The sequence below is a fragment of the Chelonia mydas genome, chromosome 2 (genome assembly GCF_015237465.2).
Source record: "Chelonia mydas isolate rCheMyd1 chromosome 2, rCheMyd1.pri.v2, whole genome shotgun sequence".
Taxonomy (NCBI): Eukaryota; Metazoa; Chordata; order Testudines; family Cheloniidae; genus Chelonia; species Chelonia mydas.
Genome location: NC_057850.1, coordinates 171,948,911 through 172,366,696, shown reverse-complemented (window position 1 = coordinate 172,366,696; position 417,786 = coordinate 171,948,911). Strand labels below are relative to the sequence as shown.

At 40.7% G+C, this 417,786-nt stretch overlaps 1 protein-coding gene across 1 annotated transcript; it reads left to right on the top strand.

The window, feature by feature from the left end:
• Nucleotides 1–29,880: 29,880 nt before the first annotated feature.
• POU6F2 (POU class 6 homeobox 2) lies at nucleotides 29,881–416,867 on the top strand. Its single transcript, XM_007058726.4, has 10 exons — nucleotides 29,881–30,050; nucleotides 105,628–105,799; nucleotides 196,452–196,543; nucleotides 197,575–197,803; nucleotides 299,653–299,972; nucleotides 347,684–347,830; nucleotides 384,391–384,597; nucleotides 400,104–400,272; nucleotides 408,155–408,323; nucleotides 411,708–416,867. Exons 1-10 carry the CDS (start codon nucleotides 29,946–29,948, stop codon nucleotides 412,210–412,212), a joined length of 2,115 nt encoding a protein of 704 aa, XP_007058788.4. The 5' UTR covers nucleotides 29,881–29,945; the 3' UTR covers nucleotides 412,213–416,867.
• Nucleotides 416,868–417,786: the final 919 nt, after the last annotated feature.

The window sequence follows — 417,786 nt, the reverse complement described above, 5'->3', positions numbered from 1 at the left end:
AAAAAGCTATAAAGTGGGATTTCTAGATGAACTAACCATTTATCTAACTCTGCTCCCACTGAAGTCCATAGGTATTTTATAATTGACTTCAATAGGAGCAGAGTTAGTTCAATGCTGAGCAATTTTGAAAATTCCATCCATTGTTCTTCAAACAGTTAGCATAAGAGATACCAGTATTAAAATGTTTGCCTAAAAATAAAAAATCATTTTGCTTCTGGTTGTTTTATCTCTTGTCTTTGACCTCAGGGGTCAGATCAGTCGTTGGTGGAATTTTTTCTGTTCTTTTTCCTTCGTAAGTATTATTTCTAATTTTTTTCTCTGGTCTTTCATGGCTTATTCTGCTATTGCAGATTTTTAATGATATTAATGTTAATGTTAAATAGATCATAGGAAAACAAAATTGCTGTAATTTCCAATGAAAAACCTCTGATTTCTTCTTTTGACAAACACTTAACGTCAAGGAAAAGTACTTAGCTTTCCACTTACCTAAATATTGTATGTACGGGTTCTTATTTTTCCACACAGAAAATGATTGATGAGGTTATCAAAGTCCCTACCTTGAGAAGTACTGCACTTTTTCAGCTCATAATATTATGGTTATAGGTTTGGCCATATTATCCTAGTATTTTAAGATACAGTAAATTTTCAACTTTACCATATTTTTATACCACTTAACCGCTAACTTTTGTGTAGTCCTGCTTAACTGAGATTCAGAGAGTGAAAGAAAACAGAATACTATGAAACAAAAATGAAAAGGATGGGAGAAGAAGCAGGATATATTGATTACTTAAGGCCCAGCAATACCTCCTCTCAAGTAAGTTGGTATTATTACACACATTAAGATACAGGGTGAAATCCTGCCTTCATTTTAGCTAATGGGGGTGTTGGCATTGACTTCAATGGGACTAAAGTTTCACCTGGGGAATCCAGGATGCCCCATTTCCTGTTTATTTGAGCATTAACAACATTGAATGGGACAGGAAATGACACTACCCCTTGCCTGTAGAAGATGTTCCTCCAAGTCAAAGTTGAGGCACATGGCTGGCTAGTGTGGAGAAGTCTGTTCCATATCTGTTCTGTGGATATAAGGGTGACTTCATTCTCAGAGATGGCAATATAACTGCCTTCACAAGCACCACATTCATTCTGAGCCACTATGCTAAGCTGCACTCCAGGACTATCACTGAACTGTAGCAATGTCTGTACCGGACGTTAATGTGCAGCAAGCTGGTCTGCTCTTGATGCAAATCCTGGTTTGTGATGTACTATCTTGCAGTGTAGACAAGCTCTAAGTAGTCTAATTCCATTTAACCCACAACATGATATTAATTAAAGTGGTGTAAGCTGTGGCATCCTGGCACTGGTGTGAATACTTGACAGGATACCATCAACTTGTAACGTCCCATTAGTTTTAGTGGCACTACTTGCATGGTAATAAGCTTGAGTGAGAGAATCTAGTCCTTTATTATTAAAAGGAAGGAAACCTATATAACAAAATTCACACAATTGTTCACTAATGCTAGTGCTAATGCTTAGGGTCAGATTCTGATACCTTTACTTTTGTTGACTAGCTCTTTATTCCATGAGTAGTCCCACTAACTTCAATTAGGACTGAGGTCCTAACTCGGTTGAACTGACTGGGATTACTCATGGAGTAAGATGCTACTCAACATGAATAAGTGTGGCAGAATCTAGCCTGGCCATTAGTAGCAGTCCTAGACTGCCTCAGTGAATTCACTTTTTCTTTCTGCTCTCCAGTTATGGTACCGCAGAGTTACCTCAGACACCATCTCTTTTGGGACCACTGTCTGAGTGTGACAGACGTGTACAAAATTATTTACTTTTCTAGAAAGTGTACAATATTTGTAATTGCTACCTGTCAGCACTGAGAGCTTAATTTTTATTTACAGTAGTGCTCCTTTACCCTGCTCTGGCAGGGAAAAGGGGACTTCATGTGGGAAAAAATTATATTTATGCTGCCAGAGTAGCAGAAACAGGCCCTTAGTGTAAATGAGAGTTAGGCCTTGAGTTTCTAATTTTTCTCCCTTAGTCATACATTCCCATACCTATGAGACACATTTTCCATTTACTGAAAGTACAATCCTTGCTGAGCTTTTGTATTTTCTGAGGCTCTAATCATAGCCTTGTTTAAAAAAAAATTCTCATAAAAACGATTGCTTCCTTCATTACATCTTTACCCGCTTGTATCAATTCTTTCCTGTGCCTCATACAAATAGATTTTCCTTCTTATCTTTCCCCCTCCTCTTACATCCCCTCAGGATTTGACCCTAGACCACATAACTGAAGTCTGACAGTTCACCCCAGGACAATCCTTGATTATGAAGCAATGTCAGAGTCAAAATCCAGGTCCCTGGTGTGCAGGGTAGTGCCTTTAAGTGGTGCCTGAGGTAATAGGCAGACTATTTAAGTACTTCCTCTTGCCTCCGTCCACACTCGGGGTAAAATACCTTTTCAGTTAAATACATTTTCAAGGAATTGCATTTTGATCTGGGAGACTATCAAATGCAGGTAATATACTTGTAGATTTAAGCAAATTAAAACATAAGGCTATCCATGTTATGATATGCAAATGCTCCTGACTTAAAAAATACCATACCCCCATCTCAGAAGTACAACTAATGAAAGGTAAACAGTCATGGTCCCTATTAAGGAAGTGATTCAGCTTCAAAGACTTCAAAAGATATGAGTATTTTCGAGACAGAAGACAATACAGCTTTTACATGAATACACATCATTCCTGCAGCATATGGTTAGAGTATAAAAATGTTAATGAAATGATTGCTATCTACAATATATGTGGATAAATACAGCTGCCACAAGGCAATAATAGGGCAATATGCCCCAAAAAGCAATTTTTGAGTTTGCATTACACTGTTTCCATTCTTCTCATTCTTTAGACTAAAAGCAGGTATTTTTGCGGATGATCAGGCTTTCCTGAACTCATGGGTCAGATACTGAGGGACTGTGTAAAGTGGCAAGCTGCCATTATTCACCCCACAACAAAATGAAACCTTACATTTACTTTACTAAGACAGGCCATCTGTGCATCATTAAGTAGATTTTAATACAATGCTGAGGAGCAGTCTCAATTTTGCATGTGGCTGCAAGGGTATCAGTGCTGCCTGTGGGAGGTGACAGGGCTAGCAGAAACTCTCCTCTCCCAGATGCTACCATTCAGAGAGGCACCCAAAGCACTCGACAAACATGAATGTATTTTAGCCTCACAATGCCCCTGTGAAGTAGGTATCACAATCTCCATTTTACATATGAGGAAACTGAGGCACAGCACCATTGTGGGACTAGCACAAATTCACACCAGAAATCTGTGGTGAAGCAAGGGCAAAACCCAGGTCTCCTGACTCCCAACCCTATACTTCAGCCACAATACCTTCCTTCCTCCAGCATTGTCTTTTTCCATTAAGAAAATATTGATTTCCCTCCCGTGCTTGAAAATGGAATAGAAATTAACATGGCTCTTTTTTGGTTACTTCATTATTTGTGGACCCCGTGGGAACAGTATTTATTAGTTATCTGCCTTTGTTTATCCAGTAGGGGCACTGAGAACATTTTTATTTGTTTATTTTTGATATGTGTTAAAGAGTGGCTATTAAAAATGTTTCTCTGTGACAAAGTGACAGCTTTTTTCTTTAAGTATGTAACCTCAAGCAGATTTTCTAGCCTCCAACATTTGAAAAAGACACTACATTTCAGAAGGAACAGGACTGGTACACTCAGAGATTTTATTTCTTGTTTTTTTGAGTATCCTGCTCCTTATTATAATTATCTCTTTAGTTTGTGATAGTCACCACAGTGTGTTAGGTGCTTTCCAAATACATATGAGAGGACACAGTTCCTGTCTGAAAAAAAAAAACACTTTCAAAATCAACATTTTATTTAATTTGAAGTCATCATAATGCCTTGAAGTAAGGAATGGGGAGTATCCAGGGGAAGATAGGAAAAATATACGGGAGTCTCCGTAATGAGAGCTGGAGGTGGCACAGAGCGTCCTGGAGAATTACTAATATACCTAGTATTAGCCCTGAAAAATCAGCATTCTACTTATAGAATATGTATAGTCAAGGGATATGGGACATTCCTCAATATATTCTGCTAATTTTGAAGATTGGGACAAAATGACATGAGTGTATCCAGTAACAGACCCAAATGTTATAATCTAAAGTGATCTTTGTGAGACCACATGTTCAAGTAGATACATAATGGAAGTCAAGAGAGCTGGAGTCTCTTCTCTTGACTTACTATGTGATGTGGAAGAAGTCACTTAACCACTCTCCCTCAGTTTCCACATCTGTATAATGGGAGTATTAATACATACTCTCCTTTGTGTGAAGCATTTTGATATCTACAGAGGAAAAGTGTTAAGAACACTGATCCAGAGCCTTCTGAAATCAATGGAAGGCCCCTGATTCTTCTTTCTTTACCTGCTGACTTACTTTTCGAGTTGCCCCATTGATCTCAACGGGATTACAGAAGGAGTAATAAAGTACTTGACATATGTTAATGCAACAGAATCTATTTCTAAATTATTATTATCATTGCCATTATCTCAGACTGTTGATAAGATTGCAAATTCAGTCTGAATTTACAAAATAGCAATACAATATATACATATCTGTTTTGTCTGATTATTTGTAATGTTTTACAAGATCAAGGTGAAAACTTAGATGATAGAGAAGAAAAAACCCAGCATGTTTCCTTAACACCAAAGAACGAACTCTGACAGAAACAAGCTTTTTAAAAAAAATCTTACTTCTCTGAAGATAGATGAAAAAGATCAGGAGTAACTATGTCTCATTAGCAGTAAATATAGTCTGTGGCAATCCATACTAAATTTGAGGTTGTATCTTCTAGGAAAATATTAGGCACCAAAGGTAGTTAGTTACACTGTTTTCCAAAATTTTTAAAAAGTGTTTAATTTTTGTTCAGGCTAATAAATGAAGTTACACTGACTTTTCTGTGAAATTCTAAAACCTTTCATGGTGAAATATAAGGCGAGAGAGGGTTGTAAGACAAATGACAGTTCTGTACATTATTCAACAAACATCACAACAAATGAAAGGTGTATTTTCAGAGCACTCTTCATTTTCTTTTGCTTGAGATTATACAGCCTCTTTTTGCTAAAAGACGTATTTTTTATTAAGATAATATTTTTTCCTAATCAATATTTTTTTAACCTCTGGGTTATTACTTCCTCAAAGGCGCTTTTTATTTTATTTTATTCCCTAAATTGGTCTATGTAGTTTATGAGAAATCTGCAGAACAGACGTACACTAATGTTTACATTAAATTTTTCACACGTTATTTACTGTGGTTGGGCAATGTTTGTCTTCAGCACGCTTTGCAGTTAGGCATCAAGCACTTGAAATGTGTGTTTAAATATAATTGGGAGCGGAGGGAATAAGCCATTGGCAAAATGAATCACATGCACTATGGACTAATGGTTAAAGCAAAAGAATAGGAGCCAGGAAATTTGCATTCTGTTCCTGCCTGTGCCACAGATTTCCTCTATGATCTTGTGCAAGTCACTTAATCTCCTTGTGCCTCAGCTCCCTCATCTGTGAAAAGGGGCTAATAACACAATTCCACTTAACTATCTTTCTAAAGTACTTTGAGATCCTCAAATGAATGGCCTATGTAACCGGTAAATATTTTTATATGAAATTTTTCTGGTTATAGAAAATAAATTGGCTGCTCATATTTTTCACTTTTCTCCTTCTTTTAGCACAGTAGATCTGCAGAAATTGTAAATAATTATTTACGTATTAGTATTACCTATCCTAGTGACTCTTTCAAACCCATCCTTCATCCCTTGCAAGCTGTACTTTTGGAGCACACTACAGAGGAAATTCTTAATGGAACAAAATCCTACTGACTTGAATAGGAGCTTTGTCGGCTAAAGAACTATAGGACTTGGCCCGACAATGTCTCTTTTGCAATAGCCCTCCTCCATCTCCCATACTGGTTATCCAGTCCTGAATGTATATCCTTTAATCAGCTGGAAACTGTATATCAAAATAGAGCCTCTGATGTTTTAGTATTTCTTGTGCTCTGGCCAATACAGAATGATGAACACTGTGTTTGAAATCGCTGATGCTGCTGAAAAAACACTACAAAATATCTTTTACTATCTTTTGTACTTGATTACCAAGCCAAAGGCAAGACTTTTTAATAAATGGCAAATCATGATCACTCCTTTTTGTATGTCTGTCATCTATCTTGTTAAGAAAAACTTAAACAACTTTGACACTGTTGAGAAACATAATTCAATTCAACTTGTAAAATTTGTAGTTCGCTCTCTCATTTGGATACCCTGCTATCAAAGTTCTCCACAAATCCCCCAGCTTTTCAATGTGTGCATTCCTTTTTTCTCTGATATGCATTACTCTGTTATTTCTTTGTATCGCTACCATAAACCTGAGAACTCATGTAAAAGAAAACAGAAGCCTTGTTCTGATCTCATGCTGTTTTCTATCCACTTGTGTTGTTATGCTGCACCCATCCCCTAAGCTGGGCTCACTCCCTTAACTTCAGTAGTCATTTCTGATCTACGCTAGTGTTAGTGAGATCAGAATCGGGCCCATTTTCTTCCTTTCTTTCTTTTAAAAATGATTTATTTATAAATATTTGAAATTTTCCAAAAGTAAAAGGTAGTAACTGCATTTAGAATTTATATAACTTAAAGATTTTTGTGTGTTTGTATAAATAATATAAGACATGCTTTTAAAAAAGTGATAGGCAGGTTTTTAATTGTGAGATCTAGGTTAAATAGAGTAGAAAGAGAAGTCTCCAGCACAGTTCAAGGCACAAAGTTTGGATCCGGATCCAAACTTTTCCAAAGTTTAGAAGCATTCATATTTGGGATTTTGGTTCAGCCCTCTGTAAACAGAGGGACCTGTCTGAAATTTGGCTCAGGTTTCAGAGTTAAACTTTTCCAATGTCTGTTGTTTGTTTGTATCCAAGATTTTTATATGGGCTCATCTTTTTAGAGCATGACATCATTGGAGCCATCAACTTCAATGGATGTTGGGTCAGGCCATAAGATGGTATAATAATCAACCACATTCATAATGCAAATGATTGTATGCCCCTCCTGCCACCCCTTTAAGGATGCTTAATTGTGTAGAACTTGAACAAATGACTAGGGAGTGAGAAAGTCTTTTTAAAATGATCTCCTGGGCAGAATGAATTCATCAGCAAAGCATGTGGTATCATTGGTATTCATGGCAAGACAAAGAAGTCACTGAATCACTAGTAGGCAAAGGTGTATTGGTTGCTTCAAATTCAGGAAATTACAGTCTTCCCCAAACTCCCTGTGTTTCCAAATATGTCTAAGCTCTGATCTGATGGAGAAAAGGCCACAGATTCAGGCTCCCACAATGGTCCTTCAGTTCTACATTACTTGTTGCATTACACGGCATAGTGACTTCTCTGAAGTGCTGCAGAGTTACATAAGCATTTGAAGGATAATGGCTTATAAGGTAAGGCTCTAATCCCGTAATGAACACTACACGTGAAGACCCTTTTATCTATAAGGAGCCTCCTTGAAATTAATGGTACTCTGCATGGGCTCAGAAGTCTATATTAGAGCTCCTTCCAGAACAGAGGCCTCAAAGACCAAACTTACTCATCTCTATCCAGGCAACTCCTGTGTCAACACTGCCTGGGAGAGGTAGCCTATCTACTTCAGCCATTCCAGTTTCTGGCAGTAAAAGAAAGCCTGAGGTTCTGAGCCCATATTTAGTAATGGTCAGTCCACCAGGGTCACCACTAGTAGACTGTAATGTACGTTGGATACCTGTGGTTCCACCTGTCTCAGCAGCTAGAGTTCACTAGGGTATAACGGAGCCTCAGAAGTGCCTCCTTTCCCCTGGCTAGGTGGAGTGGTGCAGGAGCTGCTATGGTAACTCTGTGCCTTCCAAGGATCCCTCCTATGCAGGAGGAATCCTCGGGTGACTGACTGATCAGGCTTTAGTGCTTGTTTACACTGCAGGGGCATTGCAAAGCAGCTCCTATGCACCAGACAATAAAGGCCACAACATTGAAAAACATGAGTAAAGTTAAAATTATACCTGTCGTAAAAACAAACAGTCTCATAAGTTAAACAAGATTTTCTCCTGTCTGAGCTTGGAAAGAATTTTTATAATGGTAATACTTCCTTTCTCCCACCATGTACCTGCCCTGTTTAAACTGTAAGCTCTTTGGAGCAGCAACTATCTCTCGCTACTTGTATGTACAGTGCTTAGCAAAACAGAGGTCTGATCTCAGTCAGGGCCTCTCTCTACGGTATGTATTCTGATGAATGGGTTCACCAGTCAAGGAACGGAAATAATGCTCCAAGCATTCGTCCTTTTAAGGCCCTTTCCAGAGGGCTTTCTTTATTATACACAAAACTGTCCCAAAACAAAATCAACTGAAAAACACTGGGCAATAATCCCCAGTGGCTTTCTCAATGCCAGTCAGCCAGTATGGGAGAAGGGACACTTTCTCCCAAACTAAACTAAACTAAACTAGGTTCACCGGGGGACGGAGACCAAAGCCCTGAGGTAAGTGGGAAAGCGGGATTCCGGGAGGAAGCACAGGCAGGAATGTCTGTGAGGGGAGGGCTCCTGCCTCATACTGGGAATGAGGGGCGATCAACAGGTTATCTCAAGTGCTTATATACAAATGCACAAAGCCTTGGAAACAAGCAGGGAGAACTGGAGGTCCTGGTGATGTCAAGGAACTATGACGTGATTGGAGTAACAGAGACTTGGTGGGATAACTCACATGACTGGAGTACAGTCATGGATGGTTATAAACTGTTTAGGAAGGACAGGCAGGGCAGAAAAGGTGGGGGAGTAGCACTGTATGTAAGGGAGCAGTATGACTGCTCAGAGCTCCGGTACGAAACTGTGGAAAAACCTGAGTGTCTCTGGATTAAGTTTAGAAGTGTGTGCAACAAGAGTGATGTAGTGGTGGGAGTCTGCTATAGACCACCGGACCAGGGGGATGAGGTGGATGAGGCTTTCTTCCGGCAACTCACGGAAGCTACTAGATCGCATGCCCTGATTCTCATGGGTGACTTTAATTTTCCTGATATCTGCTGGGAGAGCAATACAGCGGTGCATAGACAATCCAGGAAGTTTTTGGAAAGCGTAGGGGACAATTTCCTGGTGCAAGTGCTAGGGGAGCCAACTAGGGGGGGCGCTTTTCTTGACCTGCTGCTCACAAACCAGGTAGAATTAGTGGGGGAAGCAAAAGTGGATGGGAATCTGGGAGGCAGTGACCATGAGTTGGTTGAGTTCAGGATCCTGACGCAGGGAAGGAAGGTAAGCAGCAGGATACGGACCCTGGACTTCAGGAAAGCAGACTTCGACTCCCTCAGGGAACAGATGGCCAGGATCCCCTGGGGGACTAACATGAAGGGGAAGGGAGTCCAGGAGAGCTGGCTGTATTTCAAGGAATCCCTGTTGAGGTTACAGGGACAAACCATCCCGATGAGTCGAAAGAATAGTAAATATGGCAGGCGACCAGCTTGGCTTAATGGTGAAATCCTAGCGGATCTTAAACATAAAAAAGAAGCTTACAAGAAGTGGAAGGTTGGACATATGACCAGGGAAGAGTATAAAAATATTGCTCGGGCATGTAGGAAAGATATCAGGAGGGCCAAATCGCACCTGGAGCTGCAGCTAGCAAGAGATGTCAAGAGTAACAAGAAGGGTTTCTTCAGGTATGTTGGCAACAAGAAGAAAGCCAAGGAAAGTGTGGGCCCCTTACTGAATGAGGGAGGCAACCTAGTGACAGAGGATGTGGAAAAAGCTAATGTACTCAATGCTTTTTTTGCCTCTGTTTTCACTAACAAGGTCAGCTCCCAGACTGCTGCGCTGGGCATCACAAAATGGGGAAGAGATCGCCAGCCCTCTGTAGAGATAGAGGTGGTTAGGGACTATTTAGAAAAGCTGGACGTGCACAAGTCCATGGGGCCGGACGAATTGCATCCGAGAGTGCTGAAGGAATTGGCGGCTGTGATTGCAGAGCCCTTGGCCATTATCTTTGAAAACTCGTGGCGAACGGGGGAAGTCCCGGATGACTGGAAAAAGGCTAATGTAGTGCCCATCTTTAAAAAAGGGAAGAAGGAGGATCCTGGGAACTACAGGCCAGTCAGCCTCACCTCAGTCCCTGGAAAAATCATGGAGCAGGTCCTCAAAGAATCAATCCTGAAGCACTTAGAGGAGAGGAAAGTGATCAGGAACAGTCAGCATGGATTCACCAAGGGAAGGTCATGCCTGACTAATCTAATCGCCTTTTATGATGAGATTACTGGTTCTGTGGATGAAGGGAAAGCAGTGGATGTATTGTTTCTTGACTTTAGCAAAGCTTTTGACACGGTCTCCCACAGCATTCTTGTCAGCAAGTTAAGGAAGTATGGGCTGGATGAATGCACTATAAGGTGGGTAGAAAGCTGGCTAGATTGTCGGGCTCAACGGGTAGTGATCAATGGCTCCATGTCTAGTTGGCAGCCGGTGTCAAGTGGAGTGCCCCAGGGGTCGGTCCTGGGGCCGGTTTTGTTCAATATCTTCATAAATGATCTGGAGGATGGTGTGGATTGCACTCTCAGCAAATTTGCGGATGATACTAAACTGGGAGGAGTGGTAGATACGCTGGAGGGGAGGGATACGATACAGAAGGACCTAGACAAATTGGAGGATTGGGCCAAAAGAAATCTGATGAGGTTCAATAAGGATAAGTGCAGGGTCCTGCACTTAGGACGGAAGAACCCAATGCACCGCTACAGACTAGGGACCGAATGGCTAGGCAGCAGTTCTGCGGAAAAGGACCTAGGGGTGACAGTGGACGAGAAGCTGGATATGAGTCAGCAGTGTGCCCTTGTTGCCAAGAAGGCCAATGGCATTTTGGGATGTATAAGTAGGGGCATAGCGAGCAGATCGAGGGACGTGATCGTTCCCCTCTATTCGACACTGGTGAGGCCTCATCTGGAGTACTGTGTCCAGTTTTGGGCCCCACACTACAAGACGGATGTGGATAAATTGGAAAGAGTCCAGCGAAGGGCAACAAAAATGATTAGGGGTCTAGAGCACATGACTTATGAGGAGAGGCTGAGGGAGCTGGGATTGTTTAGTCTGCAGAAGAGAAGAATGAGGGGGGATTTGATAGCTGCTTTCAACTACCTGAAAGGGGGTTCCAAAGAGGATGGCTCTAGACTGTTCTCAATGGTAGCAGATGACAGAACGAGGAGTAATGGTCTCAAGTTGCAATGGGGGAGGTTTAGATTGGATATTAGGAAAAACTTTTTCACTAAGAGGGTGGTGAAACACTGGAATGCGTTACCTAGGGAGGTGGTAGAATCTCCTTCCTTACAGGTTTTTAAGGTCAGGCTTGACAAAGCCCTGGCTGGGATGATTTAACTGGGACTTGGTCCTGCTTTGAGCAGGGGGTTGGACTAGATGACCTTCTGGGGTCCCTTCCAACCCTGATATTCTATGATTCTATGATTCTCCTATAGACCCCCATTTGCCCTTCCTTTTATAGTCTGCCAGTGCCTGTATCTTGTCACAAGGTAGTACTATAGTAATAATAATTAATAGTTAATAAGAAATCCTAGTCATTTTCTTTTCCCACTTTTTTCCCCAAGGCATCCTGTTTACTCTGTGTCTATGTTATTTAGATTTATTCTTTGGAGCAGTAGTACATTCTCCAACTTGGGGACACAAGCGTCAAGTTTAGCATCTATGTGTTCTTCTAAAACCTTTCTTCCAAGCAAAACAGTGTGTGACGTACCTTCCAAGGTCAAGTTCAACTGCAGGAAATCTCCAGCTGACAAAGGTATATGAGATAACTGATGAAGGCACACGCTAGAGAATGAGAGGCTGCAATCAGCGAACACTAACCTACAACTTTCCCATTGAAGCACTAACACAGGAAGCTTCTGCAGTCGTCTAGGCTTCTCAGGAATTGTATGATGTCTGTGTGTCCTTGTGGTACATTAACCGAGACTGAGCAATGAAGATCCATAGCAAGGGCCTGCTCTCACGATATGCTGAGCTGTTAAGGGCCACCAGCACCACACAGGAGTGGGTGCCAAAAGAAGAAATGTTTAGGGATTATCTACACTTGGAAATGTACTGAAATATCTATTCTGGAATACTCATTTCAGTATAAGCCCACGTAGACACTCATTCTGAAATAAGAGTATCTTTTTCTGATTTAACGTAATCCATTTAAATACTCTTTCTCTTGGGGGGAAGAGGGTTAAAGAATCAGGGATGAAAATCTGAGAAGCCCTTGAGGAACAATCTTGTGCCTCTGCTGACAGAGGAGCAAAAACACCACCCTGCTTCCCCAGCACATGTCTGTCTTCCCTTTGCTCAAGTAAATAGAGTTCTGCTAGCTTGAGTAAGACAAGCACAATTTGGATTTTTCCCTAGACCTGATTTAAAGCACACGGAATGTAAAGAATGCCATCCGCTTCTATGGGCTTTAGACCAAGCCCTTTGTTACTAAGGCATGACATTGAATTGGTCATGTAAGTAGAACTGGTTGATTGGGTTTGTTTTTTACTAAATTCAAGCAAATGTTGAAAACAGTTAAATAAGTTTGTAGTCCGTGTATCCGTCTTTACCATTCTGTTACCACAAAAAGACTTGGTTTGCTTAAATGAGGTGAACTTTGATAATGTAACAAATACTAACTTCCCCATTCTGTTTTTATGATATACAATTTAAACCCTGATGCACAGAAGCACTACTGTTTACCAGCAACAGATTTTTAAGTTGCACATTCTGTTAATTAATGTTTTTTTTCTGGGCTTGTACTTACCATTTTGGTCTTTTGATAATTTAGAAAAGGGAGACAGAACAGCTCTTAGTATGTCTCCAGTTAGACGCCTAGATAATGAGGCACTCAAACTCAGTGGACAGAAGCAGCAAAACTTCTGCTTCTAAAAAGGTAAAGTGACAATACGAAAGTCACAGTTATTATGAAAACAGCAAATACAGTCACTAGAAACTAGGACTCTCTCAGATCTAAAGATGGCTATTGTCCACAGGACAGGAAGGGCCATAATTCTTCTTTTGAAGTGGCAATACAAAAACTTTCTAGCAGTTTACAATTTGACTTCAGACATCCTCTTTATAATCCTCTTTTTCCTCTGTACACAGTACAAACCGTATTAAATGCAGAACTGGTGCACTGGAGATAATGGTGTTTTCTACAACCTTTAACCAAACACTACAGTTCAAAAAGTCTAAAATAATTGTGAATCTTGCACTTAAACTATTACAGATATGGGAAGTAGAAATGTGAGAATGCCAGTCTGTGTTTGCAGTGGAAAAAAATATTTAAATTCCAATCTACTATGCTTTGGTTAACAAAAATAATTACTTTATCTTACAAGAATAGCAGCCTGTTACCTTCAGAAATCCTGAAAAATGTCAACTCAGAGCAGGTCATAAATGAATAAATAAATAAAACAAATCCCCCGCACAATACATACCAGGTCCTGTGATCTTGACTGAAGTGAATAATCTTTACTCATACTGGTAAATGTTGAAGGACCAGGTCCTGTTTCATTTAAATCTTATTTTTAATTTCAATCATACTTTTGACTTTTGAACTTTTTTTCAGATGGCTTTCTGGCCATCACAGCACACTTGGTGATAGGCATAAAAATAGCAAAATGTTCTTTCAGAGTTCCTTGACTCTGCAGTTGACTTTTCATGCTACATGAAGCCCAGTAGGGACTTCACTATGGCTGTTGACTTTACATGGAAGATGTTCAGATACTACTATGGTGGGACTCAGGATAAAAAAATAAGATCATTTTAATGTTTTGGTTTGGTCTGAAGTCAGCTTTGTCTTTTTGGTGTTAATAAAATCCCTTTCTGGCCACTGGCATTACTACTGAGAAGTTTTAGGGCCTGCGGGTCAAACCAATATAGGATTATCAATGCCATCTCTCACTTTGGATGTCTCAAACAAATAACAAAACCAAACAGCTGCTGTTTCATTCAAAACACTTCAGGGAAATCCACTGAATTGCTGGTCCAGTAACTTTAGAAATGGTCATGTAATTAGTTCATCTTTTTCCTCAGGTGGTGGGTCATCATTTTTTAAATGTCCACCAAAATATTCAGTAGATGGCTCATCTCTTCATGTTGTTCAAATGATACAAATCTTTCCTGCTTCAAAGCAGGCAATGTAGGTGCCTTTGAAAACACTTCACTACTTAAATGAAAAAACAGTGTAGCCCACTGAAACTTTTCTGAACCCTAGCAGAGTTCACTTCTTAATCTAAAACAGAATTCCCAGGCTGTTGTGTTGGAAAGCCAATCATTAGTTGCCTGTCACTCAGCTGACTGGTGGTAACAGTGATGTCAACACTGATTACGAATTCTGTTGCAGAAAAAACTGAGTCCCCCACAACAAATCGCCAACTATTACGATTTATGAATGAACAGTTGCATGTTTCTGTTCAAATTTTGAATACATATATGTTTTAGTTTCTCAGTTATAGGGTTAGAGATAATCAAGACAAGCCGGCAAAATAAGGAGGTTTCAGAGTAGCAGCTGTGTTAGTCTGTATCCGCAAAAAGAAAAGGAGTACTTGTGGCACCTTAGAGACTAACAAATTTGGAGCATAAGCTTTCGTGAGCTACAGCTCACTTCATCGGATGCATGCAGTGGAAAATACAATGGGGAGATTTTATATACACAGAGAACATGAAACAGTGGGTGTTACCATACACACTGTAAGGAGAGTGATCAGGTAAGGTGAGCTATTACCAGCAGGAGAGAAAAAAAACCTTTTGTAGTGATAATCAAGGTGGGCCATTTCCAGCAGTTGACAAGAACGTGTGAGGAACAGTGGGGGGGGAGGAAATAAACATGGGGAAATGGTTTTACTTTGTGTAATGACACATCCACTCCCAGTCTTTATTCAAGCCTAAGTTAATGGTGTCCAGTTTGCAAATTAATTCCAATTCAGCAGTCTCTCGTTGGAGTCTGTTTTTGAAGTTATTTTGTTGAAGAATTGCCACTTTTAGGTCTGTAATCGAGTGACCAAAGAGATTGAAGTGTTCTCCGACTGGTTTTTGAATGTTATAATTCTTGATCTCTGATTTGTGTCCATTTATTCTTTTACGTAGAGACTGTCCAATTTGGCCAATGTACACGGCAGAGGGGCATTGCTGGCACATGATGGCATAGATCACATTGGTAGCTGTGCAGATGAACTAGCCTCTGATAGTGTGGCTGATGTGATTAGACCCTATGATGGTGTCCCCTGAATAGATATGTGGACATAGTTGGCAACGGGCTTTGTTGCAAGGATAGGTTCCTGGGTTAGTGTTTTTGTTGTGTGGTATGTGGTTGCTGGTGAGTATTTGCTTCAGGTTGGGGGGCTGTCTGTAAGCAAGGACTGGCCTGTCTCCCAAGATCTGTGGGAGTGATGGGTTGTCCTTCAGGATAGGTTGTAGATCCTTGATGATGCGTTGGAGAGGTTTTAGTTGGGGGCTGAAGGTGATGGCTAGTGGTGTTCTGTTATTTTCTTTGTTGGGCCTGTCCTGTAGTAGGTAACTTCTGGGTACTCTTCTGGCTCTGTCCATCTGTTTCTTCACTTCAGCAGGTGGGTATTGTAGTTGTAAGAACGCGTGATAGAGATCTTGTAGGTGTTTGTCTGTCTGAGGGTTTGGAGCTTGGCTGTATACAGTGGATAGTGTGGTGTGGTCTGGATGAAAGCTGGAGGCATGTAGGTAGGTATAGCAGTCAGTAGGTTTCCGGTATAGGATGGTGTTTATGTGACTATCGTTTATTAGCACTGTAGTGTCCAGGAAGTGGATCTCTTGTGTGGACTGGTCCAGGCTGAAGTTGATGGTGGGATGGAAATTGTTGAAATCATGGTGGAATTAATCAAGGGCTTCTTTTCCATGGGTCCAGATGATGAAGATGTCATCAGTGTAGCACAAGTAGAGTAGGGGCATTAGGGGACGAGAGCTGAGGAAGCGTTGTTCTAAGTCAGCCATAAAAATGTTGGCATACTGTGGGGCCATGTGGGTACCCATAGCAGTGCCACTGATTTGAAGGTATACATTGTCCCCAAATGTGAAATAGTTATGGGTGAGGATGGCAGTGAGGGCTCCTACCCTGTGAAAATGAGTTGAGTAAGCGAGGGTGGGGGAGAGCGAGCGACGGAGGGAGGGGGATGGAGTGAGCAGGGGGGTGTGGCTTCAGAAAAGGGCCAGCACAAGAGGGTTTGGTTTTCTGCAAATAGAAAGTTGGCAACCCTAATGCACACCTATATAATAGTACTAGATTAAACCCAGTAAGAAATTTGGAAACTGATCCTGCATTGCTAACATTCCCAAAACTTTCACTGATGCACAAGAAATAAAGAATAGGGCCCTGCTTTCTAGTTTTGATAGTCTGTCGTGGGAAATCCATTCTGACGCATTTGAACAGTGGAACAACCTGTAAGCCATTAGCAGAACATTCATCTTGGAGTTATTTTTGTTTTTATTTCTAATATGGACATTTTTTCATTCAATTAAAAATTAAAACTGCACAGTAATCACATAGACATGTGTGAGTATATGTATTTGTGTGTGTACATATACATATTACCAAAATCCACTTGTTCTAATTGTATTCTTATTTGTTATGCATTTGTACTGCTATCTCCTGCCTAGAGTGAAATTGATATAATGTGGTATAGGGCTCTCTATTTGATTACCAAATCTCATTCAAGCAGAGTCAGGTCACAAACCTCCAATGGACAGCTATGTGTGAGTTTTCAATCAAATCTGACAGAAATTAATCTGAAGCTAACATTTCCCTCTGAGATATTTTTCTTGACTGCTTGTGCACAAAACACTAGCCTTTTCCTTCTGGCACCTCTTAAAGAGGCCCCTGATTTTAAGGGAATAGTTTCTCCCTTGCTGTATAATAATAGGGTTTGATTTTATATAGGACAGCATCTTTGAAACGTTCAGTATCCCACCAGTGAAAACACTTTCATGTAAATTGGTTAGAGCTGTAACATTAGTTTTTTGAAAAAATCTGAAGGCATTTATCTTGTGGCTGCAGTCTGCTTCAGACATTTTATTTTATGTCTATAACATCACGTGGTTACCAATGCACAATTGCTACCGTTTTGTCTGATGTATCTATTGTAGGTGCTTATTGAACGGGGGCAGAACAAGTATAAAGTCATACAGAGGTTTGGGACTGACATGTGTGAAGCTTTGGTAAGCGGTGGGGATATGTGGAGAAACTGCAGTTGTATAGATCCACTAGCCTGCGTAAGGATAGCACAGAGGTGGCCAGGAGTGATTATGGAGAGTTTGCATTGCTATTGTATTTCCAGATACAGATTCAGTTTCTCCCAACCACTACAGAGGATCTTCTGTTTACTCAGGTTGAGTACAGGGAACAAAGACGTGGCCCTTAATTAACAGTAATGATGCAGCAGACTACTAGTATTTCTGGTGAAAAGATAGAAATCTGTTTGGCTTGATTTTATAGTCTTAACTCAGTGGGGTTGGTGGTGGGGGGTCTTATTCATCACTGTGCTAAGGATGGCACAGGGTCTGCAGGAAAGGTGCTAAGTTACCTTTGTGCCTCCCTTATTCAAGGGTTGCTGGAGGCTGGATAGTGTGATGTCACTACCTCACTGTGGCTCTCCAAATAATCCTCCAACAGAGACAGACGTTAAGATCAATATTCTTGATATTTATAATTTTTTTAAAAAGCACAGAAACACATACAATAATAATAATCTCTATGGCCATCTTCATACATTAAAAGGAGCAGTGAAGACCACAAGTGCCTTTTTTTCCTCCTTTGCAGTTTGTCAGAATCTGCCCTCAGACTTGTGCAGAAGAATTAAATAAACACCAGTTTCAGCATTTAACTTCTAATCAGTCAGTATCTGAAATCCTTCAAACTGTGTGGCTCTCCAGTATCGCATCCCATTTGTTTGAGTGACAGCAAAAGGGGTGGTACTTTGGCCAAAAGGAAACATGTCTAGCAACTGTAAAGTTCTTCCTTCAGTGAACATAAGTTACTGCAGACCTTAGCTGAGATAACACACTCTGCAGGTAATCAACTACCTTTGAACTATGATGGAACTCCCACTGATATTAATGGAGTTGCATGCATGGGCTGTTGGAAATAAATGATGCATAAAGGGACACTGTCAAGTATTTTGGGTCCTAAATTTGCGGGGGAAAAGGTTTTTGAGGTGTTTTTTAAATCAAGTGTTTACAAAGCCTAATATAAACAGAGATGGAGAAATATTTTATGGAGAAATAATTGAATTAAAATAGTTCTTGTATGAATTTTATCATTCCCTTTCTATGTTTCCAGTCCAAGTACTGCAGCATCGTATATGGGAACCTGAAAGAGAAACTGATTAAAGATATAGGGGACACTGACCAACCTACTTTTGTTGCCCAAGCTAACTGAAATGCAGAACCAACAGCAGAAACAGTTTTGATTGTTAAAAGTCTTTCAATTTTATTCTCTATGGTGGTTAGTAACACAAGATAAATATGTTTTTAATACACAGTTTTTTTAACCTGACAATATCCTTTTAAAAACACAGACCTGCAACCCTTATTCATGTAAGCGCCATTCATGTGGGTGAAATTACTTTCAGTAACAGGGCTTTGCAGGACAAGGATTCTGGGTCCCATAACCAAGTGACTGGATTACACAGTACCATACAGTCTAAGTATAATTTAGTCGAGGTCACTTTATAAGCTGTCTGATATAGATGTCTCAGTGGATTTGGTTTTCTCTTCATTCAGTGATGGCCTCACAAAAATACAAAACAAAGTTCATCCAAAATGCTACCCCCGTTACAGAAATTTAAACATTCTCAGTTAACGCAAATCAACATAACTTCATTGATTTCAATAGCATTATGCTGATTTATACCAGCTGAGGAGTTGGCCCTTATTCTTTCCACTTAAACACTATTCATTTTATGTGATTTTCATAATTGTCGAGAAGTATATTCCATTGATACAAAACACTTGTAATTTTGCTTTGTTTTCTCCAAATATGGCTGTTTTTCTTCATAACACTCTCTGTTGAACAGTTCGTTTCCCATTCACCAACCAATTCCGTTCTGTTCCTGAGTGTTGGTAAACAGACAAGTGTTCCACTATAATCAGGCAATCCATGTCAAACTCTTCTTCGCGCTTTTCCATTATGCCATTATTTGGGTTTGTTCTTTTCATGGCACCTCCTCATCGGATACAGCGTACTTCTCACCGGAAGCTTTTTAGCATCCACGTCAAGAAAATGTGTAAAATCTTCCTCATTCAAGACTGATGGATGCAAACAGGCAGAGAACAGAAGCCACAAGCAATCTGTAGCATTTCACCTCCACAGTAATACCTCTAATTGTAATTGACAGGGTAATTAAAACCTAAAGATATTCCAACAAAACAACTTGGATAACTATGATCACCCCATGAGAGTGGCATGTCACACATTGTGCACAATAAGATTAAATTGATTCTCTTCATTTTGTCTCACTTAAGCAACTGTCCCAATTATCTGCATCTTATTAAGCTTGCTTTGACTATCAAGATAAATTTAAAATAGTCTTTGTTTTATTGAACTGTTTTAGAGTACTGTAGCTTCCTCACTCCAGACCAGAGTCATGAGGAGCAAGCTGCCTGGGGACACTGGGTCCTAGCGGCTCTTCTACACATACATGCCATACTATTACTCGTGGGGTAATTTTGTGCCAAAAAGTTAAAAATTATACACACCATATTTCAAAATTCTGCATATTTTATTTGTCAAAATAACAATATAATCACACAAGTTTCAATTATTTTGGTAATTTGTTTCAAAATACCTGTAAGCAAGTATATCTGTAACAATACAGACGACAAAAAAGATTCAGGAAATGTTTTTAGACAAACAGATTCCTTACTAAGCATATTAATACAGAACTTTGAGTAATAATTCATTTAAACTACAATACAGAAACATATTTCCTACCTCCCCTCAGAAGCAGCGCAAAGGCTCGGGGCAGTTAGGGGTAATGGAGGAGCTGAGGGAAGTAATTGATGGGAAGCAGCCTGGGAGTGAAACTGGAGGGTTGTTGGGTGGGAGAAGTATGGAACAGGATTTTTTTTTTTTTGGTGAGAGGGCAGGAAGGGATTGTTAGGGAGCTGGGGAGCTTCCCTCATGCAGACCCTGGCTGACCCCTACCCTCTCCCATTCAGTCAGGCACATCTGCCCTATCCCCATGTGTCCCTGCATTCCCTTCCCCCATACCCTTGTGTCCCTGTGCCCCCACTCAGCCACCCTCTCCCTCCTGTCCTCGTGTGTCCCTGCTCCCGCCTCATTCAACCGCTGGCTCAATGCTGTCACCCCACAAGATCCTGTGCCTCTGCCCCAGTCTGTCCCCCCCATGAGCTCTTCTGAAACCCAGTCTGTGACCTCTCGGCAGCCCCATGTGTCCCACTCTGTCTGTCCCACCGTCATAACCCATGCCTCCTCACCTGGCCCCGTGGGCAGGGCACTGTGAGGAAGCCAGGCTCTGACCACTCCCTCTCCGCAGCTGGCTGCTCCAGCCCTGAGCCGGCTGCCCTCTCTTCTGGTGCCACCGCAGCCCCGGATGGGTGAAAGGTGTAATTGCAGCACATCCCCAGCAGAATCTGCTTTCTGCGAGGAAAAGAAATCTGCAAGGGACATGAATTCTGCATGCGTGCCGTGGTGCAGAATTCCCCCAGGAGTAACACCATTCACAGTTTCTTCATTACTCAGATCTTTTGACAGTTGAGCACTAGCTTCCCCAGAAGGCATCCACATCAGCAGCACAGTTTCACACTCCTCTTCCTTCTCCTGGATCCTGGCCTGCTCCCACTTTCTGTTCCTGTCTCCCCCACCCCAGCTCTTGCTCTTGTCCCTTCCTCCCCTGCTATGCTCAGTGCCACCCTGCTCCTGTCCTACACCCCCTCCCTACTTCCTGTTCCTGTCCTGATCCTCTCTGCTTTTGTCCCTCTTCACCCTCCCATGCTACTTGGGCATCAGCACAGGAGAAAGGCTCTCTGCTCTGCTCTGACCACAGAGTATGTCATCACAGCATTTTGGAGCAAGCCTTCTTGCCCAGGTTCACAGACTTGGGCTAGCGGAGCCCACAGTAAACCATGCTCTAAAGATGTCAGTGCAGATAGTGCTTTGGAGTTGCAGCGCAGGCCGTGAAGCCACCCAGCCCACAAGCCTTTAGAGCCCAAGCTGCAACTTCAAAGCACTGTCCATACAGCTATTTTAAGAGTGCTAGTGCAAGCCCTGCTAGCCCAAGTATGTCAACCAAGCCTGGGAGGCTTGCTCCTACTTGCTCCAAAATGCTGTGTAGACATATGTACTGTGGCCCTTGGCAGCCAAGAAGGAGCAACTGCAGGAAAGTCTTGCTCAGCCCTGGACCCCTAAATTGGAGCATGCTCAGTCACTCTGTCAGGGTGGTGTACATGCAGTTCAGTTGGAAAAGGAGTTGTGAAGACATGGAGCATATTCAGGGCAGATGGAATCTTCAGAGAATGTAGCTGTCAAATTCTAACAAGTCTCTACTGAATATATGCAAACTGCATATGATGTGGTCTGCGCTATTCATAACTCAGTAGCGCCTCCTTGTGGCTCATCTGCAGAATTAGTTTTGCTACCTGGTCTGATGCCACTTTCTGCAGTTACTCAATTCTGTCCTTCCACTCACTTACTGCATGAGCTGGGAGCTGCAGCACTTTCCTCTTCATGGCCTAGCCCTTTGACTGAGTCAAATTCTCCCCCCTTCCAGGGTGTCATCAAAGTCTGCTTCCAGACTGCTTTCAACCATCCCAGATGGGCTATCCCTAATGTGACTCTAGCAGTGACTTGTAGGGGAACCCAGGCACACCCTCTACATTGGGTTCCAGTCCAGAAACTCTCACCCCACCAGCTCTGGGTTTTTACTCTCCCAGCCCTTACTGCTCCTTCGCTGAACTGCTTCCTACTCTGTTCTTACAGCTTCCTGCCCTCCCCCCTTGTATCCAGGAGTAAGGCTATGGGGAGGAAACCTGCAGTTAACCAACTTCTTCTCTTTATAGAGCCCACTCTGCTCCTCCCGCAGCTGGCCTTCATGAGCAATTAGGCCCTAGAACTCTCTGGGTTTCCTCCAGGTACAGCCTAAGGTTAAGTGGCCTACTTCATCCCCTTCAAGCCTGCCTGGGGTGATCACCACATCACACTGCAGTTTTTCAGAGGCATATAATTTAACCAAATTTGGGCAGATTTTCATGGGGGTGGTAAAAGGTACATTTGTAGTATAAGGAATTCTCCACCCCCTCACCAAATTTAAAATTTCTTGTTGCAAGGCATGGGATGTGGAACAACTCAAGAAAATGGCTGCAATAATTTTTTAACATTGGCAAAACAATGTTTTCCCTTTTGAGATGCTTTTCCCTAAATTCATTCATAGTAATGACTGAACTGTTTAAGCTGAAGCTTTAAATAAAAAGTCATCTTGAAGCAGACATCTTGCATAGAAAATTTCAACCCGAAGGTTCAAGTTTAGCTAAATTATAAGCAATCGAAAGCAGGGTCTTACAATGGAAAATGTTGGATAACCTTCACTATAGGCATTGCTATCAGTTCTGCCTACAATAATAATAATTAATTAATAATAACTATATTCCTAATGAAACACTTTGCCATGTGCAAAGGTAGATAACATTCAGGTCCACCCCATTGACAAATGATACCAAAACAAACAATGAGTAATATTACATAATTGATATTTTAGTATGTTAACATGTTTCCATAGCTTTCGTCTAACCTGTCATCTGCTCAGACCTGATGTTGCATAATGGATATTTAGAAAGATTTAAAGTGCATGAGCACACTATATGAGTTGACTACCAAGGAAGCACTTGTCTCTGTGAGATAACCCACTCTAATGTCGTGAGTTGCCTATTTGTACCTATTTGTGGTGCCTTTTTGTATGACTGGTGAAATATGCAGACCTGCTGCTTGAGGGACTTGGTGAATATTAATATGTATTGTTGCCTTCACCACACACGCATTTTTTTGCCTATGAGGATACCTTCAGTATTGCTCCAATAAGCTGTGTATTGTGTATACACAATCCACCTCTGTATTGTTCAACATACCTTACTGAGAGGAACGTGTATGAGAAGGGAAACAAATGAATATGGAATGATCATGGAGTTATTCATCAGTCAAGCACACTGGGAAACCATACCTACTTCCCCGTATGCACACTGACATAATCACAACATTACCTCAGTTAGGATAAAGTTGGAGAGAGATATCTATACTTGACAGGTATTACTGTTTTCATTTTCAGCAGAGGAATTCCAAACCCCTCCCATGTTTTTGGAAGAATACAGAATGGGAACTGTTTATACAAAAAGTAGTACAGTAAATATTGATCAGGTGATTATACCATTACAAATAAATATGTAAAAATAGTATCATGGAATCATTATATGCAATATAGCAGAGGTTCTCAAACTGTGGTCTGGGGACCACCAGTGGTACACAAGCTCCATTCAGGTGGTCTGCAGATAGGTCCCTCTAAGGTGTGCGCCGGGGCGTCCGCACATGAAAGAATGAAGGGCCACCCACCTAATTAGTGGAACCGTGCAGGTGCGCAGCTCCACTAATTAGGTGCTGGACCCTAAAGAAGACACACATGAAAGGTGAGGTGGTGGCTTTGGAAGGAATAGGGGGTAGGTGGGAGGGGGCAGTGGGGTGAAAAGAGGGGGTGGGGGGAATTTGGGACATGCAGGGTTGCGGTGGCCAGAGAAAGAGGCGACTTTCCCCAGGTCCAGGGCTGTGGCGGCCAGGGAGAGATGGCCCTCCTTCCCAGCCTCAGCTCTGTGGCTGCTGTGGCGGGGGAGAGACCCCCCTCCTTCCCAGCCTCAGCTTGGAGGCTGCTGCAGTGGGGGAGAGAGGTAGAGAACCCCCCCCCCCCGCCTCCTTCCCAGCCCTAGGTCGAGGCTGCCATGATGGGGGAGAGAGGGCACATCCATCGTATTAAAAAGGTAAGACTACTGATATTAAAATATGAGTTGTCTGCTTTTATTTGTAGAACAAAAAAACATTCATTATTATTAAGGGTTTTTTTTTTAATATAGCGCTTTTATCCAATGTGCTTTACAATAGTTAGCTAATGGTACAAACAACATTTGGAAAGGTCATTAAGTCGTCCACCGAGATCCTCAGCAATTTTCAAGTGGTACGTGGAAAAAAAAAGTTTGAGAACCAGTGCAATATAGGAATCACTTCTTGCTTGTTCACATGTTAGCTGAGTTGCTTGAATCCTGTTGTTTCAGCCAAGTATTGTTAATTCCTCATACAATGCAAATCATAATTTCTTTTGTGATCTATATTATTTCCAGTAAAGAAATGGCTAAAAGGAGCATTGTCCTAAACACCACAGGAAGAAAAGCAAGATGCCTGGAATATGGTTTAACTATTAAGTAACACATCTGGGAATAGCTCATCCAATGCAGGTCATCCTTCCTTTGTAATCTGTTCCACCTGGTGGAAGACTGCTGTCAGCCTCCCTCACACAGATAACCTGGGCCCAGAACTTTTGTTTGGAACCCATTGTCCTCCCCTTAGGTTAAAGGGGTGGGGAAGAAGGTTTGTGTCCTTGCTGCACCAAACTTCAGGAGTCCCACCACCAGTCCTCACCTTCTTTAGGGGATGTCTTCTCCTAATCTGCTTCCAATTCCAGTTTATCAGGGAACTTTGAGCCCATCATTCAGTGAATACCTGCACTGGGCACCTGCCAAGTTGTAAAAAAAATGAGTTTGACAACCTAACCTATCCACCAGTCTAGTCTGCTGATAGGAAGGCAAAAAACCCACGCTGCCCAGGTCAGTCGGGCAATGAGGGGAAAATTCCTTCTTAGCCCGCAAAAGGCTACTAGCATGATGCCAATAGCAAAGCCCAAAAAATTCCATGGGACATGGGGATTTTCTTCCCAGTGCTTTCTCTTGGAGGTCTGCAGGGGCCAATAGGCTTATGCTGCACTCTTCTGTCCAACCAATCCACAGAGCCCCCTCCTGCCTTCCTTGCACCCACGAATAGGCTGAGTTCTCACAAGAGGCGGGGGTTACAATACTTAAAGGGGCCAAGTGTTTTCTTTCCCGTGCTAGCCGAGACAGTCCCCACCCCACCTCTATGGCTGGTTGGGGAGGGACACTGTGTGGCTTAATCAGAAAAGAACTACATAGGACTGTGAAAGCCAAAATGAGGCACACAGAAGTGGCACAAAGAAATAAAGTCCCAAATCCAGGAAAAATACTAACTCTGTTTACCAAATTGACATATACAGATAGATTCTACTCTCAGTCCCTGTAAATATGAAGATTAAGTTTAAATAAGAGGAGAATTTGGCCCCTGGGGAAAACCCACCTCCTATAAAAAGGCAAACTACAGTATAAGTTGTGCTGCCCAGGCTGCACAGAGATCCAATGAAAGTTTAGAGTTAAGCATGTTTACCTTCAAAAGTGCAGAACTGGGCCTTATGTATTTAACCTATTAGCTCTCGAGAGTAAAGGGCCAGTGTTCTAATGGTAGCACGGGTTGTTCTGACAATGTTGTGCTCTGCAGTGGCAGACAGAGGAAAAATAGTCCCCCTAGTGTACTCTTGCTGTAAGAAGCATGAGGTATCTATTTTGATTCTCTAAGGAGAACTGCTGTAAGAAGTTCTGAGTTAGCATTTCAGTAGAGGCTTAAAAAGACCTCAGTGAAACTAGACAACCTTTCAGTCTGCTTATCTATCAAAGGACTATCCGTTCCCATTTCAAGGCAGGGCAAGAAAAACAATAAATTTTGAACAGAAGTGAATTTGTCTCTAAAGCATTTTAATCATTACAATAGAAAAATTAAGTGACACTCTGCTGTAGTTTTTAAATTTGTATTGGCCTCTTCCAAAACAGCTGTTCCCCTGGAAGAAGGTACAGAGTGTATTGGACCATTGCTGTGTCAGTATCATCATGAGCAGGTGTCGAAGAGTCCAGGGACTGTGCTCAGAGACATTTTTCCAGCCGGTGCTCAACAGCAGAATTACTGCTCATTTTAAATCATTTTTAAAATTTCTTATTGTTTCACCTGAAGAAAGGAAAAATGTTGCCGAGAATTTATCAGAAGATGAAAGGAAATAAACTTTGAAAGAGGGAGAAAATAAAGTTAATTAGAACTGGTATTGTTTTATTGTGTTTGGGGGCTGAGAGGTACTGCTTGTCCCAGATTTCATGGATATAATGGGTCTACCGTGTACATAGAGTGCGTGGTGCAAAATCCCATGGGCTAGATTCTGCTTTCAGTTACACTGATGTAAATCCAATAAAGTGAACGGTCACCTTGGATTTATACCTGTGTAATTGAGAACAGAATTTTGTCTGTTGAATTGTATTAATATAAAGGGAAATGTCCCTGAGTGAGTCATTACTATTATTAATGTGTTAATTATTTATATCACAAAGGTGCCAATCAGGATTGGGTTCCCCTTGTGCCAGGCACGGTACAAATATATAAGAATGCTGTGCATGGTCCTGCACAGAAATGTATTGTCATCACAACACAACAAATACATTATTCTCTCAGTTACACCCAGGGAATTCCATTGACATCAGCAACATTAAAAAGTTATAAAGGAAAACAGAATTTACCCATTATGTAAACAACACAACAGGTTGTGATGCCACATCACAGCATTGCAGGGTTTGTCATTTTTATCCTTCAGTTATTATTATTATTTGCAAAGAAGGGAATCTTAGCTCATTTCTGGTCTTCTAAATACCACCTTGAGCTCTGCTCCCCACCTAGGATCTGTACTATGGCATGAGCTACCTTGGTCCCTCACTTGTTGTTTTCTTCAGTTTGGTTAGTGAGCATAGAGCTAAGTTACTATGTTGAGGAGAAAAAAGAATAGCAGTCAGGGGAGAAAACTATTTCCCCCCTCCCCCATAAACAACAAGGGGGGGGGGGCGAACACCATCGACAAGTGTCCGAGCATGGCCAAGGTTGGGCCTGGAAGTTGCACAGTGAAGTTGTGGGGGTGATAGCAATGGAGGTGCTGGAGTGGACCCTTCAGACCACAGGACAAAGTAGTCACGCGTGAGTGGCAGATGCTTGCAAATGCAGGCAAACTTTGCTGAGGGAACAAATCAAATGCATTACAGAAGTGAGAGGAAATGATGGGTGGCAGAGGAGAAATTCCAGGCTGTTAGAGTTAATACTAATGTCAATAATTTTAGTTCTACGCAGAGACACTGAACAAAGGAAGTTTTTTAAATAGATTTGCATTTACTAGAAGAGTGAATTCTAATTTTCATCAGTCTTTGTAAACTGAGTGGCAGCACGTTTCTGAATGTAAGCAAAGAGTTCCTCCTTGCAGGTGTGTATATACTGGTGAGTGTGGTAGGGACTTTGTGGTTTGCCAGCTTCTGAGTGTTTGTGTGCAAGAGGGTGTGTCTGTGTAAAGGAGGGGGTATCAGTTCTGTGTGTGTGTGTACACAGTGAAGTGTTTGTTATTGAGAAGGGTGTGTCTAGGTTATGGTGTATGCTAATAAAATCCCCACAAGAGTAAGTGTAAGAGGTTTGTTTGCGTAGAGAAGTTACAGAAATCTGAAATGAGTGTGTACATTTCCGCTGCAGAAAGGCTCTTCCTGAAAAGAAACCATAAAACAAACATCTTCAACTTGCCTTTCAGATTCCTATGTTTGCCTTAGCAAGGCTATTTTTGTGGAGACTGCTCAGGCAGCCCCCTCTGCTCTCTTCCCCAGTCACCAGCTGTAGGTTTATTTTACTCACGCTGATCATATTGATGATGATTATGCCCTTTACAACAATAACTATTTTTTTAAAGAATCGTCTTGAAGAATGAAACCGCAGCAAATTCTAGATTGACTGAAAGGCAACCCAGGGTATTAGTTTGATGATACTGGATAAGGAGGAACAGATAAGATTTCAGCATGAGTGGTGTATTTTAAGTATGTTTAGAAATGAAATGCAGAGCAGATGTTGGAAGTACCATTTCAAGTACTCCTTTCCAGTTCCAAGGAGGAAAGTTCCCGTGAATATTGCACATATTTTACAGTCCTTGATCGGAAGAAGTTTTTGTCCCATAATTTGTTTTTTTGACTCCTTGTATGTATTGATGTGGAAATTCTTTTTTTGTATCTTTCACATTTTCTTTTAAATATGCAGCAAAACTTTCTTTCTGAAGTTTCTACTTAGTAATTTTAAAATAACTGTAGTAGAGGAACTGGAAAATGCAAAATCAAACTGGCACCTCTCTCTCACGTCCCCCACCTTCTACTTTCTCACAAACACTCACTGACATGCTGTTATGTTTTAAGCATCCCTGGTTGTTGGAGTCTTAATTTTAAATCGTTAGACTAATTAGACGAGCAAATTCAGCAAAAAGCAGGACCAGAAAATGTGCTATTTATACAATTTTCATCTTTCATGATCATATGTGTGTTTTATGACTAAGAAATTTACTTTATAGATTTCCAAGTGGTTTTTCTTAAAGCCATAAGTGGAATTAGGAATGCTTAGGTCAATATTTACAATACCTTTTGAAAAAGAAAATTATTTACAAAAAACTACTGATAACCTTGTTTAAACTGGAAAGGGTATGATGCAAATATTAGGTGCAGGTACTGCTTTTTACTCTGACAGTTATTCAAAGCCAGCTTGTTTACAGTAGTAAAGTAACTGGAATTTTAGAATGAGGACAAGAAGATGAAGCTAATATTTATGTTGAACAGTAATACTGCAAAAACATATCAGGGCTGTTATTTTAATATATTGCCAGATAGCTGTATTGATCCCCAAAGGGTTAAAGTGCTACTGGGTTACATTAATGTCACCCTTCAGCAATCACTGGCCAATAATACATCAGCAATCAATGCTGTAACGTGTTGTTCATAACACTCAGCTTTTGGAGACAAGTGCATGATATATTTTGACAAGAAAGAAAAAAAATAGTCCTGGAAATTCTTGCAAATCTTAACTCAGAAGGGAAGATATATGAAACAAACTGTTTCCATTTGAAAAAAATGGTAATGTTTGCCATCATAAGTAACAACATTTTATGTCAGTTCAGCGGAGCAGTGAATGAACCAAAACTCTGCTAACCTTCAAAATGGAAAGGGTTCTGTGAGTAGGATTTACATAGTTTGAATATTTTATATTTTTAGTGCTCATCACAGTTCACACAAACTCATACTTAAATATGTATTTCCAATCAGCAAATGTTCAATGGGTGATGGTGGGCTATAATGAGGACTATTTTAAGCTTTTAGTTAAGGGCACCAGTTTCACAGCCCCCCCCCCCTTTTTCCCCCTTCTTCTAGTTTTTACTGATTTCATACTACTTGTATATGGACATAAGAGGCACAGCAAGACTGTTCACTTTGACAAAAAAGAAACTTAAAGAAATCAGGAAATCAGTCAGCCCAGAGAAGACTAACAAGGGAGAAATAAATAAATAAAAAGAGAGAACACAAAGGGTTAAAGTTCTGACCACTGTATCCATACATAAAATGATATCACATTATCTGGAAAGTTTAGGCTTAAAAAGAAAGCATCAGTTCAAAATACCTCTTAGGTTTATTAAATCTTTAGGCTGAAGATTACAGCAAGTGTTTTGTCTTTGGTGAGTAGCTGTTTGTCTCACTTTATTTACTTGGTATTGGGTATTTGTCAATGTCATTTCATATCTGCAGAAAATTCATACGTTATATGGAAGTATGTATGTGTGTGAGTGTGCTGAAGGTCACATGACTATTTCATCCTATTTGGTGGAGCAGCTTGACTTTTTTCCCTTGCTTTTGGTGATGGTTGTGAGTGCAGAAGTTGATTGACAGATGCATGCCAGAAACCCCCATTCTCCTTTTCAAAGACTACATATGATGGATTGCGATCTTTCAGCTCAGCAGGACACAGGGACCATGCAAGCTGTAATTGGTCAGGTATGGAGTCAGCCATTTCTCAACTCCCCTTTTATTTTTTTCACAAGGGTCTAACCATATGATTCATGTAATTCATATTTACAGTACCATCTTTCTATCTGTATCTTCAGCTACCAGCAAGTGTAGTGCTGAAAGTGAGAAAGGCAAAAGACCATATTAATCTGGCCAGGGACTCACTAGTTAAATCTAAAAATGTCATGCTTTGCTTTAATAATCCCAGTTTATAATTTAGTCTGAGCTTTGTCAATATTTATTTTTTAATTTACCTTTGTATTTTGTCTAAATATACTGAAGTAGAAGAAGTGAAGAGCAAAAGTATTATGTTTACTAAGGAGTTGCTTCATATTCCTAATGCAGTTCATTATTTGTATATTGGCTGTATTTTTATACTAGAGGCTGTGGATTTCTTTGCTTTTACTCCTAACCCAGATAATGTGTGATTGAGCTTGGTAAATGTAGTAGTCTTTGCTGCTGCAGAGGGGCAGCCTGCAAATTAAACACTGCCACAATCTGAAAGGTCCAGGTGGTCTGCTCGTGCTTCCTAATGCAATCCAGCACAACAGCTTTAATAAACAGCTCTATTTAGTTCTCCCTCCCTGTATCCAGGGAAGTGAACTGGTCTGGGGCTGCTGGGATGAAATGCCAGAAGAATATCTCTCTGAGGCCTCACAAGCTGATTTTTAGAGCTTTTCCGTTTTGTCGTCTTTTGTCTTCCAAATGGGTCAGTGAGTCCTTCTCTTTCTGTTTTGTGATTTCTGATAAGTCTGTAGTTCTATGTGTGTGTGTTTTAAATGTTCTGTTTTGAGCTTAACCAGAAGAGAGAAGAATCATTGTCTTTTCATTTGCCTTCAAATAATAACCTGGACTGGTGGTGAAAGAAATTATAGTGTCCTGCTGCATAGGAAGGGCTGTTTCCCTATGAGTGCGATAGGAGTGGGAAGAGGGTGTCTGATTTTTTGCTAACAAAATTTTAAGTACTCAACACTTTCTCATTAACCATTGACTCATAAATCAGTCTCTGGTAAAGGATATTTATTAACTCTCAAAAGTTTGTTATTTTTTTGCATATGTTTCCAGCATAGTGAACACATGACTAAAGTGATGACATAGTATTTGTATTCCTTGTATGTTAATACAGTGGTGGAAAAACACACATTTTACTATTTTCAACTAAATTACAGCAAAGCACTGAAGTCTCTCAAAGCATATGGTTTATTAATATCATCATATGCAGTAATGCACTTTTAGATGGAAAATGTCAGATACGTAATACCATGTTTACCACAGACTAGTATTGCTTTAAATATTTTAAAAAGAGAGAATACATTTTTTATTAAAAATCCCCCAAACATTAAATAGCTTTCTGTTAGCACTTAAAAAGTGGCACTTTTTTGACAGTATAAAATTGCCTGAAAAAATATGTTTTGGAGAGTGCTAATTACCTTTTTGTGCCAACCTGTTCAGTGTTAAATAAATATATTTTATGGTATTAAAGCAAATGTAACAATAAGAATTTACATATGTACTGTTGACAGGAAATGTAACTTGAAGGCTTGAAGAATCACAAACCTTGTGATAGCTGCGGTATCCTCATTAATGTAACTTTTTCCATGTATAAGTTAGCTATGTTTTATTTAATGCTTGTTATATTTTTGAAAGTGATTTTTGACAGTGGAATGAGTATGAGCATGTTTCTTTTGTGTATAATGTTTAATATTCCTCAATTAAAAACAAAGTTAGATGAATGTCTGAAAAAATATTTATAGTGTGGTGTTGTATGTCATTTTCCAAAAATCAATAATGAAAGCATGCACTTAAAAGAAAAATACATTTCACAATTTTAGGAACTAACTTTCTTTTTTTGTGTTAATTCAAGAGTATTGTTAATTAAGTCACTTATACAGCTTATGTGTGAGTTATAAATGTGTTCCAAGCATTTTTGCATATGTATGTGTGGACATATGTGCATATAGGATGTGTACGTGTATACCTATATATGTCTGTGTACATACATACAGTATTTTCAAGTCAATTTATTTTAGTTTTCATAAATTCTTCTCTTCAATTTTTTATGAATAGCTACATAAATAGCTAATGCAGAATAAATAGCTAAAAATTTAAAAAAGATTTACCCTTTGATTAGAACTGCTGATATATGTTTTCAGTTTGTTAAATAAAATGCATTTTAAAATTAGGATACATAAAACAATCATTTTAATTAGCTCGTATTAATGAAAATAGAAATATTGATTTTCCTGTGGGTCTAAAACATTCAGCTGATAAAAAGAGAAAATAACTATCAAATGACATGCCCTAAGTTCCATAAAATCTCTTCAAAATTACATGTACTATATATTCTTTATTACTGATAAATCATAAAGCTATGAATATTCTATACATACCAGTATTTTTAAAAATGACCATTTCATTTGCTCCCATAATAGTGCTGGAAAAAGTTGTTCTTATGAGTTCTTGTTAACTTTCAAGGACCAAAAATTAAAACTTTAAAGAAATTTTTACCATTAAATCTTTTCATTTTGTAACAATATTTCTCTCTGGCTTTAAGAACCAAATTCTGTTGGTGATGGCAATGGTAGGCATATTATTGCAGTCCTAATCATTATCTAGTAGCTGGGTGTACTGGCTCCCAGAATTGCTTATATACCGTCCCTCTGGATTTTTCCTCCCCCAAGCAAGCAATTAAGCAGCCAAGTACTCTGAAGAACAACCTCCTTGCCTAGTGTGTCAAGATCTAGAAGCTCATTGCTCATTGTGATTTTGATTCATAACTGGTGTGTTTGGAATCAAACCCTGATCTTTGACAGCTGCCTTCCTTACATGCTGAACCATAATAGCTGTTTAAAATTATTTTCTTTTTATCCTTTTACATGAACATTTAAGTAGATTCCAAACCAGTTTTCCCCCTTTACCCTGAGACCGCCGAAACTGGTTACTAACTGTATCATCATCTAATTAATTAAGCTGTATCTTTCTACCTTGTGTGTTCACTAAATCTTTACTGCACCTTCTTTTATTTTTTTATTTTTTGTTGCAGACCTGAGCTTGTGAGTGACAGGTTAGTTCATCAGCATTACAGCCCTCTTGTTTTTGTCTCATCTCATGCAGACAGGTCACTGTGTCCAATCACCCTTCTGGCTTTGCTGTCCCCAGGGGAACCAAGGCCAGCCTGCCATCTTGATCCAGAGGCCCGAGGGCCCATGCTGGCTGCACATTTGTGTTCACTGGTTTTTGGAAATATAGTAGAACAGAGGGATACGAAATTAGATGGTAATAAAAACAAATGAAGTAAATTAGTAAAAAGTAAAAATCTTCAAAAAGGCAAGAACTTGTCAATATTATTAGTATGTTTGGGTTGCCTTTCTTAACATCAGCCATGTTTATATATTTCAGTTATATCCTCCCGTATGGTCTCATAATCTAACAAATGCTGTATATGCAAGAGTAAACACATGCTCTTTTTCCATAGAGAGTTTGGCTCCAAAGACCAATTTATGAGATTGATATCTCATACATTGTACAGCATAGCTGGGTCCTCTTCGGTTTTTACTTTGTTGTTTGTTTGTTATAATTATTTTAAGCAGTGGGATACCTTGGAAAAGAAGTCACTCATTTCAGTGACTTACTGGTCACTTTTCAAAAGATTGATCTAAATGTCCAAATTAGTGGGTTTTTTAAACTGATTAATGCATTTGCAGCAGGCTAATTTTTAACCAGTGAAGAGAATATCTATATTTTAGTTTGGCTTGAACATTCATTAAACAATTCCTTGAGCACACCTACAGAGAATCTTTTGCTGTTCAAATGCACATTCCTATTTCTAATCTGAAGGACACATAAAAGTTTATTCTTTTAACTAAAAGAATCTTATACATTTAAGCATTCTAAACTTTATATTAAATACATTTTAGGAATAAACCCCTTCTCTACATTTTGGGCCATTCTTGTTCTCTCTGGCAAAATTAGTCTCATTGCGATGAGTAGGACTACTTGCATGAGTAAGGTATTTGACCCACTGTCTACTTACAGAACTACTGTGGAGAGAGACATCATTGTCCTATATGGCTACCAACAGTTGAATTCTGTCATTGGAGAGAGCAAGTGAGATGCTTATGGACAGGTAAAAAGAAAAGGAGTACTTGTGGCACCTTAGAGACTAACCAATTTATTTGAGCATAAGCTTTCGTGAGCTACAGCTCACTTCATCGGATGCATTCAGTGGAAAATACAGTGGGGAGATTTATATACACAGAGAACATGAAACAATGGGTGTTACCATAATGAGAGTGATCAGGTAAGGCGAGCCATTACCACCAGGAGAGCGGTGCGGGAGTGGACGGGGACCTTTTGTAGTGATAATCAAGGTGGGCCATTTCCAGCAGTTGACAAGAAGTCTGAGCAAGGGCGCAGGGGGGAAGAGGAGGAATAAACATGGGGAAATGGACAGGTAGACATTAAATGTTGTTTTCAGTAGTGCTGAAAACAATGTAAACAGAAAGAATCATGTCTAAAAACATATTTTTAATATTTATGTACACCCTGGTACTCTGATAATGAAACATTCCATCTCCACAGAAACACACTCTTTTATATGCTCTCCAGTACAGTGTTTCCATAAGAATTATTATTGTAAGGAGATGGAGGAATGTGGCTGTAATATTTTACAATATAAATATTTGTTGTAGAGGAGTTTGGATTTAGTTAATTTAATATATGTAAATTCTTTGGTCCTAGTCCTGGATTCCAGCAAAAGAATGCATTTCACTGTTGACTTTTCCTTTTACAGTGCAAAAGATGGATTTTTATCATTTTCTTTCATGTTTAAAATTATTTTCCTGCTTTCACACCAAAATCAGCTTTTAATTGATATCAGCCCTCTAAAAACGTTCTTATCAGTATTATTTGTTTTCATAGTGCATTTCTTTTTCATCTTGTGTTGTGTAGTCTAGCCTATTACTTGGTGGTTGAACCCATTTATGAAGTCAAATGTTTAAAGAGCAGTGATTGAAAGTGCACACATATTCACCATTATTTTAACCATAAAGAAAAACAATGCACAGGATATGACCCTTAAATTGTTGGGCATGCTACAATCCTTCAGTTGTGTAGATGTTTATCTTCTGGCAACGCATTTACATTCAAGTACCTTTGCTGTGGTTCCTTGATTCTAGCCTGATAAACTGAATACCAGTCTGGACCACTTTTCCTATGTATAGTACATGGAAGTGACTGCATTGAGCCTCTTATCTTACACTGACATGTAGCTGTAATAAGGCTTTTATTTTTTGCCTCTGATCTGGACTGAAACTCAAATGGAAGAAATAAAAGACAGTTGAAGACAAATGTATATAGCTTTTTCTCGTGCTGGTGAAGTACTTCTCTTAGTGGTGCCTGTTTGTGATACCTCTTATTCCGCTATAATTACAACAACAGCTGTTTTGCTGTGTCAGTTCTGGGGGGGTCTCACTCCGAGCAGCCTTGATTTGGCTTAAGCATATGCATAAGTCTCCTTGAAGTCAATGGGAATTCAGCACACGCTTTAAGTTTAAAATGTGCTTAAGTGCCCTGCTGAGTTGGGACCCAAATCCTTACTCATGTGAGTATTCCTTAGTCGTTCAAGTAGTTCTATACAACGCTGAACTCAGTGGGACTACTCACAAGAATAACAGTATGCAGGATCGGGCCCTGGCTGCCTATTTACAGACTGTCGTTGCTCGTAAATTCAGGGAAGTCTGATTTAAATGCCGGCTAAATAATTACAATACACACTGTTGTATAATTAGAGGCGACTATTAGGATAAAAGAGAGTAATTTAAGGCTCTTGAACATTTTCATTTTTCATGAATGTCAGGACTACAGGTAAATGGACTATAGCTTCAGGCTTTTTGTTTTATCGCTGGCTTTGAAACCTTTCTGATATGTAGGACTATGTCTTCAAAAGAGAGAGATTAGCTGTTGATATTTACTACTGATTCTCTGTTGACTGGTAGTGCTGTTGCATAGGAGAGTTTTATCTAACTGTGAGATCAAAAGAAAATTTTGAAGATCAAGAGACTGTTCTAAATTCCTAGCTATTTTGAAAGTGACAGTGGGGGGGGGGGGAGCTTTATACCAAAGCACTCTCTTCTGTCCAATGGCATAAATTAATTTTCTTAAACAATGTAAAATAAAGATCATAGTTATTGCAAATGGATATTTCCACTATTAAAGATACATGTACTGTTCATGTCTTTTATACAGTTTCTTGGCAAAATTAAGTCCTGAACCTGCAAGCCCTTAGGCACAGTCTTAATTTTACTCTCATGAGTAAACCCATTGACTCCATCGGGACTACTCATGGGCTTGGAGTTAAGCATGTGCGTGTTTGGAAGGTTGGGGCCTTACAGCCAGATATTGTAAACCCTTACTGACAGTAGTCCATAGTCACAGCAATAGAATCATAGAATCATAGAATATCAGGGTTGGAAGGGACCCCAGAAGGTCATCTAGTCATCTAGTCCAACCCCCTGCTCGAAGCAGGACCAATTCTCAGTTAAATCATCCCAGCCAGGGCTTTGTCAAGCCTGACCTTAAAAACCTCCAAGGAAGGAGATTCTACCACCTCCCTAGGTAACGCATTCCAGTGTTTCACCACCCTCTTAGTGAAAAAGTTTTTCCTAATATCCAATCTAAACCTCTCCCATTGCAACTTGAGACCATTACTCCTCGTTCTGTCATCTGCTACCATTGAGAACAGTCTAGAGCCATCCTCTTTGGAACCCCCTTTCAGGTAGTTGAAAGCAGCTATCAAATCCCCCCTCATTCTTCTCTTCTGCAGACTAAACAATCCCAGCTCCCTCAGCCTCTCCTCATAAGTCATGTGCTCTAGACCCCTAATCATTTTTGTTGCCCTTCGCTGGACTCTCTCCAATTTATCCACATCCTTCTTGTAGTGTGGGGCCCAAAACTGGACACAGTACTCCAGATGAGGCCTCACCAGTGTCGAATAGAGGGGAACGATCACGTCCCTCGATCTGCTCGCTATGCCCCTACTTATACATCCCAAAATGCCATTGGCCTTCTTGGCAACAAGGGCACACTGCTGACTCATATCCAGCTTCTCGTCCACTGTCACCCCTAGGTCCTTTTCCGCAGAACTGCTGCCTAGCCATTCGGTCCCTAGTCTGTAGCGGTGCATTGGATTCTTCCATCCTAAGTGTAGGACCCTGCACTTATCCTTATTGAACCTCATCAGATTTCTTTTGGCCCAACCCTCCAATTTGTCTAGGTCCTTCTGTATCCTATCCCTCCCCTCCAGTGTATCTACCACTCCTCCCAGTTTAGTATCATCCGCAAATTTGCTGAGAGTGCAATCCACACCATCCTCCAGATCATTTATGAAGATATTGAACAAAACCGGCCCCAGGACCGACCCCTGGGGCACTCCACTTGACACCGGCTGCCAACTAGACATGGAGCCATTGATCACTACCCGTTGAGCCCGACAATCTAGCCAGCTTTCTACCCACCTTATAGTGCATTCATCCAGCCCATACTTCCTTAACTTGCTGACAAGAATACTGTGGGAGACCGTGTCAAAAGCTTTGCTAAAGTCAAGAAACAATACATCCACTGCTTTCCCTTCATCCACAGAACCAGTACCATTGCTGCGCTGCAATCTGTTGCTCATGTGAGAAAGTATTTACTCTGAAGTCTTGCTCCTGTTAATATCAATGATAGTTTTTCTTTCACTTCACTAAAGCGATCTACAGCCAGTTGGGAAGTAAAAAGTCTTGATCCTGCAAATTTGTATTACTTGAGTCATGTGAGATTAGTTCTGTTGACCGCACTTGGACTACTTGCCTGATATTGTCTACTTGTAACTGCGGTACTGGGCCCTAAGTTAGGCATAGCTCACAGACAGCAAGGGGTATTCCAAAGAAAAACAGGTCTTTAAGCAAAAGGAAAAAAAAGTTAAAAACAAACCACATAATATTTCACTCACTGCTTCCATCAAGTGAATTTTGTTTTACAAATTTCAAACATTTTCAGGTATCTCATGCTCGTGTGTTTAGGAGACACAGTCGAGCTCTGTAATGGCACTTCCAAAACGGAAGTATAATAAGGGCACAAATAATAGGACAAAAATGCTTTTTAGTAATCCCGTGCTATGGAAACAAGAGTTTCATTCAAGAGACAATAACAGAGCATGAGCTTTTTACAAGCAGATTAAGTAAACTGGTGATAATATGATGCAAAACAGCTGCGGTTAAACATATTACAGTAGATAATTATTGACATATCGGAATATTGTCCATTTTACTGAATTGTTTACTTCTCCAACTGCATTTCTGTTTATTGGGCCAGCTTTTGAGTTAAAAGCTAAGTCAGCTTTAATTAGGCTTTAGTCAGGCCATACTCACACTGAAGTAAATAAGAGTTTTACTGGAACTAAAATCTAAATATGAACTCGAGGATTTAGCCCATGTTTGGAAGATATAGTATTAAAGAAATACCAGATGGGCTAAGACTACAATATTTATGATTCGTTCTTTGTTTCAGAGTGTGGTCTCAGTCTTGTTCTCATTGTCCAAAAATCCCACGGTCCTCATTTGGAGCCAAATCAAGCCTATTATTGTTTACCCACAATATGATGCAGATGCTATCGGGCTCAATTTTCTTATACCGCTCACAGTAGAGAATTTTGCCTGAGGCATACCAAACCCTAACTGTAAAAGGTGGGTAAAGATGTAAACAACATTGATATTTGTTTAAAAGAAATGTTTCCTTTAAACAAGTAAGTAGTAAATAAAATAACAGTAATGATTCTTATGTAGTTCTTGGTATTGGACCAAACCCTGAGAAGTGCCGAATACTTGCATAACACCTGCAGTTCCCATTCATTTCAGTAGGAGTTGCTGTTGTTCAGCAGAGACCAAATCCTGAAAGTACTGAAAGTTCCTTAGTCCCTTTCTCAGCACGATCAGGCCTTAAAATCTCAGTAGGGGAAGCTTTCATTTATTTTTTTATTTTGATACTAAGTGATAAAGAGGAGTGGCTAGTACTGGTATATTAAGCTAGTCTAGGGAAACACAACCACTGTAGGATTCCTTGCCAAATGTTTTACCTTCTCCACACCATGTCCATCCCACTCTGTGTACAAAACGTGCTTCACATTCATCAGATGGATTATACAAAGCAGAAATAATATCTGCAAACAAGATTCCTTCAGTCCTTTGGAGTAAAGGTTAAAAGTTGTGGCAAATGTAAAAATGGCTTCTAACATGGATGAATAAAGCAGAGAACATCAAACTCATTTCACTTAGTGTCGTTCATGATGATTTATCATTATAGTCAGGGCAAACTGTGGTCTCAGAGCTGAAACAATTTTATCCATTTTTTTAAAAAAATAAAAACAGAATGTTCCAGCTTGGTTCTTATATCCTTAGGGTTGCAATATTGAATTCAGAATCAGGAAACTTAATCTTGCAGCCAGATTTGACAAGATGCTGGTTGAATGGTAGGCAGAAATGATGGTTTGTGGGGTGTAATGCCCAAGGTCAGACATGAAAAAAGGTAACAGGGTTTTTCCACCAGGTTTGAATGCTGTATTTACCTACCCTTTACCCCCGTCAAAAAAGGCAGGAATTTCTTTGTGCACAAAACAATGAGCAATGTTCAAAGGTTTCAGATCCAAGCTGAAGATATAAAGTGAGCACTCTTTAAAACAAGTATATGAGGAGAACATTAAGTTGGCTATTTCTTTGTGATGTTACTTATTTAGGTGCTGATCCTGCATATGCTTAAGCATATACATAATTCACACAAATAGTCCCAATGACATCAGGAGGCTGCTCGCATGAGTAAAGCTACACATGTGCTTAAGTGTAGGCAGGATTGAGGCCTTGGAGCCAAATTGGCTTCAATGGAATTTGAACACAAACTGGGGGCACAAATTGGCACACAAACACAATGTAATTCAGCATTTTAGGGTTTGGGGTAGTTTGTGAAAATGGATACATTATATCTGAATCTAAGAGAAGTAATTTATTTTTTGGTGTTCCAAAAAATATAATATCTAGATTTTGAGTGGCCAAATTAAAAAAAAATTACAAGAGTCGAATTTCTTCCCCGCAAACATTGTTTTCAATTTACTATTAAACTCACAGTGGATTCTGAGAAAAGGGGAAATTGAAGGTAGTTCCAGAATTAGGGAATTAGTGTTGCTTTATAAGACACTTCAGCTAACAGCTAGTACAAACACGATGTTCTCTTCAGTTCAGGTTCTGATACTGTGTGCATCACCGTGGTTATTAGATCTCAGCGTTTACATTCTGTAATCTAGTGTTTTCTAAACCCTTAAATCATCATTTATTTATTTAAAAGGTGATATCCAGCCATGGATTGTCTTGTGAAGCACACTTTGTCTCTTTCGGGAAGGACACCGTAGAAATGCATGCTGTTGTTGTAGTATTTCTGTCTTTCTTTTTACAAAGCCACACCATAGTTTATTAAATTAACAAGTGCATAGATTGTGTCGAGAAGAGAATTTGTAGACTTACTATGCATCATGATGTCATTCACTACAAGAAATTATTGTAAGTTTATTAGGCTATTTACATAGATTTCTACTCTGGCATTTAATAATCACCAAAAGACATCTGCAAGGGTATTTTTTTTCCTTTCCCAAGAGAAAATAAAAAATAAATAAAAAAGACAATTTTCTTTAAAAAGTGTGTGATGGAAGTATATTCTAAGGGTCTGTCTCTGATCTCAATTTCCATTGAAGTCACTTGAGTTACACTGGTGCAAACATGACCAGCATCAGTCTCTAAACTAATAGGCTAAAATTCTGGAGTCCTTACTCATGACTTGTCTGCAGCGTTCATCAGTGCTCAGTTCAGGGGTGTGTCTTCCCAAGTTCATTTTAACATTAGAGGGTACTTTTAGTGAGCACCAGCTCAGTACATGGACCAGTTAATGCACTTTCAAAATCACACCCCTGTCGTGTGCATTGCCCCTCTGCGTAGACAAACCCTCAGGCAAGTCTCCCACTGAAGCCACTGATTGATTATAGACTGTATGATATGACCCACAAACAGCCCAGCAAGAACCAACACCAAACAGGAGGATGGGAGATCAGAAGGGAAGACCTTGTGCTATACCACTTAATTGATGTTAATTTTAGCAGATTGATAATTCTCAATCAAATGCATTATGGTTTTAAAACTAGTATGTTTTTGAGCTACCTTCTCAACAGATTGCAATGGCTTAATTGATTACATTTTTTAACCCACAGGCTTCAGTGTTGTTTCCCAAGACAACGGACAAAGGTCTAGTTTCTCAGTTCATTATTTTGTTAGTACTCCCGGATGTTAATGTCAATAAGAAACATTTTAAAATTCAGTCAAAAACTGGAAAAATATTGAAGTAGCTATTTTTTTAGGTTTGCTGTTGTCTTTAAACTTTTAAAAGCTCCCTATATATCCTTCTTTCTCCCTCATGATAAACCTCTTTCCAGCAGACATGGCTCCCTCTGGAACTGTTCAGTGCTGCTCCTTGTATGAGGCTTAAGGGTTTCTACAGTGTGCTATGAAAATCTCTCTTTGGCTTTTTGAGTACACTGCCTCCACAGTGCTCATGTTCTCTGACAGCCTGAGAGAAAATTATAGGCATGTAGCACCACCTAGTATTAAGGTTGCCCGACACTTCCCATTATAAGACCCTGCTTTCAGTTGCTTCTAACTTTGCCAAATTTTAACTGCTTGTGTTGAAGAATTACATGCTAAGTATCTGCCTCAAGCTGAATTATTTTGGAAAATGTCAACAACAAGACTTGGAAAAAATACATTGTTTTGCCCATATTAAAAAATTCTGGTGACCTTTTCTTTGAACAGCTCTAACGCCCCCATACTTTGGAGCAGGGACTTGATAATTGGCAGAGCGGTGTCCTTTTGTCAGGGGTGTATCTTTTGCCTGTCATAATCCACCAAAATTTGGCCAAGTTATAAACCTTTGAAAAATGGACTTTGTATGTGCTCAGCAGAGACTTCTTAGATTTACCAGCTAAATTCCCTGAATGTTCCATCCACACTGAACATGCTCCACCCCAAGATTAAGACTCCAGCCCACTACTTGTACTACTTGCCTGTGAAACATTAATTCAGCCCCTTTCTGTGTGTGCCTTCTGATACATGTTTTAATTACATGTTCACATAATATATTCCCACTGGACCCTGCCTTATGCTTTAATTACATGTTCACATAATATTTTCCCACTGGACCCTGCCTTATTTCTTCTTTGGGGATGAATCAGGGTTGTATAGTTAAGAAGGCTGTTGTCTGTAGAACCCCTGCTTCATTGGTCGCAGAAGTTGAAAGGTGTATCGTAAATGAGGCCATGCATTGCAGAAAGAGAAAGAAGAGTCTTATGGTTAAGACAGTTGAATACTGCGCTGGAGTACTGGATTCTATCTGTGTCTGTGCCCCAGGGTTCTTACAGGATACTGGGAAAGTCACTTAAATCACACTTTTCACAGGTGGTCACTAATTGGATATTCCTCATTTTTGGGTGCCTGATATGAGTCTATGAGGCCTGATTTGCCAAAGTGCAGAATGCTCACAACTGCAACTAAAGTCAGTAGCAGCTTTGCTTTGAATGTATAAAATCAGGTCCTAGGTGTCTCAAGTTGGGCATCCAGCCTTAAGCTCTCTGTGCATCAGCTCTCAATCTGCAAATCTGAATAAGAATACCCCCTCGTCTCACTGGGATGTTGTCAAGGTTCCTTCCCCACTCTGAACTCTAGGGTACAGATGTGGGGACCTGCATGAAAAACCCCCGAAGCTTATTTTTACCAGCTTAGGTTAAAACTTCCCCAAGGTACAAACTATTTTACCTTTTGCCCCTGGACTTTATTGCTGCAACCACCAAGCGTCTAACAAATATATAACAGGGAAAGAGCTCACTTGGAAACGTCTTTCCCTACAAAATCCTCCCAAACCCTACACCCCCTTTCCTGGGAAAGGCTTGATAAAAATCCTCACCAATTTGCATAGGTGAACACAGACCCAAACCCTTGGATCTTAAGAACAATGAAAAAGCAACCAGGTTCTTAAAAGAAGAATTTTAATTGAAAAAAAAGTAAAAGAATCACCTCTGTAAAATCAGGATGGTAAATACCTTACAGGGTAATCAGATTCAAAACATAGAGAATCCCTCTAGGCAAAACCTTAAGTTACAAAAAGACACAAAAACAGGAATATACATTCCATTTAGCACAGTTTATTTTATCAGCCATTTAAACAGAACAGAATCTAATGCATATCTAACTAGATTGCTTATTAACCCTTTACAGGAATTCTGACCTGCATTCCTGCTCTGGTCCCGGCAAAGGCAACACACAGACAGAGAGAAACTTTGTTTCTCCCCCACTCTAGCTTTGAAAGTATCTTATCTCCTCATTGGTCATTTTGGTCAGGTGCCAGCGAGGTTATCCTAGCTTCTTAATCCTTTACAAGTGAAAGGATTTTTCCTCTGGCCAGGAGGGATTTAAAGGTGTTCTCCCTTCCCTTTATATTTATGACAGATGTTATGAAAATTAATTTATTAATATTTGTGAAGCGCTCAGATACTAGTGTTGAGAGCCACAGAAAAACCCATGGCTTCAGAGCAGGGTTTGAATAGTGTGCAACAAACAAGATATGTGGCCACATCTTGAACAGTGGGGAGAAAACAAAATATTGAATTGCTGTTGATTATAGGAGCACTGTCCTTTGTGTGAACTGAATGAAACAGGGCTCCTGTGGAAGGCTGCATTGGCAACTGTAAAGGTAGCATTTCAGTAGTTTTTTATGTGTAATAGTAGAGAAAGAGAGAGTATTGCATTGTATCAGTTGTTTTTAAATCACTCTCAAATGCATTTGTTAGATATTCTGGTTTTCCTACAGTGGTTGACCTTAAAACTTTTCCACTTTTGCCTAAGATAAATAGATAAGGTTCCTCCAGTATTTCCCAACACTCGGGTAACTCACTGTATTTTATCTCTCTTCTAATATGATCCCTTACCATGGTATCAAAGGCAACTGGGGAGTTTTTAAGGGTGACCATTGTATAAGTAACAGTCATTGAAAGTAATAGTCATTACTCAGTCCTTCCTCAGCAAAACTTTCATCTATTTCAATAGGAGTTTGCATGAGTAATGATTGATGGCCTGATTCTTCACTGCCTTGGACCTTTGCATAATTATTTACATCCTAGCAAAATGTTAGGGTTTCAGGACCAGGTCCTTTATTTTTCCAAGTCTAGTATCTAGAGCTGTGTGTTCACTGAACACTGCTCCTTACCTTCAAAGTAAAAAGTTTCAAGCTCTATAGAGAATTATCATTTTCAGTGATTTTTACAGATATAATTGCTGCTGCTTTCAGCAGCACAAAGCCACTTTTATTCTGACACTCTACCAATTTCCACTTTCTTGGGGGTAATTTTCTGAGAAACATACTTAGCTCTCTCCACCCAACATTATTCACAATTGCAATTGTAATCTAAGCATAAGTTTGTAGGAATTTGTCATGATACTGAGGGGGAAGTGGGAACAGACTATTAGCATGAACTGCTTAGTTGTGTGTGTGTTGGTGGGGGGAAGATGCGTGGAGAGGGAAGGGGGTAATTATCTGAAAGGGAACGTGAAAAGGACAGCATAAAGACAGGCTGGGAGTTGTCCCATAAAGTCAGGGAGGGAGGATGAGGAGTGATTGGAAGGAGGGGAGAGTGTGAGAATTGTACCTTGACTAGAACTGGGAATTTTGAAGATTTTTTTTTTAAAGAAATACAGTCTTCTGTCAGTCTATTACAGCATATTAGTAATGGGTTAAAAATAAATGGTGGCCTGGCAAAGGCTTGGGAAAATTGGGACTAATAATCAAGATTAGGCTGGTTGAAGGGCTGGATGAGACTACAGTAGGGGAAAATGGGCTAGGGATTATAAAAACACGTACGTGTTATATCCTTTCCCTGCATCTTTGTCTGTTCAGTGTCAGTGTTAGTCTCTAAGCTGGGGGACCTGTCTTAACGAGTGTCTCCAAAGCACCTAAAGTACTTGTTGGTGCTACGTAAAAAATAATAGCTAACAGAAATGCAGGTGTAAAATCAGAACCTGCTCCTGATATCTTACCATTCTTAACCAAAATTTTGCAAAAAACTTCTAATGGCTGTGAGTGTCAAATGTTAATCTCTTAAATTCCTTTATTCTGCATTAATTGAGGATAGAGGGGAATGGGAGTTCAGGTGGCAGCGAATCCGGGATGCTACCATTTAAAATATTATTGATTTTATATAACTTACGACTATAAAGCAATCCTTAAAGGTGACTTATTTCCAGAGTTGTTCTGTTAGCAAAGGTGAAGCTGGCTGTGCTGCTGATCCCCTCCTCCCGTGACTTAATGAGTCTGTTGGAATTGCTTTAGTAAAACACACTTTTGTGTTAGTATTGTTCAACCAGCCTTCGCTTGGTCAGAGCCATTTTAGGTGTTCACTACACTGGCATGGCCCTCAGTGAGATTGGAAAGATGAAATATTTTTCCTGGCCACCCACTTGTGCATCCCTCAAAAAATGATCTGGGGAAGGTGAAAAAAGAACTTTCGTGATTTGTTTAACCATATTGTGTATTACTTAAAATAATTAATATCTCTTTGTTTTCTCACCATGAATACAAGGTGGATTGTTAAAAAGTGATTCACATGATTCACGTAGACTTCAGATAGATTCACATAGACTAGATGTCCTCTTAAGGTTCATATCATTGTATTATTTATGCAGGCTCAGGTCTCTACTCGCATGCACAGATGCAGCCACCATAGATGTCAAAGGCATTGAAAACCATGTATATGGAGACAAAATTGAGCCCTTTATGCTTTGTACTCACCATATTGCATGGGACTTCACTATTCTAACCCTTTTGAAACTGGGAACTTGTGCCACATACTGCACATCTATCTCCGGCTACCATCATATTCAGAGCTAACAGTAGATTATGGGCCAAGTCCCAGTCCCATTGAAATCAGTGGCAAAGCTCCTGTTGATTTTAATGGGACCAGGATTTGGACCTATATGTTTATTCATTGACATGTTCATTCAGTAATCTGCAGACTCAAACATGATGATGGGATCATTTAAATCCTGAAGAGTTCAGCAGAAAGGAGGCTATCAGTTCTGTCTTCCCCTGTAAATATTTGTAAAGCCCAGATTGTGCAGTGATCTTCATGTGGCTGTAGGCAGGGGTCCACTCATGCAGAGTTTATTGCAAAATTGGGGCCTACCATGATTCCCATATTTGGGGATTAACTGTAACAATCTAATGCCACAACTAACACTAAGAAATTTAAAAGATTAACTCTTGAAGTATATACATTGTCATGCCCGCTGGGCTTTTAAGAGCTATTTTGTAACATACTATCTTAAATTCAGTGTATCTGTTAGCTAATTATGATATACAGTGGAAACATGAGGTAATGATTAAAACTATCTCTAATATTTTGAAAGAAATGATAGGGAGGGAGAGAAGATGAGATGGGTTTTAATTTTGCAGCTAAGGTCCTTGGTGATAGAGATATTCCTACCATGACTTAAAATAATAAATGCTGGACAAGATGTGTGCCCCATGAAAATAAAGTTAAAGCTGTGACGTTTGAAGAAAAGAAATGATAATTGATTCTGGAGTGCCAGCGGTGTGCTTGGCACAGTAACAAATAAGGACGACAGACTGTGGCCAAACTCTGCCACCATTACCAGAGTGTACTCTTCTCTGTCACTAGTTCCCTAAATCTGATACACAAAATGCAGGTCAGAAACATGATAAATATATAGATGGTTCAACAAGGTGTAGTTCAAGTATTTTGGGGGAGAGGGCAAAGAGAGAGTGTGGTATCTATCTTTCCACTGAAATATTTAGGGGCTTCACTGAAGACCTGATTTTCAAGGATGGATTTGAATAGGGGATGGAGGTCCTTTAGAGTAAAAGGGGAGATTGTACCATAGATGAAACAGTAGTTTATATAATTATATTTAAAAGGATGAGCAAAAAATGAAATTACTGTACCACATTGTACTAGAATGTAGTCTTTGTCTTTTTATTTTCTCAACAGCATCATGAAGACTTTGAAATAAAAAGGAATGATGATGAAAGGCAGGGTTTTCAAAAGCACTTAGCACTGGCCTAACTGTTCCCACTGATGTCAATTGTAAAATTCCCATTGACTTCAATAGGAGCAGAATTAGGCAAATATTGATTGCCGTTGAAAATCCCATCCATAATTTACTGAGTTGTATCAAGTAGTTTGCATCACAGTACAGTCAACATGACTGGATTCTGAAGAGATGGTCTATACAATCTGTTAATTTAACCATTTACCATTATTTGTGGAGCAGAGTCTCATTTTTAGATCCTCTGAATAATTATATAAACCATTTATGTAATGTTTTCCATCTTTTAAATGTATTTATGTATTCCAGAGTGATTTTACAAACATAACCTACAAGGATCATTTCATCTACCACTGAGGTGAAACAATGCAAACATTTAACAGCACACAGCAAATTTACATAACAGTTTGGGACAAGAAGTGAGGAATATCTTATCCAACTGCAACTACTCATGGAATTTAAGCAGATTGTGACCATTTCAGCTTTGAATTTGGCCAGGCTAGCAACGCTATTTTTGCAATCCAGATATGGGTTCCTTTGCACTTTGAAAGGCAAAAAAAGAAAATGTTTCTGCAAGTCCCACTTCCATGAATTATTTTTTACCATATTTCTTATGAAAACAGTGGCTCACAAATACATTATTGTTTATATGTATTAAGTAATTTTGCTAGCATTTTTTATTTGTCTGAAAAATATGGTGAAATAGCTCAGCCTGCTGCATTCACAAATCATGGGAGAAGAAAGAGGGAGCCAATATTGCAGTATAAAGTGGCATGTAAATCTTCTAATGTACTATATTTTTTTAAAAATAGAATCTTCACTTATTCAAATCATGCACATTACATGTAAAAAGAAATGCATGATAAACCAAACATTACAAATTTAACAGACATAGTCTGACATTCAGTGTTGCTAATCACGCAAAAACTTTGGCCCCAAATACAGATCCTTGCCCTGAACACAGTCAGGGCCACTATAAATACTAAAGGTCTAATCCAAAACTGTTTAAGTCAATGGGAAGTTTCAATGGATTTTAGATCAGGTCCAAGGTAATTAATTAATTAGTATTTTAGCAATAGCTGCCTGTTGTATTCACAAATTACCTGTGCCATTTCTGAGAGACTCGACTGTTTCCTGAGAGTCCCTGAATGTTCTAAAAAAGTAGGGATTTCACCTAGCTAGAAGTAATGTATTGTTCTTTTTAAACAAATGTGAACTGACTGCATTACATGTCTGACAGAGTAAAATACCACCTTGCTGCCTAAAAGGACACCATACTGGAAATTTACTTCTATAAATACAATACAGGGCATTTATCCAAATCTAATGGGCTGTCAAGCTGAAAACTAAGGTAAGCCTTTCCCTAAGGCTCTGAACTAAGGGTAAAATCCTGGCCTCATTGAAGTCAATGGGAATTTTGTCATTGACTTAGTGGTGCCTGAATTTCACGCAAAGAATCTACAGTGGGAACTAGTGTAGAAACTCTGTGATATCGGGGGACTCTTCAGGGATCTGCTCTAGTGGATCCCAATGTAGGATTGAAGCCATAGAGAACTTTACATCTTCAAAGAGCTGTATATTAACTCATCCCAATGGCATACCATGAAGGACAGGACTTTTTAAGATATACTCATAACTTGTGGTGTAAGGAACCTCAATTCCCAAAGAATCCATCTTTTCTCTTGTCCCCTTTCACTTTTTTATGTTGTAGCAGCTATGTTTTACAGCCATATTCTACATCAGCTGTGTCACTAATACTCCCATACTGTCTTACTGTTTAATAGAGCTGGAACCAGTATATAAATTAAGTATTTTTTTAATATTTATGTTTTCTTGAAATATTTGTATGTTAGGATCTAGTGACATTGAAAAGTTACTACTACCGCAAAGGAATAGACAAAAATGCTGACTCTTCCAGTGGAGAAACATGGGCTGACTTTAAAGAGATTTGAGTTACCATATTGAAAGGCTTTAGAGGTTGCTATATAATATCCTGCTCAAGATTGGATCCCAATAGCATCTTCTATTAACATTTTTCAGATGTCTTCATCTGATGCCATGGTTTACGCTAGGAATCTTGGGAAGAGGGGAATTCTATGATTCATTCCAACTTTCTACAGGGCCTGTGACACTGCTTAGATAAGTACCATTACTCCTCTACTCCCAACCCCAGTTCAAGTCCTGTTTCAGATACCAATGAAAATGTTCCCTGGCCAAGTTACTGCAATTTATGGTAGGGGATTCCTGGAAAAGATCCTGTAAAACTCAAGGCTGCAGTTCTGGTTTCTGTCTCCATCCTTATTGCTGTTTAACAGGTCAGGATCCCATAACATTGCACAAACCTAGCATTTTGAATTACTGTATATTGTGTTCCTCAGACGTTCTTGTCAACTGCTGGAAATGGCCCAACTTGATTATCACTACAAAAGGCCTGCCCCCCCCCACTCTCCTGCTGGTAATAGCTCACCTTAAGTGATCACTCTCGTTACAGTGTGTATGGTAACACCCATTGTTTCATGTTCTCTATGTATATAAATCTCCCCACTGTATTTTCCACTGAATGCGTCCAATGAAGTGAGCTGTAGCTCACGAAAGCTTATGCTCAAATAAATGTGTTAGTCTCTAAGGTGCCACAAGTACTCCTTTTCTTTTTCATCTACCTTGGTGGGTCTTGCGCTTATTGCAGGATTTGCTCACCTTGGAGCTTCACAGCAGCCCTCAGTTTGGCCATTTTCGTGAACCCACAGTCCAGGTCAAATCCTCCTGTGTCTGACCAGGAGTTGGGAGGTTTGGGGGGAACCCGGGCCCGCCCTCTACTCCGGGTTCCAGCCCAGGGCCCTGTGGAATGCAGCTGTCTAGAGTGCCTCCTGGAACAGCTGTGCGACAGCTACAACTCCCTGGGCTACTTCCCCATGGCCTCCTCCCAACACCTTCTTTATCCTCACCACAGGACCTTCCTCCTGGTGTCTGATAATGCTTGTACTCCTCAGTCCTCCAACAGTACGCGTTCTCACTCTGAGCTCCTAGTACCTCTTGCTCCCAGCTCCTCACACACGCACCACAAACTGAAGTGAGCTCCTTTTTAAACCCAGGTGCCCTGATTAGCCTGCCTTAATTGATTCTAGCAGCTTCTTGATTGGCTGCAGGTGTTCTAATCAGTCTGTCTGTCTTAATTGTCTCCAGAAGGTTCCCGATTGTTCTGGAACCTTCCCTGTTACGGGAGACGGAATCGTTTCTCGCTCGCTCCTGAGCTATCTGCTTTCCTCTCTTTCCTAACGCCCCCCGGCCCGGATTTTTCACACTTTTCCTTTCGCTTAGTTTCCCCCCCCGCGTTTGGGCCGGACGCTTTGTTTTTTTGGTTTTGTTTTTTCCCGTTTTTCTGAGCTGCGTCAGTGGGCTGGCCGGCCGCCAGCACCCCCCCACTGCCTGCTTCTGGACTTTGCTTTTTGCTTAATTGAAACCCCCAGAGGAGGGGGGGAGGACTGCCGACCCGCTGTCCGGAGAGGGGAGTGGACGCCCCCAGACCCAGCTGTCTTGTTTTTTGCCTGGACTTTTTCCTTATCATTACAACATTCCTAGCTGCCGAGAGCCTTGGGACAGAGCCAACAGCTGCAGCAGACGCCAGAGGCCGGAGAACTCGCCCGGGCAGCTATGAATCATCGTGGAGAGAAGCCGTAAGACTGAGGGATTTCTTTTGAATTATACCCTCGGAGGGGGGGGAGTTGACTGCGTTTCAGCTGCGTCGGTGGCGGCACAGGGGTGTAGCAGGGAGCTACCCCCAGATCCATCGGTGCCCCCAACCCCCCCCACCACTACTACAACTATCACGGCCCCCGCCGCTTCGTCCCTGCTGGCAATCTGCCATCTGCCTTCGGATCCAGCTGTTTGCTTTGGACTTTGCCTTTCGGACCGGGCATAACAACCAACCAAACGAGACTCTTTGGACAATTGTGGTGGGTCGTCCTCCCTCCACCCCTCCCCCCCGGATTGTTTATCCCATAGCCTACCCCTACTACCGGACCCCGATTTTTGCCCCCCCCCCTCCTTCCAGTGTCTCCCTGTCTCTCCCTGCTTACAATGGCAGAGAAGGAGGGACGCAAGGCCCCTCCAACGAAATTGGTTGTCCCTCCCCCATCTACCCCCCTGCCCACCCCTCAAGATCTCCCCACCGCCTCCATTGTTAGAACCCCTGCCACCGCCCCTGCTGGGGCATCGGCAGTGGGAGGCACCGGGGCAATTACTACTGCTACTCTGGTTCTTGCCCCATTAGATTCTAGGAACCCCCCCCCAGTTAGACGGAAAAATCGAAGCGGGCCAAAAGGGAAGGGCCCCGCTAATGCCGCTGGGCCCTCCATGGCAGAGGCCGCCCCCACCACTGTGGCCTCGTCATCGGTCGTGGCACCCCTCCCAGCTGTTCCCTCCACCAGCTCTGCGACCGTCCCTCCCCCGGCCCCCAGGACGTATGCCCGGGTGGCGACAGGCCCCCCCTCACCTGCCGCCTCCTCATCTCGCCCACCCACTGCCTCCGCTGCCACCACTAGCAACCGGGGCCCTCTTCCCGCCCTGACCAGGAAGCACGGTGTCCGTTGCCTCCTAGTGCCCGCCTCGCCCCACGTGGAGGCATACGTGCAGGCGTTGGCGAAAGTGGTAGGACCCATGGCCATTGTGGCGGCCTCCAAGATGTATGGGAAGGTCGTTTTCTTTCTGGCTTCGGAGACTGCCGCCCAGGAGGCGGTGGAGAAGGGTCTAGTGGTGGGGGGGGTGTTTCTCCCCCTAGAACCGCTAGAAGATCTGGGCGTTCGCTTCGTCCTCACCTCCGTTCCTCCCTTTTTACCTAACGTTGCCCTGTTACCTGCTCTTTCTGCCCTGGGGAAGCTTGTCTCTGCTATTAGCCCTCTCCCGTTAGGCTGCAAGGACCCCGCCCTCCGTCACGTCCTTTCGTTCCGCCGGCAAGTGCAGATTTCACTGCCGGCGGGGGTGCGTGACGGAGAGGCGCTCGAGGGGTCCTTCCTAGTTCCCTACCAGGGAGCCCGCTATAGGGTCTTTTATTCCACCGGAGAGGCCCGGTGCTACCTCTGCCGCTCGGCGGGGCATGTCCGCAGGGACTGCCCTCTAGCCCGGGGGGGAGGGGCACCGGAGACCCCCGAGACCCGGCGGGATATCGGCCCCGTTGTTGCCGACACCCCTGGCCACCCGGCACCTGAAACCACCCCTCCTCCCACCCGATCCACCGCTGCCCCCGTCCGGGCCCAAGAGGCACCTCTCCAACAACGCCCGGGCGACCACGGGAGTCCCACTCTTGCTGTAACCACCTCGGCAGAGCCTATGGAGGGGGGTGTGGCAAAGCTTTTGCCGGGTGCAGGAGAGGGCTCGCCCCAAGGAGAACCCCCCGCCCCTAATGCTGCCTCACCGCTACCCCCCCGAACCCCTGAATCTCTGCCTCCGCGCCCCGCTCCGTCCCCTGCTACTCAACCCTCGGACGACGCCATGGAGGGCTGGACTGTAGTCCAGGGGAAGCGAGGCAAGCGGAGGGCTCGAGCTCCGCTGCATTCATCTGACGCGGAAGCCCCCCGGAAGACCAGGAAGGGAGGTACCGACCTTGAGCCTCCCGCCTCGGCCACGAGTGAGATCCATTCGCTGGTGTCGGGAGGTGAAGATAGACCAGCATTGGAGGGTGGAATCCCCCCTCCGCGGGGGACCCTCCCCTCCGAAGCCCCGGAGGAAGCCCCTTCTAACCGGATACCACCTGAACTCCCTACGAACCCCGACGTGACCGTTGAGGCGGGCCCTAGCGGAGAGGCCCCCGGGGTAGTGGGAGTCGGCCTCTCCTCTGTGTACGCAGAGATTGAGGCCCTAGATTTGACCCCGGTCACCCAGGGAGGGGATGATTTACTGCCGGCCGGCCTCGATTTGGGCAATCTTACCCCAGGCCCCCTTTCCCCATGTTCCTTCCCCCTGACTGCCTTTCCGGGTGAGCACCCCACAGAAAGTGGTTTACCACCTGATGCCATGGCTGCCACGACCACCCCGGAGCCAGTACTTAGCATTCCTCGGAGCCCCCTCCCTTGCCCCTTAACCCCCGACCCTGCTCGGGAGGCACCTTCTTTCCGCTGCTCGCCTCCTGAAGCCCAGGGCCTCACCTCTGCCCCTGGCCCCACCCCTATTCCGGTTCAGTTTCCCTCCTCCTGCAAGGCTACCGCCGCCCCTGGGGTTATTTCTTTTCCGCCCTTTGCAGATTCCCCCCAGGGAGCAGTCTTTACGTTTTCTAGTTGCGACTCCTCAGGAGTTGCACCTTTCCCCCTGCCATCCCCGTCCACCCCAAGGCATGAGATGGAGTTAATAACCCCAGCCTGTCAGACACCCCGTCGGCGGTCCGCACCCTGCCTACCCGCCTTAGCGGACCACGAGGCTGTATCAAGAGCCCCACCAGGGACTGCTCTGGGAATTGTAACCCCACCCCCCCATGAGCTGCAGCATGCACTACGGGAGTTCTTAGAACGATGCCGTGGTGCCCGCGGTAGGGCACAGCTGGCTCTCCAGCAATGGGGGGACTTTGATCGACTCCTTCGGGCCGCGAGAGCCCTTATGAGGGAGGGCAGAGGGCAAGGGAAGGGCGGTGCCGCGGCCTACGAGCGGGCCCGCAGCTTCCGGAGAGATTTACTTACTCATGGGATGGGACACGGGTTGCTACGCGACCCGCCGGGGGCCTTGAGCACCCCCACCAATGAGAACTCCCCACCCCCCCAGCCCTCCGCATGACACCTCTCCTTATTGTAACCCTGAACACCAGGGGCTGTAGGATGGCTCTCCGCAGGTCCCAGGTGCTCTCCTACCTTCGGGAGGGGGGGTACTCTGTGGTTTTCCTGCAGGAGACCCACACGGACCCAACCGCCGAGGATAGGTGGCGGCTGGAGTGGGGGGACGGGGTATACTTCAGCCACTGCACGACTTGGCAAGCTGGAGTGGCGACCCTGTTCTCCCCCACCCTGCGGCCCGAGGTGCTAGGGGTCACTGAGGCCGTGCCGGGCCACTTGTTGCACCTCCGAGTTCGTCTGGAGGGGCTCGTGGTCAATCTTGTTAATATCTATGCCCCGCAAGTGAGTTCACAGCGGCCACAATTCTACCAGCAGGTGTCCGATTTTCTCGGCACCCTAGACTCGCACGAGTGCCTGATCCTGGGAGGGGACTTTAACACCACCCTCGAGGAACGGGACCGCTCGGGGGCCGAGCCGAGCCCGGCCGCCGCGACCATTCTCCGAGACATAGTCGATTATCACTCCCTAGTGGACGTCTGGCGTGACCATCACCCAGATGATACTTCCACGTTTACCTTTGTTCGGGTGGAGGCCCATCGGTCACACCGCTCTCGGTTAGACCGTATTTACCTATCCCGTCTCCACCTTTCACAGGCCCACTCCTCCTCCATTCGGCCGGCCCCTTTTTCCGACCATCATTTGGTTACCGTCACGGTCTCCCTCCGTGCAGAGGGACCGGGGCCGGCTTACTGGCATTTTAACAACAGCCTGTTGGAGGACGAGAGCTTTGCGATGTCCTTCCGGGAGTTTTGGCTGGCCTGGCGGGAGCAGTGGCGTGCCTTTCCCTCGGTGCGGCGCTGGTGGGATTTAGGGAAGGTCCGCGCCAAGCTCTTCTGCCGCAACTACACTCGGGGCACCAGCCGACGGAGAAATGCGGCGATAGAGCAGTTGGAACGGGAGGTCTTAGAGCTGGAGAGGCGCCTGGCCGCCAGCCCCGGGGACCCGTCCCTCTGCGGAGCGTGCCGGGAGAAGCGGGAGGAACTTCGAGCCCTCGAGGACCACCGGGCCCGGGGTGCCTTTGTCCGGTCCCGCATCCGCCTCCTTCGGGAGATGGATCGCGGCTCCCGCTTCTTCTACGCCCTGGAGAAAACGAGGGGGGCCAAAAAACACGTCACCTGCCTTCTAGCGGAAGACGGCACCCCCCTCACGGATCCGGAGGAGATGTGTGGGAGGGCCCGTGACTTCTACGCAAACCTTTTCTCCCCGGATCCGACCGATCCTGGCGCTTGCGGGGTGCTCTGGGAGGAACTCCCCACGGTCAGCGTGGGCGACCGAGACCGGCTAGAGCTGCCTCTCACCCTGGCCGAGTTCTCGGAAGCCCTCCGTCGCATGCCCACCAATAAATCTCCGGGCATGGACGGGCTGACCGTGGAGTTTTACCGTGCGTTCTGGGACATCCTTGGCCCAGACCTAGTCACTGTCTGGGCTGAGTCCCTGCAGAGCGGGGTCCTCCCTCTCTCGTGCAGACGAGCGGTGCTCGCCTTGCTGCCGAAGAAGGGGGACCTCCGCGACTTACGAAACTGGCGTCCCCTCTCACTCCTTAGCACGGATTACAAAATCGTAGCGAAAGCAATCTCGCTGCGGCTAGGGTCCGTGATGGCGGACGTGATTCACCCAGACCAGACCTATACTGTCCCGGGTCGCAGCATTTTTGACAACCTCTTTCTAGTCCGAGACCTTTTGGAACTCGGGCGGAGAGACGGTCTGTCGTTCGCCCTCCTGTCTCTCGATCAGGAGAAGGCTTTCGATAGAGTAGATCATGGGTACCTCCTGAGCACCCTGCGGGCGTTTGGATTTGGACCTCAGTTTGTGAGTTTTCTCCGGGTGCTGTACGCCTCCGCGGAGTGTTTGGTTAGGCTCAACTGGACCCTGACCGAACCGGTCAGCTTCGGGCGAGGGGTGCGGCAGGGGTGCCCCCTCTCAGGCCAGCTGTACGCTCTGGCGATCGAGCCTTTCCTCTGTCTCCTCCGCAGGAGGTTGACGGGGTTGGTGCTGCGGGAGCCGGAGCTGCGGCTGGTCCTGTCGGCGTACGCCGATGACGTCCTCCTCGTGGTCCAGGACCCGGGCGACTTGGCGCGAGTGGAGGCCTGCCAAGCCATCTATTCAGCAGCCTCCTCCGCCCGAGTCAACTGGGTCAAGAGCTCTGGCTTGGCGGTGGGGGGCTGGCGGCAGGTAAGCTCCCTCCCACCCGCGCTTCAGACCATCCGGTGGAGTGCCGGCCCTCTGCTCTATCTCGGCGTTTACCTTTCTGCCACGCATCCTTCTCCGCCGGAGAACTGGCAAAATTTGGAAGGCGGCGTGATTGAGCGGATCAGGAAATGGACGAGGCTACTCCGATGTCTCTCCCTTCGAGGGAGAGCACTGGTGCTTAACCAACTAGTCCTGTCCACGCTCTGGTACCGGCTCAACACCCTAGCCCCGGCCCCGGGTTTCCTGTCCCACCTCCGGAGATTGATTCTGGAGTTCTTTTGGTCAGGATTGCACTGGGCCCCTGTTGGAGTTCTTCATTTGCCCCTGAAGGAAGGAGGGCAGGGCCTGAAGTGTCTGTACACTCAGGTCCGTGTTTTCCGCCTCCAGGCCCTGCAGAGGCTCCTTTATAGTGCAGGTAGTTCGACGTGGAGCATATTGGCGCATGCCTTCCTACGCCGCTTCCATGGGCTCCGATATGACCGGCAGCTCTTTTATCTTTGTCCGAGAGGTTTTCCGCGAGACCTCTCCGGGCTGCCGGATTTCTACCAGGACCTCCTCCGGACCTGGAAACTGTTTTCAACGACCAGGTCCGTGGCGGCCATCGTGGGGGCAGATCTCCTCACGGAGCCCCTGCTACACAACCCCCAACTTCGTGTGCAGGCGGCGGAGTCCCGCACGGTGCGCCAGAGGTTGGTCCTGGCGGGAGTTACGAGGGTCGGGGACCTCCTGGACTACGACCGGGGAGACTGGCTGGATCCCCCGACGCTCGCTCGACGCATGGGGCTCTCCAGCCTTCGCACCCCCCGGCGCGTGCTTCAGGAGGTGGAGGCCGCCTTGACCCCCGCCGCTCGGGCTTATGTTAGCCGAGCCTTGCGCGAGGGCGCACCCCGCCCATCCTCTACCCCAGGCCCGCCGGACCTTTCCATCGGGCCCCTACCCTACCGATCCCAACACACCCCTCATCCTTTCACTGCAAGCCGGCTGCATGAACTGCAACCGGTCGGTTTTCAAGTTGCACCACGGCAATATTTATATACACTCACGCTTCATACCCTTCACGCCCGCACCCTGGTGTCCCGCCCCGATACAAAGTGGCGAGATCTCCTACCACCTTTGGAGGGTGAGCAACCTCGGTGGGCCAGCCTGTACTCCACCTTGGTCCCGAGGCCCGTCGGGGACATCAGTTGGCGGCTCCTCCACGGGGCTGTGAGCACGGGCGTGTTTTTGACACGGTTTACTTCCATCCCGGATACTTGTCCTTTTTGTAATGTGAGGGAAACCCTGGCGCATGTCTATTTAGAGTGTGCCAGATTGCAGCCCCTTTTTCGGCTCCTCACAAATCTTCTATTGCGCTTCTGGCTTCATTTTTCTCCCCACCTCTTCATCTACACACTCCCCATCCGTGGCCCCACCAAGTCGCGGGATCTCCTGGTTAACCTCCTCCTAGCTTTGGCTAAAACAGCCATTTATAAGACCAGAGAGCGGAGGTTGGCTCATGAGGCGTCCTGCGATTGTAGGGCCGTTTTCCGATCCTCAGTACATTCACGCATCCGGGCGGAGTTCCTCTGGGCGGCGTCCACCGACTCCCTTGACACCTTCGAGGAGCGGTGGGCGCTGTCCGGGGTTCTCTGCTCGGTGACCCCGTCCGGTTCCCTCCGCCTGACCCTCTGATTGAGGGATGGAGCGAGGGACGCCAGCCACAGCCGTTAGCTGCTGTGAATACCATCATTATTGTCATCTAGGAGGGGTCTTATAATACATGGGTGTACCCCCCTCCCTCCCAACCACCCACCCCACAGCCGTGCCCATCTTGTCGGGCACTCTCAGGAGAGGGAGGGTCGGTGACCCTGGGCGCGGCACTAGGTAACTCGAGGGGGTGGAAGACCACGAGTGTCGAGGAAGCCCCCCCGCTCTAGGCCACCAGGTAACTCAGGAGGGTGGAAGACCACGAGTGTCGAGGAAGCCCCCCCGCTCTGGGCCTGGGCTAACCTGAACACCTCTCCCTCCTGAAAGCTGTTGTGTTATATCTTTTGATTGCGTTGTTTTGTTGCTAAGTTTTTCTTTATCTTTTTGTAATTTCTGTAACTGTTACAAATAAACTTCTTTTCTGTTTCAAAAAAAAAAAAAAAAAAAAAAAAAAAAAAAACCTTCCCTGTTACCTTACCCAGGGAAAAGGGACCTACTTAACTGGGGGCTAATATATCTGCCTTCTATTACTCTCCTGTAATCTGCCTTCTATTACTCTCTCTCTCTTAGGCGGGGGTGGGGGAATCCTTTAGCAATCCCAATAGGATTACTCTCCTGTAGCCATCTGGCCCGACCCTGTCACAATATGCAGTTAATTTTTGTGCTGGTGTGTTTGTGTTTGTGTCTGTGTGTGTGTATGCAGCCTGCATGAGTTATTGTTGTTGTAGGAACCATCACTTCTGAATGTCTTAACTTATGTGGATTTCAGCTGTCAGATATATTTTTCCTCCAATATTGTTTTCTGCACTGAAATTCTTTTTAGTTTTAAAAAAACTCGTCAAATAAAATCACATGACGGGTAACACATTGATTAGTTACACTGTGTCTGACTGAAATTGGGAGGGAAATTGAGGAAAAAAAGGGGCAATAAAAAAAATCTAATTGATCACTATCAAAATAGTCCAAAGTATAGAGTGTTTATATATATTGCATGCATTTAACATACATATTTTCTGTGAAAAATGTTTGCATTCCCTTGTTTGATGGGAACTTATGATTGAGAAAAAGTTGTAACATTTGAAGATAACGTATTGTGAGTGTGAAGAACAACTACCTAATGTTTTACTACAGCTACCTAATGTTTTACTACAGCTACCATAGTATTTAAGGCCCAGTGCAGAAAAGCATTTAAGCACATGCTTATTTTTAGATATGTGAGTAGTTCCACTGAAGTCAATGGGACTGCTAATGTGCTTAAAGGTAAACCTGTACTTTGCTGGATCACGGCCTAAACTCTGAGCAGGGAAATGAAGTTGGCATAGCATTCTAGTGGTCTTCGTAGAGGAATCTTGTCTTTGTCTTTCTCAGGCTCTAGGTACATAATTTCCCTTATTAGCTTGAACACAAACTTTGCTGGGATCAGTGTTTAGTCATCCTAATCCTGAGATTTGATTGAACATACATGTAAAAGTTCATTGGAATAAAGACATGTAGCACATTAATTTCAGTGGGAGATGTAACAGTTTTACATGAGTTTACTCTAGCTGGTCCTGTACCAGCCACACAAGCAAAAAGATATTCCATGTACTCATCTGAGATGCTCTCTGTATATAAGCCTCAAGACAGGAAGACAGACAAACTTTATAGTGCTTACAACCTCTGATCAAATATAACAGAAAAGGACAGTCATCCATCTAAATCAAGACAAAAAGAACTCATAAGCCCCGGCTTCTTTTTCAGACGAGGTTAAGACACCTTTGGATATATATTTTTGTAACTATTATCATTATCATATGATAAAAAGATTGTTGCTGCCAAGATGGAGAATGACATTCATCCTGACTCATAAGGATTTGTGTATTGAGTTAGCTGAAGTGGTTTAATCTGACCAAATACTGTTTAACTCAATTTACATTTTTTTAAAACTGAGTTTTAAATTAATTTTTAAAATCCCATGTAGAGAATGATCTAAAATTGTGCTGTGGCTATGGTGGTTGGAAGGATATGGGACTTGATTAAGTGCACCTCACTAGGTCCCTCTCATACTACTGAAGTCATCAAGGGGGATTTGCTTGACTCCGTTGTTCAACAAGCATCTCATGTCCTAGTGAGGTACTTTTCTAACTGTGAATAAATAAATAAAAAGAAAATCTGAAGAATGTGCAGTGTTCTAGATGCACTGACATATTTTATAAATCATTTTATATGTTTTAATAGGTAATTTCCCCCAAACAGACTTGCAATTATAGCAGGATCATTTTTATTTGTATATATTTATTGTCTATTGCTACATTTTTAGTTGCGCTAGTAGCTGTTAATAGAGAGATTTGTTTAAAAAGATGTTTCTGAAATTCTAGAAGATAAAAGTCAATTATCATAAAACTCCACATGAGGTCCCATCACTTGCCATATTTTGGCTTAACTGGCACCAATAAAGAGACAGTCCCAACCAACATACTATATTCCTTAAATTTGTTTACCTTGAGAAATGACTAAAATTGAAGCTCAAGTCTTAGATTTAGATGCTTCCTCAAGGAAAGATAATTATTCACTAGTGTTTTAGGAGCATAATATCTCAGCTTCGAAGTTTGCCCCCAAAATAAGGTGCCTGAAAACTCCCAGATAGGATGTATTATATGAACTGAATGTTATATGTATTCAGTGTTCATGTCCTTTAAGAAAAAATTCAACATTGTCTCTCTGAAAACCTGCATTCTGCAAGTATTGCATCCAGACAAGTGATGCTAATAGTCATCTGTGTTCGATAACTCTGTACGCTACGTACTGTAGCTTTCCCTTAGAACAATGGAAATTGCAAGAAAGCAGGATCTTCTAGTGAGGCAGGGCCAGGAGACAGAACTGTGCCTTTTCTAGGAAAATAATCACTAATATTTCTTATATCCCTGACTTTCTTGATCATGAATATTTTGCTTTAAACATTCATAATACCCTGGTAAAAAGTATGCTGAAGTCTTTTTTGTAACAGTTCACTCACATTAAATTAACAAAATATAAATGGCTTAGCACAATTTTATGTTGATTAACATGAATAGATGGTAAGATATTAACATAAGAATGGCCATACTGGGTCAGACCGAAGGTCCATCTAGCTCAGTATCCTGTCCTCCAGCAGTGGTCTATGCCAGGTGCCCCAGAGGGAATGAACAGAACAGGTAATCATCAAATGATCCACCCTGTCACCCATTCCCAGCTTATGGCAAACAGAGGCTAGGGACACCCATCCCTGTCCATCTTGTCTAATAGCCATTGATGGACCTATCCTCCATGAATTTATCCAGTTCTTTTTTGAACCCTGTTACAGACTTAGCCTTCACAACATCCTCTGGCAAAGAGTTCCACAGACTGATTGTGTTGTGTGAAGAGAGAGATTAAAAGTAGTGTTAACTTTTTCTTTTCTGACTGGAAGTTGTTTGACTTGATTTTATTGAGCTATCCACTCTGTGAGGATGCAGCCTTCCCCTTTGCCCTAACCCAACCCACCCCAACCACTTAAATAAGAGGTCATTCAACTTGTTTTTTTCATGGCCTATGGGCCATGATGACTTGATTCTCTTGAGAATTGACTACTACTGGGGTGTGTTGCAAATGTTCCCACCATCATCCTTGAGAATGGAGTTCTCCCTGTTTTTCATAAGTGCCCAACTGAGACCTGACTTTCAGAATGTGATGAGTGCCCCACCTCCAAAACTCAGTCTTTAAAGGGTCTGGAGTTGGCACTCAAATTTAAGCTCCCCAAATTACCAGCCACTTTTCAAAGTCTTGGCCCTAGAGTAGGAACTGATGGGCTAGTTTCCAAAATTTTACCCAAAGAAATGGAAAATACCAGCAAATTCAGTAGGACAGGACTGAACATCTGGGTTGTACTCAGACACCCTCCACCCCACCCCCATTTTTGAGAGCTCTGCAGTAAATAGAGTACTGAAGGCATACACAGCACATTTTCCAGAAAGTTTGTTTGCTTTTATCAGTTGCCAGCAGCGGATGCAATTATATATTTTACTGTTCATTCTTTTAGGCAAAGCTGCAGTGTGAAATTGAAGGTGTTGATTTTCTGATGCGGGGTTCGCTGGGATGTGTAATGATGTCATAACAAGTACATTATTGGACAAAATAAGGACAAAAATAACGTATTTAAAGGTAGAGATGGTGAACATTTTTTTTTAGCCATAGTTTATTAATTTAATAAATTTCTTCACAGCAGGAAAAGGAAGGGCAAAATACTAATTAAAGTGATCCATAATTCTCTTCAAGTTTTCAGGTATTGTCTCTCCCTGGTGAAGTTATTATGCGAGTTTCTCAGTTTTACCATAGCCTATTTAAAATGTATTGATTTTGTGTAATTGCAAACAATTCTTAGACCCTAGTCATAATCAGGTTAGAAACACCTGAACAATACGTCAAAATCTGTATTCTTAATTATTGAAGGTGAAACTTATCCCTGTGCAGTGGGACCTATGTACCACTTAAGTCCCTCTTAAGTCTTATTTTGAGGGCTTAAGTGGGACTCAAGTGGTTCATAGGCTTTGTGCTTGTTCTTTGCACAGGATTGGGTTTCACTCCATGTCCTTTAATGGACAGTATGTTTTGTGTCTGGTATCTAAATGTGCTGCATAGCAAAGGAGTACTGTACTGACTATATACATGTTTATTTCTTAGATGACAATGTGATTACATGTGCTCAGTATGTTGTTTTTATATATCAATCGCATGTAAAGTGGTAATCAGATGTCTTTAAATGTTAGCATAAATTTCAGCAGCTGAAATGTCTAGCTTGAGTCTGTCACCTACATGCTGCATTGTGGATTTTAAAAAATGGTGTTTTTTATAAAAAGATCTCAAAACATCTATGTATAATTTAAGAAAGAAAAGGTTTTGGCATGTGCGAAACTTGCTTCTTACTTTGAGAAGGAATTAATTGAACTCTCAAGTGTCAGTTTGACACAATTACCAAACATATTGCCAGATCATGAACAATACTGTCAAGTGACAGACTAGTCTGTAGGGTACTCCCTCCCCAAAAGAAAAGCCCTCAAAACCATGGGTTGAATAAATATTTTGTGTTTTCTGTCTCACATCAGGAGTGTTTTGAAGTGTGGGTGGCAATTTGACAACAAGCATCTCACAGCCAGATGATGTTCTGTAAATATGAGACAAAAAGCACAGAGAACGTTGGGTGATTTTCAGAGTGTTTTGTAAATGAGAATAATTATTGTACAGAGAATAGTGCTTCAAACCCACATTGTGGTTCATTTAAATACAGTAGTCCAGGAGTGTGGCAGATGCTAAGACCCTGTAAAGGAGTGCATGGCTTTTTTGTTCTAGTTCTGGGTTGTGGTGCTAAAACCATGCATTAAAAATTTAGGGTAACCACTGTTGAGTCAAAGTGGTAGACGGGTATATTTAGCTCTAGCTAGGATGTAAAGTGGGTAAGAGGTGGCCTACAGAGGAAATGTTAGGAGCTGCCAGGCTCAGGGAAGTAGTACTTTAGGCTGAGATTTGTGTTGTCTTATTGCTTTGGAGAAGTCAAAACCTAGGAGGCTTTTGAAGTTGGTTTAGCAGCTGTAGAGATTAGTTCAAGCAGATATGGCTCAACTGGGAAGGAGATAAAATGGAGCCTGGCTGGCGCCACCCATCTTCCCCGGCACTCTTGGATCCAAAATTGTGGGGGGGCAGACCTATCTCTCAGGGGACGCTAGGACCCATGTAGTTCTATCCTTCCCCATTGCAGGGGAGAAACTGCAGGGAGGAGAGAGCAAAGACTGAAGCTAGCACAGCAGATGAAGTAGGGCCAAAGGAACACAGTGATGATGTCATCAGACTGGTTTCTTGCAGTTTTCACTCCGAATATTCTCTCCTATGATGACTGGCTGTTTTCTCCAACTGCTCATGCCTCTTCCCTCATGGTCTCCAATGCCCTTCACCCGGCTTTCCATCTAGAAAATCCCCTCATACCATAGCAACATACCAAACCAAAAATAAAACATGCCATTTGCTGCTATCACATTGTTCACTCTGCTTGAGGTAGGGATGGGACTTGGTCTGCTAACATATGGTAATGTCTCGTTGAGTAGTTGCTTCACTGTTAGGAATAACAAGGAATTTATTATAAATAATAAATGCGCAGTCATATCATGTTGAGTTATTAGATCTCTCAAGCAAGGCAGGGTTGTGCCTCATTAGTACTATCCATGGACTGGAAACTTCTAAGGAAAGCCCAAGAGCTGCAGGAAGTGATGAAAGTTAATTTGCACTCTTCACATCAAGTCAACATTGAGCTGAGATACCAGAATGGTACTATGTTATACTGTGCTGATGGTGGTGCTGTTTTCAGGGGACATAGAAAACTAAAATTCTGATCATTTGTGGTCATTTTAAGAACTCGTGGGCTCTTTCTTAATAGACAGGATGGTGAATTTTTAATTTGAGTAATTATGCTCTTCTTAACTAAATTCTCCCTGTAGTTTTAATTATTTTCACTTCCTTTCTTAAATTCTTTTGACGTTTAGCATAAAACAGTGCTACTTTTCCACCCTGGAAATGGTTGGTTTGATACAACATGGGTGAATCTCAGAAACAGGTTGGCAAGAGACTGACTTGCTGGTCAGGGTTATCAAAGATTATGGCTGGAGTCAGTGTTCTCTGACTTCAATAGCTACTACTAAAGTCTGGAATCCATTGGAATGGAAACCACTGTACGATATTGCTATACAGATTGTAGTCCAGATTGTAGAACACCTGAGCAAAATGGATGTAAAAATGCTCCTGTTCTGAACTGGTAGCACATTACCCCTGTTTGCCTAGATGTAAATGACTATAGGAGGTGCAATGCAGTGAAGAATCGGGCCTCTGTCCTTAATTATACCTCTTATTTTTTTAAAATCAAGTTTTGTATATAGTACATGAAAGTTTTTAAGCATTTAGTAAAGAAATGTCCTGGGGTTAATTCTGTAACTACTATGGGGTGTCTTGTGAACAGGCCACATAGCGAAGATAAGGCATTCTGTCCTGACTGAGGTTACTTATGGTTTCTACAGGAAACTAGATACTTGTGTTGTAGAGCACTGAGATAACAGTGTAGTGTTATTAAAAAAGCAAAACTTTCTGCTCTCATCCTCATCTTCTATTTTATCCCATGCTAAAATGGAAATGTGAACTGACTGTGCCCAAGGGACCCATCTAGGTAAGTCAGTGCTGGCGTAAAGCCAGAAAAATAGCATCACATTTCCATGCAGGGTCATAGAATCTGACCTCCTGTCATAGGTGGTCCAACAAATATTGTAGCACATTTAAATTGGTAGGGTTACAGTTAAAATGTTTAATTATTGAAGTGATACCTAATCAGCTGTATATTGCGAAGAGCTTTATAACACTATAACCTAATTTACAGCATTCAATGCAGTGATATATTAATCAGAATAACTGATGACTTTCTGATATTATGCACTAGTACTAAGGGAGGGTGAGATATTGCCCTGATTTTGAAGCTCCCTGTTAATCCACAGGATGGGTGCTAACATAGATGCCTACAGATCACCATGCCCAGCCAGTTATGTTTTAATCCAGTTAAAGGATTAAAAATGAAATCTCAAGTTTTATTTCACTGTGAACTTTTCCCCTACAAATGCTAATTGTTCTAAATGAAGAAAGAAAAGCAGTTTTTATGTTATCAGTTGAAACATATATATATCTAAGATGCCCTCCAGAAGATTTGCTTCCTTGCCTGAAAATGCCTGATTAATGTTACATGCTTAAAATACATTGTTGGGTGCGGTCTGTGCAGACGCCACATAGACCCTCCCCCACCTCTCTTGATTTTTGTGCTCTGATGGTTTTCCATCTTTGTCTGAGACAGATGAGATTCAAGGTGAGAGAGAGAACAAATCCTGTAAGGTAATTCTGTCACTCACCTCATCTTCATAATCTTTCCTTAGCTTCCTCTGCCTTCTAACCCTGGTATTGATCGTGTCACAGGCTACAGCAGACCAAAGCAGGGGGCTGAAAACCTTTCCGAACAGCAGTTGCCAGTCTGCCTGTTGCAGCTTGAAGAAGAAAAGCATGCTGTGAAAACAATCAGTGCATTTGCTTTAGATCTAAGTGATTCCAACTAGGTCGATGCTTCATGCTGATGTGTTGAAAACATTTAAAAAATTTCTCAGAGTTTGATTTCAACTGAAACATTTCAGCGTGTGTCTGACTGTCTGAAGTTGTTATTTCTCACTAATGTAGCAGACAACTGTTTTCCACCATAGCACAAATCAGTAGGGAAACTAGGCCTTTTGTCTAGATGGATTTTATTTTGAATGTTATTGTGAGAGTGGAAATTACTTGCCCAGTTTCTCTTTTATACACTAAAGCTACTGTACATTGACCCTAGGGTAGTAGTCTTTTATTCCGTGAAGAGAAAAAGAGGTAATCACAGTTTTACTATGTGTAAATGGGAGAATAGCTTCACTGCATTGCTTTTTATCCCTGCATATGAATTTTCATTCAGAGATAGACTTGACCATTCATAAAAACATCAGAAGTGTATTATTTTCTTTAAAGCACATCATGCCTGCATTCAGAAATAATTGGCCTGATTCTCTCACAGTTTGGGATCAAGCAGCAAATGAGGCATTGCTAAAAAGAGCTATCCTCACCCAAATTAACATTTATTTATTCTCCAAGAGTGGGAAGAACACAGGACAACATTTAATTAAAACAGGTTGTTGCACAATTAGTGTCTAAACGGCAGGGAAAAAAATCATGAAGAAACAATCAGCTGCAGCAAGCCCCAATCTTGCATCTTTTGCACTCCCAGAACACCCTTTGGAGTCTGTAGGAAGTTTGAATATGCAAAACAATACAGAACTGGGCTCTTAAGTTTTGTTTCTTTAATGGGCTCCATGGGAGCAGATCAGTAGAACTCCAGCACAGGTTCTGTTTCATCACTCCTCAGTGCACTCTCCTGTCATTTCATGTGCCTCCCTTCAAAAAACTTATTCTTCTCTGAGCCTATTGTTCTTTTTGGGACATCCTGTTTAGTTTGTTTGCTTTTTAAATTATTATAATTTCCCCACCAGTAGTGAAAGCTCCCAAGTGTTGTTGCCATCTTTGCTACTCACTGTCACACCACACAAAGAACATTACTGTGTTTCTACAGGAAATAGCAAGCAAATACCTACCTTGATGTATTTTATTGAGTGTCAGGATGCCATCGGAAAGGGATGTTCTGAAAACTAGATTTTTGTGTTCAAAGAAAATGAAGAAACAAACCAAAAATGCTGTACTTGTATCTGGAGTGAGTGGTATTTCCCTCCTCTCTGAACCTACTTTCCAGATGCAAAATTAATTTGGTCCTCGATGTATCTGGTGCTAATGGATTTCATACTTCAGCACATATATTACTGAGCATTGTGCAATTGCCAAAAGTTGTCATTTAAGTCGCTTTAGTTTGCCAACTGTATTAGTTCAAAACAGTAAAACAAGTGAAGCCAATGTAAGTGAAGGTGAATTGAAGTGTCATCTTCTTGGCATAATTTCATTCATTTTACAAATAAACTCTGTGGGTGTGCTGTAGAAATTCTAGTTGCACTTACATATTCAACCAAGAGCCTATTTGTAAAGAATTTTTGTACTTAATTTGTATATTCAGGTTGTCAGGTTGCTTGTTCGTGCATTTTCCCCCAGAGCAGTGGACAGAGTCTAAAGAAAAGATAACTGTAGGATTATCATAAGAAGCTTATGCTGGCTCATGAGCAAAGAGTAGCTAACTAAGAATTTTCTGCAGTGATCCAATATGGATATTGGGAAAATATCCTTCTTTGCCCATAGATGTACTCGATCCTGGAGACTTTCTGCATGCGAGTTGTTTAGTTGAATTCAATGGGAGTACCTGAGTGAGGTTTTTTTAGGCTCAAGCTCTTAATGGTTTAGATAAAACTCTTTGTGGTCTAAATGAGCAGCTCTCCACTCCTATTGACTGGGGTCCTGATTCTAAGCGGTGTTGAGCATTGCAAACATCATATTAAAGTAAATAGAAGTTGAGGGTGTTCGGCACATGTCATGAATTGGATTAATTGAGTCATTTTAGTATGACTTAGTACTTCAAAGGATCAGGCACTGTTTCTGGTCCTAGTCCACTGGTCCCAATACCCTAACCCGGGAAAAAATAAATTTTGGTCTTGACAGATGCTGAGCACTTATTGCAATATCAGCGGGAGTTGAGGGTGCCCGGCACCTTACAGGATTGAGCTCTTCCACAATAGCTTGGAAAAATGAAACCCCATCAATATAAAAGTCCTTTCTAAAGCACTCCTTACCTCAACAGTGACAAAAGGAACAGATGGCCAAACTGCTAAGGAAAGGCATGGAGCATGAGCAGCAGGCAGTAATTGCAGCTGAGATCCAGCTTTACAAATCCCTTCTTACCTTACAGAGATGATATTTGCATGGAAACTGGTGCCTGCGCCATTGCAGCAGGCAGTGATCTCTACAGAAAGGGCCCCAGGACAAAATGTGCTTTGTCACCTAATTCTAAAAGGTATCGTTGTTCGCAAGTCAGAAGGGAAGCTTGCTGGGAACTGGCAATAGAACATATTTGCTGTTACTTGGCCTGATCCAAAGCCCACTGAAGTCAACAGGAGATGGTTCAGGGAGACTCTAGACTGGAGGGGTTATTGGTGTCATCTTGCAGAGTAACCAGGCAGGTGGAAGCCAGGATGAGGTCACTGTGCTAGGGTCAGGGCTCTGAACCGAAAGTGCACAGCACAGAAGCACCCAGGATTACAGGGCTGGTGGTGACACAACCCCTTACTGATCTGAGTGAACCCCCCATAGTGTTGCACCAGGTCATTGGGAGGGATCTGGGAATAGTTGGTGCCTCTCCCAATATCTCAGCTGGACCCTCCAAAGTGACAGTCGAGGAGACAGCGTGGGACTTGGCTGGCAAGCACAGGAATCAGCTGAGCCCTCTGGACTGAAGTTGTCACACAGTAGTGAGGCCTGTTGGCCCAAAGACAGTGCTGTTCGGACAACTGGAGGTAGGCGTGGGGGAAGAAAGGGGCAGCAGTGCCCTCTTGCAATCTTCCCCATGAAAAGAAGTGGTTTTGGGGAAGCTCTGACTGAGCACCTGATCTCCCACAACTCTTCCCCGCTTTCCCTCAGACAGGCGGTAGCAGCTCCCACGGTGGGAGGCATGAGCTCCCTAACCCATTTTGAGCTTTCATGGGGCCCAGCTATGGGGTGCCCCAACAGCTGTTTCACGCTCCCATTATATTGGCCTGACTGTCCTGAAGACTGTCCTCCACAGGATTAGGAAGCTTCATTTTCTTTCCCCTGTGCTTCCGTCCTTCCTTTTTACACAACCTTTCAAGTTGCAGGGTTTCAGTTAAAAACATACATTCCTTACTGTGGAAAAAGTTGATATAAATGGGGGAAATAATGTTCTTTATCCTTTAATCCTTTATTCTTTTGTGTTTTTAAAAGTTTATTTACTTCATGCAGTGGGCTGTCTTGAGCTTCTGCTTCTATGCTGTGTCAAGACTTGCTTAAGCTTGAAGGTTTTTAGGCTCGACCAAGCACTGACAGCACTATAACGGAAGCTAATGCCTGAGTCTGCCAGTTTGATGGATTCAGTAAACTTATTGAAATTTTTTTTAACTACTAAAAGATGTTGAGGGCTGTATTCTATTCTTGCTCTTTGTGTGAAACTCCCATTGACATTAATGGGAGTCCCATGTATGGAATTAGAGTAGAACATGGCCCTTAATATTAAAAAGACTTGTCAATCTTATGCATGAAATAATTTGGAGGTGTGTCATGATGCTGCATTCATTCCCAAAGCCATTCTCCACGTACCTCTGATGTATTGAAAATAAATTCCTTGCAGTAGCTACAATGCTGCTAGCACCCTGATTTTTAAAAATGAAAATATTTTAAAAATCTAACTGGTCCCGGTTTATGCCATCCGCCTACTTTTGCATTTTATTTTGGTTGGGCAACAAAATGAGACAGGTCAATTTCACTTAGGTTTATAGTCAGTCTTGCTTTCTAGTGTTCATGCTGCTATTGTTATTGGATTCATAGCACTTCAGAGGGAAACACTTAATTCCCCTTAAATGCCTTTCAGTTTATTTTTAACTAAAACATGATTGTTTATATTAGCTCTGTCTTGCATTTTTAAAATTGTGATGCCAAGTCTAGTCTCTTGATCTAACTCTGCCATCACTAATATATGCACAGATTGAACAGTAGGTAACCGGTTAAAATTTATCTTCATTTGTGATCCTATAAAATTATATACATAAATAATAAGATTAATCAATCACTTTTCTCTGTATTGAAAACCTATATTCAGTTTACATTTTTGGAACATGGGCTCCAAGCCTGCAACTACATCTGTGTGGAAGCCCCTAAGTCTTTAATGAATTTATGTGCTTCATCTCTAACTCTGTGTCTCACACTGCACCTCCGCATCCATGTCTCGCTCAGCCCCTTGCATTTCACTTACATGCCCTCTTGCCCCTTTTCATTTTCCCTCTTTGCTACCCAGTACCCTTTACACCTTCTGTGTCCTCTGAAACCCACCCTCCCTCTATCTCTCCGTGGCACATGCCTTCCTCTCCATTCCCCTCTTTGGTCCCCTGCATTCCTCATCTATACCTGCCCCCAATGTCCTGCACAAACACACATCCTCTATGCCTCCCCAGTACCCCTTTCTGCCTTCTCTCCCCTCTCGCTCTATGCCCTCTCCCTTATGCCCTCCTAATTCCCTGCAGCACCTCTATAGGCAGCACTTCATGTACTATTGTGCACTACCCTCTTCTTGCCTAGTCCAGAGCCTCCCATTCTCAGACTGAAGCGTACAGCTCCATTTCACCTTCTGGGTACCCCCTTGTCTATGTACCTTCTGGTTCTGGCCTCCTCTCCTGAACTCCCGTCCTACCCTATTTTCTCCCCACGCGCTCTACCTCCGTCTCTATTTCCCAGATAACGCTCTCCTGATCTCCAGCTCAGCTTACTAGCAGCAAAAGCTGAAGTCCAGCAGAAGCTCAGCTTATGTCATACCAATAGTTCTCTATGCATGTAAAGAAGTCTTTGTATTTTATCCACCTCCCTCCCCTGACTTCACCTAAAGAAACAAAAACTAAACGGAAATCCTACAAGGCACTTTTCCTCTGCTAAGGCCAACAAAACAAAACTGGAGTTGCTAGGCCAAGACCATTTGGAGACATAAAGAGCCAAAAAAAGTTAGGACATTTTTCAAAAGTAAAGCATGGGGATGTTTTCAAAATGCCGTAACATTAAAACTCAGTTTCTGATTTTTATCAAACTTCTCAGAAAAGCACTACTTTGGGATGATATGTGGCATGAAAAATTAAAGGTAGATTGAAAAGGAGTACTTGTGGCACCTTAGAGACTAACCAGTTTATTTGAGCATGAGCTTTCGTGAGCTACAGCTCACTTCATCGGATGCATATGCTATGCATCCGATGAAGTGAGCTGTAGCTCACGAAAGCTCATGCTCAAATAAACTGGTTAGTCTCTAAGGTGCCACAAGTACTCCTTTTCTTTTTACGAATACAGACTAACACGGCTGTTACTCTGAAACCTAAAGGTAGATTGGCTCCTTTTTTAAAGAAGTTGGGAGTGAAGGTGCACAATCACAACCTTATAATGGAAAGCAAGTTTTGGCCTTAACTACAGAGTTAATGTGACATCCTTAATAAGTTTTGATGAGCTTAATAAGTTTCACTGTGACGTGCCTTTGATACAATTGATGTTTAATATAAAAAGTATGATTTTTAATATAAAAATATTTGTCTGAAATTTTCTAAGCATGTATCCTTTAAATTGTGTCTCTATATACAAAATATAGCATTATTGTAATGTTCAGATAGCTTAATCCTATTAATATGCCTACTAAACATAACTTAAAGATGTTTGGGGCAATGTTTAATTATAGACAAACAATGATACTAATGTACAGTTTAAAAGAAAATCACAGAAGGCTGGGAAATACCTATGTTAAGATTCCCACAGCAATGTTAACTGGTATATTTTATGATGTACGTCTTATGACATAATTGGTAAGGGATTGAACTTCAGAGATGCTGAGACCCTGCACTTCCCTTTGATTTCACTGGATTTGGAGGTCATCAGCATCCCTTTGGATGAGTGTCCAAAGCCTTCTAGCATTGAAGAAAATGGAAATTTTGCGCTTGACTTCAGTGGGAACAGGATTGGGCCCCAGGCTTTATATTTAAGCTGTGTAGCCAGATCTACCGCCCTGTAAGTTCCTTGCATTACTGCTGAATATAATAAAAGCAGCTAAATATAATGAAGGCAAGGCAGTCCATATAGTAAAGGCAAGCTAGCCCTATGGGCTATCATGGAAGGTGCTGAGTATCCTCTCTTTCACAAGACAATCAGTACCTCACAGAATCAGGCCCACAATGAGCTGTACATTTCCTCAGTATAATTTCCCAGAGCATAAATGATGCTCAGGCAGAGTCAGAAGGAGGTGACATGATATACTTTCATTGGGATTGTGCAAACATTTCCAAAGGTTCACTACCCCCTCTGGAATCAGGATTTACCCTCATTGCTTTCTATTCTTAGAAGACCATAGAAGTTCCATGTGCTAGACAGAGGCCGGCTTCCCATTGAGAGTGCCATTATGTGGTTTTGACAGGACAAATTTTCAGATCCAACAATTGGCAAGTAAAATATTGCATTAAACTGAGTTCCATATACACAGGCTATATTTTAAACTACTGTTTAATATGTAAAACTAAATTTTTTTTGCCCAGTTCTTTATTTCTTTTCTTCCCCACACATCTCTAGTTCAACAGCAATGCACTTATTTTGGGTAAGCAAAAATACAGCTTAAAGTGCTGTTCACAAAAAGAATATCTTAATCAAATTTCAGACACAGAAGTAATATTTATTGTGACATCTCTACTCCTGCTTCTGTTGCAGTGGAAAATAAAAATCCAGTTTTGCTGAAGAAAACTATGCTACTTAAAGTCAAACAGAGACTCTGTCAGTGCAAACCAAAAGGGGCCTGAATGCCTGTCAGCTCCTCCCTACCCTGAACTCTGGGATTAGGATCCAAACTTTGTAGGTTGTGGCCTGTTACAAGTTTGAACAAATCCCTTCAGACTAAAACCAATGAGTTTCATGCTGCTCTGGGTCAGAGTCCATCACACCCCTAACACCTGGCATACAGCTGGCATGGATCAGTGATACCACTTTGGGAGGAAACAGCCATCATTGTATGCCACAGGAATGTACTGATGTATATCTTACAGAGTAAGAATTGTAGTTCAAAAACACAGTGCTTATTACCACACGTACAGGGACCTAACATAGTAGATCATGGGTCACTACCCTAAGGAGGGGAGGCTTATTGTAACACATGTAGGTATATGCTCGGATACCTATTATAATCCGTGATAGAAATAAGAGGTAGGCTCCTTTTCCTGCTAGTTTGTATAGAGTTACTTTGGGGATGTTATAGAAGGATCATGATTGTTCAACCTGTTCTTGGCCATTCAGAATTTATATAGTGCTATATTTTAATTAAAATATCCCTGTTCAAAACATTTCAAATAAACAATAGAGAATGAGGAGAAGAAAACAGGAGAGATACTCATATGATTTTTTGGTGGGAGAGTCTAATAACTGTTTGAGGTACTTTTGGACAGGCAATATTTTACATAACATTTCATTTATCACTCCATTCTCAGATATATAATATGGGCCAAAATCATCCCTTCATTGATTTAAGTGAAGTTACAGCAGGGCTAAAGTTGGCCTATGTTGTCCATTTCAAAGTGAATCCGGCTGAAGTTGAACCCAGTCTTACTAGTTCTCAGGTGGGTGGGAAAATGGGTAGGTAGGACTTCTAGGTTCTGACATTGACTTGCTGTGTGACTTTAGGAAAACCACCTAGGTCAACATTTTCTGACTCAGGTGCCTAAAATGAGGCATCCAGGTTTGAAAATGGTGGATAAAACCTCTGTGTACCTCAGTTCCCCATGTGTAAAATATGAACTATTTTTATCCCCTGCTATATCTCACAGAGGTGTTGTGAAGCTTCATTAACTGAAATGTGTAAAGTGCTCTGAGGTACTCCAATGAAAGTTTCTAAAAGGCACAAATCTAAGGAGAGACTACAGGAATCAGTTGTGGACCATCTACCCTGGTCCTCTTTAGTGGAAATGAGATTCTTCCCTTCTTCTCTCCACAAGTCAAAAAATGGTATTTTTATCCTCTTGCCTCTCACCACGGAGAACTGGGGGAGTGGTAGGGTTGAGTCCAGCTTTGTCAGGTTTTAGCATGCTGCAGCTGTTCCAGTGGCCTCTTTTTGTGTCTCTCCCCTAACCATCCCTGCTCAGCCCCACCCGTTCCAGCCTCATCTATGTTGGTGGTAGGGTTGAGGGCAGTGTGATAGGGAGATGACAGAAAAACAAGAAAAATCATAATCACCTTCTGCTGCTCACTTGAGAGCGTGTGGCAATATTGAACCTGTTCAGCTGGCAGGGCAGCTGAAGTCCTCTGCTAAATCTGATCCTGGGATAACACCCATACTTATTTCCCCACAGTATTAGTGCCCCTGTTTGTACAAAAAAGTACTGAAAAGGTTCAATGTTGCAAGTAGGATTCTTGTATTGTGGAACTGGTATAAAAGGCCTCATCTTCCATAGTTCTGTAATAAATGATTAATTATTTTGGTGAGGAATGTTCATTCTGGTTTTAGGACTCTTAGTGGTTCTAGCAGCATTCCCCATTTTGTGTACAGGAATAGCTTTGTGTGAGTGGTGACACTTCTCATGGAGCCCCTATTGTGGTGAGCATTTCATGGAGCATAATTTCCCCCAATCGTGGCTGCTAGCTCTCCTACTAATCTTAGGCTGCCTAGAGTGGTGCAGGCCCAGCTAGCCAGGACACCTGAATCGCCCGCTGCCGGGAGGGGACTGGTGCAGGCTTTCACTGCTATGAACTGCACATGAAACATTACTCAAACTGGAACGGGACAGACCCCTCATTGAATGATGGACTCATGATTTTTGGACCTTTGTACCTAATGTAATGACATGAAACAGCAACAACGTATTGAAGGCATATGGTGGTTTCACCATGTTACAGACACAAGATGTCAGGTGTTGGACCAATGAACCTCCAGTGTCTTCCCAAGTGGCAGTGCCAGCTCAGGTGGCTTGGTCATCTGCTCTGTATGCCTGAGTCCATTCCAGCTGGCCAGCTTTGTGCAGTTGATCCAATAAAAGCTGGTAAAGAAGACCCCATGGATAGCCTCACGCATGCTGGAGGGATGCTGTGGCTTCCAACCTCGCCCACCTCAGCTTTAATATAGAGCAGATTGCAACACTGAAAACTGGGCCCTCTGGAAACAGGTGATCCAAAGTGTGCACCTTAGGCTCCATGAGCTGGAGAATGAATGAATAGCTCTGTGTAGGTCTGAAATGTACCCCTCACGGGGACTGGTTTAATCTACTCTACCACAGAATAGTCGTTGGATAAATATACAAGAAACTTCTCCTGTCCATGCCTTCACCTTAGGCTTGGTTTCCTAGTTTGTTTCAGGTTTTCTCAGCCTTCCTCCCAGGTTTGATTCAGTAGTCTGTTCCAAGCTCCCCATAAAGATCCTGTATAAGTCTGGCCCCTTTTCCATCTCTTCTTTTCTCGCTGGAGGGACCCACTAGTAAGCTGCCTCTCCGTAGGTCTCTTCAACAGAGAGGCCAACAAGTAGCCCCACTTCCTCTAGGGGGTCTCACTACACCAGAAAAAGAGCAGTGCCTTATATAATTGCCTCTTTTCCCATCATGTATTGCTGCAAGGCCTACAGCTGCTAATCCTAGTATGTCTCTGTTCTGGGTGGAAACTGGGAACAGAAGTGAGTAGGGCAGAGCTGGACCTGTTACAGGAACTGGTAAGGTGCCTAAAATTGGAATGAACTTTTTAAGTGCATCCACTGTACATATTACCACCACTGTGGAATTCACAGTACAACATTTCTGACAAGATTCTCTTTTCCCCTGCAACATGAAGAAGCAGTTATCCAGAAAACATTAGAGAATTCCATTGGCCATGAGTATGGCCCACTTTTGGCTTAGTTGTATGGGTAGGTTGCTCTTTTTGGGCCAAATCATCAAACCAGCATCACGAATGCTATTTCCATGTATAAATCAGACACCTGAGTACAGCACTACTACCCAATCTGCAAGTGCAAATGCCAATTTGTGTGTGCAGCTTTGGCAAAGGTCTTATCAAATGGCTGTAAAGTATCTAGTACAGTTACAGGTGCTATATAAATTATAATTAACTTGCTCTATTTAAAAATTAAGCTATATATGCACAGATGCATAAATGTATATGATTACACATAGCATGGTAAAAGTGTGTATATGGAGGCAGACTGCAGGATATATACAATGTAAGAGTGATATAATAACAATCATATATGTGTTCATGGGTGTAATGACATTTCCTTGTATCACATCCATCAGGTTACAAGCAGCTAATAATTTTCTTTTTGTACTCATAGCCAAGCATTATAATGGCACATACCCATAAATCAACATCAACATGGAACATTGCTTAGCAAATATAAATGTATGTGCCTTGCAGAATGATCTGAGATTACAAAAATATATCAGAAGTCAAAAGTAGCTGGTGGAGAAATGCTATGTCTTTAGTTTATTGAGATTGTTTGGAGGATCCTAATGTACTGTCCCTGAAAGAATAATTTTTCCTTTACAATCTACTTAGCAAAGATTTATCGATCCTTTTCCCCTTCATAGAGAATTACTGATCCATTTTAGAAAATCAGATTTTCACACCTTTCATGAAAATGTGCACAGCGGAGGTCTCTTGGGATTGCCAAGGAAGTTGACTTTGACATGAAATCCCTAGGTACTGGTGCACAACAGCCTATAGTCTCATCACTGATTTGTTACACAGGGTGGTAAAATACTTTTATACATTTATAGAGAAATGGTTGCACTGTAAGGACTTATTTTTCCATGTGAGTGGATGTATTCTGGGTACTATTATTTGTGTAAACAGCATGTTTCAGGGTGTTTTTTTCATCTCAGCTGTGATGTTATGAACAGTAAGGTAAGATAAAAGTTGTTGAAATTCATGTTGCAAAGCAGTAGGGTACTGTAGAATTTTTCAGTGCATGTGTAAATAACTTTCTTCAAGATGTGTCTACTCTCTGTCCTCATTATAGTAGTATCCTAGGTAGCTAAGCATTAGACATGTTATATTGAAGTATGCATCATAATGAAGGTGATTTATTATAATTAAAACAGCATAGAGAGCAGCTTTTATTAGACATATTGTTTCACAGGAGAGCTTAATAAAGAGCATTATTATTAGTTATAGATCTGTGTGAAGGATGTTGTTTACTGAGAGTTATGTGAGTATTAGTCAAAGTCTGAAGTTGCTCATTTGAGCTGTCCACTGTAGGGGGAAAAAAAGCATTCAACACAGCAAAGGGAAGAATTTTAAGAGTGGTAGGGAGAGAGAGACAGAGACAGAGAAAAGGAAATGCCGAGTGCATGAAGTGTTCTCTGCAGGAGCAGTTCTAGAATACTTTATTACATATCTACGGAGACAATGGCATGGACTGTAAGTAGCTCCTGTCTCTCAATATAATAATGCACATAAAGTCGGGGTCAGATTGGGTTCGCTCTGGGCTTTGATGCTGCAGAAGGTCACTAGGGGAATCGATGGACAAAAATGAGACCTGAGTTTCATGCAATCAATGAGATTTTTCTATTTAAAGTGGACACTGCTGGGTGTGAGTCTCAGAGCTTCAAATGTGGTTTTGCTCAGCTTTAATAGATTGAGAGTAAGATGCATTGTAAATGTATTGTTTGTTTTAATAACAGTGCTGGCACACTGGGTGCATATCCAAACACATTAGTCTTGCAAACTCTATTATGAAGTTTTATGAGCAGAAAAATAAACAGACAAATTAGCAGCTACTTTGAATGTTAATAACTATTAGTTTTTTCTCTGGCTGTGCAAAACTGTACCTGTCTGGACATTTAGATAACATTTAAATAAATCCAAGAGCTACTAATTTATTTGATTTGAAAAATAATACTAGGGCTTCAGATGCTATATAAAATATACTCTTGGCTGTTAATTTCTTAATATCACATACTCCATAAAAACATTTGTTTAGTTTCCTTCAGAAGATTCAGTTTTCCACAGATCACTAAAATCATATTAAGATGCTACATTCTCTTAAAGGGAAAGTAGATACTTGTTTAAATTCTTGGGACAGAACTGTGCGTTTCATTTGTGTCCTTTAAAGTTTTCAAGCAGCTGAAACATGTTTATCGTTTCCTCTTTATTGTATGAAATGATCTCTCCAGAATGAAGGAAGCAATCAGGAAGGGTGTGATCCGTGATTCTGACAGTTGGAATAAGCAGGCAATAACAAATAATTGACTGATAGCAGGGATTTATGTCTGTTACTGAATGAATGAGAAATTAAGGAACATTATGGGCCAGTTTCTGATCACTGGTGCAAGTCTGAAGTAACTCCACTGAAATCAGTGGTGTTATTTTGGATTTTCACCAGCGTAACAGAGATCAGAATCTGCACCTGTCTGTTTCAAAGCAAATCTGCTCTTGACTTGTGTTTTGTGAATGAAAGAACTACTTATAGCTGGGTTTAAGTGAACTGTTTATTTATCATTTTTATATTTTTCTTTAAGAATAACCCCCCACAACTGCTTTCTGGATTCCCATCCTATGCCCCTTGGAATCATCCCATAAATTCAACTATAAAGGACAGTTCATGCCACCTTAGCACACAAATAAATATCCACCAGACAAATGAGAAAAATAAACCCAAACCCCTGTATCTCTCAGTCCCATCCTCCCCATTCCTCAGTAGAATGGGATTTTTATATGAGATTAGAAAAAAATTGTAATCACTGACTGCAGGTACAAACCAACCCCAAAATAAACAAACGAGCAAAGGCTTTGACAGTCTTTTTCATTCAAACATTTTTAAATGAATTAATTGAATATTTGCAGGAAAAACATTGACAAGCGTAGGTTCTGTACAGCACAAGTCTAAATTTGTCTGCTAAAATTGGAAAAATGCCCCAAAGATGACTAAGTGTACATAAGTATATGTATGCAAGAGAACAACTGAAGTTTCTGCTTCAATGTAATTTCTGTTAGCAGGGTCATTTACAATTCAAGCAGAATGTATGCTCACCTGAAATGATTTGTTTATGTTTTCATCTGTGCCCTTTGTAGGAACACTTCAGTTTATATTATTCTTATTTAAAACAAACACAAAACCTTTTAAATAGTCTTTAGTGTTGTATTTTTAAAACGTGTTACTGATTTAGACCCCTTTCAGATAAACCATTGCAAATCTCTGGAAACAAATTCACTGATTGATTTAACTTATTTATTAAATACTCCAGCCACAAAAATCCCTTGCTGTAACCACATCCCACTATCAAATAAGTCCTGGGAAGTTAACAGGAGCAAGCAATCATAGGTGGATTGCATACACTCACATACATAATACAAAAATGAGCTGCTGGATACTGTATATAAAACCTAAAAATACATAAGGAAACATTTAAAAACAACAACAAAATCCCCAGTTTTCACTTAATGGACCTCACTTACTGATACTTTTAGTGAATTATTTTTCTTACTTTCCCCTACCCCAAAAACCAAGATGGGGATAGGACCCAATTCAGCCTGGATATAAGAGGACACAACTCCTATTGAAGTCAGTGGAAATTGTGCCAGTTCACACCAGGTTTGATTTTGGTAATTAAGAGTCTGTCCTTTTAGGTTCTTTAGGCCTGATCCAGCTTCCATGGTTTGCCCTTACTTGCATATCAGGAGTGAAATCCCACAGGTTCCCTCCTTTGAGGTGACGAGTGTCCTAAACTCTCTCAGGAGGGGCTCTATTTCTCGCAAGATCAGGCCACAGATGGCCAAATCTTGTAGTCCTGACTCAGGCAAAACTTCATTAGATTTTATGCTTTTGGAAGGTCTAAAGCCTAAATCGGTAGCTGCAGAATCCTCATGGAAACAATTAGGCATTCCATGCATGGAATAGCCACAGGACTGGGCTCTGAGTAAGTATGTTAGAATGTATCATGAGCAGACCTCACACTTGTGCCTAATAAAGAGTGTGGGGCTTTGTGACTCTGCTGTTTAAAATACAGTAAGTCTGTTGGATGTTTTGTTGTAGATTTTGGGTCGCATAACAGGAAAGGCTGCCAGATGAAATGCCAAAAAGGAAACAGAAAAATGTAAAAGTAAAGATGTTCTGTTCAAATGAGCAATTTCAAATTGGTCTAAATTCAAGTGTAGTGCATGGGGATTTAGCTTTACAACTCCCATTAACATCCAACATAACATGCTAATGTATCACCCTGAAGAGTTACCTTGTTCTCTTGCTTTTATATATTCTTATTTAACATTTTGGGGAGAGGGAGGGAATGGACACGTAAATTAAAGCTTCCCACAGGCATTTTTAACTTGTGCAACCAGCACTTACTCAACAGATCACCCTAGGTCTTGCTGATCTTAGCACCATTACAAGGGTCATATTTTCACACAGATGAACCATTCGTGAGCAATTTCTCCAATGTGTTTGACACAAGCATTCTTTTCTTTGATATGGGAGATATAAGCCTTCTATTTTTGTCCTAATTTTTTTCCCCCAACAGACATATTTATTGAGGCTATTGCAAGGAAAATCCCACTTTCCATTAATATTTGATTCTTTTGTTTTCTCCCTTTTGGAAGTTCTCATGCTAATAAGGAGATTCAGGATCTTACTATACGTGAGCTTGTGTGTGTGTGTGTGTGTGTATATATAGAGAGAGAGAGAGAGAAAGAGAGATGAGGGTGTGTGTGTACACAAAGAAATAGAGAGAAAAAGATGTAGATATATAAAACATATACATATTTTTGAGTAGACTCCTTCATGATTCCAATGCTGTAGATGAACAAGTAGAGTTTATTGATCTATTCTTACAACAATTCTAGTTCCAGAGAAGATTTTGATTGATTATCCTCATCCAAAGTGAGCTCTTTCCCCATCTCTCCAGAGTGTTCAGTGGCACCAGCAGCAGACAATATGGAGACAAACACTTTCTTTTTGACTGAAAAGACCATACAGAGTATAAACATAGGTAGATAGTGGAGAATTATTTCAAATGTCCATTTCCTATTTCCATCCAAGAAATTTATGAGGGATCCCTGCTTGTAGGGACTTATTAGTCCACCTCTTGAGCTAAAGATAATGTCCATCAGCTGTCAGTAGTAGCACAAAGCCCATTGCCAACTGTGTCCACATATCTATTCAGGGGACACCATCACAGGGCCTAATCACATCAGCCACACTATCAGAGGCTCGTTCACCTGCACATCTACCAACGTGATATATGCCATCATGTGCCAGCAATGCCCCTCTGCCATGTACATTGGTCAAACCGGACAGTCTCTACATAAAAGAATAAATGGACACAAATCAGAGGTCAAGAATTATAACATTCAAAAACCAGTTGGAGAACACTTCAATCTCTTTGGTCACTCGATTACAGACCTAAAAGTGGCAATTCTTCAACAAAAAAAACTTCAAAAACAGACTCCAACGAGAGACTGCTGAATTGGAATTAATTTGCAAACTGGGCACAATTAACTTAGGCTTGAATAGAGACTGGGAGTGGATGGGTCATTACACAAAGTAAAACTATTTCCCCATGTTTATTTCCCCCTTCCACCTCTCACTGTTCCTCAGATGTTCTTCTCAACTGCTGGAAATGGCCCACCTTGATTATCACTACAAAAGGTTTTTTCCCCCCTGCTCTCCTGCTGGTAATAGCTCACCTTAAGTGATCACTCTCCTTACAGTGTGTATGGTAACACCCATTGTTTCATGTTCTCTTTGTATATAAATCTCCCCACTGTATTTTCCACTGCATGCATCCGATGAAGTGAGCTGTAGCTCACAAAAGCTTATGCTCAAATAAATTTGTTAGTCTCTAAGGTGCCACAAGTCCTCCTTTTCTTTTTGCGAATACAGACTAACACGGCTGCTACTCTGAAACCAGTAGTAGCACTGATCTCCTCCTTTCCTCCTAGTCTTAACCGAGCTGCTAGAAATCCTGTTACATCCACTCACCTTACATTTGAACGACGGGCTACAATCTTTCACAAACCACCACCATTTATGGTGCCTGATCCATTTTCTAGTTCAATAGTGGGTGAGAGGCACCGACCTCTTGCTTCCTTAATATGTAAGTAAGAGAGGCCTAACTCTCCCCAATTCCAACTTCCTCCTGTGGTCAAGAGACCCCACAAATCACATCTTAATCTACTGTTTGATTACAAACCCTCACTGAAACTGGTCTGTTGTCAAGACTTTTCACTCTAGCCCGCTCACCTCAGACATTCACTCAGTCTTTTTCTTTTTATTGGATCTAATGCTACCCACTTGGTCTAAGATTCATAGATACTAAGGTCAGAAGGGACCATTATGATCATCTAGTCTGACCTCCTGCACAACGCAGGCCACAGAATTTCACCCACCCACTCCTGCGAAAAACCTCTCACCTATGTCTGAGCTATTGAAGTCCTCAAATCGTAGTTTAAAGAATTCAAGGAGCAGAGAATCCTCCAACAAGTGACTCGTGCCCCATGCTACAGAGGAAGGCGAAAAACCTCCAAAGCCTCTTCCAAACTGCCCTGGAGGAAAATTCCTTTCCAACCCCAAATATGGCGATCAGCTAAACCCTGAGCATATGGGCAAGATTCATCAGCCAGATACTACAGCAAATTCTTTCCTGGGTAACTCAGATCCCACTCCATCTAATATCCCATCACAGGCCATTAGGCCTATTTACCATGAATATTTAATTACCAAAACCATGTTATCCCATCATACCATCTCCTCCATAAACTTATCGAGTTTAATCTAAGACTATAAGCCTACAGGCTTGTACCTCCACACAGAGTCCTAGTGCGTATGAAAAGCTCTCTCTCACATGCAAGCTATAACTATTCTAATTAGATAACACTTTGATCATAATCTCATTTCTTCAAATAGAGCCTGTGCTTTACTATTTCAAGCATTTTAACTCTATGTCAAGTTGGAGAGCTGGTAACAAGCTGTCCTGAACTACAGGAAACCAGAGAGACATTAGTCACTAGTCAAAAATTTAGGATCACAGTAATTTTTTCATTACTTGCAACTGAAAACAGTTTGACCAGTTTCCTTCAGACTTCGTGTAAATTTTCTCCTGGGTCTTCAGAGTGTATTTGGCATTTTTCAGGACAGATCAATTTTCACTAGCCAAAGTAATGGGATTTGAGAGATTGGAGGAGCACTAAAAATAGGACTTAGAACCTTGACTGTAGAACCACAATATGTTCTCTAATATGGTTGGAAAGATGGAATCTCCATGTTTGTACTTAAAGTGAGGTTCTGCTTTGAGAAGTGTCTATATAAAAGTGGCAGCTCCTAACTCAGCAAATCTACTTTGTGTATGTATTCAGATTAATGATTTTTTAATAAATTCAAGTTTTACTACTGTCAGATCTGCATAACTAACATAGCTCTGAGTGACTGTAATGCATTCTGTGGTGCAACATCAACAATAATCCACCTTTGTAATCTTATTGACTTTGATAGGCTACCTTTGCAATCTCATTGACTTCAATTGATGTGCTAAAATTATACTTGTAGAACCCCACTGAAAGGAGGAGTATTAGAATAGGTGTAACGTGGGGAATAATTTATTACTGGTACTGATATGGTTCTTGAAGCAGAAAGGAACCCAACTTGATTTTCAGATCCCAGGCTGAGTTTGCAGACTTTACAGGTGAAGAAAAAACACTTACTTTTTCATTTGTAAACTGAGCAGAATTGATATGGAGCTCCTGAGGAAAATAGATGCAGAAACTCACATTATCTTTTTTACAATCACTTTCAAAGTAGCACCGTGCTTTCATTCAGTTCACAGTGCAGAACTCTTCCATAGAATCGTAGAAGTAGATATGGGAAAAACTTACAGTATTGGGTCATCTTGCTTGGAGGACTACAAGAAATATCATTACCACTGTTGTACCCTGCCAATGCATGATTGCTCCCTCCTTTACACTCCCCATTGCTTTGTCCAGTCTGGTTTCAATTGACTAAAGAAATAGGGCTTCTTGTGAGAATGCTCCAATCTATTCATGTTTTCTTCCTCTGATATTCATCCTGCACTCTCCGTTTCTTAGCTCCATCCTTTTCCTTCTAGCTACCCCCATCGTCTACTCTGAACAATTAGGCCATGATCCTGTAAATTCTTATGCACATGCTTATTTTCTAAGCATGTAATTAGTCCCATTGATTCCAGTGGGTTTACTCGTGTGAGTTTAGTTATTCACATGTGTGAATGCTTAAAGGATTGGGACCTTATGTAGTTGAAGGATATAAGCACTATAAATGGCTATGATATATCCTTAAGCCATAATTTAGCCCAAATATAAATATTTACATTTTCTTTAAAGAACAAGTCAATCCCTTTAACTGTGTAATCAGTTTTGTTACTCTTTTCTGAATTCCTTCCAGTTTGTTGTCATCTTTCTGGTGGGAGGTTCCTAAAAGTGCACTCAACATCTGAGGATCTCTGGCAGAGCTGTGTAGTACTGTGCAGAAAGGAACAGTCACATCCCAGGTCTGTGATAGGACACCTGAACTCAGACTAAAATATCACTGACTTTTTTGCTATTTCTTTGTTATTTTCAGTATCCAGCTTGTATCCCAATATAATTTCTAGGTCTTATTTATTTGTATTTTTGCTTTGCAGTTTTATGTATCTTCTGCCTATTTGTGTGTGTGTGTGTGTGTGTGTGTGCATGCGCATGTGCACTTTGGTTATTATTCCCCTATGTCCCTAGACTCCTTAAGTGATTTAGGAACTTTTGAAAATATGGCTTAGGTTCTTAAAGGATTCAGGTGGTTTTGAAAAATTTGCTCCAGACATATTAGCTGTTATTTTTTTACATTGGTTTTCATTTTGTACTTTCTTGTCCTAATTTTTGGCATATTTCCCTTTGTATTTTTTCTCACTGAAGTGAGTAACAAATGCAGTGGGGGGCCAGTGGAAAGGGACTTGGGTTAGGAGTGAGGAGATGGCTGTATTGCATGACCATGGATGTCAGTTGAAAAGTTATTTTCCTCAGTTTCCCCATATGTACAATGGAGATAACTAATAATTTTCCTGTTCCAAATCTGGATCAAATGTCAAAAACTGAAAAAAATTTCACAAACCAAAAATTGGTAAAACAATTTTTGGTCCAGGTCAATTGAATATTTCATTTCAGTAATTTCAAAACATTTCATTTTGATTTTGACAATTGTAAATTTACTTTCCTATAATTAGCTTAAATTTAAAAACAAAGAAATTGATTTTGAACAGGAATACTATTTTTTTTTTCATTTAGAAAATGTCAAAATGAAACACTGACAATTTTAAAACTTTGATTTTTCAAACATTTTTTGAGTCAACAATTATCAAAGCCAACTCTGTCCTGTGAAAAGTTTCTCTTTGAAAAATTGGCATTTTCTGATTTAATAACATTTAATTGGAACTTTCCTGATAAGTTCTAATCGTGATACTTAGTTTAGTTGTAAAGTGCTTTTACGTATATGGACTAAAAATGCTATATAAGATTTAATATTATCTTCAGATTTAATACATGTATATAAATGGATTGTTGTGGTTTCCTTATAGAAGAAAGGGAAGCAAACTTTGCTTCCCCAGATTCTGTAGTGCCTTCCTTCTAACACAGCAAAACCTCCTAGCTAACCTCTGTGTGCTCCAGGTAGCCAATTCTGGAGCACTGTGAAGAGCAAATTGTGTGGAAAATATTGAAAACTGAGGGCAGGTCTAAGTCACTATAACTTATGTCACTTAGGGGTATGTAAAAGCTGAGCCATGCAAGTTTCACGCTGTCCACACCAGCGTCCGCTTCTCCGAGAAGAGGACGCTGGTGTGGACAGCATGAAACAGGAGAGCACTCTCCCATCGGCATAGCATGTCTTCACCAGACTCACTAAAGCAGCCCAGCTGCATTGCTGCAGCTGCGCTGATGTAGCATTGTAGTGTAGACTTGCCCTGACAAGAAGAATTTTTTTAAGGTTAAGGCACTAGATTGAGCTTCTGGATGATTCAGTTCTTGGCTCTGCTATCTTGGGTAAATTACTTATTCTCTCTGGCCTGGAGAGATTCAAATGGAAGTTAGGACCCTAAATACTTCGTGGATTTGGCCTTTGTGCCTTAATTCCTCATGTGTAAAATGAGGCTAATAATATTTCCTTTCTTCCACCCCTTACTTGTATTTATTTAGATTGCAAGGGCTGTCTCTTCCTACATGTATCTAGGTATGTGCATGTGTCACACACTCACCGTCTCATGACCTATAACCTCTGGCTGAGTTACTGAAATCCTCAAATCATAATTTAATGACTTCAAGTTATGAGAATCCGCCATTTACTCTAGTTTAAACTTGCAAGCGATTTGTGCCCCACACTGGAGAGGAAGGTGGAAACCCCCCAGGGTTTCTGCCAATCTGACCCGAGGGGAAATTCCTTCCCAACCCCAAATATGGGAATCATTTGGACCCTGAACATGTCAGCAAGACCAACCAGACAGACATCTGGGAAAGAATTCTCTATAGTAACTTAGAGCCCTCCCCATCTTGTGTCACAAGTCCCCCCCTCCTGCCATTGTGCAGTAACATGCCACTAAAAAAGGTCAGGTTTGCTCTGCAGTTCCTCAGCCTTGGAATTTACTGAAGAATGCACCCTTCGCTGCAGAATCTAAGCTTTTATTAAATATATATATAAATCTTCCAAACACAAACCAGTGTAATGTTTTCTTTCTAAGTCTGGAATAATAGCTGATGGGAACTCCCCATTCATCTAGATATGGGATTAACTCTAAAACCTAACAAGGGTGATTTCACTTCTGCTCACTGTATTGGGAGCATCCAGCTCATATGTTTACCTCATGATCCCAAGTTACATCCTACACTTTCTCAAGTACCAAAGGTCCATCTCTTCCTGCCAAAGAACAAAGCACCAAACAAAGCAAAAAACCAAAACCTAAGGATTGTATGGAATTGAATTGCTCATATTGTTAAATCATGTACCTACATAATCTTATTACTCAAAAAGAAAAGGAGGACTTGTGGCACCTTAGAGACTAACAAATTTATCTGAGTATAAGCTTTCGTGAGCTACAGCTCACTTAATTTATCTGAGCATAAGCTTTCGTGAGCTACAGCTTACTTCTGAAGTGAGCTGTAGCTCACGAAAGCTAATGCTCAGATAAATTTGTTAGTCTCTAAGGTGCCACAAGTCCTCCTTTTCTTTTTGCGGATACAGACTAACATGGCTGCTACTCTGAAACCAACCTTATTACTGTTACTTTTATCCTCCTCCCTTCCCTGTTTATTATCTCTCAAGGTATGTCTACACTACGAAATTAGGTCAAATTTATAGAAGTCGTTTTTTTAGAAATCAGTTTTATATATACGAGTGTGTGTGTCCCCACAGAAAATGCTCTAAGTGCATTAAGTGCATTAACTCGGTGGAGTGCTTCCACAGTATCGAGGCTAGAGTCGACTTCCGGAGCGTTGCACTGTGGGTAGCTATCCCACAGTTCCCGCAGTCTCCGCTGCTCATTGGAATTCTGGGTTGAGATCCCAATGCCTGATGAGGCTAAAACATTGTCGTGGGTGGTTCTGGGTACATATCGTCAGGCCCCCGTTCCCTCCCTCCCTCCGTGAAAGCAAGGGCAGACAATCGTTTCACGCCTTTTTTCCTGAGTTACCTGTGCAGACACCATACCACGGCAAGCATGGAGCCCGCTCAGCTCACTGTCACCGTATGTCTCCTGGATGCTGGCAGACGTAGTACTGCATTGCTACACAGCAGCAGCAACCCATTGCCTTGTGGCAGCAGACGGTGCAATAGGACTGATAGCCGTCATCGTCATGTCCGAGGTGCTCCTGGTCGCCTGTGTGAGGTCGATCAGGAGCGCCTGGGCAGACATGGGTGCAGGGACTAAATTTGGAGTGACCTGATCAAGTCATTCTCTTTAGTCCTGCAGTCAGTCCTATTGAACCATCTTATGGTGAGCAGGCAGGTGATACGTATTGCTAGCAGTCCTATTGCATCATCTTCCGCCGGGCAGGCAAGAGATGAGGATGGCTAGCAGTCCTATTGTACCATCTTCTGCCGAGCAGCCATGAGATGTGGATGGCATGCAGTCCTTCTGCACCGTCTGCTGCCAGCCAAAGATGTAAAAGATAGATGGAGTGGATCAAAACAAGAAATAGACCAGATTTGTTTTGTACTCATTTGCAACCCCCCCACCCCCCCGCCCCCCGTCTAGGGGACTCATTCCTCTAGGTCACACTGCAGTCACTCACAGAGAAGGTGCAGCGAGGTAAATCTAGCCATGTATCAATCAGAGGCCAGACTAACCTCCTTGTTCCAATAAGGACAATAACTTAGGTGCACCATTTCTTATTGGAACCCTCCCTGAAGTCCTGCCTGAAATACTCCTTGATGTAAAGCCACCCCCTTTGTTGATTTTAGCTCCCTGTAAGCCAACCCTGTAAGCCGTGTCGTCAGTCGCCCCTCCCTGCCTCAGAGCAACGGCAAACAATCGTGCATCTGAGTTGAGAGTGCTGTCCAGAGCAGTCACAATGGAGCACTCTGGGATAGCTCCCAGAGGCCAATACCGTCGAATTGTGTCCACAGTACCCCAAATTCGACCCGGCAGGGCCGATTTAAGCGCTAATCCACTTGTCAGGGGTGGAGTAAGGAAATCGATTTTAAGAGCCCTTTAAGTCGAAATAAAGGGCTTCATCGTGTGCACAGGTGCAGGTTTACATGGATTTAACGCTGCTAAATTCGACCTAAAGTCCTAGTGTAGACCAGGGCTCACTCTCAGTTGTTTTATCACAGTTTACTGGTGCTAAGGTCAGACTGGACCACTGATGAAGAATCAGTAAGAGTGGTCTGAGCGAGTGGTAGATTGTGTGGGCATGTCTAGAGAGCTACACAGATCACCTAAATCTTAGACCACTACTGCAAGGTAGCTTGCTAGCTGGTGTGACAGGAAGTGAATTGGATATCAAAATGGAGAGTTCTGTTTAAGCACACATACCACTTTAATGGTATGGTCCAGATTCCTAGCAAATTGCTGATTTGTCTAAATGGGTAATAGTATAATCCCCTTACTTACTTTTTGTTAGCTGTTATATTGACTGGAATTCACTACTTCCTTCATTTTTAATATCTGATTTTATCAGCAGAGCCATTTTAGGATCATTGCTGGTTTAGATTCACTCTTCATTTTATTAATCGCTCTCCTATCTAGTATTTATTCTACCTGATATATTTTTAAAGCCTCTTTTAGTCCTCATATATCTTTAACCCTAGCATTACTTGGCTTTGATCTTCTGACCCTATATTCCTTCCTTCAAACTTTAAGGCATTCTATGCTTTAGGAATTCTCCATCATAATATTGATATGCACTCATAATCCACCTGCCCTGCTGTGAAGAAGGTAAACAAGGAAAGATAGTACACATGCATAGGTCCCAATCTCTCTTTCCTTGGCATAGAGCTAAAAGTATTTCATGTGAAAGACGTGTGCATAATCTAGTGTACTGCAATTTCTTGCACATCTAAGCTCAGTGTGTAGTCTACCAGCATTCTGCCCTTTTGATTCTTTGGATGCACAGGTGGAATGATGCCATGTAGGAGAAATTTGGTGCCATGTAGGAGATGTGGGCCCTGCTTTACTAGTAAACCTGTATGAAGGCGTGTGGATGGAATACTTACTGTGCACATTATATTGGAAAGTAACAAACACTGTGACAGCAATTTAAGTAGCATTATTCTGCTCCCTATAAATATGCCCAAATTGTGAGAGAAAAAACTATAATACTATCCTAGGGAAAGAGAAGAGTTTTTCCCATAACTACTGTGGCTGCTAATGGGGTATCAAACAGGCAAAATTGTATGTGTTGTCAATGGCTACAATATAATTTTATTGACTTACACTGTTTAGAGTGAAGACATAATGTCAAGCTTACGTAAGCGGGGGAATAGTCCCGTTATTGTGGGGAACTTTCCTGGCTTATGCACTACCCCGGTGAAGTGGGCTCGCGAAAGGATCTGAGTCCTCGCTCCCACTTCCTTTACCCAGTGGCCTCCCTGCCCTTAAGGACTCCCCTTCCACTCTCCTGTCTGGCAGAGTCCTCGTAACCCCAGCAAGGCTGGGCCCAGGATTCCTGGGGGGCTCGACCCCCAACCCTGCTGTGGTCACCTAGGACAGGGGCTAGGGTGTCCCCACTCCAGGGTACTCTCTCTGCACTGGGCACTTCTCTGACCCACTGACCATTACATACAAGTTAAAGGAAATGCAAATTATTTAATCAACAATTAATTTTAAAAAGAATAAGGAAACATGGGAAAGGTTAAAGGAAACACATCAACCCGCTCTGTGGCAGGGAACATCACAAACAGTGTCTCTGGAAGGTCAGGGCAATTCACAGTCTGTTCCTTGTAAGTCCCAGGCCGCCTTCTCAGGCCCTGGCTGTACTGCAGGGATGCTGTGGGTTGGACACTTGCTCTGGTGGTGGCCACACGCTCTCAGGCTCTAAGTGGTAGGACCCTTCTTACCAGTGTTGCCCCTGCCCTGTCGGGGTTACGATCCAAGCCCGGCCTGCAGAGCCTCTTGGCTCAGGGGTCTCCCCAGCTGCTCACCGCACCCAGCTCCGGACTGCTCCAGCCCGAGCTGCACCATTCTGTCTCTGCACTGCTGCTGCTCTGCTTCCAGCTCCCTGGGCTGCTTCTCTGGCCCCTCTGGCTCTGGTTGCTACAGCTCTGCTCCCAGGACAGGTCTGCCCCGCCGCTGCTTCTGTGACTGCTCCCAGCACTGACCTGCTTCCTGGGCTGCTTTTCTGGCCCCTCTGGCTCTGGTTGCTGCAGCTCTCCTCCCAGGGCAAGTCTGCTCTCTCTGGGCTGTGTCTCTGGCTTTGGGGCTGCAGCTCTGCTCCCAGGACAGGGTCTGCTCTCTCTAGATCTGGCACAGCTCTGCTCCCCAGCTCAGCTCGGGCCCCTGCTTTCTCCTTAGCTCGACCCAGGCAATTCCAGCTCACCCGGAGGATGGGACCTCCCTGGCCTCCTGACTCTCTGATTAGCCTGCCCGCCCTGTTATTCAGGCTGTCCTGGAGCATTGGCCTCTCCCCATTGTTCCTGGGGACTGTCAGTCTAACTATCTCTGAGTTAGAGGGCCTGGGTGATGTAAGCCTGCAGAAAGCAGGAGCCAGCTAAGAGAGAGTGAGTGTGGGGAGGAAAGCCTCTGTGGGGTATAGGACTAAGAATCCTGCACTAAAGGTTAAGAGCCAGCTAAGAAAGCAGGGGTAAAGATGTGCTATTGTGAGCTTTGTATTGAAAGAGGAGGGAAACAACTGCAGTGTGAAGACTGATTTCCTAGGGAACAAGGAGAAACTGAGGCAGTGGCTGCAGCAAGACTGGGTAAACCTTGCTACTTTTCCTTTTTGCATTGCTATATCCTTCATCTGAAGCAGTCAATGGCCTTTCAAAATATTAACCCTCAGAGCCACGCTCTGACTAGGTATTGTAATCAGAATTATACAGAATACTTGCAACAAAATCACAATAGTTAAAGCAGCTGATGCTCACCTGCTCCTGGATTTCATTAGGAGCCTAAACATGGGCCTTAGCTTTCTGAACGAACCTGCATTGTATATTGTGGTTTCAGCCAGCCACATGTCTCCCCTTGCTCTGCCTAGTGGCTAAGCAATTCTCCTTGCCCCTTCCCCAGGGACTTTGCAGAGAGGATAGCCAGGCCAATGCTTCAGGGATTTCTGTAGGATTTTAGATGGCCGTTCCACTCATTCTTTTTCAAAACTTTTTATTAAGGTAAAGTTACAGTGAAATGTGAACATACTACATTGAGCATGTAACTCAATTAGAATCTGGTTAATAGTCAGATAACCTGGCTAAAGATTCTGGTTTGCTGGGCTTCTCTGAGTACTCTAAAAAGGGTGACCAAATTTCTAAATACCTGTCCTCTTTTTGGTACTTCTCATGTGTATGTACTTGGTATATCCATTACAAGGCCAGTCTGTATTTAACTGTACCACAACTCCATAGAAGGAAGAACACCATTTTTCCAATAATGTGCAATACAAAGTATTGCTGCTAACAATAAAAAATAAATTCATGTGTCATTCTGTTTAAAATGTAGATCCTTTACTGGAGTATTAAGCAAGCAGGTCAACAGATCTCTAGGAAGTCAGCATTTTGTCACAAGATTAATCTCTTTAATAATTTCCTCACAAAATCATCTAATTCCTAGATGCAGCCACCACATATGCAATATGTTCCTCTTTCTCTGCAACACCTCCAATAGAGTGCCTCCTTAGTAACAAAATATGAGTCTCAAATGCCATCTATACAGTAATTTAGAGAAAAAAATTCTTTGAGTGACTCAGATTGAAGAGATACATCCCCTTTCCCATACAGACTCCCACTCATCCAGATCAATTTCTTTATCCAGATCTCGTCCCATCTTTTCATCTGGATGGTTTTCTTCTCAACATCTTTTTCAATCAAAATTGTAGATGTCTTAGAAATTAAACCTTTTGTTCCAGCTTGCTCCTGGGTCAACTCCTCAAATGTGGTTAAAGGTTTAGATAGAGCCATATCCAGGTTTTACAATAAGGTGTTTGATTTGTAAATATTGAAAATATAGGTTATTTATATTTGTAACTGGGCACAGAGTCACCGGTGGCGCCTCCTTCTGATTGTCTCAGGGAATTAGCGTTCCAGCCTCCCGCGTGCCCTCTTCAGGCCAGTGTCTTGCCTTGCTGCTGGCTCCCATGAACCCTGGTGCCCCTTTCACTGGGTGCTGCCCGCTGGCAGTACCCCACAGTTCTGGGTCTCCCCCTCCCAGGGGAACTCCCCCATCCACTATCCCTACCTCGCCTCAGTTGTAAGCTCCTGGCAGTCACCAGCTAGCCCCCCGCACCCTGGGGCAGACTGTAGTATGAGCCACTCATCACAGGCAAGGTTGGGTTTGGACCTGCTGCTTCTGCCTACCCATGGCTGCCCCTGCAACCCCTGTACCTAATAGGCCTTACCAGGCCCGAAGCCTGGGGCTTTCCTAGGCTCCCTTGGCCTATCCCCAGCCCTACTCCCCTCCAGATACTTGGTTAAACCCCTGCAACCAGGCCCTTCTCTCTCTCTCTCTGGGCTTCTGGCTCACAGTCTTTATAGAGCCAGCTGGGCCCTGATTTGGATATGACCCCCAGCTGAAGCTGCTTTCCCAGTCAGCCCTGCTGCCTTTCTTCTGTAACAGCCCTCTGTCGGGGCTGTTTTAAACCCCTCTGGGCCCGAGCGGGTGTCCACCCCGCTACAATATTATTTACATTATTACATATCTCTTGGCATGATTTCAAATCAGGACCCAGGAAGAGTTGTTTGAATTGAGTAATCTCTGCTGTTACCCACAGCAACTAGTCACTGATATTTTCTAGGGATAAATTCCTGATTATTAATGAAAGTAGCTAAGGCAGGGGTGGCCAACCTGAGCCTGAGAAGAGCCAGAATTTACCAATGTACATTGCCAAAAAGCCACAGTAATACTTCCCACCATACAGCCCCCCATCAGCTCCAGCACTTCCCACCCACTGGCAGTCCTGCCAATCCGCACCTGCCGCAATCAGCTGTTTCGCATGCGTAGGAGGCTCTGTGGGAGAGGGGGAGGAGTGAGGGCATGGCAGGCTCAGGGGAAGGGGCAGGGGCCTTGGGGGAAGGGATGGAGTGGGGTCAGGGCCTGGGGAAGAGCAGGGGGTTGAGCAGTGAGCACCACCTGGCACATTGGAAAGTTGGCATCTATAGCTCCAGCCCCAGAATCAGTGCCTATGCAAGGAGCCACATATTAACTTCTGAAGAGCCGCATGCTCTGATGTATCCGATGAAGTGAGCTGTAGCTCACGAAAGCTTATGCTCAAATAAATTGGTTAGTCTCTAAGGTGCCACAAGTACTCCTTTTCTTTTTGTAAGGGGACTGTTGCCCCCTTACTAACATTCAGTGGGGGTGTATTGGTTGGCTAGCTCCCAGTACTAAAAGGGGAAGGGTCAATGGGAAATCAGGACCCTGAGACTGATAGTCCCCAGGAACAATGGGGAGAGGCCAATGCTCCAGGACAGCCTGAATGACAAGACAGGCAGGCTAATCAGGGAGTCAGGAGGCCAGGGAGGTCCCATCCTCCATGTGAGCTGGATTTGCCTGGGTCAGACAGAGTGGGGCCGAGCTAAGGAGAAAGTAGGGGCCCAAGCTAAGGTGGGGAGCAGAGCCGTGCCAGATCCAGAGGGACCAGAAAAGCAGCCCAGAGAGAGCAGACCCTGTCCTGGGAGCAGAGCTGCAGCCCCAAAGCCAGAGGCACAGCCCAGAGAGAGCAGACTTGCCCTGGGAGCAGAGCTGCAGCAACCAGAGCCAGAGGGGCCAAAGAAGCAGCCCAGGGAGCTGGAGGCAGAGCAGCAGAGACAGAGTGGTGGAGCTGGGGCTGGAGCAGTCCGGAGCTGCGTGCGGTGAGCAGCTGGGGAGAGCGAGTGGGACCCTGGGCAGCGGGCCCAGCACAGGGAGACGCCTCAGCCAAGAGGCTCTGCAGGCCAGGCTTGGATCGTAACCCCGACAGGGCAGGGGCTACACTGGTAAGAAGGGTCCTACCACTTAGAGCCTGAGAGCGTGTGGCCACCACCAGAGCGAGTGTCCAACCCACAACATCCCTGCAGCACAGCTAGGGCCTGAGAAGAAGGCTTGGGACTTACAAGGAACAGACTGTGACTGTTTGTGATGTTCCCTGCCACAGAGCGGGTTGATGTGTTTCCTTTAACCTTTCCCATTTTTCCTTATTCTTTTTAATATTAATTGTTGATTAAATAACTTGCATTTGCTTTAACTTGTATGTAATGGTCAGTGGGTCAGAGAAGTGATATTCAGAAATTGTGGTTGGCAATACTGGTGACCTAACTTTCCCTGAGGAAAGACTAGCGCTAATCATCCCTGGATGCTTTGTAGTTCTTGATTCCAAAGGGGCAGTTCCTCAAAAACAAAGGGCAGGTGACCTGATTTCTTGATGCGGAGACAATATTCTTAATGTTGCTGGAACATAAGGAGGAGCTTTTAGTGTATGGTCTAGGATGGACTAAAGGGAGGATGAATCCAAACCTGGAAGACCTTGTGCACAGGCCACAAAAGATAAATCAATCAACCAAAAAACAAGCAAACAAAACCCTCAAACCAAATTGTTCCACAAAGCCACCAGACTACAATGTAAGATCACTCATGTGAGAGTAATGCTCTGGTTTGGTGCAGAGGATCATGTCTTCTAGCAGTGGCTGACCCCGAGACTATAACAGCTTGATGCTTACTCACTTTAACTCCAGTGAGAGGCCTCTGTTTTGGTAACAAAGCCCCTCCTTCCTGACAACTGCGGCATCTGTTTATTATATCAGGATAGAATGGGTAATTTTTTCTAGGAATAATGAATAAGTGCATAAACATCCTTGATAATGTTTACTGAAGGCAGAATCCATAGTTACCAACCTGGTAAGGAAAATTTTTTGAATAAATCTTCAAAAAAGCTGAGATTGAAGGGGCATTGGAAGGTAGTGCATGCACATTCTTGTGAATTTTAGGTTAATTTTAATGTTTGTTTATAATCAGGGCCACAAAACAGATCCAGTTTTCTAGATGGTCTATTATGTTTGGCATTACTTCTCTCTTCCCCCCTCAGATTACTAACTGAATTCTCCCCATTGCTCTTTGTAATTCTCCCAAATTCTCCCCCTTTCTCTCAGCTGAGGTTGGGTGATCGTGATGTGAGTTGAAGAGCAGTGGTGCTGGAACTAGGGGTGCTGGGCGTGCTGTCACAACCCCTGGGTTGAAATAGCAATAACAAATGCCAACTACATGGTTTCCATGTATTCCACCAGCAGCACCCCCACTGTAAAAATTGTTCTGTGAAAGAGTCAGGCTTCTAGTCCCAGTGCCTGCATGATGGCTCAGTTCAGTATCTTCCTGCTTGTTTTCTTTCCATTGTATTGCCTCTGGCGTGTGGTCTGAGGTCTCTTTTCCCGCTCCCTGCTCTCCCAGCAGTCACTTCTAGCTTCCTTGGCTAGCTACCCAAATTTCTTCCAACTGTAACTTCCTACCTGGTAGAGGCCTCTCTCCCGCACCAATGCCAGGCATGTAGGAGGATAGTGTAGATGTGCACATCCCCTCACTTCCCCTACTGGTTACTCACTCCAGTCTCTACTCCCATTTCCTCCTATTCCTGACAGTGGAGGAGCTGGAGGCAGGACTGGTGAGAGCTGACATAGGAAGGAAAGGGGAGAGTTTCTGTTGACAGGAGGACAAAGGGGACCTGGGTGAGGGGCACAGTAGGACAAGAGAGTCTGGGAATCACATGAGCGACAAGGGAAGTCATGGACAGAGAAAGACGAAGGAAAAACAGGACCAGCATTTCTAAGGGAGACTCTCAGATTTGGAAAGGGGCAAGAGTGACAGCAGGGTGGGGCAGAGAAGAGCCTGGAGAGTAGTAGCTTGTGAGGTAAAGTTGTAGATGTGGGGCTCAAAGACCTGAAGGAAATGGAATGAGAGAGACGGGGATACAAGGGAAGAATTCAGGGGTGATAAGAAAGGAAGATAGCTTCGAGAAAATGGAGCGAGCAGAAGCGGGGTAGCAGGCCTGCCCCAAAAGATGTGATGGCTATGTAAATGAGATCTGACTTTTGGTAGCCCAGTGAGAGGCACATTCAGAGCACCAAGGAACCCATAAGGGGACTGTGAGAATATAGAAGAAGCCTGCACCCTATCCACAAGAGAAGTCCTGTTGAAAGGAGGCAAGACTAAAAGAGAAACTCCTCTCGGCACAGAGTTCCCAGAGTAGAGAGGTAGCTGCTTGGTATGTGGGACTCAAGAAAATTGGGATAACGTGGCACTTTAGCAGTATTGATGAGTGTGACAGTTCAAAAGAATAATAATCTCTGTGACTGTAGGCCTATGGAAGCTATGCAGGCCTCCGAGATCTGAAGATTTTGACCTTGGTCCTACTAAAATGATTAGGATCTTGCTACCTTAGGGCAGGAAGGTAACGTTATGTACCTCACAAGAATAATTCACCCTACAACTGGAGGGATGGAGTGAGATTAATAATTGGGATAGGAGGAACATTAATAATTGGGATAGGGCACGACAATGCTCTTTATTCCCAGATATTGTAATTTAAAAAAGTGTAGCCCAGGTAACTGGAGGACAGGTCTAGAGCTGTTTCCTCTTCCTACCCAGCAGTCACTGAGAGGAGTAGTTACTTCAACTCCATAGGGATAGCATTGGAAGTAAAACATCTGGGCCATTAGGTGTATGTCAGGGCAAGTGATTCCTACAGGTTGTGTGGTCGAGGATGAGGATTAGATAGGGTGTATTGTGGAGAGTGAGAAAATAGGGAATTCATTTGCATGAGTTCTTTCCTCGCTGGGCATCTCCGCATCTTGCTGCTCTGGAGCTGGGACCAGAGCTGTCTTCTCTAGCAAGTTAACTTTTCTCCTCAACAGTGTTGCATTTTGTGGAATCACTATTCACATCTTACTCAGCATAGGATGCCACAGGTATTGTCAACTGGTTTAGGAGATTTAATATGTCTGAGTGGATTTATATTATATTTTGAGCTAGAACTTAACTACTACACTTGTATTGTATTCAGGTTCTTATTTTGTGCCCATGGTATCTGAGTGCATTCCAGAGCTTAGTAACATCTGTTGTGTGGGATTCTCTTTCACACTTATGCTCATGGGTGGGGCGAATTGTTTTTAGTTTGTTTTTTAAATGTGTGTCTGCTGTGCATTTTATTATTGAAGGCAAGGTCAAAGTCCATCTTGTACTGGGAACAGAACTTAAAGGGACAATGCCAAGTCAAATGTAACTCTAAATTTTTTAAAGGATTTTACAAAGTATAAGGCCAAAAGTAATGTTTCCAAGATAATTTCCAATAGAAACTGCATTTTTAGACAAATAAGATTCCCTAGCAATCTTTTCATCCAGAATGTGCAGTATTTTACTAGTTAATGAGGACTATGAGGATTTTACATGTTTATGAAAAGGATTTTGTCTGGAAATGGACTCATGTATTTTCACTAAGCTAAGAGAAACGAAATAAAGGAAACGAACAGACTGAATGGTGAAAAGTAAATTAGACTTCTAAAATTTGTTCAGTTTAAATAATCTGAGGTATTTTAAGCAACATGGGTACTGTTGGGAAATATGTCTTTTAAAAATTACTTTTAACCAGACACACTACCTCCTTTAACTATAGCCAGGATGTTAGATGCACAGTTGAGCATCATCTGCAGAAAAATGATACCAAGATTGAAGCTAATAATGAGACACTTCAGAGAAAGGGGAGATGGAAAAAGGAAGAAGAAAGAAACTTGAAAATTTCTGTAGTGGAGGAGACAAGAAGATAATTAATTTAAAGCCTTCAGTAGAACTAAAGAGGAGATCATTTGAAAGGTACAATTCATATCAGAAGATGAACATGCTGGAGACATCAACATCTTACTCAAGGCACTATAGAAGGAGAGAATGGTTGAAAGTAGTGAGAGTTTTAATAAAATCAAATGTGAGTTTAAAGAGAGAGATTTGTGCCCGAGAGGGGACTCATAAACCCAATATCAGTAGTCATGCTCATTTTACTTACAGAAACACCAGACTAAAAGTGGTTAAGGTGGTTGTGCAGGGAGATGTAAGAGAAGATGATGATCTCCATAGCTTTGCTGAATAAAGGAAGGATAGATAGCAAGTTGTGATTTGTGGGTAGGTATTGAAGTTAAATAAAATTGTCTTAGAATGGGTTTCATAGTCATAGTTTTGGATGTGTCGGAGAAAGAATACCAGTGATAAAGTGGCAGTAGCAGACAAAACAATGTTTAGGGCAGCAGGAGGTAACAATTGCAGAAGTGTCCAGTAACCAGTGCTCTTATTTATAAAAGAATTTATCATTATGGTACCTCTAGAAGTGATAAGGTGATGGCCATGACACTAGGTTGCAGGTGAATCAAGGGAAAATGAGATACTAAAAGCTTTAGTAAATTATGTCAAATACCAATTAAATTAATCTTCTCCTGAGGCAACATTTATAAAATTTATAAAATACACCCTGATGAAAACCTTGTCAACCCAATTATCCCAATCTTGGAATAGCCTTTACCCAGGGCTATTTACTTCAGCTGTCCTGATTAAAATATCATAAAAATACATTCTGAAAACACTTAATAAGATAAAATAATGCACTGATTAAAATACAGGCATAAAGATTCACTGGTTTTCATATTTATTATATATTTTATTTAGAATTTGATCTTTATTTCTTAATTTTATTTAACAATTACTGTATTAAAATATTGGTGGTCCCTTCTGGCTTTAAATTCAATGACTTGCAGTCAGAATGGTACACCTATTTAACACCTGATAACAAACCATTTAATGACTGGACCCCTTCCAAATTCTCAGAAAGTGGAATTTTAGCCATTCATGTTCCAGTGAGAAGACATTAGTCATTGTCACTAACATTATTGAGGCCTATTTTATACATAGATTTTCTGCTGGTAAAACTGTTTTGATTAGGAGTGAGATTTTTTTTCCCCATCAAAATAGTTACAATGGGACAACCCCTAGTGTGGACACAATTATACAAGTGTAAAGATGCCTTACATTATGATAGCTTATTCCCTTCCTATCCAGAAATAAGCTATGCTGGTATGATTGGTATACTAATGTCCATACGAGGAGGGCAGTAGTGCTTTGTATAGTTTAAATGATACACCTTTTATGTATAGACATTCCGAGGTTTCCTGGGAGCTGTTGTGTCAAAATAAATAATTCTTCTGAGTGTGTCCCAGACAGAACTCATTGCAGGCACAGGGCCTTAGTAGAGTACATTATATTTCCTGTTATGATTACCAAGTAGTGAGATATCTCTCTTTTTAAAGTATTATTTTTACATTCTACCAGTTTTTAACCTAATGACAAACATGTTTTAATCATCATGGTTCTGGCTACTGGTTTACTAAATATAAAGTCTGCTGCTGTTTTTAAAACTTCTGAGGCAAACAGGGACTTCAGCTTTATTGTTGTGACAAGTATGACTCTAAAATAGAATAGTTTTTTTCAGTAAAAGTTAATACCGATATTGTAAATTGATAGACTTGTCTAAGTTATAAGGAAATGATGAATATTATACTTTTAAAGGATTTTTAAACTTATAAATATAACTATAAAGCAAACAGTTTAAAAATAAGGACAGCATAAAGTCAAAGGAAATTTTAATATTCACCTTATTTAAAAAAAGGGAATGAGTAACAACACTAATAGTGCAGCTGTCTGTTATTACACCAGTGTAACTGATAGCAATATCTGAACAAAAGGGTGAAATTCATCCCAGTGAAGAGAACCTATCAAAGCCCTATATTAAGGATTTAAGTAGATCACAGTCCCATCTTTAGTCTTCTGCCCGGGGCAGGATTCACATAAGGAACATATAGTTTCCTTTATAAGTTGTCTTTGTTTACTGACCACTTTGCTTAGTATCTGCATCTTTACCTGGAAGTGAAGGACATGGCTTTTAAAATAACAATAAAAGTTCTCCTCATTTAGAAGCAGTATTTCATGTAACTTTGCAGAGGGACGTAATTAAAATCTTGGCATTTAATGAATGACTATGATATGTGATAAGTATTGTGATTTTGTATTTACAAGTCTACCGTATTTCATTTGATAATTAATAAATTAAGCACACCATCCTTTGTATGAAGAAAATCTCTTAGGAGTGGTTAAGAACAGCAGAGGTAAGGCATCTAGTGCTGGCAAAGCTATTGGAGGAATAAGCCGCCATTGAGGAAGAAAAGCAGAAGTGGGAACTGATGAGTGCACAAAATTGGCAGCAGAAAGTCATAGCACAGGGTAAGAAAATCGCCCCACTGTATTTTCCACTGCATGCATCCGATGAAGTGAGCTGTAGCTCGCGAAAGCTTATGCTCAAATAAATTTGTTAGTCTCTAAGGTGCCTCAAGTCCTCCTTTTCTTTTTTTAGAGAGCAATTGGGAAGTGTCATTTTAAACAGGCAGTAATCATTAGCTGTTTGGGTGTCCATGACATGAATCTGGGATTTACATCCATACTCAAAATAAACAATGGGTATACTTTGAATGATGGGTAATTTGTTTGGGATTATTTTTATTTTTTTTTTTTGGTGATTTGAGCTTTACTCTTTTGGTTATGATGATAGCAGATCTAAGTGGAACTATAACCGCTTTATTCTTTACTGCCTTCTTATTCCATGTACAAAGCACTTCATGCTGCTTCATCTTGCATTCCTGGGTTTTCCAGTTTTGTTTATGGAAAGCTAAAACTTACTAGATAGCATATGGTATATATTGTGATCTATACAATTTCCTGTCTTAGGCTGTACAGTGTAACATTATCCTGTAACCTTTGAAAGATAAGGAATGGAAGTAATGTCCAAAAACATTTGGGAGCAAATCCTGCCTCCTTATCCAGCACGCGCTCCATGACTGTAAGGAATCCTGATCCACTTTGATTGCACTGTGTGGTGGAGCAGAATGCTGGGCCCCAGTGCATTGGACCCAGGTCCCCTTCACACCATAGATATTTGTTGTGCATGGACTGCCAATGTTCCAGAGCACAGCCCAGGGAGCTGGGGGCTTTGTGCAAGCAAAGGAGGAGTGGGCACACGGATGTGTGGCTATTGCCGCTCTCCTCATGGAAAGGACAGGAGCTATAGAGGCTCCTGCAACTCTGAGGCTGTAACAGCAGCTGTAGAGTATTTTAGGGGATGAGTTATCCTCCTCCCCCTCAGGCCCCCGTAGACTTTTGCAGCACACAGTCCAGTTACTATGTATGGGAATTAGGATTTTCCTTTGTTGCATGTATTACTTTTACTTTGATCTTGTAACAGATAACCTCATAATGGTATTTAACGACCTTTAAAATCACTATGAAACAGGCACATTTCCATTTTATTAAATGCAGTGTGATTTGATTAAATGCCTGAGAACAACTTGGAACAGAAATTATATCTGTTAATTTAAAGCAAATTTTCACATAACGCCCTTCCTGCCCTCATCACCTCTACCCCTTTTTTCATTTAAGCCTTGTCTAGACTTATCTAAGGGCTGTGTGAGGGGTCTGCCATTGGAACAGTCCCTTGCACACCCTCTATGCTTATGGAAAAGGTCATGAATTGTGCATCAGCTGGCAAGGCCACTTCAGAGGCAAAATGGGGGCTGCACTATGGACCAAGGTAGGGGTTGTCAATTCACATGTAGACAGTCCATGGGCTTTTGTTTCTAAATCTTCTGTTTTAATGATAACTATCAGAATTCTGAATATTCCAGTTATCCATATAAATGTTTAATCTTTTTTTAAACTTGCTAAATCCTTGGTCTCCAATATCATGTGGCAGTGAATTCCACAGGCTAACTATACCTTGTGAGGAAAATTATTTCCTTTCATCATTTCTGAATTTGCTACACTTCAGTTTTATTCAGTCTCTCTTTGTTCTTGTGAGATCAGACAGGATGAGTAATTCCTGATCTACCTTCTGTCCATTATTATTTTGTATACTTTGATCATGTCCTGTCTTATATCATCTTTCTCAGGTAAAATTTCCAATCTCTTCAATCTCTCATCACACATCTCAGAGCCCCCTCTCTTTCTGCTGTAACTTTTTGAAAGGTGGTAACCAGAATGAACACATTATTCCAGGTTGAGGGTGTGCCTTTGATGTACAGACGGGTGAAATCTTGATCCCAGTGCAGTCAATGAGAGCTTTGCCAATAACCTCAGTGGGGTCCAATTTTGCCCAATGACATTATGATATTTTCCTTATTATTCTTCATCCCACTCTTTATAAACTCAATTTGAAAATTTGGTACCTCAGAACTTTAATTTGGAAAACAACTGGCTCAGTTCTCTCTCTAAATTTTGGAAACCCTCAGATTAGCAGTGTGGACCTGTGGGCAGCATTAGCTTGTCCCAAAAGCATTTTGATGATACATTCAAATTTTGTCCTGGATTAAACCTGTGCAACCCCACTGAACCCAGATGTAACTGAGGGCAGAATTATCGCCCAACACTTTGAAACAATGTATCTGACTTCCTCAGGTAACCTTTCACTTGTGAATCAACTAAGAAATACTTTATATGGCATATAAAAATAAAAATGCAGCTGTTGTATATAATGTAGTATCAGTGTATGGTATAATTTGTATATTTTTATAAAATTAGCAACAACAAAAAATCTATGAACTTCTGGGTTTCCTCCCCAAAAATATCTAATCCATGTTCAGATTCTTGCCAGCTAATAAATACAGTAAATAAAATGTTAATAAATCACTTGCAATTTAGCCTGACAATGTGGATTGACCGCATTGATTAAATTGATTATATTTCATATATTTACAATATGTAGACACAAGCCCAATTTATTTTCTGAAGAGTTCAAGGTAGGTATCATTGGTTTAAAAAAAAAAACAATGGAGTAATGTTTGTGGTTGCTATCTGCAATAATCTAATGCTGACAGAGAGCAGTATTTTATTTAGTAATTAACAGTGTAAAGGGGAGAGAAGCTGTCATGTTGGTTCTTAAGCTGGGGAATGTGATGAAAGATGATATCTGCGATCTCATCCTTTCCACTTGTTTAGGATTGTCAGGATGAGAAATGTCAGCATTATGAAAGCTCAGCTCTGCTCTTGATATGATAAAACCCTTCAAAAGCCAGTCTTTCTCTCCCTCTCCCCCTCCTTTCTCCCTCTCCCTGCACTTGCTTTTTTATTTATCCTGTTTTGTTAGATGGCAGAAATATAATTCTTTTCTTTCTTCCTATTATAAGCCACCATTTTTGTTTTATTATATGTTTCACAACCCCTAATGCCCCACTGAAAATTACTTTGTTAAATGACAGTGTTTCAAAGCCATGAATCCTTTCCACCATTCCCTCAGAGGTTTGAAACAGTCAACAGACTGTAAAGAATAAATAATAAAAAAGTATTGATTATTTTGATGACTGTGAGATTCAATTAAGTATTAATTTTGCCCTCCAGTGGACCTATCAAGGTATTCAAAAGGGAGGATTCAGCTCAGCTAAATGCGTGCTGAGTGCTTCAGCCTTAAATAGGGAGAAAATGTGTTTACCTACAGTATTTGAAGAGGAGTGCATTGATGCACAGAGTCCAATATTTAAGTGCTGTGCAAATTAAGCCCTGGTGACAGTGACATTGTTTTCAGCGATATGAGTATTGACTAAAGAAGTGCATTTGATGACAGCTTAAACTATTTGTATTGATTAACATTTTCATAGATTATCATGTGTCATATCAAATTCACTTTTCAGACATGAATACATTAAAAAAACCCATAGGCAAACATCGACCAATGTGATGATGGGACATAGGGAACATGCTAACCAACCTACTTGCACGCTGGTCACCTGTTCTCTGCATAAGAACCATTTAGGCATGAACTTTGCAATAAATAGCTGCCAGATAGCCCAACAAGGTCACTTGTTTCTTTTCTTTTTTTGCTTTTGAGTCTGGTTTCTGAGCTGTAACGATATTATACATCTTAGTTTGCAAATGGAATAATAGAGTGCACTTGGAAATAATATCTGACCCCAAAATGCCCTCTGAATGAGCTGAAGATAAAACAGATCCAAATCATCAAGAACCAATTTAACTAATATATATAATATTTTATGGGAGTATAATGTCCCAAATACAAGAATAATTGCAAACACTGTGTGTAAGTATCTTCACTGATTTTCTCTTTTAAAAATTTATATCTGTATATATTGCTTTTTAAAAATGTGTTTATGGGCTTTTGGAGCACAGTATCCCAAAAGCAAGAATAGTTAGAACAAATATATCTGTATTGAGTGTATATGATAAAATGGTTATTTGTTGCTTTGTATTTTCACTAAAACATTTGAATGATGAACATTGTTGTGTATGATTTGGTTAATGCTATTCAAGTGAGGATGCTTTTTTAAATCCCTCTGGAGCATACACAAGGTGCTACTCTTCTGTGTTGTTGGAGCACACTTGCAGCAATTTTATTTTCTTTCCACGTTAAGGAAAGAGGGAGGTGTAAAAACATACACACAGAAAACCCACATCCCACAATTAAAGCTGTGTTGCTTATGTTGCTTTCATAGAAGTTTTTCTCCAAAGCATCCTGAATCTCTCACATGCTAGTTGAGCTTTAATAGGGTGGGGAGTAATGGAAAACTCATTGGATCTGTAATAGCTCTTCACTTGACTGCAGCCAGCAATAACAGCAGGAGCAGCAAGAGATAAGAGAGTGTGTGTGTGTGTGTGTGAGAGAGAGAGAGAGAGCGAGAGAGGGGGGAGTGGGAGAGACTATACGCACACCAAAGCTGCCACTTTTCCCCCCCTCATTCTTTTTTCCCCCCCATCCTAGGATCCAATGATAGCTGGACAAGTCAGTAAGCCCTTGCTGTCACTGCGGAGTGAAATGAATGCAGAGTTGAGAGGTGAGGACAAGGCAGCTACTTCAGACAACGAGCTGAATGAGCCCTTGCTTGTGCCTGTGGAATCAAATGACAGTGAGGACACTCCCAGCAAGCTCTTCGGTAAGTCTGTCTAGGTATTTCATTTCAGTGTTACCATGTTGTCCGGAAGAGCAATCTCCCCCCCCCCCCCCCGCTTTATTTTGTTCGCTTAATTTTCTTGTAATACCAGGGAGTAGCTTGGAGTTTGCAGGTGTACAGCCATATGCTCTGACTTTCAACTGGGTAACAGAATGACAGCGTCATGTCCTGAAAACTTTTGTCAACAATGAACTTATTCCATGCAAGTTGTAGGCACTGCATATTTTCTCTTGTTTAATGGTCTCAAATATAAACACAAATAAGTGATCCTGCTTTGTTGTGATCTTTTATTTACATTTATTGCCTAAGTATTGACTCCAGCATTTCAGTTTCTCACAGCCCCTTCTGAGGATGAAGTAAACTAAAGAGTGTCATTATATCTAGTAAAGTGAAAGCTAGGAGAGAAGAGAACTGAAAAATGTCCATAGAAAACATTGTGTATTAAGTAAACAAAGGATGCAATGAGGATTGCTTTCAGGTATAATATTTTTACAATTGAAATTAGAACTAAAATATTGCTTCCAAAGGATATAGAGGGAGAAAATACATTTTTACACAGTATCTTATGGCAAATGAAAACACAGCCTTTCAGGTGTATTTGTTTCATATCCAAAACAAGAGCAGTGAGAGTGGCATTCCAGAATAGACATCTGTCATTCACACAGATGACACCCTGTAAGCCAACTGAAGCAAGTGTGATCTCTAATCAGAAAAGGGAGTGGAGTAGTTGAGGCTCATGCTTGAGTGATAGATGTTGATAGATGTCTGTGCTGGAGCAGCACTACATGGTACATAGTGACATTTTGGTTTTAGAGCAATTGCTCCTGAAAGAGTTTCTTTTAATTATATCCATTTGTGACTTTATAAAAATCTTAGACGGAATGGGGTGCATTCTTACATTTTACAAATTCTCAGAGCTGGAACTTCAAGGGGAAAACATCTTGTTTACAAGGGAATGCAGTTTTGAGAGAGAGCGATCCCATTTTCTGAGATTCAAGTTTTGATTTCATGATCTGTACGGAATCTGTAGCAATGTGGTGTCTATATCCTAGACCTACTAAGAAAAACTGCAAAATGATCTTTACAAAAAATACATGCAATTTTCTTTTAAAAAGGTGTCCTTTCATATTATTAGAAGCAACACATATTGTACAGAATGTTTTATTAAGTAACTTAATTAGAGGGTGAAATAAAATGTGAAGATTTAATTTCTAGAATACAGTAGTGACCACTATGGAATGTAACCGTTTTAAGCAAACCCCCCCTAATAATTTTTTTGTTTCCATGGAAAACAGAATTTCCATTAGCAGTTTGAATGTTCAAATTCGATATAAGAATCATTTTAGTCCATTTCATTAAGAGAAGAATTGTGATGTCTAAAATTCAGAGGGCTAATACTTGTGTGTGGTGATCTAAATATCTTAAATAGTGTTCATGTATTTTATCTGATCAGGTGTTTAGGTGGGAAGAGATTAATATATATCTCAAAATATCAGTGTAAAATATGACAACATCCTGAAAATTTGTACTTAACCTGAGACTACCAATATGTCTTTACAGTCTGGTTTTATTTGGTTATGTTATATGTTTTAGATTAGGCAAGTTTTATAATAAAGGGTGGGATGTCCCTGGGTTGTCATCATTTTTGCATGTTTAAATACCATTGTAGAACACCTAAGTAGTTTCCTTATATTTGCTGTGTAGGGTAAAAATAAGGGTACCGTAATCTTTTTTCCTTTTGGATTGTAAATTGTTGTTTTTCTTAGCTGCAAACCATAATGAAAAAGATATAAGTGAACATACTGTGCATGAGTACTTATTTGTGAGTTTAAGGTGTCTGCTACTCTGCTTTCATACTTCTAACAAGGTATCACCAAAGTAAATCATAGTAGAAGTAAATAGTTTTTAACTACCTCAGAGTGAACTGTGTAGCATTTATCTAGGTTTTCCCTTTAAGCAGTAACCTTTACCAATGAATTGTTGTAGCTTGGGACAGGACATTGTAAAAGACAGGACAATGGGACTATTCGGCAGGATGAAACTGGGTGAACTTATTTAAGACAAAGACACTTGGGAGTTATTCAGCTGATGTAACACAGTTTATTAAGTAATTCAGTGTTTAATTGCTTTCTTTGAAAAATATGACACACAAAATATAGCGGTATTCTAGAGCAGCTTCTCTGTTTAGAAATTTGAATGGCATGTTTAGGAAATTTGAATGGCATGTTTTACTGTGTAAAAATGCACACTTTGGGCCTTACTCTGCAGTCTCTTGTATTCTACATGTCTATGATTTGCATAAATTGATGCAAAAACTGGCATTATTTCTCTGATAATTTTCTTTCGTATGAAACAAGATTAACATTCCCTGAGTTTCTTATCTGGCATTTGGTACATGTTGTGGGGACATTTGCCAAATACTTGGTAACAAGTGAGGGGAGGAGACTGGCCCATAGATGAAAGTTACACAGATTGTCTTCTTCAAATTTTCGAATAATTGTGTATGCTCTCTTACTTTGAATGACCAGCATTTGATCTTCCCATGTCTTGTTAAACTTAGCAGCATTTCCTGGGTCATATTTTCGTATAGATTAACTGATTTTATAACAGTTTGAATAGATCAGGCACAAATAGTGTTTTCCTCAGCATCAGGTATGAATGTCTCTACTTGGTACCTAATTTTCTTTTGACAGACATGTTTGTTGTTGTTATTATTATTATTATAAGTACCTTTATCCTTCAAGAATGTTTCAGAAAATGCGCACCCCATTTTCGACGGTATCTAGGGATGGAATAATGGGGATGAGATACCTCTGGCCTGCACACACATGCTCTCTCTCTTTCTCGCTCGTTCACTCTCTCTGTCTCTTTATTGCACTCTCTCTCTCTCTTTTATTATAGTATCTCACAGTAATGGAGCAACGGATATTCATGTCTTGTTTTGCTAGAGAATAGAGCAACTAGTGTTAGAAACGACTCTTCTCTAGCAGCAACTTCAGTTTCAAGTGGTGGAGATACAGGGTTAAGATTGACTATACTCATTTTTGGCATGTGAAGGATGCACAGTGAATTTTTGGCCTAATCCTTTCTCCTAAATGTTTATTTCGCCACCAGTGGCAGAGGAAGTGAAGGCATCAGCTTTTCAGATACCAGGAACACAAGTCCGACTAGAGGCAGCTTTTCCACAAATCTTAAGCAATTCCAGTCTGAAACTCTGAACCAGGTCTTTAACTGGTGTACCAGCTAATTTATAGAGGCTGAGGATATGGCCCTTTGTCTTTGAGTATCCCCTTAAAGTCGTGATCAAACCCATTATTTCTAATGCCGTTGCTTTTTTGTTTGTTTTTAGAAATAAAAGTCTGTTCTGTGATCTTTCGATATTGTGTGTCTTACCTAAACTAGGCCTCATAGACTTATGTGTCTATGGACTTTTGACATCTTTAGAGAATACTTATATGCAAAACTTTAAATGTTTGAATCATGCTAAGCAACAGTAGGAAAACAAGATAAGAGATGCTGCTGCAAGTGCAAAATGTCAGAAAAGGATTTTAGTGTTCTGTAACATATTACATCAGAGGTAACATTTTGCTTAACTTGCAGAGTTATAAAAGCTACAGTATACTTATGAGATATAAATCCAGATTGCGTTGAGTAACATGAGATCAGGTAATTGTGTATGATATTAAGTGGCATATTATTTATTCTTGTAAATATTGGAGAAGAGTTATCTACTATTTCAATCATGACTCCTTTATGTTAAGAGCCAAATAGAAGCACAGAATGTTTAGTAAGTCATTGACTTGGTAGAGTGCTGTTCTTAAATCAAGTAGGTTATGTTGCACTGTGCTGCAAATTAATGGTACAGGGCCAAATCCTAGAGTCATACCTAGAGGAAGCTCCCATTGATGTTGATAGGAATTTTACCTTAGTAAGGACTGAATAAGTACTAGAGGATTAGATTCGAAATTATTTAAATCCTGCAAGGTGTTCATTCAATATCTTGATGACTTATTGTAAAATGTTTAAATCCATCTGATAAAAGCCTGATAATGGGGAATAAAAACTTAATTATTAGCATTATACAGTTTCAATAATTTGGTATAGAGAGGAGACATGGAAGCAATATGTACTGAACATAAAAATAATATGTACAGGCTTGATTCAACTCTCTGAAAGCCATTGGTAGTCACTTCGTGGACTTCCTGTAACATAGAGCCTAATCCAAATTCCACTGAAGTCCTTGGAGAGATTACTATTGGCTTTCATGGAGTTGGATCAAGCCCTTAATGGGCCAGATTCATTCCTGGGGTAACTCAGTTGCTGATAATGAAGATACATTTACACCATATTAAGATCACTTACTCAAGTATAAAAATGTAATCATTTTGGGCTTGCTCATGTGTTTTTACACACCTTAAACTTTCTGTGAAATTAGAGATTTTGCATGGAATGCAAGATCAAGCCTTATGCTCATTTAGCATAAATATTGCATATTTAATTTTGCAGCATTGCAGGATGGATTGCCAACATTTCTCCTACTGGCAACACTTCATTCTGTTCAAGTTAAATCTCAGGCTTGCTTATATATATAAATAATGTATGTATGTGTGTGTGTGTATGTGTGTATTAATTTCCCATTTTTAAATACTGAAAATCAGTTTTGACATTTTGGTTTCCTTTACAGTATAGTTATGCAGAATTTAGAATTTTCTACATTTTTACTTCTAAGTGTGCTTGTGTGTGACAGTGGTGTTGTGAAGCAGGATAGAAGTTAGAACAGTAATTTTGCTTTGCTAGAAAATCCACAGTATATCTCTCTTCTCAGAGCCTCTTTTGCAGAAAAACATTCATTATGTGATTTATTTTTTAAATTGTCATCCAGGTTGGCCTGATTAGAATTTATGGCACAAGAGTCGTTTCAGATACAAAGGATGAAAGTCTAAATTGTCTTTCACTCCTTGAGACAGTGGCCTCTGCAGGTCAGAGCAGAGGTCATTGTGAGGAAGCTCACATTAGAGTCATTAATATGGTACCTCGCCGGTAGATAAATTGCAACCTTCACTCTAACATCACCCTTTGAATCATTATATGTAAGAGTCCATCTCGATATTTCTATTGGAACCCCTATTTATAAAGGGGATTTAAAACTTGATCAGAAGATACACCTGCACACAGAACCTTGGCCTACCAAGGTTTCCGTCCAGAAGGACTTTTTTTTTTTTTTTTTTTGCCAGTTTCAGGAAGATCCATCTGACAAATCTGATGTGTTAAGAGTGCCAAAAAAAGTATAATGTATGTTTTCTTAAGTGAAAATTTCTGTTCTCATAGGTCAGAAAATTGTTTACTCTGCATATGTAGATTTCTCCTCAATTAATATAATTTTACTCCGCATATTTACAGTGTGGATTGATGCTTTTTGTCATAAGGCATTGTGTCAAATATTCATGCAATTATTAAAGTATATGGGCCCAATCCTGCAAACACGTGTGTGTGTGTGTGGCCATCTTTATTAACACAAGGAGTCCCAGTGACGTTAGTGGAACCATATACATGAGAAAAGTTAATGGTTTGCAGGATTGGACAATAACATCGGGTCAAAAATCTGCTCTCTAAAACATGCCTTAATATGATTTTTTGATCAAATAATGAACATTTCTAAAAATAATGGCTTGAAACTGAATTGAAGGGACAGACTAGATTGCTTTTAAAACGTGTTTAAAGAACGGTCTATAAATGTACTTGTCCAATATATTCTTTAAAACTAGTCATGGACTTTTAATTTTTAAAAATAATAGATTTATGGTGGATTAATTTTATCTTTAAATAATGTTAATGTTCTGACTCAGGTTACTATACTCCCTTGATTTGTGGTGGTGTGCCCACTGATGTCAATGGGGGGTTGCACATATGAACACAGTGTATGCCCATTAAACCCTAAAGAAGATATTACGGCTATTAAAACCCTGAGGAGGAGGAAATGATGAAAATCCATCCTTAACTCATCCTTGGTATTTCAAGAAGCTCAAGCAGGGAGTGTACACACAACTGTACTTAATGCTAAAAAAAAAAAAGGAGATTTTGATGTGATACGGCCTCATCCTCTTCTCCTTAGGTCCAATAGAAGCAGGATTGGGCTCATTAAGAACAAATGTTTCAGCCTTAATCATTAATTCCCTTGATTTATGGGTACAGATCATCCCCTTATTGCTCGTTGGATATGTCTGTCCATAACATCATTTTTGAGAGAAAAAGAGTAATTAAATTTTTAAAAGGACATGCTTATAATCCTAGTGGAGTAATAATACTGTGCTGTTTAAACTTTTGTAAGCTGAGGTTTGTACGTGTCATCTGTGTTTGTGAATCGAGGGTCACATAATTATAATGTGTTTATGTACACCGTGTAATTAATTACTGGGGGAAAGGAGTAAAGGGTGTATAAACTTTTAACCATAGATTGTAGCTTGAATGACTTTATTTCTTGAAATGCTTCATATTTAATTAGTTGATTTTTTTTATCCCTCTTTGGCTTTTTGAAAAAAATTAATACCAAACAAATTTGTTCCTTTAAAAAGTGACTTAAGAGGCTGGCTGTTTCAAAGGGAATTTGGTTGTTACTAGACAGTAAACAGATAATTTGTGAGAGAACTGGTATTTCCTTTGATTGAGAACCTTGCCGGTTTATGTTTTGAGATTAATAATACATCAGACATTCAGACATTAAAAAGGAAGCAGGCATGATGAAGGAAAGGAAAGAGAATTTGATTTTTCTGTTGGACTTCTTATGATTATTCAAGTCCTCCATGGGAATGAGCAATCCAGCCAGAGGAGAAGTCATGTTTGCCCAAATGTACATATGGCACCACTTAACACCCCTCTTGATTTTCCTATGCTAAAGAAAAAGATAGCAAAATGTTTATACCAAACTGGCAACCTGATAGGGGGCAAGCTGCATAAAGTTTCCTGGTGTCAGGTTAATAAAAAAAATTTAAAATATCCAAAGGCAGAGAAAGCTGTAGGAAGCTCATAGTAACAGTTGCCACTCTCCTGTGGATCCTTTTTCTCTTTAATATCCTGTGTAGCCTGGATTTTTCTTGTTGTGTTCTCTGCCTAGGTTTTGTTCTTTCCGGACACACTTGTGGGCTCTTCTTTGTTTTAATTTTTTTTTTTTAGCTAAGCTTTTTTCCCTGTGACTTCCTCCCCTCTTTTGTGGGGGTCAGAGGGTAGGGAAAATTGTCTCTTTTTTTGCCTTTATATATATTTTCAGGCTCAGTTGTTATACTGTACTTTGGCTCCAGAAATAATTTCTAAAGAGATCAATAGCATAAATGACAAAAGTACATGAAAAATAAAAGCTAAATCATAAAATTAGCAGTGAGTAAAGAGCAAATGAGAATTAAAAAATTATTTCATTCACTATTAATTTGTGGTTTTCAACAGAGATATCCCTTCTAAAAAAAAGGAAAGCTGAGTGAAAATGGATTTATAATTGTTAATGTAAATTCCTATTTTCTCTCTTTGGCTGTATAAAAGTCAGACTCAATAACAATATGAAACAAGGGCAGATTTGTACTGTGACATCTCCTGCTCTACGTTGTGAAACTGTTTTGACGCTATCAGAAGCAGGACTAAGCCCTTTTAGTTTGAAAGCGGAGGTCATCTAGAGAAGAATAGTACTGTATCCAGTCTGGCTAAAGAAAGCTTGCCCTTCTCAGAGAGATTGAAATTGGGTTTGCTTTGTAAGTATTCCAAGGATATAGGAATCCGCCTAATCAAGATACAACCCTCTGAACATGTTTATTTAACATTAAGCTACCACTTGTCTATTCTTAAATGTGGGATGAATTTCCGTTTTTGTTTTTGAATTTGTAGAGGGAAGAATTTTTTTATCAGATGTCCTTTACTCTCTGAAAGGCAAACTATCATTTTAGATCCTGAACAGTTTATAACTGTAACAAGAAAAATGCTACAGTGGAAAGAATAACCCCCTGAAAGCCACACCAAGAAAATAAATTTCTATTTAATATAATAGAAACAAAGTGATTAGTTACTGTGGACCAGAATATCATTTAAACACGATTTTTAAAACACAATGTAGTATAAAACACAATGATGGTTGAAATGTTGTGCATGGCAAACAAGAAATTAAAAATCAATATTAATTAATAAACCAATATTAATTATCACAGGTATCTAATGTTATAGCTGAAGGTGGAAAAAGTTTTTATTTTTAAAGAATATAGGAGGAAATAATTCAACAAAATTGTATTAAGTAGTGGAATTTATAGTTATTTCAATAGTAACTTTAAAAATACCCGAAGCAAATACTCACCAGCAACCATACACCACACAACAAAAACACTAACCCAGAAACGTATCCTTGCAACAAAGCCTGTTGCCAATTCTGTCCACATACCTATTCAAGGGACACCATCATAGGACCTAATCACATCAGCCACACTATCAGAGGCTCGTTCACCTGCACATCTACCAACGTGATATATGCCATCATGTGCCAGCAATGCCCCTCTGCCATGTACATTGGCCAAACCGGACAGTCTTTACGCAAAAGAATAAATGGACACAAATCAGACGTCAAGAATTATAACATTCAAAAACCAGTCGGAGAACACTTCAGTCTCTTTGGTCACTCAATTACAGACCTAAAAGTCGCAATTCTTCAACAAAAAACCTTCAGAAACAGACTCCAACGAGAAACTGCAGAACTCGAATTAATTTGCAAACTGGACACCATTAAATTAGGCTTAAATAAAGACTGGGAGTGGATGAGTCATTACACAAACTAAAAACTATTTCCCCATGCTAATTTTCCCCCTACTGTTCCTCACACCTTCTTGTCAACTGTTTGAAATGGGCCATCCTGATTATCACTACAAAAAAATTTTTTTCTCCTGCTGATAATTGCCCACCTTAATCGATTACTCTCATCAGTGTTGGTATGGCAACCCCCCTTTTTTCATGTTCTCTGTATATATCTATCTTCCAACTGTATTTTCCACTGCATGCATCTGATGAAGTGGGCTTTATCCCACGAAAGCTTATGCTCAAATAAATTTGTTAGTCTCTAAGGTGCCACAAGTACTCCTCATTCTTTTTAAAAATACTCTAATGCTTCAGTTCAGATGGCTATTATTAATAGTGCTATTTAAGTAATTTACCTTTCTCACTACATTCAGTATATCTCAGATGGACCCACACCTTTTGAATCTCTTACATGCTTTTTAAGATACTAACTAAAATTTTACTAACAGTGAGTCAGTCCCGCTCCAATTGAAGACAATGGGAAAGTTCCGCTTGCCTATACTGGAAGAAGGATCTGGCACATTAAGATTGTGGCAAAGGTGACAACAGCCAATAAATGCAAAGTTGAGGCTGACTCAATCCTGTAAAAACAAAGCAAAAACCCCTCTCTTTCCCTTTCCACTTCATCCCCCTCTTTCTTGTCTCTCCTATCTCTCTCTCCTTCCTCATTTGTGTGTGGGTGTATATGCATGTGTATATGCATACATATATAATATAGAATGTGGCATGCATATGACCATGCATAGGCCAAATTCTTCCCCCTCTCTCATCCTGTCTAACCCCAGTGATTTCAATGGATTTTGCCTGTTGCTGAAAAGTACTATAATTTTTCATATATTCCGAGGAGCATATGAAACTCACATTACTCAGTTGAGAAACTGGAACTGCTTCATCGTAAATATGTCTTGAGGCATTTTTGTAATATATTAGCATTAAGTTTTTATAATTATCTCTAGATATTGCGTAGTGTTTACCACAGAGGAAGAGAGGTCATTCAAATTCATTCTAACCTCTTGAGTAAATACCTCTCTGGACAGTTTTTATTTTTTATTTTGCAAGTAATAGGTATTTATACATATATTTTATATAGAGAGACAATGTTTGCTCAAGAATTTGCTCAAGAATTTGAGTAAACATAGGAAGCCAGATCCTGCAAGCTAACACAAGAACAGTCATTACATACACAGGTAGTTACATTAACTTCAGTGGGACTTGCTCATGTGAGTAAATATATGCCAGCTTAGGCTCATATTTAGCCAGTGTTAATGTGCTGTACACAGACGTCTATATTTTTTGAATAATTTTGGCAGACGATATCGATGTTTGGTGTTAAGCATTTTTTATTTTTAATCGATTTAAATTTTCACAGTTGTGGGAAATTAGGAGGTGGGTCAGACAATTATAAAATGTCATTGAGAGTCAAAAGATTAAAGCTTTATAACAGTTAAAAACACAAATTGTCAACATCAGAGGTCAAAAGATACACAGTAAATAGCCTTAAATCAAACTCTAAGAAGTTCTCCGGCAGCATTTTTCTTACTTTGCTTATCTGTATATTTCAATGATAAATGAAAATAACTTTGGTTTGTGTGTGCATCATGACACTGATGTTTACCAGTAAAAATCTAATCTTTCCAAGCCTAGGGATATATGTTTATACATTTTTGAACCTTTTGTTTTTTTTAACCAAATAGGCTAGAATTTATGCATGTTAAAATCTATAATAAAATGTGTTTTATATAGTCAGTACATTGTAACAGTGATATTCTGGTCTCTTGTGTAGGTATTATTAATGAGGTAATCTGGTCCTGCCCGCGATAATGCACAATTGCAAAACATCCACTGACTTGAATGGGAACAGGATCTGGCCCATTGTGTTATATATAACAAATTATACATATATATATATATACACATACAAATTATATATAATGTCAGAAATGATATTATCATTGGCAAAAGAGAAAACTTGTTTATAACATAATAGAGTTTGTGGTATGGGGAGAACAGATATATCTGATTTTAATAACTAAGCTTTTAAAAATAATTAAAGACTTCAGGATAAGTATTGTGGAAGCAAAACTTCATTGCCAAATGAACAGTGATCGAGGTGAAAATGAGAAAATGTCCCATCTCAGGTTTGATATTTCTCCTCCTTTCTTATACTTGCTTGCATCTCATAATATTTGGGACTGCAAGCCACACATTTCTCCAAAGGAAGAATAAAATTTACAACTGGAAAAATCTTGAAAATGGAAATATTTCATCTTTTGTTATTTTTTCTAGTCCCATTTATTTGATCTGTTTAGTACACATATACGCACAGTATATACATTTAATCATGGAACACATCCACATGAGTCATTTCAATCTTTTTTGTATGACAAGTAAGAAGGAAATTCTTGAGTTGCTTTGTTTTATAGGATTTGATGCATCACTTTCAGACTTTTCCTATTTTAGCTCCTTGGATACAGAACACTGAACAACCTTCTCAAAACAATCACTGACCAAAAAAAATCAAACATTTGCAATCAGTTGGTACTACTAGCTCTTTGCTGTATCTTTGTTTTTAATGAGATAAAGAATAAAAGAGAAGGGCCAGATGCAGCAAACCCTTTCCTTGTCTGAGCAGTCCTGTTTATCACACGAGTAAGGATTGCAGCATTCCTCCATCAGGCCCTGTACATCTGAGGGGTTGGATTTTGGAGCTGAGTGCTCTCAGGCTCTAGTCGTTTCATGTGAGTTGAGGACGGTTCATGTCTCTTGGGCAGTGCTTTTCACCTTTCAGGATCATAGCCTGTGGGACAGATTCTCAGCTGGTGTAAATTGTCATCATTCTACTGAAGTCACAGTTTACACCAGTTGAGGATTTTCCCCCTATTTTTATACTTAATCCAGCTGCTAGTGAAGTCAGTGACAAAATTCCACTGGCTTCAACAGGAGCAGAATTTAACAGTTGGAAAAAAAAGTTTTTGTAACCTACCGCAACCTTTTCTCCTTCACTTCTTTTTATGAAAATCTTTGGTTCATACTGCAGGACTTTTCAAAGCTGCTGATTCAGTTCAAAACAGGCTAAGACTGATAAAAACTGTTTAGTTTGCCTAAGTTTACCGCTGACTGTTTTGTTTAGTGTATATCTGATGTTTCGGATGGTATTCTGGTGGATGTAATGGGCTAGCACAAGAGTTGCATGTCTTGTCATCTGTAGTGTATCAATATGGTTTTATAATGATACAATAACCTGAACCCTGTAACAGTTTATGATCCATTTAGAATTCTTATGGATTCACAGAGGGACAGAGACCTGAAAGAAAGAACTTGACTGCTTTCGCAAAACTGGTTCTGTGACAGGAAAAATTAGCATGCCTGTGATTAGTTGCTAAGGAATCATATTGATCTGATTTGTCGTTAAACTTTTAAGTTTAAGAACATCAAGCTGGGTGGAAGAACAAAAAGTAGTGATGTAAGGATCTGGAATGTACAGGTAAACTGTACCATACTACTACTGATATTGATTTGTTATGATTAATAAATATATTTGTATGCATTACCCAGGTACTGTATCCATAATCGTGCTTTTTTTAGGGCAGAAGAAAATTGCTTGTTGTTCTTTATATTTTATTGACTATTTTAGTCAATGATAAATAAAGAACTTTAGCAGCAATCTGAAGCTAGTGAAGGCAAGACCTGAAAACAGAAACTGTAGGAAATAAAAGTAATGAATAGCAATGTGGCAATATATACACAAAAAATCTCCGGCATCTTAACATTTGTAATGGTGCTAATTTCCAAGTGCTTTTTAAAATATGCTTCCACATGAGGTCTCAAAACCCATAAAAGCCTGGCATGTAAAGTAAATTGTTTGTCACTTGCTGACGACCTGCCATATTTATTGTCAGGAGAAATGGACATTAGTTGGAAAAGCAGTTGTTAAAGGCCAAACAATTTTTAAAGATGGCAAAGATGTGCAAGGGTTTTCCTTTTTCTAACAATGAGCCACCCCTTCAGACATCAAAAGACAAGATAATAAGACACTTCAAGCACAATTCAAGATTATATTCAACATCTAAAGGCTCATCTCTTGTCAGTTTGCATTTACTCTCCCAGGGATGCGATGCTTCTATCATCATTCTGTCAAGAGGAGTCTGGCAAAAGCGATGAGGGCCCCTCATTTCACACACTTAGTGTTTTTTATCAAATAGCCTTCGCTCATTCTGATTCAGCCAAAATGGAGGGATAATTTGAAGAAGGTCATGCACAAGTACAAAAATCTTCTATTGATTTTGTTTGATTAGGAGGCATTAAAATTGCACGTTTATGTTAGTTTCCAAGATGTTTTGTCAGTTTATTTAGCAGTACACTTTTGCAGCTTTAAAAAAGTGATTTTTTTTAAAAAGTGCAAAATGAGTTTGCACAAAATAAACACACATCTGAATACTCAGCGAAAAACATTTTAAACTGTTAGCTTTCTTTTTTTAAAAAGTCATGGTTAGAAATAGATTTAAAATACAACCAAACCTGGTTTTTGTCATTGCTGTAAAAGAAGCATTTATACAGGAAAAAATTACCAGTTGTTTAGATATTGCACAAGTGTAAGGCTTGTATTCTGGCCCCATTGGGTCCTAGAGCCCAAGCTCCAGCCCAAGCCCAAATGTCTACATCACAGTTAAACAGCTCCGTAGCCTGAGCCCCGTGAGCCCAAGTCAACTGATATATTATCGCTGCTATGGATCGGATCCTCAGCTGGTGTAAGTTTTCATAGCTCCATTGAAATCAAAGGAGCTATGATAACTTACACTAGTTGAAGATCTGCCCCCGAAAGGTCTGTCTATACGGCAATTAAACGCCTATGTCAGCTGACTCAGGCTCATGGGGCTCATGGTAGGGGGCTGTTTAAGTGTGAGTTAGATGTTCGGGCTCAGGCTGGAGCCCTGGCTCTGTAACCCTTCTCCTTATGGGTCACCCACGAGTTTTTAATAGTAGTATGGACATACCTTAAGTGTTTGACTGTTTGCTCTGTAAACATACAATATTACACTATATTTGGTTAGTCACACCTGTTACAGTTCATTAATTTTTTGGTTTTTGTTTCTATTTTTCTTGAAGGTTTGAGGGAAGAGATACACCACACAAACATAGCAGCCGTTAGTAGTAATCACTACTAACCTGTTGGCAAGTTACATTACCTACTTCCACCTGAAATGGTACGGTACTTATGCTGTAATACAGAGTGACTTTTCAAAGGAATATAATATCCTATTTATATGTGTATATAATAAATATATTATTTCCTTATGCCTATATTGTCTAGTAGTTGTAAAACATCAGTTTATATACAGGTATGTTCGTTATATCAACCACCCAATCTATTATGTCTTGTGTATACAAAAGTGCAGATAGCCATTGGAGAGGCCTTCCCACTTTCCTTATGTATGGGTTTACCCATCTACATAACTGACTTTCTCTCTAGTAAATTATTCTTGGTGTGATTTCTCTGTAGCTGGTTTAATGTTAATGGTACTCTCTGTCCAGCTGTTTCATTTTGCTGATCTGAGATTTAGCTCTATTCCACAGACAGACTAGCACAGCAGTTTTTAAACTTTTTTTCGCAGAGCCCCCAACCCTCCCCTTTTGTGTTACAATTTTTGGTTGCACCCCTTGAATGCAGACAAAAATAGACACATGCAAAAGTATGCTTGTTAGTCTACTCATAAATCTAACAGAGACCTTGACACAACTTTAATTAAATTACCTACACCTGTAAGTTTCATATACACAGATACTTACCAATGGCACAGCCATGTCTTCCTCAGCAGCAGGCTGCTTCTACCTTACAGCCAGACTGCATTGCTATGGCAGAGCCAGTACCTGTCCCTCTTCCCTTGGGTTTTCCGGGTGCGGGAAGGTGTGTGTGATGGTCTCTGAAGGCGGATCCAGTGCTGGGTGCGAAGGCGGCTGGGAGCAGAAATCGACATGTCCACAGTGGGTGTTGATGCTGACCCACTGGCTGAGTGGCCCACTGAGGTGAGTTGGGGGAGGAAGGGGTGCTCCCTCCTCACCCCCATGGGGGCTTGCACGAGCCACCAGACATCGCCGCTCCCCATCCCAAATGTTCTCTATGTCTCCATAGGGGGAGAATGCCCCACAGGTTGAAAACCTCTGGGTTAGCCTCTCCTGGAAGAATGCTTGATATTCTCTGCACAGGACTCTTATTGTCACAGTGTAAAGGAATTTTGTATAAAGTCTGAAGGGAAAATATGACCCAAGGGCAGCATGGATGTAGTAGTGCTGGGTCAACACTATAGCAAACCAATGCAAAGCTGAGCTATATAAAAAGTTTGTATTTCTCAAGTAGAAATTTAGTTTCCAACTGGACAGGATTTATTTGTTGATCCTTTCATCCAGTTCTGGACAGTTCAGTCCCATTTCTTTGTGACCTTTGTCAACTAGGGATCTTTTCTGAGGCTCATGTACCATTTTTTGAAACAGCCTTTCCATTTATATTATTTCTGGTTAAGTTGTCCCCTATATGTGTTCATTAAGGGTCGGATCCTGCAGCATTGAATTTAGAAGAGTTTTGTTACTGAGTCAGTGCAAAAAGAATTGGGACCTAAAAAATTGCATATTGAATCTTTCCTGTGATGGACTTCCATGCTTTTATTAGATTCCTCTTTGTTATGTCCAGTGATTAGTCAAGGACCTTCTACTATGAGGACTTTTGAAACCTTGTCGTTTGTGAATTATCCGGAATTGTTGTTCTGCTTGATTAGCTAAACTGGTCTGTGAGTCTTTTCTCAGGAGCATATTGAGATGAGTTCCCAGGGAAAGTTCCCTTGAATGATATTGGAAATACTCACTCGTAGGAAGCAATTATACACATACTTACTGTGGGTGTCTTGGGTTTGTAGCCAGCCTTATCTGTTTCTGTTGTGTTCATATAGTGCCTGTCACCTTGGTACCTCCATGCAGTTCTCTCTCTTAAATGACCTGTTGCTCTAGGATGGCCCTTCTGTTGTGGCTGGTGCTGTTGCATCAGGAGTTGTATCTCTTCATCTCAAACACAAGTGTGCTGCTTCTGGCAAGCAACATACTGTAATGCCATATATAGTAATCCGTGGACTGTGCTCAAACTCCAGTTGGCATCCATGGGAGTTTGGTGGGAAGATGGAGGGAAGTACATGTGATGAGGTAAATGGATGATACCAGAGAATAGGGCAAATATTTACATGTTCAGTAATTTATATCTAAACATTGTACTTAAAGTGAAATACTGTGGAGTCTGTTACAAGATTTGATAGTGGGGTCAACTAATGAAAAGGATTTCCCAACTCTAAGATAGAGTGGTTGGTATTTTCAAATGCTTATCATACAGGTGGTCCTATAGGTAAGATTGTGTGAGCTTCTGCCTCTACTTCAATAGAGAAATAAAAATCGATGGTAGCTGAGTGTAAAGTCATTATAATGGCTTGTACTGTATTAAGTACAGTATGTTTTTTCTGGGCTACTCTGTTGTAGAGGCTTTTATAAGCATTGCTAGTAGTTCTGAGGAAGAATAACATGATGAGAGGGAATTTAGCATACAGAGGAATGAGATGGAGTGACCTACAATTAGTTTACACCCAAAAAGTATTTCAGGCAACACAATTATTTAAAAATGTCCTTTAATTAAAGGACTAAGAGGAAAAAGCCAGATTCCATCTTCATTTATGCTGACTTCAATGCACACAAAAGCCTTGATCCTTCAAAGACTGCAGGATGGAGAATTACCTTTATACACATTAGTAAATGAAGTTAATGGGAAGATGTGTGTATGTCAAATTAAGCACCTGCTCAGGTCCCTGCAGGATCTGAGCCATTTGGGGTAAATGGATATGCAAAATAAGTAAGTGCTTGCACAAGTTGACTTTTTTACATATTCAGTTTTTATGCATAAGTGCAGGTGCATGATTTTTCATAAATCTGTTTTTGAAGGCATAAATCAGCCTCTGCCTCTCCATCTAAGTTTTTATACCATGCTCATCATCCTGGTGTCTCCACTCAGACAATTCTTATCCAACAAGCAGATAATTAAATCATTAATAAGGTTCCAGAAAATAAAATTCAGTAGATAACACAAGATATCAATCCCAGTTAGACAAAAGCACACAGAGATGCTGTACTTACCCTATTGTGTAAGTGCTTTCATGGGCTTTCTTTAAAAGTGGAGCTGCTGTCCTGGTCTTGTAGGATTATAGAACTGACTCTTAAATAAATAATGAACCCATGTCTATGAAATAAAACTTCTGCATTTTGGTATCATTACCATTTTTCTTTTGTATCTTTTACTCTCTTCCCTTAAAATGCCTCAGGTACCTTGAAGAGTCTTTTCCCTAATGGTTCTGCCAGGGGCAGGAGGGGTCAGTGATGCCCCATCCCCCACTGGAACAGGCCACACTGGGCATTCTGAGGGGTTAATGACTGGCTCTGCATCTCCTCATGTCATTCCTCCCAGAGTTCCCTAAGATTCAGTGTCAGGCCTTCTTAAGCTGTTTGCTGGAGCTCGCCCTCCCTGTTTTAAAGAGGATCCCTTCAATGAAAAGGGGGCATGGAAATGTAAGACTGCTCTGTTTGCAGTGGGGATATGACCCACACAATTTCTGGGGGAAGGGGAGGATGCTGCTGTGGAGATGGTTGAGCCCATTTTTAGCATGTGGTGGGGCTATTCATATTTGGAGGGACCCGAGGGCATCATCCAACCCAATAGTTACTTTATAAAGCCATTGCCACCAAAGCACTCAGGAATATGTCACAATAAAACAAAATCTAAAACCTAATAAAAGGAATTGGCACTTGTTAAAGTCTGAGAAATCAACCTATAGAAGGGGGAGGCTTAAAGAGGAAACAAATGTAACAATTAGAGATGTCCATCCAAAAAACCTGACCTTTAAATAATAAGATTGTACTTGTTTTGGTGGTGGCTTTTTTTTTTAAACGGGAGTAGGGAAAGACTGAGATGAATGTCAAGAGAACTGATTTCCTCACAATAAGACCTCTACAATGAAAGCCTATTCACTTAAAGTAAGCGTGATGGTTGAACCTGTGGTGTTTTGAGTGTAGATACTGTCAGGCCAGTGGTCAGGAGGAGGTTTTCAGTGTGGCTTGGTCTTATGCTATTAAGATCGGTTATTACTGAGTCCTCTGTTCCCCTAATCATGAAGGATCTTAGAGCCCTTACTTATAGATTCATAGATACTAAGGTCAGAAGGGACCATTATGATCATCTAGTCCAACCTCCTGCACAACGCAGACCACAGAATCTCACCCACTTACTTACTGAACATCTAGGGATATCTTCGCCACTACTCAGATGTAACCGCCTCTGTGGTGAATGTACCAGCAGCAATATGCCTCCATTTTAGGCGAAGTGAATAATGATGTACCCAGCTGAAACTGTAGGTGGAAGTTTTTATGTTGGTGATATGTACAATATCCAAATAGGAAATTCCCTGGGAAACAGGCTACAATAACTCTAGACTTACTAAAAAGGTAGCAGGATTAAGACATGAAAAGCATTTAGGGATATAATGGCATATATAAGGCCCAGTCTTGCTCCAGTTGAAGTGAATGACACAGCTCCCATCAGTTTAATTGAATATGGAGTTCTAGAGTCATCTGTATACTCTGGCTACTTTCAAGTGTTCCGGCAATGGAATACAGCCCTATATTTGACTTAACTAACTGGTTAAGCCAGGCTTATGTCTCATTTTGCATCATGGGTGGTACAGTTCAACTAGAGTATATGATCAATGAATTTGATTAAAAAATTGGTAATTTGACCATCATAGGAGCTAATCTTAGAACCATATTGTGGTATTACTTCAGAACTGACTCACCATTACTTCCTCCATTATTTAACTTTTCTTTGGAGGCTTCCTCTGCAAGTAGAAACTGGATCCAAACGTGCTTGATTTAGGAGAGGTGACAAATGGGGACTGACATGTTTGGAGGGTTCGTTTATATAGCATAAATTAAAATAATCTCAGATCTCTTTAACTATGTGTTGTCTTTTTGCCAGATAATAAAGTTAAAATACATGCTGTTTGGTTTTTAATGTAATCAACCATCATTCAGAAATAACTTCATGCATTTTACTTTGTTGGATTGTTATTACTCCACAGAAGCAATTGCTAGGATATACTCTAGGTGCCTACGCTGTATATTTAGTCCCAAAAAAGCATGGTGATGCACTAACCCCGTGCTTCTTACTTATGTTTGCGACAGTGGTTGATGATTTTTTTTCATAATTCAGGTTTTTAAAGTCCTAGCCATATATCTTAGGCGGATCACTAATAACCATTTACCAAATATATTCAGTTTGTACTTTATCTTGAGTTTCAGCTTTTTCTCTTGTCATAATACTCCAGCTCTGTATTTATCAAACTATGTTTAAATAAAAATTCAGAATATCAAATAATAAAGCCCAAACATGCCTCATAGCAGAATACCCAATATTGGTGTTTAAGCTTGCAAAACAGTTATGTAACTAAAGACTATGTAGGGGTGACCAACCTTCATCAGATGGGTGCCCCGATGGTGGATTAGGGGTATGTCCTACAGATATGTAGTACAGCTGTGACTATTCAATAAGCAGTCATGGAGCAACTGTCCATCTCTCTCAGCAGGGTGTACCTCTATAAAATGCCACTTAAGCCCTATGATGAGGATGTCAAGGTGAATAAAAACTGCCTTAAAATAAGTCCCACTGGGGCATGTAGAGCTCATCAGCCCTGGTAGGCTGCTCATCTAGGAAAAGGAAAACTCTGATTTCAAAACAAAGGTGTCAGGCTTGGACAGCTGACCTGTAAAGCTCATCCAGTAAATATGATCATCTGAACTGATATCCATGTCAAGTGTACCCCAGAGGCAATGGCATACTCCACAAGCAATGTACAACAGCTTTGCCTGCTGTTGTAACTGGGCCACTGGTCACTAAAGTTAAAGAAGCGAGTGTGTAAGCTGAAATGGGCACATTGGACTATAGGAATGCTATTTGGAAGAAGTTTGAAGCTATGTGAGGATTTAAGGAGGAGAAGAGTAAATGTGGCAGGTGTATGTACATAAGACCAAATGGAATGGTTGCAAAGCCAAGATGCTGGTGAAGGGATACAAAATCTACTACCAGGGAGTTCAACCTCCTGAAACAGTGTTGGCATTCTTCTGGATGAAACCAGATAAAAACATGCGATAGAGGTTACCAGACGTTCGGACTGACTGACTGAGTATTTAAACTGTGTTGCGAAGAGGTAACTATCTATATAGTAAGTGGGTATGCACCACAGTTAGGAGAGGATCAAAAGATAAAATAGGAGTTTCTTGCTGAGATGTTCTGCCTTATTGGAAACGTACCATCCAATAAGAAGATAATTATCAGAGCAGATCTTAATGCACACATTAGAATTGCAAAGCCTGGATAGAAACGGTCCATGGAGGGCATGGCATTGGACCTAGAAACTCTGTGAGGAAACAGTCCTACAGACTTGTCTGGTGCTGGACTTTGGTGATCTCACACATTTTAAGAAGGGGGAAAGCCATCTCACAACTTATGCCAGTGGGAGGACACAAGTCCCAAATTGATTTATTTCTAATAATGAGAGAGAGCATGAATAATAAATTGTAAGGTAATACTTGGTAAATGCTTTGAGAGACAGCACAGACTTCTTCTTATGGACTTCAGAATGCACAGACCTCAGAAGCCCTGAACCCCGGGATACTGGAGAGGCCTAACTGCTAGAAACTTAAAGATATCTTTAAAGCAGGAGTAATGTGTAGATTTCCTAACCACCCACAGGGATGTGTGGAGGACAGATGATTTAAACTAAAGTAAACTTTACTGGACTTGGTGCATTAAGACTTAGGAGTGATGACACCAATGCCAAAAAAGGAGGGTGGGGGGATAAGAAGGGAGACTTGGTGATGGAATCAAAGAAACCGTTGAAGAAAAAAAAACATTAAAAAAATGGAAGTCCAGTGGCTTGAGCAGTGATAAGATGCTGCACAAGGAGGCAAAAAAGAGGCCAAAACAAGTGTTGCAACATCTAAACGTGTGTCCTGTGATGAGCTATATAACCAACTAGAAGGACATAAGGGAAAGAAGACAATCTATAGACTTACCAAGGTGAGGAAGAAAATGGCTCGGGATGTGAGCAAGTTTTCTTATATTAGAAAGTAATATGTACATTGCAACCGAATGGTGAATCTATCAACAAAGTTTGGAGTGATTATTTTGAAAGAGTGATGAATGAGGAGAACCCAAGGGAGGAAGTAAGAACATGTAAACCAAACTGGTGATAGACTACATATAGAATGAAGAGGGTACAGAGGCACTTAGGAAAATGAAAAAGGAGAGAGCACCTGGACCAGAGGACATACCAGTGGATGAAGTGACGTCATTGGGAAATGAAAGCATCAAGTATCTTACAAGTTTGTTCAATGATATTCTCAAGAAAGGGAAGCCACCAGATGAATGGCAAACAAGCTTTGTGGTGCCTGTTTTTAACCATACAAGCAATGTTACACTGTGTGCTAATTATCACCCAATGAAGCTGATGTCACATTTCTTTGACAGTATGGGGGAGAAGATCATTGAAAAGTGTCTGTGTGGAATGGTTAAAATTTGGAAGGGTTAGTATGGATTCATGCCGGGAAGGAGCACAATTGATGCCATGATTGCTCTATAAATCCTCCATGGAGAAGTTCAGAGAAAAGAGATGGCAACTGGGTATGGTCTTTGCCTTCTCTGGGTCCACAATGGATTGTGTACCAGGAAAACTAGTTTTGTGGAATTTGCAACAGAGAGGTGCGCCAGAAGGATATGTCCATCTTAGCCAGGATACGTATGATGGAGTGACTACCATAGTCAAAACTAGATGGAATACACTAGGGCATTTCCAGTAAACATTGGCTTGCATCAGGGGTCAACGTTCATCCCGTTTCTGTTTGCGGTTGTCATGGATGTGACAAGTGAGAATATACGAAGGGAGTTGCCTTGGAACATGCTTTTTGCTGGTGACTCAGGACTTGTCTACACTGGCAAGTTTCTGTGCAGTAAAGCAGCTTTTTGCGCTCAAACTGCAGATGTGTACACACTGCCAAGCCACTTTGTGCGCAGAAACTCCTCAGCTGCAGCGCTCAAAAAAACCCACCTTGACGAGAGTTGTAAGGCTATTTGCACAGAGACTCCAGCGCTCTATTGCCAGTGTAGCCACTTGATTGCTTTCTGTGCTTGTAATTGGCCTATGGAGCTGTCCCACAATGCCTCAAGTGACTGCTCTGCTCATTGTTTTGAACTCGGCTGCCCTGGAGACATGTGCCCCTCCCCTTTCAGAGCACCATTTCTGACAGCCATTGAATGCTGTGTTGATCTGCTCTGGGACACAAAGCAAACCATTAATGGGGAATGGTCATGCTGTTGAACATACAGGCGGGGTGTGTGGGGGGTGGGGGAGAGATTGCTGTGCAGAGAGCCCAGGGAGGGAGGTGGGGGGCTGATGTCGGGGTTTCTCCTTTCCCCTGCCTCAGGACTGGTTGCTTCCTGCTGCTGTCTGAACTTACAAGACAGCATGCTGACACACTCTGTCCCCTCAAACACACTGTCTTTCTCCCTCCGTCCCTGTCACACACACTCCCCCCACACACTTCAGCTGAAAAGCAGCTGGCAATGTAGTAGGATGCCCATAGAACAATGGGATTGGGAAATCTGCATCATGTGATGCTGTGCCTGCCCCATGAGGCATTGCAAACCCTTCCCAAAGCACCCTTCATCCAGTTGCACAGTGGGATAGCTACCACAATGTACTGCTGTCTTTGCCCTTGCAAGAGCTGCTAATGTGGATGCGCTCCACCTTCACAAGGAGCACAGCGTGGACACACAACAGCAGTTTAATTCCAGAGTTTTAATAAAAGTGGTATAACTTGTGGTGCAGAAACTTGCCAGTGTAGAAATACCCTTAGCGATATATGCTGAAGGGTGTGAATCTCTGCAAGTCAACTTTGAAAAGTGGCAACATAGCTTGAAGTGGGCTATGTTTAGGGTGAACGCTGGTGAGAATTGAGGCTATGATAATGGAGGGAGGAGGACTCACCATAAAGGAAGTAACAGGTAGAGAGCTTAGAAGAATGAAAGAATTTAAATATCTCGGGTGCATAGTTACTGACTGGTACCTTCCTGAGTGATGCTGAGTGATGACAGCATTCTACTTGAGCTGTGTGGAGCAAATAGTGGAAGCTGACCCCACTTCTCTGTGGCAAAAAGATGCCAATAAAGTTAAAAGATAGAGTGTACAAAACTGGAATTCGACCCATCTTAATATATAGAATGGACAGCCACAAGAAAAGAAACCAGTATGGTCTCCACCATCAAAATGGAGCTGTTGAGATGGTCAAATGGTTAGACACTTCATGATAGGGAACTAAATGAGACTGTAAGGAGCGTAATGCGTGTTGCTCCGATTGAAGACAAATTGAGGGAACCTAGGCTACAATGGTAGGGCACATCCAGTGGAGCGCTTGCGACGATTTTATATGGTGTATGATACATGATATCCGTTCATGGACTAGGTATCAGTGGACCGCAGAGAGACCAATTTGCATGACAGCCTGGCACATGACCAAGAGTTTTGGAAGAAGGCCATAAAACGGAGATGATATGTTTATACATGTTTGTGATCAAATACTGGATTTTTTTAAATAAATGAAATTTAACACATGACAAGGGGAAGAGGGAAGTGGCATGGAAGAAGATGAAAAGTTATGTAACTGAAGAAGAGATATATTAGACTCGATTCTTCTGTCATTCTTACCAATGTAAGTCAAGAATAACTCCACTGAGATACACGTAATCTATACTTTGCACAGATGTAAATGACTGCACATGGAACGAGGCAGGCCAATGAGCTTTTCTATTTGGGGATTATATTTTTATCTCAAACACAGCTCAGGAATATAAAAACTGTAAAACCATTTATTTTCATAAGCATGTATTGCTGTAAGTCACCATTCTAGCTGACATTCTCCACTTTTTATTGACCTGTTTTGTGAGATATGGCACATTTTGTAAACTAGCTAATAACCTTTGCTCTTGCTGCTGGGAAGTTAATAAAGTACATTGTGTTCAAAATTGAAATAAAAAATGTGGTTACACAATTAAAAATGATACATTTGTAAATGTAGATCATTTTATAATGTTGTAAATATTTCATTTATTTAAAAACACTTCAATATTTGATCACAAATATGTTTTAATTTATTATTTCATTTTTGCACAATAAGGGGCATATTTTCCCCATCTTCACTGAGGAAGTCCCTCTTTAAAACGTATGCTTTACAAGTCTAGACTCAACCGTGCATGCTCCAAGAGGTACAAACTACACTTTCCTGAAATACAGGAGTAAAGGGAATTTACCGCACCTCCTTCCCCTTAGGGTTTTACCCAGGTGAAGAAAACGTCCAAATTTCTCCGATGGTTGCTTCGGAGTGGCAAAATTGGTAGAGCCGCCCTTGACCAGAATCACTGAATCAGCACATCTCCTAGCGACTCTTTTGATGCCTTTCCTTCAGAGAGTGCACTCATGCTTAGTGGTGCTCCTCTGGAGGAGAGGAGATTGCAAATACCTTGTTCCACTGTGATTCCCCTGGGGACTTTCCAGTCTTCACTGGGTCCTGTCAGCATGAACCATACTGTGAATCTGGCTCCATGGATGATATTTAGCCCAGAAAGGTGAGGTCTGCAGACAGGTGCCCCCACCACTTAATCTCCAGACTCAGCAAGGGTTTATTTGGTGTGGAGGGATTTGTGGAGGCCCTTTCCACTGGGTGAATTTAATCCTCTGATGCATGATCAGAGTGTTAATTGAGTAAATGGGTATGGTGGTGAGGAGTGGGATTGTGGCTGAAAGAATGGTACAAATGCTGGGCTGTGAAACCTCAAATAAAGGTCGGTTGAACATCAAGCATCCTGTGCTAGAATTTTGTTACAAACGGGGCCCTAATGAAAGGGAAGATTCTTCCTTGTCTGATTGACAGCTAGGGTAGACCTTCAAAGTAGCTCTGTAACCCAAAGGTGGCTTCTCTGGCTGAGAGCCTCACCCTGGAGCTCATTCGGGGGAAGATAAAACACAGTGAGCCAGACATTGTCATTCCATTCAGACCAATTAGTATTTAGATTGGGCTAGTCCTCCCTACCCAGTGGTATTGCACATGGAGGTTATTCTAGCCCGATGGCTGTAGTCATTTGCATAGGATGTGTGGCCCATTTTTAGGGAATTGGGAGGGCAAAGTGTCCAACCAAGCATAGGGTTTTCCTTCCCTGCCAGTCCATTCTGTAATTCCCAAGTGTGCAGAGTGTTTCGTTTTCTCAGTCTTACTCAGCAGGAAAATCTTTCTTCTGGGTCAATTAGCCTGCTGTGTATTCAATATCCAAAGCCTGCCTTCTGCAGCCTGTGCATCTCAGAAGATGTTACACTATGATGTTACACTATGCTGGACAGAGCCCTGTGACAATAGCTGTTAGAGATTTGAATAAAGATGTATTTGTTTCTGAAATTAACATTCTGAATGACACTCTTCTTCATAACAATTATTTTGCAAATTAAAAAAAGTACATAGAGTTGCAATGGTACGTGCTAGTGAGTAAGAAAATGATGCTGGAAAAAATTATGTTAATATTTACACCTTTCATCACGAGAGAATTTTGAGTTAAATAGACACTTCTTTGAGTTTCTTAGTGAAAGAGCTTTTCAGTCGGTCTTGGAAGAAAATCATCAATATATAGTTAAATGCAAGAATAGCTCCCCAGGAGTCTGTGTGTATAGCAATTGTTGTGGGACATCACAGTGCTGCTTTTGATTATTTTTGTCATATGAGTTAAAGCCAAGTCTTCCTTTAGGATTATTGCCCTTTTAACTAAAGTAGGTAGGAAACATGTTCCATTTGTAATACTCACAGTTGATATAGCCCCAATGATATCTAGCTATGGTGAGCGGGTAGTGATTGTCAAAGGAATGAATTTTATGCCCAAGGAATATTAATATGATGTACTCATGCATAAAAAAGAAGTTGAAATTTACATAACACTTCCTGCACCTGCTTGAATGAACTGTTAGATTATTGTATAAGGCTGACTCAGTTCAAATGTTTCAGCTTCTGCCATTCTCAGTGGATTAGTAAAAATAATTGTGTGATTTGACAGAGGAATTTATATTGTATTTGATATTCTTTGAGCAAACACTAGAGAGTGAAAAATACATTATAGACCTGGTGAGCCAGTGCACGTGGGTAATGTAAACTAAAGCAATGATATAGTTTATGGAGTTGTTTTCCTTTTACTAGTTGTGAAACATCTCCCATTTTAATCTGTTAAGAATATATAGAATCTGTGGTCTAAATTGATCAATGAATTTTATTAAGTTGTAACTATCATGCTATATTAAAAAGCAAAATCCATTAAGTTTTTCAGGAACAAAATTAAACTTAATCTCTGAACACACGTCCAGTTCCACCTTCAAACTTCACCACATTTATATATTTAAGAAGGGAATGCTGTCTTCCTGGTATTTGTTTCCTTGGCTCTTTAGGGTCTTTGTGATGAGAGGAAAAAGTTGCATTTTTATTAGGATGGGTGACAGTACAACTAATCTACCCAACTACTTATCTACTTAGATGTGTTCCTGATTGAGAATGCAATAGCCATTGCTGTCACAAACGTTAGCTTCTAGATTCCCACAGCTGTAATAAGAGTTGCAACAGAGTTGTTATAACCCACACAACTAAGGGTCATATGGAAGAAAAAACAAAATAAGATTGAAAAAGCAAAGCACATACAGGACTCTACTATGTGTTTCCCATGTTAAAAACTAGTGTTATACAACATAAAGGTTGAAATCAAGCACTCTGAAAAGCAGAATTGAGGTTGAAAGCTCAACCTTAATTTTACCCCTTTGTGATTATGCCATAAAGAATGGTCTTCTGTTACATTATGATACATTATTTGTCATTTTTAAATGGTTGCAAATATTTTCTTTGAGCTTGACTTGGACTTACTTGGTGCAACTTTAACTCTGAATCACCCTAAACTTTGACAGGTTTCAGAGTAACAGCCGTGTTAGTCTGTATTCGCAAAAAGAAAAGGAGTACTTGTGGCACCTTAGAGACTAACCAATTTATTTGAGCATAAGCTTTCGTGAGCTACAGCTCACTTCATCTCATTGCATCCGATGAAGTGAGCTGTAGCTCACGAAAGCTTTTGCTCAAATAAATTGGTTAGTCTCTAAGGTGCCACAAGCACTCCTTTTCTTTTTCCTAAACTTTGAGGCATCTTTATGACAAAAATAATACATTGGATTTTAAAAATGCAATTCCTTGCCCTTCATACAACCTCTGATCTCGGTGCACTTTACACACATAAATCAATTAAATCTCAGAACACCATTGTGTATTATCTCACTTCATAGATGGAGACGCTAAGACACACTGTGTCTACTCTAAGGAAATTAGGCTAAAAGTTCCTACCATTGCCAACCTTTGTTCAGCTCCACAGATGTTAAACAGGCCAAATTCTGTTCCATTTGAAATCAATGGGGTTACTTGAAAAGGCTGAGATTTAACAAGGTACTAACCACATACCTAATTTTAAGCATCTGAATTAGTCCGATTGGTCAATTACTAAAGTTAGGGGTGTTTTTAAGTACCCTGGTGAATCTGTGCTGGAGTAAGGTTATGCTGAGCATGAGTCAGGGTAACAGAATCTGGCCCAGAGTTGGGAACCTCCATGTAGACAGGTCACCAGGTCTCTCAGTGCAATCTAATTAATATGTTGTTTAAAACATTAGCCACCTCTCAACAACAAGGCGCCCAACTTTGCTAACCGCGATGGAAGCTGAACCAATCTTAGCAACTGTGAGAAAGAAATACAGCAAAGTAACACACCTGACAACCACTGTGGTTCAGTGGGATATTATTTATTTGGATGGCCCCATTGATGTGGGAGGTGCTCAGGGATGTTCCTAGCAGTCAGACATTAGTTTTAATCCTGGTTCTGACACACACTGTGAGTCCATGAGTGAATCATTTAATGTCCAATTCTTTTGCATTGAAGTAAATGGGAGTTTTTCTATTTACTTTAGTAGGAGCAGGCTTGAGCCCTACATTTCTAAAATGAAGATGACTTACTTTTGTGAGGTCTAACTAAATGATATTTGTGATGTGCTGTAAGGGTCTGGTCCAAAGCCCAATGAAGTCAGTGGGGATCTGTCCATTGAGTTCAATGGGCTTTGCACTTATAGGGTCTGACTCATAATACTAATGGTAAGTCCATGGCAGATGTGGAATTAGAGCTCAGAAATTTTGGTTTATTATCCCTGTTATCACTCCTCTAGATGGCATTTGGGGCATCAAGAGAAAGAGGACTTATATGTTTAGATCAGCTCAGCTATTTCATTGTACAGTTAAGTGCCTAATTCTGTAAGGTTCAGACTCTGAGCACCAACAAGTTCAACTGAACTGACATGGCATTTTGAGAGCTCTTAATACCCCTTAGAGTCAGACCTTAGAGTGGATCCTGGGACCAGAACAGCCACTAGTTTCACTGATTATTGCAGCTACTCAGCATCTGTCATAATCAAGCCCTTAAAAAATTACACATGGATCCATGATTAAGTTCTTATCTTAAAAGTGAATACCGTTTTCGGGTATCTAAGCCGCTCAGCATATTTTCAAATGGTCTACTTTTACCTAGTGTATAAGCTTTTATTGTTTAAATAAATTCCTTCCAGATTTCACAAATAAAGGTTTGGCCATATTGAAACTAATTATTAATGTATTTTGGTTTATAAAATTATGGCAGATGGTTACTAAGCACCCGGGCTCTGACTACCATTATAACATCCAAAATTTGCATTCACATATAAATAGGTTTGGAAGGAGGCGATTTTTATTGGTAAATGTTGATTTCACCCTGCACACACAAACTAATGAACAAATATTTTCATCAAGAATTATCAAAATTTACGGATAGGCAAAGTAAGAAAATTGCTGCTTGAAAAATTATTAGTGTGATTGAAGAATATCGACTTTTTATTTTTTGACATGGGATGCTGAGAATTTGTGTTTTAACAGTTATAAAGCTGTACATTTTTGAATCTCAGCAGTTACAGTTATTAAATAATTATCTGATTCCCCCTATTTTCTGACCCCCCCCCAATTTCCTGTAACTGTGAAAATTAAAATTAATAATTTAAAAACAATCTTAAAAATAAATGTCAATATTATCTGTTGAAATTATCAAAAATTAAATATCAAATTCTGCCAAGCCTACATATAAATGATGATATAAATATATATATACAGAGGGAGAGAGACAGTGAGATACTGTCATAGGTTTATGTCTACGTAAACAAAGCTCCCTTGTCAGAATTCAGTCATCTTTAGCGGCTGGGAGGTGATCGTGCTACTGATGACAATCACCTTCCGGATGATAGTACCTAGTTATCCATCTCAGTAATTTAAAGAGGAGCTAGAGCTCATCCATCTTTTTCAAAGGGTTAGAATGAATATTCGACTGTAAGAATTTAGCATTTACCCTTCGTGGGTCAATAGATGGGTTAGTCTTAAAACCTCTTTAGGGAGAGATTTTTCCCTTTTACACCCAACATACTGCATTTGTATTTCATGTTTCTTTAAAAAAAAAAAAAAGTGATGTGCTATATATCCTAATAAACAACGTGTTTCAGACAGAAATTAGGCCCACAGGTTTAGGAGAATGGTGACATTTTTACGGGTTAAACTGAAAGGAATTATTTCTTTTACCTCTGTTGGGGAGTCCAGCAGGTGTCCACAGTAATGGATCGTAATAGTGGAGTTTGTCTCTGAGCCAGTGTCCTAGCTGCATTATGGTTAAAGGGAAAACGTCATTTATTGAGTCATTTCCTTTTGTTGATAGTTCCTCATTTAATTTTAATTTTAATTAATTTATGACTTGTATAAAGAATGTTTTACCTCTGAATTTGCCAAGTGTACATCAGGTAAATGAGATCTTTACGTAGCACTTCATCTTGTGAAATGGAAACTGTTTCTCTTCAATCATATATTGCATGTATATATCTTTTAGCCCATAGGATAATAATAGCTTTATAAGTGTAATAAATAAATATACAAACCATAACTGGGGATCGCTTCACTCACTTCTGAAACATAGATTATGTTTAACAGCACGCAATAGTGCTACAAGGTAGTTTAGGACAGGAAGTGAAGAATACCACATGCAGTTAAAGTTGCGGGAGCATTTTGATGGATAGAGTGTATTTATACACTGAAGTTGGAATTGGTCCTTAACACTGACCTCTATGTCCTGCTGTAGAATTATGCTCCAAACGCTAAAGTATGTCCACATGATGGAAAAAAGGTGGTAACTAAAGTGTGGTTCAAAACTATGCAGTTTGCAGTTTTTACACTTATTAGCAGGCTGAGGTAAGCCCTATAGAAGAGTGTTGGCTTTTCCTCAGCTACCAACTGCCTTGCCTTCACTAGAATTTTACCTCATTAGTTTCCTAGCGAAAGCCAGCCCTAAGCTTTCATTAAATAAAAACTTCCCTGCCTTAATAGTTGTAAAGAGAACATCTGATATGAATGTAGTGTAAACTGATGCACTGACATGTGCCTGAAGTCTGCAAACTAAGTGTACCAACAGCTTTAAAAGAGTAAACTTCGCAACCTAATGCTGACCATGTAAGTGACATTTTAATATTGCTAATCATTTTAGCAGTAGCATCCAGCGACTGTGTTATCTCCACAATCCCAATTTGCCCTCCGGGCTTCCCTGGAGGCCAAAAGTGCCCCATTTGTTCCCTATCTGACTGTCAAAACCTCCAGCTTTGCCTTGAAAACTCCTCTGATCTGCATTTTCAGTACAAAATTCTGCAGCTCTCTGAATATTAGGAGCAGCCTGAAATTAATTAAATGTATTATCAAATTAAACAAGCAATATTCAGCTTGACTGTATTGTTTTCATATTTAATTAAATGAGACCCTCAGTGTTTAAAATTGATCTGAACTGTCACAAAATTTCTAGTCGGCTCTTCTGGAGTGGCACAGAATCCAGGCCTTTTGCCAGAGAATTTAGCTTGAGTTGCAATGGAGCACACTGAATAAAGGGAATATGCTGAGTACAGTTCCTAAGGTAAAACTGAAAAGGTTTTGAAGGAAGAAAGTGTGTGAATGGCACCCAGGCTCAAGGGGATTGCTAGAGGCAGGAGTGGGAAAATGAGAAAGGGTATAAAGTACTTATGGGATCAGACCAGAAAAGAAAAGCAAAAAAGAGCAAAGACAATCTAGTGGCTAGGACATTAGCCTAGGATTTGCGAATCCTGGGTTCAAGCCCCTGCTCTGCCACAGACTTCCTGTATGCCCTTGGGCAAATCACTTAGCTTCACTGTGCCTTAGTTCCCCACCTGTGACATGGAGGTAATAGCACTTCCCTACTTCACAGGTGTATTGTGAGGATAAATACATTATAGATTGTGAGGCACTTGGATACTCCAGTAATGGGACCATATAAGTACTGTAGATAGGTAAGTTGAGTTGGTCATGAGCATCTCAAAATGAGATGTAGCCAGGGGCAGAGCTGTGCAAGGCACTGAAGGTGAGGTAATAACTTTATATACTGTATTATATTTCTAGCAGGGACAATTTGAGCTTTCCTTGAACTGACCTTTATTGTGAGCTTTTTTCTTCATTTTATTTACAGCTACATGTACTGACATTTGTACAATCTCACGTTTGTCAGAGTGAAATCCTGTAACTTTTCTTTCCAGATTTCACAATGTGTGTGTGTGTATATAGATACATGCACACCCTTATTGTGTGTGTGTGTGTGTGTGTGTATATATATATATATATATATATGCTTCTGAAGTTAATATAAGGAGGTGTGTGTGTATATGTATACACACACCCTTATATTAACTTCAGAAGCATACAGTTAAACTTCACAGATATGATGCAAAAGAATACAGTATGTGCTTGTGTGATCTTAGTAGCGAATTTTATCTAGGGTATGGAAGTAATTTGGGGTGAGGCTTTATATATGTTCTAGGAAGAGCTGACATTGACACCTGTAGTGAAGGCTGCCTAACACTTTCCATTAGAAGACCATCTTTTCAGTTGCTTGTAGCTTTACCAAACTTTTAACCATTTGAGCTAAAATCTTCCATGTCTTGTTACTGGCTTGGGCTGAATGTTTTTAAATTTTCAGTAGAAATGATTCAACAATTTCCTAGAATTATGTTGGTGGGGAGAAACACATTGTGCAAATGTTTTTGGGAAAAAAAAAACAACCTTGTAAGAAAGTGTCACCCCAGTATCAAAAAGGTGCCTTTTGCAGTCTTGGTGAATATCCACCCAAATTTGGCAGAGTCTCTGAAAAAATCATCATTTGCAAATGCTCAGTAGGGGGTTGATAGACGCTGACAGCCAAATTTTCTGAAGAGTCTGTCTGCACCGAGCGTACTCCAGCCCAAGGCTGCAGGGACTGAGCAGAACTTTTCCTGCAATTGCTCCTCCTGGTTCCTAGGGCCGCTGTGGCATTCGCATTATAAGATGGGAGACTCTTTCCTGTGTGGAGGAGCAGGGGGTGGGGAAGGGAGAGACTGTCTGGGGTACAACAGGAGCAAAGGGTGACAGGGACAGGCCAGGGGGTTAGAAGCAGGAACGGGGCAGAGGGGCTATAAACCATTAGAATATATTCTTTTCTGTAATAGAGCCAGGGAGTACAGAGGGCTGGTCTACACTAGAAAATTAGGTCGACTCAGCGACTTCACTCAGTGTGCAAAATCCACACCCATGAGCAATGTATTTAAGCCAAACTACATTCCTCCTTCGAAAATGGTAGGTTGATGGAAGAATTCTTCCGTCGACCTAGCTACTATCTCTCAGGGAGGTGGATTACCTACACCGACTGGGGAACTAAGCCAACAGTCTAGAAGACACTATTATCCATAGGCCTTTTTGTAACTTTAAAATGTTCTTTGAGTGATTCTGATCTTGTTTACACCAAGTTAACATTGATTTAAGTCCTTTGACTACTCGTGGTACATCTGGTTGAAAGCTGATCTTACAAAAGGCCCTTAGAGTCCAATCCTGCAAGGTGCTGTATGCTCCCAGGGAGGTGCTGCGCAACCTCACCACCCATGGGAGTGGATGGGAATTGAGGGCACTCCTTATCTCCCTGAAGTTGCTCTGGATTTAGACCGTCATTTGTGCAGTTTACAATACTGTTCTCTGATGTAATTGTTTACAAAAATATACTTTTCCTGTCTATTTTACACTGGAAAACATGACATTCTGGTTTTGTGGGCTGTTTTTGTGGAACTTTTTAAAATATGCATGTATAGCCTGTGTGTTTGTACATCAGTTCCTATATTTCTGAAGAAACTGCTACAGAGAGAGATGGAATCCAAAGCTAGTTGGTATTTTTAAACTGAAATTAGATTAGTTGCTTTGATTATTTCATTGTGAGCCCCAAGTTATATTTTAGTGTCCTTCACCCTTTCCTCCTTTATTATTTATAACCCACACTCTTTGAGCAATGACCAGGACTAATCTGTAACCTTCTGTCCTTCTGCTTGATTCGCTCTCTTTTGAAACTCCAAGATTGAAGCAAACCTTCTCAGACTTTCTGTTAAATATAATACATACATATATACACACACATATATATATATGTGGAATTTCAGATATATGGAATTTTATATATATATCTGATTCTGCAGTAAGAGTTACTGGAGGATTTGCTTTTCTAATTCATTCTCAGTAGAGTCGTTTCAAAGGAAAATGTGAAAGGATGAAGTATAAATTTGATATTCATTGTATTATAATATCTCTCTCACACACATGCGCGTGCACACCAAATAGTTGTATTTGGCCATCTTGATTGTTAGTCTAATGCATGTGGGGTTTTTCATGGTTTTTGTTTCCCATGCAATGTTAGCTGGACCTAAATAAATAAATATAACAATTCATTTGTGCTCACTCTGCATCATAAAGAAGTGGGGCATGAAACAGCATTAGTGGTGAATTCCCTGAGGACCCAAGAACCTCATGGGGTCTGGTCCTCTGAATGGTCACTGTCACTCCCTAGCAGCTAATGACTGAAACAGGATCCATTGCCACTGGGAGCTTTTAATTTCCTTACCTTGTACGGTTTGCTCTGATCCAATGTAAAGTGACAGCTACCATTTCAGTACAGCTCATTAACAGCTTTTGCACAAGACAGCAAGTACCACAGCTTCATATGTGCTATATGCCCACGCTCTGTGTTCATGCAGGCTACAATTCTGTCTTTGGACAAGATGGAAAAATAATGTAGCTGCAGGCGTAACAAATGCAGCATCTTAAATACCTGGGGAAAACGGAAGGTATATTTAAGCTTATCTTGGTTCTCAGGGCTCTTCTTGGGGCAAAACAATTACCGTCCGTACTCCAGAATAACTTGAGGAAACTTCAGGCTTCATTTGCTTGGTGAAGATCCAGTGTCAGCACACAAAGCACAGGGCGCATGTAACGAAAAAAGCTTTCCAGAAAATTTAGAATATGTCAGGGAGAGGCAAGAATTCACAAAAATAATTGGAAAATGAAAGTTAGAATTCACAGATTCTCAGTGGCACATGCAAACGGGTAGAATATCAAACTTATGCCTGTCAAGAGCTGACAACTAAGACGAGAAAACTTTTGTGCATTATATGTATTTTGTGTTTATATTAAAAACAGCAAGAGGCAATTACATTCTGCATTACTTCAGGTAAACTGGCCCTCAAAAATGAATGAGAGTCTTATTTTACATTATGTATGTGTCTGTACAGCATGTGCAAATAAGGATAATGTTGTCAGATTGTTAACAGCTCTGAAAATGTCTTTTTCTTTTTTATCGTTTTAGAGAGTCATGGGTATAGAGAGAAGAAAGAAAAAATGCTAAGCCTCCAGATATCCTCTTTGCACTGCTCTGGTGTAATGGGACCATAGAGCTGCCTGGGATTCCCCCAACAGGAGGGAAACCCATCCCTTTCAAATCCCTCTGGTGTAGGGGGAGTAGCAGGAGAGAGATAGGAGGCATGATTAAAGCATGCTGTGGTCTGGTGATCCTCAGCTGGCGTAACAGTCCCATAAAGGGCCCATATAAGCATAGGGTATAGCAGCCGTGAGACTGCTCTAACTTCTGCTGTTAGCCCCAGGCAACCTGAGAGATGGTGGTGGGGAGTATATAGGTGATGTGTATATAAAACCTATGCCTCCCTGTACTTGAGTCCTGGCTTTCAGCACATTTTGGCCAGACCAGAGGTTTGGGACAAAAGTGCACAGTTTCTATGGAGTCAATGCTGCACCTTGCAAAGTAAACAAGGAGGAGTTGAACACCCTCAACTCTGATTTACCACAGTGAAAACTGAAGGTTTTCTGCATCTCTAGTAGTTGTTCATCAGCAATGTAGAAAACTGAATCTACAGTGGAGGTTGTGGTTTATAACTGCATAACAATAGAAAGACTTGGTACCACAGTTAGGAGAAACATTAAACGTAAGTGTAATGCCACGAGTCCGTAAGGTGCAAACTCCAGTAAGTTATGTGGTTCAGCCTCCTGGGTATCTGAGTCAGCGTAGTTAAGTGTAATTGAGAAAACATTGCCACATTTCTGAATATTGGTCATTTAGGCCTTTCTCCCCACCCTTACTTCTAGTTGTTAGTGAGATTTATTTTAGCCTAACTACTATGAACAGCTTTGATTAATGCCATGGAATAAATATCACCAGACACTGGTAACATCAACAGAAATTATATGGTGTCATTACAATGAGATGCCGGGGCCAAAACTTGTGATGGGTTTATAAATAGGATGTAAAATATGCCAAGGGATGTAACAGATTCATTTTAAAGGTAGCAACAGGAAGTTAGTGTACTGCGATTTTAAGAAAAAAGTCCAAGATCAGGCAGGTGTAATTCCCAGTCACAGTGGGCAGGAGGTTGGAACAATATGATGGACAAACTAGGAGTGTTGCACAACTTGGCTTGTAGAGGCCAGTCGCAACGCTGCTCATTGACAGCACACAGTGCCTATGAGAGGCAGGGAGTAATACCCTGAAAAACCACTAATCTCACAGCTTCCCAGGACGCTGCACATAGGGACCCTTATAGTGTGTCACCCAGATAGTTGAGGACTACGATGAGCCACCAGTCTGAAAAATACTGAAAAAGTTTGTTTCATTTACCTCAGAAAAGATACGAATCATTTTCAGTTAACAGTGCATTTTAAATATTAAATAGGTAAATGTATTCATCTTGTAAAGTATGCTACTGTGTCTCATAACTTATACTTCCCTAATGTCTGTGTTCCTTTTCTTCTTGCATTGGTCACCCTCTTATTAATACTTAATGCAAATTATTCTTTTAAATATCAACAATGTTGTGTAATAAGTAAGTATAATTTACAACATGTGACAATATATGAATCTTAAACCAGGAGTCATATTTTTGTTTAAACAAATCAGGTTATATTTTCTGCATATGTACACTCGATATAAAAAATATTGAAACAGGTGAATATATTTAAATTATTTAATAAAAGCAAGTAAAGGGAACTTTTAAATTAATGCTACATCCAGTGTATGTGGGTATTATCAATATATTTTGCTAAATATATTGCTATGAAATACGTAATGTATTTTCAATACAACAGTGTCATATATTTAAGTATTAGACTCAAGTTCTAAATTCATAATATTTATAACATTTTCAATATTGAAATGTTTGGACAACAGTGTATTTGACTAGAATTTTAAGATTCTTTCTTCAGGCAAGCAGACAGAGATAAGCTTGGAAGGGGTCTACTTTATTTTAGAATCCCTTTTAGCCACTTTTCAGCAGTTTATACCAATATAGGGCTGCCTTAACGGGAATTTCCTTTGACATACTCTATTACCAGTCACACCCTTTTTCCACCTACCCTCCCCTTTTCCAACCACAGGAACCTTAAAGGCTTGTCTACCTGCAGAGTTGCACTGATTTAATATAAGGTGGGACTTTTAAAACTGATTTAATTAAGTTAGTTCAAAAGGCTGAGTGAACATTCTCATTTCTGTTTAAGCCAGTTCTTATTTTGTCAGCCTATATTAATTAGAACAGCTTATGCTCAACTGAAATAAACTACTCTTAAACTGAATAAATGTTGCGACTAAAGAGTCTGTGCAGGCAAGTTTAAGTGAAGTTTGTATTATTGCACAATCCCAAATCAATGCAAAATAGATTAACCTGATACTTAACAGTAGTAATTCTACCATAGGATTTTGCACAATCATCTGTGCAAATATCAGGTCAAATTCTCCTTTCTGTGTGTATGCAAAACTCCAATTTAGGTCAATGCATTCCATATTCAGAACAAGGGCAAGTGGCTCATTGTGAGCTGACAGAGAAGGCAGGAAAGAAACAGTATCACATCTAACATATCTGGTTGCTGGATTAGCTTTTAAACAACTTTTGAGAGTGAGATATATTTGGTTATATTACCTATCACATAAATGAGAAGAAATCTGTAAAGTCTGTTTCTCATGATCAGTTGCAAATTACTTATTTACACACACTGCTCAAAATTGTTTTTCACTTCCAGCTCTAATTTCTCTGTAGGATCACTAGAAAAAAAACAAACAAAGAACTACTCTGGGCCTTATCCCGGGACCTTATTCACACACCAGTCCCACTGAAGTCAATGACAATGATAGTTGTGATGTAGAAGGGTTGCAGGAATGCATTAAATTCTAGGGTCAGATGCTGCCCAGGGCGGTGCATGGAGAATCCAATTGATTATAATGAGAGATAGATTGGACCCTGGGTTGTGTGCAAAGCTGAGATCAGTATTTGGTCCAAAGCTGGAAGAAAATGTGCATGACTGCATTTTCCAAAATAGGCTATAAATATGGACACGTAAGAATGTGCTCCTCAAATGAGCAAGCTGTGTTTGCTCATACAACCTGAGCTTGTTAAGAGCCTAACTACCTAATTCAATACAGCCAACCCAAAGTATTCAAAAATTATGAGTAATTTAAAAATCATGAGATTTTAAAATGGATAATTTTGGGGTTCTTTTTATTTGCTCTTTGGGTTTGAGGCTTTAGGGTTCATGGTTTGAAGCATTTCTCTGCAGCCAGGAGGGTTTATATCTTCCTTTTTCTTTAAACCAGATGCTGCAATTCTCATGTACTCACATGACTCCAGCAGCTGGGCCTTTAAGAAAAGTACTAAATATTACAAGCTGGTGATGAAGCATTTTGCACATTCAAATATAGTTTATGTACCCACATGTGAATGTGTACATGTGCAAAAAAGGTAGGCATGCAAATTTGGAGACTAGGCCCCTTTAAAATACTGTGTTCTTTCTTTTTTGTTGAGAATATCATGTTTAGAATTAGACAAAAAAAGTGACATTTGAATCAGCAGAAAATGTAAGTCTCATGAAGGAAAAATATAGCTTGAGATGGGAGTTTAGTGGTTCTTTTGCTGTGTAAAAACCTATTCTCAACAGGCAAAATCAAACAACCTCCATTAGGGCCTGACTGTGAGCCTCTGATTCTGACTGGTGGGCAGTTGCTCACATGAGTAGTACCATTGACTCCAGTGGGACCACTCATATGATTAACTGTTTGTCAGTGTTAGTAAAGGGTTCATGAATTGGCCCTTAATGTCTGTCTGAGTTCTTTTAAAAAACTAATGTAGAAGGAACAACATCATTGTAGAAAAGGAAGGAGCTGCTGTTGCATGAGGTCATCCAATTTGCTGTCACCTTTCAAAAAACAAACAAACAAAAAACAGTAACCTTTTGAAAAACGCGCTAATGTGTGCAGCTTGACTCTCTAAGGGTATTTTTCCCTTCTAAGATTTAAAATTAGGTTATTTTAAAATAAATGTCAACATATCTGGTCTTAATGGTATGGTTTTTTAAACCATAGCATTGCCAGAGATTAGAGAAAAAAAACCCAATTATTTCATTTTAGACTTTTTAAGATTTAACCAGATAACTGTGTAAATGTTTCCTGGGTTCTTTTTGGGTACTAAGCAGTGTGTCTGGGTTCGGTTGTTGTTGCTTCAAGAAAAAGGAAATAGTATTTTAAAAAAACATTTAATTAAATGACAACACTTGGGATTTCATTTAGTTCACATTACAGAAGGAATTTAGACTTTCACTGCTACCACCTGCTGCCAGGCTGAGCGGGGAAGCATTGTTACTGTGTCTTACAGATGCAGGTGAATTTAGTGCTGAACCACTTTCACAGTCCAGAAAGCATGACATTCCTTGTTACCAGTGGGAGGAAAGGCTAATTGAGAAGTGTGTATAAAAGCTGTAATGAGTAGCATTTACATGTATTGATTAGAAGTAGGGCCACCGTCTCTCATTTATCACCACCAGCAGCTGTGAAATTTTCCCCACGTCGATTGGCACGGCTCATATTCCCGCTCCTCTAGTTCTTTATTGCTTTTTCTCCCTCCTCCCCTTCTGAATCAGAATGCTGATCCACCAGCTGGAATGGGCTGGTAATTACTCCAGCTACTCCACCAGCTGCCACAATTGCCAAACCGCTGGAGTGAAAAATTCCATCCCGCATTTCCGATTTTTTACATTACCACTGCATAATCATATTTGACGAATAATTAACCTGGGTTAATACTTCAGGGAGCCATTTGCAAGTAAATTGATAATCTGAGTGCTGTAAAGGCTCATGAGGGCTAAAGGCTTTAGGCAACTCCACACCACAGCCCACTGACTAGGCTCTTTTAATATGTGTGCACCTGCTGACCATCTTAATTAAGAGTGACCTGTGGGTGCTGTCTTCCATACTGTTTAAAGTTAGTGCGACTCAGGCAGTGTGGGGAAGTGGGAGGAGAGAAAAAACTCAGATTGAACTCTGTAGTATCTGCTTCATGGAAACTGTGCACAGCACATGAATATTTGCACTCTTCCCCCTTGTCTTTAATAGCTAATTTTCTTGTTTAGAGTAAAGAGTCATATCCTGAACTATTAAAGTCAACGGAAATTTTGCCATTGACTTCAGTGGGAGCAGAATCAGATCAGGCTTGGTAGCTGGTTCAATATGGTGGATAATAGTGGCTCAGGTCAATTAAAGAGCAGGAACATGCCCCTTTGAACATGCATAATGATATATTTTAAGATACTGCTGATATTCTTTTTCAAGATTAGTGTATTTCCTTTAGGCTTGATCCTGCAATATCAAAATGAATGGCAAGCTCCCATAGATTACAGTGGTTCAGGATAAGGTCCAGTGTGTCTTCATTAAACTACCACTTTCAAATAATGGTTGGGGTTTGGTGTAATTCAGCCAGGGACTAGGAAACTATTTCTCTGTAGCTTTCAGTTGGTTTCTGTGGGAACATTACTTGGAGCAGAACATTTTGGTTTCATTCTTTGCTTTTAACTGAGATGCTGCTACTTGTTTCTGATTTTTTTTAAAAATACTTATTTATTTGCATAAATATTATATAAAATGTCACTTGCAGAACACACTTAGCTACAAATATAAAATAATATTGATAAGTGGGTGAATCAAGCAAAACTCCTGTTGTAATGAACAATATAACATTGGCAAAGTTTTAAAAACCTTATTTTAAGTTCAAGTTGAGAGCCCTTATCTTCCTAACTGTCTGTGGCAGACCTCTGAGCTGATAAGTAGTTTATGCTCATTCCCTTGGTTATGCTGTGGTTTTTGTTCCATTTGTGAAAGCCATTGCACTGAACATCTGAGCTGATTTCTGTGGCTTTTTCAGAGTCGACAATTGGGGCCTTTAGTTCAGAGCATGTTACTGTCCAGAGAGTTTTCCCTTTGTTTGTTCAGTTGTTTTTTGCCCTACCACTGTAGGCAGTCTAGACATTTACAGGCACATACCGTTTCCATTGTTGACCTCTAAAAGTAGCTGAACCCAGTGGTCCTGGAGCACGTCTTTGGACAGACCATGCAGGGAGTGTTGCCAATTCTCAAGGTTTTTTTTGTGATTTTTGATATTTTGTGATTTTCTTAAAGTCCATTTCCTATCTTCATGTGATTATGAGAGAATCTCAGCTTTTATTTTAAAACAAAACGTAAATTGCTTCCCTTCGTGGTTGCAGAGAAAAGCTTGAAAATGTGACCTAAGTGCACAGGAAAGGCTCAGAAATCAGAATGTAAATAAAAAGAACCCCACACTTGTTATTTAAATACTGTTGATTTTTGGGAGCCCTGACTCATGAATTTTTGAATGCTTGGGGGTTGGCAATCATAGAGTCAGACCCCCTGTATACCATGGGGCAGGGTGGAGTGTTTGGGAGTAGTTGTTCACATGCAGGGAGGGGAGGGAGAGAGCCTGTGAATTTTATGCAGATTCACTTGCCAAAATCCTTGCATAGGTGGCACACAGAAGACCATGACTAATATGCTTGGAGACCAGTGGGGCTGTGCAGATGCTCACATGCTCACTGAATGGCAAGAGTCTCTATCCTCCCTACTCTATAGGTAATCTCCCTGTGCGAAGTCCTGATACATAGGCATTTCACAGGAGATGAGAACTTGGCTCTTTTTGGATCCTATCGGTATTCCTTTGAAGATATTAAAAGATCAAGAAAACTAACTAGTGCGGCATGAGCTATTTCACCTCTAAATGAACACAAAATCTACTAGAAGTACTTTCATTAAATAAAAATGTATCTTTTAAGGCTTTAACAAATGAATGTGCTTTTCATATTATCATTCATTAACTCAATCTACAAGGAGGATGGAAATTGGATTATTTTGAATAAGACCTTAAAATTGAGGCCCTGTCCAGGGCCAAACTTTTGGAAACCTGGCCTCCCTCTTGTAGGCCAACTAATTGTGGGAGCAAATCAGGTAGTTAGATGTGAAACTACAGTGTTAAGATACGAACCTACAGGTCATTTGTGGGCACTCACATTTCTTGCAAGCTTAATTGCATCCTCCAACAGGGCGACGAGGCATTAGCTTCGTCGAATCCTTTCCATAAATATCTTACATAATTTTTTTTAAAGAATGGGGCTTTGTCCCAGTGTCATATGCCAAAATTTCCCCCATCGTCCTGCTGGTGTGCTTTATGTTGTGTTCCAGTCGTCCACTCAGTTGCTACCAATGACCCAAGAACATGACTCACTTCTATGGCAGTGGGTTTATTTTGAAATCTCCTTAGCGTTTGGATTGTTTGGACGGAAAAGCACTATTTGAAAGTACGATATTTTTGCTATTTTGATGGTTTTGTCTATTCTTATAAATAAACTGAGATTTGAATAGATGTATTTTTATAGATGTTTTCCTCAGATGATTATTGGACCAGATCCTGAGCTCCATACTTAGACCCTGATCGTATAGCTGGATTCACTACTGCAGACATATGTGACATATGTGTGGAGCCCTTATCGAGGGCATGGTGAAGGGGTTTGCAGTGGGGGGTCAGATTGTTGGATAAAGGACTTAATTTTTATTCAGTTCTTAACCAGTCAAAACTCTCATTAAATCAAAGGGAGTTTGGCCTAAGTGCTCAGTAGAAACTGAGCAGAAGCCTCAGGATCTGGCCCATTCACGGTCATGATGAAGGAATTAGCTTTTCCGGTTGTATCTCTCACCTGCCAACCTCCTCAACAATGTAGCCTCGTCTGTCTTTTCACTTGCATATGGCCAAAATGCTATCTTTCTTACTGGCTACTCAGCTAACTGGTTCTGTGCATTTTCTCTTTAAAACCTAAATAGAATTGCATGTGATGACCTGGTGAATTCAAAAAAATATTTCTATCATGCTGTATTCCTCTGATATGTGAGCAGACTGTTCCTAAAGTGGGGCTTGTGTGCATGTGAGACAGAAAGTCAGCACTAGGCATTTGTCACTGTGTGAGGTAATGCAAGGGAAAGCAGTTCCTTTCAGAGCTCAACTGTAGCACTAAGTGAAATCAATGGCCAAACAATCTAACACAATTGGTCACATATTGATAGAATTAAACACCGCTGTTAACGTGACTTGTCATTGATCTGACAAAAACAGAGTCGAGGGTAAAAGTCGCCTGAAGCCTTTAGACTCTGTGTTTATGTAGCAAAGGTTGGGAAATTATTCGCTCCATCTGCTTCTAACATAATTTTTTATTTTCACTGACAATATTCTTCACTCTAGAAATACTTTCAGAACTTTAACCTCTTCATTGTCAGAAACAGGGGAGGGAAACTGGCCTGCGCATTTAAAGTTCTGATTTGGCATAGTACTCTCAGGCTGAATACGTGCTGAAATTCAATTAAAAGAAGTAGCTGTAAGCAGGTGGAGCTTCGCTACAGTCAGTGGATATATTCCAACTCACACAAGGGCTAGATCAGGCCGTCGGTGTGTTAGTTTGGTTAGCGTGTAAACCAAGACAGTGAAAAATAATACACTGACTTTGGTTGGACTAGTTGCATGAGGCAAGTGAGCAGGAGTTGTCCCTACATGTGTGTGTGCGCACCACTGTCCTCTGACCGGCTCAGTGTGCAATCACAGTGACATACAAGGACTGGTTTACAGACAATAGAAGGCCAAATGCCATTGACAGCTTTTGAGGAATTCTCCTCTAGCACCACTTGAAGAGTGTGTTCTGGGAGTCAAATTTCTTGGATTATATCCCCGATGCCACAAATGCGTAGTTCACCTGAAGACCATAATGTTTGTATGTAGGAAGCCAAAGCGTGTTACAGTATGGAACCTTCTAACGAGTTGTAATAATTGCCTTGCTTGCTATAAATAAATGCCTAATGTATGTGTTGCAGTAGCCAGGCAAGGTACTAACAAACTTCAACAGGACTTTATTTTTTAAAGTGGAAACCTCTTTTCCAAGCTGCTGCTGCACTCTCAGCAGCTCTCCCTCGAATCACCGCAGTATGTTTCAACTATCTTAGTATATTTTCCAAAATATCTTGGGCCAGAAATTGTTCGTTGAAGAAAACTATCTTATGTAGATACCATAAAGTTCTAAGTCTTTGTGTCGTACACATGTGCTTTGGGCTTGATCACGGAGCTGTTAATACTTTCTAGACAGTGGTGCAAGTAGAATTCATTTCTTACTGGTACACTGCACCAGCTAAAGGGGGGGAGGCGGGGGGGACACGTGACTTCTCACGTGACCCTGACCTGCCCCCAGCAGCCCTGCTGGAGGACGGGGCTGGGGGGTGAGGCTAGGGGCGGTACAGCTGTGCTGGAGGAGCTGCCGGTGTGGAGTTCTGCTCCCCTCGCCACTGTGGTTCCCAGGAGCTCTCCCGGGAACCACAGCGGCGAAAGGAGCAGAACACAGGGCCAACAACCAGCCCCATGCCAGCAGCTCCTCCAGCATGGCTGTACCGGTACCGTTCCCCAGCCCTGTCCTCTGGCGGCTCTGGCTACAGATCTCAGACAGGAGACGCTAGACGCAGCTGCATGGAAGGGCTGGGGGGTGGGGTACAGCTGCACCAGAGGAACTGCCAGCATGGGGCCGCCCATCGGTCCCACGTTCTGCTCCTCCTATGTTTTTCCAGTATGGCATACCAGCTATAATTATCTTACTGGTATGGTATACCAGGTCATACCGCCCTACTTGCACCACTGTTTCTAGAGCACTATACTGTGGTCAGCCACTCTAAGTCACAGGACGCTGGATATATAAATACATATCCTACCAGTAACTCATAGTCACTGCATGTCAGCACCACACTTTGTCACCACTCACAATACCAGGGAAGGAATTTTTACCTGTTCTGTGTAAGAAATCACATCTCACCTCTCTTTTCATGCCGGCTCGCTCCTTTGCTGTTTGTTTCGTTTGCCAGAATTTCTCCATTGTGCTAGCAATAACAAATATTTGATTTTTCTTGGTAGTTTAGAAATATAGTTGTCATGTAATTTATTTTTATTCATCTCTAGACTGCTGCTAAACACCAGAAACGCGTGATGGTTACGGTATTAATAACTCAGCGAGGTAGAACATGGCGGCCATGACCAGGAATGCGTTGGCTGCGCTGCTGAGTGTGCCAGCGAGCATGTTGTAACATTCAGTAGATCTGTAACATTAAGGGATGACCTCAGCACCGCAAGTAGTGTTTGAGTATGAGCAGCAAAAGTTTCTACAACCCTGTTATCTTTTTCCTTTCACCTTTTGGTTTGCTAGCTAACTGAAATGTTGGATGATAAACATCTCCCAACGTTGTTAGCAGTAGACGTCGATGACGGATTGTTGTAGCTCATGACAGCTTTGATGGTAAGATTTGCTGTACAGTAAGTGTCCTCGGCACTCTGAGGCAAATGATCATGTCTCCACTGTTGACATGCCCTGAGCCTCCCTTTAATTTTATGAGTCTTTCATAAACCTTGAGAAAATGTTGGAGGAGGGAAAGAAAGCCCTTCTGTTTAAACAGCGGCTGACTCCTGGGAATCAGAAGAGACTTCTGTGGCTCATTTGTTCTTCTGGGAACATTACAGACGCAGACAAGTGCTTTCTGCATGGAAGGTGAGTTTTCCCCAAGTTCATTAGCAGAAAGGTGCATGTTATCTCCTCAGCGGGACAGCTGCAAGGATACCAGGGCACTTGTCAAAGGGACAAAGTGACTGTGCTAATCCTTCTGATCCATGGCCAAGCAGCGAGAGAATCCAGGCTCACTTCATTGGTGAGTCTGTGAAATAATAATGTAGACTGGCAATATGAAACACAGAGCATATCACCCCACATAACAATCTAATGCCACACCTATGAGAATTCCCAAGAGAATGTGGTATTTGAGGCTGCAAGTAAACATTAAGGGCTGGTTCAGGGGTGAAAGAGTCCCATTGGTGGAAAGTCTGCCTGGAGGGTAGATTGATAGTGGTATAAAGCACCTGCAACTTCAACTCCTTCAGTGGCTCTCAGACAGCCAGGTCACTGGCAAGGCATGAGGCAAAACTAGGTTACACGGGAGATGTGCTAATTCAATGCATCCCCAAACAAACACTGCTAGCAGGACTTCCTTGGAACCCTAGCAGTATCTTAAAGATCTCTTCCTTGGCAGAGCTCCTTGGAGATGTCAGTAGTGCAAACACTGCCTTCCTTCACATGGAGTGAATCCTCCCTTCCAGTGCAGCAGCTCCTCTTTCAATAGCTTTCACCCATCTGTGCTGGTAGTGTGAACTGAGCCCTGTGTTTGGAAAGTTCCACAAGCTTGAGAGGCACCAGCACAAAATACCTGTTGATGGAGGCAAGCACCCAAAATTGCCAACCATGAGGCCATAGAATTCAATATATAGAGCAAGAACAGGAGTTTTCCTGCGTCTTTCCCCAGGATAGACGGGATGGCTTTAGAAAAGTATGTTGGGAGTATGGAGAGGGTGCTTAGGACACACCAACCAACGCTATTCAGTCTGGAATAAATGATGTAAGATGGGTTCTATGAAGTTCTCATAGTGTGGCCCACATCATAATAGCAAATAGAGTTCCATCTCCCAGTCCATTTGTAATAGGCCGTTTGAGAACTCTTTGTGAGATATGTCTGGCTGCATATACTGCCTTTTCAGCAAGAGGCAAGGGACTTTCAAGAGTCTTCTGTGTGGTAGTGAAAATTTCTCTTGGAGAGAATGGAAGGGGCACATCAATTTAAGAGACAAGTAGAGCCACAGAGAAGTTCCCCAAAGTGGTTTCTCAGCTGTTTGCTTCTTTGCATTTCCATTCCTCCAATGGGGAATGAGCTTTTTAATGAGGTAGCCTTTGGAAACAGAAGTGGCTTAAGGAAATCAAAGACTTCACAGTCACTTATTGGGCCTATCAACAGCACATACCTTAAGTTCTAAAGTATTGTCACTCTCACTATAAGTTTTAATGAAATCCTCAAACTGAGCCTGGGACTTATAGTATTTGTTTGGGTGTCAGTGATGAATACCTTTGCATTATAATGATCATTGAAGAACATTGGTGCTCAGAAATCTGTTCAAAAGACATATCAATTAATTTTTTTTGAACTCCCTCTGAATAGCTCACGTTTAGAGAAGAGGATCAGAAACAGACTCTTTAGCTAGAAACCATTTCCCTTCACAATATACCAAACTTTAAAACTAAATTAGGAGCTAGGTAAATAACTGGATATTACCCTCACGTTGACATTACTTGTAATGGTCTTGATTTTGTTTAATCACTTTCACTATTGTTTACATATATTACAAGAGAGTTAAAATCAGATATTTTAGATACACTTATCATAATGATATATTGTGGCCACAAGAGAAATTTTAAACTATGCTTCCAGTTGAGTGAGGTTTCTTTCTGCTGTTTTTAGCGTTTCATGTCCATGAAATGTTTAGCTTTTATTACAGCTTATTTACACAGGCTAGGACTGAATGTTTTCCCTTAACTTAGACAGTTGGCTGATCAAGGACATCTCTTCAAAAGTGGCTGAGAGATCCATAATAAATTATAATAGACCTGTGAAACAAGCTTCATAATAAATGTATCCCAAGTCATATCTAGTCCCTAGTCCTGCAATTGGAATTCATAGGAGCCCTGCTTGGCATGTCTTGGGAGAGAGCCTGAAAAAAACTTGGCATAACAGAATATATAAGATAAAACCATGAGTATCTGCCAATACTTTTTTTTAGAAATTTTGTGCTTAATGGCCTCGGCTATATTTGTCATGCATAGTATTCAATGGGTCTTTCAGTGGATTGACATGATGGAATATAGATTGGCCAAAGGAATGGATGAACCGTTAATTGTCTGTGATCCAAATTTTTCTGACAGTGAATACCTAATTATCGTCAGCCCAGATAGGTGCTGATCGTACAAACATTTACACATGTCCATAACTTTACTCACATGAGTGGGCCCACTGATTTTAGCAGGAGTACTTACATGCAGAAAGTTACACATGCACATAAATGTTTGCAGAATTAAGGTCTATATAGCTGCTAATAATTTGGTCTTCACTTTACTGAGGCTACTGTTTGAATTCTTCCTTCTGTCAAACCAGGCGCCTTAGTAATCATGAGTCCGAATGCACAGGGCTCATAGGGAACCATAAAAACCTCTAATAAAGATCCTAAAATAGCTTTTCTATATATAACATTGTCATAACATTAAAGTACTCTATCTTGGGACCTACTAAGTCTAGAAGCGAGAGCTGAGACTCTTCTCTTTCAGCATAAAGTGCTCAATTTGATGTCTGCAGTGTTGTGAAGGATTTCGACCTTAACCCTGTCACTGAAGCAAGAATGGATATAACTTGCTTTGGGTCTTGGGCCAGTTGAATTTTGGGTGGGAATTCCATGTTTTTGGAGGGTGACAAAGAAGGAGTGGCAGTTTGATTTCTTTCTGAAAAAGTCAGCTGCTTGAAGCTGAGGAGGGCGGTTGGAAAGTTACAGAAATTCCAGGAGAGTTAGTTCGATTAGTGAGCAGAGGGCAACTGATGCAGTAGGAAGTAAGTGATAAATCAATGTTTCACATGCTTTTACCATTTCTCATAGGTACAACATCCATATGTATCTTTTTATTATTGTTGTTAGTATTATTTAATATTTGTAGTACAGTATCATATAGAAGCCCCGTAAGGATTGTGGACTACTGTGGTGGGTGTTGTAGAAAGCAAGAGTATAGGGACAATTCCTTCCCTGAATAGTTCAGTCTAATATAAGACAGGATGCAACAGTGATGAATATAACAAACAGTAGAAAGGAGCAGCCAAGGGAAAACAAGAAAAACATCAATTAAAGGATTAGGGCTGACAATGGGAGATGGCAGAGGTGGGGGACAATTATACCCTGGGCCCAAGCTCAGCCCTTCCCCCCCATCTGTAATGTCTGTATAAAAAAAGGTGAAATGGGAGGGGATGGGGCCTCAGCGAACATAATATACCAGGGCCCAACATTTCAATCAACAGGTGGATGAGTGTATATAATATATAAAATGTATATGTGTGTACGTAAATTTGGGGGTGGAATACTGTGCACCTACACACATACAGCAGACAAAATTCATACCTTGCATAAGGAAGTGCAACTCTCCATTGACTGGAGTTGCACCTGCTTAACCCAGGCGTGACTGTGGCTCAAATCCTATCATCATAGTGGGGACCACAGTACCTGCAATCAGTGCTAAATTCAGGATGTTTTTTGTGTGCCCAAAAGTCAACCATGATACTAGTGCTTAGTGCTGCTATCACAGTGCCATTTCTGCCCTGTGGAGGAAGCTCCTCTGGAGGGGCAGGATTACCAATGGGTCTAGCAGCAGGGATTATTTATGCTGCTGAAATATAGAGTTGCAAACTTTAACAAGAAAACCTATTACTTACATAAATCTGTCCGCAGTGGGCTGCCTGAAGGAAACACTGCTGCTGCTCCTCCAGAAATGTTAGCAACCATGGACTGGATCCTGCAAGTAGAGTGACCAGATGTCCCGATTTTTTACAGGGACAGTCCCGATTTTTGGGTCTTTTTTTTTTTTTTATATAGGCTCCTATTACCCGCTACTCCCTGTCCCGATTTTTCACACTTACTGTCTGGTCACCCTACCTTCAAGATACTGAGTACTCTGGCCCTGATCAAGGAAGCAGTTAAGTACATGCCTGATTTTAAGTGTGTGAACAGTGTGGCTGATTTTGCTGAATAAGACCCAAAGTGCCCCAAAAGACCTCAGAATGTGCAATACCTCTAGTGAACCCGCATAATAACTTTTGCAGGGTTCCAGGAAGCGGGTAGTGATTGTTCCCCACTCCCCGCAGGAGGGGCTCTGCTTGATTTGACTTACGTGCTTAAGTGGCATGGGTGATCTAGGCTTAAAGAATTTCTCTTATGTTAATATTTGAGTTAAATTAACTCTTAGTAAAAAGAAGTAACAAGCAATTATTTTACTCTGTATCAGTAATTAAAATTACTGATTTCCAACAACAATAAGTAACTCAAGGTAATTGCTAACAAATGACAATTATTTTGCTTGTTTTCAGTTATTACTAATTTTTCTTTCAATGCAGTTCTGATGATGTGAAGGTGGGAACATACCTCTTTTTCAGTCACTTGCTAACATACAAGGTGGAAAATACATATATAGACCAGAAGGGACACAGCTTGGTCTAGGTGGGGCGCTTAGATACTGGCAAAATGCATCAGTAGCATTGTGGTTTACTTTTCAACTTTATTGGTAGGCTTCAGTTTTGTTTTTTCTTTGTGTGTGTGTGTATGTGTTGCTCGGTTTTAAAAAGCTATGTGGCCAACTAAATAGCAATGGCCATAATTACTAGAGGTGTTGTGATATCTGTTACTCCTGGGGAAAGTCTGTGCCAAAAAATAAATTCTACACACAATATTTTAAAATTCTGCATATTTTATTTGTCAAAATAACACAATATAATCATCCCAGTTTCAATTATTTTGGTAATTTATTTCAAAAGACCTCTCAACAAGTATGTCTGTAACAATACAGACAACAAAAAAGATTCAGGATGTTTTTGGACAAATATTAATATTAGGCATATTAATTAGGGCTGTCAAACAATTTAAAAAATTGCAATTAATCACAAAATTTAAAAAATAATTGCAATTAATTGCAGTTTTAATTGCACTGTTAAACAAATAACCTAAACAGATAGCCTCTCCTGATCAGTCAGGCATATCTGACCCTGTTCCCATATGTTCGTGCACACACACCCCGTCCCCATATGTCCCTACACCCCCCCACACACCCATCCTCATGAGGCCCTGCACACCCACTCAGCCACTTCCTCCCCCTGTACCATGCAGCCCTGCATCCCCCTGCTTCCCGTCTCTATGTGGCCCTGCACCCCAGCATCTCCTTGTGGCCCTGAACCCCCACTCAGCCCCCACGTTAGTCTGTCTCCCCCACTAGCCCTTCTGAACCGCAGTCTATTTGACCTTCATAGCAGCCCCATGTGCCCTGCTCTGTCTGTCTCTCCCCGCCCTCTGATATCCCATGCCTCCTCACCTGACAGGGCGCTGTGAGGAACACAAACTCTGACCCCTCCCTATTGGCTGCTGACTGCTACAGCTGGCTGAGCCAGCTGCCCTCTGTTCTGGCACCATAGCAGCCGCTGGTGGGCAAAAGGCATAACTGCAGACCCTCCTCCTGTGGAGGAAAAAAAAATCCATGGGGAACATGAATTGTGCATGTGCGCAGTAGCACAGAATTCCCACAGGAGTAATCCGTAATGAAGTCTGTACTGGCTCTGGATTCAAAATACCAAATTAACAAAAAATAAAGATTCTTTATTCCAGTTCCCATCCGGCTCCAATCTGTAAGCACATCAGACTAATATTGATCAAGGTTACACTGAAAGAGAAGCATAGAATGTCAGCTTCATATCAAGGAGGACTTGTAGCACCTTAGAGACTAACAAATTTATTTGAGCATAAGTTTTCATGAGCTACAGCAGCTGTAGCTCACGAAAGCTTATGCTCAAATAAATTTGTTAGTCTCTAAGGTGCCACAAGTCCTCCTTTTCTTTTTGCGGATACAGACTGACACGGCTGCTACTCTGAAAGCTTCATATCAGTTCTTATTGTCAAGTAGAGCTGGTTGAAATGATCAACTCTTTGATGAAATTTTTCGTAAACAGCTTTTTTGCTTTTTGCTGCTAAGTTAACTTAGAGAGTGATGGAAATTTTTGATGATTTTTCATGAAAAAGTTTTTGTAAACTTCACAGGAAAAATATTTCTTCATTTTTGGACTGGTTCTATCGGCCAGCTTTTGGAAGGTTTATTATCATCATCATCGCCTAGGAACTTCAGTCATGGATCAAGACCCCATTGGGCTAGGCGCTGTACAAACACAGGTCCCTGCCCCAAAGAGTGTGCAATAGTTTTAGCAAATTAAAAAAAAAACTTTTATGGGTATGATGGTGAAATTAAATTACTCAATGAGAATAACAGTGCAAAGAGACTAAGGGACCAATTCTGCTAGGTGCAGAGGAACTCCTGGAGGTGCTAAGTGCCCCCAACTTTCATTGACCTCAGTAGGTCTGGAGGGTGCTCAGCACCTTGGAGGATTGGTTCCCTTAGTTCTGGAGCAGCTATGATGGTGGAGAGAAGATGGCGCGGGTTTGTTTAGGTCAGTACCTCTAGTTCATATTGGGAATGGATGACTAGTTTTTCCTTCGCTCTCCTCCCATATATTCTTATGTAAGTGAGTACTGTAGAAGGGAGGAGAGCAGAGTATACACATCCGCCAGAAGTATAATATACATTTTGCATACATAGAAATACAAACAAAATAGGAATAGCAAGATCTTGATGGACAAGAGAAAAATTACATCAATACTTTAGTTATACATCAGCTTATGAATAGTTTATTGATCTGTTTTTCTTCGAGCATCAAGATGAGATTAGTGGTACCTGCATGGAGCTTCCATAGCTATTGGAGGCAAGATTTAGCAACTGGAGTACAGGAGTACATCTATAAAAAGCATGATTAAAGTCTTTCTGCTAGCCTGCCTTGTAGGTCTGTTGTGAGGTTTGAGTAGCTATTCAATGTTCTGAAGAACTTTAAAGAGCTATAGAACTGCTGCATATTGATGATATTCATTATTGTGGCCCATCAGTGTTCCATAATGTATAGGAATAATCACTTCTCACACTGTCATCTGTCTTTATTATATATTGTTTCTTTTATGGTAACACCTAGAGGCCCCAGCTGGGATTGAGGCCCTATTATGCTATGCACTGTATCAGCACATTGTAAGCAATAGTCCCTGCCCAGACAACACACAGCCTAAGTCATAGATTCATAGATATTTAGGTCAGAAGGGACCATTATGATCATCTAGTCTGACCTCCTGCACAACACAGGCCACAGAATTTCACCCACCACTCCTGCAAAAAACCTCTCACCTATGTCTGAGCTATTGAAGTCCTCAAATTGTGGTTTAAAGACTTCAAAGAGCAGAGAATCCTCCAGCAAGTGACCCGTGCCCCATGATACAAAGGAAGGCGAAAAACCTCCAGGGCCGCTTCCAATCTGCCCTGGGGGAAAATTCCTTCCCGACCCCAAATATGGCGATCAGCTAAACCCTAAGCATATGGTCAAGATTCACCAGCCAATTCTTGCAGAAATACAGAAAATTCTTTCCTGGGTAACTCAGATCCCCCCCTTCTAATATCCATCACAGGCCATTGGGCCTATTTACCATGAATATTTAATTACCAAAACCATGTTATCCCATCATACCATCTCCTCCATAAACTTATCGAGTTTAATCTTAAAGCCAGATAGATCTTTTGCCCCCACTGCTTCCCTTGGAAAGCTATTCCAAAACTTCACTCCTCTGATGGTTAGAAACCTTCGTCTAATTTCAAGTCTAAACTTCCTGGTGGCCAGTTTATATCCATTTATTCTTGTGTCCACATTGGTACTGAGCTTAAATAATTCCTCTCCCTCTCCGGTATGTATCCCTCTGATATATTTATAGAGAGCAATCATATCTCCCCTCAACCTTCTTTTAGTTAGGCTAAACAAGCCAAGCTCCTTGAGTCTCCTTTCATAAGACAAGTTTTCCATTCCTCGGATCATCCTAGTAGCCCTTCTCTGTACCTGTTCCAGTTTGAATTCATCCTTCTTAAACATGGGAGACCAGAACTGCACACAATATTCCAGGTGAGGTCTCAAACATATGCCTAACTTTAAGCCTGTGAGCATGAAGGGTGGGAGACAGAAAGTAGTATTATACCAATTGTATAGATGGGGAATTGAAGCACATAAAGATAAAGGCCCTTATTCAGCAAGAACCTTAAGCATGTGCCTAACTTTAATTTCATCCATAGCCCCAGTGACTTCAGTGGGACTGCTCACAGACTCAAAGCTCACATGCTTAAGGACCTTGCAGAATCAGGGCCCAAATGTCCAAAGTCACACAAGAAGTACATGGCAGAAATGGGAATTGAACCTAGATCTCCCAAGTCGTAATCCAATGTCGTAACTATAAGGGCCATTTTTTCTCTCCATGTGAAAACATGAAAATGAAACACAAAGCAAAGTTTACCCTCATTTTAACACATTTGTCCCCAAGTTTATAAATGGCTGCCTGAAGTCACAGGAAGCTGCATGTGCTCAGCCAACATACATTTGTATCCCTGTGTCTAGACATGGATTTAGGAGTCTAACCTTAAGGGCATCTATTTAAAGATTCCAGCATGGTCTAAATCAGAGGTTCTCAAACCGGAGGGCGGGCTCCCCTTGTGGGGGGGTGCAAAATGTATTCTGAGGAGGGGCATGAGAAGCTTTAGGGGAAATAAACCTTTACTGCTCACGCTTTACCCACAGCAATGAATAACTAGCAACACTCATTCCTCCAGACATATCAGATGGTGCTGTGCCTCAGATGGTGCTGTGCATTTGACTCTAGATGGCGTTGTGCATTTTGATGGTGTGACAGAGTCAGGACAGATGGCTATAGGAGAGTAATAGAAGGCAGATATATTAGCCCCAGGCTAAGTAGGTCCTTTTTCCCTGGGTAAAGTAACAGGGAAGGTTCCTGAACAATCAGGAACCTTCTGGAGACAATTAAGACAGGCTGATTAGAGCACCTGCAGCCAATCAAGAAGCTGCTAGAATCAATTAAGGAAGTCTAATCAGGGCACCTGGGTTTTAAAAAGGAGCTCACTTCAGTTTGTGGTGTGTGTGAGAGGAGCTGGGAGCAAGAGGCACTAGGAGCTGAGAGTGAGAACACGGACTGTTGGAGGACTGAGGAGTACAAGCATTATCAGACACCAGGAGGAAGGTCCTGTGGTGAGGATAAAGAAGGTGTTGGGAGGAGACCATGGGGAAGTAGCCCAGGGAGTTGTAGCTGTCGCACAGCTGTTCCAGAAGGCACTCTAGACAGCTGCATTCCACAGGGCCCTGGGCTGGAACCCGGAGTAGAGGGCGGGCCCAGGAGTCCTCCCAACTCCTGGTCAGACACATGAGGAGTCGACCTGGACTGTGAATTCAGAAAAACAGCCAAGCTGAGGGCTGCCATGAAGCTCCAAGGCGAGGAAATCTGCCAATAAGTGCAAAACCCACCAAGGTAGAGCAGGAAATTTGTCACAATGGATTTCTGTTAAGCTTGCATAGCATTATACAAAGTTGTTCACATCTGTATGTCAATCCGTTGCTACGACGCAGTCAGCACATTTAATTGAAGGTAGAATTTGATCTCTGGTTAACTGTCTCAAGTGTCCAGTCGAGGATGGAATTGCTGTGCTCCAAAAAACAGATGCACCCATCACAGTATTAACAGCAGTGTGATGCAAGTAACCACCATCTCACTTTGCATTACTACGTACTTGAATGGCTCTGTCTGAATTAGTGCATTACTGTTTTTCATGAGTGTTCCGTGTTGATTTTTTGTATTGGTATATGTACTTGCGTGGTGAAAGTGGGCATAAACTACTACAGACACAAAGAAGGGGAGCGCAATCAAATACGTTTGAGAACCACTAGTCTAAATGGCCATAATTCACTGGGTTTGGATAGTGATATACTCATTTAATCAATCTTACACTTCGTCCCTGTGGGAGGCTCAGAGGGACATAATCTGGATGGCTATGTCCCTGAAGTGTAAGGGGGATCAGGCCAACCAGCAGCACACCAGTGGGAAGGATGTCCAATTCAATGCCAGTAAAGTCAATGGTTTAATGGACATCAGATAGAGTCGAGGGAATGGAGGTATCAGTTTGAAGCTTGGCAACAGTACTGGTGGAAGCTAATCTACTCCAGTAGAACAGGGGTAGTATTGCTTCCCAGTTGGGCTCTCCACAGCATCCCTTGAGGCCTTATGGCTGTCCTGGTTTCTGCAGTTTTACAGCCTCCAGTTATCTGCAAAGCGATGCACCTTCTCCCTGCCTCCTGTCTGGCTCTGGTTCTTAAAAACATAATAGATTCCTCTCCTTCTTTACCAGGTTTCTTAAAAAAATTAATCAACCCATTACTATGAGCAAATGGAACCTTCCTAGTTTCCAAATCCTCGGCAGAGCTGTTGGGGTTATTTTTCTCGCGCTCTTTAGAGTGTTTGTTTCCCTAGAAGAGGAAGAACGTGGAAAGAACAAGTTGAGTAACCGTGCACATCATGACAATAGATAATAGTGAGCAGCTTTACTGGCCTTTGCTGCTGAAGTGCTGCCACTCTTACTGACAGAATAGGCATAGTTACTAAGAAGAATAGAAGAGAGGGTTGAGCTCGTACAAAGGAGAGATTCAAAGCATACTGTACTTATAGAAATTTAGATCAGCGTCTTCCCAAGACAAACATATTTATTAACCAGTTCTATTATATATCTTTAGAAAACATAGTTTCCCTCGCTGCCTTTTGTACGCTACATTTGTGTCAAGAAGGTACTTCTAAAATAAAATATGCCTCTTCATTTATGAGACATTGTTATTTAGTCTGGTTCACACTGAACCTTCTTGAGTTTCTGTTGCTGGCTTCTTTGGGAACAGGATCAGACCTTGGAGTAATGAAGACGATCTGGTTGCTGGCAAATTCTCACTTAAGATTTCCTTGGGAGCTTGAGCATCTCTATATCACAATGATTACTTTAGTTCTCCCCCCTCCCCTCCATTTTTTGGTTACAAATCCCTCATATCAAGGACCTGACTCTGAGAGATGCTGAGCATCTACAGTTTAGTGTCTCTCATACGTAGGTGTTACCTGCTTTGCTATTGGTCCTCCACCTCAGCTCTGTGATGTTGAGTTCAGCTGATGTTCTGTTAGAATTGGTGGGATATGGAGATGTACCCATTTTGTGTAGAATCAGTTAGCAGACACTTTCTGCAAAGTTTAATTTCATCCAACCAACCCCACCCCCACCCCAAAAAAAGTTTCAACTGAAAATTTTCAACCAGCCCTAGTTGGGCCCTTAAAAAGATTGAGCTAATTTCTGTTTTCTAAAAGACTAAGGACCTCATATTATCCACCACTGCCATAATTGACTTTTATGGAGTTTGCTTATACCAGTAACAAATGTGGCCCTAACTGCATATGTCCTAAATATCCTTTTTCTATGGCACCAAATACACACAAATACATTGAGAGTGCATTGACTTGCATTGTAGCCTCAAACATGATATTTTCTTTCCAAATTTCAGGTATGACAGGTACAGTGATGTTTTAGTATTAGATTTTAGGAGACTGGGGAAAAATATGGGATAACTGAAATGACACAGGAGAGATCTGAGATTCTGGGAGTCCCCTCACTTTCAGACTTGATACAGATGTTAGACATGCTGTAGTGAACATCAGGAAAGTGAGTAAAATGCCAAAGAGTATTTAAAAGTGAAAACTGTATCCTTCCTTCTAATTAATTCACTAACTTTGAATTTGCTATTGCCCCGAATGTCTCAAGGAACTAACTTCATGGTGTGGTCTAATTTCTAGAAAGTGAAATAGACATTAATAAATAAAATAAATACAGTGCATGCAGTTTAGTGAGTGTTTTTATAACCATGCTGGCAGGACTACTGCAAATTGCAGATACAGCATCCAGCTTCTAAATGCAACAATTTATTTAAAAAATTGACAGTTAAGATGAATATTTATTTTATTATTGACCATTAAGAGTGTTAAATACTTAAGAGTACACTAGAAACATTTTTTTAAAGGATAAGTACACCAGTGCAACCAGTTGTTGGCATATAGTCAAAATACTTCTCCTTTCCATTTGCATTGCTCCATCTCGGGAAGTCCTTCAGGAATCTTTTTAATCTTTTTTTTTTTATAAGGAGGAAAGGACTATTTATGAAGATTAGTTTTGAATGGTAAAATTTTCATTTAAAAAATAAAATCAAACTTTCTAAAAGCATCCAGGCTAATTCTGAGGGCTCATTCAGTATTCTGGAAAACTCGGTAAATACACAAGCAAAATGAATGACCTCTCTTATGCATGATCTTTTCCATTACATTTTTGAGTGTGTATGATTGCCAAGTTGGTCTTATATCATTGCTTATGCAAAGATTGTTTTCAATACACTTTTAATTGATGAAAATAATTCACACTACTTCCCACTATTTGGTATTTAATCAAAGGATTGACTAATTAAAGAGGAAGTGTGATTACTTTTCAATACACTACATTTGTTTCCTCACTTTCCCTGTTATTTACTCTACCTTTTTATGCACTGATGTTTTAAAGTTGACATGCAAATCTTTCCCTTATAATTGTACTTTACGTGTAAATTTAAGCAATATGGGCCTCATCCCACAATCACAGTCAGTGGAGTCTGTCTTTTGACTTCATTGAGTGGTGCATCAGGCTCTGAAACCTGAACTCTTCTGGACTGGGGCCTAGAAAGGGATGTTAGATGGGGTGGGATCTGAGTTACCCAGGAAAGAATTTTCTGTAGTATCTGGCAGGTGAATCTTGCCCATATGCTCAGGGTTTAGCTGATCGCCATATTTGGAGTCGGGAAGGAATTTTCCTCTAGAGCAGTTTGGAAGAGGCCCTGGAGATTCTTCGCCTTCCTCTGTAGCATGGGGCATGGGTCACTTGCTGGAGGATTCTCTGCTCCTTGAAGTCTTTAAATCACGATTTGAGGACTTCAATAGCTCAGACATAAGTGAGAGGTTTTTCCGCAGGAGTGGTGGGTGAAATTCTGTGGCCTGCGTTGTGCAGGAGGTCAGACTAGATGATCATAATGGTCCCTTCTGACCTTAGTATCTATGAATCTATGAATAAAGGAGGCTTTCAGCGTATTTGGGGTATAATTCTGTGTTGTCCTGCCCCTTGTGTAATCATTTATACCAATGGCAAGTCAGAATGGCAGCATTCAGCTACATTCACTTTGCGTTCATGTAAAGGAGAACACAAGGTGCAGGGCAACAGAGACATTTTCTTTTTTTTTTTAATCTTTACGGTTCCTATCACATCCAGCCTCAGCCATTGACTTCCTCTTTGATGAGATGTCCCTGCACATAGCCCAGTTTTGCTGTAACATCAAGTTAGCTAAGGGACTCTGCTAGAGTATGATGCTGGCCTTTGGAGGTTCAGGTAAGTGCCTCTTTTAAGTATATCTCACAGTTTTGCAAAGTATTCATTAGTACTATTTTATGCCTTGAAAGATATAACATATTTTAAAAGCCTTTGCACAACTGTAGAGTCTACTGTGAAGAGCATTTCTGGCATTCCCTCAACAGGCTCCAAGATCCACTAGGGTTTGGGGATGGAGACAATGTCATAGCATAGTGCACATCCAGGTGTCACATCAGAGCGGGAGCCAAGGACATGAAAAGGGACTGGACTTCCCAGGAGCTAATATTTCTTTTAGTCTAACTATTCAAGTAATTAAGCATATAATCTTGCCTATGAGAAGGAACTTTGTAAAAATATGGTGCTCAATCCTACAGTGTGCCTCTTTTAACACACACTAGTGGTGAAATGAAGAGGAAAGATAAGTGACATTTGTCCCCTCTTTTTCTATTTAAGATATTTTAAGAAAGCCTGAAATGTTTGGTTTTGTTTCTCTAATTTTTGTGCTTGCTTTTTTACCTTAAAAATATCGGGAGTCATTCTTGTCATCTTGTCATTCTTTAATTGAAGGGGTGTTGAATCTCTTAACAAATTAACTTTTTTCCTAACTATTGTGGTATTAAGCATTTAAAATTAATTAATATTATCAAAACCAAAGAACTGAAAGTCACTGACCCTCTCGATCAGGTTCCATTTGCTTGGTATCTGTGATGTGATATAAACCTATTGCTTCTCCAGTTGCCCATAGTCTTCCAGCAAAAATAAATGTCTAATGTAAAAAGAAATAGAAAAGAACTTTAATAAAAAAATAGAAAATCTTTCATGCCCTCTTCATACATCCTAAAGAAGCAAACATGGGCCCTTTTTTTCCCTTGTAGCTTTTTTAAAGTCTGTTTGATGTTAGAGACAGATCATGCAGAGGAATGTTTCTTTCTTCATGTGATTAGTCCTTATTAGACTCAATCCTGCAAACTAAAACATGAGTAGCTTTACTTAGATGAGTACTTCCATTGATATCAGAGTACTCATTTGAGTAAAAATATTCATGAACATAAATATGTATGGGATCAGTCCAAATGGGCCTACTCACTTGAGTAAAGAATACTCACTAAGTACAAGTTTCAGATCAGCACCTTGCAGTATCAGCCCCATTATTTGCAAGCCTGCTTTTCAGGACACACAGTGGAAAACAGAAGCAATTTCTTTCATATCGGGCATCAAAATCCATTCAGATTTCCTACAAGAGTCTAGTTTATTTCTACTTTATTAAATGTAGTCTTGCTTGTCCTAGTATCAATTGTGTGTGTGTGTTTTCTGAATGTACCTTTCTTTATTTATTGTAATCTGTGAATATTGTATTTTACAGTGTGTAAATTAGATACGTGATTTAATGCAGTGGCAGAACACAAGACTGTTAAAAAAAAAAAGCCCAATTCCAGCAGGGGAAGCCACAGGATATTTAAAGCCTGGTGCATATAATGTTAATATTGCATTAAGTACGGTGTTATTGCACAGGATGCTTATTGTTAATGTCTGTGGGGAGAATCAGTTCCAAAGATTTCAATTTCAATAAACAGATTATGCAGTTCCACCATATGCAATTAGGGAGGTAGTAATGAAATGGTTATAAGGTCCCTTGCTATTCTGTTGTTTTTTAATTTTGTAAATAACATCAAGAGCATTCTGGGGGGAAGTGCTTATGTATTTATTTAATATTGATTTTTTTTTTAAAAAATACACATTTAACATTACCAGTTATTGCAAACCCACTTTCTGTGATGGGAAGAAGATAAGCTATTTCCACATTATTAAATATGGGATGCCAAGGGGATTAAGGAATGTTATCCTTTTATATAAATATATTAAATATTAATGAATGGTGATTACAGAAATTAATTTACAGCTGCATTTAATTTCCAAATAAAAACCTCTTCATGGTTTTATTCCTTGGTTGCAAACAATGCATATTTAAAATATATCCCCTTGATAAATAGTGTGGATGACTGCAGATTGCTCCTGTCCTATGATTGGAACACTGCGTGCACTACTCAGGATAAGAGAGACAGGGTGAAGAGGAAAGGGTTTGAATTCAATCAGTGTTCTACCCATGACACAACAAACATCTTGCGGGATGTATTTCCTGAAGGGAAAAATAGTGGCAATTCAGGAATTGAACAAAGGTTACTACAGGCTCTATTCTGCCTTTTTGGAGGGAAAAAAATTCATCACGTCTCAAAAAAAAAAAAATCAGGTTTGTCTGCTTTCCCCAGGTTGTATGGTATGGATTAAGCTTACTGTACGTCAGTACCACGCAGTTGTTTTGTGTTCTTGTGACCACATGCGTTTTAGGTTTCTTGGGAAGAACTAGTTGGGGAATTGCTTGAATTTATTTCCTGTGGAGCTTTCTACCTCTTTCAATCAGTTCCCCACTCCTCTGTTGGCAATAATATGTGTTCTGAATTGGTTTTGTGCCTTGGTTTTGGTTTAGTTTGAGCTTCGAGTATTTGGTCTAGGCACTGGACTAGGACTCCTGAGGTGAGGGTTCAGCTCCTAGCTCTGACACAGACTCGCTGTATGACCTGTATAAAGCCTCAGATCTCCATCTGTGAAAAGGAGGCTAATAAAACTTCCTTTCTCACACCCTGTGTCTTGTTTAGATAGGCCCCGATTCAGGAAAGCAGTTGAACACATTCTTAAATCCATTCCGGTTTATACTTGCCTGATTCAGGGCCTCCAACAATAAACTCTTTGGGCAAGAATCTGTCTTTGGATATTTGTGTGTGATCATTGAAGTGTCCTTTGGCAACTGTGCCTATCTAATCGCAGAATGTGGCCTTAACTCCTTAACTAAAGGCCATATATGTATTTGTCTGTCTATTGGGGGCAATGGGAAGGTAAGGGTTAGGAAACTCTGCCAGATGCTTATAGATTTTTCTATTGAAGGGGAGTAGAAAATTTCATTTGCTCCCCCTTGGAATAGGCAAGGTTCATGACTCTTAACCTCTAGAGGCTGTGTGATATCTCTGCACATCTCCCTGCCCCTCGTTGTTATTACTATTATTATTATCATTATTTATAATTACCATAGCACCTAGGAGCCCCAATCATAGACCCTGTAGTGTTAAGCGCTGTACAAACACAGAACAAAAAGACAGTTCCTGCCTCAAGGAGCTTGCAATCTAAGTCCCCTACTCCCATCATCTGGCAGCACAATTTCTCAGGAACCCTGGTCTTTTGCCTGCTTCCCATCCCCTCCCTGCTCGGGGTGTTAAGTGTACAGAGGGGGAAGTAAGCATAAGATGACAGTGATCTCACGCTGTCAGTTCTCTACAGCTTTGAGGGTGGAGGGTGGACTGTGCTTTAGACAGCCTATCATAAATATAAAGGGAAGGGTAACAATCTTCCAGTATACAGTACTATAAAATCCCTCCTCGCCAGAGGCACAAAATCCTTTTATCTGTAAAGGGTTAAGAAGCTCTGGCTGACCTGACCAAAAGGACCAATAAGGGGACAAGATACTTTCAAATCTGGGGGGTGGGGAGAGGGGGAAGAAAAGTTTTGGTCTGTCTGTTCTGTGTGCTTGCCGGACACAGATTAAGGAAGCAAGCAATCAAACTCCATTAGAATTAGTAAGTACTAGCAAGGGAATGCGTTAGCTTATTTTTGTTTTGGCTTGTGATTTTCTCTGTGCTGAGAGGAAGGTGTAGTCCTGGTTTTCTTTCTGTAACTTTAAAGTTTGGGAAATCCTCTGTGTTTTTGAATCTAATTGCCCTGTAAGATTATCTTCCATTCTAATTTTACGGAGGTGGTTCTTTTACCTTTTTTCTTTCTAATAAAGTTCTGTTTCTTTTAGAATCTGACTGGGGTTTTTTTTAGTGTCCTAAAAAACCCCAAGGTTGGTCTGTGCTCATCTTGTTTATTCTCAAGCCTCCTCAGGAAAGGGGGTTTGGGGGGATGTTACAGGGGAGTAGGAACTCCAAGTGGTCCTTTCCCTGAGTTTGTCTAAATCACTTGGTGGTGGCAGCATTACCTAATCCAAGGAACAAGGAGAATTTGTGACTTGGGGAGTTTTTAACCTAAGCTGGTAGAAATACGTTTAGGGGGTCTCTCATGCAGGTCCCCACGTCTGTACCCTAGAGTTCAGAGTGGAGAGGGAACCCTGACACAGCCATTTCCTCCAGACTGGCCCGCTTCTATTCCCATGGATCCTTGATCCCATCGCATACATGCAGAGGGGGTTCCACAGGAACCCGGGAAGGGAAGGGTGCTGCTAAGTTACTGCTTCCCCATTTATGCATATCCACCCCTATTTGTACCCAGTTTAGTTTCCTCCAGTATGGCAAGTAGAGGACACAAATATTCCCTCTATTTTAAGCTATTGACTAATCTGTTTTGTTTTGATTACTTTATTGGGGGCATCATATCACATCCCCCCACCTTAGTCATCTGTTTTCTAAGATGAACAGTCCCAGTCTTTTTAATCTCTCCACAGATGGAAGCTGTTCCATACCCCTAATCGTTTTTGTTGCCCTTCTTTGTGCTTTTCCCAATTCTAATATATCTTTCTGGAGACAGGGCGACCAGAACTGCACGCAGTATTCCCAGTGTGGGCTTACTGTGGATTTATAGAGAGATGTTATGATGTTTTCTGTCTTATTATATATCCCTTTCCTAATGGTTCCTAACAGATGTGCCTATTATTATTGAACATTTATCTTACATCAGAGCCCAGAAGTCCCAATCAGGACCAGGGCTCTGTTGTGCTAGGAGCTTTCCAAAACCTAAGAAGAGATATTCCCTCCCCCTAGGATATTGTAACCTAAGGCCCTGATACTGCAAGGCGCTGTGCCTGGGTTTGGGGGAAGGAGAAGAGTAGATAAGGGAGACTGAGAATCAGAGGAGGATATGATCATATCCTGCTCACAGTATGAGCTACAAAGAACCTTTCAAGAGCTTTCATTTTCAAATTTGCAGGGGTAGAGGCTCAACATTGCAGCCATCATTTATTAAGTGAAGGGGTGATCTGGAGCGGATAGACCCACAGGAGCCATGCCCTCTTTGAACCGGGCAGAGTCACCACTGGATAAGGCATTCCTGACACTGGGCCCTTTCAAAATATAATTGGTGAAACTTTTTGAATGTCATTTGGCAGCATCCATGTATCCCCATGGACGTCCCCAATGTCATGGGTCATAGGGCAACACGGTATATCACCTGCTCCATGGACAAACAGACACAACTAGAATATATGCAAGAATTTCATACCGTACTGCAATTCTCCTCAATGCTGGACTTTGAGGGTGAGACTCATGTCGCTCTGAGCAGATAATGCTACATTCCAGAAGAGGCAGCATGAATAGGATGAGTATATGTGATCCCATGTTGGCCTTTGTGTCTGTGGTGGAGTGGTATCCTGGGTTATGCCACAGCTTACTCATCTTGGAATATGAAAGGGGACAGCACATTTGGATTCATGCTTGGTGAGTGCAAAATATATCTCATGTGCTCATCTCTGTAACTGAGTTTGAGATGCCCACTCATTAAAACTGTGTCACTTTGAGGAGATGGTACCCTCTCAAATGACTTATGATTAGGGCTCTGCGTCTGTCACGGAGATGGCGGAAGTCATGGACTCCATGACTTTCTGCGACCTCCATGACTTCTGCAGCAGCCCAAGCACTCACTCCCCAGGGCCAGCCGCACCAGCCATTGCTCAGACGGCCCCGGGCAGCTGGTCTCATGTACTGCCAGAGCAGCAGCCGGTGCTGGTGACCCTGGGGACTGCCTGAGCAGCGGTTTTATGGGCAGCGGGAACAGCAGCGGGTGGGCTGTCCCGGCCCACCCCCCCCCCAGAGTAACACTCCCCTGCCCCCCAGCTAAGATTTAGTCAGGGGTATATAGTACAAGTCATGGACAGGTCACGGGCTGTGATTTTTTTTTATTGCCAGTGACCTGTCCATGACTTTTACTAAAAATACCCGTGACTAAATCATCCCAATCGTCCACCCTCACGTACGCCCTGAGCGAGAATAGAATAGGACATTAATATCCAACACAATAATCATAAAAGAGAGCATTTGGCATCCTGAAAATGAGGTTATGGCCACTAATGAGATTGGAGGCACTCCATTAGATGACCCTGCAAAGGTGGCTTGGATGTTTCTGCAATGATGTATACTATCCAATGTTGTCCTCGAACACAGAAAGGTCTGGCAGCAATGAATTCATCCCTTCCGATAATGAGGAGGTGTGTGAGGAGATCCATGGGGACGCAGCTGGAGATGGCAGAGTACAGCCATGGAGCATCAACCCTAGCTTAGTATTGGGTCCATACGGAACAGGCTTATTAGCCACTGAGCAGAAAACGACAATTATTTGGAGAAAATGGACAATGAACGGTGTGCATAAATGAAGTTTATAAAGGAGGGTAGTGAATGGATCTGTATATAACTCAGTAATGCCAATCATGTCAGTCGCATTGGCAGGTATATTTATAGTTCTTGTGGATCATGGTGACGGGGAAGTGTGCCCTTACTTCCTTGATCCTAGGCTGCTGAAACAGTGACAGTGCTTGTGTCTTACAAGTTGAGTTGACTGTTGCTGCATCTGGAAACAGGGATACCTGGAAGGGCAGAGTGGCTACTTTGCTCACCCACTACTCAACAGGGTACTCTGGTTATCAGAGGGCATAATGCTGCCATGGTCAGGCCAATCTGTGGAAGAGAGACTACAAAGAGGTGTGCTATCGGATTAGGGGAGCTCTGGGGATGTCAGGCACAAGAACAGCAAAATCAGGATTTAAAGGGGTGTCTAGTATAAGACTGGGGCAGTTGAGGGACTATGGACTAGTGCAGTGGACATCAAAAGGATTGGTTTAGCATTCTGTGGGGCTGTGCCTATGTCATCACTAGTGCAGGTGGTGGCATCTACTCAGATAAAGTGCATGGGCAAGCTTCAGGAAACTTGGGGTGGTTACTGGTATGTGCCTGATCCAGAGCCCATTGAAATGAAGGGGAGTCTTTCCCATTGAAATCTGTGAGCTTTGGATCAGGTTGTAAGGAAGCAAATAATTCTACTTTCTGCCTTTGTGGAGTGTCACTGGATTTCAGTGTGACAAGGAGTATAAACCCCGCTCTAGAACAGAAGGGGTTAAAGAACAGCTCTGGGCCCAGATGGTCCGATGCAGCTGCACCTGCAGAGCATGCTCCAGATGGAGTGGAGCTTAAAAGGAAGCCAGACTGCTCAGAAGGGGGCTGGCAAGGCAGGAAGAAGGTCCTGTCCTGTGAGCTTCTGATAAGGATTGCTGCAGCATCTCCTCTGGGCAAAGAGGAGCCTGTCAGCTGGGACTGAAGGTACAGTTAGTACCTTTTCTTCATTACCTGTTGCTACAGACTGCAAAGCTTAAACTGTAGAATGAGGGGGTAGGAAGTGTCCCAGGGAGGGCAGCCTTAAGGTGCTCTTGGGTGCTGGATCTTTGGTGAGACAGCCTGGGCTCCCTTACCAATCCCCCTCTGCACTAAGGAGGAACTGACTCCCTAACCAATAGGCCAGGCTTCCATCAAGCACCAACCATCACAATCAGGACATGGTAAATTCCATGGAGGGCAGTAGTTGCCCTTGTACGGTAGACCCCCTAATGTGGGTCAGTGCCAGGGTTTGTCTGGAGAGGCATCTGGCAAAGCACCCAAGCTGCATTCTCCTTTCTTGTTTCTGGGAAAATTAGCTTTGGAGCGTTGAAAATTGTAAATGCTGCTGAGCGCTCAGAACCCTGTACAAACTCACCCCCTCCTCACTCCAACAACCATCCCATCCCATATTTGACACCATGAAATATGTTGGTCAACAAACAAAGTGAGTGTCAAAGGGAGCCCTGAAAATCGGTCAGGATTATATTGGTTTTTTAACATTGATTCAGAGACATGTGTTAGAATACACAGTACTACTTTGGATTTTATCTCCTGGCTTGCTGCCAGGTTTATTCCCAGACACAGTGTTTCACACTCTGCCAGCCTGAGTAAACAATGACTTTTGGTTTTGGAGTTACATTTCTTTGTACTATTGGTTAAACTGCACCCCAGCATCTTGTAGCTATTTGAAGAGAGGCACCGAGTGTTTTGCTGTGCTCTTTGGGACAAAAAGATATTGCATTAGAGCAATAGTTTAGTGCTTCTGCTGGTGTAAACTTAGACCCACCATCTATTCCGCTCCTTGTGATATAAACGTGAATGTGAAGAGAGGTCCCAAATACTAAAGCAGCAGGTGAAATACTTCGCAAAAATAGAAAAGGTGGTAGGCACTGAAAGTGCAACTGCTTTAACTATGTGGTAATATAGTTATCTGTTAACGTTCAAATGCTCTGTCTTCAAAGGAATTGTCTGGTTTGTGTTGAGCCGAAGTAGTTTGGTTTTGATTACCAGCACCGCACGTCACAGAATCTCGTGCGTAACCATGACAGGTTCAGTGCACAGTACCGTATTGTCAGTTCAAGTAGCTGTATGGTTTGGAGCAACTGAGAGCAGGAAACATTTGACAAGACAAAAAACATTTCTGCAAAGTACTGATTTTCTTAGCAAATTGCCAGGTGCTTAAACCTAGTTATGTACAGTACTTTTTGCCATGCACTAGGGGCTCCATTCAACTCTCATTTAAGCCCCAATCTCGCAAAGCACTTAAGCATATGCTTAACTTTAAGCATGTGAATAGTCTACTTGGCGTGAATGGGATTACTTGCATGCTTAAATTTAAATGTGTGCTTAAGTGCTTTGCTGGGTTGGGGCTTCAAAGCCCATTCCTGCCAACTAGCACGTGGAAAGCTGTAAGCTCTCACCAGAGTCAGTGAGAGCTGAGGATACTCAGAACTTTCTGGGATTTGGCCCATGAGCATACACCATGGAAACTCCATCGTCTTCGGTACAGTTCATGGATGCAAATGAATGGCAGAATTTAGTGCATTGTGTCTCAATTCAAAAGAAAGATCTGAGATGTGTACACATTATAACAACTGCACTTGGCTTTTATGGGGAAAAGTTGAACAAATGCTTGTCCAAAACTTTTATGGGAAAAGCAGTTGCAACTTTCTATTAAAATATCTTTTGTTCCTTCTGTGAAGTAGCTTCTGGTAATGTTTAGGTACTTGTTTAACCATATACAGTACCAGCAAGCTGAAGTCCTCAAGGAATACAGGCGAGGAACGGAAATGCAAGGTGGGTTTTTTTGGTTAATAAACTCTTAATTTGCACAAAAATATTGAGTGATCTCACATCACAATGTAGGTATTTAACATAAATATTAGGAATTCTCTCCCTTGTTATAGACGTAGTCATCATTTATTATTGTTGTTTATTACTTTATGTGGTAGATAATAGGTCAGCTTGATGTCTTAGTTGGTAACAATACAACATTCTTGCAGATAGATGGCCTTAATTCTTTTTCATGACAAGCCTTGGCAGCGTGGTAGACTGACTGCATGAGCCAGAGAGGGGAAATGAAGGGTTGGTTGGTTCAATGGTAAGAGTGCCTGAAATCACTGGGGATACATATGAGTCAGGGGAGTAGTGGGGGAATGGGGTTGGGGTTAATTAAAGGCAAGGCTATTGTGAATATTTGTGGGGAAAGTCCTGGGCATCCTGCACTACTGGAAGCCGCTCAGATACTACAATGATGACGGTAGTATAAGAACCGATATAGAACAGAATAGATTCTTTCCCTCTACATACTCTCTCACACTGTCTCTCTCCCTCTCACCTTTGGCCCCTTGTTCCTTTACGTTATCTCCTCGCTATTTCAGATCCTCTTTTCCATACAATAAACCATAACAAAATGTTGAAAACTGCTTAGAACTTGCCTACAAACAAAGGTGCACCATTTCAGTAATAGGGGTAGCTAAACCGCTGCAAGCCAGGTTTAAACCAATGTAAGTTGGCCACACACACAGTTGCAGTGGTTTAGCTATATGAGTGCAACATCACACTTTTAGTTTGCACCAGTGCAGTGTCTGTGTGTGGACCAGGCCTTACTTGCTTTGAGCCTGATAGTGTGCTCCCTGCCCATACGACTTGGCTGAGAGCACTAGTAATGCCCACATAGTCCAGCCAGAGAGGCTCAGCTGCACTGTATTTATTCAGCGCCCCTTCTCAGTCTATAGTCCATTCTCCAATGTTCAAAGCCGGGAGAAGAGATTAGATCAGAAGCAACACAATAGGAAAGACCCAGCAGCATCTTGATCAACACTGCCTACACCACATCTAGCATCAGGAGAGGGTTGGGATATATATACTGGGCAGAAATTTGGGGAGCGAGGGAAAGTATTTTGATATGTGATGGTGGAGTCCTTTTACACACAGGTCATAGAAAGTTTCCTCATCTGCCTCCCCTTCTCAGTTGTACTGACCTGACTGCCTGTAATAGGATAAACCAAAGATTTTGCCCTTAAGCCCAAAAGCTACCCATCACTCCCCCTGTGCAGAATGTCCTAAATGCAGAAGAATCACTGTAGGAATGTGAAGGGGGCAGGCTGTGGAAAAGTCATGCAGGAAGCCTCATTGTATCCCACTGGTCAGTGTCTGTTATGTGTTTTCCTCTGTGTCTAATCCACAGGGGATAGGAGTCTGTTACTGCCCCTCCCAACGGCGCTTCGCTCTTCAGTTAAAGCTGAAGAGCTTTTAGCTTTATGCTTTTAGCTCTGGAAGTCCCCGGTTCAGTCCTCAGTGTCTGCCAAGATGGAGGCCATCGCATTTGCATTCCCTGCTTGCTATGGGTCTTAGCTCTATGGTGTGCCACTCTGGAATAGTATGTGGGATAGGGGAGATTGTGAGCTGGGTGGGTTGGGGGTGTTCAGTGGATAAGTGTGTAAGTTTAACCCTCTGCATGGGCTCCACCTGCTACTACAAGCTAAGTCACATCAAGCTGCTCATGTTGGAAGAGAGAATTAATTCCTTCCAGCTCCTCTTAGATCCGTTGTGGAATGTCTGTTGTCTCAGGCTTTTCACAATGAAGGGGAGTTAGGTTTTAGTGAGGATCAGATAAGCATAATAGGCCCCATATACAGATGCTAATAGTGCTATCATCTTACATAATTATTGACCATTATTACATGTCATTGGTATTTCTTTAATACAGAGCAAATATTCCCTGATATATTACTTCATAGAAATGTCATCAAGGTATGTCACACCAACCACTAAAGGCTATGAATGAACAGTTGTGACCAATACTTTTTCCATCACACAGTCAGCTGTAGAAAATCAGGGAAACTTGAATGAAGGATGGAATCTTAGCCATAACTGTGAATTTCCTGGACAATGTTAGTTGATCATATATTTCCTTGATTTGCAGAAAAAAGCACAGAAAGGGGAGAAATAATAACAAAATCCCATGCAAACTAAGGGTGATGAGTTTCTTTGTGCCTGTTGTAGCATGGGGTCACCAAAAAATCTAGGTATAGCAAATTGCAATGGGCATCATTTTGAAAACTCATTGTGAAGAGCCCAAACCCAGGGATCTTAGTTGGGAAAAATCCATAGCAGTGTGCCCTTTCATCTCTTTAGAAAGGCACTATCTAAATACTACGGTCGATAGGTGAGATTGAAGGGGGATATGGACATCTTTACCATAAATCCAGCCATCCATACATGTGCCATAAAACATTTTTAAACATTAAATTGAGGGGAGGAGGAACTCAGTTCACATGCACTACCGCATATTGCTTAGCACAATGGGTGAAATTCCTGGCTACTCTTCCCAGCCCCTTTGCACTTCTGCCATGGTATAAAGAGGCTAGAAAGCTGCCTTAGTGTGGCAGTTGAGAATTTCCCTTGAATATCCCTCTTACAGACCTCCCTGGTGCTGGGGACAGGAGGGGTCATGGCTGGGGAGGGCACCATGTTCTGGGAGTCCCCGGTACATAATGCCCCTTGAAAGCCATTACGAGTTGATGCAAGCTGGAGCATCTCCCAGATTGTTCTGACTTGCCTTCTGGGTCATCATCTAGCTGCCTCCAGGATTATGGGGGTGGAAATGTGTTGGAAAACCACCTTTGCATCCTCAGATCTGTCCCATAGTAACATGAATACTGTAGCTTTGTAATCTTTCTGTCTTGTTGAAACACCCAAAGACATTAATTCCACCTTAGGGAATAATAATAAATCAAACTTTTGCCTGAGTTACAGATGTGCAAAACCCACCCCCACCTGACCTGTAAAATATAAATGGCCAGATTTAAGAACACAAAGCATCTCAAATTCAATCCTTGTACGCTTAATTTTGTCCCACAGCAAACTTTGCCTAGAAAAGTTACAAACCACTGAAAAATTGGGTTTATAGTGGCAACGCTGATGCAAAGTTAGTTGTAGTTATGCAAACAGCTAAGGTATAATCTTAGTACTAGACTGATGAAAATTGCTAGCACAACTGAAAATTGTAAATACAATGGAAAGAATTCCAGCGGTTGGAGGGTGGGGGGGAGATACGTCTTTGCATGTTTTTTCAGCACCACTCTTGGCCTTGCTCAGAGGGGATACAATGATATGACATTGGGAAGAAAACTACCACACCAGAGCCTGCAGTTATTGCTGTGTTGAATGCTTATGCTGCTGCCAGCTTGATCCGTTTCTAGGCAATGATCATTATATATAGTTTTACAAAGAAAATGCAATGCTTTCTTTTAAGTTGTCCTTTCTGATAGATGTTGTTATGCTATATCTTATTGAATTATATTTTATTTCATAACTCTGTTGAAATATTAAGATATTTGTGTCTCTGGTAAGTACAGTAGAAGAGTGCATGATACAGCATGATACATATGATACAGCACTGGCAAATGCTACCTGATTTTTTTATTTTATTTTATTTTATTGAGGAAGAGGTATATTTGGAAGATGAATTGTACCTAATGAGCTAAATGCTGCTCTCAATTACATCCATCAAGTTAAGAACAGAATCTGGCCGTCTATCTCAAGTGACAAGTGAGCACGTTGAAAACTGCATCAAAACAACAACTTTGGTGGCTGGATCTTATCATCCCAGTAATCTGATTTCCTGCCCTATTAACATTTTAATGCTTGGATATTTTTATTCATAGCACAAAATGCATGCTCTGAAAAATGTGGATTGAAAAGATAATTTATTTCTTTTTTCTATTTTGGGAATTTTTGTTTCCTAGTAAAATTGTTAATTGAGCCAGGAATGTCTCTCAGGACCCATGCTGCCTTCTTTTCACATCTTGAGCACCCTTTAAATCATTGTTGTACTTTCTGTTCAAACAGTCTGATAAAAGAAGGTGTAGTGTTTCAAAGGAAAGGAGAAGGTTGTGTTAGCAAGCAGGGGAAAGCAGAAAGGTGACTAAAGTCTAACTCATTCTCAACAAATGAATCTCAAATGTTGCAATGTAAATGTAAAAAGCATGTGCATTATGTGGGTCCCATAATGTTTAATTAATAGACCACCACATTCATCTGATGAAGTCTCTCCTTACAGCCTTCTGTTTAAAACAGTCCCCAGTGCACACCCCAGTATAACTAAAATGTTGTACCGTTTTGCTAAAGGGGAAGGTGGGGAAGTGTTGGCTAGTCCTTTCCTCCACTAGTTAAAAACATAGGACCCTATGTTACTCAAAATCATTTGAGTAGTGCCTTATTCTGGATCTGATCCAAAGCTTATTTCAGTTGTTGGGATTGTTTCCATTCACATCAAGGGACTTTGGATCAGGTCCCCTGTGAGTAGATCCGCTGGTTTCAGTTGGACAGCTTGCCGTGCCAGGTGCTACTTAACAGGAAGAAGAGTGGAAGAATCGAACCCAATGTTAGGAGTTGTGCTGCCCAGGGGGAAAACGTGCAAAGGGTGGGGTTGGGAATATCACAGACACTGTCTCTGCATGTACATTACAGCCCTCTATAGTTACCCTGAGACCCGCAGGATTTCTTCACAGGTCTGGCTGTATTAGAGGGCCTCATCTTTGCCGGCTCCAAGATCCCATCCATCAGAGGGGATGATGCTGCAGAAACTGTGACGTTTCCAGGCTTTTCATATGGGAGGGTCTGATCTTCTCCACTGTACTTAACTTGCATTACTGTGGAGGGAAAGGGGGCACAACAATGTGAGCAAAGCCTTAAATATGTATTTCACATCTAGTTTTTCCTTTATTGCGATCATGTTACTTGAAAAATGCAATTTTAAAAACTGTAGATTATTTTTTTCCTTTTAGAAATATATCTGTCTATCTATAAACACACACACAAAAAACGCCAAACACAAATGGAAGGTTAAGGCAATCAATGTTTTACCTATATCTGGCACAGAATTTTTCTTTATTTTTTTCTGTGATTGAAATAATTTTTACTGTTTTCCCCATTGGATTGTGTCACCCTCAAATTATGAGGGTATCAAAAGTTATATTGCAGAACAATTTCATTCCTTAGGCAGAGGTGCTGGCAGCATCTCCTGGCTTGAAGTGGTTTCTATCATATACAGGGTTTATAGTTTGGTTCAATGGCTCTCAGCACCCCCACTGTACAAATTGTTCCAGAAACCTAGTCCTTAGGGCTAGATTGCTGCTGTCTCTTATGCAGCTGTACAGCGGCAGGAAAGGGAGTGAGGAACCTTTGTCCACCCTTTCACTGCCTGGGTAAGGGCTGGCCAGAATTCCAGCCTCTGCACTGCATGGTCTTGAGAAGCACCTTCCAAGAGCAGCTCACCCAGAAGGAGTAGGTGGAGGAATGGGTCAGTTTCCACAAATTTCCCTTTTAAAAACCCTTTTGAAAAAAGTTCCAAAATTGTCAGATTTTGAACTTTTTGAAATGAAGAGTTCTGTTTTTCAGTTTGAAATTTATAGTTTAAAAAAAATCAAAACTGAAATTAAGCCATGTCAGAATTACTGAGGAAAAAAAAAGTGTTTTGGTTGATCTGAACTGAATTTTTTTTTAAATTTATTTTCAGTTCACAAACATTTTCAGTATTTCAACATTTTGTCCCAGTTCCAGAGGGGAAAAATGTTCAAAATCTCAAAAATGTTTGCAGGACAGAAAACTATTTCCCACCCAGCTCTACTCTTATACAGAAAGGGCCTTACCCTATGAACACTTACCTGAGAGGCATTACACATGCGAGGAGTCTCGTTATTTCTATGGGCCTACTTACATGAGTAAAATTATCTATCAGTACTGTTTCCAATATCAAGCCGAGAACCAGACCATTGCATCACATTGTTCCTCTGTTTCAAGGAATAACAGGAAACACCTACCTGCATCAGTCATTTTCTTTAAATTGAATTCCAAAAGGAATCCCAACGCTCCTCAACTGACTTCATGCTATCTATCATATTTTAAAAGCTCTACCAGCTTTATTGATTTGCACTAACAAAATATTGAAAACTCCAGTGACCCCACAATGAGCTGTGCAACCTGGGCCCTGAACCTGTTTTCCTAACTGGGAAGGATTTAGAGGATGATATTACAACATGGGGTTCCAATGCCATCCCATCGATAATCCATGGCTTTCTGCTACCATGCAGTTGTTGGCAGAGAAGGCTGGCATGGTATCCTAGATCCAAGCAGTCCCTGCCTCCCCTGCATTGTGAAATGGAGTTCAAGGGCAATTTGACCCAAAAGGTAACTGCAAAGTTACAACATCTGTTAGCAATGAACCAAGAGCAACATCAGAACAAGACACATCCATCAATATCAGATCATACATACAACCAGTTAAGGAGGGTGCAAGAAGAAGATACTGCATCTATAAGTCAGACTGTGGGTGTTGTGACAAAGTTCCTCCTCTACCTTGGTGGGTCTTGCACTTATTGGAGGATTTGCTCACCTTGGAGCTTCACGGCAGCCCTCAGGTTGGCCGTTTTCATGAACCCTAAGTCCAGGTCAACTCCTCCTGTGTCTGACCAGGAGTTGGGAGGTTTGGGGGGAATCCAGGCCCGCCCTCTACTCCGGGTTCCAGCCCAGGGCCCTGTGGAATGCAGCTGTCTAGAGTGCCTCCTAGAACAGCTGTGCGACAGCTACAACTCCCTGGGCTACTTCCCCATGGCCTCCTCCCAACACCTTCTTTATTCTCACCATAGGATCTTCCTCCTGGTGTCTGATAATGCTTGTACTCCACAGTCCTCCAACAGTACGCATTCTCACTCTCAGCCCCTAGCGCCTCTTGCTCCCAGCTCCTTACATGCGCACCACAAACTGAAGTGAGCTCCTTTTTAAACCCAGGTGCCCCTGATTAGCCTGCCTTAATTGATTCTAGCAGCTTCTTGATTGGCTGCAGATGTTCTAATCAGCCTGTCTTAATTGTCTTCCGAAGGTTCCTGATTGTTCAGGAACCTTCCCTGTTACTTTACCCAGGGAAAAAGGACCTACTTAGCCTGGGGCTAATATATCTGCCTTCTATTACTCTCCTTTAGCTATCTGGCCCGACCCTGTCACAATGTATATTAAGGACTTAACTCAGTTTGAAGCATGCTGCCCAAATTTGTGGCTACTACAAATAAAGCATCTTTAGATCTCAGATGGGCCATTATATTTATCCTTTATGGCATGCATAAAAAATATTTACGGTCTGTATGGTGAATATATTATGAGATAATTTTTGTGGGCATGTTTTTGTTCCTTATAGACATGGAAGGATGCCTTTGGAGCCATCCCATTTTTTTCATATTTAGGAGATGTACTAGATCCAGAATGAAAATCCATGAGAAAACTTAATTAGTGGAGTAAAATTTAGTGCACTTGCCCTACAGCCAGTTTTTACATCACAGCAGCTTTGCTGTTTACGTTTTTCCCCCCTAAGTACTAAAAATTGAAGTTGATCAAGTTATGGATTTAATCACATAACAAAATTAGGTAGTAATCTCATATTTCGTACATTCTTAAAAAGAAATAATCTTAAATGCTAAAAAAAAATGGAACTACTCACTCGAGTAAGGGTCTACAGAATCTGGCCCCTTTTTGCCAAGTTTCAGCCCAAAGCAAATTTTACAGTCAAGATATAAACTTGTAAAAATGGGTTTATAATGGAAATGCTGACACAACTTTACCCATAGAGGCTATGAGCTGCACAATGCTATAATCCAGCCATGCTGTTTTGACAGCAGGTATACAATAATGCAATACAGGCCTGAAGCACTTTTAGCTAAGTGTATCAATATGGACCTAATTTTCTTCATATAGTCATTCATATTAAAAATATATCGTGCGCGGATACAAAGATCAAGACATTTTCTCTCCTACTCGCTTGTATAAGACATATATATGTGAAATTACACAACAAATAGGCAGAGTGTTAAATTGCTGAGGTGGTGTTTCTTAAAATGTTTTTGTCAGCCACCCTTTACTGAACAATACCATAAGAGCGATATATCCTTCAGAGTGTTAATATGTAACCAGAACAAACAGAGGACATAGCAAAGGTGGAGAAAAGTTAGATATATAAGCAAGAAAAAGTGAGTTATTGATTTTATTGACTGGCCTGTTAACTTCTGACATTGCAATAAAGCCTTATTTATTTGTGTACAGAAGACTCAATTACATAGATACATATCATTTTAACAACTGGGTTATTTACAGGAGAATTGCAGCTTCATAAATAAAATAGACCTGAATTTCTCAAGCAGATGTTTATCCATTGTTACCATTTAGGGAGTTGTGATGTCCACAGATACTCTTCAGAGAAAAGTAATTAGAATGCATTACATGAAAGCAAACTATTATAACAGTACAAAGGGGGTACTTGCTACATATACTAAAACGTACAAGAGATGTTCGGTATGACAACCAAACTGAAATCTACAGTAATATTGCATCCTGTTACCTTATGTATGAGGGAATTTACAAGAAGAGTGTTAATTGTACACAGTATATTAAAGGTTGCAGCGGTGGGGGCGGGGTTCTAGCACTTGTTTTCAATACTATTTTAATTGAAAAGACCTTTAGCATGATTATAACTGATGTAGCTTCTAATTTTTATTTTTTAATTTGTCTGACTTAAATTTAAACTTTTCCTTTTGAGGCTAAATCCACTGGATGAGCTACTATTTCCCTATTTATCTTCAGTTTGCCATAGCATCTCTCTAGTATCTAAGGGGAAATGCTTAACTGAGCTTATAATGTAACTGGCAGACTGGATGGCTACTAACAGAAAGATTTGTTAGTGGCTAAAGGTTGATAGTAACCAAAGGTTTTCTAACGGGTGGTAGCCTTTTTTAAATGAACTGCAAAAGCACCATAATGACTGGCACCTTTGTCATAGCAAGGCTAGAGAGAGAGAATTAAACAGGCACTGGGATGGAAATATTCTGTCTAGCCTCCTGATCATGAGTAGGTGAGCAGAATTTGGCTCTGCTTCAAGGATGTGGCAGTGTGGGGAGCTGGGAACAAGGCTGGGAAACACACATTTGTAGCTGCCTGTACTTCAGCCATTCCGTGGATTCCGGCCAGGGAATTGTCAGTTTTAGCATCTTTCAGAGGCGCTCTGTTTCCCCAAATTGTAAAGTTACTTAACAAATAAATAAAATAAAAAATGTAGGGCCAGATCCTCAGCCCCACTAATTCTCCTTTGTGCCATGCTGATGATGCAAAGAGGACATAAAGTTGTCCTAAGTTGGAAGGTGAGGCTTCCTTCAACACAGGGGAACCCCACCTGGCATAAAGTCCAGAGTATGCAGGCTCTGTGTCACTTCTCCTTACCCGCTAGCATAGGAGCTGTGTTAGGGAAGGAGGGGGATGTGTCTGGAGCATGCTGCATTTGGACCATCCCTGCCAGTGTAATCTATTTTAGATACTTATATGACTCTTGTTATTGTAAATTCTGAGGCCTTCACAACCTTTGAAGTATTTATCCTCACAACACACTTGCTATTATCCCCCTTTTACAGAGGCACAGAGAGACCAAGTGGCTTGCCTAACATCAGACAGGAAGTCTTTAATAGAGATGGGAATTGAACCTCCGTTTCCTGAGTCTGAGGTCAGCACCTTAACCATTGGACCATCCTTCTCTTAGGGTTGGCTATTACAAGCGGGAGAACTTCAGAGAAATCTTGAGACTACTCAAAACTATGCCAAATCAGTTCCCATGTACCCCTATGACCAGGGAGGGTAAGAGAGGGTGGCAGAAGGGTGATGGAAAGCACCTGTGCTCCCCATTTCAGGTGTGCCAAGCAATGCTCTGGCATATCTGAGGCTCTGACCCCTTAATTTTCTGTGAATAGAGGGATAAGGCACATAGATTTGCTTTTTTCTAAAAATGACATGTGGTCTGAGCTCAGATTATACAGTTCTTATCAAAATGCGGAATAAAAAAAAGAGTATCTTCTTTGAAACCACATTTTCTAATGTATGTGTACAAGGAAGTAATTATTTATTTTTTTGTCCAACTCCAAATTATGTTTAATAGGCACGTATGCACAGTCTGAGATCTGACATAATCCTTAAAATAAATAATATGACAAATGGAAGTTGATGCTGGTTTTGTGTTGCTGTGTAATGGAGTTAGAATAATGACAGGACAATAATATAATAGAATACCATGAAGCCCTCACTCTACTTGACTTTAAGTGGAACTAAAATCTTAGAAATGAGAGGACAATAAAATAATGCTTTGTAAAAAGGATAAAAGAATAATGTTACCTAAGTCTATTAGTGACATAACACACTATGAATGCACTTAAATTAATAGCATCTTTTACCAGTAGATATTTTTCAATTACTGTAATGCTGAAAAAATAAACAGACCAGTAATATATAAAAAGGGATATAAAAATCTGATTTGTAAAAATCTGATCTCAGGCATTTTCATGGATTGGAAACTGTAGATCAATTTATATATTCCATAGCATTTAATCCCATTAGTAAGTATCATGGTGCCCTCTCTCACTCTTTGAAGAAAGTTGTCTGTCACTTGGTATTTTGGCAAGGCTAAATTGTGCATCTTTTTTTGCTTATTTCCTGCCTGCACAACATGTTGTTACAGAGAGGTCTTGCCATGACAAGGTGTTACTAACCAGAGGATTTTTCACTGCGATACCACACATTTCATGCATTATGACTGTTGGGGGATATGCCTGCTCTCTGCAAAGCTTTTTAACCCTATACAATGCTCCCTGTTCCTGAATCCTTCCTCCAGGACTAATACTTTACCTATGGAAGTTGGTGGGAGTTTTGCCATTGGCTGAAGAGGACTCAAGATCAGGCCCAATTACAGGAATGATGTCAGAGATTTTTGTAACACGCTTTTTTCACATCTTTATTCCCCCACATCTTTTTTTGCGTATCAGTAGCATATGATTAGGAAACACAACTTTGAGTTTCCACACAAGCCTTTCGAGTGCAACTCTCTAATAAATACCTTCCCAGATTTTTCAAGCATGCAGACTGTTCTTTGGGTCTTTTGGTATATCTAACGGTTGGGTTTACAATGAGAATAAACAACTCTTGCTGCATTTTTAACCTCAACTCAACCAGACTCAAGCTTAGATAATGAACCCAGCCTGCAATTGAATGGTCCTGAAAAGCAGACAAACTAGAAGTATTTGGGAATTCCTCATGAAATCCCACTGTAAATAATTGCTTCAGTGGATTTGGGACACTAATAAACAGTCCCAAGTTAGTTTCAGGCCAAAAACTACAAGATCTTGAGACACTCATACTTACTGCACTTGAACATTCGTAGTTACTGCAACCACTTTCATTTGAAATAATGGCTCATCCTGCTGTGACACATCATGAGATCTTGTTATGGGTATCAAACAGGTGAGCCAGATTTCTGGAGGCAGTGAGGGTTTAGAATTTTGTGGGTGGGAATCTTCAGTAGTGCATTTGTGGCTATCTATTTCTAATGTAGCCTTTTAGCTTGTAATTTAGGTGGATCTGGGAGCCTGGTCTCATGTCTACAGAGCTGCTGCTGCTCCCCTGGCTCTCTGCTAGGCTCCTACAGTATGCATCTCTGGGGCTTTCAAGAGTCTCAGTAAAGTCTGAACAACTGAACAACCTGTAATGAGACTCTTGATGGAGCAGCCCCGGAGGGTTGCAGAAAGGCCGTAGCAGAGAGGGAGAAATTGTCAAAAACAATGCAGATATGAGACCAGACGAGTGGACTCAGCAATGAAAGCTGCAGTTTCATAAGCCACCATCACATGACCATGATCCCAAGTTAGAACAGTCTGGAGGAAGTGTGGGGTCAAGCAATTCCAAAAGGAAAAGAAAATCACTCCCAAACCAAAGTAAAACTTTGTAAAGGTTTAGGAAGGTTTTCCAGAGCTTCTGACTTCTACTTCAAGCATATTTCAGAACTCTTTTTGCCATCTCTAGTCTTTACTACAACCTTGAATAAATCACAACTTTTTTTAACGGGGTTCCTTTAGGTAGCTTCAGTGATGAGTAGTAAAGCACAGGCGGGGTGGGGGGAGTGAGATTGTGACACCCAAGAGGGAACTCTGGGAAGCGTTCTGCCTCAGATATCGCACAGGATTTGTGGGAGTGCCAAAATGGGAGCATGCCAGGGTTCAAGGTTGGGAGCATGGAGCTGTTGTCCTCCAAAACAGCATGTCACTTGTGATGGAAAACACAACATGAATTATTGCTGTCTGTTCCCTTTCCTGGAATCCCAGCCCAATATCAAATTATATTACCTGCTTGTACTCCATCTGCATGCCTAAACTGATGTTCCATGCTGTATCTCTTTAACTTTGTTTAGCATAAGAGGGATCTTGCACATCGGAGCTGATTGCTGTAGTTAGCATGGCTTCTGCTGAGAGGTGGGTCTATAGGAGTTGTAAATGCAGGTGCTTTTATTGGATTTAAATGTACGTTGCATCTCTTATTCAGAGATTCTCTGCTAACTGAACCACACTCACTGCAGCTCCCTTAACACATTCACTCAGGATTGGTAGGACACTCAAGTTATTTTATATTTTTGCAGCATCTTTTCTCCCTACACAATTTTTTTAAAAAATTCCAAACAGGATGTTGGAGTTCAGAATTTCGCTCGCTGGGTTGAATGAGGCTTGTGGCTTTCCCCCTAGGGAGTGAATCAGTCATCGGAACTTTTGAAAACAAAATATCTAAATCAGGTGAGGCAGTAAAATATTCTTGTGCACAGACAAACACACCCCATGCCAATGTTTATGTATACCAATTGTTGTATATCAAAATGGTCTGATGCCGGTAGCTAAACCAATAATGAGTGAATTGTACAGGACCTCCCAGACAAATGGCAGTGCAAATCTGTATAATGTCCAACACCATCATATAGTCAATTTTGTTTGGGAGGGCTAGAGTTAAGGGCTGCGGATGGTTGGGAAGCTTGTTACAGGGGGAGAGGTGCTTCTGTCCTGTAGACCAAGTAAATACACCTGTATAAATGCCATAAACATCATAAGGAAATGGTAGATGCCAATTAAAAAAAAAACAGTAGCAGTTCCTCCAAATAGATGTGCTCTCTTTGGCATTTAGTAAGCTTGCAGGGATTGAAAGAAAAGGAAGTTTAATTTAAAGAAGCCTCCTGCCCTGCTTAGCTAGGGATCAGCTGCCCAACATGAAATAATAATGCATTCAACCGTCCATCTTCTAATAAGTAACCTTTATCATCACTGCATTCACCAGCACTAACAGCAAGCAGTGGGTATAAAATGTTGTATGAATTCAGGGAAAACTGATAGGATCTTTCTGACCTTAATGTGATTATCTTTGTGCTAATGCATACAGTAGAGAAGAAACCACAACACTCAATATGAAGGGTCCAATTCATAAAAAATGCATGTACCATTAACAGGGGATATTTATGCACTGTAGTTACAGGGTGAAAAAAGTGAAATGAGCCCATTTTGAATAAAGAACATGCTTTTGCAATTATATCCCTTCCCCTTGTCTGCAGTAGCAATGCTTCTTTTCTCATGTGAAGCATGTCAAATGCAAAAATAATTGATATAAGGTCTAACAATAAAACATAAGTTTATTTTAATAAATGATTTCAGTTAGCGAAAGAAAGGGGACGGAGGGAAAGGGATGGAGGAGGAAGAAAGAGGAAAAAGAAGAGAGAGGAAGACGCAGCCCCAATGGACTCATGTTCTGGGAGTCCACCAAAGTATTCCACAATCCCACTGGCCAACTTCCTTTGTCAAGTAGGGTGAACGGTCAAGTTTCCCACACTGCGCCGTGAACAAAGGGCTAGAGTGGCCACATTTTGGAAAGGCACTAGGAAGCGTGGGATACGGGTTGTTGGACTCTGTCCCACATAATGTCGTGTAGACGCTGGAGCCCCAGGTTGGGACATATGGGTTCAACAGTTCCTAACCCAGAGTTACAAATAAGTGTAGATTCTCAAGCCCTAGGTTAACAAATCCAGGATCTGCTAACTTGAGTTCTAGTAACCCTGGGCTTAGATTCCAGTGTAGATCATACCCTGTGAGATATTATCTGTGATGTGAATCACTTTCATAAACTAATATGCATTATTACAAGTCACGTACCTCACAGTGTTGTAGGCCTGATTCAGCAAGGTGCATAAACGTGTGCCAAGCATGTGACTAGTCCCGTAGATTTCCGTGGGTTTACTTGCACGTCCCAAATCAGTCCTATGCTTTAGTGCCTTGCTGAACTGGAGCCTTTTGGAGACCATGATGTTTCCCACGAAGAACAAGAGGACGAAACAAAGATCCCTGCGTAGTCAAAGGCAAGCTGAATTTGAAATCTGTGGCAGTCTGAAAATTATGCAACAGCTCTATTTACATTTTAAGATGTAGGGGTTTAATTAATTAAATATGAAATTTAATGATAAAATGAGCACATCAGCCCTGAGGTGTTTATTTGGATATTATATACAATGTATTTTTTGCTCTTGTATTTTCAATTTTGGAGATGCCAGAGACATTTGTGTTGACAGTGCCTAGCTGCATCATAGATGTTTTCAGGGGTAAACTGGGAAAGGGGCTATTGGACTTTTAGTGACTGGGGAGGTGCAGGGGGCAATTAGGAATTATGCAATGAACACCTTAGCTGGATGTTCTATTAAAGTGATCGGCAGTGAAACAGTTAACAGTATTGACATTTAAATGTCATTTTAGGTTTCATAGTTAACAAGCCATTGATATGAATTGGGCAATTTGCTCCCCTCAAAGCTATTGTTTCAAGCTGTCTGCAGACTCAGGAAGCAACACTACAAGGACTCAGTTGGCTTGTATTTTTACAGGTTCTTGGTAGGGGTAGAAATATTTTTCTATATGAAAGCTCAGAATCTGGAGCCCAATTTTGCAGCAAGTGGTGAATTCCAGAGCAAGTACTATGGAATCATGGGCACGAAAGAACCTTTGATGTGGGCCAGCCCATGTGCTGAGTCAGTTTCATGCCTGCTCTTGGTCAATTTTATAACTGGCATTGTAGGAATACAGTTTCTGGCCCCTAAATTAAATAGAAGCATTCCAGGTGTAAGCATGTAACCTTCTGTGAGTGATGAATTATAATAATTTAATTTCTCGGCCTGAATGAAATTTTTACCAGTGAAAGTCAGGAGTTACACCAGTGTAAAATTGATGTGAGAGAGGAAGACTAGGCCCTTTGACTGAATTTGTCAGCACCTCAGTGCAGATCAGCAGAAGACCTCAGCTTTCTCTGCTGCAAATATTGTGACTATTAGAATCATACCAATGACATATAAAGGCCCTGTGCACCATCCATAGCCATCTCTTTACTGAGGCTTTACAGTGAGGTGATTTGGATTTGGAAGAGCCACCAGCCTATGGGCCCAATCCTGTGAGGTGCTGAGGCAGTGGAAGTTGAGGATGCTCAACACTTATAGGCTGGGGTTCGAAACAATAGGTTGATTAATTGGTTGGGGATGCTGAGGTTTTTTTTTCCTTTTAACAAGCTTGATTCTGCTGACCTTTCTCATGACAATGAAGTTTTGTATGAGTGAAGCCTGCTGGATCAGGCTACCCTATGGTAGATTTTGGTTTTATTATTATTATTTGTTTGTTTGTTTGTATTACTGTAGGACCTAGGAGCCCTAGTCATTGATCAGGACCCGTCTGTATTAGGTGCTTCACAAACAGAATAAAAGACCACGGAGGGGCGAAAGCTCCCTGTGAATGGGGTGGTGGAGTTGTGGATGGGGAATTGAGGAGAGGTCCTGAGACTTGGCTGCGGGGTGCCAGCTTCAGGCTGGGAAGGAGAGTCCTGGGACTTCTACCTGCCCCCTATCCCTTCTAGGTTCCATTCCCTACTCTCCAACCTGATCTTGAGTCCCAGAGCAGCTGCTTCAGCCCCACAGGGTCCACTCCTCCTTTCGCCATCCCCCCCAACCTCCCCCATGTTTGCATGAGTTTACCTGGGAGCAGAGTTCCCACAGTATTTCCATTGCAGGGGCTAGCCCCCTGCCTCCCCTCTCCTGGTTCTGCCTCTCCTGAAAAAGAGAGTCCCTGCCCCAAAGAGCTTACAAATTATGGCTCCATCTCCGCAGGTGCTGAGTTCCCTCAACGTCCACTGAAGTCAAGCAGAGTTGGGGAAACTCCACTTTCAACACCTTATAGGACTGTGTTTTACTTTGCATGTTGTCTGTTTCTGCTGCTACTTGTTGGCAATACTAGATTTAGGGGTTTTTCTATTTCTATTGATCATATTGTTTTAGATCTAAACGTCTATAGGCTTGGACAATGGGCGTATGCTTTTATAGATATTAACTTAAAATAATGAAATACTCTTGTAGTACCATGCGTAAGCATAGATTATATTTTTGTTTTCATAGTTAGGTTTGTAAAATCATATTTTATATATGAGTAGACTGAATCTCAGTGGAGTCAGTACTGCAGTTTATTAACTTTGGATATTTAAATATATCACATCAAGTATTTCTAATACATTTTTGTAAGGCAAAACAGAATGGTGAAGAAGAAACAACCCTGCTCTTACCTTCCAATTGTAAGTGACATTGACTGTGAGAACAATTAAAATTAATTATGTGGATAGCAAGGTAGGGTTGGAACCAATGTTTACTCGAATTTTTGACAGGCTGTGTGTGCAAAAATTTTCTTCTGTGCAAATTTTTGAAGCAGAGTTCAAATTTGTGCGCCATGAGGCAAATGTGCCCAAGCGAGTAAAATGCGAACAATGTCAAAAGTCGCCTTTAAATGATATTTCGGCCTGGCTCCGATGTAGTATTTCATTTTTTTGTGTGCGCGGTGTTTCGCCGTGGGTGCGGGTTTAGGATCTGTGTGCACACGCGCACACCTTAGAGGGAACAGTGGTTGGAAGTGAGCATTTTAATATGTTTAGTTGCTTGAAATGCTAGTTTCTTTATTTACATTATATTCACATGTAGCTGCCTTACTGCTATGGTAATGTAAAATAACGTTTATTTTCAGAATTTGGCTCTGTTAGTGCAAAACTTTATTATTGTAGTTAGCTGAATTATAAAAGTTAGGCTTTGAAAAATCAACAAAACCAAAGTTTTCAGGAAAGATGGTCCAGTAGAAGGGAAGGATTGTCCAGTGGTTAGGGTGCTAGTCTGGGACTTGTTGGATCTGGATTTGCTTTGCTATAGGTTAGTGACTTAGCCTTTCTCTGCCTCAGTTCCCCATCTGTGCATGAGAATGGCAGCACTTTCCTACGTCACAGGGGTGCTGTGGGGATAAATACATTATAAGACTGTGAGATGCTCCATGCTATGGTATTGGGGGGCACAGAAGCCACCTAAGTGTGGTAAACAGTCTAAGACCTGGCTAGAACTGATGCTGATTTCATCACCATCATCTCACCTACGGTTAGCAGGCCTTTGCTAGTCTGATTGTGGAGCTCAGTCCCCGCTGACATCTACCCTGGTTCGTCTCTCCTCACTTTTCAAAAACAATTGAACAAGTTTTTATTTCAAAAGCATTTTATGAGTGGCAATAGGAGTATTTAGTATCGTGCAGAGGCCCCAACTGAGATCCTGACCTGTATCTGTTGGACATGTAGTAAGAGATGGTCCTGAAGTTATTGCAGTCTAAATAGACAGGACAGATGGAGAAGAGAACTGAATTTCCACATTGTCATACGGGAATCCATGACTGAATCAGGAATTGAAACCAGACCACCAGTCCAGTGCCTTTAACCATAAAAACATCCCTCTTATTAAAACCACACTTAGGACCCGACTAATTCCCTTTCTCTTCCATCTTTTTCCTCTTCTTTTCTTTACTGCCTCTGTGTTTTATTTGGTTTTTTAAGAGGGTTGTTTTACATTATGTTTTCATAATAGTTTCATTTGGGTTTTTTTGTCATGCACTCCAAACACCTTGACAGGTGAGGGGCTGCTTTAATAATTAATTTGGTATTAATAAAAACATTTATTAATTATTAAAACTGTATCGAGGTTGGTGCTTGTGTCCTGGCAGCAGCTCCCCAGACTGTTAGCATGGTATTATTGAGCATGCTGTCTGAGCCTGCCTGTGAGAGCGGCTCCGCTAGTAAACCTGTGCTCCAGCTCCCCTCCTGTGCACAAGATTGTTCCTATTTTCAAAATGGACCACCCCACCCACCATCTCTACTCTCCCTCAGCCCAAATGCCACAGCTTTTATGTACCAGGGAGGAGACAGATCACCCCGAATGACATTGGACAAGGTGATCAGTCACCCTCCCTACAAGTGTAATTAGACTTGTACGTTCACATAGACTATAAGGTCAGAAGGGACCATCACGATCATCTAGTCTGACCTCCTGAAGATTGTGGAGGACACAACCTCCCCTAAACATCAACATGGGAAGAGGGGATAGCTGATCCAGGTGTGGTACTTTATTTATTTGGATTTTCAAAATTGGGAAAGGAAAAAAGATGAGAATAATACCTAGCTCTTATCTAATACTTTCCAGCAGTAGATCTCAAAGCGCTTTATAAAGGAGATCTGTATCATCATCTCAATTTTACAGATGGGGAAACTGAGGCACGGGACTGTAACGTGGACGTGTCTTGCCCAAGCTCACAAGTGGCAGAGGCCGGAAAAGAACCCAGGCCCCTAACTCATAGGCTGATGCTTTATCCACTAGGCTACACCGCCTCCCTCATGTGAGAAGGATTTAAGTCCAGAGCACTCATGCCATTACTTTCATCCCAATATCAGAGTTGGCTAGAAGGCCTGCCCATTCACAAGATCTTTTTCTATAGGGGCAGAGAGCCTGGTGCGCTTGCATATGGGGAGAGACAGTAGCTCCTGCTTAGTAGCCGGTCACTTAATATGTGCAGGGTACCCTGCAAACAGCAGCCAGAGCTGATCTCACACTGCTAACCATTTCTGTTATAGTCCCTTTCTGTTGTTATACTGCCTTATACTCACAGAGGTGTTCCGAGGCTTAATGAATTCATGTCTGTAAAGAGCAGTGATATCCTTGTGAAAGGACTGTACAGTTGTTGAAGTTGATCTAACAAGAGGTAGTGGCATGAATCCAGACATTGGAAAAATAACACTTTGGCAAATCTTTTTAAAATAGCCAAGGTCCCATTTGCCTAGGGAGGTCACTGAGCCAGCAACAATAAATGGTTTAAGAGCCACTGAATTAAAACAGAGGGGAGAGGACAATCCAGAGCTTGTGCGGAAGGACAGGCTAGAAATCTTGCTGCTAGATAATAACCTACGATGGCTTTCTGGTCCATCATCTATGATTCTGTGAATCACAAACAGTAAATATAACATGAGGTACTCTCAGTACTTGGTTTTGTTAGCTGAATTCTTCTAGCATGGCAGAATCTGCCCTGCTAATTCAGAGAAATAATACTGTAGGGAAGGAATGAATCATAGCGTTCTACAAACGTTTTGTGGCTGTATTTTGCCTTCCTGGACGTCTGTGCCTGGGCTTATCACTGAAGATAATAGGTGGCAGAGAACAACTTCTGTTTGCTTGGGTGATGCAGTGGAACCTCCAATCACCCAGAAATTCTTGCTCTGCCACATTTACTCACTGCTCAGCCAACAAGCTGCAGATTTCCCTCCTGACTTTGAAAGAAAACTTGAGCCTGGAGTGGCTGCTGTAGCAGATAGATTAGGAGATGGGCCTATAAAACTAAGTACACTACATGTGTATGAGAAAAATAAATATGGGCATGAGGGGAAACATGCCTTTTTGATCCTGAAAAGACAGCATGCATAATTTCATGTGGAGACTGTGTAAGACCTCATTCATACACTGAAATTGTATGCCATTTCAATGAGACTCCTAAACTGTGTGGAAAGTGAGCTGGAAGAAGCAGGCACAACATTCATGCACTGGAATAAAAACAGATGCAGTGTCTTGAATAAACAGCAATATAAAATGAATGAAATCCTATTTGATTGCAATTAATGCAATGCAATAAGAAAACGACATAATTAATTATAATTTAATAGTACTCTAGTTTTATTGTCTGATTTTGTCTGACACCTTTTGTACAAACTGCTTCTCACAGGATTAAATATTGCAAGTTACATACAGTATACATAACAGAAAATAGTGTTCACTAAATAAAAAATGTATGAAAACTTCATTGGGAACATTCATGAGAGTAAGTGCTGTACGATCAGGCCCTTAATTAATTAAAATAGGATCATGTACTAATAGACATTTGGTTGTTGCTTTGTACTTTCTCTGAAGCCTTTCCAGGCAAATTCATTGACAGGATACAATATTAGGAACTTGTATCAGTAATATCATAGTCCAAGACAAAGCTCTGACTTCTTCAAGCAGGCAAACAAAAACAGATATTTAATTTGACCTCAGTGGTGGGCTAGTCAGGATCATGGGACCTGCGTCTTTGATGTAATATCATTCCTTGCATACAGCTGTCATATGAAGATAAATAAAGAACATGCTGATATGTGGAAAGAAGCCTAGGCAAAGTGGTGTTTATTCATAATGGATCTGATCCTGCAGTCCCTGTAGAAGCAGGAGTCATGTTGAAGGCAGTTTGAGTTTTGCCTGAGTGAGGACATTGTTATGCATATAAAAACTCAGATTGTGTACATTTTCACAGTATTGCGCACATCCAGTTAAATTCCATGCTTTCCAAGCATCGCAGATAATAAATCACGCACAAAAAATGTAGTGCCTAAATAGGGTGACCAGGTAGCAAGTGTGAAAAATAGGGACGGGGGTGGGGGGTAATAGGAGCCCATATTAAAAAAAGCCCCAAATATTGGGACTGTCCCTATAAAATTGGGATATCTGGTCACCCTATGCCTAAATCTCTTCATGCACGTTATTAGGCAGTTGTTGGAGTCTTGACCAATTATAATAGGTCAGCTTATTCTAGTTATTAAATGACAGTGGTCATTAAAATGCCAAACCTATTTTGACAGACTTCACTTTATAAAATGTCAAAAAGTCTGTGTGTTTTTATTAGTTGGTTCCAAATCAATTTAGAAATTTCAATAGAACGCTTGTAAATATTCCCAAAGCAATGTCCATTTCTGACTTTCTGTGCACACACAAAAATATTACAAATTAATCAGATTTCTGCATAATGGCTCTGCACATTTATTGCCTAATCCCATTATAAAATGCTGTTGTGATTGACACATCGCTGTAGAGATAGAAGTCAATTGAATAATATGTAGCAGTCAATTTTATTTGTGCCTTAATGTGATGAAGTATTTTTTTCACATTTCCATTATTTATAAGTCTGTCCCCTTGGAGAATATATAGAAGAATTTGTTTTAAATGAGCTGATAATACCTTCTTTAAAATTTATAAGTATGACAGAATCATATCCTTTTTTTCCGTCACAGACCATGGCATGCCAATAAACTGGTTCTGAATTGCCTTGTACTTGCTATTCATAGGACAAACATTGGAAAAGGGGATCTTGTTAAGGTTTACTTAGAATTGGATTTCAACCATCCATCAGAAAGAAAACTAACAGAACAAAAGCTGCTGTACCGACCAGAAATCCTAAAATTGTATCCAGGAATTTTCTTTATTTAAAACTACAGTGCTCCGGCTGCTGCTTTTCATACTTGCTGCCATTTCCTTCAGATACAGAAACAAACAGTGGGCCTGATCCTGCAGTCCTCTTTGAAGAAGTTGTGAGTCAGTGTGAGTTCTGCCCTAGTCAGGACTGCAGGAGTGAACCTTAAGTTTGAAAGCCGATTGTTGACCTTGTGTTACAGTTATTAGGGTTTGTTTGGTGTTTTTCAAATCTCTTCAGTGATCTTCAGCAGAATCCAGCTAGAGCTACATTGGAAGGTGTTCTGTGCTCAGCATATTTGATTCAAGCACATAGTTAGTGCTGGTTTTTGATTGTGTCAGTTGGCACCGAAACACCTTGGTTATGACAAGCTCTGCTTTACCATATATAATTAGAGAACAAGAAGAAAGTGCCGTTTAGAAGCATGTTTGCGCTCAGTTTTTGTAATGCCTTTTATCATGAGCGGTACAGGTTTCTCTGCCTCAGATGTGCCCCCCTCCCCACAAAAAAAGAGGCGTTATAAAGTAGATGTGACTTGATTGTGTCCCAGATAATTTTTGCTTTGAGAAATTAGAATAGCTGTTGCTCACCTAAGCTTATAAATGCAATTGCCACACACACACACAGTATTCATGTACTGTGTGTAAATTGATGTATAATGCAATCCACATTAGCTGAGTTGATGATAGCTTCAGTTTCACTGCTGTCAGATTCCAGTATCTCCCTGAATGAGCTGTCTGGCCTGAATGAATGTTAGCATAATTTATGCAGCTGATAAGTGATTTGAGTGCTTGCGTTATTGATAAACCACTTTAGCGTATCATTTTCAGCTTGATGTTATGTGACATCAGAGTAAAATGTAATGTGTTGGTCCCTGGGCTAGATATTAATGTAGAGCTTCTCTTTGAATTCTAGGGGCCAGAGGAAACCCAGTGCTGTCTGATACAAGCACAGCTGATCAGCATCAGCTCAGTCAGTCCCACCCAGCATTCCCGGTTGGGCCCCAGGTCAGTTCCTTTCATTTAGCCTAATTAAAATTGCAGTTTGATTAAAGTAATTAACAATGAATGAAAATTACCTAACCGTATAAATATAGAAAATATGGTGATAAATTGTTTGGCTGAAGTTTTATTACACAAACATGTACAGAGAAGATATGGAAGTGACACATATTTTTTAAAAAAATATTCTGTATGTGGTCTTGCATTAAAAACAAACAGACGAGGTTTGTTTCTATATGTTTTTCCAGAGAGTAAAATGTAAATGGTTTGTGTGTTTATAAAATGAAGTTATTTGAACCTTACATCAGTTACTTTGGAAGCACTGGTCATGATTTAATATAAAAAAAAGTTAATGCAATTTTAATGCAAGTTTAGCTTATTGGATTTGACAGTCCTATAGTCACACAGAGCTCCTGCATTAATAAAAAAATCCATTCATTATTTTATTAAGCCAAATGTTTTTTGCAGTAAGGTATGGGTGTTATACTGTTCTTCTGAACAGTTACAAAGTGCTTGATTTTCTGTGTCACTTTGTATAGGGATATCTGCATTCGGTCAATTGCCCTGGGAAGGCAAGCAGATGCTTGATGTTCCAGCCTACTTTATACTGCAGTCTTTGAGCATCCCTTGCATCACATAGCTCCTGGAAATTATTAATTTTGCAACTGGAGCTCTGGGAAAGTTTGAGTTTAAATACTTGTAGGTTTGGTTGAATTTGGCCTTCTTGAATTCAGAAACCATCTCTGGGGCACGTACAGTAAATTCTTTACAAAGTTGATGCAACTTAAGTCAGGCTCTGATTTCAGAGATCAGTGGGTTGGATATGATTACCAGGGTTTCCAGCCTCGGTCTTCAGGATCTTCAAGGCTTTTTGTGTTGGAGGGAAGTGTATGTTCTTACATTAGAAACGGTGCATTGTAATTGCATGTACAAACTGTAATATTACAGGTGATCCCAGGCACATGTACAGTGATACCGGTGCTATTTCTTATTCAGGTATACAGTAAAATATGCTTACTGTATATGTTTCATTACAGCCATTACTGACAGCTCAACAGTTAGCCTCAGCGGTAGCGGGGGTGATGCCAGGAGGCACTCCAGCCCTAAATCAACCTATCCTTATTCCCTTCAACATGGCTGGACAACTGGGTGGTCAACAAGGACTGGTCCTAACTCTGCCTACAGCTAATCTCACCAACATCCAAGGGCTGGTAGCAGCAGCTGCAGCAGGAGGCATTATGACTTTGCCATTGCAAAATCTACAAGGTAAACCTCATCAATCTGTATTTTCACAGGTAGATCCATTTGTCCACAAAAACGGTTATTCATGGTGCCAAATCTTTATTGAAAATTCAAAACCTTAATTATTTTGAAATAGTAAAAATATACTGAAAGGTTACCAAATCTATACTGCATTTTTCATAAACATTTTGTGTCAGTATTCTTCTCTCTCGTTCCACAGGCCAGTTCTCTGAGATCCTGGAAATAGCTAACTGGTCTGCTCTATCATACTGGTTGATGGCTTTAATTCACTGTTCACTTAAAATTTTAAAATAGCATTGTGAACTCGAATAAGATTGGCCAATGCTGAATCTTAGCTGAGAGAGTAGGGAAGAGTAAAGGAAGAGGTGCAGCTAAAAGCTTAGTATCAGGATGTGGTCATTTAGAAGTATCTTGTTATTTGATTTCCACATTATAAAAGCATCCTTTCTGTAACTGCTCTTAGACTCTCCAGGACGCGTATTGCTGCACCATACTCCCATTTATGAGGTGGCTGGTGGCACGTTAGCCATATACGCCACAACAGTGTGCATTCCAACCAACAGGCCCTCTAAGAGCAAACGAAGCAAAGTGGCATTTGCATTCCGCTTAAAAATTAGTTCCTGCTTTCTACTGGTTCTTCCTAAAGTGGTCTAGGTTATACTAAAAAAGTCATGCCGTGATAAAGCTAATTCTCTCACTGCAGCTACTAAAATAAAGTGCGTGAGTGTCAGTTTAAAATAAAGAGGCTGTTGCATCCATCAAGGGCACATTACTCTTATTGTGGCTGTTATAGCAACATATGTGTGCATGGAGCTTTATAGGAAAATTTAAAGACCAGTGCCCATATTCTCAAGTGCGGTGCAATCAGTTGGGGCTATGCTACATCGTACGAGCACAAAGTGGCACTAATGATATCATCTGGTGGCACAGAGATGGTGAAGTGGCTCCTAATCTCTACTGGCAGTATAGGGGGTGTGGCCACGATTTCACTACTCCACTCTGGTCCCTGGCTGCCATTTCAGCCCCTTGTGGCCATTGAATGCTGTTTAAATTTAGAATAGACACCATACCTGACTCAGAGTACAAAGTTCACCTGTGCATTCCCCTGCCCCCATGTCCTGAGGTGTACTGTGTTCGCCTTAGCAGAGAATCTGGACCTAGATCTCTCTCACCCATTGTGTTTATTATCTTAAGTCAGACTGAAAACCCAGCACAGCGAAGTAAAATGTAACTGTTGTTGTTCCGTATGTTCACTCCTGGCACATGAATGTACCATAACAATAACACTGCCGCAGTCAAGGAGTTTATCCAATATTAAGTATAAAGGAATTTACTTATTATTCTCAATGGTGTTTATTGCTTCTTCGAAGGAGGTTGCTCATGAGTTGAGTTGCACAATGTACAACAGGCAAAGTGTTAGCAAAAAAACCCATAACGATATTGCAAGAGTAGTTTTAGTGGGGAGGGACACATCCTGTATGCAAGCGATGGAGGGTGTGAGTGAAGAATCAAATATAGCTTTAACTTCCGCCCCCATTTTTCTTTCCTGATCTAAATGCTGGAAAAAGTTTTCCAAAGACAAGATGGGAGTTCAATTAAGTGAATGCTCTACACAGCACTCTAAGTACTTTTTAGGCAATTAAACTTCAGTTGCAGCTGATGACTTGATGGATTGTTTGAAGCACCAGTGTCTACAGGTTGTGAAACCGAGAAGAGGAGAGACAGTTAATGTGTTGAACAAAACTGTGTGCCTGGTACTTTCACCTGTTGGTGCAACTACTTGCCTTTACCTTGTGTGTGTTTTAAAGTTTAATTTCAACAGACCTCTCTTATCATAGTTGTAAATGGTTTTCACTTTAATGTTTAAAATAATGTCTCTCTCATACCATTAAGCTGCACCGAGGAACCTGTCATTCATAAATCATAGATGAAAAGGACACACTAATGCACAAATTTTGCTTGTTTAAAATTTGAAAGTGCATGTAAAGTAGGGAATTGAAGATTAAAAAAATAATGCAGGAACAGGACCGGGTAAAAGCAGAGATAACAAAGTGATGGGAAGAGGCCTTTTAGTGTAGGTAGATGATAAAATCTTAATGAGGAAACAGGCATTATAAAAATGTATCCCTCCACTCAAGAGTGTACCAGCTTATGATTTCTGTGTATATAGTATTATAAATAAACATAAGCTCATGGAACTCTTACGTCACTAATTCATTGTGCTTTGCTAAATTGGATGGTATGGCCTAAGAGCTACAACCAATGCACTTGAGTTCAGTCTTGGTGGTTTCAGCCAATGAGTATATACACTAAGATCACTTTTAAACATGGGTTTTGAAAGCCCTGATCTGATAAGGTGTAAAATTTTCCTCCAAAACCTTGACTAAAATAGTTTAAAAAGGGAGTAAGGGACAGGGCACAGATTCAGTTAAAATGCCCATCCTTAACCATTTTCTCCTGGCTAACTTTCCCTAGCAGCAACAAAATTGTGTGACTTTAGTGGTATCAATAAGTACAGCAGTGCTGAAAACTTTTATTTATCTATATACATATATGGTCCCCATTATCATAGAATCGGAGCGCTTCACAACAGGAATGTATGTATCATTACCACACCCCAGTGAGGTAGGCCCGTGCTATTATCCCCATTTCACAGATGGGGAACTGAAGCACAGAAGAGAAGTTTGACACACCAACAGTGGTGAGACTGTGGGAAGAGGAAAGAGGTAGCAGATTCTAGAAAAGCAGAGGAAGTGTTGTCTACTATTTAGGCCAAGTTTTTTCATCTTTAATTTTAGTCCATTGCATCTAGCCATCCTTGTGTTGGCTAATATGAACAACCTTCTCAGCTGCCACCTTTTCAATTAACCCGTAGCAGGTTCACCTAGATCTTCATCCCTCCATTTCTGAGCAGACTTGTCTCTAGGCTGTCCAAATTCAGTTCCCTGAAATTCAGTTCTCAGGTCAGGTTTTTCTAAACATTTTTCTCTCTCCAATCTAGTAATAGATTTTCTTAGTGCGTCAGAGCTCAGGAACACTCTGCCTGTGGATCAACTATTCTGCATGGAGATGCCCTCTCTGATATACCTGTCCATCTGCCTTAGATACCACATTACAGCATTTGCTTTTTTGTGGCACTGAACACCTGATAGTTTTATTGTTCTCTTGTCCTCAGGTCTGTTGAGGAGTGTTCTCTGGGGTGCTGCTGAGTGCCCTCAACTTTGGTTGAATTCATTGGGAACTGGGGATGCTTAGCAATTCCCAGGAATTGCTAAGGATCTTACTTCCTCTCTCATTCACCTTCCCTTTACATCCCCGTGGCACCTATAGCAATTGCTTTGATGGAAATTAATTAATGCATTTTAGTTGTCCAGTATAGCAGCTGGAAATGAGAAGGAGCATCCTGGTGCCAGCCAGCTCTCTCTGAATCATCAGCATGTGTTTCACAGACCACCATGGTCCACAGACAACACTTTGGGAACCTCAGGTCCAGTGCACCTATCTCAACTATATATTATGTCAGGTTTAATGCAACAATGTTGCAGAGTCCTTTACAGTTTTGGAGGCTGAATAATACTTGAACCTCTCAGTCTGCTGCCAAGAGGAATCAACAAGTTGGAAATTCTGGCCCCATAATACCGAATCTTATCTGTTTTATTTTCACTGCAAATTGTAATGTTTCTAAAGTGGGTGCCAATAATTTATTTGTAAGTCTGAGTTTCTCAGTCCCAGGTTCTAGAAGAAACAAGAACAAACTATCTCCCCAAATCATTAGTGAACGGCTTCAGAGCTGAAAGAAAGCCTTGTGTGGCTGAAAATGTGAAATCATTAAATTACATTATTTAAACAGCAGCAGGTCATTTTTTTAACTGCAATACAATGGAGAAAGAAATGGATTAAACAGCTGGTGAGCTGGAAGATAGCCATTAAAATACACTGATATGGTAACACTAAACATAGATAAAGGATTTTAAAAAAAAAGTCATTATTTACGTACAGATCTGATCAGTCAGTGTAAAGACATAATAGTCCCAGAAAGGCAAAATGAATTGTTTACATTTATTAGATCTTGTTTCATCTTAACTTAGCAGTGTATCTTTAATTGCAGAACAGATATAAAGTAAACAACATGCACTTTCTTCATTCCCCATGAACATGCAGCTTAATAGTCAGATATTGGATAAGTATAAAAAACAAGAAAGAGACAGAAAAGAAATAAACTACAAACCTCAATTGCTCACTGATCTAGAGTCCAGATTCCAGTTCTTAGAACATTTCCCTCTTTTAACTAAAATGATACAGTCCCTATTCATTTGTATTCCCCTTCAAGTAACATGAAATAGCTTTCAGAGCTTACAGAAAGTCTGTGTTTTACTTGTGTATTTTAATGAGCAGCAATGTCAGTAATAATCAAAATGATGTTTCACTGAGAGGAATAGTTTATTCCCAGGTACTTCTGTACTATACTAACAGAACCAGAACAAGAATGACAAGGACCAAGAAGAAGAGCTACACTCAGTAGCAATTTCAGTGAAACCCTCAGTCCAGATACGCAACCATCACTATATGAAGGCTATATATAACACAGTTGCAGTATATAGGACATGGGACTGGGTGCCCGGAGACCTGGGGTCTATTCCTAGCTCTGCCACTGACTCACTGTGTAGCCTCGGACAAGTCACTGAATATCCCTTGCTGCCCCACCTACCAAAAATTGGGCTACTATTTGCTCACCTTTGTACAGTTTTTTGGGATGAGCAGATGAGCAGTACTATTTGAGCTGTAAGTACCTTTCTTACTTGAGAACTGCCAGCTGCATGGAAGGTTTAAGGGAGAGGGGGTGGTCCATCTTCTAAAACTGATGAAAATAATGGAGAAGGTGGAGATGGGTGGAAGGAATCATCTCTCCAGAAATTGCTTGCAGAAAGGAGGGGTCAGTCACTCTATAATACCAACCTCCTTACCTTTGTGGGTCCAGGGATTTGTGCAAGGGAAGGGAAAGGATTTGAGGGAAGAGGGCACATATTCCACATTGGAAATCCAGGCGAAAGTTGATACAGCCCTAGACTGTATGTATGCTCCTCCAGGTTAGGACACTTCCTTTATTACCACCACATCAAGATTCCCTGACAACCTGATTCCTCTGATGCCACACTGGAAGGGAATTGGAGGGTGAGCAAGGATCCCTGAAGCTGGAGCAGAGACCACACAGAAGACACTGTGCCTCTGGCAGATGTCCCAAGACTCACAGTGTTGGGGCGGGGGGGATGTCTAGGCTTTTCTTCTTCCAGGGTCATAAAAGAGAGAATAGACTATCCCCCCAGAAGGCTCTGCCTGTGAGTTTTCCTACAAAAGGGAATGATCTGGCCCAATGTTATTAATTGCTCATCTTCTACAGTGGCAAAACAGTAGCTTCAGGGAGTGAATGTGAAAGGTTCAGGGCTTTATTAGTTATTATTTGTTATTTATTGATCACTGTCAGAGTGCTAGTGATTTATTCTTTATATTTTCTGCCCCGTAAGTTAAAGACCTAACACCTGAGACATTGAGACGCAGTAGCATTAAAGTTTGCATGCTCTCTTGTTGATTTCCAACAGACCTATGCCAACCTTTCACTCCAGTACTGCTCCCAGTTGTGGGGGAACATAAGTGAGGTATAAAAAGGCTGTGCTGATAAGATTAATTCTAAAACAGGATTGATTGCAATCAACCAAACGTCTGAGGCTAAATTCTGGCAGCCTGTACACAAAGATGCCCTCCAGAAACACATGCCAAGCAGCAGATGGGCAGGGCAATAGTTGTGCTCTCCTCTTCTGGCTCCAACCAAAACCCAGGGTTTGGTCACTTTGCAGACACCACCATGGCATATGCTGTAAGCTGGGAATTGAAGAATGACTTAAGTATGAGACGAGTGTGTATGGGAATACACCCCTTTGTTCACCAATAACTAGTCCCCCATCCAGGGGTGAAAGTAACATTAAACACTTTAAAGTGGCACCGCTTTAAAGTCAGCTGTTTTGGGGCCAGTACCAGTGGCCACTTTTTACCAGTACGCCGTACCGGCCCGTACTGGCGTTCTTTCACCCCTGCCCCAATCTCAGACTGATACTGCTCCTGTCAGGAATAATATGTGTGCAGGGTTGTAAATGGAGTTGTTGTCAGCCAGAACATCAATGCATTTTAATGCTGTTTTTGAAGTATTTTTTGCACCTGTTTCAGGAGCCTTTAATCTTCTTGAATTTAGGCCCTGACAAATTTAAATTAATGTCCAGAAAATTCAGTCATGTAATGTTAAACTCTTAAATTACTGCAATGTTACAGAAACAATGAAATTCAGAATGAAAGTGAAAATCCTAGCTGCTACTTGCCACTTTGTGCCTTGCCTCAACATTGTAGCATGTATGCTACATACCCTGGTGGGTCATATGCAGATAGAATGATACATACACATGCTATACCAGGGGTGGCCAACCTGTGGCTCCGGAGCCACATGCGGCTCTTCAGAGGTTAATATGTGGCTCCTTGCATAGGCACCAACTCCGGGGCTGGAGCTACAGGCGCAATGTGCTGAAGGGTGCTCACTGCTCAACCCCTGACTCTGCCCCAGGCCCAAGCCCCTCTCCACTCCTTCCCCCGAGGCCTCCGTTCCTTCCCCTGAGTCTGCTGTGCCCTTGCTCCTCCTCTGCCCTCCCCCCCACGGCCCCCGGCCTCCTGCACACCACAAAACAGCTGATCGCAGTGAGTGGGAGGTGCAGGGATGAAGAGTTAGGTGCTACTAGTGGGGTGGGAGACTTTGGGGGTGGGGATCTGACAGGGGGCTGCTGATGTGTTACTGTGGCTCTTTGGCAATGCACATTGGTAAATTCTGGCTTCTTCTCAGGCTCAGGTTGGCCACCCCTGTGGTATACACACGTGTATATATACACTGATCTTAGACTCTAGCAGTAAGTAACACAAGGTGAATTACCGATGGATTACTGTGATGGATTTGCAGCCTTCACTCATAATTTCCTTGCTTTGGTGGAGTTAAGTCAGACATTTGTAGTCTTTGTGGTTTAATTTCCTTTGTTTTTCAATGGAATTTGTATTAATAAAGTCCTTATAAAAACTTCCTGGCTAGAAACTTCTGTTCCTGATAGACCAGCAAGACTCTAATCGAGTACATATATATTTAGGGACTCGTAAAAACAACAAAGTCTTTATTGACCAGCTGAGTTTACAGGCTTTTTTAATACAGATTTTGAATCCATATATTATACAAGTTAATAGCCTAGGAGCCAAGTTTTTTTAATGAAATTTCTTTAAAATCTGTCTAGTTCTGTGTCATTTCCTGGAGAGAAAGAAGTTGTGTGTTTTGTTTTTTGTTTTTTTAATTGTTGTGGAAAGCGTTGAAGCTGTATAATGCCCTTCTTGCTAAACGTCTCTACATGAATTCAACTTGAAACATTTTGTGGGACCTTTTTAAAAATTCTGCGTGCAGTCAAAGTTGATCTGAAAATGGAAACTGGGCCTGCAGGGGAGCTACTGTTCATAATGTGGTGTGCTCTGGTGTTGTTTAGTTGATGAAGTTCGGTTCCCACACCAGTCCTTACATTTTTGACAGCCATTCATTGTAAATGATTTGGCAAACTGTAAGTGCTGATATAGGCCTAGGTATCTCAGAATGTGATTAAAGCTTACGGTCCAACCCTACAGTCCTGCCACGTGTGCAACTACTCAAAGAAGAGTGCCAGCCCTGCACCAATGGTTTCAGGCCCTTAGAATGCATTAATTTCATATGGGTTATTATATTGTATTCTTGCCTTTTTGACTTGAGCAATTAGTCAAAGTTCAGGGGCCTGGGCACGTTCCAGCTGGGAGCAGAAAATGATCATGGAGTTTGGTGCAGTTTTGTTTACTTACAAGGAACTTACAAAGTCCTGTTTCTCCAAAAGCAGGAGGAACCAGTAACTAACATACAGTTTCTTAGCTTAGAGCACGAGCCTCTTTAGCCAACAGCAGACTCAGAAGCTCTCTCTTTAGCCTTTTTCCAGGTCATACACTGTGCTCACAGGCTGCTACTTGGCTTTCTTGCTCTTTGCCTCTGTTCTCCCTTCCCTCACACATAGTCTTCCCAAAACAATACTCAGCAAAAGCCCCTCCACTCACCCATTCAAAAAATCCTGGGCAGGTTCATATAACCCTTTTGTCTTAGGTGGAGTTTTGGAATTAATTTATCTGTACAATTATGCTAATTGAAGTGTGTGTTCACACCCCATCAATCTCAGTGAGGATTTAATTCAGCCCATAAAAAAGTTACATCCAGCTTATAATAGTATGCAGTCAATGTGTATTAAGTGTATTCAGTATGTAAATTAATATTCAGTAATGCCCAGGCAACCTTTATGTTTTCATAAATAACAGTAAAACAGAAGGAATAGATACTGTGCATCTGCTATAGGTTTCTGTATCTCAGAGTTTTAAATCTATATATATTCAGTGTTAAAAGGCATGCTCCACATTATGACCTATGCACATCAACTCATCCTTGAAGCACTGGAGCATTAATTGAACGAGAGGCACCTGAACATGGAGTGTAAATATAGTATATCATATAGAGGGAGTGCTAGGGAAACATGTTGTCACAGGATAACAATCTCTTGCAGCAACACAAACATTGGAGCGAAAAAGAGACATTTACAGGCTTAATTTCAAAGTAGGAGAATACGCCAGGTAGGGAATTGTATGCTCCCTGTCTGTACTTAGTACAGCTGCAATTCCATTGCAGGATTCCAATGACATCCAAACCATGAAAGTGCTTTGAGGAGGTTCCTAGGATCTGAAAATAGATTAGTAACCTCAATTTATGAAAATTAGATGGACGTGTAGATTGTGAGCATCTGAATTGTCCCTCTATGGGCAAGAGGGGGTAGATAGATAGTTCCCCTTCATGCAACAAAAGCAGTGGTCCTAGTACTCTGGACTTGAGCGTGTTTTGAGATCTGCAGGGAAATTCCCTGGCCCTTGGGGCATCAGCTTTTCTTCATGGCAGCGCAAATTACTTGGGAGTGGTACTTCCATACTTCCCACTAGATTCCACTTCCTATGGCCAGGGGGACACCCCATAAGGAAATGCTGAGGGAGTCAGCATACTAGGGATTTTGGGGGTGGGGAAGATGGTATCATCTTCCCCAGGCCCACTGTGGCTGTCCACAACCCTCCCTTCCCAAACTGTGGAGCCCCAACCCTTCTGGGAACACCTTGGAGAGTTTCCCACAGGACTGGTGCAAATGTGTTGCTTTCCCCCTTCAACTTGGAGGGTCCAGGTCCCATTTGGTTTGACCCCTGCAACCTTGCACACACAGTAGTAGAGTGTATAGAGCCCTTGGAATACTAACATCTGATGCACAGCCACGTGAGAAAACCTCACCTCACTGAAGTCAATGGAAAACTTCCATTGACTTCACTGCACCCAGGATGTCAGCCAATATTTCTGAATCTCCACCATCTCAAGCATAGAAACCACAGAGTACATGTATCTTAAATGCATTCTGTGTTGGTGCAAACTCCCAACTGACATCATGTGTCAAGGTTCCTTCCCCACTCTGAACTCTAGGATACAGATGTGGAGACCTGCATGAAAACCTCCTAAGCTTACTTTTACCAGCTTAGGTTAAAACTTCCCCAAGGTACAAAATTATTTTACCCTTGGATTTCCACTGCCACGACCAGACTTTATCTGGGTTTACTGGGAAATGTGGTTTGGACACGTCTTTCCCCCCAAAATCCTCCCAACCCTTGCACCCCACTTCCTGGGGAAGGTTTGGTAAAAAATCCTCACCAATTTGCATAGGTGACCACAGACCCAAACCCTTGGATCTTAGAACAAAGAAAAAGCATTCAGTTTTCTTACAAAAAGACTTTTAATAGAAGTAAAGGAATCACCTCTGTAAAATCAGGATGGTAGATACCTTACAGGGTAATTAGATTCAAAACATAGAGAATCCTTCTAGGCAAAACCTTAAGTTACAAAAAAGACACACAGACAGGAATAGTCATTCTATTCAGCACAGTTCTTTTCTCAGCCATTTAAAGAAATCATACTCTAACACATACCTAGCTAGATTACTTACTAAAAGTTCTAAGACTCCATTCCTGTTCTGTCCCTGGCAAAAGCAGCATACAGACAGACACAGACCCTTCTCCCAGCTTTTGAAAGTATCTTGTCTCCTCATTGGTCATTTTGGTCAGGTGCCAGCGAGGTTACCTTTAGCTTCTTAACCCTTTACAGGTAAGAGGATTTTTCCTCTGGCCAGGAGGGATTTTAAAGGGGTTTACCCTTCCCTTTATATTTATGACATCACGTAAGTCATTTTTTGGACTTAAGCAGGTGTACGCTTGATGAATTTTATAATACCTTCTTTCATATCTTTTTTGTACTTTGTGGTGATAAGTTGTTTTATATTGTACACAGTTAAAAAGAAATATTTTATTCCATGTAGAGGCGAGATGATAATCTCATTTCTGCTGGTGTAGCTCCATTGAGTTCAATTACATTTATTTGGATTTACAGACTCTGGTCCATGGGTATCTTTCCGTTTTTGTGTGTTTGCCTTCTGTCCTCTTTCCTCACCCAGTCCATATGTTCCTGGTCTTTGTCTCTCGCATCCTCCGCCCCAGCTTGACTTCTAAAATTATTCATGTGCCAAAAGGTACTGAATATATATTTTTACTGTGTTCTTGACCATTATTGCTTTCCCATTATATCAGTAGTGACGAATAAGAAGGATTTCTTATAAACTGGTGTTTACAAATCTGTTATGTGCTTCCATGTATAACCTATGTATTAAGCATCTCTATATTAGTAGGAGCAGTAGCAAGAGTCATGCACTCTAGCTAAAAAGGAATGGAATTGATGTAAATGGCTTATTTTCAGGGCTTCAGCTAAGAACCTGAAAACTAACTTTTTATTATGTTTACATGGAAAAACTACTCTCAAGAAAGGGTTTAGAGTTTATATGCTGCTAAAATGGTGACTACAGAAGTGTGAACAGTACCACCAAAATATTTTTCTTTCCGATTCTGTCACTTAAATGTAAGCCTTTCCTTTCCTATACTAACCCATGTTGTTTGTGCATTTTAAAAGAAGACAACATTCGTTATGCAACAATGTAGCATAATTAAAAAATAATGGTTTTGCTCAGCAATTTTTTTTTTACTGCTAAAAGAATCAGTTCTTTTGATCTCTTTGTTTCACCTTTCTTCAGCATTCTAGTGGAAGCTATGGTACAGAATCATATCGTCTTAAATTACATTTACCTGACGTGTACACAACGGTAGACTTGTATCCAAAATTAAAACCACATCGTATTTGTGACATCAGTAGGTTAGTGTTGGTAACATGTATAAAACTGTTATCAAGTGTATTTTTATATGTTTATGTTCCCGTGCGTGCCATTATTTTAAAATTTCTTAGCAGTAAGTGTGTATATATATATATTCAACATTTGACATGAGATCATTTGAGTTTGCTATGTTTGTAAGATAATGCACAAGGGAGAAAGTTGCATTACATAAATAATAGAGATAAAATTTATACTTCCATATATTTCAAAGCTAATGCAGCCAACTTACAATGGAATGGTAACATGAAGACACAGTGCTATAATTTGATTGATTTGTTTTGACAGCAGCCAAATAATTGAGAGTGAAAGGTGTCAGCACAGATGAAATATTGTATAAGCCACATTCAGAAGGCAACCCCAGCAGCAATAGCAACTGGAGTTTTATTTCCTTTGATATCGCACTGTTACTCATTTCCAGTTTATTATAAAACAATGAAAGGTACACAACTTTACCAACAACGAAGGCTTTTATGGAGAGGGTAGAAATCGAAGTTTGTCAGGTACTTGAACAATAGATACTGACAATGGATTTATGATGGATGCAATATACAAGGGTAAATTATCTTAATCTTTCCCCCTGGTTTTCTCTTTTTTAAAATCCCTTTTTACAGGCTACTGCTTATCTGGCGTCTTACCTCTAGCTTGGAGGGTAAGTGATTCCTACTAGAGCAACTATCAGTGTCAATCCCTGGATTGCCTAGCAGGGGACTGCTGCAAGTGCAGAGTTGCTGTTACCCTCCCCAGCAGTGAGACTTGTTTTTAGTTCACCTCTTCTGCACAGCAAACTAGCTAACCAAAATAGGATGAGGCTTATAGTAGGCCATATCACTGCACCACTAGGAATATGGAGAACTACAGTATCTTTTGAGCCTCGCCGTGAATAAGACTGTGGTAGCTCTGTAAAGAAGGTAGCCAAATAGACAACTGAAAAGGATGGCTGAAAGCAAAGTGATCTAAAAGTTATGGCTGGGATTTGTAAATGCACATATGGGAGTTAAGTGCCCAACTCCCTTAGGGACTTTTTAAAATCCCAGCCTACAGTGGTTCCTGTCTTAGGCCCAAATCCTGAAGTCCCATTGATTTTAGAGGGAGCAGGACCAGACACAAAAACTCAAGTGCAGAATGGATTGAAACACATATGCCCTGCCACTCATTTGAGAAATGTTCTGTTAAAAAGACACAAGGCAATGGTGAATGACAGCAGGCTCTCTATAATGAGCTCTGGCTCATGCAAAACAAAACAAACTATGACAGCCATCATGTTAACAAGATCACAAACCCTTGTGGCTTTGCAATGTAGCATCTAACCTATAGCCATATCTATACCTATACAAATTTAATTATCTTACTTAAGAAAAAGTAAATAGGATGGGATGGGATTTCTAGTGCAGAACTGTTCATACAATTTCACATTCCATTTATTTTATCTTTTTCCCCCAATCAGATCATGTCCTTTATAAATGGCATTGAAGAGATTCAAATGAGCCCCAACATTCAGGAACCCAATGTATTGTAAACCTGCTTGCAATAATGGGGCGGGAGGGAGTTCTCATTAAAGTGGCTGAAGCCTAGGAGGAGCTGAATGCATTTTGATTGTTTTTTATGCTTATCTTAAATAGCATCAACACTTTGAAAATATGCTAATTGGCAACTTAGACATGCAATAGATATATTTCCTGTGTACTGATGATGTAAAACATAATTAAGTAGATTATTCCACTGGAAGACTTTGAATGCCCAATGTGTAGAATAGTCTAGCTTATGGAATGAACAGCAATCTACCACTAACATTTCCAGAGCTGAATTGAACTTGGTGGCTTTGTTTTTAGCAGTGGAGGTTGGAATGTGATGTTTTAGTGATTAATCTAAAATGTTCAAACTGGCATGCATAAAGATAGGTGTGCAAATCTATATTTAGATGTTTAAATATGAGCTTGGGTGCTTGAACTCTTTTGACCTATACCATTTAGGATCTGATTCACAGTGGAGCTCTGGACTATCTACACTTCATATCTCGCACACTTTCTTCATCCATGAGCACTTTGGGCTCAGGAAAATGTGGGTAGTTCAGAAATATTCGCCTTGCAAGGAGAATTTATAGCTTGGAAGAGTAGCCTTTCCTGGATAGAGAGAGAGAGGCACATTTTTAAAATGATGAGTTCAGGAGTTAAGCCTGTCCGGGCTGTTGCGTACCTCGTCCTTCATACGCATGTTCCTGTCTAACTGTATCCAGTGTGAAAGTTCAATTTCTCATGGGAACAACTGCAATCCACTATTTCTGTATACAAAAATACAACACGGCACAAATCTTTACTAAGCATCCATGGAGAAAATATTCAGCCTCCTTTTAATTTTTTTAATTTGTTTATTTAGAGAAAAACATATTTGTTTTAGTAAATGTCAGCGTTAGTTCCTTGTGCGTTCTAAGCTTTTTTCTTTTTTTTTTTTAAATATCCCAACTCAGACTCTGGGCCTCCTTCACCCTGCCTGCTGAACCACAGCTAAGACCCTCCTCAGGGAGCTTTCAGCCAACCAATTCATCCTGCAAAATCATTTCACGGAGCTCACAGAGCAGTGTGATGGGGTAGCAGATCCCCCAAATGAAGGTACCCCACTTATTTTCCTGCCCACCGCTGCTGGAGTTCCTGTTTAGCTGCCTCAGGTTCCTTATCAGTCGTTGCAACATGCATCTTTTTTGCATCTGCCAGTCTCCTGCTCTGTGAACAAAGAGGAGCATTAAAGGAAACATAAGGAAGGTTCCAAAGATAAGCTTTAAAGAAAAGAAAAAGAAAGCAAGGAAACACAGCCCTCATCCCCTTAGCCAGCCAGCTAAAAAACCCAAACAGGTTGCTAGTGTTTAAAAAAAAAAAGGGGGGCGGGGGGGCAGCCAGCCAACCAACCAACCAACTCACAAGCAAGTCACCATATTTCTGTCTGATTAGCGGTCATGCACTTTGATTGGCTGGATGCCCGTACCAATTCATAGGCCCATTAGAGGACTAGAAGGTTGACTGTACATAACCATTCAAAAGTCACTGAAAATGTAATCCTTACTGTAAGTCCCTTTGGAGACTTCAGTATTGTAAGTAGCTTCTTTTTCAGTTTTCTGTTTGGCCTAAAGTAGGCAATGTGACAAAGCTCTGCCTCTTTTTGTACCTTAAGTAATTGTTTAGAATGACTACAAGAAAACAGCCAGTTCCAAATTACATCTGTGATATGCAATTACGGCACCAAATCCTGGGGCCTTTAACTCAGTTTTCACTGAGGCAGATGACTCCCATTGAGTTCAGCACTTGAGTGGTATGCACGTTGACGTCGGTGGGAGCTTTCTTGGGTAAAGACTGAGTTAAAGACCTCAGGATTTGGTCAGCAGTCTTAGTGAAACCCAGAAGTTGTTCAGTGAGAGGACACTCACTGAGAGTGCTCAGGAGGCTTTTCCTCACCCCACTGGCACACTACATTATGAGAAAAAGCCCCATGGAACTTGTACTTTGGATTGTCACAAGCACTCACCCTTATTTAAAGTGACGCCCTCCCATCACCCCTGAGCTAGAATGCCTATGTCAGCGTGCTTGAAGAAGTTGGGATTCAAGTCAGTTTGTACTCTGCTGCCAGTAGTGCAGACGGAGTGGTGCGAAACAGCAGGGAGACGAATGGTGGAGATGGAGACGCAACCCAGAGCTGAGGGGGAGAGAAAAATGTGGCAGTCGCAGGTGGAAAGAGGATGGGAGAAAGTGAGCAATAGCAGAGGACAGGGAAAGAGCTGTTCATGGAGGGAACCAGATCCAGTCAGGGGACTTGGGGAACACATGTATCTCCTCTCTTGTGCTTCAGACCTCCAACTGACTGAGGGTATGTTTGCACTTAGAACTGGGGGTGTGAGTCCCACCTTGAGGAGACAAGCTAGCATGCTAAAAATAGTGTAGCCATGGCAGCAGGAGCTCACACCACCACAGCTCTATCTTTAATGCACTAGCTTCATCAGAGCTAGTGCAGGTCCATCTCCTCAAGTTGGGAACTGAACCCCCAGCTCGAAGTGTGGATAGACCCTTAGCAATGCAGGATGATGCTTCAGTTGCATGTCTCTGAGTGTGTAGACATCATTATAATTCCAGTGTGTTCTAGGGAAGCCAGTGACCCACCTCCCAAGACACCAAACTGTTCTATTATTTTGTTTGTCCTTCACTTGAAGGTTTGGTGCTTAGGTACCATGGTGACCGGTGTTTTGAAAATACATTTAGATACCATGGCATGTGGATTGCCAGCAGTAGAAAGCTAAAATGTAGCCCTGAGAAAAGGGCAATACAAACACTCAAATTCTTATCGTTCTTCTTTCAGCCCTGATCCTGCAATCACTTAGGTACATGCTTAACTGGAGTGGTCAAAATGGAAGCCAATGGAGTGCGTACATGTGCAAACTTAAGCACATGCACAAACATTTGCAGGAATGGAGCATTATTACTTAAATGAAAACAAGTAAATAAAATTTCACGGATACTATTTTCAAAAGACTCCTTGGATAGTTCTGAAAAGCATTTCTTATAGGTTTATTTTAAAGGGCCAAATCCTGCTTGTCTCACACACAAGTCTTATTGACTTTGGTATGACTGATTGCAAGATTTGGTCCTATATTTCAGTTATGCAAGGCCCTTTTAGAATTCTAAACCAGAGATGAGTTACGCAGCCATGCAACTTAGATTTTTTATTTGTACTCCATAATACAGCAGATGATTTAAACACAGTTCGGAGTTAAACATACTTTCTGCAAATTTAGAGCAATTTATGGTGTTGCCTCAGTTGTGGCTTAAGATCACACATTCTGTTAATTTTGTCATGACAGTTATTTAGCTATAGATAAAATCATGCTGTAAAAATACACCTGCTTTTTTAAAAAGGAAAAAAAAATAGGGCCACTCAGATCTTATGCCAGACTTTAATGTAAAATTAATTCCTTTAAAAAGTTTTTTTTTAAAAACGCACATTTTTCTAATGTGCATTAAGAATGTTGGAGAAGTCACTGAAGCATGTGCTTTGAGCTTTCAGGAGCAATCTGTAGTCAGGCATTTTAAATGAAAATTGATTTGTGATTTACATGGTCAGTGGAAAGAAAATTAACTTATGGAAGGTTGTAATGAAATATTAGACAAGTAAAAAAGTAGATGGTGATCTAGTGGAACTAAAAGTCCCATCTGGAAGAATTCTGTGACATTTTTACATTTATCTGTGTTCTGCATGAGTTGTAATGTTAGTGGTAATTTTATGGGACTGAACTGAAATGAAAAGGGTGTTATCACAGATTGCCTACAATATAGGATTGTGTTCAGTGGCGAGTCCTGTATCCTTTTCTCCATTTTCCTGTAATATGACTCATTGCACTTTTTTCAGCTACTGTTGTTGAATTCATTCAGCCTTTTACTTGAGGTTATTAAAGAAGAACATCAAATGCTCACAAATACAATCTAACAGCACATTTAAAAGCAACACTGCTGGTTCCATTTACTTCTGCATAGTTGAGGCAACGTCCAGAAAAGAGCCTGTAAAATGTACACTAAGGTAGCAAGTGGGGCCAGTGTAAAGCTTTTGCCCTATATCGAAGGGTTTGTGTTTTCCATTTTAATCTATTGCTCATCAGTGTCGTAATAGGGAACAGAATTAAAGTTTCTCCTGAAAATGCATCATGCTGGTTGTATGTTTTCTTCCCCCATCTTTGAACTCTATGTTAAGTGTGTGACATCCATTTTTGCTCATGTTGTCAGCTTCTTGGAGAACGAAGCAAGAGGAGCATGTCATCATAATCACTTCTTCTCTTTATTATCGTGGAACGTCTCCTTCCTGTTTCAGTGGCATGAGCTGATTAGGATTGGAAAAGAAATTGTGGTGCTGGGTTTTAATGCTACACTCTGTGACTTTTCCTCTGTCTGTAGTCTTCATGTCTGACAAATGTTGTGAGTTTTTGACTTCTGATTTTCCATACTCCAGAGCTGCAAGTGTTTAAAACTCTTAGGGTTCAATTGAGCAACACATTTCAGCATGTTTTTAAGACCCAAGGAAGTCAGGTGCTTAACTTCTTTGCTGAACTGGTGCTTTAATTCCCCAACATGGAGACTTAACTCTTTAGGGCCAAGTGAAAATTCTATTCTTGGCATTAATCAGATATGTTTGAAAAGAGAATCTCTTCCTGGTAATTATTCCAAGCTTCTTCTGTTCGGCACAATAGCTGCCTGTCCTATCAAACTCTTGTCAAAAATAGAATACACACTGTTCCCTCTCACAAAATACAAGTGGAGGACCCTTTAAATTGCATTGTATTTCAGTGTATATATTTCTCTCTCTTAAGGACATTTCAGGGCCTGATTCTGAGTAGCTCTGAGCACCCAGAATTCCTTCCAAATTCGTCTGGGAATTGAGGTTGCTCAGCATTGTGCAGGATTGGGTCCTTGCCAAACAAAGTCAGACTTGTATAATTGAACCATTTCTCTGCTTTCTTTCTTTTCTAAATGTACATTGGAGAATCTAGTTTTCAAATCTACAGTATGTTTATCAACTTCAACTAAAATGTTCTTAAGCACCAGATAGCAGTATTCTAGTCACTGGTGCCAATGTATTATTGAAGCAAATAGCTTAAAATACACCCTGCTACTTCTCCAGTACATTCGTTTCGTAAGCCTATGTGAAAGGGGAGAAATATCACAAACCTATCAAAAACAGCGTATATGTCTTTCAATAAAACTATGTGGCTAATGATGGTGGGAGCAGCCTTTCTAATCACAGGATACTGTTAAGGTCAATATTAGGTATTGGCTTTCCGTCCTGTCCATCTGAAACAATATACCATAGTGAATGCAATCAGTAAATGGTGGTAAATGAACCTTTTAGAAACATTAGCATTCCAGAAAGACAAGATTTGAGAATAGATGTTAAGTGGATCCTGTGGTTTGTAATTGTAGCCCTGGGAATAATTATCCTAATTAATAGCTGCTAACCCAAGACCCTTTCTCCGGTGTCTATGTATGAGTTAATGATTGCTCTTCTGGAGAGTGTATTTTTGGTAGATTTGCAGTGTGTGTCAGCAGGCTAAAAAGGCCCCTGGGAGGAGACTTAGGCTCTGATGATCTTTAGGGTCCCCATTTTTACTAACCACAAGTACATCACTGTATGATCAGATAACGTCTCCACAGACCACAAAGTACTGAATAGTGGTTGGAGATATTTGAATTAAGAGATCTATTTCATCATAAAGTTCTTGATTTGTAAAGTTAATCTTAAGTCATGTAACCTCAGACAGAAAGTGTTGGCAAAAAGAGGATTTTATTTTGAGGCTGTGCTTTAAATAAACCAAGAAAGCCAGTTTTTCCATTATGTTTCTTCCTGCCCCTAGTTAAGTGGAATCTATTTCTGCTGGAGTTAATTAAATCCTCATCTTTAACATTTTGCAGGCACTGGAAGTAAAGGGCTGAAAAGTTCATTTTGTATAGAATGCTGGGCCTGATTCACTTGACTTTTCTGCTCTTTCAGTCTAACCAATATAAAAATGTACCTCAGAAAAAAGATGTATCTAAATCTTATAATTTCCAAAGACTCATTACACCAAATCTAACCATCTTCTAAAGACAGTATACAGCATCCATGGTCCTTTTATCATTAAAATCAATAGTTGCATGGCTTGAAGGATGAACTCTAGCCAGACCAAGATTATGATAACTGAGTGAGAGAGGAAATGTGAAGACAGCTGTGTGTCCTTCAGCCTCCCAGTTTGTGAAGGAGAGACACCGCTAAGGTTTAGTGGAGTTCAGAATATTGGGGCACTGCCTTTGATCTGATGGGATGGAGGAAGACCAGGTGTCCTCCATGGCCAGAAATGTATGTGCTTTATTTTTTTCAAAGATTTTAACAACATCATAAAATTGAGTTTGTGGATCTTGTCATTCAATATTTGACTACCCCAGACATCCTCTCTAAGTAGTTAGGTGAAACTAGAAAGCTGGATCCCTGCACAGCTGCAACTGCTGCTTTCCCATGGACGTCACCTCAAAAATAGAAAAGGGGACTCCATAAAGCCAGCTCCCCTCTAAGCTTCACCAGCTGCTGCTCACTCTCCAGCTTTCCCACTGCAGCCATTTCCAGCTGGGGAAGGGAGCAAAGCCACTGATGGGGAAATCTGTTACAGTTTTAACAGACTTTAAAAGGTGGTACATGAATAACCTTTAGTGCCTACAGAGTAAACTCAGTGAGATCTGTATGGGTGGCTTATTTGTGCTCTGCCTTACAGAATTTAAGAGTCCTGCACTTAGGACGGAAGAATCCCATGCACCACTACAGACTAGGGACTGAATGGCTAGGCAGCAGTTCTGCAGAAAAGGACCTAGGGGTTACAGTGGACGAGAAACTGGATATGAGTCAACACTGTGCCCTTGTTGCCAAGAAGGCCAATGGCATTTTGGGATGTATAAGTAGGGGCATTGCCAGCAGATCGAGGGACGTGATCGTTCCCCTCTATTCGACATTGGTGAGGCCTCATCTGGAGTACTGTGTCCAGTTTTGGGCCCAACACTACAAGAAAGATGAGAAAAAATGGGAAAGAGTCCAGCGGAGGGCAACAAAAATTATTGGGGGACTGGAACACATGACTTATGAGGAGAGGCTGAGGGAACTGGGATTGTTTAGTCTGCGGAAGAGAAGAATGAGGGGGGATTTGATAGCTGCTTTCAACTACCTGAAAGGGGGTTCCAAAGAGGTTGGCTCTAGACTGTTCTCAGTGGTAGCAGATGACAGAATGAGGAGTAATGGTCTCAAGTTGCAGTGGGGGAGGTTTAGGTTGGATATTAGGAAAAACTTTTTCACTAGGAAGGTGGTGAAGCACTGGAATGCGTTACCTAGGGAGGTGGTGGAATCTCCTTCCTTTGAGGTTTTTAAGGTCAGGCTTGACAAAGCCCTGGCTGGGATGATTTAGTTGGGGATTGGTCCTGCTTTGAGCCGGGGGTTGGACTAGGTGACTTCCTGAGGTCCCTTCCAACCCTGATATTCTATGATTCTACGATTCTATGAATTTATTTTGTAAATAATTTGATTCACTTTCTGGTGTGTATTTTGTTTTGTTTTTAACCTTTAAAAGAAAAAATTGCACCAGTGCATGACATAGAAGTGCTGGCATCTTTTTTTTAATTTCTACTGCTAATGAATTTTAGCAGCGCTGCAGATACATAGGGGTAAATATCAAACTTTTTTGTCAAGACCAACTCATTTGACGGAAAAAAATCTAAAATGGAAACATAAACAAATACAGAAAAAAAATTAGGTCCATGCCTTTGGAATTCGGGGTAAAAGCCAAGTTGTTATATGCTTTTTAAATTAATAATGATAATATTTTATACTTACATAAGTTAGAATTTATGGGAAATATTTTAATTTTTTGGGTTATTAGTGGAAGAACAGTGGCAGATTAGCCACTGGGCCAATGGGGCCTGTACCCAGGGGCCCCAGCCAATTGGGGGGGCCTCAGAAAAATGGTGGGGTCGGGGAAAGCCTCCACACCCTGACCTGGTTCCCTGGTAGAGTGCCGGGCGGGCAGCTTGGGGCAATCCCTCGCGCCCTGACCCTGCTCCCTGGCAGGAACGCGGGGGGGACTGCAAGTGGAAGGGTGGGGAGGGGCCCCCACTTGCTCTGACCCATGGGCTCCATCAAAACCTAATCCACACCGTGGAAGAAAGCATAAAATCACTGATACAATTTGCAGATGACACAAGAGAACAGATTGCTGATTCTGAGTTATCTGGATCTCTTAATAAACTAGGCACAAGCAAACGATATGCATTTTAATGGCTAAATGTAAATGTATACATCTAGGAACAAAGAATTTAGGGCATACTTACACAATGGAGGACCTTATACTGGGAAGCAGTGACTCTGAAAAAGATTTGGGGGTCGTAGTATATAATTAACTGAACATGAGCTTCCAGTGTGATGCTATGGTCAAAAGAGCTAATGCAATCCTTGGATGAATAAACAAGGAAATCTCAAATATGAGTAGAGAGGTTATTTTATCCTATATTTGGCACTGTTGTGACTGCTACTGGAATACTGTGTTCGGTTCTGGTACTCACAGTTCAAGGATGTTGATAAATTGGAGAAAATCCACAGAAGAGCTATGAGAATGATTAAGGATTAGACCACCTGCCTTATAGTGATAGACTCAAGGAGCTCAATCTATTTATCTTAACAAAGAGAAGGTTAAGGATGACTTGATCACAGTCTTTAAATATCTACATGGGAACACATATTTAATAATGAGCTCTTCGGTCTAACAGAGAAAGATACAACATGATCCAATGGCTGGAAGTTTAAGCTAGACAAATTCAGATTGGTAACAAGGCATACAATTTGAATAGTGAGAGTAATTACCCGATAGAACAATTTACCAAGGGTTCTGGTGGATTCTCCATCACTGACAATGAAGAAACTATCTGTTGTGTATTTCATTGGGAAACAGAAATCCCCACTGAATGTCAAAGAAGAACCTGAGGATGCAAATTTCACTGTAAAAAGGTTCAAGAAAAGAGCCCAACATAATCAAAAAATCTGAGCAACAGATAGGTTTGGGGACAGGAAAATAAAGAATGGAATATTGTGTGGCAGATGTGGTAACATCCCTGGAAGGTGTGCTCAACCTGATAAGCTGTATACCATAAATTGCGGGGGATGGGGGGGAAGTACCACATTACGCATATATTCAGAACAGGTGGAGATGATGTACAGCAAAAAAGTACTAAAGATTATGTTGAAAAAGAGTACAAGAATCAGGAATTGTCTATTGCAGAAATGGCTACAAAACTGCAATGTCTGATCATGGGAATTCAGAAAATGATCCAGAAAAAAGAGACATCTACATAAAAATATCTATAGAGAGGTTGGTGTCTGTTCACGCCAGTGCTGAGAATCAGCTTCCACCTGTTCTGCCACCACATCCTAGTGAGGAGCTCCTTATGGAAGATGATAATCATTGCTTAGTAATGGATTCAGTAGCAAACTTAAAGCACAGCACGTATAGAACTTTCACACCAGCCAAGCAGACTGAATCTACTAATCTGAAAGACTCAAAAAACATTGGAACTTGTAGAAGGTAAAAGTGGTTATTTCATTGGTGGGAGACCCATTGGAGGCTTTGTTTTGGTCCTACTCTCAGTTTTAAAAAGATGAATCTCACTGGACACCTTACCGATTGCTGTTGCTGAAGTCAAGAAGTAGGAACTTTTTTTCCACAGACCCAGGTCTCTCATTGTTCATGGACAAGACCCCAACTGGAGCTTTAGAGAAAACGACCCAAATTCTACTCAGATTTATATCCAAGATAAGCCCATGGACAGCTGTTCGGAGTTGGATCCACCATTAATAGATTTGATGACACAGAAGAGGGTGGACTGTCTAGTCAGGAAAATCTTAATTTACTCAGAGATGGAAGGTGTGGAAGGAAAGAGAATCAAGGGAAAGGGTCCAGTTAAAGAAAAAAGAAAAGGAAAAGGCTAAGCATAAAGCTAAAGAGCAGGAGGAGGGAAAAGGTGAAGGCTAAGCTACAAGACAGATGGTGAATTCCTGGCCCTTTTGAAGTCAGTAGCAAAATTCCTTTTGACTTCAGTGGGGCCAGGAGTCCACCGAAAGAGGGAAAAGATCAAGCCTAACGTCATACAGAAGAATAAAGCACAGTAGAGAGCCCGCTGAATGTGAGGCAGAATAATTCTCCCTGTAGGTTTGAGAGTCCAGGTGGTCTGTCCTTGTTCCCCAGTTTAAATGTATGGCTAAGTCTCATCAATCTTTTCCCTATGAAGGCACTAAGGCCTTGTCTACATTAAGGGAAAAGTTGATCTCAGCTACGCAATTTGAGTTATGTGAATAGTGTAACTCAAATCAACGTAGCTTAGGTCTATTTACCGCGGGGTCCACACTACGGAACGTAGACGGGAGAGCTATCGGCGTTCGATTTAGCGGATCTTCACTAGACCCACTAAATCAACTGCCAATGCATTAATCGGCACAGCATCAATCCTCCGGTAAGTGTCTAAAAGCCCTTAGACAGCTAATACTTCAGGTTTTACTATGCTCAGAACTGGTGCAACTTCAGGCTTATGATTAGTAAAGTATTTCTCTTTGTTACAAGTGCATGTGCATCTTTGGGTCTGTTCAGTTTGCTTGTGCCACAACTTATTATTTAAATCTCATCATAGTGCCTCAGGGCCCCAAACATGGATCATAATCCACTGTGCTGGGCACTGTACAAACACAGGCATAAAAAAGAACCTCAAAGATCTTATAATCTAAATATAAAACAAGAGACAACAGATTGGGGTGAGGAAATACATGGAAACAATGAGACAATATTGGTCAGCATGATAGGCAATGGTATCAATGCATTAGCAGCCTAACTGTTGTTTTTTGTTTAGGCATCACAGCAAAGGAGGGTTTTGAAGGAGGAGAACCAGGTAGCTTTGCGGATGATTATGGGGCGTTTCTCTGAAGTATGAGGGGCAGCATGGGAGAAAGCCCAAAAATGCTTGTTTGAAAATATAACAAGTGTTCAATGAAGGCCGACATTATTGTCTGATCGGTGGCAATGCTGACATTTCGATATTGGATATGCAGCGGCTATAATTTTTCCCACCGGAACAAGAGCACTGTCACAAGAAAAGATAGAGGAGAGATTAACAGAAGACAGTGAGCATTAAATACGTCTTAGAGTTGTTAATATAGTTTATTTCTAATTGCAAATGAATTTGAGCGGAGGGGGATGCAGATTGGAAAGGTACTGGTTGTTTTAGTTTTGTTGGTAATGGAGTAATGAGGGATTACTGCCATCTATGCCCTGACTCTGACTTGATTCAATGTTACTGGTGAATAGCAATGGTAACCTTTGGAATGCCCACACAATGGAACTGCATCAGATCCATTGCCTATTGGGCTTTCTGAGCCTGTGGGAATGGAAGCGGGAGCAAGACTTGCCCCTCAGTTTGTAAATCAGTTTGCAAAGCACTTGAGTATGGCTACTGCCTGAGGCAAACTTATTTAATTGCAAGTCATTTTCACCCTGCTATGTAGGGCACATACATAAATTTGCACAGTGCAGTGGTGGGTAATCTCAAGAAGGTTAGAAGGCTTCATTCAGGTTAGTATCCAAAACTTCAGCAGCTTGTCCAAAGTTCACCTTACTCTCTTTAGTCAGGAAATCTCATGAGAACAGACATTCTCATAGTATTTTCAGCAAGAATTTCAGCTAAACCAAAGATGTTGAGAGGTTCCTTCTCAGTATTTGCTGCACCTAGCCATAAGAAAACAGAGTATGTTAGAATTCAGTGGTAATATGCCAGAAACTCCTTTTATTAAACATGTTTTGTAGGTGAACTGAATTCCACTGGGAAATATACAGATGCTTTTTTTTTTTTTTGATTGGTGCAGTCCTCAGAGTGTTGAAAAGTTATGGTAAAGGTTTCCTGAAGCAGAACCTATAACTGAGAGAAACAAATATGCATTTAAAAACACTGCTTTTTCTTTTAACTCTGAAAGGAATTTTAAAACAATTATGTTCTTTTTGTTTGTTGTTGCTTCCTTGTTACTCTGGTAAAGGAATTTGCCAGTTCTTTAATGAAGGAAGCTTATCCCAGCATTAAACCTGACCTGTATGTATGTTTCTGTGTGTTATTTTTTATGAAATGCAGGGCTTTAAAGAGTTAAAGCACCAAGCTCCGTCAATATGGAAATATAGCTGAATTTGAAATTTACTATATGCTGTTTCTGCTTTTCATTTTTTACCACTTCACACCTTGTCCGCATCTCGAGCAAGCTTGTAAGTTTCCAGCGCATACATTTCTTGTGATGATATATTGTCCTGGTGGAAAATTTCATTTACTGGCTGTGCCCTTTGCTGAACCTGTTGCTAGTCAGGGAACATGATAAGCGTATAAGTAGCATGCTACTTCATTTATCATACATCGTTTTAGACACTCAAATATCTCATATACAATTCTGCATTCTGCACCAAAGGAAACTACTAAACTTGCGGGGGGAAAAAATCTACAAATAAATTGTCTGTTTGTAATATATAAATGTATCATCCTAATAAAAATTAATCATAGTTTTATACTAAAAGTGTAAGTGCCCTTTATTTTTTTATAGCCTCAGTAACCACATGCTATCAAACATTAATAGAAAATATCTGGCTTTTGTGATTTGGTATATAACAGAATTGAAAGATATAAAAATGCTGGTTTTAATAATTGAATTACATTGCAAAATAAATCACAGGCTTGAAATATCCAGTTGACTAAAATAAAACCATGTTTAAAAAAAACTACAACAAAAACCTTCCAACATTTAGGGAAGTTTGAATTAGAAGGAAAAATTACCCAGAAAATGAGGTTTGTAGTCTGATGCTTCTCAGCCCGGGCTCGGCCATCATCTCTTTGTGTCTCTTGCCCCTGGGTTCCCTCCAGAACCCCTACCCCTAGGCCAGCTCACTGTTACCTGCAGACATGGTGCTCACTCTCTGGGTCCTTTTAGTCCAATTACCTCCGGTCCCTGGTGCGGCTCCTGAGGGCCAGCTACAGGGTGCTGATGGAGAGCAGACATCCAGAGCTGCACTGTCGGTCTGCGGTAAACAGGTGCGGGGGAAAAGGATGGCTAGTCACTGCCTTGAACTGGGCTCTCGTGGCTACTGGGCTCCCTAGTAGTTGCTACCAGCCTCTCCTCTTGGGCAAAATCCCCCCCTGCTCTGTGGCCAGCTTTGTCTTTTTAAGCTCCCCTTCTCCAGTTAGAGCACATACTGTAGATGCACCTAATTGGCACTATCTGAGTGCTGGAATGCTCATTAGGATTGCTGCAGTGGAATTGGGGGGCGGAGGAGAGGGGTGTCCCTTCACAAGCGCCAGTGAAACAAAATGTATGTGTCTCGTTTTCTGCTTTTAAAACAATAGATCATGCCTTCCTAATTTCAATAACTTTTCATGTATTGATTTCAAAGCCTCTTCAGACCATCATTACAATATTTGACTACCAGCTGCTTTTTATGACCAGCATAAAATAATCTAGATCTTGCCAGAATGTTGCATTGGAAATGTTGACTGTAAACTGTGACTTAGGTGAAGCAGTGCTTACACTAATTACAACCTTGGTCTAGAATAGTAAACTATGGAAAGTATAGCTAACGTTTATATAGTACCTCTCACATTGCATACTTTTAAAACTGAACATAAAAAAGTCACTTTACCTACTATTCAAATGTATCCATTTCTAGTGTGGAACATAGCTATTTAACAGTGCACAGCAACAATGCAGGCTTGTTTAGAAGAAGAAATGGAGAAGAATGTCATACTCAACGTAAATTTCAGGGAAAATGTACATGAGCAGAGTTTAATTTCCTGAATTAGAATTTGACTCGGTCATCCGAGCTGTCACTCCTGCTTTTGAAAAAAGAATAATGGGATCTTCAATATGCACAAGTAGCTAAAAACAATAGTTTTATACCTCATCTGAAAAAATATCACCTACAGCCGTACAGTGCCCTTTAACACCATTCTGGAGCATTGGGTGAGTAAATGTACAAGGGAGAGTTTTACCATCAGAATCCCCAACACAGTTTCCTTCAAAACAGTGGCTTTTATCTGGAGATCTTCCATTGAAATCCTGAGCAGGGCTCACCATCGTAACTTGTGAAATCTAAGGAGTTTTCACCCGCAAGTGGTATCATGTGGAAGTTGGTTCATCATTGTCGTTGCTATGCATTCAAAGTTTGTAAAGATGTAGAGGATCTGGAAAGGCCTAAAGCGAAGAGGTTTGGACAAGTAGACCATTCATTCATTCTGCTCATGGAGCACAGAGTGCACACATTGCATCACCCATTTCCGGAGAGCCTAATCTCCTGCCAACATTGTGGCCTGCTCTATATTAAGGCCGAGGCAGGCAAGGTTGGAAGCCGTGACATCCCTCCAGCACGTATGAGGCAATCCACGATGTCTTTTCCATCTGTCTTTTGTGAGATCAATTGCATAAATCTGGTGGCCTGGTATGGAATCTAGCATATAGAGCAGATGGCAAAGCCACCAGAGCCAGCATTGAGTCACTTGGGAAGACATTGGAGGCTGACACCTGGCATGCTCATTTGTAACATGATGAAACTTCTGTATGCCTTCAGTACATAGCTGCTGTTTCATGTTGAAAGCATCCAGTCTGGTGCAGATACATCTGTGGCCCAGGTTTCAGAGACATACAAAAGGACAGAAGCTGCTGGTTCTTGATAGATGTACATCTTAGCTGACATCACAGAGGCTTCCAAAAACGTGCATAACACCTGTAATGTTGTTGATTCAGTGTTTCACGTCAGCAAAGCAATCTCCCTTCTTGTTGACAACAGAGCCAAAATATTCAAATGAGCTGACTAATTCAGCTATGATGGGTAGAGGTAGAGGTCCATCAGCCACTTACATCAGTTTAGTCTTCTTCCAGTTGATTTAAAGACCAAACTTACTTGCTAGTTCTATAAATATATTCAGGGCTCTGATGAGATTAGTTCATGAGGATGTGAATATAACCATGTCCTCTGCATCTTCCAGGTCTGTTATGCAGAAATTATGCAGTACCACCCTCCCCCCCACCTTCACCCCAGTATGAGGCTAGTGGACAGTTTCCATCATTTGGTCAATAAATGTTAAACAGATCAGGGGCAGCCACATATCTTTGGCAGATGCTGTTCTTGTATTCAACTTGGGCATACTAACACCTAAGTGCACTCAGCTCTCACTTTGGCAGGGCACTTCTACAAGAAGATTGAGGAGCTTGCCAGGCACACGAGCAGCTTACAAGCAGAGCCAAAGTGAGCAATGAACAACGGAGTCAAAGGCAGATTTTAAACCAATAAAGGCTATGTACCTCTCATCCTTCTTGCACCAAAACTCTTGGGCATTTTCAATAATTTGTCTAATTATAAAAGTCTGTTCTGTGGTTGATCAGCCAGGCATAAACTCAGTTTGCTGTAGATGTAGATTCCTTACAGCAGGCTCAACATGTGCAAGAAGAACCAGCATGAACAGCTTGCTTGGAATGAAAAGCAAAGTGATGTCACAGTGATTGGAACACACCAGAGCGTTGCCTTTCCCTTTCCAAAATGGGACAATAATCCCATAGTGCCAGTCATTAGGTAATTTCTCATGAATCCATACTTTGTTGATAATATGGGTCAGCTGCTCCAAGATCGAATCCCCACCATGCTTGATCGGCTTGGCCGCTAAACCATAAATACTGGCCTCACAGCCAAATCTTGAGATTATAGGTGCTTTGAACCTCCTCAGCAGTGACATCCTCTACACGGAGGGGCGGTCACTGAACTATTTGCATCTTCCTGGAGCTGTGGCGCCGTTGCCCTGATGGGGTGGTTAATGAGCTCCTAAAAATGTTCTGTACATCTATTCTACCTTTCTGCATCAGTATTCAGTATGTTACCACATTCATCTTTGACGAGCAAGGATATGTTCCATTGACTATGCCTAAATGTATAGTTGGGATTATGCACATTGGAAATCCTAATCCCAAATATATATAAAAAATGATGGGGTCTAAATTAGCTGTTACCACTCAAGAAAGAGATCTTGGAGTCATTGTGGATAGTTCTCTGAAAACATCCACTCAGTGTGCAGTGACAGTCAAAAAAAGCAAACAGAATGTTGGGAATCACTAAGAAAGGGATAAATAATAAGACAGAAAATATCGTATATAAATCCATGGTATGCCCACATCTTGAATACTGCTTGCAGATGTGGTCGCCCCATCTCAAAAAAGATATATTGGAATTGGATAAGGTTCAGAAAAGGGCAACAAAAATGATTAGGGAGATGGGGAATGACTGCCATTTGAGGAGAGATTAATAAAACTGGGACTTTTCAGCTTGGAAAAGAGACGACTAAAGGGGGATATGATAGCAGTCTATAAAGTCATGGCTGGTGTGGAGAAAGTAAATAAGGAAGTGTTATTTACTGCTTCTCATAACACAAGAACCAGAGGCCACCAAATGAAATTATTAGGCAGCAGACTAACTAAAAACAAACAAAAGGAAGTATTTTTTCACACAACGCACAGTCAACCTGTGGAACTCCTTGCCAGAGGATGTTGTGAAGGCCAAGCCTATAACAGAGTTCAGAAAAGAACTAGATAAATTAATGGAGGCTAGGTCCATCAATAGCTATTAGCCAGGATGTGCAGGGATGGTTTCCCTAGGCTCTGTTTGCCAGAAGCTGGGAATGAGTGACAGGGGATGGATCACTTGATGATTACCTGTTCTGTTCATTCCCTCTGGGGCACCTGGCATTGGCTACTGTCAGAAGAGAGGATACGGGGCTAAATGGACCTTTGGTCTGACCCAATATGGCTTTTCTTATGTTCTTATGACCAGCTTTTAAGTTGCACAGTTCTTTATAGACAGCAATGTAGTCATTTCTGGCCCATGCAACTTCCATCAATTGAGCCTTATTTGCCCAAAACACCTCATGGTCCTGCTTTAAAGCTGTGTTACTCAAGGCATTGAGGCATCAGTGTTTTTGGTTGTTCCTGTTTAAGTGAGCCACACGTCATGTTTCTAGGATGCCCAGGGTCTGTTGAGTGATCCATTCATGTTTGGGGCTGGGGTGCCTTCTCCCTAGCACTTTGATGGTGGTAACATAGTAGAAGAACAGAAACAGTCTCACAAACTGCTGATTTGCTTGTGTTCAAGGCTTTTATCTGCAAGAACTAGAGTGTCAAATTATTTGCAGATTTCAGCCTGATATTCCATTTTGACAGCAGCTTCTGTCAGTTTCTGTAAGTCTAAATGACTAATGGAAGGCTTGGTTTGAGTTGAGAAACTTCAGTTTCGCCATAGCCATGAGCAACCTGTGATTAGTATTGCCAACTTTGGCATCCCTGAACACCCAACAATGGACAATTGAAAATAACAGCGGGGGTAGAAAAAGGGAATACAAATTGAATCAACATGAAAGCATTTGAATGTTCCTACATTGTACTGGTGTACAAAGTTACACTATTCTCCACATATACAGCGTATTTCAGCCCTGAGAGAGGAGGCATGCAACTTTAATATGAAGCTCAAATCTAAGATGAAAGCCTGTTACTGGAAGGGGATTTGAAAGTTTGTTTATAAAATATAACTCAGCATTTCTTTTACATTTGAAATGCAGTGGTTAAAGTCTAGGACTAGGAATGAGGACGTCTGTGTTCTGTTCCCACCAACTTACTGCATGACCAGGACTTCATGAATGTCACTATGCTGCACTGTGACCATTCAGAATTTCATGGAGAGAGCAGGGAGAGAATTCGACATCTCCTAATGCAGAATGGCAGATCCCTACCCCTTGAGTTAAACCAGAATTACAGTAAGCAGCATTGGCCCTATGGCCCTCATTTGAGTATTTCTGATTCCACACATTATAAGGAGGAGGTATGCTACTATGCTAGCCACCATATAACAGCACTCATTATTATATTTTATTATTATAGCTTGTGGATACAGACTTTGGGCAAATGACTGCATTATTCTGTATTTGCTGCCCTTCTGTGGTATTTGAATCATAGGAGCTGGAGCTAGAAAGCACCCAAACTCCAGAATAGATTTATCTGTACAGGTGTCCTATTTAATTATGTACCACACCTACAACAACTTGAAAGGAGAGAAATTATAGAACAACTTCCACTTTATAGAGGTTCCTGGATTTTTAAATAAAAATAATAATTGGAGCTCTCTTTAATAACCACATCAGCGAGCCCAAGGAAAGAAACACTTGACATTTAGTGTTCAGAAAGCGGTGTGCTACATAAATGATCAGAAAGTGCTGTTGTCCTTGAGGTGTTTCAGATTTTGTTATTACCATCAAATCAAGTCATCAGGTTTTTTTTAAATTCCAGCTAATACATTTGAGAAGCCTGAGTAGAGTGTGGGGGTTTGGCTTTCCTGAAATGATTTCTGAATGATTTTGTCATAATGGCACTCAGGCACTCACCCAGGAAGGTTTCGTTCTGTCTTCAGTTGCAGATTTTGTTATTTGACTGTGTGTATATTTTTGTCTATGTGGATGGCCACTAAGATCCCCAGTCCATGTAGATGTCACCATGGTCCCTGCAGGAAAACAAAGATGACACATCTGACAAAGTGCAGGCCAGGCATTTCATACCAGAACCTAACATGCAAAAAATGAAGAAAAAAAATGGAAGTGTCCATGTGGCATAAAGGAGTCATTTCTAGCCTTAAAACTCCCATTGGTCATGCTTAGCAAGTCACAGGATGTGCCCAGCACACTGTGGCAACTACCCAGAATGCAGACCACTCCTTATGATGTTCAGTGTACTTCAGCTTCCTTGCCATGCTATCTTTCGACTACTTCGCACTACCCTATCATGTTAAAAGGGTAAAAGAGGCTTACTTGCCATGCATATCTCAAGCTACTGATAAAACACAATACTTTAAATATACTGGATCCAGGAGATACAAAATCGTAACGGGAAGTTAATTGTATTGTGGATAAAGAGCAGTCAGGGTACCCCAGACAATAACATTTTCAACTATTTAGTTGGAAGAGACCTGTGGATTTTCAGTTGATTTCATTTTGGGGAGTTTTCAGGAGTCCTGTTGCAGAGTCCCCGCCTCTAATCACTAGACATTCTTTCCCTTCCTTTGCTTGCCCACACTAATAGTTAGTAAACATCGGGTGACCCCTGCTGGAATACCCAGGAGAGATGAGAGGAGATCCCTGGAAAAAATAGACAACAATAACTAAAATAATTTCCTTTACAAAACAGGTATTAAAAGACCACTGTCATTGCTCTTATGCATTCCCCAGCCACATTTTGATTTCTCTTGCCATCCCCTTGATTTCACTTGCAACTGATGGGGGGTTGTTGATTATTTGTGTTACTATAATGCCTAGGAACTCCAGTTGTGGACCCCATTGGGCTAGGTGGGACAAAGATACTGTTCCTGCCCTAAAGAGCTTACTATCTAAGTATAAAACAAGAGATAATAGATGAGTACAGACAGACCAATGGGGAAATACAAGAAAACAGTGGCGTAGTACAGGTTGGCATGATGGGCAGTGGTCTCAGCACACCAGTGGCCTAACCATTGTCACGTTTTTTATAGGTATTATGGCAGAGGAGAGTTTTGAAGAGGGATTTGAGGGAGTACAACAAAGTAGCTTTGCAGATGTTTATGGGGAGGTCCTCCCAAGGGTGAGGAGCAGCTTGAGAGAAAGCATGAAGGAGCTTGTATTAAGATTTAACAGGTGTGCAATGGTGGCTGGTATCATTGGCTGATCAGAGACGGGAATCTAGAGATCTTGCTAGCAAATGAGAGATGACAGGTAAAGTGGGGATAAACTGTGAAGGGTCTTGAAAATGAAAATAAGTCATTTATGTTCAGTGCAATAGAGAAGGGGGGAGCCAGTTGAGGGATACAAGTGGGGGCTGACATGATTGAAGAGGCAAGCTAGGAGAATGATCTTTGCAGCAGCATTCTCAAAGGATATGAACGGGACAAGATTGCATTTGTCTGTGCCAAGAAAAGGATGTTGCAGTAATTGAGATATAAGATTATGAGAGCCTGAATGAGACTTTTAGCTGTGTGGTTGGATTGGAAAGGCCATATCTTGAAGATAGTGTGTTGCAAGAAGCTGCAAGATTTAGACATAACCTGAACTTGAGGGCCTAGAGAGAGGTCTGTGTCAAAGATGGCACTCAAGTTACAGGCCAGAGTTTCAGGCAGGATGTGGGTTCGCCACAGTGATAAAGAAAGGAGGGCTTGGGGGGGAGATTAAGAGCTCTGTTTTAGTCATGTTGAGCTTGAGATGATGGCTGGACACCCAGGAGGACATGTCAGAGAGACAAGCTGGGATTTTAGTTGGGACAGATGTGGAGTAGAGAAGTAGGTCTGTAAGGCACCAGCATAGAGATGGAGGTAGAATTTGTGTTTGCAGATGAGATTACCCAGAGATAACATGTAGAGGGAGAAGAGAAGAGGACCAAGGACAAAACTCTGAGGAACCCCAGCAGAAAGCTGGAGGGGAGGGATGACATACTGAAAGAGTGATTACAGAGGTAGGAGAAGAACCAGGGGAGGACAGAGTCACAGAAGCCAAGGGAAGTCAAGATTTCAGGTAGAAGAGCATGGATCAGTGGTGTCATAGGCAGTTCAGGGGGGATAAGGATGGAGTGCAGTTCTTAGACTTTGCTAGGAAGAGGTCACTAGAGACTTTTCCAAGAGTGGTTTCAGTGGAGTGCTATGGGCAGAAGCTAGATCAGAGAGGGTTTAGAGTGGAATTGAAGGAGAAGACTTCGAGACATTTCTTGTAAACAGCATGTGCAATGAGCTGAGATGGGGCGGTAGTTGAAGACATAAGTGGGGTCAAGGGTGAGGGGTTTTTTTTAAGGAGGAAGAGATTAAAGCATTGTATTGTGTGGGGAAGAGCCAGAGGAGAATGAGAGGTTAAGGAGAAGAGGATGGGAGGGGATGCAGTCACTAGGGCAAATGAAGTGGTTAAAGGAGGAGTGCAGCTGAGAAACTTCTGCATCTGTGACAGAAGGGATGGGAAGACAATCCAAGGCGTGGGGGAAGAACACATCATATTTTGTCAGTTTGCTCTTGGAAGAAATTTGTGAAGTCCTGTGCAGAGAATGAAATGAAGGGAGCAGGAGAGAGGGTTTGAGGAATAAGTCAAAGATGGCGAAAAGGCAGCTGGGATTGCAGACATGGGATTCAATGTAGTTTGAGAAATAGAGTTGTTTAGCTAGGAAGATGGAAGAGTTGAAGGAAGAGAGAATGAATTTGTAGTGGAGGACATCATCCTGGTCACAGAGATTCCACCAGAGATGCTCTGCAGCGCCAGAGCAGGAGTGAAGGGAGCAGATGCTGGGAGTGAGCCAGGGCTGGGGATTGGCAGGATAGATCTTTTGTGGGTGGGGGGGAGGGAGAGTTAAGGGTAGAAGAGAGTTAAGCATGGAGAGAATCAACAGCCATATGGATGGAAGAAAGGGAAGAGAGAGATGAAAATAGGCAGAGTCTGTTAGACTGCTGATCAGAGGTGAAAGTAAGCCGGTATGGTCCAGTACAGCATACCGGTAAGAGCCGGTTCACAGCCAACAGTACCAGCAGGGCCACTGATGAGGGGGGCCAAAAGGGGCAGCTTCCCTGCGGCCCAGCAATTTAAAAGAGCCCAGGGCTCCTGGAAGCATCCAGAGCCCCTGGCCCTTTAAATCGCTGCCAGAGCCCTGGGGCTCCCGGCTGCTGCCGTCTCTACCATGGGGTTCTGGCGGTGATTTAAAGGGCCAGGGGCTCCGGCTTCTGCAGCCGGAGCCTTTAAATTGCCAGCAGAGCCCGGGGTAGTGGTAACAGCAGCCAGGAGCCCCGGGCCCTTTAAATCACTGCCGGGTTGCGCTGAAGGGCAGGCTGGGGTGTCTGCCCCCCAGCCCTGCCCCTTCTGCCCGAGGCCCCACCCCTTCCAGTTGAGCCACCCCCCTACCTTGCTCAGGACCCCAGCCTGAAGAGGCAAGGAAGTGTGCAAATTAGAGGTCAGATTTTGGGTCATCAACATGGAAGCTGAAGTCATGGAGTTTGAGTGTGGAAAACTGTGAGGAGTGGAAGACAGAGAGTCATGAGTCAAAATCAGGAAGGCTGGTGGGGGAAGAGTTTGATGGATAGTAGGTGATAGCAACATGCAGGGGAAGAGGAGGGAAAAGTCGATGCAGTGCTGTTCAGAAGAGTAGAAAGAGTGGCAAGTGGGAGGAGGAAGGGGTTTGAAGCAGCAGGAACAAGAGAAAAGAAGTGCAACACCCGCACCATAGACTGAACTAGGGCAGGGAGTGTGAGAGAAGGAGAGACCAGCTACAGAAGCAGTGTCAGACAAAGGGATGCAGGTCTCTATGAGAGCCAGGAGCTGGAGGGAGCGAGATATGAAGAGGTCGTGGATGGCTGTGATATTTTTAGAGATGGAGTGAGCATTCCAGACAGAGCAAGAATAGAGGAGGAAGGGGGAGTGACATTTTTTCTTTAACTTTCTCTCTGCAAACTGGTACTTAAAAATAAATTCCATCTTTGAAGAGATACTCAGCAATAAATTAACTAGCACTTTAGCTACAGGCGGTCAAACTACCACTTGCTTCCTCAAGCTGCAAATGCAAAGAAATTAATAGCAGCAGCCCTTTTCCGGCCATCACTTCCCTAAAACTTGGCTTTTGTAGCAACCACTTTCAGGCCTGGTGCGGCTCTGATTTTCAGTAGCAATGGGCTTTTTAAAACTGCCACAGCCACTCTTCTCTGCCGTCCACTGCGCCTTCCCCAGTGCAGGAACAGCAGTGGCGAAGTGGGTAATGACTGACTACATGTTACACCGTTTCATAGGTCTTGAACCAGCGGATTTAACTATTGTTGTTTTAAAGCCCACCAACCATCCTCTGACGGGTTAGACACCGTACTCGTTTGGGTATGAAAAGTAGAGGCTCTGAAAGGTAGAGGCACCCAAATACAGGCTTAGGGTCTGGGATGGGATCGTACTTGAGGTGGCTGGTCACTGCAGCTACACTTCTGTTTTTTAGTGTGCTAGCTTGGTCAGAACTAGTTCAGGTATGTCTATTCAAGCTGGAAATTACACCTTCCAGCTCCAGTGCAGACATACCCTCGGATGCCAATACATTGAAACGTGTGTTCAAAATATTAGTTACGTGATAGAGATAACAAACAAACACTGAAACCTATTGACTTATCTATCTGTCAGATATATTTGTGTGGAGCCTCTTGGAAATTTATGTAACTCTCCAAATGTCTTTGTTGATCCAATGTGGAAATTGAGAGCATCTCTCAAAGGTTCTTTGTCTAAGATCACGTGTCGTATCAGTGTAAAATCTATTCTGTACCTGCAGGGTGATTGATTTAGTAATCCAATAGGTCTTTTCCACTCCTGCTCAGATGATCCTGAGGTGTGATTGTCTGTGTTGTGCATTGGGCAAATATTAATTCCACATGAGTGGAAGAAATTGGGGGAGGACTTCTTTACACTGCGCACCAAATATACTTGTGCTGCATTAGGGCCCAGTTCTGCCACCGTTATTCATGTTGAGTAATGCCTTATTACGTAATATTACTATTCCATTGATTTCAGTGAGGCTGCTGGCAGAGTGAGGCACTACTCAGCATGACTAAAAGTAGCAGAATCGGGCCTCTTTTCATCAGGTACTTATTTTCTTTGTTTAAAGGGAAATGTATTTAATTTAAGAGCACACCAATTTTATAAGATGCTGCTGTTGAACGTGGTCAAAGCCATGTAAAGTCCAGAAGGACAACCTTGCGTAGGAGAACAAAGCTGTATTCTGTTATTGTTGACAACACCAACATTCCCCCCATTCATTCCTCAGGCCTATAATCTGTCTTTAACTTCCCTCTCCCTTATCCTGCACATCCATGCCATGTCCAGATGTTGCCACTTCATCTTACAAAGCATCTGTTCTTTTCTGTCTATCCCTTCAATTAATTCCAACTCTTGTTCAGACTCTTGCTATCTTCTGTCTTGATTATTGCAGCATTACCTTTCCTAATACCTCTGTTGCCCCTATCCAGTCCATACAAAACTCAGCCATCAGTGTGACCATATCACTCTGCCCAATTTGAATACCTTTACTGCTTCCTCCTCCAATGAATTGTCTGGGTTTCTTGTCCTCGTCTTCAAGGCTCAATTTAATTCTGACCCTCTCTACTTTTTTGCCCTTTTCTCTCTTCACATTGCTGGTGGAGAGGAGGGGATGGAGTCAATGTTGTCTCAATATGCTATGTACCTGCTTCTCTAACAAAGACCCATGAACCCTCTTCGCTGTTGCTCGCTATGCATGGAATACAATTCCTGACCTGGCTCGCAAGGCCTCGCCTTATTCATATCCCTCTTGAAGACCCAGTGGGCAGCAACACCCACAAGTATCCATAACAGCAGAACTTTAGACTAATCTGAGATTGTCTATACATTGTGTTTGTGTATAATATTTCCAAGATAACTGTGCCTTTGTAACTACGAATTATCAGGCAGTGGCTGGCCCATTTACTTGTTTGTTGCTTTTTGCCTTTTCCCCACACTCTGTTACTCTGATCTGTCCTTTTCAGACTGTAAGCTCTTCGGGTCGGGTACCATAATCTCTTTTGCTTTTGTACAGCACCTTGCATATTGATGGCTCTGTCAGAAACAAATAACAACAGTTTGTGCCACACAATTGGTGTGTTATTGGTGGTTTTATTTATTTGTATTGCAGTGGCATCCAGGGGCACCAATCAAGGATCCAGAATCCTTGTTCTAGGCACTGCACAGATATGCATTACAAAGACAGTCCCTGTCCTGATGCTATGTTAAGATGCAATGGGTGAGACTAACAAACACATGTGGGGGAACAAGCGAACTAAGACGAACAAGGTATTGTACATCAAGCAGAAGTCTCAGCTCAACACCTCCCTACCCATTGTCAGCCAGGAGAGCTTTGTAGGCACGGTAGCTCAGGTAAATCTTAAAGAGGGATTTGAAGGAGGATTATGTAGTAGCGTTGTGGCTGTATCCTTGGAATTTTTTCCATGTGCAAGGTCTGTCTTGGGAGAAAGCATGGAGATTTTGAGTGAGATGCAGACTGGTGGGTGACAAAAGCTGCTTATGTTGGCAAAGTGAAGGCATAAATTGATATCGTAGAACAGTAATAGATAAGAGAAAACTTGTAGGGGATAAAGGGGAGTGGAGGGACACAAAGCGTAAGGGACAGGGGTGTAGGTGGGCTGACATAGCAGTCGCAGCTGGGCTGAGATCCACACATCAGGGACGGTAGTCAGTGAGCAGGGTTTGGCAGAATCACTAGAGCTGGGTTCAACAAGAAAGTTCCGGGGTCAAAGCCAGGCCAGGGTCGGAGACTGTAGATCAGAGGGTAATACCAGGCTAGAGTCAGGAGGCAAGGGTCAGGGTCAGGCTGGGATTGGAGACCAGAGATCAGGAGTTGAGGTGAGGTCTGGAATTGCAGCAGACCCAACCTCTGTGTTGTTGCCCAGACAACTACCTCCAGGGTTAAATAGGATGGTTGGCCAATCAGAGCCTCATGATACTGTCATTCTGGGTCCCTGGGGTGGTACTTCCTGCAGCACCTATTCTACCCATTGCTCCCTGGATGGAGCTCTGCATGGCCTCCCTGTGGCACTGTGGAAACATCTTTGGTATTGTGCGTATCATAATTAAAACTCTTCAGTCAAACTGAGTCAAAAATGGATGTGAATTTCCTCAACACTAGAAAAATGTTCATTCTTATGGAGTTAATGTGGGTTTACACCAGTGCAACTGAGAGCAGAATTAGACTAAATTCCTTAGGGGAGGGACTTTTTTTTTGTATCTTGTACGCTGCTGAACAAATTGGAGCTCAAGTCAAGTGAATGGCCCTTTTGGTCAGTGGGAGAGTTAACCGAGGGCTGCAGGTTCTGAAGAGGTGAAGGGGAGGAATGGGTTCAGAGGTGGTCAGATCATAATCATCGTTGCCGTTCTTAGTTCTCATTATTAAAGTTTTAAAATATTGCTGTATTAGTAAGAGTTTTTAATTATGGTGCAATGAGAAACTTTCACTCTCTTCCAACAACATCTAGCAATGCCTTTTATTTTACTTATTTAGTTTTTAACCGTTTGAATGGAAAGCCGTGAGACTAGAATCACACTAGAATAGAAGCATCTTTCCAAATTGAAAATAAGTGTCTGCCTCCAGTTTACTTTGGATCAGGCCAAATTCTGCTCTGATTTAAGCTCATGTAAATGAGAAGCAGCTGCACTGAAGTCAGGAGCGTTGCACTGGAGCTAATGGGGTCAGAAACAAGCCCCTTATCTTCACCTCAGCATTTATCTAGTGATAAGAGACCATTATCCTGTGGGAATGTTCTGTTCCATGGATGTTTTCCTTTTCTTCTGCATGCTTGGCAAGGAATGAAAGCTAATGAAGATTAACATCACTCTGTGAATGGGGTGATGTTAATTCCTTCCAGAAATAGTTATCTGAGGCAGTGAAATCTATCTGCCTGTCTAGGTACTTACATGGCCTCTATCTCCGTAGAATCTGAGCATCTTGCCTTCTACCAGCCTGATTGTACTCAAATGGCGACTACCTTTTCACATCATGAATCTCTTTGACTAAGACCACACAGAAATGATGGTAAAGATTCAAAGTACATTTTTACATGGCAGCTTCCTTTCTACAATCCTCTTCATTTTCGTTTTGTCACTATGGAAACTCATGGTAAATGAAGAGGGAGACAAGAAAATTAAGGAGAAGTTTTACAATATAGAAAGCTAACTTCCCAGAAGAGTTGGTTTCATTAACACCATATGAAACGTTCCCTGGACATCTGTGCAGCATGTTGTGACATTTGTATGCTATGTGATCTGCATCACTTCCACATACTCCTCTGTTATGCCAGATGTTTGCATAACCTTCCTCCATGACAGCAAGTGAAGACAGACAAGACTGGAATTTATGTGACAACACCCCCAATATAAGAAATATTGCCAACCTGCATGTTCCCTGTTGTTTTCTTTCTGCAGCAGGAAGAAGTCAGCCCCAGCATTTGTTCAGAGGCTTGACAGCCACCTCCTATAGGGCTTCGCTGTGGCTCCACATTCACTAGTTCCTATCAGCATCAATCAGCTATCTACCTTCTGATTCTGCAGATGCTGTCTGTCTCTCCCTGCTTCTCAGAATGAGCGGATGAAGAGCCAGCTTCCCTTCCACCAGAATTCTTTGAATTTCCTTCCCACCGTCTATGCAGACTCTATTCAGCCCACCTGCTTGTCGCAATCAGTGTGCCAAGTACCCTTCTATGTTCCGTAAAAGCCAAAATTGTGCAGGCCTTCGTCAACACAAGACTCCCATTAATTTCACAGAAATGTGGCACAAATAAAGGACTTTGGACCTGATCCAGAGAAGTGCTGAGCATGCACAATTCCTAATGAAGTCAGTGGAAGATTGCAAGTCTCTGATCTCTTGGAACTAGGCCCTGGGCAGAGAATGTTAAATTGGGCTCTATAGCAGGTTTGCTTCCATGCCTGTTCAGTTTGTGTGGATGGAAGCTGCTTGTTGATGTCCCAAGGTCAACGGGTACAGAAAAAAAACAAAAGTGGTGGCAGTTTTGGATGTAAATCCTACTCAAAAGTGATATTCCATATAAGGCCTCAGCTTAAAAGTGGACTAAACTATACATGTTTAAGCTACTTGGAAAATGGTGAAAAAAATGAATGGAGAGGAATTTGGTCGAATTCTTGAAAATTCTAAAAATGTTAACCAGTTCTATTTATTCACTGGGATGAGTCCCTTACTGATTTGCTTTTGGGAAGATACTGTAGAACACAGCTCACTGATGGCTCGGCCACTTGTGAATTCCAGGAAGCAATCATTCTAGATTCATGAAAATATAGTGCAATTATTGTTCCAATTGTGCCTGCTATATTCTCCATGCCCTATATATGCCCAAGTCGTAAGTAAGACAGTTGCTGTCTTTGGTTTTTGTGGGTCACATTTTTAATTTTTATTCCAGATATGTGCTTGGTCAGGCCTGCGTGTTTTGTGTGAGGAGTTCTCTCCTGCCTCTTTCTACAGTCTGTGTTTGAAACAACTCTCACTTGATGTGTTTAATTCCTTGAAAATAATTAGAAATTAATTTCACATCAGTGAGTGTTTTCCGTTCAACTGTGTAGGCTTGCATGTGGAGGTGGGGAGGGTTGGGGGATGGGAATGATGGGAATTAATGGTATTTCACAATATAATGCAGTAACTGTGCTGTGGAATTTAGGAATTACTGCTTGCAGAATTTGGTGGCTAGTGCCATCAAGTTTGGTTCCACTGTGCTATAGAATACAAGCTGCTCCGGGTGTAATAGCCCCAGGCCGTTGAGAAAACACCTCTCCTCTTTCTGTGGATTCCTGGCCTATACAGTGCATGTCACAGAATCTGGAGGAGGAGAGGGGCAATATGGTGGTGATGTCTGAGTCTCATCCCATTCCTTAAAGGAGGGGTAGAGCTGCACTAAAATGGTCCCGTCCTGCGTGGTTCTTGGCAGCATAAAACCCCTCTCAGTTGTTAATAACCCCCACATACATATAACATAGAGCTTCTCGCTTTATCCTCTTTTATTATCTATCGTAATCATTTTGCTCTTTCCTAATGAATCATGAGAAGCCTAAAAGACAAGGTATCATAATAGCATTTAATAGAATCTTTCCCCCTATTTTAAATTACAAAAACAAAAACCAACAAAAAGTCATGTCTGTTCTACTCAGGAAACTTGTCGTGATGGTGAGAGTATACTCAGTTCACAGGAACCGTCTTTTCTTATGCTAGGCTATCGGAGTTCGTTCCTCATCTCAAACACTGAATGTCACTGGCCCACAATTCTGACACTGATTTCCTCAGACAAAGAAGTCTTTATTGGTTCTAAAAATAAATAAAGCATATAAGATGTTTACCCTGGTATCTAACTGCATCTTCAAACCAGATTTTAAAATGATTTCTAGGATTTTTTTTTCTCTTTTTCTTTAAACACCACTTTTCTGGACCCTCATCGTCAACAGCCAGTATTAGCATTTTCAGCTATGACTGACTACATGATCTTTGTAATATCCTTGGTGTCTGTTATCCTCCTATATAAAAACAGATACTGTGTATGTCTTTTTTTAAGACTTACAGCACACATTGCATTTTACTCTTTTTAAAATCACATCTGGGAAACTGAGAAGCTTCTTTTGAAGGATTACATTATGGCTTTGATTTTTATTTATAAAACATAAAGGACTAATATATATCAGTTAAGACATTTTGCTTCCAAAGTGCATTGTAGCAAAATAATTGGAAGGCAGTTGTGGTCTGAAATATATGACAGCTTTACAGGACATAAAAAGCAGCTTTTTCTTTGTAATAGTGTAATTGCCTTAAACCCCACAATCATAATTGTTATCAAAAAATAATCCCAAGGAAAGGCTAATATAAGGTGAGCAGACTATTATAAGAGCTCTAATACACTCTATTCCTTGAACGGCAAATGCAGCCCCTCAATCTCCTGGTGCTTTTAGTGTCAGTCAGAGAGCACTCAGTCATTTCTGTGCATCAAGCCTGCAGTATTGATTTTTCCACTGACTGAAACAGCCATATAAGCATAAATTTTGCATGAGGCTTTCACTTTGTAGACTCTCCTTTGGTCAGATGACACATGATGTGAACATGAAGACTGTATAATAACAATGCATGGTCAACCTGCAGGCATTAAAGCGTGGTCTCTCACAGCTTTGAAGGACAAAAGCTGGGATGGTGCATCTCTGGTGTGATAGAAAACAAATATCGTTTCCATCTTGGCAGTCGGCATTCAATTTTATTTTCCGTTTCTCTCCTACACTTTCACGTCTCCCTTTCAGAGACCAGTCCCCCCACCCCACATACACACACATATAATATCCTTATCAACGATATCCGTTCCAGATAAAAATCAGCTTTGTGGAAAAGCAAAGCTGTGTAATGACTGTGTATCAAACTTGAACCCCTTCCTCCACATCGCTTCTACGTTTCTTTATTGTTGTTGCTGTTGTTTTGTTTTGTAGCTGATGCCATTTCTTTTAAGTCAGCCCTTGAGACTAAATATTGTACAACAGCATTTGATAACATCTTGTATCATGCTGAAAAGGCCTTATCTAAAGATTCGGCCCCATGATAGACAGGCAGGAGTGAAAACGCTCCTTAATAGGAACATTCTATTCCTCTGATTGCTGCCAGGTACGAGTTCCTCTGCTCATTAATATTCTCATAGTCTCTCTCTCTTGTCTTTTATTGTTTAAATGTTCAGTTTAAACTACATTCATCCTGCTATAGGATCATGTCAATGGAACAAGACAGAAGAAGTAATCCTAACTATGAGTCTGAAATAACACCACAAGGAGTAATTTCTCAGGAACAACTGCAACAATGCATTAGCTGTTTGTTAAAGTGCATTAACTACAGCCAGTTGATGTAATTAATTTATAATGCAATGAAACCTCTTAAAATTAAGTTGAATTGACCTAGAGGAAAATTTACCTGTAAGCAAAAAAGCCCACAATTTTAGTCAGAGAAAAGGAGAGAGCCATTTCACTTCAAATAACAATCATAGGAAGAGAGTGGGCCCCACTATAATGGATAATTGCAAATGAATTCTCTTTTCATTTTGTAAAAAGATTTCAGGGTTGTAGTCATACAGCAACATGACTCTTCCAGACTGGGAGAGATACTATAAACATGGCTTCAGTTGTCCTTATTTTTATGCAAAATCCAAATAAATCTTTAATGTTTAAATAATAGGAGTTAGTCTAGAGTGCACATGGACTGGAATTTGGCATTTTAAAGAAAGATGATCATATTTTTATTAGAATGTGCACTGCTAAGAAGAAACATACTTTGTCGTTGTGGGGGTGTTTTAGGGGTTTGTTTGCTTTTATTTGTTTTACTGAGGATGCAGTAAATCACACTACCCTTTCTTTAATGCGAAAAGAATGAAATTAAATTATTTATTTATTATATTTTTAGGTTGAGTATATCAAAGGAAATGTTTCTGTTTAAAACCAAAGCTATTGAGGTGACCTGTATTCTCTGAAATGAGCTTTTTCCAGAAGGGTAATGAACATTATGCCACTTTTGAGCATGAGCTCCGGGAGAGGAGCCTGTTTGTGAGCACAGGATATCAAGAAACAGAAGAACAGGACAAGATTTTGTTTGTTACTTATAGAATAGTTTAAGAACATATACTCACTCATTCACACATGCATGGACATGTACACAGAGATAGAGCGAGAGAGATCTCTCACTAACACTCTCTCTCTCTCTCATTTGCATTTTAAAATGCTCAAATACATGAGAGAAGTATGAAAGTTGTAGTGGAAAGCAAATAAAATGCTGTTGGATTAAACAGGGAAACAACAGATAATAACAGAAATGAACAAGACAAGATTTTCAAATGTGAGTGCATTGTTAGGCTTCTAAATCAATATTTAGGCATCTAAACAAGTAAGCTGATTTTCATAAGTGATAACTAAACATCTAGCAGTTCCTGTTTCCTTCAGTGGGAGCTGCTGGATATTCAGCATGTCTGACAACTGCTCGTTTATTTAGATGCCTAGATGTACGCTTAGGAGCCTAACCTTAGGCACTTATTTTTAAAAAACTTGACTGATCTAACTAAGCAGAGGACTGAAACAAATTGGGGGTTTCTTCCCCATGCTGGCTCCGTGGTGACTCTGTGAAACATGTGAGTATCAAAATGGAGACGAATGAGAAGAGAAGGAAAATTTGGATGGCTCAGCACATTTTGGGATAAGATTTGGATCCTCTCACTTATTAGGTTTCTAGTTCAAACAGCTGAGCAGATAGTCACCAGTAGTTGTTGTCATTTGAGAGCTGTTCAGTGAATATGTGAAAAGGGTTAATTTCCCTCCAAAATAGCTTTGGATCACATTGGCTGGGCAGTGGAACTTGTAATGCCACTATCGCTAATGCAGCTGTTCTATCTAGCTTCAATCACCAAGAGTGATAATCTGGTCCTTGTCATGAGCATTAAATTCACACCAGGAATGGACAGCAGGGAGACTGGATATTGCCATGTGCTGTTGCTTCTGGGGGAATGAGGACTCTGGTTTATGGCTAACTATGGGCTCTGCCTTCATCAGACTGGTAGAGGCAGGAGCGAGATTTTTGTCATTCAGGCTTGCAATCGTGATGCTAAAATGCTTGCATGTCATGGCCCCTGTACTAGATAGTACAGCTCAGATTTGGGGATCCCCCCATGTGGGTCCCTTAACAGGATCCCACATCTGGATTCTCAAATCTTCATTATGTTGCAATAGTCATCTGTCTTGCCGTCAATTGTGTTTACACTTTCTCCTGTGCCTGTACTTTGAATTGAGCTTTCATGCTAGTACAAAATGATAGCAACTCCAATTTGGTTTTATTCAATCCATTTTTCTCTTTCATAATGTAATCACAATTTAACTTGTTAAATACTTATTTATTTGTTGAGTGACTGAATGATTGCTTTCAGGAGCAAGGTAGGGATCCTTAAGCCAGTGGAAGTTTGGTTTAGATTTACAGGGGAAAGGAGTTTGCAGGAGGAGTATATATTAAACCATAAAGGGTTATTTGTTTGAGGTTTATGTGTGTGTAGGAGGTTGTTTTTGCAGAATTAGTCTTTGTTTTGGAGGAAAAAGAAGGAAAGAAGAAAAAAGAAAAGAAGAAAATAAAATTGAGTTCACACTCTTGTAGAAGACTTTAAGCCCTGTTACTTGCAGGTCTTTTCTTCAGCATGTGTGGATGAGATAATGTAAATTGTATAAAGAGGTCATGAATAGGCAGATTGAAACCACCTTCAGTTTGGTAGGATTCACAATGAAAGATTAGGGGAGCTAAGGCCCTAAACCAACATCCACTGAGTTAATAAGAATCTACTCATTGATTTCAGTAGCCTTTGGATTGGACCTTTAGCTCTGATCCTGAGAAGATTTAAACACATGCTTAACTTTCTGCACTATGGGTAGCCCAGTTGAAGTCATAAAATTAAGCATGTACATAACTCTTCATAGGACTGGAACCTTAATCTGTGTAGGTTGGCTAATCTATCACAAGGAGCCAGATGTTACAGTTATTGCATGTAAAACTCCCACTGATTTAAAAAAAAAATGTGTAATGCCCTAATCCTGTAGACACACATGCAGGATTTAAGTATCTGAGTAGTCCCATTGAGGTCAATGGAACTACTGCTCGTGCTTAAGCAAATTTGTGTTTGCAGGATCTGTACCTATGTCACCATCTCAGATGGTTCCCTGTGTGACCTCAGTAAGGTTAAGTATAATGACAAAGAAAACACAAGACAACATTTCAGTCTGTGATGCTACCACCACAAAAATTGTCAAAAAACTACAACAATGAGAAGCATATAACTGTGTATTCTTTGAATGTTTCAGTAAACAAAAGATCAACAATATATTGCACCTATTAGCATTTTACTTTCCCCTTGCTCCTCTCAGATTATTAAGTAATTTAAAAGAAAAATAGCAGTGCGGTATTCATTTTCCAACGGACCCATTCCGATTCCCCTTGAATTTTGCCTTTGACCTTAATCTTAATGGGAGAAGGGTGGGACCCAAACTGACCATTATGCCCCTTATAACTTGGTGCTCACCTTCAGATGGTTGCCCGTAAAGTGAAGAAAAGAAAGGATATCTGTACCTCTAAAATTGTTGTGTCTGAAGAAAGCACAAGTGACACATGTTCTTCAAAAAGGTAAACACAGGAACTGATGCAAAAATTGGAAAAATATTCAAGAAAACACAATAGTGAAAATCCTGCTACCAGCTATAGGGCTGCTTGGAAAAAAATGCATTTTCCCTCTGTTTCTACACATTTTTCAAACAACTCTAGTGTAAAATGAGAAAAATGATAGTATATGGCCTGAATTCTGTAACCCTGAATTATGTGTGAAAGGGTTGCTGGACTGAATAGTTAATATGGTTTTCCTGGACTTCTAGGTTATGCAAGACTTTTTCACATTTCAAGACATTGGCATTGCTAACTGATTTGCATGAGTGGCCCATAATCTAGAAAATAGTAGGCAGGTCCTAAAAATGATCTTCGACACCCATTGAGCAATATAAGGGTCCTCCTAAATGAGACAGATTGGAGGATCACAGCCTGGAGGCTTGATTCAAAGCCCATTGAAGTCAACAGGAACAGATTAGATGCTAGATTTGTAATTTTCAGGGCTGGACCCGATTTATAGATGGTGTAAATTGTGTAGTTTCATTCATTTCAACAGTGCAAGGCTGATTTATACTGAGAATCTATCCTGCGCTATCTATATTACTGAAAAGAAAATTATATAAAAATTCTATAACTTAATTAATTACACAACATGATTTACATCCTGATCCAAAGCCCAGTAAAGTCAGTGAGAGTCTTTCCATTGATTTCAGTGGGATTTGGACCAGGAGCTTAGACACACACACCGAGGACCAAATTCTGCTTACGTGTCTTTGTAAATCCAGAACAACTCCATTTATTTCAGTGGCATTGCTGTGGCTTTACACCAGTGTGAATGAGAACAGAATGTGGCCTATAGCACAGAGAATAAGGAGACAGGTCAGAGAGCTCATCTCCCACCTACAGAAAATGCTGTAAAGATAAGAAATAATGAGAAATTCATAACAAAGGCATAATTGTGTTGAAATAAGCATCAGGATATTCCAGGTGCACACACATGCCTAATAAAAGGTTGATAAATCACCATCCCTAAAATCTGTATAGCCAAATATACTAGCCAAACAAAATAATAGTGTGATATTTCTTACTATTTTCTGTAAGAAAAGGAGCTCTGGATAATTTTATTTTCTCAAGCTGCATGAAAGTAAAGAGGAAAAAATAAGTAATAAAGAGACAGACAGTTAAATTAAAAGTCCAGAATTATAGAATTCCTCATCAAATCCTCTTCTGAGTCTAATGAATCATTCAATTCCTTTCCATACATCTTTTCTAGTTCTCTCCTCCGGGCATTTAAAATTGCTTTGCATCATCGTAGTCGTAAAAAAGAAATTTATGCCCCTCAGAAAGGATACGCAGTTTTGCAGGAAATAATATAGACATGTCCAATTTAAGATCAGCATAGTCCACCTTTAGAGAAATAAGTCTTTTGCTGGGATCCTGAATGGCTTTAGCAATATCTGGATAGATCAATATATGCTTAGATGGATACAAAATTCCCTCTTGCCTCCATATCAGGCTTAAAACTCATCTTTGTCGTCACATTATGGAAAATACATTATCAAAATAAAGGAGTGCATTTTTGTGGTGTTCTTCACCCTTCCTGGGAATTTGAGAAGAAATATGAAGTGTCCACACTAGTCTTGGGGGAGGTGAGGATCAGATTTAGTCTCCAGTATAATCTCGAGGTAGATTCCTAGGAGAGAATCCCTTCAGGAAGACCCTAAATCCTTAAGGTAGGATCCTTGCTGGAATTTTCTATATTTAAAACTGTTGGTATTTGTGCATTATTTTCTATAGAGACTTCTGGGTTGAGGCTCTAAAGCTATCCAGGTCCATTTGTATGATATAAAGTTGTAGTATCTTTAAAAAAATCTCGATTCAGTATAAAATAAGAATGCCTTTCAGGTGTATGGCACTTTTCACCCTAACTTCTCAAAGCTCTTTAAAAGGGTGGGTGACAGCTACATTTCCGGGTTGGGGGAAATTAGGCACAGGGAAGTAAAAGACAGTGTTGAGTGCTTGAATTTTTGGGTGCTCAGCTTGAGAAGTTCTCAGGATTGAGAACCCAAAAATTGAGGCACCCAAAACTGATGGACGTTTTTCACAATTTAGGCCTAAGTTCACGGTCATCAGGAACAATGTTGGGAATATAACTCAGGTCCTAGTTCTATGCTCCAACCGTCAACCAGGGCTGCCTCTTTCCATATATAAGATTTCTAATCCATTTTACGTATGCCAGGGGAATAAGTATATAACTAAGATAAATATATACCCACATACACAGACCACACCTCTAGTGGTTGGGAGGTCTGTAGAATGGTGTCCATTTAAGCACTGAAGCCCTTTGGGTCTCTCCACAGTTGAGGGTGCTTTTTTTAGGAAATCAGATGTAATTTTATTTGCTGCAATTCTGTCACTACTGCTGAGACCCTTACTGAGGTGCGGAAGGGGCAGACTGTGGACACAGACCCAAATTCAGGTCTCATTTACAGCAGTATCATTCTGGAAGCCAAAGGACTCATTTTTGTTTACACTAATATTCTTCTCTTTTCCTTACCCCACACATTCTGCAGGAGCAGAGAAATTATATACCGTTCCAGGGATCCTGAATGAGCTCTGCCCATTGGGCCTCATTTTTGGGAGACAATCAGATAAGCTGCAGAGAGGAAATATTCCTGAAATAGGGAGGGGAAAATTAAAGAACACCCTTACATTACATAGATCAATAACAGGTGACAAAAAAGGGGTTAGTATGACTGTTTCCATGTTTTAATTTCCTCGTATCCCAAATTAATTTTGACTAATACTGCACTTGGATACTATAACAATTAGTAACTAAAGTTTGTTGAAATTAGGATTTGTTTGATGAACTGGTTTTAGCAAAGGATTCAAACCATTAGACCACAGGACTGCAATGTATCTGCTGACTGACACTATTTTGGCAGGTTCTCTCTACATTATGCCATTCTCACTGATAGGGAGTGCTGTGAAGATTCCAGAAGTATCAGCTCTTTGACACTAAAGCAGACCCAGTCTCAAAAACAAGACAAAATGTAGATGTTAACGTTAGTAAACATTGCAGAACTTGGCCTGTAGAAATTGGAGATGGGTAAAACAACTTTGGGGGAGTTATGATCTGGATCCAGATCTGAACTTCCATACTTGCGCCTGTCATTAAGTATGTCTACACTTCGAGCTGGGGTGTGATTCTCAGCTCACGGAGACATACCTTGTGCCAGAGGGTAGCAATGGCAGCACAAGCAAGCTGCCCGGAGAACATAACCATCAGAGATGCTCGGCACATACTTGAGGAAGTGAGCCGCTCCCGCCACTGCTGCGCTCTATTTTTAGCATGCTAGCTTGATTGGAGTTAGTGTGGGTATGTCTCAGGTATCTGGGAATTATACATCTAGCTCGAAGCGTAGACATCGCCTAGAAGATGCTGAATATGAAACTGAAACACCATTTTGATTTTTGGGACAGTTTGGATTTGAAGTTGAGTCTGGTTCCGAACGGCGTGACTTGGGCCCTGTTCTGTTTCTGAAAGGGTCTTTGGAAGATTCGAACCCCCGAAGTAAGTTGCCTTATCACTGAGGCTGCAATGTTTTCACGGAGTTTTGCGGAAGTCATGGAATCCATGACTTCCAATGACCTTCGTGACTTCAGCCCATGGCGGCCAAGAGCTGCAGGGCCCCCCTGCCGCCCGCGGTGCTGGCAGCTGCGAGGTGCCCCTCTTCCCCGGTGGAAGTATCCTGCAGCTATATTTTACTATATTTTTAGTAAAAGTCACGGACAGGTCATGGGCTTCAGTGAATTTTTCTTTATTGCCTGTGACCTGTCCGTGACTTTTACTAAAAATGTCCCTGACAAAATCTTATATATATCTCTGATATAATCAGTGACAACACTGGCGCTGATGCCATTGATAATACCACTGATACATAAAAAATGAAGTAAATGAAGTAGATCAGTGAGGAGTATGAGGGGACAAAAATCAGAATTTATTAATTGGAAACAAAAGTCAACAAAATTGAAAACATTTCATGGTGACTGTATTATGTTGACTCATTTTATTTCAGTTTTTATATTTAAAATATTTTAATTATTCATATTATATATGTGATACATATAGTTAATACTATATTATAAAGTCAAAACTAGTTAATCAAAGTAATAGCATTGAAATGAAATGTTTCAACACTGTTGCAATCGTTTCAATGATCCTGAATCAAAAACATTGGAATTTTCACTCTATGGGAAATTTCCAAATCTCAACTTTTCTTTCTGATTTGGAACAACTTTTTTAAAATGTCAGAATTTTCCACAGCTTGGAAGTTCAGGTTCCCAACCCCAAAATCGAAACAGACAAGACAATGTAACTGTCTAATGTATGTATGCTTTTCATGTAGCATAGAGCTCTCAACATAAGATAAAACATTTGAAAAGAAATTCACCTTTTGATTTTATTTAGCCCCCTTGGAAGTTTTTTCTCCTCTTCTCTTCTCCTTCCTCTCTTCTTCTCCCACCATAGTCCAGTCCTGTGGGACCTAGTCGAGAATACTAGATAGCCCTCTAGTCCTATCCTCTTGTGATAGGCATAGTAATATATATTCAGCCCCTGCCTTCTTTCATTTCTGTCCTCTAGCTATAATTTGTCTTTTAAAAAAAAGCATAAACCCCCCCAAAGAACTGAAGTAGATAGTTATGTATATTAATATTCAAATGAAGTAAACACAAGCCACATATATTGTTCTTTCACTGTTGTAATCCTCACCCTCCGTGCCTCTTTTCATTGTTTGTTTTCATCTTTCACAGTATGTCCAATTTAGATTGTAAGCACCTCAGGGCAGTGACCTGTCATTTTATTTCTCTATAAAGCATCTGGGTCACCTGTTCTGCTATATAAATAATAATAAAAATAATATAGTACATCATCACTTAACCAGGAAAGATGTCAAAATAGATCCAAACTAGCGCCTTTGATTAATAACACCAGTACTTTTTATTTGCTTCAAAAGGATTGTGGAGGTGCAGTTCCATAAAAATTTGGGGAAAAGAACATGAGAACTTAAATGAACAGAGGAATTTGCAGGCAGGGGGAGGGGGTTCAAGCTGTGGCACCACAGGGCTTTGGAGCCACTTCAGGACTGGACCTACCTACTGTACTAGAGTCTTTTTCTATCAGTGTTTACTTCTAAAATAAACCCTTTCTTCACATGTTTCAGCCTCCTTCCTGGGAGTTACCATTGTCATCCTATGTGTATCTTTAAGAGAAGAAACTTGATTAAGAGCCAAGTGGTTCAATTCTACTCCCTGAAAAATCTAGGAGTTATAAAATAAAGTAGGATTGTCTTATTCTGTTTTTCCCCCCAGGAAATTTCACCTTCCTCTCATATTAGACAATAGCCAGAAGTCATAATTAAAATTAAATTGACATGCGAATGATAATTGGGAATTAAAGTTTACCAGACGTCCAAAACCCCAAATTCTACTATTGCAAAAGGAGGCTTTGTTAGTTAAAAAATCATCCTGGTTCAAAAGTAAAGTGAAAGCGCCAATAAATACTTATTAAAAAAATGAGTAACTAATAAAAAAGGCGACAGTTGGCAACAATGACTGTACACTAGAAGTCATAAAATGGTGACAGTTGATAAGGAAACCTAAAGGTTTCATTGAAAAATCTGTGGCTGGTAGCATTAAGGACAATAAAACAGATATTTTAAAATATACAGCAGGAACAAAATAAATCTTAGTAATGGTATATGTTATAGACAGGGATGGTAAAATTCTCAGTAATGATGCAGAAAAGGCAGGCAAAAACATATTTTTGTTCTGATTTCAGAAAGAAGCTTGAGACCATATTCACAACTTCAAGTGATAATGAAATACTTTCAGTAATTAGGTTTCAGAGTGGTAGCCATGTTAGTCTGTATCAGCAAAAAGAACGAGGAGTATTTGTGGCACCTTAGAGACTAACAAATATATTTGGGCATAAGCTTTGGTGGGCTAAAACCCACTTCATCAGATGCATCAGATATGTCTCTAAGATGCCACAAGTACTCCTCATTCTTTTTTCAGTAATTAGGGAGGATGTTAAGCAGCAACTGCTCAAGGTTACATATTTACATCTGCAGGACCAGATGACTTGCACGTAAGAGTTTTAGAGGAATTGGCTGAAGAACTCTGAGCCATTGACGTAGATATTTAGAAAATATTAAAATACTGGGGAAGTTCCAAAGGACTGGAAAAAAACAAATGTTATGTCAATATTTGAAAAAGGTAAACAGATAACTATATAGGACAGTTCATTTGACATCAACCTGGGCAAAATCATTGAAAGGCTGATACATGATGCAGTCAGTAAAGACAGCAGTATAATTAATATCAATCAATTTAGTTTTTATGGAAAATAGGTCTTGTAAAACAATCTTGGTGTCGATTTTATGAGATTACAAGTTTGGTTGACAAAGGTAATTCTGTTGACATAATATGCACAGACTTTGTCTTCACTTCCAAAAAAGATGTGTTTTTTACAATGAGATAACTGTCATAGGTTAGGTGTCTCAATGTAAAATCCAAGTGGAGACAAAGCTCTGTAGTTTTTACCAAGCTGTAGCTGTATGAGGTCAAACATGGGTGATGAGGTGCAAATTTTTAACAGTGATGGTAAGTACCACTGAAACAACGTACATAGGGGTGTGGTGGGTTCTCCAACACTTGAAGTCTTTAAATCAAGATTGAATGTCTTTCCAAAAGCTATTTTCTAATTCAGTGGTTCTCAACCAGGGATACATGTACCCCTGAGGGTACACAGAGGTCTTCTGGGGGTACATCAACTCATTGAGATATTTGCCTGGTTTTACAACAGGCTACATAAAAAGCACTAGCACAGTACAAACTAAAATTTCATACAGACAATAACTTGTTTATACTGCTCTATATACTATACACTGAAATGTAATTATATTTATATTCAAATTGATTTATTTTATAATGATATGGTAAAATGAGAAAGGAAGCAATGTTTCAGTAATAGTGTGCTGTGATACTTTTGTATTTTTATGTCTGATTTTGTAAGCAAGTTGTTTTTTAGTGAGGTGAAACTTGGGGGTACACAAGACAAATCAGACTCCTTAAAGGGGTACAGTAGTCTGGAAAGGTTGAGAGCCACTCTTCTAATGCAAACAGAGCTTATGGGCTTGATTCAAAAATTAGCAAGTGACATTCTTTGGCCTGTGTTATGCAGGAGTGAGACTTGATCACCATTGACCCTTCTGGCCTTAAAATCTATGAAAGTATAAAAATATTGTCAATCCTTCACCTATCTGATTCTTATTTATTTATTTATTTGTATTGTAGTTATTGCTGGTGAATAGCTGATTTTTTTCATTTTGTTGCAACTTCAAAAAAAATTGGTTAGGGTCAAATCGAATCAAAACATTTCATAAGCTTCCAGCGAATTGAAAAAAAAAAATCTGTTTCCAGTTGGACAAAACATGTTGACTGTCAATCATGGTGGCAAGTCATACTCATACATAATGACAATGAATAGTCCATGGCCCAGGAAATGAGACTGAGAGTGACTCTGTAGCCTGATGGTTAGGGTACTGACCTAGAATATGGGAGACCTAAGTTCAAGTCACTGTTCCAATTACTATTGGACTATTGATGCAAAGTTGAACAGCTTCAACAGGAGAGATTGAGAGAGGCCTGCCCAAGAAAATGAGAGTGGCTAGGGTATGCTTCTGTACAGTGGGAGGAGACCCAAGTTTAAATCTTTTCATCACATCCAATAGAGGAGGGAATAGAATGACCCTAGGTCTCCCACATCCCAAGTGAGTGCTGCAAGCACTTGGGTAAAGATTATAATGGAGGCCACCTCCTCTGCCACAAGACATCTAAGTTCCAAAAAACATTGTCTGGACAGAAACTATTTGGTGAATTCATGTAAAATTCACAAATAGTTTTGGGTAGACCAAAGCTGCATTTTCTGGTGAATAAACTATTTGTCTGAAAAATTTCACCTAGTTCTACTTAGAGCAGTTTCTAGAGCCCTAACAAAGACTGTGGCCTCTTTGTGCTCGGGGCTATATATACACACACATAATAGGAGACAGCTCCTGCCCCAAAGACCTTGCAGTCTAACTAGCCAAGGAAGACAAAGGGCACACATAAAGTCAAGGGTAGAAATGAGGATAGAATCAAGGTCTCCTGAGTCCTAGCCCAGTGCCTTATCCACTGGACTACCCAGCTGTGGAGCTCAGTGGTGCTACTCATGAGCTTAACATTAAGTACATATGTAAATCTCTGCAGGATCAGAACCTAGGAATTTGCTTTCCTTTGTATCTAGTTACCTGTTCTGAGTGTTTTGTTGTATATCAGTAAGTAAAGTTTCACCTAATACTGTACAACCTTGATTAGCCAAATGGCACTTATTCAAAGCTCCCTGGTGCCTCAAACAAGGCCACATCCTTCATATCCATTATTACTTATTTTGTTAAGTGCTGACGGTGTGCTCGGGGCTGTAGAAGGAATAAATATAAAGAGAGTCCAGGCTCTTCAGGACCTAAAATGCAAACGACGGATGTGGAGAAGACAGAGGGGAGTACTATCTTAGATATATGGGTTGAGTTATTAAAAAATAAATGTATTATTATTTTAATGATGGTTAAGTGTTTGTGGTTCTCATAGATGAAGTGAGACTTTAGGACAGGTGGGCACTGGGCCTTGGAGCACATTCCATGCATAGGAGGGCACAAGAATGCAAGTGGCAGAAGGACATAGAAAGGAAAGTTGAGACTGGCATCATGGTGGAACAAAGGGGTAACTGAGATATGTGATAAAATATGAAATCTGAGTTGTTATCAAGGGCATAGTTGTGAAGAGCCTGGAAGTAGAGAAGAAGTTTAAACCTGACAGGGCAATCAAGAAGGAGCCAGTGGAAGTTACTGGGCTCAATAGGATATAGTAAAGAAGAGGAGTTCCCTCCATTGCAAAAACTACTGAGTGATGTTCTTTGGCCTGTGAGATACAGAAGGTCAGACTATGTGATCAGATTGGTCCTCGTTGGTCCTAAAATCTATAAGAATGTGAGAACAGTCATGCTGGGTAAAACCAATGGTCTGTCTAGCCCAGTAGCCTGTCTTCCCACAGAGGCCAGTGCCAGATGCTTCAGAAAGAATTAATAGAACAGGGCAATTATCAAATGATCCATCCTCTGCCATCCAGTCTTAGCTTCTGGCTGTCAGGGACACCCAGAGCATGGGGTTGCATCCCTGATCATCGTGGCTAACAGCCATTGATGGACCTACCGTCCATGAACTTGTCTAATTCTTTTTGAACTTTTCAGTTGTACTTTTGGCCTTCACAACATCCCCTGACAATGAGTGCCACCGGTTGACTGTGTATTGTGTGAGGAAGTACTTCCTTATGTTTGTTTTAAACATTTTGACTATTAATTTCAATGGGTGACCTCTGGTTCTTGTGTTATTTGAAGGGATACATAACACTTACTTTCTTCTATAAAATCATGAATGGTGTGATCTCTATCATGTCCCCCATTAGCCGTCTCTTTTCTAAGATGAACAGTCCCAGTCTTTTTAATCTTGCCTGATATGGAAGCTGCTCCACATTCCGAATCCTTTTTGTTGCCCTTCTCTGTACTTTTCCCAAGTCTAATCTTTTTAGAGATGGGGTGATGAGAACTGCACGCAATATACCGCGTGTGGGTGTACCCTGGATTTATTTATTTAGTGGTATTATTACATTTTCTGTTGTATTATCTATCCCTTTTCTAATGGTTCCTAACATTCTGTTGGGGTTTGTTTGGGTTTTTTTGACTGCTGCTGCGCATTAAGCAGATGTTTTCGGAGAACCATCCATGATGACTTCAGGATCTCTTTCTTGAGTTGTAACAGCCATTTAGATCCCATCATGTTTTATGTATAGTTTGGATTATATTTTCCAATGTGCATTACTCTGTATTTATCAACTCTAAATTTAATCTGCCTGCCCAGTCACCCAGTTTTGTGAGATTCCTTTTTAAGTCTTTGCAGTCAGCTTTGGACTTAACTATCTTGAGTAGTTTTGTATCATCTGCAAACTTTGCCACCTCACTCTTTACCCCTTTTTCCAGATCATTTATGAATTCTTGAACAAGACTGGTCCTGTACAGATCTTTGGAGGACCGAACTATTTACTTCTCTCCACTCTAAAAACTGACCATTTATTCCTACCCTTCGTTTCCTGTCATTTTAACCAGTTACTGATCCATTAGAGGACCTTCCCTCTTTTCCCATGTCTGCTTACTTTGCTTAAGAGCCTTAGTGAGGGAACTCATCAAAGGCTTTCTGAAAGTCTAAGTACAATATATCCACTGGAGGACCCTTGTCCGCATGCTTGTGGACACCTTCAAAGAATTCTAATAGATTGGTGAGGCACGATTTCCCTTTACAAAAGTTGTATTGACTCTTTTCCAACAAATCTTGGTCATCTATGTGTCTGATAACTCTGTTCTTTACCATAGTTTCAACCAATATACTTGCTACTGACTTTAGGCTTACCAGCCTATAATTGCCAGGATCACCTCTGTAGCCTTTTTAAAAAAAATGGTGTTATATTAGCTAACCTCCAGTCATCTGGTACAGAGGCTGATTTAAGCGATAGTTTAAAGACCACAAGTAGTAGTTCTTCAGTTTCATATTTAAGTTCTTTCAGAATTCTTGGGTGAATACCATCCGCTCCTGGAGACTTATTACTGCTTAACGTATCAGTTTGTTCCAAAACCTCAATCTGAGACAGTTCCTCAGATTTGTTACCTAAAAAAAGAATGCCTCAGGTGTGGGACTCTCAGTCACAATGAAGACTGATACAAAGAATTCATTTAGCTTCTCTGCAATGTTCTGGTCTTCCTTGAGTGCCCCTTTAGCACCTTTGATAGCCCAGTGACCCCACTAATTGTTTGGCAGGCTTTCTGCTTCTGATGTACTTTAAAAATGCTGATAATTTGTGTCTTTTGCTAGTTGTTCTTCAAATTCTTTTTTGGCCTGTCTAATAATACTTTTACACTTGATTTGCCAGAGTTTATGCTCCTTCCTGTTTTCTTCACTAGGCTTGACTATGACACAAAGAAGGCAGTGACCTAGGGGAGAGATGTCTATTAATTACATTTAAGATTACCAAATGATCCAAAACCTCCGTTATCCAAATTTATTCGAAGTCCCTCATGTCTTCACAAAAATCAAGGTTGTACTGTAGTAAATCTTTTGCTTTCTGTTTATGAAATGTACATACTAAATGCAGCTATGTATCTATTTGCTGGTAATTTCAGCTGGTAGGAAATATTTCCTGTCACAGGTCAATCTGATTTCCCATATAGTCTGATTCAGTAGCACTCTGACTGATTGCTAATTCTTTCATCTCAACCTCCAGATTACGTGCGATCTTGAGCTCAAATGATCATTAACAGCTTTTGACATTTTGGATGTGAATAGCTACGCATTGTTTTCTGGCTGATTTGTGTATCTTGTACTTTGGGTAGAGAAAAGGAAATTTGTAATGTCATAAAACAGGCTAGGTGTGCAGAAAGCCATAGTGACAGCTGTAACCATCTTGCTACAAATTTTATATACACAATGAGGCAACGTACCAAGAGAAGGGACTGGAAAATAACTGAGCTACTTAAGGTAATTTGTACTATTTGTAGAAAAAAGTAAATTATAGTATTTATAGTATTTGTAGCCATTCAGCAAACGTAAATGTATTGTTCTTGACCAGGGCCGGCTCTAGGTTTTTTGCTGTCCCAGGCTCCGAGAGCGCAACAGCCCAACCACCCAAGCCAAAAAAAAAAAAAAAAAGGGTGGCCGGAATGCCGCCCCTGGAATTGTGCCACCCCAAGCACGTGCTTGCTTTGCTGGTGCCTAGAGCCGGTCCTGTTCTTGACCTAACTTTAGCACACTATTCAAATATTTTTATTATGCCATGTGAAGAAACTCATTATTCACATAAATTTCTCCAGTGCTTCAAGACCAATGTAACTTGTTTAATCATGATAGGTATCTGATACAATATCTGGTAATCACTTTATCAAACAACAGTGATTACCCAGACGCAGCATGAAACAGGTACGTTGAGAGAGTAGTATAGCTTGATAAAGACAGAGCTATTCATTATTACTCTAAGTTCTGTGGATTTCATCGGCAGTAAAATGGCAGGCTTTTTTCAAAATAGAAATATTTGGTTCGTAAACTTGAGTATAATATTGCAGATATGTTTCTTTAAAAAGCATGATCTGCAGGCCATAACTTCGCAACTTTTTCCTCCAGAATAAAATACAAAATTCTTTGCCATTTGTTTGGTTAAGGATGTCAGCTTAATGGCCACTGTGTTTTCAGTGAAAAAATGTAATGGTTGGCTAGAGTTTATATATGCAGCAGAAATTGGAGATCTGAGAGAGAGAGGCATATACCCTGTGATGGAGAGGTGGTAGCTTCTCAATAGTTAGGACTGAAACTTGCATTCCTTTGTAAACTTAATATTACCCCCACCTCCTAGCCATCACCACCTAAAAACCTTTTTTTTTTAAAAAAAAAAAGGTCCCTTCTGCTTCAAATTCCGTATGGAGACCATCTGAGCTGGGTCTCCTGCAGCCATTTCTGCATGCTTAGAAGACTCCAGGAAATGAATCTTAGTCCTATGCCATAAATTTGGGGAAGGAACTGGCTCTCTCTTCACCTTATTCTCCTGAGTTTGAGGCACCAAGGCAGCAGATTCTTTACCAGCATCACAAAACCCCTGCTTGGGGAGGCCACTCACAACCGTATCGTCACACTTTCCTATGTAGGATGTATGTAGTAGACTATTTACATGCAAATAGTAGTAATGTGAAATGGTATCTTTCCCCATGGCAATAGTACTTCTTTGAGACCGGGGAAGGAGAAGGAGATGGAAAGTTAGAGCTGTGGAATGTTAGAATATACTGACAACCACATGTGGAGTGGATATTCTTGTGACGTGTGTGCGTGTAAGCCACAGGTTTATAATAAAAGGAAAACCTCAGCTATAACTATACATAGATGACCACCTTACCATAGTATGGTGTGTGCAATAAAGTGGGAGTGATACCCCACTAAAAGATGTAGTGTAGACATGTCCTCAAAGGAGACTAAGGAATTTGGAATTGTAAGGATTCAGACAGAAATAACTTGCATTAAAAGCCACACAGACAGGCTCGCGTAGATAATACTCAGCTGTACTGCCAGTGTGGCTGCACTCTGCGTTACCCCCTGACTTAGTGAAAATTACATTTTCTAAAAGAAATATGGAGGAATCCATTCAAGTTAGCAGTCTATTTGGAGATGAACTATCCTGTTCAAATCTTTTGAGCAATGCAAACAGGATTTTCAGATTCCCAATACATCTTTCTATCAAACCCAGAAACCACTCTGAGCATTTAGAGTTGAAGCTCAAACATACAATATCAGCTCAAACTGGATGTAGTTGATAATGTTAAAGCGATCAGCCCATAGGAGTTTTCATCTTTAATTGTGATTGTTTATACTTGGAAATTATTGTGGTCTTTTGAGGTGAGTTTGTGTTGTTTTAGCTAATTAAATATTATCAGTAGTGAAATATTCAGTTGACTTCTGAGGACTAGACTTGAGAGATGTTGAGTACCAGCAGCTCCTTCAGTGAGGAGTTGGAGGTGCTTGGTGCTTCTCACTATCACACTATTAACTGGCATAGATCAGAGGTTCTCAAACTGTGGTTTGCGGACCACTCCATTCAGGTGGTCCTCGGATAGTTCCCTCTAAGGTGCGCGCCTGGGTGGCCGCACACGAGAAAATGAAGTGTCGCTCACCTAATTAGTGGAGCCGCGCAGGCAGGGCTCCACTAATTAGGTACCTGGACCCTGGAGAAGACGCACATGTAAGGTGACTTGGTGGTCTTGCAGGGAATAGGGGGTAGGTGGGAGGGGGCAGTGGGGTGATCCATCTCATTAGATCCATCGCATTAGAAAGGTAAGACTACTGATATTAAAATATGAGTTGTGTGCTTTTATTTGTAGAACAAAAAAGTTTGAGAACCACTGGCATAGATGAACCGAGTGGATGGTCTCAGGGACAGTTGTCTAAACAGCGTTAAACTGGCACTCTTGTTGGCAGTCTGAATGGCCTTGGAGATTGAAGTATCATTGCTCCCTTAAAGATTGGTACCTTTGAAACAATGTAGAAGCACACTGGTGGGGGTTAGCGTGGGGCAGCTTTCACTGCTGCTGTCCATTCTGTAACTGTTAAGGTAGATATACCAGGTATTATAGTCTCCAGGACTGTGAGTGTAACATCTTGAACAACTATAGAATAAAGAGAGTAATAGAAACACAAAAAATAAAAAATAAATTTGTATTTGGGAGACTCTTTAAAAGCCACCTTAAGAAATATATAAAATTTCTATACCTGCTTCCAAGGGAGGAAGTATTGTCTTATGATCAAGCCTCTGGGTTTCAGAGATTTGGCTACTGGTTCCTGCTCTGTCGCAGACTTCCTGTGTGACATTGGGCTAATTGCTTAATCATCTTCTGCTTCAGTTTTCCTGTCAGTAAAATAGAGATAATACTTCCCTGCATGTAGGGAAAATGAACTCATTAATATTTACAGGATGCTCAGATAATATGGTGGTGGTCCATAGAAATGCCTATAAATAAATAAAAAAATATCAAAATCTCCTTTTGTCCATTTTCTTACATTTTATAACTTTTAACTTTGTGTTTTGCTTATGCTATGTTAGTCATTTCTTTCCAGACAGGGAGAGCCTGACAACATTTTTTGTATATTATAAACTGCAGCGAAGAACATATACTTAACAAAATTACCCAGTACATTTGCTTTGAGCTGTAGCCAACTCCTTTTCACTTCTGTTATGACAAGAAGAACGCTATACCCAAGAAAATCACTGACCTCCATTTCCACCTTACTTTTATTTGGCAGAAAACAGTCACGTTTGCCATTGGCTTCCTCCAGTCCATTGTTCAGCTCATATGGTATGAGATCACATTAAAGAAGATTGTGGCAATTTGTCTCATCTTGTTGTGAAAGCGCATATAGTCCCTACAACTCAAGCTGTACTTTAGGAATGAAGCCTTGAGTGGACTTAGAGTAGGCTGAGTAAATATGTTGTTGCAATTAGGGCTCAAGAATAAAATGCATTTGGTATTTTCTGTCCCCTTAGTATTTGAGTTTAAAAAGTAATTTCCCCCCATAAAATCAAACCCTATGAGGTAAAATAGAGTGAAAATGTTTATCCCATCAGGGGCCATATTCTTGTACTGATTTACACCCTGTGCAATTGTACTAAAGTCATTGGCTATAAGTCAGTACAGAATTTGTCCCATCAACTTTAAAACTATCATTCATACACCAAGGGGTGCTACCATGGTATTATTCTTGTGGATCTTCTGCACAACAATTGAGGTGTATCAACTGCATACTAGTCTAACAAAATATGCTTCAAAATGAGAACTCCCATTTCTTTCCCTGCAATTGTAGCAATAATGATTTTACATTTAAAAATAGTACTTTCTTGCGTTTCTATAGCACCTTCCATCCAAGGACCTCAACAGATTTTACAAGTTTTAATGACTTTAGCCTCATGACACCCCTGTGAAAATGCTAAGTGTTACTGGACCAAATTGAAGTCCATAGCATTACAACAGAGAATTTGACATATGCTTATCGACACTTGTACAGGTAAAGAAACTGAGGCACGGACTTTTCCAAATGGACACTAATTTGTGGTGCCTCAATTTTGGGGTACCAGACTTAAGACGCTTTGGGCTTGATGGTCAGAGGTGCTGAGCACCTGCAGGTCCTGTTGACTTTATCTAAAGTTGCAGGTGCTCAGAACCTGTGAAAATTAGACCCAAGTTCTCTCATGTTAGTCACCCATCAACTGAGACAATGCCATCCAGAGCCTCAGAAACAACTCTGACATCATAATCAAAAATGCTGACAAAGGAGGTGCTGTCGTCATCATGAATAGGTCAGAATATGAACAAGAGGCTGCTAGGCAGCTCTCCAACACCACTTTCTACAAGCCATTACCCTCTGATCCCACTGAGGGTTACCAAAAGAAACTACACCATTTGCTCAAGAAACTCCCTGAAAAAGCACAAGAACAAATCCGCACAGACACACCCCTGGAACCTCAACCAGGGGTATTCTATCTGCTACCCAAGATCCATAAACCTGGAAATCCTGGACACCCCATCGCCTCAGGGATTGGCAATCTGACAGCAGGATTGTCTGGCTATGTAGACTCCCTCCTCAGGCCCTACGCTACCAGCACTCCCAGCTATCTTCAATACACCACTTAGAGTGTCTTAGACTTAGACTTCCTGAGGAAACTACAATCCATTGGTGATCTTCCTGAAAACACTATCCTGGCCACTGTGGAGGTAGAAGCCCTCTACACCAACATTCCACACAAAGATGGACTACAAGCTGTCAGGAACAGTATCCCCGATAATGTCACAGCAAACCTGGTGGCTAAACTTTGTGACTTTGTCCTCACCCATAACTATTTCACATTTGGGGACTATGTGTACCTTCAAATCAGTGGCACTGCTATGGGTACCCGCATGGCCCCACAGTATGCCAACATTTTTATGGCTGACTTAGAACAATGCTTCTTCAGCTCTCGTCCCCTAATGCCTCTACTCTACTTGTGCTACATTGATGACATCTTCATCATCTGGACCCATAACAAAGAAGCCCTTGAGGAATTCCACCATGATTTCAACAATTTCCATCTCACCATCAACCTCAGCTTGGACCAGTCCACACAAGAGATCCACTGCCTGGACACTATGGTGCTAATAAGCGATGGTCACATAAACACCACCCTATACCGGAAACCTACTGACCACTATGCCTACCTACATGCCTCCAGCTTTCATCCAGACCACACCACACGATCCACTGTCTACAGCCAAGCTCTATGATACAACCGCATTTGCTCCAACCCCTCAGACAGAGACAAACACCTACAAGATCTCTATCAAGCGTTCTTAAAACTACAATACCCACCTGCTGAAGTGAAGAAACAGATGGACAGAGCCAGAAGAGTACCCAGAAGATACCTACTACAGGACAGGCCCAACAAAGAATATAACAGAACGCCACCAGCCATCATCTTCAGCCCCCAACTAAAACCTCTCCAATGACCCATCACTCTCACAGATCTTGAGAGACAGGCCAGTCCTTGCTTATAGACAGCCCCCCAACCTGAAGCAAATACTCACCAGCAACCACTCACCACACAACAGAACCACTAACCCAGGAACTATCCTTGCAACAAAGCCCATTGCCAACTGTGTCCACATATCTATTCAGGGGACACCATCACAGGGCCTAATCACACCAGCCACACTATCAGAGGCTCGTTCACCTGCACATCTACCAATGTGATATATGCCATCATGTGCCAGCAATGCCCCTCTGCCATGTACATTGGCCAAACTGGACAGTCTCTACGTAAAAGAATAAATGGACACAAATCAGACATCAAGAATTATAACATTCAAAAACCAGTCGGAGAACACTTCAATCTCTCTGGTCACTCGATTACAGACCTAAAAGTGGCAATTCTTCACCAAAAAACTTCAAAAACAGACTCCAATGAGAGACTGCTGAATTGGAACTAATTTGCAAGCTGGATACAATTAACAAAGGGTTGAATAAAGACTGGGAGTGGATGGGTCAATGCACAAAGTAAAACTATCTCCCCATGTTTATTCCCCCCGCTCACCCCCCCCCCCCGCACTGTTCCTCAGACGTTCTTGTCAACTGCTGGAAATGGCCCACCTTGATTATCACTACAAAAGGTTTTCCCCCCCTTCCCTCCCCCGCCCCGCTCTCCTGCTGGTAATAGCTCACCTTACTTGATGCATCCGATGAAGTGAGCTGTAGCTCACGAAAGCTTATGCTCAGATAAATTGGTTAGTCTCTAAGGTGCCACAAGTCCTCCTTTTCTTTTTGTGGATACAGACTAACACGGCTGCTACTCTGAAACCTCTCGTTACAGTGTGTATGGTAACACCCATTGTTTCATGTTCTCTGTGTATATAAATCTCCCCACTGTATTTTCCACTGAATGCATCCGATGAAGTGAGCTGTAGCTCACGAAAGCTTATGCTCAAATAAATTTGTTAGTCTCTAAGGTGCCACAAGTCCTACTTTTCTTTTTGCAGATGCAATGGATGCTTTTGAAAATGTTGACCTTTGTGATTGCCCAAAGTCACACAGCTAGTCAGTGGCAAATATGGGAATAGAAACCAGCACTCCTGACCTCAGTCTTCCAATTTAATTACTATATATCACTCTTCTCCCTAAAACAACCTGAAAGGTCACTTTGTGCTGTATGTTTCGTGATAAAGCCATACACTCTGTGTTGCCTTTTTAAATGCTGACAGTTGTAACTATCAATTACTAACAGAACTATGGAAATTCAAAGCCACAGTGAACACACAACGGTCATAAAATTCCACTTATCCAGTCTGTGTTTTTGAGTGGTGAACTGCAGTGGCAGAATGTTATCTGCAGAGTACTAGTTTTGATTTCTTGGTGCTTTGGAACTTCAGGGAGTTCTGGTAGGGCTGTTTGCAAGTATGTTGCTATTGATGCAATTGGAAGGGTGGCCATTGGATTAATTGCAATGAGTTCTAATGGACAAGAATATAACGCTCTTTGCATTTGTGCATTTAGAATCTGATGCTGCACCACTGACGCCAACAGGAGTTTTGCCATTGACATCAATGGGCGCAGGGTCAAGCCCTTGCTACGTATCGCATGTACACATATTGTACAATGAGGATCTACTGTAGGTTGGTTACCAAGGTGCCAACAATCAGAATGGCTAAAAACCATTTTAAAAACACCAAGAGATGGTTAGTGATTTATGAGGAATGTATTTTATTCTGCAGTGTCTCTTATTTAACTGGATGCCTCTGGAGACAGGCTTTGAACAGTAAGGTATTATCTCAGACTAGTGTGCTAGATTTTCATCTCACTTCAACTCCATTAAAGTAAGCTTCCATAAACGGACATCAATTACCATCAGTTTTAAGGGGTTTAAAATGTAATCCAACAGTGCTGCTTAACTAAATGAATCCTAAGAACTGATCTCCAGTGAATTAATAGAGTAATATCTAGAGAGCTCACTATGAATCTGAGTTAATGACTAGAGAAGATCAAATTAATTACAACTGTCTCTGAGGACCTGCAGGGAAGAACTCTCCCTCATCAGCTAAAGTTTGATTAACTCTTCGGGTACCAAATCTGGAGTTTCAACACATTATTTTTTAAGCAAATACAAATGAGACCGTGGAAATATATGGCCTGATTTTCAGAGGTGATGAGCAATTACAGTGGGAGCAGGAGGTGCCTCTGAAAGTCAGGCCAGTTTAAAAAAATGAGGCTACCTAACTGTGTTATTCCTATGGACTGTATGTTTGTAAAATGGGACAAAAATTAATATCCAGCTAAGGGTATCACAAAGGCAGCATGATTCACCATTATTTGTTGTTGTTTGTTAACAGGGAAGCCATCAGAGTTACTAGGTCCACATTTTGACTAATCATGCAGGATTCCACAACTTATTGATAGGAGTCCCCCTGAGTCTTTGCACAAGCTTCTCCCTCTCCCTATGCCCAAAATAAGTCAGTCTGCAAATAAATGTATGTTATTTTTTTAAGTGCCAGAGGAAATAGGATTGCTCAAATGATCAGTAGTAGGATATTAAGTCTGGGCTAACTGTTTGAAACAAGCCTAGGTTGGTAAACATATTTCAGGCTGATGGCTATTCACTGGCCTGTGAAAAAGGTGCACCTGTTCTGAGTGGGGAGGTGTCCACATCACAAACATCAGAGTCACAATTTATAATAATCGGCAGTCTCAGAAGAGAGAGAAGGTTACTGTTTCACCGTGGGCCTTATTTAGTTATGGCACCTCCTTGCACTTCCATTCCCTGTGCTCTTTGGATAAATGCTTCATTTTGCAGGGTTATCAAGCCAGTATCCTTTATGAGCCCTGAAACAAAAACCCCAAAATGTAAATAAAGTCAGTGGAGCTTACAACCTACAATAACCCAAACAGGTACAGTATGCACAAGAATCCTGCATTGTTGCAGAGCCTTTTAAGTTTTGATATAAAGACTGAGCAGACAGGCACAACTGGGAAGGGCCATTTGCCTTCTCTAAATACATACATGCTGGTGTCTCAGTAAACAGATAGGTCATACTTTGGGCCTATCAACCAAGACAATGGACCCTTGGTGTTGCAGGCTTAAATCTGTTCCTTTTAACATGTCTTTCAGTTATTTTGAGGTCTAGAGAGCACTCGGCCTGCTTCCGATTCAGCAGCTATTTTCTTCAGACCTTGGTTGTTCCTGTTGTCTAAAACAGAAAAAAAATCTGCAATGCATTCTTCCTTACATTGCACTAGAGAGGTAGGGTGTACTTCTGTTAAGCAGGGGACCTGATCTTAAAGGCTAACTAATGGAAAACCAGACCTATTGAATAGAGGATGCATTTGTTCTAAGGCGAAAAGATGCTAGCCAGCTACCAAACTGCTAAACAGCATTTATAGAGGGTTAAAGAGGAAGGCTTACACTCAGCTAAGTGGAAGATGCATGCACAGTTTCAGGAGACCCATCCAGTCCAGTATGTCTCACCCTCTAATTAAAGAACTATGGGTATGTCTACACTGAAATTAAAAACCCATGGCTGGCACCTGCCATCTGACTCGGGCTAAGGGACTCGGGTTAAGGGGTCGTTTAATTGAAGTGTAGATGTTCTGGCTTGGGACCTTGTGAGGTGGGAGCGTCCCAGAGCCATTATATAATGTAGTCTGACCTATATAACATTGGCCATTACATTTCCCCGAAATACCTCTGTATCGAGTCCAATAAACCTGTGTTTGGCTAAAGCATCTGTTCCTGAAAGGCATTCAGCCTTGATTTGAAGACATCAAGATGAAGAATCCACCACTTCGCTTGGTAGTTTTTTCCAATGTTTAATCACTGTTAAATTTCTGCTTTATTTCTCAGTTAAATTTGTCTGGGTTCAGCTTCCTACCACTGGTACTTGTTATGCCTTTTTCCACTAGATTAAAGAGCCTTTTAGTACCTGGTATTTGCTCCCCATGAAGGTACACTGTAATCAAGTCACTTTTCACTCTTCTTTTTGATAGACTAAACAGATTGAGCTCTCTAAATCTCTCACAGTAAGGCATTTTCTCTGGCCCATTTTTAGAGCTTTTTTTCTGCACCTTCTCCAGTTTTTCAACATCCTTTAAAAAATGTGAACACTGGAACTGTATTCCAGTATTGGTCTCACCAATGACAGATACAGAGCAACTCCATATTCATACTCACTAATCCCCAAGGACTGCATGACCCTTTTTTCCACAGCATTGCACATGGAGCTCATGCTGAGTTGCTTGTCCACTTAGCCTCTAAATCCTTTTCAGAGTCACTGCTTTCCAGGATACAGCCCTCCATTCTTTAAGTATTGCCTGCATTCCTCGTCCCTGGAAATATAACTTTGTGTTTGGCTCTTTTCAAACACAATTTATGTGAATAGGCCCAGCTCACCAAGCAATCCAGATTGCTCTGTCTGACTGCCCTGTCATCATTATTTACCACGTCCCCAGTCTTTGTCTCATCCACAAATTTTATCAGTAGTGACTTTATATGTACATCCAGATCCGTGATAAATATGTTGTATAGCATCAGGCCTACTACCAGTCTAGTTCCACTTCTCCACAGACAGAAGAATTCAGAGGAAACTCTGTGATTCGAAATTCTTGGACTTTCCCACCTGCCAGTTATTCCCGGCTCTGGGTAAATGAGGCTCACAGCTCTAGTGAACTCTAATAATAGAGGTAAAACCTGCAGCTTCCCTAGCACGTTACCCATGAGGGGCTGGGCACAGTATGCTTAGAGCTGTGTAGTGACATCTATGGCAGTTCCACTTGTGAGTCAGAGACAGTATGTGACCTTTAGTTTGCATATCCCTGCACCAAAACATGGAGAAGTTCAGGAACACAGTTCTGGGTCATTCCGCCATCATTTAATCTTAGAATAACAGAAAAGTTGGACTGTAAGGGACCTCAAGAGGTCATCCAGTCCAGGCCCCTGCACTGAGGCAGGATCAAGTGAACCTAGATGATCCCTGACAGGTTTTATTCCAACTTGTTCTTAAAAAACTTCCAGTGATGGGGATTCCACAACTTCCCATGGAAGCCTATTCCAGATCTTAACTACCCTTGTAGTTAGACAGTTTTTCCTAATATCTGCCCTCAGTCTCTCTTGCTGCAGTTTAAGCCAATGACTCCGTTTCCTACCTTCAGTGGACATGGAGAACAATTGATCACAGTCCTCTTTATAACAGCCCTTAACATAGTTGAAGATGTTATCTGGTCCCCCATCAGTGTTCTTTTCTCAAAACTAAACATGCCAGGTTTTTTAACCTTTCCTCAGGTCTAAACCTTTTATCATTTTTATTGCTTTTCTCTGGGCTCTCTCCAGTTTGTCCAAATCTTTCCTAAAGTTTGGTGCAGGGTATGGGACACGTTACTCCAGCTGAGGCCTCACCAGTGCTGAGTAGAGTGGGATAGTTACTTCCTATGGCTTACATATGACACTCCTGTTAATACATCCCAAAATCATGTTAGCCTTTTTTGTAGCTGAATCATATTGTTGACTTATATTCTATTTTGGATCGACTATAAGTCCCAGATCCTTTTCAGCAACACTACCACTTAGCCAGTTATTCCCCATTTTGTAGATGTGCATTTGATTTTTCCTGCCTAAGATAAAGTACTTTACACTTATTTTACTGAATTTCATCTTGTTGAATTTAGACCAATTCTCCAATCACTGTTTGCTCTTCCAAAAGGATATAAATCACACTACTAAAATTGAGAAAATTTTGTCAAAGTGCTTTAACAAGTATTCCTTCCCTTACGACACTCATCTCCTTTTGGCTGTCATTATTAGTTAGTTTTATGGCATTGTACAGCAGGGTACACAGCACTTTACAAGCAGTAAAATATATGAAATAAAAAAGTGGGTTATGAGTCTATTAATTTGAATGGAAGATGTGTCTAAAACCCATGGACTGGAGATAATATTGAAGTAAAACCAGTATGATTTTGCAGAGAGAGAGGACAAAGATGACAACAAATCTGGGTAGTGTGGAGGACAGTCATGTTGTCAATGTTGATAGAGAATGAATGGAATTTGGCAGGGAATAAAGCTCATTTTTAGACTGTAAGGGCCTCAAGGCAGAGGCTTGTCATGTGTATTTCTCTGGCAAGCATCATGCCTACCTATGGTTCTGTATAAATAATACATTTTACATGTGGTGATACTGAACTGGCAATGAGGCCTCCAAGAGCAGGAGACATTGGAAAGGGAGACAAAAATGCATGATTGGTGAAGGGGTGGGGAGAAGAACTCTCTGGGAGCCATCAGTGTAGAAGTAATAGCTAAATTCAAAGCAGCGAAAGAGAACACCCAAAAAGATGATAAAGGAATGCTGGAGATGATGCAGAAACAAGGAGGAAAGGAAAAAGATTCCATGAAAAGCAGTCAGTCAGTTAAGAGAGGATCCTGAAAGTAGAAAGTGATGGAAGACCAAGGAAGAGTGTGTAGAGAAGAAGAGATTGATCAAGTGCATCAAACAGATAAAGGTCTTTGATCTTTTGCTTACAACCACCTTGAGTGATGATCAAAGATAGATCATTCTTGTTCACTGTTACCATATGGTAATGTGACTAATGCAGCAAGTGTTACCACCAGTTGCCACTTCATTGAGCTGAAGCTCACGAAAGCTCATGCTCAAATAAACTGGTTAGTCTCTAAGGTGCCACAAGTACTCCTTTTCTTTTTTCATTACCAGGGTTGACTATAAACAAAAAAAAATAGTTTCAGACTCTGGAGGGTCACTTGCAACATGACATGCAAACTACATGTTGTCTTCCACCTGCCAAATACCTAATGTGTCTCAGCATCAGCCAGGTGATATATCATTTGTGCTAGTCTAAACAAACAGAAGAGAATCCTCCTACATGGATTTAAGAGACTGGGCTCTGCTTTGTGTTCAGCTGGTGGTATGAATACTTTTTATAGCCAGGAAATGATTCAATAGTCAAAAATTATATTAAATGCCTCAGATCTTAGTATTCTGCCAGCTAAGAGAATGCTGCTGGTGCAACTCTGTAGGCCGCTACGGATTATCACAGCAGCAAAATCACTACAATATCCACTTAATCTCGCTGGAGAAGCTTGCATGAAGTGCCACAAAATTCCTATCAGCATCATACCCGGAGTTCTCAATTCAAAAACATTGTCTCTCATAGAAGGCAATAATTTACTATAATAATAGAGGTAAGAAGTTCAGGAAATTCCATCCTTGATTTTTACTGGACATTTCTTGGAATATAACTGTTTTCCAGGTTTGTTTCTTAAAGAAAAGCAATGATTACATTGATAATTTATTAACAATACTGTTATGTCTGAAATGGAAACAATAAGTCTTTCTGTCACACTTGTAGTTAGTCTGGTGAGTAGAACAGAATTGCTGAGACTGCATGTGGTGTATGTGACACCCATTATTGCTATTTAGATAGCATGCTAAGTCCTTTTCACATAAATTCGGCAGGAAGGCAAGATCCCTGACTCAAAGAGTCAGTAATCTTAAGGCTCCAGTCCTGCAAACACTTATGGCAGTAAGCACTATGCCTGGGAATGAGCGGTCCCATGGAGTCATAAGAAAATAGGAAATGCCATCCTGGATCAGACCTGAGATCTAGCCAATCAGATGTATCAGAGAAAGGTGTAAGAAACCCTTCATTAGACAGATACTCATGACAGTAAACACTGCATCCAGGGCATGTTTGCAACTTCAGGCCCTAAGTAAAAAGACACAGATGAATGACAGGGATGAGATGCAACAAAAGACCACAAGATTGAGTGGTGGTGTTTAACTTGTGTCTTGTCAGTTCCATGAATTTTATTTAGAAGTGTGTTATCTTTATTAGTGTTTCTGGCGTTTATTTTGCTTACGCGTTTTTAAGGGGAATACCAGATCCTATAGGCCTCATGGAGGAAGTATGTATTGAGGAGAGAATTAATGGAGTAGAGAATGGAGGCATGGTAGACAAGAGCAGGGAAGGTTTTCTCAGCAGAAAGAGCTGCTTGGAAGAGGATACAGAGATCAGCGTGAGAGGAGGAAAAAATCATTTTGGGGACAGTTAGTCATGCATCTTGGGACAACTGGAAGGGGTGAATAGTGAGATGAAAGGGTTAAATTGTAGAAGACTGCTGCTGCTTCTACAAGCGTCTCAGTAAAAGTAGGTTTATTTTGTTTAAATAATGCCATCAGCCACTTTCCAGTAATTTGCAACATTTTTAAACCTTACTGCACCCCGTCATTATTCCTTTGGTACAGGGCACCATGAAAGCTTATGCCCAAATAAATCTGTTCGTCTTAGGTGCCACCAGACTCCTCGTTGTTTTTTGGGGAAATATTCAGCTACATTCTATCTTGCTGTAGCACATCCTTCTTGTTCCGGTGTCTATCTTGTGGGAGATGGATATCATTCTGGTCATCAGTTAAATACTGTATACAACTTTGCCAATGAGATAGAACTGGAAGACACTCTGGAGTTTTGTATTGATTTAGTTCTGTTCTGTAAGGACCCAAACTTCAATATTAAAATATGCCAATCATAGTGTTGAAACTTGCACACAAAAAAAAGACAATTACAGTTACATATTGTAAAAACAGTAATTATGATTATACTTTACAACTGTACATTTAGTACATTCATAACTAGTCATTAAAAGGGTCTGGTCTTCCCTGAAAAACTAACTGAACTACATAACTGAGCAACAAAACAGGAGATTAAATGAAATGTAGACAAGTGCAAGATAATGTACATTGGCAGGAACTATCTAAACTATACATATTTAATGACCGCTTCTAAATTAGATGTAACCTATCAGTTAAAATGTTCAGGAATTGTTAAGGATTGCTCAAAGGATATGTCTGCTTATTACACAGTGCAAGCCAAAAAGGTGAATAAGATAGAGGCTGTATGAACAAGGGAATAAAATATAAAATATTAAGAATTAAATCCTTCAGTCCTTAGGCAAAATTCCCATTTTGAGGCCTTTGGGAGTTTTGCTTGAGTAAGAACTAAGGCCAACATTTTCATACTTGGGTGTTTAAAAGGCTCTAATACTGACATAATTTAAGCATGCACCTAACTTTAAACATGTGATTAGTCCCATTGAAATCAGTGAGGCTACTCAAGTAGTGCTAAAGTTTAGGTATGTCCCTAAGTACCTTTTTGAATCAGGGCCAAAAACCCAAATCCATATTTAGGCAACTAGATAAGCAAGTTGAATGCCAGAGGTGCTGAGCAAACACAACTCCCAATTACTTCAGTAAGAATCTTAGCTCCAGCTTTAGATCCACAATAAGGTCTGTCACTCTTTCCTAGCATAAGAAAACTCCAGCTGTGGTTAGAACAAAATGTCCCCTATGGCACAGCTTAATTGACCAGGTGCATTCTGGGAGTTTTACACCTTCCTTTGAAGCATGTATATCATTGGCCACTACTTAAAAAAGAAAAAAGCACATAATAGATTTTAAATTAAGGCTTAAATTAAATTAATATTAATACCATTGTAATCATTGCTTAAAAATTATGTCCTTTCAAAGTCATCTTGGTGAGCTGAGCTACTCTGTGATACCCCAGAATGCATTGTTTTGTGACATTCAGCTACTGCTCAGTCCTACTGGGTTTTAAAGCTAGCCTTTTCAGTATCAGATAAGTGGCAATATTTGATGGTGTGGTGCAATTTGTAAAATGTTTTATGCCAGCTGGGATAAGGAATTTAAAAATCTTGTCGTCATCATAATAAAAAGATGCTGCTGTCTGGCGTTAAGTCTGGGGTTCTGGAGCATGACATACAGGGAGTAAATGAGGACTATTTCAAAGGAGCCATGTGCTGAATGTTCCTTGCACTTGTGTCAATGAGCACATAAAAATACAGTTACTTCATTTTTGTTAAAATATTAGCAGGTAACTTTTAGTTTATTAATACGAAACGGTTTTAGCTGAAATAACTAGGTCAAATTCTTCCCTGGTATAATGAAGTGCAGTTCAATTACCTTAATGTGAATTTAACCTGCTTTCACCAGGGCTGAATCTAGCCTATCATGCAATGGCTTGGGTTCATTCGGAATGTGTGTGGTGTACTGTGTAGATTAAGGGTCAAATTCTTCCCTCAGAAACTCCTGCAGTAGTCCATGGGAGTTATGCATGGGTATATGACAACCCTCTCTTAATATCCCAATGAATAACAGCTCACAGCAAAAGGGTTCAAAGCAAAATATTTTCACTTGCATTTTCTGCCTTCCTGAAGAGGAAAAGAGAATTGAGATGTTTTCCTGGCTGTATTTTAGTGAGTGAGCACTGTACTTTAGATTGCTGCTGACCTTGCTGGAGCCATGACCCCCAAGAGAGACAAGTGGTGCTGAGAATGACTGATGGGTAATATTTAAGATTTCAATACTGTGCTAGGTGGATGCAGACCCTTGAAAACATTCTGCCAGCAGAGAGTGAACAGCAAATGCACTGTGAATGGGCCTGATCCTACTGAGCTCAATGAGAAACCTTACAGTGTGAGCAGGATCAAGACCAAATAGGATAAGAAGACATTAGGTACACAAGTAATTAGTCTCCGATGCACTGACTGTGAACGAGTTGACAAATAAGAAATGGTGACACCAGCTCCCTCTGTATTTGGAAAGTGCCTCAGATGTTTTGCACACTACTGTATTCTAAATAATACATAATAATTCAAGAAACCAAATACAGATTATATTTTATTCTTTCTCTCTCTAGTTTGGAGGCAGAGTCTGTATGTCATCATTAACATTTCCAGTCACTATCTGTGTATTAAAACATATATGTTTGATGACTTGAACTCTCTGGAATCTGGAGGCAAAGTAACAAAGGAAACAAAAACAAAAAATCCTAAAATTCCACTTCATAAACCCTTTGCTTTTTGGAGTTTCTTTTTACAGTGCTTGGTTGTATCATGTCATAAGGGAAATAGTGCTGCCAGTCCTGAAGAATGCTGCTCTATTTGCAAACATTTTTCTCAATGAATGTGTTGCAGGGAATTTTTACTGACAGGTTATTATGACTACTTTAACGCACATATGACCCACTGTCTGGAAGACAGTTAAAATTATAAACTGTTCATAAATTTACTGACCCCATTGGCAACACTGAACAGCAGTAAATCCTTAATTTGACCCTCATTTCTTAAAATAGTGGTATTGCTACACACGCAGAAATACGAAGCTTCCTTTTGAAAAAATCTATTTCAGATCTCTGCATATTGGTCTTTCAACATTGCTTATGTGCATTCATGACAAATGAAAGTAGTCATATTAAATCTCCATTTAATGTTAAAATGGAAGCAACAAATTTATACAATTCAGAGCTTTCTGCACTCAAGTTCTTATAAAGCCCTACAAATTCTGAGAAATTGTTTCTGTCCACAATCTTTTCCTAAGTGATTTTGTATGTAGTTGTCTGGTCTCTCTGTGCCTGATGCACAAAGAATATTTTAAAACAAGGTAGGATCCATTCTGTAATGGAAGTTTTGCCCAAATTATAACTGCATGATCTGACTCATTGTCTGAGTATTTATGGTTCTTTCAATTCAATGCAATAAAATGATAGTGCTGTGCTTTAATGAAATAACATTGGCACCCTCTCTACCCTTTGATCCAAATTTCTACATTTTACAATTGCACAAGGCTTTTTTCTCCGCAAGATACAGACAGACATCAGTTTCCTTCCAGAAAGTCCAACTAGCTTCAAAGTGCAGAAGCAGGAAAACACTTCATATGCCTTCTTAGCTTCCCAGTTTCCATATACCGCGTTGTTCTGTGAAACTGAAATAAGTCCCTAAATAGTGACCAAAAAGGGGAGGGGAAGGGAATCATAAACCTTGGCCCAAATTTTCAAAAGTGACTAGCGATCTTACATGCCAACGCTGTTTGGTGTCCAATTTCAGACACCTTAGAAGGGCCTGATTTTCAGAGCTGAGCACTTTGTGAAAATCAGGCCTCTTAAGAGTGTCTCAAATTGAGTACTAGTGGGCCTTTTTTTCTTTGGGGAGAGAGACAGCCTGTACTGAATTTTGAAGACTTGCCAAGTGAATGTCTCATATACTTTGTTTGTAGCAGATAAAATCAAATTGTGGCTCTCAACAAAAGCATGGTAACTGGAAGGATTTGGAGACAATTAATGTTGGGTGTTTAAATGCTAAAACTTATTTTAATTTAACAAAAATGTGTTCAAATGAAGACGGTATAGATAGCTTTATTGTGTAGGTCCCCATATGATGTAGTTAAGATTATTTTGAAATCAAAAGAGAAGCTGGTTGGCGCAGCGTAAGTAATGTACATTACTTGGATGGATGGACCCTTACATTCACATGGTGTCCCACTGAAGTCAGTGGGACTCGGCTTAGATGAAGGGTCTAGATGTGCAGAACAGCTTGTAGATTGGGGCCAAGCTGATAAAGATCAAGAGTCATTGCTAGCTGATGGATGCTTGTTGGCCATGTAAAAAGAATTTGTGCCAGAGGCAGCCTTTAAGGTCCTGAGCGCCTCGTTTTTAGGAACCAGTAAATGTCAGAGAGAATTTCAGCTCTCAGTGGGGAAAAATGCGGGTGACTAGCCTCTTCTGCTGCTAAAGAAATAGTAAAACGATGGTTAGGTTGGAAAGTTTGTGGCGATTTTTTCTGAAAATCACAGATTTATTTTCAGAGTCCCCAACACAGACTCCTGGGCTCATTCTTTAGGGAGTGCCAAATCCCTACTCATTGGTCCATTGATTTTTGTGGCTGCCCTGGATTGATTTCTGGCTATGGAGGCCACACAGGCTGCCACCACTGACACTAGGACTTCTGTGAGCTAGCTTCTGCCTGCCAACACAAATCACCTGTGAAGTGTAGATGAAGAGATAAGTTAGCATGGTCAAAATGGAGAAACTACTTTGAGCTGTTACGTGTTACACCACGGGTTCTCTAAAAATGATGTATATCATGGGAGATTAGTCAGATGATATACTGATGATATCAGGCCTAAATTCAGGTAAGAAGAATGTATCCAAAACACTGAAAAAGTTGATTAACATAACTGTTATAGGGAAACCAAGCCACCCACAAAGAATGACACTGGGAAATCATGAGGAGACAAATCTCAATGTAATGAGGTTCAAGAAAAAAGTTCAAAAAACAGAAAACCTGAGAAACTGTGACTTTGGGAGAAATAAAAAAATGAAAACCTCTGCATGGAAGATAGGGTAGAATACCCCAATATCCCTGGAAAATGTTCTCAGCCCAAGAAGCTGAATGTCAGAAAAAGGGATGCTGTGTTTTAATTATATGGCTCTGCACAGCATGTAGAGGTGATATATAGTGAACGAAAGAGTTGAAAAAGAATCAGAGAAAGAAGAGTTGTCCACATTAGAAATAGTTATAGGGCTGCAAATATCTGATCATGGGAATGCAGAAAATAGCGACAAGGCAAAAGGGTGAGGAGACAATGTTCCACAGTGAAATGTTCACAGCAGACACAGATACATAGTTGTTGACATCTCCGTGTCAGAATGTTGAGAATGGGGAAGAAGAACCAGACAAGGACAGGTCCACAATAGAAATTAGCTCTAGAGCTGCCAAAGTCTGGTTGGGGCAGTGCTGAGAACAAAGTTCCACCATCCTGGTCATTCTGTTCAAATAAGGAGCATCCTACTAAAGATTTCTAGTCATAGCTCAATAGTGGATTCATTAGCAAATGTAAGAAATCTGAAATTCAGAGATTCAGCTAATCTACCATGTCGTCCATTAAAGTTTATGGATTTTCATTGTGTTCTTCAAAATTAATAAATGTTTCTGGAGCTTAATCAGGGAGATATGCTGGAAGGCCCTTAAAGAGCTAACACTATAGGTCTCACTGCACCTGGCAGTTGTGCTGACTGTCTGTGCCTCTTCCAGGTCACCACAAATAAAGCCCTTTCCTCTGCTTGTATCTACAGGGACCGGCCTCTTTGTTCTCTCTATTCCTGCCTGTGTACAATGCAGCACTTACTATCTCTCAGCTAAATGGTGCCATTGATGTTACTGAAAACAGCTTACTTCTTAAAACCTGTGGACACAAGACAAGGCTGTAGTTTGTCAGCAGAAAGCATCCTGGTTTGGCAGTAATCTGTGATGAATTTGAAATGTGTCAGTTGCAGCCGCTCTCGGCACAGTATCATGGATTTGTTGTACTGTTTAGCTAAATGGCATGTATTAATATTTTAGTGAACAAGGCCCCATGCAAAACCCAGCTGGGAACATATAATCAGTCATTTTACTGCCTGAAAGGAGTGTCTCCCAGACAGTGCCCAACTCTGGTTTGCATTTGCTCTTATCTATGCACTTGGCCAGACCCCACTATGCCACTTCCCAGATTAGTGATATCGAGCAAATTCAGGTTTTATACTGACATGCTGCAGCACACACACAGCAGGATGTCCGCTCTGCAGCTTGGCTCGAAAATCATGAAACTCACAAGTGCCATGAGTGATATTTTTTAATGAATCAGGATTGCCTGCTTTAATTCCCCCATCCTCATCCCATCCCACAGTTTCAGTTGGATGCATTATTTTTCATTGCTAGGGCTGGCTGAAATCCAGTTTTATTTCCACAAAAAATGTTGAACAAAACAGTTTCATTCAAAAAATTTTGCAGAAAATTTCCATTTTTCAATAATAAAAAATTAAAAACAAAATGAAAATTTCTTGTCAAAGCAAAAGGAAAGTTTTGTTTTGTTTTGGATTATTTTCATCAAGGACTTTCTCAAACTCAAACTGCTTTTGTAAAATGTTTCAATGTTAACAAAAACTGCATTTTTGACACACACACACACAAAATTGTGGGGGTAGGGGGACAGGTGGAATTTCAACCAGCTGTATTCATTTCCCTAAACTCTTGCATGATGTTCTTGCGCACTCTGAAACGGCAGCCTAATTCCACCAAAGAGCTTGTGGCTGAGCTTATTACTGTGGGCGATTACTCTCATTTGTCTATCATTTTCCCCACAATTAGTGCCACTGAAGTCAATTAACAGAGGTAACTTAAACTAGTGCGAAATATTGTTCCTTATAAATTAAACTCCTGGTTTAAAAATATTTTAAAGGTCATTTTTCTAGCTAAAGAGAAGTATGTCCTAGGTATTAGGAACAAAAGAACACTTTGTAAAATGTAGGCTTTCTCAGCTGGGTGAAGTTATCTAGATATCTACAGAGTATACGTACTTATTTCGTTTTACTGGAGTTCTCTCTCTCTTTCAGTTGAGTTTTCACATTCTTTCTGCATTTGTTTTTCACTCTGTCCAGTCTGTAATTTTTTTTAACCTGCATTTTTCATTGTTTTCTATCTGTCATTTTGTTGCTCATTATTTTCAAAGTCTTCCCAACATGGACCAGAAACTGAATAAAGTTCAAGTCTTAGGCAGACTTTTGACACATCAATGTTTGTGGCTTTGAAATTGGTCAGATATTTTTCCTACCCCTCATAATAATACCTCCAATAGATTTAGGGACCGATAGGCACCCTACTAAGAAAAAGTTGCCCCATATCTTTAAAGATGTAGCCCAAAGCCATGGAAAAAGTTTGAATAATTCCAGTAGGACCACAGCACAAAAACCATAGTGAAATACAGTATTGTATATATGAGGTCTTCATCACTGCAGAGATTTTAACTGAAAGGATTAGTCCTTCTTTTTTCAGCTTTGAAGAACTTTAAAGTTCTAATTATTTTTTTGAAGTTATGAAAGAAGGTATTAAGGGCTAAAATTTCAAACATGGGTACCTAACTTGTGCCTATAAAATATGCATGTGCACATGCAAACAGTTTATGCACACTAAGTAGGAAAGCAGTGTTGTCTATTGTTCTGTTCTCAGCTCTGCCACTAACTCACTGTGTAACCTGTCAATTCAATCACTTTGTCTCAGTTTATCAGTTGGTAAAATGAGTTGAATAATACTTGCCTCCCTAACGATAAAGAGTTACTGATCCTACTCCCACTGAAGTCAGTGACAGTCCTGCTAGTTGACTTTAGAAGAAGCGGAGTTGGTTCCGTAGTGAGGCTTAACTAGTTTTTCTTATAATTTGCTGTGAGATCCTTTTGTGAAAGGTGCTAAACTATTATCTTTATTTGTGTGCACAAAGAGATAATTGCACACATAGAGTGGTATTTTCTGTAATTCATTATTTTATTGTTTAGGTAGGTTTGAAAATGTATTCCCAAATGTCCATCTAATACATCTCCATTCCCTTTCACTTGGATATAATTAAACTTCTGTTAATTTAGATATTTAGTTCTCTTTAAGGAAATAATTGGTTAAGTTTTCATCTGAATCAGGCTTGTATAAATCAAGCTTACAGTAAATCAATGGATGATTTCACTATTAGCATTATTCCACTGGTGCACAGCTTGTAATTATAACAACACCAAAAAGTTATTCTTTCTTTAGAGGACTTCAAAATATTATGGGTTTTTTTTAAGGATTCCATAGGAGATGGACAGATATAACCATGATTCAGTTACCTCACTGTGTGGGCTTTGGACCTGCTTTGATTTAATTACATTTTTGTTCATCCAGACGTTCATACGGCATGCATGTTTTCAAATCATTCTCACCGCAGCAGCAATTTTCCAACTTCTCTGTGTGAGAAAACGATCTTTAAAATTGTCCTTGCTGTGTCGTGCTTAAGAAAGGGAATAAGTACATGAAGAAGAACCTCAAAGATGTGGGCCAGGCTTGAAGCACAGTTTCATTAATACTGGATGGCAGGAAAGGAGCCAAGTCCCAGATAATGAGGAAGGAGTTGCAATTTTTTTTTAAAGCTATCTGGTGACAGGGAAAACAAAAATGACATTCAGCTGACGAATGAGCGGAGTTTGACCTAGCCTTTTGACCCTTGACAATCAATCTTACCTGCTGCTTCATAAAGAATTATAGCTGTGCCACTCACACTGGACTGGATTTTTACTATTCCCTTTTACTACTTTTTTTTTGAATGCATAGTCCAAGAAGATAAATGTGTGTGGTGTATACCAGAGCACACAAAATAGAGGATTGTCCTGGGGAGAAAAAAGAGAGAGAGGGAGAGAGAGAGAGGCAGATATTGGGGTTGCGGTGGGTTGGAGGAAAGGCAGCAATAAAACCTCAATTTGCAAATGTCAGGGATATCTTGTGTGTGGGGTGGGGGGATTGGCTGACATAAATAAACAGCAGCCTGACACCCTCTTTCCAAGTGTGCCATATTCTATGTCAGGGGTTCTCAAACTGGGGGTCGGGACCCCTCAGGGGGTCGCAAGGTTATTACATGGGGGGTTGCGAGCTGTCAGCCTCCACCCCAAACCCCACTTTGCCTCCAGCATTTATAATGGTGTTACATATATAAAAGCGTTTTTAATTTATAAGGGGGGGTTGCACTCAGAGACTTGTGGTGTGAAAGGGGTCACCAGTAAAAAGTTTGAGAGCCACTGTCTACGTGATGTGTCTGATGCAAATAAGTGGGTGGAGCTGCTGTCATTGTTACGTAAGTCTATGGATGTGGCTGCAGAGACCAAAGGTCATCTTCTGTTTTGGAAAGAGGGATTCTGGGCTGCAGGGGGGCACAACAGATGGTGGCTGAAGTTTACAGTGGTCTCTCGCTGCTGTGTTATGTCATGCTTTAAAGAAAATATTGTAGTTGTGAAATACGAACTCTCCATTCCTTAATAAAAACAGCAGCACAGTAACTGCAGGCTCTGAGCCCATGTAGCAACTGTGCAGAAAGCCAGTAAAAGGAATTTTAGGGATCCTTTATGATTTGGGGGGGATTTTTTGCTTTTACTGTTTTATTGCAGGTTTCATTGTGATGTGCACTATCATACGTTTGTATTCCCTCATTATTGGAAAGGGCATTAAGTCTAGACAACAGAGCTTTTTGTTATCTAGTAGAGGTGGCAAAGCAAGCACTGAAATACCTAAGTCATATGTAACTCAAGTGAAGTGAAAAGTGAATCCGTGAGAAAGAAAACCCTTAGAACTGAGAGATAAGAGGCTACATTCGGCTCTTGGACACACCAGAATAAATCCAGGGTAAATCCATTGATTTCATTGGCGTTACCCCATACGTACAGTGTGTAACTCAGAGCAGAGTTTGCCCCCTTGTTCTCACTGGCACTGGTGATGGATATATATGTATTTGCAGCATTTTTGCTTTGAGACACTAAAACTAAGGCTAGTCAGCAACAGCAACGTTATTGCAGTTCACCAGCTACAAGAGGTGACCATAGGGAGTTTTTGTAGCTTTTATAGAGGAAAAGATTCTTTTTTATTGACTGTGCTTGCAACTTAGGTAAAGATTCCAGTCTCATAGTCAGAGGATAATGGCTGAACATTTATCTGGGCTGCATACTGTGAAATTTAAAGACACATACTTTGTATGCGCTTGGTCATAGAACACTCAGAACTGTAGCAACAGGGAAAAAAAACATGGATTACATACTGTTTAAGTGCATCTTTTCCTTTTTATGTGAGGATACAATTCTGCCTTGTCTTGTGCTTGTTCAGGTTGGGAGGAAGAGGTTGCAGAGGCCAGGGACAAGACAGGTCATCGCCCACTTGCTGTCTTGAAGTAGGCACCTACCAGGGTTTCACAGCCACAGATGGATGTGGTCAACTGGATTGGGTGTGGCCTCAGCCTCCTACCCACATGTTGCTGTTCAGAAGCAAGTGCTGAATGGAATGTATGCTGCTGCTTTTTCTGAGCAGCAGTAAAGAGTGCTGCGGAGTATGCTGCCTGCTTGGCCTTTTGAGTCTTTCTGCTCTGTGTAGGAAGAATGTCCCAAGAGCACTCCAGTTGACCACTACCTCTTTGTCCCCTATCCCTCCATATGTGTCCCTTAGTGGTGCAAAGATTGAATTTTGTCTATAGTTAATTATAAATAACAGTTTTGATTTCTTTAGGAAGAGAAGTTATTAGGCCTGTCTAAAATATCCCTTGCTAAGACATGAGCAGCACACAACCCTCTTGGCCTCTCCCAGCATATTACAACTAAAGCAACAAATCTTTAGTTGTAGCATATTCAGAAACCAGAATGAATGAGCCTTAAAAGTAGTTTTTTGTTTTAATTATTTTTGTGTAGCTGGTAAGTAGGGTATGGAGGGCATTTTCCCTTACTCTTGTGATTTCAAAAGTAATGAGCTTCATTGCAGACAGAAGAGACTTTATACAGTGGTTCAAGTTTCATAAACAAAATAAAAGTCTCTGACTAAAGCAGTGCAGCCTTATTAATGGAGGAAGTGAGGTCAGTGGTCTTCACAGTCTTAACAAGATGACAGAATTTATGAAGCACTGCAGTGGAAGGATATAGTTACCTGCAGTCTATTCATATAATAAGCCCACTTGGGTCCCATAGTTATCCCCCTTGAATCTGTTTTCCTTTCTTCATTTTCTTTTGTCATCTTTCTGTTCTGTGGCCTTGCTTGCTGTGCTGGAGGAAACACTTTGTTACCTTTGATATCTAGTTGGTGAAACTTTCTCATGGATTTTTATTGTCGTGGTCATTAGCTAGTGTGGTTTAGCTGGCTCTGTTGATGTGCCCCAGTTTATGAAGAAGGCGTCTGTAGTCTAGGTGCTTGGCTGTCAGTTCTAGTCTTCCAGGAAATCTGGATTTTAGTTTCATCATTTGATATCTTTTAAAATCTGGTGTTATGTAAGTGTGTATAAAGTTTCTAAGTTGAGAGTTCATTTTAAAAGGCATTCTAATTCTTAGAGATTTAAAAGAAGTTGTTTATTTCCCTGGTGTCTATGAACATTCTAAACTCATACAGAGATTTTAGAGTAAGACGAAATGAAATCTTCCCTTGAAACATGTTTTAGTGAAGCCAGAAATTTTTATCCAAAAATATACACCTTGTATGTGAGATGAGCGAGTGAGACAATAAATTCAGGCTTTTAAACCACCTTTCCATGATTTAGCATGGTATCTAAGATGGCTTTATAACATGATAGTTCCTATGTGGACATATTACCTTGCACTTCCACATTCCATCAGAGGATCTCAAAGCAGTTTACTTCCTTTAATGAATTTATCCTCACACAGAACACTTCTATGAGGGAGGGAAGTAAGTTTTCTTTATTCCCCATTTTACAGATGAGGCAAATGAGAGAGAGAGAGAGACTAATTAACTTGCCCAAGGGCACACATGAAGTCTGTAGTAAGTCCAGGAATAGAACTCCTGATTTCTAAGTTTGTGCCTTAACAACAAGTCGAACCATCCTCCCTTCCTGCTTCTGATGTGGCCTCCTTTTGATACAAGTTGATTTGAAACCTGATTTTTCAGGGCACTGTGCCCTTCTGCATTATAGAATTGCAGCATAGCGTGAGAACAGTATTTCTCACTACAACACGTTTCATTTATAAAGTTTTGTTTGTGTGATAGTTTGAATTTTTTATTTTATTTTCTGGTAGAAGGCTTGATCACTTACTAGCAAATCAAACATTTGGCAGTGTTTACAAATTATGAAAATGGTTTCTGATTAAACTGTTCCACTGTGGGAGTAAAGTTTCAATTTAATATGTAAGCCATGGGCAGTCTTCTGAATTTCAGTTTAGAGGACTGTTCTGTGTCATATGTTGTGTATTCATAGAGAGAATGACAGAAGACATGAGATCATCTGAGTGGTAGTGAACACAGTTCTCCTGTTATCCCATCTAGTGTACCTTCAGAATGCTCTCATGTGAGGATGATGGGGATAAACTGAGATATCTCAGTCAGATGACTTTCAGCTTGCAGAGCTGCAGGTCTGCCTACAATACACACACTATCAAACTAAGCACCATTTTGTGGAATGGGAAGCAGTGTTTTTTGTTCAAAGAAGGGCCTGAATCATGTAAGAGTATAACTGATAATCTGAAATGTATTTTGCATAGCCAATGTGACCCAATCTAAAAATCACTGTAGTACTTTTTAAACAAGTAAAGCTTCTGGCAACAGCATAGCAGGCAGTATAAACCATTTCCTTCAACGTGTAGTATTAAGATCATTTGTCGAATCATAAAAATTGGTGATGGAATGGACTTATTAGTTTATCTGCAGAGAGCTGGCTGCTGGCCATGTGTTCCTGCCTCCTCCACTTTATTTCCAGCTGCTAAACTTCATTAAAACATCTGCAACTGCATAAAATACTTTTTCTAATATGCTCTTCCATGTAAGCAATTGCTGCCGTTAACTGTAGGATGTTACACACTTGTGAATCGGGGGTCATGAGGTCTGCAGGACATGGAAGTGCATATAAGACAAGCTTTACATTAAAATGAATTCCACACTATGAATGTTTAAGAACCCCTAAACGGCTTAAAATATAGGTCTGATCTTGTAAGCACTTTACAGGTACAACTCCCATTGATATAAATGGGTCTTAAGTGTGCTGGGTGAATAGTGACAAAATCCTGAGACTAAAACTAGTGAATTCAGATCAGTGATATTTGACACTGCATTGTTCTCAGTCAGATGAACAAGGTTTTGTGAACACAAATATCTGACCAAACTCATATTCACGGTTATACTCTTGTTCATGTTCTCACAGAGTCCAGAACCATTGGCATCATCACGGCTGTCTAGATTATAAAGGAGCCACTCTTTTGTACAGCTGATCGTGGAGGGAAGCTGTGTCATACCAGGGTACAATCCAGACCAGTGGGGGGCTGTGTCACCCATGCCCTGTGACCTGGGGTGCCTTGCAATACCTTGCTGCTGTAGGCTCCATCCTGGACTGCTCACAAACAGCCACCAGCATGCAGGTCACTCCCAGATGTCTTTGTGTAACTGCAGCTGCCAGTCACACGCTGGATCTCACCAGCCTTGGTTATACCGCAGGGTGACTCCAACACACTACCAGTCCTGGACTTCCCCCTGAAGTGTATGTCTTTTACTGCTCAGGCCTCTCCTGGACAGATATATTAAGTCCGTTATTCCTTTAAGGGAATATTACACCAGCGTATTTCATTAAATGGAGTTACCCAGACCCTTAACTTAAATACACTGGATTAGATAAAACAATAAAACAAAGTTTTTTAACAACAAAGAGAGAGATTTTAAGTGAGTACAAGTAAAGAGGCATAAAAGTCAGAAATGGTTAGAAGAAAAAATAAAGAAAAAATGCTTTCTATTGCCTAACTTAACAGACTATATTAGATCCAAGCAATGTTTCTCACCACATGCTTCCAGCAAGATTACTGACCAAACTCTTCTTCAGAACCCCTTCTCCAGAGTCCAACAGCTGTTTTTCTTTGTCATCTCAGGTGCAGAGAATGTGATGGCAGGGAGAAAAAGTGGGGTGCCTTGGAGTGTTTGCCCCTCCTTTTTATAGTTTCAGTCCTCCTCTTGAAAAACATTTCCAGCAGAGAATCAGGAGACAAAGAGTCTATGTGGAAGGATGTTCCCTAGTGAGTTTTTTTACCTGTTTGAGCTTCCTTTGTTTTCCCTTCCAGCTTGATGACTCTGTTTACTGCTTCAATGCAAATTAAGGCAATCACACATTCCTTTGTTTAGGACAGACCTGTTTACCAACTTCTGCCTGGACAGGGCTGTGGGTTTGGAACATGTGTTAATCGCATCATATAGGGGAATCTTATAACTTCACGTATGTTTTTGCCACATATATTTTATCAGGACAATACTGACCTGGAAATTATGACTTTTTAAATGATACCTTACAAGGCATATCTTGTACAACGATTATTACAATGGTGTGTAGGGTGTGAGTACAGTGGTGTATTCTGTCACAGAGACTGCTGGAGCTTTGTACTCCCAAAGATTTGGCTCTATGCGGGAGGAAGGGCAGGTCAGCTAGTGGTGGTGCTAGCCATAGCTTTTGCTGCTGAGGCTCTTCTTCTTCCAGAAAGCTGAGACCTTCTTGAAGAGCCACTCCCCCAGGATATTCCCTAGAAAACTCCAGCTCACAAGGTGCTCCTGGAAGGGAAGTAAAGGAGGACTGTTGGGGCCATGTGGCATTGAGCCCTGGCTCTGTACCAAGAGCAGAGAGCAAGCTTGGATACAAAACCAAAGAGAGCCATATTAAGTTCAGCTTCACTGAAAACACACCAGTGGAAAAAAACCTAGGGTTGCCAAATCGGAAAAGTTTAAAATTGACAAAGGAAGAAATGTTCCTTTCCAAGCTTCTGCACGGGCTATTAAAATCAACAGAGTAAAAACAAAATGCCTGGCATTGCAGCTAAAGAGAACCGTTTTCATCTATTTTGTTAAAAGTTGGCAAAACAAATCTGACGTAGCGGTTTCAGATGTCTGCGTGTGCTCATGGTGTATCTTTTGCTTCCTGCATCGCTATCATAGTTCACACGGTTTGAAATACACTTTAAACGTTTGATTTTTAATTTTAAAAGTTAATATAAGCAAACCAAGACACGTTGTAAAATTGTGTCTTGTATCCAAGTTGAAATTTGTTCATAAAAATCCTTTCTTTTGCACTGTGTAGCAGCAGGGGCCTTTTATTTAAAAACACTCCATTTCGATACAGACAGTATCTTCATTCTAAAATGGTATAATAATAATAATAAATCTCCAACATTTATATTGCATTTTTCATCTATACTTCTCAAAGGGCTTTCCTAATGAGGGTAAGTAATCACTCCCACTTTTACAGATGGGGAAACTCCAGAACAGAGAATTCCCCCTAAGTAACAACACCCAACTAAAAAATGTTAGTAACTTCTTCAACCACATCCAGTATTCTAGTAATTGTCAAAATCTCCTGAACTCTCTACAATTAAAAGTTAAATCTTAACCTTTCTTTTGGAAAAGTCCTAAAGAGTTGAATAGAAAGTTGTAACCTTTCTCTCGGATTTTTGAAACATTCTACAGGGTTATGTGCCTGCTAATAGCCTCTGTAGGATGGCTAAAAAAAACTGTAGACCAGCTATATTTCTCTTTTCAATTTTATAAATTCTTAGAGTAATTTCTACAGAATATTCAATTTGTAATGGTTTCATGCCTATTAAATTCTATAGGACTTTTCTGTAAAAAGGATTGAATTCACAGAATAGGTTTTTAATATTCATTTTGAGGTTAGACCAAAACCAAAATTTTAATATTTATTAGCAGCAGTAATGTGTTTATAGGTACACACTGGCCGTTAATAAACCCATGGCTTATAGATATATGTCTGTGTGCATTTGTGTGTGTGCATGCCTGGGCCATTTGTCTGATTGTTCAAGAGGGAAGGGTAGAGGCTACTCACAAGTGACACAGCAATGAGCAGAATGTTTTCAAACTGCAGCTAGTGCTTGAGTAATCGGCAAAACACATACAGCTGGTAGGGTTTAAACACTTAATTAAAACCATCCTTTATTATCCTAACTATTAAATTAAGCCAACAGTGCCTAAAGGAGTGCATTAGGGATTAGCTCCCTGTGAGCTACATGGAGCATTCAATTTTGCCTCCCTCACATTGGGCGGTGCTATATTCCACAAGTAGTCCCATTGATTTGCATAATAAGGTACCAATCAGCACATATAAACAGCAAAAAGCTTACCCCCTGAATTAGTACACTGGACAGTAATAATGAATGGTTTCTCATTCAATTTGCAAGCCTGCCATCTGTGTTCAAATTTTTTTCCCTTCCAAAAATGCCCTTCAAAAATGAATGGATTATTAACTGAAATGTCTTTTATTAAATGTTTGTGTAGCCCTTTTTATTTATAAATGCTTAATCAGTTGCTGTGGGAGAAACTTGTAGATTAACTGCAAAGGGAAGATTTAACTGCATGTAATGTCTTTCAGTTCATCCAAATTCCTCATAGCTTCTTTGTCGTATACCAGGGAACTAAGCCAAATAAGATACAGAATACCACCCAGGGTTAAATGTCACCTTTCATACATGAGGAATCTGATTAGAGCTAGACAAATAGATTTTTCAGTTTATTGGCAATTTCAGATAGTTGGGGGGGGTGGGAATTTCAGATCAAATGAAAAATGTTTTTTTTTTTTCAGAATTTTCAGCGAATCAAAAAGAAAAAATTGTTTCAGGTTGAACACAATGTTTTGTTTCAACAAAATCAATATGTCTCATATGGATTTCAAGTATTTTTATACATTGCATTTTTAATAAATTTAAAGGAAATTTTAAAATAAAAAATGTATTATTTGGAACAAACATTTCAGGGAGGGTTGAATTTTTTGTTTTTAAAAGGACAAATTCAGTAAAATCAGTGTCACTGAATCTGCATTTTTCACAAAAAAAAGTTTCAACCAAAAAACTTTGTCCAGCTCTAATCCTGACGGGCTTTACAAAGCAATGAATTAGGTATTGCAGTGACTATGTAGACAAATGCAGCAGCCATTCTGGGCTCCCCAGCATTCACACATTCTAATCTTATTGAGAGAAGGAAGGTTGGACAAAACACAGGTGCTATGTCCCACGCTTTTTGAAAAGGACTAGAGTGTGTCTGTGGGGCACAGCTCAGAGAGGGGCAATGCAGAAGCACTCTTAGGGGGAGCACTGGGAGGCAGAACATATCCATTAACTCCATAGTGCACAAAAGGGACCATGCCTTATATTACACTCCTTTGTGGGGAGCAGACTGCTTTTCCATGCCCCATAGTCAGGTGCAGTGGGGCAGAACCATAGGCTGCCTCTTTCTGGCCACCTTAAGAGCACCCTGTACCTCCAGCAAGCAGACAGCTGCAGGGGGACTGAAACTCTGTCTGTCCTTCTGCAAGCCACACCAGGGGTCACTGCTCCCAACACCCTGCCACCAGTGGGCCACTCACCCACTAGGCAGCTGTGTGAGGACCAGGTAGAATCAGGTCAGCATCTTTAACTTCCACCCCAAAGGTGACCATAGACAAGCAGAAAGAGACAAATCCTATCCAAACAAAAAAAGGACTAAGCCATTACATTTACAGTAATATCAGTTGTGTCTACCTTAACTGATGGCTGCCCTACTGGACACTGGTACAATAAATTCCTCCTGTTAAAACAAAAATTCCCACTACTGTGTTCATTTGTACTTATTTCAGTAGCAGAAGCACTTATTTTGGCAGTAAGAATAATACCCTCTATTTGCCAAACAAAGTTAGGTAGGTAGAGGCATCTAGGGGTGCAGAGAATATTCACTGTTGTTTGAGAAGTAAAGCAGGGAAGATAATGAGGAACCAGGGGTCAGGTAGAAGCCAGGCACGACAGCGCTCTGCTGAGTACCCAAAGCAACAATATCTTGTTGGGGGGAGGAGGAGGCCAAAGAGGCTTGAATTCAGTTTTCCACCCCTTGGCTTTATATCCACTTTCACGTTATTGTAAATAAAATCATGAGCAATAGTTCCTTTTACAGAAGAAGAGGGGTGGCCAGCAACAGGGTCCAGAACTGCTGTTGCACCCAGTGCTAGACTTTGTTTTTAATCTATTTAGAAATGAATAAAATAAACAGGAGAAAAAAAATAATTGGGCCCCTTACACCTACCAAGGAATTACTGCAAACAACAAAATCAGCTGATAATGTTGCTGGTAATATTTTGAGGAGGCAGGGGTGGACCTAGCCCCTAAACAAAACGCTTCTTGCATTTGCTCGCCTTGTTTTCATTTGACATAGAATCGTAAATGAAATGAACCAAACAAGTGAACAAAGCTGAAGAAAACAAGATAAAGTTACTAATAGGCAGACAGACTCATTTTGTGGGGCAGCAATGAGTGAGTATATAATCAGGCAGGTCCCGCGATGAGTCTGGGACTCTCAAGATCTGGGTTCACTTTCTGGCTCTTTCACAAACTTCCTGTGTAACCTTTTGCAAGTTATTTAATCTCTCTGTGCTTAATCCCCCGCCTGTAAAAGAGGGAAGTTATACTTCCTTTCTCTGGCTTGTCTGCCGAAATTACAAGTGATTCACTGCAGGTATTTATACTATTTACAACTATGTGTATGTACAGCACCTAGCACAATGTGACCCTGATCTCATCTGAGGACTGTAGTAGCACAAATAATAATTAATACTGAATGATCATGAGACTGTTCTTCATTCCTGTTCTGATTTTTTAATTGAATTAATTGTGTAGTTGTCATCAGTGTAATAGGTTTGATCGTGCAATGTGCTGAGCATCTCCTGAATGATGCAGAGTGCCCTCAACTCCTGTTGACTTCAGTAGGAATTAAGGGCACTCAGCTTCTTGCAGGACTTGGCCCTATGTTCTTCTGGATAGAAGAAGAAGAATACCGTATTTCCTTTTTGTTTTACTTTATTCTTTTGCCCAACCTGCCGCATTGCTTTTAATTTTACTTTACATTGGGAGTGGGGGGCAGACGCAAAGGAAGTTAGATATTATAATGGGGAAGACGCAGCTCTGCGTTGATGAGGCTGGACCCAAATCCAAGACCTTAATGGCTAATTTAGTTGCATAGCTCTGAAGGGGAAATGGAGCTGCCTCTGTCAGTTTTGCATCTGTGCCTCCCACTCGCTGTTGACGCTTTACTGTCTATAAGGAATGGAACACTTTTGGACCAGTGTTTTCCCTGATTCTTGTTACACACACGTTCTTGCCTTCTTCCTTTATTCAGTGACTTGCACTCATCATTGTTAAGCCTACTTCTCTAGCCACTTGGAATTTGGACCTTGGAATGCAATACTCAGTTTTTTCAAACTTGAAGAGTTCTGAATACATACATGGAGTTGTCTCATGTCTCCTAGCTATTTGACTAGACAAAATCAACACTGCCAGTGTCTCTGTAGGTGTGTCAGAGCATATAATATATTAAAACATATAACACTCCATATTAAAACATGATTATTATATATTTGTATTGCAGTAGCATTTGGAGGCCCTGAAGGTCATGACTAGGGCCCCATTGTACAACCTCCTAATCAGAGCCAGTCCCTGAAAGCTACTTAACACACACAGAATGAAAGAAAACCAGTGACAGCGCACACATTTAAACAAAGATCCACATACTCAAGTATTTCTTTCAGAAGCTTCCTATATTGACAATAGGAAATGACAGAGAACACCGATATAATGAAAGTCTGTTAGATAAAAGCATCTCATTATACCAAATCATCTCTGAGGCACAGTAGCCTCTGCTACATATCTTGGTCAAGGCTGGTGGGAAGTGATACCCTTCTTTGTCATTCCCGGGACTCTTCCACTAGCTGAGCTTCAAGGCCAACCTTTTAAACCCCCAAACACTTTGATCTAGTGTTCCATTGTATTGTACAAAATAGTATGTTTTACTTACGGTAACTTCACCTTTAGTTAAGGAAACATGATTCACTTCAAAGACTTTCTTTGAAGAGACTTCTAATAATTTCTGATGTTCAAAAGAAGCAATACTATGGGTGCACCTGGATAAATATTTCTTTGTCAGGAGACCCATGTGCCATAGACAAGTACAGAACTCACAGCTGCAGGAATACTGTCCATAAGAATGCAAAATCCTCTTTTAGAATTTCCAGACAGCTCAACGAGTCCCTCTTGCTACGGCCCTTGTACCAACTCTATTTCCACTGCTCCTGCCAGTGGAAATGGCCACGCACCCACAGGACTACGGACCCAACTCTGCATTTCCTGGAACTCAAAACTGGATTCTGCACAGTCCTTCCCAAGCTCCCCCAGCATAGTATGGTATGGCACTGTACTGCATCCACCACAAGCTAGTGCCTTCAAGGCACAGTCTGGCCTGTAGTCTTTATAAATGCCATGGGGATTTATACCTCAGAGCCACATCAATATTATAACATGGGAAACAGACAAGTAGCAAAAATTATAAACAAGCAATAGTATTAAAATCAGTACATGGTTTGTGTGCTGCCCACTCATTGTCAGGGAGTCTATTGGGAGCCATCATCATCATCATCATCTGGTCAGCAGAATGTTTTTTTCAAATTTAATTTCTTTCATTTCAATCCCTTGTTTTCCAAAATAAATGAGTTCAATGTGTGAGCTATTTGCAGTTGCAAAGAAAAACGCTACCCATAAGGTCATAGGCATTGCTATATTGGATCAGACCCATGGTCCAGTGTCCTGTTTCTGACCGTAACCAGCTCCAGATGTTTCAGAGGAAGGTTCAAGAAAGCCTGCAGTAGGCAGATGTGTAATAATCTGCCCCTCCCGAAGGTCTCAACCTAATCCCTAATAAGCTATGTCTACACTTACAGCAGCATGTAGAGTACATACATGACATGCCCTCCTAGCACAGGTATAAATAGCAGTATAGATGGTGAGTCACAGTGTAGGTGAGTAGAATACAGACACGCCAGAACCTTTGGGTATGTGCCCTACATGGCTGTCTCTGCGCCCAAGCAGTGCCTCCCTGTCTAAACTGCTATTTTTAGCAGCATATTTTCCCCTTGCCTCCGCAGTGCTGGAGCATTTCCCCACTGCCTCCCTGCTGCCAGAGACCTGCACTGACGCAACTAGCTACACACTGCAGTGCGGACATAGCCTGCTTTTCACTGTGGCATGTAGCTGCACGTACCTATACATGCTGCCACTGGTGTAGGCAAAGGCATAATTAGAGATTGGTTTTATCTCCCTTACAATAAACTTCATTAGCATTAACTTTATAACTCTATATATTCCTTTTAACCATATAATGGCTTATTAAAGTCTAATTTCTCCAGCTTGTTCTTGCCTTTGGGCATTTTAAATAGGTTAATGCAATTTTTACAATACTCTCAAGAAACTTTACTCTCAAAATGTTGTCATAGACAAGGAGAAAATAGCTTCTAGATTATCTCAAAGCAGGAGCGATTCCAAATACATTTTCCCTACCGCCTAGTCACACCTCCCCATCTAGAACTTTTTTGATGATTCCAGTGTATTATTGTACATCTTAAAGTTTGGTAGGGGAAAATGTCAGGTTTATTTAATACAGTGGTCATTTTTCAGGGAAGTTCCACTATACATCAAAATCCTGAGACACCACAGGCACCTGATAAATTATGATGGTTTTCTCTGTAATACTTCCTTTTTATTGCCTATATTCTTTAAAGTGAATTTAGTGTTCCTGCAAGATCCTGAATTTGACAATGGTGGAAAGTGAAGCCCTCTGCATATCTGCAGAGTTGGTACAACAAGAGCATTGGCAATGCAAGCTTTCCCCCTCTGCCCTGCCTTCACCTTGAGGGTTCTCCTTTAGGCATGAGCAGATGACTTGGTCTCCTTCCTCTTGCAATCCTTAGTCTCTTGACTGAAACTGCCAATAAAGGTGTCAATTGGTGACACCTATAGTGGTGTTTTTTATGATGTTGCCGCTTAGTATTTTTGAGACTGTCAATGCATTACGTAGACGCTACTTAGTGACATTATTGCAGATGTAAATAGTATATATACAAGGTGATGCCCAATTCATTTTATATAAAGTAGGGCACCCTGAAACCATCTGAATCAAATGACTTTGTTCCCTGTATTGACGCAGGCTGGATTTGAACTGGTGATTTGGAAGTAATATGATCTGTATTCTATTACTAATCTCTTGAGCCATTATGTGCCACCCTTTCCTTATTTTATTTTTATTTTTTTTACCAATGCTAACATAAATAGAACAACCCTCACCTCCCCCTCAAAAGGAAAATCCAAGCATATGCAAAAAATAAAGTGGGTAGGTGGCTAACCCACCCCTCATTATCCCTAGTAGGAAAGAGGGTAAACACGGGCCTGCATTAGACTATTCAGTGTGTGCATTCAATCTTTAGAAATCTGTTTCAAAGAAGATATAGCTCATTAAAAGAGAAACAACAGGAAAAAGCAGGACATGTCAACTCGGACACAAACCCAGATGCTTAAGTTAGTTACACTTTTTAGTTTGAGGCAATGTAAATCCATTCTCTATTATTGGAGAAGTGGAAAAAGACATTAGCCTCTAAAAGCAGCTAGAGCCGAGTTCTGTGCTCAGTCATACCGTAAAAGGTATAATGTATGATTTTCTCTTTTTGTCCATTGTACATCGCATTACATTTTAGTCAATTGTACATCACATCAAGGCACTGTATAACATCTGCGCAATTATGCAAATATGAGGCTTTAGGGAAAAGTAACAATAAAGTATTCCTTTAAACTCCCACAATCCCTTTTTCCTCTTCTCTCTCTCGCTCTAATCAGATAATATGTGGAGTTCATCCACAAGAACAAATTCAGAATACAAATTGAATTGCAAGAGCTCTAATTTGATTTTAGGATTAGGCTTGAGAGATCTTTGGAATCTGAATTTATATTGTGAATGGGATGTTAAATATGGGTCTGGATCTGAAAATAAATAAAATTAAGCTTTTGTGGTTTTGTTAACTTTTTTTTTCAGTTGCTAGGAAAAAAATATTTATAAATTTTTCTTTTGCTATTATTGACACTCAGAGCCCTTCTTTTTGCCTGAACTTTTGCAAAAACATTCTAACCATGATAAATGAGGCCCCACTCTTGTTCCCACTGAAGTCAGTCCAAGCAGAACTGGGACCGGAGCATGTATAGTAGGTGCCATGACTGCCTTAATTTTTCCTGCTACAGCCATGAATCAGACCTTCTCTTCTTTGACTCGTGGAGCAGAATGAATCCCTGGTGTAAATTCATTGGCTTCAGCATAGTTATATCAGGGGTGAATTGGACCCATTGCATCATCTTTAATGGCTAAAGTCACCTGCCAGTTTCCTACATGAGTGATACATGGATGAACGGGAGAGGTGGAGAAGCATGAAAGGGCCTTCCCCACTCCTCACCTTATGTGAACAACATAAGGGCCAAGAAGATTATGTTGGCCCAAAGGGAACTGGGAGGGGCATGGAGAAGCCTAGCCCATAACCTCCCTCTGCATTAGAGTGAAATCATTAAAGGATGTAGTAGCGGGGGCACTGGGCAGATCAGAAAAGCAAGGCATGGATGCTCACCCTGGCACAGCCTAACTCCATAAGCACCCCTTATTTTGAGCTGTGCTGAGCAGGTACAAGTCTGTCCCTAAATATTTTTTCTACCCTTATAGAGTTTTTGTGTTAGCCTTTCAGATAAAGTGGTGATCACTAAAACGTGTGACCACCCCTCAGGAGATTTACCAGGGACCTGCAACAATTAAGAATCCATCATAATTGCCACACACACCAGTTCTGCACTAGAGTGTCTGCAACTGTACCACACACATTCGTAACTAGTCTGTAGCATGACAAGATCATATTGTGCTCACAATGGAGACACTCAAGTTAGAAAGCCAGCTTGTTTCTTTTTGTCTATAAGCATAAATACATGTTACCAGCTTCCATTTCCTAAAGGGCTGGAACTGATTCCTTAGATTCATATGTAACATCAATTCAATACGCCCTTTTCATTAATAGAATTTGAGATGAATTCCAGTTCCCATGGGTTTTCCTCCTCCTTGTTTACAGTTTAGATACAATATGGAAAATGTTAGCCCATTAAACTTATCTCTCCCTTAAAATGATGCATTTTACTGTTTGTTTGTTGAATGATAGAAAAGAGGGATCTTCTTCGGGACGCTTTTTGCAGAGATTTGATTTTGTTTATCTTAGATAAAATATACAATTCTGAAGAAATAAATTAATACTTCACACTTATTGCCAAAGTTCTAGCCAATAATTAGCACAAAAATCATCATAAGCTTCCTGTGAGGTAGGTGAATACATGTTATGTTTTACATGTCAATAGAGAGCGGCTTAGTGTGCAGCGTAGACATCCTTGAGTGTATTTCTACACTGCAAAAAAAACCAAAACCAAACAAAAACGCATCAGCGAGTCTCAGAACCCAGGTTAACTGACGTGAGTTGCAGGGCTCATACTACATGGCTAAAAATAGCCGTGTAAACGTTCTCACTTGGGCTGGAGCTCAGGCTCTGAGACCCTCCTCTATTGCCGGATTTCAGAGCCCAGGCTCCAGCCCTAGTGGGAACACCTACACTGCTATTTTTAGCCCTGTACTGTGAGCCCAAGTCAGTTGACCAAGACTCTGAAACTCTCTGCCCTGGGGGAGAGGAGCGGGAGGGTTTGCAGTGTAGATGTATCCTGAGTGGCTTACCCAAAGCCACACAATGAATCTGCTGTCAAAGTGGGTGCTAGATCTGGCATCCAGTCCCATGCTCACTCCTCATCACACTGCGTCTCACAAACTGCATATGTAGTATAAACAGTGGGGTTTGTCATGTATTTATTGTTTTCAATTAAATCATGTAGTTTGTCTACGCTCCTTCGCTTTTATGACTTGTATACCTGTCTGACATTTGTCACTTTCTTCAGAGCTTGGAGCCTGATGGAATTTCAGATGATACAAGAGCAGTGTCGGTTTCCAAGAGTCCTTCCTCCAATTCCACATCTGTTTGTTAGTCAGTGAAAAAGTTGTTTATCATCATCATATTAAAAAAAACAAATCCCTACTTTTACCTCTTCATATAAACATAATTTATAACTTAGTAGGACATTAAGTGTTATTTCAGAGAGGATTTGTATAGAGCTCTTCCAAACAGGCAAGAATTTATCTGAATAGCTTGTGTGATGGCAGGCAATGCCTGAACCCTTTATCTGGAAAGCTATCTCCCTCTCTGACTACCTCCCTCACCAGCAGGGACAAATGGGCTTCCATTCTAGTGTTGAATGACACAGGCATATTGACCATTTCTGAATCAAGAGTTTTCTAGTCAAGAGGCTGCTGACTGGAAAGCTTTGGCAGGGAAGCCCCAATATCTGTTCAATCTTTGACAGTTTCAGGTGGACCTGAAAAAAACCTTCAAGTCAAAGTCAGATGCACTCATCTTCTCAAAGCTCCACCTGCCTGATTAACCCTATTCACTCAGACTGCCAATAGACAAACAGAGTAAGAGCCTCCTGCCTCCTCCATCTCCACTTGTTTCTACCCCATCCCATCCCCAGGGCGAATAAAGTGTCAGATTCTATGGGAGTATCATAGAGTATCTGTCATAGGTATTTATATGGTTACCATTACCATAGTATCTGAGTGCCTCCGAATCTTTAATGTCTTTATCCTCACAATACCCTGTGAGGCAGGGAAGTGCTATTATGCCCATTTTATAGCTGGGGGACTGAGTCAAGAGAGACTCAGTGACTTGCCCAAGGTCACACAGGAAATCTGTGGTGGGACAGGGTATTGAATCTGGGTCTCCTAAGCCCAGGCTAGCGCTGTAAGCACCAAACATTCTTCTCCAGTGTGGTACCTTTATTCATGTTGAATGGCATCAAAATCTGGCCCTAAGTCACAAGGTGTAAGACAAGAGGGGGATTTGGTTGGTTTTATGGACTTTGTCTCTCTTATTTGGGTTAAGGAGAAGAGAGAACATGAAGGTAGAAATGTTTGTAAAATAGAAAAATAAATTGTACTGTTTTTCAGAATATGCCATCAAGAAAACGCTTTAATGAAGATTTAATTTGAAACAGTACAGTGCTGAAGCTGGCCTAATGCATAGCTTGTTAATGGAAGTGGTGCGAACAGGAAGACATAAGCTGCTTGGCTAGCCATTCCATCAAATTAAATTACTTCTTTGCAGGGTTTGAAGTCACTGCTTTAGTCACAAGCGACACATTCCTTTCAAGAAGATTCATAGATTTAAAGAAATTTTACCTCTTCAGGTTTTCTCTCCTAGGTTTAAGCAAACAGTTTAACATCAGTTCTATTATCTGTTTCCCTAGAGCGTGTGCTGTTACTTCAGTTGCACTTCTCTCACTGGTGACAAGTCACATTTCATTAAAAGAAGCATTTTGAAATTAAATAATATGCTCTGTGAGGAAAAAGATTAATATTAAAATATTAGTATTCCAGTTGTTTTGCGTTACTCAGTCACAAAAACATATCCTTGTAATTTGAGCACTGTACTGAACCTTCCCCTTCATTTGTTTTATGTTGAATATTTTCATTTCTTTTTGTGCCTTTCTTTTCTTCACTGCCCTGCCCTGCCTGTGCTCCCAAGTGACTATTTGAGACCTCCAGGCAATGCCACTTTTAACTTTAACAATGCGTCTTGTTGTATTTCTTTTAATGTTACATTTTTCACACTTTAAACTTTCCAACCATAAAGCAAATTTAGGACAACTCTGTTGTTACACATTCGTATGGTCAGAACCATATGAATCCCCGCATCATACCATCTCCATCTTTCCTTGTTCCCAAATGTGTTACTAAAAAGTGTGGTTTTACCATTATTTTGCTTTCCAGACACACTTTAAAAAATTTCTTCTAGAGTAAAATCACAATATTTGGGGCTTTGTTTAGCCTTCCAAGGCAAGGTTGTGGCTCACTCTGTCCACCTGCACAATAGGGTAAGGATATGTAAACTACACCCTTACTCCTCTGTATGGGCTACACACATCATAGGTTATAGATAGGGCCTTACCAAATTCACAGCCATGAGAAACACGTCACGGACTGTGAAATCTGGTCTTTTGTGTGCTTTTACCCTATACTATACAGATTTCATGGGGGAAACCAGTGTTTCTCATATTGGGGTCCTGACCCAAAAGGGAGTTTCAGGGGGGTCACATGGCTATTTTAGTGGGGTCCTGATATTGCTACCCTTACTTCTGCGCTGCCTTCAGAGCTGGGCAGCCGGGGAACGGCAGCTGTTAGCCAGGCACTCAGCTCTGAAGCCAGCCTCCCACCCGCAGCAGTGCAGAAGGGTAGCCGTACCGCAACCCCCCTCCCTACAATAACCTTGCGTCCCTTGGCCTGCACTGCTTCCCGCAGCCCCCATTGGCCTGGAGCAGCGAACCGCGGCCAGTGGGAGCTGCGATCGGCCAAACCTGCGGACGCAGCAGGTAAACAAACCGGCCCGGCCCGCCAGGGGCTTTCCCTGAACAAGTGGCAGACTGCCTTTGAGAACCACTGATCTAGCTCATGGTTCTGTTTTCTAAGTGGTGGGAGCATACAGTTACTGCTCCCGGTTGATGTGTCTTGCCGGGTGTATTGTAAGCCCCTTTAATTTGATGGTAGCTCTCTATTTTTATTTTGTCATGTTTAGCTTCCATTAAACACTTACTTGTTTTCCTCTCCAACAGCCCAGTAATAGGAATATTTTGGCAGCAGCATTCCTTATTGTCCACATTCTCCACTTTCAATTCTCCCCATCTCGTCTTGTTAATATTTGCACCATCTTCCCAGTCACATGTCCTTTGTTTTGTTCATCATCACTTGCTATGTTCAGCAGTTACCCTAAACAGACTTAGGCATCTAAGTAAATACTAGTAAATATTTATATCATTATAGCACCCAGAGGCTACAGTCGGGTTTTTTCAACTCAAGCTTTTTCACATCTTACATCCAGAACAGGTGTTGAATTTGCTGTTATCTCAGAAATCATTTTCCTTGCAACTTAGGTTGGTGAGTGTCTCCTCTTCCAAGTCCTCACTTTCCCTTGATGTAGCTGCAGTTTAATTTCCTTTTCAGTTTGCTTTTGAGGTGAGTCATACATAGATGACGGTAGTTCATGTAAATACACATTAGCCACTTGATTCTCTTTGTTGATTGAAGAATAACTGTATATTATTGCAGATAAATTAGGAATATAGGAATGGGGTGATGAAAGGCTCTTCCCATATGCTGCCCACTCCACCATGCATCCTATGTGGTTTATACTTCCCTGCTCTTCCTCACCCATTTCTTTTGTTTTATGCCACTTTACCCACACAGTGACTTCAGAAATCTCTCCAAAACCTCAATGTCGTTTGTAGGGTATACATACCTAGAGAGCTGGAATAGGGCTATCAGCATGAAAAGAAAGCTGAATCAACTTTGTTTATTTGACAGATCTACAACTGAACCTTGTAAACAATGTTTCTTGCCATGAAATGTAAATTATATTTCTAAATAGGCTTGATTCACTCCAAGGTTACTTTGGCTTCCACTGGTACAACCCAGGATGGAGCATCCTGATGGCAACAAGACCCTCTGGAAGGTGGGTTGTAGCAGTGAATGACACTTTCAGCCTCCTATCCATTGGGCTCCTGCCGCCAGCCAGTACAGCTCCAAAAGTGATGGATGAGCATAGGTAAATGGACTCTTGGGACATGTGCTGATTCAGTGAATCTTCTGGGCAGCTGCTGCTGACACAGCTTCTATGAAGCCCTGCTTGCAGTTTAATATTGCCCTCCACATAGGAAGTCCCCAATGCAAACACTGTGTGCCCTCCTCCGTGTCTGGATTCCCATTTGACTAAGGTGGCCCTGCTGGCACTAGGAGATGCCATGTGTTCTTTGTGCCAACGGGGTGAACTGAGCCCGCACTTTTGGATGCTTTTGGTTGAGGGCACCATACGAGTGAAAAAGTGATATTTTTGCCACCAGCGGATGAGAGTTGTGTAGACCAGGCTGGCTGTAATTCACAAGCGTTTTGAAGCTTTTAGACTGAATGATAAGCTGGACCCAAAACTCAGAGCCACAAGTGCATTTTACTGTCTATTTTTATTACCTATGCGCTGCACAAAAAACATCACACCTGATAGCTTTGTTGTGTCATTGATCATCTTTTCAGGGAATGCTCTATTTTATAACCTTGATTCTCTCTCTTTCTCTATGTAGTGGCATCAAATCAAGCTATGGTATGTGTAACAGCATCCCATCAGCCCAGTCCTCTAGTCCTTACTCAGGCAAAATTCCCACTGACTTCATTGATAGGTTTGTCTGAGCAAAGACTGCAAGATCAGGCCCCAAACCTAGACACGGGCTCTCTCTTTGCCTTCAGTGGAGCCAGGAGTTCACCAAAGAGCTGCACTAGCAGAACTGAACGCTGGTTTTCTGGGTGAAATATTTTTTAGACTCTTGCAGGAGCCTGCACCGTGTTGTTCACAATGGGCCAATTCCTGGCCAGGCTGAAATCTGTGGGGGTTTTGCCATATACTTCAATAGGACCAGGATTTGGTCCGGTATATAATTCACCTAGTAAGTGGCTCTGGAGTACATGAGCTGTATCATGTATAATGCTGTTCAATTTTTTAATTTGTAGCTACCTCATCCCTGAATTCCCAGCTTCAGCAACTTCAGCATCTTCAGCAGCTCCAGCATCATCAACAACAGCAGCAGCAACAAGGGCAACAGCAGCAGCAGCAAACAAGCCAGCAGCAGCAACAAGCTCAGCAGACGCAACAAGCCCAACAACCGCAGCCACCACAGCAGCAGCCGCCGCCACAACAGCAGAACCAAACACAGCCCCAGAGCCAGACCCAACAACCGCCAGCCCAGCAGTCCTCAAACTCCCCTCAGAAACCCAACCAGTCACCAGGACATGGCCTTTCATCTCCACTCACTTCTCCAAATCCACTGCAGGTATGATGGTCCCTGATGAATAAAAATCTCCACTGTGTAGCAACGAATAGTAAATTTCTCTCTTCTGGAAGGCAGCAATCCACTCGTTGTGGGGAAAATAAAATGCACCCTGTGTGTTCTGAGCACACATGCTGCTCAGTGTCCGCTAATTTGAATCAATCCTTTATGTGCGTGCTGCTTTGAGCCGAAAGCCTGTATTTGGGAAACTAGAAAAACAAAACAAGTGAAATTCCTAGACTGTTTCCTTCTGAAGGGTAGATATTATCTTTTGCTCCTGAAACAAACATTGTAAGCTCCCAGGTGAAACAGGACAAATTCTTCTCTGGTGTAACTCCACTGGGTTCATGGGTATTACAGCAGAGATCAGTTTGGCCCATCAATCGCACCATCGGCTATTTTCTGAAAGCAGCAACAAAGTCAGCTGCCATTTGAAGTCATTATGATCCCAAAACGATCGTTAGTGTACCTTAAGAATGCTGCTGTCATAACATAAGTGGTCAGCAGGCTTTAGCTTCCACTATTTCCAAAAAGTTTCAAAGCAGAGGGTAGGAAAGGTGTCCTTTCTCTCATCTCCATGTTTTATCGTTAGTCTTATTAAGAACAAAAGTTATATTAAACAATATTGAGGATCCTATGGCAGACCACAAATTCAGGGTTAATTCCATCCTTAACTCCTCATCCCACTGTCGCTGTCATAGTTACAGTGACTTGTTGCTCTTTCTGTTGTTCATAAGGCCTTTTGTTGACACATGGCTAGACATAACTATGTCTGCTTGCACAGACTGGGCCTCATTCTTCTCTCAGCTACTGTGGTTGTATACTGGAGTAACTCCATTAAAGACAGTGGAGAACTACTCCCGATTTACACCAGGGTGAGAGGAGTATCAGGCCTGCAGTACTTAGTGATCATATTGAGTGCCATTGCACACCAGCTTTAGAAAGGTTAGAAGATGAATATACAGTACTGCAGACAGAGGGCTATATATAAAGGCATAACACAAATTAATGCTTGGGAGCTAAAGCCAAAGAAATTCAAATTAGAAATAAGGCACAAATTTTAACGGTGAGGGAGATTAACCATTGGGACAAATGACCAAAGGAAGTAATGGATTCTCCATCTCTTGGTGTCTTCAGATCAAGACTTGGATGCCTTCCTGAAAGAGATGTTTTAGCCAAACCCAAGTTATTGGACTCCACATAGTGGCAACTGGGTAAAATTTAATAGCTTGTGTCATAGAGGAGCTCAGACTAGACTCTAATGGTCCCTTCTGGCCTTAAAATCTATGAATGTCAGCTAATGTGTGCACAAATTTCAAACAGCAAGCTAGCTACAACTTTATCTATTGGGGAGCAAGAATTCACACTAACTTCAGTAGTGCAGAAACAAGCCCTGTGTGCCTAATTATTGCACTGTATAGAATACAGAATGTACAGTCTTCTGGTGTTTGGAAATCCCTCAAATTTGTAGAAGTAACTGACATAATAGGCTTACAACTCCATCAAAACCACTACGATCCCAGTGGGCACTTTATAATTAAATAGATTCATGACTCTAAACTAGACTTGAAAAGGCATTGGTGGATATTAAAACTTTTGTTCATAATATTTCTTAAGACGAAAAAAGTATATAACTGTATTTCAGCTAGAGGCAGGTGAAGAAGCAGTGTTAAGATCCAGATTAGGGTTGAGTATGATGGGGCCAAAGTCTTGCAAGCGGTTCCAGAAAGTTTTGTTTTAAAAAAAAAAAACAAAAAACAAAAAAAAAACACACTCACAAGATCAGTTGCTCTTACTTGAATTTCAACATCTTGGATCCAAGTCCCACAAGAGCAGTTTTGACAACACACACAACTATGACTGTGAATACACGCAAGGAGAAGATCTCTGGAGTAAAAAGGTGCTGTTTTTATACAGTCACTTTTCAGAATAGAACTGTACTTTAAACAACAGCTAGAAACACTGGAAAAAAAGGTTTTTGTTTACTTTATTTTATAAACTTTGCCCTTACCCTCTTTATGCTTTGTCCACACTATGGTTTCAGGCCTGTTCACCTTGCATCTTTAACTCTCTAATGATTTCACTATTTTAAAATGCTTTTTACACAATTAATAAAATTGGTTTAAATGAGGCACTCAGCCCTGTCCATGCTAGCCAGTCAGATCATATGCAGCCTCATTGAGACTAAACTGCATAAGAACTGAGTTTTAAAATGGTTCAGCTAATACACTAAAAGTCCATTGGAGACAGGTCCTTACTCTGTGAGCCTTTTCCACAGCAAAGCATAATGCTGCTAGAGTTCCTACTGTGTATTGTGTTAAGGGCTACTTAGGCATTACTTAGTGCACAGTCCATCATGTTAGAGAGGGCTCTGGGACTCTTTAATATGCAGATTATTGACACACACAGACAGAAATAGCTCCAAAGGAGCTGCTGTTACATTTTATTGTCTCAGTGCAGCTGCCATGCGTGCGCGCTAAGTACATTTTTTATACACTACTAAAAATGCCTGTTAGCTATTTGCTTTGGAAGTTACTGTGCATTTGGTCTTCTAACAAAAAAAAACAACCCTTTTTTAATTCTGTTTGTTAATTTCCAATCCATCTCAAATACAGCTGAGCCAAAATCAGAACCTTTCAATCTAGGAGCCATTACATTTTGGGGGGGTTCCTATTTCAGTTTCCCAGATCCAAACCCACTTGCTGGAGCGCTGGCTGCAAGTCAGATCCAAAATTATAAGGGGCATATTTCCCAGTTCTGGTAAAGGGGAATCCAAATCCCAGTGAGAACAGTTCCTCTGGAGATTTCCACTAGATAGGACTAAGATCTAATGAGAACTGGTCAAGAGATGTCATCAACGTTGAATCAGAACTTAACCTTTAGCCCTGATGTAGCCTCGAACCTTAAACTGAATCTAATGTGGATATGAACACTTCCTCCCTCCTAGGCCCATCTCTGATCTAAAGGTACAGACCAATATGACTGCAAAGTTTTAGCTAAACAAAGTAATTTTTCACTTGGAGGAGCACAAAGAAGCATGTTACAGCAGTAACTGCTCTTTGTATGAGGTACTTATATGGCCTCCATTACCACAGTATCTGAGCACCTCGCAATCTTTAATGTATTTATCCTCACAACACCTCGGGGGTAGGGCAGTCTATTATCCCCATTTTACAGATGGGGAACTGAGGCACATGGAGTCATGACTTGTCTGAGGTCACACCAGAAGACTGTAATGGAACACAGAATTGAACCTGGATCTCCTAAGTCACAGGCCAGCATCCTAACCATTCCTTCCTGCCTCTCGTTCTCTCCCTCTGTTTAGAATTCCTTTAAATTTAAGTGTAGCTGACCCATTTTTTTATTTTAATGTGTTTTTAATTAATTGTGTTTAGTGCCGCTGAAAGGTGCTAGACTCAGGAATCTAACACTTATGTTGATGTTACTCTGCCATTCCTGGGTCAGGGATCTTGGTATGTTATTAGATTGTAACATGGGGATGATGATGCTTGTGCACCACCATCAGGACAGTCACAGTCTGACCTGGGGATTTTAAGCGGGTAGCCCTGAACTCTCACCCTGCCTCAAAGAGTTTGAGTTCTTGATAAGTTTAAGTATTTCTATGATCATTTCTTTAACCACTAAAATATGAACAAAATAATTCTCTTCAAAAATGTTAATAGCTGCACATTGACAATCAGACTAAAAGCTCTGATTCAGCAAGATTTTTGACCACTTGCCTAACTTTATGCACGTGAGTAATTCCATTGATTTAGCCTGCCAACCTTTTCTGCAACAGAACATAATGCTTCTAAACTTCCCAAAACGTATTGTGCTAAGGGCTATTTAGAGGACAGACTATTATGTTGTTCAGTACTTTGGGACTCTTTAATATGCAGATCATTGATACCCATACAAATGCCTCCAAAGTAGCTGTTGTTACATTATAACTTCAGTAGGACTACTTGCATACTCAGAGTTAAAGATGTGCTGAATCACGGCCTAGACTAATAGTAAACTCCTTTTCGTCAAGCAAAATTTAACCTTTCAGGCTCCAATCCTGCAGTGGGATCTGCAAAGATGAACCCTTTACATCTGTGTGGATCTGGTTTCAGGATTGGGTCCAAAGTTTTTTTTTTCTTTTGTACAAGTAAACTAGCAATAGCATACAGCAGATATTTGGCATCACCTTATATATCTACTTTATAATAGCTGCTTAGAATGTATGTATGTTTGTTTGTTTGTATGTCTGATACTTTAACTTAAAAATCGACCTGAAACTAAATTCAAAGATATTATGGCCTCTAAGGTAATGATCTTTATGAACTAGAATGAAATGTTTTTTGTTTGAGGAATATTAAGGGAATAAAGATCAACTAAGTTAAAATTTGACAGCTTAAATTTCATTTATGAATTCTTGATTTTTTCATGTGGGTTTTATCCTCTTACATTATTCAGGATCTGTCTGAGAGATATTAGTTTAGAACAATGCAACCACAAAAGATTGTCATGGAAAGCCAGTAATTCAGAAGGATGATTGTGTTTGTTTCAAAAACTCTGAAAGATAACAACAATTATATCTTGAAATGTACAGATGCTGTCATGTCTTCAGAAAGAAAATTAAATGAAAGTGACTTGCTTAGGTATACCTGGGTGAGGTGCTTTCTCTAGCTGATCAGAAATTAATAACGCTGATACACTGCACACTGGCTAAAATTGTCAGCATGATTCTTGTCAGATTGTTCTGTAATATTGCACTATAATTCTATTGCTATCCTTTATTCAATTCAGTGGACTGGATTACATTTACAAAAAAATATATTATTTTTTAGCAAGTCTTATCGTTATTTTATAATAACATAGGAGAAATCCTAGTTTTGGTTATTCCACTCTGTGGGCCTGTTTCTGCCCTGACTACAGAGGTGTTACTCCTGATTTACGTTCATGTGAGTGAAATAGAGCTGAATGAGGTCCATAACTAATCTCTAAAGGACAATATACTAGATGAGTATTGCTGGAGTGGAACTGCATTCAACCTCATCCCAGGAGATCCCTTATACACCTCTTTTATCCAGACTTGAAGGTGGGATAGTTGGTGAAGGAGGGGGGTTTTTTTGGTTTTTGGTTTTACACCATCTGAGAGCAGGGGACTTCTCCCCAAGATAACTGCAGTCAGCTTCCAGTTGCTCTGTACCAAGTGAGAGCACAAAGGATCCAGAACAGGGAAGTGAATCTAGCTCATTTGGGACATGTGGCAGAAGACTTCAGTTCAGTGGAATTATTGGCATCTTGGAATAAATATAATTCTGATCCTGGATGGCCTCTGCTATTGAAAGGGAAACTATACCTGTTTTGGGGAGATCACCATGCTGAAATTTCAAAGGATAAACAGCCACCTCTTAATCGGCAAATCCTGAGGACTTGCCATTCCATGCATACTTTTAGGAGCCCTCAGGTCTTGATGATTTGCAATATAAATTCAGGTTAGAGAATAACTTAGTCCATTATCGGCTTGGCAGCCAGAACAAGACACTTTGTGTTGACAACCGATGTTTAAATCTGGCCCCAAAGACAAGGCTAGCTACTGGTTGACCACGGACCTAATGTCTGAGCATTATGGATCAGTTGAACCCATCCACACCTATAGCCTCAAAATAAGATCCCCACTGTCGGTGGAGAAGGATCCCAACTAATTTCCACTGCTCTACTCATGGGCAAAGTTGAACAGACAAACAGGAAATCCCCCGTGGAGGGTCCCACCTGCAAAATTATTCTCACGGTATTCAAAACTCTGTGCCAAACCACCTTTTTGCCATAGAAGCCTACACACAGTAAGCTGAAGAAGAAAGATGATAGATACAAATAAATAAAAAAGGGGGTGGAGGGAAAGAAGTGGGGAGGAAGTGTGGATGACAACAAAAGCCCTCCAAATAAAAGCAAACTGTAGCTTCAGATTAAAATTTCATGCTAATCTTAAATAATGTATTTGGCACCTCGATATTTTTATAACAAAGAAAGAGAGTCAGAAAGACTGAAAAACTCAGCTATAAATGAGGGAGAGTATGTATACAAATGCCTGGGGCTCCGACAGGCAAAAAAACAAAAACAAAAAAACCCCACAAGTATTCAAGGGTTAGTTTCTCATTAAAAAAAAAAAAAGAGCTCAATTCAACATTTACTGACATTTCCAGGAATTTATTACAAATCTTTGAGATCCAGGAGGAACAACAGAGTTTATATTGCTTTGAGAGTGGCAGGGAAAATAATTAATTTACAGAGGATGTAGTTATTGCCCTGTCTTTCTGTCTGTCCATATTTACAGTTCTCAAATTGTTGTATACTCCTTTCATTCATGTACTCCAGATTAGTTAAGATCTGGATTCTAATACTCATAATCATACTGTTATCACTACTGGCTGACTCGTCACACAGAAATTAATTAGATCTCTTCCAGTGTAAGATACTACTCAGTGTAAGGGTGGCAGAATCTGGCCCCAAATGATTGAGAACAGCTTGACAAAACACTATTTTGTAAAGATAAATAGTGAAGGAAGTACAGAAGATGTGAACCACTCTTCTGCATGGGATTGCAGACTGGACTAACTGACCACTCGAGGTCCCTTTTAAGAGTTATGATTCTATGATTCTTCATTTTTAGTACTGATTAGAAGTGAGATAGTGCATCTTTACAATACGAGAGGCGATAGAGGTATCAGCTGAGAGTTTTAATATGAATGAATTTGTCAAGTGATGCAGCAATCATAAGTGGGTTTCCAAAAACATTGGCGAAGTTTTTGCTTTTTACATTCAAATAATAGCAGATGGCTTCATCCATAATAAATGTAATTAATTGGCAGTGTCACTTTGAAAATGATTTTTCCCCGCATTCAACAAGTGTCATCCACAGCCATTTACAAACACAAACTTTGAAAGTTTACTGCAAATATACTCGATACCTTCCTACCTCATTCCAAACAGATAGTGAACATATTATTGTTTCATGGGGTTGCTTTTTGTACTGAAAAATATACACAGCTGAAGCCCTGTTCCTGAGAATTCTGATAAAATTGAAACTATTTTTTGTGTGTTTGGATCAGATCCTCATCTGGTACAAATGGAGCTACGCTATTGTCACCAGCTGAAATCCAGCTCCTTGTCTCAAAATCTCTACTGAACAATTTTGTTGTCATTGATTGCACATATTCATGCACAGCCCATTCCAAACCCATTAACATTGCAATTCTAGGGCCTTGTTCCCACTCTTAACTCTCTTATCCTCTTGCTTTCACCACTACTAGAGTTCTTCCTCAGATGTGCAGTCCTTTAGGGGTAGAGTAACTTACAGTATGCTGGAGAAATTCATGCATCATTTCCAAAAAGTAGCACTAGCTTTCTGGGTCTCCTCTCTAAAATTGCTACCAAAGCCAGTTATCACCAGAGCCAAAGGCATTCCTGCTTCACCTCTGAGTCAGTCAAAGCAGGTTATTTTAAAGCTAGGTAAAATAAGTGTCAGGATGTCTTTATCAGGTAAAATTTACTGTGTTTTGGTCATGGTTGCTTGCTATACAGTAAGTGATGAGTTCACATCTTTCATATTATTCTCTGCCATCCTTGTTTCCCTGGAGGATGAGAATGAGGAGGAGTATAATACAATACTTAGAGCTTATATACTGCCTATAGAGACGTCAGGTAATGTTCACAACACCTGTCTACAATGAAGTAATTATTATGCCCATTCTACAACTGGATAAACTGAGGCACAGGGAGCTTTACTGGGGTGTGAGTTAGCGGATCCACAGCAGTCAAGAGCTCAGGCAGGAACAGAACCTGGGAGGCCTGATTTCCAGTCTCCTGTTCTAGCTACTCATCACTTTCGCTGCCAGCGTGTTCATATTTTTGTGGGGTGTCAAGCTCACAGTCCTGGAAATCTTACAAGTTCTTGTACTGCCTGTGATGTGGTGTTCACCCCACACCAGCCCTGAAGAGGTTAAGGTGGCTCAAAGGGGCTAATTAACATAGGCTGCACCTGAGGGGAGAGTGAGGCTATGGCTACACTAGAGAGCTTACAGTGGCACAGTTGCATCAGTGTAGCTGCACTGCTGCAAGCTCTCTAGTGTAGCTGCTCCAAGCTGTTGGGAGAGAGCTCTCCTGTCAACTTAATTAATGCACCCCAACGAGCGGCAGTAGCTGTGTCAGTGGGAGAAGCTCTCCTGCTGACATAGCAGTGGCCACACCAGTGCCTCGGTAGGTGTAACTTTTTATTCATACCCTTGAGTTACATAACTTATACCGACCTGAGTGGTAGTGTAGACATAGCCTCAGACTTGGCTGAGAAGCACTAATTGAAGAAGGAGCCCAGCTGGACAGGGGCAGGCTGAGCTTGTATAAAGCCAGGAAGATGAGAGTAGAAAGGGGCTGCAGGGAGAGAGTCTTCAGTTGCTCTCTGGGCACAAAGAGGTGGGTAGAGGAGACCCGGGGGGAGCAAAAGCCCTGGGATCCCATCCCTGACAGAAGGGGTTTACCCAGAGGAGTTATGGGGAAGAAAGCCTGTGGAAGACAGAGTAGGAGGAAGCCCAAGGGCTGATACTCAGAGTAGCAGGTGGGCCTGGGTTGCCCTACCAGCCACTGGAAAAGTGGTGCAGGACCAGTGAAAGCGGCACCCAGACAGTTGGTCTGGAGAGACTTTCGTATCCCTGATGGGGAAAACCATATAGTGACCTGGCCTGAGCGCTGCGTCACAAAGAGAGAGCACTGTGACTCCAAGGAGGCGCCTCCAGCGGTGAATGAATTGCATTACACCACCCCTCTCGGGAAAGTTGCCAGACTGAGAGTTTTGGAGAGGAAGTGCTGCATTCACAAGAATTCACAGTCTGCACTGGAGCATTCCCCTCAGCCTCTGTACCCATTCTGTCCTTGCTCTCTAGTGGCGCTGTCAACGAGGAAGCCAGTTATTAGTGCCAACTTTAGTGGTGAAGCTGTATGGGTTTGATCCTACTGCCAATAAAAACACAGACAAAATTCTCTTGGTGCAAAATTCAGTGGTGCAAGATTGAACCCTATATTTGTAACCTACCAATTTGGTTCTCTTAACCATTGTTCGTGTATTTGAGAGTCCCAATGGGGGTTCTGACTGTTTCAGCCCTATGTGGAAACAGCATTTTGTCTTAACTGATGGATAGCTAGGGATCAGCAACACACCACAGTTCAGATTTCTGCAACAAAAAGTACATTAGTGCCAAAAGAAGTACAGTTGAGGGTCCTCTTCTCTTCACAGCTGGCTTCCTCCTCCCAGAAGCTTACTACTATTTTGGTAGTTGAAGCACTCGATCATCACATTGTAAGGCTGCTGAATGCTGTATTTAAACAGAACAAAGAGAAGTTTAAGAGTTCTGAAAAGGAATATATAAGAGAGCGTCTTCATTCCCTGAGGAGAGCTCCTTTCAGCTGGAGCACTGGCAACCTGGTCCATCCAAGTATACTCTGCAGGTGTTGTTATTTTCAGAAGCGCAGAGAGCATCAGTCTCCAACTCACATTTAAAGTGAAAGAAATTAATCTTCAAGCCAAACAACTGGCATTATTAACACCCCAGAGGCTGAGTCTAATACAGGAAACCATTTGCCAGAGAATTCTTGAAAGCAGGGGAAAGTAGAGCTGGCTTGCCCAGCAATTTCTGGGTTCTGAAAGGAGAGTACTTAATAAACTCCCTAAAGCAACTAGAGTATTTAGTAAACTGTAAAAAAATAAAAGCAAAAATATTCCCCCGGGCAAATTTTGGAAGCGATCCATATCCCATGAAGTCTTAAATTTCCAGAGCCTCTGTAAGTGGTAGGATGGCTATTCCTGTTGATGGCACAGCAAGCCTCAGGGATCCCAGTGACAGAAAAATCAACATAGCCCTGAGACGTTCTTTTGTAGCGAATGGAACTGTCTGTCTGTCATCAGTGTATTAGTCTTATGTCTCTTGCTTTTCATCACTGGCTCCAAAAAGTTAATAAGAACCTGGAAGTATCCCAGAATCAGTGGCCTATCCTCCTCCCCCACATTTTTCACACAGCCACAGGACTCTTTAGGCGAACAGCTTTTATAATATTGTCCTTACAAAAGAATCCAAGAACAGAAAAGCAAGGGCCCAATGAACAATGTACCCGCTGACTACATCCAAGACACCTCTTTCCAGGGTGACACTTAAAGGAGAAGTGTTTTTATATGTAAAATATACTAGGGAATGGCATCAATTTACAAAAGAGGCCATGGAATAAAATCGCTTGAAATCTCCAAGCCACTCTTGATGCCCATTTATTGGAGACAAACTAGAGATATTATAATCATAGGGTAAAAAACAAAAGGATAAGAGATTAGGACTGGCGTTTTCAAAGCTCCTAAATGATTTAGCAGCCCAAGTGCCATTGAAAAATGTCCTAGTAAGTCACTTAGATGGTTTTGAAAGTCCCATTTTAGATGATGAACAATGGGTTGCCTCCAGTTCTGGCAATTCTATGGTTCCATGAACTAAAAAACTTACACAAAAAGGTAGGAACATTTTCATTATTGTTTATGTAATGCCCTACAAATTTGAGGATATCATAAGCATTCTGATTGTGGACATCACATAGGGCCTTTCCAGAGGAACAAAGAACCTCCTCCTATGAGTGCTAAATGCCCTCAATTCCCATTCAGCAATTAACACCTCATAGGATTGGGCCAAAAGGCACTTTCTCCTGTTTAGGGAGTTAACTGCAAGTGGCTTGTTTTTAAAATATATTGGAAGCCCTCAGTCTTTCTAGCCCTATGAGAAACATTTCCTTCTGCTTGGAGACACATGGCAGGGTTCTGGAACAATGTATATAGTGGGGGTGCTGAGATCCATTGAACCAAACTGTAAACCCTGTATAGGATGGAAACCACTTCAAGCCAGGGGGTGCAGCAGCATCCCTAGTTCCAGCACCTATAACACGTGGACCAAGTGAAAACAGGCAAATGGTACGAAATTCTTGCAGATGTCATAGAATTAAAGCTTCATCTTCACCTCACAAGGTTTGCTTGGCTTTCAGGTGCTGACATAAAGAAAAGGGCAAACTGCTCTGCTCTGGGCTTTTAAAAGTTTAAAACTAAGTCTTTTCAGCAGCACTGCGGAGATCTCTCCAAGTGTCCACCTGTGGATTCTCTTGGCAGCTGCAGCAGATTCAAAGGATGAATGTTAAAAAAATAATAATAATTTTTTTTAAGCCAGAATGTTTTGAGAGAGTGACTAAGCACAGTCCTGAAGATTATGAAATTTGCTTAAGTGTTATTGGGTTGATTGCTGAGTTAGAGTCTGCCGTCTTTACTGGAAATTGATTGACTGGTGCTGCAGGTCTTCACACTTGACGCTCGGATTTGACTCGAAAATTCTGCCAAGTCTTTTACTCTGAAATTTATCTTAATTAGATCTGAAAGACCTGCCACAGCAGAATAGTCACACCGATTAAAATGAAAAACAGGAGAAATTACTGATCAAATTAATCATAATGTCGGGTTACAGCTGTAGGTCTGATGTAATTTGCCACTTCAGTGAGTTACATCGGTCCAGGCACAGGGAAAAGAGCTGGCTTTACGCTGATCCGTAACATCCGCCAGCTTCGGGCAGCCCATCAGGACGCTTATTCCCTTCGTTCCCTTGGCTTATTCTGACCTCAGTGCTGCAACTAGAAACAAATAAGGCAAAAAAGAAATTTCCTTTTATCTGAGTGGTTGCACTGGAAAGGTGAGCTGTATGAATCTCTCTTGTTACATTTTCTCGCCTCCCCCACCTCTTTACTTTCATTTGAAGTAACCAACAATTGATTACATGTAGAATGAAAAATCAAAAGATCAGAGGGCATGACCTATGGTTCCAGCCAGGAAAAGTCCTTTTAAAAGCTCCAACTGGAAGCATAGCTGTTAAACTAGGGACAAGTTAAATAAATGGATAGAAAGCAGCTTGTGAGAGAAGGGGAGGCCTGGCAGATAATCGATCAATAATCAGACTTGACATCTCGCAGATCTAGATGATCCTAAGATTTATTTTTAAATCATGTACTTGCCATGTATTGCAGTATGTTATACAATAAGTAAAAAAATAATTAGGGACCAACTCCTGGTTCCATTGAAGTCAAAGGGAGCTATACCATTGGACCAAGATCTGGCTCCATCTGAACCTCTTTAATCTGGAAATCAGAGTGAGTAACTCTCAGGAGAATGCCTGTTCCCATGAGATTTCTAGCATCCTTGGTGTCAGCACGGCTTGAACGATTTTTAGAACAATCTGTAGTGCGGTACTTAAGTATTTTTGCTTCTGATCCCAGCCAAAAGCAGGAAGTGAAGAAGTGTGCACCAATTAAAAAAAAAAAAAAAGAGGGAAAGAAAGAACGAAAAGAAAAGCTGAATGTCAAAAAAACGTCAGGCCTGGGCTGAGCAGTGAGTAAAGGGAGTATTTACTTTGCGAGTGAATGTAGAGCTTATGAAAAGTGAAGTACTGCCAATAAGCTTCAGTCTTGATATACAGTAACTCTGCACATTGTGTGGTGGTATTATATTATGACTAAGTTGACCGTACACCTCACTTTTACATAGGATGTCCAAATGTGCCAAGACTTATTCAGAACACCTAAAACATCTTGGTGGTGGTGGTTGTTTTTTGTTTTTGTTTTGTTTTTTTGTAATCAGTTAAAACAACTGGGGGGGGGTTACGTTTGTTCAATATTTATTGCTATTCTGAGTAGAATTTGGTGTTTTTGCCGAGAACAAACAGTGCAGTGGAACAAGTGTTCAGTGAGATGAATAGTGTTTGGAATGAAGAGAAAAGTACAGATGCTATCAAAGCTGTTATTTTCCTCAAAGTGACTGGTAGTGACACTTGTTCAGTGTTTCATGATAAACTCATGTAGAACACTAACTTGCTAGAAAAAGTCCCACTCTGGGAAATATGTAGTTGCATCAGAAGGTGGTAGTTGCGACACCACTTTTGTCTTTTGTATGGCTATTTCATGACCCTAAAAATGTTGCCACAAAATATGCCCATTTTTACTTTTGCAAACATGATCACTAAAGAGAATTTTCTCTCACAATGATTTTTTGATGGAAAATGCAGTTTACATATAATCAAAACTTTCCAAAGGAAATGTTATGATTTTACACCAGGAAAATTGAAACAAAACATTTCGTTTTGGGTCAGCCTGAAGCAAAATTTTTCAGTTTGTTAAACAGACACAAAATATTTCGTTTTGAGTCAATTCAACATTAAACCGCATCTGCTTAGAGTGATACAGTGCCTTAGGAGAGTTGTGATTCAGGTAATTCATGCCCCCATTCTTTCCTGCGAGATAGGTGCCGTATCTGGACTACATCTCCCATGATGCACTGTGATTTCCACTCTGGCTGAGCTGCATGATGTATCATGGGACGTGTAGTCTGGCCACGGAGCTCTGCCCAAAGGGAAGAATGATTGCATGAGGCACCCGAATTACCGTTCACATGAGGCACTCTCACCAGGACAGGCAGATTCCATTTAGTGTCGAACTGACTCAAAGCAAAATATTTCAATTCAGTTCAACACTGAAATGAAATGTGAATGTAGAAATGTTTGCTTTGATAGAAAATATTGAAACAAATCATTTTGACACTTTCTAATTGACATTTTTCAGAACTTTTTGTTTTGTGAAACCTTTTGATAATACAACTTTTCATCCCAATTTGGGATGAAAATAGTTGTTGAAATATCTGAATTTCCTCTGGGACAGAAATTCTGTATTTCACTCAGCTCTAAATGGTCATTGTAGATATGGCCAAATGGCCACTAGGGACTCAGACTGAAAAAAGCAATTTTATGTTTGTGACAGAAATTAGGATTTGAAGCCAAGTTTCCAGAAATGAAAGACTAAGTGCATTAAACGTCTTTCACAATGTTTTTGACTGCTGAAACCATTGAGCTAGTAAGGAGGGAGGGAAGGTTAAGATTATTTTATTTTATTTTATTTTATCTTATTTTAAAAAGATTTGTGCTTAGCCCACTGTTGCAAAATCTTTGCACACTCATAACCGAGAAGCAGTCAGGCTCAGGCGATCCAAAGATTTTAAAAAATGCAGGCGATCCAAAACACCAAAATCACGCTCAAATCTGTGGCTCAGTAACGTAAAGAACTTACTAGCAAAGTAAAGGATTCTGTGTATTTCCTTCTCCCTGATGCCTGTCAGTATACTACCCTTTGTAGCTAATTTTCCTTTTTATTTGTGGTCTCATCCTGTTGCTATTTAAGTCAGTTGGAGTTTTCCTGTTGCTTTTAGATGAAGCAAGATCAGGCTCTCTCTGACATTATGAAATAAAAAATCTAACCTTATAGAATTAGAGCATCATCCTTTTTTAACTCTATCCCACCCACAAAACATGTTCTCAATACAACCAAAATGTGTATTTACAATATTTACAGTACACGTAAAACAAATACAAAACCCACAAAACTAAAGAAAACAAATCCATTCTAAAATCATTGCTGTTTCTCCCCAAAGAAGTTTGGGGTGATGAGTATGTTTAAGAGAAATCATTGGTATTTTAAGTTTACATTCATGGATAGCAATAACATTCATGTGTCCTGTGGGTCCAGTCCTGCAGTTTTTGTGACTAAGGGCTGCAGGAGTGGGACCTCTGTTTCCTCTGCATAGAATATGAATGGGGTTTCACTCTATTCTCATTACTGATACTGAAAAAAAGTTTTCTTGCAGAGTTAACTTTCTAAAACTAATATACAGGGAGGGTAATATGGTCTAGAAAATAGAGCATTGGAGCAGCCATCAGGATACCTTTGTTGTACCCCCAACTCTGCTACTGATCTGTTATGTAACCTTGTGCAAGTCACTTCACCTTTCTCTGCCTCTGCGCCCTGATTTTCTCTGATTCTCCATTTGTCTGATCTATTTAGAATCTAGAAACTCTTCTAGAACTACAGTCTTTTACATTGTGGTGGTTCAATGCAATGAGGCCTTGATCTCAGTTGGGTCCTCTAGGTACTACTGTAATACAAATCATACTCCTACTATAAAAAGCAAGAAAATTCAAGTTGAATAGTCTTGTAGGCCCAATCCTCCTCCCTCTGATGTTTTGCCACTGCTTTCCAAAGAAAGAGAATCAGGCCCCTGTTTTGTTTTCACGTATGAATATGTTGGAGTTTCTTTCAGCAGCTGATCAGTGTGCTGTCAGATGCTCTAATGAAAAGTTTTCCTAAAGTTAATTTTCCTACTCGTAATACAATAACCAAATTTGCTTTAACACTTGAAAAAATCCATCCATACTAAAGAGAATCAGTTGCTTAATCCTAAAATTAAAGGTTACTGCATGCAAGAGAAAATAATTACATGCTCAAAGTATGGAAAAAAGAAAACTTTTTTAATATGTAGGTATTTGTATAATTAAAGACTAATCAAGCATGAAGGCTGCTGACTAAACCAGAAAATGAGATTGTTGGCAAGCAATATTGTAATGTAAATGCCATTTTTGTTTAAGTACTAAAAAGCTGGAGGAATGATATCCTGAACAGATTAAAAGCAAACAGCATTGATAATAAATATTTATCAGATTTAAAATGCAACACACAGAGATTTTTATATTTTACATGCAAGATTTATTTACGTTGAAATATTCAGTCACTTTTCAAAGGGTTGTTAACACCTTCACTTTAAAAATTGTTGAAAATGCAATTATTCACTAGGAAGAGCAGCAGCTTTTTAGGGCGCAATCCTGCAGACCCTTCCCCATGTGAGTGATCCTTAGGCAATGGAACGGCTCACGCAAGTAAGGGTTTGTAGGATCAGCCCTTTGGGCTGTAAAGTCAGAAGTACAATTGTCTTTAGGTTACAATTTTTTCAAAATCTTACCTTTTTTTTTTTTTTTTTTTTTTGTTAAAGGCTCAAATTGTGCTCAGACTGAAACTCATGTCATGGGACAAGCTCTTCCTAACGGATTTACTGACGGCATACCTACACTCAGCCATTGTGCCAATGTAACCAAACACATTTGCTTTAGAGAACTGTTTTAGTTAAATCTGTGCAACCTCTTTGTGTGGGCGCTTTTAAACCAACCCAAGGGGGTTGCTCTCATTTAACTAAATCAATTTAGAAACCAGTTTAGTCACCTAAATCTCATCCTGAAGTGGACATATATATACTTTACCATGGTGCAAGACAATGCAGTGAGAAGGCAAGAAAATGAGCCCCAGTTCTGCCCCTGTCTCCACCCTTTCTCCCTTCACTGGATTGCTTTCAGAGTTAGGCATTACTCAGCATGATGGTGGGTGACAGAATGATCGTGGGTAACAGAATCAGGCCCTGAGCAGAGCCTGAACTTGCTACAGTTGAAGCCAATTCAAAACATCCTTTGACCTCAGTGAGAGCAGAATCAATCCCCATAGAGACAGAATCTGATAGACAGCTTAAGCTAATGATAGCCTTTGCATTAGATCAACTCCTTTCTGTTTCATTGTGATGAACTTTTATATGTAAGCTGCTGTTCTCTCTGTGCTCATTTGCCATTTAAAATGAGACTTCTCTCACCTGATTATGACTGAGAGCCACAATTGCATGGCCACTGACAAAGATGTTCAGGAAACTAACCAGAGGGAGTTTTTGTAAAGTCACATATAATATTATGAAATTTTGCCGTATCCTTATACAAATTCCACATGATATCCTTTAGGGTAGAGGCATATGAGCAAATTAAACCCCCTCCCCCCCAACAAAACAGACGCCTAAAGCTAGTCTCTTAAATAAGGGTCCCAGTTTTCAAAAGGTCTAAGCACTGAGCAGCTTCCACTGACTTCAGTGAGAGCTGCTGGGTGCTCGACACTTTTAAAAATCAGACAACTTATTAAAGAATCTATTTATGGACTTAGGAGCCAGAACTTTCGGCTAGTGTTTTTTTATTTTTTTTTTAAATCTTGCCTTGGCTTTCAATGTCAGAGGGAACAAAGACAAATTGTTTGTAAATTCCAAAATTAGAAGTCATTCAAATAGATTTCTACAATACCCTGTGTGTGTTTGCATTACTTGACTACACACAAAAGTTATACTGCTTTTACTACACAGTATAGTTCAAGCTATGTACTCCCCTAGTGAGGATGCAGTTATATTAATATAAAGGTGCTTTATTCTTATATGGCTCTTCCCATAAGCTAGTCACCTTACTGATATAAGGGGGGGAGGGATAGCGCAGTGGTTTGAGCATTGGCCTGCTAAACCCAGGGTTGTGAGTTCAATCCTTGAGGGGGCCATTTGGGATCTGGGGCAAAAATTGGGGATTGGTCCTGCTTTGAGCAGGGGGTTGGACTAGATGACCTCCTGAGGTCCCTCCCAACCCTGATATTCTATGATATAACTGCATCCACACAAGGGGATGTACCTGTGTGTGTGTCAGAACCCTATTCCTGAGTGACAGACAACATGATAGCCTTTAGGCTTGCTGGTGAAAATCTTTATTTAATATATTTTTCTCCTAATGTGATAGTAATGGGTGAAGATGTCAAAGATGTGACAGTTCACTAAATGTTCTTTAACTTTTTACATAACGTACTCCTGGATCAAGTGCGTGACACGAGACGGTTTTACTCATTATTTATGGGAGAGGGATTTGCCAAGGGGAACATGGTGAAATGCAAATTCTTTAGAGACCGAAAGACATGCTTTCACCAGTCATTAAACTACAGTGCCTTGGAACACAAGCGGAGATCTCTGCGTTACTTATTCTAGGATTCTACAGGTCAAAGGGGGAATGGAGTCAGCAGAAAGAGAAGCAGTCATATACAGAAAGAGCAATATACATCTGATCTGCCCTTGTTACGGTCCTTACTTATGCAGCAGCTATTATTGCATTATGAACTAGCCGCTGCATCCTGACCAATTTCATCGCAATCTTGTCTCACATAACACACATTAATATGGAACGCCTTTGTAAATGAGTTCACCCCAGAATGAAAGGCAGAAATACTGCCTGTCTGGCTTTCTGCTCTTTGGGAAAAACATGCTGGGTGCACAGCGCTTTTGAAAATGAGGCTACTTACCAGGGAGCCTTAATGAAGACCTACGAGCCGAACTTTAGGCACCCAGTTTTGAAAATCTGGCCTGATTGTCTAACTGAGGTGTTTTATTTTCTACGTGATAAAAGTAAAGGGTAAAATCCAGGCCTCAGTGACTTCTGGCTAACTCCAGATGGATGTAAGTCTGGAAGCAGGCCAAATACCCCACCTCTGATGCCTGCTTCTCATTTGCCAGAACCTCCCAGTAAACCTTGCTCGCCCTTGGGCTCCTGACTTGTGTCAGTAGCAACAACAAGGGCTAGGCTTCTTTGCTCCATATTCAGAACAAAGGTCCTTGTTGTTGTCTTCAGCGCTAGCTAAATCCTGTTAATGATTCTTGTTCTGAGCATGTTAGTTTTGCTAGCTGCTTCCTGGCAGAAAGACTTATCACACTGCATGCGGCTCCCATCACCACCCTGAAAATCAGTCTGGACATCACAAATACTGCCCAGACATTTAAGCAGAAAGCTATCTTGTGCAGTTACCCGAAGGCTGCTCACTAGTGAAGTGTGGTCCATGCAGTAGGGAGCTGTTCCTTAATTTCTGCCAGGGTCTTTCATCCTATCAAGGATAATGAGCTCTCAAGGAGGTTCCTCATGAAGAAGAAAGAATAAATCAGTGCACTTCCCACACCAGACCTTTTTGATCTAATGAGAGGTGATGGCCTAATGGTTGTTCTGTGCGGCACTGAGAGCCACACCAATCAAATGGCCTAACTCCCTGCCAAGATGATTTACCCCAATAACTGAGGTTTGTCAGTGGCCAGTGGGAACCACCATACCACCCTGGGTAGGTAGCCTGCCTACCCTGCCCTGCAATCCATTGCTGTCTGGGATGCCTGGCGACCCTTTTTCTGTGCTCTCAATTCTATAAGCTTGGTTATAAATTAGCACTTGAGGTGGTTGTCCGTCTTGTTTGAATGCAGATGAAAGGGTTCCAAATAGAGCTGAATGAATAATTCACAGTGAATACTTTAGTCAAAGCATTTAGACCAATTTCTGTTTGAGAATTGGCTGCCAGCTGTTTATCATTATCTCATATTTATCTGCTATTCTAAATTATTTGCTGAAATAATGGTTAATTATCGGCTTGCAGGGTGTTCACAAACAGTTCATTGTGAGTGTTCCAAATGTAAGCCTGTTAGTTTTTGGTTAGACATACAGGTCTTGTGGTATTGTGTCTGTTCCCTGATTGGATGAGAGATCTTGCAGTCTTAGCATTGCATGCGCAGTAGATTTTATGTGAGGGTGCTGGGTTTTGTTTGTTTCCATTTTGCATATAATGTTTTAGGTTATTTTAAGGAAATATTTCTAAAGGATGATGGATACACAGATATCGGATATGAAATACATATTGTATATGAATATAGCTGGTCAGAGTTTTTATAAAGAATTGGTCTCTTGTGAGGATAAAGAATAATCTTTGAGATATGTGTCAAATGATTTTGTATCAGAAATCATTTTAATAAAGCTACAGGCTGAATTTCTTGACAATAAAGTTAAAATAAATCCCAAAATAAATAAATGCCCCCCTACCTGTACCCTGTTTGATGCCCATGTGAAATGCAATTGAGATTTTTATGAACAGAATTTGACTTCTAAAAATACCAATTCTGAACAGAACGTAAAAAAGAGGAATTATAGTTTCTGAAAGTAAAGTTTTAGCCTTATTGCTGTGATAAAGATTTTCCACCCATGGCCCTTTAAATATTGAACTTAGACTATAAAAATATCACTTCTTATTGATCACATGGTTATTAAAGTCAGTCAAATGCTCAATTTATATGTCAAACACTTGTAATATTTCCTGTAAATATTAGAACAAAAGAAGAGGAAGATAATACCGTTGTGTGCAGTCACATTAGATTTATTCAGCTTTTCATCACTGAGAAATAATAAAACTGTCATCAAGAATTACGTTAAATTGCCAAGCATTTATCAAGACTGTCTAACTTCATTTATGCTTGCATCATATATGCAGAGCATGTGTGTGTCAGTACATGTGTATGGATACACTCAAATATGCTGTACATATCAGAGATGTATACTGTATATAGTGTATATTCTCAGTCTCTCATCATTCTCTTTTCCCCACCCACTTTCTGCCCTCTCCCCGCCCCCCCCCCACCCCCCCCCAGCACAGATTTGCCTCCCTTGAAAGGCACAACCTATGTGTTGGATCTTAAGGAGAACAAAGAAATGCAATAAATCAACAGATATTAATTAAATGTGAAAGGCAGATTTTAAGGCACCTTCATTATATATTGCTTCTAATGACATTCAAGAGAGCTTACAGGGGAGGTCAGGGGAGGTATCCTTAGATCCCTCAGATTCCCCCAAGATGCCTTTCCATAACCAAATGCTTTCATATGAGTAATCGAAAGAAACCTTTAGTCAACCACTGGGGAGTCTTTACAGCCAGGCTTCGATTGGAATCTGAGTGCAGGCCTGTGAGCAGGAGGTGTTTGTAAGCATTTCTAATGGCATTTTGATGTACATGTACAAAATTGATGTCGGAAGGATCATTGTAAAGTCCCAAACAGTGGAATATTGAGGACATTTTCAGGTGGCAGTCTGATTCTGGCTGGGTGAGCCCAGTATATTTTCTCATGTCACAGTTGATTAGGTTCATGGGGAAGTGGAAAGAGTAAAAAATTCTCTTATTACTGCAGCAATGCCATATCAGCCTCTTTTCCCTTTGAATGCAACATTAGTTTTTGTCCAGAACTCTAACTGCTTTCTACAGTTTGGGGAATTGTAAAGCAGAAACAATTTTCCCAGCTAGGCTGACCTTCACAGTAATGAGAAATGACTGGAATTTCTCTCTATTTCTCTAACATTTGGGGAGGTGCGGGTAGGAGGAATATGTTTGTTTTACCTGATATTATGTTGTGGGCGTCTATTTGGCACTTTGAGCCTAATTTTTTTCCATTCAGGAGATTACATGGACTGTTGCACCATCTGACCCAGTAGTCAGACCGCAAGTGTATTGAGAAACTACAGTAATGCACTTTAAGCCTTTTGTTATCACAACAGAGATGGCATTTTGTTTCGGCCATTAAATGAATGTATATTTTTCTGATGGGGATGGCTATTTTCATTTACTCTCCAACACTTATTTCAGGTGGTGAGTAATGGTCTCGAGAAACTTAAAATTCATTACAAGGCTAAGATACGATACAGTCTCACATGCCCTTGTAGTGTAAGATGGATACACACATTCCAGATGTACCCTGCGAATCTGGTGTTATCGTACTATGTTATGAACCAACTGTTGGAGAATGATGGGACAAATCTACTTCAATAAAATCCCCATTCTCATGCAAAAGTGTAGGCAAACTGTAAGCATGATGGGAACAGCAATAACTAAAGGAAACAATGGTTAGTCAACAACTTGGTATTGCAGCAGCATATTCACAGGGCATGTTAGGAATAAGTGTGTTTTCTTTACTTTTTGGATGAGAATGGGCATTTTATTGAGCCAGATCTGTGCCGTCATTCCCCAAGAATTCTGTGGTCTCTAAGAGTGACCAGGACTGACTAATAGGAGACTTGGGCCATTTTTATTTTTAAATTGTCTGAAGACAACATACAGGCTGGGATCAGTATTAACAGAGGCTGTTGTGTCTGTATAAATTAGCATGGACAAAGCAGTCCAAATTAAATGGCACTGGCTCAAGCCTTTGCCCGCAAATCACACTGAATCTAACATGAATAGTGTAGGTACAAAAACATTTGGTGGTCTTTCCCTAAATTTTCTCTGGTTCTAGCTAGTCCAGGCTGTGGAAATGGAGAAATACCACAGGAGAGGCTGCCCCTGCCCTCTTTCCACTCTAGATGCAAACAGGAAGTACTAAAATTCTTACAAGAGTATGACGTCTCACGAGATTTCCAGGATAACGATGTCCAAACAAGTTGAATAAACATCATATAAACTTTCAGAGCAGTAGCCGTGTTAGTCTGGATCTGTAAAAGTGGCAAAGAGTCCTGTGGCACCTTATATTCACCCACGAAAGCTAATGCTCCAATACGTCTGTTAGTCTATAAGGTGCCACAGGACTCTTTGCCGCTTTTATAAACTTTCAGATGCTTAATCAAACCTGCAGACCAGGTTTGCCCGTCAGTCCCTGAAACACATTAAGAAATTAACCTTTGCTATCAAGTCCCCTTATCAACTTTGCAGTCAGTTAATATTTGAATTATACAGCTATTTGGTTAGGTCACTATATTCACCTACAGTTTAATTAACCAGCCACATCTCAGAAAGCCTGTGTAGCAAGGAGAGCTGTGCATGCTTAGCCATGTAGCCGTATGTCCTTTCCAAAAGGAATCCAAGGGTATGTCTACACTGGGGGGGAAAAAACCACGGCACCAAGTCTCAGAGCCTGGGTCAATTGACGTGGGCTTGCGTCTACACTGCTATTAGCCGCCATATAGTGCAAGCCCAAGTCAGCTGATCCAGGCTCTGAGACTTGCTGCCATAGGGGTTTTTTTGCAGTGTAGACTTAGCCCAAGTGTCACCAGTTTCTAAATATGGACCCAGTATTTAAATCTGCAATTTCACACATTTAGTTATCTGTAGATAAATGATACAGCAATTGTTGCAGCTTTTCTGTAATGCGCTAACTGAAATTCTCAGTCCTTTCTAATGAGAAACATCAGGCCAGATCCTGGGCCCCAAGCCATCTGCTAAGGCACCAAACCAGCAGCACAAAGCAGTCAAAAACCTGGTGGATCCAACTCCTTGGGAATTTCCTCTGTGTAAAAGTATCACTGGATGGCACAGAGCAAATAGGTGCCTAATGGGATTTACCAAAGCACTTAGGCACCTAACTCCCATGGGTATCAATGGGAATTAGGGACCTAGGTGATTTGAATTATGTCACTACGCATCAAGCTGTATCTTTAAACGTCTAATTATCTTTAAAAATCTGGCCTTTAGGCACTTTTGAACATTTTACCCAGAATTTTTTTTCTTGTGCTTTCTTTCTAGAGTCCAAATGCAGACATTACTAGAAATCAGAGTTCAAAACCTACAGGCCTAATTCTGTTCTCAATGAAACAACAATGACCATAATAATAATAATAATTAATTATATGTTCATATAGTCTTTTTAGTTGTAGATCTGTCATTTACAAAAGAGGTAAGTATCATTACCCCCACTACAATAATACCCATTAATTTCAATTAAGTTTAATATGGGCCCTATATTTTTACTGACAAGTCACAGAACAAAGTTTTAGGACCATTCTGCCTTAAAAGATGTTGTTTATTTAGATTTTAGGAAGTTTACATGGCATGAATCTATTATTTAGTGCAGTGGTGGTGCAAACTAAACTTTCAAATTAGCTCAAGATATCATAATAATAAACACACTTCTGTAGCATCATTTTTCCACGTGTCCTAATGCCTGCCAACACCCCAGTGCGTTAGGCAAGTACGATTATACCCATTCTACAGATGAGTAAACCAAGACATAGGAGGTCTTGATCTAGCATAATACATAAACATGTGCTTGAGTGCAGTGCTAGATCAGGGCATAAGTAACTTGACTAAGGTTTACCCAGCAACTCATTAGCAGAAATGGAAATACTGCCAAGGAAAACTAACTCCTAGTATGAAGCGGTAACCCCCCTAGAGTAGTCTAATTCACACTATAATTGGAATGCCCAGATGCGTGTCTGCTTTTGTTTTTAACTACATTGCATTAATGACGCTCCACAGTGTTGATAACTGACTTTCTCTGACCTGTTCATTCGTTCAGAAATATCTCTGTGTCTATAGCTTATTGATTATGACCAAGGACACAATGGAAATTGATGGAAATGTTTCCTTTTCATGGTTGTAGACCGTTGTGGGGAATAACTCATATATTGCGCATTCGATTTTCTGTTAAACTATTTGCGCTGCCCCCCTAAACCCTAGCTGCAGGTCTTTTAGGCCAGACGCTTTTTGAAGGTCGCAGCAACCCATCTTCGAGCCAGTGCTTCATTTTACCTATGTAGTTTACTGTCTGTGGTGTTATCAGCAGGGAGAAGGGTCATCTTCACAGAACCAGGAAAAAAATTCACAGGCACCCTAAAATGAACAAAAACAAATTTTTAAAGAAAAGACAGAGACAGATCTATAACTCCAAGTGACCCTCGCTTTTTTAGGATCTGAGAATCAGTGAAAAGTTATCTTGCACCCACAGTTTGATCATATCTTTTCATAAAACTCCCAGTCGATTCCTTCACAGAATCCTGGCTCATTTTGATGGACCCAAGAACCATTTTGATTTAGACTAGTCACAGAGTTAGACATCTACACTAGTAAATATTTTGGACGCTACTTTGTAAAATAAAATAAAACTACGACAATTCCTTTACCCACAACTTCCTAAAGGGAATAAATGAGAAACAACATTTTTCCTTATGTAGTATTCTGTTTTGTTCATGATTCCCTACACCTGTTTTAATTAATATTTCCATCCATAACTGTCCCTTATAAGGACTTCAGTTACATCACCAAAACTGGTCAATGGATCAAACTGGCCAAGGGAGCACTGCTCAATATGTTCAATACTTGTCAATATTCTTTGCAAAATTGATTGCAAAATACACCTGATCATATTTTCCTTTTTGTATTTGCAGTATTATTCCAGTCTTTATTAGAGACAGACCTGAACCAAAGCCCAGAGGCCTAATTCTGATCTAATGGAAGTGGAAATCAGGAATAACTCCACAGAAAGTAGATAAATAAGTGTCAAATTGGTGCGAGGTGGGAATCAACTCTCACACAGATCTCAGTGCCACTGAACTTTGGGAAAGTTTGTATCAAGGATCTGAACTGAAACTCTGTGGCTTGGGCTCCTCTATAGTCTCTGTTCTCCCTTCAAACTTTTGCAGAGGAAAAACAGTGGCCCATATCCTCAGCTGGTGTGAATCAGCAAAGCTCCATGTGCAAAACTATATGATCGTAGTGGCATTTAAAAAAAAGATAATCACTGGTGCAGTAAGAGAGGATCTGATCCTGGAAATATTGCCCTGATTGCAGGACAGCAAAACTGGCTAATTACCCCATGGTGTTGGCCAGTTGTTGCTTGAGAGGTGCTGAATAGTTCCGTGCTATCCTCAGCAGCTCGAATTTGTGTGATTAAAATGAAAAGGTACACATTGTATTACTTTTGACAATAGGTACTCTGTCTTTAAAAATGCCAGCAGGCTATCCAGATCAAATGCTTTGGGACTTGGTACAAATACTGGTTGTTTTCTTTCCTTGGTAGCAGTGATAAATCACCGTGTTAAAAACATTACCAAGTGAGAATAAAGTGCTTTTCCAAAAAACTTGAGCTTTATGTTGCTTAAAAATCTGTTATTAGTTAATAAACCTAAAAGCACAGGAGCAAGATTTAACTGGGCTTATTAAGAAAGGCTGAAAGTTTCCAATGGTGCAAAAAACTAGTCCAAGGCCCTCAGCACCACTTAAACTCCACATTGAGGGACCACAGGTAGAGAGGTCACCACGAGTGCCTGCATTCCCCCTTCACACCATTGAAAATAGGTAATGGGACTGGGCTGCAGCAGGGGAAGAAACATGGGATCCATTGGATCCAGTGACCCCCAACACCCTGTGCAACTTTCACAAAGCAGCTGCAGATGTTATTTCAGCCCCTCCGTTGCAGAAGCTGGTGCGAGATGTGGGAAGCAAGGCTCCACCCGGATAACAAATGGAGAGGGTGGATTTCATTTCTCCTGTACTCCAGCCACATAAAAGAAATGAAATCCACCCTCTCCATTTGTTATCAGGATGGAGCCGCACCACATCTCGCACCGGCTACACTCTTGGATCTCAACTTTTAGCAATGACCTGCTGGTTAGCAATCTACAGACCAAGGATTAATTGCCGGAATTATTGGGCTGTTGATTATGTATCGCTTGTAAACTCAAGGAATTCATGATCTGTTCCAAGACAATTCATGAAGAGAAAAGGAGGTAAAATGCGTGGAATAAATGTATTTATCGCGAGCTTTTGCCCAGCTCTACCAACTTGAGCGTGCTTAAGAGTGGCACTTAGAAGAAGATAAAGGCAGCCTAAACTACCAGCCACTAACAGAAATGCTTCCAAAGGTTCCCATGGAATACCTTGTACAGCCAACGCCTTGTTGCCTTAGTCTGTATGTTGGTGCAGCACTTCTGCCAGCCCAACAGCATGTTGGACTTACTCCCTTCAGTTTGCTTCAGCTTATTGGAGCATCAGTAATGTGTCTCCATGATCAGCCATCCTACTGGGTTTATAACCTTCAGCCACTTCCACAAAAAAAGGTGATGATGACAATGTGTTTGTATTACAGTAGCACCTAGAAGCCCCAACCAATATCAAGCTCCGTTGTGCTAAACACTGAACGAGCACAAAATCTGAGTTTGTCCTTTCCCCAAAGAGCTTAAACTCTAAATAGGCGAGAGAGAAAGGAAGTATATTATTGCCACTTTACAGATGGGGAACAAAGGGCTTGTCCAAATTGTGCTGGCAAAGCACACTAGAGGGGTGTGATGTGTAAAGCACACTATCATGTTGCGCTTGAACTTCCCCGTGTAGACCCTTTTGGCGCACTCTAAAAGGTACCTAGTTCGCATTAATGTAGTCCACACGACTACCTTTTGGAGCACACCAGCAGGATCTATGCAGAGCAGCTAGAGTGCAACACACTAGGGTACTTCAAGAATCACACCCCTTTGGCATGCTTTGCCATGCATCTAGACAAGCCCTAAGTCACAGGCAGATTGACTTTCCCAAGGTCACACAGGAAGTCTTTGGCAGACCTTGGAGTTGAACCTAGATCTCCTGGGTCCGAGTCTCTAAAGAAGGACCAATCCCTTTACGAAGTGACTTAAACTATGTTTCTTAATAACAGGTCCCATATTAAAACATTACAAAAGTAAAAAGGCAATTTCTTTACCTTTCAGTTTGATGAATGGATTCCTTATTGCCTAACACTAAAACAAGTTCTGTTTATAATATACAGTGTTTGGATCAATTTTCCAGAAAGTAATGATGGGGGGTTGAGGGGGAAGAACTTTTATTAATTCAAGATAGATTTTTCTTTCTTTTTTGGCTGATAATTCCTAGATATCAAATGGATGTTTTTTCAAGGACTAAGGCTTGGCACAATGGTGGGCCAACTAACTAGAGACCACCCTATATAGGTAATGTAATAGTAAAACAAATTGAGTTTCCAGACCTTAATGCGCTAAGAAAAGCAGGAACCAGAGAGGAAAACATCCATAGTGTTACCCAGTTGGTTCACCTATTTGCTTGCTAATCAGCACATGAATCCTATTTGAGATGTGATGTGATTTCTACCTGAAATAAGCTGTTTACGGTGTTTTTGAGCTATCGCTGTTTGAATGCTAGTTTACAAAGTTCTTGAAAGATGTCTGCATTAAAGAGACATTCAGAAGATTGTAGGATCGTTTTGTGTTTCCTCTGAAATGGAATGTGATTTCATCTGCATCTGGCTGATTTACTTGGCGTAATTTTGTTGCTTTGCTTTTGAACATTTTATGAACTCCCAGAGAGGGAGACTATTGACTCCTTCTTTAAAAGTTTGTGATGAGCAGATATATAAATATTAGCTCTATTGTTAGTAATAGTGGCCATAATAGGTTTAAATTCAGCTGTTCCTTCTAGGAGATTAAATCTTTTCTTTACTCTTTTATAAGCATAAATAGAGCTTTAGTGAAAAGACCAGGGATCCAGATTTACTGAGTCTCTTTCCAGTTGTGATATTGGACAATATGGTAGTTTTACAGAACTATACTACTACAAAATACCAGTGATGTCAATGAAGAATGGCAGAGGTTAGTCTTTTTAAGAATTATTTTTGAATTACAGATCATTTTGAATTAAGAAATTAAGATTTCAAATGGGCGTGCCTTAATAGGATGCCTAAAGGAAGGGCAGTAGTCCCATTGAAGTTAGTGGGACTTAAGCACATCATTAAAGTTAAATGTATGTTTAAGAGCTTTCCTGAATTGAGGCGTTAGACATTTAGGGCCCAATGCAAATCCCATCTAAGTCAGTGGACAGACTCACATTGACTTCACTAGGCTTTGGATCAGGCACCTAATTGTCCGTTTTATGGTCCCAAATGTTGATGTCAGCATCCCAGGGAGGAAAGTGAACATCCTTTTAAGGCACCCATATTTGAAAAGCGAGTTGTGATGGATCTGGAATGCCTCTATAATAATTTATTAATACAGTATGTTTGCTTGATGAATACGTTGAGCTAACTCAACAGAGGGCTGTGTTGGAAAATGGGCAGAAAGGCGAAAAATGGCTTAAAATAAGCCACTGCTCAGCAAACATTTGAGAATCGTTAAGGGACAATATCAGAACTACTGGTTTTATGGATTCTCAATCTCCTGCTGTACCTACAGGCCTGACTTAGACTGGATGGGCAAAAGCCCAGGAACACAGAAGAACTAAAGAACTCTGGGAGGATTAAAAGGGACCCTCTCTCAAGAGAGGACTATAGTTGTTCAGGAGAACCAGACTGAGACACAGGGACCCACTGTGGGTATCTGGTGAAGTTAGGTCTGCCCAGATTACCATCAGGGGATGACAGAGCTTTAGGGAAGATAGCCATGTGTAGACTTTATTGTTTTAAAATCTTTTTTCTCTAAACACTGTGTTCCTACTGCAAAATAAACAGTACTTTGGTTTCCAAAAGGCTGTCTGATCACTGTATAGCTCTGGTCACAGACTCCTGAAGGGAAGAACTGCAGGTGTCCAAACTCAGTTGGACTTGCTGGGTAATCACAGTTGATATGCACAGTACCAAGTGTGGAAGAATTGCAAAATTCCACCTCAAGAAAGGTAAAGGCACGAGACCTAAAACACGAGGGGATTCATTCAGAGAGACTAGAAAGGGGACAGGTGGGCTGGGCAGGAAGAGGGATTTCCAATCCGATGAGCCTTTCCAAGATTTTGAACACTTTTCCCAGCCCTAATCGGGATGAAATGTTGAAGTCTCAAAAATGTTTGTGAACCAAAAATGCAAAACAATTTTTGGACTGGATCAATCAAAATGTTTAGTTTCAATTATTTTGAAACTTTTTATTCTGGCCTTTTAATTTTTTTTACATTTTTTTACTATAAATGAATTCAGATTTCAAAATAAAGAATAATTTCATCCCAGTTTTGAAAATTGTCAAAACAAAACAGTGCAACAACTACAAAACTTTTTTCAAGATTTTTATGAAATGGAAAATACATCAAAACTGATCTTGTCCCACAAATGGTTTTGAGGAATCTGCATTTTCTGGCAAAAAAAAGGTTTAGTCAAAAAATTCCCAACCAGCCTTACCAGCTATCTTGGTAACAGTGACACAGGCTCATTGTATTTATTTTAAAGGCTATTTTTAAACAGGATGTAGACTTTAGTGATGCATTGTCACACGTTTTTCTTCTTTTCTAATGTAAAACAGCCTAGAATAATTATCCCGCTATTTTGTAAAACTAAAAATAACACTAGCAAAAAAGTGTGTAGATTTATTCTGAATACTTTTAAGATCCCTGCATATAGATTAAAGGCTCATCTCTTATATAGTTGACTTATATATGCCTATCATCTTTTCCTCTAGATCTTCCACACAGCAGGATAGGCTGCATGATATTCAGACAAATGTCAGAAATACATGACTGTTTTGATGTATCTATATTTTTCTCTCTTCTATCCCTAACCCAGGATTTAGGGTTTTTATGATGTTGTATATTGAGAGTCTGATTTAAAATAATTCCTGTCATTCCAGTCATTCCTGTGATGCTGCCTCTTTCTTTATGTTCTTCCCTCCCTTTCCCACCAAGTGTTGATATGTTAGAATTAGTTATTTCTTTTATTTGCTCAGTGGTGCTTTCCATCTGTAAGCATAATTCAAGTCCTGTAATTTTCTTTCTCTTTGGTAAGATTAATCTCTATATACTATTTTTTACTTGTGTTCTGCTTGGATAATGGGAACGTTCCCAAAATGTACATACAACATGTTTTTTGTGTTTTCTTTGATATATCAGATCTGCTATATTAGGTAGTGGCCTATATTAGGCTGTTATTCTTTAGTTAAAATTTATAGAGCAGCCTGCATTTAATACGCTTTGTGAGCACAGAAGGATTTTTGTTTGCCCTTGTGCCGTTCTTTCACACATATATATATTCTTCCCCTTTCAGGGCTCAATCCTACAAGGTGCTGAGCAACTTCTGGAGATGTTGAACACTCTCAATTCCTGTTAAAATCAGGTCCATACAGGGACTAATCCCAATGTGATTTATTTATTTATAATAGTTTCTGTTTGTTTTCCTTTTGCTGCCATTACTTTTTGTAGTTCTGCTTCCAAGATATTTTTGATACAGTGTTGCTTACATGTTCCCAGGTAAAGAAACCACAGCTTTCCTCCCTTTGTATTGTTTTGCATGTGTTCTATTATATTGTTTATTCATTTATCTACTTATTCATATTTTTAAATTGCTGGATGTAAAGTCATGGGGCCTGACTCTTATCTCACTGACATTTATGTAAGCCAGGAATCACTGCTGTGGTAGGGGAGGGCTCCCCTCTGTACTAGGTTGTTCCAAGCTCTTACAACCTTTGATGAGGCAGAAATCACTCCAATGCACAGATTGTGAAGTGGCTGTAGAGTTTCTGGTCCCCAGTTGCCAGAGATCACCAAGGTGTGTTGCAGCGGGAAGCTTAATAAGGTAGAAACCCCCTGGTTAGGGAGTTGTTCTCTAGTTGCTCCTTAAAGCATGGCTCTTTATGTCTATGTCCTCACTCTACACAAATATATCCCCGCACCTTTATTAGCATGTATAGAACTTCAGTCTTATTTCAGAGCCCAATGAAAGGGAGTAGGGCATAAATCCCTCAGGCCAGAAAGGAACTTTACCTTCATCCATCAAACAGTTTCAATTTCCTCTCCCGCCTCGGCTCCTCGGTCCCTGATTCAGGCACCTCCTTCCCCTGGGGCTCTGGTCAATTCTTACATGTGATGCCAGATTACAAGTACCCCATGCTCAGTTGCTTGCTGGGCCTGTCTCCCAGCCCTGAATTCATCTCCTACATGGCGTCTCCTGCAGCCTGCACAGTCCCTTCTCCAATGGCAATCCATCTTCCTGCTGCAGGATAGTTGGCAGGGGGAAGTAAGGGCAGGATTTTATTGCCAGTTCTCCTGCCAACCAAGGCTCTGGGATGGGTGTGGTTTGGAGAGATGGTCAGCTTCTTCTGCATGCCCATCCCCAGGGCTCGGGCAGCAGGGCCAGCCCCTGCAGCACTGCTGCTAATCTGCAGATTATGCTTCCATTAAAATCAGTGAAGTTATACTGGACTAAAACTGGTGGAAGACAGAATCAGCCCTGTGGAGAATGAAGTCCTCTATCCACAGAACAGACACAGTAGGGAAAGTAGCAAAGTCCCCTTCCCCTGCTAAGTCAGCACTACCCCTTTTCTGGAGAAACCATTGTGAGGGACGGTGCCTCAGGGTCTATAATCATTCAATCCCAGCTCTCTCTGCTGTGGCTACAAACCTGGATGCCAGTTAGTGCCAATTATAAGCAGTTTTGTGACACACTGCAGTTCAGCTGTTGTGGGTTATTTGAATTTTTTTTTGACTTTCTGTTACTTGTAACAGCTGTGTGATAAGACTCATTTATAAAATGTGTGGTCTTTTCTGCTTGATGAGGTCAACAATAGATCTACAGCTTAAATATGAATAGTATGAGTAAGGATAATTCATTATAAACATATAGGTTGATAAAATCAAGGTATTGTGTCTGACATTTACCGGAAGCATTGCAATAAACAAAGAGCCAGAAGAATTGAAAGGATTCAGTGTGGATAGAAAGATTCAGTGGTAAATTGAACAGCTGATCTTATGACAAGTGTCTGGACTGTTAATGGTAAAATTAGTATTTTCTGGAGAATATATTTATATTTTCAGATGACAACCTCAGAGAGAATACAAGGCTTTCATTTATTCAAGGGGTTCTAATAACATATAAATCAGCAAAGTGAAATCAATTAATTTACAAACAGCAGCTGATCAAGACACGTGTAGTCTATCATATGTGAAATACAATGCAGCCTCCATTAGGCACCCTTCTGTTTTAGGAAACCACTTTTAAATGTCCAATTGCAGTTTTCATTAAAATTTTGTTTGTTTTTTTAGTTAAAGTCCATCTGTATTAGATGACTGACTTTTGCTGATTCCTTGGGTGCTAACCCACCCACTCCCATCTCCATACGAACATGCCCTCTATTGATGTTGCTTATACTTATTATTTGTATTCAGGTAGTGCCTAGAGGCCCCAGTCAAGATGGGGACCCCTTCTGCCAAGTGCTGTGCAGTGCATGTTAAGGGCTGGCCCACATACAGATCTGCCCTGAAATAATGAAATTTGTTTCATGCCTTTTGTTATTTTGGGACAGATGTATGTAGTCTAGCCCAAAGATACAATCTAAATAGACAAGAAACGGAGAAAGGGGGCATTCTTATACCCATTTTACAGATGGGAAACCAAGGCACAAAGAGATTAAAGTAACTCGGCCAAGATCATACAAGAAGTCTGTGGAAGATCTGGGAACTGCATCTAATTTCTGGAGCCTTAGGCAAGTGCTTTTATCACAGGACTGTCCCTCTTCCAGTGTGGTGTCTGAACACAGTTCATAGAAATTCACTGTATGGAAAGTTTTTCATATTCACACTTTAAATGTTAATTTTCTAACCATGAATTTTCCTTTTAAATGAACTCAGTGAAAGGCTCATGTTGTTTTCCCAAACACCAGTGAGAAGAGACTTATTGTTGTCACAGGCACCAGTGAAAAGATGTTTTCACTCTCACTAGTGTAAATTACTGAGAAATAAACTTGTAATTACTGTGTAAAGTATCCTGTTTCCAACATGCTTTAATATCTGTGAAGTTTGCAATTAATTTTTCAGTAGCTATTGTCAAGGAGTCAAATTCCAGCCCACAGTAAGTGGGTGAAATTCTGTTGACGTCCATGCAGTTGCATCTACTTACACTGATCCGTGGTTCTTAGAAAGGGAATCCATTTCTAGAGTTTGTGTGTACCATTGACTGTAAGAGCAAAAGGCTACATCTGACTTCATTTACACTGGTGTAAACCCAGAGTAACTGTTTTAAGAATTATTCTTATTATTCTGTAAGAATTCTATTATTATTATTTTAAGAATTATTCACCAGTTTAACTGAGATGAAAATCAGGCCCAGTTAGATATTTGGAGCTGAATTTGTGGCCCTGCTCTATTCCCTTTTGCACCTCTCGTGTGGCACAGAGGGACGGGAAATCTACCATAAAGCCCTGGCTGGGGATACCCCTGTGTGGGGAGGTGTAAAGCTGGCAGAGATGACTCCTGAAGCCATTGGCACAGTGACAGTAGCTGGACAACCTGTAATCTTCAATTGGCATATGGTCCCGAGAGGCCAGAGAGAGAATAAGGAAGTCATAACTGGCAAACACCTCTCTCTGCTCTGCCAGTGCAAGGTGGGCTCAGCAGAAAACATGGCTCTTAGAGTCATGCAAGAGAAACAACTTTTGTATTAGTTTATAATGTAACTTTTACTTTTCTAAAGACTGATGCTATATAAGAAAACATTAAATCATTGGTTTCCCAGTAATAGATATATAGATCTGCCAGTTCTTCTAGAACTAAGAGTCCTCAAGCATCTTTTTATGGGTTGTCTGATGGGCAATGTGGCCTCATGTGGTTCAGAAAGTAAAGCTAGTGGGGTTGTGTGTGTCACCTGCCTCTTCTTTATTTGTGGCCTCGGTTTCTGTTCTTTGAACAGCACATAAACTGCATCTACATTTTAATCAGGAAGATAGTAGACTTTGCTAATCAGTGTTGGGGAAGGGAAGGGAATTCAATGGGAAAAGACTGAGCAGTATCTGCATTTTCTGTTCAATCAAAATACAGCTAATGCTACCACAGTCTTGCAGTGCCAAACCCGTCCAATAAGTGATTGTTTAGCCCAGTTCCAAGGATCTTCCCTGCAGTTATTGGCTGAAGTTTGGACCTGGTAAAAATGGGTGCAGCTCCTTTGAAGTCAACTGAGTTGTGTTTGTTAACACTACACCTGAATTTGGCCCCTTCCCTTCTGCAGAAAACTAGAGTTAAGCACTGAATTAGTTTGGATAAAATCATGGCCAAAGGGATTTGGAAAGGGCATTATATGCTCACAATAGGAGTCATTTGCCTTATTTTCAAACTGTTAGCTTGAGGTTTTTCCAGGACCATGTTCTGTTCTCAGTTCGGAGAGTAGAAATGGGTGCGTATACTTTATTCTAAGGGAAGCATTTTTACAGTTGTGTATATATAAGTAATGTCTTTTTCTGCCAAAGCCTGCCTTCATTTAGCTCTTGCAAGCATAACTGCGGTGGCCCGAGTTCTTCTATGTCCAGGTTTCTAAGAGTGAAATCCATAGGGAGATGATAATGTACTTGTGATATTTATAAGTATAATGCCTCTCACATATTTTCTTTCTTAAAGGACTAGAATCTGCTTGTGCATGATTTCTTTTAAGAACTAGTCTGTAGGATACTATTCGAATCAAGCCAAAAAGCATCCACAAGGATGAAAAAATATGCAGAAGTACACATGGACTGTAAATTAGGGAGAAGTATTTTTGTGGTCCATGTGGCAGGGACCCCCTGTTGATTCATGTAGTGAGATTCCCCACTCACTTATCCTCGTATCTGACTGGTCACAACTCTTGTGATGTTTGGTGTAAGTTATAGCAGCTTCCCCAGGCTACCTGGAATGTCCATCCTGGGCATGGCCCTCCTGCCCCAGCCCCACCTCTGGCATGCCCCCCGCACCAGTGCTTGCAAAGAGGCCCACAGTAGACAGCCTTTTGGCCCTCTTCTGCAGTGCCTGTCCCAAGGGAATCATTCCTCAGCTGGAAATGGGGCTTTTAGAACCCCTTTATGCTGCTCCAGCTCATTTACCCAGCATAAAAGGGACCAGAGCAAGGAGGAGTAAGTATCTCACCCAATGGGCCTGACTCACGTCTCTCACTGGTTATATAATGGTATATCTTTTTTGACTTCATTGGAATTATTTCTAATTTACACTGACATAAGTGTGAAAAGAGGCTGGTCTTACATTGGGAAAACTTGATTCAAGTAAAACATCAGTGTAATCGGCTGATTCCAGAATTGTAAATGAAAATACCATCCTATTATATAAAATCTGTAGTATGTATAGGAAGTCAAGGGGCCTGATTCTGAGCCCATTTATACCTGTTTAAAGCTAGAGTAACTCTGCTGACTTCATTGGAATTACTCCAGATTTACTCCAGTGTGAGGGAAATCAGAATCAGGCCTCAGAAGCTTGGAACTTATATTATTTTTAGCACAAAAATCCTTTGTTTTGTAACGCACAAAGAGTGCCTGAAGGGACCATAAATATTTTGTGAATCTGGTCAATAGATAAAAGTAGAAAATACTTAGAACATGAAGAAATTCATCTATCTATCTACTGACAGTGCCTTATGGAAGAACAAGAGTCTATATACAATAAGGCAATAATGTGGGATTTAATGAAAAAGTTACAGCTTTTCAGGTTGTTAGCTGAGCTGCTGCAGAAAAAGATGGTAGATAGTTTTGCACATGTAGCAGAATTTGCTGGGGGAATGTCTGTGAGCAGATCTTCTCTGGTAGTGCACATAGCTGAAATTATTATAAATGATCGTTATAATTTCATCCATCTGTGCTGTCAGCCATTAACAAATACCGAATAATTTATGTATTATTTTTGAAGTGCTGACATTGTGTTCGACATCGTACAAGACACAGAGAGACAAGGGCCCATAATTTGCCATGACTTATACCCCACGTGACTGCCTTAAGATCACACAAAATAATTTACTTCTGGGCTGAGATCATTAGATTTTAAATGTATCCAGTCTGTTTGGCTGTCAGCTAAACACAATCAGAAAATAATGCTAGAACAAGCTTCATATTTAGGATATGATCCTGCAAAGACTTATGCACATGCTTAACTTGAAGCAGTCTTTGCAGGACAGTGTCCTTAGATTGTAAGATCCTCGGAGTAGCGATTTTATGGCAAATTTTCTGTAACTCATCCTTGTATGTCATATTTTCATATTGCTAATAGCAGTTGTTCTTTACCTCAAATAGTAGGGGACTGTGCTTTTGGAGCGAGAGGATCTCAGTTTTATCTGCTCTGTTGCTGTGAAGTTGTGCATGTAGCATAGTGTTAATACTGTAGCAAAGTCCTAGACTGCAACGAACAGTTGCTCTATGTACCTTGAACAGTATTTCCATTTACTGTGGTCAAATTTCATGCTGTACATGTGACCAAATCATTAGATGATATTTTAGTTTTGAAAATGTAAAATGTATACATATACAGCTTTGAAATTAATTAGGAATTAATATGGCAACACCACAGCCTTATGAACACAGATTTAGCGCTGTCTTTGCTGAACTCCTAGATGGCAAACTTAATTTGTCATCAGGTCCAAGACTGCAGGAAAGTAGATGAGAGAAAGGAGATCAGAGTAAAGGAATAAAATGGAGAACAAGCCCGAGGAGAAACAGTGAATGAAAAAAGGAATGCAGCTCTTAGAGGAAATATGGGATATAGATACGGTTGTGCACAAAATATTAAGCTTCTAGGAACACTGATAGAATTAGAATAGCTGGTAAACTGTGTTCTGTGTACCTATCAAAAGAACATTAACAAAACTCCACCTGGAATTACCTTACTGTTAAGAGATGAAACTGAGCCAGCCCCTTGCAGCATGCCTAACAGAGCTCTGGCAGTGCAGCATCTGTGTCAGGACTTACAGCTCATTTTGGGAGCAGGCTGCTTGCTGACACCAGATCAGATGGAAGTGACTGAGAAGGAGGGTTCTCTGCGGAAACTTTTTGTACGTGGCTCCATTACAGCATTAACCCTTCAGCATTTCTTCTTCTGTAGAAAATTGTGGTGGGGAAGGTCATTGTCATGATAGGGATACACTCAGTATCATTTTACATGTACCTTTATGGAGTGAGATTGCTGTTGATGAGGATAACATGTCCATCCATGTACATGTGCAGAAGCTGTGGATTTTGTGTGTTTTAATTAATTCAGTCTCCATACAGGGCATCTTAATATACTCTCCAGTATGTGTACACCCTGTAGTATAGTTAGAGCCAAACTAAAGCTTCTAGAGGTGGAAAATGTTGCTGCATCTGAGAGGCAGTGGCTGGAGACATTATACCTTTATACAGCAGAGGCAGTCATGTAATACCTTTGTTGATATTGGGGGAGAGCATGCTTATAGGCCTTCATTGCTCCATCTTTGAAAAACAAGGAGCAGATGTTCCCCAGGCATTGTCCAATGTATTGGAGGCAGAGAAAAGTTACCTTCCCACCCCTCTCTATACAACCTTGGCCAAACTAAACAATGGCTGCATCCTGCATCAGAATATTACTTGGGGAAGGAATTCCCAGCGTCCTTGCCTTTCTGCCTGCCTTCACTCAGGTCACATGTTCTGTGGTAGCCACGGTTTGGCTCTTATATGTGTTTAATCAGACTGTGATTTTCATTCACAGGGCTTTGGGCAAACCCTTTTGTCAGTTTTGTTTTGTATGGGTTCATGCCTCTCAAGTTTTGTTCTGAATTTTGAGATTTGAATGAACCCAAAAATTAAAAGCAAAATTCAGCAGAGACTGAGTTTCAACTGGTTTCCCGCCAAATTGCACATTTTCCACCCAAAACGAGAATTTGGAGATAGGCCTTTTAATGTCTTTGACACCTGGTAAAGTTTCTGTTTAACTTTGCTCCTGCGGGTGTGTCTTGTGGGCAGCAGCTCAGCACCTGATACTCCTAGGGGAATTCTGTGCCACTGCGCAATGCAGAATTTGGCAGAAATTAGCATTGTGCATGCAGAATTTCCTTTCCCCCACAGAGATGGGCTGCAGTTTTGCTGGCCGCCACTAGGAATCACTGGACCTGGCAGAGCCCAGCTTGCACATAGAAGACACTGCCGGAGGGAGGGGAAGGGAGCTAGAGGGGTTCCTGGCAGCTGCAGTTCCCAGCATGCCCCGAGGGAAGGAGAGGACGACATGCAGGGAGCTCCGTGCAAACCTGGGACTGAGCATCAGGCTTGGGGGTCTGAGGGGGAAGAGGGTAGGTGTCTGGGCCGGGGGGAAAGGGAGGGGCATGTCCGGGCTCTGGGGGGAAAGGGGGCAGGTGTCTGGGCAAGGGGGGGCCCCACAGCAATCATGGTGGGAAAGGGTATGGGTATCTAGGCCTGGGGGCCCCCACGGCTGTGCTCTGGGGGGGAAGGGGTTTTGGGTGTATTAGCTGGGGGGGGCACTGTGGCTGGGCTCTGGGGGGGAGGGGTTGTGGGTCTGTCCCTCCGGCTTGGCACAGTGGGTGGGGGAATGGGGCAGAGAAACAGGAACTAGGTTGTCATAGGGGTTTTGTTAACTCTCTACTCCTGGGGGAATTTTTGTGTGTGTCTGTATTGTTACAAACATACTTGCTGACAGGTATTTTGAAATAAATTACCAAAATAATTGAAACTGGCATGATTATGTAGTGTTATTTTGACAAATAAAATTTGCAGAATTTTAAAATATTGTATGCAGAATTTATTTATTTATTTATTTGTGCAGAATGTCCCCAAGAATAACCTGGGAAATTATTCAGTTGAAGAGACTGAGTTGCAGATTCCACAAGGAACTGCGCCAGATCCAAAATACACTCCAGCTTGAATCAGATGAGAACTTTTTGGTTGGTCCCTATCTTTACCAGCAATTGGCCTATGGGGCACTCAAAACTCAGCCCCAGTGTGCTTGAATCTTGTCCCAGGTTTGGCAAAAATAAATATGTGAATTTTGGTGAACCTGAATTTGGAGCTGAAGCCAGATAAAAGGCACAGATTCCCCATAGCTCTAGAGTTGTGCAAAAAATATTAAGAGTGTCATCTTGCTCCTGTTGAAGTCAACAGAAGTTTTCCCATTTGCTTATATGGTAGCAGGTCCATTATGTGAGATTATTACATTATAAATGTTATGTTCCAAGAGTGGAAAACATAGCAGAGATCTCATCACATCATTCAGTTTATAATCTTAAACCAGGGCATTGTCTGACTTTCTTGTAGATTTCATTTATACAGGTATGTCCATATAAATTAAATGTAAGTTCTGTCTTTCACTCACTCACACACGTATGCAAAGGAGAGAAGAATCCTGGATTCTCCATAATGTTCTGCTTTGTGAACCAGTCTTCAGTGAAATAGTGCAGAGTGTATGTGTATTTAAATAATTTGTTGTATTACAAGGCAAAACATTTCAGAAAGATTTACTCAGATATCTAGACATAAAGGATGACATTTTCTGAGTGTGGCCTCTATTTGCATCCACATAGTTTTTGGCACATTATCACTTGTGCCTGCAAATGATCAAATTTACATGTACACATCCCATTTGTACATTTAAATTAAAGGCAAATAAATGATTTAGATTAAAGGGATTAATTTGTTGTGTCTCTTGTGTGACACCTTGCTACAGCCAAATTGCTGATACTTGAGTCCTCTTATCCAGGAGGACAAATGGCAATTTCCTTTTAATGAGGATTCATTTTTTTGGTAACAAGGAAGCCCTATGGTAACCATTTTTCTTGAGTAGAAAGCATCTTTCAGAAGCTTGATAAAGCATTCTAAAATAGACCAGTTTAGGAATCAAGGAACTGCATTAAGTTGAATTCAAGTGATTTTACCCTATTCAGAAAGTTTAGGAGATTCCCTTAGCATATATCCCTACTATATATGTAAATTACTTTAGAAAAGTATAGAATCGTGGTATTTGGTCCTAATGCTCTCACTAACATTGGTGTAAATAAGCAGGCGTTCCATTGTAGTCAGTGGAATTACACTCATGTAAAAACCCCTGTAAATTAGGGGAGAGTCAGACTTCTTATGTTTACAGTAAGTTTATGCCACATGTAAGGATGAAATCTGGTTTTGAAGAGAGTGGTTAACCTTAAAGGGCCACATCCTTAACTGGGGTAAAGAATGCTGCTCTGTTAACATAAATGGAACCACACCAGTTTACCCCGATGAAGGTTTGGCCTGTAACAAATAAGTAAATTTAGACATCCAGGAACTTACATTATTGGAGGTAGGTGCCCAATGTTGTCATTTTAAGGCATTCTGTCAGCTACTATTTCTAACTGCTTTTTTACTCATCGTTGTTTCCAGTATCCACGTAGCTACCTGAAGATATATATTTACTTTCTTTTCTAGTTTTGTTCTTTTCTTTTTGTCAAACATAAGGCGTAGTCCTGAGAGGGGCCGAGGACTGGATTCAAATAGTATTCCTCTTCCCAATCCTCTTTCTCCTCTTTTCTATGTGAAAGGAGCAGAGATCAACGTGGCGAGAATGGTGTCCGTTCACTTCAGGCACTATCATCTTCATCAGTCATATCTATAATAGGGTGCAGAGCTGTGGGAATGGTGCCTGTTGTTTAACTGCTTTGCTGTTGATATCACATACACAGCTTTTTTGATAGTATAAACTCAGGTTGTGGATTTGGGGTTATGGTTCCAATTTAACCACATTAGACATTCTACACCTTGTTTATAAAGGTAGTTTGGTCATTTTTGAGGCATACTCCAATGTCCATGCTGCATAAGTGGTACCAGGATGCACATTAGAGCTGTGTTCTCTCCAGCACCTCAGGTTGTGTCGCTTTGCATTGAATCAAGTCATGTCACATCAGCAATACCACTATCAGTACTTATTCCTGATAGGCAATGCAGCATTGATTTGGACAGCAAATATCCCAGCCACAATAATTGTGTATAATGAGCAGATTAACTATCTGTGAGACCCAGATATTTGAAAGGTCCCTAGCAAGTCTGTGCCTTCAGATATTTCAATACCCAATCTCTAGCATTTATGCTATTGCATCTATCTGAATGTGTATTTACATATAAATATTTTATAGATACGTGCATATGTTTAAATGTCTGTTTTGCCTGTACAGAATTGTTGCTCTCTACAGTAACTTGTAAATACAAATTCAAACAATTTTAAAATTTATATGTTTCCCTTGATGGACTTGAGCAGTTTAAAAATAACAAGTGTTGACAGATTGTTTTCAGATTTGGGGTGGAAAAAAAGGTTTGCTTCCAACATTTACCTAGCAAGAGTTTATCTTCAAAGAGGAGGGCAAATGTAAATTGTATGGCAACCTTTTTATTAGACAGTCTACACCATTGTTCATTTAGAAACGTAAAATGTTGTAATTATCCCATTATACAAAATCCAAGAAAGGATTTTAAAAAAAACAAAAATAGGTTCCACTGACTTTGCAAGGATTTAAAATGTCCAGGGGTCCCAAATGTCGGACTAGAGTATCTTTTTTTACATTTCACTGATTTTATTTAATTAATTAGATTTACAGATTGTGCTGATCAATAATTTTCTCTTGAGTTCAGTGTATCTATATATACAGAGCACCTCTGAAAATGAGGCTACTTTTGTTTTGGAGTCAAAAGGTGAAGTAAGCTTTGGCATGCAGGTTTGAAATTTATGATTGTAAAACTCTATAAATGCTGAGTATTGCTAGTATTAATTATTACTAATTATTATTATTATTTATTTCTACAAGAATTTAACTGGAGCTCATCCCTGTGACATTGAGGTGCCTTACAAGGACTAAGCTGAGACAACCTATAGTGTCTTTATGAGATTCTGTCAGGGATTTTTAGATTTTACAGGGAGCCAGGTTGCAATGTATTAGTGCCACGTATATTATAAAATATAAATCTATGCTCTAGTCAGATATTTGGGAGCAGAGTCAATGGAAGTCACACAACTTCAAAGGAAGTGGCAGCTGCTCAGTACCTCTGCAAATCAGCTCACTTTTAGTTAGGAGCCTAACATCAAAGGTATGTCTACACAGCATTTTGGAGCAAGCAAGAGCAAGCCTCCCAGCCTGGGTTGGGCTAGCAAGGCTCACGCTAGTGCTCTAAAAATAGCTGAATAGACAGTGCCTTGAAGTTGTGGCTTGGGCTGGAGCTCAGGCTCTGAAGCCACCCTTCTCCCTAGGCTTCAGAGGTTTGAAAAATCTTGTCCTTCCTGTTTAAGGTATTTGAGTAATGATGATTGAATGAATGAATGAATGAATGATGATATTGTTACTCTAAATGTGTTAGTTATTATTAAAGATATACTGATTAGTAAAGCAATGATGATGTGGGTAATAACAGTAATGAAGACAGCAGCAGAACTTCCATAAAAAGGCCACGCCAACTCTAAAACAAACTCTTCCCATTCGTCTGTTCCATAACCCAAGCAACCCTAATCAAACCCCTTCTTACATCCTTCCCCTAGGGAAAAAAAAAACCGTGGGAAAATAGGTGAGTCTTTCAGTGTGCTCTCAAGGTCACAGAAAATAATGTAGTTCCATTGACTTCAGTGGAGTAACTCCTGATTTACCCTAGTGTAAGAGAGAGCTCAGAATCAGATCCATAGGCTTCTTTTTTTCCTGAGAGGTTAGATTTGGAACATTGGGAAAATCTATTGAAGCAACTCAGATACTACAGGGCTCCTCCTCATAAGAACTTCAAGATAATTTCATTAACAGACACTGGGGCATTCTTGAGAAGTTAGGCCTGTCATTTTAAAGTAAGATCTCCATGACTTGCAGCTACAGCTGCTGCTTTGAGTGGAAGCAGAAACTCAGGCACTGGAAGTGACAGCTCTGAAGAGCCTCAGCATTCTAAATTAAATCACTATTTAAAAACTGAAACTAATACTGAAGAGTCCTCTAATGGGATCTTTCATAATATATTTCTATCAATAAGTGCTCCCAAGTGCTAACGCCTGCATTCTGAAATAGCAGAAATCTCTCAAGCCGGAGTTGGAAGAGGCTAATGGGTATTATTTTAAAATTAGAGCAAGGTGTAATATGTCAAATGTTACCCTGTTGTCCAAATAATTAGGATAAACTTGAATCCTCCATCCCCAATTTGCATCAAAGTTTAGAAGGAATCAGTTTGTGAAAGTTTGAATTTCCCATCAACAGCTTGCAACAGCTCCTGAAAATATTCAGAGAAAAATCTATTATTTTAAAATCTGATTTAGGGGCAGGTTGGGATATTCTTATTCACATTTGGTCAAACCTTATAAAGTTGGTCGGAAAGCAGATTTTCCATCCTGTGGAAAAAAGTAAGGTTTTGGAATTTGTTGCCATTCCCATTGAGACAAAACAAGAGACTTTTTGAAATGTTTCACAAAAAACAAGACCAAGGCCCCCTCAGAATAGCCTGGTGATTAGGGTACTTCCTTGAGAATGTGGGAGGTCTGAGTTCAAGTCCCTGGTCTGCCTGATTTGGAGCATGGACTTGAATCTCCCACATCCCAGGCAAGTAGGCCACACCTCTACCTCTTCCCCTTCCCAGTGAAGATTCCACTGGAACTGATCCTTTCCCTTGAAAAGTTGGTTTTGGTGAATCAGCATTTCCTGATAAAAGAATGTTCCCATTGGAAAATTCTCAACCAGCTCTAATACCTTACTCTGTGAATACTCCCATTCAATGAGACTTTGCATGAAGCATGATACTGCTCTTTGTGAGTGCAGGAATCACTATCTGCCCCTCAATTTTTAATGAGTAGCCTATCTCCATGATACGACAAAAAGAAACCCAGTGTATCTCTGTCTAATTTTTTTACAGTCAAATTATACATTGAAAAACTAATCTGTTTGCAGTGAAATTTTACCATTGTATTTGTGAATAAATATACAGCTTTTGAAAACTGAAGTCAAAAGAATAGTAAGAAGAATCTACTGGTTTATAGCGTCTACTTTTTAAAAAAGGCTTTAAGCTACAGTGGTTTCCAGTTTTGCGGACTTACTTATACTCACCCAAATAACTCTTCCCAAATTTAATTGTGGTTGCAAATTCTAGCATTTATACGTCTATCTTATTTGAAGATGTGAGCAGATAGATGTGTAAAGGTTCACAAAATACCTAGTATAATTATTTGCAGGGGCAAAATTACACCTGCATAATTGAACGCTGTTTCTGAAAACCAGACCCTTTCAGTGTGGTCACTTTTCTCCTCAGTGATTTACAACAAATAGTTCACTACATAGCTCCCAATTCTGTCCATGCAGCACCCACTGAAGTCACTGTGGGATTTGTGTGGATATAGCAGAATTGGGTCCATAGTTTAGAGTCAAGAAACAATGAGTCTAACAGATTTTTTTTGCTTGGTTTTATTACTGCTAGGTTCAGCTAGTTGAAATTTTTTAAATTTTTGAAATGCCAATATAATTCCCCCCCCAAAATTTCTAAAATGTTTCACAAAATGGTGTCACTCTTTTCTGTCCAGACCCACAGCTAAGCTTTATTCAGTTATTTATTTACAACTTTTAGAGGGAATGGATTGGTCCTCATTTAGGCACACTTTATAGCAAGGTTCCATTTATAAATAGTTTATGAAAGGTTAATAATGATTAGTAGATGTTTTAATAAATGAATAATCAATCGTTGTAGATTTTTATACAGTCCAATAGACGAGTAGTTTTCTTATAACCATGAATTATAACCATCTCTAACACCATCTACTTTCCATTTTCTTCACCTCCTTCCCACAGCACAGTATAGCCTACCCAATCCCTTATGTTTCTTCCCTCTTTGCCTGAAGGAATTTAACACCATCTGGGTATCTTCCCTCTTGGTGCAGAGTAAACCCTTCCCTTCTTGTAGGTCACCCATCACTGTAGTGTACCACGCTGTTTTATGTCTTTATCTTCACAATACCCCTGTGAGATACGGAAGTGCTATTGTCCCCATTTTCCAGATGGGGACTGAAGCACTGAGAAGTTGAGTGACTTGCCCAAGTCTCAGAGTAGCAGCCGTGTTAGTCTGTATTCGCAAAAAGAAAAGGAGTACTTGTGGCACCTTAGAGATGAACAAATTTATTTGAGCATAAGCTTTCGTGAGCTACAGCTCACTTCATTGGATGCATTCAGTGGCACTAAGGTGCCACAAGTACTCCTTTTCTTTTTGTGAATACAGACTAACATGAAACCTGTCATTATGTAAGGCACTGAATTTAGCCGTATGGAGTGGAAATCTATCAACTTCATGAAAAAACTCGTACAGATACAGACAGACATCATCTTCCTTTCCAAATGCAAACAGATGGACATCAAACCAAAAGGACTGAAGGTAAAAAATCCATTACAATTTACATACCACACAGACTATGCTGACAGCAGGGGTGAAAGTAAATTAGAGGATTTACCGGTACGCCAGAGTCCTGTGCAGGGGGCGTGGCCTCAACCAGAAGAGGCGTGGCCTCAACCAGAAGAGGCAGGGCCTTAAATCCCCGGGCCCTTTAAATCTTGATTTAAAGGGCCAGGGCTCCAGCTGCAGTAGTGGCGGCTGGGAGCCCGGGGCCCTTCAAATCACCCACGAGCTACCAGCTGCAGAGGTGGCTGGGAGTCCCGGGGCTTGGGGGCGATTTAAAGAGCCCAGGGCTCCAGCTGCCGCCACCGCAACGGAGCCCTGGGCCCTTTAAATCACTGAGGAGCCCTGGGGGCTCCCGGCTGCCACCGCTGGCCCGGGGCTCTGGGCTCTGGCAGAGCTTTAAAGGGCCTGGGGCTCCGCTGTGGTAGCAGCTGCCAGAGCCCCGAGCCCTTTAAATCCCCGCCTCAGCTCTGCTGCCCGAGCCCTGGGGTAGCCCTGGGCCGGGCTCCATCGGGGATTTAAAGGGCCCTGGGGCTCCAGCCACCGCTACCGCCCCGGCCCTTTAAATGCCTGCCAGAGCCCTACCACCACTACCCCAGGGCTTCGGCAGCAGGGCTCAGGCGGGGATTTAAAGGGCCCCGGGAGGGTAGCGGCTAGAGCTCCGGGGCCCTTTAAATCCCAGTCTGAGCCCTGCTGCCCGAGCCCTGGGGTAGTGGCGGCGGGGCTCTGGCGGGGAATTTAAGGGCCCCGGAGCTACAGCCACCACTACTGCCCCGGGGCCCTTTAAATCCCTGCTGCAGCCCCGCCGCCACTACCCGAGGGCTTTATATTGCCCTCTTGGAAAGCCGGTCCTGGTACGGCGCACCGGCTCTTACCTGTACGCCATACCAGGGCGTACCGGCTTACTTTCACCTCTGGCTGACAGCTTGTGCCACACGCTCTCAAAGAAACTGCGGAACCACCTGATCAACATCCTCTACAGCAAACAGGGAAAGATTAAGAATGAGCTCTCAAAACTGGATACTCTCATAAAAAACCAACCTTCCACACAAACTTCCTCATAGCTGGACTTTACAAAAACTAGACAAACCATTTACAACGCACACTTTGCTTCTCTACAAAAGAAAAAGGACACTAGCCACTGAATGCATCCGATGAAGTGAGCTGTAGCTCACAAAAGCTTATGCTCAAATAAATTTGTTAGTCTCTAAGGTGCCAGAAGTACTCCTTTTCTTTTTGCCCAAGTCTGTGGCAGAGCAAGAAATTGAACGTGGGTCTCCCAAGTTCTAGGCTAACACCTGAACCAGCCTTTCATCTGGTTCAGAGATGTTCCATTCCAGAAAGCATCTGTCTGATGGATACCTTCTAATCTCTTGTACCAGTCATTTCTCCAATCATTCTTCATCACCAGAACGTTCCCTAGCACTTGTGGCTTGGTTTATACGACTAGCACCAGTCTCCCATAGGACATCTGAATCCTCAGTGAGACACTTTCCTCTGTATTTAAACACATACTTGTTCTTTTACAAACCCAAGTGTTGCTTAGAGTGTCCTTACGTGGGATTTGGACATCCTGTTGAGATGACCATTTGAAAATTGGTCCATCAGTGAAAATGTTTTATGCATGCTATGTTTTATATTGAGCATGTCATTATGGCAAAAGACGTGCAATATGCAGACAGCTGGAGAACTGTACGTGAACCCCGGAATTAATTATTCACAGGCAAGAACAAATAATAACTATATCAATACATTTTCCATAGTTTTGCAAATACAAAGTTGTGGAGATGGTTATTCATTTTCAGTTGACATCCATTTAACCTAATCATAGGGTCAAGTTTCAGACTGTGATTTGTGTTTGTGTTGACACATATTCCTTGAATGTATAAACCAGTAGAAGCAGTGGGTTTTTCTCATATTTGGGTTCAGTAGTTGAGCTGAGGTAATACTAAGCAAGAAGGTTTCTTTCTGATCTTAATGGCCAAACTTAAGGTCTGATCTCATTCCCTTTAAAGTCAAAGACTGAACTTTCATTGATTTCACATAGATGCAAAATTCGGGTACCTAGCTTATGCACCTAAGAAGGAAATACAAACATAACTCTGAATGATAAGACAATTGTGTTCTTCAGGACAATGGAATTTCCTCTGGGATTCTTAGATACATTCATTGTCAAAGGGACCAGTGCATCAGAAATAAAAAGCTCTCTGAAGAAGTGCTTAAGCTCTAGGGATAAACTGGAGTATTCCCCTATGTTAGTACTGTAGCATTTATATATTCATTTAGCATTGTGTTTTGTGTGCTTCCTTGCTCATCAGTGGTTTTACTGTGATCTTTTCTTTCTTTGGTTTTCAGCTGGTTAATAATCCACTGGCAAGTCAAGCAGCAGCGGCTGCAGCAGCAGCAGCCATGGGCTCAATAGCAAGCTCACAGGCCTTTGGCAATGCACTCTCCAGTCTTCAGGGGGTCACAGGTCAGCTAGTCACTAATGCACAAGGACAGGTGAGTGGAAGATGGAGAAAACAGTGAATTCTTATGGCAGATTGATCTTTGGATAAAAATGAATTTCTTTTGCATGACAGCAATTTGTAAGTGCACATATTGAGGATAAATAAATAATGTTTACCAGGAAAGGTAAGAAATAGAAATGTTTAGGACCGGGGGAAGGGGGTTGTTAGAATGGGGAATTTGTTTTTTAAACTGAAAATGGTTTAGCTTTTGCTTTTATAATACAATCTTGGGAAGAGATAACAAGAATGTAACAATGTGGTATTTTAAGTGTGCAGATTGTTGCTGAGTCTCGATTTGCTAATTCAAGAACCTGATAATTGTCACCAAAAAAACAGCAGTCTCTCCCCACTTCTAAGCACAGATTTAATAACAGAAATCTATACTGGAGTCTTACAGTACTAAGACTGCATTATTTTTTATAATAAATTTATAATAAAATAAATTTTTAAAATAAATTAACAAAGCATATTTTGTAATGCAGTATCTTTGATTTAATATGCTTATTTGCTCATTGTTTATTAAATCACAAAATGTAGCACCCTGTAATGGATCTGCCAGTCATTAGTGCAAATTCAAGAGGCTCTGTTGTCTTTTAAAAGCCTTTTAATACTGTGTTTTAAACACGATAATTTGTAGATTTTTGAGATTCTAAATGGGAAGTTTCATCATATCATGCTTATTCACAGAGTTTCTTATTTGTCTTAACTGAAGCTGATATCATTCTGGTCCTGCTACAGACCCCAGTTCAGAAAGATATGCGCCTAACTTTAAGCACATGAGTGATCCCATTGACTTCAGGTTCTTAAATACCTTCCTGAATCATGATCTCTGACTGACTCTATTCTATCATCTGTCAGTAACAAAAGTAATGTGACTGTTTGTTTCACTGAAAATAATATTATAAAAGAATTATAATAAGTGTAATAATATTGTTTAAGATTAATACTGCTAACTTGGTACTCCTATACGAAAAAACATACCTGTTATTAGAATAGATACAACTAAAATGAAAAATTCAAGCTGATGACAGACACTTCAGGAGATGTTTGATGGACTGGTACAGCCCTGGATATCAGTAATTATAAAGTTTCATTCTACAGTTTTTGACTTATAATTCAAAAAAGCACAAATTGTAAGTTCTTCTTTTCTTCTGCATAATTTTGTGTCACTGAGGTTTTTTTACTAGAGACAAAGGTTACATTTTTCTGATCAGTGAAACAATACAAAACAAAAACAGTATCCTCAAACTTTATGGGGATTTTTTTTTACATAAAACATAAACAAAGATGCATCCTGAGCTTCAGTCTCCCCATCTAAGTCCCAGAAAAAATGCTGACCTTGTTATATTTACTGGGTGGGTACAGAATTGTTCCATCACTACCCCGAGGGTTGAACGATGGAGCTTGTCAAAGTGAGGCCTTATCTAATGAATCATCTTATCGCAGGTGCACACCACACATATTAAAGGAGGATTGTATGAACAATGTGCCCTCTACAATAACCTTTCAATGTCTACTTTAACCCTTGTTTCAATCCCTTTTCATCAAGGGATCATTTTATGCAGCCAGCTTTAAATGGAGGCTCTCAAAAGCCTATTAAGATTTCTGGAGGCATGGGGTATTGGTATGGAAGAAAAGTTGGTTATAATACCTATAATTCATAGTCAGATCACCTCCATCTAGAAGGCTTGCTTCTTTATATCTGTGCTCCAGAAATAGTGCATATCCTTCTCTCACAAGAGACACTTGGCTCCTAAGATGTAAATTGTAAGAGTTGAAAATATACATTCATGCCAGTTTTTCAGTAGTTTTTCCTTACATGTTCTCTCCAGAAAACATGTAAGTGAAATATATGCATAAGTCAGGTGCTTAATGAATTAGTATTATGAATATACCAGTGAATGAAACTATGGTCAATTGGGCCAGGGTACTGCTAGTTATTCTACAGGTAAAGTAAAATCCAATAACTCCACAGGTTTCAGCGAAAGAGAGGGGCTCTGAAAAAAAAAAGAGACTCTTTCTCTATTGTTAAATAAAAGTACGGTGTCTTTCTGTCTATTCAGCTCTCTGGAGCAGAGACTTTTTGTTGTGTGTCCGTAGAGTGCTTAGCACAGTAGGGCTTTGGTTCATGGCTGGGGCTCCCAGGCACTATCACAATGTAAATAAATAATAATAATAAAAATAATAAGAGCTTTCTATAGCAGCCATCTCTATAATAGTCTATGGCTTATAGTATGCTTCTGATGCTATCCGTCCATGTAACAGACATATCGCATTTTAGTCTGAGGAGTTCTGTCAAGTCTGTCCTTGCCAATTAATACAATTCTAGCAAAGCACCAAAAATGGTGGGTCTGATTTTTAAAACTTAATCCATAAATGAGTCGTGGGTTTGGGTACCTCTGCTTTTTTGGGTGCTCGACCTGAGACCCTTTAAGGGGGTTTGACTTTCAAAAAGTCCTGAGAACTTGCCCTCTGAAAATCAGGCTCCTTCAAAGAATCTCTAGTTTGGAACCACAAATCACTAGTCATCTCTGAAAAGTTACGTTCAGGTGATTTACCATTTGTACGCGCAAACATTTGAATTGCAGACCCCTTCTTTTTTAGGTCTTGTATAATTGTCTGTCTGTTGACTAAATATATGGTGATCCTTAATCCCTTGTAACACAGTGACATAATATAGGTCAAATCTGAAATCCTATTGCAAATCTAGCTGAAATTGCTTTTTGGGTGACATATGACTTGACCTTCAACTCCAACCATTTTTATGTTCAGAGTGTCCAGATTATACAAGTGTGACAACATTTTATGTAGCAAATTTGTATTGATTTAATTTTGGAATTTAAAAATGATGGTATGATTTCTTTTCTTATGTCACTACTACTCATTTGAGAAGCCTGAGTTTTTCACAACCAAGATAGTAGAAGAGATCTTATCAGTTAGATAACAAATTTACATCATCTGATTAGTTTGTTATCATGTAAGTGGAAAAGTCTACGTTAATTGTCTGTATTCACACGCAAATTAGGTTACTCTGTCTTCAAAGTTAAGAAGCCCATTTGTACAACTTGCGCTTGGAATTATTTCAGATGCAGAAAAATAGACTATTTTTTGACTCTGTTGCACGTAGAAGAAAGCATAGAAATTTTATGTTTTAACTGTTGGTATTAATATTTTGGAAGGAGGTAATGCCTATTGAATCCCTAGCTTTTAAATCACTACAGATTCGAAAGCATGCTTTATGGTGATGGCTACTACAAAGGCTACCCTCAGCCCAGTTTTCTACTTGACTAAAATATACAGCCATATTCTACCCTCAATTACACTCATGCAATCCTGTTGACTTCAGCAGGATTTACATGGGTTTGAAGTGAGGGTGCAATGCAGCTTAGGAAATGCAGTCATTTTATAATAAGGGCAAGACCTTTTGAAGAAGAAAAATACTCATTTTGTCAACCTGAGGGATTGTAAAATAGAAATGACACCATAGAGTGGAAGAACATAGCATGTTAAAAAAGTGAAATCTAATATTATAAAACTCTGTTGTGCTGAGGAGAGAACAAAACCACCTAATTTTCCTTTTTTGATATTAATGTGAAAATAATGTCAGTGTTAATATACATGAATAATGAACATGTTAATTATACAGTGGATTTAAAGAATGATATCAGTATCATTTAAGAATATCATCTAAAGAACTCAGTCTACATTGAACATGTACCGAACTCCCTGGATATGAAAACCTTCTACATATAGAGAACCTTTGGTGCAATCCACAGAGGTTAACATACATAACTATCTGTAGAGATTTTTAATCTGCAATTAGCTTGCAAAACTAAACAGAAAGAATGGCATTGTTGATCCAATTCGATAATAGATGTACATTGGTTCTCATTATTCTGATGAGAGGGCACACATTTGCTCTTTGAGCTTCTTGATAGTAAATGGTGCTAATGAGGCCTGATGGATTCTCTGCTCCTAACAAGGCTCTCAGCAGTGAGAGTGATTACAATGGAGATAGATTTGATGGGATGCGCTCGCTTTTGTAGTGTCTCAGCTGCTGACACTCTGCGACATAATCAGGTCACAGAGCCGGTCACAGCCATCAGCGAAAGCCATAGCTCTATCCCTCATTATTAAAGGGCATTATTCAGTTCCAGGCCTTCACAATACAGCCAAGGGCCCCTCTTTTTTTTTTTTTTTTTTAAGCATCAGGTCTCAAATACAAGGGTTAATAAAATAAAATACTTCATCAGCTAAAAAAGTAATAAATTAAAGAAATGGCAATAAAGCATTCCCTTTCAAATTCATTGAAGAGTTGCAATTAAATAAGCTGGGGAATTTTCATCACCCTGTGCAATATATGGTACAATGTAATATGTCATGAGCAATAAAAACTGGGGACAGGATTGCAGAGCAGGATTGTGACTCTCTTTGTCAATTGATTTGCTAAATACTAAAGTATCTCCCATTCAAAAAGAAATATCTCTCAATGCAGCCACTTTTTATGCATGTATTTTTGTTATTTTCATGTTCTTTTGTAACTCTTCTTTTCCTTGGTGTGACAAGCACTTGCCTGTAAACTAAGTATACAAGTGACATTTTTGATGGCTCTCTTGTCTTCTTGAAAGTTTGGGGATAGTGTAGGCATCAAATTAATGTATTTAGTCCAAAACTGGATTATAAATGATAAGGCACAATGTTATAACTGTTGTCTTTCTGTAAGACCATACAATGCCCATCTTCTGAAGAATGCAATATCTGCAGCAAGATATGCTACAAGGTAATTGCAGCATTTTATTCCTATTCTAGAGATATGCCCTATGGGTGCCTCTAAACCATAGAACCTGTTAATGCAAAGAAGTTGCACCAGCTTAATCTGAGGTGTGATTTCAAACCAGTTTAGTTAAACTGGTGCAAAAGTCCAAGTGGGCATTCTTGTTTTGGTTTAAATCAGGCTTATTTTGGTTTGGTTTACGTTGATTAAGCTAAAGTGAAATAAGCCACTCTTAAATCAAAATAAGTATGTCCACACAGCAGTTTGAACTGGTTTAAAATTAAATTAAAATAATGTAACTTAACATCTGTGAGTAGACAAAACTTGAATGACTAATGCATATATTTTTCTTGGTAAACAATACCTTATTTGTTCATCTCGTTCATGCGTGAAAAACGATTCAAAGGATTTTTCTATTCTCTGACCTATAGAGCATGATGCAACCAGCCAGTGAGCAGGTGTGCAAGTGCCTGGTGAAAATGACAGTCCTTGTGCTTACATCAGTGCAAGGACTATGCAGTGCTAGCACTTTTAGTATCACTAGCTATCTCAAGGAAGTTTGGAAGAAGCTGTGCCATGGCCCAGCTTCTGTTCTGCACCAGCCAGCAGAGCTCATTGGCCATGGAGGGGAGTGAGTGCATGTTCCATTTCCTTATGGGGTTTAACAGTGGACGTATATTTGTTACCCTACAGGGAGTTCTGGAGCCACAGTGTCTGTGTGAGCTAAAATGCCTGTCAGAGCTGCCTCTGAGGCCTTGCAATTCACACCACTCTCCATATCTGCCAGTGTCTTATTCTGGGTCCACACTAGACTTTTTTCTTTAAAATTTCCCACCCTGGCTACCACCACTGGAGCTGCACAGCTGGTAGCAAAGACGGGAACACTCATGTCGGCTAGCCACCAATGTTTTAACCACCATGTTATCTAACACTGCTCATAGCCATCTAAACAATGGGGATCAAAACACGGGCAGCCTTGTCTAGGCTACCATTACCACTGGCTGATTTGCACTGGTGAACATTCTGCTATCATTAGGACTTAGGGCCATTCCCTGGGGAGCCCACTGCCAGAATACTCTATTTCAAAAGACCTTCAGATTGGCAGACTGGAGCTGCATGCTGTTTTTTCCCCCCTCCAAATTTGACTGGACTGCGGATTTACAACTCTTGGACACTACGGGTGTGGGGGGAAAGAAGGGGGTTGGTATCTTTCTCTGACTGTGTTCTCGGGCAGAAAAGAGGCACATCCTGTTAAGAAAGGTCAACAGAAAGGAAAGAATTGCTCCATTGGCTTCTCCTCCCCATAGCTATGCAATGAAAGGAGCTGTTTGTTTCATTATCTCCCTAGTGAATTTGTATGTTAAAGGAGTATTTGTTTGTTTGTGGAATAATATGTTTGCTGGTTTTTTTACTGTTATCCTGCCTCAATTTTAAAAGAACACAGAGCAGGAAATTGTAGAAATGTTAATATATATTGGCAAGATCCTTACCTTGAAGTCAGTGGGGCTATGCCAATTTACAGCAGCTGTGTATCTGGCCAGTCTACTTTGGACTTCTGAATCATTAAAATGTAGTTTGAAAAAAAATTACCATCCTCAAAACAAATGAACAATTTCAGATAAGCCAATAGAAACAGAAAGACATTTCAGAGTCACAGATATCCCATATTTCAGGGAAAAGATTCTAACTTCCTCACAGGAAAAGAAAAAAGATTCAGAAAAGGGAAGAAAAATTTAGAAGGGCGCTATCCAAATAAGCATCCCACCACCACCACTACAACTCAGCATGTTTGGATACCAATTCACTCTGCGGAAGAGGCCTGCTTTAAAGAGGAGGCTGCAACTCTTTGCTCCAAAACCTCAGAGAAGTGGGTGTTACAGATAAATCAGATCAGATACTGAGGTGAATGCAAACATATTTCCCAGAGCAGATTCTTCTCGCTCTCAAAGAAGGCTAAGAAGAAGGAGCTGATATGGGAAGCTAAATCACACATACCGCAAATTAGGAGCTACAGAGGGAATACCGTTGGAAGAGAAGTTACACAGAACCTACTGAATAATTTTGTGAAGACCCAAAAGATATGGACAAGTCAGAGCAGTACTGGGCCTCGGGTCAAGTCTCTAAATAGATTTACAAAGGATGGTAAAGGTGCATATGGAGACCTCTACTGACATGAAAGTAGTCAGTATTTATACACTCCTATCCAGAAGTGCCCTTTACATTTCCTTAATACCCATCTTACATCCGGTATAAAATCTGGCCTTTTGGATTTATTAGCTCTGGCCTGGGTCCTTACTAAGGGGCTTATAGTTGTGGGATAACATTTTCAAAAGTGCCTGTGTTTCCTTTGCAAAAGAGGCATAGGGTTCATCTACACAGCAAAAAAAAAAAAAAAAAGAAAAGAAAAAGAAAAAATCTTGCAGCAACAAGTCTCAGAGCCCAGGTGAATTGACTCGGGCTCCCGGGGCTCTCACTGCAGGGCTAAAAATAGATGTTCAAGCTCGGGCTACAGCCCAGTCTTAGAAACCCAGTAAGGCATGAGAGACTCAGAGCCCAGGCTCCAGCCTGAGTCCAAATATCTACTTTCAGCCCACAGCATGAGCCCCACAAGCCCAAGTCAGTTGGCCCCTGTTCTGAGACTCGCTGCTATGGGGGCTTTTTTGCTGTGTTGACATAACCTTAGGGACTTAGCAGCCTATGTTCCACTGACTTTCAATGAGAGAGGGGCTCTTAAGTGCCTGAATCACATAGGCACTTTTAAAAATTGTATCCCTGATCTAATGAGTAGTATCTCTCTCTCAAGTAGAAGATACAGTATACATCTATCCCTTCCTCAGTGAGCTGCTAATTTGAGTTTACTCAGAGGGGAAGACGAGACCAGCTACCTGCTTGACTTTCCTATCAGTATTGTAACACAATCCTATCTCAAAGAATAATCTATTCAGCATCTTTGAGGGGTGATAACTATGGTAAAGAGAACATTTTCATATTTAGGGAAGACATGCCAAACCCATATCAACCATTCAGATGGTTCTGAGATCACCAAGGTCATATTCAGAGGTCAGTTTAAAGGTCTCAGTGAGACTGCTGGGAATTCATGTCTCTTTGTGTCCACCCCATAACATGCAAAACCACTTGAAGTGTGGCACATCATCTCAGCCTTTCAGAGGTGGCTGCCCCTATAATGTCCAAGAAAGTCTTCCCCCCAGAAAAGGTGAAGAGGAAAGTATAAACCATGGACACATGCATATTGCAAGGGGAAATGCTTATATGACAGAGTGACTCAGAGCCAGTGGTTATTCAAGGAGGCATAGAGCATAAATTGACTCGTGTTTGTGAACATTTCACTGGCACTTGAAAACAAAAAGGATGAGACACAAAACAGGCAAACCCTGAGTGACAGAGAACACAACAGTAATGGCATACATTACAGTCAAGAGGGAATGAAATCTTGGCTCCACAGAAAAGCAGCCCAACTGATGAACTTGGAAGAGAAAAACCTTTCATCCCTGAAAGCTCTTCATGTTAAAGGAGAGGAAAACTGCAGCAGCAGTTGGCTGAGTCACACCATGGTAAGTCAGAGAGAACTGAATTTTTGTTATGTAGCATTTATAGTGATAACTCAGCACCTGGCGATCCTAGTTATGGACCTATTGACTTCTAACTGAAACACCATGACAGGAATTCTTCTCCAATAGGAAGGATTTGTGAGCTGTGGTCGTAGATCCAGAAATGGCCCAGAGAATTCCTCTATGCCTTTCAACTTTTCCACTTCTGTTAAAAGTTGTATAGAACATTCAAGCAGAAAAAGCTGAAGTCATCCTGGTTGCTCTGTACGTCAGTGGGCATTGGATCAGACCCTTAAAGAGTAGGCGTTTGTCTTTTCTTTGATAGGAAAACATAATAGTCATTGTTAGCAAAGGGAGTTTTGTGTGCATGTGTATGCAAACAGAGTACGTACCAAAATGAAAAATGGATTTAAAAATACCTTAGTTGACGCTATTCAAGATATCTAATTTTTAAAGGACCTTTTCACTGAAATTTGCATTTTATGCATTAATTTAAATAAATATTACCTCTAGGATAGAAAATGAATGTATGACTAGTCATATGACAATGGCAAAGAATCACAGAAAGAGTCTCTTCTTTTAGACACAGCATGGATTTTATTAAAATAAAGAAAACAGTAGAATCCCTTAAACTACTCTCTTGCTCTCTCTGCTTCACTTGTGGACATTCTACACAGAACCTTCTCCAGTCATCCCTCCTGCCTGACTTCCTGCTGCATATTTAAGGAAACAATACACACATCCTGCCAGTTTAAAAATCCACTTCTCAAGAAATAATTTAACACCAAGACACAACGCACCCAGTAGCCAAATAAACATTCATTTTCATTTTTGATGCTTCAAATACTCTGACAGACAACTTCCAAAATAAATGGTTTGTTTTAGAGGTGGGATGTGTCATATTAGCATCCATCCAACAGATAAGAAAAGAAAAATAGATCAGAGTGTGATTGGGACATCAGGGAGACAGTTCTAGCGGGAGATGAGAGAGGCCAGGTACAAGTTATAATGTTAAAAGAAATAGCTAGCAATCATGAAAGAAATTGTATAAATAAGTCATTGCAGCCCAACTGGAAAAAAAAAGTTTAATTTTAACTGGTTAGTCAGAGTCTCCAGAGGCCTGGTCCTCTATCCCCAATCCTTGCAGGATACGTATATTAAGCCATGATGCAGCTTATTTGATGCAATGGATGGCTAGATGGACAGGCTGAAAGTGAGAAGCAGGTGATATCAGACTCACATAATGCAGTCGTGTGGGTCCAGAGCAGGAAGCAGCACCCCATTTGGCATATGGTGTTAGTGTAGGGTTGCCAATTTAGATTGAATGTATTCTTGGAGGTTTTATTACATGACAAACTTTAATTAAAGATTAATCTTTAATTCCTGGAGACTCTGGGACAATCCTGGAGGGTTGGCAACCCTATGATAGTACCATCAGACAGATCCCATCAAATTAGATATCCTCGTCCTTGCTTTCATTCCAAATTTCTCCTCTTCTCTCCCGCTTGATCGCTTTATTACTTTGATTACTAGGTACCCTTTCTTTAATCTTTTCTGTCTTTGCTTTTGTTAGTTCCTTCTTTAAGCAGAAGAGGAAAGCCTTGTGCACATTTAAAGATGAATGGATACCCAGCCTTCTGCTAAAGTATTCAGTGACATTTGGGGTTTCAAAACATGCTGATCAGTGCCAGATTAAACAATTTTAGGGTTCTGTGTGCATTGGCAATTAGGGGCCCTCCTGTCTTCCTTGTCCTGAGGGGTGGAAGGCCCTGAGTGGGTGCGGAGCAGAGGGAAGGTTGGAGTGTAAGCCCACAGTACACTTACCCCAGCACAGCAACAACCCTGCAGGGGTGGCCTGGCTCCCTGCTCCAGTCCATGGGCTCTCACCACAGCATGCAGGCAGGATCTCCCCACCTCCTTCCTGGCCCTGGGTTGTTTCTTGTTGTTTTTTGGGGAGCTGGGGCAGATAGACGGCATTCCCCCTCAGTGGTTTGGGGGGGAGGGGTGTGGAGGGGCATGAAGATGGGTGCCACATGAAAGTGCACAAAGACACGCTGGCTAATCCAGGCCTGATCCACTTCCTCTCTCTACCATCCTCCCCATCAGCCTCTGCCTTCAACTTTTCCCTAAGCTGTAACATAACATATGTGCACTCACACACATACCTGTTATCTAGTTTTCAGGGTCAGTTTCAGGGGCCAGAAGGAAACACTGCAATGATCAGGACTCTCAGGTGAATGAAAGATAGACACAGGGGTAGAGTCCTGTATCTTTATAAACTCTATAATTTATCAATAGGGAGGAGTGCTATATGCCCATCTCCTCTCACTTAGCTGGGTCCATTGCAGAGTTAAACGAACCATTAGAACCATAAACTCAGGATAGACTCTGTTCATAAAATCATAGAGTTTAAGGCCAGAAGGGACCACCAGATTATCCGTCTGACCTCCTGTATATCACAGGCCGTCCAATGCACACAGCAGTGCACATTAAACACAATAACTGCTAGGGCTCAGCTGCCTTCTGAATCCTCTCATCCTCCCCCTGCCATAAAGCGAGTAGACCATACCAAGCAGGACCTTGGTCTGCAAACACATCAGGTCCCCCCTTCTCCTTACAGACACAAGGTCCACTAGCAAAATTCCAGCCTCATTTACCTTAAGGAGATGGTCCTTTTAGCTTTTATCTGCACTGGACACGAACCGCAAGTTGTGGTAAACAAAACCTTCCTATATTATTTCCTAACGTTCTCCTTCTTAGTCCTTTTTCTCTAACTGTGCCTCCACAATGCTGCGAGAGGCAAAAACACATAGAAATGATCTCAAGCAGTTTTAATACAGATTGGGAATTATTTACAGGTTATCAGTTGAAAAAACAGTTACATAGTTTAATAATGGCTTGATTGCCCACAGACACAAATCTAAATCTTAATAACTGCTTGTCTATAAGCAGCTAGATAGATGGTGCAGTGAGTTAAGGCACTATCCTTTCACTGCTAGAAACCACCACCCAGTTTGGTACAATTGGCAGGCTCTGAACAAGATGACCAGGACTGGAATACTTAACTGGTCAAGAAAATTGAGGTTCATTAGCAGAACTGTGTGAGGAAGATTGCACAGCTCCTGCCCACAGCACGCTTGCTCTGACTTGTACTCCGTTAGCCTCTCAAATTTATTAACATCAAATTCTCTGCCCTCTCCAAAATTTTGACTTGATGTTTCAATTTTTAGTAGTTTAAATTTGATCTCATAGCATTTTACAATAGTCAACTGTGCATTTTAATTCTACTCATGCTATTTGTTTTATATTTGTAATCTCTCACACAATTATTGTAATTTACAATGAAACCTTATACATTTGTGCTTAGTCTATCTTGTTGTCTAGCAATACATGTTCCACAGATGATCATACCTGCAGATGAGCCCTCCCCTTCACATATATTTGTGTCTGTGCGTGTGTGTATAAACACACACATACTCTCACTTCATCTCTGTATTATGTACATCCATATCTACACATACATGTATATGTATATGTTTTAAATTTATGTATGTATCTTTGTGTGTGTCTATATAGATATAGGTATACACATATGGGTAGGGTCGATATAAATAGAGAAGAATTGACTAGTGATGCTATAAACAAAGTAATATAAATTCTCATAAACAAATGTCATTTTTGTGGACATTCTTTAAAGCAAGATTCATTGCAATACACCTGGCTGCGGTGAAAATCTTAAGGGATATCTGCATGCACACCCACATACTGTCTTCTGTTTCTCACACATTTGCATCTACTTTCTCATTTTGGACAGAGGATAGCAGCACATCGGATGGTGAGAAAAGAAATTTTGGCCAGTCAGCAGAGAAAGCCCCTTATGAAAAATGTTGCTATATCTTTAATATCTATGTACAACACACCACATTTAGTCTTTAAGATTTCTTCTGAAAGAGTCTCACAACATAAGGTGTATGGTACTCAGTTTATCAGCATTAAATAGATGATGAAAACCCTACCAGGATTGTAACCTGAGTCTAATTTAGGGCTCACTGAAAAATTTCAGAACTTGCAATTCTGGCCACATGTTTTTTGTCAACATTTCAAAAAAAGGACAACATTTTTGCAAAAATTTTAGCCTGCTTTTTAACCGGCTCTAGTCTAATTATGTCAAACCTGATGCTTAGGCTGCTACACTATATATGTTGTTCGTAAACAAATTTGTTAGGTTTGAACAATGTTTTATTTCTATCTATCATATACAGGCATAAAAGCCAGAGTTGTCCCTATGGGAAAGTTCTTACTCAACAGTATAGTGTGTCCAGTATTTCTGAAACAAAAATCACATGAGTAAATGTACTACAACAATTCCTTTTTTCTGAATACAGATGAAGACGTAGGTAAAATATTATTGAGTCAAGCTCAAATTCTTATAACCAGATCTGTTGATGGAAAGGGTAGCTGGTATATAGCATTTACTGTGGAAAGTAGCACCCAGAGCTCCCTCCTGCCTTTTATTTCTTCTTAAAAATCATATGCAGTGAAAAGACAGAGCAAACATGAATGATGGATGCCTGATTCACTAAATCACTATAGTCTTTGGCAGCCACATAAAGGTAAAAATGTTTAAATTGGCATTATACTATCCAGAAAATGATGCAAAAGAAGCCCTCAAAGAATAGAGGAAGGGGAGATAAATAAGCATCATGTCAAGAAGGCAATTTCTCTCACTGAGTTTGTACAGAACATGGACATTTGACTTCCAAGAGATGGTTAGGGATTCTTTCTTATAAATCTTCAGTCTAGAATTATTCCTGAGCATTTAAAATAATATCAACAAAATTAGTTCTTAAGAGCTTTTTAAGTTATATCCTTCCCAGGGAAATGTGTCAAGATATTACCATCCAAGTTGAAGTCATTCAATGGAAGAATCACTGTTTCCATGTTTATAAGTATATTAGATAATGGTGAGCAAACTGGTTTTGTTTTGTCCATAAGTTGAACAGAAGTTGCACCCTCGTGAACCTTTCTTGAGATGTGAGGGGGTTTATTTTGTTTTAGCAGTGACTTGCAAAGGGGAAAAAAAGTGTTTTGCTGATGAATAAAGAAGGCCTAAGTGTTTAAATAAAGAAATAAATCTGCAAAAAAAAAAAGGAGTACTTGTGGCACGTTAGAGACTAACCAATTTATTTGAGCATCAGCTTTCGTTAGCACATAGAAATTCACATCATGGGTAACATTTTTCAGAAGGGCCTAAGTGACTTGGGGAGCCTAATGCCTAATTTGGAAAATTATTTTGGATTTAGTGCTGAAGTCATTTTTTTAAATGGGACTTGGATGCTTTTGAAATTTTTACTCTTGGGCTCATAAGTCATTCAGATTTTTTTGAGAATTGTACTCTTTGTCCACTCCATTTGTCCTGAAAGTCTGTATGGATGACTAGAGCACTAGCAGGATTACAAGATCCAAAGTACCAAGGAACTGAAAGCCGAGCAACTAAAAAGTGGAGTGATACTTATTCAGACTTTTAAAAAATGGTGGATTCTCTTTGGATTTGGTGTAATTTTGTTAACGCCAACTTATCTCAAACACCTGGATAAGCAGCTAGGGGGAAATTTTCTGCTCAAGATTCAACACCTCTGACTCTGCACTTAAGGTCTGAGAAATTGTTCCACCCATTATCTGGTCTCCAAAGAAGATCATTAGTAAAATAGAGAAGACAAGACGTGATATGCCTGAGATTTCTGTTATTAAAAACAAGTCAGCATTTAAAATAAAAAACTGAGGCCAAACATTAAGAAACAGAAAAGGGCACAATCCTTTATTTTTGTAGATCACCTTTTAAATTTCTTTTGTGTGGTAGCCATGTTAGTCTGTATCAGCAAAAAACAATGAGGGCACAAGTACGCCTCGGGTTTTTTTTTAAATTTCTGTGCATCTCTGCTCTTTTTTGTTTTAGATAGGACAAGAAAGGGGAAGTACTGAAATTTTGGAAAGGGCTGGTTTCACTATATTTCCAGCATAGTTGAAATCAGCAAGTACTAGAGATTTCATGGGAGAGTCTTGGCACACAAAATTTCCATCCCAATAAAATACACCAAAGAGTTTACATTCCAATAAGTGGATTCTCGTCTGAACCAAACTGGCCAGCCTTTTGGAGTTCAAACACCACAAGTATTACCAATACTTGAAGAAGATGGAACAAATCCTTTTATTATGTTTCTTGTCATTTATGGCAGGACAGAATACGCATCCGGTAACTTAGGGCCAAATTCTCTGCTTGTGTAAATGAGTGAGGTCAATAGAACTCCACTCATTTATACCAGCAGAGAGTTTGGCCCTTAATATTACATTATTATACATTATGGTATTAATAGCCATTCAGAAAAACTGTAATGAATGATGTGGCCTTTTTGCTAAGAGAAAGGACACGATCCAGTACTCTTCGATGTCAGTGGAAGGACTCACATTGATTTCACTGGACATTGGATCCGGCTCTTACTATGGTATCATTTTAATAAGTAGGGCTGGGATTTTCAATAGGACCTAAGGAGTTAAGCGCCCAATTCCCACTGACCTGGATGCCAAACTGCCCTTTGTGCTGCCTGGCAACTGTATCCTGTCCTTGGTTGATTCACTCTAATAGGCATTTTCTTCAACTCTAACAACTAATGCCTGCTAATCCCCTGACCTTGCCTGGCACACAACAATTTGGTTTACTCTTAAGCATTTGGTTTATACGCATTTACAAACAAAATCAAACCTTCAGAAGGGGAGATCGGAGATAAGGAGTTTCAATAGTTTTGCTACCTTAGTTATCTCATGTGGCTCAGAATAGAATCTCAAACATAATAAAAAAAAGCACTGTAACTTTATATTTTGTCTTATGAACATCGGAAGAAGGGGAGGGGAAGGCAAGTATCTAAGAGAGTGTGAGTGGTTTGAAAGGCTGCACCCAGCTCTCTTTACCTGCATCTGTATTTAAAAAAAATAAAGAAATAAAAGCCATGATGGTCATGGATAAGAGTGCAGATTCTTCACCTAGGAAAAGGGTGATGCAATTTTTATGGGATAAACTCATCAGCATAATTCTAATGAGTTATGGTCTTTGTTGTGAGAAATGAGAAATCCTGTGGTCTCGCCCTAAAGAACATTAAAAAAACATTACTGGCAGGAAATTGAAAAAGTAATATGTGTTTGAATGAATATGACAACTTTTTTCTGATAGTGCAGATAGATAAATGTCACATACAAGTTGCAAAATACATTTAATTTTGCCACTACAATGGCTATGCTCTTCATAAAATATATATAAATCAGCTTTGATTTGTAAAACCTGATTGTGATAAACAAATGGATATTGGATAACATTCTCTTTTTTAGACCCCTATTTCTTTGTCAAGGTTCTTTGTTGTTTACACTTCTTTAAACCTTCATTTCTGATCTGAGCACCTCAGGTGGTAAATCTTATGCAGGTTGGAGTTGGATGGTCTCCCCTTTTAATGTGAGAAATACTTTACTATTTGGGGTTCTCACCTCCTAATTCCCATTGATTTCAGTAATAGTTGTACTTCCTCATCATCTCTCAATATAAGGGCATGTATGAGAAACTCACATGGCTGTTTACAGTAGGCTGGAATGGGGTTGGGAATCCTAGTAGATAGGGAACATTTGCTTTTAAAAAATGTCCCTACTGGGCAGTGAACTTCAAATCTGGGGATGTATCCTGCATTTCTTGAGCATCAGAAAGATTCTCTTGACATCAGTGTTAAAGTAAATGGATGTTTTGGGTACTCAAGGAATGTACTTGGACCGTAAGCTCTTTGGGACTATCTCTTTGTTCTGTGTTTGTACAGCACCTTGAACAATGGGATTTTAGTTCATTACAGGGGCTTCTACATGCTACTACAATACAAATAATAATACTAATAAAGCAATGAAAGCGTGGGCCCTAAAGATTGAAACCCAAACACAAGTATCCAGAAACTTAATTAAGGCTTCAAGAAACTACCATTGTGTTGCACTCAAATGTACACTGAAGAATAGGGTAAACTTAATTACCTCATTTAAAATCCTACTCACTTAACACATGAGTCATACCTTTGGCTTCAATGGGACAGCTCACCTGAATAATGCAAGTAGTATTTAACCAAGTATAATAAGGAAAAGGAGAAATACTCCCCAGATTCCTCAAACTTCAGTTGAAATTGAAACCTAGTTCCAGACAAGGCAAAAGAAAAATCCTATAAAAATTAGCACTATTTTTGGACACTAAGTAGCAATTAATATTTTGAAGGAGAAAAGGGCACATTATTGACTCAGCAATGTTGTTTCTGTAGCGATGGAGGAAAGTCCTACAATTTGGTTGATTTATCTTATTTTAATGCTTACTTTATTAATCTATTATATCAGAGGTCCCCAAACTGTGGGGTGTGCTCCCCTAGGGGGGCATGGAGGAACATTCAGGGGAGCACGTCTGGGGCCTAGGCCAGCCCCCATGGGGGGTTGGGAGGGAGCGCCACCTATCTCTGCTCCTGACCCCAGCCCCGGCTGCCCGCCCAGGGCCCCAGTTGACAGTCCCATGCCTTCATGACCAGGGACCCAGCTGCCAGCCTCAGCCCCCAGCCAAGGCTCTGCTTCCAGCCCCGTTCCCACCCCCAGCTGTGGCCCCAGCCTTGGCCCCTTTACCCCTGTCCATGTCCCCCCCTCCTGGAGCACCCTGGCTCCAAGGGGAGTGGGAGCAGAGACATTAATAAGGGGGGCATAAAGTAAAATGTTTGGGGACCACTGTATTACATGTTGCACTTAAACAGACAAAATGAGATTTTCACTCTTCAAAAGCAATAAGCCTGATTCTGAGAAGTGGGCTCCAATTTTGATGTCACATTTTTATGCCTTCAGGTAACCAATGGCTGATCACAACACTTAAACATCCAACTATCTCATCTGCAGGCACATGCAGGTAGCTGGATGTGTCAGTGCTCACACAATTAAGTGAGGGCACAAAAATCACAGAAGGCCTAGTTGAGGAGCTTTTGAAAATCAGGGCCAATATGTTTTTGGTCAAAACTTGACTTCCTCTGCAAAAATAATGAAAAAACGCATGCAAAAATTGAGATCTGAGAGCATGAATAATTGACTGAGGTATAATGTTATATTGTATTATATCTACATTGAAAAAGATTCTGATCTCACCAATGTCGGTTTTACCCAGTCTAACTCCATTTGCATCAATGCATTTACTCATGATTTACATCCGGTACAAGTGAAATCAGAAATAGGCCTGATGACTTGATCAACATACTGGCTTCTTCCCTGGGAGACTTGTCAGTTTCCTTGAGCTATGAAATTTCCCTGGTAGATGTTTGCTGCTAAAGGGCAGCATAATCATCGCTCTGTTAGTATAAGGAAATGGCTGTTGTAAAAGACTCTTAGGATCTCAATTATTTAGTCTGCTTCATGCTGTTAAGGTCTAGGCCAGTTTTATTTCTCTCATATTTTGAAAACCAAAGAGCACCTTGCATTTCGGAGCCAAATATGTTTGCATATGATTTCGCCTCAGTGAAGGAAATAAGACAGAGGATTCTGGCTTGAAACAAAGAATTATTGGTGGTAACTATTTTTATATTCCTTGCTAACTTCACTGACACATTTATTTTTGGATACTGTATTATGGTGGTAATTAATTGCCCTTTTTTCTCTCTAGCCTCTTCCTCAAACTTATTGGCAACATTTCTAGATCTTTACATATTCAAAGCATCAAAGACCTCTCATCTCATAATGCATTTTACTGTGAGCTGGTTTTTGAGCAGGCAGAAATATTGATAGTTTTCTAAGAGTCGTTAATGCATCCTGCTGTAGCTTAGAAGTGAGCAGACTGCATGACTTGTGAAGTTGGAAATCTACTCTTAGACATAATTAAAATGTTCTGTACATGAATTGCAATGAGGTAGGACTGTGGTAATTTGCACTACGCTCATCCTCATGCCTCATAATTCACAAACACACACTCCCACACACACAGTGGTTTGTCCCCACTTCTGAGCTGAGATTTAGCAACAGATACTTTTCATATTATTAAGACTTCAGTACTTTTATAAAATATACTACAGAATATTAATTAGTTTTATACTAATTAAAACAGAATTATTTTTGTCAAATAAGTGAACAAAGTGCATTTTCAGTTGCATTATCCTGTTTTTATGTTGCTTTTGTTCTCTTAGGGCCAGAGTATTCCATTTTTACTCAGGTTGATTGTACCCTTACTCCACAAATAGCCCTATTGATTTCAGTGGAACTACTCACAAACTGAAGTCCTACTCAGCCTGAGTTAAGGAAGAAGAATCTGGACCTTATTTGCTAATTTTTAAATTTCAGTAAATCACAAACAGTCACACAGTCACCAGTGTAGTACCTTATTCTGCATGAATAAGGCCCAGATCCTTAAAATTTCTTAGGCACTTATCTCCCATTGAAATTAGTTAAGCACCTAAATGCCTGTGAAGTCGGGACCATTATTTCACTGGGATCACTTGCTGAGTAAGGTCCTATGCAACATGAGTAAGAATGACTGAATCTGTCCAAGTGTGAATGAGTGGAGTTCAGTTATAGCTATGATAGCATTGCTTGACACATGCAACTTCGTGTATACCGGTGGTACTGGAGCTCTAAGTTATAAAGAAATAAATAGATGGGCTGCAGCTACAATTATTTATGATGTCGCCTGAACTTGAGATGAAACTGTTTCCTCAGTGCATTGCTGTTCACTTAGGAACAGATCACAAATTCTTTACTCACCTTATTACATTAATTGTGCGTTGGACATGTGAGGAATATACTATCAAACCTTGTTCGCCCGGGAATCTGTAAGCCCAGTAATTGTACCACAATCCAGAGTGGTTTCATCCCACTTATATGGTGTGCTGAGAGAGGTCTCATCTTACAAAACCCTCATTACTGCAACAAAATATATTGCAGCTCCCATTTCTGGTATGTTCATAAATAATGAAAACTTAAAACTACATTTATGAAAATGATGATTATTTATTTGTATTACCATAGGGCCTAGGAGCGTAGGGCATAGGACAGTCCCTACCCCAGAAAGCTTTAAATCTAAGCAGAAGATAAGAGATAACAGATTCAGACAGACAGAAGGGGGGAGTACAAGGAAACAATAGTGACCTGCCCTTGTGACCCCACACGGTGGAGTAAGGGGGTGCAAGGTGGCCCTTTATTCCCCTGCACTGACTATCCCCATTGTAGATCATCGCATGGGGGGAGTGAAACCTCTGTGGGGTTGCTAGTCCTCCTCCCATCCAGGTGAGCAGATGGGGTAGGAAATGGGCATAGTGTCTATGCTGCCCCAGATGTGCTGACTTGAAGAACTGAGCCAGCATGGAAGGCGAAGTATCTGCTACTGCTACAGATAAAGACAAGCGTGTTTAGACTCATACTAAAATAATTAAAGTAAAACCTCAATATATCAGTTGATAGCCATAGCAGATGACTTCACCACTGTAGCAAGGGGGCACTGGAGAGGAAACTGTCTCAGAGCTGCTATTCCAACTCTTACTTACAACAAGGACAGCACAGCTGCATGCCACCCTTACCCAGGGGAGATTATAAACTCTGCTTGTTCACTTACTGCCCCATTTGTAAAATTCAGGAGTAGGTTGTGTCTTCTCCACTCTCAATATGAATTCTGATATGTAACAGTAATTATTTTGGTATGAGTTTAAGCATACACACCCTCGTGTCTATAAATAAGTGAGCTGAATCACCCTGGTGGACTCTTATCTAATTATAAACCAAATATATAGTGACACAAGGGTAGTCAGTGGGGCTTGAACTTTGGATCTTCAGCACCAGACCCACAAATTGCTATCATCTGAGCTAAAATACTATTATAGCATAAGAGAGTCGTAAGTAATAGTTATAGCTGAAACAAAGAGCTCAGATATAGTTGCTAGGGCTAGCCATTAATGGTTGACATAAGCACAGGAACTAAGTCAGAGTATTACATAATGCTACACTGTAGCAGGATTTTGAGCTTCTCCCTTCTGTCATACAGTGACCAGAACAGAATTTTTATTTAGTCTGTTAGGCTATGAAAAGAAAAGGGCTTCTCTTCCCTTCTACCTGTCAGCTCATGTGCGATGGATTAATGGTACATTTGATTACATAAGATAGAATATACTTTAGTTATTGCACTTGTGGTGTGTGATGCGTATACTATTCCTGCTAAAACTCAATCAAAGAACTAGTTTAGGATGCTTTCATTGAGATCGTCACCTTGTATATACTATATGCTTTCCATTGTGTAGAACCTTTCATTGAAGAATCTCAAACAACTTCCCAAACATTGTGTAAGTCTCACAACACCCCTCTCAAGTAGGAAAGTATTATTATTATTACCCTTTTACAGATGGGTACACTGAGGCACAGTAATTAAGTGACTTGCCCATGTCAAACAGCAAGTGACTGGCAGAGCAGAGTATTCACACCATTGCACATCCTGTACATACCTAGGACCTGATACTGCATCCATTATTCATGAAAGTAAGTGGTCGATCCTGGTTTTTAATTCAGCAAGAAAGATCACTCTTTCAAGATTATTTTGCCGCCATACCACTTTGTCCCGTGATCCTGTCAAATCTCACAAGCAAAGCAAGGTTAGGTATGGTTTATATTTGGACAGGTGATTTTTAAGGAATGTGCAGGTACTAACATAAGTAACAGTCGTCTCTCAGTACCACAGTATGTTGTGAGGAGTCATTGGAGGTGCTGTATTGCTAATGAATTATAAAAGAAAGCTTTGTCACACTTGTTCTCAAGCGGCACTTTTTGCAAATGTTGGGGTATATAACCCTGAAGTCATGGCCATTTTCCAGCTCCGTTAGTTACGTTCGGCCTACCTATATTCTCCTTCCATTTCCCACTGAATGAAATATTCATTTTCCTTTTTCTCCTAAAACTCTTGAATAGGTTTGCTATACCTGCCAAATTCCACCCTATAGATGGCTGTGTTTCAGTGGTGGGTGAAGAGATGCCTCTGAACAATTTATATATCCGTTCCTAAAGCCATTTATGTGCTATAAAAGATTAAGCTTGTTTAGATTGTAAGCTCTTCTGGGAAGGGAAAAGTGCCTTCCAGTGTGTTTGCCCAGCATCTATTTCAATCTTGATTTGGGCCTTTGGATACTATCACTGTATACATTATTATTAAATAATAAGACCAACAGTTTTACTCTTATGTACCAATTTAGAGTTTAGTGTAATTTCAGAGACTGTTCCTGCCTCAGACCGACTGTGATTAACTCTCATTTCCCCCTTGTGTCTGTTGGCTTATGTCACTTTAAACTTCCAGCCTGAACATTATTTCTAGATGTTCTTCAGTAAATATTTTACATAGTGGCACAAATTGATAATGAGGAAGTTGAAACTAGATGACTCAAAGATTTAGTGATGGGCTACTGATCCTTTCACCTTGAACTTATTGGTTCAGATGTGACTGTGGTTTGCTGTGCTGAACATTATTATTCTCTGAAGGTGTTGTTTTGTGTTTGATATGAACTTGAGGTGCTGATTTCAGCCCAGTTCCTGTTTGGACGAGTGCCCAAATAAAAAATACACACTTGCTACTAATTGGCCCCCGAGTTATCAGTCTTAGTAGAGAGGTCAAGACTAGAATATATTTGAAGAATGAAATATCCTTCGACCCCTACAGATGGCCAGTCTAGATCGGGCTTAAAACTCCTTTCAAAAGCACAAAAATCACCAATATAGAAAAATCAAAATATACTAAATATATATGAGTTCTCAGCTCTAGTTTCAACAGATTTTCACAGGAAAGTTAAACCACTTGTAGAACAACTTCTACAAGGAAAATGTAGAAAATCAGAGTAGTACACTGCTGGCACACCTGCTTAGCTCAAGCATTGCGAAAGCAAGCTGCTGTTTGATCTCCCGCATCCACTTCCACGCCCACTGAAAATGTGGTGACAAGCCGGAAGAGGCAACAGGAGATAACAATAAACTAGCACCATCAAAAACTTCCCACCCCCCGCGCATACACACAGTGGCAATAACTTAATGATTGTTATTAAAAAGGAAATGTCACAACAGGAAGCATGAAAACAGCATCTGAAAAAATGCACTGGCTGTTGAAACACTTTCTTTTCATGTTCAGCTAAATGAACGTTTCAATACCAGATTTTATTTAAAAATTCCAAGAATAAAGGGCAAGCCGCTTCCCTCTCCCCAACTCCTGATTCTGACCTCCAGAATTTGTCTCCATGTTTTTTGCTATAATATGCCCTGTTTGCTGGTACTTGGATTCTCTCCTGGCTGTAATCAAGTCCAATCTTTTGGCTGCAAGCCATTAGCAGTAGTAGTAGTACCTATTTATATTATGGTAGTGCCAAAAGCCCTGGTTAGGATTTGGGGTCCCATTGTGCTGGGCACAGTATAAACACCAAAGAGAGACAATTCCTGACCTGAAGGGCTTATGGTATAAAGACACAAATCAAAGAAGGATAAGGGATGTGGATACTGTTAGATCTCTTATGCCTGGACCCTGGAACTTGCCAGTTAAGACATGGACAGATTGCTAAGGAACCTGCTTGTTTATTCAGCAGCTGCGTTGCTTCTTGCTCCGCCACACTCTTCTGATCTACTTCTAGAGATCTGGATACATAGAGATGCCTTCTAGTGGTTAGTCGTGGAACATGCACAATTACATCTTCCCCCTTATTGAATTGTCCCCCCGCCCCCAAACATGTCTAACTTAACATTATAAATTGCAGCTATAGCTAAGCAGGTCAGAGTAGGCTATCTGAGCACTCCCGACAGAGTGAGCAGATTATTCATCAGCCTTACCCATCAACTATTTAAAACTATAGATTGAGTCACTTAGGTGATTTCCTTTGGTGCACAGGTTCTGGAGTAGACACTTGGATTGATGCTTTGGATAACAATTCAGTTCTGGTTCCTTTCTGCTGGGAATCAAAGGAAATGCAGTGTCCTGAACTTCAGAATTTGGATCCGCCAGATCAGATACAGCTAGTGCCATGACACTTTGTTTTGGGGAGAAATCCTGAATCTGCTCGATGTGGCAATGCCATATCATAGCAGGTATCAATGCAATGGCATCAAATTAAGGTGCCTTCTGAGCATGGATAGTGCCAGAAACCCACTTGTTGTCACCTCTGTAATCTCGAGCAAGAGCACATTGTCCCATCCATAACTCGCTAATTGAAGAGTGTCCATGGTCCTTTCTTTGATCATTCTGCTTGTTGATTACCTACCTTCACAGGTCTGGTTTAACAAATCCAGGTGAGATAAGAGATTGTGCCCTAGGAACAAACTTGCAGGCAAGTGGTAGGTTTTCGCATGTGCGGCATTCAAATAAGCCAACAAGAAGTTTGCAACTTTGGCTTGTAATGAACCTGGTTGTTCTGTTGCAGCTGTCAATGCTTGTTTCTTGGTTTGAATAAAGTGTTCTGCTAAGCCATTTGTTGCAAGATGGTATGGTGCAGATGTAACATGTTGATGTCATTATTTTTCATGAAAGCTTGGAAATCCGCTGAAACAAATTATGGACAATTGTTGCTTCCAATTTGACCTGGCAGTCCCATGCAAGCAAAAAGACTTTGCAGAACTAGTATGGTACTTGCAGAAATTGTGGATGACTTGCAGAAAACTTCAGGCCACTTGAAATATCCATTCTCCACTTCTAGAAAATTGGTACCCAAGGATGGGCCTGTGAAATCCAGATGAGTTTGTTCCCAGGGAGCAATTAGCCAGTTCCAAGGATGAATTGTTATTCACCAAGCCAGTCATATTTTGCATCTTCTGACAGCCAGAACAGTCCTTCGCTAACTGTTCTCTGTCTGTCAGTACCTAGTCACCAGACATACCCTCTGGACAATGTCTTCATCTTGACTACACCAGAGTGCCCTGTATGCAGCTCTTCCGGGACCCTTGTCTGTAGTTTTGCAGGAATGATGGCATGAATTCCCCACATCAGACGACTTTGAGCAACTGTGATTTCATTCCTCTGGTGGAAGAATGGCTTTATACTCTCCACTTGGTCTGTCTTCCAGTCTTTTAAGATAGCTTCTTATACCTCTGCTAAGGTAATGTCTTTGCACATTTCTTGTTTCAGTATCAGCTGAGTAATAGGAAGCATGCCAATCAGTGCCACATTGAACATTTCAAAAGCTGTAAGTTCATCTTGTTGCATGGAGCTTGTATCCAATAGTGCTAGTCATGATAACCCATCAGCATTACAATGTTGAGCCATTCCCTTAAATTTGACATCACAGTTATAGACCCCCCAAAATAAAGCCCACCTCTGAACATAAGTAGCGGCCATTTCTCGAATGCCACTTTTTGGGTTAAAATGGACAAGGGTGTACGATCTATCATAAGCGTAAACTTTCCTACCATAGAGTTAATGTCTAAATTTCTTAACTCCCCGGACCAGACTTAAAGACTTCATGGTCTATCTGGGCATTGTTGTGTTCTGCTGGACTCAGGGATCTGGAAGCAAAAGCAATAGGCTGTTCCTGACCATCAGGTATCACATGGGAGATCACTGCTCCAATTCCATTGGGTGGCAGATCACATGCCAAGGAGATTGCTAGCTCCAGGTTGTAGTGAGTTAACATTTGCAGCTTTGCCTTCTGGCAAGCCTCTTCACATTGCTTAGTCTGTTTCCAGCATTTCCCTTTCTGAAGCAACTGATTCAGTGGATACAACACTGTTGCTAGATTTGGCAAGAATTTATGAATTTAATTAATCTGATGAATGAACGAACCTGTGACACATCTTCAGGGTAAAGTGCCCTCGTAACTACTTCAACTTTCTCTGGTGATTTATGCAGTCCTTTTGCATCTATGATGTGTCCACACAATGTAACTTGAAGAACTGTGATGCAGTGAACTAGACCCAGAGGCCCCCTGCTGGAGGCCTCACGGTCCGACCACACTGTTTCTTAGAGAGGAGCAGAAGAGAAGTCCTCCACGTGGCCTAGAGTTGTTGCAGGGAATCAGCCAATGAGGGAGGTTTCAGGGAGCAGCTAATCAGGGCCCAGCAGACTCACATAAAAGGAGCTGCAGGGCCAGAGTCAGTCAGTTCCTTGCTGGAGCCAGAGGGTGCAGAGGCTTGCTCCTGGTTGGCCAAAGGGAACTGCAGATCACAGGCAGATCAATGCTGGCAGGGACTGGGAAAGCAAGAAAGAGCTCCTGGCTGGCTGCTGGGACTGAGTAAGGACTGAGCCCAGGGAGGGCTGCAGGAAGGCGTGTCTCTAGGGAGGAATCCCTGAAGGTATGGCTCCATACCAGGGATAGGACTATTTAAAGAGTAAGCCCAGGGAGGACTACAGAGATACCAACAGAGGGATACAGGGATAGGCCCCTGGTAGACTGTATACCCCGGAAGGGGTCTGTTCTGTTTCACATACAGACTCTATGTGTGACTTGGCCGGAGGGCTGAGTCACTGAAAACCTGCCTAAGAAACTACAGACAGGGGTCACCACAATCAGAGAGAGTGCAGGCACATGCAGTCAACCAGAAGGAGGCAGTCATGAGAGGTGGGTGCCACCCCATTACAAGAGCTCACATTTATCACAGTTCACCTGTAATCCGTATTCTTCCAACCTTTTGAAAACTTGTGCCTCATTCTTCAAATGATCCTCATCACTGGATCTGGTGCCAATGATGTCATCTAAATATCAGCTACAGTATTCCTTGGAATACATGATCCATCACCCTCTGCCAAGCTGCAGAGGTGGATGCCACTCCAAATACCACTCAGTTGTACTGGAACGTGCCTTTTTCAGTGTTGATGGTGAGGAATTTCCTCGACCCTTCCTCTATTTCTATTTGCAGGAAAGCCTGAGCTAAGTCCAGTTTTCTGAATTTCTTCCCTCTGGCCAGTGATAAGAAAATGTCTTCAATGCAAGGTAAGGGTTATTGTTCCATCCAGAGTACAGGATTAATGGTCACCACAAACCCTTACTGCATCATTTATCTTCACGACAGGAACAATGGGAGTTGCCCATTCACTCCACTTAATCTTGGTTACTATGCCCATACCTTCTAGACATTCCAGGTCCTTGTGAGCTGCATCTCTGATGGCAAGTGGTACTTGATGAGCCTTGAAGAGCTGAGGGTTTGCCCCTTCTGGGAGTATGATGTTGGCTTTAATGCCCTTCAGATGTCCAATGCCCTTCTGAAACACTGGCACAGTTCTAAATAAAATCTCTTCCAGCTGCTGTTGTGAGCTAGCCATGGACCTGAAGAGCCTTGATCAATTGCCAAACCAAGTGAATACTGTTCAGCCACCTTCATCCAAACAATGCTGTTTGGCTGTTCCATAAGTACAACGTTCCATAAGTACAGCCAGCAGTCTGACATCTCCAAACAATGATGAGTTAGTGACAATATTACAAGAGCATTTTGCAGAAAAACCCTTAGAGATAGCTGAGCACTTTAGATTCCATAAGTACAGCCAGCAGGAAGATGAAACCATCATGATGCATTGGGCTACACTACAAAGATTAGCAGAACACTACAGTTTTGGAAATATTCCCTGCAAGTTGCCATGAGGATTCAATTGGCATGTGGTATTAGAGATAAAACAACCCAGAAGCATCTTCTAACAACAACCACTTTCACGTTCAAGAGAACTACGGAGATAGCTACCTCTACAGAGGTGCTGACTGAGAGTCAAAATGAGTTTCAATCAATAGGTAAGAGTGGACACTCTACACACAAATTACATTATATTCCAAGGTGAAAAGAAAAGACAAAGTCACAGTAAATTGCTATCGCTGTGGCAATGGTGGATAGAGTGCAACTGACTGCTTCTGGCCTGAGGCCATCGGCACTGTGGCAAAAAGGGGCCCCTTCAAGGGTCTGCAGGTCCTCCACAAAGAACAAAACACCAAATGACAAGAAGAAGAGACCAGAAACACACCATAAGGTACACGTTTGAAAGCAGAAGCTGAAAACAGCGAGGATGACTTCGCCAAGTTAAGCAATGCCTGCCTTGAAGTGTGTATCTGGGAGACACCTGTGGTGAATGGGAAACCCCTTGTGATGGAGCTGGACATGGGTTCAGCTGAGTCTGTGATTCCACAAAAAGCATCCCTGGAAACCTTCAGTAACAGCAATTAGGAATGGACTGACATTATGTTAAATATGTACACAGGAAAGAAAATCACCCTGTTGGAAGTACACATGGTAAATGTATAGTGCAATAGTCAGTGCTCTTGTAATATTGTCACTAACTCATCATTGTCTGGAGATGACAGACTGCCAAGTAGACGATCTGTCTTGTCATCCATACAATTCAGCAATGCAGCCATTTTCTTCTCTTGTGGAGCATCTTGGAGCGCAAAATACTGCTCCAACCACTCAATGTACATAGGCGAGTCTTCTACTGTGCTGTCAAATGTGTCCATATGTTAATTTTGGTACCCCGTTACGTCACAGCCCGTGAAACTGTGTTTTCATTATCAGTTGTTAAACCAACGCTGCCTCTTTAAATCTTCACAATGCTGCTGAAGCCGCCTTACTTGCCTTATCTAGCTATAGGCATATTGTATGCTCCCTTCCTTCCCTCAGTAAGGCTTGATGCAGGAGAACCATATACTGCACCACACCCATGTCAGCCCCCCTCCCCACGCAGCCACACTCACTTACAGGCTCCTGGTACTGGAGGACAGTTAAAACAGCCAGTTATAGCAAATACTTAATCACAACAATAATTTGCAAGCAGTCCGTATGCTGAAATGCATTTGCATTAGCCGTTCATCAAAGAGTTTTAAATGATGAACAGTTTTGCAGAAATCGACAGGTGTGCTGTTCTTAGCACCCAGATATCCAGTTGAATTCAGCAAGTGCCCAGGCACCTCTGGAAGTCAAGCCTTTAAAGACTCTTTTGACTAATTTGGATTCCCATAGCAAAAAAAGGAACTACATTTGTTGAATAAACTGTTCCCTGAGAACCAGCTTAAACAGAAACCCTACATAACTTCTGATTTTTATTTGGTCTGTTATATTTCTTTTAAGTTTTTGCTACATGAAAACCCCAACTGTGTTATTAGGGATGTTTGATGAGAAGAGACATTTCTCCAACTACAGACGTGTCTCCTTTAATAGAGCATCATTATATTTGCTTGAGAATAATTTCAGCACATCATTCCTGCTACAATGAAAAACAAAATCTTGTACAGTGTAGTGTTACTGTACAAACACTGCTTGCTAAAAAGAATTGCTGCAAAAGTAGGAATGTGGAATGTCAAACTCAATGTTCCATTATGGTACTTACCATGAGATATATGAACAATGCTCAACCTTGAAAACCATAATTCTTTATATGCAGTGACAATCCTGAGATGTACTTTCATAGATACTTGGCTGTAGTTTCATTATCTGATGCCCCATTCTCTGGAAGAGCATTCTGTTGTATCATGTTTTCAAGCTTTCTCAGCCTCAAATGCAAATATGCGTGATGTAAACTATCATCTCTTTGACCCCAGTAGACAGACAGATTCAGTCAGGCTGCTTTAGTTTTACACCCAATCTCTTGATCTTTAAGGAAGTCTACATTAGTGTAACTTACCTACTGAGGAGCCAGAAAAAGGTGCAAGTGCAAAGCACTCATTGACTTGAACTTACATCTTATACCTTCCAGATCTTCAGTGTGCAAAGTACACAATAACATATAGACTCCCATACATACTGGTAGAGTAGATGTAACTAAGAATATGGGAATCTCACCTCAAAATCCTCACCCTGCTTTACTCTGTCCCTTACTCTCTCTTTTTATCCTCAAACTATCTACGATCATGGGACAGTGACTATCAGGAAAGAACCCTTCTATTAATGCAAACAGATTCTGAAGGCAATTTATTAACCTGTAGTAAATGCACCATACTGTAATCAAACATTGTGCTGTGTACCATAGATTACAAGAACTTATCTCTTCCTTCCATATTTCATACATACTTATGGTCTTATAGCTTACTTGGAATAATTCAAAATCCTAAAGTTGAAACACTGAAACAAATAGGCACAGATTCTTGGCTAATGAGGTGCCTTGTTATCCGGTTGGTCCTACCATCAGTAGCCTTAAAGTGACTGGCAAATGTTCAGTAACTTAAAATCCCTAATACATTTCACTCATTTCCACTTTTCTCATTCTTCTCTTAATGGGTTGCAGAAATGTAACCTAAGATAAGATATGTCTTTAACTTGTGCAGCATGATGCTGATGACCCTTCTGATTTTGGTTATTGTCTGAATTTCTGTATACAGACACTTTTCTCCATTCAAAAGCTAAGAAAGGAAATGCATTTAGATGATACTTTAACTCCCAATATGTTGTACATTGCAGGAAGCTTAAAACCCTGCTTGTGTCTCAGAGAATGAATCATGTGTTGCAATGTTACCTCTTGCAGAGCTTAAGGACTCAGGTACCACGAAGTTGTGATGACCAAAGTTATCTAACTATGTTATGGCCACTGAACTGTTTGCAGAATGGGCCAGCAAAGTATTCATTGGACATCTGATTCATGCCTGAGGATCGTCAAATTGAAGACCAGCTATAGAATGTGCACATTCGTGGATAATCATCTTGCTATACTACCCTTAGTTCAAAAACATTTCACCATCTTCCTGCTAAAAAAATCTGTATCACTCTGAGTAGATGATTTTATCTCAGACATCGTTGATACCAGAGAACTCAGAGGCCATGCAAAGGATTGACAAGAAGCTTACTTGAAGAAAACCTACAGTGATGGATGTTTGGGACTGAGATGATGAAGCTGGAAAGTAATATATTGTATTTTTTTGCCTTTGTATACTGGCTGGCAGTATTTGTTGGTGCTGTTTTGCACTCTAATAATTATAAGTTACTTTTAACTCCACAGATAGCAAAGGTAAGTTAAAGCTGCAGTGGAAATCTAAGGAGATGGAAATTCAAGTATATGCCAAAGGAGACAACAAATGAAGTCAGCAAGAAAATGCAGACCTTGCCAAGGAAGTACAGTATGACCAAAGCATTTCCAAGCTACTCTGGAATGCCATTGGTAGGGAGATAATATAATTCACTGTACAGTGGCCATGCAATGGATTTTATTCTTGCTGGTGTGCATGGCACATCATATTTCTTAGCCAAGCAAGATGGAGAAAATGTGTTATCAGAACGGGGGAGCTGATGGATAGGGTTGTTTTGTATCATTGTTGCTTTTATCTTTTGGCACACATTAATGTCCTTGACACATTACCTTTCAGACGAAGATCCTAAGTGTGGTGTTTCCCTGCATCCAGGCAGATCCACCACAGGGCATGGATGTGACCGAAGTCACACATATAGCAGATATTTTTGCAGTGACACCCAGAGAACTCCTGGTGGGTGATGAAATAGTTCCTGAGGATTGCCAGGATGAGATGAGATATGGGAACTGCTACCACGTATCACTATGTATCTTTGAGAATTAACCAAAGGCCTGGAAGAGGAGGGCTTTATCAGTGCAACATAGACTCATTCACCCCATTCTGTGTAGTCTTTGGCACAGAGCAAACTTGATGGGTCCCTGGATGGGGTGGAGAATGCTATGGATGGATGGGCTAAGAGGCCACACATGGGACCCAGGCATCACATAGGAAGAGAAAGAGCCTACTAGCAACCACACCAGTGTATTCTATAGACACTGTGAGTTAGTCGCTATGTGAGCAATAAATATTTTGTCGCTGGTGGACCAATTTTCCACAGCTGGGGAATGGTGCTCCCTAAGGTACCGATCACCTCTAGCAATTGGGAGCAGGAGTTTGACAGCCAAGAGCACAGACATTTTGACTGCTGCTGTTCACTTCTAGCCATGAGAGCCCTTCTGGCCACTGAGCTTGGTTGCTTGAACCTTGGGAGACTAGCGCAGAGCAAGAGTCCTTTTCTGCACAACCTGGTGCAGACCATGATGGGAAGCAGCAAGCAAACAGTTTCACCGTCTGACAGCTATTGAACTCCTTGTGAGCGCCAGGAAGAATATACAGCATTGAGTTCCACTCTAAAAATAATTATTTCTCTTTTTAAACATTTCTGTTTATTAATAAAGCTGCTTTATTTTCAGTTACACTGTATTGTCTTTTCAGTATTGATTTGGGGTTTTCGTTCTGTTCTATTAGAGGCCATCTTTCCTCCCTGCCACCAACTTAGCAATTCTCACTACTTTAAGTGTAAGTTTCACACATATTCTGCTTGTGGTTTGGGATGTTAAATGGGTTTTATGTGCATATGATTGTTTTTTAGAACAGCTTTTCCATTGATTAAAAGATCAAAACTGGATACATTTTTCAAGTGCAATGTGACACACTAATAAAGCCAGGCGATAAATGCTTTTGGGCCCTGCTATTGAAAAAACCTCAGCATTTCCCTTCTTTAATACTTCACAACCAGTTTTCAAAATGAGCAGCAGCATTTGCTTGGAAGCAGCCTTTAGTTTACATCAGAAACAGCCCAATGAAGCCTGGCTTTGCCTTTACTCAGCTATTTTTGAACAGGGACAAAGGCAGATGTTAAACCGTTCATTTTGCCACAATTTGCCATCTGCCTTTGGCTGTGCTGGGAAGCAGCCAAACAAGGCGGCATGCCTGTTTCTGACTGAAGATAAATGCTTGTTGGAGAAGAACTACTAATAAAAATCCAACACAGGATACATTTTAGAACATAATAGTCACTTTTAAACAAATTTCAAACCCCAATAAATGCAACAGCAGCAATAAGAAAAGATCCACTGTTGGGAAATAAACAACTATTATTATACATTTAAACAAAAACACAGTTCGGTAGCTGAAGTGCAAATATGTGCACAATTAGCCACCCCATCCTACAAGGGTGGAAGCAGCAGCTCTTTGGCTTCCTATCTTTGTGTTAGCAAAAGAATTGCAAAAACTTATACACAGTAGCCTAAAGATGCTAAAGGTAGCGTAGCCTGGAGGAATGAGCAAAAGGATTCTCATCCTGGCTCTGCCACTCCGTGGCCTGAGATATGTCTCTTTGTTTCCCCAACTGTAAAATGGAGATAATAATGCTCTCTTATTTTGCAATGGAGACAAAATAATTAATGTTTTTGATAAAACTCAAATACTACAGTGATTTTAAAAAAAGCCCTGAGGAAGTGAATAATTCTGTATTCATTGCAGACTTTAGAAATAGGTTAGGACCACTAATTGAATGACCAGGATAAAAACACTGAATGGCTGACTCATTCCCTGAGCACTATCCATCCTGTGCACCGAGTGAGGCAGGAATCCTGTGGAAAAAGTCATCTGGGATCATGTAGTTAAAGACTGTATCATAACACCTACGCCTCAACAGGTCTGTGTGCCTAAATGTATAGGGTAGCTCGGTACTATATATCCTTTCCCCACTCTGTTGCTGGCTCTGTGTGTGTGTACAGTGCACAGAGTACAGTAGGGTGTGACACACACTAACACGTATCGATATCGTTTTGCTTCTGACCTTACAAACTGTTGTCTTGAGCACTGTCAGTCTATAAATGTCCAGCTGCAATCCAAGAAATGCATTTTAAATGTGGGTGCAAACATATCCATTAGTGATAAAGCAGAGCAGCATGTTTTGCCTTCCAGGGATTCAAACCCTCCTGGTTAAAGTTATAGGCCCAGTAGTAACATCTCAAGGCATGTCCTTTACTGACATGGTGAAGTGATGAGATCCCTATGCAAAGTTTCTGCTGATGAAGTGAAGAAGCGTTCTTCTTCCCATTTGTTAACACTTGCTGAAAGTGAAAGAATATATTGTATAGCCCAAAAACCTTCCAGGACATGTGAGCAGGCTGATATGCTGTGCTCTGTGCTATCTTAATTAATGATGAAAGTCAGACCCTTTAAAATAGCCTGTGGTCTACTAATTATTCAAATTAATCCCCATCGGATTAATCATCCTCTCAGAGACGGTAGCATAGGTTTCAGAGTAGCAGCCGTGTTAGTCTGTATTCGCAAAAAGAAAATGAGTACTTGTGGCACCTTAGAGACTAACAAATCTATTTGAGCATAAGCTTTCGTGAGCTACAGCTCACTTCATAGTGAGCTGTAGCTCACGAAAGCTTATGCTCAAATAGATTTGTTAGTCTCTAAGGTGCCACAAGTACTCCTTTTCTTTCTGGTGCAGCCCAAATGAGGATGCCTGAAATAGTGTGGTCTAGAGAAAGATGCACTGCTGTGGCAGATCTAAGTTCAAAGTCTGACTCTGCCAATCATTTGCAGTTTGATCTTGAGTATGTCACTTCATTTCTCTATCTCAATTTCCCATCTGGTTATTTAACTATCTTCCTTACAGGGATGTAGTAAGGCTAAATTAGATAATATCTATGCAATGCTTTGAGCATGTAAAATGTACCCTGGTGTCATTATATAGTTCAAATTGATGGGTTGAATACTCCACCTGGCCATCCCACAGAAAAGCTAATTCAGGGTGGAACTTTCGCATTCTCTTCTGTCTTCATTTTGAGAACTACAATTTTCCTCTTAATCCCTCTGCTCGTCCCACCCCATGCTTCCAACCCCTGATTTCTTCCCACAATGTTTAGTCTAAGAAAGAAGGCATGTCAGCGTCACCCTGGACAGAACTGAATGCCACTGAGTTGTATGTCAAGGCACATTCGATGGAGGCCTTCATTCTTCTCTGTTGGAACTCACATGTGTATCCCCTTTAATTTTCGATAGACCCAAGGTCTTCCCGTTGTCTTGCTGTCCCAGATAATATTTCTGTGATCTGGCCACCAAGCATCTGGTATTCTTATTAAGCAATTTTTAAAGCTATTTTTACAGCAAATTGTGTTAAAACTTATACCACATAAAAATTAATTACACAGAGCTCCTTTGTAAAGCACTTTGAAATCTACAAATGAGATGTACTATATAAGCACTAGGGTGGTATTAGTATTATTTTCCACTGATGTTTTAAAAATAGCTATTGAAATCAGTGGGATGTGCACCTGTTTATGCTGAAGATAACTTTGGCCATTCACTATCTTGAAAAACTTTTTTAAAAAAAAAACGAGCCTCACCTGTGGTGTATTTATGTGCTATAATATTTGTGAAAAGATCCTGCTGCCTTTCAATCAGTACATGTCTGTCATCTTATCTGTATTTCAGTTTTACAGGTATGTTAATATTTCAGGGGATTGCTTACTGCTCTAAGCTCAGGTTTCAAATGAGAGAGGGGTCCGCTCAGTCCTTCTTCCTTCTGAGGTGTCTAACTAGAGTTCAGTGCAGGTTACCATGTGTGGCTCTTTCAGATGAGACCTCAGAAACTGAGACCCAATCTTTTCTTATGGACCTTAAAGACTCTGAAGTGATGGGTAAATTACCCTTATAGTAATTTATGCTCCTCACACCAAAGGCTTTTAAAGTACTAAGTAGTAAAACTAAGTAGCCATGGGATAAAAGGTAAGGTACTTTCATGGAGCAGTAACTGGTTGAAAGAGGAAACAAAGGGTAGGAATAAATGGTCAGTTTTCACAATGGAAAAGTGAACTGGGGGAGGGGGGGGGTCCGCCAAGGATCTGTACTGGGACCTCTGTTGTTCAACATATTAATTAATAATCTGGAAAAGGGGTGAACAGTGAAGTGGCAAAGTTTGCAGGCAATATAAAATTATTCAAGATAATTACATCCAAAGCTGACTGCAAAGTGTTACCGAGGGATCTCACAAAATGGCAAACAGAATGGCAAAATTCAATGCTGATAAGTGCAAAGTAATGCACACTGAAAAAAAAATAATCCCAACTATATGTATACAATGATGGGTTCTGAATTAGCTGTAACCACCCAAGAAAGAGATCTTGACATCACCATGGATAATCCTCTGAACACTTCCATGCAGTGCTCAGCATTAGTCAAACAGGCTAGAAGTATGTTAGGAACTATTAGGAAAGAGGACAAAAAAGACGTAAAATATTGTAGGGCCACTACATAAATTCATGGCGTGCCCACACTTTTAGTACTGTGTCCAGTTCTGGTCAACCCATCCCAAAAAGGATACAGTGGAACTGGAAAAGGTTCAGAGAAGAGAAGCAAAGGGGATTAGGAAAATGGAATGGCTTTAGGGTGACCAGACAGCAAGTATGAAAAATCGGGACAGGGGGTAGAGGGTAATAGGTGCCTATATAACACAAAGCCCCAAATATTGTGACTGTCCTTATAAAATCGGGACATCTAGTCACCCTAAATAGCTTCCATATGAGGAGAGACTAAAAAAATTAGCACTGTTCAGCTTAGAAGAGAGACGATTAAAGGGGAATATGATAGAGGTCTATAAAATCACAAATGATGAGGAAAAAGTGAATAGAAAAGTGTTGTTTACCCTTTCACACAATACAAAAACCAGGAGTAACCTGACCAATTTGATAGGAAACAGGTTTAATACAAACAAGAGGAAGTACTTTTTCACACAACACACAATTGCCATGGGCTGTTTTGATGGCCATAAGTACACCGGGGCTCAAAAAAGAACTGGATACGTTCATGGAGGATAGGTCCATCAATGGCTATTAGCCAAGATGGTCAGGGACATAACCCCATGCTCGCGGCAACCCGAAATCTCTGACTGCCAGAAGCTGGGAGTGGAAGACAGGAATGGATCACTCCCTAATTGCCCTCTTTGATACACGCTCCCAGAAGCTCTGGTACAGGCCACTGTTGGAGACAGGATACTAAGCAAGATGGAACATGGTCTGACTCAGTGTGGCAGCTATTTCTGTTCTCTTTGTCCCCTCCAAATTTGGCTCCGTGTCATTTTTTATAAATGCAACATTTTGCCCATTTTATTAGCCAAATGTCAGCACCTCGCCCCCCCCCCCCCGCCCCCCGCATTTTTGTGTTGTGCTGCTTAGTTGTCAGCCAGAATTTGCCTGCTTTTTGCTGATCACTGAAGGGGTCTGTGTGTGTGTGTGTGTGTGTGTGAATTCTCACTGAAATCAATAGGAGTCAGGATGCTCAGCACTTTTCCAGGTGTAAGCCTATAATGTATTGAGCAATTTGGGATGAAAAGTGAACTTGTGGGGAAAAAAGGACAGTCTTTGGTTTACCTGATATAAAATGCATATATATAAAACGTAATAATATAGAATAAATATTTGTGTTATGTGTAGATTTTCACCTATTGTTTTGTTTCTTGTAGATTATTGGAACAATTCCACTGATGCCTAATCCAGTCCCATCCAATCAGGCAGCAGGAGGAGCTCAGGGCCTTCAAGTGCAGCCAATTACCCCACAGTTATTGACTAATGCCCAGGGTCAGATCATTGCTACAGTCATTGGAAACCAGATACTACCAGTGATCAACACCCAAGGAATAACACTATCACCACTCAAACCAGGCCAACAGGTAAATTATCTATAGCTTCAGTGATTTCAAAAACAGCTGCAACAGAAATAACCATCTGCTCCTTACTCACTTTCGTAGCCTTTTTTCAGAGTTCCCTGTTTTGTTACCATTCTGTGTCATGCAATGAAAGGTATATTTTAATTATATTCAGACTCATTCAGGCAGGGGGAAATATTCAGATAAGTAGTTTTGTTTTTCTCTCTTATGAGCAAAGTACTTCAACCAGTAATGTGTTATTCTGAAAGGAAAAATTGTTGTCTAAAGTTGAATGGAGTGACTTATATTGCAGGCACTTCCATAATAGTTCATTTCAAAAATATAGCAAGTTTCATTTTCCTTTAAAAAAAACCGAGACTATTCACTAACTTGCTCCATTAAAATATATATATGAGTATATGCGCAAAGGAAAACAAGGGAAAAGTTGCAGTGAAAAAATGTCATTCAATATAATGTACCATGCAATCCACAAATTTCAGGATGGATGTAGCAACCTCATATAGTCCAGAAAAGATTCTATAGTTAATTAAATCCTTCATGATTGTCTAATGCTTGACAGGCAAGATTAATTAGTTCTTGTCATGTTTGTAAAGAATCAAATGCTGTCCGATCCAAAACCTTTTCATTTGAAAAAGCAAAATCCAAGTGTAGAACAGATCAGTGCAATGATATCACGCTGTGATTGCCAAGAGAAGTCATATTATGAAAGGGTCAGTCATTTCAATGGTCAAGTTATTGTGGTGGTGGTGTTATTGAACCTTTGTATATTTTTAGACACCAATAAGTCTATCCCACACCCTATCCCTACCCCAAATACTAATTAGCTGTCCCATGTTTGTGAGAACTCTAGGATAGAGTGAACTATAAATTAATCTCAACTGTGCCTTGTTTAGCTTGAGATTTAAAAAGCTAATGAATTTCTAAGATGGCTCTTTTCTTAGGTCTCATACCTTTATATGGCTGCAGGGTTCTTTTGCCAGCCTACTCTTTGGGTCATTTAAGGGAGGAATTTTCAAAAGTGCTCAGCATTGGCCCAACTCTACTCCCATTGCAGTCACTAGTAGAACTCCCATTGACTTCAGCGGGAGCAGAGTTAGGCCAATGTTGAGTGTTTGTGAAAATGCCACCCTTAAATGTTTAGTAACAGAGGACTGTAAAGAGCCCAGAGCCCCTGCAGTGGAAAATCTGCGTATGGGTTAGGAAATGCAGCAGGTTTCATCCCACGGTTTCCTTCTGCTTGTCTCACTGAGAGGGCAGGGCTTTCCCTCCCTCCGGGAGCAGGCAGGGGGGTGAGACTCACAAAAACTGTTGCTCTCCTGGGATCCCCTGGGAGATCCCTGGATCTTAGGACAACGATGGAGCACAGAGGCCTGTTAGAGGTCTAAAAAGCATCACAACTCTCTGCCGAGCCAGGTTCCTAAGGAATCCCTGCTGGCTGATGCAGAAGGGGAACCCATTCAAGCTAGAGCTGCTTGTGGTACTAGATCCCGCAAAGTAGGCGAGAAGGGGGTGGATGGCGGTGGAGCCAGGGCCTCATCCCCTCCTCTGCAGTGCTGATGGAGTCAGCCTCACATGGAGAGAAGCACAGTGCCTCTATTAACTGTTGCTAGGTGGTACGACTAGTTGCAATGGGACAGTCCAACGGCTGAAGAGCCACTATCTGGTCTTACCATATTGTATGTCAGTATGTAGGATCTGCTACATATTGTACAATATAAATAAAAAGAGTTACTATAAATTGCCCACCAATAAATGAAGAAAACACAGATATATGTTAAATAATGTATTTGCTTCAAGTTCTATTGAGTAGTAAGGTGAATCTTTAAAAGCAAGCAAACGAGTCCTTGGGGGGATTTTATTTTCAAAGGAGAAATAACAAATATTTTTTCAAGATTTATTTAAGTAACAATTTTTCCAAAGATCAGCATCTCCGGGCCCAATCCCACTGACCTTATTCAGTCAAACTCCAGGATTTCAATGGATTGCCCTGAGTAGTTCAGCACCAAAAATATTCCCTTTTTTAAATCTATGGTAAACTGATGTCGAATGTCCTCCTCAGTGTGAATGTAAAAAAAAAAAAAATCGAATACAAAATTACCGGTATATTAAAAATATTATAAAATCACTATTTTGATTGGACCTACAGATCAGAGCTACAGGTGCTCCCTCTACTGGCTCTTCAAGCTTTTACCTAAGGCCCCCAACTAAAGTCAGTGGAGTGTTGACATTGATTACAACTGGAGCAGAGCTGAGGCCTAAGAACCTCGTCCTACAAGTTGATAGTGCTGATGCTCAGATAAAGAATCAAATGAGATGTAACAATACTGGCAGTTGGGCCCTTTGAAAAGTAAATGGGATTGCACAAGCTATAAATCAGTACTGAAGTTGTCTGTCAGATAACAGGGTATGAACCCGTCTCAATTTTTGGCTGTAGATATGAACCTTCCCACAGGCCAGGGATGTTTCAGTCCAACATTTTGGTTCAACTCATCTCTACTCCTCTGCTATAAAGGCTAATTTTCAGAAGAGCTGAGCACCTAACTCTATTTAAACTCAGTGGGAGCCACAGGTACTCAGGATCTTTGAAACTCAGACCCATACTCTATTTGGTAGATAATTTTCAAATTTCTTAAAGTGTATTTGGGAGAAAAATTGCAAACCATTTTTTTAAGTTGTGAGTGTAAAAATAAATCAATGAAGTAAAAATGATGTATTAAAATAGGGTTACAGCCAATCTCAACTCAGCATGCAACTTTCCATCCTCTTGGAAACTCGGCAGTTAAGAAAACTCTGCAAGTTAATTTAAATATTTTTCTATTATATATTTTCCCATTGTGAGATAAAAATATATGCAATCCTGTTCAGCATATTCAAAAATAATCTGGAAAAAGGTGGCTAAATTTGCAGATGATACAAAACTACTCAAGATAGTTAACCCAAAGCTGAGTGCAAGGAGTCAAAGGGGATCTCGTAAAACTGGGCAACAAAATGGCAGATGAAATTCAATGTTGATAAATACTAAGTAATGCACACTGGAAAATATAATCCAAACTGTACATACAAAGTGATGGGGTCAAAATTAACTGTTACCACTTGAGAAAGATCTTGTAGATAGTTCTCTGAAAACATCTGCTCAATGTGCAGCAGCAGTCAAAAAGGCGAACAGACTGTTAGGAACCATTAGGAAAGGGATAGATAGTAAAATAGGAACTATAGTGCCACTATATAAATCCATGGTACTCTCACATCTTGAATATTGCATGCAATTCTGGTTGCCCCATCTCCTAAAAGATGTGTGAGTCTTGGGAAAGGTACAGAGAAGGGCAACAAAAATGATAAGTATGCAACAGCTTCCATATGAGGAAAAATTTAAAAGACTGGAACATCTTAAATTAGAAAAGAGATGACTAAGGGGGGATATGATATAGGTCTATAAAACCATGAATGGTGTGGAGAAAGTGAATAAGGAAGTGTTATTTACCTTTTCACATAACACAAGTATCAAGGGTCACCTGATGAAATTAATAGTCATTAGGTTTAAAACAAACAAAAGGAAGTGCTTCTTCACACAATACACAGTCAACCTGTGGAACGTGTTTCCAGGGGAAGTTGTGAAGACCAAAAGTACAACAGAGTTCAAAAAAGAATTAGATAAATTCATGGAGGTCCATCAATGACTATTAGCCAAGATGGTTAAGAAAACAATCCCATGCATTGGGTGTCCCTAAGCCTCTGACTTTCCCCCAGGTCAGACTGGCTGAAACCCTGGGGGCGGTTGCCTTTCTCTGCAACATGGGCCATGGGTCACTTGCAGGTTTAAACTATGTAAATAGTGATTTCTCTGTAACTTGAAGTCTTTAAACCATGATTTGAGAACTTCAATAACTCAGCCAGAGGTTTGGGTCTATTTCAGGAGGTCAGACTAGATGATCACAATGGTCCCTTCTGACCTTAAAGTCTATGAGTCTAACTGCCAGAAGCTGGGACTGGATGATGGGATGATTGTCATGTTCTGTTTATTCCCTCTGAAGCATCTAGCACCTTTCATTGTCATTATGGACCATTAGTCTGACCCAGTGTGGGCTATTTTATGTTCTTATCAAAATCATGTATAGGAGTAAAGTCACATGCTATTTTGCTGTGTTTCAGAAAAATTTCTTTAGACTTTTCCCATTCCATATTTTTATGTAAAATGTACAAAATGAAATTCTGCTCATGGTTAAAGTATTTTTATTAGTAGTACTACAGTAATACAGGGATGCATTGTGTGAGGCCCTGTACATACTCATGTTAAGAGGTTAGATCCTGCCTTGAAGAGCTTACCGTCTAAATGGACAAGAAGAGGGTAGAAGACTGAAAGTATTATCTTCATTTTACAAATGGGGAACAGAAAAATTAAGGCTGGGATTTTCAAAAATGCTTCAATGATTTGGGAACACAAATCACATTGAAAAGTCCCACCTTAAGAGACTTGCCCAAGGTCACGTGGGAGTTCAGCGACAGAGCCAGTAGCGGACCAAGAGGCCAGTACTTCGCAGGCCTGTAAATTCAGTGCAACACTACTTATTTCCATGGAGTTACTCCAGGTTTACACCGGTGTAGCTGAAACCAGAATTTGGCCCTTAAAGAGGCAATTCCTTAGCTAATAATATTTATGTTTTGGGCTGAAAATGTTTCTGCTGATATTTAGGCACCCGGCTGGTTTTGCAGATTGCAGAGCATGCAGCAGTTCCTTTTCGAGTCAGTACTGCAAAACTTATTTGTGACTATTCAAATTCAAAAGCGAAATTTGATTTGACCATATTCACAGCTTGTGCTGTGCAAATAATGAAAACAGTGATTACCTAAATAGTTTGTTCATAAATCTTTGCAGCATGTGTCAAGTACGTACCTTGTTAGCTTCTTTCTGGGTTTTTTAAATGAATGCCTAGCATTTGTGGGTGGTGTCCAGAATGACAGTCCCTTCCAACCCTGAAAGTCTATGATTCTTTGACAGGAGGACAGGGTTAGAATTCAAAACAACCTTGACAAATAGGACAATTGGTCTGAAATCAACAAAATGAAATTCAGTAAAGACAAGTGCAAAGTACTTCACTTTGGAAGGAAAATTCAAATGCACAATTACAACATGGGGAATAACTGGCTAGACATAGTACTGCTGAAAAGGATCTGGAGGTTTTACTGAATCACAAATTGAATGTGAGTCAACAGTGTGATGCAGTTGCGAAAAAGGCTAATATCGATCTGAAGTATATTAACAGGAGTGTCATACGTTAGATGTGAGGAAAGGTTAGAAAAAACTGGGCATGTTTAGTCTTGAGAAAAGAAGACTGAGGGGAGACCTGATAGTCTTCAATTATGTTAAGGGCTGTTATGAGGAGGACAGTGATCATTTGTTCTCCGTGTCCATTGACGATAGGATAAGAAGTAATTGGCTTAATCCACAGCAAGGAAGATTTAGCTTAGATATTAGGAAAACTTTCTAACTATAAGAATAGCTAAGCACCGGAATAGGCTCCCAAGGGAGGTTGTGGAACTCTTCATTGGAGGTTTTTAAGAACAAATTAGACAAACACTCCTCAAGAATGGTCTAGGTATTCTTGGTCCTACCTCAGTGCGGGGGATAGATTTGATGATCTCCCAAGGTCTCTTCCAGCCCTACATTTCTGTGATTCTATTCTATGAGTCTATTAATATATTCCTGCATTGTTAACCCAGTTCTAGCTTATATCCCAAATGAATGTGGGTCCAAATTATTCTGTTTTATTTTAAAATTCAGTCATCCAACTTTCTCATAAGAGCCACCAGACTTGCCAAAACCAATATATAATCACTTTTAATTAAAACCCTCCAGTGGCAGCCACAGAAACACAGGAATTGCCATAGCATAATGGACCACTGGCCCATTTAGTCCAGTATCCTGTCTCTGACAGTGGTCAGCACCAAGTGCATCAGCAGAAGATGCAAGAAATCTTACAATGAATAAGTATGAAATATAGTACTCTTAGTGGAATTTCTTTTCTAAATCCAGGCAATGAGGGTAACATTTTCAGAAGTGCCGAAGTACCAGTTAAAAGTCAATGAGACTTCAGCTTCTAAGTCACTTAGGAACTTTTTGAAAATTTTACCTTTAGTGATGATCTTGTGCTCTGAGTATGAGGGTTTATATTGCTTGTATACTTTCTAGCCTATCTAATGTAACTGGAATGTCTAATGGATTTTTGAGTCTTGCTACGTTCTTGGCTTCAATTTTACCATGTGGCATTGACTCCACAGGTTAATTATGTGTTGTGCAAAACATTGTTTCTTTCTATGAGTTGTAAATATGTTTCTTTTTAATTTCATTGGGTGCCATCCTGTTCTATTATGAGAAATAAATACAAGCTTCCAATTTATGTTCTCTAAACTATTCATTATATATACACCTCTATTACGTCACCGCCTATCCATTTCTTCTCCAAGCTATATGAAATAGTTGCAAAAAGAAAAGGAGTACTAGTGGCACCTTAGAGACTAACCAATTTATTTGAGCATAAGCTTTCATGAGCTACAGCTCACTTCATCGGATGTGTGAAAGCTTATGCTCAAATAAATTGGTTAGTCTCTAAGGTGCCACAAGTCCTCCTTTTCTTTTTGCGAATACAGACTAACACGGCTGCTACTCTGAAACATGAAATAGTTGCTGTTTCAAAGTTTTTACTGTTTTCAAAGATATCAGTTTAAGCATATACGTTGCCTATACGTATAATGAGAATTTTACTAGAACTAGTAATACCTTTCTAAACATTTTTAATGTTGTGAAAGGTATTACTAAAGTGCACCTGTTGTAGGCTTCATGTTTTTAATCTCTCTTCATAACCAGTTCTTTCCATGCACCTAAACATTTTCATTGCCTTCGTCTCAACCCTTTTCATTTCTGCAATAACCTCTTTGAGATTCTGTAATCGGAACTGAACACAGTAATAATGGTGAGGTGCATCAGCAACAAATATAATGGCATTATATCTTTGGTATGATTCTCTGTCCTTCTCTTAATACAATCTAACATTTTGTTTGCTTTTTTGATCACCATTGCTCTTTGAGCAGGTGTTTTCAGTGAGCTGTCCACTGTGACACATGTTTTTCCCCTGAGTTGTTATAGTTAATTTGGAACTCAACAATGTGTGTGAGTCACTGAAATTGTTCTATCTATATTGCATTTCATCTGTCATGGTGTTTCCCCAACCATGAATCTTAGGTCCTTTTGGGGTTCCTCATGGTCTTCTGTGCCAACCTACATCATTTTGTGTCACTTGCAGATTTTACCTGGTCATTTTTCACCATATTCTCCAGGTATTTATTAAAATCATAAAACACTTGTCCTAATATGAATCCATAATAACCTCCCTCCATGAGAAAATTGACCATTTGTTCCTACTCTTTGTATTTCCTCTCTTAATCAGTTTATAATCCAGGACAGACCTTCACCTCATACCCCTTGATTACTTAGTTTCCTCAATAGCCTTTTGTGAGGGACTTATCCAAATCCATAGTATACTGACAAGTGCATCTTTTTAAAAAAACAAAAAACAAACAAAAAAACAGCTGCTTAGCTGCTGCTGTTGTACCAGCCTGTTAACACTAAAATATTTCCATACTTGGAGGACCTCAATAATGGGGTCTTTTCTGGGGCTTACCATCACCCCAGCCATCACAATATTCTTTTCTGAAGAACTGACTTATATGGGGTTGCGCCAATGTAACTGACAGGAGAACTTGGCCAATGAACTGTAGTTCTAAATATACCACTTGTGTTTAAAACACGCTCCAATTCATGTATCACTTCAACACAATATTCCTAATAGTTGGTGCTATTATGATCACCTGCTCGCCCACAGTACATAGAGGTACCTGCTAAGGCTGCTGTGTTATTTTCCAGTCTGCTTTAGGTGAGGTAGTTACCTTTGCATTTAATGCACTTTCTTGCTATTTCCTTCTACATAGCAGATTCAGTAAATCTGGTATGTAGTCTGACTTGTCCTCAGTCTTGACTTGTCTACTGTGCCTTCCAGGACTTTTAATATTTCATTGTGTCTTACAGCACTAGTGCCTTGGGGTGCAGCTACACTCCAACAGGATAAAACATGCTGAAGGCAGCATTCTCCTACATATTCCGCACCTCATCATTTTTGCTTGTATGTTCCAAATTAGCTGTTGCTGAAAGGCTGAGGACAGCTCTCAGATGGGACTGTGTTCATTCTTTGTACATCTGCATTCCAAATTTCAGGCCAAGAAAGTTTTCTTCCTGCAGCTTCTTCCCACCACATCCACTGTCCCACCTCATTACCACAACTCCATGCAATCCCTTGTTTTCTTCTCTCACATTAAAATGTAACTTGCTCTTAATCATTTCTTCTCTGCTGCGCTCTTGTTGCTTTGTTCTTTTATGAAGACCATGCTCTTCTTTCTCTGTGTTTCAATGTCGCCACTAAATTGCGGTGTCTCAGTCTAACTTCACTCCCTTCCTTTGCTTTTCATAGTATCTGATTTTTCTTGATGATGCCGATGACACCAGTTTCTCATTTCTTCATCTATTGCACATCTATGTCTCTGGCACACTAATTACATTCTCCATAATTCTTCAGCCAATTACATGGGTGAAATAGTGTAATTTTGGGGTAGAAACAGCTTTGTCCATTATCACTGTTTTAGTGTGGTAGACTAAGGCTACAAAATACTCATAGTAACCTTCCAATAAAATTAAGGATTTCAGAAGTCTGCAAGGTCACCTATCTATTGGCTTTCATTGGCTTTCATCACAGTAGTATCTGAGAGTGTCACAACCAATACTGTATCTGCAAAACATCTCTGTGAGGGATGAAAATATTATTATCTCCATTTTACAGATGGGGACCTGAGGCACAGAAAGATTAAGGCTTCAATCAACTTAATATTAAGCATGTTAGTTGGTCTCATCCCTGTTGTGTTAAGCACTTAAGTATGTGTTTAAGTCTAATTGACACAATCGTATTTTTATTTCAGTACTGATGGTGGGCCAGGAGACTGAATGCTGCATATAAAAGTATATTTTGTAGTACAAAAAATAAGTGTGTGTAATCAAACAACCAACAAATTCCATGAGGAAGATAGATGTATGTATAGGTGTGTGTGTGTGTGTGTGTGTATGTAGGGGTGTGGATGGATGGAGGACTAGATAGATACACATACTCACACCTATACCAGACATATATATATATATATCCTAGATGGGGGGTTGGGGTGTATACAGATATATACCTATACATACTGTGGCAGAGCATCAGCTTTGCCTCGGGCGGGGGGGGGGGGGTGGCGGGTCCTGTGCTTCTAGGCGGTTAGGGTTTGCCTCAGAGGTTTGCTGTGACCCGCAGTGTAGCTTCTCTCCCCTCCTAGAGGCAAGGGTTACAGCTTACTGAGCCACCTTCATCAGCAGCCAGTCAACAGGTTTGGTGTAAGAGCCCTCTTTAGTCCCAGTCCTCTTTCTCAGGGAGTATTTGTGGTGCGGGGGCAGTGAGGGAAAACCCAGGTCTGCCCTCTTCTCTGGGTTCCAGCCCAGGGACCCTAATTGCCAACAGCAACAGATAGTTTTCCTGTACTACCGGAGCTATAGCCCTTCCCTTCCCCAAACAGCCCCTCCTAGGTACCTGACCATGCTTATCCTTCCAGCTCTTTCACTGGGCACCTTCTTTCTCCCAGTCTTCCCAGAACACACCTTCTTGCTCCTACCAGCCAGCCTTTCTAAAGGGGCTTCCTTTTAAACTAGTCCCAGCCGGTTCTGAATGGGCTTCAGGTGATCTGATTAGCCTCTTTCCTTTGATTGCTTCTAATCAGTTCTTAATTGGTTCCAGGTGTCTGCCTGACTTAATTGCTTCTAGCACGTTCCTGACTGCTCTGGCCCCTGCCTTGGTCAGTCAGGAAACAGAAAACTAGTCATCCAGTGTCCAGTGTGTTTTCCTTCTACCAGACTTTTGCACCCAACCAGTCTGTGTCTGTCATAATACATATACTTTCCTCAATGAATTTGTTGGTTGTTTGTGGTACATCATCAATAAAAATCTGGCTGCTGATCAACTTTCTCTTCAACCTGATTTATTGTGGTCATAGGCTGCATTTTACAACTCAACAAGTTGGACTTTGAGTGTGCAATTCTGGTCCCACAAGCAAAGCTCAAGGAATAGGGCCTTGCAGGGGGGACGTAGGCAGATGCTGTGGGGATGGAATCCTTGTCCCAACTCAGGTGTAGGATCCAGTGCATCTGCATGCCCTATTCACAGCTATGAGTGTTCACAGGCTGTACTAGTGGCGGTGCCTTGCTGTTCTCCCCGTGTGAAGGTTTGACGCGCAGGATGCACAATGTGTGTGTGGACTCTTTGACCACACCACTTTCGCACATGCACACACACTGTTCGGCTGTGCAGTGTTTGTGGAGTCCCCCATAACATGCTCCCTAGACATCAGATGATTATAAGTATATTTTGAAATGTCAAATATGGGTTTCGTTCTGCAGTCAGATCCACTTGTGTAAAATCTTACTCCTGTGGAGAACTCCACATAGGAGTGAAGCTCCATGTGTATAAATCTATTTGCAAGACCTGACCCTCTGAGGGTGGATAGAACGGGATACTTTGTGTTTGTACTTGGTGTGTGTATGCTAAATTTAGGCTTTGGGTACAGTGTTTAGGTCTGAGTGTGCCTGCTTTGGTGTAGCTTGAGTGTGAGTGGGATTTGGTGTGAGGTGCAAGCATGTAAGGGTGTGCGTTTTGCTGAGCACTGCAAGATTAATAAATTGTTTTTGAATGCCATGCCTGTTTATGCAGGGAATAACATTACAGTATCACTAGTTTTGAGGCCCAAAGGAAAGATAAATAGAACACATCTTTAATAGTAGAGAATGTGGGATAGACATTTATTAAGGCTGGTCAAAAAATTTTGATTGAAACTATTTTTCAATGGAAAATTGGGTTTTTGACTAAATGAAATTCTTCACAAAAAGTGTCTGCTTTCCAATTTCAATTTTTTATCAAAATACTGGATGCCTGAAACCCAAAATATTTCTACAGAAAACTGAAATATTTCAATTCTGAAGTGTTGCCATGTTGCCTCATGGAAGTTGCATTTCAGGTGCCTTATGCTCCCATTCACCTCTGTGAACTGGACTTCATCTCTCATGATGTGCTATATCCATGACACTGTCATGATGCACCATCTCCCCTCACCAAGAGGAGAGGCTGTGGTGCATCATGGGATATGTAGTCTAAACAGGGAATCCAGCCTATAGAGGGGAATGAGAACATCAGTCACCCAAACTACAACTCCCATGAGGCATCCCATGCACATTTCAGAATCAAGAAAGTTCATATTTTGATTTTGTGAGAAAAATGCAATTTATCCATGGAAAACTTTGACAAAAAATAATTCGTTTTCATTTTTGTCAAATTTTCCATGGGGGAAAAAGATTCTGACCAGCTTTAATTATATTTCTCAAAAAACAGTACTTACAACAGAAAAACTACAGTCCTCTATTTTTATTACCAAAGTCTTATTTTTAAATTTTTCATACCATTCTTGTCATTCCTGTTAATGTCACCTACTCTGTCCGTTTTCCTCATTCATGTTGCCTTTCTCATCCTTTTCTGTTCTTGATTGGTTGTCTATTTCCTCTTCTCTCAGAGTTCCTCTCCTTTCACTCTTTTCTTAGGGGCATATTTTGCCTAGATCTTTGTCCATACTCCAAGTAAAGTCAATTTCAGTTCTGTGTGCAGTCTGGGAGCAGACTGTTTCCCCTAGTTTGGTCTTTATTTCCTCTTCTCTCACTCTTCTCCTCTCATAGTCTATGCAAAATCATAGCACACTCCTGCAATTTATGTTCCACAATTGACTTGTAACTTTCTGGTGCAGGTCAGAAGATCACCAATTTCACCTGTGGGCCTTATTGTATATTTACAGTCAACAATCCCAGATGTGGCAAAATATCACACACAATCATTTGAGTGACAAAATTCAGTTTTATGGGCATAATTCTGTCCTCACTTACGCCGGCATAAATCAGGACTAACTCCATTGATGTAAAACTGGGGGAAGAGAGATAATAATCTGGCCCTTTCCATTTATGTACTTTTGTGAAAATGCAGTCATATTCCTGTAAAATATTATGCTCCATTTTGATGTTTTTCATGTTCATCTTATTTCTGTGGCTGTAGCACACACATGCATCCCTGCCAGATTCTGATCAGTGTTGCATACAGTAGTTATTCTCTGTGTGCCCACTATATCCACCTACACAGAGTGACACATACAGCAACAGCTGCTGCAATTTCTATACACCCTTCTGTCTTTGGATGGAAAATGTAGAATAGTCATAACTATATCTCATGGCTTACATACATGTCCAAAACTGGAAAAACGTCAACGCTTGCATTAGCTTGAATTGATTGTGTCATCTGGAAAAGTCAAAGTTAAACAAACTGCCTTATTCACAATTTAATCATCACCTCTCTTTAAGTCCTATTTCTGGAATGGAAATTATAGTGGGTGAAAACAGAGAGTACTTTAATGCAATTTCATGTCATAGAACACCATCATTGTTCTTTAAGCATGACATCTGCAGCCCACCCATCACACCAGTAAAACAGGGGGTTTGCAGGAAACTATACAGGAGGGAGAGAGGATGGAATCTACCCTCTACCCATGGATATGATATGGGATAATTCTCCAGCCTTTCTGCAGCGACTGGAAGAGAAGCCACCCACTCAGAGGCACTGCTCCTGAAAGCACCGTTCTAACGTGGCTTATGCACAAGGGATGGAATGGCCAGCTCTGCCATATTCAGCTCCCTCCATGATTCCCTACCTCCCAGCATTACCACAGTAGTTCTGCTATGTTGGGGGTTTTCCATGAACATTTTGCCCATAGGCAAAATCCTCCCCAGCTGAAAAAAAATCTTTATGGGTATTTCATGTATCGAGATCTTTGAAAGTTGCAAGTATGTCAATCACATCCTTGGCCAGTATAACTCTGATAGGCCGTGAAGTTCTTTGGAGAAAATCCAATTGTTTAACTAAACCTCAGGACTGTGAAATGATTTTGTTTTTCGATCCATAAGGAAACCATAGTAGACTAGAGCTGATAGACTGACTTATACAAGGAAATGAAATTAATCATTAAAAAATTAACATGATTTTCCCCCAACCCCCAATTTTTGAATTGTTCTATAATAGGAACAAGTACATTAAAAGTAAAAAAGATGCAAATATGTGTTCCAAAGGAGGTGGTAAGCCACCTTGAATTAGAACAAATACATCTAACAGGTATCAGTTGTTCTGGGTACTTTAATTGTGTCTCTGTTTATCATCAGTCTTTTTGTGTGTATGTGGAATGTACTCCTAATTTTGGGTGCCACTAAAGATGCCAAACAGACCTCTTACCTGAAGCTACTTGTTCAGTAAAATCGAACAATAATTTTCTTTATGCACCTTAAAAATTCAAATGTAACTCATTCCTCCTCAACAACACCAAGTGGTTCTTTATTTCCTCACTGTGAGGACTCACAGGGCTAACAATTAGCATGACTTATGAGTCCTTTTTGTTCATTTTTGTAATCTTTTAGGCCTACAGAAAGAATCAATACATTATAAAGCGATAATAAGGACTTGTTATCTTAAGATGATATATTATGATATTTTACTGTAGTCTAATAAGGCTGTGCCAAGTTATAATAAATCTATAATATTAGGATATAGTAAGGCTGTTTTATATTATAGGATAATATATCCCACCTTCATTCCTGGTAAAGATCTCCCCTTGAATTTGAGGGAGTTTTGTGTAAAATAAGTGAGACAGACTGACCTCACTGAACATTAAGCGGTGGTGGTGCTGTCTGGCTTGTTGGAAAAGGTGTGTTCCCCTTTAAGGGATAGGGAGTGATTTGCAGTGGCATTTCCATATCAGGTCAGCGGGGGGATGCTCACCCATCCCTGCCCCCTGGTGACCAGAAGAAAAGGGGGGACTGTATATGTCTACGCTGGTACAGAAAAAGACCTCTTTTATCCGGACCAGGCAGAGCAGCATACACCCTCCTGCCTGTGGAGGTAGTTAAATACCAGGTTTTGTCATGATCCACTGTGGGCATTATGCCAGTCACACCTTTCTCAGAGGGATGGGAAAGAATTTTTCCCTCAGCCCCAGGTAGGCAAAGCGACATGGGGGGAGGATTCGCCTTCCCCACAGCAGGGTGGGGGTTTAGTTTGGGCAAAAAAGAAATGGGAGTTAGGTTATGATGTTGCAGCTCACTGTGTAAGCTTGGGGTGGATGTCCAGTGCAGGTACTCCATAGGGAAGGGATACGGTGATCAGATAAAATGGATTGGTAAAGAAGGTATTCTTTAAAGGAGTGGAAAGAAGGGGGGCTCGGGGCTCTTATGACCAGTATGTCCAGGAGTCATCCCTCCTGCTCCTTTATAACCCCCCTTAACCTTCATTTGAGGAGGGGATTAGGTCCCAGCAGTGAACTGGGTAGGAACCAGGATGGGTAAAGGGGGAAGACAGACAGCAGCCCTCCCCTCTTGGGTACGTGTAAATGTTTATGGAATTATCTGCACTGTACAATTTTATCTGCTGTGTACTCCTGGACATTTAGGAATAAAGTTGCAGCCTAACTGAATGACATCCAGTGTCTCCTGTCCTCCTTCCGGCATACCTGGACAATGGTCTTTAGCTTTTCAGGCCTGCATAAGAGTCCATTTATGAGGAGAAAGGGTCTGATTCTCCTCTTGCTTCCTCCAGTGTAAATCAGAAGTATCTCCACTAAAGTTAACAGGGTTATACCATTGTAAAGTTGGTGGAAGATCAGAGTCAGATCCATAATGTATCATGGTATATGAATTGCATCTAGCCATATTTGAGGAACATCTTAGCTATTGGAAAATAGAGAGAGAAATGCCAATCCTGATGGTACGTGAATGGATTTCAGCAGTGTCACAGGGTGCTACCAAGAAAGAACAGGTTTGTGGACTAAGTAATAATAAGGCATTACAAATAATTTTGAATCATTGGCTAGTGTCACAAAATGGACTGTTCCTTTATTTATAGTCCCCATGGTCCCACTCTGAAAGGACCCTTCCACCTTCATGAAACTACATTGACTACATTACATAGGGAATTAGGGCTTGTCTTCATGGATCAGGTTGTAGGGTGAGGGCTTATACTGATAAAATCAGAGTCTTGCTGGATGTAGCAGGAATCTCTCTGATACTCATTCCAATAAAAAAAATATAAAGAACCTGTGAAGTTTTTAGTAGTAGAGAAATTATCTGATTATATTAAACAAAATTGGAAGGGTGGTTGCTTGACGCAGCTCAAGCTGCCCCAGTAAGCCCTTTGTGATCTAACTTTGCACATGTTATTATATGCGCCTTCAGAGTCAACAGTTTCTTTGGGAAAGTCTCTGATTACTAGTACATTTATAAATTTTTATTCTTACATTTTAACATATAGCTCCATCAGCCCTCCCAGACGCAAGTGGGACAAGCAGCCTCACAATCCAACCTTCTGCATTTGGCTCACAGTCAAGCATCTATGTCTCAAAGCCCAGTGCGTCAGGCTTCCTCTTCTTCCTCCTCATCCTCCTCCTCTTCAGCTTTGAGTGTTGGCCAGTTAGTCAGCAGTAAGTATTGCGCCCTGGCTCTCTCTTTCTCCTATCTGTTTGTTTCCATTCTTGCTTATCTTCCTTTTCTACCTTTCCTTCTTATTCATATAATGGACTGTATATTGCTAACTGGAGTAATCTTTGCCAATAAGAACTGCTCAGTGCTGTGATTCAAGGGGCCTAAGAAATCCAAACCAGCACTAAAAATGGTCCTAAAAACTGTAGTAGCCCTTGATTGATTACCCTAATCGTGGACAAAGTGGCAACCTATCCTCATTCTTAAAACTAAAAGGTATTTCATATTGTGCCAGTCTCTAACTATCTGAGATCAGAATGATACCTACATGAGGGGTGGACTACCCAACATCTGCCTACTGTGGGGTTTATGCATCTTCCTTTCAAGCATCTGTTTCTGGCCACTATCGAACAGTATGCTTGACTAGATGGATCTTGGATCTGATCCAGGCTGGCAAGTGCTTCGTTCCTTTAGCCAACCTAGAAACTGAAGCTGGTACAGAATATATCAGCCTGCTTTTTAAGTAGTGTATCTTTCCAGGAACATATGACACCAGTGCTCAAAGGTATGCACTGGCCGCCTGCTGGTTTCTGGATATTGCTTAAAGTGAGGTTTATTTTCTCCCAACAGCTTCAATGGGACAAGATCAGGAAAATATGAAAAGATGTACACAATATGTGACGCCCTTAAAAAGTTGCCTTACATAACTAAAGATTAATTTGTGTGTTGACCGATTGTGTGAACTGACTAATTTGTGTGTGGAAACGGGAGTAACCGGACAGTAAGGCTTCCCTTTACTCACCTGTGTGAGCTGCCTTGACCTTGAATTCCAGCCATAAGTGGTCAGAGGCACTGTATGTCCAATTACTCTCCATTTTGGGCAAATGGAAGGAGAGTGGGCAAGGAATGAACAAAGCCTTGGCTCCATCCCTACCCATACATTGGCCAGCATGGCTGAGATAGTACACCAAGGGTAATAATTTAGGACCTGATCCAATGCCCACTGAAGTCAATTGAAAGCCTCACATTGACTTCAGTAGGATCAGTCCCTTACTGCTCCAACAGGCAAGCAGTAAATCAGTACCTCATGTGGGGAGCAAGGGAGGAATTGTGGCCCTTTAAACAACAATTTGGTCCCTGTCCTGCTCCTGAGACAGTAATGTACCCACTTTCTAAAAGCTCTGTCTAGTCTTGAGCTACAATTCAGCCCTATATAATTTTACCTCAGTAGGGATTTCCAGTATTTATTTCATGTATAATTAGTGAGAATAGTAACATTGCAAATATTCATGTGCCCATGTCTATTTAAAAGAGGTAAGTTACTTAGGGGTGACATCTGTGTGGTAATCTAATGAATTACTTAGGGCAAGATTCTGCCATCCTTACTCACATTGAGTCATAACTTACTTTACAGGTAGCCCTACTGAAATCCACTGGCTAAGGTGCTACTCAACATGAGTAAGGGTAATAGAATCTGGCCCTTCATAGCTTCCAGTGAAATACATTTTCCATGTTGTCTGTTTCTGTTTGTTTTTCATTCTATGTATATATTTTCTTTGTGATTTTACATCCGTTTTCCCCCAATATGTTTTCTAAAATCTTTCAGCCTTTTTTAAATTTCTGTATATTTTCTCTAATCCCCTCCTTTCTTTCCTTTCTATTATAGATTATCTCCGATGATGTTCTGTGATACCTTTTTATGTTTCCTTTTGTGTTTCCTTTTTCTTTTCTTCTCTCTCTCTCCCACTGTCTTTTTTCTTTAAAGGTTTTTATTTTAATTTTAGCTTTTAAGGTCAGATCTTGCAGTTGTTAGTCCTCATTCAGGCAAAGCTGTTCATTGGGGGAGAGTGATAGCTCAGTGGTTTGTGCATTGGCCTGCTAAACCCAGGGTTGTGAGCTCAATCCTTGAGGGGGGTCATTTAGGGATCTGGGGCAAAAATTGGGGATTGGTCCTGCTTTGAGCAGGGGGTTGGACTAGATGACCTCCTGAGGTCCCTTCCAACCCTGATATTCTATGATCAATTTAAATAAGAGTTTGACCTGAGCAAGGACTGCAAGATTCACTCTGTTTTTTTTCCTTTTCCCTGTATGCTGTACTTACCTTTATTCTCTTATCCTCTGTGTGTACTCTTCTCTCAGATAATTCACTCCTTCTCCCCACTTGTTTTCTTTCTTTCTTTCTTTTTTTCTTTCTTTCTTTCTTTCTTATTCACATACCCCCAAAGAAAAAATGTTAAGGGTCATTTTTCTCCTACTTCCCCATCCAGTTCCCTAACCTCTAATTCTTCTTCCCCCGCATTTCTTGATCTTTCTCACCACACATTGCTATGAATACTATATCTCTCTTCCTCTCGCTATGGGACCCATCTCTCCCTGAATCCCATTCTCTCTTTGTCTATCCAGGTCACCCATCACCATAGTATCTGAGCACTTCCCACAAATAAACTAACTACAACAAAGCTATTTCTCTCTTCCTTTTCCCCTCTCCTGTGAGCCCACATGTTTCCCAACTGCACTGTCTTGTCCTGCCTCTCCCTACTCTATTTACTTTCTGTTGTCCTTACCTGACCAGCTACGCTCTATTCTGTCTTCCACAGTGAGGAAGTCCTCACCCACATCTTCCCTCTTGCTGGTGTTCCTCACACCAGGAGTTCTACCTTCCCTCAGGGTGTGTTATTTCCTCTGCACTGGTTTTTGTCCATTACTACACAGATAGGAACAGATTTTCATTCTGCAGGAGAAAAAGCATACCAGGCCTTACTTAATCCCTGCAGAGCTGACACTAGAAGGAGACATCCCTGAAGAAGGAGGAAAGCTCTACAAGACAGGAGAACAGGAAAGAATCTGTAGGAGCTTTTGAATCCCCTGGTTTCACACCAGATGCTCTTGCCTTCTCCTCCATTAATACCCCCAGCACCAGAGAGGAAATTCCATGCGGTGTCTTCTCTGTCTCCTCAAGTGGAGGGGTTCCCAGTATGCATCTCTCCCAGTAGAGGTCCCAAATGGCTCCTTCTCCTCTCAGCAGAAGCTGGTAGCTCTGCAGCCATGGTAGAGCTTTAATCTAAACACTGATACTATTGACCATGACAACTCCATAAGACAAGCATATACCCCTTTTTCCTCATTGGCATTGTACTATCTACTCCACGCTATCAGCTGGATTTAAAAATCAACCACCTTCTTTACAATGTAGAATGAGAAATTTGCATTAAAACAGGAGGGAAATTACAGACTTAGCAAGAAAGATGGCAAGAAAAATCTAACCTGGCAATAGTGTGAGATGGGCCTGAGCCATTATAGATGATTGTGTCAAAGGAATCATACAAAAACTAATTTTCTGCATATATGAGCAGTAAGGGTCTGACTGAAGTCAGAGGAGTCTTGCCGTAGACTTCAGTGAGCTTTGAATCAGACTCTAAATAGAAATCTGATCAAATCTGATCCAAAAGCTACTTTCTGCAAAGTTCAGGGGTGGAAGAAAGTATTCCAGTACTACCCCTGTCTACTAATACAATCCCTATTGTAAAGATATCACATGAGAGTAACATGCCATTTCACTAATACAGATACCAGCTAATCTCTACCATGCATGTCAGATATTTTCCTCCTCTGTTCATGTTTTGCATGATAGGTTTTGATCTCCATGCCCAAGGAGGAGTTCAGGCTAATTCTTCCCTAGTCCAAGATCCCAGTTCAGGAAATGACCTACAGGAGGAGTCCACTCTTGCAACCCTGCCATAACAAAAGAGTCCAGTTGAAATAAAACTCAACGCAAAGCATCCATAATCATGTACAAACAAACAAGCCTTAGCTTCTTACTCCTTTATCCTTTCCCTCCCAACAGGCTTCAATCTTTCCACCGACTCCCAGCAATAGCTATAAATACTCTTAATACTGAGTTTGCTGCTTTCAGAACTACATTTAAAAGTACTTTGGAAATGGCTGATTTGTCCATTGGTCTGTCCCTAGCATCCTAAAGCAAAGAAAGGAAAGAAATGGGGGAGGCCATCATCTTAGTGCTTTGTATCCTTTGGATTATTCAGGGACTCTTTACAATGTATTGTGTCAGTGGGGTTATATACATTTCTGAAAAGATTTAGAAAGGCGTAAAAGGCACTTAGGCTCCCAACTCCCATTTGTGTCTTTGAAAATTTCCCCCTTAATAACCAATGTGGTGTGTAAGTCATGTGTGTACATAAAGTAGGAATATTTCAAACATTTATGGGGTAACAGTTACCTTCTGTGAACAATCAAACTTTGTAAACCCGAATGATCTTAGTTATATTTACACACACCAACTATATATAAAAACATACAATTTATACATATATATTATGCACACACACAAATGTATAGTGTGTGTATATATTCCCTCCTTTCTTTCCTTTCTATTATAGATTACATATTACATATAAGTCCTAATTTATCTGAGTACATGCAGTCTCCACTGACTTCAACAGGAGTTGCATGGTTGAGTGCTCAACACTACACACACACGCGCACACACACATGCATACAATAGCCCACAGTATGGGATATAACCCTCTGCAATTTCATTTAAAATCCAAGCTGTTTTGAAACTGTGGAAGAGAAAAGTAGCATTGTTTCTGATAAAAATTATTTAGGGTTTCTAATCATCATAGGCTAAATTGATATGCTAAAAATCTCTCTCTTTTGCTCTCATTCATCTAAGAGACTTTTTAGATGACATTTCAATCCTAAGGGAATTTTTACATCAAATTATAAACCCCTGAAAATGAAAGCTTTGTTACTGACAAGTCCTTAACTGTAGCAGTACTAGCAGGAGCCACTATAATGTGGTGTTCAGCACAGTAATGTCGTCTAGCACCGTCCTCGGACAGCTCCTTGCATTTACAGAAATGGATGGGTTATTGTGCTGAAAACTTTTCACCTAAGAAGTCTCAGGAATGAGGTGAAGAACAATAGAGATGTCTCGTGGGGAGAATGCCTTCACTACACGCAGGATTGAACAAGACTTTGAAATCTTCCACCATCCTAGTCCCATGCTGTCTCCGGCTTGGTGAATGCTTTCATTTAGCCAGGGATCAGTAGCTTGCGGGGGGGAAAGTTTCATTCTCCAGCTGTTGTGTCATTTCCCTTGATAAGTCCTAAATTGACCGAGTTATCCAGCACCAAAGGAGCCTTCCTATGGTAGACATCCTTTATTATGTGCCCTTTCAGGGACAAAGGTTTCTGTGTCAGTAAACCGCTATGGAGAAAAAGGACAAATTTATTCTCACAGCTTCATAAGCATTATCTTCTGGGTCTAATGTAAAAGTAAAATATTGTGCAGTACTACCATCTAAAGCACGATTGCTGAAGTTGCAAATACTCTGCTGCTTGGTTGGCAGCCTGATGGGGTGCAGAATGTAAACCCTGAAAGGATGTTTCCCACAAAGACATGTTTGAAGCACTGGTTACAAAATTAGGATGTTTCAAACAGAAATATTTGGATGGGATGGGCTTGAGTGGTGTTTTTGGTTTTCCTTTGGTTGGTTTGTTTGCATTTGGTCCAGCTAAAGCAGAAAAGTCTTAATTTCAAATTTAAAGACTCAGCCCATTTTCATCAGTTGTGCACATTTTAAGCTCCAAAGGAAAAACAAATACCAGCCCCTTGTGTGAGCCAAAGATAATCAGAGAAGATTGTGAGCGTTATTTGTTGAAACTGGAGGAGATTTTCAAAGGCAGGAATGGTAGTGAAGCATCTAAATCCCATTGATTCAAAAAATAATAGCAAAAAAATTTTAAGTACATCAGAAGCAGTGCTTCTGTTTAGCAGTACTGCTAAACAACCACTGGACGATCGAGATGCTAAAGGAGCACTCAAGGATGATAAGCCTATTGCGGAGGAACTAAATGAATTCTTTGCATCATGGCTGAGGATGTGAGGGAGATTCCCAAACCTGAGCCATTCTTTGTAGGTGACAAATCTGAGGAACTGTCACAGATTGAGATGTCGTTAGAGGAGGTTTGGGAACAAATTGATAAAATAAACAGTAATAAGTCACCAGGACCAGATGGTATTCACCAAAGAGTTCTGAAGAAACTCAAATGTGAAACTACTAACTGTAGTCTGTACCCTATCATTTAAATCAGCCTCTGTACTAAATGACTGGAGGATGGCTAATGTGACGCCAATTTTTTAAAAGGGCTCCCGAGGTGATCCCGGCAATTACAGGCCGGTAAGCCTGATTTCAGTACTGGGCAAAGTTGTAGAAACTTTTGTAAAGAACGAAATTGTCAGACACATAGATGTATGTAATTTATTGGGGAAGAGTCAACATGGTTTTTATAAAGGGAAATCATGCCTCACCAATCTTAGAATTCTTTGATGGGGTCAATAAGCGTATAGACAAGGGGGATCCAGTGGAGATAGTGTACTTAGATTTTCAGAAAGCCTTTGACAAGGTCCCTCACTAAAGGCTCTTAAGCAAAGTAATCTGTCATGGGATAAGAGGGAAGGTCCTATCATGGATTGGTAACTGGTTAAAAGATAGGAAACAAAGAGTAGGAATAAATGGTCAGTTTTCAGAATGGAAAACGGTAAACAGTAGTGTCCCCGAGGGGTCTGTACTGGAATCAGCCCTATTCAACATAGTCATAAATGATCTGGGAAAAGGGGTAAACAGTGAGGTGGCAAAATTTGCACATGATACAAAACTACTCAAGATGGTTAAGTCCCAAGCAGACTGTGAAGAGCTACAAAGGATCTCACAAAACTAGGTGACTGGGCAAAAAAATGAAGATGAAATTCAATGTTGATAAATGCAAAGTAATGCACATTGGAAAATATAATCCCAACTATACATATAAAATGATGGGGTCTAAATTAGCTGTTACCACTCAAGAAAGAGATCTTGGAGTCATTGTGGATAGTTCTCTGAAAACATCCACTCATTGTGCAGCGGCAGTCAAAAAAGGAAACAGAATGTTGGGAATCATTAAGAAAGGGATAGATAATAAGACAGAAAATAGCATATTGCCACTGTATAAAACCATGGTATGCCCACATCTTGAATACTGTGTGCAGATGTTGTCACCCCATCTCCAAAAAGAGATATTGGAATTGGAAAAGGTTCAGAAAAGGACAACAAAAATGATTAGGGGTATGGAACGGCTTCCATATGAGAAGGAATTAATAGGACAGGGACTTTTCAGCTTGGAAAAGAGACGCCTAAGGGGGGATATGATAGAGGTCTATAAAATCATGTCTGGTGTGGAGAAAGTAATAAGGAAGTGTTATTTACTCCTTCTCATAACACAGGAACTAGGGGTCACCACATGAAATTAGTAGGCAGCAGGTTTAAAACAAAAGGAAGTATTTTTTCACACAACGCACAGTCAACCTATGGAACTCCTTGCCAGAGCCTATTGTGAAGGCCAAGAGTATAGCAGGGTTCAAAAAAGAACTAGATAAGTTCATGGAGGTTAGGTCCATCAATGGCTATTAGCCAGTATGTGCAGGGACGGTGTCCTTAGCCTCTGTTTGCCAGAAGCTGAGAATGGGAGACAGGGGATGGCTCACTTGATGATTACCTGTTCTGGGCTAGATGGACCTTTGGTCTGACCCAGTACAGCCGTTCTGATGTTCTTAAGTTCTTACAGTGGAGGCACCTACCTGCCATTTGTGCCTTTGAAAATCTTCCCTACTGCCTTGAAATGAACTGTAAATACCTCGGTCTGCAAACTTGGTAGCATTTTAGTGAAGAAAATAATTAAGAATGTTTTGTAACTTCTGACAGTACCAATCTGTCTCTGTTAGAGGGAAAAAATCCACTTTACACTTCCCAAGAAAATATAGTAATCCTGGACGGCTCAAACATAGTATGAAGCATTTACACAATTTAAAAAATATTTCAACAGATCCTCAAACAGCCACTGGCGAGGTGGATGGGGTGAATTTGGAGGAAATCCGAGAATTTGCCAAAGCTTTTAAAATCCGGCGCCTGTCTCTTGGTCTGACCCAGACTCAAGTTGGCCAAGCTCTAAGTGCCACAGAAGGCCCAGCCTATAGCCAGTCTGCCATCTGCAGGTAACCAGTTACATAATAAGCTATATTCTCCTCTCTTTGTTCTTAATTGTATTTATTAGTCCGGAGTATACGAGTATTTTAATCATGTGTCCTTAGAATTCATTACTTACTTAGACTAGCGAATAATGTCGGTATCTGTCAGATAAACTGTGCTTACTGTGTGCCTCTAAAGCAACTTTTGTCTTTTCCTTTTTTAACGAAAGGTATGAAACAATAAATACGTTCCTGGCATTGAGACTTAATTCAGTAGTGGAGCAGGAGACCCTGCTGATGCTGTATAAGCACCAGCTGACCCTCTTCATACTGTGCCATTTTCTACAGATAGGGTTACTGAACAGATATTTCATGGCTGCATCCCTGCTAAGTTAAAGCCTGTATTATTGTGGTTTGCACTTCACATACAGGATGTTAATGATGATTTACCTAGGCAACACAGAAGGGAGAAAAAATTCAGTACATGATATCTTGCAAACTTCCGAGCGTTCATCTTTTTATTACCCAAGTGTTAAAAAAAATGTACAGAAAATGAGTAAGAATCCGCTCTAATCTTAAGAAAAAAAATGATGCAGTCTTGATGGAGTTAAAGTGAAGTAGTCAGAAGCAAACACCATGTATATGTGTATGTATGTTACACTAATCCCATGTTTATGCATGAGGTAACAAACACACTTAGGTAACAGCTTTTTCCTCTTGGGCAATGCCTTATAGTCCTCCTCCATCAGTGAAAGCCAAGAAACCAACTCTAAGCTCATTTAAGTGGATTTTGTTCTTGGTGATCCATGAAATGCTCTGTCTTTTTATCTGCTCTTTATACTTTTAATGTATTCCCCATAGAACGGAAGTGTACTTTTCCTGCAGTTTAAGACTAAGGTTATAAATAACATCAGTATGGGGTAGTGAGCTTGCAGCTCACATTTTGCTCAATGATTTTCCATAAAACCCATTGATTGTTGTTAAATACAAAAAGCTCCATAGGATCCTCTCACTTCTATGGTCTCCCCTACTGTTTTTTCTTATAAGATACCTCCCTGTAGAAAATAACCTTTATTCAGTCTATACAAGGATACTACTGCTGGGAAATTTGTTTCAAGACTTGTATATTGTTATACCAAACAACGTGTACTGAAGCATCAACACTAACAAGCAACACCAATGATATGAATGCGATTGCTGCTTGTTAATTTTATTTCTTCTGTATGGTCAATTGGTAAAGAACACCTAAAACAGGAAGTGTTTTTAGCAACTGCCAATTTGTAGTAGCTGTAGATTGCTTTTTAACATGCCATACTTTAAGCTTATAAATTGCAGTTTGCTTTGCTTATGTTTGGTTTATTTTCATCTTGTTTCTCCCCTCCACTCCCCTCCCCCGTCTCCCCCGCCTTTAACATGCAGATCCCAGTAACCTGGTTGGGATGCTTTGAATTACAATGAAAAAAGGATTACCCACGAAGTGATCAGAATGAAAAACACAGCTATGATTAAGTTAGAAGTAGATAGCTAATTAAGGGCCAGAAGTGGGGAGCCTGACATTAAGTACACACTTACCCCCCTCCCCTCAGTAGCCCCATTGAGATCAGTGGGAGTATTGGAGGAGTGAATCAATGCTGAGCCTGAGTAACAGGTTCAGAATCTGGTCCCAAATGCTTGCAAGGTTATCATTTTTACCTTTTCCCCTCTACCTTTTGAGGCATCCCATTGGGATGCAATAATCTGTAATGACAGTGCACTTCTTGTTAAGCACAAAGGCAGGCCACTTCATGAATAGCCTTCCTCAGAAATACTGAGTTCTCTCTTTCCCTTAATGATACAGAAGCAGCTACTGTATGAACATCATGGGAAAAGGATAAGCAAATTGAATTTCCAACTCACACGCCCTAGTGGAATATCTTGGTGCCATTTGCAGTGCATGCAATATAATATTCCACTTTACGAACATATTCTTCATGCAAAAATAAAATGCAATACATATCAATATTGGCGCTTTCCAAACTTGTGACACAGTTATAAAAATACATTATGCAATCAAAATATCACTGGACAACAGGAGGGGAAAACCTGGCAGTCAGTACTGCCATAGGAACCTAACCACCAATTATACATTTTCTGGCGCATTAGTTATTCCCCTCAATTGTTTGTGTGTGAGAGATTATATTTGCTCCTGGGATGCTTTGGAAGCTTGCCACTTGGTGCATCCAGAATTCTCTGCAGTTGATGCTGCACCAGTAGCTACAGAATCCCAGTTCCAGACCCTGGGTTAAGAGGCATAAAGGCATGGATTCGGTCTGCCTCCTCTTTAAGGCATCTTCTAATTACCAAGAGCAGTGGCACTTTCACACCATGAGGACTGGATAGTGCAAGAGGATGCCATGCAGTAATGTTGCTTTTCAACAACATTAAATATTCTAAGGTCGGGGTGGAAATGAGGATGGGAAAAATACAAATGAGTGATGTTACAGAATTTGATTAAAGTTAAAGAATTTTAAATGTAAAGCTAGACAAAATGAGAAAGCAAAGCAGCAAGGACTTACAATGAAGACTTGAAAAGTGAAGTTAGTTCTTACGGTTGTTTTTGAAAGAATGAAAGCTCTGTGTGGTGTTTCTTCAGATATTTCACAATATTTGTAAAACTTGATCTGAAATCTAGCAAAGGACTTTTGATGGCAAAACGATACATAGAAGACCTCATTTACAGGAAATGATATCATTCCAGCACAGTTTGCAGATATCCCATAATAAACCCAGCTTGGTGCCACAGCAGATTAGTGCACTATTATGCTGGGTTTCATCCGAAAGGCATGAGTCTGTTTTAGCACGTTGTGCGGGCATTCAAGATAATTACAATGTGTCCAGCTGCTTGAGCCGAACACTACAGTAGCTATGGGAGGTTTTTTTCCTACCCAGAGAAGGGACACGGTGTTAACTTGCATACAGTGAAAATTGCTTTAAAAAAATGGGAAAAGAAATCTGAAATTCAGAGGCTAGCAGCCACTGTTGCTTTGTATTACTAAAGCTGTGGCATTTGGACAATATGGGATGGAAGGGTAAACAAGATAATTAATCGTGAATAAGAATCAGTTGCCTTTGATATCATTTCCTGTAATTAGGTTTAGTCTTCAGGCATTTGAGGATCATGAAAAATTGATCTTGAACTACAAAAACTGAACTTTATAGCCTGTATTATGTAGCATATTGAATTCTTGGTATTTTGTCACAGTGCTCATTTTGTGTTTGCTTAACTATCTATCTGTATATACCTAGATATATGATGGCTTTCCGTTGTAATCCATTGTAAATTACCTCTGCCAGTCAATTAGTCAGGCAGGCAGGAAGTCCCACCCTGGCAGAGCATCAGTGTAAGACTCTTCTTTCTCAATTTTCCCTCAGACACACCATCCTGAGAAGCCACTTTTTCCTACCACAGGAAGCCCAAGAGAACACTATAGCTAGCAGTCTGACAGCCAAACTGAACCCTGGCCTTTTGTATCCTGCCAGGTTTGAAAAGCTGGACATCACCCCTAAAAGTGCCCAGAAGATAAAGCCGGTGCTTGAGCGGTGGATGGCTGAGGCTGAGGCCCGCCATCGAGCAGGTATGCAGAACCTGACTGAGTTTATCGGAAGCGAACCATCCAAAAAGCGCAAGAGGCGTACCTCATTCACGCCACAAGCTCTTGAGATCTTGAATGCCCACTTTGAGAAGAACACTCATCCCTCTGGGCAGGAAATGACAGAGATTGCAGAGAAACTGAACTATGACCGGGAAGTAGTTAGAGTTTGGTTCTGCAATAAGAGGCAAGCACTGAAGAACACAATTAAACGTTTAAAACAGCATGAGCCTGCGACAGCAGTCCCTATGGAGCCCTTAACAGACTCTCTGGAAGAAAACTCCTAAAAAGAAAAAAAGAAAAAAAAAAAAAGGAAACACACAAACAAAAATTTAACCATTTGGACTCTGAAAATGCCCATTCATCACCCTTGTAAGTAAAAGACTGAGAAAACTACAAGATGGACAGAATAGTTTATAAATGTCCGTGGGTTTTCCTATATAAAAACAAAAAACAAAACAAAAAAACCACCAAACAAAAACAAACAAAATACACAGCACTTAGTCTGTGTGTGTGTTGTAGAATTAGCTCCCCCCACCTACCCAAAAAAGCCAGTTTTTTAAATGGACTTAAAGCAAACCAAATAACTGCTTACTTTTTTTCTGTGAATTATGAAAATGTGAATATGTTTTAAGGAAAAGAAAAAAAAAAGAAAAAAAAAACCTTTTATCTGTTTAAAAGAGAATACAAGCCTGCCACCTGGAGGAGTGATTGTAGCCTTTCAGGTATCAAGTGCTGATTCACTATGAAAACTATTAACCAAAGTCAGAAACATGGCATTGCAAACTAGATTGTTAGTCTACTCTTTTACAAGCTTAAAATTGTGTTATGAGTTTTTACATTTGTACTTTACAGAGGAAAAAAAATAGTACGATTAATTTCTCCCACCCTTTGTCACACCCCCTACAGGTGGATATAACAGGTGTTAAAGCCATTCCATAGTGCTCACAAACACACATACACACACATACACACACACACATTTTTTTTATCTGCACAGTTTTGCAATCTCCAAGTGTTTGTGTGCCAAAATGACTTTCTTTTTATTGTGAATTGTGGGGTTCAGTATTTTTCCCCTGAAAGTGTAAAGTATTGGTTTCTATTTTGATTTGTCTAACACATTTCCTGCCCCCTCCCTCTTCTCCCAATACTGTTTAAAGATTTTTAAAAGAAAAGTGAAACCTAAACACTTTTATATAGATTATGTTGAAATGCAATAGAGGACAAAGAAGGATTAGAATTATGTCTGAGGAACTATCAGTGTAGCACACACGCTCAATGTTGTGCTCGTTGTCAACAGCATGGCTCCTGATTTCTCTGTCCTTTGGCCATGAACCTGGAGAGGTTACCAAAACTAATTTTGTAATATAAACTGCACACTTGGTTTGATACTGCATCTATGGTACGGTTCTGTGTGAAGCAATTTCTCTCCAAAGTCTGCTAGCCAAAGAAGTTTCGTGAGAGTCCGATGAAAACAAACAAAAGGACAGGTCAAGAAGTAATGAGGACATTTTGATCATTACACCCTTATGGACTGTTTTACTACTTTTATCTTTTCTGCCTTTCTTTTTTTTTCTCTCCTTTTTCCTCCTGGCACCGACGTTTTCCCTATCAACTGCTACTCTTGGAATGTGTGTGGGTTTGTGTGGGTGCGTACTGCCATGGCAGGCTAAAAAACCTAAACAATCAGGATTTGGGAACAATGCATTAAATATCCTTTGGGAATGGGGGAGGAGGGTCACTTGTGACATTTTTCATCTGAAAAAAAATTTTTTTGAAAGGCAACTTATCTCACTCTGTGGCTTCATTTCCTGATGGACTTGGCATCTTCTAAAACTCTATGGTCATTGGATCAAAAAATATATCAAGGCTCAGAGAAGGAAAAGGGTGTGGTGTGAACCTCACCTGAAAAACTCATATATAGATCCAAACTTCCTTGAAATTCTGATCCAGGGTTGTGGGCTGGGCTATTGTAAAGGTAAAGGCCACATCCTGATCTGGACTTTCCAAAAGTTCACCTCTGGGAATTAGGTTCAGTCTATTGTACAGATGTAGAGTAAAATTCTGCTCTCAGTTATGCTGGTATAAATCCCAGTTAACTCCACTGATTTCAGTAGAGTTGGTCTGGATTTTTGAGAGTCTAAATGGGATCTGAATCAGTCCCAGAACTCTGGAACCTTCAAATTACACCTGCAGAATTATTTTTTTCAAGAACGCAGGGCCTGATCCAAAAGCCACTGAAAGCAATAGAAAGACTCCCATTGACTTCAATGGGCTTTGGATCTCACTCTCTATGCTTTATTAATGGAATTCACCATGTAGTATGAGAAAATCTCTGCAGGGCCCATGGAATCTTAAGGCTCCAGAGATCACCTTCCATGTGTGGCACGGCATCCAGATCTGAGCTGCTCAAAGGAGAAGAGTGATGTGGATTCACTGTCCCAGGTTGGACTCATTCTAGTGAATACTTTTTAGGCTTTAAACTTCAGCAGGGTGTATAAGGATATTTTTTTGTTGTTCTTTTTTCTGAGGGGGGAAAGAATAGTCACTTTCCCTGCTGTTGAAATGTAAATATCTGTGAAAAATAAAATCCTACTAATAAGTGCAGGTAAATTTTGTAAGGGGAAACAGAAAATAAAAATCCCTAATCCAAGCTGTGTATTCGAAGTGATGAGCGAAATAACTTCATAGCAACATCTGCCCCTCTGGGTCTGCTTCTTCTTTTTCTTCTTCTTTTCTCTTCCTCAAGCACACCTATATAGCTAGTTAGCTAATTAAGGTAAAGTTGTGGTATGTATATTTGTGGCTGCAACTGAATTCATACAATGATCAGGAGACCAGCTTGGAAACTATGAAGAATAGACAGTGTTTGGAAGCGGATGCTCATAAAATCCTACCCATCTCTTCAGTATGCAACTAATTGGACTACAGCTTGTCCAGTCATTAATACCAGCAATGTGATCACCCATTCCACCACCTCTGAAACTCCACACACACATACAAAATCAACAGCCCTGGGACCAAAATTGTCATCCTTGCTCTATCAAAAAACTAGAGTTCATATCTCCCAGGAACTGCTCTAAATTCTGCAAAGAAAAATTCCCTGAGAAGGAAAGTTAACCAAACATCACATAAAGGATGCTAAATGTTTAAAAATATAAAGCAGTTATATAAGGTCTGGTCTGTTCAAAAGTACATACTGGAAGGATATAACTAGGACAGTGAAAATGTAAAATAAATACAAATCGCCAGTTTGGAACAAAAAAATGAAGCTCATCCCACAGTCTTAAAACCATTCATGTGCGGTGATTTTTTTTTATAGCTTTCTAATTTTGTATTATGTTTTGTAAATTATTTATAAGGTATTGTAATGCTTCTTGTATTAATTTTTTTAATGAACAGATTTTTGCTATAAGGCATATGTGGTGCCTGAACAGATTCTTAGGAGATAAATTATGCACGTCTCATAAATCTTTTTGTTTTAGTTTGTTACTGGCTACATTTCCATTTGTAAACAAATTTCATATATCAATTACATTCGAATACCTTTTAAGTTTCCATGTGACAAAAAGGTAGGCTGCTACCAACAAATGAAACAAGAGACTCTCTAGCAATGTATGATTGCATATCGGTTTTACAATTTGTTTAAAAGGAGATTTTTTTAAAAAACATAATTATTTGACTAATGAACCACAAGTAAAATTTTTGTTCTGTTTTTGTCTTTTTATGTTTTCCACTAAAAACTATTTTGAACAGTTTAAAAAATCAAATGCTTTCAAAACGTTCCGGTTTCTTTATGTTATAACTGAAAAAAAGAAAACAAAGAGAGAGAAAGAGAGAACAAGAAAGCAAAAAGGAGCTAGGAAGGAACAAGTAGAGGCGTATCAAAGAACTCAAGCTATAACCAAAAAGAAATATGTAAAATGCCTTTGCTCGTCTTCTCAATGCTGGACCAAAGCTCAATGTATGTAGGTATATGCACATTGTATAGATATGGCTAAATGTTGCTGACAATCTCGCAATACTAAACTGTTACTATTTAAAAAAAAAAAGAAATACAGAAATAAAACTGTTCATCAGTGTTTTACCTCAGCACTCTACTTGTACCCAGTTAATGACCACCATTCAAATAAGAAATAAAATAAGAGAGGAAATCGATTTCCATGTCAATGTTTGACTGTAAAATCTGTTTGGATAACATTTTGTAATGAGCTTTTTGTCATGTGGTTTGCTTGTTTCCAACTTGAGATTATGTGGGGCACATTAGTTTATTTATTGTTAAAAAAAAAAGTGATATTACTATTTCTTTTTTTGTCCTATGTGCTATAATCTACAGAATGGTCACCAGGGTCACTTATGAAGCACTGCAAAGAGATCTGCTTTTCCATGCATGGAGCATGCAGCAGGAAAGATGGCAGTACGAAATGGACTGTATTGTGTTATTTAAAAAAGAATAATTTAAAAAGGAGTTGATTTGGTGGACTTGTGACCAAGAAGCCAAACTGGATATTTAAAAGCTCCTTACTGCTCTGACTTTGAAACCAAAGCTGATTTATCTGCACAGGTTGCTTAACATTTTAAAAAAACTGACAAAAACTGTACTTAATCTAGAGCAATATCTGTATGGTCAGTAAAGCTGCACTTTGTGTATTTCTTAACAGCTTCAGATCTGTCACTTTTAATTTGTACCATAAAAAATAAAGAATTGTTTGACATGAAAAATAAGCTTGTATCGTGTTTGTCGAAAAACTCATGCATTATTCACATGATCAGAGCTCATGTAATTTCACATCAGTTCAATAAAAAAAATAGTTAAATGCTTGAAAGAAAAAAAAATCCAGATGCTGCCGTTGGATGCACCTTTTCCTGCACGTTTCTGAACACGTAAAAATATTAACTTCTCAAGTGGGCATCCAGGTTAGCATTAGCAATATCTAGGGCCTTACCAAATTCACAGTCTGTTTTGATCCATTTCACGGTCATAAGATTTTAAAAATCTTAAAAATCATAAATTTCATGATTTCAGCTCTTAAAATCTGAAATGTCAGGGTGTTGTAATTTTAGGGGTCCTGATCCCTAAAGGAGTTGTGGGGGGACTGCAAGATTATTGTAAGGGGTGATCGTGGTACTGCTACTCTTACTTCTGTGCTGCCTTCAGAGCTGGGCAGCTGGAGAGCAGCAGCTGCTGGCCGGGAGCCCAGCTCTGAAGGCAGAACTGCTGCTAGCAGCAGCTTAGAAGTAAGGATGGCAGGGTATGGTACTGCCATCCTTACTTCTGCACTGGGTGCCGCCTTCAGAGCTGGGGGCCTGGCTAACAGCTGCCGCTCTCCAGCTGCTCAGATCTGAAGGGAGCGAAGAAGTTAGGGTGGCAATACTAAAATAACCTTGTGACCCCCCCTTCAACTCTCTTTTGGGTCAGGCCCCTCAATTTGAGAAACGCTGGTCTCCCCATGAAATCTGTATAGTATAGGGCAGTGTTTCCCAAACTTGGGACACCACTTGTGCAGGGAAAGCCCCTGGCAGGCCGGGCCGGTTTACCAGCTGCGTCCACAGGTTCGGCCTATCGCAGCTCCCACTGGCCATGGTTTGCTGTGACCGGCCAATGGGGGCTGCAGGAAGTGGCGCGGGCCGAGGGACGTACTGGCCGCCGCTTCCCACAGTCCCCATTGGCCAGGCACAGCAAACCATGGGCAATGGAAGCCGCGATCGGCCGAACCTGCAGAAGCGGCAGGTAAACAAACCGGCCGGGCCCGGCAGGAGCTTTCCCTCAACAAGCGGCGTCCCAAGTTTGGGAAACACTGGTCTAGAGTAAAAGCACACAAAAGACCAGATTTTATGGGGGAGACCAGATTTCACGGTCC

Excerpts from the sequence above, each read along its gene's own strand:
- POU6F2 (XM_007058726.4), top strand. The coding sequence starts at position 29,946 with ATGCATGCCAGAAACCCCCATTCTCCTTTTCAAAGACTACATATGATG. Across the intron at positions 347,831-384,390 it reads TCACTAATGCACAAGGACAG|ATTATTGGAACAATTCCACT; the intron begins GTGAGTGGAAGA and ends TGTTTCTTGTAG. Across the intron at positions 408,324-411,707 it reads AGCCAGTCTGCCATCTGCAG|ACACACCATCCTGAGAAGCC; the intron begins GTAACCAGTTAC and ends ATTTTCCCTCAG.